Source organism: Homo sapiens, chromosome 19 (genome assembly GCF_000001405.40).
Source record: "Homo sapiens chromosome 19, GRCh38.p14 Primary Assembly".
NCBI lineage: Eukaryota > Metazoa > Chordata > Mammalia > Primates > Hominidae > Homo > Homo sapiens.
This window is the reverse complement of record NC_000019.10, coordinates 6119505-6658374: the sequence shown is the minus strand read 5'-3', so window position 1 is coordinate 6658374 and position 538870 is coordinate 6119505. Positions and strand designations below refer to the sequence as shown.

The 538870-nt window shown below is 50.1% G+C and overlaps 15 protein-coding genes, 1 long non-coding RNA gene, 3 other non-coding genes and 4 pseudogenes across 92 annotated transcripts, besides 87 other annotated features; 16 read left to right on the top strand and 7 right to left on the bottom strand.

Annotated features, from left to right (window-relative positions):
- Positions 18653-18702: an enhancer, noted in NCBI's record as "active region_13853". NCBI's record gives its function as "activates an Ori minimal core promoter by ATAC-STARR-seq in GM12878 lymphoblastoid cells {active_cell/tissue: GM12878}" and the evidence as "EXISTENCE:reporter gene assay evidence [ECO:0000049][PMID:35858748]".
- Positions 26722-27223: an enhancer, noted in NCBI's record as "H3K27ac hESC enhancer chr19:6631163-6631664 (GRCh37/hg19 assembly coordinates)". NCBI's record gives its function as "activates a minimal SCP1, AML or CMV promoter by ChIP-STARR-seq in naive H9 embryonic stem cells {active_cell/tissue: H9 hESC(naive)}" and the evidence as "EXISTENCE:reporter gene assay evidence [ECO:0000049][PMID:30033119]".
- Positions 42178-42397: an enhancer, noted in NCBI's record as "active region_13852". NCBI's record gives its function as "activates an Ori minimal core promoter by ATAC-STARR-seq in GM12878 lymphoblastoid cells {active_cell/tissue: GM12878}" and the evidence as "EXISTENCE:reporter gene assay evidence [ECO:0000049][PMID:35858748]".
- Positions 49258-49367: an enhancer, noted in NCBI's record as "active region_13851". NCBI's record gives its function as "activates an Ori minimal core promoter by ATAC-STARR-seq in GM12878 lymphoblastoid cells {active_cell/tissue: GM12878}" and the evidence as "EXISTENCE:reporter gene assay evidence [ECO:0000049][PMID:35858748]".
- Positions 56501-56720: an enhancer, noted in NCBI's record as "active region_13850". NCBI's record gives its function as "activates an Ori minimal core promoter by ATAC-STARR-seq in GM12878 lymphoblastoid cells {active_cell/tissue: GM12878}" and the evidence as "EXISTENCE:reporter gene assay evidence [ECO:0000049][PMID:35858748]".
- On the bottom strand, positions 64238-65069 carry RPL7P50 (ribosomal protein L7 pseudogene 50; annotated as a pseudogene).
- Positions 65406-65505: an enhancer, noted in NCBI's record as "active region_13849". NCBI's record gives its function as "activates an Ori minimal core promoter by ATAC-STARR-seq in GM12878 lymphoblastoid cells {active_cell/tissue: GM12878}" and the evidence as "EXISTENCE:reporter gene assay evidence [ECO:0000049][PMID:35858748]".
- Positions 65526-65985: an enhancer, noted in NCBI's record as "active region_13848". NCBI's record gives its function as "activates an Ori minimal core promoter by ATAC-STARR-seq in GM12878 lymphoblastoid cells {active_cell/tissue: GM12878}" and the evidence as "EXISTENCE:reporter gene assay evidence [ECO:0000049][PMID:35858748]".
- Positions 67056-67455: an enhancer, noted in NCBI's record as "active region_13847". NCBI's record gives its function as "activates an Ori minimal core promoter by ATAC-STARR-seq in GM12878 lymphoblastoid cells {active_cell/tissue: GM12878}" and the evidence as "EXISTENCE:reporter gene assay evidence [ECO:0000049][PMID:35858748]".
- CD70 (CD70 molecule) lies at positions 67225-76727 on the top strand. Of its 2 annotated transcripts, NM_001330332.2 has the most exons (4): positions 67225-67534; positions 68239-68272; positions 71970-72221; positions 74897-76727. In NM_001330332.2, exons 1-4 carry the CDS (start codon positions 67373-67375, stop codon positions 75073-75075), a joined length of 627 nt encoding a protein of 208 aa, NP_001317261.1. In that variant the 5' UTR covers positions 67225-67372; the 3' UTR covers positions 75076-76727. The 2 variants fall into 2 exon arrangements, with proteins under 2 accessions (NP_001317261.1, NP_001243.1); NM_001252.5 differs by lacking the exon at positions 74897-76727 and having other exon boundaries at positions 71970-72536.
- Positions 67956-68325: an enhancer, noted in NCBI's record as "active region_13846". NCBI's record gives its function as "activates an Ori minimal core promoter by ATAC-STARR-seq in GM12878 lymphoblastoid cells {active_cell/tissue: GM12878}" and the evidence as "EXISTENCE:reporter gene assay evidence [ECO:0000049][PMID:35858748]".
- Positions 69504-69583: an enhancer, noted in NCBI's record as "active region_13845". NCBI's record gives its function as "activates an Ori minimal core promoter by ATAC-STARR-seq in GM12878 lymphoblastoid cells {active_cell/tissue: GM12878}" and the evidence as "EXISTENCE:reporter gene assay evidence [ECO:0000049][PMID:35858748]".
- Positions 69874-70053: an enhancer, noted in NCBI's record as "active region_13844". NCBI's record gives its function as "activates an Ori minimal core promoter by ATAC-STARR-seq in GM12878 lymphoblastoid cells {active_cell/tissue: GM12878}" and the evidence as "EXISTENCE:reporter gene assay evidence [ECO:0000049][PMID:35858748]".
- Positions 71155-71907: an enhancer, noted in NCBI's record as "H3K27ac-H3K4me1 hESC enhancer chr19:6586479-6587231 (GRCh37/hg19 assembly coordinates)". NCBI's record gives its function as "activates a minimal SCP1, AML or CMV promoter by ChIP-STARR-seq in primed H9 embryonic stem cells {active_cell/tissue: H9 hESC(primed)}" and the evidence as "EXISTENCE:reporter gene assay evidence [ECO:0000049][PMID:30033119]".
- Positions 71908-72662: an enhancer, noted in NCBI's record as "H3K4me1 hESC enhancer chr19:6585724-6586478 (GRCh37/hg19 assembly coordinates)". NCBI's record gives its function as "activates a minimal SCP1, AML or CMV promoter by ChIP-STARR-seq in naive H9 embryonic stem cells {active_cell/tissue: H9 hESC(naive)}" and the evidence as "EXISTENCE:reporter gene assay evidence [ECO:0000049][PMID:30033119]".
- Positions 78486-78545: an enhancer, noted in NCBI's record as "active region_13843". NCBI's record gives its function as "activates an Ori minimal core promoter by ATAC-STARR-seq in GM12878 lymphoblastoid cells {active_cell/tissue: GM12878}" and the evidence as "EXISTENCE:reporter gene assay evidence [ECO:0000049][PMID:35858748]".
- Positions 78486-79189: a biological region, named in NCBI's record as "H3K27ac hESC enhancer GRCh37_chr19:6579197-6579879".
- Positions 78507-79189: an enhancer, noted in NCBI's record as "H3K27ac hESC enhancer chr19:6579197-6579879 (GRCh37/hg19 assembly coordinates)". NCBI's record gives its function as "activates a minimal SCP1, AML or CMV promoter by ChIP-STARR-seq in primed H9 embryonic stem cells {active_cell/tissue: H9 hESC(primed)}" and the evidence as "EXISTENCE:reporter gene assay evidence [ECO:0000049][PMID:30033119]".
- Positions 80439-80938: an enhancer, noted in NCBI's record as "active region_13842". NCBI's record gives its function as "activates an Ori minimal core promoter by ATAC-STARR-seq in GM12878 lymphoblastoid cells {active_cell/tissue: GM12878}" and the evidence as "EXISTENCE:reporter gene assay evidence [ECO:0000049][PMID:35858748]".
- Positions 80439-81243: a biological region, named in NCBI's record as "H3K27ac hESC enhancer GRCh37_chr19:6577143-6577827".
- Positions 80559-81243: an enhancer, noted in NCBI's record as "H3K27ac hESC enhancer chr19:6577143-6577827 (GRCh37/hg19 assembly coordinates)". NCBI's record gives its function as "activates a minimal SCP1, AML or CMV promoter by ChIP-STARR-seq in naive and primed H9 embryonic stem cells {active_cell/tissue: H9 hESC(naive and primed)}" and the evidence as "EXISTENCE:reporter gene assay evidence [ECO:0000049][PMID:30033119]".
- Positions 89300-89500: a silencer, noted in NCBI's record as "peak3304 fragment used in MPRA reporter construct". NCBI's record gives its function as "represses an SCP1 promoter by STARR-seq MPRAs in K562 erythroleukemia cells {active_cell/tissue: K562}" and the evidence as "EXISTENCE:reporter gene assay evidence [ECO:0000049][PMID:32103011]".
- Positions 94392-95812, top strand: CLIC4P2 (chloride intracellular channel 4 pseudogene 2; annotated as a pseudogene).
- Positions 101722-101771: an enhancer, noted in NCBI's record as "active region_13841". NCBI's record gives its function as "activates an Ori minimal core promoter by ATAC-STARR-seq in GM12878 lymphoblastoid cells {active_cell/tissue: GM12878}" and the evidence as "EXISTENCE:reporter gene assay evidence [ECO:0000049][PMID:35858748]".
- On the top strand, positions 103888-104622 carry TGFBR1P1 (TGFBR1 pseudogene 1; annotated as a pseudogene).
- Positions 106409-106478: an enhancer, noted in NCBI's record as "active region_13840". NCBI's record gives its function as "activates an Ori minimal core promoter by ATAC-STARR-seq in GM12878 lymphoblastoid cells {active_cell/tissue: GM12878}" and the evidence as "EXISTENCE:reporter gene assay evidence [ECO:0000049][PMID:35858748]".
- Positions 114395-114524: an enhancer, noted in NCBI's record as "active region_13839". NCBI's record gives its function as "activates an Ori minimal core promoter by ATAC-STARR-seq in GM12878 lymphoblastoid cells {active_cell/tissue: GM12878}" and the evidence as "EXISTENCE:reporter gene assay evidence [ECO:0000049][PMID:35858748]".
- Positions 118461-118550: an enhancer, noted in NCBI's record as "active region_13838". NCBI's record gives its function as "activates an Ori minimal core promoter by ATAC-STARR-seq in GM12878 lymphoblastoid cells {active_cell/tissue: GM12878}" and the evidence as "EXISTENCE:reporter gene assay evidence [ECO:0000049][PMID:35858748]".
- Positions 118591-118650: an enhancer, noted in NCBI's record as "active region_13837". NCBI's record gives its function as "activates an Ori minimal core promoter by ATAC-STARR-seq in GM12878 lymphoblastoid cells {active_cell/tissue: GM12878}" and the evidence as "EXISTENCE:reporter gene assay evidence [ECO:0000049][PMID:35858748]".
- Positions 121001-121210: an enhancer, noted in NCBI's record as "active region_13836". NCBI's record gives its function as "activates an Ori minimal core promoter by ATAC-STARR-seq in GM12878 lymphoblastoid cells {active_cell/tissue: GM12878}" and the evidence as "EXISTENCE:reporter gene assay evidence [ECO:0000049][PMID:35858748]".
- Positions 121521-121620: an enhancer, noted in NCBI's record as "active region_13835". NCBI's record gives its function as "activates an Ori minimal core promoter by ATAC-STARR-seq in GM12878 lymphoblastoid cells {active_cell/tissue: GM12878}" and the evidence as "EXISTENCE:reporter gene assay evidence [ECO:0000049][PMID:35858748]".
- Positions 122371-122460: an enhancer, noted in NCBI's record as "active region_13834". NCBI's record gives its function as "activates an Ori minimal core promoter by ATAC-STARR-seq in GM12878 lymphoblastoid cells {active_cell/tissue: GM12878}" and the evidence as "EXISTENCE:reporter gene assay evidence [ECO:0000049][PMID:35858748]".
- Positions 122451-127349, bottom strand: TNFSF9 (TNF superfamily member 9). Its single transcript, NM_003811.4, has 3 exons — positions 127072-127349; positions 125559-125589; positions 122451-123775 (listed from the first exon to the last, which is right to left on the bottom strand). The coding sequence occupies exons 1-3, from the start codon at positions 127336-127338 to the stop codon at positions 123309-123311; spliced, it is 765 nt and encodes a 254-aa protein (NP_003802.1). The 5' UTR covers positions 127339-127349; the 3' UTR covers positions 122451-123308.
- Positions 123321-123510: an enhancer, noted in NCBI's record as "active region_13833". NCBI's record gives its function as "activates an Ori minimal core promoter by ATAC-STARR-seq in GM12878 lymphoblastoid cells {active_cell/tissue: GM12878}" and the evidence as "EXISTENCE:reporter gene assay evidence [ECO:0000049][PMID:35858748]".
- Positions 124969-125469: an enhancer, noted in NCBI's record as "H3K4me1 hESC enhancer chr19:6532917-6533417 (GRCh37/hg19 assembly coordinates)". NCBI's record gives its function as "activates a minimal SCP1, AML or CMV promoter by ChIP-STARR-seq in primed H9 embryonic stem cells {active_cell/tissue: H9 hESC(primed)}" and the evidence as "EXISTENCE:reporter gene assay evidence [ECO:0000049][PMID:30033119]".
- Positions 125470-125970: an enhancer, noted in NCBI's record as "H3K4me1 hESC enhancer chr19:6532416-6532916 (GRCh37/hg19 assembly coordinates)". NCBI's record gives its function as "activates a minimal SCP1, AML or CMV promoter by ChIP-STARR-seq in primed H9 embryonic stem cells {active_cell/tissue: H9 hESC(primed)}" and the evidence as "EXISTENCE:reporter gene assay evidence [ECO:0000049][PMID:30033119]".
- Positions 126572-126671: an enhancer, noted in NCBI's record as "active region_13832". NCBI's record gives its function as "activates an Ori minimal core promoter by ATAC-STARR-seq in GM12878 lymphoblastoid cells {active_cell/tissue: GM12878}" and the evidence as "EXISTENCE:reporter gene assay evidence [ECO:0000049][PMID:35858748]".
- Positions 127082-127151: a silencer, noted in NCBI's record as "silent region_9959". NCBI's record gives its function as "represses an Ori minimal core promoter by ATAC-STARR-seq in GM12878 lymphoblastoid cells {active_cell/tissue: GM12878}" and the evidence as "EXISTENCE:reporter gene assay evidence [ECO:0000049][PMID:35858748]".
- Positions 127292-127521: a silencer, noted in NCBI's record as "silent region_9958". NCBI's record gives its function as "represses an Ori minimal core promoter by ATAC-STARR-seq in GM12878 lymphoblastoid cells {active_cell/tissue: GM12878}" and the evidence as "EXISTENCE:reporter gene assay evidence [ECO:0000049][PMID:35858748]".
- Positions 129442-129701: an enhancer, noted in NCBI's record as "active region_13831". NCBI's record gives its function as "activates an Ori minimal core promoter by ATAC-STARR-seq in GM12878 lymphoblastoid cells {active_cell/tissue: GM12878}" and the evidence as "EXISTENCE:reporter gene assay evidence [ECO:0000049][PMID:35858748]".
- Positions 130132-130361: an enhancer, noted in NCBI's record as "active region_13830". NCBI's record gives its function as "activates an Ori minimal core promoter by ATAC-STARR-seq in GM12878 lymphoblastoid cells {active_cell/tissue: GM12878}" and the evidence as "EXISTENCE:reporter gene assay evidence [ECO:0000049][PMID:35858748]".
- Positions 136035-136284: an enhancer, noted in NCBI's record as "active region_13829". NCBI's record gives its function as "activates an Ori minimal core promoter by ATAC-STARR-seq in GM12878 lymphoblastoid cells {active_cell/tissue: GM12878}" and the evidence as "EXISTENCE:reporter gene assay evidence [ECO:0000049][PMID:35858748]".
- Positions 140132-140261: an enhancer, noted in NCBI's record as "active region_13828". NCBI's record gives its function as "activates an Ori minimal core promoter by ATAC-STARR-seq in GM12878 lymphoblastoid cells {active_cell/tissue: GM12878}" and the evidence as "EXISTENCE:reporter gene assay evidence [ECO:0000049][PMID:35858748]".
- Positions 140312-140361: an enhancer, noted in NCBI's record as "active region_13827". NCBI's record gives its function as "activates an Ori minimal core promoter by ATAC-STARR-seq in GM12878 lymphoblastoid cells {active_cell/tissue: GM12878}" and the evidence as "EXISTENCE:reporter gene assay evidence [ECO:0000049][PMID:35858748]".
- Positions 141672-141841: a silencer, noted in NCBI's record as "silent region_9957". NCBI's record gives its function as "represses an Ori minimal core promoter by ATAC-STARR-seq in GM12878 lymphoblastoid cells {active_cell/tissue: GM12878}" and the evidence as "EXISTENCE:reporter gene assay evidence [ECO:0000049][PMID:35858748]".
- Positions 141672-142243: a biological region, named in NCBI's record as "H3K27ac-H3K4me1 hESC enhancer GRCh37_chr19:6516143-6516683".
- Positions 141703-142243: an enhancer, noted in NCBI's record as "H3K27ac-H3K4me1 hESC enhancer chr19:6516143-6516683 (GRCh37/hg19 assembly coordinates)". NCBI's record gives its function as "activates a minimal SCP1, AML or CMV promoter by ChIP-STARR-seq in primed H9 embryonic stem cells {active_cell/tissue: H9 hESC(primed)}" and the evidence as "EXISTENCE:reporter gene assay evidence [ECO:0000049][PMID:30033119]".
- Positions 150670-151581: an enhancer, noted in NCBI's record as "H3K27ac hESC enhancer chr19:6506805-6507716 (GRCh37/hg19 assembly coordinates)". NCBI's record gives its function as "activates a minimal SCP1, AML or CMV promoter by ChIP-STARR-seq in primed H9 embryonic stem cells {active_cell/tissue: H9 hESC(primed)}" and the evidence as "EXISTENCE:reporter gene assay evidence [ECO:0000049][PMID:30033119]".
- Positions 153188-153665: a transcriptional cis regulatory region, noted in NCBI's record as "candidate enhancer chr19.1358 targeted for multiplex CRISPR interference". NCBI's record gives its function as "positively regulates TUBB4A gene expression with high confidence in K562 cells {active_cell/tissue: K562}" and the evidence as "EXISTENCE:mutant phenotype evidence [ECO:0000015][PMID:30612741]".
- Positions 153188-153682: a biological region, named in NCBI's record as "CRISPRi-validated cis-regulatory element chr19.1358". NCBI's record gives its function as "regulatory_interactions: TUBB4A".
- Positions 153543-153682: an enhancer, noted in NCBI's record as "active region_13826". NCBI's record gives its function as "activates an Ori minimal core promoter by ATAC-STARR-seq in GM12878 lymphoblastoid cells {active_cell/tissue: GM12878}" and the evidence as "EXISTENCE:reporter gene assay evidence [ECO:0000049][PMID:35858748]".
- TUBB4A (tubulin beta 4A class IVa) lies at positions 155527-164056 on the top strand. 6 transcript variants are annotated; one of them, NM_001289129.2, is made up of 5 exons: positions 155527-155696; positions 156113-156219; positions 156752-156860; positions 156978-157088; positions 162154-164056. In NM_001289129.2, exons 2-5 carry the CDS (start codon positions 156163-156165, stop codon positions 163209-163211), a joined length of 1335 nt encoding a protein of 444 aa, NP_001276058.1. In that variant the 5' UTR covers positions 155527-155696; positions 156113-156162; the 3' UTR covers positions 163212-164056. The 6 variants fall into 6 exon arrangements, with proteins under 6 accessions (NP_001276058.1, NP_001276056.1, NP_001276052.1 ...); NM_001289127.2 differs by having other exon boundaries at positions 156061-156219; NM_001289123.2 differs by having other exon boundaries at positions 156043-156219.
- Positions 155810-156079: a silencer, noted in NCBI's record as "silent region_9956". NCBI's record gives its function as "represses an Ori minimal core promoter by ATAC-STARR-seq in GM12878 lymphoblastoid cells {active_cell/tissue: GM12878}" and the evidence as "EXISTENCE:reporter gene assay evidence [ECO:0000049][PMID:35858748]".
- Positions 156090-156269: a silencer, noted in NCBI's record as "silent region_9955". NCBI's record gives its function as "represses an Ori minimal core promoter by ATAC-STARR-seq in GM12878 lymphoblastoid cells {active_cell/tissue: GM12878}" and the evidence as "EXISTENCE:reporter gene assay evidence [ECO:0000049][PMID:35858748]".
- Positions 156440-156549: a silencer, noted in NCBI's record as "silent region_9954". NCBI's record gives its function as "represses an Ori minimal core promoter by ATAC-STARR-seq in GM12878 lymphoblastoid cells {active_cell/tissue: GM12878}" and the evidence as "EXISTENCE:reporter gene assay evidence [ECO:0000049][PMID:35858748]".
- Positions 168423-168692: an enhancer, noted in NCBI's record as "active region_13825". NCBI's record gives its function as "activates an Ori minimal core promoter by ATAC-STARR-seq in GM12878 lymphoblastoid cells {active_cell/tissue: GM12878}" and the evidence as "EXISTENCE:reporter gene assay evidence [ECO:0000049][PMID:35858748]".
- Positions 176103-176397: an enhancer, noted in NCBI's record as "tiled region #5032; HepG2 Activating DNase unmatched - State 4:PromP". NCBI's record gives its function as "activates a minimal TATA promoter and a strong SV40 promoter by Sharpr-MPRA in HepG2 cells {active_cell/tissue: HepG2}" and the evidence as "EXISTENCE:reporter gene assay evidence [ECO:0000049][PMID:27701403]".
- DENND1C (DENN domain containing 1C) lies at positions 176588-191168 on the top strand. Of its 9 annotated transcripts, none has more exons than XM_006722906.4 (23): positions 176588-176696; positions 178385-178388; positions 178473-178516; positions 178657-178706; positions 179319-179438; positions 179523-179592; positions 180917-180997; positions 181092-181157; positions 181248-181301; positions 181408-181518; positions 182438-182538; positions 182624-182669; positions 182790-182891; positions 182976-183101; positions 185382-185486; positions 186879-186969; positions 187070-187110; positions 188009-188080; positions 188735-188779; positions 189422-189529; positions 189730-189797; positions 189934-190141; positions 190257-191168. In XM_006722906.4, the coding sequence occupies exons 4-23, from the start codon at positions 178663-178665 to the stop codon at positions 190869-190871; spliced, it is 2274 nt and encodes a 757-aa protein (XP_006722969.1). In that variant the 5' UTR covers positions 176588-176696; positions 178385-178388; positions 178473-178516; positions 178657-178662; the 3' UTR covers positions 190872-191168. The 9 variants fall into 9 exon arrangements, with proteins under 9 accessions (XP_006722969.1, NP_079174.2, XP_011526620.1 ...); NM_024898.4 differs by having other exon boundaries at positions 178324-178388; XM_011528318.3 differs by lacking the exon at positions 178385-178388.
- Positions 177994-178493: an enhancer, noted in NCBI's record as "H3K4me1 hESC enhancer chr19:6479893-6480392 (GRCh37/hg19 assembly coordinates)". NCBI's record gives its function as "activates a minimal SCP1, AML or CMV promoter by ChIP-STARR-seq in naive H9 embryonic stem cells {active_cell/tissue: H9 hESC(naive)}" and the evidence as "EXISTENCE:reporter gene assay evidence [ECO:0000049][PMID:30033119]".
- Positions 182041-182780: an enhancer, noted in NCBI's record as "H3K4me1 hESC enhancer chr19:6475606-6476345 (GRCh37/hg19 assembly coordinates)". NCBI's record gives its function as "activates a minimal SCP1, AML or CMV promoter by ChIP-STARR-seq in naive H9 embryonic stem cells {active_cell/tissue: H9 hESC(naive)}" and the evidence as "EXISTENCE:reporter gene assay evidence [ECO:0000049][PMID:30033119]".
- CRB3 (crumbs cell polarity complex component 3) lies at positions 191154-194598 on the bottom strand. Of its 3 annotated transcripts, NM_174881.4 has the most exons (5): positions 194025-194104; positions 193592-193767; positions 192757-192830; positions 191766-191909; positions 191154-191424 (listed from the first exon to the last, which is right to left on the bottom strand). In NM_174881.4, exons 2-5 carry the CDS (start codon positions 193671-193673, stop codon positions 191353-191355), a joined length of 372 nt encoding a protein of 123 aa, NP_777377.1. In that variant the 5' UTR covers positions 193674-193767; positions 194025-194104; the 3' UTR covers positions 191154-191352. The 3 variants fall into 3 exon arrangements, with proteins under 3 accessions (NP_777377.1, NP_777378.1, NP_631900.1); NM_174882.3 differs by lacking the exon at positions 194025-194104 and adding an exon at positions 194162-194598 and having other exon boundaries at positions 191154-191909; NM_139161.5 differs by having other exon boundaries at positions 191154-191909.
- Positions 193696-194237: an enhancer, noted in NCBI's record as "H3K27ac-H3K4me1 hESC enhancer chr19:6464149-6464690 (GRCh37/hg19 assembly coordinates)". NCBI's record gives its function as "activates a minimal SCP1, AML or CMV promoter by ChIP-STARR-seq in primed H9 embryonic stem cells {active_cell/tissue: H9 hESC(primed)}" and the evidence as "EXISTENCE:reporter gene assay evidence [ECO:0000049][PMID:30033119]".
- Positions 194146-194215: a silencer, noted in NCBI's record as "silent region_9953". NCBI's record gives its function as "represses an Ori minimal core promoter by ATAC-STARR-seq in GM12878 lymphoblastoid cells {active_cell/tissue: GM12878}" and the evidence as "EXISTENCE:reporter gene assay evidence [ECO:0000049][PMID:35858748]".
- Positions 197892-198071: a silencer, noted in NCBI's record as "silent region_9952". NCBI's record gives its function as "represses an Ori minimal core promoter by ATAC-STARR-seq in GM12878 lymphoblastoid cells {active_cell/tissue: GM12878}" and the evidence as "EXISTENCE:reporter gene assay evidence [ECO:0000049][PMID:35858748]".
- Positions 198582-198721: a silencer, noted in NCBI's record as "silent region_9951". NCBI's record gives its function as "represses an Ori minimal core promoter by ATAC-STARR-seq in GM12878 lymphoblastoid cells {active_cell/tissue: GM12878}" and the evidence as "EXISTENCE:reporter gene assay evidence [ECO:0000049][PMID:35858748]".
- Positions 198583-222294, top strand: SLC25A23 (solute carrier family 25 member 23). Of its 31 annotated transcripts, XM_011528274.3 has the most exons (14): positions 198583-198902; positions 200051-200177; positions 200785-200872; positions 201844-201955; positions 202283-202423; positions 203658-203816; positions 203900-204052; positions 204287-204394; positions 205896-206063; positions 214074-214224; positions 216216-216396; positions 219554-219651; positions 219841-219928; positions 221911-222294. In XM_011528274.3, the coding sequence occupies exons 1-14, from the start codon at positions 198747-198749 to the stop codon at positions 222053-222055; spliced, it is 1875 nt and encodes a 624-aa protein (XP_011526576.1). In that variant the 5' UTR covers positions 198583-198746; the 3' UTR covers positions 222056-222294. The 31 variants fall into 31 exon arrangements, with proteins under 31 accessions (XP_011526576.1, XP_011526577.1, XP_011526578.1 ...); XM_011528275.3 differs by lacking the exon at positions 202283-202423; XM_011528276.3 differs by lacking the exon at positions 205896-206063.
- Positions 198772-198831: a silencer, noted in NCBI's record as "silent region_9950". NCBI's record gives its function as "represses an Ori minimal core promoter by ATAC-STARR-seq in GM12878 lymphoblastoid cells {active_cell/tissue: GM12878}" and the evidence as "EXISTENCE:reporter gene assay evidence [ECO:0000049][PMID:35858748]".
- SLC25A41 (solute carrier family 25 member 41) lies at positions 222108-232338 on the top strand. Of its 4 annotated transcripts, none has more exons than NR_135612.2 (8): positions 224612-224888; positions 226171-226326; positions 228214-228366; positions 228544-228651; positions 230874-231041; positions 231125-231272; positions 231814-232073; positions 232220-232338. NR_135612.2 is itself a non-coding variant. In NM_001321298.2 (8 exons), exons 4-8 carry the CDS (start codon positions 228265-228267, stop codon positions 231984-231986), a joined length of 699 nt encoding a protein of 232 aa, NP_001308227.1. In that variant the 5' UTR covers positions 224612-224888; positions 226171-226326; positions 227757-227854; positions 228214-228264; the 3' UTR covers positions 231987-232338. The 4 variants fall into 4 exon arrangements, 3 of the variants coding, with proteins under 3 accessions (XP_011526228.1, NP_001308227.1, NP_775908.2); NM_001321298.2 differs by adding an exon at positions 227757-227854 and having other exon boundaries at positions 231814-232338; XM_011527926.1 differs by lacking the exon at positions 224612-224888 and adding an exon at positions 222108-222194 and having other exon boundaries at positions 231814-232338.
- Positions 233137-233256: an enhancer, noted in NCBI's record as "active region_13824". NCBI's record gives its function as "activates an Ori minimal core promoter by ATAC-STARR-seq in GM12878 lymphoblastoid cells {active_cell/tissue: GM12878}" and the evidence as "EXISTENCE:reporter gene assay evidence [ECO:0000049][PMID:35858748]".
- KHSRP (KH-type splicing regulatory protein) lies at positions 233564-245273 on the top strand. 3 transcript variants are annotated; one of them, NM_001366300.1, is made up of 20 exons: positions 233564-233922; positions 235939-236035; positions 236687-236725; positions 237058-237097; positions 237904-237953; positions 238231-238302; positions 239115-239172; positions 239499-239673; positions 239794-239892; positions 240296-240394; positions 240534-240636; positions 241288-241388; positions 241493-241637; positions 241725-241885; positions 241968-242077; positions 242479-242567; positions 242641-242766; positions 242918-242995; positions 243074-243234; positions 244255-245273. In NM_001366300.1, exons 1-20 carry the CDS (start codon positions 233674-233676, stop codon positions 244261-244263), a joined length of 2061 nt encoding a protein of 686 aa, NP_001353229.1. In that variant the 5' UTR covers positions 233564-233673; the 3' UTR covers positions 244264-245273. The 3 variants fall into 3 exon arrangements, with proteins under 3 accessions (NP_001353229.1, NP_003676.2, NP_001353228.1); NM_003685.3 differs by having other exon boundaries at positions 242641-242841; NM_001366299.1 differs by having other exon boundaries at positions 242641-242841; positions 243074-245273.
- On the top strand, positions 241864-241965 carry MIR3940 (microRNA 3940). The gene has a single exon (NR_037505.1). It is a non-coding gene; the product is annotated as a microRNA 3940 (primary transcript).
- Positions 245029-245853: an enhancer, noted in NCBI's record as "H3K27ac-H3K4me1 hESC enhancer chr19:6412533-6413357 (GRCh37/hg19 assembly coordinates)". NCBI's record gives its function as "activates a minimal SCP1, AML or CMV promoter by ChIP-STARR-seq in naive H9 embryonic stem cells {active_cell/tissue: H9 hESC(naive)}" and the evidence as "EXISTENCE:reporter gene assay evidence [ECO:0000049][PMID:30033119]".
- Positions 245854-246678: an enhancer, noted in NCBI's record as "H3K27ac-H3K4me1 hESC enhancer chr19:6411708-6412532 (GRCh37/hg19 assembly coordinates)". NCBI's record gives its function as "activates a minimal SCP1, AML or CMV promoter by ChIP-STARR-seq in primed H9 embryonic stem cells {active_cell/tissue: H9 hESC(primed)}" and the evidence as "EXISTENCE:reporter gene assay evidence [ECO:0000049][PMID:30033119]".
- LOC390877 (adenylate kinase isoenzyme 1-like) lies at positions 245971-264606 on the bottom strand (annotated as a pseudogene). Its single transcript, NR_172890.1, has 4 exons — positions 264521-264606; positions 261828-262016; positions 246463-246654; positions 245971-246105 (listed from the first exon to the last, which is right to left on the bottom strand). The product of NR_172890.1 is annotated as an adenylate kinase isoenzyme 1-like (transcript).
- Positions 264607-265210: 604 nt separating this feature from the next.
- On the top strand, positions 265211-278803 carry GTF2F1 (general transcription factor IIF subunit 1). 2 transcript variants are annotated; one of them, NM_002096.3, is made up of 13 exons: positions 265211-265391; positions 265472-265518; positions 266401-266473; positions 268738-268931; positions 270816-270986; positions 274880-275064; positions 276525-276678; positions 276760-276821; positions 276897-277016; positions 277180-277253; positions 277333-277471; positions 277685-277802; positions 277890-278803. In NM_002096.3, the coding sequence occupies exons 1-13, from the start codon at positions 265380-265382 to the stop codon at positions 278092-278094; spliced, it is 1554 nt and encodes a 517-aa protein (NP_002087.2). In that variant the 5' UTR covers positions 265211-265379; the 3' UTR covers positions 278095-278803. The 2 variants fall into 2 exon arrangements, with proteins under 2 accessions (NP_002087.2, XP_047294666.1); XM_047438710.1 differs by lacking the exons at positions 265211-265391; positions 265472-265518 and adding an exon at positions 265963-266172.
- Positions 265392-265454, top strand: MIR6790 (microRNA 6790). The gene has a single exon (NR_106848.1). It is a non-coding gene; the product is annotated as a microRNA 6790 (primary transcript).
- MIR6885 (microRNA 6885) lies at positions 268672-268737 on the top strand. Its single transcript, NR_106945.1, has one exon. It is a non-coding gene; the product is annotated as a microRNA 6885 (primary transcript).
- Positions 270843-271343: an enhancer, noted in NCBI's record as "H3K4me1 hESC enhancer chr19:6387043-6387543 (GRCh37/hg19 assembly coordinates)". NCBI's record gives its function as "activates a minimal SCP1, AML or CMV promoter by ChIP-STARR-seq in naive H9 embryonic stem cells {active_cell/tissue: H9 hESC(naive)}" and the evidence as "EXISTENCE:reporter gene assay evidence [ECO:0000049][PMID:30033119]".
- A 3638-nt stretch (positions 278804-282441) lies between the features above and the next one.
- PSPN (persephin) lies at positions 282442-283227 on the top strand. The gene is made up of 2 exons (NM_004158.5): positions 282442-282673; positions 282759-283227. Exons 1-2 carry the CDS (start codon positions 282526-282528, stop codon positions 283079-283081), a joined length of 471 nt encoding a protein of 156 aa, NP_004149.1. The 5' UTR covers positions 282442-282525; the 3' UTR covers positions 283082-283227.
- Positions 283125-285581, bottom strand: ALKBH7 (alkB homolog 7). Of its 2 annotated transcripts, none has more exons than NM_032306.4 (4): positions 285351-285581; positions 283999-284172; positions 283786-283910; positions 283125-283564 (listed from the first exon to the last, which is right to left on the bottom strand). In NM_032306.4, the coding sequence occupies exons 1-4, from the start codon at positions 285552-285554 to the stop codon at positions 283402-283404; spliced, it is 666 nt and encodes a 221-aa protein (NP_115682.1). In that variant the 5' UTR covers positions 285555-285581; the 3' UTR covers positions 283125-283401. The 2 variants fall into 2 exon arrangements, with proteins under 2 accessions (NP_115682.1, XP_005259715.1); XM_005259658.5 differs by lacking the exon at positions 285351-285581 and adding an exon at positions 284358-284570.
- Positions 284858-285257: a silencer, noted in NCBI's record as "silent region_9949". NCBI's record gives its function as "represses an Ori minimal core promoter by ATAC-STARR-seq in GM12878 lymphoblastoid cells {active_cell/tissue: GM12878}" and the evidence as "EXISTENCE:reporter gene assay evidence [ECO:0000049][PMID:35858748]".
- Positions 284858-285849: a biological region, named in NCBI's record as "H3K27ac-H3K4me1 hESC enhancer GRCh37_chr19:6372537-6373459".
- Positions 284927-285849: an enhancer, noted in NCBI's record as "H3K27ac-H3K4me1 hESC enhancer chr19:6372537-6373459 (GRCh37/hg19 assembly coordinates)". NCBI's record gives its function as "activates a minimal SCP1, AML or CMV promoter by ChIP-STARR-seq in naive H9 embryonic stem cells {active_cell/tissue: H9 hESC(naive)}" and the evidence as "EXISTENCE:reporter gene assay evidence [ECO:0000049][PMID:30033119]".
- CLPP (caseinolytic mitochondrial matrix peptidase proteolytic subunit) lies at positions 288133-296844 on the bottom strand. 2 transcript variants are annotated; one of them, NM_006012.4, is made up of 6 exons: positions 296603-296844; positions 296435-296506; positions 295833-295929; positions 293736-293923; positions 292012-292117; positions 288133-289837 (listed from the first exon to the last, which is right to left on the bottom strand). In NM_006012.4, the coding sequence occupies exons 1-6, from the start codon at positions 296798-296800 to the stop codon at positions 289665-289667; spliced, it is 834 nt and encodes a 277-aa protein (NP_006003.1). In that variant the 5' UTR covers positions 296801-296844; the 3' UTR covers positions 288133-289664. The 2 variants fall into 2 exon arrangements, with proteins under 2 accessions (NP_006003.1, XP_047295442.1); XM_047439486.1 differs by having other exon boundaries at positions 296435-296844.
- Positions 295212-296169: an enhancer, noted in NCBI's record as "H3K27ac-H3K4me1 hESC enhancer chr19:6362217-6363174 (GRCh37/hg19 assembly coordinates)". NCBI's record gives its function as "activates a minimal SCP1, AML or CMV promoter by ChIP-STARR-seq in naive H9 embryonic stem cells {active_cell/tissue: H9 hESC(naive)}" and the evidence as "EXISTENCE:reporter gene assay evidence [ECO:0000049][PMID:30033119]".
- Positions 296368-296597: a silencer, noted in NCBI's record as "silent region_9948". NCBI's record gives its function as "represses an Ori minimal core promoter by ATAC-STARR-seq in GM12878 lymphoblastoid cells {active_cell/tissue: GM12878}" and the evidence as "EXISTENCE:reporter gene assay evidence [ECO:0000049][PMID:35858748]".
- Positions 298007-352233, top strand: ACER1 (alkaline ceramidase 1). Of its 2 annotated transcripts, XM_011527673.3 has the most exons (7): positions 298007-298212; positions 304908-305019; positions 345876-345990; positions 346085-346226; positions 348541-348678; positions 351085-351222; positions 351493-352233. In XM_011527673.3, the coding sequence occupies exons 3-7, from the start codon at positions 345912-345914 to the stop codon at positions 351659-351661; spliced, it is 666 nt and encodes a 221-aa protein (XP_011525975.1). In that variant the 5' UTR covers positions 298007-298212; positions 304908-305019; positions 345876-345911; the 3' UTR covers positions 351662-352233. The 2 variants fall into 2 exon arrangements, with proteins under 2 accessions (XP_011525975.1, NP_597999.1); NM_133492.3 differs by lacking the exons at positions 298007-298212; positions 304908-305019 and adding an exon at positions 324763-324916.
- Positions 378003-378432: a silencer, noted in NCBI's record as "silent region_9947". NCBI's record gives its function as "represses an Ori minimal core promoter by ATAC-STARR-seq in GM12878 lymphoblastoid cells {active_cell/tissue: GM12878}" and the evidence as "EXISTENCE:reporter gene assay evidence [ECO:0000049][PMID:35858748]".
- On the top strand, positions 378400-447994 carry MLLT1 (MLLT1 super elongation complex subunit). Of its 6 annotated transcripts, none has more exons than NM_005934.4 (12): positions 378400-378602; positions 387616-387796; positions 396065-396147; positions 427662-427805; positions 431273-431398; positions 435691-436254; positions 440334-440421; positions 441862-441970; positions 444337-444436; positions 444578-444649; positions 444967-445038; positions 445205-447994. In NM_005934.4, the coding sequence occupies exons 1-12, from the start codon at positions 378591-378593 to the stop codon at positions 445331-445333; spliced, it is 1680 nt and encodes a 559-aa protein (NP_005925.2). In that variant the 5' UTR covers positions 378400-378590; the 3' UTR covers positions 445334-447994. The 6 variants fall into 6 exon arrangements, with proteins under 6 accessions (NP_005925.2, XP_047294802.1, XP_011526323.1 ...); XM_011528021.1 differs by lacking the exon at positions 378400-378602 and adding an exon at positions 386014-386163; XM_011528022.2 differs by lacking the exon at positions 378400-378602 and adding an exon at positions 386354-386446.
- Positions 379233-379312: an enhancer, noted in NCBI's record as "active region_13823". NCBI's record gives its function as "activates an Ori minimal core promoter by ATAC-STARR-seq in GM12878 lymphoblastoid cells {active_cell/tissue: GM12878}" and the evidence as "EXISTENCE:reporter gene assay evidence [ECO:0000049][PMID:35858748]".
- Positions 381281-381781: an enhancer, noted in NCBI's record as "H3K4me1 hESC enhancer chr19:6276605-6277105 (GRCh37/hg19 assembly coordinates)". NCBI's record gives its function as "activates a minimal SCP1, AML or CMV promoter by ChIP-STARR-seq in primed H9 embryonic stem cells {active_cell/tissue: H9 hESC(primed)}" and the evidence as "EXISTENCE:reporter gene assay evidence [ECO:0000049][PMID:30033119]".
- Positions 384680-385279: an enhancer, noted in NCBI's record as "H3K27ac-H3K4me1 hESC enhancer chr19:6273107-6273706 (GRCh37/hg19 assembly coordinates)". NCBI's record gives its function as "activates a minimal SCP1, AML or CMV promoter by ChIP-STARR-seq in naive H9 embryonic stem cells {active_cell/tissue: H9 hESC(naive)}" and the evidence as "EXISTENCE:reporter gene assay evidence [ECO:0000049][PMID:30033119]".
- Positions 394342-394841: an enhancer, noted in NCBI's record as "H3K4me1 hESC enhancer chr19:6263545-6264044 (GRCh37/hg19 assembly coordinates)". NCBI's record gives its function as "activates a minimal SCP1, AML or CMV promoter by ChIP-STARR-seq in naive H9 embryonic stem cells {active_cell/tissue: H9 hESC(naive)}" and the evidence as "EXISTENCE:reporter gene assay evidence [ECO:0000049][PMID:30033119]".
- Positions 394842-395343: an enhancer, noted in NCBI's record as "H3K4me1 hESC enhancer chr19:6263043-6263544 (GRCh37/hg19 assembly coordinates)". NCBI's record gives its function as "activates a minimal SCP1, AML or CMV promoter by ChIP-STARR-seq in naive H9 embryonic stem cells {active_cell/tissue: H9 hESC(naive)}" and the evidence as "EXISTENCE:reporter gene assay evidence [ECO:0000049][PMID:30033119]".
- Positions 414162-414876: an enhancer, noted in NCBI's record as "H3K4me1 hESC enhancer chr19:6243510-6244224 (GRCh37/hg19 assembly coordinates)". NCBI's record gives its function as "activates a minimal SCP1, AML or CMV promoter by ChIP-STARR-seq in naive H9 embryonic stem cells {active_cell/tissue: H9 hESC(naive)}" and the evidence as "EXISTENCE:reporter gene assay evidence [ECO:0000049][PMID:30033119]".
- Positions 418024-418525: an enhancer, noted in NCBI's record as "H3K4me1 hESC enhancer chr19:6239861-6240362 (GRCh37/hg19 assembly coordinates)". NCBI's record gives its function as "activates a minimal SCP1, AML or CMV promoter by ChIP-STARR-seq in naive H9 embryonic stem cells {active_cell/tissue: H9 hESC(naive)}" and the evidence as "EXISTENCE:reporter gene assay evidence [ECO:0000049][PMID:30033119]".
- Positions 425083-425377: a silencer, noted in NCBI's record as "tiled region #3427; HepG2 Repressive DNase matched - State 10:DNaseD, and K562 Repressive non-DNase unmatched - State 7:EnhWF". NCBI's record gives its function as "represses a minimal TATA promoter and a strong SV40 promoter by Sharpr-MPRA in HepG2 and K562 cells {active_cell/tissue: HepG2 | K562}" and the evidence as "EXISTENCE:reporter gene assay evidence [ECO:0000049][PMID:27701403]".
- Positions 430642-431307: an enhancer, noted in NCBI's record as "H3K4me1 hESC enhancer chr19:6227079-6227744 (GRCh37/hg19 assembly coordinates)". NCBI's record gives its function as "activates a minimal SCP1, AML or CMV promoter by ChIP-STARR-seq in naive H9 embryonic stem cells {active_cell/tissue: H9 hESC(naive)}" and the evidence as "EXISTENCE:reporter gene assay evidence [ECO:0000049][PMID:30033119]".
- Positions 440719-441633: an enhancer, noted in NCBI's record as "H3K27ac-H3K4me1 hESC enhancer chr19:6216753-6217667 (GRCh37/hg19 assembly coordinates)". NCBI's record gives its function as "activates a minimal SCP1, AML or CMV promoter by ChIP-STARR-seq in primed H9 embryonic stem cells {active_cell/tissue: H9 hESC(primed)}" and the evidence as "EXISTENCE:reporter gene assay evidence [ECO:0000049][PMID:30033119]".
- Positions 454249-454298: an enhancer, noted in NCBI's record as "active region_13822". NCBI's record gives its function as "activates an Ori minimal core promoter by ATAC-STARR-seq in GM12878 lymphoblastoid cells {active_cell/tissue: GM12878}" and the evidence as "EXISTENCE:reporter gene assay evidence [ECO:0000049][PMID:35858748]".
- Positions 454319-454368: an enhancer, noted in NCBI's record as "active region_13821". NCBI's record gives its function as "activates an Ori minimal core promoter by ATAC-STARR-seq in GM12878 lymphoblastoid cells {active_cell/tissue: GM12878}" and the evidence as "EXISTENCE:reporter gene assay evidence [ECO:0000049][PMID:35858748]".
- Positions 458448-459050: an enhancer, noted in NCBI's record as "OCT4-H3K4me1 hESC enhancer chr19:6199336-6199938 (GRCh37/hg19 assembly coordinates)". NCBI's record gives its function as "activates a minimal SCP1, AML or CMV promoter by ChIP-STARR-seq in naive H9 embryonic stem cells {active_cell/tissue: H9 hESC(naive)}" and the evidence as "EXISTENCE:reporter gene assay evidence [ECO:0000049][PMID:30033119]".
- Positions 458605-458934: a silencer, noted in NCBI's record as "silent region_9946". NCBI's record gives its function as "represses an Ori minimal core promoter by ATAC-STARR-seq in GM12878 lymphoblastoid cells {active_cell/tissue: GM12878}" and the evidence as "EXISTENCE:reporter gene assay evidence [ECO:0000049][PMID:35858748]".
- On the top strand, positions 458851-532949 carry LOC105372255 (uncharacterized). 2 transcript variants are annotated; one of them, NR_187772.1, is made up of 4 exons: positions 458851-458899; positions 481932-482099; positions 510046-510144; positions 530394-532949. It is a non-coding gene; the product is annotated as an uncharacterized LOC105372255 (long non-coding RNA). The 2 variants fall into 2 exon arrangements; NR_187773.1 differs by lacking the exons at positions 510046-510144; positions 530394-532949 and adding an exon at positions 484005-487919.
- Positions 459051-459654: an enhancer, noted in NCBI's record as "H3K4me1 hESC enhancer chr19:6198732-6199335 (GRCh37/hg19 assembly coordinates)". NCBI's record gives its function as "activates a minimal SCP1, AML or CMV promoter by ChIP-STARR-seq in naive and primed H9 embryonic stem cells {active_cell/tissue: H9 hESC(naive and primed)}" and the evidence as "EXISTENCE:reporter gene assay evidence [ECO:0000049][PMID:30033119]".
- Positions 465284-522742, bottom strand: ACSBG2 (acyl-CoA synthetase bubblegum family member 2). 12 transcript variants are annotated; one of them, NM_001289180.2, is made up of 15 exons: positions 522712-522742; positions 522466-522551; positions 516765-516862; positions 510700-510929; positions 506580-506668; positions 497080-497160; positions 492360-492509; positions 480979-481146; positions 475443-475624; positions 475103-475336; positions 472722-472939; positions 470953-471092; positions 470530-470776; positions 467683-467791; positions 465284-465707 (listed from the first exon to the last, which is right to left on the bottom strand). In NM_001289180.2, exons 6-14 carry the CDS (start codon positions 497104-497106, stop codon positions 467718-467720), a joined length of 1440 nt encoding a protein of 479 aa, NP_001276109.1. In that variant the 5' UTR covers positions 497107-497160; positions 506580-506668; positions 510700-510929; positions 516765-516862; positions 522466-522551; positions 522712-522742; the 3' UTR covers positions 465284-465707; positions 467683-467717. The 12 variants fall into 12 exon arrangements, with proteins under 12 accessions (NP_001276109.1, NP_001276106.1, NP_112186.3 ...); NM_001289177.2 differs by lacking the exon at positions 522712-522742 and adding an exon at positions 501824-501944 and having other exon boundaries at positions 522457-522708; NM_030924.5 differs by lacking the exon at positions 522712-522742 and adding an exon at positions 501824-501944 and having other exon boundaries at positions 522466-522708.
- Positions 496831-496890: a silencer, noted in NCBI's record as "silent region_9945". NCBI's record gives its function as "represses an Ori minimal core promoter by ATAC-STARR-seq in GM12878 lymphoblastoid cells {active_cell/tissue: GM12878}" and the evidence as "EXISTENCE:reporter gene assay evidence [ECO:0000049][PMID:35858748]".
- Positions 521938-522840: an enhancer, noted in NCBI's record as "NANOG-H3K4me1 hESC enhancer chr19:6135546-6136448 (GRCh37/hg19 assembly coordinates)". NCBI's record gives its function as "activates a minimal SCP1, AML or CMV promoter by ChIP-STARR-seq in naive H9 embryonic stem cells {active_cell/tissue: H9 hESC(naive)}" and the evidence as "EXISTENCE:reporter gene assay evidence [ECO:0000049][PMID:30033119]".
- Positions 522841-523744: an enhancer, noted in NCBI's record as "NANOG-H3K4me1 hESC enhancer chr19:6134642-6135545 (GRCh37/hg19 assembly coordinates)". NCBI's record gives its function as "activates a minimal SCP1, AML or CMV promoter by ChIP-STARR-seq in naive H9 embryonic stem cells {active_cell/tissue: H9 hESC(naive)}" and the evidence as "EXISTENCE:reporter gene assay evidence [ECO:0000049][PMID:30033119]".
- Positions 532543-532837: a silencer, noted in NCBI's record as "tiled region #9390; HepG2 Repressive DNase unmatched - State 12:CtcfO, and K562 Repressive DNase unmatched - State 12:CtcfO". NCBI's record gives its function as "represses a minimal TATA promoter and a strong SV40 promoter by Sharpr-MPRA in HepG2 and K562 cells {active_cell/tissue: HepG2 | K562}" and the evidence as "EXISTENCE:reporter gene assay evidence [ECO:0000049][PMID:27701403]".
- Positions 532950-538870: the final 5921 nt, after the last annotated feature.

Below are 538870 nucleotides of genomic sequence, written 5' to 3'. Positions count from 1 at the left end.
AGCTGCAACGGCAACACCTCCAACCCAGCCTGATGTCCATTCTGGACAGGGTACAGCACCTCCTTAATCTCACCCGGCCTCAACTAGCCCGAGATTGTTGGTTGTGCCTGAAGGCCAAACCCCCATATGATGTTGGATTAGGAGTAGAAGCTATGCTTAAAATGGGCTTTCTTTCGCCGGGCACAGTGGCTCACGCCTGTAATCCCAGCACTTTGGGAGGCCGAGGTGGGTGGATCACAAGGTCAGGAGATCGAGACCATCCTGGCTAACACAGTGAAACCCCATCTCTACTAAAAATACAAAAAATTAGCCGGGCGTGGTGGTGGGCGCCTGTAGTCCCAGCTACTCAGGAGGCTGAGGCAGGAGAATGGCGTGAACCCGGGAGGCAGAGCTTGCAGTGAGCCGCGATTGTGCCACTGCACTCCAGCCTGGGCGACAGAGCGAGACTCTGCCTCAAACAAAACTAAACAAAACAAAATAAAATGGGCTCTCTTTCTTGTCATACACGCCCCCATGCCCTCATACTAGGAGACATGTCCGGGAATACTTCTTCTCTAATTAGCACTGGATATAACTTCTCTACTTCTCCCTTACAGGCTACCTGTAATCAGTCTCTACTTACTCCCTTAAGTGCCTCAGTCTCCTGCCAGGCACCTAACAATACCTGGTTAGCCTGCACTTTAGGTCTCACTCGCTGCATCAATGGGACTGAACCAGGACCCCTCCTGTGCGTGTTGGTTCATGTGCTCCCCCAGGTCTACACGTACAGTGGGCCAGAAGGACAGCTTCTCATCGCTCCCCCTGAATTACATTCCAGGTTTCACCGAGCTGCCCCACTCCTTGTGCCCCTTCTGGCCGGCCTTAGCATAGCTGGATCAGCAGCCATTGGCACGGCTGCCCTGGTTCAAGGAGAGACCGGACTAATGTCCCTGTCTCAACAAGTAGATGCTGGCCGGGCGCGGTGGCTCATGCCCGTAATCCCAGCACCTTGGGAGGCCAAGGCAGGTGGATCACGAGGTCAGGAGATCAAGACCATCCTGGCTAACACGGTGAAACCCCGTTTCTACTAAAAATACAAAAAACGAGCCGGGCGTGGTGGCGGGCGCCTGTAGTCCCAGCTACTTGGGAGGCTGAGGCAGGAGAATGGCGTGAACCCGGGAGGCGGGGCTTGCAGTGAGCTGAGATTGCACCACTGCACTCCAGCCTGGGTGACAGAGCGAGACTCTGTCTCAAAAAAAAAAAAAACAAGTAGATGCTAATTTAAGCAATCTCCAATCAGCCATAAATATACTGCATACCCAGGTAGAGTCTCTAGCTGAAGTAGTTCTTCAAAACCGCCGAGGCTTAGATCTGCTATTTCTCTCCCAAGGAGGGCTACACACAGCTCTAGGAGAGAGTCGTTGTTTCTATGCCAATCAGTCTGGAGTCATAAAAGATACTCTCCAAAAAGTTCGAGAAAATCTAGATAGATGCCAGCAAAAACGAGAAAATAACACCCCCTGGTACCAAAACATGCTTAATTGGAATCCATGGCTGACGACTCTCATTACTGGATTGGCAGGACCCATTCTCCTCCTCTTGTTAGTCTTCAGGCCTTGTGTATTAAATGGGTTCTTAACTTTATAAAGCAGCGCATAGCTTCTGTCAAACTTATGTATCTTAGGACCCAATATAACCCCCTTGTTATAACCGAGGAATCAATGATTCGATTCCCCAAAACACGAGTGGGGAATGTCATACCCTACCTTGTTTTTAACCTGATTGACCCTCCCTTAGCTGAGAAAGCCAGACAGACTCCATTTTGGCTCCTTCATTTGCAGTCCCTCACCCACCCCCCTTCCTCAAGGACTTAAGCTGACTCCCAGCACATCCAAGAATGCGATTACTGATAAGATACTGTGACAAGCTATATCCACAATTCCCAGGAATTCGTCCGGTTGATAGCACCCAAAGCCCCCGCGTCTATCACCTTGTGATAGATTTAAAGCCCCTGCACCTGGAACTGTTTGTTTTCCTTTTACCATTTATCTTTTTAATTTTCTTGCCTGTTTTGCTTCCATAAAATTGCTTCAGCTCTGCTCCCTCCTCCCCTTCTAAACCAAGGTATAAAAAGAAACCTAGCCCCTTCTTCGGGGCTGAGAGAATTTTGAGCGCTAGCCATCTCTCAGTCGCCGGCTAATAAAGGACTCCTTAATTAGTCTAAGAGTGTGGCGTTTCTCTATAACTTGCCCGGTTACAACGCAGCACTTTGGAATTCCAGCCGAGGCAGGTGGATCACCTGAGGTCAGGAGCTCGAGACCAGCCTGGTCAACATGGTGAAACCTCATTTCTACTAAAATACAAAATTAGCTGGGCATGGTGGCACGTGCCTGTAATCCCAGCTACTTGGGAGGCTAAGGCAAGAGAATCGCTTGAATCCAGGAGGTGGAGGTTGCGGTGAGCTGAGATCACGCCATTGCACTCTAGCCTGGGCAACAGAGCATAACTCTGTCTCAAAAAAAGATAAAAATAAAAATAATAAATAAATAAAAGGAATGATGATGATGCCAAGCAACCACAGATTGTCCACATGGGTGGCTGAGACAGTGACCTTTGCTTTCAAATGGTTCAGTGTACACCAACTTTGTGTCATGCACAAAATTATTAATACTATTTTATGAAATTATCTTCAGTCTATGTGTACAAGGTATATATGAAACATAAATGAATTTCTTTCTTTCTTTTTTTTTTTTTTTTTGAGGCTGAGTCTCCCTCTGTCTCCCAGGCTGGAGTGCAATGTTGTGATCTCAGCTCACTGCAACCTGCAACCTCTGCCTCCCGGGTTCAAGTGATTTTCCTGCCTCAGCCTCCCAGTAGCTGGGATTACAGGCGCCCACCACAACCAGCTAATTTTTTTTTTCTTTTTGTATTTTTAGTAGAGACGGGGTTTCACCATGTTGGCCAGGCTGGTCTCGAACTCTCAACCTCAGGTGATCCACCCCCCTCAGCCTCCCAGACTGCTGGGATTACAGGCTTGAGCCACCGTGCCCGGCCTATTCAAGGCCTAGGCGTCTTGTGTGAGTTATACATTTATATGCATCTTTTGGCTTCGGGCAGGAGCTGTTACTGTCTGCACATCTTAGACGCAGAACTGTGGACCGAGAGAGGCAAGGATGCCCTTTACCTCTGCCAAGGGTACGCAGTGGATTCAGGGCAGTTTCCTGCCTTCCCTGCCCTTGCTGGGCTGGTGGGAGGTAGGAGAGCCCCCAGCGCCTGGCCCCAACCCCCGCTGGAGTTTCCTTCACTCTCATCACAGTCTTTCTGTTTCTGTGGCTTTGATGAGGAAACCAAGGTGTGGAGAGCATGTATTGATAAAAGTCACCAGCAGCTACCAACTTCCGCGTGGGGATGGAACCTCTTGCTAAGTTTAGCCTCCAAAAATCATTCTGGGAGGCGTCTCTCAACCTGGAGGAGCTGGAGAGAGAGGAAGAAGGAGACGTGGGTGAGGAGGAGGATGGAAAGAGATGGGGAAGGGCAGATGAAGAAAGAGGGGGAAAGGAGGAGGAGGTGGCAGGAGGAGGAGGAGGAGGATGGAGAGGGAAAAAAGGGGAGAGCCAGAGGAGGAGTGGAGAGGGGAAGGAGATGAAGGGGAAAGAGAGGAGAGAAAGGAAAGACAGGGAGGGGAGGAAAAGATGGGAGGAGAACAAGGAAAAACCCCACAAAGACAGAAGCTGGTGCAACAAGAGACTGTACACCCGTACTTGACCTTCAATAAAGTATAGGGACAGAGACCTCCTATACCAGGCTGCTAACCTACTTTTCACTTCTGAGAAGTTTATCTACCTCATTTCCTCTTTTCGCCTCCTGCGCTCCAGCTTCTTTTCAGATTGCCTCCTTACCGCACCCACCAACCCACCACCACCATCAGCTCTTCCTCAGGACCTGAAGTCCACCGTCCTCACCCTACCCCCACCCCCTGGGCAGGAAATCCTCCCCCCTCTTCATCTCTTGCCAAGACCAAGAGGTGGTAGAAGTAAAGAAGCAATGATGAGAAAACAAATTATTATTATTATTATTTTGAGACTCAGTCTCACTCTGTCGTCCAGACTGGAGTGCAGTGGCGCGATCCTGCCTCACTGCAACCTCCGCCTCCCAGATTCAAGCAATTCCCCTGCCTCAGCCTCCTGAGTAGCTGGGATTACAGGCACACGCTACCATATCTGGTTAATTTTTTTTTTTTTTTTTTTTTTTGTAGTTTTAGTAGAGATGGGGTTTCAACATGTTGACCAGGCTGGTCTTGAACTCCTGACCTCAGGTGATCCACCTGCCTCGGTCTCCCAAAGTGTTGGGATTACAGGCCACCATGCCTGGCCAAGAAAACAAATGATTAATCTCATAGTAGGACGCTATGTTCCTCCTGGGGAATGCCACAGCATTTGAACACTTGAGACGCATCGTTGCAGAGAAGCAGGATGGTTCTTATCCTGGAGCCTGATGACCAGAATGTGAGACAGGGGCAAGAGTCAATTGATCAAGGTTTCTGAAGCCAGCTTTAGCACACATCTGGGAAAATCACCAGCCACAGTTGCCTCTGTGGCTGTTTTTCCAAAGAAGTTTCAGGAGGTTTCATATTTACACATTTTTCTTTTCTTTTCTTTTCTTTTCTTTTTTTTTTTGAGACGGAGTCTCGCTCTGTTGCCCAGGCTGGAGTGCACTGGCGGGATCTCGGCTCACTGCAAGCTCTGCCTCCCAGGTTCACGCCATTCTCCTGCCTCAGCCTTCCGAGTAGCTGGGACTACAGGCGCCCGCCACCACACCCGGCTAATTTTTTTTGTATTTTTAGTAGAGACGGGGTTTCACCGTGTTAACCAGGATGGTCTCGATCTCCTGATCTCCTGATCCACCCGCCTCGGCCTCCCAAAGTGCTGGGATTACAGGCTTGAGCCACTGCGCCCGGCCTTTTTTTTTTTTTTTTTTTTTTTGTTGAGACGGAGCTTTGCTCTTTCACCCAGGTTGGAGTGAAGTGGCATGATCTCGGCTCACTGCAACCTCCACCCCCTGGGTTCAAGCAATTCTCCTGCCTCAGCCTCCCAAGTAGCTGGGATTATAGGAGCCCGCCACCATGCCCGGCTAATTCTTGTATTTTTAGTAGAGACGAGGTTTTGCCATGTTGGCCAGGCTGGTCTCGAACTCCTGACTGACCTCAGGTGATCCACCTGCCTCGGCCTCCCAAAGTGCTGGGATTACAGGCATCAGCCACCGTGCCCGGCCTACACATTTCCTTAAAGAGGGGAATGGCACTGAGGAAGAAAGGCAGGTAGGCAGTAAGGCAAACCCTTACATTCTTATGAGACTTTAGTTAGTGCCCAGTAAATCTACATTTTACATAAGCTAAGGTGAATGTTTGAAGAGGAAGGGAGCAATGACTAATCTTGTCTTGTCTTTGTCTTTCACCTGGGAAGATAAGCTTGTAATTGACGTTGTCACTGTGAAATGGAACAGACTTTAGCTTTAGATTGCAGACCTAAAGTTAACATTTTCATGTTCTTGTTTATAGGAAGCCAGCAAAGAATTTCCTGAGGAAAGATCTGTGGGGATTAGCCCTTCATAGATGCCTGAGGCCTTTTACTTTTGGGGGTGGGGGGATATAGCTGATACATAAAACCAGTGACAGCTATTCATTGGATGAGGATGTGACAATGACTCAGCCTCCAAGCTTAGCCTTCCCTTTTGCACAAAGAGGTTGAGGGTTCTGATATTTTCTATGTTCCTTTACAAGCCAGACCCCCTGAGGTCAAATCCCCACTCTGTCACTTCCCAGATGGGTGACCTTAGTATTCATCCTTGGCATCTCTGGGCCTCAGTTTCCTCATCTTTAAAAGACGATGAAAAGTGGCCTCTACCTTACCCTGCTTATTGTGAGATTACATGGCTTGAACCCTTAGGTACTTTTACAGAGCTTGGCCCACAGTGAGCTCTTGAATCCTTCGTAGCTATTCTTTTTGTAAGCATGCTGTAATCATGTGCACATTTAAATTTCTGATTCTTTTCAGTTATTACATCAAAAGTGGCCTTACATTCACAGGCCACATCTAGTGTGTTTTTTAAATGGGAATTGGTAACCATTATATAAATATTCAAAAATTTTGCACGTGGGTGGCTCACGCCTGTAATCCCAGCACTTTGGCAGGCTGAAGTGGGTGGATCCCCTGAGGTCAGGAATTCGAGACCAGCCTAACCAATATGGTGAAACCCTATGGGTGTTTCACCCACAAGCCAGGCATATGGATATGTGCCTGTAGTCCCAGCTACTCGGGAGGCTGAGACAGGAAGATTGCTTGAATCCAGGAGGTGGAAGTTGCAGTGAGCCAAGATTGCACCACTGCACTCCAGACAGGGAGACAGAGCAAGACTCCATCTCAAAAAAAAAAAAAAGAAAAAAGAAAATTTTCACATAGACATGGACAAATCCAGATTTCTGGGTTTTCTTGGGGAGGTAGAAGCTGTGACAACAGCCCAGGTTGGATAGTGGCTGTCTCCTTTGGATAGGGCATGGGCTCAGCAGCTCACCACAGTCCCCACCACTCCCAGTTGTCTCTCACACTGAGGCTGAATGCCAGTCGCCTTTCATCATCATACTTGTGCTGTTGTTTTTAAGTAATAGTAATATTAATTATACTTCACATTTCTGGAGTACTCACTATGCACCATGATAAGTGTTACTCATTCACTTTAACTTATTTAATTCTCACAATAACCTTGCAGGGAGGTACTATTTTGACTCCTATTTTATGGATGGGGAAATCCAGGCACAGAGAAGTTGTCACTTCTCCATCAAAGGTGAGAAAATATATAACAGCCTGAGATGACCAAAGTTTTAAGAAAAAGGAGAGTTCATCGTTTTATTAGTTCCCTGCTGCTGCTGAAACACATGATCACAAACTTAGTGGCTTAAAACAACACTATTTTATTTTCTTACAGGTCTAGGGGCCAGAAGTCCAAAATGAGTCTTAAGAGGCTAAAATCAAAGTATCAGCAGAGCTGTATTTTTTTCTGGGAGTTCTAGGGAATAATTCATTTTCCTGACTTTTCTTTTCTTTTCTTTCTTTTTTTTTTTTTTTTTTTCTTTGAGACGGAGTTTCACTCTGTCACCCAGGCTGGAGTGCAATGGCATGGTCTCGGCTCACTGCAACCTCCGCCTCCCGGGTTCAAGTGATTCTCCTGCCTCAGCCTCCCGAGTAGCTGGGACTACAGGTGCCCACCACCATGCCCAGCTAATTTTTGTGTTTTTAGTAGAGACGGGGTTTCACCATGTTGATCAGGCTGGTCTCAAACTCCTGACCTCAGGTGATCCACCCACCTTGGCCTCCCAAAGTGTTGTGATTACAGGCGTGAGCCATTGCACCCAGCCTTTTCCTGCCTTTTCTCACTTCTGGAGGCCACCATCCATCCCTAGTTCATGTCCACCTTCCTCTGTCTTCAAAGCCAGAAGTATAACGCCTTCAAATATCTCTCTCTCTCCCTCCACTGCTCCCATTATCACCTCTTTCTTGGACTCTGATCCCTTCCTGCCTCCATTTTATAGGAATCTCTGACTGGGAACTGCTATAATCCCAGCATTTTGGGAGGCCAAGGAGGGGAGGCTCACTTGAGGCCAGGAGTTCAAGACCAGCATGGGCAACATAGTGATACTTCATCTCTACAAACATTAAAATTAAAAAAACAAAAATAGGCCAGGTGTGGTGGCTCACAACTGTAATTCCAGCATTTTGGGGGACTGAGATGGGAGGATCACTTGAGGCCAGGAGTTCAAGACTAGCCTGGGCAAAATACTGAGACATCATCTTTACAAAAATTAACATTAAAAAAAAATTAGACTGAGCATGGTGGCTCATGCCTGTAATTCCAGCACTTTGGGAGACTGAGTTGGGAGGATCACTTGAGGCCAGAAGTTTGAGACCAGCCTGGGTAACATGGTGAGACCCCATCTCTACAAAAAAAAAATTTTTTTTTTAATTAGCCAGTCATAGTGGCATGCACCTGTAGTCTCAGTTACCCAGGAGGCTGAGGTGGGAGGATCAGTTGAGCCCAGAAGGTGGAGGCTGCAGTGAGCTGAGATCACACCACTACACTCCAGCCTGGGCAACAGAGCAAGACACTGTCTCAAAAAAAAAAAATAGCCAGGAGTGGTAGTGCATGCCTGTACTTCCAGCTACTTGGGAAGCTGAGGCAGGAGGATCGCTTAAGTCCGGGAGTTTAAGATCAGCCTGGGCAACATAGTGAGACCATGTCTGTATAAAAAATCAAAAATTAGCCAGGTGTGGTGGTGCATGCCTATAGTTCCAGCTACTTGGGAGGCTGAGATGGGAGGATTGCTTGAGCCTAGGAGTCCAAAGCTGCAGTGAGCCATGATCGCACCACTGCACCCCAGCCTGGGCAACAGTGATACCCTGTCACTTACCAAAAAAAAAAAAAAAGGACAAAAAACAAAAATCCTTTTGACTAGGTTGGACCTACCCACATAACCCAGGATAAGGTCCTTTACTTAATCACATCTACTAAATCTCTTTTGCTGTGTAAGGAAACAAACATATCCATAGATCCTAAGGAGTAGGATGTGGACATCTTGAGGTGTGGGGTTGGGGAGAAATTGCCTTATTCTGTCTGCCATAACAGTCCTTTGTGGCAAATAAAGAATGTTTTCTATATTTTAAATAATCAAGGTGTGTGCCTATGAGTGTTAAAAACAGAATCCAGCTTACTTTACATGTTTACACCAATTACTTGGCCCCTGTAAGCATTTGAGTTTGGAATCCTTGAATATCCTTAGATAACATGGCTCATGACCAGGATTTGGGAATGCAAAGGATTCTGACATTTAACCTTTGAGTTGATAAAACAAAGACTGGAGGGCCGAGGGCTCTAGGCAAAGGGAGCAGCTTGTGCAGAGGCTCTGAAGCAGGAAGGAGCTTGAAGACATCCAGGAATCAAAGGAAACCCAGAGTCTCTGGAGTCCAGAGGTGAAGAGTGAGGAGGAGGGCGGGGTGCAGTGAGCAGTGGCCAGAGGGGTGGAGGAGACAGAAGAGGAAGGACTTTGTATAAGCCATTAGAATTTTATTTTAAGTGTAATGGAAGATTTCTAATGGAAGACCATTAGAATACTTTTTAAAAATTGTTAATGCCTAGAGATTTTTACAAAAACTTATTAGGGCCGGGCACGGTGGCTCACATCTGTAATCCCAGCACTTTGGGAGGCCAAGGAGGGCGGATCACTTGAGCCCAGGACTTCAAGACCAGCCTGGGCAACATCGCAAAACCCTGTCTCTACAAAAAATACAAAAATAAGCTGGGTGTGGTGGCATGCACATGCAGTCCCAGCTACTCGGGAGGCTGAGGCAGGAGAATCGCTTAAGCCTGGCAGGGGCGGAGGTTGCAGTGAGCCAAGGTTGTGCCACTGCCCTCCAGCCTGGGCAACAGGGGTGAAACCCTGTCTCAAAAAAATAAATAAATTATTAGGGCAATTTATGAACATGCACAAAAAAGAGGAAAATTGTCTAAGAAACTCCCATAAATTCATCACTTCATTTCAATAGTTTCAATGTCCTGCCACGCTGACTTTATCAACTACCCTCTTTCTAAATTTGATATTATTTCAGATATCATCCCATTTCACATCCCCCCTTGAATATTTTGAATGTATCTCCAAGGGATAAAAGGTATATCTCCTCCATGTACGTATAAAACCATGCCGCCATGATCACGTTCAACGAAATGACATTTCCTTAATAAAACCAATTCCCCAGAGTCTAGCTTCACCCACAGGGCGTTTTAATCTCCCTTACAGGGTATTTAAATCTCCCTCTGTCTCCCAGAATTGAACCCGACTCTGATCAAGTCTTATGTTCAGATTACCAGCTTACAGCAGGGGTCAGCAAACTGGCCCGTGGACACAATCCTGCCCCACCTCCAATTTTTGTACAGCTCACAAGTTAAGAATAGTTTCACATTTTTAAGTCAAAAGAAGAATAATATTTTATAACACAAAAAGTATATGCAATTAAAATTCCAGCATCCATAAAGATTTTTATTGGTCTACAGTGACTCCCGTCTATTTGTATACTGTCTATGACAGCTTTTGCACTTAAATGGAAGGATTAAGTTGCCGTGACAGGGACTGCATAACTCACAGAGCCAAAAGTATTTAGTATTGGGCCCTTTATAGAAAATATTTGCCAAGCTCTGGTTTACAGGGTTAGGGGATAGAAGAATACGTGCAATGACACTGCAAGGGTGAAATCACACTGGAAAAATCTACAGGACAAGCAACCTAGTGTATCCAATAGCTTAAGAAAAAACAGCAGTAGGCGTAGAGAGTGTAAAGGGAAAATATTTATTGATTTTTTTTTAGTAGGAAATGCATCCAACAAATCCAGTGTGCAAACTTTCCTCTCCTTCCAAAAGGAGAGGACAATAGTCTAAGAAATACCCATAAATCCATCACTTAAATTCAATAGTTTCAATGTCCTGCCTTGCTGACTTTATCAACTACCCTCTTTCTAAATTTGATATTGTTTCAGATATCATCCCATTTCACATGCCCCCTTGAATATTTTGAAGGTATCTCCAAGGGGTAGAAGGTGTATCTCCTTCACGTATGTATAAAACCATGTTGCCTCAAGTGATTCTCCTGCCTCAGCCTTCCAAGTAGCTGGGATTACAGGCATGCGCCACCACACCCAGCTTATTTTTGTATTTTCTGTAGAGACGGGGTTTCGCTATGTTGCCCAGGCTGGTCTTGAACTCCTGGGCTCAAGTGACCCGCTCTCCTTCACCTCCCAAAGTGCTGGGATTGCAGATGTGAGCCACCATGCCAGCCTCCCAAAGTGCTGGGATTACATTTGGATCCAGATTCAAGCCAGTCATGTTAGTCAGGGTTCTCCAGAGAAACAGAACCAAGGAGGGGAAGGTAGAGGCCTTTCCAGCGGCAAACAAGACTCAGAATTTAGGTGCTCCATGTCCTCAACTTCATCCTTGTCTTCCCACATATCCCAATTCCAGTTTCCAGGATACTATTCTTACAGGATACCATTGATACTAATCAATGCCCTCAGTTTATCAGTAGACATCCTTGGAAGCTGGGAGTCCAACTTGCCCTGAAATCCGGCCAATCACAGAATAAGATTCTGTGTTTGCTTTTCACCACTCTCAGCCCTGAGGCTACAGGAGACAAGGATGTCCTTTAGGGCACACATAGAAGATGTCAGGTTACTTATGCAGTGCTTGAGCTGGGAATTCAAATCCCTAAGTTCATCCTCTTCTCTCAGCACTCTATCCAGTGACATTAGGAGGAGCCAGCCAATCTCATTATATTCATTCGATTTTCAAAACTTCTCAGAAGTATCAAATACACAGTGACAAGATCTTTGCTTCTTATAGATAGTTAATTAGGAGTATACAGTGGTGATATCTGCATCTCTCTATTGCCAGATCATGCCATGGACCACCAGTGCTCTCTTACTACTGTAAAGAGTCATTAGCCTCTTTCAGTTTAATCAGATTAGAGAGCCAATTTCAGAAGAACGAGAAGCAATTCAGAAAGCTCATTCTTCCTCTAGAACCACTTTTTTTTTTTTTTTTTGAGTTGGGGTCTCACTCTGTGACCCAGGCTGGATTGCAATGGCATAATCATCGCTCACTGCAGCCTCAAACTCTTTGGCTTAAGGGATTCTCCCATCTCAGCCTTCCAAACAGCTAGAACTACAGGTACACGCTTCCACACCTGGCTAATTTTTTTTTTTTTTTTTTTTTTTTTTTTTTTTGTGAGATGGAGTCTTGCTCTGTTGCCAGGTTGGAGTGCAGTGGCATTATCTCGGCTCACTGCAACCTCCACCTCCTAGGTTCAAGTGATTCTCCCTTCTCAGCCTCCCGAGTAGCTGGGACTACAGGCACGTGCCACCATGCCCAGCTAATTTTTGTATTTTTAGTAGAGATGGGGTTTCATGATGTTGGCCAGGATGGTCTCGATCTCTTGACCTCTTCATCCGCCCACCTCGGCCTCCCAAAGTGCTGTGATTACAGACATGAGCCACCGCACCCAGCCACACCTGGCTAATTAAAAAAATTTTTTTGGAGATGAGGTCTCACTGTGTTGCCTAGGCTGGTTTGAACTCCTGGCCTCAAGCGATCCTCCTGCCTCAGCCTCCCAGAATGCTGAGATTTCCAGCATGAGCCATCACACCCAGTTTAGAACAACTCTTGGTACCAAAATCTGTATTAGTCAGGATTCTCCAGAGAAATGGAACCATTAAGTTTCATATATATATATATATATATATCTCAAACATTGGAGGTCTTTCAGCAGGAGACTGATGTGGTTAGATCACATCAGTGATCTAATGGTGGGGGCCAGAAGAGTGGATTCATAGCACCCCTGTTAGGACAGGGGTGAGACATGAAGAGAGAGGATTCTGATCAGAGAAGGAACAGCAGGCTCCAGCATCAAAGTTGGGAGGGAGGTTTTGGGGTAAGGAGACAAAAAGATAAGCTCAGCCTTCCTCCATAAAGCTTTTTCTGAATCTCACCCACATCCCATCTCCTCCATTCCTGGGCTCCATCCCTGGGGCTCCATTCTTCCAGCCCTGACCACATAGAACTAAAAGCATCTTGTCCAGCTGTGACTCCTCCACCCATCCCAGAGGATCCTCAAAAAAAGGAGCCTGGACATGAGTTATTCTGGGGTCCCCTACACCCAGTAAGGGGTCCAGGAAAAATGTTCTGCAGGATTTCTGCAACGGGAGAGAGCTCAGTGGTCTGAGGCCATGGAAGGCTGGATGAGGATCAGGAAGATCTCAGTGAACAGGGAGGAAATTCAGGGCCATCGCTAGTCTAAGGCTGCAGTGGAGGGTGACCATGGCAGGGGTCACAGAGGAAAATGAGGCAGGGCAAGGGGAAATTGTAAATGCCAGTGTAAAGAATTGTGGTGTCAGTTATAGGCAATAGAGAGTTTCCATCATTAACACCACAAGGAGCAGCATTTAACCAATGATGGATGGGATTTAGTGGATAAATACCCGGCTTCCCTGTCCCCAGGGTGGGACAACTCCAAGGCATAGTCTACACAGTCACCCCAAAGTCCCCAATGGGATAGCCCATAGCAGACACCTGTGCACTAATACACCCTGTATTAGTTCCTACCCATACCTCTTCTCACATTTCCTGGGGATGCCTTTGTGGTGTACAGACCCTGGGGTGATTTCCCAAAAATTCCTACCTCCTGGCATCCAAGCCTTTGTATAATCCCCTCTCCTTGAGTTCCAGCAGAACCTGACTTGCTTCTAACCAATAGAAGATGACAAAGATGGCCAGGTGTGTGGTGGCTTGCACCGGTAATCCTAGCACTTTGGGAGGCCAACGCGGGAGGACTGCTTGAGCCCAGGAATTGGAAACCAGCCTGAGCAACATAGTGAGATCGCATCTCTACAAAAATTTTTTTTTAAGTTAGCTAGGCATGGTGGCGCATGCCTGTAATCCCAGCTACTCAGGAAGCTGAGGCAGAAGGATCACTTGAGTTCAGGAGTTCAAGACCAGCCTGGGCAACATGGCAAGACCCTGGCTCTGCAAAAAATTTAAAAACTTAGCCAGGTGTGGTGGCACACGCCTGTAGTCCCAGCTACTCAGGAAGCTGAAGCAGGAGGATCGCTTGAGTTCAGGAGTTCAAGACTGGCCTGGGCAACATAGCAAGACCTTGGCTCTACAAAAAAATTTATTTTATTTTATTTTATTTTATTTTATTTTATTTTATTTTATTTTATTTTATTTGAGACAGACTCTCACTCTGTTGCCCAGGCTGGAGTGCAGTGGCGTGATTTCGGCTCACTGAAACTTCCACCTCCCAGGCTTAAACAATTCTCCTGCTTGGACCTCCTGAGTAGCTGGGATTACAGGCATGTGCCACCACGCCCAGCTAATTTTTATAGTTTTAGTAGAGATGGGGTTTTGCCATGTTGGCCAGGCTGGTCTCAAACTCCTAACCTCAGGTGATCCGTCTGCCTCGGCCTCCCAAAGTGCTAGGATAATAGGTGTGAGCCACTGCACCCGGCCTACAAAAAATTTTAAAAATTAGCCAGGCGTGGTAGCACATGCCTGTAGTCCCAGCTACTCAGGAGGCTGAGGTGGAAGGACTGCTTGAGTCCAGAAGTTTGAGGCTGCAGTGAGCTATGATCACACCACTGCACTCTAGTCTGGGCAACAGAACGAGATGCTGTCTCAATTTAAAAAAATAAAAATAAAAATTTAAAAGATGGCAAAGGTGATGGGCTATCACTCCCTTGATTAGGTTACATTATATAGGACTATCAGACTGGAATGAGAGGTTCCCTGATGGCCTTGAAGAAGCACATTGCCAGCTGTGAACTGCCTATGGAAAGGGTCATATGGCACAGAACGGCAAGAAGCCTCTAAAAGCCGAGGGCCTCAATCTTACCACCACAAGGAACCGAATTCTGCCAACAACCAGCTGAGCTTGGAAAAGGACTGCAAACTCCGGGAAAGAATGTAGTGCAGTCGACATATGAACTGTAGTCTTGAGACCCACAGCACAATGCTCAATTAAACTGTCCGTCTACCTGAACTTTTTTTTTTTTTTAGACGGAGTTTCACTCTTGTCGTCCAGGCTGGAGTGCAATGGCGCGATCTTGGCTGACTGCAACCTCCACCTCCCAGGTTCAAGCCATTCTCCCGCCTCAGCCTCCCAGTACCTGGGATTACAGGCACCTGCCACCACGCCCAACTAATTTTTGTATTTTTAGTAGAGGCAGGGTTTCACCATGTTGGCCAGGCTGGTCTCAAACTCCCGACCTCAGGTGACTCGCCTGCCTCAGCCTCCCAAAGTGCTGGGATTACAGACGTGAATCTGTACCTGGACTTCTGACTGAGGACACTGAGATAATGATAAAGATGTGGGCCAGGCGCAGTGGCTCATGCCTGTAATCCCAGCATTTTGGGAGGCCGAGGCGGGCGGATCACAAGGTCAGGAGATCGAGACCATCCTGACTAACATGGTGAAACCCCATCTCTACTAAAAATACAAAAAATTAGCCGGGTGCGGTGGCGGGTGCCTGTAGTCCCAGGTACTCGGGAGGCTGAGGCAGGAGAATGGCGTGAACTCGGGAGGCGAAGCTTGCAGTGAGCCAAGATTGCACCACTGCACTCCAGCCTGGGCGACAGAGCGAGACTCTGTCTCAAAAAAAAAAAAAAAAAAAAAAAAAAAGATAAAGATGTGTTGTTTTAAGCTGCCAGGTTCTTGATAATTTCATTTCTTACACAGCAATAGCTAGCTAATAAACCTCTTGCCCCCACATCTTTTTCCCAGGGTCTGCTTTTATGGGAACTCAAACTAAGGCACAAAAGCAGTTTATATAAATCTCAATCCAGGCGGGGCATGGAGGCTCACGCCTGTAATCCCAGCCTTTGGGAGGTCGAGGCAGGTGGATCACCTGAGATCAGGAGTTCGAGACCAGCCTGGCCAACGTGCCAAAATCCCATCTCTACAAAAATTAGCTGGGCGTGGTGCCACATGCCCGTGGTCCCGGCTACTAAGGGAGCTGAGGCGGGAGGATCCAGTGAGCCTGGGAAGTGGAGGTTGCAGTGAGCCGAGATCATGCCACTGCACTCCAGCCTGGGTGACAAAGCGAGACCCTGTCTCAAAAAAAAAAAAAAAAAAAAATTAAATCTCAATCCACAAGGAGTGCAAAGTTAACTTTATTTTTTCATTAACGTAACGTTATTTATATTTCAAGACCCCTTTGTACCAGAATGCTGAGAACCTGCCAACAGTCCCTCGGAAACCATCTCTCCCTACATCCTGCTTTCCCAAGACTGTCAAAGTTCCAGGGAGCTTTGGAATTGCGGAGGCATTAAGGGTGAAGAAAAGACTAATTCTCAAAATGCATGTCCATAAGGTCCCCACCATCCGTCTGCTCCTGGCCTATGAGACCTTCTTTCTTGTCCTTGTTCCTTAGAAAGGCAGCGCCTTGGCTGAGCGTGGTGGCTCACGCCTGTAATCCCATCACTTTGAGAGGCCGAGGTGGGTGGATCACAAGATCAAGAGTTCAAGACCATCCTGGCTAACACGGTGAAACCCCCGCCTCTACTAAAAATACAAAAATTAGCTGGGCGTGGTTGTGCACACCTGTAGTCCCAGCTACTGGGGAGGCTGAGGCAGGAGAATCGCTTGAACCCAAGAGGCGGAGCTTGCAGTGAGCAGAGATCGCACCACTGCACTCCAGCCTGGGTGACAGAGTGGGACTCTGTCTCAAAAAAAAAAAAGAAAGAAAGAAAGGCAGCACTTTCTCTACTACTCCTATACCTTGCTCGTGAGGCCGATTTTCAGCTGAGTTGAGGCACAGGAAACTTTTTGAGGCTTTCTGTGGCTTCAGATGCCCAAAGCCACTATTAAGTCACTTCCTTTTTTGGAGACCTGCCGCTTCTCTGGTCTCTGTTGTGGTGAGCAGAGTCCAAGCCTTCTCTATCTTTAGGTTCCTCTAAAACTCCTCTGGGGAACTTTCCATGTTTCTAGATCTCTACCTAAAAAGCAGGGTGTAGGAACTTTCCTCCATGGTACGGGCCTCACTATGTTCCCCCGAAATTTACACACTGAAGTCCTCGCCCCCACCACCTCAGAATTTGACTGTATTTGAAGATTGAATCTTCGAAAAGGTAATTAACTTAAAATGAGGCCCTTAAGATGAGCTCCAATTCAATAAGATTAGGGTCTGTATAAGAAAAGGAGATTAGGACAGGGATACAGAAAAAGGGACCATCTTATAAAGACACAGGGAGGGCAGGGCGTGGTGGCTCATGCCTGTAATCCCAGCACTTTGAGAGTCTGAGGCAGAAGGATTGCTTGAGCCCAGGGGTTCAAGGCTGCAGTGAGCTACGATCATATGACTGCACTCCAGCAGCCTGGAGTGCATTTAACCCTGGATTGAAAAATCACAGGGAGAAGCCTGGTGAAACTGATTTTGGAGTCTGGGCTCCAGAACTTTAAGATAATAGACTTGTGTTGTTGTTTTTGTTAAGAGACCAGCTGTCAGCCAGGCTGGAGTGCAGTGGTGCGATCATAGCTCACTGCAGCCTCAAACTCTTGGGCTCAAATGATCCTCCTGCCTCAGCCTCCCAAGTTGCTGGGAATACAGGCCCATGCCATGGCACCCGACTAACTTTTTAATTTTTTGTAGAGTCAGAGTCACGCTATGTTGCCCTGGCCGGTCTTGAACTCCTGGCTCAAGCGATCCTCCCACCTTGGCTTCTCAAAATGCTGGGGCTACAGGCATGCACCACCATGCCTGGCTAATTTTTTTTTTTTTTTGTAGACATGGGGTATCACTATGCTGCCCAGGATGGTCTCAAACTCCTGGCTTCTCACTACACTCCCACCTCGGCCTCCCAAAGTGCTGGGACTGCAAATGTGAGCCACTGTACCCAACCAATCTGTGTTGTTTTAAGCCATTAAGTGTGTGGTAATTTGTTACAATAGCAATAGGAGAACGGTGGGGATTGGGTAGCACACCACAGCATCCGCTATAGCCCGCCCCTTAAGCCACTCAGATTCATTTGGGGTTTGTGTGTGTGTGTGTGTTTGTTTGTTTGTTTGTTTGTTTGTTTTTGGCTGGAGTGCAGTGTCACGATCTCGGCTCACTGCAACCTCTGCCTCCTGGGTTCAAGCGATTCTCCTGTCTCAGCCACCCGAGTAGCTGGGGTTACAGGTGCCCCCCATCACGTCCAGCTAAGTTTTGTATTTTTAGTAGAGATGGGGTTTCACTATGTTGGCCAAGCTGGTCTCCAACTCCTGGCCTCAGGTGATTCGCCCAACTGAGCCTCCCAAAGTGCTGGGATTACAGGAGTGAGCCATGGCGCCCGGCCCAGATTCATTTGTTTTATAAGGAGACTCACTGCATTTGAGGACAGCTACTTAGGATTCTTGGTCTCTATGCCAGCCAGAAAATGAAGGTTGGTGGGATGAGCCACAGTTTACACTGCAGGAGTGGAGTCTAGCAGCCCCCGTGAGTGTTCACCCTCTCCCTCTCCCACTGTCCCTTCTAGAGTCCCTTCATCTTCAGGTGGCCCTTCTGTTGGTGTAGGTGGCTCACCTGGTGGGGTCACCTAGATCCTCATCCCTGAGGGATCTGAGACCTTGCTCACCATGTCTTTAGGCCCTTAAGGGCGACATTAATCTCTGCTATTCCACTGTGATGCAACCTTGCATTTGTTTTTGTTTTTGTTTGTGTTTGTGCTTTTGCTTTTGCTTTTTTTGAGACAGAGTCTCACTCTGCAGCCCAGGCTGGAGTGCAGTGGCACAGTCTTGGCTCACTGCAACCTCCGGCTTCCAGGTTCAAGTGACCCACCTGCCTCAGCCTCCCTAGTAGCTGGGTCCACAGGCACGTGCCGCCACGCCCGGCTAATTTTTGTATTTTTAGTAGAGTCGGGGTTTCACCATGTTGGCCAGGCTGGTCTCGAGCTCCTGGCCTCAGGTGATCCACCTGCCTTGGCCTCCCAAGGTGCTGGGATTACAGGCATGAGCCACCGTGCCTGGCCCAACCTTGCATTGATTTACTGTCTTGGTCAGTGAGAGGTGACAAGGAAAGTGATTTTAGAGGTCTCCATTGGTCTTATCCACAGGAAAAGTTTGCTGACACCTCATCTACTGAGTCATTTCCACATGCTCAGTGCTTAACCCAGATCATCTTAACCCCTGCGATGTTGATACTATGATTGTCCCCTAACTACAGATGAGCTAACGGAGGCACGAGGGAGTGAGGTCACCAGTGCAAGGTTCTTCAGCTAGGAAGTGGTAGATCCTTCTGGTTTCAGAGCCCTTGCCCTAACCCACTCACCTATATCTTCTGGGTGGATATATGGGCTGGTATCAGCCTATGCATAGACCCCATTTTATTATCTGCTCTCCTACTGATGGACACGTAGCCTGCTTCACAGTGTTATACGCAATGCAGTGATGAACATCCAATTGAGTGTCTTTCTATGCAGGTGGGCCCCCGTCACAGGTGCTGGGTGAGCTCAGATGAGGGTTTGGAGAAGGGTTTTGAGCCTTTGGGTGTTGACCTTTATCATCTCAGGATTTCAAATCCAGCCCTTTGCACCTGCTTCCCTTCATCTCCCATCTTTTCTTTGTTGTTGTTGTTGTTTGTTTATTTATTATTTTTTTTAAGATAAGAGTTTCTCTGTGTCGCCCAGGCTGGAGCACAGTGGTGCAATCTTGGCTCACTGCAACCTCTGTCTCCCAGGTTCAAGTGATTCTCCTGCCTCAGCCTCCCGAGTAGCTAGGATTACAGGCATGTGCCACCACACCGGGCTCATTTTGTATTTTTAGTAGAGACAGGGTTTCTCAGTGTTGGTCAGGCTGGTCTCGAACTCCCGACCTCAGGAGACCCTCCTGCCTTGGCCTCCCAAAGTACTGGGATTACAGGCTTGAGCCACTGTGCCCAGCTGTTTGCTTTTTTTTTTTTTTTTTTTTTTTTTTTAGATAGGGTTTCTGTTGCCCAGGCTGGAGTGTGGTGGTGCAACCTTGACTCATTGCAATCTCCGCCTCCCAGGTTCAAGTGATTCTCCTGCCTCAGCCTCCCGAGTAGCTGGGATTACAGGTGCCCAGCACCACGTCTAGCTAATTTTTGTATTTTTGGCAGAGATGGGGTTTTGTCATGTTGGGCAGGCTGGTCTCGAACTCCTTTCCTCAAGTGATCCGCCTGCCTCGGCCTCCCAAAGTGCTGGGATTACAGGCGAGAGCCACCGCGCCCGGCCCTCCCACGCTTTCTTCTCCATGTTCCTCTTTACGCTGCCCTCACCCCACTTCAGGACACTCTTACCAAAACTTGGCCCTGAGAACTGAATTGCCACAGTTTAGGGGCTCCTGTATCACTCTGGTCAAGTCCCTTCACCTCACTAAGCCTCAGTTTCCCCAGCTGTACAATACAGAAAAAAAATAGCTCATTCCTCACTAAGTCACTGGGAAGATTCAAAGAGATCCTGCATGGAAGGATAGTGATTTTAAAATAATTTAAGATTTTTTTTTCCATTCTTCCTTCTGATCCAGATCTCCACTCTGTCAGTTACTGGTTGGGTGACCTTAAGTGGCTGACTTAACCTTGCTGTGCCTCAGTTTCCTCACCTGTAAAAAGTGATAAAAGCATCCCCACTATGTCATAACTCATATTTCCCCCTACTATCTGGGTATCGTTAAAACAGCACAAGTGCTTAGGGTTTTTTTGTTTGTTTTTTTGTTTTTGTTGTTGTTGTTTTTTTGAGATGGAATTTTGCTCTTGTTGCCCAGGCTGGAGTGCAATGGCACAACCTCGGCTCACCGCAACCTCTGCCTCTCGGGTTCAAGTGATTCTCCTGCCTCAGCCTCCGGAGTAGCTGGGATTACAGGCATGTACCACCACACCCGGCTAATTTTTTGTATTTTTAGTAGAGATGGGGTTTCTCCATGTTGGTCAGGCTGGTCTCGAACTCCTGACCTCAGGTGATCCGTCCGCCTCGGCCTCCCAAAGTGCTGGGATTACAGGCATGAGCGACCACACCCGACCCACATGTGCTTAGTTTAGCAGTTCTTGGCACAAACTAGATGCTCAATAAATAATGGCCACTAGCTAGGCATGGTGGCACCTGCCTGTAATCCCAGCACTTTGGGAGGCAGAGGCGGGTGAATTGCTTGAGCTCAGGAGTTCAAGAGCAGCCTGGGCAACATAACGAGACCTTGTCTCTACAAAAAATAAAACTAAAAAATTAGCCAGGCATGGTGGCACCTGCCTGTGGTACCGGCTACTCGGGAGGCTGAGGTGGGAGGATCACCTGAGCCTGGGGAAGTTGAGACTGAAGTGAGCTGTGATCGCACCACTGCACTCCAGCCTGGGCAACAAAGAAAGACCTTGTCTCAAAAAATAAATAAAATTTAATTTAAAATTATTTTTAAAGCCAGGTACGGTGGCTCACACCTGTAATCCCAGCAATTTGGGAGGCCGAGGGAGGTGGATCACTTGGAGTCAGGAGTTCGAGACCAACCTGGCCAACATGGTGAAACCCTATCTCTACTAAAAATACAAAAATTAGTCGGGTGGTGGAGGGCGTCTGTAATCCCAGCTACTCCATAGACTGAGGCAGAAAATTGCTTGAATCCGGGAGGCAGAGGTTGCAGTGAACCAAGATTGCACCACTGCACTCCAGCCTGGGTGACATACTGAGACTCTGTCTCAAAAAATAAATTAATTAATTAATTTAATTTTTTTTTTTTGAGACAGAGTCTCACACTATTCCCCAGGGTTGGAGTGCAATGGCATAATCTCGGCTCACTGCAACCTCTGCCTCCCGGGTTCAAGTGATTCTCCTGCCTCAGCCTCCTGAGTAGCTGGGATTACAGATGCCCACCACCACGCCTGGCTTATTTTTTGTATTTTTTAGTAGAAACGGGGTTTCACTATGTTGGCCAGGCTGGTCTTGAACTCCTGACCCTGTGATCACCCCATCTCGGCCTCCCAAAGTGCTGAGATTACAGGCATGAGCCATTGCGCCCGGCCAATAAATTTAAATTTTAAAAAGTAAGGCCGGGCACGGTGGCTCACACCTGTAATCCCACCACTTTGGGAGGCCGAGATGGGCGGATCACGAGGTCAGGAGATCGAGACCATCCTGGCTAACACGGTGAAACCCCGTCTCCACTAAAAGTACAAAAAATTAGCTGGGCGTGGTGGCGGGCGCCTGTAGTCCCAGCTACTCGGGAGGCTGAGGCAGGAGAATGGCGTGAACCCGGGAGGCGGAGCTTGCAGTGAGCCGAGATCGCGCCACTGCCCTCCAGCCTGGGCGACAGAGCAAGGTTCCATCTCAAAAAAAAAAAAAAAAAAGTTGAAGGAAGGAAGGAGGGAAGGAAGGAAGGAATGAGAGAGAGGGAGGGAGGGAGAGAGGGAGGGAGGGAGGGACGGAAGGAAAGGAGAGGGAAGGAGGGAGGAAGGGAGGGAGAAAGGGAGGCAGCATATTTTTCCTTCCAGCAGAGGGGAAAAAACATGTTTCTCCTTCCCCTACAGCTGAAAAAAACAATTATTCTGCACCATGAAACTAGACTTGCAAATATTCTTTTATAGAAGAAGATTTGTATATTCTATACACCTGAACTTCACAGTCAGATGGTGTGTTCTGGTAAAGTAACTGTCAGTCTCTGAAATCTCTATAATTCTGCTTGATTTTCTTTATTTGTTGCCCTGGAAACACCATTGAAACTAAAATCTCTGTTTCTAAGAAAAGGCAGCAGGGCGCTGTGGCTCAAGCCTGTAATCCCAGCACTTTGGAAGGCTGAGGCAGGCAGATCACCTGAGGTCAGGAGTTCGAGACCAGCCTGACCAACATGGGGAAACACCATCTCTACTAAAAATACAAAATGAGCCGGGCATGGTGGCGGGCGCCTGTAATCCTAGCTACTCGGGAGGCTGAGGCAGGAGAATCACTTGAACCCGGGAGGCGGAGGCTGTGGTGAGCAGAGATCGCACCATTGCTCTCCAGCCTGGGCGACAGAGCGAGACTCTGTCTCAAAAAATAAAATAAAAAACTGCAAATACTTGTCAGTTTTGATTTCTAAGCCTCAGCTCTGTGGATATTTGGAGCCAGATTGTCCTCTTGGGTGGAGCCATCTGGGCACTGCAAGGTGCTGAGGAGTGTCTCAGGATCCTGCCTCCATGCCAGGATCACCCCCAGTTGTAACAACCAAAAATGTCTCCAGATGTTGCCAAATGTTTCCTGGAAGGACAGAATCACCCCAGTTGAGAACCACTGAATTCGATGATAAACACAGGCACATTTTTTGCCTATTTAAAGAGTCTGAAAGGCTCTGCTTCATTTAAATTAAGATTCCAAGCTGGATGCGGTGGCTCACGCCTGTAATCCCAGCACTTTGAGAGGCCAAGGCAGGGGAGTCACCTGAGGTCAGGAGTTCGAGACCAGCCTGGCCAAAATGGAGAATCCCTGTCTCTACTAAAAATACAAAAACTATTCAGGCATGGTGGTGCGTGCCTGTAATCCCAGCTACTCAGGAGGCTGAGGCAGGAGAATTACTTAAACCCGGGAGGTGGAGGCTGCAGTGAGCCGAGATCACACCATTGCACTCCAGCCTGGGCCACATAGCGAGACTCTCTCAAAAAAATAAAAATTAAAAATAAAAATAAATTAAGAAACTAGATACTGTCCTAATTACATTTTTATTCCTCCTCTGATCCTCCATGAGTAACTTAGAGAGAGTATATGATATCAATTCCTTTGATAGCGATGTGATTTATCACTCAGTATAAGGCCAAGCTTTGGAAATATTCCCTAAGCATTTAAAAATGCATCTATTTTTAATTATGGTAACATGTATAACATAAAATTTACCTGTAATCCCAGCACTTTGGGAGGCCAATGTGGGTGGATCGCCTGAGGTCAGAAGTTCGAGACCAGCCTGGCCAACATGGCGAAACCCCGTCTCTTCTAAAAATACAAAAATTTACCATTTTAACAATTTTAAGTGTACTCTTCACTGATATGAAGTATATTCACATTGTTGTGCAACCATTACCACCGTCCATCTCCAGAAAGTTTTTCATCTTGCAAAACTGAAACTCTGTGCTCATTAAACACTCACACTCACTCGCCATTCCCTCCTCCCCAGCCCCTGACACCCACCTTTCTCCTTTCTGTCTCTATAAATTTGCTCCATCATTTCCTCATATAAGTGGAATCATAACAGTATTTGCCCTTTTGCAGCTGGCTCATTTCATTTAGAATAATGTCTTCAAGTTTCATCCATGTTGTAGGATATATTAAAACTTCATTCTTCTTCAGGGCGGAATAATATTCCATTATATGGATATACCACATTTTGTTTATGCATTCATCCATCAGTAGACACTGGGGTTGCTTCTGTATCTTGGTTACTGTGAATACTACTCCTATGGCCACAGACGTAACAATATCTGTTCTCATCCCTGCTCTCAATTCTGTTGGGTATGTACATAGAAGTAGAATTGCTGGATCATAGTAATTCTATTCTAATGTTTGGAGGAAGTGCCATACTGTTTTCCATAGCAGCTGCACAATTTACATTCCTACCAGATCCTTAAGTGTTTCTTTTTTTTTTTTTTTTTTTTTTTTTTTGAGATGAAGTCTTGCTCTGTTGCCCAGGATGGAGTGCAATGGTGCCATCTCGGCTCACTGCAAACTCCGCCTCCTGGGTTCAAGCGATTCTCCTGCCTCAGCCTCCCGAGTAGCTGGGATTACAGGCACCTGCCACCACGCCAGGCTAATTTCATATTTTTAGTAGAGACGGGGTTTCACCATGTTGGTCAGGCTTGTCTCAAACTCCTGACCTCAAGTGATCCACCTGCCTCAGCCTCCCAAAGTGCTGGGATTACAGTCATGAGCCACCATGCCGGGCCACTAAGCATTTCTTAATGTGTTTCTTTGTTTGTTTGTTGTTGTTGTTTGTTTGTATGTTTGTTTGAGATGGAGTCTCCCTCTGTCATCCAGGCTGGAGTGCAGTGACTCGATCTCAGCTCACTGCAACCTCCACCTCCCAGGTTCAAGAGATTCTCCTGCCTCAGCCTCCCAAGTAGCTGGTATTACAGGTGCCCGCCACCACACCCTGTGGGCAGCAAGCCACACAGGTGCCGAGGCAAGAGACCGAGGGCACGAGCTGTTCCAGTATAATAAAGAAAATACATAAAATAAGAATACTTATACTAGACATAGATCATGGATATGATTATATATGAATATCATTAATTATTAGTTTGTAGCAATTACTCTTTATTCCAATATTATAATAATCCTTGCTCTACAATCATAACCTAGGAAAAACCAGGCCATACAGAGATAGGAGCTGAAGGGACATGGTGAGAAGTGACCAGTAGATAAGAGTGCGAGCCCTCTGTCACGCCCGGACAGGGCCACTAGAGGGCTCCTTGGTCTAGGGGTAACGCCAGCATCTGGGAAGACGCCCGTTGCCAAGTGGCCCGTGGTCTAGCGGTAGCGTCAGTGCCAAGGGAAAACACGGGCTACTTAGCAGACTCGAGGCCAGGAGTTTAGAGAAGACTCTGCTCCTCCACCTCTTGTGGAGGACCTGACATTAGTCAGGCTCGCCCGCAGTTATCCGGAGGCCTAACTGTCTCCCTGTGATGCTGTGCTTCAGCAGTCACACTCCTGGTCCGCTTTCATGTTCCATACTGTACACCTGGCTCTGCCTTCTAGATAGCAGTAGCAAAATTAGTGAAAGTACTAAAAGTCTCTGATATGATATGCAGAAATAATGGCGTAAGCTGTCTCCTCTCTCTCTCTCTCCGCCTCGGCTGCCAAACAGGGAAGGGCCCCCTGTCCAGTGGACACGTGACTCATGTGACCTTACCTATCATTGGAGATGGCTCACGCTTCTTACCCTGCCTCCTTGTCTTGTATCCAATAAATAACAGTGCAGCCTGGCATTCGGGGCCACTACCGGTCTCTGCGTCTTGGTGGCAGTGGTTCCCCGGGCCCAGCTGTCTTCTTTTATCTCTTTGTCTTGTGTCTTTATTTCTACGATCTCTCATCTCCTCACACACACAGGGAGAAAAACCCACCGACCCTGTGGGGCTGGTCCCTACATACCCTGGCTAATTTTTGTATTTTTAGTAGAGACCGCGTTTCACTATGTTGGCCAGGCTGGTCTCAAACTCCAGACCTCAAGTAGTCCACCTGCCTCGGCCCCTCAAAATGCTGGGATGACAGGCGTGAGCCGCCGCGCCTGGCCACAACAGGACATTTCAGTTCAGATCCACATTCCAAGTGCCATATAGTAACATATGGCTATTGACATGGAATAGCATGGTATTGAGTAGCACAGATTTGGACCATCTGCATTAATTGCAATTCTTCATACATTTTGAATTTTTTGGAGGAATTATTTGCCTCTTCCGTATTTCTGTTTCTCTCCTTCCTTGCCTTGTTTCGGATTTTTGTCTTATTCCCGTTTTTCTTCTGAGTTCAGAAATTATACATTTTATTCCTATACTTTTAGAAATTTTAATTTACATATTTAATCTATCAGAGTCTAACACTTTAAGTCTCTTGTCTGCAAAAAGCCTCCTACTCGGTCTCCCTGTATCCACTGGCTCCCCCTACAGGCCATTCTTCATACAACAGTCAAAGTGAGATGTTTCGTAAACGTTTTCTTCCATAGACAGTTGACGTTTGAACAATGTGGGGTCTTAGGTGCACCAACCCCTGAGCAGTCAAACGGCCACATATAACTTTTGACTCCCCCAAAGCCTAACTCAGCAGACTGTTAACCAGAAGACTTGCTGATAACATAAGCTGTGGATTATCACATACTTTGTATGTTACATGTATTATACACTGTATTCTTACAATAAAGTAAGCTAGAGGAAAGAAACTCTTATTAAGAAAATCATGGCTGGATGCGATGGCTCACGCCTGTAATTCCAATACTTTGGGAGGCCGAGGCAGGCAGATCACTTGAGGCCAGGAGTTCAAGACCAGCCTGGGCAACATGGCAAAACCTCATCTCTATGAAAAATTACAAAAAAAAATAGCCTGGCATGGTGGCATGGGCTTGTAGTCCTAGCTGCTCAGGAGGCTGAGGAGGGAGGATGGCTTGAGCCTGGGAGTTCGAGGCTGCAGTGAGCTATGATGGTGCCACTCCACTCTAGCCTGGGCAACAGAGCAAGACCCTGTCTCCACAGAAAAAAAAAATATCTCCACCTGGGCAACAGAGCAAGATCCTGTCTCCACAAAAAAAGAAAGAAAGAAAAGAAAGAAAGAAAGAAAGAAAGAGAAAGAAAGAAAGAAAGAAAGAAAGAAAGAAAGAAAGAAAGAAAGAAAGAGAAAGAAAGAAATTATCTCCACCAGCCAAATGTGAGAATTTCTGTTGTTTCTCATTCTGCCAAATCTTATTATTTCCCATATTTTATCCAGTTTTATTTAGGCATCACTGGCAAATAAAAGCTGTGTATATTTAAGGTGAGAATGTGATGCTTTGCCGGGCATAGTGGCTCACGCCTGTAATCCCAGCACTTTGGGAGGCCGAGGCGGGTGGATCACGAGGTCAGGAGATCGAGACCATCCTGGCTAACATGGTGAAACCCTGTCTTTACTAAAAATACGAAAAATTAGCCGGGTGTGGTGGCGGGCGCATGTAGTCCTAGCTGCTTGGGAGGCTGAGGCAGGAGAATGGCGTGAACCCAGGAGGCAGAGGTTGCAGCGAGCCGAGATCGTGCCACTGCACTCCAGCCTGGGCAACAGAGCGAGACTCCGTCTCAAAAAAAGGAAAGAAAAAGAAAGAAAGAAAGAAAGAAAGAAAGAAAGAAAGAAAGAAAGAAAGAAAGAAAGAAAGAAAGAAAGAAAGAAAGAAGGAAGGAAATGTGATGCTTTGATACACCTATATGCTAAAATTATCACCACAGTCATATCTCGCTGTGGTTTTAATTTGCATTTCCCTGATGATTAATGACGTTGGGCATGTTTTCACACACCTGTTAGCCATTCGTGTGTCTTCTTTTGAGGAATGCCTATTAAGATCATTCGCCCATTTTTAAATTGAGCTATTTGTTATGTTGCTGTTGAGTTATATGAGCTCTTTATATATTTTAGAGATCTCAACCCCTTATCAGATATATGGCTTACAAATATTTTCTCTCCATCCATACGTTGCCTTTTAATTTCCTTGATTGCTTCCTTTGCTTGGCAGAAGCTCTTTAGTCTGTTGCAATTCCACTTATTTTTGCTTTTGTTCTCTGTGCTTTTGGTGTCAAATCCAAAAAATCATCACCAAGGCTGGGTGTGGGGGCTCACACCTGTAATCCCAGCACTTTGGGAGACCAAGGCAGGCGGATCATGTGGGATGGAGTTCCATGTACCCAGGCTTTTAGGCTGCTGTTCTTTTTTGTTATGTTTTGTTTTGTTTTGTTTTGTTTGTTTGTTTGTTTGTTTGTTTGTTTTTGAGACGGAGTCTTGCTCTGTCGCCCAGGCTGGAGTGCAGTGGTGCGATCTCGGCTCACCTCAAGCTCCACCTCCCAGGTTCATGCCATTCTCCTGCCTTAGCCTCCTGAGTAGCTGGGATTACAGGCGTTCGCCAACACACCTGGCTAATTATTTTGTATTTTTTTAGTAGAGATGGGGTTTCACCATGTTAGCCAGGATAGTCTCAATCTCCTGACTTCGTGTTCGGCCCGCCTCGGCCTCCCAGAGTGCTGGGATTACAGGCGTGAGCCACTGCGCCCAGCCTGGGCTGCTGTTCTAAGCAGGGTTCAGCCTGGTTAATACGTGATGTTCTTCTGTTTGACCCCAATGTTTAAAGGTTTGACTTCTAAAAATCAAACTGCCGGGCCGGGCGCAGTGGCTCACGCCTGCAATCCCAGCACTTTGGGAGGCTGAGGTGGGCGGATCACGAGGTCAGGAGATCGAGACCATCCTGGCTAACATGGTGAAACCCCATCTCTACTAAAAATACAAAAAATTGGCCTGGCGTGGTGGTGGGCGCCTGTAGTCCCAGCTACTCGGGAGGCTGAGGCAGGAGAATGGTGTGAACCCAGGAGGCGGAGCTCTCAGTGAGCCGAGATCGCGCCACTGAACTCCAGCCTGGGCGACAGTGCGAGACTCCCGTCTTAAAAAAAAAAAAAATCAAACTGCCGTGGAAACTACTTTACCCGAAATTTTGGCTCACAGCTGATATGTTTTGGCTCTGTGTCCCCACCATAATCTCATCTCGAATTGTAATCCCCCCATGTCAAGGGAGGGACCTAGAGGGAGGTGATTGGATCATGGGGGCAGTTGCCCCCATGCTGTTCTCATGACAGGATCTGATGGTTTTAAAAGTGGCAGTTCCCCCTGTCTCTCTGTCTCTCTCTCTGTCTCTGTTTCTTCTCCTGCTGCCATGTAAGACATGCCTGGCTTCCCATTCGCCTTCCACCATGATTGTAAGTTTCCTGAGGCCTCCCAGCCATGTGGAACTGTGAGTCAATTAAACCCCCTTTCTTTGTAAATTACACAGTCTCAGGCAATATCTTTATAGCCGTGTGAGGACAGACGAATACAACAGTCTTCATGGGATTACCTATCAGAGCAGACAAAATGCAGCCATGTGAACACGTTCATAGATAGGTGAGTTTGTATTACTATCTCATGACTAGAATTCCTTTTTTTTTTTTTTTTTTGAGATGGAGTCTTGCTCTGTCGCCCAGCCTGGAGTGCAGTGGCATAATCTTGGCTCACTGCGATCTCCACCTCCCAGGTTCAAGCAATTCTCCTGCCTCAGCCTCCCAAGTGGCTGGGACTACAGGCGCCTGACACCACACCTGGCTAATTTTTGTATTTTTAGTAGAGATGGAGTTTCACCGTGTTGGCCAGGCTGGTCTCAAACTCTTGACCTCAGGTGATCTGCCTGCCTCAGCCTCCCAACTAGAATTCCAAAGTAAAAGCTATTGGATCTTTGTTTCTGTGTGTGAGTACATATTTAGATGTGTGTATATGTATGTATATTTATTGTTATATGTTATGCCTACCAATTTGGCTTATAAATAAAAGAGTGCTCATTAATTAAGTCCAAAGTATTTTTCAAGTTTATATGACTTAAGTAAGTCTTTAATGAGCAAGCTTTTTTTTTTTTTTTTTTTGAAATAGAGTCTCATTCTGTCGCCCAGGCTGGAGTGCAGTGGCATGATCTCCACTCACTGCCACCTCCACCTCCTGGGTTCAAGCGATTCTCAAGTCTCAGCCTCCTGAGTGGCTGGGACTGCAGTTGTGTGCAATTATGCCTGGCTAATTTATGTATTTTTTTTTAGTAGAGATGGAGTTTCTCCATGTTGGTCAGGCTGATCTTGAGCTCTTGACCTCAAGTGATCCACCTGCCTCAGCCTCCCAAAGTGCTGGGATTACAGGCATGAGCCACTGTACCTGGCCAACAAGGTGGTTTTTAAATTATTGGTAAAATAGGAATAGAAATGTCTTCAGAATTGTCAGCATACATTTTTCTCTGGGTTTCATATTTGTCTCTTCTAGATATTTTGAGGTATCAGGGTTTGGCATAGAAGGTTATCAAACCATAAACCCAGCCAAAACAAAATGATCTTTTTGTGTTTTTTTTTATATAAGTAAGACTATTTAATGTTATTGGTTTAATGAAAACACCTGAGTCTACTGAGTTATTGGTGAAAATGCCCATGCAGTTAACTTTAAGGTTCTTATTTAGGTGAACATCTGATATTCACAAGTTATAAAAGGGTTAACAAGAAAATAATGTGTAAATAATCTATATAAACTGCTAAAAATAAAGTGTAAATGGGTTAAGTGCTGCAGGTGAACTTATTGTGTAACTTAAAATCTTAAAATTATGTTTAAGAATAATATTTAAAATTATGCTTATTAGATGTCTGGGTCATTTCTAATTAAGGAAGGGTTATGATATGGGGAAATATGTTTCTAAAAATTATGGAAGAGTTCTCATTATAAAATGCTAATATCTGATAGGTAGCTCAGGATTTCTTTCTTCCTAGGTTTTCACTAAAATTTGAGGTTACTAAGGATAAGAATTCTAGTTAATATATAATTCTGCATATAAAATATGCCAAAGAAGAGATGTTCTTATTGAGAAAAAAATTATTATCAAATTCAGAAGTTATCTAAAGGTTAATTCAAATTATGGACTTGAAAAGAAAGGAACCAATAAGTAAAGGAGTGAGATGTGAAGAAAATTATGGATATGAAGATGTATTTTTGGTAAGGAAGGTTATAAAGAAAGAATAATTTTGTCGGGTGCGGTGGCTCACGCCTGTAATCCCAGCACTTTGGGAGGCCAAGATGGGCGGATCACGAGGTCAGGAGATCAAGACCATCCTGGCTAACACAGCGAAACCCTATCTCTACTAAAAACACACAAAAAAATTAGCCGGGCATGGTGGTGGGCGATTGTAGTCCCAGCTACTTGGGAGGCTGAGGTAGGAGAATGGCATGAACCCAGGAGGTGGAACTTGAAGTGAGCCAAGATCACACCACTGCACTCCAGCCTGGGCGACAGAGAGAGACTCCGTCTCAAGAAAAAAAAAAAAAAGGAATAATTTTATATGAGAAAGGATCTTGTATGGTGAATTTTTGTCTTAAAGTAAAATGACTGGGAAGGAAGGAAGAAAGGAAGGAAGGAAGGAAAGAAGGAAAGAAGACAATGGGAGGGGATGCAAGGGAGGGGGAGACAGAGAGAGAAAGAAAAAAGAAAGAGGAAAGGAAGAAAGAAAAGAGAGAAAGAAAGAGAAAAAAGAAAAGAAAGAGAAAGAAAGAAAGGAAGGAGGGAGGCAGGGGAAAGAAGGAAGGAAGGAAGAAAGGAAGGGGGAAGGAAGGAAGGAAGGGAGGGAATAAGAAAATAAATTTAGAACAAACTGAAGGTTCAAGCATGTCATAGATGGTCTGTGTATGTCATATGTAGTTTTTTTCCTCTCTCTCTGTATGTCTGCCTTTATGCATACACAGAGAAAACAAAGTTTAAAATATTTAGATGTAGAATATCCTTTAAAACCTGATAGAAAATTGGAGAAGTTTGGCTAATTAATGTTGTTCATAGTTAAAGCTCTTAGTCTTGATGAAGGAAAATTAAGAAATATTGTAAAGAAATACATTGGCAATTTGGCAATCCGTTTTTCATATAGTTAAGTATGAATCCAGATTTTCTGTGAAGCCAAATTTTCTGTAAAGACTTGCTTTGCTTCTCACTGTATTTGTTCTTCTGCATAGATAGCACTAGCACTAAAGTACTTACTGATCATGAGCCTAAAGTGAATTTCTTAATTGCACAAAACATACAGTGGTATTGGTGGACTTAAAGACATTAAATTGTGTGTCAGAAACAAAATATTCATCACGTGGGTTTGTTTTGGGGTATTTTTTGTTTGTTTTGTTTGTTTGTTTGTTTGTTTGAGACAGAGTTTCTGTCACCCAGGCTGGAGTGCACTGTCACCACCTTGGCTCACTGCAACCTCCACCTCCTGGATTCAAGCAATTCTTATGCCTCAGTCTCCCGAGTAACTGGAATTACAGGCACATGCCACCATACCCAGCTAATTTTTGTATTTTTAGTACAGATGGGGTTGCACCATGTTGTCCAGGCTGGTCTCGAACTCCTGACTTCAAGTGATCTGCCTGCCTCAGCCTCCCAAAGTGCTGGGAATACAGGCATGAGCCACCATGCGTGGCCTGCATTTACTATTTTTTTTTTTAATGATGGGGAAAAAGGTAGTTGTCTTACTTTGATAAGTTTGACTTAGCACCTACCACATTTTTTATGCTTTTGGTCACAGTTCTGTCACTAGAATGCTAGCAATTGGACATATGCAATGAGTAACCTGATTACTTTAATACAGTGGTTTGAAGTGCTGCAAGCAGTAACTCCTAGACACCAAATCACAGCGTTTCAATGTGTGGCATGTTAGAATGACAGGCCTTTTGGTAGTATAAATACCCTATTAACTAATCCTTGTGCTGTTAAGTTTCACAACTTTGACTCCTGGGTCTGAAAAAGGCACTGACCCCTGCTAAGTCTTGAACATCAAAACCAGTGGAAGTCTTGTCTTCAGATCCAGGGAAAAATGACAATCAAAATGAACTGTTTTCATGAGACACAGGGCTAGAAATTAAAACTATTCAGCCAGGTGCGGTGGCTCACACCCGTAATCCCAGCACTTTGGGAGGCTGAGGTGGGTGGATCACGAGGGCAAGAGATCGAGACCATCCTGGCCAACATGGTTAAATCTCGTCTCTACTAAAAATACAAAAATTAGCCAGGAGTGGTGGCGGGTGCCTGTAGTCCCAGCTATTCAGGAGGCTGAGGTAGGAGAATCGCTTGAACTGGGGAGGCAGAGGTTGCAATGAGCCAATATTGTGCCACTGCATTCTAGCCTGGCAACAGAGCGAGACTCTGTCTCAAAAAAAAAAAAAGAAAAAAAACCAAAACTATTCAATCCCTCTAGGCCCAGGAACTATCACGGATGAGGTGGGTGTGTGAGATTATAAGGGCCAATTTTGAGGGATAAAATTAGTTCAGAGTTTTTCTTATAAATTAAACGTTAATATCAAAAGCACACTGATGCAAGGTGAGGGTCTGAGCCCATGTGTCAGGAGTAAGGGTTTTTGTGGAGCATTGATCTGTTCTTTTTAATAGAAAATCATGAAAGCTTATAAAAAGTTTATCAAAATCTTACCCTATGGTCAAACCAATGAAAATTAGATAGATTTATTGATAAAGTTTTATTAAAATTATCTTTAACATTAATAAATACACCATATAAAGGTAAAATTTGGGTTTTCTCTTTTGAACAAAATTTGTATAATATTAATAAGAGAGAAAATAGTTTTGTTTAAGTAAACTGGAGGGAAAAAATGGATTGGAGAGGGACAGATTTGTTTGGTCTCATGCTGTCTTATTGTTTGAGAAACTGTATCTCCTATTAAAAGGTAAATATTTTTGTTTTATCATTTTGGCTAAATAAATGACTTGTGTTTTCCTTTTTTTCTTTTTTTTTTTTTTTGGGACAGAATTTCATTCTTGTCGCCCAGGCTGGAGTGCAGTGGCCCAATCTCAGCTCACTGCAACCTCTGCCTCCAGGTTCAAGCAGTTCTCCTGCCTCAGCCTCTCAAGTAGCTGGGATTAACAGGCACGTGCCACCACACCTGGCTAATTTTTGTATTTTTAGTAGAGACGCGGTTTTACAATGTTGGCCAGGCTGGTCTTGAACACCTGACCTCAGATGATCTGCCTGCCTTGGCCTCCCAAAGTGCTGGGATTACAGGTGTGAGCCACTGCACCCGGCCATAAATGACTATTTTATTGTGACCTGTGATCATGTTTTGTGATATCAAGTGTTTTAAAATTTTTGTAATTGGCAAAATTTCTAGGAGCACAATTTAAAGGTCTAAATTCAGTCTTTTTGACCTCAAACTAACTTTTTTGGATATTAGGTTCCCTCAAGTCCAAGAGAGATATCTTAGGTTAATTTGTTATTTTAGAATCATGCAGGAAACATTGTCAGATCCAAGGTGGTGTTTAGCTTCCTTCGGGTTATATTTTATTTTTGAGATGGAGTCTCACTCTGTCGCCCAGACTGGAGTACAGTGGCTCAATCTTGGCTCACTGCAACCTCTGCCTCCCAGGTTCAAGCAATTCTTCTGCCTCACCCTCCCAAGTAGCTGAGATTACAGGCACGTGCCACCATGCCCGGCTAATTTTTGTATTTTTAGTAGAGACAGGGTTTCACCATACTGGCCAGGCTGGTCTCAAACTCCTGACCTCGTGATCCGCCTGCCTCGGCCTCCCAGAGTGCTGGGATTACAGGCGTGAGCCACCACGCCTGGCCCTTAGGGTTATATTTATATAGATGAGTTGTTAATATATGTTCTAGGATTGTATGAGATTCCTAAAATTCTGATATGTCAATGTGTTTCTTGGCATAATTTGAGTAAGAACCTATTTTCTTTTATAATGGAACAGTGTGAGGTTCCAGCAAGGCCAATTTAGAAGGATCTATGTGGACAATGATTTTTGCTGCACTTTTTGGGGGTAATCAGGCCAAGTATATGGGACCAAAGCTTTTTTATTTTTTATTTTTTAGACAGAGTCTCACTCTGTCACCCAGACTGGCTCACTGCAACCTCCATCTCCTGGGTCTCCAACTCCTGGCCTCAAGTGATCCACCTGCCTTGGCCTCCCAAACTGCTGGGATTACAGGCAGAAGCCACCATGCCCAGCCATGGACTGAAGCTTATTTTGCAGGTAGGTTCATCCTGCTTTGACTTGTCTTTGGTGGGGGCAGTGGTGGCTGGACAGAGAATGATTGTGTTTCAGAAGGTGGCCACATGGTCACCTCCTCAGCATGAAGCAGCCAGAAAGATCAATGGTCAGATTCCCCATGATTAAAAAAATTGATAAATAGAGGGGACTGAAACTGACCCAATAGTCCCATAGACTGTTTTGTTTTTGATAAATAGAAATGGACACTTCCAGTCTTAAACCTTGAAACTTATGTTTGTTTTATCTGAATTTCTTCTTCTTCAAGAAGGAACCTCCCCACCCCAACCCAGGCATCTCAAAAAATATCAAAGAACTGAAACTCACCAGATCATCACATCCAGACCCCTCATTCATCACGATTACTTCCTTATGCCTCCCAAGTTCCCATTTTCCCACACATCATTACATTTCTTCCCAGCTACATAAACCCCTAATTTTAGTCAGTCAAGGGGATGGATTCAAGACTGATCTCCCACCTCCTCAGCTGCAGCACCCAATTAAAGCCTTCTTCCCTGGCAATACTCATCACCTCAGCCATTGGCTTTCTGTGTGGCAAGCAGCAGACCTAGACCATATCCCTGGTGTTTCAGTAACAAGATGAGGGTCTAATTTCATTCTTCTGCATGTGGATATCTATTTTTCCCAGCATCATTTATCAAAGAGCTCTCCTTTTCCCATTGTGTGTTCTCAGCACTTTTGTCTGAAATTCATTGACTGTACATGTGTGAGTTTACTTCTGGACTTTTTATTCTGTTCCATTGGTCTGTGTGTCTGCTGTCATTCCAGTAACATACTGTCTTGATTACTATAGATTTGTAATATAGTTTGAAATCCAGAACTGATGCCTTCAGCTTTGTTTTTCTTGCTGAATTGTGTTTATTATTCAAAGTCTTTTGTGGTTAAATTTTAGAATTTTGTTTCTATTTCTATGAAAAATACCCCTGAAATTTTGATAGGGATTTGCATAGAATCTGTGGATCACTTTGTGTAGCATGGACATTTTAACAATATTAATTCCTTCAATCCATGAACATGGGATATCTTTTCATTCATTTGTGTCTTCTACAATTTCTTTGATCAATTTTTTTTTTGTAAACGGATCTTTTACTTCCTTGGATAAATTAATTCCTGAGCATTTTTTATTCTATTTTAAATGGGATTGCTTTATTGATTATTTTTTCAGATAGATTGTTGTCAGTGTGTAGAAACACACTGAATTGTCTACATTGATGTTGAATCTTGCAATTGAATTTGTTTATTAATTCTAAGAGATTTGTTTGTGGCATCTGTAAGATTCTCTAGGCTGGGTGCAATGGCTCACATCTGTAATCCCAGCACTTTGGGAGACCGAAACAGGCGGATCATTGAGGTCAGGAGTTCAAGACCACCCTGACCAATGTGGAGAAACCCGGTCTCTACTAAACATACAAAATTAGTCGGCGTGGTGGCGCATGCCTGTAATCTCAGCTACTCGGGAGACTGAGGCAGGAGAATCACTTGAACCAAGGAGGTGGAGGTTGCAGTGAGCCAAGATAATGCCATTGCACTCCAGCCTGGGCAACAAGAGCGAAACTCCATCTAAAAAAAAAAAAATTCTATACATAAGATTATGACATCTACAAACAGAGGTAATTTTACCTCTTCCTTTCCAATTTAAATTTCTTTTCTTTCTTTCCCTTACCCAAATGCTCTGCCTAAAACTTTCAGTACTATTTTGAATAGAAGTGGTGAGAGTGGACTCACTTGTCCACCACTGAGTATGATGTTGGCTGTGGGCTTATCATATATGGCCTTTATTATGTTAAGATACCTTCCTTCTATACCTACTTTGTTGCTAGCTTTTATCGTGAAAGGATGTTGAATTGTGTCAAATGATTTTCTGCATCTAGTGAGATGATAATATAATTTTTATCCTTCATTCTGTTAATATGGTGTATTATATTTATTAATCTCTGTATTTGGAACCATCCCTGCATCCTAGGGATAAATCCCACTTGATCATGGTGAATGAGCCTCTTAATGTGCTGTTGAATTAGGTTTGCTAGTACTTTGTTGAGAATTTTGCATTTGTGTTTCTAAGGGATATTAGCCTGTAATTTTCTTTTCTTCTAGTGCTTTTTCTGGCTTTGGTATCAGAGTAATACTATCCTTGTAAAATTAGTTTGATAATATTCCCACCTCTTCAATTTTTTGAATAGTTTGAGAAGATTAGTGTTAATTTTTCTTTTAAAGGTTAGTGAAATTCACCAGTGAAGCCACCTGGCCACAGACTTGTCTTTGTTGGAGCACTTTTGATTACTGATTCCATCTCCTAATTTATTATTGGTCTGTTCAGATCTTTTTTAATTTCTTCATGATTCAGACTTGGTAGGTTTGTGTTTCTAGGAATTTATCATTTCTTCTAGGCTACCCAATCTGTTGGTGTATAACTGTGCATAATAGTCTCTTATAATCCTTTGTATTTCAGTAGTATCAGTTGTAATGTGTCCTCTCATTTCTGATTTTGAGTCTCCTCTCTTTTTTCTTAGTCTAGCTAAAGTTTTGTCAATTTTGTTTATCTTTTTATAAAACCAGCTCTTAGTTTCATTGATCTTTTCTATTGCGTTTGTAGTCTCGATTTTATTTATTTATTGCTCCGTTATTTTCTTCCTCTACTAACTTTTGCTTAATTTGTCTATTTCCTTGAAGTATAAACTTAGGTTGTTTATTTGAGATCTTTCTTTTCTCTCTCTTTCTCTCTCTCTCTTTTTTTTTTTTTTTTTTGTGAGATGGAGTCTCACTCTGTCGCCCAGGCTGGAGTGCAGTGGCATGATCTCAGCTCACTGCAACCTCCGCCTCCTGGGTTCAAGCAATTCTTCTGCCTCAGCCTCCCAAGTAGCTGGGACTACAGGTGCATGCCATTACCCCCGGATAATTTTTGTATTTTATTAGAGACAGGGTTTCACCATATTGGCCAGGCCGGTCTCAAACTCCTGACCTCATGATCCACCCACCTAGGCCTCCCAAAGTGCTGGGATTACAGGCGTGAGCCACCCGTGCCTGGCCTCTCTTTTCTTAATGTAGGCATTTATTGCTATAAACTTCACTCTTAAAACTGCTGTTGCTACCTCCCATAAATTTTGATACAGTCTTTCTCCATTTTTGTATTGTCAAGCTACTCTTTTATTTCTCTTTTTATTTCTTCTTTGACTCATTTATTGTTCAGGAATGTGTTGTTTAATTTTCATATATTAGTGCATTTTCTAATTTTCTTCCTATTTTGATTTCTAGTTTCGTATCATTGTGGTGAGAAAACATACTTGATATGATTTCAGTCTTCTTAAACTTGTTAAGACCTATTTTGTGACCTAACACTTGATCTGTCCTAGAGAATGTTCCATGTGTATTTGGAGGAAAAATGTGTATTCTGCTGCTGTTTGATGAAATGTTCTATATATGTCTGCAAGGTCCTTTGGTCTGCAGTGTTATTCAAGTCTACTGTTTCCTTATTCATTTTCTGTCTGGATGTTCTATCTATCATAGAGAGTGGGGTATCAAATTCCTCTATTAGTATGTATTGCTATCTATCTCTCTCTTCCCATCTGTTAATATTTGCTTATATAATAGAAACTCCAATGTTGGATGCAAATATATTTATAATTGGCAGATCATCTTTACGAATTGACCTCTTTATTACTATATAATGACCTCCTTTGTCTCTTGTGACAGTTTTTTACTAAAAGCTAATCTTGTCTGATATAAATACAGTTACCCCTTCTCTCTTTTGGCTACCATTTGCATGGTATATCTTTTTCCATCCTTTTACTTTCAGCCCATATATGTCCTTAAAAGTAAAATTAGTCTCTTGTAAGCAGCATATAGATGGCTCTTGTTTTTTTAATCCATTCAGCCACTTTACATATTTTGGTTGGAGAATTTAATCCACATACATTTGAAATAATTATTGATAGGTAATTACTATTTCTGTTTTCCATATCTTTTTCTGACTGTTTTTGTAGTTCCTTCATTTCTTTCTTCCTCTCTTAATGTCTTTTGTGATTTGATGATTTGGGGTAGTGATAAGCTTTGATTCTTTCTGTCTCTCTTTTGTGTATCTACTGCAGGTTTTTTCTCTGTGGTTACCATGAGGTTTACATAAGCATCTTATAGTTATAACAGTTCATCTTAAGTTGCTAGCAACTTAATTTTGATCACATAAAAAACTCTACACTTGTACTTCCCTCTTATATGTTATTAATGTTACATTTTATATATTTTAATATTTTGTATCCATTAACATTACTGTATAGTTTTAAAATATTTTTGCTTTTTATTCTACGGTTTAAAATGATCTGTACACACCATTACAGTATTAAAGCATTCTGAATTTGACTCTATATTTACCTTTACAGTGAGTTTTATACTTTTACTTTTTTTTTTTTTTTTTTAATGAGATGGAGTTTCACTCTTGTTACCCAGGCTGGAGTGCAATGGCACGATCTCGGCTCACCACAACCTCTGCCTCCCAGGTTCAAGCAATTCTCCTGCCTCAGCCTCCCGGGTAGCTGGGATTACAGACATGTGCCACCACACCTGGCTAATTTTGTATTTTTAGTAGAGACGGAGTTTCTCCATGTTGGTCAGGCTGGTCTCGAACTCCCGACCTCAGGTGATCCGCCCTCGGCCTCCCAAAGTGCTGGGATTACAGGCGTGAGCCACCACACTTGGCCTGTTTTCATATTTTTATTTGGCATTCTTTTGTTTCAAACTGAAGAATTTCCTTTAGCATTTCTTGTCATGCAGGTCAAGTGGTGAGGAACTCCCTCAGTTTTTGTTTATCAGGGAAAGTTTTTATTTACTTATTTTTATTTCTAAAGGATAGCTTTGCTGTTATAGTACTCTTGATTGACAGTTGTTTTTGTTCTCTTTTGGCACTTGGAATACATCATCCCACTTTCTCCTGGCCTGGAATGTTTCTGCTGAGGAATCTCTAATACTTGAATAGAGGTTCTGTTGTATATGATGAGTTGCTTTTCTCTTGCTGCTTTCAAATTCTTTTTATCTCTGATTTTTGAGAATTTTATTACAATGTGTCTCAGTGACGTTCTCTATACCTTAACCCTATTTGGGGTTTTTGGGGCTTCATGGATCTTCATATTCATTTTTCCTTTTCCAGATTTGGAAATTTTGGGGGGTTTGTTTTTGTTTTTGTTTGAGATAGAGTTTCATTCTGTTGCTCAGGCTGGAGTGCAGTGGAACAATCTTGGCTCACTGCAACCTCCACGTCCCAAGTTCAAGTGATTCTTATGCCTCAGTCTCCCAAGTACCTGGGACTATTGGTGTGCACCACCCCTCCAGCTCATTTCTGTATTTTTAGTAGAGACAGGGTTTCACCATGTTGGCCAGGCTGGTCTCACACTCCTGACCTCAAGTGACCCACCTGCCTCAGCCCTGCAAAGTGCTAGAATTACAGGCATGAGCCACGACGGCTGGCCTCAAAATTTTTCTATCATTGTTTTTGTAAATATGTTTTCTCTCCTTTTCACCTTTCCTGCTCCTTTTGGAGCACTTACATAATGCATATATTGGTTCACTTAATGGTATCTCATAAGCCTATTGAGCTTTTTCAGTATTATTTATTCTTTTTTATGTTTGCTCCTTTGAATGGATAATTTCAAATGTCCTGCCTTTGAGCTCACTGATTCTTTCTTCTTCTTGATCACATCTGCTGTTGAAGCTCTTCATGGAGACTTTCAGTTCAGTCCTTGTTTTCTTCAGCTCCAGAATTTCTTTTTAGTCCTTTTTTAAATATAGGTTCTATCTCTTTGTTGAATTTGTCATTTCATTATGTTTTGTTTCCCATTCAGTTGTCTCTCTGTGTTCTCTTATAATTCACTGAGCTTCTTTAAGATGATTATTTTGAATTTTTCATCTGGAGTTCGTTGATGTCCACTTCTTTTGTGTCAGTTTCTCATACTTTATTTTGTTCTTTTGGTGATGTCATGTTTCTCTGATTATTCATGATCCTTATGGCCTTGCATTAGTGTCTGTGCATTTGAAGTAGTCAGTTCTTTACATACTGGCTTTAGCAGGAAAAGCACTTTGCCAGTCAGCCTATCTAGAGATTCTAGGCAGCCTGTTTGGTGGGGAGTTGCTGGTGGACTTCTCGCTGGAGTCCTTGAGAGGGATTGCCTGGTGCCTATTTCAGCAAGAGAGGAGGCTTGGCACCTGGTTCCACAGGGGCTGACCTGGTGCCTGGATCCCCTGGGATGGAACTGGAGTTTGAGTCCACATGAATGATTGCGTGTGTGTGTGTGTGTGTGTGTGTGTGTGTGTGATAACAGATCAATTTTAATTCTAGCACCTGAAGCTATACAAGGGTATGCTCTATAAACTTCATGGGACTGTTGCACATGCTGGATAAAATGACATCTGTGCAATACCACTTAGCATCTCAAAATCAGGAACATACTATTGAATTGCTTAAACACAATCCACAGAATTAAAAACAAAAGCAGATGCCATCCACAGTTACACTAATTGTCCATTAAAAGTTTACACTTAATGCTTGATATAACAATCAATATCTAGCAGGGAATATTGAAAGGGATTTCAGAGTCTCATCCTGTTGTACTCTATTGGGAAGGTTTCTTGAGTACATATGTGACTGGCCAAAGATGGATACAACCAAGACCAGACCAGCAAGTAAAAGTTCTACAACAGTTTCTGTAGTTTCCACTTGCTTTTCTCTGGACAGCCTGTATCCGTGTTCGCTAAAGTGGAACTCGGGCTCAGGTCTGCAGTGCAGCCAGGAACTCACTTTACTCTCCATCCCCCATGAAGTGGGTTTCTCTCTCTGTGCTGCCTTGGGTTCAGGAAGGGGATGATGCAGATCAAGTGAAACTCTTTCCTACCATCTTCAGTACATCTTTTCTTTTCTTTTTCTTGTTTTTCTTTCTTTTTGCCTTTTTTTTTTTTTTTTTTTTTTTGAGATGGAGTCTCGCTCTGTCGCCCAGGTTGGAGTGCAATGGCGCGATCTCGGCTCACCGCAACCTCTGCCTCCCGGTTCAAGACATTCTTCTGCCCCAGCCTCCTGAGTACCTGGGATTACAGGTGCGTCCACCACGTCTGGCTAATTTTTTTTTTGTATTTTTAGTAGAGATGGGGTTTCTCCATGTTCATCAGGCTGGTTGGAACTCCTGACCTCAGGTGATCCACCCACCTCGGCCTCCAAAAGTGCTGGAATTACAGGCGTGAGCCACCATGCTCGGCCTATCTTTTCTTACCGTTATTTTCCATTCAAGTTCTGTGGTCTCTCAGCTGATTCTTTGACTCTTGTGAAAGTATTTTTCTGCACAGAAGATTATTGAAATGAATGTTTCTGTGAAAGGATAAAGGTTCGAAACATATCCTGCCACATTGTTGACTCACTCTCAGAGTCATGCCCAGTCTTGCCAATTTCCACTGTTGAATAAGGGGGATTCCACGTGGTTTTACTTTTTTTTGGAGTAATGTAGCTAAATATGCTCTCTAGTATTGTCCACTTGTATATTATTTTATGTGAAGTGTTGCTTCACATCTTTTATATCTTTTAAAAGTAGGTTGTCTTTTTCTTTTTGCCTTACAGAATTTTTTTTTTTTTGTGACAGAGTCTCGCTCTGTTGCCCAGGCTGGAGTACAGTGGCACGATCTCAGCTCACTGTAACCTCTGCCTCCCAGGTTGAAGTGATTCTCCTGCCTCAGCCTCCTGAGTAGCTGGGATTACAGGTGCACACCACCACGCCCAGCTAATTTTTTTTTTTTTTTTTTTTTTTTTTTTTGAGAAGGAGTCTTGCTCTGTCGCCCAGGCTGGAGTGCAGTGGCATGATCTCGGCTCACTGCAAGCTCCGTCTCCCAGGTTCATGCCATTCTCCTGCCTCAGCCTCCCAAGTAGCTGGGACTACAGGCGCCCGCCACCATGCCCGGCTAATTTTTTGTATTTTTAGTAGAGACGGGGTTTCACCGTGTTAGCCAGGATGGTCTCGATCTCCTGACCTCGTGATCCGCCCGCCTCAGCCTCCCAAAGTGCTGGGATTACAGGCATGAGCCACTGCACCCGGCCAAGCAATTATTTTTATAATCCCACTGGATTGTAGTCCCTGATGGCACTAATACCACACTGTTTAACTTGCTGTAGCCTTTTAATAAGACTCAATATATAGTAGAGTCTCTCCATTCTGTTCTTTTTACAGATCATCTTGTCTTTCTTAGTTCTTTGCATTTCCCTGTGTTTTTATTAGAATCAGTCTCTCTCTCTCTCTCTCCTCTCTCTCTCTCACGCGCACACACATACACACACACACACGTATACTTCCTGCTGAGGTATTGACTGGGATTGCATTGAATCTATAGATCAATAGATATTGGTGTAGAATTGGTGTCTTCATGGTATTAAATGTTCCAACCTCTTGGCCATGGTATATCCTTCTATTTATTTAAGCTTTCTTTAATTTTCTCAGTAACATTTTATGGTTTTTGGTGTAGAATTTATATAGTGCTTCCATTAGATGTAGTCCCAGGTATTTGATATATTTTTGTTGAGTTTGTAAATGACATAGTTTTACATGTCTTTTCTAGTTGACAGTGGTATATAAAAATATGATTTATTTTTGTACTTTGGCTTTGCCTCCGGTGTTGTTGCTAAATCAATATATTAAAACTATGTGTAGGCCGGGCGCAGTGGCTTATGCCTGTAATCCCAGCACTTTGGGAGGCTGAGGTGGGCGGATCCCCTGAGGTCAGGAGTTTGAGACCAGCCTGGGCAACATGGTGAAACCTCATCTCTACTAAGAATACAAAAATTAGCCGGGTGTGGTAGTGCATGCCTGTAATCCCAGCTACTCAGGAGGCTGAGGCAACAGAATTGCTTGAACCCGGGAAGAGAAGGTCGTGGTGAGCCAAGATATACCACTGTACTCCAGCCTGGGCAACAGAGCAAAACTCTGTCTCAAAAAAAAAAAAAAAAAAAAAAAACTATGTGTAGGTTGGGCGTGGTGGCCCACACCTGTAATCCAAGTACTTTGGAAGGCTGAGATGGGTGGATCACCTGAGACCAGAAGTTTGAGACCACCCTGGCCTACACGATAAAACCACATCTCTACTAAAACTACAGAAAAAATTAGCTGGGTGTGGTGGTGAGCACCTGTTGTCCCAGCTACTTGGGAGGTTGAGGGAGGAGAATTGCTTGAACCTGGGAGGCAGAGGTTGCAGTGAGCCGAGATTGCACCACTGCACTCCAGCCTGGGCGACACAGTGAGTCCATCTCAAAAGTAAAAATAAAACTATGTGTAGATTATTTAGAATTTTCTTTTTTTTTTTTTTTTGAGACAGAGTCTCACTCTGTCACCCAGGCTGGAGTGCAGTGGTGTGATCTCGGCTCACTGTAAGCTCCACCTCCTGGGTTCACGCCATTCTCCTGCCTCAGCCTCCCAAGTAGCTGAGACTACAGGCGGCTAGTTCTTTGTATTTTTAGTAGAGACAGGGTTTCACCGTGTTAGCCAGGATAGTCTCGATCTCCTGGCCTCATGATCCACCCACCTCGGCCTCCTAAAGTGCTGGGGTTACAGGCGTGAGCCACAATGACTGGCCTAGAATTTTCTACATACATAATGAAGTAATCTCTAAATAATGACTCATTTCTTCCTATTCAATCTTTTTGTCTCATTGCATTGACTAAAACCTCAAGTTCAATATTAGCTAACTCATTTCCTAATTTTAAAAAACGTGCAGCTCACTGCCAGAGTTCATTTAACTTTACATAAACACACTTGTTGAGGCTGAAGCAAATCTGGTTGAGTTTCAATGTGCAAATAAAATATAAAAACTGTTCTTGGAGTTATTTCTGAACAGAATTTGTCTCTAATCCTAATGTAGCAGAAATGTATATGATGTTACATTGGGATTAGAGACAAGAGTATTCTCGGGGCAAATGGGAAATGGGTTAAAAGTAGTAATAACAATCCTGGCCGGGTGTGGCGGCTCACGCCTGTAATCCCAGCATTTTGAGAGGCCAAGGTGAGCAGATCACCTGAGGCCAGGAGTTCGAGACCAGCCTGGTCCAACGTGGCGAAATATCATCTCTACTAAAAATACAAAAATTAGCCAGGCATGGTGGTGGGCACCTGCAATCCCAGCTACCCGGAAGGATGAGGCAGGAGAATTGCTTGAACCCGGGAGTTGGAGGTTGCAGTGGGCCAAGATTATGCCACTGCACTCCAGCCTGGGTGACAAACTGAGACTTCATCTCAAAAAAAAAAAAAAAAAGAGAACATAAATTATTCTACTATAAAGACACACGCACCATATGTTTATTGCAGCACTATTTACAATAGCAAAGTCATGGCACCAACCCAAATGTCCATCGATGATAGACTGGATAAAGAAAATGTGGTACCTATACACCATGGAATACTACGCAGTCATAAAAAGGAAAGAGATCGTGTCCTTTGCAGGGACATGGATGAAGCTGGAAACCATCACCCTCAGCAAACTAACACAGGAACAGAAAACCAAACACCGCATGTTCTCACTCATAAGTGGGAGCTGAACAATGAGAACACATGGACACAGGGAGGGGAACGTCACACATCGGGCCTGTTGGGGGGTGAGAAGTGAGAGGAGGCAACTTAGAGGACGGGTCAGCAGGTGCAGCAAACCGCCATGGCACACATATACTTATGTAACAAACCTGCATGTTCTGCACATGTATCCCGGAACTTAAAGTTAAAAAAAAAAAATTGACCGGGCGCGGTGGCTCACACCTGTAATCCCAGCACTTTGGGAGGCCAAGGCGGGCGGATCACGAGGTCAGGAGATCGAGACCATCCTGGCTAACACGGTGAAACCCCGTCTCTACTAAAAATACAAAAAATTAGCCGGGCGTGGTGGCAGACACCTGTAGTCCCAGCTACTCGGGAAGCTGAGGCAGGAGAATGGCATGAACCTGGGAGACGGAGCTTGCAGTGAGCCGAGATCACGCCACTGCACTCCAGCCTGGGCAAGAGAGCAAGACTCCGTCTCAAAAAAGAAAAAAAATTAGCCAGGTGTGGTGGTACACACCCATAATCCCAGCTACTCAGGAGGCTGAGGCAGGAGAATGGCATGAACCCGGGAGGCAGAGGTTACAGTGAGCTGAGAGCACACCACTGCAGTCCAGCTTGGGCGAAAAGAGCCAGACTCCATCTCAAAAAAAAAAAAAAATCACCAACATATTTTCTATCTCTGGTTTCTCAAAAACTAAGGATTACTTACCTTATTAAATCTTCACATACCCCTACTGAATCCCTGGGTAGATGCGTTCTCTCTGTTTACTAACCAAAATATTAAATATAATCATTGCAACTCTCTCTTATGTCTTCCAGTGGTCAGAAGTGTATCATAGCATTTCATATTTATCTTATCTTTGTAACCTGCATTTTTACCAGTTCAATATAATTTTCACATATTGATTGCTAAAGAGTGAAATGAAGGAATTAGGTTAAAATGTTTTTATTGGAAACTATCATGTCAAGTACCTTTTTTTTTTTTTTTTTTTTTGAGACAGAGCCTCACTCTGTCACCCAGGCTGGAGTGCAGTAGTGCGATCTCGGCTCACTGCAACCTCTGCCTCCCGGTCTCAAGCGATTCTCCCACCTCAGCCTCTCAAGTAGCTGGGACTACGGGAGTGTGCCACCTCACCCAAGGAATTTTTGTATTTTTCTTTTTTGTAGAGACAGGATTTCACCATGTTGCCCAATGTGGTGAAGTACTTTTAATGTGGAAATTTCCAATAGCCATATGAGTTTGGGCATATCTCAGAAAGTCAGCAAACAGTGAGATCAAGCAAAAAGACGGAGTAGAAAGCTCTGGGAGCCCCTCCCTCCAGTGAAATAAACAGTGAACTGAGGGGCAGGAGACACAGAATCAATGATTTCAGAACTAGTCATCCTGTTGCAGCACTTATAATAATGAGAGGAGTGCTTGATGAAAAGAGAGACTGAGACTTTAGAAAGAGAACAGCCTTCACAAACCAGCCCCCACTCCCCATTCCTCCGTCCGAGTGGGGCAATTTGGAGACAGTCCATTTTCCTCAAACAGGTGACCAGTGCCAGAGCAGGCAGTTGAGACCTTGGCCTCCAAAATTTGGGGAATTTGCACTCTACTAGGTCTGGCAATTCCTGAGAAGCCAATAAGATGCTTGTTTTGGCTCTCTTGAGTCCCTTCGTATCCCTCAGACTTAGAGGTTCGATGCCTTGTAAAATCTTTGTCATGTTACTAACTGACCACAAAATGGAAAAGACACTTCAGTGATCACACCCAAAGGATACACAGTTGCCAAAAAACAGTCGGGAAAAGTCAGAAATGAATAGTTTCAGCCTTCAGTAAGCAGAAATCAGCAATCCATGAAGACTTGGAGCATCGGAGTTCCAGACTTATGAATCATAATACTCAGGATGTCCAGTTGTAATTACAAAGCATAAAGACATAGGAAAGTATAACTCATTTACAATAAACCATGATTTAACATATACTGTTACTAGGGAAGCCCACACATTGAAACTATTAGTCAAAGACATTAAATCAACTGTCTCCAATGTGTTCAGTGAGATGAAGGAAAATATGGACAAAGAACTAAAGCAGATCATGAGAATGATATATGAAAGAAGTGAGAATGTCAATAGAAAGAAATAAATTATTAAAAATTCACAAACAGGAATTCTGGAGCTGAAAGTTACAATAATGGAGGTGATAATTCATTAGACGAATTCAAGAACAGATTTGAGTAGGTAGAAAAAAGATCAACAAACTTGAAGATAAGGCAACCATAAAGTTAGCAAATCCAAGAAGCAGGGGAAAAAAGTGAAGACAAATACACAGAGCCGGCCGGGTGCGGTGGGATGTTAACAATGGGATTGTTTGTGGAGCAGGGGGCTCTAGGGGTGTGTGGGAACTTTTTGTATTTTCTGCTCAATTTTGCTGCGAAACTAAAACTGCTCTAAAAAGACTTTTTTTTTTTTTTTTTTTTTTTGAGACGGAGCTTCACTCTTGTTGCCTAGGCTGGAGTGCAATGGAGCGATCTTGGCTTACCGCAACCTCCACCTCCCAGGTTCAAGCAATTCTCCTGCCTCAGCCTCCCAAGTTGCTGGGATTACAGGCATGAGCCACCACACCCATAAAAGCCTATTTTTTAAAAAGTTTTGACTAGTACCTTTTCCCCATTACACCTCTGTCCCACTCATCCTTTAAAATGTATTTTGACTGTGATATCAGCTGGGGCATGACTTCAGAGGAAAAGGTATTGTATAAAAGGAACTCTGGAGTCAAAATAAAGTTTGAGTTTTGAATTTTGGCTTTGCTTTATTTATTTATTTTTATTTATTTATTTATTTTTCTTTTTGAGACAGAGTCTCACTCTGTCACCTAGGCTGGAGTGCAGTGGCACGATCTCAGCTCACTGCAACCTCCGCCTCCTGGTTTCAAGTGATTCTCATGTCTTGGCCTCCCAAGTAGCTGGGATTACAGGCACCCGCCCCCATGCCTGGCTAATTTTTGTATTTTTAGTAGAGATAGGGTTTCACCATGTTGGCCAGGCTTGTCTCGAACTCCTGACCTCAAGTGATCAGCCTGCCTCAGCCTCCCAAAGTTTTGGGATTACAGGCGTGAGCTACCACGCCTGGCCAGCTTTTACCTTTAATAAGGTACTTAACCTTTTTAAAACCTAAGTTTTCTTATCATTGTTCACTGTGTCCTTTCATATACGTACGTTATGGAAATATCTATGGATTGTTTTTAAAATTCTAGTTGTTGCTGAAAATTCACAAAAGGCATCTCAAGATAATACTACTTATCTCCCAGGGCTGTTGGAATATTAACTGAGACCATTTTGTTGCTGTTGTTTTTGTTTGTTTTTTGAGACCATATTTATTTTTAAAATAAAAACAGAATGCAAGAAAGTTGGCCTGACACAAATGGGAACTCATCAAATGCAATCTCCAAGAGGGTAGGAACTTTGATTTCTGCACTATTGTATTAATACCTTGGAAACAGCAGGAACTCAGAAATATATGTTCAGTAATTTTAAAAAAAAAAAAAAGCTTGGCTAGGCTACTGAATGATCACAGACCACATGGAAAGAAAAAGAGGCTTGATGCCATTACAGGTGGGACTATGGAGTTCTCTCTTGGAGGGGTGACTGTATTTTGCAAGCAGGAAGGAGCATGAGCTGAGTTTCTGTGATCAAATGGGTGGGTTTTGATAGCGATTCGTGTTCTCCACCTAGTATTTTCAGCTTTCTTTCTGACTCTTGCAAGCATGCCACTTCCCTGCACCCACTAAAGTTAAGCAGGGTCACTGACACGCTTTGGTTAGTGAAAAGGGACTGGCAATGATGTGTATCCATCTGTGGTTTTCTACTTTACACTCCTAGCACAAGGGTCATGTCAAGATGAAAACCGTCTAGGCATGAGCCACAGCGCCTGGCTGGAACATCAGTTTTACTGCAAGATTTGGAAGAAACAAATTGAATTGATTACCAAGAGAATGTGCAAGAACTATTAAGTCTTAGGACACATGGCCAAGACCAAAAGTCTCTGGTGATGGGCTGGGGTGGGGCCCCGTCCCACAGCCCTCGGACCAAGTAAGAAGAAAAAGTAGGAGGGGGAGGTGGCTTATGCCTCTAATCCCTGCACTGTGGGATTAGCTGGGTGTGGTGCCTCATGCCTGTAATGTCAGCTACTCAGGAGGCTGAGGCAGGAGAATTGCATGAACCCAGGAGGTGGAGGTTGCAGAGAGCCAAGATTGTGCCACTGCACTCCAGCCTGGGCGACAGAGTGAGACTCCTACTAATAAATAAATAAAAGAAAAACTAAGTTAAAATTTGTAAGGGCATAAAACATAATTTTAATAGGAAGCTATGAGAATTATCTACACTTGCAGATAATTGAATGAGCTGAGTTATCTGATGATTGATTGAATGATCGAATTATAGGTAACTGTGATTTTTCTTTTTTTTTTTTGAGATGGAGTTTTGCTCTTGTCACCCAAACTAGAGTACAGTGGCAAGATCTCGGCTCACTGCAACCTCTGTCTCCCAGATTCAAGCGATTCTCCTGCCCGCCACCACGTCTGGCTAATTTTGGAATTTTTAGTAGAGATATGGTTTCACCATGTTGGCCAGGCTAGTCTCGAACCCCTGACCTCAGGTGATCCTCCCGCCTCGGCCTCCCGAAGTGCTGGGATTACTGGCATGAGCCACTGCGCCTGGCCTTTGCTACTTAATTTTATAAGACATCTACTTTTTCAAATATTTGCTGTTTTTGCTCTCATGATATGAAAATTTTTTTATTGTGAGGGAGCATTTCTATGAAAACAATAGTAGAAATTTGTGCCAATTTTGGTTATTAAAATAATAAAATTGTTGGGTTAGTTTGTTATTCTTAACCAAATGCTCCTACAGATAGCATATTGCACAGATGGTTTGATTGTTTTTTTTTCATCTTAGGTGAATTTTCCTTAATTTTATTCATCAAACTGTATTTACTTGAGATAAATAGACATTGTAGTTACTGTGTGCTCTACAGATCTCTACTTTTTTAAAAATAAAAATTCTCGGCCAGGCGCGGTGGCTCACGCGTGTAATCCCAGCAGTTTGGGAGGCTGAGGTGGGTGGATCAGAAGGTCAGGAGTTCAAGACCAACCTGGCAAAGATGGCAAAACCCCATCTCTACTAAAAACACAAAAAATTAGACAGGCGAGGTGGCGCAAGCCTGTAATCCCAGCTACTCGGGAGGCTGAGGCAGGAGAATCGCTTGAACCTGGGAGGCAGAGGTTGCGGTGAGCCAAGATTGCACCACTGCACTCCAGCCTGGGCAACAGGGCAAGACTCGGTCTCAAAAAAAAAAAAAAATTCTCAGTCAAAACTCTGACCTATTTTATAAAAATTTGGATTGTAAATACTACTTCGACGTAACTTATATGTACATTAATGATTAGTAAGTGGAGTAATTCTATTCTTTAAAGGGGGGAAGTCTATATGAGTGTATTAATTTGTCAAAATGGTACAGTTCAGATTGTACCTTTCAATATGTATACATTTTATCTAAAAAGAAAACCCAAAAAACTAATAAATTGGGGGGTAGGAAATGGGTCAAAGTATAGATGAAGCAAACATGGCATGACTAGTAGCTGTTCAACCTGGGTGACAAGTCTATTATACTATCTTTGTATTCTGTATATATTTTTGTTTTTTGAGATGAAGTCTGGCTCTCGTCACCCAGGCTGGAGTGCAGTGGCATGATCTCAGCTCATTGCAACCTCCGCCTCCCAGGTCCAAGCAATTCTCAAGCCTCAGCCTCCTGAGTAGCTGGGACTGCAATTGCACATGACCACGCCTGGCTAATTTTTGAATTTTTAGTAGAGAGGGAGTTTCACCATGTTGGCCAGGCTGGTCTCGAACTCCTGACCTCAGGTGATCTGCCCGCCTCGGACTCCCAAAGTTCTGGGATTACAGGCGTGAGCCACTGTACCTGGCCTGTATTTTGTGTAGGTTTTTAATGTTTGGTGACAAAACACTTGTTGAAAATGAAAAAAAAAAAATTAGTCGGGCATGGTGCCGTGCACCTGTGGTCCCAGCTATTTGGGGGACTAAATAGGAGGATTACTTGAACCCAGGAAGCAGAAGTTGCATTAAGCCGAGATTGTGCTACGGCTCTGCACCCTGAACAACAGAGTGAGGCCCTGTCTCAACAAAAAAAAAAAAAAAAAAGGAAGAAGCCTATTTCAGCCTACCATGGGCAGAACCCCTTGCTGATCTGAATGTTGTGTGAGTAGAAAATAAACTTTTTTTTTAAGTGAAATAAGTTTAGTAAGAAAGTAAAGGAATAGGCCAGGAGTGTTAGCCTCACAGCTGTAATCCCAGCACTTTGGGAGGCCAAGGGGGGCAGATCACCTGAGGTCAGGAGATCGAGACCAGCCTGGCCAAAATGGTGAAACCCCATGTCTACTAAAAATACAAACAATTAGCCGGGTGTGGTGGCAGGCACCTGTAATCTCTGCTACTCTGGTGGCTGAGGCAGGAGAATCACTTGAGCCCAGGAGGCAAAGGTTGCAGTGAGCTGAGATCGCGCCATTGAACTCCAGCCTGGGCAACAAGAGCAAAACTCCGTCTCAAACAAACAAACAAACAAACAAACACAAAACAGAAAGTAAAGGAGTAAAGAATGGCCACTCCATAGGCAGAGCAGCCCTAAATACACCTTTATTGTGTAAAGTCTGGCCAGGGGTGGTGGCTCACGCCTGGAATCCCAACAATTTGGAAGGCCAAGGTGGGAGTATCACTTGAGGCCAAGAGTTCAGGACCAGCCTGAGCAACATAGCAAGAGCCCATCTCTCCAAAAACTTTTAAAATTAGCTGAATGTGAGGCCGGGCGCGGTGGCTCACGCCTATAATCCCAGCACTTTGAGAGGCCAAGGCAGGCGGATCACGAGGTCAGGAGATCGAGACCATCCTGGCTAACACAGTGAAACCCCGTCTCTACTAAAAACACAAAAAAATTAGCCGGGCGAGGTGGCGGGCACCTGTGGTTCCAGCTACTCGGAAGGCTGAGGCAGGAGAACGGCGTGAACCCGGGAGGCGGAGCTGGCAGTGAGCCGACATTGCACCACTGCACTCTAGCCTGGGCAACATAGCAAGACTCCAACTCAAAAAAAAAAAATAGCTGAGTGTGGTGGTGCATGCCTGTAGTCCCACCTTCTCAGGAAGCTGAGACAGGAGGATCACTCAAGCCCAGGAACTGGAGGCTGCAGGGAGCTATGATTGCACCACTGCTCTCCAGCCTGGGCGACAGAGTAAGACCCTGTCTCCAAAAGCAGTAATAATAATAAATAAATAATAATAAGAGGCCGGGCGCAGTAGCTCACACCTGTAATCCCAGCACTGTGGGAGGCCAAGGCGGGCACATTATTTGAGGTCAGGAGTTTGAGACCAGCCTGGCCAACATGGTGAAACCCTGTCTCTACTAAAAATACAAAAAAATTAGCTGGGCATAATGGCAGGCTCCTGTAGTCCCAGCTACTTGGGAGGCTGAGGCATGAGAATCACTTGACCCTGGGAGGCGGAGGTTGCAGTGAGCCCAGGCCACTGCACTCCAGCCTGGGCAACAGAGTGAGTCTCTTTCTCAGATTAATAATAGCAACAGTCGTAGTGATACAGGAGGTAGAAAGAAATTATTTAGGCAGATAGTGAAGGCAGCAGAGTCCTCGGCAGAGCTTCCCTTCTAACAAAAAGCAGCCCCCAAATCATTTCTTTTCTAACAAGCAGCAGCCTGAAAAATTGAGCTGCAAACATAGATAGGCACAGCTGGAAGCTTACACGGGAGAATGCCGGCAGGTGCGCCAATAGAAGAGAGCTACCCAGGGGCCAGGCAGGCCCTACATGGACGCTTCCTCTTCCCTTTTATGTTACCACGCGTGCAGTAACAGAAATGGGCAACATGGCGCAGCTCGGGCAGAGAACCTGCCTGCATAATAAAAGATTAGGGTCAGAGGCTACCAGAAATTTGCACCCTATGCAAATGCGACACATGGTCTAACCAGTTTTTCACACCCTATATAAATCAAACACCGTTTGCTCACTAGCTTCTCTATAAAACCCCCTACATTTCCCCGCTGATACGGCAACCCATTTTTCCGGGACCCCTCTCTGCAGCAGAGAGCTCTCCTCTTTCTTTCGCCTATGAAACTTCCATTCTCGACCTCACTCTTTCTATGTCTATGTCCTTGTTTTCCTTGGCTGTGAGACTGTGAACCTCGGGTGTTACTCCAGACAAGGAGGCCGTTTCAGTAGTAGCAATGATAGTAATAGTTCTCACCAGTTCCTTACTACGTACTGGCTCTTTGCTAAACAGTTTACAAATATTAATTCCTTCCAACCTCATAGCAAGCCTGTGAGATACTTTTATTACTTCCAGGGAACTGAGGCACAGAGAGGTTAAATCACTTGCTGCAGGTCACACAGCTGGTAAGTGTTGGAGCCAGAATGCAAATTTGGGCTGCAAGACCAGAATGAAGGTGGAAAAAAATGAAGCAGATTGTAGAAGTGTAGGGTTGGATCTGATCTTTAAAACATCTTTGCAATTTGTTCATCATGAATTTTTTTGACCTTCACTTTTTAGATTTTTTTTAAAATGTTGCCTGAGAATATCATTTATTTTGACAATGACAGTTTGAGATGCCCCCTTGAAATTTGCACTTGAGGCACAAAATTCTGTTACTGATAGTAATAGAACCCTGGAGTTTCAGCTGGGTACATGGCTAATCAGAATGAAGACTACATTTCCCAGTCTCCCTTGCCTGAGTCATGTGACAAAGTCCTGGCCAATGGGTTGTAAGCGGAATTTATTAGCGCAAGCACTTCCTTGAAAAGGAAGGATAGTTGCTTCCCTTCACTTTTTGACCTTCCTGTTTCCTGGAACTCAGCCATGGTGGTGTGTCACTTTGTACTTTGCAGACAAGGGCATCACCTTTGATGTGTCGGAGGCACTTCAGTGAAAGAATTTTGGCTCCTAAAGATTTTGCAGAACAGAGATGACATGCCAGCCCAGACTTTCATGTAGGTGAAAATTGTTTCTTGTTGCTTCCTTTTGCACAGAATTCTCCTAGTCCTGCTGGCTCATGGGATAAAGAAAGGAACAGGAATGAGCCGGGCATGGTGGTTCACGCCTGTAATCCCAGCACTTTGGGAAGCTGAGGCGGGTGGATCACCTGAGATCAAGAGTTCGAGACCAGCCTGGCCAACATGGTGAAACCCCGTCTCTACGAAAAATACAAAAATTAGCTGGTCATGGTGGTGGGCGCCTGTAATCCCAGCTACTGGGGGGCTGAAGCAGGAGAATCCCTTGAACCTGGGAGGCGGAGGCTGCAATGAGCCGAGATTGCATCATTGCACTCCAGCCTGGGCAACAAGAGCAAAACTCCGTCTCAAAAAAAAAAAAAAGAAAAGAAAAAGAAAGAAAGGAACAGGAATGGAAGAGTGAGAAGTGCTGAGACAAAAGTGTCTTGATACCCTCCCTCCCAGCAGAAATCCCAGCAGTGAGAGGCATGCTATATAGTTAAGCGGGAAGCTGTAAGTTGAAGGATCCCTGTCCTTTTCCTGTTAGAACTCTGCCAAGGGTAACACTGAACCCGCTACGCTGTCTGGGTTATATACCCTGGGGTTCTTTGACGTGTGCAGAGAAAGAATTCAGGACACAGGCACAAGTGAGTGGGTTAAGAGTGGAAAGTTTAATAGAAGAAAGGAGAGAGGGCCGGGTGGGATGGCTCACGCCTGTAATCCCAGCACTTTGGGACCCAGGCTGAGGCAGGCAGATCACCTGAGGTCAGGAGTTCAAGACCAGCCTGGCCAATATGGCGAAACCCCATCTCTCCTAAAAATACAAAAAAGTAGCTGGGCATGGTGGTGCACGCCTGTAATCCCAACTACTCGGGAGGCTGAGGCAGGAGGATTGCTTGAACCCAAGAGGGGGAAGTTGCAGTGAGCTGAGATCAGGCCACTGCACTCCAGCCTGAGTGACAGAGCAAGACTCCATATCAAAGAAAAAAAAAGAAAAGAGAGCAGAGAGGAGCTGAGAGAGAGAGAGAGAGAGATCCGAAAAAAGGGGAGCCAGCAGACCACAGCAGATTTTATAGGCAGGCTAGAGAAGGCGGTGTCTGTTTTACACAGGGCTCACAGATTGATTTGATTAGATATGACGTCTACATAGTGTGCAGGGAAGGCTGGTTGCCCCACCCTAATTCTGTGTGTGTGTGTTTTGAGATGGAGTCTCACTTTGTCACCCAGGCTGGAATGCAGTGGTGTGACCTTGGCTCACTGCAACCTCCACCTCCCGGGTTCGAGCGATTCTCCTGCCTCAGCCTCCCGAGTAGCTGGGATTACAGGTGCTCACTAAAACGCCCAGCTATTATTTGGATTTCATCATTGGCCAGGCTGGTCTCGAACTCCTGACCTCAGGTGATCCACCCGCCTCGGCCTCCAAAGTGCAGGGATTACAGGCGTGAGCCACAGCACCCCGCTGCCCCAGCCTACCCTTCTTAAGCAAATAGGCTTTCTAGTTGATCTGTGCCATCTTGTCTGCTCCTTTACAGCACACGTGGCTGGCAGAGAAGGGAAGATAGAGCCGCCATCTTCAATATATCTAGTCCTTAGTTCCCGCTGGCATTCATCCAGGCAAGCTCCCAGCTTGCAGGCTGCTGTTTGTTAGAAAATGATTTGGGGCTGCTTTTCATTAAAAAGAAAAGCCTTACCGAGGACTCCCATGCCCTTGCTCTCTGCCTAAGTAATTCCTTCTCTCTCTCTTTTTTTTTTTTTTTTTTTTTTTTGAGACGGAGTTTCGCTCTTGTTGCCCAGACTGGATTGCAATGGTGCAATCTTGGCTCACCACAACCTCCACCTCCCAGGTTCATGCGATTCTCTTGCCTCAGCCTCCCGAATAGCTGGGATTACAGGCATGTGCCACCACGCCCAGCTAATTTTGTATTTTTAGAGAGATAGTGTAGCAGGACGAGCTGCAGACAAAACTCCTCAGACACCGAGTTAAAGAAGGAAGGGGTTTATTTGGCCGGGGGCATCGGCAAGACTCCTGTCTCAAGAGCTGAGCTCCTCGAGGATGCAATTGCTGTCCTTTTTAAGGGCTCACACCTCTAAGGGTGTGAGCGTGAGACGGTCATGATTGATTGAGCAAGCAGGGCCTACGTGACTGGGGGCTGCAGGGTGTGGCGCCGGGCTGTCTGCTTGTGGATTTCATTTCTGCCTTTTCGTTTTTACTTTTTCTTTCTTTGGAGGCAGATATTGGGCATAAGACAATATGAGGGGTGGTCTCCTCCCTTATCCCCCCCTTTTGAGACTCTCGCTCAATACTGGAGTTCTCACTTTCATTTTTACTACCCGTGTCTTCTTGCAAGACAGATCAATAATGATTCATATAGTACACTTGTGCTGAAGCATTTCGGTGAACTAAGTTAGCGATGACGCTTTTTATCATTTGAAGAAGTACAGGTAGCAAACAAGCAAGCAGTAAGTAGGTTCTTATTACTATTATAACTCTTACTGTAAGAGTTTTAAATCTTCCTAGCGCTGGGAACTATTTTCTAAACATGGCCTCAGGATCAAATTTATGCCACACTTGCACGGGCACATGTGCCAGTTTTGTCATAGCTCTAACTGTGTCTTCAACTACTTGCCCTTGATTATCTATGTGTAGGCAGCAATTAGTAAGGTTAAATTTCCTACAGACTTCTCCTTCAGCTGCTAGCAAGTAGTCGAGAGCTAATCTATTTTGAGAGATAGCATTTCTCATCTGAGTTTCTTGCTGGGCCAGAATGGTCAAGGCTGTGCCGGTTTTATTGGTGATTATTTTTAAGACAGCTTGTAACCATATGATTTGGTTGATCACGTAAATGGGAGTCCAGTATCTTCACGAGCCATCTTGTGCCTAAGTAGCAGGACTATAATATTGTATGATTCTCTCGGGGGCCATTTATCATTTTTTCAATTTCTTATAGCTATGCTTCTCTTTTCGAGGGAAGCATAGACAGGGAAGCCCAGGAGTTCACCTGTTTTTATGGGCAGTAGGAAGAAAGATAGTTTAATAGTGCTAATAACACAACTGCCTGCCTACTGGTTAGGCAATTTGGCATAAGCTCTATGCCTACATACGTAGCATAATCTAGTCGGGGCTGTCTAGTCCCGGTGGGACTCCGGCTATGTCTACACGGTTTGCAACTTTGGGAATTTTTTACTAAGTGGATTTCTCTCTGTGTGATTTGAACTCTACCAAGTGACTGTTTTTGTGGTACCATTATACAGTTTCTGTCTCAGACAACTAAATCGTCCTACGGGGTGAGTGAATTCTTTTCTTTCTCTAGCTATGCGATATTGTCCAATAATTGAGGCTTTTAGGACCTAGAAATTATCAGGGTGATTCTTTTGAGCTGGGAATTCATCAGGAACTGGGTCTGTAGGTACTAATTCTCGTGCTTCCTATGGCCATTGATCTCCTGTGACAGTTCTTCCACATATATAACATGAAGTGACATTGAGAGACTGGGTCACATGCTCGGCTAATTGCAAAAACAAATTTCTTGTTTTTCATGGAATTTCTGGTACTGGCACTTTTAGTTTATCATAGAAGGTTTGAAATACTGGCTCGGGAGAGCATTTATACACTTTTTCTCAAACCACGATATTTACTTGAAGATCCAGTCTAGCTCTTATCAATTTTTTAGGGTTACACGTTCCTCTTTTTTCCAGCGAGGATCAAGGGGATTGGTTAGTACTAGCTCTAAGGGGTTACATTGTCCTTTAGTACAGGAAGAGCCATTTTTTCCTTTCTGAAGGTGGACTGGATCCTTTTCATTTTTTTTTTTTTTTTATCTAATTGGCCTAAATGACACAAGACCATCACTTTGGGAGGCCGAGGTGGGCGGATCACCTGAGGTCGGGAGTTTGAGAGCAGCCTGACCAACAAGGAGAAACCCTGTTAAGGGAGGGGACAGCCCCTCATATTACTTTTTGAGAGAAAAGAAAGTGGAAGATAAACCAAGTATATAATTTCTAAGAAATTGACCTTTTGTTTTAAATGTGGGGACTGTGGCAGTGGACTTTATAGTCCTTAGTGCCTTTTTACTGAGAAATTTCCTTCAGCACCTATTTTTATTAGTTTTTAGACCAAAGAAATCTAAACACTATTTTATGTTTAATAATGCTTTTTGTATGATTTTTATACCAGATAAGCTAAATTTTATTTTTATATTAGTGTGTTATTAATGTTAAACCTAATTTTAATAAAACCTTGTAGACATATTTATCTAATTTTTAATGTTTGACTATAAGGTATGATTTTATAGACTCTTTTCAACCTTTTATAATTTTTGCTAAAGAGCAGGTTGGTGGTTTAAGAAAAACCTGTTATGCTTTTACTTTAATGTCCAGAAAAACTGGGTGATAGTTCTTTAACTTTAGCTAATATGTTTACACACAGAATTTTCTTTACAATTAACGTTTTAAAACTTGCTTAAATCTTCAAAACAATAATTTTTTTAACTTAACTTTTTAATGTAGGTAAAAATGTACACTCTTATGCCTCCTTATAATCCTTTTACTAAAGGTATATTTTACTTTTCTTATACACCTTGCACATAAACTGTTTTTTTTTTCAATAGTTTTACATTCAGGAGGCCTAGTTACTTTTAAATTATACAACATTTTTTGCATAAATTCTTTTTTTAACACTATTTTTATAACTTATTTTTCTTTCACAACTTTTACAGGCAATTTTTCGACATGCCTTAACTTTCGGACTTACTACAAACATTTCTTTCTTTAAACAACCAGTTAATTTATTTCAAGACAAGAATTTACCATATAATACTCTTTTTATATAAATTCTGCCCCACCTTTTTTTTTCCTTTTTTTTTTCTCGAAGATGATAACCATTCTTTTCCAAAGCGAACCTTTTTTTATGTCTGTGGACTAGACTGTCTAAGGCCAGAAGCATAGAAGTTACTGTCATACATGTTAAACTGTTAACTTTTAGCAAACTTTACTTTTGTTGAAAACCTTGTAAGTCGGGATTTTAATTATCCTTTGCTATTGATAAGACCTTGTTTTCTCTAAATTAGAATTGGTATAGATGGCTTTTTTTTTTTTTTTTTAATTACCCGGGAGGAACCATCATTCATGCTGTCCTGAAGGGAGTTCCTCCTACGTCTGGTCAGACGTTCGTATTTGGTAATTAAGATTTAGATCCCCTGTTAGGAAACCTGCTGAGTGAATGGAATTTTCAGTGGTTAATGTTAAATCATCTTCTTTCTTTCTCTCTTTGACTTTGTCACTCTCTCTTTGACTTTCCTTTTGCCTCTGTCTCTTTCTCTCTCTCTCTGCCTCTCTCTTTCTCTCTCTTTTTTTTTCTTTCTCTCTCTCTCCTTGACTCCCTCTTTGTCTGTCTCTTCCTCTCTGTCTCTTTCCTTTCTCTCTCTCTGCTGGTCTTTCCTTGCCTCTGCCAGCCACTTATGCTACTGTTCTCTCAACCACTGTGTGTTGGGGGCGGGAGGTCTAAAACCAGCTGTAACCAAGTGTCTATGTATGGGAGCTGGTCTGGGTGCCCTGGCTTACAGATTACCTTGTGCCATACCTTCGAAACAGAGGACCTCTCCAGGCTTCCTTCTAATGGCCAACTTACCTCTAATGCTGGCCAGTCTATCTTACACAAAGTTTTAAGTTTTCCTGGTGTCATAGTACTCCATAGTCTCCTTTAAATGTTTTTTTGAAAATTTTCAACCTAGTTCCTAGTAGGGTGGGCTTATTGGTGCCTGACCTATGCTTCTTCGAGACAAAACACCACGCTCACACCACACGCACACCACAAAACAAAGAACGGGTAAAAAGGGTACACACACACACACTTTTGCAGTTTGCACCAAACCAAAATCAAAACCAAAATCGGAGTATCCAGATATCCAAGCCACGTCAAAACCAAAACCAAAGTATCAAGCAATCCAAGTCAAGTCAAAAACAATAACCAAAGTGCCAGTACAGGCACGCCGTGGGTGATCAGGCCACGCTTCCACTCAAATGGAGTGGGCAAGTTCCTGAGACCAATCCTGTCAAGCAATTCAAACCAAGTCAAAACCAAAACCAAAGTGCCGGTACAGGCATGCCGTGGGTGATCAGGCCACGCTTCCACTCAAACGGAGTGGGCAAGTTTCAAAGACTAGTCTTACCAAGTTTTAGATGTCCAGACTCCAAGTGCCCGTTCCTTCCCGGCGTTCAGCCACCGCGTTGATCCTCCACGGGGGCCTGCCACACACTGCTCTGGCGAGGCGTCCCACCGGCGCAAATGCCTACCCGGAAGCACTCTCAGGATCCGCGCCACTCGGGCTGGTCGGAGTCCCCTGCAGGGATGTTCCACAGGGCGGGCTTAAGTGCCTAAGGAGCTGCCTCGACCCTCTGCCAATCACCTCGCTTCCCGGTCAGGGAACCAAGAAATGTAGCAGGACGAGCCGCAGACAAAACTCCTCAGACACCGAGTTAAAGAAGGAAGGGGTTTATTCGGCCAGGAGCATCAGCAAGACTCCTGTCTCAAGAGCCGAGCTCCTCAAGTGAGCAATTCCTGTCCTTTTTAAGGGCTCACACCTCTAAGGGGGTGAGCGTGAGAGGGTCGTGATCGATTGAGCGAGCAGCGGGTACGTGACTGGGGACTGCATGCACCGGTAATTAGATCGGAACAAAACAGGATAGGGATTTCACAGTGCTTTTCTCTACAATGTCTGTAATCTATAGATAACGTAACCGATTAGGTCAGGGGTCGATCTTTAACTACCAGGCCCAGGGTGAGGTGCTGGGCTTTCTGCTTGTGGATTTCCTTTCTGCCTTTTTGTTTTTACTTTTTCTTTCTTTGGAGGCAGAAACTGGGCATAAGACAATATGAGGGGTGGTCTCCTCCCTTAACAGGGTTTCTCCTTGTTGGTCAGGCTGCTCTCAGACTCTCGACCTCAGGTGATCTGCCCACCTCGGCATCCCAAAGTGCCGGGATTACAGGCGTGAACCACTGCACCCAGCCAGTAATTCCTTTTTAATTCCTATATCAACACCAAGGGGCATATCCCTGTGGCAACTTGAGATCAGCCACAGCAAAGGGAAACAGAAGGAGTGACCAAGTTGGACAAAGAGGAAGCCTGAGTTGGCACTTTCAAGCTGCCCGCGGCTTCCAGGGTTATGGAAGAGAGGCAGAAGTTTCCAGATTTCCCTTGGGGGAAAGCAGAAGGCAGCCAAAAATCAGCCTGGTGGGCCTCGGGCTTCCTCAGGAGGAAAGTGATCTTACTTTCTGTGCTCCAACTGTCCTCTGGGTCTCTCCCCTCAACTCTTTCCCTTCACAGGGCTCATGATTCCCCTGACTTAGAGCAAGAGAGAGAGAGAGAGAGAGTGCCAACATCAGTGGACGTCTTGTCCTGGAGCCTCAGCTCTAGAGTCTGCAGATGGGGAAACTCTGGTTTTAGAAAACCTTCTTCTCAAAAATAATGCACACGACCGTGGGGCGTGGTGGCTCATGCCTGTAATCCCAGAACTTTGGGAGGCCAAAGTTGGCGAATCACTTGAGGTCAGGAGTTCGAAACCAGCCTGGCCAACATAGCAAAACCCCATCTCTACTAAAAATACAAATATTAGCCGGATGTGGTGGTGCACATCTGTAATCCCAGCTACTTGAGAGGCTGAGGCAGGAGGAGAATCACTTAAACCCGGGAGGCAGAGGTTGCAGAGAGAGCCGAGATCACGCCACTGCCCTCCAGCCTGGGTGACAGAGAAAGGCGTCCCAAAAATAAATAAATAAATAAATAAAAATTAAAAAATAAAAAATGGTGCAAATGACCTCCAGCAGAACTGCACAGACTGGAAAGTGGTCAGAGGCCAGGTCAAGTCACTAAGTGACTCAGGTGGGAAGGTCCAGGTTCTTCAGGTACACGATATGGATCCACATTCAAATCTAGGCACTTCCTCTCCCAAGCTCCTTGCTAGGTGGATTAAGCTGGTGGCCTTCCTCTCTGAGCCTGCTCACAGGGAAAATAGAAATAACAGCATGATTCACTTCATAGGGTTCTTGGGAAGGTCAGAAAAGGTGAAACCTGACAAGTGCTTAGCACAGGACTAAACCCTCAATTGCGCATGGGTCTTCTGGTTGGTTGTGTTCCGGTATCATTCAAACCACACCACGTTGAGTTTGTGTGCGTACGTCCGCGTCTGTGACGCGTGCAAGTGTGCTTACGAAAGAATATCCTTGAAGTAAAATTTCTGGACCAAAGGGAAGGTGCATTTTGGTGCATTGATAGATTTCAACAAGCTGTCCTTCCAGAAAGTTGGATCCATTTCAGCTCCTAGCCTCCAGGTTTGAGGCTCCTTCTCACCCACGCACTTGCTGAGCAGTGAATCATCAAACACTCTGATCTTTTACCAAATCACAGGTGACAAGATAAAGTGTGGCTGGGCACAGTGGCTCACACCTGTAATCCCAGCACTTTGGGAGGCCCAGGTGGGCAGATCACTGGAGGTCAGGAGTTCAAGACCAGCCTGGCCAACATGGTGAAACCCCATCTCTACTAAAAATACAAAAATTAGCCAGGCGTGGTGGTGGGCACCTGTAATCCCAGCTACTCAGGAGGATGAGGCAGGAGAATTGCTTGAACCTGGGAGGCGGAGATTGCAGTGAGCCGAGATGGCGCCACTGCACTCCAAGCTGGGCGACAGAGGGAGACACGATCTTAAAAAAAAAAAGAGAGAGAGAGAGAGAAAGAAAAATTGTGTTTCACGGAGCTTTCAATTTCCAATTTTCTTGTGGTGAACGAGATTCAGTTTCATAAGCAGTTGTATTTTTTTTATTTATTTATTTTTTTAAGACAGACTCTCTCTCTGTCTCTCAGGCTGGAGTGCAGTGGCCAGATCTCAGCTCACGACAACCTCCGCCTCCCGGGTTCAGGCGATTCTCCTGACTCAGCCTCCCGAGATAGCTGGGACTACAGGTGTCCGCCACCACGCCCAGCTAATTTTTGTATTTTTAGTAGAGACGGGGTTTCACCATATTGGCCAGGCTGGGCTTGAACTCCTGACCTTGTGATCCGCCCGCCTCGGCCTCCCAAAGTGCTGAGATTACAGGTGTGAGCCACTGCGCCCGGCCAAGCAGTTGTATTTATTTTTATGAGTTGGCTGCTCCTGTCTCATTTTGGGATTTTCCTAAGACACCTCGGCCTCCCAAAGTGCTGAGATTACATGTATGAGCCACCCCACCCCATCTCTCTTTCCCCCATCTTTTAGAAGGTATTAGTTATTTCTTAATGATATGAATCTAAACTATTTATATCTTAAGCTGATAAAAAGATCAGCTAAGTAAATATTAAATAAATTAAGGTAGGAGATTGTCTTGAAGGTGCTGTCTACCCGCTTCCCCCAGACCTGGAGTCCTAGGGCTTCCGTGAAGGAAATCCCTTTAGTACTTGGGGATCTCAGGGAGGATATTTTGATTTCTGGATACCTCAAAATTCTGGACCTCTTTGACCACCCTCTTCACCCACCCAGCAAATGCTATAGGCTCAGGCTCTGAAATCTCCCATTTTTATCTCCTTTCAATTTTTTGCTTTTTGTTGGTAATTTTGCTGTTTCAAACAGCCCCCAAATAGTGCTGAAGCCCTGTCTAATGTCCCCCAAGAGCAAGGAGGCCGTGATGAGCCTCACAGAGGAGGAAATCCACGTGTTAGAGAAGCTATCCCCAGGCACGAGTTCTAGCGCTGTTGGCTGTGAGTTTGCTGCTGATGACACTGACTTCTTGATGATTCATAGCCAGAGGCCCTTGGGACCCTAACTGTATGTATATACAGACATATTTTTCTTTCCATTTGAGAGCAGGTAATGTTTATTGAACAGCTTAGAAAAATAATTATAGTACACACCATAGTTCATTCTTCTAACAAGCCTGTTGATCTGGTCCTCCCTGTTGCCAGCATCTCCACCTTCCACGAAATGGGTGGTCTGTTTCTTCATTCTGCCTCATGGAGAAGATACTTTGAAGGACCACAGGAAGTTATGTGCTTCTTTGAAGCGTTTTCCAACAGTATGGACCTCATGAATCACATCCTCCATACAGATGATGCCATATTTTCCAAGAGATCGTGCAAAGCGTTATCTGTCAAAGCAATTCGTTTCTTATTGATTTTGCCATAACCACGCTTGTAGATTAGTTTATTTACTGACTTCAGATTTAGGTACCCGCATGCAATGTATGGCTCTACAATCCTCAGCATGTTAATTGGCCTTCACAAAGGTTCCATTGAAGATTTGACAAAGGCAAAGAAGCTGCAACACATTTCGGACCTTTGGGCTCACACCATCGATACCTCTGATCCTGATGACAAACGCCAGTCTGGATTCTGCAGGTTCATAGAAGTTGCCAGCTTTTCTTGACATCTTTTCCATTCGAATTTCAGTTCTGTACCTCTGCCTATATTCCTTGTGATAGTGCTTCAATTTTTCATAGATAAGCTTCCTCCTTGCCTTTCGAAGCATCTTTTGGGCAAACTTCTTTCTCAGGCGCTTGGTCTTCAGCTCTGTGAAATTCCTTCGCTTTTTCTTAGGGGTTTCTGGCACAGCGGGAACTTCCTTCTTCTTCTCTTCTACACCCTCCATGGTTCCAGCCGGAAAAAGAGGCTGGATCCTCTTTTTAAAAAATATATATATTTTTAAGACAGAGTCTCGCTCTGTCACCCAGGCTGGAGTGCAATGGTGTGATCTCGGCTCACTGCAACCTCTGCCTCCCGGGTTTGAGCGATTCTCCTGCCTCAGCTTCCTGAGTAGCTGGGATTAAAGGTGCCCACCACCACACCCAGCTATTTTTTGAATTTTTAGTAGAGATGGGGTTCCACCATGTTGGCCAGGCTGGTCTCCAACTCTTTTTTTTTTTTTTTTGAGACGGAGTCTCACTCTGTCACCCAGGCTGGAGTTCAGTGGCGTGATCTCGGCTCACTGCAAGCTCCACCTCCCGGGTTCACGCCATTCTCCTGCCTCAGCCTCCTGAGTAGCTGGGACTACAGGCGCCCGCCACCATGCCCGGCTAATTTTTTGTATTTTTAGTAGAGACGGGGGTTTCACCGTGTTAGCCAGGAGGGTCTCAAACTCCTGATATCAAGTGATCCGCCTGCCTCAGCCTCCCAAAGTGCTGGGATTACAGGCGTGAGCCACTGCGCCTGGCTCCTTCTTGGTGTTTCTTGACTTTCATCTGCCTCATTCAGTTTCTGTTTCTGTTTTCACACGGCTCCTTCTCTATGAGCCTCTTTTCTCTCCACCTGAGGGCCCACTCTAATCCAGTATGACCTCATTTAAGCCTAATTATATCTGCAAAAAAAACCCCGTAATTTCAAAATGAGGTCATATTCTGCAGTTCCAGGAGGCCATGAATTCTGGGAGGACACCGTTAACCCACTACAGCCATCGAGAACAGCAGCAGGAGGCTGGATGCGGTGGCTCACACCTGTCATCCCGGCACTTTGGGGGACCTACGCAGCAGGATCGCTTGAGCCCAGATGTTTGAGACCAGCCTGGTAACATAGTAACACCCTATCCTCTACCCCCCCCAAAAAAAAAATTAGCCGGGCATGGTAGCGTGTGCTGGTAGACCCAACTATGCAAAAGGCTGAGATGGGAGGGTCACTGAAGCCCAGGAGTTTGAGGCTGCTGTGAGCTGTGTGGCGCCACTGCATCCAGCCTGGGCAACAGAGCAACACTCTGTCTCTAAAAATATTAATTTAGGCCGGGCGCGGCGGCTCACGCCTGTAATCCCAGCACTTTGGGAGGCCAAGGCGGGCAGATCACGAGGTCAGGAGATGGAGACCATCCTCGCTAACATGGTGAAAACCCATCTCTACTAAAAATACAAAAAGTTAGCCGGGCGTGGTGGCGGGCGCCTGTAGTCCCAGCTACTTGAGAGGCTGAGGCAGGAGAATGGCGTGAACCCGGGAGGCGGAGCTTGCAGTGAGCCGAGATGGCGCCACTGCACTCCAGCCTGGGCGACAGAGCGAGACTCTGTCTCAAAAAAAAAAAAAATAAATAATAAAATAAAATAAAAATAAAAAATAAAAATATTAACTTAATTTAACTTTAAACAAAAAAGCAGGTGGTCTCCAAGAATGCAGGAGATAACTGACCGGGTGCAGTGTCTCATGCCTTTAATCCCAGCACTTTGGAAGGCCAAGGCGGGTGGATCACCCAAGGTCAGGAGTTCAAGTCCAGCCTGGCCAACATGGTGAAACCCCATCTCTACTAAAAATACAAAAAATTAGCCAGGCATGGTGGCGCGCGCATGTTACTCCCAGCTACTCGCGAGGCTCAGACAGGAGAATCGCTTGAACCCAGGAGATCGAGGTTGCGGCGAGCTGAGATGGCGCCACTGCACTCCAGCCTGGGTGACAGAGGGAGACCTCCGTCTCAAAAACAAAACAAATCAAAAAAATGCAGGAGAGGGGTACACGAATATTTGGGGAGCACCCCCAATTCTTGGATGTCTGCTGTATCCCCAGTGCACAGCACAATCTAATCCCTAATAAATGTGCAGTGGAGGTTTGTTGAATAAATGAATGGGCCCCAGAAGAATGAGGTGGAGAGGGGAATAGGAAGATTGAATGTCTCCTGCCTGAAGGTCGGGCGGGGAGGGGTTGGGGGCAGGCAACTCTGAGGCTCACCCGGGGCCACTGCCTGCATCCTGGCAACTGCCTCCACCCACTTTAGGATCTTCAGACTGGCAGCGGTTGGAGGGAATTTCCCCTCGCCAATTGCTCAAGTCCCTCCCCTCGACCGGCCGGACATCCCCAGAGAGGGGCAGGCTGGTCCCCTGACAGGTTGAAGCAAGTAGACGCCCAGGAGCCCCGGGAGGGGGCTGCAGTTTCCTTCCTTCCTTCTCGGCAGCGCTCCGCGCCCCCATCGCCCCTCCTGCGCTAGCGGAGGTGATCGCCGCGGCGATGCCGGAGGAGGGTTCGGGCTGCTCGGTGCGGCGCAGGCCCTATGGGTGCGTCCTGCGGGCTGCTTTGGTCCCATTGGTCGCGGGCTTGGTGATCTGCCTCGTGGTGTGCATCCAGCGCTTCGCACAGGCTCAGCAGCAGCTGCCGCTCGAGTCACTTGGGGTGAGTTGAGATGGAAAAGTTGGGAAGAAAACATAGAGAGGCGCGTGACCGAAAAGACAGAATGAGATGGGTACAAAGAGGCCAGAGAGGAAGATCTGGTAGGGCAGAGACAGAGACCAGAACAGGGAGGCGAGGCGGGGACCAGGCTGCCCGGTGTAGGGGCTACGAGACAGGCAGCCCTGCCAGGAGGTACAGGGAGATCCCGGGATGGGAAAGGTAGGCACACATGGAAATGGAAGATGACTCGGCTCTGGTGTTCCCCCGGCAGGCTGACTCAGAGGCTGCTGGGGGCTTCACAAGGCTGGGCGTGGGGGCTTCCTGGGGCCTCCTAGGACGGGATGGCCCCAGCCACTCGCTCCGGGTGGGGGAGGGGTCCCTTTGGGGACCGCGCCGGGCGCCTTTGCAGCGTAGAGAGTCCGCTGCGCGCGGTGCTCTCGCGCCCAGTGACATCCAGGAAAACGATTCGGGAAACGAAGAAGTTCTTTTGAAGGTCTCGACTTCACGTTCCCCGCTGGTTCAGACCTGCTTCCTCTTTAAGAAGTCTTAAGAGTAAAAAAAAATAAAATGAAATAAAATCACCAGTGCGCGCCGTGGGATGAGAGGTGGAAAGGAGGATGGACAGAGAAAAGAGAGCTCCTGGCACAGGGGACACATAGAACCTCTCTGCTTACGTCCGTGCCCTGTTTTCTGGTCTTTTCTTCCAGTGGGACGTAGCTGAGCTGCAGCTGAATCACACAGGTAACACGGGGGACGTGGAGGGACGGGGAGAAGAAGAGGCACAGAGAGAGAAGGAAGGAGAGGTAGAAAGACAAGTGGGGAGAGACAGAGAGAAAGAGACACAGACAGAGACGGAGGGAGAGAGGGAGGGAGAGATAGGGAGGGAAACGGAGAGGGGGAGACAGAGAGAAGACAGAGAGGGAGGGAGAGGCCCAGAGAAAGGGAGGGAGAGACAGAAAAAAGAACAGAGAGAGGGACAGAGGGGACAGACGGGACAGGAGAAGAAGGGGAAAGAAAGAAACAGGGAGAGACGCAGGGAGAGTGGAAGAGGGAGGGAGGGAGACAGGCGGGGGAGACAGAACGAGAGAGAGGGAGAGAGACGGAGAAAGAGAAAAAAGACAGATAGAGGAAGAGAGAATAAAAACGAGAGAGGCGACCTGGCGTGGTTGCTGGAGCCTGTAATCCCAGCGCTTTCGGAGGGCGCGGCGGGTGGATCACTTGAGCCCAGGAGTTTGAGACCAGCCTGGCCAACATGGTGAAACCCCGTCTCTACTAAAATTACAAAAATTAGCCGGGTGTGGTGGCAGGCACCTGTAATCCCAGCTACTCAGGAGGCCGAGGCAGGAGAATCGCCTGAACCTGGGAGGCAGAAGTTGCAGTGAGCCAAGATAATGGCACTGCTCTCCAGCCTGGGTGACAGAGGGAGATTCTGTCAAATAAATAAATAAAAAGAAGAAAGGAAAAGAAAAAGAAAGAAAGGAAGGAAGGAAAAGAAAGAGAAGAAGGAAGGAAGGAGAGAGGGAGGGAGGTGAGAGAGAGAGAAAGGAAAAAGAAAGAAGAAAGAGAAAAAAAGAAATAAGAGAAAGAAAAGAAAGAAAGCCAGAGAGAGGAAAAGAGAAGGAGAATAACAGAGAGGAAGAGACAGAGACAGAGAGGGGGAAGAAGAAAAACAGGGCGGGGGAGAAAGAGATCATTCCCAAGAGAAAAAGGAAAAGGGAGAGAACGAGAGAGAGAGAGAGGAGAGAGAGAGCGAGCAGGTTTGTGTTTCTGGGCATCCACTACCTTTCTCTCCCTTTCCCTCTCAGTCCTTCACATTCGATCTCCTCCCTTGGAAGAATCAAAGGGGTTTTGTTAGTAAACGAAAACGCTCACAGGAAAGGCTACCCTTCCTCCATTCATGCTACAAGCACTAATTATACATCTGCAGTGGGCAGGCACTGTTCCGGTACTGCAGTCGCGCACAAAACAGACAGAAATCCCTGCCTGGTGAGCTTCCCTTCTACTATCACTCCTACCGAGGAGGAGATGACCAAAAAAATAAAAACGAACATGTGAAAAACAGAGCAATGCCACGTAGAGTAAAACAGGCCAAGAGCAGGTTTTAGAGAAAAAATCAGGCAAGGAGGTGGGTGGGGAATCCGGGCATGCCAGGGTTGGGGATTTTCATTTAAAGTGGAGTCGCGGCGGTCGGGTGGGGGGGTGGTATCTGAGTGGGTGGCATTGGCAAGAAGCCTTGAGGGAGAAGAAATGAACAGTTCTGCTCTAGGTGGAAGTCTCTACCTCCTCCCAGCCTCTCTCGAACGCTTCTTCCTCTTCTGTTTTTCCACGGTTCATCCCCAGAGACTAAAATTACTGCACGCTTGCGTGTTTTGTTCCTTCCATTTTGTAATGGAAGGGACCTTTGTTGCTCTCTCTTCTCCTTGGGTCTCTGACCCCTGATATATCTTCCCCCCCTCCCCGGCCTTTGCCATATTTTTCCTGTAATTTGGTCTTGAGGCCCCTTTCTGGAGAGTGGCTGTCCAGCCCCACATCGATGGGGCACCAGGGGTGGTGGCCACAGGTGTTGACAGTGTCTTTCACAGGACAGCTCTTTCTTCTGGTGGATGATATCATGCCTAAGTGTGTGACAGGGGACCAGGTGTCACTCTTACAGGAAATTTGCAAAGCCTGGTAAACACCCTTGGGGCTCCTGTTTGACCCCGTTCAGTTCCTTCCTAACAAGATAGCCAGTCTCCAGGAGAGCCTTGAGTGAGGAGGAGAGTGAGGCTCAGGTGTGTCAGTCAGATAAGTTGCGGAGACAGGAGACGCTGAGATGAAACACGTGAAATATAGCCGAGGACCTTGGCTCCCGGCTGTGATCCCAGCGCTTTGGGAGGCTGAGGTGGGAGGATCGCTTGAGCCCAGGAGTTCTAGACTATGTTTCTTGGGAAACATAGCAAGACCACCATCTCTAGAACAAAATTTTGAAAATTAGCTGGTCATGGTGGCGCATGCCACCTCCCAGTGACTCGGGAGGCTGAGGTGGGAGATAGCTTGAGCCCCAGAGGCTGAGGCTGCAGTGAGCTATGATTGCACCACTGCACTCCAGCCTGGGTGACAGGACCAGACCCTGTCTCTAAAGAAAATAAAGATCCTAGAGAGAAGAGGGCCAACGGGAAGGTAGGGGAGCTCTCTGAGACACACACTCAACCAGCGGGTGGAAAGCAAGAAAAAAAAAGGGTCCTGGGAGCCAAAGCTTTTATTGGCGTTCAGGGTGTGACCCGAGCAGGCGTCCCTTGGGGAATTCTCTCGTGCACTCTCTTGCGCGCTGTCTCGTGCGCACGCTGTCTCTCTCGTGCTGTCTGTCTCACTCTCTCAGGCACTCTCTCGCTCACTCCCGTGCACTCTCGAGCTCTGTAGCTCTCATCCTCTCTCACACACACACTCTCCCATGCACTCTCTCGAGCTCACTCTCACACTCTGTCTCGTGCACTCTCTCTCAAGCTCTCTCGTCCTCTCTCACACACACACTCTCTCTCTTGCTCTCTCTCTCATGCTGTCTCTCGTACTCTCTCCTGCTCTCTCGTGCTCTCTCTCACTCTCTCGTGCACTCTCCCTCAAGCTCTCTCGTCCTCTCTCTCACACTCTCTCGCTGTCTCATGCTCTCTCTCCCTCATGATCTCTCTCTCTCTCATGCTGTCTCTTGCACTCTCTCCTGCTCTCTCGTGCTCTCTCGCACTCTCTCGTGCACTCTCCCTCAAGCTCTCTCGTCCTCTCACACACTCTCTCGCTCTCTCATGCTCTCTCTCTCATGCTCTCTGTCGCACTCTCTCGTGCACTCTCGTCCTCTCTCACACATACACTCTCTCTCTTGCTCTCTCTCTGCATTCTCTCTCTATATATCTCTCCCTCCCCCTCTATCTTTACCCTTGTCTGTTTCTGTTTTTTTTTTTTTTTTTTTTGTCTCTCTCTCTCCTGGTGTCTCTCTCTCCCTGTCTCTACCCCTTTCCCCTTACCCCTCTCTCCTTCCCTTTAGATCTCTAACCTTCTATCCCCCTCCCTTTTTTTTGAGACAGGGTTTCTGTGACCAAGGCTGGAGTGCAGTGGTGTGATCATAGCTCACTGCAGTCTCAGCCTCCCAGGCTCAAGCGATCCTCCAGCCTCAGCCTCCCAAGAGTAGCCAGGACCAGAGGCGTGCACCACCACACCTGGCTGACTTTTTATTTTTTGTAGAGATGGGGTCTCGCCCTGTTGTCCAGGCTGGTCTTGAACTGCTGACCTCAGGTGATCCACCCGCCTTGGCCTCCTAAACTGTTAGGATTTCAGGCATGAGCCACCACGTCCAACCTATTCCTTGATCTCTAACTCTCGATCTCTATATCTGACTTTCTCTATGACCCCCTGTGCCTCAGTTTCCCTAAACCTCCATCCTCTCATCCCTCTAACCCTGTGCCCCCAGGACCTCAGCAGGACCCCAGGCTATACTGGCAGGGGGGCCCAGCACTGGGCCGCTCCTTCCTGCATGGACCAGAGCTGGACAAGGGGCAGCTACGTATCCATCGTGATGGCATCTACATGGTACACATCCAGGTGACGCTGGCCATCTGCTCCTCCACGACGGCCTCCAGGCACCACCCCACCACCCTGGCCGTGGGAATCTGCTCTCCCGCCTCCCGTAGCATCAGCCTGCTGCGTCTCAGCTTCCACCAAGGTTGTACCATTGCCTCCCAGCGCCTGACGCCCCTGGCCCGAGGGGACACACTCTGCACCAACCTCACTGGGACACTTTTGCCTTCCCGAAACACTGATGAGACCTTCTTTGGAGTGCAGTGGGTGCGCCCCTGACCACTGCTGCTGATTAGGGTTTTTTAAATTTTATTTTATTTTATTTAAGTTCAAGAGAAAAAGTGTACACACAGGGGCCACCCGGGGTTGGGGTGGGAGTGTGGTGGGGGGTAGTGGTGGCAGGACAAGAGAAGGCATTGAGCTTTTTCTTTCATTTTCCTATTAAAAAATACAAAAATCAGCTGGGCTTCGTGGCGTGCATCTGTAATCCCAGCTACTCGGCCGACTGAGGCAGGAGAATCGCTTGAACCGAGGAGGTGGAGGTTGCAGTGAGCCGAGATTGCGCCACTGCACTCCAACCTGGGCAACAGAGCAAGACTCTGTCTCAGGAAAAAAAAAATGTTCTTGGTTAGGGATGTTTGAAGAATAGAGGAAGTGGGCTGGGCACAGTGGCTCATGCCTGTAATCCCAGCACTTTGGGAGGCTGAGGAAGGCAGATCGCTTGAGCCTAGGAGTTCAAGACCAGCCTGGGCAACATAGTGAGACCCCCATCTCTACAAAAAATACAAAAATTAACCAGATGTAGTGGTGTGCTAGTCCAAGCTACTCCAAAGGCTGAAGTGGGAGATTGGGTAGAGCCCAGGAGGTCAAAGGCTGCAGTGAGCCGTGATCATGCCACTGCACTCCAGCCTGAGCAAGAGTGAGATTCCTTGTCAAAAAAAAAAAAAAAAAGTTCTGTTTTCTCCTTGGTGCATCTATTTGACAAGAGAGGAAACACAAAGATCACTTTGGGTGACTGTCTCTCAAAGCAGACAATGCAAAATACCTAATGAGTTGGGAGGCCAGGGTGGGTGGATCACTTGAAATCAGGAGTTCGAGACCAGCCTGGCCAACATGTAAAACTCCGTCTACTAAAAATACAAAAATTAGCCAAGCGTGGTCCAGGGCGCCTGTAATCCCAGCTACTCAGGAGGCTGAGGCAGGAGAATCTCTTGAACCTGGGAGGCGGAAGTTTCAGGGAGCCAAGATCGCGTCATTGCACTGCAGCCTGGTGAGGGGTGTCGCAAACCACCATGGCACACATTTAACTATGTAATGGAACTACACATCCTGCACATGTACCCCAGAACTTAAATAATAATAATAAAAGATCACTTGAGGTCAGGAGTTCAAGACAAGCCTGGCCAACATGGCGAAACCTCACCTCTACTGAAAATACAGGGTCTTGATCTGTCGCCCAGGCTGCAGTGCGGTGGCATGATCCTGTCTCACTGCGGCCTCAAACTCCTGGGCTCAAGCGATCCTCCCACCTCAGCCTCCCAAATAGCTAGGACCGCCAGCACAGGCCACCACACCCGGCTATTTTTTTTTTTTTTTTTTTGAGATGAGGTCTCATTACATTGCCCCAGCTGGTCTCAAACTCCAATCTCCCGAAATGCCGATCTTCCCGCCTCGGTCTCCCCAAGTGCTGGGATTACAGGCATGAGCCACTGCCTGGACCTCAAATACATTTTGGAACTCAGAATTTACCAGTATTTAAAGATGGTGTACAGGATTATACCATCTTTTTTTTTGAGATGGAGTCTCGCCCTGTTGTCCAGGCTGGAGTGCAGTGGCATAATCTCAGCTCACTGCAACCTCCACCCTCCCAGGTTCAAGCAATTCTTCTGCCTCAGCCTCCCAAGTCTGGGACTACAGAAATCCGCCACCACGTCCGGCTAATTTTTCTATTATTAGTAGAGACGGGCTTCACCATGTTGGCCAGGATGGTCTCGATCTCTTGACCTTGTGATCCACCCGCCTCGGCCTCCCAAAGTGCTGGGACTACAGTTGTGAGCCACCGCGCCTAGCGCTTATACCATCTTTTATGCATCACCTCAGTGAGGTCGGGACAGCATTTTGTAATCAAACACCACATCTTTTTTTTTTTTTTTTACAATGAGAAGTGTTAACATTCACACTAAGTGGGATAAAAATCAAGACTACAGGCCAGGCGCGGTGGCTCATGCCTGTAGTCCCAGCACTTTGGGAGGCCGAGGTGGGCGGATCGCCTGAGGTCAGGAGTTTGAGACCAGCCTGGCCGACGTGGTAAAACCCCGTCTCTACTAAAAACACAAAAATTAGCCAGGCATGGTGGCCGGCACCTGTAAACCCAGCTACTCAGGAGGGTGAGGCAGGAGGGTCACTTAAACCCCGGAGGTGGAGGTTGCAGTGAGCCAAGATCATGTCATTGCACTCCAGCCTGGGTGACAAGAGCGAAACTCCATCTCAAAAAAAAAAAAAAAAAAAATCAAGACCACAGTTACCAATCTGGCTAACATGGTGAAACCTCATCTCTACTAAACATTTAAAAATTAGCTGGGTGTGGTGATGGGCACCTCTAATCCATGCTACTAGGGAGGCTGAGACAGGAGACTCTCTTGAACTCAGGAGGTGGAGATTGCAGTGAGCTGAGATAGTGCCACTGCACTCCAGCCTGGGTGGCAGAGTGAGACTGTCTTTAAAAAAAAAAAAAAAAAAAAAAAAGACTACAATTAACAAAAAGTTAGTTCAGGTCAGAGATTGCTGCCAAACAATTCACCAAAACAACTTGATTTCCAGGGCTTTTTGGATTTTGGAACTGGGGACTCAAAGTCAAGTGCTTCTTACGGCATTTAATATGGACTGCACACTGTTTTATCCCATTAACTCAGCTCGTGTTCATGCAAGCCCTACAAAGCTGGAGGAATCATCATTGTTCCCATTTCACAGATGAGGAAAACAGAGGCGTAAACCGTTGAGTCATCTGTCCAAAGTTACTGGTTTTGTAACAGCTGGAACCTCAGTATTTAACAGTTGAGGAAAATAGTGGCAGAAAACCTGAGTCACAAGCCCGAGGCAATTCATCTACATAGTAGTGGACTCAGGATTCCAAGCCAGATAATCCCGCATCTTGCATCCATGATCTCACTTCTAGAAGGGGAAGTGAGAGGAGTGGTGGGGTGTCCCAGCTGAGGGAGGGAAAATGAGACCCATGCGCCACCCGCCCTCACAAATCTAGCCCTGCAGCCCCTCTCCAACCTTACCTGGACTCAGAACCATGCATCTGGAAAAGCCACAGACACTCGACGCCAGCCTGTGAAAGCAGCCGGGAGGGAGGCTGTATCCTGCAAAGCCACAGGGAAGGGGCTGCCCAAGACCATGGGAACCCACCACTTACATCAGCGTGACCTGGATGTGAGACACAGAGTCAAAGGAGATTATCTGGCAGCTTTAAGATTGGACTGCCTGACTATTCACAATAGCAAAGACTTGGAACCAACCCAAATGTCCATCAATGATAGACTGGATTAAGAAAATGTGGCACATATACACCATGGAATACTATGCAGCCATAAAAACGGATGAGTTCATGTCCTTCATAGGGACATGGATGAAGCTGGAAACCATCATTCTGAGCAAACTATTGCAAGGACAGAAAACCAAACACCGCATGTTCTCACTCATAGGTGGAAATTGAACAATGAGAATACTTGGACACAGGGAGGAGAACATCACACACCGGGGCCTGTCGTGGAGTGTGGAGTCGGGGGAGGGGGGGAGGGATAGCATTAGGAGAAATACCTAATGTAAATGACAAATTAATGGGTGCAGTAAACCAACACGGCACATATATACATATGTAACAAATCTGCACGTTGTGCACATGTACCCTAGAACTTAAAGTATAATTAAAAAAAAAAAAAAAAAAAGATTTGACTGCCTGGCCAGGCACAGTGGCTCATGCCTATAATCCTAACACTTTGGGAGGCCGAGGCGAGCAGATTGCCTGAGCTGAAGAGTTCGAGACCAGCCTGGGCAATATGGTGAAACCCCGTTTCTACTAAAATACAAAAAAAAAAAAATTAGCCAGGCGTGGCAGCGTGCGCCTGTAGTCCCCGCGACTTGGAGGCTGATGCAGGAGAATCGCTTTAACCCGGGAGGCAGAGGTTGCAGTGAGCCGAGATCGAGCCACTGTACTCCAGACTGGGTGACAGAGCGACACTCTGTCTCAAAAAAAAAAAAAAGATTTAACTGCCCCACTGGATTTTGGAATTGCAGGGGACCTTCAGCCCCTTCGTTTGTCCAGTTTCTCCCATTTGGAATGGGTATATCCAACGCCTGTACCCCATTGTATATAGGAAGTAACTAACTTGCTTTTGATTTTACAGGCTCACAGAAGGGACGTGCCTTGTCTCAGATGAGATTTTGGACTGTGGACTTTTGAGTTAATGCTGAAATGAGTTAAGACTTTGGGGGATAGTTAGGAAGGCATGACTAGTTTGAGGACATTATACTCAATGAAATAAGCCAGTCAAAAAGGAAAAATATGTATTGTATAAACTAACTTACATTAATCTACCACATAGGATTAAAACTGTTCACAGGAATATAAAATAGAATTTTTTAGATATACAGTCTTTGAGGGTTTCCTTGTGTTTCTACCAGTCCAGAACTTTTCTTCAGGTGCTTAACCGTCATTTGAATCAGTTCTATTTTCTTTTTTCTTTGTTTGTTTTGATTTTTTGTTTCTTTGTTTGTTTTTTGAGATGGAGTTTCGCTCTTGTCACCCAGGCTGGAATGCAGTGGCACGGTCTCAGCTCACTGCAACCTCCACCTCCCGAGTTCAAGTGATTCTCCTGCCTCAGCCTCTCGAGTAGCTGGGATTACAGGCATCCACCACCACGCCTGCCTGTAATCCCACCTACTCGGGAGGCTGAGGCAGGAGAATCGCTTGAACCTGGGAGGCAGAGGTTGCAGTGAGCCAAGATCGTGCCACTGCACTCCAGCTTGGGCAACAGAGTGAGACTCCATTTCCAAAAAAAAAAAAAAGAGAGAAAGAAAAAGAAATTCAATGTCCATTAACAGGAAGGCTGAGGCAGGAGGCTAGAATCCAGGAGTCTGCAGTGAGCTATGTTCATGTGGCACTCCACCTAGGGTGACAAAGGAATATAAAGAAAAAAAAGAAAGAAAGAGACAAAGAGAGAGAGAGAAGGAGGGAAGGAGGGAAGAAGGAAGGAAGGATTATTTGATGTTACATGATTTTCACCTCAATTTTTGAAAAAAGAGTGTATACACAGGGTTTTATAGAAAAGAAAATACAAGGCCAGGCGCAGTGGCTCACACCTGTAATCCCAGCACTTTGGGAGGCCAAAGCAGGTGAATCAGCTGAGGTCAGGAGTTTGAGACCAGCCTGGCCAACGTGGTGAAGCCCCATGTCTATAAAAATAGAAAAAAATTAGCCAGGCGTGGTGGTGGGCACCTGTGGTCCCAGCTGCTCAGGAGTCTGAGGCAGGAGAATTGCTTGAACCTGGGAGGCAGAGGTTGCAGTGACCCAAGATCATCACACCACTGCACTCCAGCCTAGGCAACAAAGCGAGACTCCATCTCCAAAAAAAAAAAAAAGAGAGAGAGAGAGAAAAGAAAGAAAAAAGAAAATTCAAAGTCCGTTAACAGTTAATCACCATCTTGTCCACCTCCTCAAAAGGAAATTCAATGTCCATTAACAGGACCACGAGCGGTGACTCATGCTTGTTCCCAGCACTTTGGGAGGCCAAGACGGGTGATTCACCTGTCCCAGCTGAGAGAGGGGAAGGATCACCCGCCTCGGCTTGGTCAGAAGGGTAATAAGGGCAAGACCAGCCTGGCTTATATGGCAAAACCCTATCTCTACTAAAATACAAAAAAAAAAAAAATAGCCAGGCATGATGGCAGGCGCCTGTAGTCCCTGCTACCTGGGAGGCTGAGGCAGGAGAATCGCTTGAACCCAGGAAGCAGAGGTCGCAGTGAGCCAAGATCACAACAAGTCTGGCTATTTTTTTTTTTTTTTTTTTTTTTGTATTTTTAGTAAAGACTGGGTTTCACCATGTTGGCCAGGCTGGTCTTGAACTCCTGACCTCAGGTGACCCACCCACCTTGGCCTCCCAAAGAGCTAGGATTACAGGCATGAGCTGCTGTGCCCAGCCTCATCTTTTGAAATTTAGCATTAAACTCGGACATCCAGATTAACAGGATAGAGACCAGAGATGTCCACTGTCATAAATTTAGCCTGCACAAAGGAGGAACTGGTGTTTTGATGAATCTACGTAATTCACCAATTAACCGACCACACTTTGTGTGTGGTCTTTTTTAAGGGTGATGGTAAATGCTTCATGAGTCTGTTGTGCTGAGATAGGAAAACTGTATCTCTTTAAAATTCTCATAATACTGATTTAAATATCATGCTGGTGTGTGTATGTACAATGCACATGCAAATTTCCAGCAAACCTTACCAGCCCTAAGACCCAAGTGAGGCTATTTGAACGCAGAGCCCACATTTTCCAATTTGGGGTAAACCCACTCCTTAATAGCTCGCAAGCCTCCAGAGAGCCCACATATTTGTGCCCCAATATCTGCTCATTTCCTCCTACCCCTATTCCCTGGTAACCACAGTTCTACTCTCTGTCTAAGAGTTTGGCTTTGTTTTTTTTTTTAAAGATTCCCCATATTGACAGAACAGGAGTATCACCATCTTGGACAAGTGCTGCCATTTTAAGTTTCATCTTGATCAGAGCTGGGCGGGGTGGCTCACACCTATAATCCCAGCACTTTGGGAGGCCAAGGTGGGCGGATCATGAGGTCAGGAGATTGAGACCAGCCTGGCTAACATGGTGAAACCCCGTCTCTACTAAAAATACAAAAAAATTAGCCAGGCGTGGTGGCGGGTGCCTGTAGTCCCAGCTACTCAGGAGGCTGAGGCAGGAGAATGGCATGAACCCGGGAGGCAGAGGTTGCAGTGAGCTGAGATCACACCACTGCATCCAGCCTGGGCAACAAAGAGAGAGTCCATCCCAAAAAAAAAAAAAAAAAAAAGTTTCATCTTGATCAAAAAACTGCCTAAATCCAAATGGCATCAGCCTAATGGCTAAGGTCACTATGACCATAAACCACAAATAACATCCTCAACCACAGACATTCCAGCCCCAAGATAACCTCCTTTCTGGCTGGGAAGATGTCAGCCCCAAGATAACCTCCCCTGTGACCAGAGACATTCCAACCCCCCGCCATAAACCTCTCCTCCACACAGAAACATTCCAAGCTTGTGATAAGCCCCCTCACCCTAAAACCAATATATACTTTTAATCTGTAAGAGAGAGCACTCTTGACCAAAATTGGCCAGAAGCCCCTCTCAGGTTTATTCTCCAAAATAAACCCGTCTTTGACTGTTGAGCCCCTTTTCGTGTTTCTTTTCTCTTTCTTTAACTCTTACACGTATAAGTAAGATCACGCAGTATTTGCCTTTCTGTGTCTGGCTTATTTCACTTAGCCTAATGTCCTCCAGGTTCATCCATATTGTCCCAAATGTCAGGATTTTCTTCTCTTGTAAGATGAAATAGTATTCCAATGTGTCTGTAGACCATACTTTCTTTATCTATTCTTTCATTAATGGACACTTATGTTGTTTTCATGTCTTGGCTATTATAAATAATTCTGCAATGGCACTATTCACAATAGCAAAGACTTGGAACCAACCCAAATGCCCATCAGTGACAGACTGGACAAAGAAAATGTGGCACATATACACCATGGAATACTATGCAGCCATAAAAGAGAATGAGTTCATGTCCTTTGTAGGGACATGGATGAAGCTGGAAGCCAAGCCATCATTCTCAGCAAACTAACACAGGAACAGAAAACCAAACACCGCGTGTTCTCACTCATAAGTGGGGGTTGAACAATGAGAATACATGGACACAGGGAAAGGAACATCACACACCGGGGCCTGTCAGGGGTTGGGGGGCAAGGGGAGGGAGAGCATTAGGACAAATACCTAATGCATGTGGGGCTTAAAACCTAGATGATGGGTTGATAGGTGCAGCAAACCACCATGGCACATGTATACTTATGGAACAAGTCTGCACATTCTACACATGTATCCCAGAACTTAAAGTAAAATTTAAAAAAAAATAGTAATGCTGCAATGTTCATGCAGATATTACTATGTTCTGACTTCTCAACGTCAGAAGTGCAGCCTTTGAGGAACTGAAACCTGTGTAGCTGAAAGCTATTAAAGAGCAGATTCTCCTGCTCCAAATACTGCATTCTGGAAGAGGGAAGTAAGCTCTTCCAGTCTTAGTGAAACTGTTCTCTGACGTCTTTCTCATATATACCCTGGTTTCCCCATGGGGGCCATGCAAGACCCAGGGCATTCTGGAAGAGGGTGCTGGGGTCTTCTGGTCTTAGTGAAGCTGTTCTCTGGTGTCTGTCTTATATACCCTGGTTCTCTGATGGGACCACACAAGACCCAGAGAAGGCAAACACTTCCACTGGCAGACCTGTGGCAGATTCTTCTCTCCTCCAGCCCCAAGATGATATTGTATTTGCAAGATTGTTTCCTCCCTGAGAATTGGCTTAACACTTTGCCGTTATTCAAATAGGCTGAGACGGGGTGTGTCTCATCCGCTCAGGGGGCAAGCCCAGACAAGCCCAGACAAGACCAAGCTTTCTTTACATTCAGAGACTATCTGGACTCTCAGATGCATATGCAACTCAAAAACCACCTACCACCAGTACCCATAAACACACACACACACACATACACTGAGCACAGCCTCCTCAAGTGCACACACCCAGCCTTTATCTTTGTGTGCACACTTTTGTGCATGCTTAGTCTTTTATGTGCACCGACCATTACTCTGTCAAATAAAAAACAAATCTGAATTTAGCAAGGGAAGACTTTATTCAAAAAGACTATTGCAAGGAGGGTAGAATAGGACTATCCTGTCACACACACCCATGTGAAGAGAGTCCACCAACAGGCTTTGTGTGAGCAACGAGGCTGCTTATTTCCCTTGGGTGCAAGTGGACTGAGTCCAAAAAGAGTGTCAGCAAAGGGAGATGGGGTGGGGCAGTTTTATAGGATTTGGGTAGGTAGTGGAAAATTACAGTTAAAGGTGGTTATCTCTTGGGGGCAGGGGCGGGGTCACAAGGTGCGGTGGGGAGATCATGAGACTCATTGTCCAGGAGAAGGAATGTCACAAGGTTGATTGATTGATTAGTTGGGGTGGGGCAGGAACAAATCACAATAGTGAAATGTCCTCTTTTGTGGTTCTTGAGTTGCTCCAGGCCATCTGAATGTATACGTGCAGGTCACAGGGGTTATGATGGCTTAGCTTCAGCTCAGAGGCCTGACATTACTGTCTTCTTATATTAATAGGAAAAACAAAACAAAATAGTGGTGAAGTGTTGGGGTGGCAAAAAGTTTTTGGGGGGGTGGTATGGAGAGATAATGGGCAATGTTTCTCAGGGCTGCTTCGAGTGGGATTAGGGGTGGCGTGGGAACCTAGAGTGGGAGAGATTAAACTGAAGAAAGATTTTGGGGTAAGGGATGATATTGTGGGGTTGTTGGAAGGAGCATTTGTCATATAGAATGATTGCTGATGGCCTGGGTGTGGTTTTGTAGGAATTGAGAAACTAAACGGAAGATACAAGGTCTGAATAAGGGAAGGAGAAAAACAGGTATTTAAGGACTAAGGGAGGACCCAGGATATCCAACTAGAGAGTGCCCAAAGTGGTTCAGCATAATTATTTGCTTGACTGGCGAGTTTCTGGGCTCTGTCCTTGAGTGTTTTTATGTTGTCATATACCAGGCCAGATAGATTTAGGTAAAAACAACAGTCTTCATTTAAAAATATGCAGAGTCTTCCTTTTTCAGCAGTGAGCAAGTTCAGGCCTATTCCTGTCTTCTTATATTAATAGTAAGAAAAACAAAACAGCAGTGAAATGTTGGTGTCATGAGGGGAACAGGAAGCTGTTCGGTCCCATATGCAAATTGATTTTTGGGAGTAAGGAAAACTAGTGTACATGTGCCTGTCCAATTAACAGCTAAACACATGTAGGTGGAGAAGCCACGAAGGAAAAAGAGACCTTGTGTAAGGCAAAACTGGAAATGTAAAGTGAAAAGATGAGAGGATGTACTAAAAGAGGTATCTTCATATGGCTAGGAATCTGGAGTAGGCAAGAGAAGATTAGCAGCCCGGTGAATTTCCTGTCTAGCCTGCTGGAGGACTGGAAGATAGCCGCCTAGAGGGCTGGTGTCTAGGATGAGGTTGGGGCCCAGCAAGAAAGTGCGTCCATATAAAAGTTCAAATGGACTGTACCCTGTGGCCTCTCGAGGACAGGCCCTAATTCTGAGGAGGGCAAGTGGTAGAAGTACTTAAGTTGGAGGCTGAGCTTGGTGAGGTGTGTTTTTAAAAGACCATTCGTCTGTTCTACCTTTCCTGAAGATTGAGGACGGTAAGGGGTATGAAGTTTCCACTGAATACCAAGAGCCTGAGAAACTGCTTGGGTGATTTGACTAATAAAGGCGGGACCATTGTCAGATTGAATAGAAGCAGGGAGGCCAAATCGGGGAATTATATCTGTTAGAAGGGAAGAGATGATGGCAGTACCCTTTTCGGAGCTAGTGGGAAAAGCCTCAACTCATCCGGTGAAGGTATCGACCCAAACCAGGAGATATTTAAATTTACGGACATGGGGCATATGAGAAAAGTCAATTTGCCAATCTTGTGTCGGAGTAAATCCACGAGCCTGATGCATAGGAAAAGGAGGAGGCCTGAGAAAGCCTTGGGGGCTGGTGGCATGGCAGACAGAGCATTGAGAGGTGATGGTCTTAAGGATGGATTTCCACAGAGGGAAGGAGATGAGGGGCTGTAGGAGGCGAGCCAGAGACTTGTATCCCACATGGAGGTGGTCATGAAGGAAAGAAAGAATGAACTGAGCTTGTGAGGCAGGAAGAATGAATTTTCCATGATTTAAGAACCACTTGCCCTGAGTTGGAAAAGACTGGTAGAGCAGGTTTCCAGAAGAAGAGTAGGTGGGAGTGATAGAGGAGAAAGAAAAATACTGGCCCTCTGGAGCGGGGGCTGGAATATTGGCAGATGTGGAGGCATTGGCTATTTCTTTTGCTGTCCTGTCGACATAGGCATTTCCTTTTGCAATAAGATCAGTAGGTTTCTGGTGTCCTTTACAATGAATGACTCCAGCCATGGCCGGCGGGAGAGCAGCCTTAAGGAGGGCCTTTATTAGGGAGGCATTGATCATGGAAGAGCCTTGTGTGGTAAAGAAGCCTCTTTCAGCCCAGAGGGCAGCATGGTTATGGAGGATGTGGAAAGCATATTGGAGTCCGTGTAAATGTTAATGTGCATTCTGTTAGCAAGAGAGAGCGCACGAGTTAAAGCAATTAGTTTGGCTTGTTGGGAAGTGGTGGAGGGAGGAAGTGCAGCAGCTTCGATAATAAAGATGTGGGACACGACATCATATCCAGCTTTAGCTGGTGAAAATTGATTGGGTTTAGAAGCACTGCCATCGATAAACCAAGCGTGGCCTGGGTTTGGAACTGGAAGAATAGAAATCTGAGGAAAGCGGGAAGATGCTATGTGTGTTAGGGAAACAGTCATGTGGTTCAGGACTTGTGTAAACGAACCCAGGTTTGGCTGCTCATCATTTGAAAGCCAGACTCAAGAGACAAGGATTGGAGGAAGGAAAAGCAGGTTTAATCAGAGAGCCAGCAGACTGGGAAGATGGGAGACTATAGTCTTAAACATCATCTTAAATTTTAAAATCTTACCATAGGGATTTTACAGGAAAGCTTGGTATTGATATAGGAGTTAAGAAGAAATTACTTAGGCAGATAGGGAGATATGGGGGTCCTCGGTAAGGTCTTCCTCTTAATGAAAAGCAGCCCCCAAATCATTTTCTTCTCTAGCAAAGAGCAGCCTGTAAAATCGAGTGGCAGACATAGACAAAAAAGCTAGAAGTTTGCACAGGTGAATGCTGGCAGTTGTGCCAATAGGAAGAAACTACTCGGGAATAGGCATGCTCAAAATGGCAGCTCCGTCTTCTCTTCTCTTTGCCAGCCACATGTACAGTAAGAGGCAGACAAGATGGCACTGACCAAGCAGAAAGCCATTTGCATGATAAGATTAGGGTGGGGCAACCAGCCTTCCCCACGCACCATGTAAACATCACACCTGGTCGAACCAATCTGTGGGCCTTACATAAGTCAGACACCTCCTTCTCAAGCCTGCCTGTAAAATCTGATGAGGTCCACCACTTTTTCCTTTTCAGACACCTCTCTCTCGAAAGAGGGAGAGAGCTGCTCCTCTTCTCTCCTTTCTTCTGCCTATTAAACTTTCTGCTTCTTAACCCATTCCATGTGTGTGTGTCCATATTGTTAATCTTCTTGGTGCAAGAGGACGACTCCCAGGTATTTACCCCAGACAACAATGCCACTTCAGTATGGGAGATGTGGAGTAGAATGGTGCACGGTATGGGGTCTGTGTGTCTTGTTCCAATGGCTAACTTGGGTTGTCGTCTGTTCAGGGGTCTGGTTGGTATTATCTTGACTTTGTCCAAATGATGGTGGACTAACCATTAGTATTAGTGGCTCTCCCTAAGTGAAAGGATTCTGTAATCAGGGCTCCTGATTTGCCTGGTTTGTTTTAAGATTAGCCTCTGGAATTTCTCAAGGAAGTGCCTAATTAGATAAGCATGCATTGCCAGAAGGGAGTATCTAGAGAGGGAAGGAATGAAGAGGTGAGAGGAGAGGAGGGTGATTAAAAGTATATATGTGTGTAGATAGATAGATAGATAGATAGATAGATAGATAGATAGATAGATACTTATAAATAAATGAATATACACATATATATATATTTTTTTTTAGAGGGAGTCTCACTCTTCTCGCCCGGGTTGGAGTGCAGTGGTGCAATCTCAGCTCACTGCAACCTCCTTCTCCCGGGTTTAAGCAATTCTTGTGCCTCAGCCTCCCAAGTAGCTGGGATTATGACTCCCACCACCACACCCGGCTAATTTTTTTGTATTTTCAGTAGAGGCAGGGTTTCACCATGTTGGCCAGGCTGATCTTGAACTCCTGACCTCAGGTGATCTGCCCACCTCAGCCTTCCAAAGTGCTGGGAATGCACGCATGAGCCACCGCACCCGGCAATTAAAATATCTTTTTAGGCTGGTCCAAGTGCAGTGGTGTTTACAACTAATTGTTCACAACCAGTTACATATTTCTTTGTTCCTTCTCCACTCCCACTGCTTCACTTGACTATCCTAATAAAAAAATTAATAAATAAAATATATTTTTAAACTGAAGTCCCCAGTTACGAAATCCCCACCATCAAACTCCATTCCATTTCTATGGAAAACAGGTGATGCATCCATTCTGGCTACTTCCTGCTGAAAAGGGGCAGAATTAGGCAGCCATGGGGTAGAACCTATCCACCTGGAGTTGAAAGGATTCACAAGTCCCTGGGCTTACACAAGAGAATCTTCTGGGAAGGGCAGAGCAAGGTGGCCAAATAAAGAGTGCCACCAATCATCCCTCCAACAGGAGCACCAAGTTTGACAACTAGCTACACAAAGGGAGTGCCTTCCTAGGACCCAAAAATCAGGTGAGCACTCACAGTGCCTGGTTTTGACTTCATATCGCTGAAAGAGGCACTGAAGAGGGAAGGAAAGACAGTCTTGAATTGCCAATGCCACCCCTCCCCCACCCCCCCCAGCAGCAACCATGTGGACAGAGAGTCTGTGAGTTGGGAGGGGGAAAGCGCAGCAATTGTGAGGCTTTGCATTGAATTCACTGCTCACTTGTCACAGCAGAAAGCGGAACTGGGCTGTCCCCAGCTGACCCATCCATAGGGGAAGCAGTTGGACTGGCCCTAACCAGAGCGGAATCACCCATTTCAGTGGTCAGGGCTTGAGTTCCAGCAAGCCTTGCCACTGCAGGGTGGAGTGCTCTGGGTCCCTAAGTGAATTTGAGGGAAAGTGATTCAGTCAGAAAGAAAAGGTTGTCAATGAGCAGTAAGAAATCATCCGAAGGTACAACACTCACTGGTAATAGTAAGTACACAGAAAAAACACAGAGTATTATAAGACTGTAGCTGTGGTGCATAAAGGACTCTTATCTTAACTAGAAAGACTAAAAGATAAAACAATCAAAAATAATACCTACAACAGCTTTTCAAGACACAGACTGTGCAATAAGATATAAACAGAAACAACAAAAAGTTAAAAAGCAGGAAGGCAAAGTTAGAGTTTTGTTTTGTTTTTTGAGATGGAGTCTCGTACTGTCACCCATGCTGGAGTGCAGTGGTGCCATCTCAGCTCACTGCAACCTCCACCTCCCAGGTTCAAGCAATTCTCCTGCCTCAGCCTCCCGAGTAGCTGGGATTACAGGCACCCGCCACCACACCCAGCTAATTTTTTGTATTTTAGTAGCAACGGGGTTTCACTATGTTGGCCAGGCTGGTCTCGAACGTCTGACCTCATGATCCACCTGCCTCAGCCCCCCAAAGTGCTGGGATTACAGGCGTGAGCCACTGCACCCTGCCTGCAAAGTTAGAATTTTTACTAGTATTCTTTTTGCTTGCTTGTTTGTTTATTTATGCAAGCAGTGTTAAGGTGTTATCAGCTTAAAATAATGGTTATAAGATAGTATTTGCAAGCCTCATGGCAACCTCAAATCAAAAAACATACAATGGATACAAAACAAATAAAAAGCAATAAATTAAATTAAACCACCAGAGAAAATCACCTTCACTAAAAACAAGATAGGAAAGAAGGAAAGGAAGACCAGAAAGCAAACTAAAATGCCAGAAGTAAGTCTTTACTTATGAATAATAACATTAAATGTAAATGGACTAAAGTCTCCAATCAAAAGATATAGGGTCACTGAATGAATTAAAAAAAGAAACAAGACCCAATGATCTGTTGCCCACAAGAAACACACTTCACTTATAAAGATACACACAGACTGAAAATGAAGGGATGGAAAAAGATATTCCATGCCAATGGAGACCAAAGAAGAGCAGGAGTAGCTATACTTAGACAAAATAAGTTTCAAGACAAAAACTATAAGAAGAGACAAAGAAGGTCATTATACAATGATAAAGGGATCAATTCAGCAAGAGAATATGGCCATTGTTAATATATATGCACCCAACACTGGAGCACCCAAATATAACAAGCAAATACTATTAGAGCTAAAGTGAGAGATAGACCCCAATACAATAATAGCTGGAAACTTCAACAACCTGCTTTCAGCACCGGACAGATCTTCCAGCCAGAAAATCAACAAAGAAACATCAGAATTAATGTGCGCTATAGACAAAATGAACCTAATAGATATTTACAGAACATTTCTTTCAACAGCTACAGAATAAACGTTAAATAAAGCTGCAGAATAAACATTGAAAACAGCTGCAGAATAAACACCTTTTCCTCAGCACTTGGATCATTCTTAAGGATGGACCATATGTTAGGTCACAAAACAAGTCTTAAAATATTCAAAAAAAATTAAAATAATATCAAGCATCTTCTCTGACCACAATGAAATAAAACTAGAAATCAATAACAAGAGAAATATTGGAAAGTATACAAACACAATGGAAATTAAACAATACACTCCTGAACAACCAGTGGGTCAATGAAGAATTAAAAAATAAATTCAGAAATTCCTCAAAACAAATGATAATGAAAACATGACATACCAAAACCTATGGGGTACAGTGAAAGCAGTACTAAGAGGGAAGCTTTAGCTATAAGCACCTACATCAAAAAAGAAGAAAAACTTAAAATAAACACACTAACAATGCATCTTAGAGAACTAGAAAAGCAAGAGCCAACCAAACCCAGACTCAGTAGAATGAAAGAAATAATAAAGATCAGAGCAGCCGGGTGTGGTGGCTCACGCCTGTAATCCCAGCACTTTGGGAGGCTGAGGCGGGCAGATCACGAGGTCAGGAGATCAAGACCATCCTGGCTAACATGGTGAAACCCCGTCTCTACTAAAAGTACAAAAAATTAGCCGGGCATGGTGGCAGGCGCCTGTAGTCCCAGCTACTCAGGAAGCTGAGGCAGGAGAATGGCGTGAACCCGGGAGGCGGAGCTTGCAGTGAGCCGAGATGGCGCCACTGCACTCTAGCCTGGGTGACAGAGAGAGACTCCATCTCAAAAAAAAAAAAAAAGAAGCCTCTGGGAAAGCCAGTCTTGCATTCCCATACATAGCATGCAACAGCAATACAGTCCAGGGTAGAAAAATAAAGCTATCCCTATAATCATGGCTAAAATCACAAGCAAATTTTTCCATCTGGAGGGACCTTATCCAAACCATGAGGAGAGTCATTGATTTAAAGATATTGTGGGGCCAGGCATGGTGGCTCACCTGTAATCCCAGCATTTTGGGAGGTTAAGGTGGGTGGATCATTTGACGTCAGGAGTTTCAGACCAGCCTGACCAACATGGTGAAACCCCACCTCTACTAAAAATACAAAAAAAAAATTAGCTGGGCATAGTGGGGCTATAAGTGATAGTGAATAAGTCTCACGAGATCTGATGGTTTTAAAAACAGGAGTTTTCCTGTGCCTGTAGTCCCAGCTACTCAGGAGGCTGAGGCAGGAGAATCAGTTGAACCTAGGAGGTAGAGGTTGCAGTGAGCTGAGATCACATCACTGCACTCCAGCCTGGGCAACAAGAGTGAAACTCCTCAAAAAGAAAAGAAAAGAAAAGAAAGCTGGGTGCGGTGGCTCACGCCTATAATCCCAGCACTTTGGGAGGCAGAAGCGGGTGGATCATGAGGTCAGGAGATCGAGACCATCCTGGCTAACACAGTGAAACCCCGTCTCTACTAAAAATACAGAAAATTAGCCTGGCATGGTCGTGGGCGCCTGTAGTCCCAGCTACTCAAGAGACTGAGGCAGGAGAACGGCGTGAACCCGGGAGGCAGAGCTTGCAGTGAGCCAAGATCGCACCACTGCACTTCAGACTGGGTGACAGAGCGAGATACCATCTCAAAAAAAAAAAAAAAAAAGAATAGAATAGAATAGAATAGAATAGAATAAAAATATTACTATTAAGCCCTATAGATCAAAAGTTCTTTTCAGGACAAAAAGGCACACAAGCTTGCAATTTCTGTAAACCAGCCAGATCTAGCCCGTGGTCAGTGGTTTCTTCATCAGGAAAAAGTTACTGAAATAAGTCTCTTGCCTAATTAAAGCCATAGTTATGGCTGGTGGTCAGTTAGCATCCAGTGGAGCTGCAAAGTGCTTTAACGTTGCTTATCTAGAGGCAAATGCTTGTTTGGCTGCTTGGGAAAAAGAAAAACTTTGTGGCATTTAGAACATAGTTTACTTCTTTTTTTTAGATGGAGTCTCACTCTGTCATCCAGGCTGGAGTGCAGTGGTGTGATCTCGGCTCACTGCAACCACCGTCTCCCAGGTTCAAGCGATTCTCCTGCCTCAGCCTCCCGAGTAGGTGAGACTATAGGCGCATGCCACCAACCTGGTTAATTTTTTGTATTTTCAGTAGAGATGGGGTTTCCCCATGTTAGCCAGGATGGTTTTGATCTCCTGACCTCATGATCTGCCCACCCCAGCCTCCCAAAGTGCTGGGATGAACATAGTTTACTTTTTAAGTGAAGGAGTGTGTGATTTAACCTTTGCTGGCATGGTCTTAGGTTCTGTTTATAATTTGGTATCTTTTTTTTTTTTTTGAAACACGATCTTGCTCTGTCACGCAGGATGGACTGGAGTGGCACAGTCATAGCTCACTGTAGCCTCGAACTCCCAGGCTCAAGCTATCTTCCCACCTCAGTCTCCCAAATACCTGGTGTAGGAGATTGGTCAGGGTGGTGGGAGAAATTATAGAGTTATAGGAAATAGACACAAACTTTCTTGGAAGGCCGGGTAGTTTGCATCACTTCAGTAAAAGATTTGGCTGGAGGCAGCTGAATTCTCTTAAAAGCTTAGGGCGTAGATACATAGGAATGTAGAGGAATTTATCTAAATAGCTTGTTTACTCATGTGGTCCTAAGACTGACCTTTGGTCATCTGCGGGTGCATGACTGCTCTCTACTCAGGAGGTCAGCAATGTTAATTACCCTCCAGTGGTGTTTACTTGAGACATTTGTCATTTAATCTGTACTAAATAAATGCAAACTTCGCCAGTTTATCGAGGCCAATGCTGTGGACTCAGGCAGCAGAGCCCCTTAGCCACACTGACAGGCAAAATGTCTGTGTCAGTGTACGTCTTTCATCCATCACTGGGTCAGGGTCCACAGATCGGACCTGGCAACCTGATACTACAGGTGCACGCCACCATACCTGGCTTAATTCGCTATCTTATTGTTACAGAAAGCCTGTTCTGTCTTGTGATTTTTATTTGACCATTAATGGTGGTCAGTTTTTGTGTCTAAACCACAAAAAGAAGGTATGCCTGGCCTCCCATCCCATTATGTCTGGGAACTAAGTTTTTAAGGTTTTTTACAGGGGCTTCCCTTGGCCAAGGAGGGATCCATTCTGTCAGTAGCAGTGGGAAGAGGGAGCTTGGGATTTAATTATCAGTTTACATTCCCCCTTTTTTTGGTCATTATATGCCAGATGCAACATCGATGGCCAAACTTCTATTTTGTCCCATATTATTGCTGGGGTGGTGTGTCTGCCTACCCAGGCCCAACATGTCCCTCGGTGGGACCCCATGCCCAAGGGATTTGGAGTCAAAATGTTTATAGCCAACTAAATATTCCAGGCCAGATGGGAATGGCGGTGGGCAGGTTCTCATTAACCCTGGGAACCCTTTAGGTAACATGAGAGCCAAAAATCAAATGCCAAAAGGCGAGGTTATAAAATTGGCATCTATTTAAGTTCTATGCATTGAGCTACTGTAATCTTGGTTGTAGTTACACGCTTGTAGTAATTAGCTATACAAAACATAAGCATTTTCCTAAAACCATTTAAGCTAAGGAATTTAGAGACTTTCAATGTGCTGCAAGGCTTTTTGTAGTCTTTTTAGTAATTCCTCCTAAGGTGGCTGATAAAATTGTTTATATAATTGGCATCATTTTATTACTGGGAGCACTATATCCAGAAGGCTTTGTCACCAGGTGATATTGTTTGGCTGTGTCACCACCCAAATCTCATCTTGAATTCCCACACATTGTGAGAGGTACCTGGTGGGAGGCAATTGAATCATGGGGGCAGGTCTTTCCCATGCTGTTCTCATGATAGTGAATAAGTCTCATGAGATCTGATGGTTTTAAAAACAGGGTTTCCCTGTACAAGCTCTCTTTTTGCCTGCTGCCATCCATGTAAGACGTGACTTGCTCCTTCTTGCCTTCCTTCATGATTGTGAGGCTGCCCCAGACACGTGGAACTGTAAATCCTTTTTCCTGTATAAATTACCCAGAATTGGGTCTGTCTTTACCAGCAGCATGAAAACAGACTAATACACCAGGTATCTGGATATCTTTCCGTAATTTTTGTTTAATTCTATGGAGAGCAAAACTTTTTATGGTTGGGATGGATGGAGAGAGGCAACATAGTAGGCCAAGACACAGTCTTATTTTGGCAGATGTTTGGGCATCTGTGTGCCCATGCTTGAGTAGGAGGGTCTGAAATAATTCTATCCCTCAAATTTGGCCCTTACAATCTCACATGCCCACCTCTTATGTGACAGTCCCTGAGCCTAGAGGGAAGGGGCTTATACAGGTTTAGCAGCAGATCATTAGCAATGAAAGCACATAAGTCCCAGTGAGATTCTAAATAGTTTTTAAATTTCAGAGATATCAGGCCAGGCATGGTGGCTCATGCCTGTAATCCCAGCACATTAGGAGTCCAAGGTGGGAGGATCACTTGAGGTCAGGAGTTCAAGACCTTCCTGGCCAACATGGTGAAACCCCATCTTTACTAAAAACACAAAAAATTAGCTGAGTGTAGTGTCAGGCACCTGTAATCCCAGTTACTTGGGAGGCTAAGGCAGGAGAATCACTGAACCTAGGAGGCAGAAGTTGCAGTGAGCCAAGATTGCACTACTGCACTCCAGCCCAGGTGACAGAGTGAGACTCCATCTCAACAAAAAAAAATTACCGCACAGCAAAAGAAACTACCATCAGAGTGAACAGGCAACCTACAGAATGGGAGAAAATTTTTGCAATCCACCCATCTGACAAAGGGCTAATATCCAGAATCTACAAAGAACTTAAACAAATTTACAAGAAAAAATCAAACAACCTCATCAAAAAGTGGGTGAAGGATATGAACAGACACTTCTCAAAAGAAGACATTTATGCAGCCAACAGACACAAGAAAAAATGCTCATCGTCGCTGGCCATCAGAGAAATGCAAATCAAAACCACAATGGGATACCATCTCACACCAGTTAGGATGGCGATCATTAAAAAGTCAGGAAACAACAGGTGCTGGAGAGGATGTGGAGAAATAGGAACACTTTTACACTGTTGGTGGGACTGTAAACTAGTTCAACCATTGTGGAAGACAGTGTGGCGATTCCTCAAGGATCTAGAACTAGAAATACCATTTGACTCAGCCATCCCATTACTGGGTATATACCCAAAGGATTATAAATCATGCTGCTACAAAGACACATGCACATGTATGTTTATTGCGGCACTATTCACAATAGCAAAGACTTGGAACCAACCCAAATGCCCATCAATGATAGACTGGATAAGAAAACGTGGCACATATACACCATGGAATACTATGCAGCCATAAAAAAGAATGAGTTCATGTCCTTTGTAGGGACATGGATGAAGCTGGAAACCATCATTCTGAGCAAACTATCACAAGGACAGAAAACCAAACACCACATGTTCTCACTCATAGGTGGGAACTGAATAATGAAAACACTCAGACACAGGAAGGGGATCATCACACACCAGGGTCTGTCGTGGGATAGGGGGAGGGGGTAGGGATAGCATTAGGAGATATACCTAATGTAAATGACGAGTTAATGGGTGCAGCACACCAACATGGCACATGTATACATATGTAACAAAACTGCACATTGTGCACATGTACCCTAGAACTTAAAGTATAATAATAAAAGAAAAAGAAAAAAAAAGTTAGCCTGGTATGGTGGTGTGCGCCTGTAATCCCAGTTTCTGGGGAGGCTGAGGCATAAGAATTGCTTGAACCTGGGAGGCAGGGGTTGCAGTGAGCCAAGAGCATGCCAATGCACTCCAGCCTGGGTGACAGAGAGACTCTGTCTCAAAAAAAAAAAAAAAAAAAAAATGAGAGTTGGCTAGGTAAAGGATAGAAAGTATCAAAGAGAGAAAGGAAGGGAGTTCCTGACTGCAGGAACATCACTGGGCAATAGCTGGGAAGTGGGAAGGAGAAGCCAAAGGAGGCTAATGTAGATGAGGAAGAGGGTGGTGCAATATCCTTCTGAAGAACTAGGCAGAGACTTGTTCACTCAAGACCTTACAGGACTCCTGAGGCACCATCTTCATGGTTGGCAGAGAAGTTGAGTCTGTAGACCCTAACAAAATCTGACTGGACCAGGGATCAGTGGCTAGGTCAAAGATTGTCCAATAGGATCACTCCAGTTTGGATGGTAACTAATCCAGCCAATCAGCTCTCCCCTGGCATGCGTTCCACTGTCCATGGTTCTGAAGTATCTTTGCAAAATAAGACTGTTGATCCCAATCAACAGGTTGGCCACATAACTCTGTATTAGTTAGCTACTGCCGTGTAACAAATCATCACAAACTTAGTGGCTTGAAACAACACTCATTCATTATTTTCATGGTGTCTTCATCAGGAATCTGGGCAAGATTTATATGGGTTCTATTCTCAGGGTTATACAATCAAGGAGTTGACCAAGCTGTGTTTTCATCTGGAGTCTGGGGAAGAATTGTGTTCAAACTCATTAGTGTTGTTGGCAGAATTCAGTTCCTTGCAGTGTAGAACTGAGGCCCCTGTTTTTTTAGCTCATTGTTAGCCAGGGATCACTCTGCTCCTAGAAGATGTTCTTGGGTTTTTTTCATGTGGTCCTTACCACCTTTAAAGCCAGCAACGACAGGTCAAATCCTTCTCAAGGTCTGAATCTCTCTGGCTTCTGACTTTCTTGATATTTGACTTCTACATTCAGATTTATAGAGTTTGTGTGATTAACTCAGGCTCACCTAGACAATTTCCCTTTGATAAATTTAAGGCCAATTGAAGAAGTGGCTCAATCTGCAGTGTGGTGCAGTGCTGAGGAGCTGAGGCCATGGCCACCTCAATGCCAGACTGTCCAGTGAGCAGCATGGCCAAAGCCATCAGCCAGAGCAGCCTTGGAGCAGAAGCAGCAGCTGCCAACGTTTGCAAAGCCCAGCTGACCTGGCCTTGGCATTGTCGATGCCACTGAACAAGTTGAAGGAGGAAGACAAAGAGCCCCTCCTTGAGCTCTGGGTCAAGGCTGTCAGTGATGGTGAAAGCACAGGAATCTGCCTTTTTTCCCAGAGATTCCTCATGATTCTTTAGCTCAAAGGAGTTGTCTTCAGTGTCACAACTGTTGATCTGAAAAAGGAAACCTGCAGATCTGCAAAACAAGGCTCCTGGGAACCACCCACCACTTATAACTTTCAACAGTGAAGTCAAATAAGATTGAGGAAGCTCCTGAAGAAGTCTTATGTCCTCCCAAGTACTTAAAGCTTTCACCAAAACACCCAGAATCAAATACTGCTGGAATGGACATCTTTGCCAAATTCTCTGCATAGATCAAGAATTCAAGGCCAGAGGTTAATGAAGCATGAGTGAAGCATCTCTTAAAAACCCTGCAGAAAATGGTGATTATTAAAAAGTCAAGAAACAACAGATGCTGGTGAGGTTGCAGAGAAAAAGAAACGCTTTTACACTGTTGGTGGTAGTGTAAATTAGTTCAACCATTGTGGAAGACAGTGTGGTGATTCCTCAAAGATCTAGAAGCAGGAAAAACATTTGACCTAGCAATCCCATTAGTGGGCATATACCCAAAGGAATATTCATCATTCTGTTATAAAGATACATGCACGCATATGATCACTACAGCACTACTCACAATAGCAAAGACATGGAATCAACCCAAATGTCCACCAATGATAGACTGGATGAAGAAAATGTGGTACATATACACCATGGAATACTATGCAACCATAAAAAGGAACAAGATCATGTCTTTTGCAGGGACATGGATGGAGCTGGAGCAGTTATTCTCAGCAAACTAACACAGGAACAGAAAATCAAATGTCGCATGTTCTCATTTATAACTATGAGCTGAACAATGGACACAGGGAGGAGAACAACACACAGTGGGGCCTGTCAGTGGGGCAAGGAGAGGAAGAGCATCAGGAAGAATAGCTAATGAATGCTGGGCTTAATACCTAGGTGATGGGTTGATCTCCGCAGCAAATCACCATGGCACACATTTACCTATGTAGCAAACCTGCACATCCTGCACATGTACCCTGGTAGCTAAAATAAAAGTTAAAAAAAAAACTGCAAAAACTTATGAATATCTGAATTCTCCTCTCCCTGATGAAATTGATGAAAATAGCATGCAGGACACTAAGTTTTCTACACATAAATTTCTGAATGGCAATAAAATGGCATTAGCTGATTGCCATCTGCTGCCCAAACTGCATATTGTCAAAAAAAAAGTCACAACTTTGATATTCCAAAAGGAATGACTGGCCAGGCACGGTGTTCATGCTTGTAATCCCAGTACTTTGGGAGGCCAAGGTGGGTGGATCACTTGATGTCAGGAGTTCTAGACCAGCCTGGCCAACATGGTGAAACCCATTTCTACTAAAAATACAAAAATTAGCCAGGCTTGGTGATGGGTGCCTGTAATCCCAGCTACTTGGGAGGGTGAGGCAGGAGAATACCTTGAACCCGGGAGGCGGAGGTTGCAGTGAGCCGAGATCATACCACTGCACTCCAGCCTGGGTAATAAAGCGAGACTCCATCTCAAAAATAAATAAATAAATATAGAAAATAAAAAAATATAGAAAAAAAAGGAATGACTGGCATCTGGAGATACCTAACGAATACAAGTAGTAGGGATATGTTCAACAATACCTGTCCCAATGATAAAGAGATTGAAATAGCAGCAGAAACAGTTAATGTAGTAATGTAACCAAAAGACTCACCAAGTAAACTTGCATTTATGACAGAGATGTCTTCGTGTCTTCTCCTTAAAATATGCTTCTCCTAACAGACCACTCCTCTTCCTTTAGAGTAGAAATTGTATTTAGCACGAACATGAGTTATTCAAGGATTAGGATCAAGGACAGACAAGGTATAGAAGTTATCTTAAAAATAAACACTCCTGGCTAGGTGTGATGGCTCATGCCTGTAATTCCTTGGGAGGCCAAGACAGGTGGATCACCTGAGGTCAGGAGTTCAAGAGCAGCCTGGGCAACATGGTAAAACCCCATTTCTAGTAAAAATACAAAAATTAGCAGGGTGTGGTGGCACACGTCTACATCCCAGCTACTTGGGAGGCTGAGGCAGGAGGATCGCTTGAACCCAGGAGGCAGAAGTTGCAGTGAGCCAAGATCATGCCACTGCACTCCAACCCGGGCGATAAACCAAGACTCCATCTCAAAAAAACAAAAACAAAAAAAAAAAAGAAAAAGAAGAAAAAGAAAAGAAAAGAAAAAAGAAACAAACAAAAAAACACTACTGGAGGGTGCAATGGCTCATGCCTATAATCCCAGGACTTTGGGAGGCCAAGACAGGCAGATCAACTGAGGTCAGGAGTTCGAGACCACCCTGGCCAAACATGGCAAAACCCTGTCTCCACTAAAAACACAAAAACTAGCCAGGCGTGGTGGCACATGCCTGTAGTCCCAGCTACTTGGGAGGCTGAGGCATGAGAATCTCTTGAATCTGGGAGGCAGAGGTTGCAGTGAGGCAAGATCATGCCACTGCACTCCGGCCTGGGAGACAGAGTGAGACCCTGTCTCTAAATAAATAAACAAATGCATTAATTAAATAAATTTTAAAAAAAAACACTCCTGGCTGGAAACAGCGGCTCACACCTGTAATCCCAGCACTTTGGGAAGCTGAGATGGGAGGAGTGTTTGAGCCCAGGTGTTCAAGACCAGCCTGGGCAACATAGTGAGACCTCATTTCTACAAAAATTTTTAACAATTAGGTGGGTGTGATGGCATATATATGCACACGCATACACACTCCTAAGCAGTATTATTTTAAAGTCCTTTTGCTCTACCTACCTCCCTTACCCATGTCCCTCTCTCCTCTAATTTGGAGACACTCTATCACTAACTTTTCACTTGGGAAGTAGTTTGCCATCTCTGAGGAGTCCTCACTATTGTGCCCGTTTCTTGTGCATGGATGGCAGAACTTTTGAGGTGCAATTTTTGTTTTTGTTTTGTTTTTCCTTTTTTTTTTTTTTTTTTAGACAGAGTCTCACTGTGTCACCCAGGCTGGAGTGCAGTGGCACGATCTTGGCTCACTGCAACCTCTGCCTCCCAGGTTCAAGCGATTCTCCTGCCTCAGCTTCCCAAGTAGCTGGGATTACAGGCACCTGCCACCTTCCCCAGCTAATTTTTGTATTTTTAGTAGAGACGGGGTTTCACCACGTTGGCCAGGCTGGCCTCGAACTCCTGACCTCAGGTGATCAGCCCACGTTGGCCTCCCAAAGTGCTGGGATTACAGGCATGAGCCACCGTGCCTGGCCTAGGTGCAATGTTTAACTGTTAAAATAGTAGCCATGGCTGGGTGCAGTGGCTCACGCCTATAATCCCAGCACTTTGGGACGCTGAGGCAGGCATATCACTTGAGCCTCTGACTTTGAGACCAGCCTGGAAAACATGGCGAAACCCCATATCTACAAAAAAAATACAAAAATGAGCCACACGTGGCACCCGCCTGTAGTCCCAGCTACTCAGGAGGCTGAAGTGGGAGGACTGCTTGAGCCAAAGAGGTTCAGGCTGCAGTGAACCATGATCCTGCCATTGCACTGCAGCCTGGACGACCCTGTCAAAAAAGAGAAAAAACAAAAACAGTAGCCACTTCATCAGGCAGCCCCAAACTGGTGCATAATGGGTGGTAAGAAGAATATTTACATATATTTAGGAATTTTGTAACATTTAGTAAGACTATAAGAAATAATTGCTACTGTATCCAAAATATTGTTTCAATTTCCTCTATGCTGTATAAGTACTAAAGAATATTACCACCAGAGATGAGAGCCTCCTACAAAAAGTCACTATGGATTTTGCTTTGTAGATAGCTTTTTTTTTTTTTTTTTTTTTTTTTGAGACAGAGTCTCACTCTGTCACCCAGGCTGGAGTGCAGTGGCGCGATCTCGGCTCACTGCAAACTCCACCTCCCGTGTTCACACCATTCTCCTGCCTCAGCCTCCGGAGTAGCTGTGACTACAGGCGCCCGCCACCACGCCCGGCTATTTTTTTGTATTTTTAGTAGAGACGGGGTTTCACTGTGTTATCCAGGATGGTCTGGATCTCCTGACCTCGTGATCCGCCCGCCTCGGCCTCCCAAAGTGCTGGGATTACAGGCTTGAGCCACCGCGCCCAGCCTGTAGATAGCTTTTTACTTTTGCCTAAAAGCATTTATCCTTCATACCAATTGTAACATCCGACACTATGTGGAAACTAAAAGTTTAGTAGAGGGAGGGAGGATTTTCTCAAGACCTTCCTCAAGCATGTTATTCTTATAAGAGAAACTGATGGGCACTTGATACTCTGTCTCAATATGTTTGTTGTATGTATTTTGCCCCCTGCCACTGACTTGGAACATTATTGCTTTCTTTATTTTAAAAAGCTCATTTTTGAAGCAATTATCAAACTTGCTATTTGTACATCTTTTGAGCAACACTACACAAACTGATATCTAGTTGATTTAGCTATAGCAGTACAGTGATTAGTAATATAAAAATTAACACTTATGAAAATTAACCTAAGGAAGCGTAGGTTTGTCAAAATATCAAGGAAATTTTTGTTTCTAAAGCATATTTAACATACATGATCTAAAGAAGGCATTACCATCCTATATTAAAAACAAGATAAATGCCAGGTATGGTGGCTCACACCTGGAATCCCTGCACTTTGAGGGGCCGAGGCGGGTGGATCACTTGAGGCCAGGAGTTTGAGATCAGCCTGGGCAACCTGGTGAAACCCATCTCTACTAAAAATGCAAAAATTCGGCCAGGTGCAGTGGCTCATGCCTGTAATCCCAGCACTTTGGGAGGCCGAGATGGGTGGATCACTTGAGGCCAGGAGTTCAAGACCAGCCTGGCCAACATGGTCAAACCCCATCTCTACAAAAAAATACAAAAATTAGCTGGATGTGGTGGCGTGCGCCTGTGATCCCAGCTACTTGGGAGGCTGAGGCAGGAGGATCACTTGAACCTGGGAGGCAGAGGTTGCAGTGAGCTGAGATCACACTGCTACACTCCAGCCTGGGCAACAGAGAGAGATTATGTCTCAAAAATAAATAAATAAATTAGTTCAGAAATTACAGTGAAAATACTGCCACTGAATCTGGAAACCTAAATATTATGGAGATAACTGGGTACCAGGGTATCCATTAAAATAAATAAATAATTTTTAAAAATTTTAAGAGCTCTAACAGTTTGGCATGTTGCTTCAATCATGGACCAGAAAGTGACCTACACCAAATGAAGTTGGAATATCAGAACTACCTTGGTACACAAAGAAGGGAAGAGATATAGCAGTTAGGATACAAGGCTGGGCACAGTGGCTCACACCTGTAATCCCTGCACTTTGGGAGGCCGAAAGATCTCAGCTCACTGCAACCTCCGCCTCCTGGGTTCAAAAGATTCTCCTGCCTCAGCCTCCTGAGTAGCTGGGATTACAGGCATGCGCCACTGCACCTGGCTAATTTTTGTATTTTTAGTAGAGATGGGGTTTCACCATGTTGCCCAGGCTGGTCTCAAACTCCTGACCTCAGGGGATCCACCTGCCTCGACCTCCCAAAGTGCTGGGATTACAGCCACAGCGCCTGGCTTAGGGACTAACATTTAAATCAGCAGACTTTGGGTAAAGTCCCTGGGAGATCCTCCATAATGTGGGTGGGCCTCAACCAATCAGTTGATGGCTTTAAGAGAAAAAGACTGAAATCCTCCACAGGGAGAAGGAGTCCTGCCTCTAGTCTCTGACTTCAGATTCAACAACTCTCCCCGGGGTGTCCAGCCTGCCCTGCAGATTTCAGACTTGCCAGTCCCATCAATCATGTGAGACAATTCCTTTTTTTTTCTTTTTTTTTTCTTTTTTTCTTTTCTTTTTTTTTTTTTTTTTTTTTTTTTTTGTATTTTTAGTAGAGACGGGGTTTCACTGTGTTAGCCAGGATGGTCTCGATCTCCTGACCTCATGATCCGCCCGCCTCGGCCTCCTAAAGTTCTGGGATTACAGGCGTGAGCCACCGGGCGCGGCCATGAGAGGAAATTTCTTAAAATCTCTCTCTCTCTTCCCTTCTCTAACCCCCTATATGTGCATATCCACAGGGGTTACACAGTCTGTTGCAGCTACTGAACTCTGCTATTGCAGCATGAAGGCAATTATAGACATTACATAAACAAATGATCATGGCTGCATTCCAATCAAACTTCACTTACAAAAACAGGCAAGGAGGCCGGGCACAGTGGCCCACGCCTGTAATCCCAGCACCTTGGGAAACCAAGGCAGGTGGATCGCTTGAGCTCAGGAGTTCGAGACCAGCCTGGGCAACATGGCAAGATCCCATCTCTACAAAAATAAAAATAAAAAACTAGCCGGGCGTGGTGACACATGCCTGTAGTCCCAGCTACTTGGGGAGCTCAGGCAGGAGGATTGCTTGAGTCTGGGAGGTCGAGGCTGCAGTGACCCATGATGGTGCCACTGCACTCCAGCCTGGGTGACACAGTGAGAGCATGTCTCAGAAAAAAAAAACAGGCCATGGACTAGATTTCACCTGCTAGATTTGACTCTAAAATATAAACTGCTTGAGAGCAGAAACTAGTCTTTCTTTCTTTTTATTCCGTATCATTGACCTAGAAAAATGTGGGCATAGCTGGTGCAGTGGCTCACACCTGTAATCCCAACATTTTGGGAGGCTAACGTGGGAGGATTGCTTGACCCCAGGAGTTTGAGACCAGGCTGGCCAACATGGAGAGGCCCCTGTCTCTACCAAAAAGTTAAAAAAACAAAAAAATTAGTTGGGCATGGTGGTGTGTGCTTTTAGTCACGCTACTTGGGAGGCTGAAGTGGGAGGATTGCTTCAGCCTAGGAAGGAGGTCGAGGCTGCAGTGAGCCATGATCACGCCACTGCACTCCAGCCTGGGTGACACAGTGAGACTCTATGTTAAAAAAAAATAATAAAAATGTTTAAAAAAAGAAAAGAGGACTGCTGATTAGTTGATATTTTATACCCCCAAGGGCTAATGATACCATTTGATCTGCTTAAAACATGGGCCAAAGGACGGAGCAAAGCTCACCCGACTAGTCCTGTGTTTCTTTCTAAGAAATCGCCTTCACAAATGCCCCAAGACTCCCTCCTGTTTCTCAAATCCTCTCACACTGCATGGGGAATTTCCCAGAACTTCCCTGGCCTCTGAGCCTGTGGTTTCCTCTGGCTTTGTTTCTTAACCTCGATCTTGTCAGATTCATCATAAATGAAACTTCTAAATCATACCCACAAGGGAGACGAGAGGGGAAATCGGGAGACAGAGGAAGAGATAGGGAGAGATTGAGAGACGGAGAGCTAGAGATAGAGAAGTAGAGAAAGAAAGATAGAGAAATAGGGGATACAGAGATATAGAGAGATCAAGAGATAGATTGAAATAAAGAGACAGAGGTAGAGACGTGAAGAAAAAGACAGAGATAGATAGAGATGGAGATATAGAGATAGAGATACAGATGGACAGATAGACATAGAGAGAGAGATACAGATAGATAGAGATGGAGATACAGAAATAGAGAGATACAGACAGAGATTGAGATAGAGAGATTGAGATACAAAGAGAGATACAGAGAGATAGAAAGAGATAGAGATGGAGGGATAGAGATAGAAAGATAGGTAGAGATAGAAAGATAGAGATGAGATAGAGACAGAAATAGATAGGTAGAGAAACAGATAGAGATAGAGAGATAGAGATGGAGAGAGACAGAGACAGAGATGAAGAGATCGAGAGATTGAAATAGAGAAATACATAGAGATAAAGAGATAGAGAGAAAAAAGGAAGAAAAAATAACAAAAATAGAGAAAATAAAAAACAAAATTTAAACAAATTTCAAAGAGATAGAGATAGAAAGATAGAGAGATATAGAGAGACAGAGATAGGGACAGAAAGGGAAAGAGACAGAGAAAGAGAGAGAGAGAGATGAGGAGAGCAAATGATAACGCAAGCAGGCCCGAATATTAACTGGGGAATCTGGGTGAAAGACACAATGGGTATTCCTTGTACACTTTTCATTCATGTAACCTTCCTTTTTGTTTTGTTTTGAGACAGAGTCTGTCTCTGTTGCCAGGCTGAGGTGCAGTCTCTATCCTGGGCTCACGCAGCCCTCCCACCTCAGCCTTCCAAAGTGCTGACATGACAGGCATGCGCCACCATGCCCGGCCTACTTTGCTTTACATTTGAAGTTATTTCCCTAAAACAGTCTTCTAAAAGAAGCTCATTCTATAGGCTATCTTAAATTCTTCCCTTGTCACTAATTTCTCAAGCCACTCATGCCGCTAGATTCACTCCCATGATTAAAAATAGCCCTTGTAAAATCACCCTGTGACTCCCATGGTTCAAACTCCAGTAAATGTTTTCAGTTATCTTTTAATTTTTTTTTAATGTGTGGGAATGTGTGGGTTCCACATGAGACCAAATTTTAGAGAAGAACAAAAACTGAGCCACAGAGTCTGCCCGGATTTACCAGGCTGGGTTTACTTTTGTTTTGTTTTGTTTGAGACAGAGTCTCAGTCTGTCACCCAGGCTGGAGTGGAGTGATGCAATCTCGGCTCACTGCAACCTCCACCTCCCAGGTTCAAGTGATTCTCCTGCCTCAGCCTCCCAAGTAGCTAGGATTACAGGCACCTGCCACCAAGCCTGGCTAATTTTTTGTATTTTTAGTAGAAATGAGGTTTCACCATATTGGACAGGCTGGTCTCGAGCTCCTGACCTCAAGTGATCTGCCCGCCTCAGCCTCCCAAAGTGCTGGGATTACAGGCATGAGCCACCTTGCCCAGGCTGGGTTTACTTTTAACTCATAGCTAAGGTAGAAATGGCTGAGCAAAAGCAACTGAAGAGAGAATGAGCTTCTCCATGATTCTTTTTTACAAAAGTTTATTCTTGAGGGGGAGAATGAAGAGAAGCTGATTAATGGGTACAAATACACAGTTTGATAAAAGAAGTAAGACCTAGAGTTTGTTAGCTCAATTGGGTGTCTATAGTTTACAAGAATCTATTGTCTCGTTGGGTGTGGTGGCTCACACCTGTAATCCCAGCACTTTGGGAGGCCCAGGTGGGCAGATTACTTGAGGCCAGGAGTTCGAGACCAACCTGGCCAACATGGTGAAACCCCATCTCTACTAAAAATACAAAAGTTAGCCAGGCATGATGGCGGACACCTGTAGACCCAGCTACTCGGGAGACTGAGGCAGGAGAATCACTTGAACCTGGGAGGCAGAGGTTGCAGTGAACTGAGATCGTGTCACTGCACTCCAGCCTGGGCAACACAGTGAGACTGCCTCAAAAAAAAATTGTTTAAGATAAAAAACATAAATAAATAAACCGGGTCTGTGACCACAATATGTTGCTGCAATCAGGACCATTGCAATAAAATAAAACACTCAACTACTATGAAGCCGTCGCCTGGCCCAGGTCTCATAGAACTGGCAGCTGTCATTGCCTCCTCTGCATCTCACTCATGTTAATGATCTGTTTCTGCCACAACCGCACTGTCACTCACCATCAAGTGTCAAATAAAGAGGACCCTTCATTAGATTATCCTTTTATTAGGCCAGGCACGGTGGCTCACGCCTGTAATCCCAGCACTTTGGGAGGCCAAGGCGGGCGGATCATGAGGTCAGGAGATCGAGACCATCCTGGCTAACACAGTGAAACCCCGTCTCTACTAAAAATACAAAAAAATTAGCCGGGCGTGGTGGCGGGCGCCTGTAGTCCCAGCTATTCGGGAGGCTGAGGCAGGAGAATGGTGTGAACCCTGGGGGGGCGGAGCCTGCAGTGAGCCGAGATCGCGCCACCGCACTCCAGCCTGGACGACAGAGCAAGACTCCGTCTCAAAAAAAAAAAAAAAAAGATTATCCTTTTATTTCAGAGGGAACTACATTAAAAGATTTAATTTATGATATGACAATATCAGGCTCTGGATCAGGTCTACCATTGCTTGTTCAGAGAACAATTGTGAAAACTATTGTTGTTACAGGAACACTGGCAAAGGTGAATGTGAAGAATTTTGGCGAGGAAAGCGGCGGGGAGAAGTTGTCATTAAGATATTCCCTTCTTGCCTGGGCACGGTGGCTCACGCCTGTAATCCTGACACTTTGGGAGGCTGAGGTGGGTGGATCACTTGAGGTCAGGAGTTCGAGACCAGCGTGGCCAACAGGGTGAAACCCCATCTCTACTAAAAATACAAAAATTAGCTGGGCGTGGTGATGCAAGCCTGTAATCCCAGCTGCTTGGGAGGCTGAGACAGGAGAATTGCTTGAACCCGGGAGATGGAGGTTACAGTGAGCTGGGATGACACCACTGCACTCCAGCCTGGGCAACAGAGGGAGACTCCGTCTCAACAACAACAACAACAAAAAAAGGTATTGTCTTCTAAGAAAAGGAACGCTTTTACACTGTTGGTGGGAATGTAAATTAGCTCCACTATTGTGGAAAACAGTGTGAGGATTCCTCAAAGACCTAAACACAGAACTACCATTCAGTCCAGCAATCCCACTGCTAGGTGTAAACCCAAAGGAATATAAATCATTCTATTATAAAGACACGTGCATGCATATATTCATTGCAGCATATTCTCAATAGCAAAGACGTGGAACCAACCTAAATGGCCATCAATGGTAGAATGGATAAAGAAAATATGGTACATATACACCACGGAATACTATGCACCATAAAAAAGAACGAGATCATGTCATTTGCAGGAACATGGATGGAGCTAGAGGCCATTATCCCTAGAAAACTAACGCAGGATCAGAAAAACAAATACTGCATGTTCTCACTTATAAGTGGGAGCTAAATGATAAGAACACATGGACACATAGAGGAGAACAACACACACTGGGGCCTATCAGACGGTGGAGGGTTGGGGGAGGAAGAGGATCAGGAAAAATAGCTAATGGATACTAGGCTTAGCACCTGGGTGAAATAACCTGTAAAACAAACCCGCATGACACAGGTTTACCCATATAACAAACCTGCACATGTACCCCTGAACTTAAAGTTAGTTTTTGTTTTTTTTGTTTTGTTTTGTTTTGTTTTTTGAGACGGGGTCTTGCTCTGTCACCCAGGCTGGAGTGCAGTGGCGTGATCTTGGCTCACTGCAACCTCCGCATCCCAGGTTCCAGCGATTCTCCTGCCTCAGCCTCCTGGGTAGCTGGAATTACAGGCACACACCACCACGCCCAGCTAATTTTTGTATTCTTAGTAGAGACAAGGGTTTCACCATGTTGGCCAGGCTGGTCTTGAACTCCTGACCTCAGGTGATCCACCCACCTCCGCCTCCCAAAGTGCTGGGATTACAGGCATGAGCCACCGCGCCCGGCCCCAGGTTAAATTTTTTAAAATTTATATTTATGGAATCATGGAGAACTTCTCATCTAGAGAAGAACGTTTGTGACTCTATGAGGCAGAGATTTATCAAATTGGCAGGTTACGTCATGAAAACCTCCTGGGAGAGCCAGGGCCAGCCACACCCGGCCACAGACTAATTTTTCCACCAGGGAAAGTTTGTCCAGCTTATTGTGAAAATTCGTGTGGTATTGATGGCTGTGGTGGGCTGTCTGGCTGCTGCCATCACATGGCTGCTGCAGGGAGGGCCCAGGGAGGAGGCTGACAGCTCCCCGGCCACGCAGCCCACAGCCCTCTGGAGCCCACGCCCTGCTGGAGCAGCGCGGTCGGGCAGAGAGGGGCCCGGATGTGGAGCTGGGGCCGTGCTTTGGGGGCGGGGGCAGGAAGAGGGAGCAGCGCCCTCTTTGGGGACTAGCCAGCCGCGCAGCCACTGCACCCACCCCGCAGAGGGTTCAGGGTTCCTAGGCATCAGGAGGAGGCTCTGTGCAGGGCTTGCCAGCCGTGTTCTTGGGGTCCACCCCGCATCAGAGCGACCACCAAGCCTGCCACTCCCCGTGGCCAGGCTGGGGCCAGGATCAGCTCCCCACAGGCTGCCCCTGAGTGCCGGGGCAACAGGGGCAGTTCGTGGTGATATTGCCCCTGCCCTGGGCGCCAGCCCAGGCCCGGCAAGGATCAGGAATCCCCGCCCCAGCTTGCAAGGGGGAGCACCTGAAGCTGCATCCTGGGCCTCTGCAGCCGCCCAAGTTGTGGCCGCAGATTCAAGCCTCCCTGTGCTCTTGGGGGGCCAGGGAGGCCCCCCTGCCCTTGCAGGCTCCAAAGCACCTGCTCCCACTGCCTGGTTTCTCCCTGCTCTCAGCGCCTGCTCTGATCTTGGAGCAAAGTCAGGGTCCAACCTGGGGCCATGAACGGCAGCAGGAGGCAGACTGATTCCTGGCAGAAGGGAGCAAGTCCTCGCTAAGACCCCACCTTCAGGCCAGGGAGGGCCTGAAGGCTGAGGGCCACCAGACCTGTGGACCAGAGTGGGGACTTGTGATGCCTTTTCCAGGCCCATGCATGGCTGTTAATGGACCAGTCGGCACACACTGCATCCCCTCTGAGGTCCATAAAAGCCCCAGGCTCAGCCAGAGCAGGGCAGAGAAAAAGAGAGACGTCCAGATGACCAGCTGCAGAGAGAAGCCACTCTCTGTGCTAATAGCTGGAGATGACCTGACGACCAGCTGCAGAAAGGAGCTACACTCTCTGCTGAAAGCTGCAGTGAGGATGGGATGACCTGCTGGGCAGAGAGAAGCCACCCTCTCCAAGGCCTCCTCTCTGCTGAGACCTGCAGCCATCAGGAGGACCAGAGAGGAACTACCCTCTCTGGGGTCTCCTCTCTGCTGAGAGCTGAGCACTCAATGGAATGAACTGTCTACAGAGAGGAGCTGCCCACTTTGGTCTTCTCTGAGCTGTTCTAACACTCAATAAAACTCCTCTTCATCCTGTTCACCCTCCACTTCCCTGTGTAACTCATTCTTCCTGGACACAAGACAAGAACTCTGGCAAAGGTGCCAGGGGACACAGATATTTCCGACCAGAAATGTGACACCCTAAAGATTCTGTAACAGTATTACGTAAGCCTTTTTTTTTTTTTTTCTTTTTGAGAGGGAGTCTTGCTCTGTCGCCTGGGCTGGAGTGCAGTGGCACAATCTTGGCTCACTGCAACCTCCACCTCCCAGATTCAAGTGATTCTCCTGCCTCAGCCTCCCGAATAGCTGGGATTACAGGCACACGCGGCCATGCCCAGCTTTTCGTATTTTAGTAGAGATGGGGTTTCACTGTGTTGCCCAGGCTGGTCTCGAACTCCTCAGCTCAGGCAATCCACCCACCTTGGCCTCCCAAAGTGCTGGGATTACAGGTGTGAGCCACTGCACCTGGCCTATGTAAGCCATTTTTATCTGTTCAGAGACAGTGGTTTTTTTTAAGAAATGAATTACATTTAAAATTAGAATATGGTTAATGTTCAATAATAGGCCTTTTTCTAGAAAGGCAAAGAAAGTTAATAATTTGGATAGATAACAGGTGTGCCAGAGCCACATTTGTTATGCAGAGGTAAATGTTCAGTCTGTCCTCTGTCTTGGTGACTGAGGTTACAGTTAGAGTGGTTTTGAGGCCTCACTACACTTTGAGGAAGGCAGCTTTTAATTTAGTGTTTCCATGTGTTTGTATACCATTGGAACTAATTCACACGTGATTTCTGCCCTGAACTCAGTGCACCCTTGATATTTGAGAGAGAGCTAACTAAAGAACATTCTGAGTATTTCTATTTACAGAGGTTTTTGGTCAAATTAAATGCTTTGGGATTTTTTTTTTTTTTTTTTTTTTTTTTTTTTTTTTGAGACAGGGTCTCACTCTGTTGACCAGGCTGGAGTGCAGTGGCACGATCTTGGCTCACTGCAACCTCTGCCTCCTGGATTCAAGCAATTCTCCTGCCTCAGCCTCTGAGTAGCTGGGATTACAGGTGTGCACCACCAACGCCTGGCTAATTTTTATATTTTTTGTAGAGACAGGGTTTCGCCATGGTGCCCAGGCTGGTCTCAAACTCCTGACCTCAGGTAATCCACCCACCTCAGCCTCCCAAAGTGTTGGGATAACAGGCATGAGCCACTGCACCCAGCCTTGCACAATTATTTTGGTTTTATCAGTGTAATCTCTGCCCTTCAAGATATGTACAGAAAATGTCCATATAAATTTTCACTTAAATGGCATGATATTGAGAAGCTGTAAAGAGGAAAAACATATATAAAGCTTCGTTTCCCCACTAGTTTGTTTTTTGGGTTTTTTTGTTTGGTGTTTGGTTTGTTTGTTTGTTTGTTTGTTTTGAGACAGGGTCTCGCTCTGTCACCCAGGCTGGAGTGCAGTGGCTCAATTTCGGCTCACTCCAGCCTCTGCCTCTCAGGTTCAAGCAATTCTTGTGCCTTAGCTTCCCAAGTAGCTGGGACTACAGGTGCACACCATCATGCCCAGCTAAGTTTTGTACTTTTAGAGAAGAAGTTTCACCATATCGGCCAGGCTGGTCTCCAACTCCTGACCTCAGGTGATCGCCCACCTCGGCCTCCAGAAGTGCTGGGATTACAGGTGTGAGCCACCACACTGGGCCCCCCATTAGTTTTCTTCAATTGCATACTGTATTTGTAACAATAGCCCAAATGAATGTAAGTAGGAAATGGAAGAGTAGTGCCTATATGAAATGCTAATACTGCAGTAGAAGAATGCTAGCAGTGCAAATAAATTTTTTCTCAAGGGCCAGTGGCATATTTTTAAAAAGTGTATATATTGGAAAAATAAAAGTTAAAAATAAAATAAAATATATATAATATAAAATATAAATAACATGTTTATTTATAAATGTATATAATATTAAATATTCTTTTTTACACATTTATTCTTTCTTTTTGGAGACAGAATCTGGCTCTGTCACCCAGGCTGGAGTGTGGTGGTGCCATCTTGGCTCGCTGCAATCTCCGCCTCCTGGGTTCAAGCGATTCTCATGCCTCAACCTCCTGAGTAGCTGGGACTACAAGCACGTGCCACCATGCCCAGCTCACTTTTCATATTTTTGATAGAGACAAGATTTCACCATGTTGGCCAGGCTAGTCTCAAACTTCTGGCCTCAAGTGATCCACCACCTTGGCCTCCCAAAGTGCTGGATTACAGGCATGAGCCACCATGCCCCGCCTTTATTATTTAAAATTATTTACTTCGCTTGTATTTCTATTCATCATATTCAACCTCAAATATTAAATAGAAATATAAGACAAAAATAAATTTAGGCTGGGTGCAGTGTCTCGCAACTGTAATTCCAACACTTTGGGAGGCCAAGGTAGGCAGATCGCCTGAGCTCAGGAGTTCTAAACCAGCCTGGGCAACATAGCAAGACCCTGTCTCTACAAAAACATATATATATAAATATATATAAATATAAATATATATTTATATATAATATATAAATATAAATATATAATATATATAAATATAAATATATGTTATATATGTATATTTTATATATATATACACACACACAAAAATTAGCTAGGCATGGTGGTGCACCCCTGTAGTACCAGCCACCTAGAAGGCTGAGGTGGGAGGATTCCTTGAGACTAGCAGGTCAAGGCTGCAGGGAGCTGTGATCACACCTCTGCACTCCAGCATGGGCAACACAGCAAGTAATTAATTAATTTTAAAAATTAGCCAGCCCCAGTGGCTCGCTCTTGTAGCCCTAGCTACACAGGAGGCTGAGGCAGGAGGATCACTTGAGCCCAGGAGTTTGAGGCTGCAGTGAGCTATGACCACATCACTGCACTCCAGCCTGGGCAACAAAATGAGACTCTGTCTCAAAAAATAAATAAATAAATAAAATGAAATCATGTCTTTTGCAGGAACATGGGTGAAGCTGGAGACCATTACCTTTAAGTGAAACAACTCATAAACAGAAAGTGAAATACTGCATGCTCTCACTTATAAATGTGTTGGGAACAGGCCCCCCCAAAGTCTGGCCATAAACTGGCCCCAAAACTAGCCAGAATCTCTGCAGCACTGTGACATATTCATGATGGCCATGACGCCCATGCTGGAAGGTTGTGGTTTTACTGGAGTGAGGGCAAGGAACACCTGGCCCACCAGGTGTTCTTTAAGGGCAGAAAACCGTTTAAAGGCGTTCTTAAACCACAAACAATAGCATGAGCCATCTGTGCCTTAAGGACATGCTCCTGCTGCAGATAACTAGCCAGACCCACCCCTTTATTTCGGCCCATCCCTTCGTTTCCCATAAGGGATACTTTTAGTTAATCTATAATCTATAGAAACGATGCTTATCACTGGCTTGCTGTTAGTAAATACGTGGGTAAACCTCTGTTCAAGGCTCTCAGCTCTGAAGGCTGTGAGACCCCTGATTTCCCACTCCACACCTCTACATTTCTGTGTGTGTGTCTTTAATTCCTCTAGCGCCGCTGGCTTAGGGTCTCCCCAACCAAGCTGGTCTTGGCATAAATGGGAGCTAAATACTGTGTAGATGTGGACATCGTTTTTGCCTCAAAGCCTTATCTTCTTCATTCATCTCCCTGGCCTGTTTCAGGGGATTCTTGCCAACTTCATGGCCGGACATGGTGCCTACCTCCCTTCCTGCCTCAGCTTCTCATCCTGACAGACTCTCAGAAGTTGAATTAGACACCACTGACCACCACTTACTTCTTCAAACACATTTCTCGAAACTTATTTTTTTTCTTTCCTGTCTGGTCACCCCTCCAAATCTCCAAATATGCTGAACACCTGACTTCCAGACACTGCATACATATATACACACACACACACACACATACAGTGAAACCCAATCTCATATATATATACATATATAGGCTTTCTGTTATATATCAGAGTTTCTTGGCACATGGTGAAACCCATCTCTAATACATATACATATGCCTTCTGTTATGTATCAGAGTTTCTTGGCACTTGAGCTTAGACCTTCCTCTCTTCTACACCTTTATTTGTCTGCGTAAGAGATTCATCCTGCCCCCAAAACTTGCATTATATAAAATATACCAACAACTCTCAAATGTGCATTCCAGGCAAAGAGCTTGCATAGCTACAGAAAGGATTCAACACTCCCCCTTGGCCATCCCGGTCAAAGTCCCTCAGCGACATCTGGAAATCCCGCACAATTCAAAGTGATCTATGATCCTCCAGGTTCCCCAAGTCCATAAATGCCTCCACCGTCTACCCTGTTTGCGGCATTATTATATATACAGGCTTTCGTCCACTGTTCCTGGCTTAGAACTACTAAAATCCTTGGCATCTTCAAAGTGCTGTCTTTTGTATATCTTTTGTCTGATGGGTTCAAGGTGAGGCTGGTCACCAGAAAGACCAAGGCAGGATTAGAGGGTTGAGACTTTCAGCCCCAGCCCCCAACCTTCAGGAGGAGGAGAGAGGGGCTGAAGGTCAAGTTGATCACCAATGGCCAATGGTTTAATCAATCATGCCTATGTAATGAAGTCTCCATGGAAATGCCAAAAGACTGGGTTCAGGGAGCTTCCAGTTAACTGAATACAGGAGGATCCCAGAGGACGGTGCATCCAGGGAGGGCATGAAAGATCCACCCCACGTCCCCCATACCTCACCCCATGCATGTCTTCGTCTGTATCCCTAGTAACATCACTTATAATAAATCAGTGAACATAAATATTTCCCTGAGTTCTGTGAGCCACCCCAGTAAATTGATCCAACTCAAACAAGGGGTCGTGGGAACCCCAACTTGAAGCCAATCAGTCAAAAGCTCCAGGCTGGGCACAGTGGCTCAAGCCTGTCATCCCAGCACTTTGGGAGGCCAGGGCCGGCAGATCACGAGGTCAGAAGTTCAAGACCAGCCTGACCAATGTGATGAAACCCCATCTCTACTAAAAAATACAAAAATTAGCCGGGCATGGTGGCGCACACCTGTAATCCCAGCACTTTGGGAAGCTGAGGCGGGCAGATCATGAGGTCAAGAGATCGAGACCAGCCTGGCCGACATGGTGAAACCCCATCTCTACTGAAAATACAAAAATTAGCTGGGCATGGTGGTGCGCACCTGTAGTCCCAGCTACTCGGGAGGCTGAGGCAGGAGAATTGTTTGAACCTGGGAGGCAGAGGTTGCAGTGAGCTGAGATCGTGCCACTGCTTTCCAGCCTGGTGACAGAGCAAGACTCCATCTAAAAAATAAATAAATAAATAAATAAAAAACCTTCCAAAGGCCCAGACTTGCAACTGGTATCTAGGGGCGTGGGCGTCACTCCTGGGGACTAAGCCCCCAGCCTGTGCAATCTGACACCATCTCCACGTAGATGATGTCGGAATTGAATTGGAAGACACCCCGAAACACCCAGCTGGTGTCCGCTGCTAGGTGTGTGGGGAAAAAAACCCCACACATTTGGTCACAGAAGTCTTCTGTATTGATGATTGCGGTGGTGGTGGTGGTGTTAGAGCAGAGGAAAAACAAAGTTTGAGGTGGGCTCAGTGACTCACACCTGTCATCCCAGCACTTTGGGAGGCCGGGGCAGGTGGATCACTTGAGGTCAGGAGTTCGAAACCAGCCTGGCCAACATGGTGAAACGCCATGTCTACTAAAAATACAAAAATTAGCGTGGTGGCAGGTGCCTGTAATCCCAGCTACTCGGGAGGCTGAGGCAGGAGAATTGCTTGAACCCAGGAGGCAGAGGTTGCAGTGAGCCGAGATCACGCCACTGCTACAACCTGGGCAACAGAGCGAGACTGTGCTACAACCTGGGCAACAGAGCGAGACTCCATCTCAAAATAAAATTTAAAAAAAAAAAACAAAAACAGGTCGGGTACAGTGGCTCACGCTTGTAATCCCAAAACTTTGGGAGGCCAAGACGGGCAGGTCACCTGAGGTCAGGAGTTCGAGACCAGCCTGGCCAACAGGGTGAAACCCTGTCACTGCTAAAAATACAAAAATGAGCCAGGTGAGGTGGCTCACACCTGTAATCCCAGCTACCTGGGAGGGTGAAGCAGGAGAATCGCTTGAACCCGGGAGACGGAGCTTGCAGTAAGCCAAGATCGCACCACCGCACTCCAGCCTGAGCAACATCACAAACTATGTTTCAAAAAATAATAATAATAATGTTAATAATAATAACAACAGATTTCACATATGAAATCCAATGTCAGCCACTGTGCAATTGAAACTGTTAGCTCATTTAAAACTCCCAAGAGCACTGGACACAGTGTTTCATGCCTGTAATCCCAGCAATTTGGGAGGCCATGGCAGGCAGATCACCTGAGGTCAGGAGTTCGAGACCAGCCTGGCCAACATGGTGAAACACACCTTTACTACAAACACAAAAATTAGCCGGGCGTGGTGGCAGGCGCCTGTAATCCCAGCTACTCGGGAGGCTGAGGCAAGAGAATCGCTTGAACCTGGGAGGCGGAGGTTGCAGTGAGCTGAGATCGCACCACTGCACTCCAGCCTGGGGGATAAGAGCGAGAATTCGTCTGTAAATAAATAAATAAATAAATCTCCCAAGAGCCCATGAGAATTATTTTCCAGTTTTATAACTGAAGACATGAGCCCAGAGAGGTGAAGACCCTTGCCCAGGGGTGCACAGCCTAGCCAGCACTGGCAGAACCAGGGCTCAAACTCAGCTCTGTCAGCTCCAAAATGCATCCTCTGCAGACCACACTATCCATCTCCACTCCTGGCTAGCCACATAACCCCAACACACACATATTCACAAGAGTTGCTGGTGGAAGGCGTCGGGTTTTCCACTCTGCCTTCCCCACCGAGGCGTCTCACCCCGCTGAGATACCGCAACAGGCCGAACTAGTCCCTCATCTTCATCCGGATCTCTGGCACCAGGGGTTTCCTGAGCTGACCAAGCCAGAGATTGCGGGCAGCAAGACAAAGGTGAGATGAAACCTGCGACAAGATGCAACCGTCAGGAAAGTGGGCTTGAAAACTGTCCCCTTCTGGGAAACCTCAGAATGGGGATCCCCAGAATGGAAACTCCCCCCTGAAAGGGGCACACCTACCTCAGTGGTGTAAGCACATTGCTGCTTCCTGACATCTTACCTCTTGTAAACAAACAGTCTTTTTTCCCACCCCATGCCTTTGGACAAATCCTCATTCCCTGATCCCAAACCCTAGAAGCCAGATTTGGAGATCTAGAATTTAGAGGCCAGGCGCGGTGGCTCACGCCTGTAATCCCAGCACTTTGGGAGGCCGAGGCGGGCAGATCACGAGGTCAGGAGTTCGAGACCAGCCTGGCCAACATGGTGAAACTCTCTCTCTACTAAAGATTAAAAAAAAAAAAATTAGCCGGGCGTGGTGGTGGATGCCTATAATCCCAGCTACTCAGGAGGCTGAGGCAGGAGAATCTCTTGAACCCGGGAGGCGGAGGTTGCAGTGAGCTGAGATCGCACCATTGCACTCCAGCCTGGGCAACAGAGCAAGACTCTGTCTCAAAAAAAAAAAAAAATTAGAATGTAGAAAGGTAGTATGATATGTGTAGCATGGATTACCCCCTCTGGGGGCTCCTGGAACACCCCCTCATAATCAAGCATACTTGACTCATGTAAACATCCCTGTTTCATCGCAGGTTATACAATGAATAAAGATCATCAATACAATTACATGGGCACAGTCAAGTTCAGCTGCCAAAGGAGTTATGACAAAGTCAATTTTCTGCTTGCGAGATTAGCATTTTTTCCAGCTTTAGGTATATGAATATACTATGTATGTGAATTATATATAGATATAATGTTAAATTATATATGTAAAATGTGCATATATGATTTACCATTTTTTCCATTATTAAGGGTTCAGTTCAATGATAATAAATACATTTGTATTCTTTATTTTTCCTCATCCCCTCTCCCCTCTTCCTAGCCTCTGATATATATATATATATATATATCTGATGAGAGAAAGAGAGAGTCTGGTTCTGTCACCTAGAATGGAGTGCAGTAGTGCAATCATGGCTCACTGCAGCCTCAAACTCCTGGCCTCATGCGATCCTCCCGCCTCAGCCTCCCAAGTAGCTGGGACTACAGGTGCACACCGTTGCACCCAGCTAATTTTTTGCAGAGACAGGGTCTCCCTACGTAGCACAGGCCAGTCCTGAACTCCTGCGCTCAAGTGATCCTCCTGCCTTGGCCTCCCAACGTGCTGGGATTGCAGGCATGAGCCATCACACCCAATCATATTTATATATAAACATATATTTAGTCCCTGGGCTACAGATGTGAGTGAAGGCTCAAATCTAGCCCATAATCTGCTCCCAAGTCAGTGCACCTTGGCTTCTGTCTGGTAGAAGAAGGGGGTTCTTGGCAGGGCATGGTGGCTCACACCTGTAATCCCAGCACTATGGGAGGCCAAGGCGAGTGGATCACTTGAGGTTAGGAGTTCCAAACCAGCATGGCCAACATGGTGAAACCACATCTCTACCAAAAACTATAAAAATTAGCCTGGCATGTGGTGTGCACCTGTAGTCCCAGCTACTATTGAGGCTGAGGTAAGAGAATCACTTGAACTCAGGAGGCAGAGGTTGCAGTGAGCCGAGATCACCCCACTGCACTCCAGCCTGAGTGACAGAGAGAGACCCTATCTCAAAATTAAAAAAAAAAAGAGGAAGAAGAAGGGGGTTCCTTATTAATCCAATAAAAACACCTTTTTTTTTTTTTTTTGAGACAGAGTCACGTTCTGTCTCCCAGGCTGGAGTGCAGTAGTGTAATCTCGACCCACTGCAACCTCCACCTCCAAGGTTCAAGCGACTCTCCTACCTCAGCCTCCTGGGTAGCTGGGATTACAGGCACTCGCCACCACGCCTGGCTCATTTTTGTATTTTTAGTAGAGATGGGGTCTCACCATGTTAGCCAAGCTGGTCTTGAACTCCTGACCTCAAATGATCCACCCGCCTCGGCCTCCCAAAGTGCTGGGATTACAGGCGTGAGCCACCACGCCCAGCCCATCTTTCTTTCTTTCTTTCTTTTTTCAGATGGAGTTTTGCTCTTGGTGCCCAGGCTGGTGTGCAATGATGTGATCTCCGCTCACTGCAACCTCCGCCTCCTGAGTTCAAGTGATTCTCCTGCCTCAGCCTCCCGAGTGGGTGGGATTACAGGCATGCAGCACCACGCCCGGCTAATTTTCTCTTTTTAGTAGAGATGAGGTTTCTCCATGTCGGTCAGGCTGGTCTCAAACTCCCGATCTCGGGTGATCCATCCGCCTCAGCCTCCCAAAGTGCTGGGATTACAGGCATGAGCCACTGCGCTCGGCCTCATCTTTCTTAACTGAATGTTGGTATCCTTTGACCAACACCTTTCGTTTTCCCCACCCACAGCCCCTGGCAAGCACCGCTCTATTCTCTGCTTCTATGTGTTTGACTATTTTAGATTCCGCATATAAGTGAGATCGTGTAGTATTTGTCTTTCTGTTTGGCAACGTTAGAGTCGTGGCTATGATATTATAAAGCTGTGGCTGTTTACAATATCCTATCCTTGCATAATTGCTTTTATAACATTATGACTTTGTAACTCCCTTCTTGGCAAGAGTGTTCTTTTTTTTAAGACAGGGTGTCTCTCTGTCGCCCAGGCTAGAGTACAATGGTGTGATCACAGCTCACTGCAGCCTCGACCTCCTGGGCTCAAGAGATCCTCCCGCCTCGGCCTCCCAAGTAGCTGGAGCCACAGATATGTACCACCATGCCCAGCTTGGCGATATCTCTATAACATCACAGCTGTGTCATGGTAACCACTCTTCTGTGAGCTGTTGCTTCTTTCTAATACCCACATCTGTTATTGTATGATGTCATCTGTAAATCTGTGTGTCACTGCTTGAGCAATGCACCTTTGTGTTGCCTTGTCTGTCATATCTCTCAACACATCCTGCTCAATGTATACTATTTTCACTATCTCTTATTTCACTATCTCTCATAGTATTTTTACTCTCTCTATTATTGGCCTTGCTTGCCAGCTTTTTGAATCAGCCTTTTTTTTTTTTTTTTTTTTTGACATGGAGTCTCGCTGTGTCACCCAGGCTGGGGTGCAATGGCAAAGTCTCAGCTCACTGCAACCTCCACCTCCTAGGTTCAAGCAATTCTCCTGCCTCGGCCTCCCGAGTAGCTGGGATTACAGGTGCCTGTCACCATGCCCAGCTAATTTTTCTATGTTTAGTAGAGGTGGGGTTTCACCATATTGGCCAGGCTGGTCTCGAACTCCTGACCTCGTGATCCACCCACCTCAGCCTCCCAAAGTGCTGGGATTACAGGTGTGAGCCACTGTGCCTGGCCGCAACCCCTCTATTGTACCATTGTGTTTCTGTAACATTCTTTCTGTCCATTTGAGTGTCCTTAATAATTGCTACCGTTTAATGAATGCTAACCAGGAGCCAGACACTGTGCATTGAAAGTGTATTAAAGTATCAATTCCTGGCTGGGTGCAGTGGCTCACGCCTGTAATCCCTACACTTTGAGAGACCCAGGCGGGTGGATCACTTGAAGTCAGGAGTTCAAGACCAGCCTGGCCAACATGGCTAAACCCTGTCTCTACCAAAAATAGAAAAATCAGCCAGACATGGTGGCATGCGCCTGTAGACCCAGCTACTTACTCGGGAGGGTAAGGTGGGAGAATCGCTTGAGCCCGGGAGCGGAGGTTGCAGTGAGCTGAGATCGTGCCATTGCAGTCTGCTTGGGTGACAGAGTGAGACTCCATCTCAAAAAAAAAAAAAAAAAAAAATTATCAACTCCTTTAATTCTCTTTTTAAATTGATATGGCTGTTATAACAAAGTAGCTCATATTGGGGGCTTCAACAGCAGAAATTTATTGTCTAACAGTTCTAGAGGCTGGAAGTCCAAAACCAAGGCATTGGCAGATGTGGTTCCGTCTGAGGGCTGTAAGGGAAGGCTCTGTTCCAGGCCTCTCTCCTTGGCTTGTAGATGACATTTTCCTTTTTTTTTTTTTTTTTTTTTGAGACGGAGTAGCTGGGATGCTGGGATGACAAGTGAACGCCTCCACACCCGGCTAACTTGTGTATTTTTAGTAGAGACGAGGTTTCGCTTTGTTGGCCAGGCTGATCTCAAACTCCTGACCTCCAGTGATCCACCAAAGTGCTGGGATTACAGGCATGAACCACCGAGCCTGACCATGGATTCCATTTTCTTCTCCACGTGGTGCTCTCCCTGTGTGTGTCTGTGTCCAAATTCCACCCCCTACCCTCACTTCTTTTGGAGACAGGATCTTGCTGTGTCACACAGAGCGGATTGCAGTGGTAATCACAGCTCACTGCAGCCTTGACCTCAAGGTTCTAGTGATCTCCCATCTCAGCCTCCCTAGCAGCTGGGACTACAGGTATGCACCACCACACCCAGCAAATTTTTGTATTTTTTGTAGAGACGGGGTCTTGCTATGTTGCCCATGACTGGTCTCAAGCCTCTAGGCTCAAGCAATCCACCTGGCTTGGCCTCCCAAAGTGCTGGAATTACAGGCAGGAGCCCCCCTATCACATCCAGCCAAAGCCCCCCTTTTATAAGAACATCAGTCATATTGGATCAGGGCTTACCCTAATGACCTCATTTTAACGTGATCACCCCTGTAAGACCCTATCTCTAAATAGATGCAAAGTCAGGCTGAAAAGGCTGGAACTCAGGTACTTTCCCCATTTGGAACTAAACTTTCTCATCAGAGAACGGGCCTCAGAAGCAAGGTTATGGTTGGGTCATTGTAGATTCAGGGTATGGAAAAGAAACCTCAAACAAGAAAAACAGTTCCAATAAGAAATACCGGGGGGGTGGGCGGACATGGTGGCTCACGCCTGTAATCCCAGCACTTTGGGAGGCTGAAGTGGGTGGATCACTGGAGCCCAGAAGTTGGAGACCAGCCTAGCCAACATGGTGAAACCCTGTCTCTACTAAAAATGCAAAAATTAGCTGGGCGTGGTGGCGCATGTCTGTAACCCCAGCCACTCAAGAGGCTGAGGCAGGAGAATTGCTTGTGAACCAGGGAGGTGGAGGTCGCAGTGAGCTGAGATCGCACCACTGCACTCCAACCTGGGTGACAGAGCTAGACTCCATCTCAAAACAAACAAACAAACAAACAGAAATATAATTTTCCTTTTTTCCCTTAACAATTATACAATACAATCAACAGACTGTAATAGAAAACTGTCCCTGCTTCCAAATCAACAGTGGACCATTGTATGCATTGTCAGGTCTTTACATAAGAAGAGTGAAAGCTTTATTTGTAATTCTTTGTGGGGCAGGCGTGGTGGCTCACGCCTATTATCCCAGCACTTTGGGAGGCCGAGGCAGGCAGATCACGAGGTCAGGAGATCGAGACCATCCTGGCTAACACAGTGAAACTCCGTCTCTACTAAAAATACAAAAAAAATTAGCCGGGCGTGGTGGCAGGCGCCTGTAGTCCCAGCTACTCCAGAGGCTGAGGCAGGAGAATGGCATGAACCCGGGAGGCGGAGCTTGCAGTGAGCCGAGATCACACCACTGCACTCCAGCCTGGGTGACAGAGCGAGACTCCGTCTCAAAAAAAAAAAAAAAAAAACCACAAAAATTAGCTGGGCGTGGTGGCACATGCCTGTAGTCCCAGCTACTCTGTAGGCTGAGGCAGGAGAATTACTTGAACCAGGGAGGCAGAGGTTCCAGTGATCTGAGATTGTGCCACCACACTCCAGCCTGGGCAACAGAGTGAGACTTCAACTAAGAAAAAAAAAAAAAGAAAGAAAGAAACACAGAAGCAGTCCAAGCCTCTGATAAACTCCCTGAATAAATGCTTAAAAACTCCTAGTCTGTAAGAGAGTGTGCCTCTGACCTAACTCGGCTAGAAGCCCCTCTCAGGTTTATTTTCTCTAAAATAAACCTGTCCTTGACTGTTAAGCCACCTTTCATGTTTCTTTCCTCTTTCTTTAATTCTTACAGATGGTGGAGGATTGCTCAAGCCCAGGAATTTGAGACCAGCCTAGGCAACATAGCAAGACCTCATCTCTACAAAAAAATAAATAAAATTGCCAGGTGCAGTGGCTCACGCCTGTAATCCCAACACTTTGGGAGGCCAAGACAGGAGGATCCCTTGAGGTCAGGAGTTCAAGACCAGCGTGGGCAACATGAGGAGACCCCGTCTTTACAAAATTAAATTAAATTAAATTAAAAACAAGCCTCTAGAAGTTGGAAAAACAAGGAAAGCAATTATCCTCTAGAGCCTCCAGAAGGAAAGCAATCCTTCAGTCAACTTGATTTTAGCTTAGGGGAGCTCAGAACCCCAAGGGGGCCAGGCACGGTGGCTCACGTCTGTAATCCCATCACTTTGGGAGGCCAAGGCAGGCAGATCACTTGAGGTCAGGAGTTCGAGGCCAGCCTGGCCAACATGGCAAAACCCCAGCTCCACTAAAAATACAAAAAAAATAGCCAAGAGTGGTGGCCTGTACCTGTAATCCCAGCTACTCAGGGGGCTGAGGCAGGACAATCACTTAAACCCAAGAGGCAGAGGTTGCAGTGAGCCAAGACTGCGCCACTACACACCAGCCTGGGCAACTGATGAGAGTCTTTCTCAAAAAAAAAAAGAAAAAAGTAGGTGTGGACACAGAGCCAAACTATATTAATGACCTTCTTTGGAAATAGGGTCTTTGCAGATGTAATTATTTAAATTAAGATGAGGTCATATTGGAAGAGGATGGGCCCTGAATCCAGCATGACTGGTGTCCTTATAAAAAGGGGAGAGTTCGGGCCTGGTGCCTTACACCTGTAATCCTGGCACTTTGGGAGTCTGAGGCAGGAGCGTTGCTCGGAGTTCAAGACCAGCCTAGGCAACATAGCAAGACCCTGTCTCTACAAAAAAAACAATACATAAAAAGGAAGAAGAGGCCGGGCATAGAGGCTCATGCTTGTAATCCCAGCACTTCGGTAGGCCAAGGCAGGTGGATCGCTTGAGGTCAGGAGAAGTTCAAGACCAGCCTGGCCAACATGGTGAAACCCAGTCTCTATTAAAATAGAAAAATTAGCTGGGTGTGGTGGCATGTGCCTGTAATCCCAGCTATTCGGGAGACTGAGGCAGGAGAATTGATTGAACCCGGGAGGTGGAGGTTGCAGTGAGCCGAGATGGCGCCACTGCACTCCAGCCTGGGTGACAGAGTGAGACTCCTTCCATCTCAAAGAAAAAAACAGGAAGAAGAGACAAAGAAATGAAGTCACACAGAAAGAACACAGCCATGTGACCAACAGAGGCAGAGACTGGAGGATTGCTGGCAACCACCAGAACTTAGGAGGAGGCAACGAAGGCCTTCTCCCTGGAGCCTTTAGAATGAGCATGGCCCTGTCAAGACCTTGACTTTGGACTCTGGCCTGCAGAACCGAGCGAGAACAAAGCTCGTTTGCTTTAAGCCACCCACTTTACGGTACTTTCTTATGGCAGCCCTAGAAATCTATTAGGTTGAGGCAAAAGTTATTGCAGTTTTGCCATTAAAATGGCAACCCATGTCACCAGCAAGAGGCAAGAAGGAAATCAAAGTAGCTCTGGTGTCTCTCTGGAACTCTGTGGTCACACCTGAGTCTTTGCACAACTTCCTCTTCTCCACTCTCTAGCCTCTGTGGTCCAGCCCACCCACATTTCTGGGGAGACCTGATTGGCCCAGCTCAAGTCACGTGTCCAACCTGACCCAATCAGCTGGGACGAGAGAATTGAATCACCTGTTGCCAGGGGTCTTATTCAAAACAGGCAAACAACCCGCTACCAGACAGGCGGTGACCAATCAGATTTGACTAATCAGATTTGACACTGGCTCCTGGACCAGAATTGGGGGGAACCATCCTCCTCTCCCCACAAATCACATGTTAAGCCCTGGGTTGCAGAATCACAGGGCTATCTTAGCCAGCCAGAGGATGTGTCTAGTTATAGGGGTGGCCGTGAAAGATCTGTATGGTGGGGAAACTATGGGGCTGAAGAAACTGGCCAGCTCTGTAGAGCAGAGACGGACAGCGTGTGCTGGTAATTTAACAACCAACTCTCCAGAGGGAGGAAAAATGAGTGTTTATTATAAATTGTACTGGCATGTAAACAACCTTGGCAACATAGCAATACCGTCTCCGCAAAAAAATTAAAAAGTTAGCCAAGTGTGGTGGCACACAACTGTGGTCCCAGCTACTCGAGAGGCTGAGATGGGAGGATCACCTGAGCCTCGGGAGGTCGAGGCTGGAGGCTGCATTGACTCATGATTGCACCGCTGCATTCTAGCCTGGTTGACAGAACAAGACCATCTCAAAAAAAAGAAAGAAAGAAAAAAGCTAGCCCCCAAGTATCACACAGGAGGTGGAGGCTGGGGATGAGTCTTTAAATTCCTCACGTATTACCATAACTCAGATTTTCTTTCAGTCTATTTCTAGATGTTTCTATAGCCCCCTAGCCTGGGCACAATGCTGGCACATTACAGATGCTCAATACACACAAATAAGCAAATAAGTACAATGAATTAATAGAAAGGATGAATCCCAGTTGCTTGGGAGGCTGAGGCAGGAGGATCGTCTAAGTCCAGGAGTTCAAGACCAGCCTCGGCAATGTCGAAGACCCCCCCCCCCCCAAAACAACTCCTCTAAAAAAGTCCATTCACAAACTCAGGATCCTCTTTAAATAGAAATATATATATATATATAATATATATAATATATTATCTGAGCTCAGGCTCAGAATAAATATCAAGGTCCAACTTGGGGAAGGAGTGGGTGAGGAGGGTCCTCAAGGGGAGGTCAGCAGCAGGGACCCCTGCCAAGCCCCTTGAGGTAGAGAAAGCAGCAGGGACCCAGCACCAGGGGTCTCCATGAAGGATGGAGTAGGATTCGGACTCTGTCCAGGTGGGCTGCACCCAGGCTGGACGTTATTCCGACCTCGGTGAAGGGAGTCCGGCTGGGATTTCGGGGGTCACCCGGAAGAGTCCCAAGACTGTGGCGCCCTGGGTAAGCTGCCAGGCATGGCGTGCCCTGGCCTCAGTGTGAAGATGGACGCCCAGGCGCTGGCCGGCACTCAGGTGCAGCAAGCGGCCCTGGAAACCGAAGGCCGAGTTCCGAGCCTCGGAGGAGGCGGGTGGCAGGTCCACGGTCAAAGCCAGGGCGGCGGCCCCAGCAGCAGAGCGCAGTGGCTGCAGGTGCAGCGCAAGTGAAACGGAGCCTGAGCCCTCGCCGGCCACCACGCGCCGCAGCTCTAGTTGAAAGAAGACATAGTAGACTCCAGCCTTGGCCACCACCAGCTCCTTCGTGTCCTCTTTGTAGCTCAGGCCCCCCGTCAGGGACACGCCTGCCAGGCCTGGGTCACTGTACCAGCTCAGGGGCCCATCGATCAGCAGAACTGTGGGAGGAAAGCATGCACTTAGCTTAGCTGAGCATGTCCCAGCACAGCTGAGCGTGGCTGAGCACCGAACATGTCAGCGCAGCCCTGGGAGAAAAGAACGGGTCAGGGGCCGGGGGGCGGGGAATGGCGGGGCAGGGAGCGGGACAGGGGAGCAGAGCGGGGAGCCTGGGTGGGGGGGGCGTTGGGGGGGTGCTGATTGAAGAGAACTGAGGTTGTTGGGGGCGGGACTCTGAGCAGGGGTAGAGCTAGGGGAGGGAAAGACGGGGATAGAACAGAGGAAGGGAATCCAGGGAGAAGGACAAGAGTCGGGACAGGGCAAAACTCCAAGAGGTTGGGTGGGGAAGGAGTGATGCGGGTGCGGGGAAAGACATGCAGGAAGAGGAAGAGGGGGTGAAAAGCAAAAGGCCAGGCGAGTCTGGCTGGAAGAGGCCTCGGGGAGGGGTAAGGGGACTCCTGGAGAGGGCGGTGAGGGGGTTGGAGGGAGCAGCAGATCTCGGACAGGATGGAGATGGGGGGAGGAGAAGGGAGAGAAGGAAGGAAAGGGGAGAGGAGAGGTGGACAGGGAGCTAGGAGGGAGAGGGAAGACTGTTAGGAAAGGAGGAAGTTCTAGAGGAAGGATCCATCAGGGAATCAAGGGAACTTTAAGAGGGGTGGACAGGGGACCTGGTAAGAGAGGACTTCGAAGAAAGGCAAAGGGAGCAGGAAGGGGTGGGGGAGGGGTTAGGGAGAAGGAAGCACCAAGGAGAGAAGATGGCAGGGAGGGGAGTCTTAGGCAGGGGGAGGGAAGGGGGAAGGGGTCTCTGGAGGGGGAGAAGGGAGAAGGTGTCTCTGGAGGGGGAGGGGGAAGGGGGAAGGGGCCTCTGGAGGGGAAGGGGACTCTGGAGGGGGCAGGGAAGGGGGAAGGGGTCTCTGGAGGGAGAGGGAAGGGGGAAGGGGTCTCTGGAGAGGGAGGGGAAGGAGGAAGGGGTCTTTGGAGGGGGAGGGGGAAGGGGTCTCTGGAAGGGGAGGGAAGGGGAAAGGGGTCTCTGGAGGGGGAAGGAAGGGGGAAGGGGTCTTTGGAGGGGGAAGGGGTCTCTGGAGGGGAGAGGGAAGGGGGAAGGGGTTTCTGGAGGGGGAGGGGAAAGGGGGAAGTGATCTCTAGATGGAGAGGGGAAGGGGGAAGGGGGTCTCTGGGAGGGGAAGGGGGAAGAGGTCTCGAGCGGGGAAGAAGTCTCTGGACGGGGAGGGAAGGTGCTGGGAGGAGTGTCTTGGAAACTGGGAGAGCATGGGGCTGGGGAGGGTTTGGGGAAGGGGCAGGGAGGAGGGTCTAGGGGGAGGGAAGGGGACAGGAGGAGGGCCTGGGGATGGGGAAGAGAATGGGAGTAAGGAGGAGGCTCTGGGCGAGGGGAAGAGGTAGGGAAGAGAGGCTGGGAGAGTGGGGAAGGGGCAGGAAAGAGGGAAGAAAAGCAGCGGGGAAGAGGGTTTCGAAAAGAAGGAGGCCAGAGACACAAAACCAGGCTGGGGGTTGGGGGTGTCAAGCCCCAGCTCTGAGAGGGCAGGGGTCCCAGGTGGGCCCAGATGGGGGTCTGATGGGGAGGCCATGGCATCCAGAGAGTCAGAGCAAGTCAGAAAGAGGGATCGGTGGCGTTCAAAGAGGGGAAGTAGCAGCTTTCAGAGACAGCAGCGGTCAAGGGTCAAAGCCAGTGTGCGGCAGAGCCTCACTCTCCAGGTTCCCCCTTCTTCGTATCCCGGGGTGGGGATGGTGGGGGGCCAGGGACCGGAAGTGGCGGAGGATACTTACCATTTTGGGCCACCAGCTGCGCAAACATGCCCTGTTAAAAGTAGAAAGGAGGAAAGTGGATGGGGGTTCCCCTAGAAAATGGAGGTTCTGTCCCCACTCACTTCAGCTGTCAGGGTCCCCAGAGTCTGTGCCGACCTGAAGCCTACGCTTCCCTTCCCTCCCAACTAAAGAACAGAGACCGCACACACACACACACAAACACACAAACACACGAACACAAACACAAACGAACACACACACGAACACCCACATTAACACACAGACACACGAACAAACACGAACACACACACGAACGCAAACACAAACACACACAAACACCCACACGAACACACACAGACACACACGAACACAAATATCCAAACACACCCACATGAACACAAACACCCACACGAACGAACAAACACAAACACCCACACGAACACACACCCACACGAACACAAACACACCCACGAACACACACACATACGCACCCCCACACGAACACACACACACGAACACAAACACCCACACAAACACGAACACACACACACACACACACACACACACACACGAAGCTGGTGGCTCAACCTGCCCCAAGGACAGATCTCCAAGAATTCAGGAGGGAAAAGCGATCCCTCTTCTTTCCAGCCCCCTTGGGGGTATTCCCCTGGGGGTCTTGAAAGGGAGAGGGGTACCTCAGATGTTGGGGATAAGGCTCTTTGGGAGTTAGCAAAGGAACTGGGGGTCTCCTTGGCGGTCCCAGATAAAGAGGAAGTGCCCCCCTCGGATCGGGGATGGAAAAAAGGTTCCCCCCAGAGATGCAGAGCTTGTGGGGGTGCGGGGTAAAAAGAGGTGCCCTCAATGTCCTAAGTCCTACATAGAGAAAGGAAGCCGTCGAGGGTTGGAGAACCGCGGAGGGTCCCCCGTCCAGGGTGCAGATGGGGTGCCTTGGGAATGCGGAATGAAGAGGGGTGCCCCCACCCACTGCCACATGGAGGGAAGCCAGCCTTTCTCCGACCCGGGGTGCAGAAGACGTATCCCTGAGGGGTTGAGGACTGTGGGGGTCTCCTCCTCCTGGCCTGGGGTGCTGATGGGGTCTCGGGATGCGGAATGAAAGGGGTGCCCTCCCGTGCAAGACGGAGAAGGAGAGCCCTTGGAGGTCCAAAAAGAACTTGTGGGGGTCTCCTCTCCCCCTCCCGGGATACAGATAGGGTCTCGTAGCGGGCGCAGGATGAAAGGGGTGCCCCCCGGACTAGAAGAAGGAGACCCTTGGGGGGTCCAAAAAGAACTGTTGGGCGGTCTCCTCCCCGCCCCCGGCCTGGGGTACAGATGAGGTGTCGTAGGGGTGCGGGATGAAAGGTGTGCCCCCCCGGCCTCGGTGCTAGATGGAGAATGGGAGCCCCGGTGGGTCTCCTCTCCCCGGCCGGGAGTGTAGAACAGGTGTCCCTGGGGGTGCGGGAGGGAGAAGGGAGTCCCAGAGGGGCGGTAGGGGTCTCCCGCGAGACCAGCTACCGAGGGTCGGGGCACGTCTCACCTGCCGCAGGTCCAAGAGGCCGGCGGGATCGTCGGGCGAAAGCTCGGGACCCTCGCGGAGTCTCGGGCTGGCCGCGGAGCCGGGCGAGGCGCGAGCCCCGGACACGGCCCAGGGGCAGGCGAGGAAGACGGCGCAGGCGGCAGCGAGCAGCAGCAGCAGCAGCAGCCCCGCGACCAGGGCCCAAGGCAGTACGCGGCAGGCGCGAGCGCGGGGCGCGGGAGGCCACGGGGCTTCGGGGTCCAGTGAAGCGTCAGAGGCGTATTCCATGACGAGAGACTGCGGGAAGACACAGCGCGCCGCTTTTTATAGCTGCTTGGCTACAAAAGGAGGCCACGCCCCTCCGCCCGCGGCCACGCCCCTCCGCCCGCGGCCACGCCCCTTCCCAGCCCAGAGCCTTTCCCCTCGTCCCCGTGACTCTGCGGAATTTTCTCCACTCGGATCTCTCTCCGCTTTTCGCTCTCCTTTCCGTTTCCGGCCTTCCAAGCTCGGCTCCAGGTTCCTTTCTCCCTGCTGTCTCTCCATCGCCCTGGTTCTCCCTCTCTGCCGCTCTTTCCCGGTATCTCTGTGGGTCTCTTGCTGACTCAGTCTCCTTTGCTCTCTGTGTCTCCCCGTTAACGTCTTTCTCTGTCTCTGTTGATTGCCTCTGCAGTGGGTGGAAAGAGATCTTTCTCTCTCTCTGCCAATTTATGTCTATGCGTGCCTCTGTGCCTGTATTATCTCTGTCTCTGTCTCTCTCTATCTCTGTCTCTAATTCTCTCTCCCTGTCTCTGGCTCTGTTATCTCTGTCTCTGTATCTCTCTGTCTAACTCTGTCTCTGGCTGTTATCTCTGTCTCTCATTGTATCTCTCTCTGACTCTCTCTCCCTGTCTCTGGCTCTGTTATCACTGGCTCTGTCTCTCTATCTGTCTTCTCTCTCTCTGCCTCTGACTCTCTCTCCCCATGTCTGGCTCTGTTATCTCTGTCTATATATCTCTCTCTGTCTCTGACTCTCTCTCCCTATCTCTGGCTCCGTTATCTCTGTCTCTGTATCTGTCTCTGGCTCTGTTATCTCTGTCTCTCTATCTCTGTCTCTGACTGTCTCTGGCTCTGTTATCTTTCTCCCTCTCTCTGCTTCTGTTATCTCTGTCGCTGTCTCTGGCTGTGACTCTCTCTCTCTGTCTCTGTGTCTGGCTCTCTCTGTCTCTGTCTCTGACTCTGTCTCTGGCTCTGTTATCTCTGTCTCTATGTCTCTGTCTCTGTGTCTCTCTCCCTGTCTCTGGCTCTTTTATCTATGTCTGTCTGTCTCTTTCTCTCTGTCTCTGACTCTCCCTATCTCTGGCTCTGTTATCTCTGTGTCTGTCTCTCTGTCTCTGACACTCTCTCCCTGTCTCTGGCTCTGCTATCTCTGTCTCTGTATCTCTCTTTGTCTCTGCCTCTCCCTGTCTCTGGCTCTTTTATCTATGTCTGTCTTGTGTCTCTTTCTCTCTGTCTCTGACTCTCCCTATCTCTGGCTCTGTTATCTCTGTGTCTGTCTCTGTCTCTGACACTCTCTCCCTGTCTCTGGCTCTGTTATCTCTGTCTCTGTCTCTCTGTCTCTGGCTCTGTTATCTCTGTCTCTGTATCTCTCTTTGTCTCTGCCTCTCCCTGTCTCTGGCTCTTTTATCTGTGTCAGTCTGTGTGTTTCTTTCTCTCTGTCTCTGACTCTCCCTATCTCTGGCTCCGTTATCTCTGTCTCTCTCCATCTCTGACTCCCTCTCTTTATGCATCTCTGTGTCTCTCCCTGTCTCTGTATGTCTCTGGCTCTCACTCTTTCTGTCTCTCTCCCTGTTTCTCTCTGTCTCTGATTCCCTCTGTCTCTCTCTGACTCTCTGTCTCTCCCTGTCTCTCTCCTTTTCCTTCTTTAGTCTCTCTTTGTCTCCTTCCCCTCCTCTCAGCACCCCCTAGCCCCCCATCACTAGGACTCCCCCGGGTTCCCCCACATCCAGCACTTCCTAAGAAGGGTCAGGCTTCAGCCAAGCCTCAACCACCCTCACTCCTGGAGCATCTGCCCCCTGATCCCCAACCCCCCAGTGGAACCCTGAGTGTCATGCTCAGCCCTCCTGGCCACCTTCCCCGGGACCCCTGGGCCTTCCCTGGCCTGCCCCCACCCACCCACTGGATGGTTCCCGGCAGGAGCCCCTCGGGACCCTACAAGCAGAAGCTCGGAGAGTCCAGGTGGAGAAATTCCCCTTGCAAGAAAGGGACAGTGTTGAGCGAGTTGGAGGAAACACATTTCCCATCTGCTCTGGCCTGCTGGAGGCGGCCAATCCGGGGCTGGGAGGATGGGCCAAGAAGCGGTGAAAACTTGGCCCCAAAAGAGGAAGCACTCCCAGATGGAGAGGGACGTGACCCGGGGAAAGCCCTTGGCTGGTGTTGAAGTCCTGGTCTGCCCAGACCAGTGTGGGTCCACAATGGCCAACTCCCTTCCCATCTCCCAGCCCCATGGGAGATGGGAGGGTAGACCACGCCTTTCATCCCTCTGCTAGCAGAAGTCAACAGCCCATAAAATAAAGGGACTTTTGTTTTGCTTTCAGATACAAGGTCTTGCTCTGTCGCCCAAGCTGGAGTGCAGTGGCACGATCATAGCCCACTGCAGCCTCCAATCCTGGGTTCAAGCCATCCTCCTGTCTTAGACTCCTGAATAGCTGGAACTACAGGCACATACCACCATGCCTACCAATTTTTTTTTTTAATTTTTTACTTTTTATAGAGACAGGGTCTTGCTATGTTGCTCAGCTGGTCTCAAACTCCTGGACTCAAGCAATGCTCCTGTCTTGGCCTCTCAGCACTGTGATGCCAGTCATGCGTTACCGTGCCCAGTCATAAGGTAGACTTCTCATTCAACAGAACAAGTATCTTCCAGGTCAGCACTGTGTCTGATCCTGTATTGGGCCTCCCTGGGGGATTGCAGAGAAAACAGTAATGTTACTGGCTAGTGTTGAAGGAGCATTACCAAATGCTAAACACTTCCTATATACGGTTTGGGTACTCCACGTGTGAGGCCCGACCCAGCAACAGGGCCACTATCAATTAGCTATGCAAATTCTAGCACCCCGCCTAAACCTCCGGAAACTCTCAGAGGGGGTGTCCTCCAGAAGATTCCGACGGCCCCGCAAGTTTGAGAATGCCACTTGTGCCCACGTTTTTCCTTCGCATCTGCTATTCCTCGGCCTGGAACATTCTTTCCCCAGAACCGCAACTGCCAGACACTTTCTCACCACTCATGTCTCCCTTTACACCATCCCTTCCGGGTCAAGATGACAAACTGAACCAGCCTCTGTTTTCACTGTCTCCTGAAACTTCACTGTAGTCACACTTGAGCAATTGTTCGTAAACCAAAAAAAAAAAATTACAAGCCAGCAGAACGGAAAGGTGAGTTTCCTTAGATTTCCACCACCCCTAAGACCTACTCGTTGGTGAATCCCCTCAACTATGAATAATGTGGTGGATGGCGGCTAAAATACAGAAGTTTGCCATAGATAAATTTGCAGAAGAAGGCCGGGCGCAGTGGCTCACGCCTGTAATCCCAGCACTCTGGGAGGCTGAGGCAGGTGGATCACCTGAGGTCAGGAGTTCAAGACCAGCCTGACTAACATGGTGAACCCCATCTCTACTAAAAATACTAAAATTAGCCAGGCGTGATGGCAGATGCCTATAATCCCAGTTACTCGGGAGGTTGAGGCAAGAGAATCCTTGAACCCGGGAGGCGGAGGTTGCAGTGAGCCGAGATCGTGCCACTGCACTCCAGCCTGGGTGACAAAGTGAGACTCTATCTCAAAAAAAAAAAAAAATTGCAGAAGGGACACCAACTCCTCTCCACTTTCCATAAGAGAGAATCAGAGAAGCAATTTTTTGTTTTAAGATAGGTTCTCAGCCCAGCATGGTGGCTCACGTCTGTAATCCCAGCACTTTGGGAGGCTGAGGCGGGTGGATCACTTAAGTTCAGGAGTTCAAAACCAGCCTGGGCAACATGGTGAAGCCCTGTCTCTACTAAAAAAAAAAAAACTACAAAAATTAGCTGGGCATGGTGGCACTAGCTTGTAGTTCCAGCTACTTGGGAGGCTGAGGCGGGAGGATCACTTGAATCTGGGAGGTGGAGGTCACAGTGAGCCAAGATTGTACCACTGCACTCCAGCCTGGGTGACAGAGCAAGACTCCGTCTCAAAAAAAAAAAAAATAGACAGCATCTCACTCTGTTGCCCAGGCTGGAGTGCAGTGGTGTCATCGTGGTTCATTGCAACCTCAAACTCCTGGGCTTAAGTGACTCTCCCACCTCAGACTCCCCAAAGTGCTGGGACTACAGGTATGAGCCACCTCACCTGGCCCTTTCTAAGTAATTTTTATTTTTTTGAGGCAGGATTTCACACTGTCACCGAGGCTGGAGTGCAGTGGGTAATGACAGCTTACAGCAACCTCAACCGCCAGGCTCAAGCAATCCTCTCACCTCAGCTTCCCCAGTAGCTAGGACTATAGGTGCGCACCACAATGCTCAGCTAATTTAGTATTATTTGAAGAGATGGGGTTTCACCATATTGCCCAGTCCACCTCCTTGGCTCAAGTGATCCGCTCATCTCGACCTCACAAAGTGCTGGGATTATAGGCGTGAGCTACCTCGGTGGGCTGCTGAGTCGCCAGGTCCTTTTTCATTCTTATTTTTTATTTTATTTTATTGCATTTTTTCCTAAGTGAATGCACACAGGATATTTTATTTTATATGTTAATTGAGACGGAGTCTCTCCATGTTGCCCTGGCTGGTCTCTAACTCCTGGGCTGAATGGGTCCTCCTGCCCTGGCCTCCGAAAGTACTGGGATTACAGGTGTGAGCCACGGCGTGCAGCCTTTTTTTTTTTTTTTTTTTTTTCCCTTAAGAGAAAGGAATGGCCGGGGCGGTGGCTCAAACCTGTAATCCCAGCACTTTGGGAGGCCAAGGCAGGTGGATCACAAGGTCAAGAGATCGAGACCATCCTGGCCAACATGGTGAAACCCGTCTCTACTAAAAATACAAAAAATTACATGGGCGTGGTGGTGCGCACTGTAGTCCCAGCCACTCGGGAGGCTGAAGCAGGAGAATCGCTGGAACCCAGGAGGCGGAGATTGCAGTAAGCCGAGATCACCCCACTGCACTCCAGCCTGGCGACAGAGCAAGACTCCGTTTCCAAAAAAAAAAAAAAAAAAAAAAAGCAGAAAGGAAAACGGGCTGGGCGCGGTGGCTCACACCTGTCATCCCAGCACTTTGGGAGGCGGAGGTGAGTGAATCACCTGAGGTTAGGAGTTCAAGACCAGCCTGGCCAACATGGTGAAACCCCGCCTCTACTAAAAATACAAAAAAAAGTTAGCCAGCATGGTGGCACATACCTGTAATCCCAGCTACTCAGGAGGCTGAGGCAGGAGAATTGCTTGAACCCGGGAGGCAGAGGTTGCAGTGAGCCAAGATCGCACCTTTGCACTCCAACCTGGGCGACAAGAGTGAAACTCCATCTCAAAAAAAAAGCAAAAAAAAAAAAAAAAAAAAAGAGAGAGAAAGGAAAATGGCAGGGTTTCTGGAAAGAGAAAAAAAAATGGCAGGTAGTGGGAAACAGGAGTGTTCATTGAACCTGGAATGTGAATGTTGAAATTAAGACACACACATGCCCTCAGCGCTTGCCTCTACTCCCTCCACATCCAGGATCCAGAAGATGCATAGGTAGAAGGTCGCTCTCCAAGGAAGCTGACCAACCAGGAATAAAGATTTTTTTTTTTCTTGAGACAGTTTTGCTCCGTCATCCAGGCCAGAGTGCAGTGGCACCATCTCGGCTCACTGCAACCTCTGCCTCCTTTTAGTAGAGACAAGGTTTCTCCATGTTGGCCAGGCTGGTCTTGAACTCCTAACCTCAAGTGATCCACCCGCCTCAGCCTCCCAGAATGCTGGGATTACACACATGAGCCACTGCACCAGGCCAGGAATAAAGATTTAAAGATACTGATGTCGCTGAGCATGGTGCCTCATGCCTGTATTCCCAGCTACTCAAGAAGCTGAGGTGGGAGGACTGCTTGAGCCCAGGAGGTCAAGGCTGCAGTGAGGTATGATTGTACCACTGCACTCCAGCCTGGGCAACAGAGCGAGATCCTATCTTTAAAAAATAAATAAAATAAATAAAAAAAGGAAAAGAGAAAGAAATATAGCATAAAGGTTAAGAGCACTCTAGGCCGGGCGTGATGGCTCACGCGTGTAATCCCTACACATTGGGAGGCCGAGGCAGGAGGATCACTTAAGGCCAGGAGTTCGAGAGCAGCCTGGCCAACATGGTGAAACCCCGTCTCTACTAAAAATACAAAAATTAGATGGGTGTGGTGGTGCATGCCTGTAATCCCAGCTACTCGGGAGGCTGAGGCAGGAGAATCGCTTGAACCTGGGAGGCGGAGGTTGCAGTGAGCCGAGATCACACCACTGCTCGCCAGCCTGGGCAACAGAGCAAGGCTCTGTCTCAAAAAAAAAAAAAACTTAATTAATTTTAAAAAGATTTAAAGATCCTGATGCCACTGGGCATGGTGGCTCATGCCTGTAGTCCCAGCTACTTAGGAGGCTGAGTTGGAAGATCACTTGAAACCAGAAGGTTGCGGCTGCAGTGAGCTAGGATCGCACCACTGCACTCCAGGCTGGGTGACAGAGTGAGACCCTATCTCAAAAAAAAAAAAAAAAAAAATGAAAAGAGAAATAATTATAGCATAAAGGTTAAGAACACTCTAGAGCCAGGATCAGCAAACTCCAGCCAAAAGCTAAATATGGCCCACTGCCAGTTTTTGTACAGCCTTGTAGATGAAGATCCTTTCACTTAATTGTTTTTGTTTTTGAATGTCTGGAAAAATGTCAAAAGAAAAATAACATTTCCTGACATGTGCAAATGATATGACTTTCCCATTTACTGTCCATAAATAAAGTGTGCCTGGCACACAGCCACACTCATTCATTCCATATTGTCTTTTCTGGTTTTGTTTTTGTTTTTGTTTTTGTTTTGAGATGGAGTCTCGCCCTGTCGCCCAGGCTGGAGTGCCATGGCATGATCTCGGCTCACTGAAAACTCTGCCTCCCAGGTTCAAGCAATTCTCTGCCTTAGCCTCCTGAGTAGCTGGCATTACAGGCACCCGCATCCATGCCTAATTTTTATGTTTTTAGTAGAGACAGGGTTTACACCGTCTTGGCCAGGCCGGTTTTGATCTCCTGACCTCCTGATCCACCTCTTTGGCCTCCCAAAGTGCTGGGATTACAGGCCTGAGCCACCGCACCTGGCCTTCATTCATTCGAACTCCCAGGCTCAAGTGATCCTCCCTTCATTCCGTATTGTCTATGGTGGCTTTCCTGACACTATGGTGGAGTTGAAGAGTTGTGAAAAGGGACTGACTAGCTCACAAAGCCCAAAATATTTACTGTCTGGTCCTTTTCAGAAAAATGTTTGCTGCCTGTGGAGTCTTCAATTCCAGCTCTTCAGAGTTCTGGCTGTGTGGGATGGGCACAGTGGCTCATGCCTGTAATCCGAACACTTTGGGAATCCAAGGTAGGAGGATCGCTTGAACCCAGGAGTTCAAGACCAGCCTGGGCAGTATAGCAAGATCCCATCTCTACAAGAAAAAAAAAACAAGGCCGGGCCAACATACTGAAACCCCATCTCTACTAAAAACACAAAAATCAGCCAGGCATGGTGGCACACACCTGTAGTCCCAGCTACTTGGCGGACTAAGGCAGGAGAATCTCCTGAACCCGGGAGGCAGAGGTTGTGGTGAGCCAAGATCACGCCACTGCACTCCAGCCTGGGCAACAGAGCAAGACTCCATCTCAAAAAAAAAAAAAGAAAAGTAATTAGCCAGGTGTCATGGCACACACCTGTGGTCCCAGCTACTCAGAGAGGCTGAGGTGGGAGGATCGCTTGACCTGGGGAGGCAGAGGTTCCAGTGAGCTGTGGTCATACCACTGCACTCCAGCCTGGGCAAAAAAGAGCAAGACCTTGTCTTTAAAATAAAAACAAAAATAAAAAAAGAAAGACAGGCTGGGCATGGTGGCTCATGCCTGTAATCCCAGCACTTTGGGAGGCTGAGGCAGGTGGATCACCTGAGATCGGGAGTTCGAGACCAGCCTGATTAACATGGTGAAATCCCGTCTCTACTAAAAATACAAAAAATTAGTTGGGCATGGTGGCACATGCCTGTAATCCCAGTTACTTGGGGGGCTGAGGCAGGAGAATCGCTTGAATGCGGGAGGCAGAGGTTGCAGTGAGTGGGGATTGTGCCACTGCACTCCAGCCTGGACAACAGAGCAAGACTCTGTCTCAAAAAAAAAAAAGAAAAAAAAAAGAGAGAGAAAGAGTGGGAGTTTTTGCTGTGTGATCTTGGGCAAGCTGCTTCACTTCTCTGATTCAGCTCATTGTTCAGATGTGTTAAATGGGAATCATAGTGGATCTCAAAGAATAGTGGAAAGCTTGCTCTGAGCACCGTGCCGAGCACATAGTAAATGTTCAATAAAGGCAACCTGTCATTGTGATGGTCACTGACGTTTCTCTACAGCTCTGTGGTACAACATCATCCCTAAAACGTGGGCACAGAAATTAAAACTCCAGAAAGTGAGGTCTCTTGGCCAAGGTCTCACTGTGACTGGTCTGAACTCCTATCTGTGCTGGGGGGCTTGGCGGAGCTCTGAACATGCCCCCCAGGGAAGGGAAACAAGACCTCAACGCCTGGGGAAGACTCAGGCCGCAGTCAGGGAGCGCCGTGACGCACTGTGGTCGGGACATCTGAGCCAGGCGGCCCCGCCCACCGTGGAGCACTCAACGTCACCCTCTTAGCACCTCACGTTTGCTGGAGTCACACCTCTGTGCTCAGCTGTCTCCTCGAAGTAAGCGTGGGCCCTGGTTTTCCTCACCCACTGGGGAAGGGCCTCACTCTCCACCCTCACCATCACAGGCCTTGAGGGAGGGATTGCACAGGAAGTAGTTGGAAGGGACAGCACCCCAGGCTGTGCCAGGGGGGCCCTCCTTCTTCTGCCTCTGAGGTTGAGTGAACAGACTCCTCCCCCAGGAAGTCCACCTTGATTGTTTCCCAGCAACAATCTTCTCCTCTCAGGGTCCTTGTAGTGTGTCTCCCATCATGTAGCCAGTGACCTCTTCGAGGGTTAACTTTTACCTGGCCTGGGTCCTCTATCTACCCCAGGGCAGAGTGAAGCCTAACAGAGCATTAGTGGTGTGAGCGGAGCAATTTGCATGAGTCAGACAGCTACGGAGTGAGCTAGGGGCCAGATGGAACTGAAGAAAAGAGGAAAGGAAAGTGTGGAGTGAAGTGCATCTTATTGTTTTTTGAGACACGGTCTCGCTCTATTGGCCAGGCTGGAGTACAGTGGCATAATCATGACTCACTGCAGCCTTGAACTCCCAGGCTCAAGTGATCCTCCCACCTCAGTCTCCTGAGTAGCTGGGACTACAGGCACGTGCCACCACACTCAGCTATTTTATTATTCTTATTATTATTTCTTGTAGAGATGGGGTCTCACTATGTTGCCCAGGCTGGTCTGGAACTCCTGGGCTCAACCAATCCTCCTGCCCCAGCCTCCCATGTATTAATAGCTGGGACTACAGGTGCACACTACCATACCCTGCTATTTTTTTTTTTTTTTTTTTTTTTTTGAGATGGAGTCTCGCACTGTCGCCCGGGCTGGAGTGCAGTGGCGTGATCTCAACTCGCTGCAACCTCCGCCTCCCAGCTTCAAACGATTCTCCTGCCTCAGCCTCCCAAGCAGCTGGGATTACAGGCACCCACCACCACGCCCAGCTAATTTTTTGTATTTTTAGTAGAGACAGGGATCCACTATGTTAGCCAGGCTGGTCTCCTGACCTCGTGATCTTCCCGCCTCGGCCTCCCAAAGTGCTGGGATTACAGGCATGAGCCACAGCACCAGGCCTTTTTTTTTTTTTTTTTTTTTTTTTTTTTAAAGACGGGGTCTCGCTATATTCCCCAGGCTGGTCTCCAACTCCTGAACTCAAGTGATCCTCCTGCCTTGGCCTCCCAAAAATGCTGGGATTACAGGCATGAACACCCAGCCTGAGATTGATCTAGAGCCATAAAGGAGTGTTTACACATGTTGAGGAGAAAAGAGACACAGAGAGGGGAATTACATCATCCAAATGAGTCGAGTAGCTGGAAAAGCTACATCCAGGTCTCTGGAAAACACAGACTGGCACCCGAGTGTGTGCACCTGGGGTTTTGTGTAAGAGTTGCAAGGTACAGGCCAGGCATGGTGGCTCACGCCTGTAATCCCAGCACTTTGGGAGGCCTAGGCAGGCAGATCACCTGAGGTCAGGAGTTCGAGACTGGCCTGGCCAACATGGTGAAACCCCCGTCTCTACTAAAAATACAAAAAAATTAGCTGGGCGCAGTGGCGGGCGCCTGTCATCCCAGCTACTTGGGAGGCTGAGGCAGGTGAATCACTTGAACCCACGAGGCAGAGGTTGCAGTGAGCCGAGATTGTGCCACTGCACTCCAGCCTGGGCATCAGAGCAAAACTCCGTCTCAAAAAAAAAAAAAAAAAAAAAAGAGTTGCAAGGTACATTCTCGCTTAGACTGGTCTGGAACTCCTGAAGTTGAGGAAACGACCACAGCATTTCCTCAAGAGATCCTCCCGTCTCAGCCTCCCAGGGTGCTGGGATTAGAGGCAGGAACCACCACTCCCAGCTTGCAAGGTATGATTGTGCACAGCAAGTGAGCTTTGTGAAGTTGAGGCACACATCCTGCTACTCTGGGACTGAGTGTCTCTGATGTGATACTGTGTACTCAGGAGGATGCATGCGGGCATCGATGTGTTTCCAGTTGAGCAGCACCAGAGCATAGGATTTGACTCACTTGGCTTCAAATCCCAGCTCTGCCTCTGCTGGCTACATGACCTTGAAATCTCTCCATCTCTCTGTGCCTCAGTTTCCCCGTATATGAAATGAGACTAACACCAGTGACCACCTTGTGGGACTGTTGTCCAGAATCAGGGAGCCAGAATAGTGCCTGGCATACAGCAGGTGCTCAATAGGACCAGCCATCATTGCTGCCAGTGGGCTGAGAGTGTGGTGCCTCCACGTGACTGTGTACATGGGTTGATCTTGTTTGGGCAAAAAGGAAGGCATGGCCGGGGGCTCACACCTGTAATCCCAGCACTTTGGGAGGCTGAGGGGGGCGAATCACTTGAGCTCAGGAGTTCAAAACTAGCCTGGGCAATATAGTGAGACCCCGTCTCTACTAAAAATACAAAAATTAGCCAGGCGTGGTGGTCCACACCTGTAATGCCAGTTACTCGGGAGTCTGAGGCAGGAGAATCCCTTAAACCCGGAAGGTGGAAGTTGCAGTGAGCTGAGGTCACGCCATTGCACTCCAGCCTGGGTGACAGGGCAAGACTTGTCTAAAAAAAAAAAAGGCCAGGTGCAGTGGGTCATGCCAGCCTGGCTAACATGGTGAAACCTTGTCTCTACTAAAAATACAACAAAAATTAGCTGGGCATGGTGGTGGGCGCCTGTAATCCCAGCTACACGGAAGGCTGAGGCACGAGAATCGCTTGAACCCGGGAGGCAGAGGTTGCAGTGAGCTGAGATCATGCCACTGCACTCCAGCCTGGGTGACAGAGAGAGACTCAGTCTCAAAACAAAACAAAATAAACAAAAAAACAAAAATAAATAAATAAAAACAAGGGGCAGGCAGGAATATGTGGTGCAAAATTGTTGAAGATGAAAATAACTGCATTGGTCATCAGAAGGAAAACTGCCAGGTTATTACTCACAGAATCGGTTTAAAAATTAAAAACATGTCTGAGTCATCTCTTGACAGAGATCTCCAAGGGCTAAGAGAACAAGGCACTCAGACTTTGCCTCCTCTACTCTTTCAAAGATTAAGGTTTTTAGTGTGAAATGGGCCTTACCCATCAGGTTGAGTCTCTGTCCTGTTTGAACTTTAGGTTGAAAATTTGGCGTGATTATTCTATGTAATTGCTTTTTTGGGCAGATGGTTTACAAAACCTTTAAAGGGGGCTAGGCGGCCGGGTGCGGTGCTTCACACCTGTAATCCCAGCACTTTGGGAGGCGGGGGCGGGCAGATACGAAGTCAAGAGATCGAGACCATCCTGGCCAACATAATGAAACCCCGTCTCCACTAAAAATACAAAAATTAGCTGGGCGTGGTGTCGGGCCCCTGTAGTCCCAGCTACTCGGGAGGCTGCGGCAGGAGAATCGCTTAAACCGGGGAGGTGGAGGTTGCAGTGAGCCGAGATCACACCACTGCCCTCCAGCCTGACAACAGAGTGAGACTCCATCTCAAAAAAAAAAAAAAAAAAAAAGAGGCTGGGCATGGTGGCTCACGCCTGTAATCCCTGCACTTTGGGAGGTCCAGGCAGGTGGATCACGAGGTCAGGAGTTCGAAACCAGCCTGGCCAACATGGGGAAACCCCATCTCGACTAAAAATACAAAAATTAGTCAGGTGTGGTGGCGCATGCCTGTAATCCCAGCTACTCAGGAGGCTGAGGCAGGAGAATCACTTGAACCCAGGAGGCAGAGGCTGCAGTGAGCCGAGATCATCATGCCACTGCACTCCAGCCTAGGCAACAGAGTGAGATTCTGTCTCGGGGGAACAAAAAAAAACCTTTAAAAGAATAACCAAGTGAGGAAAAAAAGAAACGAAAGCAAGGTGCAGGCTGCTATGTGCAGAATGCACGCTTTGGGTTTCAGAGCAGAAATAGGTTTGTATAAAACATTTCAGAAAGATGTGCAAAAATTGAGGGTATTGGGGTGAGAAGATGTGGATGTTTCATGGTGTATGATTTTGCATGCTTGCATTTTCCATGGGTTCGTTTTGTTTGCTTTGTTTTATTCTTTTTGTTTTAACATTAAGCACAGAATCGTGGCCAGCTTTCACACACGCAGAAAGAAACCAGTGGCCAGAGCCACTTGGAGGAAGGAAACTTTTTGTACCTAGTGACATCAAAGGCAGGAAATGGTGTTTCCCTGTTGAGGGCAGTGGAAGGAGGAGTCAGGGTTGGGGAAGACCCAGGCAGACTTGGGGCAGACCCAGCGACCCCTTCCAAGAGCATGAAGAGGCAGCTCACGGTGCTGGGAAGTCAACCCGCTTTGGAAAGGGAATCCCAGCAGGGTAACTACCTGGAAAGGACTTTCCAACTCCCCTGGGGGAGGGACACAAGTAGACACACACAGACACCAGAACACAAAGGGCACACCCATTCTGGACATATACAATCACACAAAACAAGACAGACATACAGACACACCATGCAGACATACACACAATCACACACACACACACACACCTGGACACACAATCATAGATACACAACAACCATCAAAGCTAGCCACAGACCGGGTGCAGTGTCTCACGCCTGTAATCCCAGCACCTTGGGATGCCAAGGCAGTCAGATCACTTGAGGTCAGGAGTCCGAGACCAACCTGGCCAACATGGTGAAACCCTGTCTCTACCAAAAATACAAAAAAAAAAAAAAAAAAAAAATAGCCGGGCGTGGTGGTGAGTGCCTGTAGTCCCAGCTACTAAGGAGGCTGAGATGGGAGACTCGCTTGAACCCGGGAGGCAGAGGTTGCAGTGAGCCAAGATGGCGCCGCTGTACTCCAGCCTGGATGACAGAGTAAGATTCTGCCTCAAAAAAAAAAAAAAAGCTAGCAACAGACACACACAAGGACACAAGAGACATATATTCAGGGCATATAACCAAACACACCGAGACTAGAACACACCAACACAGACACACCATCACACACATACCAAAACAGACATGGAGGTACACAACACACACGTACACGGTTACACACTGAGACAGACACCCAAAGACACAATCGTAGATACACATACATGGCAGGCACCATGGCTAGTCATAGACATAACGCAAGAACACACGTTATGGGCATGCACAATCACACACACAGAGGTCCAGGTCCAATCCTACGACCATCCAAGGTCTGCCCCGCTCCCAGAGGAGTCCCCAGGGACTACCCCTCAGAACACCCAAGTTCCACCCTGTACCCACAGAGGACCACCCAAGATCCACTCCCGCCAGGGAACCCAGGACTCACCCCTCAGACCACCTAGGATCCATCCCCCAAGAGGAAACTCAGGCCCTTCCCTCTGGGGACCTCCCCCTCCCTCCCCTGAGGAACAATCACTCTGGGCCCCTTTTCTCCGCAGCGATACCCAGCTTGGGCAGCGGGCGCCCCCTGGTGGACCTGGAGCCCCAGTCCAGGACTGCACGGAGCTGGGGCCCAGGAGCCAAGGCGCGCGGGGAGTTCCGGTGCTCTAGGACTTGGGAGCATTCACGGCAGAACCGGGGAAGGAAAGAGCGTGGAGACGCGGGAAGGGGAGATGGGAGGCCGGAACTGGATCGGGCAGGGCATTAAGCGCGGGAACAGAACGTCGGAAGCAGGAATGGGTTGGAGGCGGTTGGACCGAAGACCTCCTACTCCCGCACCCCAGCCAGCCCCGCGTCTCCACCCGGCAGGTGCGGCTCCTGGACCGCGGAAGACCCCGGAGGCGGATTCCCAACGAGGCACAGCGAGGGCAGGGTCGGGGAGGTTAGAGTGCTGAGGGTGGGAGGTCTTCGGTCCCACGGCCGAAGCTCGCCTAGTCATGGCTCTCAGCCTGGAAGTAACGCCAAGAAATCGCCCGAGACTGGGAATGCCCAGCGCTCAGCCTGGATGATCACCAGCACCAACGTGGCTTTGGCTCGCGGGTTCAAGAGAAAGATGGGCCCGCCCCTTCCACGACTGATCCTGTCAGTCTACCGAAGCCCCATTCCGCTGTCATCCGCCTCCCACCTCCCTAGCTTCTCCCCAGGCCCCGCCCTCGTACCCATCCGTTTGCCTCTCAGGCTCTGCCCACTCCTCAGTCCTTCCCACTTTCCTGTCATTCTCTCGAGGACCGTCCGCTTCCCCAGCAGACTCCCAGGCCCAGCCCACTCCTCAGTTCCCCTACCCCACGGTCATTCTCCCTAGACTCCGCCCACTTCATAGTTATTTGTCTCCCAGCCCTTGCTAACTCCTTAGTCCCTCCCACTTCCCTGTCATTCTCCCCAGGCCCCGCCCACTTCCCCTGCTGTCCGCTCCAGGCCCTTCCCACGCCACAGTTCCTCCCAATATTATCTCCAGGCCCCGCCCACTTCCCCTGTTATCAGCCTCCCAGACCCTGCCCACTCCTCAGTCCCTCACACCTCCCTGTCATTCTCCCAGGCCCCGCCCATTTCCCAATCATTAGTGACCTGGGAATAGGGCCTGGAGACTCTTCGTGCCCCACTCTGTTTTCTGCTTTTTTTTTTTTTTTTTTTTTTGGAGACGGAGTTTTGCTCTTGTCGTCCAGGCTGCAGTGCAATGGTGCGATCTCGGCTCACTGCAACCTCCGACTCCCGGGTTCAAGTGATCCTCCTGCCTCAGGCTCCCGAGTAGCTGGGATTACAGACATGCACCACCACGCCCGTCTAATTTTTTTTTTTTATTGTATTATTAGTAAGGACAGGGTTTCACCATGTTGGTCAGGCTGGTCTCGAACTCCTGACCTCAGGTGATTCACTCACCTTGGCCTCCCAAAGTTGTGGGATTACAGGTGTGAGCCACCGCGCCTGGCACTTTTCTGCTTTTCTTAGTCCATACCACCCTCTCCTCAGGCTCGGCACCTCTCCCCCTTTGAGGGTTTGTCCTGTCTCAACCCCTAGCCCCTTTTCTGGGTTCTGCCCTTCCGGAGTCCTGCACCCTCTTCCCACTCCAGGTTTTCAAGCCATGCTCATCCCTCACCAATTTCGCTGGGACTTGCAGCCGCCCTTTGATTCCTTTAGGCCTTGCCCCATTCGTTCTGCCCTCCAAACATGCAGGCTCTGCCCTCACCCATAATCCGCATGTACATCCACCAAGACCCCACCCCAGACCTGCCACGCCCCTGGTGTGGGGTGGGGGCTGTGTCTTAAATCACTAACAGGAGCTACGGAGGCCTTGGTTTCTCCACCCCACCCTTCCTCCATGAGGCCTGGTCTGAGTGGGTGAACCCATCCCAAAGCCCTCTGCTCCCCTGACGTGGAAAAGGTCACCACGTGGGGTGATGGCCCCACCCCAGCAGGAATCCTTTCTCAGCACCAGTGGCCTGGGGACTGGCACAGGATGCCCCCCAGCCACTCCACTGTCACCAGAACTCCGGCACCACCAAGATGTTGGATGCGGCTGGACACAGTGGCTCACGCCTGTAATCCAAGCACTTTTGGAGGCCGAGGCGGGTGGATCACCTGAGGTCAGGAGTTCCAGACCAGCCTGGCTAACGTGGTGAAAACTGTCTCTACTAGAACTACAAAAAAGTTAGCTGGCCGTGGTGGCACATGCCTGTAATCCCAGCTACTCAGGAGGCTGAGGCAGAAGAATCGCTTGAACCCGGGAGGCAGAGGTTGCAGTGAGCCAAGATCACGCCATTGTACACCAGCCTGGGCAGCAAAAGTGAAAATCCATCTCAAAAAAAAAAAGAAAAAAGGCCGGGCGCAGTGGCTCACACCTGTAATCCCAGCATTCTGGGAGGCTGAGGCAGGCAGATCGCCTGAGGTCAGGAGTTCGAGACCAGCCTGGCCAACATGGTAAAACCTCGTCTGTACTAAAAATGTGAAAAAATTAGTCAGGCATGGTGGCCAGCACCTGTAATCCCAACTACTCTGGAGGCAGGAGAATTGCTTGAACGCAGGAGGTGGAGGTTGCAGTGAGCCGAGATGGTGCCACTGCATTCCAGCCTGGGCAACAGAGCGAGACTCTGTCTCAAAAAAAAAATGTTGGATGCTTCTGACTTTTTCTATCTGATGCTGGGTGAGCCCCTCCATACCAGCCTTGAGCACCCCCAGCCTGAAATTCAAGGGACTATGTTGGGGTCAGTCTGCTTGTCTGTCTTTATCTGAGGGTCGCTGGACTTGGGGGATGGCAGTCTGCCCTGGCTTGTGGACTGCGGTCGTGTGTATGTCCATCCGTGTGTGTCCTTGTGTGGGGGCGTCTGGGTCAATGTGTGTTTGAGTGAATGAGAGAAAAAACTCCCTACGGTGTGGCTTTTGTGTCCAAAGCACCCAGCGTGTATGCCCGTGTGTTGTCAGCTCCCTGGGTCTGTGCGCTGGCTTTTTTTTTTTTTTTTTTTTTTGAGTTGTGTCTCCAGGTCTGTCTGTAGGGCTGTGCAGATACATTGCATATCTCTGTGTATGTTTGATTGCATGTATGTAGTATGTGTGTACCCAAGTCTGTATTGTGTTTTTTGTTTTTTGGGGTTTTTTATGGAGACAGAGTCTTGCTCTGTCACCCAGGCTGGAGTGCAATGGCACAATCTTGGCTCACTGCAACCTCCGCTTCCTGGGTTTAAGTGATTCTCCTGCCTCCGCCTCCCGAGTAGCTGGGATCACAGGCGCACACCACCACCCCCGGCTAATTTTTGTATTTTTAGTAGAGACAGGGTTTCACCATGTTGGCCAGGCTGGTCTCGAACTCCTGACCTCAGGTGATCCACTCACCTTGGCCTCCCAAAGTGCTGGGATTACAGTCGTGAGCCACCACGCCCGACGTGTGTTGTGTTTATAACCATGTATAATAGTCTGGCTATGTCTTAGGAGACTCCATTTTGTTCTGTACTAAGAAAAATTTTTCTGCCTTGGGATGCTGTTAATCTATAACCTTACCCCCAACCCCGTGCTCTCTGAAACATGTGCTGTGTCCACTCAGGGTTAAATGGATTAAGGGCGGTGCAAGATGTGCTTTGTTAAACAGATGCTTGAAGGCAGCATGCTCCTTAAGAGTCGTCACCACTCCCTAATCTCAAATACCCAGGGACACAAACACTGCGGAAGGCCGCAGGGTCCTCTGCCTAGGAAAACCAGAGACCTTTGTTCACATGTTTATCTGCTGACCTTCCCTCCACTATTGTCCTATGACCCTGCCAAATCCCCCTCTCCGAGAAACACCCAAAAATGATCAATAAATACTAAAAAAATAAAAAAATGAAAATAGTCTGGCTATGTCTGTCCTGGGGTCTGATTCTAGGGCTATGTATCTGTGTGTATCTCATTGTGTGTGTGTGTGTGTGTGTGTGTGTGTGTGTGTGTGTGTGTGTGTGTCTTTTTTTTTTTTTTTTTTTGAGACGGAATCTCTCTCTATCACCCAGGCTGGAGTGCAGTGGTGCCATCTGGGCTCACTGCCAGCTCCGCCTCCCGGGTTCATGCCATTCTCCTGCCTCGGCCTCCCCAGCAGCTGGGACTACAGGCGCATGCCGCCATGCCCGGCTAATTTTTTTTTTTTTTTTGTATTTTTATTTTTAGTAGAGAGGGGGTTTCACCGTGTTAGCTAGGATGGTCTCGATCTCCTGACCTTCTGAACCGCCCACCTCGGCCTCCCAAAGTGCTGGGATTACAGGCGTGAGCCACTGCACCCATCTGCTCTCTCTCTCTCTCTTTTTTTTATTTAAAAAAAAAAAAAGGAGTCTCACTCAGGCTGGAGTGCAGTAGCACAATCTCGGCTCGCTGCAACCTCCACCTCCTGGGTTCAAGTGATTCTCATGCCTCAGCCTCCAGAGTAGCGGGACCACAGACATAAGCCACACACGCTACCTAGGAGGCTGAGGTGGGAGGATCACTTGAGCCAGGGAGTTGGAGTCTGCAGTAACTTATCATCCTGCCACTGCACTCCAGCCTGGGCAACAGAGCAAGAACTTAACTCAAGATAGATGGATAAATACATTAATTAATTAATTAATTAAAATAAAACTCCAGTCTCCCGTTCATCCAGCTCTGCATGAATTAAACTCTTTGTTGCAATTCTCCTGTCTTGATACATCCATTCTATCTGGGCAGGGGACAAAGTGAACCCACTGGGCAGTTACAGAGCCCTGCAGATCAGCCTGGGAGAGATGATTCATGTCCATGTGAACCCCAAATATCAGAGGCGGGTCTCAGTGAATTTAGTTTTTTATTTTTTACTTTTCTTTTTTTTTTGAGACGGAGTCTCACTCTATTCCCCAGGCTAGAGTGCAGTGGTGCGATCTCAGCTCACTGCAACCTCCGCCTCTTGAATTCAAGCAATTCTCCTGCCTCAGCCTCCTGAGTAGATGGGATTACAGGCATGTGCCACCACACCTGGCTAATTTTTGTATTTTTAGTAGAGATGAGGTTTCGCCATGTTGGCCAGGCTGGTCTCTAACCCCTGACCTCAGGTGATTCACCCGCCTCAGCCTCCCAAAGTGCTGGGATTACAGGCGTGAGCCACTGTGCCCGGCCATCAGTTAATTTAGAAAGTTTATTTTGCCAAGGTTGAGAACACGTATATGTGACACAGTCTCAGGAGATCCTGATGACATGTGCCCAAGGGTGGTCAGAGCACAGCTTGGTTTTATACATTTTAGGGAGACATGAGATCAACATATGCAAGATGAACATTGGTTCGGTCTGGAAAGGAGGGACAACTGGAAACAGGGAAGGGTCTTCCAGGTCATAGGTAGATAAGAGACAAATGCTTGAATTCTTTTGAGTTTCTGATTAGCCTCTCCAAAGAGGCCAATCAGATATGCAGGTATCTCAGTGAGCAGGTGGGGACTTTGTTCTTGTTGTTTTTTGTTTTTTGTGGGGTTTTTTTTTTTTTTTTTGAGACGGAGTCTTACTCTGTAGCCCAGGCTGGAGTGCAGTGGCGTGATCTCTGCTCACTGCAAGCTCCGCCTTCTGGGTTCACGCCATTCTCTTGCCTCAGCCTCCCAAGTAGCTGGGACTACAGGCGCCTGCCACCACGCCTGGCTAATTTTTTTGTATTTTTAGTAGAGACGGGGTTTCACCATGTTGGCCAAGATGATCTCAATCTCCTGACCTCATGATCCGCCCACCTCGGCCTCCCAAAGTGCTAGGATTATAGGCATGAGCCACCGCGCCCGGCCCTTGTTTTTTGTTTTTTGAGAGGGACTTTCCCTCTTGTCACCCAGGCTGGAGTGTAATGGCATGATCTTGGCTCACTGCAACCTCCACCACCCGGGTTCAAGTGATTCTCCTGCCTCAGCCTCCCAAGTAGCTGAGATTACAGGCATGCACCACCAGGCCCGGCTAACCACCAGCCTCAGCCTCCCAAAGTGCTGGGATTATAGGCATGAGCCACCACGCTGCCTGGCCAGAGGGGTGACTTTGAATAGAATGGGAGGCAGGTTTGCCCTAAGCAGTTGCCAGCTTGACTTTTTCCTTTAGTTTAGTGATTTAGGAGCCCCAAGATTGATTTTTCTTTCACAATCAGAACCTGCAGCCGAGCTTGCTGGCCTTCAACGGTAAAATCTACAGGGTCATGGTTTACGAGCAGCGGGGCACCTTCATCTCTGGTGACATGGTCAGCTCCTCCCTGACCAGAATCTCCAAGATGACCATGGATAGCCTGCAGCCCCACTTTCTGACCATGTGCCTGCCACATCCGGCCTCCTTAAACTGTGAGAGCAACTGCACACCAGCTACACCTGCACCGGGTGCCCAGACGAGGTCCTCACTGCTAGGCAATGGGGTGGGTAGGGAAGAGGAGTTCAGAAAGTGTCCCCTCCCCATTCCAGCCCCAGCCCTAGCTGATGTCAACACTCCTCCCTCCCCATCTCCCAGGAAATCCTTCTATTATTATTTCTTTTCTTTTTCTTTTTCTTTTGAGATGGAGTCTTGCTCTGTCTCCCAAGCTGGAGTGCAGTGGTGCAATCTTGGCTCACTACAACTTCCCCTGCCCAGGTCCAAGTGATTCTCAAGCCTCAGCCTCCCAAGTACCTGGGACTACAGGTGCCTGCCACCATGCCCAGCTAATTTTTTGCATTTTTAGTAGAGACGGGGTTTCACTGTGTTGGCCAAGCTGGTCTCGAACTCCTGACCTCAGGTGATCCGCCCACTTCGCCCTCCCAAAGTGCTGGGATTACAGGTGTGAGCCACGGCACCTGGCCCTATTTTTTTATGGTTTTTTTTTTGTTGTTGTTGTTTGTTTGTTTGTTTGTTTTAATAGAGATGGTATCTGGCTTTGTTGCCCAGGCTGGTCTTGAATTCCTGGCCTCAAGTGATCCTCCTGCCTCAGTCTCCCAAAGTGCTGGGATTACAGACATAAGCCAACACACCTGGCTCAGGAAATCCTTCTAGTTTATTTACTTAATTATTTTAAATTAGGGACAGAGTCTCACTTTGTTGCCCAGGCTGGTCTTGAACTCCTGGCCTCAAGCGATCTTCCCTGCTTGGCCTCTTAAAGTGATTACCCGTGTGAGCCACTAGGAAATCCTTCTATTCTGAACATGCCTTCTTCGGGATGTACTGCATGGGGTATCTGGTGGCAGTAGGCCCAGCAAGGCCAGAGAATGCTCCATTGTCCCCCTCCCCACCCCTTCCAGCACCCCCCACCCCATAATTGGTCCCAACAGTGCCAGGCACGGCTTCCACAGAGCTTGTGTGTGTCCCTGGAGTTGGGAGGGCTTCTCTTAAGACTCATTCAGCATCCCTGTCTCAGAACAGTAACCGTTCCAACCCTCTGTCTCCCGCTGCCTCTAGCTGGAGAGGGCCCATGCTGGCTGTGTCAATGCCCAGGGCTGGGCTCCACCCTGGCAGAGGAAAAGGAAATCAGACTCTACCGTCTGGGTGGGGAGGTGGAAGGAGGGGCCGGGGAGAAGGGGTGGCAAGGACCTTGGGAAAAGGGCCAGTGACCCACAGGCCAAGTACACAAAGACAGCATACATTCCGATGCTGGAAGCTGACAGCACACATCAGAGCCAGCCGGGAACACCGGGCACCGTGGTGGGCAGACACATGACACGGAGAGGCCCAGGCCACGGAGCACGTGACAGTCACACGGCTGCCTCAACACCAGCAACATTTTCCTCCTGAAAGACAACTCACTGGATTGCCAGCCTTTTGGGTTTTTTTGTTTTTTTTTTCTTTTGACACAGAGTCTCGCTCTGACACCCAGACTGGAGTGCAGTGGCGCAATCTCAGCTCACTGCAACCTCCGCCTCACGGGTTAAAGCAATTCTCCTGCCTCAGCCTCCCTAGTAGCTAGGATTACAGGCACCTGCCATCATGCCCGGCTAATTCTTGTATTTTCAGTACAGACGGGGTTTCACCATGTTGGGCAGGCTGGTCTCAAACTCCTGGGCTCAAGCAATCCACGTACCTTGGCCTCCCGAAGTGCTTGGATTACAGGCATGAGCCACTGTACCCCGCCTCTTTTTTTTTTTTAAGATCAAATAACTGGATGGGCATGGTGGCTCACGTCTGTAATCCCAGTAATTTGGGAGGCCAAGGTGGGCAGATCACCTGAGGTGAGGAGTTTGAGACTAGCCTGGTGTGATGGCCAACATGGTGAAACCCCGTCTCTACTAAAAGTACAAAAATGAGCCGGGTGTGGTAGTGTGCATCTGTAATCCCAGGTACTCAGGAGGCTGAGGCAGGAGAATCACTTGAACCCAGAGGCAGAGGTTGTAGTGAGCCAAGATCATGCCACTGCACTCCAGCCTGGGTGACAGAGCAAGACTCTGCCTCAAAACAAAAAACAAAACAAAAAAAGTCAAATAACAAAGTAACTCCAACATCCTGTAGCGATAAAGAGCAGGGTCTTTGGACCTGGAATGCGGGGCTCTTTTGACTCTATTCCCAGCCTCAACAGTATGGGACAGTCAGGTGAGATACTCAACTTCCTTAGGCCTCCATTTTCTCATCTGTAGAATAGGCATAGAACAGCAACTACCTCCTAGGTTGTGGTTTCATCAGCTAAAAATATAAACAAGCTGGCCAGGTGCCATGGCTCACGCTTGTAATCCCAGCACATTGGCAGACCAGCCTGGCCAACATGGCGAAGCCCCATCTCTACTAAGAATACAAAAATTAGCCGGGCGTGGTGGTGGGCGCCTGTAGTTCCAGCTACTCAGGAGGCTGAGGCAGGAGAACCACTTGAACCCGGGAGGTGGAGGTTGTGATGAGCCGAGATCAGGCCACTGCACTCCAGCCTGGGTGACACAGTGAGACTCTGTCTCAAAAAGTAAATAAATAAGTAAAATATAAACAAGGCCAGGTGCAGTGGCTCATGCCTGTAATCCCAGCACTGGGAGGCCAAGGTGGAGGTTGCAATAAGCTGAGATAGGGCCACTGCACTGCAGCCTGGGAGACAGAGTGAGACTCCACCTAAAAAAATAATTATATATATATACACACACATATATATATACACACATATATATATACACACACACATATATATACACACACACACACACACAAGCTGACACAGCAAGCACTTGAAAACAAGATCTGGCCATAGATCTGGTCTACACAGCACTATTATTATTAATAATAGGCAGAGTGGGCCCTCTCTGTCCCCTCGGGGAGGATGAGGAGCTGGGGTGTATGTCAACAATTTCTCGAGGCTCACAGAGAGGGTGGAAACGTTGCCCCAGCCCCAGATGACAGGCAGATCACACCAACAAGGAGGCAGGCCTTTTCCTGGTTTTATGGACCTCAGAAAGAGAGATCAATTTTTTTTTTTCTTTTTGGAGAGAGGGTCTCTCTGTCACCCAGGCTGGAGTGCAGTGGTACAATCTCAGCTCACTGTAACCTCTGCCTTCTGGGTTCAAGTGATTCTCATGCCTCAGCCTCCTGAGTAGCTGGGACTGCAAGTGTGCGCACCATCATGCCCAGCTACTTTTTGTATTTTTAGTAAAGACAGGGGTTTCGCCATGTTGGCCAGGGCAGCCTTAAACACCTGGTCTTCAGTGATCTACCTGCCTCAACCTCCCAAAGTGCTGGGATTACAGGCATGAGCCACCACGCCCAGCCCACATAACTGCTTTTAAAGCTGGAAGAATCTTCAAACTTTCAGATATTCGTGAGCAAGATAAGAAGCACAGGGGCCGCGGCCGGGTGCGGTGGCTCACGCCTGAAATCCCAGCACTCTGGGAGGCTGAGGCTAGTGGATCACCTGAGGTTGGGAGTTCGAGACCACCCTGACCAACATGGAGAAACCCCGTCTCTACTAAAAATACAAAATTAGCCAGGTGTGTTGGCACATGCCTGTAATCCCAGCTACTCAGGAGGCTGAGGCAAGAGAATCCCTTGAACCTGGGAGGCAGAGGTTGCGGTGAGCCGGAGATCGCACCATTACACTCCAGCCTGGGCAACAAGAGCGAAACTCCGTCTCAAAAAAATAAAAAAGAAAAAAGAAGCATAGGGGCCAGGCGTGGTGGCTCACGCCTGTAATCCCAACACTTTGGGAGGCCGAGGCGAGTGGATCACCTGAGGTCAGGAGCTTGCGATCAGCCTGGCCAACATGGTGAAACCCTGTCCCTACCAATAATACAAAAATTTGCTGAGGGTGGTGGTGCACACCTGTAATCTCAGCTACTCAGGAGGCTGAGGCAGGAGAATCACTTGAACCCCGGAGTTAGAGGTTGCAGTGAGTTGAGATCGTGCCACTGCACTCCAGCCTGGACGACAAGAGCAAAACTCCGTCTCCAAAAAAAAAAGAAGTATAGGTGGGGAGGGGTTTTGGAGGGTTTTTGTTTTTTTTTTTTTTTTGAGATGGTGTCTCACTCTGTCGCCCAGGCTGGAGTGCAGTGGCGCAATCTCGGCTCACTGCAAGCTCCGCCTCCTGGGTTCACGCCATTCTCCTGCCTCAGCCTCCTGAGTAGCTGGGACTACAGGCGCCCACCACCACACCCAGCTAATTTTTTTTTTTTTGTATTTTTAGTAGAGATGGGGTTTCACCGTGTTAGCCAGGATGGTCTCGATCTCCTGACCTCGTGATCTGCCCAACTCGGCCTCCCAAAGTGCTGGGATTACAGGCGTGAGCCACCGCGGCCGGCCGTTTTTTAAAGCCACTGTTAGGTGTGGGTCAGAGAAACCTTAGGATGCCTTCAAGATTGTGCTGGAGCTGTAAAGAGTGCTAAGCCAAATTACTTTCCTATTGGAGCTATACTATGCGAGTAAATAAAAAATCATTTGCTGGCCAGGCGCAGTGGCTCACACCTATAATCCCAGCACCTTGGAAGGCCAAGGCAGTGTCTCACGTGTCCGTGTGAAGAGGCCACCAAACAGGCTTTGTGTGAGCAACAAGGCTGTTTATTTCACCTGGGTGCAGGCGGGCTGAGTGGGAAAAAGGAGTCAGCAAAGGGTGGTGGGATTATCATTGGTTCTTATAGGTTTTGGGAGAGGCGGTGGAGTTAGGAGCAATGTGTTGGGGGCAGGGGTGGATCTCACAAAGTACATTCTTGAGAGTGGGGAGAATTACAAAGAACCTTCTTAAGGGTGGGGGAGATTACAAAGTACATTGATCAGTTAGGGTGGGGCCGCAACAAATCACAATGGTGGAATGTCATCAGTTAAGGCTATTTTCACTTTTTTTGTGGATCTTCAGTTGCTTCAGGCCATCTGGATGTATACGAGCAGGTCATAGGGGTTACAATGGCTTAGCTTGGGCTCAGAGGCCTGACAGGAAGGAGGACCACTTGAGCCCAGGAGTTTGAGACCAGCCTGGGCAACATAGCGAGACCCTGTCTCTACAAAAAATGCAAAAATTAGCCAGGCCTGGTGGTGCCCACCTGTAGTCCCAGCTACTCAGGAGGCTGACGTGGGAGGATCACCAGAGCCTGGGAGGTCAAGGCTGCAGTGAGATATGATCACACCACTGTACTCCAGCCTGTGCAACAGGGTGAAACTGTCTCAAAAAAAAAAAAAAAAATGGCGGCCGGGTGCAGTGGCTCACGCCTGTAATCTCAGCACTTTGGGAGGCCAAGGTGAGGGGAATCACCTGAGGTCGGGAGTTCAAGACCAGCCTGACCAACATGGAGAAACCCTGTCTCTACTAAAAATACAAAATTAGCCGGGCGTGGCAGTGCATGCCTGTAATCCCAGCTACTCGGGAGGCCGAGGCAGGAGAATCGCTTGAACCCAAGAGGCGGAGGTTGAGATGAGCAGAGATTGCACCACTGCACTCCAGCCTGGGCAAGAAGAGCGAAACTCCATCTCAAAAAAAAAAATAGCTTGCTAAAAAGATAAAAACATACATACACACATACTAACTGAGTTGAGGGAGAGAGAGTATATAAGTCACAGAAGCTAAGGGATCGCCCCACCAAACCCATATAAGGTCTAGCCCCTCTGGAATTTATTCTGGCATCTAGTGTGAGCGAAGGGGCTAACACAAATTTTTTCCCAAAATAATTAACACAGGATTTCTCAGCCTCAACCCTGTTGACATTGGGCCTGCATCATTCTCTGGGGTGGGGCCGTCCTGTGCACTGAAGGGCTTTCAGCAGCATCTCTGGCCTCCACCCACTAGATGCCAGTAGTGCACACATAGTCTCACACACACATCCCCGCCCCCATCTGGGTACGACAACCAAAAATGTCTTCAGATATTGCCAAGTGTTCCCTGGGAAGGCAATATCACCGCTCCCCCGCCCCCCCGACACACACACACACACACACACACACACACACACACTCTCACACACACGCTGTTGAGAGCCACTGGTCAAATTTAGTGGTCATTGGGCAGGGCACGATGGCTCACATGTGTAAACCCAGCACTTTGGGAGGCTGAGGTGGGAGGATTGCTTGAGCTCAGGCGTTGGAGACCAGCCTGGGCAACATAGCAAGACCCCCATCTCCACAAAAAAATACAAAAATTACCCAGGCATATTGGTGCATGCCTGTAGTCCCAGCTACTCGGGAGGCTGAGGTGGGAGAATCACTTGAGCCCAGGAGTTCGAGGCTGCAGTGAGCCATGGCCATGCCACTGCACCCCAGCCTGGATGACAGGGCAAGAAATTAAAAAAAAAGAATTTGCTGGGCGCGGTGGCTCGCGCCTGTAATCCCAGCACTTTGGGAGGCCAAGGTGGGCAGGTCACGAGGTCAGGAGTTCGAGACCAGCCTGGCTAACATGGTGAAAGCCCGTCTCTACTAAAAATACAAAAATTAGCTGGTCATGGTGGTACGTACCTGTAATCTCAGCTACTGGGGCGGCTGAGCCAGGAGAATGGCTTGAACCCAGGAGGCAGAGGTTGCAGTGAGCCGAGATGGCACCACTGCACTCCAGCCTGGGTGACAGAGCAAGACTCTGTCAAAAAAAAAAAAAAAAAAAAAAAATTAGTGGCCATGGCAAATGTGAGGTCCCAACCACATGGCCAAGATGGCTTACCCCACCTCCCACCAGCAATACACCAAAGTCCTTGAGTGGGAAAGTCAAGGATGGGAGGCGAGGAGGAGACTTCCTGGGAGGGCGGGACTGGAGGCTGTCCAAGGAAGCAGCCCCAGGAGGCTTGACCTTCACATGAGGGGCAGCACAGGAAGTCCAGTCCAGCCTCTGATAATACTTAGACTCGAGAAAGATACAATTTATTGTTGACTCTGCAGGAGGGGAGACTATCGCCACCTTGTTAACTGGGTCATCGCATAATCAGACCCTGGAGGGTGGGCCTTCCTCACCACCCCAACTTGCAAATGTGAAATTCAGACACAGAGAGGAGCACCAGGGCAAGGTCATACACCTAATGCTACAGGAAATGCAGAGGCAAGGGAGATGGTGGGTAATAAATTATAATACTGAGCTGGGCGCAGTGGCTCATGCCTGGAATCCCAGCACTTTGGGAGGCTGAGGCAGGAGGATCTCTTGAGCTCAGGAGTTGGAGAGCAGCCTGGACAACATAGCGAGACCCCATCTCTACAAAAAATCTTGAAAATTAGCCAGGCGTGATGGCATGCACCTGCAGTCCCAGCTACTTGGGAGGCTGAGGTGAGAGGATTGCTTGAGCCCAGGACATTGAGGCTGCAGTGAGCTATGAGCATGCCACTGCACTACAGCCTGAGGGACAGAGCAAGACCCTGTCCGAAAATATATATATATAGGCCGGGCGCGTTGGCTCACGCCTGTAATCCCAGCACTTTGGGAGGCAGAGGTGGGCAGATGGCCTGAGGTCAGGAGTCTGAGACCAGCCTGAACAACATGGAGAAACTTTGTCTCTACTAAAAATACAAAAAAATTAGCCGGGCGTGGTGGCACATGCCTGTAATCCCAGCTACTCGGGAGGCTGAGGCAGGAGAATCGCTTGGACCTGGGAGGCTGAGGTTGTAGTGAGCCGAGATTGGGCCATTGCACTCCAGCCTGGGCGCCAAGAGCGAAACTCTGTCTCAAAAAAAAAAAAAAAAGGGTATAGATATAGATAAAGATAAATTACAATACTGGAGAGGAGGGGTGTTATTTTGGGAAAGCGAGGCAGCCCTGGGGACTCACTGTCCCCCTCCCAATATGAACCCAGCTGTCTTACTCCTCCACTCTCCTCCTTAGGCCAGGCTGGGGGTGACCCCACCTGGGACGAGCTCAATGCCCAGTAGAGGTGTACCAGGGGAGCCCACCAGCATCTGCACCCAATCATGGGAGGAAAATCGTGGTTTTACTATGCAGCTTCAGGACAAGCCCTCCAGGAACCTACCGCCCCCCACCCGCAAACCAGATCGCCGCTCCGGAGCCCCCAGCCCACTGGGAGGGCTCGCGGTTACTGCAAGGATTCTGGCGAATGAGGTCTAAATAGAATGAGAAGGGGGGCTGCGGACCGAGAAACTGAGGCAAGGCCTGGGGCGGGAGGGTGGAGGCTAAGGGGGAGGGGCAGGACTTCTCAGATGCCTGTTTACCAGGCGCTCCCCTCCCTTCCTCCGCCCAATTTCTGCGGGTGGCCAAGCCTGGCTGGGGGCTGGGACGGGGGAGACTGCACTGGTGGCTCCCTAAGGGGCCTCACCCCCAAGGCAGGGGTCGGAGCACGTGGCGTCCCGGACTTCTCTGGGAGGCCCCCTGGGGAGGGAGGTCCCTGCACCACCTCCCCCCACCCCAGCCCCCTCCATCATCCCGGGGCGGGACCAAGGGGCGGAGCGGGAGGGTGACCGGCCGTGACGCGTGCCCCGCCCGCTCATATAGCGGCTCCCGGGGGCGCAGGGACCGTGCTCCGCCGTCTCCGCCGCATCTTCCACCCTCGCCGCCGCCGCAGCTCCCCGCGCTCGTGCCACCGCCGCCGCGTCCACCCTCAGCGCCACCGCCATGCGGGAGATCGTGCACCTGCAGGCCGGCCAGTGCGGCAACCAGATCGGGGCCAAGGTGCTCGGGGAACGGGGCCCGGGGAGGCAGTGGCGGCCCCGGGGAGCACCGCGGGGTCGGTCCCCGGAGCACCCCGCAACCTGGGAGTCTTTGGAAAGGAATGAGGTCCCCAGGAGGCCAGCGCGCCCCAGGGGCCTTGGGGGAAGGGTCGCGGGGTGGGGGTGGCAGGGCCAGACTGGGAACAAAGAGGCTGCGGAGAGTGGGAGCCAGCCTTCTGTCCGCCTGTCACAGCTGGGCCCACAGCTGGGCCACTGTCCCCTCCTCACGCACAAAGAGCCCCGGTGCCTCCCCCGGGCTGCAGCCTGGGTGCGCTGGCACCAGCCGGCCCCGCTGGGTGCTGACTCGGCTGCACCCCGCCCCCACCGCTCCTTCTTGCTGCCTCATCCTCGCCCCGACACCATGCCTCTAGGTCCCCCGTTCACCTTGCTGGGGGAGAGGTGGCAGCTAGGGAGCTAGTTGGGGGCTGGGGGCAGTCCTCGGCTTGGCCACCGGCTTCCCCTCTCTCAACTCTTCCGACCACCTCTCTCTCTAGTTTTGGGAGGTTATCAGTGACGAACATGGCATCGACCCCACAGGCACATACCATGGGGACAGTGACCTGCAACTGGAGAGGATCAACGTGTACTACAACGAGGCCACAGGTAGGGCGAAGGAGGCACCTTCCAGGTGGGAAGGGGCAGCTGGGAGGGAACAGGATGCTACCGGGCGCCTGTGGTTCCTGGCACGCATCGAACTGCCCTCCATCTGTTTCCCTGCAGGAGGAAATTATGTCCCCAGAGCGGTGCTGGTGGACCTGGAACCCGGCACCATGGACTCTGTCCGTTCTGGCCCCTTCGGTCAGATCTTTCGGCCGGACAACTTCGTGTTTGGTGAGTCCCCCAGCAGGGAGCCAGAGGCTGGAAAACCTCCTTATTCCTGCTAACACCACAGAGTCAACAGCCACCACCGGGGCCCACAGACCAGAGATGGGGTGGACAGGGCACCAGGCACCAGCCCTGCATCCAGGGCTGTGATGAGGGGATGCTCAGGCCACTGTGAGAGCCCTGAGGAGGGCGGATACAGAGAAGGATTCAGGGAAGTCTTCCTGGAGGAGGTGGCATTTTAATTCAACGGTCTGAACCGGAACCAGACTGCCTGGGTGCACATCCCAATTCTGCCACTTCATGCATTCAACAAACAGTGAGCACTCACTGCATACCAGGCCCTGTTCTAGAAGCTGGAGATCCAGGTAAGAATCAAACAGCCGGAGCTCCCTCTCTGCCCCAGTGCAGCTCCCATTCTGGTAGAAGGTGATAGGCCACAAAGGAGATAAATAAGTAAAGCTCTGCCAGGGGTTGATTCAGATGGATAACTTAGGATGGGCTCCTCAGCCTTTCTGGGCCTCAAAAATCCTCTTTTTTTTTTTTTTTTCAGACAGGGTCTGTCTGTCCTGCTGTCACCCAGGCTAGAGTGCAGTGGCATGATCACGGCTCACTGTCACCTCCACCTCTGGGCACACGTGATCCTCTTGCCTCAGTCTCCCAAGTAGCTGGACCTACAGGCATGCACCACCACACCCAGCTAATTTTTTAGTTTTCTTTGTAGAGAGGTGGGTCTCTCTATGTTGCCCATGCTGGTCTCAAACTCCGGGACTCAAACGATCCACCCAACTCAGCTCCCAAAGTGCTGGATTACAAGCATGAGCCACCTTGCCCGGCCTCCTCGTCTTTAAAACAGGGATTTCACTGGGCATGGTGGTTCATGCCTATAAACCCAGGACTTTGGGAGGCTGAGTCAGGAAGAGAGCTTGAGGTCAGGAGTTCGAGACCAGCCTGGGCACCATGGTGAGACCCTGTCTCTACAAAAAGAAAAAAATTTTAATTAGCTGAGTGAGGTGGTGTGCACCTGTAGTCACAGCTACTCGTGAGGCTAAGGTAGGAGAATCACTTGAGCCTGGGAGGTTGAGGCTGCCATGAGCTATGATGGTGCCACTGCACTCCAGCCTGAGCGATGGTGTGAGACCCCATCTCTAAAAAAGATCAAATAAAACAGGGATTCTAAAATGCTATTAGAATTGTGAGGCTCAGGGTGGGCACGGTGGCTCACACCTGTAATCCCAGCACTTTGGGAGGCCGAGGCGGGTGGATCACCTGAGGTCGGGAGTTTGAGACCAGCCTGACTAACATGGAGAAACCCCATCTCTACTAAAAATAAAAAATTAGCCAGGCATGGTGGCACATGCCTGTAATCCCAGCTACTCGGGAGGCTGAGGCAAGAGAATTGCTTGAACGGCAGAGGTTGTGGTGAGCCAAGATCATGACACTGCACCCCAGCGTGGGCAACAAGAGTGAAACTTCGTCTCCAAAAAAAAAAAAAAATTGTGAAGCTTAAAGTCATGAATATGTGTAGAGTTTAGAACAATGCCTGACACAGAGAAAGAGGTAAATAAGCATTTGTCGTTGTTTTCATTACTATCTGCAGTCTAGAATGTGAGTAGGATTTGGACTGGCCAAAGGGCATGGAAGGGAGGAAAGATGTTTAAGACGGAGGCAACAGCATATGTGAAGATAGTGGGGTGTCCACACCCTGGGACAATCCTTCCGGGAAAGCTTTCCTGGCTCCAGCTGGCTGCATGTCCCCACCCTGGCTCCACCCGCCTCCAATACTCCCAGCATGTAAGACGTGCTAAATGCAGGACCTGTCCTGCCTCTCTGAATCTTTTCCGCAACTCGCCTCTTACTTCCATTTTACAGGTGAGAAAACAGAGGCACAGAGACGTTAGGTCACTTGCAGAAAGTCACACTGCAAGCCACTGGGGCTGTCAGGAGCCAGAGGAGAGGGTCTGACTACTAGGTCCACGCTTTTTTTTTTTTTTGAGACGGAGTCTCCGTTGCCCAGGCTGGAGTGCAGTGACGCAACCTCCACCTCCCAGATTCAAGCGATTCTCCTGCCTCACGAGTAGCTGGGACTACAGGCATGCATCACCACACCTAGCTAATTTTTTGTATTTTTAATAGTGACGGGGTTTCGCCATGTTGGCCAGGCTGGTCTCCTATTCCTGACCTCTCAGGTGATCTGCCTGCCTCTGCTTCCCAAAGTGCTGGGATTACAGGCATGAGCAACCGCGCCTGGTCTGAGCCCACACTTTTAATGCTCCTCCCACCCCCTGGCCACCCAGAGGCCATAGAATCTCTTGGCCCAACTGTAAGCCCTCTGGTCCTCCTGAAATCACTCACACCATTTGGCCAATCTCATTTCATCTTGATTTCACCCAGCCATTTCCCAAGGACCTATGATGGGCCACGGCCACAAAACTGCATCATTATGTTTTGAAATCTTCCAACAGATCAGAAAGGGGAAGTCACTTGTCCAAGGTCACACAGTTTGTCTTGTCAGTCCCGAGAATCTGCAGTCTAAACCACCAGGCTCGGGAGGAGGAGGGAGGGGGTGACCAGAGGTGGCTTCTCTGAGGATGTGGCATTGAGCTGAGACCTGAAGGAAGTGAGGAAAAAGTCAGGTGAATACCTGGGGGGAAAGCATTCTAAGCAGCCAAGCCACTAGTGCAAAGGCCCCAGGGCAGGACCACACCTGGAAAGCTGGAGTAACAGCTGCGGCTGAAGCAGAGTGAGGGAGGGGATGGGGCAGGTCCGGCAGGGCCTTGTGGCCTGCAGGGAGGATTTGGGCTTTGACCCCAAGGTAGGTGGGAGCCATGGAGGGCTGTAGGCAGAGGAGGGACGGGACCTGACTTACTTGCTCTCAGGTGTCCTCTCGTGGGTACTGTGGAGAGGACAGACTGGGTGATAAGGGTAGGAGCCAGGGGACCAGGACAGAGGGAATTGAACTTATCCAGGAGGGTGATGCTGGAGCTGAACTAAGGTGGAGACAGATGAGGGGTGAAAGAAAACGTTAGCTGTTCACAGTAATACCGGCCAATATTCTTTTTTTTATTCCATTTTTTTTTTTTTTGAGACAAAGTCTCACTCTGTCGCCCAGGCTGGAGTGCAGTGGCGCGATCTCGGCTCACTGCAAGCTCCACCTCCTGGGTTCACGCCATTCTCCTGCCTCAGCCTCCCGAGTAGCTGAGACTACAGGCACCCACCACCACATCCAGCTAATTTTTTCTATTTTTAGTAGAGACGGGGTTTCACCGTGTTAGCCGGGATAGTCTTGATCTCCTGACCTCGCTATCCGCCCGCCTCGGCCTCCCAAAGTGCTGGGTTTACAAGCGTGAGCCACCACGCCTGGCCAATATTCTTCTTTTTTTTTTTTTTTTTTTTTGAGACGGAGTCTTGCTGTCGCCCAGGCTGGAGTGCAGTGGCACGATCTCGGCTCACTGCAGGCTCAGCCTCCCGAGTAGCTGGGACTACAGGCGCCCGCCACCTCGCCCGGCTAATTTTTTGTATTTTCAGTAGAGACAGGGTTTCACTGTGTTAGCCAGGATGGTCTCGATCTCCTAACCTCGCAATCTGCCCGCCTCGGCCTCCCTAAGTGCTGGATTACAGGCATGAGCCACTGCGCCTGGCCAATATTCTAATACTGATTCTTTTCCTCCGGGAGCTTGCATTCCACAGTGAGCTTGCAGACAATAAACATGATTAACAAGAAAACACAGGCCAAGCATGGTGGCTCACGCCTGTAATCCCAGCACTTTAGGAGGCCATGGCAGGTGGATTGCTCCAGCTCAGGAGTTCAAGAACAGCCTGGGCAACATGTCGAAACCCCACCTCTACAAAAAAAAGATACAAAAATTAGCCAGATCTGGTAGCATAAGCCTGTAGTCCCAGCTACTCAAAAGGCTGGGGCAGGAGGATCACTTGAACCTGGGAAGTCAAGGCTGCAGTGAGCCATGATTGCACCTCTGTACTCCAGCCTGGGCAACATACCAAGACCCTGCCTGAAAATGATATTATTATTAATAATGATGTTAAATATTAATCTTTTTATTGTTATTATTTATTTGTTTTAGAGACAGGGTCTTGCTCTGTCTCCCAGGCTGCAATGGTGTGATCATAGCTCACTGCAGCCTCCAACTCCTGGGCTCAAGCAATCTCCCACCTGAGCCCCCCTAGTAACTGGTACTACAGGTGTGCCACCACCATGACTGGCTAATTTATATATATATATATATATATATATATATATATATATATATTTTTTTTTTTTTTTTTTTTTTTTTTTTTTTGTAGAGACATGGCCTCACTAGGTTGCCCAGGCTAGTCTTGAACTGCTGGGCTCAAGCAATCCTCCCACCTCTGCCTCCCAAAGTGTTAGGATTACAGGCATGAGCCACTGTGCCCAGTCTTGGTTTTTTTTTAGGCAGGGGGCGGGGGAGTGTTTTGTGTGTATGTGTGTTTTTGAGATGGAGTCTCACTCCGTCACCCAGGCTGGAATGCAGTGGCTCAATCTTGGCTACCTGCAGCCTCCTCCTCCCAGGTTCAAGCAATTCTCTTGCCTCAGCCTCCCGAGTAGCCAGGGACTACGATCGCTCACCAGCACACCTGGCTATAATTGTTATTATTTATTATTATTATTATTATTATTATTTTGAGACGGAGTCTCGCTCTGTTGCCCAGGCTGCAGTGCAGTGGCACAATGTCGGCTCACTGCAAGTTCCGCCTCCTGGGTTCACGCCATTCTCCTGCCTCAGCCTCCCGAGTAGCTAGGACTACAGGCGCCCGCCACCACTCCCGGCTAATTTTTTTTGTAATTTTAGTAGAGACGGGGTTTCACCGTGTTAGCCAGGATGGTCTCGATCTCCTGACCTCGTGATCCGCCCACCTCGGCCTCCCAAAGTGCTGGGATTACAGGTGTGAGCCACCGCACCCGGCTATTTGTTATTATTTTTGATAGTTACTAGTATTCAACTACTAGAGGCCCTCCAGGTGGTGGAGAGACAGAGTCAAGGGTTGGGGCTCCCCATAACTGCATGTGTGTCCCCTCCCCTTCCCTCTCTAGGCCAATCCGGAGCCGGCAACAACTGGGCAAAGGGGCACTACACGGAGGGCGCAGAGCTGGTGGACGCTGTCCTGGACGTAGTCCGGAAGGAGGCCGAGAGCTGCGACTGCCTTCAGGGCTTCCAGCTGACCCACTCGCTGGGGGGTGGCACGGGGTCCGGAATGGGCACGCTGCTCATCAGTAAGATCCGCGAGGAGTTCCCAGACCGCATCATGAACACCTTCAGCGTGGTGCCCTCGCCCAAAGTGTCAGACACGGTGGTGGAGCCCTACAACGCCACGCTGTCTGTGCACCAGCTGGTGGAGAATACGGATGAGACCTACTGCATCGACAACGAGGCACTCTACGACATCTGTTTCCGCACCCTCAAGCTGACCACCCCCACCTACGGGGACCTCAACCACCTGGTGTCGGCCACCATGAGCGGGGTCACCACCTGCCTGCGCTTCCCGGGCCAGCTGAACGCCGACCTGCGCAAGCTGGCCGTCAACATGGTTCCCTTTCCTCGCCTGCACTTCTTCATGCCCGGCTTCGCACCCCTGACCAGCCGGGGCAGCCAGCAGTACCGGGCCCTGACGGTGCCCGAGCTCACCCAGCAGATGTTCGATGCCAAGAACATGATGGCGGCGTGCGACCCGCGCCACGGCCGCTACCTGACCGTGGCCGCCGTGTTCCGGGGCCGCATGTCCATGAAGGAGGTGGACGAGCAGATGCTGAGCGTGCAGAGCAAGAACAGCAGCTACTTCGTGGAGTGGATCCCCAACAACGTGAAGACGGCCGTGTGCGACATCCCGCCCCGCGGCCTGAAGATGGCCGCGACCTTCATCGGCAACAGCACGGCCATCCAGGAGCTGTTCAAGCGCATCTCCGAGCAGTTCACGGCCATGTTCCGGCGCAAGGCCTTCTTGCACTGGTACACGGGCGAGGGCATGGACGAGATGGAGTTCACCGAGGCCGAGAGCAACATGAATGACCTGGTATCTGAGTACCAGCAGTACCAGGACGCCACGGCCGAGGAGGGCGAGTTCGAGGAGGAGGCGGAGGAGGAGGTGGCCTAGGCTGCTCCCATCGCTTCCCACCTGTCCCCTCGAGGCTTCTGACCTTTGATCCGCTAGGCCCCCCATCTCTGAACCCTAGAGCCCCGCTTTCCCTCCAAGGCTGACTCCCCGCTGACCCTAACAATACCTTTGGAGCTCGCTTTACCTCTGGCTACTTCATCTCCGACCCTGGCTCCCCTTTGAGCCCTAATTTATCTTTAACCCCCTTGAGCTCTTCCAACCTTGACATTCCCAGGAGGAGCCCCGCTTCACCCCTTCTGACTCTGGAAACCGCACCTTTAACTTTGCAGACCTTCCTTCACCCCTGACTTCTGCTTCACCTTTGACCTCTGCCCCCCATGAATCCCATTTTACCTCTAGACCTATAAGTTCTGGTTTATGTTTGACCCCTCCCTCTGAGCTGCACTTCACCGCTGACCTTGCCTCACCTTTAACCCCCCACCTGAGCCCCAGCTCCTACCTCTGACCCCAACTTCTCTTTGATCTCTGAATCCCCTCTGACTCCAACTTCTCTTTCACCCTCTATGAGTCCCATTTTACTTCTACACCTGCAAGTCCTGGTTTATATTGGACCCCTCCCTCCGAGCTGCAGTTCACCTTTGACCTTGCCTCACCTTTCACCCCCCACCCCCCACAGCGTCAGCTCCTACCTCTGACCCCAGCTTCTCTCTGATTCCCACAGGCCCCATGCATCCTCCCTGCCTCACTCCCCTCAGCCCCTGCCGACCTTAGCTTATCTGGGAGAGAAACAAGGCCTGGTGCCTGTGAGGAAGAGAGGTCACCCCTACCCTCCCTCCCCGCTTCCCTGCCTCACCCTCAATAAATAAATTAATTGTTGTCATGGATGTTTCTGCCGAATCCCTCTTTCCTCTCTTACAGCAAGTGCGGGCTTTTCTCTACAGGATGGAGGAGGGTACCGATGACATCTCATCTCTGGATGGGGGGCGTGCTGGGGAGGGATCAGACGGGCCAGGCTAGGCCACCCACTAACCCTGAGGTTTTGACTAAGCCATTTGCCTTCTCTCAGCCTCGGTCTTCCCACCTGTAAAATGGGATCGTATGTTTTCCCCCAGGATCCCCCCACAACTGTTATAGGAATGGGGTCCCAATCCAGACCCCAAGAGAGGGTTCTTGGATCTCAAGAAAGAATTCAGGGCAAGTCCATAAAGTAAAAGCACGTTTATTAAGAAAGTAAAGGGGTAGGGCACGGTGGCTCACACCTGTAATCCCAACATTGGGAGGCTGAGGCAGGTGGATCACCTGAGGCCAGGAGAGACCAGCCTGGTCAACATGGCGAAATCCCATCTCTACTAAAAATAAAAAAATTCGCAGGGCGTGGTGGTGGGCGCCTGTAGTCCCAGGTACTCCGGAGGCTGAGGCAGGAGAATCGCTTGAACCTGGGAGGCAGAGGTTGCAGTGAGCCAAGATAACGCCACTGCACACCAGCCTGGCAACAGAGTGACACTCCGTCTCAAAAAATAATAATAATTAAATAAATAAATAAAGGAGCCAGGTGCAGTGGCTCATGCCTGTAATCCCAACACTTTGGGAGTCTGAGGTGGGTGGATCACCTGAGGCCAGGAGAGACCAGCCTGACCAACATGGTGAAACCCCAACTCTACTAAAAATGCAAAAATTACCTGGGCGTGGTGGCAGGCGCCTATAGTTCCGGCTACTTGGGAGGCTGAGGCAGGAGAATCACTTGAACCTGGGAGGCAGAGGTTGCAGTCAGCTGAGATGGCGCCACTGCACTCCAGCCTGGGTGACAGAGCGAGACTCCGTATCAAAAAAAAAAAAAAAAAAAAAAAAAACAAAGAATGGCTACTCCACAGATGAGAGCCACTGGTTGCCCATTTTTATGGTTTTTTCTTGATGATATGCTAGACAAGGGGTGGATTATTCATGCCTCCCCTTTTTAGAACATGTAGGGTGACTTCCTGACATTGCCGTGGCATCTGTAAACTGTCATGGCGCTGGTGGGAGTGTAGCAGTGAGGACAACCAGAGGTCACTCATCATCATCTTGGTTTTGGTGGGTTTTGACCAGCTTCCTTACTGCAACCTGTTTTTTGTTTGTTTGTTTGTTTGTTTTGTTTTGTTTTGCTTTGTTGTTGTTGTCGTTTTTGAGACAGAGTCTCACTCTGTCGCCCAGGCTGGAGTGCAGTGGCATGATCTCGGCTCACTGCAGGCTCCACCTCCCGGGTTCACGCCATTCTCCTGCCTCAGCCTCCCGAGTAGCTAAGACTACAGGCGCCCACCACCACATCCAGCTAATTTTTTCTATTTTTAGTAGAGACGGGGTTTCACCGTGTTAGCCAGGATAGTCTTGATCTCCTGACCTCGCGATCCACCCGCCTCGGCCTCCCAAAGTGCCGGGATTATAGGCATGAGCCACCGCACCCGGCCTACTGCAACCTATTTTATCAGCAAGGTCTTTATGACCTGTATCTTATGCCGATCTCATCCTGTGAGTTAGAATGCCTTAACCATCTGGGAATGCAGCCCAGTAGGTCTCAGGTCTCAGCCTCATTTTACCCAGCTCCTATTCAAGATGGAGTTGTTCTGGTTCACACGTCTCTGACACACCCACCTCAGAATTGTTCGTGAGGATCTGAGGAGATCTCAGGAGCACAGAGTGGGTGCTTGGTGGCAGAGGTACTGCTGTTCTCTGTGCAGCACCTTGCAAATATGGAAGGCAGGAAGGGGAATCTCTAGGGAAGGGTGCCAGGAAGATGGCAGCCTGAGCTGGCACCCAAGTGGCAATCTTGCCAGAGTAACAACACAGCTCACCCACATGAAACTTTTCTGTGTGCATGACTCATGCCTCATTTCATGCAAGCCTCACACCAACCCTGGAAGGCCTAAGCTTCTATCCCCTTCCAAGCCAAGGTTTAGAGAGAGAAGAGCATTATCAGTTAGCTTTTGCTGTGTAACAATCCCCCAAAACTTAGTGGCTTAAGACAAAAACAGGTATTTATTTTGCTCCCAAATCTGTAATCTGAGCAAGGATTGGCGAGGCAGTTCATTTAGGCTCCCTATGACATCAGCCAGAGCATCTTAGCCAGAGGTAGAGGGATCTACTTCCAAGGTGGCTCACAACAGACTGGCCAGGTGGTGCCAATTATCAGCTGGGGGCTCAGCAGGAGTAAGGAGAACAAAGACCTTAGTGTCTCTCCATAGTCCCCTTGGGCTTCCTCACAACATGGCTGCCAGGTTCCCCCAGAGCAAACACCCCAAGAGAGCAGGACAGAAGTAAATGCAAAAAAAAACGGATTGCATTTTTATGACCTAACTTCAGAAGTCATACAGTGTCACTTATTCAGGACTCACCAACAAGGCAGTCACTAAGCCTTGTTCAGATTCAAGGGGATGAAGTACAGACTCCAGCTCTTTTCTTTTTGAGACAGGATCTCACTCTGTCACCCAGGGTAGAGTGCAGTGGTGTGATCATGGTTCATTGAAACCTCAAACTCCTGGGCTCAAGCAATCCTCCCACCTCAGCCTCCAGAGTCACTAGGACTACAGGCACATGCCACCACAGCTGGTTAATTTTTTTGTATTGTTAGTAGACATTAGAGATAGGGTCTCACTTTGTCACCCAGGCTAGTCTCCTGCCTCAGCCTCCCAAAGTGCTGGGATTACAGGCATGAGCCACCACACTTGGTCCATCCTCCAGCTCTTTTATTTTGTTTTGTTTTGTTTTGTTAGAGTTTCACCCTTGTCGCCCAGGCTGGAGTACAATGGCATGATCTTGGTTCACTGCAATCTCCGCCTCCTGGGCTCAAGCAATTATCTTGCCTCAGCCTCCTGAGTAGCTGGGATTACAGGCACCCACCACCACACCCAGCTAATTTTTGTATTTTTAGTAGAGATGGGGTTTCACCATGTTGACCAGGCTGGTCTCAAACTCCTGGCCTCAGGTGATCCACCCGCCTTGGCCTCCCAAAATGCTGGGATTACAGGCATGTTCCACCATGCCCAACCCACACTCCAGCTCTTGATGGTAGAGTGGCAAGATTCTAGAAGAGCACGTAGGGTGAGTAATAGAGCCATGGCCATCTTTAGAAATTACAAATTTTTGGCCAGGTGCGGTGGCTCACTCCTGTAATCCCAAAATTTTGGGAGGCCAAGGCGGGCAGATTACTTGAGTCCAGGAGTTTGAATCCAGCTTGGGCAACATGGCAAAACCCTGTCTCTACAAAAAATACATAATAATAATAATAATAATAATAACTCGCTGTGGTGGTGCACAACTGTAACCCCAGCTACTCAGCAGGCCAAGGAGGTCAAGGCTGCAGTGAGCTGAGCTGTAATTGCACCACTGCACGACAGCCTGAGTGACAGAGTGAGACACTGTGGGAGAAAAGAAAGGGAAGGGAACGGAAGGGGAGGGGAGGGGAAGTAAGGGGAGGGGAGGGGAATGTACTGGGCACGGTGGCTCACACCTGTAATCCCAGCACTTTGAGAGGCTGAGGCGGGTGGATCACGAGGTCAGGAGTTCAATACCAGCCTGGCCAACATGGTGAAACCCCGTCTCTACTAAAGGCACAAAAAATTAGCTGGGTATGGTGGCACGCAACTGTAATCCCAGCTACTCAGGAGGCTGAGGCAGGAGAATCACTTGAACCTGGGAGGCAGAGGTTGAAGTGAGCTGAGATCGTGCCATTGCACTTCAGCCTGGGCAACAGAGTGAGACTCTGTCTCAAAAAAAAGAAGGAAAGAAAGAAAAGAAAGAGAGAGAGAAAAGAAAGGAGGGAAGGAAAGAAGGAAGGAAGGAAGAAAAGAAGAAGGCAAGAAGACAGGAAGACAGGAAGGAGGGAAGTAAGGAAGGGAGGGAGGGAGAGAAGAGGGAGGAAGGAAGGAAAGAAGGAAGGAAGGAAAAAATGAAGGAATAAATTACAATTTGCCACACAAAGTCACTTGCCCATGGTCACATGGCTACTAAACAGTGAGCTGGAATTCAAACCCTGCTAGTTGAACCCTAGAATCCTGACACAGGCAGCCAGAGTTCCGTGTGGGGACCATTCTAGGTATATTAAGCAGACAGGAACTTAATACAAGAATCGATGGTGCTTGCAAAATCACTGGAAGACGCTGAGAGAGTGGGCTGTGTAGGCTTCTCAAATTTTACCGTGCAAAAGAATCAGCAGAACAACTTGCTAACGCACAGTTTCTTCAGTCTCACCCCCTCACAGTTGCAGATTCAGTAAGTAGGTCCGGGGTGGGGCTCAAGACTCTGCATTTTTAACAAGTTCTCAGGAGATGCTAAAGATGTGTGAATAAGACCACAGATTGAGCAGCCCCGGAATAGGTAGGACCCTCGTGACACCACAGAGCTGGGTCACCAAGGAGCAGCTCCTTTGTATAGGGAGAAAGGTGGAGAACAAAGAGGCAGTTACCAGAACTATGACCTGGAAATGGGTCCAACAAAGAACACGAATTCATGAAAATAAAATGTATAGCTCCACAACCCTGCTTCTCAGCAAGATATACACACAAGCCCACACTGCCTCACTTCCACTTTCTAAATCTCTCATGAGCATTTCTCATTGGTAGAACCAATTCTGCATCCAGAAACGGAGCAGCAAAGGCATCTGGGAAATGTAGGGGTTGGAGGGGTTTTTTGCAGCGTCTGCATTAGGAAGACGAGCCAGGGGCAAGGGTAGGTGAGAGGGGGACACGCGGAGAGCCAAGCAGTAACGTCCACCACTCTATGCTAGACACCAGGCACCCAGGCTGGAGCCTCAGTCTTCTTGCTACGTCCCCCTGCAGCCAGGAGTAAGGAGAGGCATGAGGGAAGCAGCGTGGACATCAGCCCACGGCAACTTCAGCAGGCCCAGCACAGCACAGCACAGCACTGGGTGGTAGACCAGCAATACAAAGGATTTAGGTAGCAGCATAATGGATAGATCTGGGTTGGGTTCCCCACTCAGCATCCTCCTTCCTTGCACAAGGCACTTAACTACTCAGAAGTGTACGGACTTTTTATTTGCTTTTTTGTTTTTTGTTTTTAGTTTATTAATTATTTATTTATTTATTTATTTTTGAGATGCAGTCTCGCTCTGTTGCCCAGGCTGGAGTGCAGTGGCGCAATCTCGACTCACTGCAAGCTCCGCCTCCCGGGTTCACGCCATTCTCCTGCCTCAGCCTCCCGAGTAGCTGGGACTACAGGCGCCCGCCATGACGCCAGGCTAATTTTTTGTATATTTAGTAGAGATGGGGTTTCACCATGTTAGCCAGGATGGTCTTGATCTCCTGACCTTGTGATCCACCCGCCTCGGCCTCCCAAAGTGCTGGGATTACAGGCGTGAGCCACCGCGCCCGGCCTATTTATTTATTTTTGAGACAGAGTTTCGCTCTTGTTGCCCAGGCTGCAGTGCAGTGGTGCGATCTTGGCTCACTGCAATCTCCACCTCCCAGGTTCAAATGATTCTCCTGCCTCAGCCTCCCAAGTAGCTGGGACTACAGGCACCCACCGCCACACCCGGCTAATTTTTTTTTGTATTTTTAGTAGAGACGGGGTTTCACCATGTTGGCCAGGGGCTGGTCTCGAACTCCTGACCTCAGGTGATCGGCCCGCCTTAGCCTCCCAAAATGCTGAGATTAGGTGTGAGCCACCACACCCAGCCTGGTTTTGTTTGTTTCTTTCTTTCTTTTTTTCTTTTTTTTAAAGTATTTCCCCAAACTTTGATGAGGCAGTTGCTTTGGGGGGTTCAACATTTTTTTTAGTCTCCTTCTGTCACCCAAGCTGGAGCGCAGTGGCACAATCATGGCTTACTGCAGCCTCGACTTCCTGGGCTCAAGTGATCCTCCTACCTCAGCCTCCCAAGTAGCTGGGACTACAGGCATGTGTCACCATGCCAGCTAGCTTTTCTGTAGAGATGGCGTTTCACCATGATACCCAGGCTGGTCAGAGGCTGAGGTGGGAGGATCCCTGAGCTCAAGCAATCCACCCACCTCGGCCTCCCAAAGTGCTGGGATTACAAGAGCAAGCAACCGCGTCCGGCCAGGTGTAGGTTTTTTTGTGTTTGTTTTTGAGACAGAGTCTCACTCTATTGCCTGGAGAGCAGTGGCGTGATCACGATTCACTGCAGCCTCGACCTTCTGGGCTCAAGTAATCCTCCCACCTCAGCCTCCTGATTCGGAACTACAGGCGTGTACCACCACACCCAGCTAATTTTTAATTTTTTTTTTTTTTGAGGTGGAGTCTGACTCTGTCGCCCAGGCTGGAGTGCCATGGCATGATCTCAGCTCACTGCAACCTCCACCTCCCAGGTTCAAGCGATTCTCCTGCCTCAACCTTCCGAGTAGCTGGGATTATAGGCATGCGCCACCACACGTGGCTAATTTCCATATTTTTAGTAGAGATGGGGTTTCACCATGTTGGCCAGGCTGGTCTTGAACTGCTGACCTCAGGTGATCCACCCATCTCAGCCTCCCAAAGTGCTGGGATTACAGGCGTGAGCCACCACAGCTGGCCTGCACCCAGCTATTTTTTTAGATTTTTTTATAGAGACAGGATCTTGATATATTGCCCAGGCTGGTCTTGAACTTCTGGCCTCAGGCGATCCTCAGGCTTCAGCCTCCCAAAGTGCTGGGATTACAGGCGTCAGCCACCATGCCTGGCAAAGTTAAGGATTTTAAGATAACAGGATTATGGCAAATTATTTGGGTGGGTCCAATACAATCACAAGGATCTTTATAAGAGGGAGACAGAGGATCAGAGTCAGAGAAGAAGTGAGGACAAAAGCAGGAGTCCCAGCAAGTGAGAGAGATTTGAAGATAAATGCTACTGGCTCGGCCAGGCACTGTGGCTCACACCTGTAATCCCAGGACTTTGGGAGGCTGAAGCACAAAGATCTCTTGAGGCCAGGAGTTTGAGGCCACCCTAGGCAACATAGCAAGACCCTGTCTCTATGAAAATTGTTCCAATAAGTTAGCTGGGTGTGGTGGCACATTGCTGTAGTCCTAGCTCCTTGGGAGGCTGGGATGGGAGGATAACATGAGCCCAGGAGTTCGAGACTATAGTGAGCTATGATGGCACCACTGCACTCCAGCCAGGGCAACAGATGGAGACCCTGTCTCTCAAAAAAATTAAAAATAAAAATAAAAAGGCTAGGCGCAGTGGCTCACACCTGTAATCCCAGCACTTCAGGAGGCTGAGGCAGATGGATCACCTGAGGTCAGGAGTTCCAGACCAGCCTGGCCACATGCTGAAACCCCGTCTCTACTAAAAATACAAAAATAAGCCAGGCGTGGTGACGGGTGCCTGTAATCCCAGCTACTTGGGAGGCTGAGGCAGGAGAATCGCTTGAACCTGGGAAGCGGAGGTTGCAGTGAGCCAAGATCGTGCCATTGCACTCAGCCTGGGCAACAAGAGTGAAACTCCGTCTCAAAAACAACAAAAAAATTAACGATGTGTGGTGGCTGTGCCTATAACCCTAGTTGCTCAAGAGGCTGAGGTGGGAGGATCACTTGAGCCAAGGAGTTACAGGTGGCATTGAGCTATAATGGTACCACTGCACTCCAGCCTAGGAGACACAGAGAGGGAGACCCCATCTCTTAAAATAATTAAAAAAATAAAAACAGGCGGCCGGGCGCGGTGGCTCACGCCTGTAATCCCAGCACTTTGGGAGGCCGAGGCAGGTGAATCACTAAGTCAGGAGATCCAGACCACCTTGGCTAACACGGTGAAACCCCGTCTCTACCAAAAATACAAAAAAATCAGCCAGGCGTGGTGGCGGGCACCTGTAGTCCCAGCTACTCGGGAGGCTGAGGCAGGAGAATGCCATAAATCTGGGAAGTGGAGCTTGCAGTGAGCCAAGATCACGCCACTGCACTCCAGCCTGGGCGACAGTGAGACTTCATCTCAAAAAATAAATAAATAAATAAAATAAAAATAAAAACAGGCTGGGCACTGTGGCTCGTGCTTGTAATCCCATTCACTTTGGAAGACCGAGGCCTGGGGATTGCTGGAGGCCAGAAGTTCAAGACCAGACCAGGCAATAAAGCGAAACCCCATCTCTACAAAAATATTTTTTAAAATTAGCTGAGCTGACCAGGCACGGTGGCTCATACCTGTAATCCCAGCACTTTGGGAGGCCAAGGCGGGCAGATCACTTGAGGTCAGGAGTTCAAGACCAGCCTGGCCAACATGGGGAAACCAGATCTCTACTAAAACACACACACAAAAATTAGCCGGGCGTGGTGGCGGTCACCTGTAATCCCAGCTATTCGGGAAGCTGAGGCAGGAGAATTGCTTGAACCCAGGAGGCAGAGGTTGCAATGATTGCGCCACTGTACTCCAGCCAGCCTGGGTGACAGAGCAAGGCTCCGTCTCACAAAAAAAAAAAAAAAAAAAAAAAAAGGGCCGGGCGTGGTGGCTCATGGCTGTAATCCCAGTACTTTTGGAGGCCGAGGCGGGTGGATCAGTGGATCACGAGGTCAGGAGTCCAAGACCAGCTTGGCCAAGATGGTGAAACCCCACCTCTACTAAAAATACAAAAATTAGCTGGGTGCGGTGGCAGACGCCTATAATCCCAGCTACTTGGGAGGCTGAGGCAGGAGAATCGCTTGAACCCAGGAGGCAGAGGTTGCAATGAGTGAAGATCGTGCCACTGCACTCCAGCCTGGGTGACAGAGTGAGACCCTGTCTCAAAAATAAAATTAAATTAAATTTAAAAAAAAAAACAGTTGTGTGTACAGTAGCACACAACTGTAGTCCCAGCTACTCAGGGGGCTGAGGTGGGAGGATCACTTGAGCCCAGGAGGTCAAGGCTACAGTGAGCTATGATGGCGCCACTGCACGTCGGCCTGGGTGACAGAGTGTGACCCCATCTCTCTTTTTTTTTGGGTAGGGGGATGGAGTTTCGCTCTTATCACCCAGGCTGGAGTACAATAGCACGATCTTGGCTCACTACAACTCCCAGGTTCAAGCGATTCTCCTGCCTCAGCCTCCCAAGTAGCTAGCTACATAGCCACGCATGGTGGTACAGATCTGTAGTCCCAGCTACTTGGGAAGCTGAGTCAGGAGAATCACTTGAACCTGGGAGGCAGAGGTTGCAGATATTTTGTCATAGCAGCCTTAATTTTTTTTTTTTTTAACATAGAGTCTTGCTCTGTCACTCGCTGGAATGCAGTGGTGCAATCAAAGTTCACTGTAGGCTTGAACTCCTGGGCTCAAGTGATCCTCCCGCCTTAGCCTCCCAAGTAGCCGGGACTACAGGCGCTATCACCACACCTAGCTCAAACCTCTTTTTATTTATTTATTTATTTATTTTTATTTTTTTATTTTTTACTTTCCCGAGACAGAGTCTCTCTCTGCTGCCCATGCTGCAGTGCAGTGGTGCAATCTTCACTCACTGCAACCTCTGCCTCCTGGGTTCAAACAATCCTCCCACTCAGCCTCCCAAGTAGCTGGGACTACAGGTGCACACCACCATGCCCAGCTAATTTCTGTATTTTTTGTAGAGACGGGGTTTCACCATGCTGCCCAGGCTGGTCTCAAACTTCTGCCTCAAGCAATCCACCCCCCTCAGCCTCCCAGAGTGCTAGGATTACAGGTGTGAACCACTGCACCCTGCCAGAGCCACCGCACTGGGCCTCAAGCCTCTTTTATAAAGGCATTAATCCCACTGTTGAGGGTGGATACCTCTTGACCTCATCACCTCCCAGAGGCCTCACCTATTTTTTTTTTTTTTTTTTGAGACGGAGTTTCACTCTTGTTGCCCAGGCTGGAGTGCAATGGCGCAATCTCGGCTCCTCTTACTACTGCCTTGGGGCTTTAGGTTTCAACATACGAATTTTGGAGGGACACATATTCGGACAATAGCACATGTCCATCAGACTGTGTGAGGATGTGGCTGACGGGATTCTGACTCTGTATGTGTCCAGTGACTGTGGGTACGAGGTGTCTTCTTCTTCTTCTTCTTTTTTTTTTTTTTGATGGAGTTTTGCTCTTGATGCCCAGGCTGGAGTGCAATGGCACGATCTTGGCTCACCACAGCCTCCGCCTCCCATGTTCAAGCAATTCTCCTGCCTCAGCCCCCTGAGTAGCTAGGATTACAAGTATGTGTCACCACCACACCCGGCTAATTTTGTATCTTTAGTAGAGACGGGGTTTCTCCAAGTTGCCCATGCTGGTCTCAAACTCCCGACCTCAGGTGACCCGCCCACCTCGGCCTCCCAAAGTGCTGGGATTACAGGTGTGAGCCACCGCACCCGGCCACGAGGTGTTTTCACACCACACAGTGGTCTGAGTCTGTTGGCAGGATTTCATGTGTAGGTGTGACCCTGACTATATCATGTTCTGTTTTTGTGCCTGCAGATATGTTCACATATCCTGTCTCAACATGACTACGTCTGTCCACCTGTGTGCCTGTGTCTTTTTTGTTGTTTTTGTTTGTTCCTGTGTTTGTTTGGAGATAGGGTCTTACACCGTTGCCCAGGCTGGAGTGCAATGGCACGATCACAGCTCACTACAACCCCCACCACCTGGGCTCAAGGGATCCTCCCGCCTCAGCCTACAGAATAGCTGGGACTACTGCACCTGGCTAAAGTTTTAATTTTTGTAAAGATGGGGTCTTGTTATATTGCTCAGGCTGATCTTTAACTCCTGGCCTCAAACAATCCTACCTCAGCCTCCCAAGGTGCTGGGATTACTGAGCCACTGCCTCCAGCCCCTGTGTCTTTCATAGTCTGCAGCACGGCTTGAGTGTGTCGGGCTGTCATGAGTATCTGGCTGTCATGTGAGTCCAGCTGTGTCTCTCTCTGCATGTGGCCGGGTCTTGGCTATAACTATATCTGGTTATTACTTGAGCTATGTCTGTGCTGTGTTTCCATCTATCTGGGTCTATTTCTCTGTTATTCTGTTTGTATCAATGGCTGTGGTCTCTGTGTAACTGTTTATTGTGTCTCTGTCTGTCTCTGCATTTGTTTGTTTGTTTGTTTGCTTTGTTTTTGTTTTTGTTTTTGAGATGGAGTCTCACTCTTTCACCCAGGCTGGAGTGCAGTGGCACGATCTCGGCTCACTGCAACCTCTGCCTCCCGGATTCAAGTGATTCTCCTGCTTCAGCCTCCCAAGCAGCTGGGATTACAGGCACATGCCACCATGCCCAGCTAATTTTTTGTTTGTTTGTTTGTTTTTGATTTTTTGAGACAGAGTCCTGCTCTGTCGCCCAGGCTAGAGTACAGCGGCGCGATATCGGCTCACTGCAAACTCCGCCTCCCAGGTTCAAATAATTCTGCCTCAGCCTCCTGAGTAACTGGGATTACAGATGCCCACCACCGTGCCTGGCTAATCTTTGTATTTTTAGTAGAGACTGGGTTTCACCATCTTGGCCAGGCTGGTCTCGAACTCCTGACCTCGTGATCCACCTGCCTCAGCCTCCCAAAGTGCTGGGATTACAGATGTGAGCCACCGCACCTGGCCTGTATTTTTTTTTAATTAGAGACAGGGTTTCACCATGTTGGCCAGGCTGGTTGCAAACTCCTGACCTCAAGTGATCCGCTTACCTTGTCTTTCTGCGCACAATGGGTGTGTAACTGTGACTAAGTTGTTTTTTTTTTTTTTTGAGACAGGATCTCACTTTGTTGCTCAGGCTGGAGTACAGTAGTGCAATCTTGGTTCACTATGGCCTCAAACTCCCCAGGCTCAGGCGATCCTCCTGACTCAGCCTCCTGGGTAAGCTGGGACTATAGGTGCGTGCCACCACCGCCAGCTATAATTTTTGTAGCTTTTATAGACACAGGGTTTCGCCATGTTTCCCAGGCTGGTCTCGAACTCCTGGGCTCAAGCGGTCCTCCCACCTTGGCCTCTCAAAGTGCTGGGATTATAGGCGTGAGCCACTGTGCCCGGCCTGGGACTATGATCCAGCTGTAGGACTCCCTATCTCTCCATGTCTGTCGTCTCTGGCTCTTCTGCACTCGGTTTGTCTGTGCTGATGACTTCCTGAGCGTGTAACTGTCTGTGTCTGTGTCTGTCTGTCCGTCCCTGTGCCTGTACTTCGTGCTCTTTGTCCCCATCCCTGGCCCCCCCACCGTCCACTTTACAGGTGGCTCCCTCTGGTGGTCCACCAGTGACCGTCCAGGCCAAATGGACCAAGGGAAAGAGACGGGGAGGCATTTCATTAATAGACAGACTGTGAATCTTGGCTGCTGCGGAGCGGGGAAGGAGAGATGAGGGCCCAGGCACGATGGGGGGAACCAGACACAGTCCAGCCTGGCGGGGACGGAGCTGGGGGTCTGCCTTCCCAGGCTGACCACTTATTGCCCACCCATCCCCAACATAATTAGCAGGCAGGATGCCTGGGTTTCTCACGGGGGTGGGGGCAGGGCCTCTGTCCGGGGACGTCACCCGTTAAACTTCCTCTCTCAGCCACACAGGAAGCTGAGCCGGCTTGGGGCCCAGCATACACAGGCCCCCAGGACCCCTGGGGAGAGGGCCCCGCTGGGCTGGCCCTGCAGGGACCATGGAATCCAGAGCTGAGTAAGAGCCACCCCATCCCTCATTCTCTGGTACAAGATTCCCGGGCCAGGCCTGAGCCGGGGCAGAGGGGAGCTGGGGCTGGAGCAGGCCCGGGAGGTGCAGTGACCTGCCAGGGCAGGTGGCTGGAATCAGATACTCCATGGGCCTCCGCTATGACCTTCACTCTGGGACAGGCCACTCTCGGTCCCCTCCTCTCTCTCTCTCTCTCTCTCTCTATCCAGCTCCTGTGATTATGTCTATAGCTCTGTGAATGCATGTACCCCTCTGAGCTTTGTCCTTGGTATGTCTGAGTGATGGCTTCAGGGGGTCCACAGGGCGGATGATCAGGGCAGAGGGGAGGCTGGGTGTTGGTATGAGTGGGTGATCGTGTGTGACTTGTGTCGGCGTGAGGGTGAAGTGCTGGGGTACCCATGGTGGGGACTGTGTGTGCAACTGGGCGGGACAGTGTGTGTGCAGCTGATCTCCCTCTAGATCTCCCTGTCTCTCTCCTTGAGCCCAAGGCTGCCTCTTCTGCTTGATATGGGGGCAGAGGAGGAAAGCAGAGATTGCAGGGCTTACAGTAAGTACCTAGGTATCCTGCCCTCCTTTCTCTGATGAGACATGTGGGACCAGCCACGAGGGTTCTATGGGGTCTCACACACAGAGACACACAGCCAGCCCACAAGGATCCCACGCGGTTACCCAGTGACACTCACAGCTGTACAGGAAAATATAGATGTCATTCACTTGCTCGGGCACACACACTCACATCTATACAAGAAAATATAGATGGCATGGCTAGATGCAGTGACTCAAGCCTGTAATCCCAGCAATTTGGGAGGCTGAGGCGGGCAGATCACCTGAGGTCAGGAGTTTGAGAACAGCCTGGCCAGTATGTGAAACCCTGTCTCTACTAAAAATATGAAAATTAGCTGGGCGTGGTGGCGGGCACCTGTAATCCCAGCTACAGGGAGGCTGAGGCAGGAGAATCGCTTGAACCTGTGGGGTGGAGGTTGCAGTGAGCCAAGATCGTGCCACTGTACTCCAGCCTGGGTGACAAAGCAAAACTCCATCTCAAAAAAATAGATAGATAGATAGATAGATAGATAGATAGATAGATAGATAGATAGATAGATAGGTGGGTGGGTGGATGGATAGGTGGGTGGGTGGGTGGATGGATGGATGGATGGATAGACAGAGACAGACAGACAGACAGATAGATGGATATATATATAGAGAGAGAGAGATGTAATTCACTTAGCTTGGGACTGCACGGGCTGTCCTTCATATCTGTGCAGTCTCATGCCACAGATATAGGAGACAGTCTCATCTTTTCAGGCAGACAGCAGACAGGATCACACACACACTGCCTGCTCACAAAAGCCATGCACTCAGCCACACACAATCATACACAGCCACACACACACAGTCACACTTTCTCACTCCATCCTGTACTTGTGTGTTCAATTAACACTGCTGCACACACAGCCTCACACAACCACACACTCACAGCCACAAACCCCCAGAGTCATGCACATGCCGACGCACCTTGTGGCACATGCACACACAACCACACTTGTGTGCAAAGTGGCAGACACAACCACACATGCATAGAAGCAAGTCTCTGGACCCCTTCTGCATCCCACAGAGGGGGCTCCCCTGCTGTGTTTGATTGGTTCTTCGAAGCGGCCTGCCCTGCCTCCCTGCAGGAGGGTGAGTTGGGAGCCTGGGAGTGAGGGAGTGGGAGGGGAGGGTGGGCCTGGGTCGCTGAACTTAGAGGCGTGCTCTCTTCTACAGATCCCCCCATCCTGCGGCAGTTCCCTCCAGACTTCAGGGACCAGGTATTCAGGCTGGCTCCTTGCTCCCCCAGGGCGAGGGCCAGTCTCCCAGGGGGAGGGGACTTGGTTTCTTGGACCTGGAGCCCAGGGAGGTGGTGCCCGACCTCAGTGGCCAAGCAGTCTGCGCTTTTCTTCACCTCCAGGAAGCTATGCAGATGGTGCCTAAATTCTGCTTCCCTTTTGATGTGGAAAGGTACGGAAGGGCGGGGAGATCCAAGGACTCAGGGACTCAGATCTCTCAGGGGCCCCAAGGACTCAACACCTAGAGACTCAGACATCTGGAAACCCATACACTCGAGGACCCTGAGACTCAGAGACTCAGACACTCAGGGGCCCTGAGAACTAGGGACCTATATACATTAGCATCCAGGGACTCAGACACTCAGGGACCCAGAGATCTAGGGACTCAGGAACCCAGGGACCCAGGGACCCAGGGACTCAGAGACTCAAGGACTCAGGGACACAAGGATTCAGGGACTTCGGAACCCAGAGACTCAGAAACTCAGGGACCAGGGACTCAGGGACTCAGGGACTCAGGGACTGAGGAACCCAGGGACTTAGGGATTCAAGGACCCAGAGATCCAGAAACCCAGAGATCCAGGGACCCAGGGACTCAGGGACCCAGAGATCCAGGGACCCAGAGATTCAGGGACCCAGGGATTCTGAGACCCAGGGATCCAGACATTCAGGGATCCTGACAACTAGAGACCCATACACTCAGGGTCCTAGGAGCTTTGTTGGGGAGCGGGGACATCCTCAGACAGCTGGGATGTCCAGGTCTCTCTAACAGCCCTTCCCACTCCAGGGAGCCCCCCAGCCCCGCCGTGCAGCATTTCACCTTCGCCCTCACAGACCTTGCCGGCAACCGCAGATTTGGTTTCTGCCGCCTGCGGGCGGGTACCCAGAGCTGTCTCTGCATCCTCAGGTGCGGGATATGGGGGTTGGAGGGGGGGATGGGAAAGGCCGAGGCCTAGGGACACTTCGTGGAACCTGTCTCCTCTCTCCACAGCCACCTGCCTTGGTTCGAGGTGTTTTACAAGCTATTGAACACAGTGGGAGACCTCCTAGCCCAGGACCAAGTGAGACCAGCCCCTCTCTCACTCCTGTGGGAGTCCCAGCCCCCACCCCCCTCAACCTCCCAACCCCTCCCTCTCAGATCTCCCAGGCTTGGCAGGGCACACTGTGTCACACCTGTAGTCCCTGCATTTTGGGAGGCCGAGGTGGGAGGATCCCTTGAGCCCTGGAGTTCGAGACCAGCTGGGCAACATAGTGAGACCCCCGTCTCTACAAAATATAAAAAATAATTGGCCAAGTGCTGTGGCTCACGCCTGTAATCCCAGCACTTTGGGAGGACAAGGCGAGCGGATCACCTGAGGTCAGGAGTTCGAGACCGGCCTGACCGACATGGTGAAGCCCCGTCTCTACTAAAAATACAAAAAAAAAAAAAAAAAATTAGCCGGCCGTCGTGGCACACGCCTGTAATCCCAGCTGCTCAGAGGCTGCGGCAGGAGAATCGCTTGAACCCGGGAGGCGGAAGTGGCAGTGAGCCGAGATCGCGCCATTGCACTCCAGCTTGGGCAACAGGAGCGAAACTCCGTCTCAAAAAATAAAAATAAAAAATTAGCCAGGCGTGGTGGTGCACACCTGTGGTCCCAGCTACTCAGGAGAGCAAGGTGGGAGGATCAACTGAGCCCAGGAGTTCGAAGCTATAGTGAGCTATGATCGCAGCACTGCACTCCAGCCTGGGGGACAGAGCAAGACCCTGTCTCAAGAAAAAAAATTTCTTTTAGATGGAGTCTTCCTCTGTCGCCCAGGCTGGAGTGCGGTGGTGCGATTCCGCCTCACTGCAACCTCCGCATTCCGGGTTCAGGCGATTCTTCCGCCTCAGTCTCCCAAGTAGCTGGGACTATAGGCGCGGCCCACCAGCCCGGCTAATTTTTTTTTTTTTTTTTGTACTTTTAACAGAGACGTGTTTTCACTATGTTGGCCAGGCTGGACACGGACTCCTGGCCTCAGGTGATCCGCATGCCTCAGCCTCCCAAAGGGTTGGGATTACAGGCGCGAGCCACCGCGCCCGGCCTACAAGGAAAAATTTAAATTAAAAAATTTAAAAAGCCGGGCGCGGTGGCTCACGCCTGTAATTGTAGCCCTTTGGGAGGCCGAAGCAGCAGGATCCCTTGAGCCCAGGAGTTCAAGACCAGCCTGGGCAACATAGGGAGACTTTGTCTCTATTATTATTATTATTATTATTATTAATTTCTTTTAAAGAAAGAAAAAAAAAAACTCCCAGGACTGACCTGAGCCCTTGGCTCCTCCCAGACCACTCAACCTTAGTCATAGCCCTCGGAATCCCCAATCCCCACATCTGGCTCAGCCACCCCCGCCCCTCCACGTCCCACCCAGGTCACCGAGGCAGAGGAACTTCTTCAAAATCTGTTTCAGCAGTCCCTGTCTGGGCCCCAGGCCTCAGTGGGGCTTGAGCTGGTGAGTAGCTCCCATTCCCTGGGCGCTGGACCTTAGGTGGATGGGAAGGCTGCGTCCCAGCCATCATGACCACAGAGTCGTGCCTCTTCCCCAGGGCAGCGGAGTGACGGTCTCCAGCGGGCAGGGTATCCCCCCCCCTACCCGGGGGAATAGCAAGCCGGTGAGCGGGGCTCGGGGACCCTGGAAGGTCGGGGGTCCAGGTGAGGCCAGCCTCCTGACTGATTGATCCCCCTGCCAATACCCCCACCAGCTTTCCTGCTTCGTGGCCCCGGACTCCGGCCGCCTGCCATCCATCCCTGAGAACGTGAGTGGGGAGGGGTCTCTGGGGGTGAGAACAGGTCCCGAAACCCGGACCGGGGATGCAAGATCCAGGGGCCCGTCCACGCCCAGAGCGACTCTCTGATCCTCAGAGGAACCTAACGGAGCTGGTGGTGGCCGTGACTGACGAGAACATCGTGGGGCTGTTCGCGGCGCTCCTGGCCGAGAGAAGAGTCCTGCTCACCGCCAGCAAACTCAGCACCGTGAGGCGGGGTCCGCCGGGCCGGGGTGGGAGCAGGGCCTGGCTCCGCCCCGGGGGGCGGGACAAGGGGGCTGATTCCTGGCTCTAACCCTACTGCGCGAGACCCGAGGGCGAAGTCCTGGCCCCGCCCCTTCGAAGGTCTTGGAGAGTTGAACTCTGGCCCCGCCCTCGTGGGAGGGGGCTGCGCTGCAGCTCCTCCTTTTTGGGAGTACTGTGCTCAGGCTCCACCCACTATGGGCCGCAACACGTCTGGCTCCACCCCTCCGGACCCTCAGGGACACTGAGAACTAGGGACTTATACACGTGGGAATCCAGGGACCCAGGGACCCAGGGACTCAGGGACTCAGAGATCTGAGGACCCAGGGACCCGAATACCCAGGGACCTAGGAACACAGGGACTCAGATAACAAGGGGCGCAAAAAACTAGAGACCCATACTCCCAGGGACCCTGAAACCCAGGGTCAAAGGCAGACGTGGAGACTGGCTCCACCCCTAGGGGCGGGGCCAAATGATTGCCTTCCGGCTCCACCTCTTTGGGTGGGGTTACGTCTTGGATCCACCCCTAGGGGCGGGACAAGGGCGGTCTACGTCATAGCTCCACCTCTTTCGGGGTGGAGTCAGTGGAGGCTCAGTCCTTGCTCTACCTGCATGGGGAAGACTCAGGGGTGTTGCCTATTAACTGCGCCCCTTACAGAGAGGGATCAGGACGGTATGAGTCCTGGCTTCACCCGCTTAAAGCACTGTAAGTGGCCAAATTCCTGGTCTCCACATGATTTCTAAAGGGGTTCGAGTTGTCACTCATTATCCAGCAGTGGATGGGGAGGGGGAACAGGAGACTGGGGACGTGGGAAATGCAGCTGGAAGAGACCTCGCGCTAGAGGGTCCAGGCCCTGACTCCACGCCCCGCCATCGCTCCCCAGCTGACCTCGTGCGTCCACGCGTCCTGCGCGCTCCTGTACCCCATGCGCTGGGAGCACGTGCTGATCCCCACGCTGCCCCCACACCTGCTGGACTACTGCTGGTGAGCGAGGGCAGCTGGGAGGGGCAGGGCCTGTGGGCAGGCCCTGGGGGCGGTGCCTGCATGACCCCGTCCCCTCGGTCCGCAGCGCGCCCATGCCCTACCTCATTGGAGTGCACGCCAGTCTCGCCGAGGTGAGCGTGGATCTACCCAGACGACGGGGACGTGAGGGTTCCCCCTTCCTCTACATCCCCAGATGCCCTCCTCTGCCAAGGACTCCCGGGCTCTGAGCGGCCGACCCCGCTTTTCCGCAGAGAGTACGAGAAAAAGCCCTGGAGGACGTCGTGGTGCTGAACGTGGACGCCAATACCTTGGAGACGACCTTTAACGACGTGCAGGCGCTGCCTCCAGACGTGGTCAGTGTCGCCCCTCCCACCTTCCTGCCCCGGGAGGCGAGGGGCCCACACCTGCCCACTCAGGGCCACTCCCTTGTGCTTCAGGTGTCCCTGCTGAGGCTCCGGCTCAGGAAGGTCGCCCTGGCCCCCGGGGAAGGGGTGTCCCGTCTCTTCCTCAAAGCCCAGGCCCTGCTCTTCGGGGGGTACCGCGACGCACTCGTCTGCAGCCCGGTGAGCAGCGGGGACGCTGCGGGAGAGGTCTCGTGGGTTCCTGAATGAATCGCAATGTAACGATAGGTACAGTAGATGGCCGGACGCAGTGGCTCACGCCTGTAATCCCAACACTTTGGGATGCCGAGATGGGAGAATTGCTTGAGCCCAGAAGTTCAAGACCAGCCTGGGCAACACAGTGAGACCCCTCCCGTTTGTTGTTGTTGTTGTTTGTTTGTTTGTTTGTTTGTTTGTTTTTGAGACAGAGTTTCACTCTGTTCCCCAGGCTGGAGTGCCTCCCGGGTTCAAGCGATTCTCCTGCCTCAGACTCCCAAGTAGCTGGGACTGCAGGTGCGCACCACCATGCCCAGCTAATTTTTGTAGTTTTAGTAAAAACGGGGTTTCTCCATGTTGGCCAGGCTGGTCTCGAACTCCTGACCTCAGGTGATCTGCCCGCATCAGGCTCCTAAAGTTCTGGGATTACAAGTGTGAGCCACCATGCCCGGCCACCGTCTCTATATATTTTTTTAATTAAAAAATAATAATGATAGGTAGCATTAATGGAGTGCTTACTTTGTGCCTCTGTTTGCCCCTCTGTAAAATGGGACCCCAATAGTGCCACCCAAAAGGATATTAGAATCAGTGAATCAGCATTTTCCCAGCACTTTGAATCGTACCTGACATACAGCAAGCACTCAATAAATGCTAGCTCCTACCACTGCTATTATCTCATTTAATGCTCATAACATTTTGAGATGGATACTGTGATAGTCCCATTTTCCATATGAGGAAACCAAGGCTTTGGAGAAGTCCCACAGTGGGTGAATGTTGAAGCCGGGGCCTTGATCTCTGAAGCCCCCTCCCCTGTTTTTCACAACCAATCTGTAAAATCATTGGGGGGTTCTAGTATCACTTGAGCATCTGACGTTTTTGTCATCTCTGCATCCTGAATCTGCACACAGACCACCCACTTCCTCTGTCTCCACCCTGGCCTGGACCCTCTCATTGTTTGCCTAAAATTAATGCACTGATCTCTCCCAAAAACTGGGACTCCCCCGCAAGCAGTCTTCTTCTTCTTCTTTTTTTTTTTTTTTTCTCTTGAGACAGAGTCTTGCTCTCTTGCCCAGGCTGGAGTGCAGTGGCACAATCTCGGCTCACTGCAACCTCCACCTCCTGGGTTCAAGCAATTCTCCTGCCTCAGCCTCCTGAATAGCTGGGATTACAGGCATGCACCACCACAATGGCTAATTTTTTGTATTTTTAGTACAGATGGGGTTTCACCATGTTAGCCAGGCTGGTCTCAAACTCCAGACCTCAGGTGATCCATCCATCTCCTCTTCCCAGAGTGCTGAAATTACAGGTGTGATCCACCGCGCCCGGCCTCCTGCAAGCAGCCCTCTGCTTTATCTCCCAGAGTCTGTCCTCCCTGCAGTGGCCAGAGGTCACCTGTGAACACCCGAGTCAGATCATTTCCCTCCCCCCACCCCCCCGCCCACACCCCTCCCGGGCTTCCACCTTACTCGAGATAAATGCTTAAATCAGCCGGGTCGGTGACTCACACTTTTGAGAGGCCAAGGTGTGTGGATTGCTTGAGCCCAGGAGTTTGGACCAGCCTGGGAAACACAGTGAGACCCTGTCTCTACAAAAACTACAAAAATTAGCTGGGCGCAGTGGCGTGCACCTGTGGTCCCAGCTACTTGAGAGGCTGAGGTGGGAGGATCGCTTGAGCTCAGGAGGCAGAGGTTGCAGTGAACCAAGATCACACCACTGCACTCCAGCACGGGTGACAGAGTGAGACCCTGACTCAAAAAAAGAAATGAAAAAAAAAAAAAAAAAAACCAGGGCTGGGCGCGGTGGCTCACACCTGTAATCCCAGCACTTTGGGAGGCCGAGGTGGGTGGATCACGAGGTCAAGAGATGGAGACCAACCTGGCCAACATGGTGAAACCCAGTCTCTACTAAAAATACAAAAATTAGCTGGACATGGTGGCACGTGCCTGTAGTCCCAGCTACTCAAGAGGCTGAGGCAGGAGAATCGCTTGAACCCTGGAGGCAGAGGTTGCAGTGAGCTGAGATCACGCCACTGCATTCCAGCCTGGCGACAGAGCGAGACTCCGTCTCAAAAAACAAAACAAACAAACAAACAAAAAACAGCTTAAGTCCTCCCTGCCATCCATGAGGCCCCACACAGGATCAGACACACAGCAAGTGCCTAATCAATGTTTGCTACATAAATATATAGTAGAATGAGGGAGGGCCAGGAGCACCCCAGGGAGCTCAGAACTCCAACGCTTCTTCCAGGGCCAGCCAGTGACCTTCAGTGAGGAAGTCTTCTTGGCCCAGAAGCCTGGGGCACCTCTGCAGGCCTTCCACCGGCGGGCTGTGCACCTGCAGCTGTTCAAACAGGTATGCCAGAGCCCTGAGGGTCCAGCTGGGACTGGAGGTGGACTGCTGAGTCCCCGAGGGCTTGTCTGAACTGGCAGGGTTGAGGGCAGACTCCTGGGTCCCTGAGGGTATAGCTGGAGACAGTCCAGCAGGATCCCCTACTCCAGGGTTCCCAAGTGGGGAAGGACTGAACTCCTGGATTCCTAAAGATGGGAGCCCCCGGCTGGGCACAGTGGCTCATGCCTGTAATCCCAGCACTTTGGGAGGCCGAGGCAGGCGGATCACGAGTTCAGGAGTTCAAGACCAGCCCTACCAATATGGTGAAACCCCATCTCTACTAAAAATACGAAAATTAGCTGGGCGTGGTGGCGTGCGCCTATAATCCCAGCTACTCAGGAGGCTGAGGCAGGAGAATCGTTTGAACCCGGGAGGCAGACGTTGCAGTGAGCTGAGATCACACCACTGCACTCCAGCCTGGATAATAGAGCGAGACTCCGTCTCAAACAAAACAAAACAAAACAAAAACATGGGAGCCCCCAACTCCTGGGTTCCTGGGGGACAAGACCTACTCCTAGGTCCCTGAGGGAAATCAGGGTGGGACCAAATTCGCAGGTCCCTAAGCAGGTGTCTTTCTGGGACTGGGGTGGCGGTCCAAGCTGGACTCCAGAGGGGATGGGTCCTGACTGTGAAATCCCAGGATTTCCTGAGTCCTAGGGATATGGGTGGGGGGGCGGGGTGGCACATAGGGCTGGACTTCTAGGCCCCTGGGAGAAGGTAGCTTGGACCACAAGATCCCTAAAGATGGGGTCCACCTACTCTTGATTCAATGAGAGCGGGTGGGTAGTTCTAGAGGGGGCAGAAATCAATTTCTGGGTCCCTGAAAGGGGCAGGGCTTGGTCCCTGGGGACAGGTCCTGACTCGGGGAGGGAGGAGAAGGTAGGATCTCTGGTTTCTAAAGTGGGCTCCGGGCCGGGGACAGTGGCTTACGCCTGTAATCCCAGCATTTTGGGAGCCCAAGGCAGACGGATCACCTGAGGTCAGGAGTTCGAAACCAGCCTGGCCAACATGGGGAAACCCTGTCTCTACAAACAATATAAAAGTTAGCTGGGCATGGTGGTGCATGCCTGTAATCCCAGCTACTTGGGAGGCTGAGGCAGGAGAATCACTTAAACCCGGGAAGCGGAGGTTGCAGCGAGCCGAGATCACGCCACTGCACTCCAGCCTGGGTGCCAGAGCAACTCCATCTCAAAAAATAAAAATAAAAAATAAAGTGGGCTCCAGTTTCCCAGGTGCTTGGGGGTGGGCAGGTTGGAGGCCAGAGATGGCTTCTACATCTTGACAGCAGGCAGGCTTCGAAGTGCTGGCATTCAGATGTGTCTCCTGCTGTTTCTGATTTACTGTCCCCCACCCCAGTTCATCGAAGCCCGGCTGGAGAAGCTCAACAAGGGGGAGGGCTTCTCAGATCAATTCGAGCAGGAGATCACTGGCTGCGGGGCCTCCTCAGGTGAGCCCTGAGTCCAGCCCCTGGGTCCCCCACTACCCGCCACCAGCACCCCCAGCCTCAGCCAGCCTTCGGTGACCACCACACTCTCTCCTTACCCCAGGGGCCCTTCGATCCTATCAGCTCTGGGCCGACAATCTAAAGGTAAGACCACCAGAACAATAGGCCGTGGGCGTTGGCTTAGGCCTGTAATCCCAACACATTAGGAGGTGGAGATAGAAGGATTGCTGCGACCAGAAGTTTGAGACCGGTTAGGGCAACGTGACGAAACCCCATCTCTACTGAAAAAAAAAAAATTCGCTAGGTGTAGCTGTAGTCCCAGCTACTCGGGAGGCTAAGGTGGAAGGATGGCTTGAGCCCCAGGAGGTGGAGGTTGTAGTGAGCCGAGATCATGCCACTGCACTCCAGCCTGGGTGACAGAGCAAGACCCTGTCTCAAAAACCACTTTGTTGCCTGGGCACGGTGGCTCATGCCTGTAATCCCAGCACTTTGGGAGGCTGAGGCAGGCGAATTGCCTGAGGTCAGGAGTTTGAGGCTGAGGCGGGCGGATCACAAGGTCAGGAGATCGAGACCATCCTGGCCAACATGGTGAAACTCTCTCTCTACTAAAAATACAAAAATTAGCCGGGTGTGGTGGCAGGCGCCTGTAGTCCCAGCTACTCGGGAAGCTGAGGCAGGAGAATCGCTTGAACCAGGGAGGTGGAGGTTGCAGTGAGCCGAGATGGCACCACTACATTCCAGCCTGGGTAACAGAGCAAGACTGCATCTCAGCAAAAAAAAAAAAAAAACAAAAAAAAACTGTTCTTTGAGACTCCATCTCAAAAAAAACAAAAACAAAAACAAAACACTTAAGTGTGTCTCATTGGATTAATTTAACTCCGCAAGTCACCAGGTAGGGTCATGACTACGATCATGTTCATTTATAGAGGTGAAAAAATGGAGACTCAGAGAGGGAAAGGGGCTTGATTGGCATCACACAACCTGGGATGGGGAGGTGGGATCTGGCCCTAGCCTCTCCCCCTTGGTATCTTCTCTCCCGCAGAAAGGTGGTGGCGCCCTCCTGCACTCAGTCAAGGCCAAGACCCAACCAGCCGTCAAGAACATGTACCGCTCGGTGAGGCTGAGCTGGACAGGCCACTCTTGCTGGGGTGACGAGGGGGAGGGGACAGAGGACACTTTGACCTCCCAAGGATGGAGTATTTTGACCCTGGCAGACACTTTAAACACAAATGATTTAATCAGAACTGAACCAGCAGTTAAACCATTAACAACTCTTCCCCCTTTTATTTTTTATTTATTATACTCATTTTTTGTTGGAATCCTACCCGCCCCCCTCCGCCCCGCCCACGGCCCCTTTAAAATTGACAGCCAAGATTTGCTGGCAAACATTCTTTTTGTCCTTGGATGCTACAATTCCAGGTTCTGCCTTTTATCTCCCAAGCTCAGAAGTTTCCTGGGGCCAATTTTTGCAGCTCAAAATTGTCCGTGCGATTTTGTTCTTCACCGCTTTGAAACAGGAACACCTTGCCCTGTTGCTTTGCCACTCCCCATTTTCTTTGGGGATGACTGCCTCCAGGAATACTCATTTTATATTAGTCAAAGGGGTGAAAGTTTGCATTGACTTCTTAGGTGGTGTATGGGGGGTGGTGAACGTATTTGAGACATGCAGATGGCAAAAAAAAAAGCTATCTTAGGGGACAGAAGGCTGAGCTCTCAAATGCCCAGGATCCCACCACCCTTGGGTAATTCTCTGTCCACTCCTTTATAGGCCAAGAGTGGCTTGAAGGGGGTGCAGAGCCTTCTAATGTATAAGGTAAGATCAACTGGCCGGGTGCAGTGGCTCACCCCTGTAATCCCAGCACTTTGGGAGGCCGAGGCAGGAGGATTGCTTGAGCCCAGGAGTTTGAGACCAGCTTGGGCAATATAGTGGGGCCTTGTCTCTACAAAAAAATAGTTAAAAATTATCTGAATATGGATTGCTTGAGTCTAGAAGGCGGAGGTTGCAGTAAGCTGAGATAGCGCCACTGTACACCAGCCTGGGTGACAGAGAGACCCTGTCTCAAAAAAAAGAAGACTGTGGCTGGGCACGGTGGCTCACGCCTGTAACCCCAGCACTTTGGGAGGCCGAGGAGGGTGGATCACTTGAGGTCAGGAGTTCTAGACCAGCCCGACCAACATGGTGAAACCCCATCTCTACTAAAAATACAGAATTAGCTGGGTATGGTGGCGCACGCCTGTAATCCCAGCTACTTGGGAAGCTGAGGCATGAGAATCGCTTGAACCTGGGAGTCAGAGGTTGCAGTGAGCCGAGATGGCACCACTGCACTCCAGCCTGGGCAACATGAGTGAAGCTTCATTTCAAACAAAAAAAAAAAAAGACTAACTAAAGACCAATGGTAGGGGGTGGTGGGGAGACTCTGTGGCAGAGGTTCCCAGTTCACTCTTCTCTTCCTAGGATGGGGACTCTGTCCTGCAGAGGGGGGGCTCTCTGAGGGCCCCAGCCCTCCCCAGCCGCTCAGACCGCCTGCAGCAACGCCTCCCAATCACTCAGCACTTTGGAAAGGTGAGAGCGCCCCTCCCCCCATGCACACACCTGGAATTATCACTGAATCCTCTACCCATCCCAGTCCCCATCCAGACATCTCACCTCCTTCTTCAACTCCCCAAATATGTGGCACCCACTTCACACTCACCCTTCTCCAGCAAGCCTCAGCCCCCCGATTCTGCAGTCTCCTGAGGTCCTATCGCCCCCACCCTTTGCAGAACCGGCCCCTTCGCCCCAGCAGGAGACGCCAGCTGGAAGAGGGAACTTCCGAGCCCCCAGGGGCGGGGTAAGGCAAAAAGGGAACAGCAGTGTTGAAAGTGGGAGGCCAGGACTGATGGGGAGGAGGGTTCCCAAACTCCAGAGCAGCCTGACCAGGGCTGGGGGTCTTGGGCAAATATCTGAGGCTGCCCATCCTCACCCAGGACACCCCCACTGAGCCCTGAGGATGAGGGGTGCCCGTGGGCAGAAGAAGCTCTGGACAGCAGCTTCTTGGGGTCTGGAGAAGAACTGGATTTGTTGAGCGAGATTCTGGACAGTCTTAGCATGGGAGCCAAGAGCGCAGGCAGCCTGAGACCGAGCCAGAGTTTAGACTGCTGTCACAGAGGAGACCTGGACAGCTGCTTCAGCCTGGTGAGAGCCTCGCCCACTCCCCCAACCCTACCCCAAGTCTTCCCCTAATGGTCCATCCAACTTGCCAGCCCCTCTGCCATCTAAAAGCCACAACTTCCCTATCCATCTCACCTAGCCCAACATACCAAGATGGCAACCAGACGATAAGAAACTACCAGAGCCGGAGCCCCAGCCCCTTTCCCTGCCATCCCTGCAAAATGCCTCGTCTTTGGATGCCACCAGCTCTTCAAAGGACTCCAGGTCCCAGCTGATACCCTCAGAGTCCGACCAAGAAGTCACGTCTCCATCCCAGTCCTCAACAGCTTCTGCAGACCCAAGCATCTGGGGGGACCCCAAACCCTCTCCTCTCACAGAGCCCCTAATTCTTCATCTCACCCCTTCCCACAAGGCAGCTGAAGATTCTACAGCCCAGGAAAACCCCACTCCCTGGCTCTCCACTGCACCCACTGAGCCCAGCCCTCCAGAAAGCCCCCAAATTCTGGCCCCCACAAAGCCCAACTTTGATATAGCCTGGACGTCCCAGCCCCTTGATCCTTCCTCAGACCCCAGTTCTCTGGAGGACCCCAGAGCCCGGCCTCCCAAAGCCCTGCTGGCAGAGCGCGCTCACCTCCAGCCACGGGAGGAACCAGGAGCCCTGAATTCCCCTGCTACACCCACCAGCAACTGTCAAAAGTCCCAGCCCAGCAGCCGGCCCAGAGTCGCTGATCTTAAGAAGTGCTTTGAGGGTTAAGAATCAGGGGTCCAAGAGAGACCCCAGTCCCTCAATAAAGCCACAAGAGCCCAAAAAAGCTGGTTTTTTTCCTGGTGAATTTCTCTGGTGCCCTCACTCTGCTCGGAAATCCATCCCACCCACCTCTGTCCCTCCAAGGGCAGCCTCTCTAACTGGCTCCTAGCAGGGAATTCCAGGAAGCCTCCTGGTCTTCTAGAATCCTGGCAACCTTACAATTCCTCTCGGCATTTGTCACTTCCATCTCAGCTAATGCACCCACCAGCTCAAACACACCAATAAAGCTTTTGTTACATCTCACTACTAATTTTATATAAATATATAAAAGTGAATAGCCCCATCCTCTCTTGACCTCAGGGGCAGAGTCTTTGAAGTACCTTCTTCCCTGCTATTAAGCACTGGGTGGATCTGACTGCCCAGAGAGGGCACTGCCTTTCCCCAAGGTCACACAGCAATGAAGGGAGACAGATGCAGGAGAGGGGACCTAGATGGGCAGGCAGCCCTGCACCGTCTCCTTGGAGTCCTGAGGGGCCCGGGCCTCGGCTGCATGGGAGAACTGAAAGAAAGGAGAGGGGGTTGTGGGGCCTGCTGGACACACAGAGAAAAGTTGGTTCCGCAAGCAGGGGGGTGGGTCCCGAGCCCCAGCACCCTGAGCTGCAGGCACAGCCAAGCAGAGGCAACATGCTGCACAGAGCCCACCACATGGGTGCCCCCAGCCTCTCCCCACAAGTCCTCCTGAGCCATCAGAGGCTGGTGTCTCGGTGGCAGCTGCGGTGTACAAGCCAGCAACCCGCAGTCCTGGGCAGTGTTGGTGGCTGCAGCAGGCCCCAGCGTTCAGATGAGCCGCTCTTCCGGCGGCAACTTGAGGTTGGGGGTCGGTGGCACGCGGGCACCCACCTGCTCCTCGCTACTGGGCCGGTAGGTGCCCTCCGTCTGCCGCTTCTCCCGAAGCTTCCGCACCAACAGTGCCAGCCCCACAGCCAGGAGCAAGGCAGCCAAGAGGGAGAAGACCACGATGATAGCAGTGATGGCTTCTGGACGCTGCAGAGAGGGGACAGGTGTGAATCACCTGAGCCTGGGTAGCCTGTCCACCTCCACCTGAATGGCATCCCCCTCATCACCCCCTACCCCACAACACACACACACACATACACACATCTGCCACTTTTGGTGATCTGATCCCCACAGTGGGGCTTCCTGGATCCCTACCTACCTTGTCTGGGGTGCGAAGGCTCCCCACCACCTGCCATGTCCGGGACACCCCTCGCAAGCACCTGCCATGTCTGGGACTCCGGCTTTTTTTTTTGAGACCGAGTCTTGCTCTGTTGCCCAGGCTGGAGTGCAGTGTCACAATCTCGGCTCACTGCAACCTCCGCCTTCTGGGCTCAAGCAATTCCCCCTGCCTCAGCCTCCCAAGTAGCTGGGATTACAGGTGTGTGCCACCCCGCCTGGCTAATTTTTTGTATTTTTAGTAGAGACAGGGTTTCACCATGTTGGCCGTGCTGGTTTCAAACTCCTGACCTCATGATTTTCCTGCCTCGGCCTCCCAAGGTGTTAGGATTACAGGCGTGAGCCACCGCGCCCGGCCGGGACTCCTGCTTTCATCACATCTACCAAGTCTGAGCTCCTTGCTCCCCCACCCACCTGAGAGGCATATGGAATTCCTGAGCCCACACATCTGACAGCTACAGTATTCCTGCCCACTCCCTCCAGGGTGTCCTAGTCTTCTTGGTCTAAGACTTCAGGTCTCTCCTACTTAGAGCTCTCCAAAGCCACCCTGACCTGCCACCTCTGGGGGGAGGGGGTGTCTAGTCCTCTCTACATGCTATATGTGTGACCCCTAGATAACATCCTTGCTGCCATCTTCCCACATATACCTCCAACTCACCAGGTTGCCATCGGAGCTGGAGCTGGTGGATGAAGGCAAAACAGTGCTATTCTCATTTGCAGAAGTGGTCTGTACTGTGGAGGGTGAAGGCAGAGAATAACTCAGTCTCCATCTTTCTCTCCCATCCCCGCCCATCTGCACCTGCTTTGGGCATTCCCCTTCACCTCCCCCTAGCAGGTCCCAATTCAAACTCTGCCTTTCATTCGCACAGAGATGGTTGGGTGTCTTGCAGGTAAGACCTCTCCCTTGGGTGTTTGCTCCCCAGGACACCCCCCCGACCCAGTCCCGCAGAGCCCAGTAGGGTGTCCAGAAGTCCACCCCTCCCCTACTCACCTCTCGGCCCTGGGCCCTTAAGGATCTGGGCGGGCCTAGCTTTTCCCTGGAGTGTCTGACTCACACCTCCCCACAGGCTCCCAAAACAAATCTAAGACTGAATGGCTGGGGTCTACACCTTCAGCCAACCAGGTCGACCCGGCTCGGCAGGCCTCCTCCCAGCTCCCAGTTCACCCAAAAACACCTGCACTATACCAAGACTCAGGTACGCAGCCCTTACCTCCCCCCAAGTCCTACTTAGGAGCCCCCACTCCAACACACAATTCCACCTCGCTGGGGAACTCAGGTCTCCTAGACCAACTCCCAGTGTCCAAGGAAGAAACTAGAAATCTTAATCCCCCCGAGCCCTAACCCTGTAGACCCCTCCCCAAGGTATTTCTTCCCCGCTCCCCAATTCTTGACCCTCTCTGCGCCCCAGATACCCAGCGCTTCTAAGCCACGTCCCCAGCAGAGATCCAGGAATCCAGACCCCTCCCCCCCAGCGCTCTCAGCTGGTACCTACTTTGCCCCCAGGCTCGGCCCCAGCGGGCCAGCAGGAACGGCAGGCCCAGCGCCAGAAGCAGCCCCAGCCCGGGGTTCGCCATGGGCTGGGTGGCGGGTTGGCAGCGCCGAGGAAGGGGCTTCTCGCGCTCGCCCCTCCTACCGCATCTCCGGCCAGGGGCACCTGCGACGGGGCACCTGGGGACAGGAGAAGGAGAGGCCCAGGCGTTGGGATCGGGGTGGGGACCCCGGCGCAGGCCCACAGGAGAGACAACTGGCGCCAGGGCACCCATGAGTCCCGCCCCGCCCCAGCCGCCAGAGGTCAGCGATTAAAGATTAACTCCCAGGAGCGCGTTCCTGGGCTGGGGAAAGGAAGGGGACGGGACGGGACGGGACGGGACGGGCAGGGTGGACGGGCGAGGGGGCAGGCCTAGCGGTGCGTCCTGCCTTCCTACCTGGCCCGGGCGTCTTTGACCTAGCTCAGGTTCCTGGTCCGTGTCCCTCCCTCGAACCCTCGGTCCGTCGGTCGTTCTGTGGGTCCGACCCCACCGGCTCCGCCCTGTCACGTGACCCGGAAAGTTTAGTCACTCACCTGGGAGAGCGCACTTCCGGCTTGTGCACCTGAGCCTCGCTGAGAGGGCGGAGTCAAGAAGGGGGCGGGGCCGCGCTGTGGGCGCACCTGTAACGGGACCCCAGTCCCTTAATGGGGATGCGGGGAGGGAGACCGCGGAAGCGCGCAGGTGTGAGGGGGACCTTACACCTGCATTGCGAGCATATCTGTGGGAGCGCACAGGTGTGGAGACGCACGGGGTATGTATGTACCCGTGCACTAGGCACTCCTGCCTAGGGCAGACTTGGATGGGGAGCGCTTAATGAGAAAAAATACCTGCCCAGGCGCAATGGCTCACGCCTGTAATCCCAACACTTTGAGAGGCCGAGGCAAGAGGATTGCTTGAGGCCAGGAGTCCGAGACCAGCCTGGGCAACACAGCGAGGCCTCATTCTCTACAAAAAATAAATAAATAAATAAACAAATAAATAAAAAGAAGAAAATAAGCCGGGGGCGGTGGCGTGATCCTGTAATCCCAGCGCTTTGAAAGGCCGAAGTAAGAGAATCACTTGAGGCCAGGAGTTCGAGATCAGCCTGGCCCACAGACGGAGGCCCCATATTTACAAAAAATAAGAAAATTAGCCAGATGTGATGGCACGCACCTGTAGCCCCAGCTACTTGGGAGGCTGAGGTGGGAGGATCGATTGGGCCCAGGAGTGGAGGTAACAGTGAGTGAGCTATGATTGTACCACTGTACTCCAGCCTGGGTGACAAAGTGAGACCCTGTCTCTAAAAAAATTTTAAAAACAAAAAAACAGCTGTATGGTAAACACCTGTGTGGAACCAAACCTGTACAGAAGACAACTGCACAGGTGTTCACATATAAGAACATACAGAAAACAGATGGCCGGGTGCGGCGGCTCACGCCTGTAATCCCAGTACTTTGGGAGGCCTAGGCAGGAGGATCACCTGACGTCAGGAGTTCGAAACCAGACCAGCCTGCCCAACATGGTGAAACCTTGTCTCTACTAAAAATACAAAAATTAGCCGGGTGTGGTGGCAGGTGCCTGTAATCTCAGCTACTCGGGGGGCGCTGAGGCAGGAGAATTGCTTGAACTCAGGAGACAGAGATTGCAGTGAGCCGAGATTGCACCATTGCACTCCACCCTGGGTGACAAGAGTGAAACTCCATCTCATAAAAAAAAAAAAAAATCTGCATTGAATCACAGCTATACGAAATATAGCCAAGGCTGGGCATGGTGGCCCACGCCTGTAATCCTAGCACTTTGGGAGGCCGAGGCAGGTGGATCACGAGGTCACGAGTTCGAGACCAGCCTAGCCAAGATGGTGAAATCCCCGTCTCTACTAAAAAATAATCAAAAATTAGCTAGCGTAGTGGTGGGCGCCTGTAATCCTAGCTACTTGGGAGGCTGAGGCAGGAGAATCGCTTGAACCCTGGAGGCGGAGGTTGCAGTGAGCCGAGATCACGCCACTGCACTCTAGCCTGGGTGACAGAGCAAGACTGTCAAAAAAAGAAAAGAAATATAACCAAATGGATACATACCACCAGGGTGGACAGTATCTCTATAGAACACGCCTGCATTATCATCACAAACAGCTAACTAAGGCACTCTGATGTGGAATAGACCTGTTTTAGGAACATATCTGCATGGCTCACCTATGAAATGTACGGCACTTGCATTGGGGGAATTCCTGGGTGTCAGTGTCTTGTAAATACCTGTATGAGACACACCTGCATTTACGTAAACCTGTATGGGACTCGGTTGTATGGAAACATACCCAGATGGGTGTATACTTAACTGAAACACACCTACGGGGCGGGAGACTGTAGAATGCATTCATGGGTGGAGGGAAACCTGCTCAGAAACATACCTGTGAGGTAAGAGAAAGCACCTTGTAGGAGGAACACCTGTATGGAATTGAGCTCAAGTGAGGGGAAGAACTTGGAACATCTGCACGGGGCACACTCACATTGACACACATCTGTGGGTAAAACCATCAGGGCAGGGGCTCACATACACTGAGGCCCACCTGTCAAGAATGTATCTGTGAGAAAACACCTATTTAGGGGCACTTACATGGAAAAAAACCTCTGTATCACTCCATGCTGTATGGCACCTGCAAGGAACAACTGTAAATGAAAACCTCTGCTGGGGAGCCTCTTAGAAGAGACTCATTTGTCTGGGGCACACCTGTTCCAGCACACCTGTCTAGGCAGAGGCTGGGCGTGAACTAAATATGCCCTCACGACTGTATCTTTGTTTTCTTTCCTTTTTAAAAAAAATAATAATAATTATTATTATTATTTGTAGAGTTGGGTGTCTTGCTATATTGCCCAGGCCGGTCTCAAACTCCTGACCCCAAGCGATCCTCCCATCTCGGCCTCTCAAATTGCTAGAATTAGAGGCCTAAGCCACCGAGACCGGCCAATGCTGTATCTTTGGATAAAGGATGATGATAATAACAAGACCCCCTCCTGAGGACCCTTGGGTGACAAGTGATGATTAAAGAATAATTAGGCCAGGCCGGGCGCGGTGACTCACGCCTGTAATCCCAGCACTTTGGGAGGCTGAAGCGGGAGGATAATCTGAGGTCAGGTGTTCGAGACCAGCCTGGTCCACAGGTGAAACCCCCCCCCCCCGTCTCTAATAAAAATACAAAACTCACGGCTGCGGTCGGGCATGGTGGCTCATGCCTGTAATCCCAGCACTTTGGGAGGCCGAGGCGGGCGGATCACGAGGTCAGGAGTTTGAGACCAGCCTAACCAACATGGTGAAACCCCGTCTCTACTAAAAATACAAAAATTAGCCGGGCGTGGTGGTGTGCGCCTGTAATCTCAGCTACTTGGGAGGCTGAGGCGGGAGCATTGCTTGAACCCGGGAGGCGGAGGTTGTGGTGAGCTGAGATCGTGCCATTGCACTCCAGCCTGGGCAATAAGAGCGAAACTCCATCTCAAAAAAAAAAAAAAAAAAAAAAAAAAAAAAAAAAAAAAAAAAAAAAAACTCACTGCTGCGTGCGATGGCTCACGCCTATAATCCCAGCACTTTGGGAGGCTGAGGCGGGCGGATCACGAGGTCAGGAGTTCGAGACCAGCCTGGCCAACATGGTGAAACCCCGTCTCCACTAAAAATACAAAAATTAGCTGGGTTTGGTGGCGGGCGCCTGTAATCCCAGCTACTCGGGAGGCTGAGGCAAAAGAATCGTTTGAATCCGGGAGGCGGAGGTTGCAGTGAGCCGAGATCGCGCCATTGCACTCCAGCCTGAGCAACAACAGCGAAACTCCGTTTCAAAAAAAAAAAAAAAAAAAAGATAATTAATTCTTTCTAGGGTATAGAGTGATGGTTAAGGATCCCAGATCTCTTTAAACCCTGTTTTGCCCCTTAGTGGTCATCAGGACTGGGGAGAATGACTTAACCTCCGCTTCCTTATCTGCAAAGTGCGAACGCCAGTACCACCTACCTTATAGGGTTTTGGCAAAGACGACTCGAGAGGTGAGTAAAAGCCCTGGCATGTGCAAAGCACTGAATCAAAGTGAGATTTGTTATCGAGTATTCGCTGTCAAGTGGTCTGGGCTCCCTTCCCCCTAATGGTGGATCGAGAAACTGCGCCCGAAACTAGCAGTAGGGACATTCCGCAGGTGCAGCGAGTGCGACAGGCTGGGGCCCTGCCTCCAGCGCTCGACCACTGGGATCCTCAACCCCGCGCCCGGGTCACTGAGCCACCCCCTCCCCACGCCGCTCAGCGTCTGATTGCGGCCGCGGCCCCTTTAAGATCTCCTGGCAGGCGGTGGGACTGCGGGCTGGAGGCAGTCGGGGGTCTGCGGGGAGGCCCCGCCTAGGTGGGAGAAGAGGCGGGGCGGGCGGGCTCAGCCCAGGAGGCGCTGACCAATAGGAAACCGACTTTGCAGCCGCGCCGCGCGTTGATTTTCTGTTTCCCAGTCAGAGTGGGAACCGAGAAAGGAAGCGCGCGGGCGGGAAGAAGGGACAGTGGGAGAGCATCGCTCCTGGATCTTCTGTTTCTGCGGCCGAGCGGGGAAGGTGTAAGGCGCGGGCGGGCAGAGAGCGAGCGAGATGGTGCACGGTTCTTGCGTGCGTCTGGGAAAAGCGAGAACTTGAGTTCCTGAAGATTAGTGGGTGTGGCGGGGAGGTCAAGTGGAAGGGGATTATGAAACCCAATCCCCGACAGCGCTCTACCTTGCCCCCTTGGGCAAAGGGGGAAAGGGTAAACTGAGGCACGCAGAGGCGGAACTCTGAAACCAGACCTGAGACCACTGAGCTCCCTAGCCCGTCTTCCCAGAAGGAACTCTGGTGTTCCTCGGCTGTGCAATACCAGACCATCCCAGACATTCCCTCCCCACGCCCCCAGCTCCGCCCTCGGTCCCCTCCCCCCAATGCAGGTCGGGGGAGGAGACGCAAGTTCTGGCGCGGGCGGCGACGGCTAGCCGTCACCACCTCCCGCAAGTGCCAGAGCCGAGCGGACTGCGCGGAGGCTGCGGAGCCGGCGGCCGCGGGAGCTGACCCTGCGGGGTCCCGGGGGGGGAGGGGGAGCCGCGAAGCCCCCACTGAGGCCGCCGCTGCCGGGCCTCCCCTCCCCCCCGGGCGGGCGCCATGCGGGGGAGCCCGGGCGACGCGGAGCGGCGGCAGCGCTGGGGTCGCCTGTTCGAGGAGCTGGACAGTAACAAGGATGGCCGCGTGGACGTGCACGAGTTGCGCCAGGGGCTGGCCAGGCTGGGCGGGGGCAACCCAGACCCCGGCGCCCAACAGGTACCCCCACCCCCAGGGACCTCCTCCCCTCCCGGCCCCGCCCGCTCCCGGTTACCCAAGCCCCTGAACTGGGCGGCCGGAGCCACCAGGGACTACCTGTGGCTGGACTCCAGAACCTGTGTCTCTGTCTCGTTCCCCCTACCCACTCGTGTTTGGCCTAACGGGATCGCTCAAGACAGGGACGCCGAGGCCCCAAGCCTGCAGTTCCGCGGCCAACACCCGATCCCCCTGCTGCGGGGCAGGGGGCGTCTGCCTGGGAAGAGATGGGGGCGCTTTCCTGCCCACTGCCCGGGACACACCCTCCTCCAGACTGCACAGCCCATGACGTGCCCTGCTCTCACCTCCAGGAGACACACCCTCCATCCTCTGGGCACCTACTGCCCTGGCCTGCAGCTGCCCCGATCCCTGTGTTTACATTCCCTGGCCTGCCCTTTCATGGGCCGTTCACGGGCCTGGCTCACTGTCCCGGGCTGCCCCAGCCAGGGACCCAATCCTGTCTGCGGTCACCCGCAGCTGGGAATGCACCTATAACAAGACTTTCCTCCCGCTGCCCCCACCTCCACTTTGCAGGTCCTTCCCACACCTGTAGCCCCAGATCGCTCTAAGAGAACCACAGCAACCCTGAGAGCAGTCCAACCTCCCACTTCCCAAATGGGAAAAACCAAGGCCTCAGCCACTCCGCTTGGTTCTCTCCTGCCCCACATCGCCCAGGGCTTCCTCCAAAGGGAACCCCTGGGTCCCCCATGTGGACAGGGTTTTTTAAGAGGCAGCTGGGTTCAACAGGAATGAGATACCTAAAAAAATAACAAAAACTAAAAACAAGAGACAGCTGGAAGGACAGGCTTTACAGATGAGAACTGAGGTTACCATTTCCTGGTTCTGTGACCTTGAACTGGTGACTTGACCTTGCAGAGCCTCAGTTTGCTCACCAGGAAAACTAGACCACTCACACCCACCGCACAGACCTGTGGTGGCTGTAGGGATCTGGCTGAGAAGTTAGCTGACTGAGGGAGAAGTGGGGTGACGTCTTCTATCCCCTTCCTCAAGGCGCTGGGGGCTCTGGGTTCCTAAGGCATAAGGTGACATGCGTCCCCTCCAGATCAGGAGCAGGTTCCTGGAGCCACCTCTATCCCCTTTCCCTCTGTCAGGGTATCTCCTCTGAGGGTGATGCTGACCCAGATGGCGGGCTCGACCTGGAGGAATTTTCCCGCTATCTGCAGGAGCGGGAACAGCGTCTGCTGCTCATGTTTCACAGTCTTGACCGGAACCAGGATGGTAAGGTCGGGCGACCTGCCTGCAGGCCCCAAGGGATAGGGCTGTGGGGGCCCTAGAGACATCAGTGGGGTTAGAACTGGCAGCGCTAGGAGGAGAGGGGGAGGGCCGCTTCTCCCCGATGACTCATAGGCTATTTCAGGAGCACTCCTCACCCCCTAGCTAGGTGGTTCGAGGCCCAGCCAGCCCATCCCACCTCCTTTCCCTACTGGGGCAGAACCCCGATAATTACCCTTAGATTTTTCTATGGGGCAAAGATACCCTATGCTGTTCCTGGGTCCCCTGTGGGACAGAGATCCCCTCATAGCAGCATCTGGGTTGTGGATATTGCCTCTCAATCCCCCATGGCATAGAGACCCCTACAATTACCCCTGGATTCCTTCATTCATTTACAGAACAGAGAAGCCCCCCCAGTATTTCCCAGTTCCACCTCTCTGACCCCAGTGAGTCAGGGGTCCCCCCACAGCCCTACTGCAAACCTCCTCCTAGGTTTCTGGAGCCCCTGATCTTGCTAGACCACCTCCATTCCAAGCTGTTCTGATCCTTGGTCCTGGGGTTCCCCAGGTGTCCTCACACGCACATCCTTCCCCACCTCCGGCCCCCTCCCCAGGTCACATTGATGTCTCTGAGATCCAACAGAGTTTCCGAGCTCTGGGCATTTCCATCTCGCTGGAGCAGGCTGAGAAAATTTTGCACAGGTGAGTCGCTGGGGGTCTGGAATCCAAAGTAACTCAGGACACAGTGACCCCTTGGCCATCTCTGTCTTCTGGGCTCCAGACCCAGTCCCAAGGAGGATACAGCTGAGAGGTTGGGGCTTTGAAGTCAGACAGATCTGGCCAGGCGCAGTGGCTCACATCTGTAACCCCAGCACTTTGGGAGGCTGAGGCAGGTGGATCACCTGAGGTCAGGAGTTGGGGACCAGCCTGGCCAACATGGTAAAACCCCATCTCTACTAAAAATACAAACATTGGCCAGGCGTGGTGGTGCATGCCTGTAATTCCAGCTACTTGGGGAGGCTGAGGCACGGGAATCCCTTAAACCCAAGAGGTGGAGGTTGCAGTGAGCCAAGATCAGGCCAGGACACTCTAACCAGGGTGACGGAGTGAGACTCCTTCTGGAAAAAAAAAAAAAAAAAGAAAGAAAAATTCAAATTGAAGCCAGACAGATCTGGGACCAGTTGCCTCTCTTAGCCCGTTTCCCCCTCTACAAAATGAGGGTAATACAGCTGGCTATGGTGGCTCACGCCTGCAATCCTGCCACTTTGGAAGGCCGAGGCAGGTGGATCACGAGGTCAAGAGATGGAGACCATCCTGGCCAATATGGTGAAACCCTGTCTCTACTAAAAATACAAAAATTTGCTGGGCATGGTGGTGTGCACCTGTAGTCCCAGCTACATGGGAGGCTGAGGCAGGAGAATCTCTTGAACCCAGGAGGCAGAGGTTGCAGTGAGCTGAGATCGCACCATTGCTCTCTAGCCTGGGCAACAGAGCAAGACTCCGTCTCAAAAAAAAAGAAAAAAGAAAATGATGGTAATATTTGCTACATCTCTAATAGGGTTGATATGAGGACTTGAACCTCCCAAACTGCAAAACCTAGCAGAACTTCACCCCAGCCTAGCCCACCCCCAGGCACTGAACCTGTCCTCCTCCACCCCCTTTCTTCCCCCCAGCATGGACCGAGACGGCACAATGACCATTGACTGGCAAGAATGGCGCGACCACTTCCTGTTGCATTCGCTGGAAAATGTGGAGGACGTGCTGTATTTCTGGAAGCATTCCACGGTGAGGTGGGGGTGGCTTTCCCCAGCTGAAGGCTGTGCCCTCTTCCCCAGGGGGGCCTTGCTCCGATCTCCCCAGGGCTTGGATGGGCTGGACCAGGACTTTCCAGAAGGAGAAGGCACTGGCAGCAGCTGACGGATGAGGGTCTGTTCCTCTCTTCCTCCACTTAGGGTTCAAGGGTCCCATTTGGGACATCTCTGCTGTCTGATTGAAGCGCAGCCCTTGAGACTTACATCGGGGCCTCTGGGGACAGCGTGTGGGGGTTGCGGGTACAGGGAAGAAAGAGCTCACCAGATGGGGTACAAGGCCTCCCACCTTCCACCCACACAGCTCTCTTCTGCTGGGTTCTCTGCCTGGATAAAAGATTCTACGGCTGAACAGAATCGTTCAAAAACCACGGTCTTGGCCAGGCGCAGTGGCTCACACCTAAAATCCCAGCACTTTGGGAGGCCGAAGTGGGCGGATCACGAGGTCAGGCGATCGCGACCATCCTGGCTAACATGGTGAAACCCCGTCTCTACAAAAATATTAAAAAAATGAGCCAGGTGTAGTGGCAGGCACCTGTAGTCCCAGCTACTAGGAAGGCTAAGGCAGGAGAATGGCGTGAACCCAGGAGGCGGGAGCTTGCAGTGAGCCGAGATCGTGCCACTGCACTCTAGCCTGGGTGACAGAGCCACACTCCGTCTCAAAAAAAAAAAAAAAAAAAAAAAAAAAACACGGTCTTCAGAGGATCCAATGGGAGCCACTAGAGAGGGTAGTGGGGGTTTGCTCTAGATCCCTAGTTCCTGGGTGAAATGTCTATGAGCAATGTGTCTGGTAGGATCTGATGGCATCTGGAGGGGGATCCGTCTGTGGGATCTGGTGAGAACCTCTTTGGAGATCCAGAGACTCCCACCCCAGACGATTCATGGGGACCTTGGTTAGAAATTCTAGACTGGAAATGATTCCTGCACGGGGACTCCATGTGGAGGAGATCCCTGTGAGATTTCGTGGGTCCCTGAGAAGGATCTGCTGGGGTCTTTATAGGGGAGGTGCCTGGTAAGATCTTGTATGGCCCTGAAGGGATCTTTTGGAATCATTATATGGAAAACCCTTGAGTGGGATCCTTCAGTAGAATCTCATTTGCCCTGAGGGATCTTTTTTTGCTGTTACAGACAAGGTCTTACTCTGTTTCCCAGGCTGAAATGCAGTGGTGTGATCATAGCTCAATGTAGCCTCAAACTCCTGGGCTCAAGCAATCCTCCCATCTTGGCCTCCTGAGTAGCTGGGACTACAGGCACATGCCCGGCCAATTTTTGTAGAGAGGGGATCTTGCTATGTTGCCCAGGCTGGTCTTGAACTCCTGGCCCCAAGGGATTCTCCCACTTGGGCCTCCCAAAGTGCTGGGACTACAGATGTGAGGCATCACATCTAGCCTGGAGGGATCTTTATGTGGCAGATACTTGAATAGGATCCTTTAGTGGGATTTGGCAGATCCTTTGGTGGGATTTAGTAGGATATTGGGATCTTCTAAGGAGGCTGCTAGGTTAGATGCTTTGGTGACACCTGGTAGGACCCAACAGGACTCTTCTGGGGTCTCCAAGCAAGAGTCATTGGCAGACTCTAGGGTATCCTAGGATTCATAGAGGAGACTCCCCTATTTAGGACTGAGTCACATCTCCCTGTCCCCACCATGGCATGACACCCCCAACACCTGTATCTTTAGGTCCTGGACATTGGCGAGTGCCTGACAGTGCCGGACGAGTTCTCAAAGCAAGAGAAGCTGACGGGCATGTGGTGGAAACAGCTGGTGGCCGGCGCAGTGGCAGGTGCCGTGTCACGGACAGGCACGGCCCCTCTGGACCGCCTCAAGGTCTTCATGCAGGTGAGGGGCTCTGGAGAGACCTGCCCCCTCCCCCAGGCCTGACACCTGGGAGGGGACCTCCAAGCTGTTGTCTCCCCATTCAGGTCCATGCCTCAAAGACCAACCGGCTGAACATCCTTGGGGGGCTTCGAAGCATGGTCCTTGAGGGAGGCATCCGCTCCCTGTGGCGCGGCAATGGTATTAATGTACTCAAGATTGCCCCCGAGTCAGCTATCAAGTTCATGGCCTATGAACAGGTGAGGGCAGGTACAGGGAGGAATGTGCTTGCCATAGGGAAGACTGGGCTGTACATAAAGATTTACGGGATTGGCTTGGGGGTGGGTGGTGAACACAGGTCCCCAGGATCAGGCATCTGCTCCTCTGCATGAATGCCTGCAGCAAGCCAGTTCTTTGGAAGCCAGGAGAACAGTGGAGTGCAAGGAAGGTTCAACCCCCATGGTCCTACCCATCCCTGTGTCTCCCCGCCTCAGATCAAGAGGGCCATCCTGGGGCAGCAGGAGACACTGCATGTGCAGGAGCGCTTCGTGGCTGGCTCCCTGGCTGGTGCCACAGCCCAAACCATCATTTACCCTATGGAGGTGAGAAGGAGGGACCCCAGCGGAGGCCCCATGGCAGGGTGGGGGGCCTGCTGTACCCATCTCACTCTGCATTTCACAATATCCATTGGGATTTTACCTTTGTCCCTCTCTGATTTGGAGTATAGCTCATCAGAGTAATGCAATTTCATGTGTAGCCTGTCTGGGTATTACAACTGAGATATAATTTCTGGGGAAGGTAGTGTCGGTTATCCTTGTTTGGATGGTAGTCATAGGAGCCAGCTGTTTATAAATATGCATCTTCTAAGGATAGGGTGCACGTTCCCAGGGACGTCGTGTCTAGGTGTCACCAACTGTTTATGAATATGCCTCTTCTAAGGATAGACTGTGCTAGCTACATGTTTTCAGATAAATTATTTCAGGTTTCAGGTTATGAAGTGTATTGTTTGGATTCTGAAAGTGACAGAAAACTTAAATCATGTCAGCTGGGTGCGATGTCTAGCGCCTGTAATCCCAGCACTTTGGGAGGCCGAGGCAGGTGGATCACCTGAGGTCAGGAGTTCAAGACCAGCCTGACCAACATGGTGAAATACCGTCTCTACTAAAAATACAAAAATTAGCTGGGGATGGTGGTGGGCACCTGTAATCCCAGACACTTAGGAAGCTGAGGCAGGAGAATGGCTTGAACCTGGGAGGCGGTGGTTGCAGTGAGCCAAGATCATGTCACTGCACTCAGTCTGGGCAACTGAGCAAGACTCCAGCTCAAAAAAAAAAAAAAAAAAACTTCAATCACATCAACAAAGTCTACAGATGAGCATTTCAGGCTGGGATGGTAGCTTCAGAGTGTTAGCGATGCAGGTTCTTTCTGTCTATCTTGTTGTTACACAACCTCATGGACCAATGTGGCTGCTTGTGCTCCGTTCATCACATTCCACACTCCAGCCAAGAAGGAAGAAGCAATAAAAAAGGAAACACCTCCCCACCTCTAAGGATGCTTTCTGAACCTTATGTGTACCTCTTTCTCTTCCTTCTATTTCTTTGGCTAGGACATAGTGACATAGCCACATACCCAGGGCATCTGGGAAATGTCATTTTTCTTTCTAGTGGCTGTGTGCTTGCTGAAAGTTACAGTTTCTGATATGAAAGCAGAAGGGAACAAGATACTGGAGGTCTGGGCATGATGGCTCATGCCTGTAACCCCAGTCCTTTGGGAGATGGAGAGGGGAGGATCACTTGAGCCCAGGAGTTCGAGACCAGCACGGGCAAAGTAGCGAGTCCCCATCTCTACAGAAATGACCAAAAAATAAAAGAAAGATATCAGGAGACAGTTACTGGTGGTGCCACATGTGTGCACTTTGGTAGGTGTAACTATTTCTAGGTATAGGGATTTGGGGATAGCAGAAGATTCTAGAGTAGGTGGTTTTTAAAATTCGGTTGTTCTCAGGGCATCTGTTTTCAGGAGTAGCTATTTCTAGGTGTCTTCATTCCTGGATGTAGCGATTTGGTGGGACAGCTTTTCCAGGGATAACCAGGTTCTCCCCAGGTGCTGAAGACGCGGCTGACCTTGCGCCGGACGGGCCAGTATAAGGGGCTGCTGGACTGCGCCAGGCGTATCCTGGAGAGGGAGGGGCCCCGTGCCTTCTACCGCGGCTACCTCCCCAACGTGCTGGGCATCATCCCCTATGCGGGCATCGACCTGGCCGTCTACGAGGTCTGTGGGCAGCGCGTTCCTCTTTCCCTGCTCCCCTCTGGGATTTACCCACAGGACACCCCTTCCCCTTCCCCTGGGGCTGGCTCAGTTGACCTGCTATAGTTAGAGAAAGGCAGTTATGAGGTGAGGAGCACCTTGGCCCTGGGAATCCTGGGGAACCCTTCCAGGTATTGGACTCTCCCACTTCTCCACTTACTTTTGATTAGCAGCTCAGCCTTCCGGGGTCACCTGAAAGTCAGGGACCACTCTAGCTGACAAACATAAGATCAGGCAAAGATTACAAAAATTAGCCAGGCATGGTGATGTGTGCTTGTAATACCAGCTACTCCAAAAGGCCGAGGCATGAGAATTGCTTGAGCCTGGGAGGCGGAGGTTGCAGTGAGCCAACATCCCGCTACTGCACTCCAGCCTGGTGACAGAGCTACTGCACTGCAGCCTGGGCAACAGAGCGAGACTCCTTCTCAAAAAAAAAAAAAAAAAAGGCAGGCAAAGATGAGTCTCAAAGACACCCAACTTCCCCGAAGCAAGTATCAGACCCAGCCACGGTCTCTAAGCCAATGTCATCTTCAGGGCCTGCCCATTTGAGCATCTGCTGTTACCATAAGAACCACACCTAATCACCAGCATCTTGAGACCTTTATCAACACAGGCAGGTGCAGACAGTTCTTGGCTGTTTCTCTTCCAGGGACCTCATCTGTTGCTTTTACCTTCTAGTGGGATCACCAGGTCTCCCCCAATTAGCATGGTCCTGGATGTCCCCAAGCGTTCCCCCCAAAATCTTTGTATGCAAGACAGGGCCTGCTTCATGGGCATGTGACCTGTGAAGTCGCAGAGAGCCCCATGCTCGGAAGGGCCCTGTGCTTGGTGTAACGCTCTGCTACTGCTGTCTCGAAATTATTTTTATTTATTTATTTATTTTTTTGAGACGGAGTCTCGCTCTTGTCGCCCAGGCTGGAGTGCAATGGCGCGATCTCGGCTCACTGCAACCTACATCTCCTGGGTTCAAGCAATTCTCCTGCCTCAGTCTCCCGAGTAGCTGGGATTACAGGCATGCATCACCATGCCCGGCTAATTTTTATATTTTTAGTAGAGACAGGGTTTCACCATGTTGGCCAGGCTGGTCTCAAACTCCTGACCTTAAGTGATCCACCCGCCTTGGCCTCCCAAAGTGCTGGATTACAGGTGTGAACTACCATGCCAGGCCTGAAATTCTTAATTTTTTTTTTTTTTTCCCGAGACAGAGTCTCACTCTGTCGCCCAGGCTGGAATGCAGTGGCGCGATCTCGGCCCACTGCAGCCTCCACCTCCCAGGTTCAAGGAATTCTCCTGCCTCAGCCTCCCGAGTAGCTGAGATTACAGGTGCCTGCCACCACGCCTGGCTAATTTTTGTATGTTTAGTAGACAGGGTTTCACCATGTTGCCCAGGCTGGTCTCAAACTCCTGACCTTAGGGGATCCCCCCACCTCAGCCTCCCAAAGTGCTAGGATGACAGGTGTGAGCCACCACACCTGGCCAATAATTTTTGAACAAGGGACCCCCACCCTTTTACATTGTGCACTGGATCCTGCAAATTATGTAGCTGATTCTGATCTAATAGGCTCTGTTCCTGCCATCTTTACCTGCCCTCCCCAGCACCTGGCATGTAGACAACCAAATGAGACAAGACCGTTGCTCACTCATTCATTTGTTCCTCCATTTTGTTGTTCACTCATTCGCTTAGTGACTATTTACTGACCATCTACTCTGTGCTAGACACTGTGCGGATTGTGGCAGTTGTGGTGTTGAATGAGACCAGCATGGTCCCTGCCATCCTGGAATGCCCATTCCCATAAACAAGGCAGGCAATCAACCAGCAAATAAGATAGTTTCAGCTCCTAGAAAAGCTCTCAGAAGATCACAAGACAGGATTTGTCATCTTCAGTAACAGTGGGCGGGAGGGGGGTTGAGGAACGCCTCCAAGAAGGTGACATTGAAGCCATGGGTTGGGCGTATTATCACAAGGGAGCATGCACAAATCTAGTACCCAGGTCTGGAAGCAGGAACAAATACGGCCTTTTGGAGGAGTGGAAGTCTTAGGTGTCTGGGGGGGACTGATCAGGGCAGGGTACAGGGTCTTCTAAGTAAAATAGGAAGCCATTAAGAGGTATGAGTAGAGGCCGGTCACGGTGGCTCACACCTATAATCCCAGCACGTTGGGAAGCCGAGGCCGGTGGATCACCTGAGGTCAGGAGTTCAAGACCAGCCTGGCCAACATGGTGAAACCCCAGCTCTGCTAAAAATACAAAAATTAGCCGAGCGTGGTGGTGGGCACCTATAATCCCAGCTACTCAGGAGTCTGAGGTAGGAGAATCGCTTGAACCCAGGGCGGGGCATGGGGGTTGCAGTGAGCCGAGTTCTTGCACTGCACAGGTGACAGAGTGAAACTCCATCTCAAAAAAAAAAAAAAAAAAAAAAGAGTTGTGAGTAGAAATAAGATGCGGCCAGGAGCAGTGGCTTGTGCCTGTAATCCCAGCACTTTGGGAGGCCGAGGTGGGAGGATTGCTTGAGCCCAGGAGTTCGAGACCAGTCTCTATAAAACAATTTAAAAATTAGCCAGGTGGCCAGGCACGGTGGCTCACGCTTGTAATCCCAGCACTTTGGGAGGCCGAGGCGGGTGGATCACAAGGTCAAGAGATCGAGACCATCCTGGCCAACATGGTGAAACCCCATCTCTACTAAAAATACAAAAAATTAGCCAGGCATGGTGGCGGGCACCTGTAATCCCAGCTGCTTGGGAGGCTGAGGCAGGAGAATGGCATGAACCTGGGAAGCGGAGCTTGCAGTGAGCTGAGATCGTGCCACTGCACTCCAGCCTGGGTGACAGAGCAAGACTCTGTCTCAAAAAAAAAAAAAATAGCCAGGTGTGGTGGTGCACACCTGTAGTGCCAGCTACTCAGGAGGCTGAGATGGGAGAATTGCTTGAGCCCAGTACGCAGAGGTTTCAGTGAGCTGTGATCATGCCAATGCACTCCAGCTTCAGCAACAGAGCAAGATCCTGTCTCAAAAAAAAAAAAAAAGAAAGAAAGAAAGACAGAAAGAAGACACAGTCTTATTATTTAATGCATTCTTTACCCAAAAAGGGACTTTAAAAGTCTAAGAGGTTTTAGAAACCTTGGAGTTTCAAAATCTGTGTTTGTCCCTTAAAGGCTCCGAGAAGTCTCTCAGTAAAGTGATTTAACTTTTTTTGTTTTTAACCCAGTGCTGGCCACATTAATCTAGTCTTTAGAACTTTTTTTTTTCTTTTTTTTTGAGACAGAGTCTCACTCTGTCACCCAGGCTGGAGTGCAGTGGTGTGATCTCAGCTCACTCCAACCTCTGCCTCCCAGATTCAAGCAATTCTCCTGCCTCAGCCTGCCGAGTAGCTGGGATTACAGGTGTGCGCCACCACGCCAGGCTAATTTTTGTATTTTTAGTAGAGACGGGGTTTCACTATGTTGGCCAGGCTGGTCTTGAACTCCTGACGTCAAGTGATCCGACCACCTCGGCCTCCCAAAATGCTGGAATTGCCAGGTGCAGTGGCTCACACCTGTAATCCCAGCACTTTGGGAGGCTGAGGGGGGTGGATCACAAGATCAAGAGATCAAGACCATCCTGGCCAACATGGTGAAACCCCATTTCTACTAAAAATACAAAAAATAGCTGGGCGTGGTGGTGGGCACCTGTAATCCCAGCTACTCGGGAGGCTGAGACAGGAGAATCGCTTGAACCCAGGAGGCGGAGTTTGCTGTGAGCCAAGATCGCGCCACTGCCCTCCACCCTGGGTGAGAGAGCGAGATTTCATCTCAAAAAAAAAAAAAAATGCTGGGATTACAGGCATGAGCCACCACACCCGGCCGTCTTTAGAACTTCTTTTCAACAGATTGATCTTAATAATAACCCATTAAACATCTATTTGGCAAGTGCTGTTCTAGACCCAAAAGAAGGCTTCTAAAATTTCAAAGGCAATAATGTTAAGTACTTGCCTATTTTACCCAGTCTGTGCCTGGGCTAGGCATTACTAATCCATCACAGCACTGAGTCCTGCTCAACACAATTCCAGTTTCAGGCAGCAATTTCTGGTGGATTAGAATTGGCATAGGAAATGAAACCTATAAGCCTCTCCCAGCCGCAAAGCAAAGAAGGTCTTGTTCTTACAGTCACCTTGGCAGAAGGCTTCAGAAGGGATTAGCCACCCTAAAGTCTTCAGGTGCACAGTTCTAGATTCACATACAGCTGTGAATGTTGGTTCTCACCTTTATTTTGTAGCTTTGGGCAAGTAACTTCCCGAGCCTCAGTTTCTTTTCTATAAAATAGAGATAATAGGGCCGGGCATGGTGGCTCACTCCTGTAATCCCAGCACTTTGGGAGGGAGAGGCAGGCAGATCACTTGAGGTCAGGAGTTGGAGACCAGCCTGGCCAACATGGTTAAACCCTGTCTTTACTAAAAATACAAAAATCAGCCGGGTGTGATTGTGTGTGCCTGCAATCCCAGCTACCTGGGAGGCTAAGACAGGAGAATTTCTTGAACCCGGGAGGTGGAGGTTGCAGTGAGCTGAGATTGTGCCGCTGCACTCCAGCCTGGGCGACAGAACGAGACTCCGTCTCAAAAAAAAAGCAAAAAATTAGCCAAGCCTGGTGGCACATGCCTGTAATCCCGGTGGCATAAGCCTGTAATCCCAGCTACACAGGAGGCTGATGCAGGAGAATCACTTGAACCTGGGAGGTGGGGTTGCAGTGAGCCGAGATGGTGCCATTGCACTCCAACCCAGGCGACAGGGTGAGACTGTGTCTCAAAAAATAATAATAAAATAAAAATAAAGATAATTAGCCGGGTGTGGTGGTGCACAGCTGTAATCCTGGCTACTCCAGAGGTTGAAGTAGGGAGGATCACCTGAGCCCAGGAGGCGGAGGTTGCAGTGAGCCGAGATTTCACCACTGCACTCCAGCCTGGGTGTGAGAGCGAGACCCTGTCTCAATAATAATAATAATAGTTTTGGTCTTAGTTTGAGATCCTTCCAAAACAGACCCTGAAACTGGGACGTGAGGACAAGTGATTTATTGGGGAGGTAATGAGACAGGGAGTCAATGCACACAGTATGAGTATGTTAGTTTCCTAGGACTGCTGTAACAAAGTATCACAAACTGGTTGGCTTAAAACAACAGAAAGTTATTGTCTCACAGTTCCAGAGGCCAGAAGTGCAAAATCAAGGTGTCAGCAGAGCCATACTCCCTCTCAAACTTGTTAGGGGAGAATCCTTCCTTCCTTCCTTCTTTCAGTTTCTGCTTGTTCCCAGCAACCCTGGACATTCTTTGGCTTGTAGATACATTCACTCAAATCTCTGCCTCCGCTGTCACCTGGCTGTCTTTCTCCGTGTGTGTCTCTGTCTTTCTCCTCTACGGACACCAGTCATACTGGACTAAGGGTCTACCCTGTTACCCTACTCATCTTAACTAATTAGATCTGCAAAGACCCTATTTCCAAAGAATGTCACCTTCTAAGATACTGGGGGTTAGGACATCAACATGTTCCCCCCCAAAGGAGGGACATGATTCAACCCGTAACAGTATGTTATCAAGCAAGTTACTATTCCTAGCAAATGGAGTTCCAGCCCTCTAGAGATCTGTGGGAGGCAGCATAAGACATGCTGCACCAGAGAGATGAGGGAGCTGGGGTATTGATCCACCAGGTCAGTCTTTTGAAGGTTGCATCTGGAGATGCTAATTTCCCAGGGCTTTCTGCCCATTCCTAAGTGGTCAGAGCCGGCTGGCCTGCGTTCAGAGAAAGTCCACAAGCAAAGTCTTTGGGTAAATGTTGGCAGTAAGAAGTCAGCAGGTCTGAATTGGAGTGGGAAGGGATGAAGGTGGTGTACTCACAGCATCTACCACAGGCAGTGTCGTTGGAGAGTGTTTTTTTGTTCATTTGTTTGTTTTTGAGACAGTCTTGCTCTTATTGCCCAGGCTGGAGTGCAGTGGTGTGATCTTGCCTCGCTGCAACCTCCGCCTCCCCGGTTCAGGCGATTCTCCTGCCTCAGCTTCCTGAGTAGCTGGGATTACAGGTGCCTGCCACCACACCGGCTAATTTTGGTATTTTTAGTAGAGATGGAGTTTCGCCATATTGGCCAGGCTGGTCTCGAACTCCTGACCTCAAGTGATCCACCCATCTCAGCCTCCCAAAGCACTGGGATTACCAGTGTGAGGACGCCAGGCCCGACCTTTTTTCTTTTTGATACTGAGTCTCACTCTTGTCGCCCAGGCTGGAGTGCATCACGGCTCACTACAGCCTTGAATTCCTGGGTTCAAGCAATCCTCCCACTTCAGCCTCTTGAGTAGCTGGGACCACAGGCATGCACCATCACATCCAGTTTTTTTTTGTTTGTTTGTTTGTTTGTGTGTTTGTTTGTTTTTGTAGAGACAGAGTCTTGCTATGTTTCCGAGGCTGGTCTCAGGCTCCTGGGCTCAAACGATCCTCTTGCCTCGGCCTCCCAAAGTGCTGGGATTACAGGCGTGAGTCACCATGCCTGGCCTTTTGTTGCTGTTGCTGTTTTTAATTTATTCTTTACCCTTCTTGCAAGCAAACAAGTTATAAACTTAGTGTCTTAGAACAACACGAATGTATATCCTTACAGTTCTGGAGGTCAGAAATCCAAAATGGGGTTCTTACTGGGCTTTATAAAATCGAGATGTTGGCAGGGCTGCGTTCCTTCTGGATGCTCCAGGAGGAAATCTGTTTCGTTGCCTTGAAAAAGCTTCTAGAGGCCGCCTGCACTCCTTGGCTTGTGGTCCCTTCTTCCATCTTCAAAGCCAGTAGCATAGCATCTTCCAATCTCTCTCTCGCTTCTGCTTCTGTCTTTACACCTACTTTTCTAACTCTTAGAAGGGCCCTTGTGCCGGGCATGGTGACTCATGCTTGTAATCCCAGCACTTTGGGAGACCGAGGCAGGTGGATCACCTGAAGTCAGGAGTTTGAGACCACTCTGGCCAACATGGTGAAACCCCATCTCTACTAATAATACAAAAATTAGCTGGGCGTGATGGCACACGCTTGTAATCCTAGCTACTTCGAGGCTGAGGCAGGAGAATCGCTTGAAGCCAGGAGGCGGAGGTTGCAGTCAGCCGAGATTGCACCATTGCACTCCTGCCTGGGCAACGAGAACGAAACTCCGTCTCTGAAAAAAAAAAGAAGGGGCCTTGTGCCAGGCATGGTGGCTCATGCCTGTAATCCCAGCACTTTGGGAGGCCGAGGGGGAAGGATCGCTTGAGCCCAGGAGTTCGAGACCAGCCTGAGCAACATAGTGACACTCCATCTCTGTAAAAAGAAAAATAATTAGGCCAGGTACTGTGGCTCATTCCTGTAATCCCAGCACTTTGAGAGGCTGAGGCAGGCGGATCACAAGGTCAGGAGATTGAGACCATCCTGGCCAGCACGGTGAAACCCTGTCTCTACTAAAAATACAAAAAATTAGCCAGGTGTGGTGGCACGCACCTGTATTCCCAGCTACCCGGGAGGCTGAGGCAAGAGAATCGCTTGAACCAGGGAGGTGGAGATTGCAGTGAGCCAAGATCACACCACTGCACTCCAGCCTGGGCAACAGAGCAAGACTTCATCTCAAAATAATAATAATAATAATTTTTAAAAAAAGAAGGACCCTTGTGATGGCATTGGGCCACTCAGATAATCCAAAATAATCTCATCTCAAGATCCTTAACTGAATCCCATCTGCAAAGTCCTTTGTGTCATCTTGGGTAACATATGCAGAGGTTCCAGAGATTAGGGCATAGTCAGTACAGGGGACCCTTATTCCACCTACCAGAGAGGGTCCAGATGAGGACTGGGTGAGGGGACGCAGGGAAAGGGCTGGCCCGGCCCCTAGGAGGTACCAAGTGCTCAGCTAGTAGCACCTGTCATGGGATACAGAACCGGCCAGCAGGCCTTTGAAGCCAGGGTCCTAGGGTCACCCACCCCAACCCTCCCTACTCCCTTCTCCACTCCAGACTCTGAAGAACTGGTGGCTTCAGCAGTACAGCCACGACTCGGCAGACCCAGGCATCCTCGTGCTCCTGGCCTGCGGTACCATATCCAGCACCTGCGGCCAGATAGCCAGTTACCCGCTGGCCCTGGTCCGGACCCGCATGCAGGCACAAGGTGAGGCCTGGGCGGGAGGATGGGGCAGGGGGAGTCTCATCGCTTGGGCCCCAGCTTCTCCCAAGTAGAGCCCTGGGCTGGGACCCTCCTGGATTTCGATGGGCTTCTCTGGGCCTCCGTTTCCCCATTTGTGACATTGAAATGGGAGTCCTTTACTTTCATGGAGCTGAGGATTAACTAGGATAACAGGTGCAGTGGGTACAGGAAGAGATCCCTTGCAGACTTAGCTGGGATGTCGTTGCTGGCAAATGTCTAGCATTTCCAGGCTGGTAACTTGAACTCTTAATTTGTAAGCCTGGGTTATCGTGAGCGGGAGGCTAGGAACAGGGGTAGGGAGCAGTCAGGGCCAGAGTGGTTATTGTTTTTGTCTGTATTTTTCTTTTATGAATTATTTCCCCCCGTCCCCTCCACCACTACCCTCCCATTCTCCCTGAATCTGTTTTGAGAATTTTCTTGAGAATTTTAGTGTTTGTGTTTTGTGATTTTCACTGGAGATGTGTCAGTGTACAAGACGGACACGGTCCCCACCCTCATAGAGCTCACAGGCCGGAGAGGAAGGAAGATGCTAAATAAATCATTCTGGAATTAAGTATTGATTTAGGGTTGTATAAAGGGGAGAAGGAGGCCGGGCACAGTGGCTCACATCTGTAATCCCAGCACTTTAGGAGGCCAAAGAGGAAGGATCATTTGAGTCCAGGAGTTTGAGACCAGCCCGGGCAACATAGCAAGACCCCATCTTTTTTTAAAAAATGAAGAAATAAATTAGCCAGGCGTGGTGGCAGGTGCCTGTAGTCCAAACTACTTGGGAGGCTGAGGCCGGAGGATCACTTGAGGCTGCAGTGAGCTATGATTATGCCACCACACTCCAGCCTGGGTGACAGAGTGAGACCCTGTCTCAAAAAAGTGGGTGGGAGCCAGGGGTAGTGGCTCACGCCTGCCATCCCAGCACCTTGGGAGGCCTAGGTGGGTGGATCACCTGAGGTCAGGAGTTCGAGACTAGCCTGACCAACATGGCTAAATCCTGTCTCTACTGAAAATACAAAAATTAGCCGGGTGTGATAGCAGGCGCCTGTAATCTTAGCTACTCGAGAGGCTGAGGCAGGAGAATCACTTGAACCCAGCAGGCATAGGTTGCAGTAAGCCAAGTTCGTGCCATCGCACTCCAGCCTGGGCAACAGGAGTGAAAACTCTGTCTCAAAAAAAAAAAAAAAAAAAAGGGCTGGGCATGGTGGCACACGCCTGTAATCCCAGCACTTTGGGAGGCCGAGGTGGGCGGATCACCTGAGGTTAAGAGTTCAAGGGCCGGGTGTGGTGGTTCACGCCTGTAATCCCAGCACTTTGGGAGGCCGAGGCGGATGGATCACCTGAGGTTGGGAGTTGGAGACCAGCCTGACCAACATGGAGAAACCCCGTCTCTACTATAAATACAAAAAAATTAGCCGGGCAAGGTGGCGCATGCCTGTAATCCCGGCTACTTGGCAGGCTGAGGCAGGAGAATTGCTTGAACCCGGGAGGCGGAGGTTGCAGTGAGCCGAGATTGCACCATTGCACTCCAGCCTGGGCAACAAGAGCGAAACTCCGTCTAAAAAACAAAAAGTGGGTGGAGGGCAGGGAGGAGCCTGACTTAGACTGGAGCACCAAGGAGGAGTCCCCTGGGGAGCTGGCTCTGGGATAGGGGTTGGGAATATGAGTAGGAGTCAGCTGGGAAAGGAGGGAGGGAACCTGGCTCCAGGAGGAGGACATTTCTGTCCTTTCTCACCTTGCACACCCATACCTGCTCCATTTCTAATTGTCCCCAAACTTGGGGCGAAAAGGTGAGCAGCCAGTTCCAAGGTCAATACAAGTCTCGACTCTGAGTGGTAGGTCCCACTGTTAGTCTAACCTCCTTCCCTCCTGCTGCAATGACACCACCTGGCCCAACCCTGGGGGTAGGAGGGGGAAGTGAAAGGGGAACGTTGGCCTTACCTGGTGCCCCCCCCGCCCCCTCCCAGCCTCCATCGAGGGTGGCCCCCAGCTGTCCATGCTGGGTCTGCTACGTCACATCCTGTCCCAGGAGGGCATGCGGGGCCTCTACCGGGGGATCGCCCCCAACTTCATGAAGGTTATTCCAGCTGTGAGCATCTCCTATGTGGTCTACGAGAACATGAAGCAGGCCTTGGGGGTCACGTCCAGGTGAGGGACCCGGAGCCCGTCCCCCCAATCCCTCACCCCCCACACCTCAGCCACTGGAGACTGATGATCCAACCACAGGATCCCTACTCTTTGGCCACGAGATCCCAGTACCCAGATCCTGGATCCTAGACTCCTATGCCCCAACCATTGGGTCATGGGATCCCAGCATCCAGATCCTGGATCCTAGACTCCTATGCCCCAACCACTGGGTCATGCGATCCCCACCCTTCAGCCACTAGATCCCAGATCCCCCTGTAACCATAACTGTGGATCCCTTACTTCAGCAACTCAAGTCTGCTACCCTAACCACAAGATTCAAGATTATCCACACCCCAGCCCTTAATCCCCATCCCCCAAATCACTGGATCCTGCAGCCCCACATCCTAAGGTGGATCCCACGCTTCCCTGTGCCCCCTACTGGATCCTGGACCTCTACGTCTTAACCACTGGATCCCACACAAATCAGTGAATGGATCCCAACACCCCAACCACAGGAGCACGGATTCCCTGTACCTCAACACCCAGACCCTGCCTCCCTCAGGCACCAGATCCAGTGTCCTAGTGAAACGCTGGATCCTAGATCCCCAACCCCAGATCCCCATGCCTCGAGCCCTGGATCTCCAAGCTCAGCTGCTGGATTCTGGATGTCAACAAACCTCACCACTGGATCCTGACAACCACAATGCCTGGATCCTGGGGCCCCCATCACTGGATCCCAGATCCCCTCACTCCACCCACTGGATTCCTGCATTGGTTTTTGGTTTTTTGTTTTTTTTTAACCTCGACACTGGGTCTCAGATCCTTCTGCTGACTGCCAGATCCCTGCATTTCAAGCACTACGCCTTCCACCCCCAGGCACTGGATCCCAGATTCCCAAGCCTTCACCCACCAGATTCTGGCTCCTAAAACAAGTGCGGGGGCCCCAGTGGCACAGCAAGTGGATCCTGGCAACTGCAGCTGCTGGATTCCAGATTCTGGGTCCCCAATCCCTCTGCCCAGTCCCTCAATGTTGAAACCTCATCTCTTGAAGGCAGATCCTGATATTCCAAGGCACTGAATCCCAAGCCCTGAATCCCCGGTTTCTGATCTGAATCTTCCAGGCGCCGGGTCCCAAATGTTCAGGCCCCAAGTCTAGATCCTGGCAGCCCAGTCACAGAGTATCCCACACACACTGGTGCCCAGAGCCGGCTTCTCATGACATGAAATTGCATGGTCGAGGGAGTCTGTGGGGAAGGAAGCCCAGGTCCTGGCTGCAACCTGCACGGATGCTGGATTCCCCCTCACCCCACCTCTGCATGGCCACCCCCTCCCAGCCCTGTGGGGAAACTGTTCCCTGGAACCACTCCACTCCCTGCATCCCCACACTTCACAGCATCTTCCATCCCCCTCCCACCTTCTAGGCGAATAGTCCCCAGAGCTGTGTTCCTCCAAGGGGTCCGAGGAATCACTCACTCCTGGAGGCTGGCAAGGAGACAGTCTGAGGCCAGGGACACATGAAGGGATGTCCCCACCCCAGCACTATCAGGGCCTCCCCAGGCTTCCAGAGTTGAAAGCCAGGAGAAAATCGGCAAAGACCACCCTTCCCTAAACCCAAGCACCCAATGATGCAAAAAACAAAAACAAAAAAAAACCACCAAATCCCCAAATTCATTCCAGATCTATTTTTCTACCAGAGAGAGGAGCAAAGTCCTCCTCCCCTGCGCCCTTACATTCTGCACTTCATAGTTGGATTCTGAGCTTAGGATCATCTGGAGACCCCATGGAGGGACTTGGAAAGGGGAACTGGGATTTGGGGAGGGGCTGGAGGACTTCCGCACGCTTCCACCTCCTTCGACCTCCACTGCGCCCCACCTCCCTGCCTGTGTGTGTTATTTCAAAGGAAAAGAACAAAAGGAATAAATTTTCTAAGCTCTTTTATTGTGGTTTTTACTGAAAAGGGGGTGGGTGGCTATGGGACCACCTTAGTCTACCCCTAGGGAAGGGACAAGGGGCTGCTTCCCAACACCCACAGTTCCAAGAGCCAGGAAATGATTCCCTCTTTGAGCCTCAGTTTACACATCTATAAAATGGGAGCAGGGGAGGGAGTCCCTGTTTATAACCCCTTCTAAATTTTCTGGGCTTTATTATTTTTATTTATTTATTTATTTTTGAGATGGAGTCTCACTCTGTTGCCCAGGCTGGAGGGCAGTGGCACGGTCTCAGCTCACTGCAACCTCTGCCTCCCGGGTTCAAGCGATTCTCCTACCTCAGCCTCCTGAGTAGCTGGGATTACAGGCACCCACCACCACGCCCGGCTAATTTTTTGTATTTTTAGGAGAGACAGGGTTTTACCATGTTGGCCAGGCTGGTCTCGAACTCCTGACCTCAAGTGATCCACCTGCCTCAGCCTCCCAAAATGCTGGGATTACAGGCGTGAGCCACCACGCCCGGCCTCTGTATTTTTTTTCAAATTACAAATTTCAATTTTTTTTCAAATTATCCTTTTCCTAGGGCTGCCAGACCAAATTATCACAAACAGAATGGCTTAAAACAATTTGTGTGTCTGTGTGTGTGTGTGTGTGTGTGTGTGTGTGTGTGTGAGAGAGAGAGAGAGATAGGATCTCACTCTGCAGCCCAGGTTAGAGGGTAGTGGTACAATCGTACCTGACTGCAGCCTCGAATTCCTGTGCTCAAGCGATCCTCCCACCACAGCCTCCTGAGTATCTGGGACCACAGGGACCGCAGGCACACGCACCGTTATGTCCAGCTAATTTATTTTTGAGACAGGGTCTCGCTCTGTCACCCAGGCTGGAGTGCAGTGGTGCGATCTCGGCTCACTGCAGCTTACACCTCCTGGGCTCAAGTGATCCTCCCACCTCAGCCTCCCAAGTAGCTAGGACTATAGGCAACCACCACCATGCCCAACTTTTTGTTTGTTTCTGTGCTTGCTTGTTTGTTTGTGATGCAGTCTCGCTCTGTCGCCCAGGCTGTAGTGCAGTGACACGATCTCGGCTCACTGCCACCTCTGCCTCCCAGGTTCAAGCAATTCTCCCACCTCAGCCTCCCGAGCAGCTAGAACCACAGGCATATGCCACCATGCCTGGCTAATTTCTTGTTTGGTTGGTTGGTTTTTTGTTTTTGTTTTTTTTGATATAGGAGTCTTGCTCTTGTTTCCCAGGCTGGAGTACAGTGGCTCGATTTCAGATCACTGCAACCTCTGCCTTCCAGGTTCAAGCGATTCTCCTGCCTCAGCCTCCAGAGTAGCTGGTATTACAGGTGCGCACCACCACACCCGGCTAATTTTTGTATTTTTAGTAGAGACCAGGTATTCCCGTGTTGGCCAGGCTGGTCTCGAACTCCTGACCTCAGGTGATTTGCCTACCTCAGCCTCCCAAAGTGCTGGGATTACAGGTGTGAGCCACCGTGCCTGGCCTAATTATTATTACTTCTTTTTTGTGGAAATAGGATTTCATCATGTTGCCCAGGCTCATCTCGAACTCGTGGGGTCAAGGAATTCGCCAGCCTTCAGCCTCCCAACGTGCTGGGATTACAGGTGTGAGCCACATGGTCCTTGGTGTTCCTTGGTTTATGATAGACTCATCACTCCACTGCCTGCCTATCTTCATACTGTATGCTCCCTTATGTGTGTCTGTGTCTCTCTGCCCAAATTTCCATCCTTTTTTTCAGATGCAGTTTCGCTCTGTTTCCCAGGCTGGAGTGCAATGACGTGATCTCAGCTCACTGCAACCTCCGCTTCCCGGGTTCAAGTGATCCTCCTGCCTCAGCCTCCAGAATAGCTGGGATTACAGGTGCACACCACCACAACTGGCTAATTTTTGCATTTTTAGTAGAGACGGGGTTTCACTATGCTGGTCTTGAACTCCTGACCTCAAGTGATCCACCCGCCTCGGCCTCCCAAAGTGCAAATTCCAAGTTTGTTTTTTTTTTTTTTTTTGGAGTGCAGTGGCACGATCTCGGCTCACTGCAAGCTCCGCCTCCCGGGTTCATGCCATTCTCTTGCCTCAGCCTCCCAAGTAGCTGGGACTACAGGCACCCGCCACCACAGCCAGCTAATTTTTTTTTTTTTTTGTATTTTTAGTAGAGATGGGGTTTCACCATGTTAGCCAGGATGCCTCCCAAAGTGCTGGGATTATAGGCATGAGCCACCGCGCCCGGCCTTTTTTTTTTTCTGAGATGGAGTCTTGCTCTGTCGCCTAGGCTGGAGTGCACTGGCGCGATCTTGGCTCACTGCAAGCTCCGCCTCCTGGGTTCATGCCATTCTCCTGCCTCAGCCTCCCAAGTAGCTGGGACTACAGGCACCCGCCACCATGCCCAGCTAATTTTTTGTATTTTTAGTAGAGACGGGGTTTCACCATGTTAGCCAGGATGGTCTTGAACTCCTGACCTCGTGATCCGCCTGCCTCAGCCTCCCAAAGTGTTGGGATTACAGGCGTGAGCCACTGCGCCTGGCCGATTCCATGTCTTGTAAGGACAGCAGTCATCGGATTAGGGCAACCCCCCCCAATCCAGTGTAACCTCATTTTAATTTGATTATATCTACAAAGACCGTATTTCCAAATAAGGTCACATTTGCAGGTTACTGGGGTTAGGGCTTGAACACATCTTTTTGGGGGACAAAGTTCAACCCACAATGAGTAATTCAAATTTATTGTGGAAAAAATAGAAAATTCAGGGTGGGTGGGGTAGCTCATATCTGTAAACCCAGCACTTTGGGAGGTCGGGGTGGGAGGATCGCTTGAGGCCAGGAGTTTGAGACCAGCCTGGGCAACACAGTGAGACCCCATTTCTACAAAAAATTTTTCAATTAGCTGGGCATGATGGCATATACCTGTAGTTCCAGCTGCTCAGGAGGCTGAGATGGGAGGATGACTTGAGCTCAGGAGTTCAAGGTCACTTGAGCCCAGGAGTTTGAGACCAGCCTGGCCAACATGGTGAAACCCCGTCTCTACTAAAAATACAAAAATTAGCCGGGCATGGTGTCACATGCCTGTGATCCCAGCTACTCGGAAGGCTGAGGCAGGACAATCACTTGAACCCAGGAGGTGGAGGTTGCAGTGAGCCAAGATTGGTCCATTGCACTCCAGCCTGGGTAACAGAGCAAGACTCCATCTCAAAAAATAAAAAAATAAAAGATTGGGTGCAGTGGCTCACGTCTATAATCCTAGCATTTTGGGAGGCCGAGGCGGGTGAATCACCTGAGGTCAGGAGTTCGAGACCAGCCTGGCCAACATGGCAACCCCGTCTCTACTAGAAGTACAAAAATTAGCCGGACGTGGTGGCGGGCACCTATAATCCCAGCTACTCAGGAGGCTGAGGCAGGAGAATTGCTTGAACCTGGGTGGCAGAGGTTGCAGTGAGTCGAGATTGTGCCACTGCACTCCAGCCTGGGCAACAAGAGCAAAACTATGTCTCAAAGAAAAAAAAAAAAAGACACTGTCGCTGCCATCCTGGTTATTGGTTACATGCTCTCTCTCTCTCTCTCCCCCTTTCTCATAACATTTGCTCTGGAGGAAGCCGGTGGTCATGCCATGAGCAGCCTTATGGAGAGGACCATGTGGTAAGGAACTCAGCCAATAGCCATGTAACTGAGCTTGGAAGAGGATCTTGCTGTCCTGGCCAACATCTCACTGCAATTCTATCAGTTGAATTCCCTGGATAGTCCAAGCTTTGTGGATCCCTCCACCGAAACAACTGGATCCCAGTACCTGAATCCTGAATCTTAGACTCTTATACTTCAAACACTGATCACGGGAACAGCCGGCTCAGCGGCTCCTGAGTTCCTAATGCTCAGAATATGGGTGAGATGATAAATGTTTGTTGTGTTAAGCTGCCAACCTTTGGCGGGGGGGTAATTCGTCACATGGCAACAGCTGGCTAATACATATATACCTACATGTATATGATTTTGTCAGGTTTTTTGTTTGTTTGTTTGTTTGGTTTCGGTTTTGGTTTTTGAAACAGGGTTTCACTCTGTCCCCTCCCCAGGCTGGAATGCAGGGGTGCAATCATGGCTCACTGCAGCTTCAAACTCCCAGGCTCAGGTGATGCTCCCATCTCAGCCTCCGGAGTAGCTGGGACCACAGGCACACACCACCATGCCTGACTACTTTTTTTGTTTTTTAGAGACTGGGTCTTACTCTGTCACCCAGGCTGGAGTGCAGTGGCACAATCATAGCTCACTGCAGCCTCTAATTCCTGTGCTCAAGGGAGCCTCCCCCTTCAGCCTCCCAAGTAGCTGGGACTACAGGTGCACATGACCACACCTGGCTAATTTTAAAAAATTTTTGTAGAAAAATTTCTTGCTTTGCTGCCCAGGCTGGTCTTGAACTCCTGGACTCAAGTGATCCTCCCGCCTCAGCCTCCTGAGTAGCTGGGATTACAGGTATGCACCACCACACCCAGCTAATTTTCGTTATTTTTAGTAGACACGGGGTTTTATCATGTTGGCCAGGCTGGTCTCAAACTCCTGACCTCAGGTGATCCACCTGCCTTGGCCTCCCAAAGTGCTAGAATTACAGGTGTGAGCCACCACGCCCAGCCAAAAATAATTTTTAAAACTTAGCCGGGCGTGGTGTCCGCACCTGTGTTCCTAGCCACTCGGGTGGCTGAAGTGGGAGAACCACCTGAACAGAGAGGTCAAGGGGATTGACCTTAAGTGTGCCACTATACTCCAGCCTGGGTGACAGAGTGAGACCATTTCCCATCAGCTGTTTAGCAACCTTAATTCTTTTTTTTTTTTTCTTTTTTTTTTTTTTGAGACAGGGTCTCGCTCTGTCACCCAGGCTGGAGTTCAGTGGCAAGATCTCAGCTCACTGCAGCCTCCACCTCCCAAGCTCAAGCAACCCTCCCACCTCAGCCTCCTGTGTAGCTGGGACCACAGGCATGGACCACCATGCCCAGCTAATTTTTGTATTTTTTATAGAGACAGGGGTCTGGCCATGTTGCCCAGGGTGGTCTTGAACTCCTGGGCTCAAGTGATCCACCTGCCTTGACCTCCCAAAGTGCTGCTATTATAGGAATGAGCCACGGCGCCCAGCCTAGCAAAGTTTTGTTGTTGTTGTTGTTTGTTTGAGATGGAGTCTCGCTCTGTTGCCCAGGCTGCAGTGCAATGGCTCAATCTCGGCCCACTGCAACCTCTGTCTCCTGGGTTCAAGCAATTCTCCTGTCTCAGCCTCCAGAGTAGCTGAGATTACAGGGGCACACCACCAAACCTGGCTAATTTTTGTATTTTTAGGAGAGACTGGGTTTCACTATGTTAGTCAGGCTGGTCTCGAACTCCTGACCTCAGATGATCTGCCAACCTCGGCCTCCCAAAGTGCTGGGATTACAGGCGTCAGCCACCACATCAGGCCTAGCAACCTTATTTGTATCTGCAAACTTAATTCCCCTTTGCCATGTAACAAATGTAAGTCAGCCCAGGCTGCTATAAGGAAACACTAAAGAGCGGGGTCTTAAACTGCAGACATTTATTTCTGGAGGCTGGGAAATCCAAGGTTAAGGTGGCTGGCTAGCTCAGTTCCTGCTGAGGGATTTCTTCCTGCCATGCCTTCTTGCTGCGTCCTCCCATGGCAGACAGAGAGAGAGAAAGAGCTCTGGTTTGTCTTTTCCTTATAGGGAACTAATTCCATCTTGCAGGGGCCATCCTCATGAGTTCATCTAACCCTGAGGACCTCCCAAAGGCCCTGTCTCCAAATTCCAACCCACTGGGAAATAGGGCTTCAACATAAGAATTTTGCGGCCGGAAGCAGTGGCTCACGCCTGTAATCCCAGCACTTTGGGAGGCTGAGGTGGGCAGATCATGAGGTCAGGAGATCGAGACCATCCTGGCTAACACGGTGAAACCCCGTCTCTACTAAAAAATAAAAAAATTAGCTGGGCGTGGTGGCGGATGCCTGTAGTCCCAGCTACTCGGGAGGCTGAGGCAGGAGAATGGTGTGAACCCCAGAGGCGGAGCTTGCAGTGAGCCAAGATAGCGCCACTGCACTCCAGCCTGGGAGACTGAGCGAGACTCCGTCTCAAAAAAAACGATAATAATAATAATTTTGACAGGACACAATTCAATTTATAACGATAACATATTTATTGGTTTGGGGGATCAGGAGGTGGATACTTGGGGGAAGGGGGCCATCACGCTGCCCACCACACCTAGGAAGGTCACAGGGGCGTTTGTGACTTCATCCTCCTCTTGGTCCCCCACACAATCCTCCCACTAGACACTCCCGCATGGTAGCTGGAGCAGCAAACAACTGCTTAGGGATTTGAAGCCAGGTGTCCTAACTTCCTCCATGGGCGCTCAGCCTGGGGAACCTCAGAACACTTGCTCTAGGATCCAGACACTGTTTAGGAGGGTCAAGACCTTACTCATCAAAGCCCCGCCTCCCCCCCAACCTCCGCCTCCACCCCCATCCTGGAACCCTGGCTGTACACACGTGTATGGGTACGCGTTTGGCCACATGCATGACAACAACCTTGAACATCTCCCGTCACAGCAGGTGAGTTTAGGAAACACCAGTGTCCCGGCACCTCTGGTCAGGACTACAGGGAGAGGCCAGGCTACCCACGCCCTCTACAGGCCCACTCCCCTGCTAGCGGACCTAGAATTCCACCTTGAAGCAGGGTGGGGCAGGGAGGCAGGGCGCGATGGCTCCACACATGTAATCCCAGCACTTTGGGAGGTTGAGGTGGATGGGTCACTTGAGGACAGGAGTTCAAGACCAACCTGGCCAACATGCCGAAACCCTATCTCTACTAAAATTACAAAACTTAGCCAGGCATGGTGGTTGGCGCCTGTAGTACCAGCTACTCAGGAGGCTGAGGCAGGAGAATCGCTTGAACTCAGGAGGTAGAGGTTGCAGTGAGCCCAGATCTCATCACTGCACTCAAGCCAGAGCAACACAGCGAGATTCTGTCTCAAAAAATAAGAATAAATTAAGAGTCTAGATATAGTCCTAATTACATTTGTATTCCTCCTTGGATCCTCCATGAGTAACTTAGAGAGTCTATATTACATTGGCTGGGTGTGGTGGCTCACACCTGTAATCCCAGCACTTTGGGAGGCTGAGGCAGGTGGATCACCTGAGGTCAGGAGTTCAAGACCAGCCTGGCCAACATGGTGAAACCCTGCCTCTATTAAAATAATACAAAAATTTGCTCGGCACGTTGGCACTGTAATCCCAGCTACTGGGGAGGCTGAGGCAAGAGAATCACTTGAACCCAGGAGGCGGAGGTTGCAGTGAGCCGAGATCACACCATTGTCCCTACTTGGGAAGCTGAGACACGAGAATCGCTTGAACCAGGGGGACAGCGGTTGCAGTGAGCCAAGATCGCACCACTGTACTCCAGCTTGGGCGATAGAGTGAGACTCTGTCTAAAAAAAAACAAAAACAAAACAAAAAAAAACCAGGGGGGAGGGTTGAATCACTTGAGGTCAGGAGTTAGAGACCAGCCTGGCCAACATAGTGAAACCCATCTCTACTAAAAAAAAAAAAAAAAAAAAAAAAAAAAATTAGGTGTTGTGGTGCATGCCTATAATCCCAGCTACTCAGGAGGCTGCGGCAGGAACTGCTTGAACCTGGGAGGTGGAGGTTGCAACGAGCTGAGATTGTGCCACTGCACTCTAACCTGGGCAGCAGAGCAAGACTCCGTCTCGAAAAAAAAAAATGCAGACTTGGGGGAACAGGGTGGGTCTTTCACCAGGTGGGTGCCCTAGATGTGTGTCTGGGGAAGGTGCCCCAACCTGGCTGAGGATGAGGGAGGGCCGGGTCTGCCCTGCAGGTACTGGACACAGGAGAGCAGCTGATGGTCCCCGTGGAAGTCCTGGAAGTGGATAACAAGGAGGCCTTGTGGAAGTTTCTACTCTCAGGAGCTATGGCCGGGGCGGTGTCTCGCACGGGCACGGCACCTCTGGACAGAGCCAAGGTGTACATGCAGGTTTGTGTGGGTTGGGGGGAGGACGGGACCCAGCGCTGGAGCCACTGGGGAGAACGTGGGGTGAGGACAGATGGAGTTGACGTGGATGGAGTTCAGGATAGGAGTGCTGGCTGGAGTTGGGCTCTCCTGGACTAGCTGAGATTGAGGTTGTGGATGGTGATAGAGCTGGTGTGGACATGGCTTGGAGTCGAGTTTGAGGAGTTGAGAGAACTTGCCAGGGACAGGGACCAACGCTGGGCCAAGGTGGGGGTTGGAGGTCAGGGAATTGGGGATGGGGTCTTTGGACGAGTTTAAAGACAAGGTAGGGGCCAGGTGCAGTGGCTCATGCCTCTAATGCCAGCACTTTGGGAGGCCCAGGGGAGGTAGATCATCTGGGGTCAGGAGTTTGAGACCAGCCTGGCCAACATGGCGAAACCCTGTCTCTACTAAAAATACAAAAAAATTAGTCGGGCATGGTGGTGCGTGCCTGTAGTCCCAGCTACATAGGAGGCTGAGGCAGGAGAATTGCTTGAACCCAGGAGATGGAGGTTGCAGTGAGCCGAGATTGCATCACTGCACTCCAGCCTGGGCAACAGAGTGAGACTCTGTCTCAAAAAAGAAAGAAAAAAAAAAAAGGCAACATAGAACTGGAGCTACCTCAAGCAGGATATCTCACACCCATAGTCTCAGCTGCTCAGGAGGCTGAGGCAGGAGGATTGCTTGAGCCCAGGAGTTGGAGGCTGCAGTGAGCCATGATCATGCCACAAACTCCAGCCTGGGTGACAGAGCGAGATCCCTGGCTGAAAAAATAAACGGGTGCAGTGGCTCACTTTGGGAGGCCAAGGAGGGAGGATTACTTGAGCTTAGGAGTTTGAGACCAGCTGGGCAATATAGTCAGACCACATCTCTACAAAATAATAATTAATTAATTAATTAATTAAAAATTTAAAAAGGAGTCGGGCATGGTGACTCACACCTGTAATCCCAGCACTTTGGGAGGCCAAAGTGGGAAGATCGCTTGAGCCCAAGAGTTTGAGACCAGCCTGGGCAACATAGTAAGACCCCATCTATACAAAAAATTTTACAAAATTAGCCTGCCATGGTAGCACGCACCTGTAGTCCCAGCTACTTGGAAGGCTGAGGTGGGAGGATCACTTGAGCCCAGGAGTTTGGGGCTGCAGTGAGCTGTGATTGCACCACTGCATTCCGGCCTGGGCAACAGAACAAGATCCTGTCTCGAAAACATAAACAAACAAAAAAACAAGAAAGAAAAGGAAAAGAAGGCCAGGCGCGGTGGCTGATGCCTGTAATCCCAGCAATTTGGGGGGCCAAGGTGGGCAGATCACCTGAGGTCAGGAGTTCCAGACCAGCCTGGCCAACATGGCAAACCCCCAGCTCTACTAAAAATACAAAAATAAGCCAGGCGTGGTGACACTAGCCTGTAATCCCAGCTACTCGGGAGGCTGAGGCAGGAGAATCGCCTGAACCTGGGAGGCGGAGGTTGCAGTGAGCCGAGATCCCCCGACCGCACTCCAGCCTGGGCGACAGAGTGAGACTCCGTCAAAAAAAAAAAAAAAGAAGGAAGGGAGGAACGGAGGAAGGGAGGGAGGGAGGGAACAAAAAGGGAGAAAGAAAGGAAAGGATGGAAGGAAGAAAGAGAGAGAGAAAAAGACTGAGGAGATGAAGAGGAGGGGTGAGGTGGGAATGTAGGTTGATGTTGGCTTTGGGTCAGGGTTGCATGCGATTCTAGAACTGGCCGGGGAAGGAGCTGAAGAAGGAATGGGGATGGGATGGGGATGGGTTGGGGTTGGGTGGCTTGGGAGGTCCCGGTGGGGCTGCGCTTGGGGCAGGGATGGGGACGGAGACAGAGGCGAGCAGGGGCTCCTCCAGGGTCCTCCCTCCACCCAGGTCTACTCCTCCAAGACGAACTTCACCAACCTGCTGGGGGGGCTACAGAGCATGGTCCAGGAGGGCGGCTTCCGCTCCCTGTGGCGGGGCAACGGCATCAACGTGCTCAAGATTGCTCCTGAGTATGCCATCAAGTTCTCCGTATTCGAGCAGGTGGGGAATGAGGGGCCTGCTTCCCCCAGCTCAAGCCCAAACCCCTCCCATGCCCCCAAAACTCCAGGCCCTTGTTCAAGCACACACTCACCCTCCAGACCCCAGGCCTCTTCCCTGCGCGGGTTTTGTGTCGGAGGGTGGCTGACTTCTCTCTCACCCTCCTCTCTCCTCTCCCAGTGCAAGAATTACTTCTGTGGAATACAAGGGTCCCCGCCCTTCCAGGAGCGTCTCCTTGCTGGCTCCCTGGCTGTGGCCATCTCCCAGACCCTCATCAACCCCATGGAGGTAAGAGAGCATGTGCCCCGCAGGTGAGGAAACGCCGTGGAAACTAGTTACCCACGTTGCTGGGGCTACTTCCTCTTCCTCCTTTCTCCCCTCCTCCTTTCTCCTCCTTTTTTCTCACACTTCTCCCTCCTCCCCGTTCACCTCTTCCTCCTCTGTCTCCCCTCCTCCTTTCTCCCTCCTCCTCTTTCCTCCTCCTTTCTCCTTCCTCCTCTCCTCCTCCTCCTTTCTCCCTCCTCCTCCCCTCCTCTTTCCTCTCCTCCTCCCCTCCTTTCTTCCTCCTCCTTCCCTCCTCCTTTCTCCCTTCTCCTCCCCTCTTCCTTTCTCCCTTCTCCTCCCCTCTTCCTTTCCTTTCTCCCTCCTCCTTTCTCCCTCCTCTCCCTCTTCCCCCTTTACCTCTTTCTCCTCCTCTCCAATCTCCTCCTCCTTTCTATAAATTTATATATGAATATATTATATATAACACATATACATATATATAACATTTTCATAAATTTATATATGTATATATTATATACAACATATATATTATATATATAACATATATATATTATATATATATTATATATATAATATATATATTATATATATATATAACATATATATAATATATATATTATATATATATGTAACATATATATAATATATATATTATATATATATATAACATATATATAATATATATATTATATATATATATATAAATTTTCAGGCCAGACACCTTGGCTCATGCCTGTAATCCCAACACTTTGGGAGACTGAGCTGGGAGGACTGCTTGCTTGAGCCCAGGAGTTTGAGACCAGCCTGGGCAATATAGCAAGACCCCATCTTTACTGAAAACAAAAATCAGCCAGGTGTGGTGGCGCATGCCTGTAGTCCCAGCTACTCAGGAGGCTGAGGTGGGAGGAGCACTTGAGCCCAGAAGGTCGAAGCTGCAGTGAGCTATGATGGGACACAACTGCACTCCAGCCTGGGTGATAGAGGGAGACCCTGTCTCAAAAAAAATATATATATATATATGTTTTATATATAATATACACATATATTATATACCTTACTTATTATGTAAATATATAGTACATATAACATGTATATATTATATATAACTAAATAATTTAATGTATCTAATTATATAATTACATTTATTATATACTATGTAATATAAAAATATGTCTATGCATGTTATATATAATATATGCATAATGTATAATAATACATATATAATATGTATATATACTATATATATGTATACATATATATTTTCATTTCTCATCTGTGGACCGGAAACCCTCCTTTTTTTCTTTCTTTTTCTTTTTTTTTTTTTTGAGAGTCTCACTCTGTCACCCAGGCTGGAGTGCAGTGGCACGATCTTGACTCACTGCTCACTGCGACCTCCACCTTCTGGGTTCAAGCGATTCTCCTGCTGGGATTACAGCTGCCTGCCACCACACCCAGCTAATTTTTGTATTTTTAGTAGAGACAGGGTTTCGCCATGTTGCCCAGGATGGTCTCAAACTCCTGACCTCAAGTGTTCCACCCACCTTGGCCTCCCAAAGTGCTGGGATTACAGGCATGAGCTACCGCACCCGACCTAGGGTTCACTCTTAATCTAACAGTTCTATGGGTTTTGAGGAATGTATAATGACTTGTATCCACCATTGTAGTATCTTACGGAGTAGTTTCACTGCCCTAGGAAGGCCCTGTTTTCTACCTATTCACTCTCTTTCTTTCCCCCCAGTGCTTGATCTTTTTGCCATAAAGTTTTGCCAGCTGTCTTCAATTTTTGAGGCTTGAGGGCATGTTTTCTCGCCTCCCTTCCCTGTTATTCTTAATCAGTTTTCCAGGCTGTTCTCCCATGTTGATGTTTCCATATACATCTTATTTTTATTTTATTGATTTTTTTGTAAAGATGGGGTCTCGCTATGTTGCCCAGGCTGGTCTCGAACTCCCGGCCTCAAGCGATCCTCCCGCCTCAGCCTCCCAAAGGGCTGGGAAGACAGACGTGAGCCTTCTTCCCTCACTCTCTTGGCCTTTGCCAGCATTTGTGCTTCAGAACTCAAAATTCAGAGAGCATTCCATGGAATCTGACAGATCCGGGTCTGAAACCCAGCTCTTTGCCTTCCTGAGCCTCATTTTCCTTGTTTGTAGGGTGGGGACAATGGCTACCCCGAGGGTCATTGACAGGATTCAATCAAATGAGCTGCCTTGTTCCCCGCCATCCTCAGGTGCTGAAGACGCGGTTGACCTTGCGTCGGACGGGCCAGTACAAGGGGCTGCTGGACTGCGCCAGGCAGATCTTGCAGCGAGAGGGCACCCGCGCCCTTTACCGCGGCTACCTGCCCAATATGCTCGGCATCATCCCCTATGCCTGCACCGACCTGGCTGTCTATGAGGTATGGGTCCTGCAGAGGGGGTGGCAGGGCTGGCCGGAGCCCAGGCTCCTAGTGAGCTTTCTCCTGGCCCCCTTCTCTTGCAGATGCTCCAGTGCTTCTGGGTGAAGTCAGGCAGGGATATGGGGGACCCCAGTGGCCTGGTCAGTCTGTCGTCTGTGACGCTATCCACGACCTGTGGCCAGATGGCCAGCTACCCACTGACTCTGGTGCGCACCAGGATGCAGGCCCAAGGTCAGCCTGTCCCCAGCGGCCACCACGCATGCCCCTTCCCCGCCCCACCCTGGCTGTCTCAATTTTCTCATACCCCAAAACTGAGTCCGGCACCCTCCGTGTCTGATCCCAGCCCACTTTTGATAACTTTTGAGACTGCGTCTCAAAAATATATATATAAAAATTAGCCAGGCATGGTAGTATGGACCTGTGGTCCCAGCTACTTGGGAGGCTGAGGCTGGAGGATCCCTTGAGTTCTGGAGGTCGAGGCTGCAGTGAGCTATGATCGTGCCTCCACACTCCAGCCTGCGCAACAGAGAGAGACCCTATCCCCACTCCCACCCCTCAAGAAAATTTCCTAAAATTAATCCTGATAACTACTACTCAGAAACTCCCCCACTCCTCCTCAAACTGACCAATTTCCTCTAAGACTCTTCAAACTGTTTTCCTACTGACCCCTGGGGCCCCTACCCGTGGCTTCAGCACCTGTCCGCAACATTCCAGACTCCTAGGAGGCCCGGTCATCTCTGGCCTAGTCCTGATCTTGCCTGTGTCCCTGCAGATACCGTGGAGGGCTCAAATCCCACCATGCGCGGAGTCCTCCAGCGGATCCTGGCCCAGCAGGGCTGGCTAGGGCTGTACCGAGGCATGACCCCCACGCTACTGAAGGTCTTACCAGCAGGTGGCATCAGCTATGTGGTGTACGAAGCCATGAAGAAAACCCTGGGCATATAGGCTGTGAGCTGGACGACACAGCCTAGGCAGAAATGGGACAGGAGGACCTGATGACCCCTGGCCCCAAAGAGCCCTCGAGGCCTCAAGGTTCAGGCCCTGGGGCAGTTTTTGGTGGCAAAAGCAGGCTGGGGGTGGGGGTGGGGCTCTGGGTCAGAAGATTCCTGAAGCTGGGGTTGGTGGTGGGTGGAGGGGGGCAGTGCTGGGTCAGAAAACTCCTGGGACTCCCTCCCCAGGGTGCAGCCTGAGACAAGAAACGTGGACTCCAGTCTGGCCCCTTGTGGGTCGTCCTGGCTCCAGGGCGAAATGGTGAACATGTCACACAACAAGGAATAAAGAGATGGTTTTTGCTGAACGTGTCTGGATACTTGGGCCTAGGAGTGGAACTGGGTGCATGAGATCCCTGGACCCAGTAGGGGAGCTGGGGACCTTGGGCCTCTGGGTCCTGAATGGGAATTTGTGTCCAGGAGAGGAAGTGAGGACCTAGGATAGGAGCTTGAGGCTTGGATCCCAGGGCCTTAGGCGAAGGGAGTGAGGGGTGTGAAGTGAGGGGTGTGATCGAGGCTGTGATCCCTCGATCCCGGTTGTTGGAACGGTTCTGGACTCGTGAGTGGGGCTGGTTCCTTGAGTCCTGCAAGAGAACTGGACGCTCTAGATGGGGGGTCGAGAGAGAAGAAGGCCCGGGGGATCCCGAGTTTCCTGCTTTCCGGCCTCCCCACCTCCGGAAGCGCTCGATCTCTAAGGCTTCAAGCGGGCCACGTGCCGGGCCTACCCAACCAGGCTGCCGGTGAGCTAACCCAGACATCAGGCCTGAGTTCGGGCAGCCGATTGCCACCGCCCACGTCGGCTGCCATTCACTACAGTTCCCGCTAATCCCCTCGCTGTCTGGTGGCCGACTCCGCCCCAATGCAGCGGCGCTTCCACTGGCTCCCACCAAAAGTGGGCGCTTTGATTTCCTTCATTCCCATTTGTCCAGACCAGTGTCAGTCACCGAACACCCACCCATGTCGCTCAGCCATTGGCTTAGAAGTCAGGGATAGAAAAGGATTCTGGTTAACAAGGGAAGCAATTAAAGTCCAAAGCCAACCTCATCACCCAGAACTCGTCAGGAATTGGATTAATTGGCTGCCCATCTTTACAAGCACCACCTCTCACGTGCATTCATTGGCTTGTGTCCACGACTATCAAACCTAACGCCCACCCAGCCGGTCCATAGGAGTCTTCCACTAGGCCCGGCCTTACAGTCCACGTGACTCTTCAGAACCGTCAATCTAATTCTGAAGCCGCCCCGCGAATCTGGCACTCGCGTTTCATTGGGCCTCCTGCCTTCTCAGATCTCCTTCATTTGCCCGCCCAGCACGGGCAGCTCGCAGCTATTGCCTCTGAGAGCTGTCAGTCACTCTGAGCCTCCCGCCCACTGCCCCTCATTGCACTCCGATTGGCCACCTCCTACAGAGCTCGCGATTGGTGTCCGGGGTGCGGCGGCTGCCTCCCATTGGCCCGCCGGAGTCGTCCGTCACGTCGGCGGCGGGAGGGGCGACTCTCTCCCCCCTCGTCGTCCTCCCAGCGGCTGGGTTCCCAGAGTGCTCCGCGGCCGTGTGGAGCGAGGCCTTGTTCCCGCGTTGAGCCGCCGCCGCCGCCGCCGCCTCCTCAGCTTCAGCCTCCGCGCCAGGCCCGGCCCCGCCGCGCCATGTCGGACTACAGCACGGGAGGACCCCCGCCCGGGCCGCCGCCGCCCGCCGGCGGGGGCGGGGGAGCCGGAGGCGCCGGGGGAGGCCCTCCGCCGGGCCCGCCAGGCGCGGGGGACCGGGGCGGCGGCGGTCCCGGCGGCGGCGGCCCGGGCGGGGGGTCGGCCGGGGGCCCCTCTCAGCCACCCGGCGGAGGCGGCCCGGGAATCCGCAAGGACGCTTTCGCCGACGCCGTGCAGCGGGCCCGCCAGGTGAGGAGGCCGAGGGCCTGAGGGGCGCGCTCGCGCGCGCGCGCAGGCGGGGGAGGGGGCGGGGGTCACGTGCGCGCGCGCGCGCAGGGTCGCGGAGGGGGGCCGGGGCCGTCGCGGGGTCACGTGGGCGGTAGGCGGGGGCCTGGCCCTCCCGCTGCGCCTCGAGTGGGATCCCAACGGGTGACCCCCCTGCAGGGAGTAGGGGCGCACTGGGGGTCACCAGGAGCGGCGCCTGGGTGTGCAGGCGCCCCGGAGCTCGGAGACGCACTTTTGGGACCCCCCCCTTAGCCCCCCGGCCTTAGGACATGCCTGGAGGCAGGGGTCCACCTTCCCGGGCGGAGGGCCTTTACTCTCCCCTCCATATCAGGGCAAAGGGCAGTGTTTGCCCCCAACCCAGTCCCATTTCTGTCCCCTCTCTAGGAGAAAGGGACATTGTGGGGGTGGGAGGGACAGTCCTTCCTCTTCAGTCGGGAAAGTGGATGGGGACCTGTCTAGGGCTGAGCACTTGGGCGAAATGGGGAAGACGAGCATGGGGACTGGCTCTTGGATGCTTTGGTGGCTTGAAAGCGTGGTCTGTCTCTTTGGGGGAAAGAAGGGAGGGTCTCCCACCCCCGTGTATTGAGGCGTAATGACAAGGAAGTGTCACATGCTGCTAGGACTGACCTCTCCAGCTCCATTTGCAGCCTCCCCATGGCCTGGAGGGGTGGGGGTCGGTAGAATGGGAGGACTTTGCCGCCGACCGGCTCCTGGGCTGTCCCAATGCCTCCGGGGCTAGAGACTGGCTCCTCCCAAGGTGGGAGGTCCCGTTAAGTGAACGCCTGTGTTCTGGCCCTCTGTCGTCTCTCTCACCCTTGGAGTTGGGTGGGTTCTAGCGTGCATTTGGTCTTATTGCCCATGGAACCGTCTGATTCTGGGACAGCTTGAAGGGAGGAAGCTGGTGCTGTCAGTTGGTGGGGACAGGCCCCCTGTGGGCATCCCATGAGTTTTGGCTCTAGGGCAGCGTAGAAAAATGGAGACTGGTGGAAAGGGAGATTCTTAACATGGTTTGGGTTTCTAAACCCCAGACTCTGATCCTAAGTTTGCTGGGTTGAGGTTTCTTTAAAGTTGCTCTTCACGTGTCTGAGATGTAACTTGTGTCCCATAGAGTCTTGGTTTTTTGTTTGTTTGTTTGTTTTTTGGAAACAGTCTCAATATCACCCAGGCAGGGGTGCAGTGGCACGATCTCAGCACACCACAGCCTCCACCTCTCCAGTTGAAGTGCTCCTCCTGCCTCAGCCTCCCGAGTAGCTGGGATTATAAGTGTGCACCACCACACCCAGCTAATTTTTGTATTTTTAGTAGAGATGGAGTTTGACCATGTCAGCCAGTCTGTCTCGAACTCCTGAGTTCAAGTGATCTGCCCGCCTCGGCCTCCCAAAATGCTGGGATTACAGGCATAAGTCACAGTGCCCAGCCATCCAGAGAGTCTTCTGTTTTGGTCAAATGAGGATTTCATATCCCTTGAAGTGATCGCTTTGCTCAAATTTATTCAATAAATTGATAAAAGGATTTTGAGAGTGGGGGAGATAGGGGAAAATTGAACTCTTCAGCATCCCAGGAAAACGGGGCTAAAAAAAAACACACTTTCTGGTTTTCTGAGCTGGGGCCACTGGCAGGAGGAAGTGTCTGAAAGCTCTTGGAGATGACCTGGGAACCCTCCCTGACACCTGAGCCTCTGTTCCTTGTCACCCCTAGAACGAAGTCAGTGTGGATTATGGGCTGGCCACAATTAAGACACAAATCCCAGGAGAAGGGAAGAGGGGAATTTTGATATTCCCAGTTAACTGGTGAGAACCTTGAGGCCTAGGTTCAAAACTCCTAGGATGTCTTAACCAACTGACTCTTCCCTAAGTTGGAGGGCCAGACACCAAGACCTGATGGGCTTTCGTGTCCAGGAGATGTTCTGAGAAGTTGACCTGGGTGCCATGGAGGGTTGTTTTTGGTGGTAATTCTTCTGTGCTTACTACTTTATTCTAGATTGCAGCCAAAATTGGAGGCGATGCTGCCACGACAGTGAATAACAGCACTCCTGATTTTGGTTTTGGGGGCCAAAAGAGACAGTTGGAAGATGGAGGTAACTCCCTGCTGCTGCCTTTAGCTTAGGAGGAAGGGCTGGGGGCCTAAAGAGGTGCTTTTGTTTGAGTGTGGTTCAGAGGGGGTGGGTGTCACTGTTGTTTGGTCTTTTAAAACCTCAGCAATCCCGGCCTTGTTAATTCTTCTTGTTCCGTCTGCCATCCTGAGGTATCAGGTGGCAGAGAGGAGGGCAGATTGATTGTGACTGGGTCGAAGTTGTAAGTTCCCAAGATGATTCCTCCCTTTCTGGGAGGCTGAGGCAACCTGGAGCAGTTACTGAGGCTTGATGTGAAGTTGGCCCAGCTCTGGGGTGCGTAGTGTGACCCCAAGTAGCGGATGATCAACCCTGACCAACTCCACTGTTATCCACGACACCCTCCCTGCTAGAGGCAGGTCCTGTCCTAAACCGGGAGGACTCAGGTGCCTGGTGGTGGTTGCGTGTTCTGAAGGCTTTTTTACTCTGAGCGTTGGTGGCGGAATTGGCGGGGTCTGGCCTCCCTCAGGGGCCAGTCTCTCCTGGGCTCCTGTCTCAGCTCCTGTTAAGGGTGGGGGCCGAGGGGCACTGTTTACCTTGGACATGTGGCACCAGCATCAGGTTCGAGGCGGCCGTGGGTGGGTGGGTGCTGCATCTGCCATCCTCTCTCTTTCCCAGATCAACCGGAGAGCAAGAAGCTGGCTTCCCAGGGAGACTGTAAGTCCAGGGGGTCTGGTGGCAGATATGTGGCTTCAGAGGGTTGAGGTTTTCAGGAGTCAGGAGCTGGAAGCACTGAGGAGGTGGCAGCTCTTTACAGAGGCCCCTGGTGCTTCATTCTGGGGCCCATACGTTTGAGGGATCCCAGGAACCCTGAAATTGAGGGAGATGAGCTCTGTGCTTTTATGGGGAGGAATCCACAGCATCCATGAGGCACTGGAGCAGGCTGGGGACCGTGGTGCCGGGCTCAGCTCCCACTGACCCGGGGCAGGCAGTGCCAAGTGCCCGAGGAGGAGCTAAGCCAGTCTTTGCTTTGGGTTTTCTCTCTACAGCAATCAGTTCTCAACTTGGACCCATCCATCCTCCCCCAAGGTAAGCCATGGTGGGGCCCACACTGCTTTCTTGTCTGTTGGCCAGCAGACTGGCCTTTCTGCTGACTTGGGAGGGCTCTGACTGGGGGCACATCTCTCAGGTTTTATCCCCCAGTGCCAGTTGACCAGAGTGCTCAGACGGGAATGAGGCAGAGGAGCTGTGTCCGTTCCTCGTACCCCTTGTCTGAAGGGCTGTGGGAGGGGAGCGTCGTGGCAGTCACTGTAGTGATAGGGTGGTCTCCGCACCCTATGGCTTCCTCCGCTGGGGTGGGGACTCTGAGCAGCACAAATGTCGTCTTCCTGGAAGAGGCTAGGAGGGCCTTGCTTCCCTCCCTCACACATCTGCAAGTGCCCATCCCACTCAGTGCTGTGGAGCTCAGGGCTCTTTGCCACCTCTTTGCCCCACCAGATGGACTGAGGTGAACCTGACACAGGGCAGTTGTCAGGGGTCATTTTTTGTTTGTTTGTTTTTAATGGGCCAGTAGTTTCATAAAATACTAGGAAAATAAGATGAAAAGGACATACAGCCAGCTTTTTAGAACTGAGAGACATAGAGTGACTGTCAGCTTGCTACTCAGTGCTCCCTCTCGCCCTGAATCAATGGGACGGCACCAGGCCAAGGCCCACAATGCCCAGAGCAAGCCTCTCGGGGCACAGATGGGGAAACTGAGGCCTTGGCAGTTTTGTGGCCTGTGTGGTCAGACTCTGCTTAGACCTATGGTGGCCTTGGCTTCAAGTAGACCTTCCAGAGCTGCTGTCCTCCTCCCTTCCCACTTGAGGACTGACCTTTGGCGTGTCTCTTTACAGGACTTCAATGACAGAAGAGTACAGGGTCCCAGACGGCATGGTGGGCCTGAGTGAGTGTGGGTCACCTTGGGTGGGGAGGCCCACTCTTCCCCAGGAGGAAGTGTCCTGTGAGCTCCTGCCAGCCCAGAAGCCCTGGTCTGAGAGGGCTCCTATGTGCTGTTCTCATTTGTCCCTCCTTCGTCCCCTCTGGGCAGAGGACAGGAGCTCTCTAGAGGACTGCTGCCCTCCTGAACGTCAGAGGGGCTGGGGCCCCGGCCACACAGTCTCCTGAGGCCTGGGCTCCCTTCCCTCATCACGCTTTGCTTTTCTCCTTCTTTCTCCATCCAGTCATTGGCAGAGGAGGTGAACAAATTAACAAAATCCAACAGGATTCAGGCTGCAAAGTACAGATTTCTCCAGGTATAAGAGCGTCAGGTTCCTGCCAGAGTGGGGGCCAGGGTTGGGCCCTTTGCACTTTCCTTTAATTACTTAATTTCCACGGGGACTGTGGACAGGAAGCGAGCTGGCGCTTGTTGGTGCTTACTACGGACCAGGCTCAGTGCAGTATCTCACTCCACTAGTACTGCCCACGGGGCACAGCTGTGACTTTTTTTATTTTCAGTGGGTGGGTATGGACTGAGGTGGCAGGGCTAGCATTTCGCACAGGGGCCTGGTTCCAGACACCGAGCTTCGACGCACTGCACTGACCTGCCGCGTGGGTGAAAGCACCCCGGCAAGACTGCGTGAGACAGGGTGGTGCCTTGGACAGAGGGGTCACTCTGAGGTCAGGCCCAGGAGCAAATCCCGGTTCTGGCTGCACATCTGCTCTCAGGCAATGTAGTTACCTTTCGAATCTCAGAGTCCTGAGCTACAGAAAGCCTGCTGGGTAGGGGGTTCTGAGGCTTCCTTGGGCGTGTAGCACGTGTTGTCTATAGAAGCGGCTCTGGTCATCATTGGTAGTGGGGGTGGCCGGCTCCTGGACCTTCTGGAATCTGCAACTCCCTCCACCTCATCCTTTTCCCTTAAAGTCCTACCTCCCTTCTGGGATCTCTTCCCAACCTTGGCCTTGCATCGAGCAGCCTCCCAGGTGTTTAGGGGAAGTAAACTGATCTGTCAGGCACTGAATGGGACAGAAGTGGCCCTTGGTTGTTCTGAAAGTTTCCTCGTGTCCAAGGCAGGCCTTTCTCTGCCTGTGGGCCAGGGAGGGCACTGACTCTATCTCCTCTTTTCAGACAGCGGTGGCCTACCCGAGCGCAGTGTGTCCTTGACAGGAGCCCCAGAATCTGTCCAGTAAGTCCCCACAGGGCCTCTCATTGTGATGTGGGGGGCAGGCAGAAGCCTGCTCTGTCCGTTTGAATTGAAAGTTGGGAGCAACTTGCACGCCATGTCCTCCATTCTTGCCCCCATCTCCAGACAGCCATGTTAACATGAGGCTGATTCCCCGGCAGCCCAAGACCTGGGGAACCTGGAGCCTGAACAGCCCCTGTGACTGGCCCCTCTTCCCTGTCATCCTTGCACACTCTGGGGTCGCCTTCCCTTTGAGCTGGGTGGGCCACCAGACCAGTACCTTTCTCCAGCGGTGGCACCCGCTCATCCCCCGCTCCTCCCCTTCCCAGGAAAGCCAAGATGATGCTGGATGACATTGTGTCTCGGGGTCGTGGGGGCCCCCCAGGACAGTTCCACGACAACGCCAACGGGGGCCAGAACGGCACCGTGCAGGAGATCATGATCCCCGCGGGCAAGGCCGGCCTGGTCATTGGCAAGGGCGGGGAGACCATTAAGCAGCTGCAGGTGAGGGCAGCACCTGGGCAGCTTCCTCTGCATCCGTGTGCCACACCCCACCGCCACCACCACAGCAGCCCAGGAAGTCCTGGGAGAGCCCAGCACTAACGGTTAACCTTGCTTGTAAAGGAACGCGCTGGAGTGAAGATGATCTTAATTCAGGACGGATCTCAGAATACGAATGTGGACAAACCTCTCCGCATCATTGGGGATCCTTACAAAGTGCAGGTGAGCACGCCCTGGGGTGGTGGAGGGGGTTCTGGAGAGGCACGGGCAGGTGGGCAGGGCCAGCGGTCTCGGGGTCTGCATTCCGCCAGAGAGATATGTGAACAGTCGGTCATAACACCAAGAGGCTTGCAAGAGCGCTGGCTCGTAGGATGGCCCTGAACTGACTCCCAGCTTTGTGTGTGTGAGGCACCGGCCTCACCTCTGACCTTCTGCTTTTTTATCTGGAAACGGGGCTGCTGGTAGTGCCTCCCCATTAAAGTGGCAGGTAGAGAGCTCAGTAGGGTGCTGTGCTGGGCTCACCCAGGGTTCGTGGGTCCTTAGTTGAGGCCCGCACCCCCGAGGAGGTGGGGGGGTGTGGGGCAGCAGGGCTCACCCATGGGGGCTGCTTCCTGTGTGTTTGCAGCAAGCCTGTGAGATGGTGATGGACATCCTCCGGGAACGTGACCAAGGCGGCTTTGGGGACCGGAATGAGTACGGATCTCGGATTGGCGGAGGCATCGATGTGAGTGTGGGCCCTGCCTTCACCCCCCTCTCCCCCGCCAGTGGAGGGAGGGGCCGGGGTGAGTGGCTCCTTGTGGCCAGTGGGCAGCAGAGGGCAGCAGAGCTGCGGGCCGAGCTGACGCTGCTGCCTCCCTCCCCAGGTGCCAGTGCCCAGGCATTCTGTTGGCGTGGTCATTGGCCGGAGTGGAGAGATGATCAAGAAGATCCAGAATGATGCTGGCGTGCGGATACAGTTCAAGCAAGGTCAGGGCCTGGCCCACCCTGCCCCTGGCCAGTGCACCCCCACCCTCTTTGGGAGGCAGGCTCTGAGGGAGCTGGGCACCGTGGTCAGCCAGGTGGCCTCCATAGCACCTCACGGCTCTTAGTCCAGCCGTCAGAACATGGCCAGTCCCTTCTCTTCTCTGGGACAGACACATGAGGGCTTTCCACATCCAGGGGGAACGTGTGTTCCTATCCCTATCAGATCTCCTCTTCCTCCCCCTACGATGGAGCCTATCCTGACAGGACAGCCCTGGGTGCCCCGCAGGCTGGATCAGGGCACTCCACCTCAGCTCTGGGCTCTTGCCAGTCCTCAGGCAGTCTCTGAGCTGCCTGCCGTGGGGAGAAGGGCCCCTCTGGCTTTTCAGAGATTTATTGTTCTGTAAAATCTCTCAGTGCTGGGGGTGCTGTGTGCTGGAAGAAGCTTGAGCCACCTCCTGGCTTGGCCGTGGGTTTCCTTCTCTGGGAATGTGGGCCGCCTCCCCCTCAATCCCTGAGCGAGTGGAGGCTGGGAGCGGCGCAGCGCGTCTGAGATCTCAGGCCGGCGTGGTGTCTGCGCTGGAGGCGGCGTTGCAGGGCTCTGGGGTGGGCTCTTCTTTTAAACTTGTGTCTCTGCTCTCTCGGTGCTGGCCTCAGATGACGGGACAGGGCCCGAGAAGATTGCTCATATAATGGGGCCCCCAGACAGGTGCGAGCACGCAGCCCGGATCATCAACGACCTCCTCCAGAGCCTCAGGGTAGGTGGCCCCGGGTGCTGAAGGGGCTGGCAGGGCCTCCAGGGGAGTGCAAGACCAGACCGGCTTCCAGGGTTCATCATCCTCCTCCTCCTCTTGTCTTGCAGAGTGGTCCCCCAGGTCCTCCAGGGGGTCCAGGCATGCCCCCGGGGGGCCGAGGCCGAGGAAGAGGCCAAGGCAATTGGGGTCCCCCTGGCGGGGAGATGACCTTCTCCATCCCCACTCACAAGTGTGGGCTGGTCATCGGCCGAGGTGAGTGTGGCCCCCTGCACCCTATCCCTTGCCCCCTCTTCCCTGGGCCATCACTGCAGGCCACCTTCACCTTCTGCGTTTCTGCAGGTGGCGAGAATGTGAAAGCCATAAACCAGCAGACGGGAGCCTTCGTAGAGATCTCCCGGCAGCTGCCACCCAACGGGGACCCCAACTTCAAGTTGTTCATCATCCGGGGTTCACCCCAGCAGATTGACCACGCCAAGCAGCTTATCGAGGAAAAGATCGAGGTGGGTTGGGGCGGGCTCTGGGGATTTGGTCTCACAGCCCGGATCCCAGCCCACTTACCTTGGTTACTCTCCTTCCTTCTAGGGTCCTCTCTGCCCAGTTGGACCAGGCCCAGGTGGCCCAGGCCCTGCTGGCCCAATGGGGCCCTTCAATCCTGGGCCCTTCAACCAGGGGCCACCCGGGGCTCCCCCACAGTGAGTATCCTCTGCCTCCTGGGTTTTGAGGCCGGGGGCTTACTGAGCTGGCAAGAAGAATAGCAGACCCCATTTCCCTTTCCCTAGAAGTGCAGGCGGGGGGCCTCATCCAGCCCATTTTTGTGGATACCATCAACAGGCCCTCTCCTGTCTACTGGTAGAGCATGTGCCTTTCAGCATCCCTCTGTGCACGTGCAAGTTTCGCGGCTTCTTTCATGTCCTCAAGCTGACGCTGCGCGTCCTTCGAGTTGCTTCTTGTCTAGGCCTTTCCCAGGCGCCCCGTTGAGCCTGGTGGTCTGGGTCTCTGGCGCCTCCCCACTGAAAAACATCCCCACCCCAGGTGGTCCGGCTGCGGCCACCCCCGCACCACTGCTCAAGCATCCCTTTCTTCTCTCCTGCAGTGCCGGGGGGCCCCCTCCTCACCAGTACCCACCCCAGGGCTGGGGCAATACCTACCCCCAGTGGCAGCCGCCTGCTCCTCATGACCCAAGTAAGTGATGGGCCACCTGGCGGAGGGCAGGCCCTGTTCTGTCCCCCCGTCTCACCCGAGGTATCTCCTGCAGGCAAAGCAGCTGCAGCGGCCGCGGACCCCAACGCCGCGTGGGCCGCCTACTACTCACACTACTACCAGCAGCCCCCGGGCCCCGTCCCCGGCCCCGCACCGGCCCCTGCGGCCCCACCGGCTCAGGGTGAGCCCCCTCAGCCCCCACCCACCGGCCAGTCGGACTACACTAAGGCCTGGGAAGAGTATTACAAAAAGATCGGTGAGTCTGCAGGGTGGCGGGGGGGCTCCAGCCCTGCCGGGGGAGTGGTTTCTGACCTGTCTCGGCGCCCGCACAGGCCAGCAGCCCCAGCAGCCCGGAGCACCCCCACAGCAGGACTACACGAAGGCTTGGGAGGAGTACTACAAGAAGCAAGGTGAGTGGCCACCATGCGGGGACAGGGGCAGGGGCAGCCCTCACCCACAGCCTCTCACCTGCCTTTGTCCACCCACAGCGCAAGTGGCCACCGGAGGGGGTCCAGGAGCTCCCCCAGGCTCCCAGCCAGACTACAGTGCCGCCTGGGCGGAATATTACAGACAGCAGGCCGCTTACTACGGACAGACCCCAGGTCCTGGCGGCCCCCAGCCGCCGCCCACGCAGCAGGGACAGCAGCAGGCAAGTGGGAATTGCCACCCTCCTCCTCCTCCTTTCTCCTTCCAACCCCCGGCCACCGTCCATCCTGCCTTAGTGGGTAGCGCCGGAAACCCCTTCCCCTGCGGGGTGTGCCCTTGATGCCTGCAGCGGGGGCCGTGTGGCCGGAGGTCTCCGGGAGTCCCCACGCACCGCCAGGGAAGCATTCGCTGGGTCCAGAGGTTAAACGAAGAGGCCTCCCTGCGCCGGCTGCTTGTTCCTGTGTGCCGCTGTCGTGATGCTGGGGAGCGCTGAGACTCGCAGGCGGGACTTCTGAACTGCTGGGGAGTCGGGGGGCAGGCAGACAGCGCGGACGGTGGGCACCGGCCCGGCCGCCACCACCTCGCTCACAATCTGGCCACTTGGGAAGAAAACGTCTATTTTTTCCCCTTCTCTGCATCACTTTTTTGGTTTTTGTTCTTTTTATTCTTTTATTTTTTAAACCCATGATCTTTTTTCCTGTGTCCAAGTGACTGTGTTGCAGGCGGCCTGGCTCTGGCAGGGACTGGTGGGGACGCGGGGAGCGGCCCAGGCCCCTGCCCCGCCGGGCTCAGCCTCCCATGCGCTCGCGCTTGCCTGTGTCCCGGGCTTGTCTGTGAAGTGGGCGTGAAGATCGTTGCCACCTTCCAACCTACCTCACAGGGGTGTTGTGGGGACACCATGATCTCTGGATTGTTCATGTCGTCGTGCTGCGCCGGGAGCCACCGCCCTCCGGAGACAGGGCAGCTCCCCTACGACCCTAGCGCCTCCGCCCTCCGCGGCCCCTCTCCTCTCTTCCTGCTCTGTCCCTCCTTCTCCATCAGGGAGCAGCGTGACTTCAGCGAGTCCCGCGAGCACCTGGCTAGACAGTTAACAAGCACGTCCTTCCAGCCTGAGCCAGCGCAGGTTTGGGAGGGGGCTTCCTGGCCCCCCCCACGGTGTTCCAGCCCCTCCTCTCTTCCGCCCCCTAGTCTCCCACCCTTCCCTCCCCGTAGTGACCAATTCCTATCTCTTCCCTCTCCGCAGGCTCAATGAATCGAATGAATGTGAACTTCTTCATCTGTGAAAAATCTTTTTTTTTTCCATTTTGTTCTGTTTGGGGGCTTCTGTTTTGTTTGGCGAGAGAGCGATGGCTGCCGTGGGGAGTACTGGGGAGCCCTCGCGGCAAGCAGGGTGGGGGGGACTTGGGGGCATGCCGGGCCCTCACTCTCTCGCCTGTTCTGTGTCTCACATGCTTTTTCTTTCAAAATTGGGATCCTTCCATGTTGAGCCAGCCAGAGAAGATAGCGAGATCTAAATCTCTGCCAAAAAAAAAAAAAAACTTAAAAATTAAAAACACAAAGAGCAAAGCAGAACTTATAAAATTATATATATATATATTAAAAAGTCTCTATTCTTCACCCCCCAGCCTTCCTGAACCTGCCTCTCTGAGGATAAAGCAATTCATTTTCTCCCACCCTCGGCCCTCTTGTTTTTAAAATAAACTTTTAAAAAGGAAAAAAAAAAGTCACTCTTGCTATTTCTTTTTTTTAGTTAGAGGTGGAACATTCCTTGGACCAGGTGTTGTATTGCAGGACCCCTTCCCCCAGCAGCCAAGCCCCCTCTTCTCTCCCTCCCGCCCTGGCTCAGCTCCCGCGGCCCCGCCCGTCCCCCCTCCCAGGACTGGTCTGTTGTCTTTTCATCTGTTCAAGAGGAGATTGAAACTGAAAACAAAATGAGAACAACAAAAAAAATTGTATGGCAGTTTTTACTTTTTATCGCTCGTTTTTAACTTCACAAATAAATGATAACAAAACCTCCCCGTCTGCGGGTGCTGTCTGTCTCCCCCCCTTTCCTTCCCTCCCTGTAGTTTTGAAGCGGATGTTTGTTCTTTATAGATGTTGTTTAAAAAGCCTGATAATGGTGATTGAAATTTACAAACTTTGTGTTTTTTTTTTTTTAAGAAAAATATAAAATAGTTTTCTTCAGGCTCAATGTGCTTTCCTAACCGTGCCCCCCCCCCTTTTTTTTTTTTGTTAAATAAAGTGCTTTTTGTTTAAAAAAGACTGCGTGCTGGCCGCAGTTGTGTTTGTGAGAGGAAACAAGTTGAGCAAGTCTCAGCCAATTAGAGTGGGGTGTGGCCCCCCAAGACTTTCCCCTTCCCATGTGGGAAGGGGAGGCTGGCTGAGCCCAGCACTGCTGTCTTCCCCTACCCAGTTTCCCTCCAGCACCTTGGGGAGCAAGGCGCTCAGGAGGGCCTCAGGGACCGGCGTTCCCATGGATGGGCTGTTGCTACAGGAGGTCCTCTGGCCTGTTAACGTTCAGAGCCCTGAGGTGGGAGCCAGGCCCGCGTCAGTGCTCGCTGGGTGATGGGACCGGATGTGAGGTGGGAGAGGGCACCGAGGGGCCACCCAAGCTGTTTGGACCTGGGCAGGTGTCTTGCAGCCCCGCATGCAGCTGCAGGGTCTCTGAGGTTGTGGCTGAATGCCAGCGTTTAAAACTCGCTTCATCTTAGATGTCCTGGGCTCATGGGCCTGGTGATAGCCCCGGCAGGAGCCAGTAACAGCTGTGGCCTCTAGGGGGGGCTGTTGACAGTCCCCTGACCCATGCAGGTGTGCCAGGCACCTGGCCCAGTGGGGCATGTTCCTTGGTGGCCCCTGGCCAACCTCCCTGGTGGGGAAACAGACCCCGGGAAAGGGAACCTGTTGCTCTGGAATCACAGGGGGCATCGGTCCCCCTTTCTGGAGGTCTCACCTCCTAGGTACGCACCCTTCCCACGTACTGCACGGGTTCCGGTGAGGGGCAAGGCCCACCCCCAGCCCCTCTGTCTCACTGCAGACTCTCAATGACAGAGCAGCACTTGGCAAAGATGTTCTCTGGTGCTGCTTCTGCCGGGATCTAGAGAAAGGGGAGCCGCAGGGGTCAGGTCTGGGCCCCACGGCAGGGACACCACCCTCTCCCGCTCAGACCCTGGGAAAATCCCAGAGGCATGCACGTGAAGGGAGAGGGGACAGGGTCAGGAAAGCTTGTGTTGCTGACTGCTGTGTGAGGGCGTGCAGGGAGGCCCCACCAGTGTCCCATTGCCTTCCCACGTGAGCCAAGGCTGGGTTCTCAAGGCATTTCCTGGGGGAATGGGAATCCCCCAGGTTACCTGGTAGGAAAGCGAGGACCAGGCCCGGGTGACCCTGGACTGTTAAAGCCAGACTTGTTCCCTAGGGGTTGGGGTGCAGTGAGCCAGAAGCGGGGAGCACCTACGTTTCAGAGCAGGTTATTGCGCTGGTAGGTCAAGACCGGCTCACACAAGGTATAGTGCGTGTCCAAGCGCTGGTGGATGGCCAGCTCCGAGTCGTCTGCCCGGTGCTCCACCTGGCCCCAGTGTAGCACTCGTCGGAGCATCGTCTCCATGGAGCAGTCAAACACGATGACGACGCTGGGGGCCTGGCCCACCTAGGAACCCGAACAAGGGGGCTGGGTGTGGAGGGACCAGGCACAGTGGCTCCAGAACCCCGGCTTCCCCAGAAACCAGGTATCTAGGATTACGTGGGCAGGTAAGAAATAATCAGGCCACCCTGGTCTGTTTTATTTATTTATTTATTTATTTATTTATTTATTTATTTGGGCACGTAAGGAATAATCAGGCCACCCTGGTCTGTTTTATTTATTTATTTATTTATTTATTTATTTATTTATTTATTTATTGAGATGGAGTCCCACTCTGTCGCACAGGCTGGAGTGCAATAGCACGATCTCAGCTCACGGCAACCACCTCCTCCCAGGTTCAAGCAATTCTCCTGGCTCAGCCTCCCAAGTAGCTGGCATTACAGGTGCACACCACCACACCCAGCTGATTTTTGTACTTTTAGTAGAGACGGGATTTTGCCATGTTGGTCAGGCTAGTCTCGAACTCCTAACCTCAGGTGATCCTCCCGTCTTGGCCTCCCACAGTGCTGGGATTATAGGCGTGAGCCACCATGCCCAACCTTGTTTTATTTTTCTAGCTCAAGTTTTACGTATTTACTTTTTGGAGAGGACAGGACATTCACTGCCAAACACACACACACACACAGTGAAGCATCTCGCCATCTCCAACCACCCAGGGTCACTCTCCCTGGAGGCAGCCTAGTTACCTGCTCCTGTGTCTCCTTCGAAAGCTATGAGGCATGCACACTGCAAGCAAATATGGTTCTAATACTTTTTTCCTCCTCTTTTTTTTTTTTTTTTCCTTGAAACAGAGTCTTGCTCTGTCAACCAGGCTGGAGTGCGGTGGCGCGATCTCGGCTCGCCGCAACCTCCGTCTCCCAGGTTCAAGCAATTCTCCTGCCTCAGCTTCCCAAGTAGCTGGGATTACAGGCAGCCACCACCACGCCCAGCTAATTTTTGTATTTTTAGTAGGAACGGGGTTTCGCCATGTTGGCCAGGGTAGTCTCGAACTCCTGAGCTCAGGTGATCTGCCCACCTCAGCCTCCCAAAGTGCTGGGATTACAGGCATGAGCCACCGCGCCCAGCCTAAAAAGTAAAATATTCTTAAGTGACTCAAAAGGATACTTGCACAGAAGGATCAGATATATATTCTTGGATAGAAAGACTCAACATTATAAAGGAGCTGAGTCTTCCCAAACTAGTTTATAATTGTCATGTGATCCAAATGTGATGCAATGGCCAAGCATGATGGCTCACGCCTGTAATCCCAGCACTTTGGGAGGCTGAGGTGGGTGGATCACTTGAGGTGAGGAGTTCCAGCCCAACCTGGCCAACACAGTGAAACCCCATCTCTACTAAAAATACGAAAATTATCCGGGCGTGGTGGTGCACGCCTATAGTCCCAGCAACTCGGGAGGCTGAAGCAGGAGAATCGCTTGAACCCGGGAGGCAGAGGTTGCAGTGAGCAGAGATCACACCACTGCACTCCAGCCTGGGCAACACAGCAAGACTCTGCCTCAAAAAAAAAGAAAAGAAAAGAAGAAAGGAAAAAGCCAACAACCTGTCAGAAAAAAAAAAAAAATATATATATATATATATATAGAGAGAGAGAGAGAGAGAAAGAGTTTACTGAAGAAGACAACAAAACACCTTTCAAACTTTTTGTATTTTTAGAGACAGGGTCTCACTCTGTTGCCTGGGCTGGAGTGTAGTGGCAAGATCATAGCTCACTGCAGCCCTGAACTCCTGGGCTCAAGCGATCTCCCACCTCAGCCTCCTGAATAGCTAGGACTACAGGTATGTGTCCCTGTGCCCAGCTTGGCCCTTAAACTTTGCAAAAGATATTAAAACTCAATTGTAGCCAGAGAAATGCTCATTACAACCACACTGAAATACCACTTCTCACCTACACAGGTTGACAAAAATCCAAAACCTTGGCAGCATGTTCTGTAGGTCTCACTGTAAATGTAAAATGAAGAGGAATCTGGTGATGGCTAGCAAAATTATGCATTTCTCTTTAATCCAGCAATTCCACTCCTAATCTATTTCAAGGATACTAGCAAAAAGGTGAAATGACATGCAAAGGTTATTATTTAATGTGGCATTGTCTGTAGTGGCAAAGGATTGAAAGTAATTTATTGCCCATAGGAGATTAGCTGAATATACAATGGCGTGGCCACACAATGGAATACTACACAGCTGTAAAAAAAGAAACAAGGAATATCTCTTGACACTGATGTGAGATATTCTGGATGGATATATGGCAAAGTTAAAAAAAACAAAAAAACAGGCTGGCATGGTGGCTCAGGCCTGTCATCCCAGCACTTAGGGAGGCCGAGGCGGGCAGATCGTTTGAGGTCACGAGTTTGAGACCAGCCTGGCCAACATGGTGAAACCCCGTCTCTATTAAAAATATAAAAATTATCCTGGCATGGTGGTGCACGCCTGCAGACCCAGCTACTCAGGAGACTGAAGCAGGAGAATCGCTTGACCCAGGAAGCAGAGATTTCAGTGAGCCAAGATGACACCACTGCACTCCAGTCTGGACAACAGAGAAAAGAAGTTGATGTAATGAAATACTGCAAACGCACACAGAAGAGGATAGCGTGAGGAATCCCCAGACAGCCAGGTCTAACCATTGTTGTATCTGTGCCCAAACCTCTTGTGAATGCTGGTTATGGGTTTTTGGGTTTTTTTCAGACAAGGTCTACTTTTGTCACCCAGGCTAGATAGAGTGCAGTGGCGTGACCATAGCTCACTGGGGCCTTGAACTACCCAACTCAAGTGATCCTCCCGCCTCAGCCTTCTGAGTGGGGGGGAAAAAAAAGGATACAAGGTCATTTGAAATAATTATTTTCTGACTGGGCACGGTGGCTCACGCCTGTAATCCCAGCACTTTGGGAGGCCAAGATGGGCAGATCACTTGAGGTCAGGAGTTCGAGACCAGCCTAACCAACATGGTGAAACCCCATCTCTACTAAAAATACAAAATTAGCTGGGTGTGGTGGTGCGTGCCTTTAATCCCAGCTACTTGGGAGGCTGAGGCAGGAGAATCGCTTGAACCCAGGAAGCGGAGGTTGCAGTGAGCCCAGATTGTGCCATTGCACTCCAGCCTGAGTGACAGAGCAAGACTCCATATAAAAAGATATATATATATATTTTCTGTGTAATTAAGGAATGCAATAGATACATAGTTGGGTCATTTGTTTCAGTTAGGTTTCATTATGTAGGGTTGCCTGGCCAACCCTGTATTTTTATTATGGTGCATCTATAGTGGGATAGAGTTGGTCCTCCATATGCGTGAGTTCTGCATCTGTGAATTCAACTAACCTCAGACTGAAAATATTTGGATGCCGGGCGCAGTAGCTCACGCTTGTAATCTCAGCACTTTGGGAGGACAAGGTGGGCAGATCACTTGAGGCCAGGAGTTCGAGACCAGCCTGGCCAACATGGTGAAACCCCATCTCTACTAAAAATACAAAAAATTAGCCGGGTGTGGTAGTAATCTCAGCTACTCGGGATGCTGAGGCAGGAGAATCGCTTGAACCCAGGAGGCGGAGGTTGCAGTGAGCCGAGATCGCGCCATTGCGCTCCAGCCTGGGCAACAAAAGGGAAATTCTGTCTCAAAAAAGAAAAAAGAAAAGAAAATATTTGGAAAACAAGTTGCCTCTGTATTGAACATGTATAGACTTTTTTTTTTTTTTTTTAAGACAGGGTCTGGTTTTTTTCCCCATACCTCACAATGTCCAAAATAAAATTCTTTTTTTTATTTGTTTGAGACAGGGTCTTGCTGAAGTACAGTGGCGCAATCATAGCTCACTGTAGCCTCAAACTCCTGGGCTCAAGCGATCTCACCTCACTCTCCTGAGTAGCTGGGACCACAGGCGTGGGCCACCTTGCCCAGCCCAGAATTTTTTCCTTGTCATTATTCCCTAAGCAATACACTATAACAACTATTTACATAACATTTACATTGTTTTAGGTATTACAAGTAATCTAGAGATGACTTACAGTATATGAGAGGGTGATCATAGGTTCTATGCAAATACTATGCTATTTTATTATTTAACTCTTTGAATATGTAATTTATTTAGAGATGGGGTCTCACTATGTTGCCCAGGCCGGCCTCAAACTCCTGAGCTCCCACTTCGGCCTCCCAAAGTGCTGGGATTACAGGTGTGATTACCGTACCTGGCCACTACTGTGTTATTGTATATCAGAAATGTGAGCAGCCAGGTGTGGTGCCTCACGCCTGTAATCCCAGCACTTTGGGAGGCCGAGGTGGGTGGATCGCCTGAGGTCAGGAGTTCAAGACCAGCCTGGCCAACATGGAGAAACCCTGTCTCTACTAAAAATACAAAATTAGCCGGGCATGGTGCCACATGCTTATAATCCCAGCTACTCAGGAGGCTGAGGCAGGAGAATTGCTTGAACCCGGGATGCGGAGGTTGTAGTGAGAAGAGATCACGCCACTACACTCCAGCCTGGCGACAGAGCGAGACCCTGTCTCAAAAACAAACAAACAAAAAAACTTCAGCATCCATGGATTTTGGTATCTGAGACAGATCCTGGAACCAATCCCCCATGGATACAGAGGACCTACATATTAAAGGAAAACGAGGCCAAGCACGGTGGCTCACGCCTGTAATCCCAGCACTTTGGGAGGCCAAGGCGGGTGGATCACCTGAGGTCAGGAGTTTGAGACCAGCCTGGCCAACATGACGAAATCCCATTTCTATTAAAAATACAAAAATTATCCAGAGATCGCTTGAACCTGGGAGGCAGAGGTTGCAGTGAGCCGAGATCATGCCACTGCACTCCAGCCTGGACAAAGGACAAGACTCTGTCTCAAAAAAGAAAACTAAAATAAATAAATAATAATAATAAAGGAAAATGAGAGCTATAAAGAAATCTTAAACTTCCTTTTCTAATTTTATTCTTTTATTTATTGTTTTGACCCAATAATTGTACATGTGTATAGGGTACATAGTGATGTTTCAACACATATAGTTTTATTCTTAGTAGTTAATGTTGGCATATTGTTTTCAAACTATTTGGTATCTAATGGTATGATGCAAATGAGTATGTTAGTGGTATTAAGAACCAAAATTTTTAGGGAAAGAGAAAAGGGAAGGAACAACACTGTAAGTGTCACGTGAACGTGAAATATCAGAATGAACTTGTGATTTCTTTTTCTCTTTCAAGAGTATGTGTTTCTTAGCTCTGTTCACTGGGAAGATCCAGAAACGATGACAACCCAATAGCAACGAGTATTCTTTGAACCCTAATTTTGCACCACGAAAAGGGCTTCTGGAAAAGACCCATTCCAGGACTGAGCAAGAAATGTAAAAAGTGGGAGTTTAGGCCGGGCGTGGTGGCTCACACCTGTAATCCAAGCACTTTAAGAGGCCAAGGTGGGTGGATCACCTGAGGTCAGGAGTTCGAGACCAGCCTGGCCAACATGGTGAAACCCCATCTGTACTAAAAATATAAAATTTAGCCAGGCATGATGGTGGGCGCCTGTAATCTCAGCTACTCAGGAGGCTGAGGCAGGAGAATTGCTTGAACCTGGGAGGCAGAAGTTGCGGTGAGCTGAGATGGTGCCATTGCACTCCAGCCTGGGTGACAAAAAAAAATAAAAAATAAAAATAAAGCGGGAGTTTAAAGTCTTGTACCAGAAAACAAGAAGCATTCGACCACGGCCAGGCACGGTGGCTCACGCCTGTAATCCCAGCACTTTGGGAGGCCAAGGCGGGTGGATCACCTGAGGTCAGTTTGAGACCATCCTGGCCAACATGGCGAAACCCCCTCTCTACTAAAATACAAAAGTTAGCCAGGCATGGTGGCACATGCCTGTAGTCCCAGCTACTCGGGAGACTGAGGCAGGAGAATCGCTTGAACTCGGTAGGCGGAGGTTGCAGTGAGCTGAGATCGCACCACTGCACTCCAACCTGGGTGACAGGGTGCGACTCCATTTAAAAAAAAAAAAGAAAAGGCCGGGCGCGGTGGCTCACGCCTGTAATCCCAGCACTTTGGGAGGCCGAGGCGGGCAGATCACGAGGTCAGGAGATCGAGACAATCCTGGCTAACACGGTGAAACCCCGTCTGTACTAAAAATACAAAAAAATTAGCCAGGTGTGGTGGCGGGTGTCTGTAGTCCCAGCTGCTGGGGAGGCTGAGGCAGCAGAATGGCGTGAACCCAGGAGGCGGAGCTTGCAGTGAGCCAAGATCACACCACTGCACTCCAGCCTGGGTGACAGAGCGAGACTCTGTCTCAAAAAAAAAAAAAAAAGACATCCTCATTGTGGGGGAGCTGGGCGGAGGGCATATGAGACCTCTCTACTATCTCAGCATTTCCTTGTGAGTCTATAATTAATAAAAAGGTTTTAAAAAATACATACTTTATGGCTGGGCACGGTGGCTCACACTTGTAATCCCAGCACTTTGGGAGGCCGAGACGGGCGGATCACCTGAGGTCAGGAGTTCGAGAACAGCCTGCCCAACATGGTGAAGCCCCATCTCTACAAAAAATACAAAAATTAGCCAGGCATGGTCGCAGGTGCATTAATCCCAGCTACTTGGGAGGCAGAGGCAGAAGAATTGTTTGAACCCGGGAGGTGGAGGTTGCAGTGAGCCGAGATCAAGCCATTGCACTCAGACCTGGGGGCAAGAGCGAGACTTCTCTCAGAAAAAAAAAAAAAAAAAACCACTTATTTTATTTATTTATTTATTTTGAAACAGGGTTTCACTCCTGTCGCTCTGGCTGGAGTGCTGTGGTGCATTCTCAGCTCACTGAACGCTCCTGGTTCTCAAGCAGTTCTCCCACCTCAGCCTCCCTAGTAGCTGGGACCACAGGTGCTTGCCACTGCACCTAGCTAATTTTTTTGTATTTTTTTTTTTTTTTTTGTACAGATGGGGTTTTGTCGTGTTGCCCAGGCTGGTCTGGAACTTCTGGGCTCAAGCAATCCACCCGCGTCTGCCTCCCAAAATGCTGGGATTACAGGCATGAGCCACCTCACCCAGCCCTAAAAATTAAGAGGAGGCAACCCTTCCTCCTTGGGCCTTGGTTTCCCCATCTGTAAAATAGGGGCGAGAGTCTCCCTGGAATGCTGAGGCTGTGTCCAACCTTGGCTTCCCATGGATTTCAGTGGGTTCACCCAGGACGGCCCCCCATGGTGTCTGGAGTATACAGGACAGTGGGAATCATAAGGGGAATCACCACACCCTTCCTGCACATTGTGTTCTTGTGCATAGAGATCTCCATCCTGGGGATCCATCATCAAGCCAGACCTGCTTCACCAAAATGCACCAAACAAAGACGCATGAGCCAGCTGGGGTCCCAGATGGGGCTAGGCATGGTCTGTGTTTCAGGCTCCAGGGATGCTGTGCTACTAGGAACCTCTGGACAGACTCTAAGGCAGGGACACTGCAGACTCAAATGCCTCTAGGAGTGACCGTGACAAAGTCAGTTGCACAGTAAAGGAATTAAAATTGGGGCCTTGGAGGCTGGGCGTGGTGGCTCACGCCTGTAATCCCAGAACTTTGGGAGGCTGAGGTGGGAGCTTGAGGCCAGGAGTTCAGGACCAGCCTGGGCAACACAGCAAGACCCTATTTATTTATTTATTTATTTATTTATTTATTTATTTTTTGAGACAGAGTCTTGCTCTGTCACCCAGGCTGGAGTGCAGTGATGCGATCTCTGCTCACTGCAACCTCCGCCTCCCAGGTTCAAGAGATTCTCCTGCTTCAGCCTCCTGAGTAGCTGGGATTACAGGCTTGCGCCACCAAGCCCAGCTAATTTTTATTTTGATTTTTTTGAGAGGGAGTCTCGCTCTGTCGCCCAGGCTGGAGTGCAGTGGTGTGATCTCAGCTCACTACAACCTCTGCCTCCCGGGTTCAAGTGATTCTCCTGCCTTAGCCTCAGGAGTAGCTGGGATTACAGGCGCTCACCATCACGCCCGGCTAATTTTTGTATTTTAGTAGAGACGAGGTTTCACCATGTTGGCCATCACACCAGGCTGGTCTCAAACTCCTGACCTCAGGTGATCCACCCACCTGGGCCTCCCAAAGTGCTGGGATTACAGGCGTGAGCCACCACGTCTGGCCCCCATCTCTATACTAAAATAAAAAGTTAAAAAATATGGGCCCAAGGAGTGGGGTTGCCTGGGCTTCTGCCCTGCCTTCCCCACCTACATTGTGTGACCCTATTGCAGCTCCCCGATCGCTCTGCAAAACATCGGGATGCTAATGCCTGGAACGTTCCGGAAGATGAGTTCATCCATGCAGAGTGTTGAGAACAGTGCTGGGCTCAATAAAAGCTCAGGAAGCGTTCACGCAGCTGTTGCCATGGGGACGTGCAGGCCCTGCGTTGCCAAGTCAGTCGGTTTTCAAGAGAAGCTGGGAGTTTTGATGTGGAAGCTCCCTGTTGTCGAATGTTGGCCGTGAACCCAAAAAGGAAAATGCAAAATGCTGTAAAGTCCAAACCGAACACTTTGGTGGACCCAAAGGGGCCCATGCCACGGTCTGTAGCCTCTGTTCTGAGACCTAGAAGCCACTGGTGGAGCTGGGGACCTGCTTTCTTCCGGGCACTGGCCTGAGGCTGGGGCAGGCATAGAAATGAATGAGCCCGACCTTTGCCCTCGGAGAACTCCCAGTCCTGAGGCGGGGGCCTGAGATTTGTCCTTTAACCCCATCACAACGAATTATGAGCCCAACAGAATTCCTTGAATGTAGGTGTGAACAAAGGGCAGGGCCCCCACCTGCATGTGGGAACAGCTGCCCTGGCGCCCATGACCTTTGATTCCATCAAAGTGCTTCTTCAAAAGGTTTTTTTTTTTTTTTTGAGACGGAGTTTCGCTCTTGTTGCCCAGGCTGGAGTGCAAGGGTGCAGTCTTGGCTCACTACAACCTCCGCCTCCCGGGTTCAAGCCATTCTCCTGCCTCAGTCTCCCAAGTAGCTGGGATTTCAGGCATGCGCCACCATGCCTGGCTAATTTTGTATTTTTAGTAGAGTTAGGATTTCTCCATGTTGGTCAGGCTGGTCTGGAATCGAAAGGTATTTTAAGTGGAATCCAACAAGCCTCAGAGAAGCCTCAAGGTCTGTAGCCTGACAGACAGTTTCTCTTCTCTTTTCCTTCCTGTTTTTTTATGTTTTGTTTGTTTGTTTAGAGACAGTGTCTTGCTCTGTCACCCAGGCTGGAGTGCAGTGGTGTAATTATATCTCACTGTAGCATTGACTTCCTGGGCTCAAGTGATTCTCCCACCTCAGCCTCCTAAATAGCTGGGACTACAGGCATGCACCACCACGCCTGGCTCATTTTTAAATTTTTTTTGTAGACACAGAGGTCTTGTTATGTTGCCCAGGCTGGTCTCGAACTCCTGGGCTCAAGCGATCTGCCCTCCTTGGCCTCCCAAAGTCCTGGGATTACAGGCGTGAGCCACTGCACCCGGCCTCTCTTTTCCTGCTCAACTGTTTCCAAACAGAATCAAAAAGATCCCTCCTTGTTCAGTCCACAGTATCGTCACTGTTCACGTGTTCAGACAGCTGCTTGCACAAAAGCCACGCGGAAGTGTGAAAATCACCTGAAGAAATTCCCTCCAACCTTCCCAGCACCAGCTCCTCATCCTCCACTCAGGGCCCCAGTGTATCCACGTCAGGGAGGCCACCATCCAGCCCACCCAGCCCACCCAGCCCAAAAGAGCACACTCTCGTTCCTCCCAAATGTCATTCTGTTTTCTGTTCTTCGCCGCACTTAACTGCTATTATAAATGTCTTTGTAGGTTTTATTTGTTTGTTTGTTTTGAGACAGAGTCTCCATCTGTCACCAAGCTGGAGTGCAGTGACACAATCTCAGCTCACTGCAACCTCCACCTCCCGGGTTCAAGTGATCCTCGTAGCTCAGCCTCCCCAGTAGCTGGGATTACAGGCGCGCACCACCGTGACTGGCTAATTTTTTTTGTATTTTTAGTAGAGAGGGGGTTTCACCATGTTCGCCAGGCTGGTCTCAAACTCCCGACCTCAGGTGATCCACCCACCTCGGACTCCCAAAATGCTGGGATTACAGGCATGAGCCGCTGCGCCCAGCCCAGAAATGTCTTTGTTTTGCATGACTTCGTGCCTCTCTTTCTCACTCTGATGTCGGCATCTTGTAAACTCTGTATCCCCAGCCCCGAGGGCAGGGCTTTCTCTAAGAACACTTCGGGGACAGGTGGTTGCATAAACAGATGAATGAACAACACGAATCTCTCTCTATGGCCTAGGGAGGATGCTAAACCCACACGCTATTCAGTGGGCAAATGGTTCACCCACCACATGCCAGGAACTGGGCAGGAAGATACTGAAATGACTTCCTCCCTGCCCTCAGAGAGCTCCCTAGCTCCTCATCTGGGTTCTAGAAACTTCCAACACCCTGACTTTCCCTTGATAATAGAACACTCTGTTTCCCAGGCAGGTGCAGGGTCTCATGCCCATACTCCCGGCACATTGGGAGGTTGAAGTGGGGGGATTGCTTGAGGCCAGGAGTTAGAAACCAGCCTGAGCAACATAGAGGAAACCTATGTCTACAAACAAACAAACAAACAAAAAAGGTACTTGGCTGGGCACGGTGGCTCATGCCTATAATCCAAGCACTTTGGGAGGCCGAGGTGGGTGGATCACCTGAGGTCAGGAGTTCGAGACCAGCCTGGCCAACATGGAGAAAACCCTGTCTCTACTAAAAATACAAAAAAAAAAAAAAAAAAAAAAAAAAATTAGCCGGGTGTGGTGGCAGGCACCTGTAATCCCAACTACTCAGGGGGCTAAGGCAGGAGAATCGCTTGAACCCGGGAGGCAGAGGTTGCCGTGAGCCGAGATCACGCCATTGCACTCCAGCCTGGGCAACAGAGAGAGACTCTGTCTTAAAGAAAAAAAAAAAAATTAGGTACTTGGGGGGCTGAAGTGGGAGGAGTTTAATGCTGCAGTGAGCTATGATCGCACCACAGCACTCCAGACTGGGCAACAGAGTGAGACCCTGTCCTCAACACCCAAAAAAAACAGGCCGGCATGGTGGCTCACGCCTGTAATCTCAGTACTTTAGGAGGCCGAGGCAGGCAAATCACTTGAGGTCAGGAGTTCAAGACCAGTGTGGCCAACATGATGAAACCCCATCTCTACCAAAAATACAAAAATTAGCCCTGCGTGGTGGCGGGTGCTTACTGTAGTCCCAGCTACTCAGGAGGCTGAGGCACGAGGATCGCTTGAACCCAGGAGGCAGAGGTTGTGGTGAACCAAGATTGCACCATTGCACTCCAGCCTGGGCGACAGAAGGAGACTCTGCCTAAAAAATAAATAAATAAATAAATAAATAAATAAATAAATAACAAAAAAACTCCATTTCCCTCTCAGCATCTCCTCTCTCCTTGTATCTCAGCCTTTCTTATCTCTAGTCTGTGCAGCCTTATCCAAGGTGGGCGGGGAGGGATGGCCTCACACCTCCACACATGCACACAGACACGCACACACCCACACCCACACTTCAGGGCCACTCACGATGCGCTCAAACTCCATGGCCTGCTTCACCTCCTGGGGAAAGCCATCGATGAGGAAGCCCCGGCTCTCCGGGCGGGACAACATGTTGTCACTGACCATATCTGGGATGATGCCCTGGGAAGGGAGTGGGTGAATTCAGCACCCGGGAGCCCTTCTTTCCCCGCCGAATCACCCTGGGGAGATCAGTTTCTAAGGTGGCTCTCCCTGTCAAGTTCTATTCCTCCATCTGGACTTTAGGTGAAGACAGGGTGACTATACCCTGCTTGGCGCCCTGGATTCTGAGTCTGCTACAATGCTCTAAAGAAATTGCTTCTTCACTGGGTGCGGTGGCTCACGCCTCTAATCCCAACACTTTGGGAGGCCAAAGTAGATGGACCACCTGAGGTCAGGAGTTCAAGACCAGCCTGGCCAACATGGTGAAACCCTGTCTCTACTAAAAATCCAAAAACTACGCTGGGAGCAGTGGCTCATGCCTGTAATCCTAGCACTCTGAGAGGCTGAGGCGGGCAGATCACCTGAGGTCAGGAGTTCAAGACCAGCCTGGCCAACATGGTGAAACCCTGTCTCCACGAAAAATACAAAAATTAGCCAGGCATGGTGGTGCACACCTGTAATCCCAGCTACCCGAGAGACTAAGGCACAAAAATCACTTGAACCCGGGAGGCAGAGGCTGCAGTGAGCAAAGACGGTGCCATGGCACTCCGGCCTGGGTAACAGAGTGAGACTCCTCAAACAAAGCAAAACAAAACAAAACAAAAACCTGCTTCTGAAAAGGAGGCATGCCAGTGCTGGGCTTGTACCTTAATCATCACCATGTTATGAGGCAGGTACTGGGGTCCCCTTCATTTTTCGGGTGAGGAAGTGGCTTCACGGGGTGACAAAGGAAATAAATACTAGCTAATTCTGTTGAGTGATTTTTTTGGTTTGTTTTTGTTTTTTAAAGAGATGGAGTCTCACTCTGTTGCCCAGGCTGGAGTGCAGTGGCACAATCTCAGCTCACTGCAACCTCCGCGTCCGGGGTTGAAGCGATCCTCTTTCCTCAGCTTCCCAAGTAGCTGGGATTGCAGGTGTGCACCATCATGCCCAGCTAATTTTTGTATTTTTTAGTAGAGACGGGGTTTCACTATATGTTGGCCAGGCTGGTCTCGAACTCCTGGCCTCAGGTGATCCGGCCTCCCAAAGTGCTGGGAGTACAGGCATGAGCCACCACACCTAGCCATTTTTTATTTTCTTGAGACAGACTCTCGCTCTGTTGCCCAGGCTGGAGTGCAATGGTGTGAGCTCAGCCCACTGCAACCTCCACCTCCCGGGTCCAAGCGATTCTCCTGCCTCAGCCTCCCGAGTAGCTGGGGATTACAGGTGCATGCCACCATGCCCAGCTAATTTTGATTTTTTGTTTGTTTGTTTGTACTTTTAGTAGAAATGGGGTTTCACCATGTTGGCCAGGCTGGTCTTGAACTCCTGACCTCAAGTGATTCACCCGCCTTGGCCTCCTAAAGTGTTGGGATTACAGGCGTGAGCCACTGCACTCAGCCTTTTTTTTTTTTTTTTTTTTAACTGAGTCTGGGTCTATTGCCCAGGCTGGAGTGCAGTAGCATGATCTCGGCTCACCGCAACCTCCATCTCCCGGGTTCAAGCGATTCTACTGCCTCAGGCTCCCGAGTAGCTGGGATTATAGGCGCCTACCACCATGCCCGGATAATTTCTGTATTTTCAGTAGAGAAGAGGCTTCACCACGTTGGCCAGGCTGGTCTCGAACTCCTGACCTCGTGATCCACCCGTCTTGGCCTCCAAAGTGCTGGGATTATAGGTATGAGCCACCGCGCCTGGGTGAGACAGGGTCTTGCTCTGTCTTCCCGGCTGGAGAGCAGTGGTGCAGTCACGGCTCACTGCAGCCTCGACTTCCTGGGCTCAAGGAATCCTCTCACTTCAGCCTCCAGGTAGCTGGAATATAGATTCATGCCACCATGCCCAGCTAAATTTTTTCTTTTAAAATTTTTCTTGGTTCATTTTTATTATATGCCTTTTTCCTGCAGTACCAGCTAACTTTTTAAAATGTATTGTTTTGGGCCGGGCACGGTCCCAGCACTTTGGGAGGCCAAGGTGGGCGGATCACGAGGTCAGGAGATCGAGACCATCCTGGCTAAAATGGTGAAACCCCATCTCTACTAAAAATACAAAAAAATTAGCCGGGCATGGTGGCGGGCGCCTGTAGTCCCAGCTACTCAGGAGGCTGCGGCAGGAGAATGGCGTGAACCCGGGAGGTGGAGCTTGCAGTGAGTCGAGATTGGGCCACTGCACTCCAGCCTGGGCGACACAGTGACTCCGTCTCAAAAAACAAACAAACAAACAAACAAAAATTTATTGTTTTGACCAGGCACGGTGGCTCACACCTGTCATCCTTGCACTTTGGGAGGCCAAGGTGGGTGGATCACTTGACATCAGGAGTTCAAGAGCAGTTTGGGCAATATGGGGAAACCCCATCTCTACTAAAAATACAAAAATTAGCTGGGCATGGTGGCGCACGCATGTAGTCCCAGCTACTCAAGAGGCTGAGGCATGAGAATCACTTAAACTCGGGAGGCAGAAGTTACAGTGAGCCGAAATCATGCCATTGCTGTCCAGCCTGGGGTAAGAGAGTGAGACTCGTGTCAATAAATAAATTAGTTAATGGATAATTTAGTCCAGGCACAGTGGCTCATGCCTGTAATCCCAGCACTTTAGGAGGCCGAGGCGAGTGAATCACCTGACGTCAGGAGTTCAAGACCAGCCTGGGCAACATGGTGAAACCCTGTTTCTACTAAAAATACAGAAATTAGCAGGGCATGGTGGTGTGTGCCTGTAATCCCAGCTACTTGGGAGGCTGAGGCAGGAGAATCGCTTGAACCAGGGAGGTGGAGGTTGCAGTGAGCCGAGATCACGCCATTGCACTGCAGCCTGGACGACAAGAGTGAAACTCCATCTCAAATAAATAAATTTATTTTTTTTAAGAGACAGGGCTTGCTATGTTGCCCAGGCTGGTCTCAAACTCCTGGGCTCAAGCAATGCTCAGACCTTGGCCTCCCAAAGTGTTGGGAATACAGGCGTGAGCCACTGTGCCTGTCCTTGAGTGATTTTTTTTAGCTCAAATTGATCTTTATTTGCAATTCATGAATGGGGCACCCTCCATTTCACCAAACAGTGAGCGCTTCCCTAGTGAGTGATTTTTTTTTTTTTTTAGACGGGGTTTTCCTCTTGTTGCCCAGGCTGGAGTAGTGTAATGGCATGATCTCAGCTCACCACAACCTCCGCCTCCCGGGTTCAAGTGATTCTCCTGCCTCAGCCTCCTGAGTAGCTGGGATTACAGGTATGCGCCACCATGCCCGGCTAATTTTGTATTTTTAGTAGAGATGGGATTTCTCCATGTTGGTCAGGCTGCTCTTGAACTCCCGAACTCAGGTGACCCACCTGCCTTGGCCTCCCAAAGTGCTGGAATTACAGGCGTGAGCCACTGGGCCAGACCCCTACGGCCTTTTGATGGGATCTCCCCTTTTCACAGATAAGGAAATGAAGGTTCAGTGCAGCAAGGCAATGGCCACATGGGAAGTTGCAACCTTCTGGGTCCCGTGAGCCCTCCTGGTGGGTGGTTGTCCCAAGGTACCCCTTCCGCCCTAACCCCTCCCATGAGCTCCTACCGCGGGCACCAGGAGCCCCTGCAGCGTGATGTCACGGATCTGCCGGCCCCGCTGCGTGCTCCTTTGAGCCTCCTGTCTCAGTAGCTGGTCCAGCCCCACATGGCAGAAGCCGTACTTGGTCGCCATATTCTTGCACTGTGTCCCTTTGCCACAGCCCGGGCCCCCCATCCAGGGGGGACTTGAGAATGTCTGTGGTGCCCAGGAAGAGTGAGGGAGATGGGTTAGTGCCTGTAGGGGCACAGGTGTCCCTGAGTGACATTGGACAAAGTCTCTTGGCATACTCTTGCTGTAGGGTGGCATCTTAGGGGTATGGTTCTTTTTTTTTTTTTTTTTTTTTTTGAGGCAGAGTCTTGCTCTGTCGCCCAGGCTGGAGTGCAATGGCGCTATCTCGGCTCACTGCAAGCTCCGCCTCCCGGGTTCATGCCATTCTCCTGCCTCAGCCTCCTGAGTAGCTGGGACTACAGGCACCCGCCACCGCGCCCGGCTAATTTTCTTTGTGTTTTTAGCAGAGACGGGGTTTCACCATGTTAGCCAGGATGGTCTCGATCTCCTGACCTCATGATCTGCCCGCCTCGGCCTCCCAAAGTGCTGGGATTACAGGCGTGAGCCACCGCGCCCGGCCTCTTAGGGGTATGGTTCTGTTCTCAAGGGCATAGCCAGGCACGTTGTGTGTTTGTGCCGCTTTGGATGAAGATGTGAACTTGAGGCCAGGTGTGGTGGCTCACGCCTATAATCCCTGCACTTTGGGAGGCCGAGGCGGGTGGATCCCTTGATGTCAGGAGTTTGAGACCAGCCTGGCCAACAGGGTGAAACCCCATCACTACTAAAAATACAAAAAAAATTAGCTGGGTGTGGTGGTGCACACCTATTCGTGAGGCTGAAGCAGGAGAATCGCTTGAACCCAGGAGCCAAAGGTTGCAGTGAGCCGAGATTGTGCCACTGCACTCCAGACTGGGCAACAAAGCAAGACTCCATTTAAAAAAAAAAATGATGTGGCCAGGTGCGGTGGGCTCATGCCTAGCACTGTAATCCTAGCACTTTGGGAGGCCGAGGTGGGCAGATCACTTCAGGTCAGGAGATCGAGACCATCTTGGGTAACACGGTGAAAACCTGTCTCTATTAAAAATACAAAAAATTAGCTGGGCGTGGTGATGGGCACCTGTAGGCCTAGCTACTTGGGAGGCTGAGGAAGGAGAATGGCGTGAACCCGGGAGGCAGAGCTTGCAGTGAGCCGAGATCGTGCCACTGCACTCTAGCCTGGGCGACAGAGCGAGACTCCGTCTCAAAAAAATAAAATAAAAAAAAACAAAGACGTGAACTTGAGCAGGCCAGGCCCTTCACACACGGCATCTCCTTAAAGCATCCTGAGGACTCTATCATCCCATTTTACAGTGGAGGGAACCGAGGTTCAGTGAGAGGCAGGGACTTGCCCACGCTCCCAGTCTCATCCCATACTCCCCTTCTCTCTGTTCCAGCCCCATATCCTACTCCCCTTCCCTCTGTCCCAGCCCCAACCCATACTCCCCTTCTCTTTGTCCCAGCCCCAGGGGGCTTCAGTTCTTTGAATTTGAAACTCACTTCTCCCTTGCTGTTTCCTCTGCTTGGAAAATCCCTGCCTGCCCCAGTTCCTTCTGGCCACAACTTCCATCTGGCCTTCTCTAGCCTCCATCTAGAGCTTCCCCCCATCACTCCTTGTCTGAGACACCTATTTCCTCCACAGCAATGGCCACAGTCTGTCATGATCTTCTCTGTTTACTCGTTCTTTTTTTTTCCTTCTTTTCCTTCTTTTTTTTTTTTTTTTTTTTTTGAGACGGAGTTTCGCTCTTGTTGCCCAGACTGGAGGGCAATGGCGCGATCTCGGCTCACCACAACCTCTGCCTCCCAGGTTCAAGCGATTCTCCTGTCTCAGCCTCCCGAGTAGCTGGGATTACAGGCATGTGCTACCACGCCCGGCTAATCTTGTATTTTTAGTAGAGACGGGGTTTCTCCACGTTGGTCAGGCTGGTCTCGAACTCTCAACCTCAGGTGATCCGCCCGCCTCGGCCTCCCAAAGTGCTGGGATTACAGGCATGAGCCACCGTGCCCAGCCGTTTACTCGTTCTTGTCTCCCCCAAGCCAGACACTCCATGAGGGCAAGGACTATTTCTGCCTCCCTCATTCCTATATTCCTAGGGGTTGGCGGTTCCTGACATTTAGTGGTGGATGAGAAATAAATGAAAACAGACACATCGACGGTGTCTGTAGTTCATGGCCCAACTTTTGTGTCTTGCCCGCCTTCCCTTTGCTTAGCCAACTCCTATGCATCCCTCAGTGCCCAACTGAAACCTCCCCTCTTCTCTGAGCCCTCAGAGCCCCGCTGTGCTTCTCCTGCTCCTTCCTGGGTTGTAGATTCCCATGCTGTGACTCTGTCTCTTCCACGACACTGTAACCCTCGAGAGGACACTGTAATCCTCCGTGGGGAGCTGGTTTGACAGATTCACCTTGCGGGGCCCCGAACCCAGGAGGTGCTGGAGTATTTGCGAAGTGGAGCAATGAATGGTTGCGCCGTGAGCATGCGCAGTTGTGTTACTGCCATGATTCGGGGGATGTGTGCATGCCTGGAACGGGGTAGGGGATCCTGCATCTCCCTCCTGTTCTCGGCAGCTTCCTTCCCTTCCCCCCAGGAAGCCAGCCAGCCGCCCCCGCGACGTTACCCTTCTCCTGGGGCCTCAGAGCCCTGCCCATCTCGGGCAGCTTGGACTTGCAAAGACCCATCCGGCCAGCAGCTCTTGGGGTGGTCGCGCCCCGACCCCGCCCAGGCTCTGACCCCTCCTGGCTCGGCTCAACGTCACAAGGGTCCCCGCCCCGGTCATTTTGCGGGAATGACGGGGTCCACCCCTTCGGGGTAGGGGGAGGAAATGAACCCCAAACAGACCCATGGGGAGCCAAGCGGCGGTTCGACCCGACCCGAGTAGGCCTCGGTTGCTATGGTGACGCGGCCTTCTGGGCCCCCCAGGTCCAGAGCGGCAAGGCGCATGCGCAAAGTGCCTGGGAGCCCGCAAGGGGGATTCGTCTCCCTCTTCCCACCCAGGATGCCCCACGGTCCTTGGGTGCTGACGTCACGAGAGAGGGCGGTCCCCCATTTGATGAAGTTAACCGCGTTATATACAAGAGCGCCAGCGACAGAGGCCCGTTAGTTTATCTCAGACTCGGCCTAGGTTTGCTGAGTCTAAAAAGGGACCGCGGTGGACCTTTTGAGGTGACCATAGCCGCCGAGGAGCATAAGTGACTGCGCACTGAGGTGGCCACAGTCGCTAAGAAGGTTGCCATCGCGACGCGGCTGCTCGAGGGTTTCGCTTCCGGGTTAGGCGGCCGCAGAAGCGTAGACCGAGTAGCTTGAGCGCCTCTTCCGGTTACCTTTTCCCAGCGCCAGAGGCGCCTAGGGTTGGGGTCCTCGCTCAGGCACAGAGACCCGACACCGAGCGGCGGCTTCCCCGGGATCGAGGGACGCGCACGCCAGAGGAGACGAAAGGAACCCGGGTCGGACCAGATCGGAACCACTGACCATTGCCCATGGCGGCCCTAGTGAGTGTGGATTTGGCGGGGTTCGGGGGTTCCGACGGCGACCTCGGCGACCCCTCACTCACCGCTTCCTCTTTCCGCAGGGCCCTAGCAGCCAGAATGTCACTGAATACGTCGTTCGAGTTCCTAAGTAAGTCCCCAGCCCCATCTCCCACTCCTCTCCACCCCCCAAAAATGAAAACCTTCACGATCTTCTTAGCCAGCCATTTCTGGCCCTGTCTGTGGTTCTCCCTCCAGACCGGGAGAGACTTGGAGGGCAGGGCTGGGATTAAGCTGAGGCTTCTCTGGGGACAACACTGCTTTTTTGAACGAATGAATGAATGAGTGCATTAATACACGGTGATCCAGCCCCCTGGCCTAACCTTCGAGGAGTATATGGTCCCATGATGCCCAGGCCAGCTGTAAGGACATATTCCTCGTCCTGTTTCAAAGTGGTCAGGCTGTCTTTCCTTTCCAGGCCTTTGTACATCCTGTTCCTCTGCCATGAGTGCCTCCCCTCAACCCCTAAACTGTGACTCTGCTGGGTGAATTCTTGATGATTCTGCAAAACTCAACTCCAGTATCTTCCTCCTCCAGGAAATACTCCCTGCCTGTCCTCCCTCCTCCCCAAGGCTGAGTTCACAATAATCTCCACATCTTGGGTTCCCCCAAATCTTCGTCCCTCCATCTGCTCTTCTTCTGCCTGGGGTCAGGAGAGGATGGGTCTAGCTTCTCTGGCAGACTGGGAATCCTTGGAGTCTTCCGTATCCAGTGTTGCCAGGCAAAACAGGCTGAATGAAGCTGGGTGGGTTTGTTGAGTGAATTGAATTGAATTAATGATTCAATTGAATGGAATGATTGAATTGAATTAATGGTTCAATTGAATTGAGTGATTGAATTAAAGTAATGATTTGATTGAATTAACGATCCAGTTGGGTGGTTGATTGAATTAATGGTTCAATAGCATTGACTGATTAAATTAATGATTGAATTGCTGTATTGGATTGACACTACCTCTTCTCATCCACTCCAGGAATACAACCAAAAAATATAACATCATGGCTTTTAATGCAGCCGACAAAGTCAACTTTGCTACGTGGAATCAGGTAAGTCTCTGAGTCCTGGGGGTCAGGGGCTGGGGTGGTGAGAGAACTTGACCCTGACCTTGGTGGTTGTGATAGTTGCTTAACTGTCATAGTCACTAAGTCTTAATTTTCTCACTTTTCTCCAAGTGAAGAAAAGATAGATGACAAAGGGTTGGGTGCAGTAGTTCACACCTGTAATCCCAGCACTTTGGGAGGCTGAGGCAGGAAGCTTGCTTAAGGCCAGGAGTTTGAGACCAGCCTGGGCAATACAATAGCAAGACCCCAACTCTACAAAAAAATTAAAAAGTTAGTTGGGGCTGATAGCGTGGGTCTGTAGTCCTACATAGGAGGCTGAGGTAGGAGGATCGCTTGAGCCCAGGGGTTCAAGGCTGCAGTGAGCTATGATTGTACGACTGCACTCCAGCCTGGATAACAGAGCAAGACCCTGCCTCAAAAAAAAAAAAAAAAAAAAAAAAAAAAAAACGGAAATGGCAAAGGCCCAGGCCTAGCTCCTGGGTGTCCCTGTAAGTTAGGTTTGGTAGGCCCACCAGAGGCCTCTCCTTAAAGGAGAACATTTAGAAGCTGTGCCCACTGTTGGACATTTTTGGCCATGGTTTATCTGGGCAAGGGAGGGGACTGGGCTGGGGGCTTTCCCAGAGCCCCTGCCATCAGAGGCTCTAGAAAGGACTTTGGGAGCCATTAAAGCATCTTCAATTGGGAAGTTGTAGTGTGTGTGATCTGGCTGCTATGGGGAGACAAACTGTGGGTTTGAGGGCAAATAAACGGAGACCAAGGTAGAAGCAACTGGACTGGTCTAGGTGAGTCCTGGCAGGGCACTGGAGGCAGTGGAGGTTATGAGATGTGGCTGATTCTAGAGTGTTTTGGAAATGGTATATATGGACCTTAAATCAAGAGCTTAAGGGTAATTCGGATCACATTAGCCATGTAGGTCACGATAAATTGTTAATTTGTAGAGATTTTGGTGCCTTAATGTCAGCAAGTGTTGCACAATGAGTTTCTTTTTATTTATTTTATTTTATTTTTTTGTGATGGAGTCTCTTGTCATCCAGGCTGGAGTGCAGTGGCGCGACCTGGGCTCACTGCAACCTCCACCTCCCAGGTTCAAGCCATTCTCCTGCCTCAGCCTCCCAAGTAGCTGGGATTACAGGCGCCCACCACCACGCCTAGCTAATTTTTGTATTTTTAGTAGAGACGAAGTTTCGCCATGTTGGTCAGGCTGGTCTTGAACTCCTGACCTCAAGTGATCCACCCGCCTCAGCCTTCCACCATGCCCAGCCTTTTTATTTTTAGGAAATAGATATAGGATCTCACTATGTTGCCCAGGCTGGTCTTTTTTTTTTTTTTTTTTTTTTTTGGGGACTGAGTCTTGCTTTGTCGCCCAGACTGGAGTGCAGCGCCAGGATCTCGGCTCACTGCAAGCTCCGCCTCCCGGGTTCACGCCATTCTCCTGCCTCAGCCTCCCAAGTAGCTGGGATTATAGGCGCCTGCCATCATGCCCGGCTTATTTTTTGTATTTTTAGTAGAGACGGGGTTTCACCGTGTTAGCCAGGATGGTCTCAATCTCCTGACCTCGTGATCCACCTGCCTTGGCCTCCCGAAGTGCTGGGATTACAGGCGTGAGCCACCGCGCCTGGCCTTTTTTTTCTTAAGACAGAGTGTCACTCTATCACCCAGGCTGGAGTGCAGTGGCATGATCTCGGCTCACTGCAACCTCCGCCTCCCAGGTTCAAGCCATTCTGATGCCAGGCTGGTCTTAAACTCCTGAGCTCAAGTGATCCTTCTGCCTTGGCCTCCCAAAGTTCTGGGATTACAGGTGTGAGCCACAGCACAATGAGTTTCGATATGCATGCATTCTGGAGAGATGTGTGGAAATTCTAGGTACTTAGACATTTTTTGAAAAGAATCCTGGAACCAGATGCCTGCTGTAGATAATAGGGAAGTCTAATTAATTACTTCTACATTCCTCAGATAAGGAATTTTGCCTCCGATGGCCTGCTTGATGGTCACCAGGTGGTCTTTTTCTCTTTAATTTTAATTTGGAAATAATTTCAAGCTTTTAAGTTGCAAAAATAGAGCGCAAGGCTCGCCCAAATTCCCTTTACCCAGATTTGTCAAAGGCTACCGTTCTCCTCCCTTGTTGCCAAGTGGTAAGTTGGTTTTGAGAATCTAGAGCTTGGCCTAGGGCAAGGAAGGGCGTTCCTGGAGGGGGGCACTGCGCAAGCAAAGCCAGGGACCCTGAGAGGCTTTGCTTCCTGCTCCCCTAGGCTCGGCTGGAGCGGGACTTGAGCAACAAGAAAATCTACCAAGAGGAGGAGATGCCCGAATCGGGCGCGGGCAGTGAGTTCAACCGCAAGCTTCGGGAGGAGGCTCGGAGGAAGAAGTACGGCATCGTCCTCAAGGAGTTCCGGCCCGAGGACCAGCCCTGGCTGCTCCGGGTCAACGGCAAATCAGGCAGGAAGTAAGTGGTGGGGCGGTGGCGGTGCCGGCTTAGTGACCAGTCCACATCCCCAGGCCTCAACTTACATACTTTGTGGGGTACCCTCTCTGAACCTCAGATTCCCACTGCTGCAGTGGAAGTGCTGGCACTTCCATCCCTGTAGGATTTTATTATTTATTTATTTATTTATTTATTTATGTTATCTTATTTTACTTACTTGTATTTTTTTGAGACAGAGTCTTGCTCTGTCGCCCAGGCTGGAGTGCAGTAGCACGATCTTGGCTCACTGCAACCCACACCTCCCAGGTTCAAGTTATTCTCCTGCCTGAGCCTCCTGAGTAGCTGGGATTACAGGTGCCTGCCACCACCACGCCCAGCTAATTTTTGTATTTTTAGTAGAGACAGGGTTTCACCATATTGGTCAGGCTGGTCTCGAACTTGGCGATCCTCCCGCCTCGGCCTCCCGTAGTGCTGGGATTACAGGCGTGAGCCACCGTGCCCAGCCTACTTATTTATTTTGAGACAGGGTCTCACTCCGTTGCCCAGGCTGGAGTGCAGTGGTGCGATCGTAGCTCACTGCAGGCTCCAACTCCTGGGCTCGAGATCTTCCCACCTCAGCATCCTGAGTAGCTGGGACTATAGGCACGCCCCACCATGCCTGGCTAATTTTTGTATTTTTGGTAGAGATGGGGTCTTGCTGCGTTGCTCAAGCTGGTCTTGAACTCCTGGGGTCAAGTGATCCTCCTACCTTGGTCTCCCAAAGTGCTGGGATTATAGGTATGAGCCACTGCCCAGGCCCTGGGGTTGTGTTTTTGAAGACAGTTCACTGAGTTGGTGCTTGTGCCTGGCTCTGAGGCAGCTCTGAGTGCCACAATGCAGGAAGCTTAGGTGGCCAGCCCTGGGAGCTCATGACACTTGAGATGACCTCTCAGAGGGGGCAGACTGAGGGCAGAACAGGAGGGGTCCAGGTTAGGTTGATGAAGGGTGCTCCAGGCACAGCAGTTGGGTGATAGTGACAGACACAGGCAGCTCACACAGGGCAGTGGGTGCCAGGATGTGCTGGGTCCAGCGGAGCCTTGGAAAGCTGTAGGCAGGGAAGAGGCACTCACCCAGACTGTCCGGAACTTTGGGGTAGAAAAGAATGAGGTAGAGGCCTCAAGGAGGCTGGGCAGTTGTTTAGGCTTGAGGAAATGGTGGCCCGGGCCAGGTGTCCACTTCAGATTTGGCCATGCCATGGCTGGGCGCGGTGGCTCACGCCTGTAATCCTAGCCCTTTGGGAGGCAGAGGCGGGCGGATTACGTGGGGTCAGGGGTTCGAAACTAGCCTGGCCAACATGGTGAAACCCTGTCTCTACTAAAACTACAAAAATTAGCTGGGTGTGGTGGCAGACACCTGTAATCCCAGCTACTCGGGAGGCTGAGGCATGAGAATTGCTTGAACCCGGGAGGTGGAGGTTGCAGTGAGCTGAGATGGTGCCACTGCACTCCAGCCTGGGTGCCAGAGCGAGACTCCATCTCAAAAAAAAAAATTTGGCCATGCCTTCCCGCCCCATCTTCTCACTTGGCTCCTCAGTTTCCCGGGTGTGGCCCACAGATAGCAGAGCTGGAGGCAAATGTAGACAGTTTGACTGCAGGGTTGGGCTCTCCTGAGATAATCTCACACAGTCTTTCCAGAAATGATCCCGATGTGCACACGCCCAGCACTTTGCAGGGTAGGTGCGCCGGCCCTGTTCCCCAGATGTGGAAATTGACGAGGCCCAGGTGGTTGAAGGGCCTGCCCAGGCCTCATGGGCATTTCTTGGTCTTCCTCCTATGGCAAGTGCCATAAAGGAGGCAGGCCCCGGGGGGACACGGGGGGGCTGGGGCTGGTCCCTATGGGCCAGGCCATGACCGTGGCTCCCTGCAGGTTCAAGGGCATCAAGAAGGGAGGCGTAACAGAGAACACGTCCTACTACATCTTCACCCAGTGCCCCGACGGGGCCTTCGAGGCCTTCCCCGTGCACAACTGGTACAATTTCACACCGCTGGCCCGGCATCGCACGCTCACTGCCGAGGAGGCCGAGGAGGAGTGGGAGAGGTGAGTGGGCTGGGTGGTGGCTGGGGACAGAAGTGAGGGAAATGGGGTGCCTTGCCATGGATATATCACCAGGCCCTGTGCTGGGAGCTGGGGACTCAGGGGTAACCAGGGCAGACCCCACTCGGCCGTCTCAGAGCTGTCAGTTCAGGAGGAAACAGATAGGAGGCCTTAGGGCCACAATGGGGCACCCCAGAGGGTGCTGCCAGAGCCAGAGTCTGTGACCCGGAGCTCAAATTGGCAGAGCAGGGTGGGGTCTAACTGCCCCCTTGGCTTTCCGCAGGCTGCAGGTCACACAGCCTGATCCACTGCAGGGCAGCAGCTCCAGGCAGGGCACCCGAGGAGGGTTTCTCTAGCAGTGACATCGGCCTCAGAGGTGGGGCGGGTGCAGTTAAGGGCTGTGGAGGGACACAGTGCATGAGGCCAGTGCAGAGTGACTGTGGGCAGGGGGACGAGGCTGGGGGCCCAGAGCACTTGGTCTTGGATGTATGGCTTTGGATGAGACCGTAGGGCCACCACCACCCTAGGGTGCTTGCAGATGGTGGGGAGGGCACTCTGGACGCATCTACAAATGGCATTTGCACAGGTCACAGATGAGCAGATGCTCAAAGAGTCGATGGCTCCCAAAGGTTAAAAAAACACCTTTTTCGGCTGGGTGTGGTGGCTCACGCCTGTAATCCCAGCACATTGGGAGGCCAAGGCAGGCGGATCACGAGGTCAGGAGATCGAGACCATCCTGGCTAACACGGTGAAACCCCGTCTCTACTAAAAATACAAAAAATTAGCCGGGCATGGTGGCGGGCGCCTGTAGTCCCAGTACTCGGGAGGCTGAGGCAGGAGAATGGCGTGAACTGGGAGGCGGAGCTTGCAGTGATCCTAGATGTTGCCAGTGCACTCCAGCCTGGGCGACAGAGCGAGACTCCGTCTCAAAACAAAACAAATAAAACACCTTTTTCCCTCTTTGGTGTTTTTTTGTTTGTTTGTTTGTTTGTGTGTTTTTTTTTGAACTGAGTTTCGCTCTTGTTGCCCAGGCTGGACTGCAGTGGCGCAATCTCAGCTCACTGCAACCTCCGACTCCTAGGTTCAAGCAATTCTCCTGCCTCAGCCTCCCAAGTAGAGAAATGGGATTACAGGCATGCACCACCACGCCTGGCTAACTTTGTATTTTTTGTAGAGACAGGGTTTCACCATGTTGGCCAGGTGGTCTCAAACTCCTAACCTCAGGTGATCTGCCCCCCTCAGCCTCCCTAAGTGTGGGGATTACATCCGTGAGCCACCACGCCCGGCCTGTTTTAGTTTTGTTGTTTTGTTTTTTTGAGACCGAATCTCGCTCTGTCACCCAGGCTGGAGTGCAGTGGCGCGATCTCAGCTCACTGCAAGCTCCGCCTCCCGGGTTCATGCCATTCTCTGGCCTCAGCCTCCTGGGTAGCTGGGACTACAGGCGCCTGCCACCATGCCCGGCTAATTTTTTTCTATTTTTTTGGTACAGATGGGGTTTCACCGTGGTCTCGATCTCCTGACCTCGTGATCTGCCTGCCTCGGCCTCCCAAAGTGCTGGGATTACAGGCGTGAGCCACCATGCCCAGCCCCTGCTTTAGTTTTTAATCATTTTCTTTGGTTTTAAAATTTCTGAAGAGTCATAGGTTGGCTCAGCTCCAAAAGCAACCCCGGTAAATGGCACGAAGTCAGAGCGTCCTCCCCACCAGGTCATGAGCCTCCGAGCCTGTGGGGCAGTTTCTGTACCCCTGCTCCCCTGGAACAACAGCCCCCAGGTCTGCCTGCCTGCTCCACTTTGGTTGAGTTCCTGGGGCTCCACTGTAAAATCAGTCGATCAATCATTGCTGGGGGGGCAGGTTCGCTTTTGCTGTATTTTCCTTAGAATCTGCTTTGTAAGTTTTAGGGAGAAGAATTTGGCATTTTATAGAATTGTGTAAAACCTGGATGTTAACCAAAGGAGAAATGCCATCTCTTTTTTTTTTTTTTTTTTTTTTTTTTTGAGACAGTCTCACTGTCACCCAGGCTGGAGTGCAGTGGTACCATCTCAGCTCACTGGCTCATTGCAACCTCGACCTCCTGGGTTTAAGCGATTCTGCCTCAGCCTTGCGAGTAGCTGGGACTACACACGTGCACCTCCCCACCTGGCTAATTTTTGTACTTTTAGTAGAGAAGGGGTTTCAGCATATTGCCCAGGCTGGTCTCCAACTCCTGGCCTCAAGTGATCTGCCCGCTTTGGCATCCCAATATGCTGGGATTACAGGTGTGAGCCATGGTGCCCGGCCAGAATGCCATCTCTTGATCAGATGTTAAATCTACTTAGCTAAGAACTGTTCAGGCTGGGCACGTGGAGAGCGGATCGCAAGGTCAAGAGTTCGAGACCAGCCTGGCCAAGAGACCAGCCTGGCCAATTTGGTGAAATGCCATCTCTACTAAAAATACAGAAATTAGCCAGGCATGGTGGCGGGCACCTGTAATCCCAGCTACTCGGGAGGCTGAGGCAGGAGAATTGCTTGAACCCGGGAGGTGGAGGTTGTGGTGAGCCGAGATCACACCATTGCACTCCAGTCTCGGTGACAGATCAAGACTCCAACTCAAAAGAAAAGAAAAGAAAAGAAAAGAACAAATGGTGATGGTGTCTCGCCATGTTGCTCAGGCTGGTCTCAAACTCCTGGGTTCAAGCGAGCCTCCAGCCTCGGCCTCCCCTCCCAAAGTGCTGGGATGACAGGCTTGAGCCACTGCACCAAACTGTCACTGTTTTTTGGTGCATGGCTCAGTGTGGTAAAGCCACTCACAGTGTTAAGCAGCAGTTTCATTATCTTTCACACCAGCCTGGGCCTTGCCCATGTTAGATGCATTCCTATTAAATGCAGTCCTTTTTTTTTTTTTGGAGACAGATTCTTACTCTGTCACCGAGGCTGGAGTGCTGTGGGGCAATCTTAGCTTACTGCAACCTCTGCCTCCTGGGTTCAATTGATTCTCCTCCCTCAGCCTCCTGAGTAGTCAGGACTACAGGCACATGCCACCACGCCCGGCTAATTTTTTAATTTTTTGTAGGGATGAGGTTTCACCATGTTGTTCAGGCTGTTCTCAAACTCCTGACCTCAGGTGATCCACTTGCCTCGGCCTCCCAAAGTGCTGGGATTACAGGCGTGAGCCACCGCGCCCAACCTGGCCTGCAGTCCTGTTTTTTAAAGCTTCCCTGAGCAATGAGACAACGTTACATTGTTCCAATGGAAACAGTATGTTTTGTCATTAAAGAAAAATACATCTATAAATTAAGATAACAAAAGATCTGGCTGGGCACGGTGGCTCACACCTGTAATCCCAGCACTTTGGGAGGCCAAGGTGGATCATGAGGTCAGGAGTTCGAGACCAGCCTGTCCAACATGGTGAAACCCTGTCTCTACTAAAAATACAAAAAAAAAAAAAAATTAGCTGGGCGTGGTGGCAGGCGCCTGGAACCCCGGCTATCTGGGAGGCTGAGTCAGGAGAATTGCTTGAAGCCAGGAGGCGGAGGTTGCAGTGAGCCGAGATCACATCACTGCACTCCAGTCTGGGCGACAGAGCGATACTCTGTCTCAGAAAATAAAAAAATAATAATAAAAAATAGCAAGAAACCAGTGTGACTGGATTGGGGCCAGACTCTGAGTCCGAGGGAGGTGCTGAGACTCCAGCAGCACATGGGGACCTGCTCTTTGAGGGACTCGGGGCAGAACGGGAAGGCAGGAAGGGCTGGCTCTATCCGTGTGGTTTCAGGGAGTCCTGTGCCACAGCCCAAGTCCCCGGGGGCCACATCACCTTGAAGGCTATGTGGGTGGTGCCCTGGGGCTCGCCCCCTGCAAGCACAGATGCAGGGTGGTGCCAGGCCCGGCATGAGCCCCCCTGTGCCTGGCCCGCAGGAGGAACAAGGTGCTGAACCACTTCAGCATCATGCAGCAGCGGCGGCTCAAGGATCAGGACCAGGACGAGGATGAGGAGGAGAAGGAGAAACGTGGCCGCAGGAAGGCGAGCGAGCTGCGCATCCACGACCTGGAGGACGACCTGGAGATGTCGTCCGATGCCAGTGATGCCAGTGGTGAGGAGGGTGAGTACGGGCGCCTGGGCATTAGGTCACAGAGGTGCCTGCTCAGGCAGTGCCAGTGAAGGCAAAGTCTACCATCGCTCACAGTGGCCCTAGAATGAGAGGCAAGTGGGGCCGGGCACAGTGGCTCACGCCTGTCATCCCAGCACTTTGAGAGGCTGAGGCAGGCAGATCACCTGAGATCAGGAGTTTGAGACCAGCCTGGCCAACACAGTGAGACCGTGTCTCTACTGAAAACACAAAAATTAGCTGGGCATGGTGGTGCATGCCTCTAGTGCCAGCTACTCGGGAGACTGAGGCAGGAGAATTGCTTGAACCCGTGAGATAGAGGTTGTGTTGAGCCGAGATCACGCCACTGGACTCCAGCCTGGGCAACAGAGAGAGACTCCGTCTCAGAGAAAAAAGAATGAGAGTCAGGCGAGGCCGCCTGGAGGAGCAGTGATGTCAGTCAGGAGGCAAGGCCAGAGCCCGGGAGAGCTGAGCCATGGCCCTTCTTTTTTTTTTTTTTTTTTTTGAGACAGGATCTCTCTCTCTCTCACATGGGCTGGAGTGTAGTGGTACAATCACAGCTTACTGCAGCCTTGACCTCCGAGGGTCAAACGATCCTCCCACCTCAGCCTCCTGAGTAGCTGGGACTACAGGCGTGCACCACCACACCCGGCTAATTTTTTTTTTTTTTTTTGGAGACAGAGTCTTGCTCTGTTGCCCAGGCTGGAGTGCAATGGCGCAATCTCGGCTCACTGCAACCTCTGCCTCCCAGGTTCAAGTGATTCTCCTGCCTCAGCCTCCCAAGTAGCTGGGACTACAGGCATGCACCACCATGCTGGCTAATTTTTGTATTTTTAGTAGAGATGGGGTTTCACCATGTTGGCCAGACTGGTCTCAAACTCCCGACCTCAGGTAATCTGCCTGTCTCGGCCTCCTAAAGTGCTGGGATTACAGGCGTGAGCCACCACGCCCGGCCTAATTTTTGTGTTTTTTGTAGAGACTGGGGTCTCACTCACTGTGTTGCCCAGGATGGTCTGAAACTCCTGGGCTCAAGCCATCCTCCCGCCTCAGCCTGCCAAAGTGCTGGGATGACAGGCATGAGCCACTGCACCTGGCCTGGCTGTGGCCTTTACGGGGGTTCCTATGAGAAACTGCAACTCTAGGTTGACCAGTTTCAATAACTCCTGTGCGCTCCGGGCTGTAGGGGCTGTGTCCCTGGTTATCAGGTGCCTCGCCCGGGTGGTCTGGGAGAGGGGGAGTGGTCTGTGAGCGCTAGAGAAGGTGGGTGGGGGTGTGGGGTCTGCCGGGAGTTTGTTTAGGAGAGCTGAGCTCCTGGGCTGGCCCTGGAGGTGTAGTCTCCCCAGTCAGTGAGGCCCCCCAGGATGTCAAAACTGCACAAAATGTGAAAAACACAATAAATACCCACTGCCTTCCTCCTCACTTTCCCTCCTTTCCTTCCTTTCCTCCCTTCCCAGGGGGCAGAGTCCCCAAGGCCAAGAAGAAGGCGCCGCTGGCCAAGGGCGGCAGGAAAAAGAAGAAGAAGAAGGGTTCAGACGACGAGGCCTTCGAGGACAGCGATGATGGGGACTTCGAGGGCCAAGAGGTGGACTACATGTCAGACGGCTCCAGGTGAGGCCGACGGGAGGCGCCTGCGAGACCCCATGCAGCCTCGCGAGCGCGCGCTCATCCTTTGCCATCCCCGTCTTACAGTAGCTCCCAAGAAGAGCCTGAGAGCAAGGCCAAGGCGCCGCAGCAGGAGGAGGGGCCCAAGGGTAGGCGATGGCTGGGCGGGCCGGGGAGATGGGGGCGGTGCTTCCCTGCTCTTGCTCATACCCTGCCCCTCCCAGGTGTCGATGAGCAGAGCGACAGTAGTGAGGAGAGTGAGGAGGAGAAGCCGCCTGAGGAGGACAAGGAGGAGGAGGAGGAGAAGAAGGCACCCACCCCGCAGGAGAAGAAGCGCAGGAAAGGTGCGGCGCATGTGGCCCCCATATTGGAGGCTTGGGTCGGGCCCTGGCGCCCTGCCACCTCCTCCCCTCTCCCCTGCAGGCCTCCCTCATCTGCAGTGGAGGCACCAGTGGGCACCGGGTCCCGGGGTTGCTCTGGCCCTGACCCCTTTCCTGTGCCCCGCAGACAGCAGCGAGGAGTCGGACAGCTCAGAGGAGAGCGACATTGACAGCGAGGCCTCCTCAGCCCTCTTCATGGCGGTAAGGCCCAGCCCGGTGGCGGGGGAGGCCTGGGCGTCTGTTTGCAGACTCACCCACCTCCCAACCCTGACCTCTGCAGAAGAAGAAGACGCCACCCAAGAGAGAGCGGAAGCCGTCGGGAGGGAGCTCAAGGGGCAACAGCCGCCCAGGCACGCCCAGCGCAGAGGGTGGCAGCACCTCCTCCACCCTGCGGGCGGCTGCCAGCAAACTCGAGCAAGGTGAGTGCCCGTGGCCTCCCCGCTCCCCACAGCCACAGCCACAGCCTCCTGACCTCTGTTGGGGCTCAGGACAGAGAGGGGATGGAGATGCGGGTGGAGGCCTGTCTCTCCCTGATCCCCTTGAACCCTAATCCTGGCACTGCCCAGCCTGGGGTCCTGCCCAGGGGTTCTGCCTCCTGCCTGCAAGACTCAGCCCTGACCCCACTCCCACAGGGAAGCGGGTGAGCGAGATGCCTGCAGCCAAGCGGTTGCGGCTGGACACGGGACCCCAGAGCCTGTCTGGGAAGTCGACACCCCAGCCACCATCAGGCAAGACAACACCCAACAGCGGGTAAGTTGACGAGGACAGCAGGGGGCAGGGCAAGGGCTACTGGGGACAATCTCACTGATGCCACCTTCCCCGTCCTCCCATCCTCAGCGACGTGCAGGTGACTGAGGATGCCGTGCGCCGCTACCTGACACGGAAGCCCATGACCACTAAGGACCTGCTGAAAAAGTTCCAGACCAAGAAGACAGGGCTGAGCAGCGAGCAGACAGTGAACGTGTTGGCCCAGATCCTCAAGCGACTCAACCCCGAGCGCAAGATGATCAACGACAAAATGCACTTCTCCCTCAAGGAGTGAGGCTTGGTCCAATACATGGCTCTGCCCCCCAGAACTTAAGGCTCTCACTGCCCCTTCGCCATCCTAGAGTGAGGCTCTGTCCAATACATGGCTCTGCCCTCCAGAACTTCAGGCTCTCAGTGACCCTTCGACATCCTGCTTGCTCCCTGACTCCCAGGGCCCCGTAGTTAGCAATTCTGGAAAAGTTAAGCCATCTCCTCCTCTGGCCCTTCCTTCTGGAATCTTCAGATGCCTGTTAGGCCTTCTTATTGTCCTCCTCCTCCTGGCTCGGCCTCCCTCACACTGACCAAGGGCCTGTGCTGCCCACTGGGTAACTTCTACAGTTCTCCCTTCCACTTCCCTAAGTCTCTCTTCAGCTGTGACTTATCCACCACATAGCCCAGTAAGTCTTCAGTTTTGGCTGGGCATGATGGTGAGCGCCTGCAGTCCCAGCTACTTGGGAGGCTAAGCCCAGTTCAAGGCTGCAGTGAACTATGATGGTGCCACTGCATTCCAGCCTGGGTGACAGAATGAAATCCTGGCACAAAAAAAAAAAAAAAGTAGCCAGGCATGGTGGCGGGAGCCTGTTGTCCCAGCTGTTCCGTAGGCTGAGGCACGAGATTCACTTGAACCTGGGAGGTGGAGGTTGCTGTGAGCTGACACCACGCCACTGCACTCCAGCCTGGGTGACAGTGAGACTCTGTCTCAATAAATAAAAAATAATAATAAATTGCTCAGATTTCTTTGTTTCCTTTTTAGATCTGCTACTCTGTTTGGATAATGTCTTATTCCTTATGTTTTGGTCCCATCTTTCATGGTTTTATTTTTATTTATATTTTAGGTTTTGAGACAGGGTCTTGCTCTGTTCACCAGGCTGGATTGCAGTGTCCACCGTCTTGGCTCCCTGCAACCTCCACCTCTTGGGCTGAAGCGATCCTCCCACCTTAACCTTTCAAGTAGTGCACACCACCACGCCCAGCTAATTTTTTAATTTTTTGTAGAGGTGAGGTCTCACTGTATTGCCCAGGTCAGTCTTGAACTCATGGGCTCAAGCAATCCTCCCACCTCAGCCTCCTGAGTAGCTGGGACCACAGGCGTGTACCATTAAATGCCTGGCTAATGTGTTTTGTTTTTGTTTTTGTTTGAGACAGAGTTTCACTCTTGTTGCCCAGGCTAGAGTGCAGTGGTACAATCTCGGCTTACTGCGACCTCTGGTTCCTGGGCTCAAGCAGTTCTCCTGCCTCAGCCTCCCGAGTAGCTGGGATTACGGGCGCCCGCCACCGCGCCTGGCTAATTTTTGTATTTTTAGTAGAGACGGTGTTTCAGCATGTTGGCCAGGCTGGTCTCGAACTCCTGGCCATAGGTGATCTGCCTGCCTCGTCCTCCCAAAGTACTGGGATTACAGGCGTGAGCCACTGCACCCACCCACGCCTGGCTGATGTTTTTATTTTACTCATCCTGACTGAGGTCTGACAATCCTAGAAGCTGAAGTTCCCGGGCATCCTTTTGTTTCTTCTGACTCCCCTTAGTGATAGATTTTCTTGTGATTTGGGATTGGATGCTCATGGCCAGCTGGGGGCTCTGTGGGAATCCGGGGTGGCCTACTTTGCAGGCAGTCCTTCCAGATGGTTCAGCCTTGGCTTTCGCTAGCTACCCAGGAGCGCCAGCCCCAGCCCATTTTGTGTGTGGTTCTCAGCTTGCAGGTGGCCACCAAAGCCAACCCCCCCCACTGCCCCGATTGTGGGTCCCTATGTTTGAGGTTCCCGGTGATGTTTCGGGGGGCTTCTCCCTTCTTACAAGCTCGGTCATGCATATATTTGATCTGGCGTTGCCAGGCATTCTGTAAGGGAGGGCTTTTCCAGTTCCTGGAAATGGAACTGGAAAATGTGGCTGGAAACATTAATATGGCTGGAAATGGAATTTGCCTGCAGCCACTACTTTTGAACCCATCTTCCGGGCAATCCCTTCTGTCTTGCCGGTGGTTGGAAACTTGCAGGTGGAAGTCTTCCCCACCCAGTTCTGCAGCCCTTGGCTGCCGAGCAGGAATGCCTGAGATGTCTGGCTAATTCCTCGGAATGTCCCAGTTCAGGCCAACCTCCCTCCCCCTTCTCCCACCAGGCCTTCTTGGGCAGCAGGGAGGCAGCTCTGGAGGGAGCCGCTGCCTCAGCAGTTTCGCCCCAGCCACCCCCACTGCCTGGGCCTTCATGTAAGGAGGCTGGGTGGTGAGGCCCTGTGGTGAGGAGCAGGGGTTTTGCATTCACGGAGGACCTGGGTTCAAATACCAGGACCGTTGCTTAATTCTGGGTGACTTCAGGCTTTTTTTTTTTTTTTTTTGAGATGGGGTCTCGCTCTGTCGCCCAGGCTGGAGTGCAGTGACATGATCTCCGCTCACTGCAGCCTCCGCCTCCTGGGTTCAAGCAATTCTACCTCAGTCTCCTGAGTAGCTGGGATGACAGGCACGCCCCACCACGGTCCAGCTAATTTGTTTTTTGGGTTTCTGAGACGGAGTTTCATGCTGCTGCCCAGGCTGGAGTGCAGTGGTGCAATCTTGGCTCACTGCAGCCTCTGCCTCCTGGGTTCCAAGCGATTCTCCTGCCTCAGCCTCCCGAGTAGCTGGGACTACACCCAGCTAATTTTTTAATAGAGACGGAGTTTCACCATGTTGACCAGGCTGGTCTTGAACTGACCTCAGGTGATCTGCCCACCTCGGCCTCCCAAAGTGCTGGGATTACAGGCGTGAGCCACTGTGCCTCGCCTAATTTTTGTATTTTCGTTAGAGACAGGGATTCACCATGTTGGCCTGGCTGGTCTCAAACTCCCGACCTCAAGTGATCCTCCCACCTCACCCTCCCAAAGTGCTGGGATTATAGGCATGAGCCACTGGGCCCCGCCAGGCTTTTTTGAGACAGTATCGCTCTGTCGCCCAGGTTTGAGTGCAATGGCACAATCTCAGCTCACTGCAACCTCCACCTCTCAGGTTCAAGCAATTCTCCTGCCTCAGCCTCCCGAGTAGCTGGGATTACAGGCGCCCACCACCATGCCCAGCTAATTTTTGTATTTTTAATAGAGATGGATTTCACCATGTTGGTCAAGCTGGTCTCAAACTCCTGACCTCAGGTAATCCACCCGCCTCAGCCTCCCGAGGCATGAGCCACCACGCCAAGCCCAGGCTTTTCTTTCCATCGGAAAATTATCATCTCAATAAGCACTTCAGTAAGAAAAACCACAACATAATCATCGAAGCAATCCCTCACGGATGGAGTTGAGGCCACTTCCAGACTTTCCTAATATGAAGAAGGCATCAGATGTCCCTGTGCTGGCTGTTTCACTTGCCTGTGTGGGAGGAACCCCGCAAACAGGGCTCCTGGGGCAGAGGGTGTAATTTACAATTCCCCAGTAGCAGCTGCTCATCCAAAGAGCTGCTAGCAATTTACACCCCCACCAACAGCACAGGGTGCACCTGGGTCACACGGGTTGTGTGTGAGGGTTTTCTGATTTTCCCCAATCTTGTGGGTGCTTAGAGTCAAGCACCCCTTCGGACAATCACAAGCTGTTTGCTTGTTTTTGCATTCGAAGCTACGGGCACTGCCTTACACTCTAAGTGCCCATCTCTTTCCTCACCAAGCCGAGTAGGAGGGGTTCTGAGGAGCTCCCCTGTACCGGTGAGGGGACTGGGCTCACACGGGGCTGGGTATGGAAGCCTCGAGAGCCCTTATCTGTCTGCATCGTGCTAGACGTTACCATGACCTGGACAGCCTCCATCGCCCCGGGGGCTCTGACATGCTCAGATCCCAGGATGGGGCTGCAGTTATAGGGGTCTCAGGTTGGCCTTCCCGAGACAGGCGTCCCTGTCCCCTTGTGTCCCCACCCTTGGCTGTCCCCAGGCCTCTCCCTTTTCCTGTTTTGATGCTGGCTCAGCCAGGCCCGGAGACAGGGGCATGATGTCCTAATCCTCCAGGCGGGAGCCACCATGGAGGGTTCCCGTGGACTCAGTCCCCTGCCAAGCCACCTTTCCCAGCACTCACATATGCTCCACCTGGCACATGATACACGTGGGGGCTCCTGAGCCCCAGCACCCTGACTTAGTGGGGAGGGACCCCACCGGGGTCCCATGAAGCCCCCTGACTTCCACTCCAGGCAGCAGGTCGGGGGAACACCAGTTGCCTGCCCTGGCCGCCAGCACAGCACTCGTAAATCAGGGGGTGTCTGGGGCGTCGGAAATGGCTGTGTGGAATGTCGGGGTGGGGTAGGCTGGGGGTGAGCCCTTAACTCTTAGAAGGGTGGGGTGTGGGGCAGAAGGAGCAGATGCCTGGATTCGAGGGTGCAGGAGATGGGCTGGTGCAGACGTGGGGCCTCCTGGCTGCAGGGGCCGGCAGTGAAGAGGTTAGCTCCCAGCCCAGGCAGGGCATAAATTTGGGGCACAGCTCCCACTCTCAGGACCTGCCCGTCACAATGGCCGTAGGGAAGTTCCTGCTGGGCTCCCTGCTGCTCCTGTCCCTGCAGCTGGGACAGGGCTGGGGCCCCGATGCCCGTGGGGTTCCCGTGGCCGATGGAGAGTTCTCGTCTGAACAGGTGGCAAAGGCTGGAGGGACCTGGCTGGGTAAGGACTTCCAGGGACCCTCTGTGACTTCCCAACTTTCCCCAGCCCTGACCCTGCTCACTGTCAGCGCCCTTCCCTCCCACAGGCACCCACCGCCCCCTTGCCCGCCTGCGCCGAGCCCTGTCTGGTCCATGCCAGCTGTGGAGCCTGACCCTGTCCGTGGCAGAGCTAGGCCTGGGCTACGCCTCAGAGGAGAAGGTCATCTTCCGCTACTGCGCCGGCAGCTGCCCCCGTGGTGCCCGCACCCAGCATGGCCTGGCGCTGGCCCGGCTGCAGGGCCAGGGCCGAGCCCACGGCGGGCCCTGCTGCCGGCCCACTCGCTACACCGACGTGGCCTTCCTCGATGACCGCCACCGCTGGCAGCGGCTGCCCCAGCTCTCGGCGGCTGCCTGCGGCTGTGGTGGCTGAGGGTGCCCGGCCTGGCACCCAGAAGCTGCAGTGCTGGGGGAGCTCGGCTGACTTATTTATTGGAGACCTGGATGCAGAGACAACGAGGAGGGGAGTGGGCTGGGGCGACCAGCAGTGAGTGCAATAAAGGACACCACTCTCCCGGCCTTGTGACTTTGACCATGTGTCCAGCCAGCCACACCTGGAGCTCCCTATGGGCCAGTGCCATCCTGGGTTCCCCTGCAAATCCCGGCCCCAGCAAGCAGCCACTGCAATGTCCCAGTTAGGCTGTCCATTCCCCAACTTTATTCACAAATCTGGTGTCTGTAGAAAGCTGGGGGTCAGCAGGCTGGGGGCGGCTGTCCAGACTCCCCTGGCCCCATGCCCTCAGGGAGGGAGCGGCAGATCACGGAGATGCGCCGGCCCCGGGGAATCCGGCGTTCCCCAAAGAAGGACTCTTCATCCCGAAGGATCTCATGGGAGAAGTCATAACGGGCTGAGCCCCTGCAGGAAGAAACAGGCTGTGACTGGGTGCAAGGAGGGCAGCCCCTGCTCCAGGCAGACCTGGATTCCAGCCTCCTGGATTCCAGCCCCCTGCTGCCTCCCACACAGACCCTGGGGTAAAGGCGTCTTCGGGGAGGGCTGGATTGAGGGAAAGTACCCAGGGCACAGGGTGGGCGGATGGCACATTCTTGGAGGGGTGGGTGCTGCCTGGATGGAGGTACCTAAGGATGTAGAGGGAGCCCGGCTCCAGCAAGAGTTCCAGCCACTCCCCCGGCTCCTGGGTGTGCACCAGCCGCATAACGCTGGGAGACAGGAGAGACAGGCCGGCGATGGTGGCCCCGCAGAACTGCAAAAGAGGCGTGGGGATGGGTCAGGATCTAACCGGGCCTGCCTACCCCCTGGCTGGGAGTGCCAAGGCACCGTCCTCTGCCCACCTTGATGCTGTCCACGTGGGGCTTGATGTAGCCGCGGGCTTCCAGGTCCAGCACGTGCACGGAGGAGAGCAGGGTCTGGCCGGGGCCAAAGGCGGCCGCCTGCACGCGCTGCAGGATGGCCCGGCTGGCTTCTGACCAGCGCGACTTCTCTGTCTCTCGGAAGCCGTGGATGGCCTGCACAGAGAGCTCGGTTAAGCCTGGGAGCTCCCAGAGGGAACAAGGAAACTGAGGCAAGGAGGGGCAGAAAACGGCAAGGGGCTGGTTTCCCTATGTGACTCTTGACCCTGCCCTCAACTCAAACTCCCCTAGCCCCTCAACTATGGCCCTACCTAGGTGTGACCTCAGTCCTTAGTACTCACCCTGAGGCTACAATTCCAGGTCCCCAATGCTGGCCCGGCCCCAGCATTCAATTGGCTGAATCTCCCTACAACTTGACCCCACCCAAGTGTCCTGTCTCTGTCTCTCAACATCATCTGGCTCCACATCCGTTTCCGCCCCTAACCTTGGTCCCAGGTCGCAAAAGTGCTCTCCCTGACCCCAAGGTCCTCATCCCCCAGGTCCCGCCCCTCCCACAGCCAGAGTTTCAGCCCAGCCCCCACCATAGCCCAGCTCCCAAATCCCTGCAATAGCTACCGACCCCAAAAAGGCCCTGCCCCATCCCAGCATGTGTCTCCCCTATCTCCGCCCCCAGCGTGGTTCTGCCCTCTCTAAACCTCGACTTCCCCGTCCCCCCCACAGCATGGCCCCAACCCATCCCGGCGCTTGACTCCACGGACCCCGCCCCAAGCTTGGCCCCGCCCCATCCATGCGCTCGACGACCTGACCACGCCCCAATCCCAGCCGCCACGTTCTTCTGCACTGTAACTGCTAGCAGCGTAATCGCACCCCAACCCTACACCCGACTCCCTGGCCCCACCCCCACGCTCGACTGCGCTGTAACCGCCCCCAAGCGTGGCCACGCCCCATCCCAGCACTGGTCCCCACTGTCCCCGCCCCCAGCGTGGCCACGCCCCGTCCCTACGCTCGCCTCCTGTCCCGCCCCCAGAGTGCCCCCGCCCCATCCCTGCGCTGTCTCCTTTGTCCCCGCCCCAGCGTGGCCCCGCCCCATCCCTGCGCCCGACCCCCCTGGCCCCACAACCCCAGCACCGTAGCCCCGCCCCCACGCTAAACGGTACTGTAACCGCCCCCAGTGTGGCCCTGCCCGGTCCCGGCGCTCGTCTCCTCTGTCCCCGCTCCAAATCCCCGCTCTAGGTACCGCCCCCAGCGTGTCCCCGCCCCATCTGATGCTCCACGTCCCCAGGCCGCGCCCCCGACGAGCCCCCGTCCCTCGCCCCCGGCGCTGCCGGTCTCACCGCGTCCCAGTGATCGTATTCGTAGCGGCGGCGGCGCAGCTCGGGCTCCAGTTCTCGGCTCAGCGTCTCCTCCTCTGCCGTGCTCAGGAAGCCAGGCCGCACCACGGCCGCGTCCTGCAGGCGGCTCAGCACGGAAGGGCCCGAGCCTCGCACCCAGCTGGGCCCTGGCAGCGTCCGCAGCGCCAGCAGCCCAGTCCCGGCCATAATCCCGGAGCGGGGTCATGAGAGAGGGCAGGGTTGGGGAACGCCCCCGCCAAAAGCCATTGGCGGTACCTGCGGCAGCGATTGACTTCCCTCAGAGTCCCGCCTCTCGCTCATAGCTATTGGTTGCTGCTAGACTCGCCTTCACAGGCTATTGGCCTTTTTCCAGAACCCGCCTCCTCTCTTGAGCTTATTGGGCGCCACCTCCCGCCTGACTTACACCAGTGGCTGAGTCGCAAGTCCGTCTGCAGCTTAGCACCGCCTCTTTAATCATTAGAAAACGTACACCCTAGGGGTTGCCTGGCCAAGACTTCATAAGGGGATATGGGCAGTATCTGGTCTGAAGTCCGGAAGTCAGGGGGACTGGGGCCAAGGCCACGGTTATGGAGTCGACTAGGGCTAGAGGTTAAGGGCAGAGTACAGTCAGGCCGAGATAAGGGTCCGGGGTCAGGGGACTGACGTCAAGGCCACGATTATGTGTGTGGTGGGGCCAGCTATCCAGAGTTAGGGCTTATGGTCAAAGGTCAGAGCGAGGTATCATTCATTTCCCCGTCTCCGTATCACTATTACTTTAGGTTTGAAAATGGCATTATGGTTGTCTTTTTGATTCCTCGGCCGGGCGTGGTGGCTCACGCCTGTAATCCCAGCACTTCGGGAGGCCGAGGCGGGTGGATCACCTGAGGTCAGGAGTTCGAGACCAGCCTGGCCAGCATGGTGAAAACCCGTCTCTACTGAAAATACAAAAAATGAGCCGAGCTTGGTGGCGCGCGTGCCTGTAATCCCAGCGACTCAGGAGGCTGAGGCAGGAGAATTGCTTGAACCCAGGAGGCGGAGGTTGCAGTGAACAGAGATCCCGCCACTGCACTCCAGCCTGGGCGACACAGCAAAACATTGTCTCAAAAAAAAAAAAAAGAGTCATCGTTTTTTACAAACGCAAACTGAAAAAAAAATATTTACAGAAAAAAGATCTCTGGGATTTGCTTCCACATAAATCCAGGCTGTGGGGGCAGGGAGGGGGCGGGTAGGGAAGAATCATCTTTGACCGTGAATTAATTGTTGAATTGGTGTGATAAGTACGTGGGGTCTCATTACCCTGTTTTCTCTACTTTTGTTTATATTTATTTTTATTTGTTTATTTTTGAGACAGAGTCTCACTCTGTCGCCCAACCTGGAGCGCAGTGGCACGATCTCAGGCCCTGAAGATTTGCAACCGCTGCCTCTGGGGTTTAAGTGATTCTCATGCCTCAGCCTCCCGAGTAGCTGGGATTACAGGCAACGAACCATCATGCCCAGCTTTTTTGTTTTGTTTGTTTTTGAGACCGAATTTCGCTCTTGTCACTCAGGCTGGAGTGCAATGGTGCGGTCTTGGCTCACTGCAACCTCTGCCTTCCGGGTTCAAGCGATTCTCCTGCCTCAGCCTCCCGAGTAGCTGGGATTACGGGAAGCTGCCACCACGCCCAACTAATTTTTGTTTTTTATTTTTTTGGTTTTTGGGTTTTTTTTTTTTTGACACACAGTCTCGCTCTGTCACCCAGGCTGAAGTGCAGTGGCGGGATCTTGGCTCACTGCAAGCTCTGCCTCCCGGGTTCACACCATTCTCCTGCCTCAGCCTCCCGAGTAGCTGGGACTACAGGCGCCTGCCACCACGCCCGGCTAATTTTTTGTATTTTTAGTAGAGACAGGGTTTCACCACATTGGCCAGGCTGATCTCAAACTCCTGATCTCAGGTGACCCGTCTGCCTCGGCCTCCCAAAGTGCTGGGATTATAGGCCTGAGCCACCATGCCCGGCCTTTATTTTATTATTTTCTCCCTCTATTGCCCAGGCTGGAGTGCAAGGGCACGATCATAGCTCACTGCAGCCTGGAACTCTTGGGCTCAGGTGATCCTCTCCCCTCAGCCTCTCAAAGCTCTGGGTACTTTTGTATGTATTTTAAATGTGCATAATGCAAACTGCAACACTGTAACTGCTGAGCGTAGCGCCCCCCCGACCCCGGCCCGAATGCTTGCATTTTGAAAAATATTGACCCCATTTCTCCCTCCAGCTACATCTGCCCCCCCACCCTCTGCTCCCCTTGATAGTGTAATTCCTCGAAAGACTTGTCTATGTCTGATATGTTTCCTCCTATCCTTTCTGGATCCACTCCAGCCTGGCTTTTGGCTCCCACAGCACCAGAAAAGGCCTGATTTAAGGCCACCAGTGACATCCACAATGCCGAATCCAATAGCCAGGTCTCAGTCTGACTGTTAATGAGCCTACATGCTGATGCCGCCTACATTTTGTTTTTTTTGAGACAGAGTCTCGCTTTGTCGCCCAGGCTGGAGTGCAGTGGCGCGATCTCCGCTCACTGCAAGCTCCGCTCACTGCAAGCTCCGCTTCCCAGGTTCACGCCATTCTGCCGCCTCAGCCTCCCGAGTAGCTGGGACTACAGGCGCCTGCCACCACGCCCAGCTAATTTTTTGTATTTTTAGTAGACACGGGGTTTCACTGTTAGCCAGGATGGTCTTGATCTCCTGACCTCGTGATCCGCCCGCCTCGGTCTCCCAGAGTGCTGGGATTACAGGCGTGAGCCACCGCGCCCGGCCGATGACACCTACGTTTTTATTTCAACCTCTTGACCCTGATGTCGAGGGACATATCAAAACATCAGGTATAATATATCCAAAATCAACTCCTGATCCCTCCCCAAGCCTGTTCCTTTGCCTACACTTCCCATCTCAGGCGACAGGTCTCCATCTTCCTGCTTTGGGCCATCAGCTCGGAGTTTCTGGAAACTGCTCTCTGTCACATCCCACCTAGCTAGAATCTGACTTTTTCTCATCACTCGGCCAGGGCTGCCATCAGCTTTCGTCTAGATTACTCCAACTATCCTAACTGCTCTCCAGTTTCTGCTCATGGTGCACTCCTCAGGAGTCATAGTCATCCTTATTTTCCTTCCTCTTCTCAAAACCCTCCATGGTTCACATCCCTCCTTTTAGATGTCAGGCCTTTTATGATCTATTCTCAATCACCTCCACTTTTTTTTTTTTGGAGACAGAATCTCGCTTTGTTGCCCAGGCTGGAGTGCAGTGGCGTGATCTTGGCTCACTGCAACCTCTGCCTCCCGGGTTCAAGTGCACCATCACGCCTGGCTAATTTTCACCTCTACTTTTTGATCTCCTCTCTTCCACCTTCCCTCAGCCACGGGCCTCCTCATAGGTCCTCACATGCCAGGTACAGTCCTGTCACAGGGCCTTTGCACTGGCTGTGCCCTCTGCCTGGACACAGGCTCCACCCCTCACCTCCTTTGAGGCTTTGCTCAACCACCACCTTCTCAGTGAGGGCTTCCCTGATTACCCCATAAAAAACTGTAACACGCTTACCCTCACACTTGCATGCCACCTTTCCTGTTTTTGTTTTTTTTTTTTTTTGAGACAGAGCCTTGCTCTGTTGCCCAGGCTAAAGGGCAGTGGCGTGATCCTGCTCACTGCAACCTCCACCTCCTAAGTTCAAGCAATTCTTCTGCCTCAGCCTCCGGAGTAGCTGGGATTACAGGTGCACCACGCTCGGCTAATTTTTGTATTTTTAGTAGAAATGGGGTTTCACCATGTTAGCCAGGATGTTCTCGATCTCCTGACCTCATGATCCGCCTGCCTCGGGCTCCCAAAGTGCTGGGATTACAGGCGTGAGCCAGCGCGCCTGGCCTGTTTTGTTTTTTTTAGTAACTGTCTACTGCCACAAGAATGGAGCTCTTTTGAGGAGGGTTTCTTGTGTCTTCTTCACAAAAGAACACTGCCTGGAATATAGGATATGATCAGGAGAATCTGTTGAAGGAAGACATGGCTTGCCTCTTGGGGTCAGGACAAAAGCAGAAGGGGCCTGTGAAACACAGATGTGTACACGCTGTCATGGTGCAGAAGGGAGGGTGTCCCAGACGCAGAGCAAAGACCACAAAGATTTAATTTAAAATCACAGTGTCTCAGCTGGAATGCCCCGTCCATAGCGGGCACCCCTGCAAATTAAAAGTTCCTCAAGAGGCCCCTCCAAGCCCAGCAACAAGGGGTGAGCAGGGCCCAGCTGGGGGTCTGGCAGGCCTCTGGCCCCTCCACATGATTCTGGAGAGGAGGCCCAGCTCTCAGGTGCTAGCTGGGACAGGTTCTGCTGCCGGCGCTGCTTCTACAGGCTCCTTCTGCACCAGCGTGGGCTCATCCTCACCGTCCTGGGGAGGGTGGACCAGAACCTTGTCTAAGATGCCAAACTCCTGGGCCTCCATGGGGCTCATGTAGCGGTCCCTCTCCATGGCGGACTCTGGTGGGGAAGCAGGAGGTGAGACACATTAGGGTAAGAGCAGAGACCCAGGGCCAGGTCTGGGTCCTGTTTTGGCCTGAATGTTTGTGCCCACCACCCCAAGTTCATATGTTGAAGCCCCATCCCCTAGTGGGATGGGATTTGGAGATGGGGTCCTTGGGAAGTCATTAGGAGAGATGGGGTCAGGGGCCCCTTGATGGGATTAGTGGCCTTATAAGAGGAGACACCAGTGCACTTGCTCTCTCTCCACCATGTGAAGACACAGCGAGAAGGCGGCCGTCTGCAAGCCAGGAAGAGAGCACTCACCAAGAACCGAATCAGCTGGCACCCTGACCTTGGACTTCCCAGCCCCCAGAACTGTGAGACATAAATCTCTGTTGAGGTCTGTGGTGTTTTGTTAAGCAGCTCAAGCTGACTGAGACATGTCCTCATTCTGCAGTGCCTCAGTTTCCCCTAGGTATCAGTAAAATACCAATTTCAATTTTGTTTTTTAAAAAATTGTTATTGGGCCAGGCACGGTGGCTCACACTTGTAATCCCAGCACTTTGGGAGGCAGAGGTGGGTGGACCACTTGAGGCCAGGAGTTTGGCCTCATGTTTCACCATTGGCCTTCAAAGTTTCACCATGGCCAACATGGTGAAACCCTGTCTCTACTAAAAATACAAAAATGAGCCAGGTGTGGTGGCACACGCCTGTAATCCCAGCTACTAGGGAGGCTGAGGTATGAGAATCACTTAAATCTGGGAGGTGGAGACTGCACCACTGCACTCCAGCCTGGGCAACAAAGCAAGACTCCATCTCAAAAAAAAAAAAAAATTGTTATTGATGTATAATATACACCCAGGAAAGGGCATGATTCGTAAATGTCTGGTGGGATGGATTTTCAGACTGAACATACCCTACAGGACCAGCACCCAGACCAAGAGATGGAATAATGCCAGCACCCCTGAAACCCCACTTGGGCCCACGACAGTCACTAATCCTTGCCACCCCCTCCCCATACCCCAAAGCAACCACTCCTCTAACAGCATAAATTAGCTCTCCTTGTTTTTATAGTTTAAATAAATGGAATCACAGAGTGTTTATTCTTCTTTCATGCAACATATTTGCAAAATTCATCTGTGATGCTGTGGAACATTCACTTTTTTTTTTTTTTTTTTTTTGAGACAGGGTCTCACTTTGTCACCCAGGCTGGAGTGCAGTGGTGCAATCTCGACTCACTACAACCTCCGCCTCTCAGGTTCAAGCGATTCTCATGCCTCAGCCTCCTCAGTAGCTGGGATTACAGGCGTGTGCCAACACACCTGGCTAGTTTTTGTATTTTTGGTAGAGACGGGGTTTCACCATGTTGGTCAGGCTGGTCTTGAACTCCTGACCTCGTGATCCGCCCACCTCGGCCTCCCAAAGTGCTGGTACTACAGGCGTGAGCCATGGTGCCCAGCTAAAATTTTTTTTTCTTTTCTATGAAATGGGGTTTCACTATATTGCCCAGGCTGGTCTTGAACTCCTGAACTCAAGTGATCCTCCCACTTCAGCCTCCCAAAGTGCTGGGATTACAGGTGTGAGCCACCACACCTGGCCTCACTTTTTGATTTTAATAAAATTATGGCTGGGCGTGGTGGCTCACACTTGTAATCCCAGAACTTTGGGAGGCTGAGGCAGCTGGATCACTTGAGCTCACGAGTTTGAGACCAGCCTGGGCAACATGGTGAAACCACGTCTCTACAAAAAATTAGCCAGGCATGGTGGTGCATCCCTGTAGTCCCAGCTACTGAGGAGGCTGAGGCAGGAGAATTGCTTGAGCCCAGGAGGCAGAGGTTGCAATGAGCCGAGATCATGCCACTGCATTCCAGCCTGAGCGACAGAGCCAGACCTTGTCTCAAAAAAACAAACAAACAAAAAAATTAGCTCACTGTAACCTCAAACTCTCATATTCCACAGATTCTCCTGCCTCAGCCTCCCGAGTAACTGGATTACAAGTACACCATTTTTAGTATTTTTAGTAGAGATGGGATTTCACCATGTTGGCCAGGCTGACCTCTGGGATGGTCCCCCCATCCCAGAGAACGATCCAGCCCTGAAAGTCCGCAGGGGCCAGGTGGAGAAGCCCTGGCTTAGAGCAACGCCTGGTCCGTCTGTGCACGGACCAGGATGAAATAAAGGAGGGTGCTTACCGATCACCTGCAGGCTCTGTTTGGTGTGCTTGGCGTAGATGTTATAGAGCTGCTTCTTGAGCTTCATGATCTCCTCTGCCTGGATGGCAATGTCTGTGGCTTGGCCCTGAGGGACGTCCAAGGGAGTGAGGGGGTAAAGGTTGGTATCGGCGTCAGCCCCTCACAGGGAGGCTGGAGGTGGCACTCAGGAGCTTCCCTGGGCTTTGGGCTTCCGGTTTGAGGCTGGTGGGCTGGGGTTGTGTAAATCCCCCGATATCCTGCTTCAGTCTTGCCACTACCAGGAAGGCTTTCTGACTGGATTAAGTATATGTTATTTTCTGCATCTGAAGCCTTGCAGACTGGGAGGAACAGTGTCTCTCTGTCTCAGCATTAGCTAAGCCTTTTTTTTGTTTGTTTTTTGTTTTTTTTTTTTAGAGATGGGGTCTTGCTATGTTGCCCAGACTGGTCTCAAACTCCCGGCCTCAAGTGATCCTCCTGTCTCGGCCTCCCAAAGTGCTGGGATTACAGGCATGAGCCACCATGCCTGGCCGCCTTTTTTTTTTTTTGAGACAGGGTCTTCCTCTGTTGCTGGGGCTGGAATGCAGTGGTACAAGACAGCTCATTGCAGCCTTCACCTCACAGGCTCAAGCAATCCTCCCACCTCAGCCTCCTGAGTAGCTGGGACCAGAGGCAAGCATAACCATGCCCGAGTCATTTTAAATATTTGGTAGAGATGGGGTCTCACCATTGCCCAGGCTGGTCTTAAACTCTTGGCCTCAAGTGATCCTCCTGCCTTGGCCTCCCAAAGTGCTGGGATTACAGATGTGAGCCACTGTGCCCAGCTGAAGCTAATTCTCAAGAGACAGCAAACAACTCCTCAGTGCATTTTCTTTTTTTCCCTTTGTTGTTTTGAGACAGAGTCTTGCTCTGTCATCCAGGCTTGAGTGCAGTGGCGCAATCTCAGCTCACTTCCACCTCCTGGGTTCAAGTGATTCTCCTATCTCAGCCTCCCAAAACAGCTGGGATTATGGGCACGCACCACCATGCCCAGCTAATTTTTGTATTTTTAGTAGAGACGGGGTTTCATCATGTTGGCCAGGCTGGTTTAGAATTCCTGACCTCAAATGATCCACCTGCTCCAGCTTCCCAAAGTGTCAAGATTTACAGGCGTGAGCCACCATGCCTGGCCTTTTTTTTTTTTTTCTTTAATAGAGACAAGGTCTCATTATGTTCCCCTGGCTGGCCTCGAACTCCTGAGCTCACGTGATCCTCCCGCCTCTGTCTCCCGAAGTGCTAGGATTACAGGCGTGAGCCACCACACCCAGCCTGGCCTGCACATTTTAAGACATCCACTCCCGGCTGGCCCAGCGCGGTGGCTCACGCCTGTAATTCCAGCACTTTGGGAGGCCAATGTGGGCGGATCACGAGGTCAGGAGATCGAGACCATCCTGGCTAACATGGTGAAACCCCGTCTCCACTAAAAATACAAAAAGCCGAGCGTGGTGGCGGGCGCCTGTAGTCCCAGCTACTCAGGAGGCTCAGGCAGAAGAATGGCGTGAACCCAGGAGGCGGAGCTTGCAGTGAGCCGAGATCGCACCACTGCACTCCAGCCTGGGCGACAAAGTGAGACTCCATCTCAAAAAAAAAAAAAAACATCCCCTCCCACGCTTGACTTCCGCCCAGTCAGTCCTTCTGTCTAGACCCTGTCCTGATTCCCAACAGCAGCTCGCGTGTCTGGCACTCACCCGGGCGCCTCCTGAGGGCTGGTGGATCATGATACGGGAGTTGGGGAGCGAGTGGCGCATGCCTGGGGTGCCGGCGGCGAGAAGCAGGGAGCCCATGCTGGCGGCCTGGCCCACGCACCAGGTGCAGATCGGGTTGAGGATGTACTGCATCGTGTCGTAGATGGCCAGGCCCGCGGTCACCACACCACCTGTGGGCGGGGGAGCAAGTGAGGGGCTGGACCAGCTCCCCCCGACCCTTTCCCTATTCCATCTCCTAAACCTGGGGAGGGTGGAACAGATGCAGCCCCCCTCCTTTTTTAAAAATTAATATGACTGGGCGCTGTGGCTCATGCCTGCAATCCCAGCACTTTGGGAGGCTGAGGCAGGCGGATCACAAGGTCAGGAAATCAAGACCATCCTGGCTAACACAGTGAAACCCCGTCTCTACTAAATATACAAAAAATTAGCCGGGCGTGGTGGCGGGTGCCTGTAGTCCCAGCTATTCCGGAGGCTGAGGCAGCAGAATGGCGTGAACCCGGGAGGCGGAGGTTGCAGTGAGCCGAGATAGCGCCACCGCACTCCAGCCTGGGCGACAGAACGAGACTCCATCTCAAAAAAAAAAAAAAAAAATTAAGACTGGGTTTCACTGCTTTCACTATGTTGCCCAGGCTGATCTCGAACTCCTGGGCTCAAGCAATCCTCCCAAAGTGTTGGGATTACACGTGTGAGCCACCATGCCCAGCCAGAAGCAGCTATTTTTTTTTTTTTGAGACTGAGTCTCACTGTCACGTAGGCTGGAGTGCAGTAGCGCGATCTCAGCTCACTGCAACCTCCACCTCCCGGGTTTATGCAATTCTCCTGCCTCAGCCTCCCGAGTAGCTGGATTACAAGTACACCACCATGCCCGGCTAATTTTTGTATTTTTAGTAGAGATGGGATTTCACCACGTTGGCCAGGCTGCTCTCAAACTCCTGACCTCAAGTGATCAGCCCACTTCAGCCTCCCAAAGTGCTGGAATGACAAGCGTAAGCCACTGCGTCCGGTCTAGAAGCAGCTCTTTAAAGCAGGGTTCACAAACACAAATGCTTCCAGGGGTTGGGAGGTGACAAAAACAAGTGACACGGCCCAGGTGCAGGCAAAAGGCAGAGCGCTTGCTTTACAGTCAGCTGACTCTTGCCAGATGTGCCAGTGGACCATGGGATCAGATCTACTAAATTTCCAAGAGAAACTAGAAATCAGGCCAGGCGTGGTGGCTCATGCCTGTAATCCCAGCACTTTGGGAGGCTGAGGCGGGTGGATCACTTGAGGTCAGGAGTTCAAGACCAGCCTAACATGGTGAAACATCATCTCTACGAAATACAAAAAATTAGACAGGCATGGTGGCACATGCCTGTAATCCCCAGCTACTTGAGAGGCTGAAGCTGGAGAATCGCTTGAACCCAAGGAGGCAGAGGTTGCAGTGAGCTGAGATTGCAACACTGCACTCCAGCCTGGGTGACAGAACGAGACTCCATCTCAATAAAAAAAAAAAAAAATGCCTCCATCATAAGTGCTCAATCAAAATTGACTACTTTTTTTGGGGAGGGGGAAAAAATCTACCAATTATGATTATTTTTGAGATGGGCTCACTACAGCCTCGACCTCCTGGGCTCAAGTGATCCTTCTCCCTCAGCCTTCCGAGTTGCTGGGACTACAGGCACACGCCACATTGCCCGGCTAATCTTTGTACTTTTTTTGTAGAGATGGGGTCTCACTACGTTACCCAGGCTGGTCTTGAACTCCTGAGCTCGAGCAATCCGCCCGCCTCAGCCTCCCAAAGTGTTGGGATTACCGGTGTGAGCCACTGTGCCCGGCCTAAAATCTACCAATTTTTAAATGTCAGCCGGGTCAGGTTGGCAGAACAGTATGTGCAGGATCAAAGAGGCCACATCCTGACTTGTGAACCGAGGCTCAAAAGCCAGCAACAGGCACCTTTTGGTGGTTTAAAGCCACTTCTGGAACTCTGACGCTCTGCACCCTTTCCCAGAGAGAGAACATCCCTGACCCGGGATTCTGGTCCCCTGAGTCACCCGTGTGCCCTGACGAGTGCCCCTGGCACCCAGGAAAGACCCTGCTCACCAGGGCTGTTGATGTACATGTGGATGGGCTTCTTGTTGCTCTCGGATTGCAGGAAGAGGAGCTGTGCGATAACAAGGCTGGCAACGCTGTCATCGATCTGCAGGTGGAGAGGGCAGGGGTGTCCCCAGATTCGGGGTGGGGAGAGAGTTTTAAGGGAGGCTGGGGATGGGTCAGGGAACCAGGAAGGGGGACCAGAGCCCAAAGTAAAAGGGATGGGGAAGAATTTAGGCCCCAGAAGGGGATGGGGAGAGAGTAGTGGAGAGGACCCAGGGGGTTTGGAGCACAGGAAGGGGGGAGTCAGGGGGCTAGGGACACAGGAAAGGAAGGGGTGAGAATGGCTGGGGAGAGTCTTGAGCGTAGGAATGAGGGGAGCGGTGCCAGGTGTCAGGAAGGAAGTCGGAGATTAAGAGCCGAGGAGCAGAGAAGGGGTGAGGAGCGGGTTGGGGGACCGGGAGCCAGGAGGGGAGTCAGAAGGGGAGGGAAGGGGGTTAGAAGGGGAGCGGAGCCTGAGGGAAAGTCTGGGGCCAGGGAAGGAGGGGCGCAGGGAGTGTCGGCAGGCGCTTGGGAGAGTCCTGGGGAGGGTCCCGGCGCGGGGCGCTCACCGGGCCCATGACGCACACGATGCGCTCCCGCAGCAGCCGCGAGTAGATGTCATAGGCGCGCTCGCCGCGACCCTGGGGGTAGAAAGATGGAGGTGAGGGGCCGGGGCAGCCAGCCGATCCCCACCCAGCCCGGAGCCCCCGAACCGTGTCCCCGCCCGGCCGCCGTACCGTCTGCTCCACCACGATGGGAATGAGCGGGAGAGCCCGGGTCGCCGTCGCGTGCAGGCACCGCTGCAGGGCCAGGCCGTTCTGGAGTGTCCGCTGCGGCGGCCGCTGCGCTGGAAAGTGAGCGGCGAGGCGAGGCCCCAGCGCGGGGTACCTGCATGACGCCACCCGGGCCCCCCCTACCAATATTCCGGGCCACATCCCTCCGCACGCCCCGGTCGGCTTCCGTCCGATGGCGGAACTACAGCTTCCGGCGTGCTTTGCGCCTGGGAGCTCGCTCGCTAGGCCGCTCACTTCCAGGAGTCTGGGCGGGCGCCATTAAGGGTGAGGCGGGGATAGGGACGGAGCCTGAAAGGGAGGAGCCAATGAAGTAAATTGAGTGGGCAGGGCTGGAGAAGTTTTAGAGTCTCCAGTTCGAGTCCCCTTACCGACCAATTCGTCTTCTTTTTTTTTTTTTTTTGAGACGGAGTCTTGCTCTGTCACCCAGGCTGGAGTGCGGTGGCACGATGTTGGGTCACTGCAACCTCTGCCTTCTGGGTTCAAGCCATTCTCCTGGCTCAGCTGCCCCAGTAGCTGGGATTACAGATGCACACCACTGCACCCGGTTAATTTTGTTATTTTTAGTAGAGATGGGTTTCACCTTGGCCAGGCTGGTCTTGAACTCCTGACCTCGTGATCTTCCCACCTCGGCCTCCCAAAGTACTGGGATTACAGGCGTGAGCCACCGCGCCCGGCCTCGTCTTCGTTTTCTACTGTTTCTGCTTTATTTATTTTTATTTTTTTGAGACAGAATCTCACTCTGTGGCCCAGGCTGGAGTGCAGTGGCGCCATCCTAGCTCAATGTGGCCTCAAATTTCTGGGCCCAAGCAACCCTCCCTCCCACCTTGCTCTCCAGAGTAGCTGGGACTACAGTTGTGTGCTACCACATCTGGCAAATATATATATATATGTATTAGAGATGGGGTCTTACTATGTCGCCCAGGCTGGTCTCAAACTCCTGGCCTCAAGTGATCCTCCCACCTTTGCCTCCCAAAGTGCTGGGACTACAGGCATGAGCCACCACACCCCACTTATTCCTTATTTTAAAAATAGCTGCAGGGCCGGGCACAGTGGCTCACGCCTGTAATCTTAGCACTTTGGGAGGCTGAGGTGGGCGGATCACGAGGTCAGGAGATCGAAACCATCCTGGCTAACACGGTGAAACCGCGTCTCTACTAAAAATACAAAAAATTAGCCGGGCGAGGTGACGGGCACCTGTAGTCCCAGCTACTCAGGAGACTGAGGCAGGAAAATGGTGTGAACCTGGGAGGTGGAGCTTGCAGTGAGCTGAGATGGCGCCTCTGCACTCCAGCCTGGGCGACAGAGCCAGACACCGTCTCAAAAAAAAAAAAAAAAGCTGCAGTGTTCCCACAGCTCATCTTGGAAGAGGGGTCCCAGAGAGGACTTAGCCTGGGTCTTGGCCTTGAAGAGCTTCCAGCCTGGTGTGGCCGACTTCTACTGAGACCTCCTCATTCATTTTTTGGCCACCTGTGGAGTAGATTGTGGGAGCCCAGAGAAGGGTGTTGTGGATTCTTCCTGGAGATCAGACCGGAAAGCATTCCTAGGAGAAGCAGGTATTGGAATTGGGCTTTGCAGGATAAGTAGGAGTTTGTTAGCTGGGGAAAGGCATTTCCAGCAGAGGAAAAAGAATGGGCAAAATGGTGGAAGTAGGAAGATTGCTGGTAATGTTGGGACTTCTCTTTTTTGCCACACCTTCTCAAGCCAGATTCTTTTTCATCATTCAGTTCAATGTCACTATCTAAGAGGTGCCCACTGCTTCATCCCCAAAGTCTAGAATAGTGCCTGACACACAGTAGGTGCTCATTAAATACACATTGAACCAAGAGATGAAGAGGTGATAAAGGAGGTAGGTAGAGGGCTTTGGAGGCATCTGCAGAGTGGGGATAATGATAACCTACCTCCTAGGTTTGTGCAGAAAGTCCTCAGAAAGGGTCCAAAAATGTGTAAAAAGTGCTCAGTTTGAATGATTTATTGCTGTGTTAGATCAGGGACCATGGAAGTCTGAGAAGTCTTCAGGTCCTCCCACATGGGAGTCTACTTGAAGTGTTTTTTTCTTTTTTTTCCCGGGGCAGTCCTTCGAATCACAGCAGATTCAGGCGAGGTGTTGTGGTGGCTCATGCCTGCAATCCCAGCACTTTGGGAGCCCAAGACATGTGGATCACCTAAGGACAGGGGTTTGAGACCAGCCTGACCAACACAGTGAAACTCCGTCTCTATTAAAAATACAAAATTATCTCGGCATGGTGGTGAATGCCTGTAATCCCAGCTACTTGGGAGGCTGAGTCAGGAGAATCACTTGAACCCAGGAGGCAGAGGTTGCAGAGAGCCGAGATCACACCACTGTACTCCAGCCTGGGCAACAAGAGCAAAACTCTATCTCAAAAAAAAAAAAAAAATCACAGCAGATTCAGAGAGACTCCTGAAGTGGATTTTGATGTATAAGAAGTTTACCAAGCAGTAAGCGGTAGACTCTTTTTTTGTTTTGAGTCAGTGTCTCGCTCTGTCACCCAGGCTGGAGCACAGTGGTGTGATCAGAGCTCACTGCAGCCTTGAACCTCTGGGCTCAAGCTATCCTCTCACCTCAGCCTCCCAAGTAGCTAGGACTAGAGGTGCATGTCACCACATCTGGCTAATTTTAAAATTTTTTGTAGAGACAGGGTCTCCCTATGTTGCCCAGGCTGGTCTTGAACTCCTGGACTTAAGTGATCCTCCTGCCTCAGCCTTCCAAACTGCTGAGACATGAACCATCATGCCCAGCTGGACTCTTTTTTTTTTTTTTTTTGAGACAGAGTTTTGCTCTTGTTGCCCAGGCTGGAGTGCAATGGCACAATCTCGGCTCACCACAACCTCCGCCTCCCAGGTTCAAGCAATTCTTCTGCCTTAGCCTCCCGAGTAGCTGGGATTACAGGCGCCCACCACCACGCCCAGCTAATTTTGTATTTTAAGTAGAGACGGGGTTTCTCCATGTTGGTCAGGCTAGTCTCGAACTCGCGACCTCAGGTGATCCACCCGCCTCAGCCTCCCAAAGTGCTGGGATTACAGGCGTGAGCCACTGCGCCCGGCCACTGGACTCTTTTTTTTTTTTTTTTGAGATGGAGTCTCGCTCTGTCGCCCAGGCTGGAGTGCAGTGGTGCGGTCTCGGCTCACTGCAAGCTCCGCCTCCCAGGTTCACGCCATTCTCCTGCCTCGGCCTCCCAAGTAGCTGGGACACTGGACTCTTAAACTTGATGCTGGGTACCCTAGATAAGAATAATTTTGTGCCCTCTGTAACCTCGAGGGGACTGCAGTCCGATGGGGAGATAGAAGGGGACACAGACACTCCCAGTTTTGTAGAATCAGGAGTAAGACAGAGGGAGGGAGTTGAAGGTGACAGAGTTAGGAGAATACCTTGCAGGTCCGCAAAGCAGAAAGCCCACATGGCAGCCAGCGCTGGCAGGCAGGGCCTCACGGTGGAAAGCCGGCATTTGGGCTCAGAGGGTGTTGGCCAGAGGTCTGGAATCTTACTTTTATTTCCAGCTGGGATTGAGGAGGTAGGAGGGCAGCTGCTGTCCCAGTTTCTGCTGTGAGTCAGGTGGGTGGCCCTGCCCGGCCGGTTGCCCCAGGGCTGCAGCTCCTGCCCCCGCCCTGGGGAGAAGGGCCAGGACAACAGCTGCCACCATCCCTGCAGCCACTCCTCCACTCCTCCACTCCTTCACTCCTCCGGACGCTGCCCTGCACCCCCTGCCTGCCCTGCCTCTGACGTGGGATGGCGGGGTCCTCTTAGATGTGTTCCCTGTCTCCCTTTGTTTAATCAGCTTCACTTCTCCCCATTGCAACTGCTTTTCACCTTCTTCATTGTTAATAGCTCCCTAACAGGTGCTCCAGTATCACCCACGTCACTGTGACCTACTGTCTCTTCTTCACTATTCTTCACTCTAAGAGATCCCCAAAAAAGCTAATTTTTTTTTTTTTTTGAGACGGGGTCTCACTCTGTCATCCAGGCTGGAGTGCAGTGAAGCGATCTCGGCTCACTGAAGCCTCTGCCTCTCCGGTTCAAGCGATTCTCGGGCCTCGACCTCCTGAGTAGCTGGCACCCACCATCACGCCCAGATAAGTTTTGTATTTTTAGTAGAGATGGGGTTTCACCATGTTGGCCAGGCTGGTCTCGAACTCCTGACCTCAAATGATCCATGTGCGTCAGCCTCCCAAAGTCCTCAGATTACAGGTGTGAACCACCGCGCTTGGCTGAGAAACCTAAATTGAACTGCGGTTCCCCGTCCCCCCTGCTGACCCCCCTTATCTCCTTCCCTACCCTGGTCTGCTTTTCACACCCCAAACACATCAAGCTCAATCCAGCCACAAAGCCTCTGCTTTACTCTGCTTGGAGTCAAGCCAGGCAGAGTGGCTCACGGCCGTAATCCCAGTACTTTGGGAGGCGGAGGCGGGCGGCTCACCTGAGGTCAGGAGTTCAAGACCAGCCTGACCAACGTGGTGAAACCCCGTCTCAACTAAAAATACAAAAATTAGCCAGGCATGGTGGCCTGCGCCTGTAGTCCCAGCTACTTGGGAGAGACTGAGGCAGGAGAATCGCTTGAACCCGGGAGGCAGAAGTTGCAGTGAGCCAAGATTACACCATTGCACTCCAGCCTGGGCGACAGAGCGAGACTCCATCTCAAAAAAAAAAAAAAAAAAAAGTCTCAGCTCAGATGTCATCCCTGAGAGAAGCCTTCCCTGAACACCTTTGCTAATATCCCAGGCACTCTAGAACATTTGCCTTGTTTAATTTTCATCTTGGTGTGACTTTCATCATAAACAATTGCATTAATTCATTTGTTTCTTTTTCTATTGTCTGCAGAACATTCTGCTATCTTGTTTGGCTCTGGTGCATAGCTCACTGCAGCCTCATACTTCTGGACTCAGGTGAATCCTCCCAACCTCAGTCTACCAAGTAGCTGGGACCACAGGCACACGCCAACAGGACCTGCTAATGTTTTTAAAGTTTTTTTTTTTTTTTACATGCAGTATGATTTATTTTATATAATGTTCAAAAGCTTGCAAAAACAGCATATTGTTTACAGATGCATATTTTGGAGGTAAAATTATGAAGAAAAGCGAGATCATTATAAACAAAATTTAGGAGGGGGCTGGGATGGAGAAGGGCATGCAAAAGGGCTTTAACGGTGTTGGTTGTAATCTGTATCTTAAACTGGGTATGGGTAGTAGGGTGTCCAGTCTATTTATTTATTTATTTATTTTATTTATTTTTTTATTGATCATTCTTGGGTGTTTCTCGCAGAGGGGGATTTGGCAGGGTCATAGGACAATAGTGGAGGGAGGGTCAGCAGATAAACAAGTGAACAAGGGTCTCTGGTTTTCCTAGGCAGAGGACCCTGCGGCCTTCCGCAGTGTTTGTGTCCCTGGGTACTTGAGATTAGGGAGTGGTGATGACTCTTAACCAGCATGCTGCCTTCAAGCATCTGTTTAACAAAGCACATCTTGCACCGCCCTTAATCCATTTAACCCTGAGTGGACACAGCACATGTTTCAGAGAGCACAGGGTTGGGGGTAAGGTCACCGATCAACAGGATCCCAAGGCAGAAGAATTTTTCTTAGTACAGAACAAAATGAAAAGTCTCCCGTGTCTACCTCTTTCTACACAGACATGGCAACCATCCGATTTCTCAATCCTTTCCCCGCCTTTCCCCCCTTTCTATTCCACCAAACCGCCATTGTCATCATGGCCCGTTCTCAATGAGCTATTGGGTACACCTCCCAGACGGGGTGGTGGCTGGGCAGAGGGGCTCCTCACTTCCCAGTAGGGGTGGCCGGGCAGAGGCGCCCCTCACCTCCCGGACCGAGGCGGCTGGCCGGGCGGGGGGCTGACCCCCCCACCTCCCTCCCGGATGGAGCGGCTGGCCGGGCGGGGGGCTGAACCCCCCACCTCCCTCCCGGACGGGGCGGCTGGCCGGGTGGGGGGCTGACCCCCCCACCTCCCTCCTGGACGGGGCGGCTGGCCGGGCAGAGGGGCTCCTCACTTCCCAGTAGGGGTGGCCGGGCAGAGGCGCCCCTCACCTCCCGGACGGGGCGGCTGGCCGGGCGGGGGGCTGACCCCCCCCACCTCCCTCCCGGACGGGGCGGCTGGCCTGGCGGGGCTGACCCCCACCTCCCTCCCGGGTGGGGTGGCTGTCGGGCAGAGACGCTCCTCATTTCCCAGACGGGGTGGCTGCTGGGCAGAGGGGCTCCTCACTTCTCATATGGGGCGGTTGCCAGGCGGAGGGTCTCCTCACTTCTCAGACGGGGCGGCTGGGCAGAGACGCTCCTCACCTCCCAGATGGGGTCGCGGCCGGGAAGAGGCGCTCCTCACTTCCTAGATGGGGTGGTGGCCAGGCAGAGACGCTCCTCACTTTCCAGACTGGGTAGCCAGGCAGAGGGGCTCCTCACGTCCCAGACGATGGGCGGCCAGGCAGAGACGCTCCTCACTTCCCAGACAGGGTGGCGGCCGGGCAGAGGCTGCAATCTCGGCACTTTGGGAGGCCAAGGCAGGCGGCTGGGAGGTGGAGGTTGTAGCAAGCCGAGATCACGCCACTGCACTCCAGCCTGGGCACCATTGAGCACTGAGTGAACCAGACTCCGTCTGCAATCCCGGCACCTCTGGAGGCCGAGGCTGGCGGATCACTCGCACTTAGGAGCTGGAGACCAGCCCGGCCAACACAGCGAAACCCCGTCTCCACCAAAAAAATACGAAAACCAGTCAGGCGTGGTGGCGCGCGCCTGCAATCACAGGCACTCGGCAGGCTGAGGCAGGAGAATCAGGCAGGGAGGCTGCAGTGAGCCGAGATGGCAGCAGTACAGTCCAGCTTCGGCTCGGCATCAGTGGGAGACCGTGGAAAGAGAGGGAGAGGGAGACCGTGGGGAAAGGGAGAGGGGGGAGAGGGAGAGGGAGAGGGAGTGACACTTCTCCTGTTTTTAAAGTTTTTGTTGTAGAGACAAGGTATCGATATGTTGCTGAGGCTGGTCTCAAATTCCTGAGCTTGAGCAATCCTCCTGCCTTGGCCTCCCAAAGTGCTGGGATTACAGGCGTGAGCCACTGCACTCAGCCCATTAAACCTTTTTGATTAGGGCTCACAAGGAGAAACATATCTTACATAGTGTCTGAGTACACAAAAATACAAAAGTCTTATAAAATGAAACTTATTATTTGAGCAATGTCCTTTGATATTTTCTATTCTATTTGATCCTGTTCTATTGCATTTCACTTAAAGTAGGGTTTTTCAACTTTGGCACGATTGAAAATCTGAGTTGGAGAATTCTTTGAAAGTACAAAAGGCCACCCAGGCCACTGTAGGGTGCTGAGCAGCATCTCTGGCCTCCACCCACTCGATAACAGGAGCACCCCCACCCCTACCCCCATCAATTAAAAAAAATGCCCCCCTAACAGTAAAAAGTATCTCAGACATTGCCAAGTATCCTCCAGGGGGCAGAGTCGCTCCCAGCTGAGAATCACTATTTATTTATTTATTTACTTATTTATTTTATTTTATTTTATTTTATTTTTGAGATGGTCTCTTGCTCTGTTGTCCAGGCTGGGGTGCAGTGGTGTGATCTTGGCTCACTGCAGCCTCCACCTCCTGGGTTCAAGTGATTCTCCTGCCTCAAACTCCTGAGTAGCTGGGACTACAGGCATGAACCACCATGCCTGGCTAATTTTTGTATTTTTAGTAGAGATGGGGTTCCACCGTGTTGGCCAGGCTGGTCTCAAACTCCTGACCTCAGGTGATTTGCCCACCTCGGCCTCCCAAAGTGCTGAGATTACAGGTGTGAGCCATCACAGCTGGCCTGAGAACCACTGTTTTATTTTATTTTATTTATTTTATTTTATTTTATTATTTTATTGTATTTATTTTATTTTATGAGATGGGGTTTCGCTCTTGTTGCCTAGGCCGGAGTGCAATGGTGTGATCTGAGCTCACTGCCACCTCTCCCTTGCAGGTTCAAGCAATTCTCCTGCCTCAGCCTCCCAAGTAGCTGGGATTACATGCACGTGCCACCACGCCAGGCTAATTTTGTATTTTTAGTAGAGATGGGGTTTCAGCATGTTGGTCAAGCTGGTCTTGAACTCCTGACCTCAGGTGATCCACCTGCCTCTGCCTCCCAAAGTGCTGGGATTACAGGTGTGAGCCACCATGCCCAGCCAAGAACCACGACTTAAAGTGGATAGTGATCTGAAATAGAAGAAAAACAACTTTATTTATTTATTTTTATTTTGTAGAGGCAGAGTCTCACTATGCTGTCCAGGCTGGTTTCAAATTCCTGGAGTCAAGCAACCCTCTTACCTTGGCCTCCCAAAGCGCTGAGATGTCAACAGAGGGAAAGAGTTGAAGGTGAGTTTGTCTCCTTTTTTTTTTGAAGTAGAGTCTTGCCTTGTCACTCAGACTAGAGTACAGTGGTGTGAACATGGCTCACTGCAGCCTTGACCTCCTGGGTTCAAGCAATCCTCCCACCTTAGCTTGCCAAGCAGCTGAGACTATAGGCGCAAGCCACCACGCCCAGCTAATTTTTGTTTCTGTTTTTATAGAGACAGAATTTCTCTTATGTTGTCCAAGCTGGTGTTGAACTCATGGCCTCAAATGATCCTCACACCTGCCTCGGCCTCTTGGTGCTGGGATTACAGATGTGAGCCACCACACCAGGACTCCATAAATATTTAATGTGTTGTTTTCATTCCTCCAAACCTTGCTCAGTAAGTTCTGAATGAATGAGTATTTTGGCTCTTGGCTCCAAATCAACCTGCCCTACTGGTTTTTGGTTATCACTCCATGATCAGAGAGAAGCTGTCATCACTGTTACCTTCTCTGGAATGAATGCAAATGGGCCTATTGAAATGATAGAAATTGAAAATTAGGAAAAGAAAAGGAAACTCTCAGTGCTGAAGAGGCTGTGGATGAAATGCTGGATGCACCAATGAATGGCTCATGGACATTGCTACAGCTTCTCTGGGAACAAAGTTGACACCAAATTTCAAATTCACAGAACCCACTTCCAGTTATTTGTTTTTAGGAAATGATCAAAGGTGTGCACCTGTGCACTAAGATTTGACCCCAAAGTAGCTTATGGCAGAGTTGTTCATACACCTGTGTTTCAGTTAGTTAGTGCTGTGTAACAAACCGCCCCTAAACTTAGGAGTTTGAAACAACCACAGCTTATCATTTCTCATAATTTGAGAATCTGCACTGGGCTCAGCTAGGATTTTCTGGGGCTGGAATATCCACAAGTGGAACATTCTCCACTCACATATCTGGAGCCCCAGTGAGTCATCTCTCTCTCCACATGGCTGTTTGGGCTCCCTCATGGTATGGTGGTCTTTATTCCCCATATGGCAACTGACTTCAGAGAGAGTTAGCAAAAGCTACTTGTCTTCTTAAATGCTTGGCTTGGAAGTCACATGGTAGCTCTTCTGCCACATTCCATTGGTCAGAGCAAGTCACATAGCCCAACCCAAATTCAAGGGGAAGAGGAGATGAAATAGACTCGGCGGAGGAGTGGCAGGGGCATAACAGGATGGAAAGTGATGGCGGCTGTCTCTGGAGATAGTCTCTCATGGCCACGTTAGCAAAGAATTGCAAATAAATGCCTTGTAAGAGGGGACTACTTAAATGGCTTGAATTTTTTTTTTTTTTTTTTGAGATGGAGTCTTGCCCTGTCGCCCAGGCTGGAGTGCAGTGGTGTGATCTCGGCTCACTGCAAGCTCCGCCACCCAGGTTCACGCCATTCTCCTGCCTCAGCCTCCCGAGTAGCTGGGACGACAGGCGCCCACCACCAAGCCCGGCTAATTTTTGGTATGTTTAGTACAGATGGGGTTTCACCGTGTTAGCCAGGATGGTCTTGATCTCCTGGCGTTGTGATCCACCCGCCTCGGCCTCCCAAAGTGCTGGGATTACAGGCATGAGCCACCACACCCGGCCTAAGGGTTTAAATTTTAAAATTATTTTATTATTTAATTTTTGGAGACAGCATCTCACTCTGTCACCCAGGCTGGAGTGCAGTAGCGCAATCACAGCTCACTGCAGTCTTGACCTCCCAGGCTCAAGCGATCTTCCTGCGTCAGCCTCCTGAGTAGCTGGGACCACATGTGCATACAATACACCTGGCTAATTTCTTTTTTTTTTTTGGTAAGGGCCGGGTCTTGCTATGTTGTCCAGGCAGAACTCAAACTCCTGATCTCAAACGATCCTCCTGCCTCAGCCTCTCAAAGTGCTGGGATTACAGGCATGAGCCACCACGCCTGGCCAAATTTTAAGCCAAATTATCAAGTATCCATATTATGGATTGTAACTCTTATTTATTTATTATTATTATTATTTTTATTTTTTGAGACGGAGTTTCACTCTTTTTGCCCAGGCTGGAATGCAATGGCGCAATCTCGGCTCACTGCAACCCCCACCTCCCAGGTTCAAGTGATTCTCCTGCCTCAGACTCCTGCGTAGCTGGGACAACAGGTGCCCGCCACCAGGCCCGGCTAATTTTTTGTATTTTTAGTAGAGACGGGGCTTCATCATGTTGGCCAGGATGGTCTCGATCTCTTGACCTCGTGATCCGCCCGCCTCAGCCTCCCAAAGTGCTGAGATTACAGGCGTGAGCCACCACACCCGGCCTATAACTCATATTTATTGAGTGCCTTCACTGGTTTAATTATATAGTTAGGTATGACTGTGAGGGAGAGAAATACCAATGACTGACAAGATAGACATGACTTTCTCTCCCAGTCACAGTCTGGAGGTTGGCATCCAGAGTTGGTAGGGTGATTCTGACACACAAATTCTCTATTGGCTCAGATCTGCTCACATGGCCACACCTGGCTGCCGAGGAGCCAGGAAATTTGTTTATTTATTCCATTGATATTTACTGAGCATTTACTATGTACACAGCATTGGGGTACAGCTCCTGTTGTTTTTGTTCCTATAAAAGAAAGCAAACAAATGCAAAGAAAACAGAGAACAACCCCCGCTTTCATGGAGTGTTCCTTCTGCAGCACCCACATCCTCTTTTTTCTTCTCCTTCCTTCCTTCCTTCCATCCTTCCCTCCCTGCCTCCCTCCCTCTCTCCCTCCCTCCTTCCCTCCCTCCCTCCCTCCTTCCTTCCTTTCTTTTCTCTTCTTTCTTTTTTCTTGAGACGGAGTCTTGCTCTGTCACCCAGGCTGGAGTGCAGCGGCACGATCTCGGCTCACTGCAACCTCCGCCTCCCAGGTTCAAGTGATTCTCCTGCCTCAGCCTCCCGAGTACCTGGGATTACAGGCATGCGCCACCATGCCCAGCTAATTTTTTTTAATTTTATTATTATTATACTTTAAGTTTTAGGGTACATGTGCACAACGTGCAGGTTTGTTACATATGTATACATGTGCCATGTTGGTGCCAGCTAATTTTTTATATTTTTAGTTGAGACGGGGTTTCACCATGTTGGCCAGGATGGTCTCGATCTCTTGACCTTGTGATCCACCTGCCTCAGCCTCCCAAAGTGCTGGGATTACAGGCATGAGCCACCACGCCCGGACCCTTCCCTCCCCTCCCCTCTCCTTCCCTTCCCTTCTTTCCTTTTTCTTTTGACACAGGGCAGGGTCTCACTTTGTCACCCAGGCTGGAGTGCGGTAGTGCAGTCATGGCTCACTGCAGCCTCAAACTCCTGGACTCAAGCGATCCTCCTGCCTTAGCCTCCAGAATAGCTGGGACCACAGGCATGCACCACCGCACTGGGCTACTTTTTGTATTTTTGGTAGAGACGAGGTCTTGCTATGTTGCCTGAGCTGGTCTTGAACTCCTGGGGTCAAGTGATTGTTCCATCTCGGCTTCCCAAAGTATTGGGATTACAGGCGCCAACCACCATGCCCAGCCCCCAGATCCCCTTTTAAGAAGGGACTTACTGCCCAGCCAAGGGATGTATGGTGAGCAGAAACCTCCAGCTTCCATGTTTAGGATCACCTTCAGGTGCAGAGAGCCACCTCCCTCAGAGTCTCATCTGTCCCAGGGCAGCCCACAGCCAGTGACTGGGTGAGGCAGAGGAATAAAGGCCTGGGTATTCTGACTTCATGTGGGATGCTCTGATGGGGCTCACTGGCTCCAGAGTCCCTCGCCGATTAGCCAAGGCTTTGTCCATGCTCAATACCACTTTAACTTCTCCCTTTGCCCAGTTCTGTCTGCCCTTCCTCCCTCCCTTCCTTTCCTTCCTTCCTTCTTTCCTTCCTTCCTTCCTTCCCTCCCTCCTTCCTTCCTTCTTTCCTTCCTTCCTTCCTTCTTTCCTCCCTTCCTTCTTTCCTTCCTTCCTTCTTTCCTTCCTTCTCTCCCTCCCTCCCTCCTTCCTTCCCTCCCTCCTTCTGTCCCTCCCTCTTTTCCTTTCTTCTTTCTCTCTCTCTCTTTCTTTCTTTTATTTTGTAGAGATGGGGGCTCCCTATGTTGCCCAGGCTGATCTCAAACTCTAGGCTCAAGCCATCCACCTGCCTCTGCTTCTCAAAGCGCTGGGATTACAGACATGAGCCACCAAGCCTAGCTCTCCTCCTCCTCCTCCTCCTTCTTCTTCTTCTTCCTTCTTCCTTCTTTCTTTCTTCTTCTTCTTCCTCTTCCTCCTCCTCCTCCTCTTCTTCCTCTTCTTCTTTCTTCCTCCTCCTCCTTCTTCTTCTCCTTCTTCTTCTTGATGGAGTCTCGCTCTGTTGCCCAGGCTGGAGTGCAGTGGTGCTATCTCAGCTCACTGCAACCCGCGCCTCCTGGGTTCAAGCAATTTTTCTGCCTCAGCCTCTGGAGTAGCTGGGACTACAGGCACCCGCCACCATACCCAGCTAATTTTTGTATTTTTAGTAGAGACAGGTTTTCACCATATTGGCCAGGCTAGTCTCAAACTCCTGATCTCATGATCCACCCGCCTCGGCCTCCCAAAGTGCTGGGATTACAGGCTTGAGCCACCATGCCCAGCCTGCCGTGCTTCTTTCTTTGACAACTGTGAATTCCCAATAAAAATCTCACACCCCAAATTATTTCTCAGGATCTGTTCTGGAGAATCCAAATGGTGACTCAGAGCTTTTGTCATCTTTTTTTTTAATGCCTGTGGAGCATTCCATGTCGATATCAAAACCCATAATTTAGTTAACTAGTCTCCTGTAAATGGATGTTTTCTTTGTGACGAAAGATTTTTTCCCTCTCATCAGATTGGTCCTTTAAGAGACCCTTCTGTCTTAGAGAGCCCCAGGGCTCAGTCTTTAATCTTCTTTTTTTTTTTTTTTTTTTCCAGATGGAGTCTCACTCTACCACCCAGGCTGGAGTGCAGTCGTGAGATCTTGGCTCACTGCAACCTCCACTTCCCGGGTTCAAGCAATTCTCCTGTCTCAGCCTCCAGAGTAGCTGAGATTACAGGCGCGTGCCACCACACCCAGCTAATTTTTGTATTTTTAGTAGAGACAGGGTTTCACCATGTTGGCCAGGCTGGTCTCAAACTCCTGACCTTAGGTGATCCACCCGCCTCGGCCTCCCAAAGTGCTGGGATTACAGATGTGAGCCATTGCACCCAGCCTGTTCTTCTTTATCCACGACCCCTCAGAAATGTCATCCAGCTGCATGGCTTTAAATACGTGTGTAGGTACCTGGATGCCTCCCAGCTTTGTCTTACCCACCTAGATGTCTCACTCCTCAAAATTAACACTTCTAGTCAGGCACTGTGGCTCAAGCCTGCAATCCCAGCACGTTGGGAGGCCAGGCTGGTCTCAAACTCCCAACCTCAGGTGATCCGCCCCCCACCTTGGCCTCCCAACGTGCTGGGATTACAGGCATGAGCCACTGTGCCTAGCCATTTTCCCTTTTTATAAGGACACTAGTCATGGAGGACAAGGACCTGCCCTAATAACTTATTTGTTGTTGTTGTTGTTTAGATTTGCTCTTCTTTTCCGGGCTGGAGTGCAATGGCATGATCTGGACTCACTGCAGCCTCCACCTCCTGGGTTCAAGCGATTCTCCTGCCTCAGCCTCCCGAGTAGCCGGAATTACAGGCACCTGCCACCACGCCCGGCTAATTTTTGTATTTTTAGTAGAGACAGGCTTTTGCCATGTTGGTCAGGCTGGTCTTGAACTCCTGACGCCAGGTAATCCACCCACTTCGGCCTCCCAAAGTGCTGGGATAACAGGCGTGAACCACCACGCCCGGCCATCATTTTAACTCCATTACCTTTCTAAAGACCCTGTTTCCACACAGTGGCTCGTACCTATAATCCCAGCACTTTGGGAGGCCATGGTGGGCAGATCACCTAAGCCCAAGAGTTCAAGGCCAGCTTGGGTAACATGGCGAAACCTCATCTCTACAAAAAATTCAGAAACATTAGCTGAGTGTGGTGGTGCACACCTGTCGTCACCACTAACGAGGCTGAGGTGGGAGGATGGCTTGAACCCAGGAGGTTGAGGCTGCAGTGAGCTATGATTGCACCACTGTACTCCAGTCTGGATGACAAAGTGAGATTCTGTCTCAAAAAAAAAAAAAAGAAAAAGAAAAGAAAAGAAAAAGAGACTATTTCCAAGCAAGGTCACATTCTGAGGGACGAGGGGGTCTGTAACTTATCTTTTATTATTATTTTATATATATATATATATATATATTTTTTTTTTTTGTAGAGACAGGGACTCGTGGTGTTGGCCAGGGTGGTCTCAAACTCCTGACCTCAAGCGATACTCCCTCCTTGGCCTCCCAAAGTGCGGAGATTATAGATGTGAGTCACCATGCCCTGTCTGCAACACATCTTTTTAGAGAATACAATTCAAGCCATAACAGTAAGATCCCTCTTTATCTTTCCTTTTTTCCCTCCTCGGTCTCAGCCTTCAAGAAGGAAGGAAAGAAGGGGGTGGGCAGAGAACCTCCTCCCCGCTGGACCAGAGTAATCTCCGCTGTGATGTTGAAGAAAATACATCTGAGTTCTGAGCTAGATGGACAGATTTTAAACCTTTGAACCTTAGAATGGACTGATGGAAAACAGCGGCTGGGGGTGGTGGCTGACCACCAGATGTAGATGGCTGGTGGACAGCCATCTAGAAGCCAAGGAGAGAGGCCCCAGGATTATCCTAGCATTTTGGGAGGCCAAGGTGTGATGATTGCTCCAGCCAGGAGATTGAGGCTGCAGTGAGCTATGATTGCAGCACTGCACTCCAGCCTGGGTGACAGAGCAAGACCCTGTCTCAAAAAAAAAAAAAAAGAAAAGAAAAAAAAGAAGAAGAAGAAGGAGAAGAAGAAGGAGGAGGAAGAGGAGGGGGAGGAGGAGGAGGAGGAGAAAAGAATGAGTGAAATAAAAGGTTAATAACCAATAACCTTAGAATACCCATTTGAGGTTATTGGATTTAGGTAGAGGAGGCAGTAGAAATGACATAATGCCACTTAATGAAAACTTTTCTCGAACTTTTTTTTGGAGGAAGGAATGAGACAGGCTCAGTTGAAGAGATACTTCCAGATTAGAGTCTCCAGATTTAGCACATAAAAATACAGGAGGCTCATTTAAATTTGAATTTCAGATACATGAAGAATAATTTTTAGGATAATCCGATCATATGCAATATTTGGAACATATTTATGCCAAAAACTTATCCATCGTTAATCTGAAATTCTGATTTAACTGGGTGTCCTGTATTTTATCTGGCAACCCTTCTTCTAGTAAGTCATGGAATTAACCCACCTTGGAAGATGATGTGATGGTCAGGCACAGTGGCTCACGCCTGGAATCCCAGCAGCTTGGGAGGCTGAGGTGGGAGGATCACTTGAGCCTGGGTGTTTGAAAGCAGCCTGGGCAATATAGGGAGACCCCATTTCCAATAATAATAATTATTATTATTATTATAATAAAATTAGCTGGATGATGCCAGGCATGGTGGCTCATGCCTGTCATCCCAGCACTTTGGGAGGCCAAGGCAGGTGGATCATCTGAGGTCAGGAGTTGGAGACCAGTCTGGGCAACATGGTAAAACCCTGTCTTTACAAAAAATACAAAAATTAGCTGGGCATGGTCGTGCGCGCCTGTAATCCCAGCGACTCAGGAGGCTGAGGCAAGAGAATCGCTTGAACCCAGGAGGCCGAGATTTCAGTGAGCTGAGATCGTACCACTGCACTCCAGCCTGGGTGACAGAGTGAGACTCCATTTGAAAAAAAAAAAAAAAAAGAATCTAATACCTGATGATCTGTCACTGTCTCCCATCACCCCCAGCTGGGACAGTCTAGTTTCAGGAAAACAAGGGGAGGGCTTTCCCTGATTCTACATTATGTGAGCTGTATAATTAGTTCATTATATATTACAGTGTAATACTAATAGAAATAGTGAACAATAAATGTAATGTGCTTGAATCATCCTGAAACCATTCCACACCTCCGTGATAAAATTGTCTTGCACAAAACTGGTCCTGGGTGACAAAAAGCTTGCAGATTGCTGCATTATAGCATAAAAGTAGCCATAGACAACTTACAAACAAATGGGTGTGACCGTGTGCCAATAAAAATTTATCCACATAACTTCATTTACAAACAACACACGGAGGCCGGGCACGGTGGCTCACGCCTGTAATCCCAGCACTTTGGGTGGCAGAGGCCAGTGGATCACCTGAGGTCAGGAGTTTGAGACCAGCCTTGACCAGCCAGGAGATCAAGACCATCCTGGCCAACGTGGTGAAACCCCGTCTCTACTAAAAATACAAAAAATTAGCCAGGTGTGGTGGCGGGCACCTGTAGTCCCAGATACTTGGAAGGCTGAGGCAGGAGAATGGTGTGAACCCGGGAGGCGGAGGTTGCAGTGAGCCGAGATCGTGCCACTGCACTCCAGCCTGGATGACAGAACGAGACTCCATCTCAAAAAAATAAACAAATAAATAAATAAAATAAAATAAAATAAAATAAAATAAATTGATTGTTGTGAAATATATCTTCACAAGAGGATATATAACATACATATATGGTTTAAAGAAAAAAACAACAAAATAATCCAACAATTGTGCCCCCTTGTATTTACCTAGATGCATTGAAAACTTATACCCACACAGGCCAGGTGCGGTGGCTCACGCTTGTAATCCCAGCACTTTAGGAGGCTGAGGCAGGCGGATCACTTGAGGTCAGGAGTTCAGGACCAGCCTGGCCAACATGGTGAAACCTTGTCTCTACTAAAAATACAATAAATTAGCCAGGTATGGTTGTGGGTGCCTGTAGTCCGAGCTACTAGGGAGGCTGAGGCAGGAGAATCCACTATTTACTTAACGAGTCTTTATTTAATAAATAAATAAATTTATTTATTTATTGAGATGGAGTTTTGCTCTTGTTGCCCAAGATGGAGTGCAATGGCACAATCTTGGCTCACTGCAACCTCTGCCTCCTGGGTTCAAGCGCTTCTCATGCCTCAGCCTCCTGAGTAGCTGGAATTAAAGGTGCCCCACCATGCCTGGCTAATATATATATATTTATATATATATTTTTAGACGGAGTCTCGCTCTGTCGCCCAGGCTGGAGTGCAGTGGCGCAATCTCGGCTCACTGCAAGCTCCACCTCCTGGGTTCGGGCCATTCTCCTGCCTCAGCCTCCCGTCGCCTGGCTAATATTTTGTATTTTTAGTAGAGACAGGGTTTTACTATGTTGACTAGGCTGGTCTCGAACTCCTGACATCAGGTGATCCACCTGTCTTGAGCTCCTGGGATTACAGGCATGAGCTGCCATGCCCGGCCTACTTATCAAGTCTTTAACTCAGGGATGTTTGTGAATAGTTCCATGGTTTTGCTATTGCAGGCAGGGCTGCTCTGAATAATCTTGTACCAGAATCCTGGGTCCATTTGTGGGAGTTTCTCAGGGGGACATAAATCCAGGAGATGAGTTGCTGGTTGTAGGACATGTTCATTTGCACCTTTACTGAATGTGATGGAGGCAGCCTGTTGTGGTTTAAAGATTCAGGCTCCCTTCCCACAGGGTAAAGTGGATACCAGGAAGTGGCTGCTGTGCTACAGATTACATTTCCCAGCAACCCTTTCATCTAGTGGAGGTCATGTGACTAGTTCTGACCAATAGAGGTACACCAAAGCCATGTTGGGATTGAGAGCCACAAGTTGGGAGGAAGCCCACATTTTGTTAGTGGAGGCCACATGTTGAGGTGGGGGCCACATGATGGGTATGGAGGCCACATGTTGGGAGCAAAGGGCACATTTTGGGATTTAGAGCCACAAGTTGGGAGGAAGCCCACATTTTGTGAGTGGAGGCCCCACGTTGAGATGGATGCCACTTGATGGGTATGGAGGCCACATGTTGAAAGTGGAGGCCACATATTGGGAGTGGAGGCCACATGTTGAGATGGAGGTCACGTGTTGGGATGGAGGCCACATGCTGGGATGGAGGCATCATGAGAAGGAAGGAAGGGGCCTGGATTGCTAAATTCCCACTTGCCTGAGCCTTCTGGGACAGCTTCACCCTCCATACTCTTTGCTTATGTGAGATGTAAACTTTTAGGACACTGATATTTGTGGAATTGTCTTGTTCTAACAGTTGAACTACTGTACCCAGTAATGCTTCAGGTAATGTCAAATTATTTTCCAAAGTGGTTGGCCTCTTCATATTTCCACCACTCCCCCACTTCCCATCCTCACCAGTACTCGGAATCGGCAAGTTAAAGAAAAAACTTTTGGCTGGGTGCGGTGACTCACGCCTGTAATCCCAGCACTTTGGGAGGCCAAGGTGGGCGGATCACCTGAGGTCGGGAGTTCGAGACCAGCCTGACCAACATGGAGAAACCCTGTCTCTACTAAAGATACAAAATTAGCCGGGCACAGTGGCGGGTGCCTGTAATCCCAGCTATTCGGGAGGATGAGGCAGGAGAATCACTTGATCTCGGGAGGTGGAGGTTGCAGTGAGCCGAGATCATGCCATTGGACTCCAGCCTGGGCAACAAGAGCAAAACTCCGTCTCAAAACAAACAAACCCACAACTTTTTATCTTGAAATAGTTTGTTTTTATTTTATTGTATTTATTTATTTATTTTTTTGAGATTGAGTCTTGCTCTGTTGCTCAGACTGGAGTGCAGTGGCACGATCTTGGCTCACTGCAAGCTCCACCTCCTGGGTTCACGCCATTCTCCTGCCTCAGCCTCCTGAGTAACTGGGACTACAGGCGCCCGCCACCACGCCTGGCTAATTTTTTGTATTTTTAGTAGAGACGGGGTTTCACCATGTTAGCCAGGATGGTCTCAATCTCCTGACCTCGTGATCCGCCCGCCTCAGCCTCCCAAAGTGCTGGGATTACAGGTGTGAGCCACCACTCCCGGTCTGAAATAGTTTGTTTTTAAAATGGATTATTATTATTTTTTTTTAGAGACACAGTCTGCCTATGTTGCCCAGGCTGGTCTCGAACTCAAACAGAAATTGCAGTGAGCCAAGATCAAGCCACTGCACTCCAGCCTGGGCAACAGAGTGAAACTCCATCTTAAAAAAAAAAAAAAAAAAAAAGAACTAGGATACTCTCTTACACAACCAGAATTCATTTATCTACTTCAGAAAATAAATATGGACACAATACTATTATCTACTTTATATTCCATGTGCAAATTTCACCAATTACCCAATAATGTCCTTTGTGACTTTGGGCATTGTTAGACTAAAATTTTCCCCATCTGTACGGTAACCATTATTGACTTAAACACTGTCTTTAAACAAGTTCATTTTCCAAAAACACTTTCCAAATATTAATGCATATCTTTACTTCAAAAGGAAATTTTATATTGCTCCACTACATGGAAAGCTACTAAATAAATAGAAAGCAAGTATTAAAACCAACACTGCTGGGTGCAGTGGCTCACGCCTGTAATCCTAGCACTTTGGGAGGCCAAGGCAGGCAGATTATGAGGTCAGGAGTTCAAGACCAGCCTGGCCAACCTGGTGAAACCCGCGTCTCTACTAAAAATAAAAAAAATTAGCCGGGCATGGTGGCGGGTGCCTGTAATCCCAGCTATTTGGGAGGCTGGGGTAGGAGAATCGCTTGAACCCAGTAGTCAGAGGTTGTGGTGAGTGGAGGCTGCTGCACCATTGTACTCCAGCCTAGGTGACAGAGCAAGACTCCATCTCAAAACAAAAAGAAAAACAAAACAAAACAAAACAAAAGAAAACAAAAAAAAGCCCAATGCTAAGATGGGTATAGTTCCTTTTTTCTTTTTCTTTTTCTTTTTTTTTCTTTTTTTTTTTTTTGAGACAAGGTCTTGCTCTGTGGCCCAGGTTGGAGTGCAGTGGTGCACACATAGCTCACTGCAACTTCGACCTTTAGGCTCAAGCAATCTTCCCATCTCAGCTTCCTGAGAAGTTAAGACCACACGTGTGTACCCCCACTGGCTAACTTTTTAATGTTTTGTAGAAACAGGGTCCCCTATGTTGCCTAGACTGGTTTTTTGTTGTTGTTTTTTTTGAGATGGAGTCTCGCTCTGTTGCCCAGGCTGGTTTGCAGTGGCGAAATCTTGGCTCACTGCAACCTCCACCTCCTGGGTTCAAGCGATTCTCCTGCCACAAGAATTGCTTGAACCCTGGAGGTGGAGGTTACAGTGAGCCGAGATCGCGCCAGTGCACTCCAGCCTGGGCAACAGAGCAAGACTCCGTCTCAAAAGAAAAGAACAAAGTCAGAGAGAGACTGGAAGAGGCTGCACTGTGGCTGTGAAGGTGGAGAACAGGACATGGGTTGCCTCTAGACACTGGACGGGGCAGGAAACGAGGTCTCTCCTGGAGCCTCCACCAGGAACACAGCTGTGATGACACCTTTAGCCTATAAGACTCATTTCAGAGTCCTGACCTGTAGAAAGGTAAGATGATAAGTGTGTGCTGTTCTAAGCCATTACATTGGTGGCATTTGTTACAATAACCGCTGAGAGCTCACACGCCTCTGTTTGTCACCCTCTCTCTAGCCCCTTCTCTCCCCCTAGCGGGGGAAGAGCTCTCCCCCGGCTCCCACCCACCTTCCTGGCTGCTCTGTCCTCCCTAGTCAGCACCATGATCACTCAAGTTCTCCGGTCTGGGCTGGGCGTGGGTGCCAGTCACTACCTTACTGCCTGCTATTAAACCCTCGCCAAGATTCAGGATCTCAGCAGCTGGGTCCTGTTCCAGCTATGAGCAGAAAGGGGCCTCAGAGACCATCTGCTCCACCCACACACAGAGCAGAGACTGTTTCAAAATTACTCCATGGGGAAGGAGTCAGGGTCGCTACTGGGGAGCTGGGGTGGCAGTGGTGGTGTCTGTTTGCCCTCCTGGTCCACCTGGGAAGCGGATTTGGGGGCTAGGGCTGTAGCTAAATGGTGTATGTTTGTGGAGGGGTGCTATACAGAGTCAGGTCAAGCTTTAGTTCTGTTTTTCTTCCTTCCTTCCTTCCTTCCTTCCTTCCTTCCTTCCTTCCTTCCTTCCTTCCTTCCTTCCTTCCTTCCTTCCTTCCTTCCTTCTTTCTTTTTTTGGAGACAGAGTCTTGCTCTATGCCCAGGCTGGAGTGTAGTGGCGCGATCTTGGCTGACTACAACCTCCACCTCCCAGGCTCAAGTGATTCTCGTACCTCAGCCTCCCGAGTAGCTGGGATTACAGGCACGCACCACCACGCCTGGCTAATTTTATTTTTTTTATTTTTAGTAGAGACGGTGTCTCACCATGTTGGCCAGGCTGGTCTTGAACCCTGACCTCAAGTGATCCACCTGCCTCAGTCTCCCAAAATGCTGGGATTACATGTGTGAGCCACCACGCCCAGCCCCAAACCCCTCTTTTAAAAACCTAAATCAGGCCAGGCGTGGTGGCTCACGCCTGTAATCCCAGCACTTTAGGAGGCTGAGGCGGGCGGATCATGAGGTCAGGAGATCAAGACCATCCTGGCTAACACGGTGAAACCCCGTCTCTACTAAAAATACAAAAAAAACTTAGCCGGGTGTGGTGGCGGGCGCCTGTAGTCCCATCGGGAGGCTGAGGCAGGAGAATGGCGTGAACCCGGGAGGCGGAGCTTGCAGTGAGCCGAGATCGCACCACTGCACTCCAGCCTGGGCAACAGAGAGAGACTCCATCTCAAAAAACAAAAAACAAAAACAAAAACCCTAAATCATTACTTTGTAAAATTGTGGTAAAAGATACATAACACGAAACTGATCATTTTAATCATCAAATGCATAGTTCAGCGGCATTAAGCACATTCGCATGTCTATGCAGCCATCACCACCATCCCCTCCAGAACTTTCTCATCTTTCCAAACTGAAACTCTGTCCCCAAGAAACACTCACTCCCTATCCCCCTCCCCAGCCCCTCATACCCCCCGTTCTACTTCCTGTCTCTGTGACTCTGAGGACTTTGGGGACCTCCTAGGAGTGGGATCACACAGGATTTGTCCTTTTATGTCTGGCTTATTTCACCCAGCTTGATGTCCTCAAAGTCCATCCACGTTGTTGCCTGTATCAGAATTTCCTTCCTTTTTCAGGGCTGAATAATATTCCACGGTATGGATGAACCACACACATTGTGTTTATCCATTCATGTATTAATTAAAAATCTAAATCAATCCCTTTATAAAAAGAGATTTTTAGGCTGGGTGCGGTGGCTCATGCCTGTAATCTCAGCACTTTGGGAGGCTGAGGCAGGCGGATCACCTGAGGTCAGGAGTTCCAAACCAGCCTGGCTAACATGCTGAAACCCCATCTCTACTAAAAATGTAAAAATTAGCCCGACGTGGTGGTGGGCGCCTGTAATCCCAGCTATCGGGAGGCTGAAGCAGGAGAATCATTTGAACCCAGGAGGCGGAGGTTGCAGTGAGCCGAGATTGCACCATTGCACTCTAGCCTGGATGACAGGAAGAGACTCGGTCTTAAAAAAAAAAAAAGATTTTAAGGCCAGGTGCGGTGGCTCACACATGTAATTCTAGCACTTTGGGAGGCTGAGGTGGAAGGATCGCTTGAGCTCGGGAATTAGAGAGCAGTCTGGGAGACATAGTGAGAACCTGTCTCTACAAAAAATAGAAAAAATTTGCCTGGCCTGTAGTCCCAGCTACTTGGGAGGCTAAGGTGTGAGGATCACTTGAGCCCAGGAGGTTGAGGCTGCAGTGGCCTGTGATTGCACCACTGCACTCAAGCCTGGCAGCAGAGTGAGACCCTCTATCAAACACATTAAAAAAAATGGAATAATTATAAACTTGCAGGAACCTGCAATAATAATATAGAAGAATCCCAGGTAATCTTCATCCAGTTTCTCCCAGTGGTACCTCTTTTATAACTATACATTTTCACAACCAGAAAGGTGATATAAATATGACCTATAGACCATATTCAGATTTCAACAGCTTTTCCCATGCATTCATGTGTTAGACAATTTTCTTTTCATTTTCTCAGAAAAATGGGAGCAAATCTATGCAATAATATCACATGTATAGATCTGTGCAAACACAACCACAATTGTAACACTTACATTTATTTTGGCCAGGGCACAGTAGCTCATACCTGTACTCCCAGCAACTTGGGAGGCGAAGGTGAGAAGATTGCTTGAGCCCAGGAAATTGACATTGCTGTGAGCTAGGATTTTACCACTGCCCTCCAGCCTAGGAAACGGAGCAAGACTCCATCTCTTAAAAAATACATATTTATTTTATTATTTTATTTTTATTTTATTTAATTAACTATTTTTTTTTGAGACAGGGTTTCCCTCTTTTTGCCCAGGTTAGAGTGCAGCGGTGGAATTAGAGGTGTAAGCCACTGCACTGGGCCAAAATATTATTTTAAAAAGAAAATTCTGGGGCTGGGCGCGGTGGCTCACGCCTGTAGTCCCAGCACTTTGGGAGGCCGAGGTGGGTGGATCACGAGGTCGGGAGATCGAGACCATCCTGGCTAACATGGTGAAACCCTGTCCCTACTAAAAATACAAAAAAATTAGCCAGGCGTTGGTGGTGGGTGCCTGCAGTCCCAGCTACTCGGGAGGCTGAGGCAGGAGAATGGCATGAACCCAGGAGGCGGAGCTTGCAGTGAGCCAAGATCGAGCCACTGCACTCCAGCCTGGGCGACAGAGCAAGACTCCATCTCAAAAAAAAAAAAAAAAAAAAAAAAAAAAAAAAGAAAGAAAGAAAGAAAAGAAAAGAAAAAGAAAAAGAAAACTTTGGCCAGGCAGGGTGGTCCACGCCTGTAATCCCAGCTACTCAGAAGGCTCAGGCAAGAGAATCGTTTGAACCTGGGAGGTGGAGGTTGCAGTGAGCCGAGATCATGCCATTGCACTCCAGCCTGGGGGACAGAGCAAACGCCATCTCAAAAAAAAAAAGAAAAAAAAAGGAAACTTTGTAACCCTACCGTGAATGGAAAGTAGATTTGGCTTACCATGAATACAAGCTTATCAAAAAATAAATACAATGTAAACAAATCATGTTACTAAATTCTAACAGAATATTGTTGCCTAATGAAGGGCTTTTCTTTTCTTTTTTGTCAAAGTCATTAAGTGTTAAGAGACATAGAACATATTAGCACTGACTGAGCCTCTCTTCTCCAAATATTGGAAATTGAAAAAGTTGATTACTTTCAGACACCACAGTGATTTTTTTTTTTTTTTTGAGAGGGAGTCTCACCCTGTCGCCCAGGCTGGAGTGCAGTGGTGCAATCTCGGCTCACTGCAACCTCCGTTTTCTGGGTTCAAGCTATTCTCCTGCCTCAGTCTCCTGAGTAGCTGAGATTACAGGCGCGTGCCACCACACCAGGCTAATTTTTGTATTTTTAGTAGAGACGGGGTTTCACCATTTTGGCCAGGCTAGTCTTGAACTCCTGACCTCAAGTGCTCCACCTGCCTCAGCCTCCCAGAGTGCTGGGATTACAGGGGTGAGCCACCATGCCCGGCCAGTTCAGTGATTTGGAATGCAGGGCAACATAGCACCACAATTTATCTTTCTTTTTCTTTTTTTTTTTTTTTTTTGAGTCGGGGTCTCGATCTGTCGCCCGGGCTGAAGTGCAGTGGCGTGATCTCGGCTCACTACTACCTCCACCTCCCAGGTTCAAGCGATTTTCCTGCCTCAGCCTCCCAAGTAGCTGGGACTACAGGCGCCCGCCACCATGCCTGGCTAGGTTTTTATATTTTTAGTAGAGACGGGGTTTCACCATGTTAACCAGGATGGTCTTGATCTCCTGACCTCGTGATCCGCCTGCCTTGGCTTCCTAAAGTGCTGGGATTACAGGCATGAGCCACCGTGCCCAGCCCACAATTTATCTTTTTATGGAAACATCGTGTCAGCTCACTAACTCTTCACAACAGGCTTGAGAGGGCAGTACCATTATCATTTTCACCACCTTACAGGTGAGGAAACTGAGGCATCATAGAGGTGGTGTTCCTTGCCTGTCTCTATCACTTCCTAACTGTGTGACCTATGGTAAGTTCCTTAACTTCTCTGGGCTTTAGTTTCCTTGCTAGTGATTACTAGCAGGAGATAGGATCGCATGAGCTCAGGAGATCAAGCAAGGCTGCATTGAACTATGATTGCGCCACTGCACTCCAGCTTGGGCAACAGAGCAAGACCCTGTCTCAAAAGAGAAAAAGAGGCCAGGCACAGTGGCTCAAGCCTGTAATCCCAGCACTTTGGGAAGCCGAGACAGGTGGATCACCAGAAGTCACGAGTTCGAGACTAGCCTGGCCAACATGGTGAAACCCCGTCTCTACTAAAAATACAAAAATTAGCCGGGCATGCTGGCGGGTGCCTGTAAATCCAGCTACTTGGGAGGCTGAGGCAGGGGAATCGCTGGAACCTGGGAGGCAGAGGTTGCAGTGAGCTGAGATCATGCCATTGCACTCCAGCCTGGGTGACAAGAGTGAAACTCTATTTCAAAAAAAAAAAGAAAAGAAAAAGAAAAAAAAGAAAAAGAAAAGGGATAACAATAGTTCCTGGCGCTTAGGATTTTTTCTTTTTTTTTTAGACAGAGTCTTTCTCTGTCACCCAGGCTGGAGTGCAGTGGTGCAATTTTGGCTCGCTGCAAGCTCCGTCTCCTGGGTTCATGCCATTCTCCTGCCTCAGCCTCCTGAGTAGCTGGGACTATGGGCACCCACCATCACGCCCAGCTACCTTTTTTGTATTTTTAGTAGAAATGGGGTTTCACTGTGTTAGCCAGGATGGTCTCAATCTCCTGACCTTGTGATCCTCCCGCCTTGGTCTCCCAAAGCACTAGGATTACAGGCGTGAGCCACAGCACCCGGGGTAGGATTGTTAAGAACATTAAATGAAGGCCGGGCACAGTGGCTCACGCCTGTAATCCCAGCACTTTGGGAAGTCGAGACGGGCAGATCACAAGGTCAGGAGTTTGAGGCCAGCCTGGTCAATATGGTGAAACCCCGTCTCTACTAAAAATACAAAAATTAGCTGGGCATGGTGGCAGGTGCCTGTAGTCCCAGTTACTCAGGAGGCTGAGGCAGGAGAATTGCTTGAACTAGGGAGGTGGAGGTTGCAGTGAGCCAAGATCATGCCACTGCACTCCAGCCTGGGAGACAGAGTGAGGCTCCATCTCAAAAAAAAAAAAAAAAAAGAACGTTAAATGAGATAATACTGAAAATCAAGCACTTAAAAAAAGAAAAATTATATAATATATAATATTAATTATTATATTAAATTATATTAATCACATTAAAATAATATACTAAAATATTTAAAATATTATATAACAATAGTATTTTTAATATAATAATTTTATATTTTAATATAATATTGCTATTATATAATAAATAATTATATTATTATTGTTATGCACACTTGCTAACCGCTTGCTAAGGCCAGGCTCTTTTATTATAATAATAATAATTATTATTATTCCCACAAAGTTGACTTAAAGTTCAAGGTCAGCTTCAGTAAGAAAACCCTGTAATCCCAGCACTTTGGGACAGAGCAAGACTCCATCTCAAAAAAAAAAAGAAAACCCATTACCATCCATCAAGTGCCTACTCTAGCATAGGCAGTGGGCTAAGCCTTTGTACATGCTTTATCTCTGTCTTCCTTTGTTACAGTTGGCTCTGTCACCATCGTCTCCATATGACAGGTGAGCAAACAGAGGATCAGAGAGGTAAATTCACTTGCCCAAGGTCACACAGCTTAAAGTAGAGGAACTCAGGCCAGGTGAGGTGGCTCATGCGTATAATCCCGGCACCTTGGGAGGCCAAGGTGGGCAGATCACCTGAGGTCAGGAGTTCGAGACCAGCTTGACCAACATGGTGAAATCCTATCTCTACTAAAATACAAAAAAAATTAGCTGGGCATGGTGGCAGGTGCCAGTCATCCCAGCTACTTGGGAGGCTGAGGTAGGAGAATCGCTTGAACCCAGGAGGTGGAGGTTGCAGTGAGCTGACATTGCGCCACTACACTCCAGCCTGGGTGACAGAGCCAGACTGCATCTCAATTTTAAAAAAAAAGGCCGGGCACGGTGGCTCACGCACACCTATAATCCCAGCACTTTGGGAGGCCAAGGCAGGTGGATCACGAGGTCAGGAGATCGAGACCATCCTGGCTAACACAGTGAAACTCCATCTCTATTAAAAATACAAAAAATTAGCCGGTCGTGGCGGTGGGCGCCTGTAGTCCCAGCTACTCGGGAGGCTGAGGCGGGAGAATGGCGTGAACACGGGAGGCAGAGCTTGCAGTGAGCTGAGATCATGCCACTGCACTCCAGCCTGGGCAACAGAGCGACTCTGTCTCCAAAAAAAAAAACAATTAGCTAGGCATGGTGGCAGCATGTGCCTGTGGTCCTGGCTACTTCAGAGGCTGAGGCAGGAGTATTGCTTGAGCCTGGGAGTTTGAGGCTGCGGTGAGCTATGATGATGCCACTGTACCCCAGCCTGAGCAACAGAGCAAGGCCCTGACTCTAATAAATAAATACATACATACATAAAAGATAAAAACAGTTCCCTCCACTGCCCCCACCCCGATTCCTATTCCTGGGTAATCTGGATGGGAGGCCTCTTCCCTGCCTACTTCTGCCCCCTGCCCTGCCTGGACAGTGCCAGTCCCACGGCTTATGCTCAGGGCTGCTGTCACTGCACAGCCAGGCTGCCCTGGTGCAACTGGGGAGCGGCCCAGCAGGTTTTTCCTCCCAGTCTGCCTGCCGCGGGGCACCGGGCTGTCCTCTCCCCGCCTCATCAGGGCCCAGCCTTCCCAAGCTCGCCTTCTCTCTGCCGGGCGCAGCCGGCTGGTGGTGGCCACTGAGACAAGATGCCTAGCATCTTCGCCTATCAGAGCTCCGAGGTGGACTGGTGTGAGAGCAACTTCCAGTACTCGGAGCTGGTGGCCGAGTTCTACAACACGGTGAGTGCGTGGGTGTGTGAAGGAGTCTCGCCAGATGCCGGTTCGAATCCCGGTTCCTCCCCATACAGCCTTACTGGGGAATCTTGCTGGAGTGGTTCACCTGTCTCAGCCCTAGTTTTCTCATCTGTTAGCCAAAGAGTGCCAGCTTTCATTCATTTACTTGTCTTTACTTGATGCCAAGCTCTGTGGTAGGTTTTGGAGACACATTGGTGGCCAGGAAAAGAACCGGTCTCTGCCTTCCCTAAGCTAACTCTGATGTGACTGCAGGCATTTGCAACCGGGAGCGATGGTGCCTTCTTGGAGGGCACAGAGGCAGCTGTGGTAGGGGGAGGCAGAGGGTGCCCCTGAGCTAGAGGGGGTGGGCCAATCAGGAAAGGCTTCCTGGAAGAGGTGATTGTGTCTGTCTTGTTTGCAGCTGTACCCACTGACCAACTTGTCCCAGTGTGCCTGGGACTATCCTGGTTTCAGTATTTAAAAAGTTTCACCTCTTGGCTGGGCGCGGTGGCTCACGTCTGTAATCCTAGCACTTTGGAAGGCCAAGGTGGGTGGATTGCCTGAGCTCAGGAGTTGGAGATCGCCCTGGGCAACGTGGTGAAAGCCCATCTCTACTAAAATAAAAAATTAGCTGGGTACGGTGTCAGGCATCTGTAGTCCAAGCTACTCAGGAGGCTACGGCATGAGAATCGCTTGAACCCAGGAGGCGGAGGTTGCAGTGAGCTGAGATTGTGCCACTGCACTCCAGCCTGGGTGAAAAAGCGAGACTGTCTCAAAAAAAGAAGAAAAAAAGTCCCACCTCCTGAGAAACTCCTCAGTTCTGGACATTCTGAGGTGGTCTTCTCTTTCCCTGTTAAAACACCACATGGGAAGTGCTAAAAAATCATGGATGTACCTAGCACCATGGCTCATGCCTGTAACCCCAGCAATTTGGAACGCAGAGGCAGGAAGATCGCTTGAGCCCAGGAGTTCCAGACCAGCCTGGGCAACATAGCAAGACCCTGTCTCTACAAAAAGTTTTTAAAAATTAGCTGGGTGTGGTGGTGTGTGCTTGTAGTTCCAGCTACTTGGGAGGCTGAGGGGGGAGGATTTCTTGAACCCAAGAAGTGGAGGATGCAGTGAGCTGAGGTCATACCACTGCACTCCAGCCTGGGTGACAGAGGGAGACCCTGTCTCAAAAAAAAAAAAAAAAAAAAAAGGCCGGGCGCGGAGGCTCACGCCTGTAATCACAGCACTTTGCGAGGCCAAGGTGAGTGGATCACCTGAGGTCAGGAGTTCGAGACCAGCCTGGCCAACATGGTGAAACCCCATCTCTACTAAAAATACAAAAATTAGCCAGGTTTGGTGGCAGGCACCTGTAATCCCAGCTGCTTGGGAGGCTGAGGCAAGAGAATGGCTTGAACCCAGGAGGCGGAGGTTTCAATGAGCCGAGATCGCACCATTGCACTCCAGCCTGAGGGACAAGAGCGAGACTTCGTCTCAAAAAAAAAAAAAAAAATAGGAATGCACAAATGATCACGGCATTTAGCCAAAGCTTAAAGCCAAAGATCAGTGCAGCTATGCCATGCCCATACTGGGTGCTGGGAACACAGAGGTGTTTGCCTGGAGCCCTGGGAATGATGGGATCCAGGCATAGTGCTTAGTTCTTTTGTTTGTTTGTTTGTTTGTTTTGAAACGGAGTCTCGCTTTGTCACCTAGGCTGGAATGTAATGGCGCGATCTCGGCTCACTGCAACCTCTGCCTCCCGCGTTCAAGCCATTCTGCTGCCTCAGCTTCCCGAGTAGTTGGGATAACAGGTTCCCACCACCACGCCTGGCTAATTTTTGTATTTTTAGTAGAGACAGGGTTTCACCATGTTGGCCAGGCTGGTCTTGAACTCCCGACCTCAGGTGATCCGCCCACCTCAGCCTCCCAAAGTGCTGGGATTACAGGCGTGAGCCACGGCGCCCGGCCTCGTAGTGCTTAGTTCTATGCCCTGCACATAGGCCTTGCTCAGTGAGCAGAAGAGTGCTTGCTGGCTGGGTGCTATGGCTCACGCCTGTAATCCCAGCACTTTGGGAGGCCGAGGGGGGTGGATCATGAGGTCAAGAGGTCAAGACCATCCTGGCCAACGTGGTGAAATGCCGTCTGTGCTAAAAATACAAAAAATTAGCCAGGCATGGTGCCGGGCGCCTGTAGTCCCAGCTACTCAGGAGGCTAAGGCAGGAGAATCACTTGAACCCGGGAGGCAGAGGTTGCAGTGAGCCAAGATTGTGTCACTGCACTCCAGCCTGGTGACAGAGCGAGACCTCATCTCAAAAAAAAAAAAAAAGTGCTTGCTGTGTACCAGGCATGACCCTAAACATTTTACGTGAAACACCTCCTTTAATCTGCACAGTGACATGGGGAGTTAGATGCAATCTATATGATACAGACTTCATCCCATTTTCCAGGTGATAAAACAGGTGTTCAAGGAGTTTGAAGGCTGTGCCCAGGGTCACCCTGGTTATTAGAGCCAGGATTTAAACTTGGTGAGTCCAGGAGACTTTTCTGGGAGGAGAGTCCGAGGCTCAGGTTGCTCTGACCCTGTTGCCTTTCACCCCGGGGCTTCCCATACCTGGGAAGTGGGATTATGAGACTCCAGGATCCTCACGGTCTCACTGATTCTTGCTCTTCCTTAGCCAGAGATATGGTTCCCGGTCCTCAGTAGTCCCACCTCTAACATGGGAGGGAGCTGAATGATTGGTCCTACGAGGCTGAGATGATGGGTAAGGGCTCTAGAGCTCTTCTCTCTGGAATCCCCAGCAGCCACTGTGGTCCAGTGTTCTGTTTTCATCCTGCACCCAGATGAGAGCCCTTGCAGAAGGCACTGAGAGGCTGGGTATGGTGGCTCTCACCTTTAATCCTAGTACTTTGGAAGGTCGAGACAGGAGGATCACTTGAGGCCAGAAGTTCAAGACCAGCCTAAGCAACATAGCAAGACCCAGTCCCTACACAAAATTTAAAAACTAGCTGTGGGCTGGGCACCACTGGCTTATGCCTGTAATCCCAGCACTTTGGGAGGCCGAGGCAGGTAGATCATTTGAGGTCAGGAATTTGAGACCAGCCTGGACAACATGGTGAAACCCCATCTCTACTAAAAATACAAAAATTAGCTGGGCATGGTGGCGCATGCCTATAATCCCTGCTACTGGGGAGGCTGAGGCACGACAATCACTTGAATCTGGGAGGTGGAGGTTGCAGTGAGCCGAGATCACGCCATTGCACTCCAGCCTGGGTGACAGAGCAAGACTCCATCTCAAAAGATTAAAAATTAGCCGGGCGTGGTGGCTCACGCCTGTAATCCCAGCACTTTGGGAGGCCGAGGCGGGCAGATCACGAGGTCAAGAAATCGAGACCATCCTGGCTAACACGGTGAAACCCCGTCTCTGCTAAAAATACAAAAAAATTAGCTGGGCGTGGTGGCGGGCGCCTGTGGTCCCAGCTACTCGGGAGGCTGAGGCAGGAGAATTATGTGAACCCGGTAGGTGGAACTTGCAGTGAGCTGAGATCACGCCACTGCACTCCAACCTGGGTGACAGAGCAAGACTCCATCTCAAAAAAAAAAAAATTAAAAATTAAAAAATTAAAAATAAAATAAAAATAAAAACTAGCTGGTAGGCTAAGGCAGGAGGATTGCTTGAGTTCAGGAGTTTGAAGCTGCAGTAACCTGTTACTGCACCACCGTATTCCGGCCTGGGCAACAGAGTAATATCCTGTCTCTAAAAAATAAAAAGCACCTAGAAAGGGCTGATTCAAGTGTGTCCTGAGCCTGAGTATAGCTGTGTGTTCTTATCTCAGGCAAAATTGTCCTCCACTGGATTCTGCTGTAGCCTGTCCCCAGATAAAATAAATTGAGCCACCTGTAGCTACCGGGTAAGGCTGCAGTTGTCAAACTCCTCTGATCAGAACACCTATTATGAAAGAAATTTTACATCATCATCATCCTGTACCTGCCTTTCCAGATGTGTATCATACAGAAACAAAAGTTGCACAAAACGAGACTTACCCTTCCCTGGTACAAACACACCTGGATCTATTCTATTCTATTCTATTCTATTCTATTCTATTCTATTCTATTCTATTCTATATCAAAAAGCCTCTCTCCAAACAGGTCAGGGGATGAGGAATAGAATCAGAGTTATGTGAGAAAGGGCTTCCCCAAGACCTTCTCCTCCAAAACGCTTCTGAGTATCCCAAACCCATAGCTAATAAATCATACAGTTCAAAAGGGTGGAGTGGGTGGCAAATTTTTTCTTTTCGTGTTTATTTTATTTTATTTTTATTTTACCTGTTTTAGAGACACAGTCTCACTCTATTGCCCAGCCTGGGATGGAGTGGTGCCATCATAGCTCACTGCAGCCTTGACCTCCTGGACTTAAGTGATCCTCCTGCCCCAGCCTTCAAAGTAGCTGGAACCACAAGAGCATGCCACCAAACACAGCTAATTTTTAAATTTTTATACAGATGGGTGCTGGGCACAGTGGCTCACACATGTAATCCCAGCACTTTGGAAGGCCGAGGTGGGCCAATCACTTGCGCTCAGGAGTTCAAGACCAGCCTGGAAAACACGATGAAACCCCATCTCTATCAAAATTACAAAAAAAAAAAAATTAGCCAGGCATGGTGGCATGCATCCGTAGTTCCAGCTACTTGGAAGACTGAGGCAGGAGAATTGCTTGAACCTGGGAGGTGGAGGTTGCAGTGAGTGGAGATGGTGCCACTGCACTCCAGCCTGTGCGAAAGAGTGAGACTCTGTCTAAAAAAACATTGTTTTGTATAGAGATGGGGTCTTGCTATGCTGCCAGGCTGGGCTCAAGTAATCCTTGTGCCTTCACTTCCCAAAGTGATAGGATTACAGACATAAGCCACTGCACCCAGGGCCAACCTTTTCTGTACAGGGCTAGCTAGTAAATATTTTTGACTTTTTTTTTTTTTTTTTTTTTTTTTGAGATGGAGTCTCAGTCTGTTGCCCAGGCTGGAGTGCACTGGTACAATCTCGATCTTGGCTCACTGCAACCTCCACCTCCCTGGTTCAAGCAATTTTCCTGTCTCAGCCTCCCAAGTAGCTGGGACTACAGGCACCTGCCACCACTCCCGGCTAATTTTTGTATTTTTAGTAGAGATGGGGTTTCACCTTGTTGCTCAGGCTGGTCTTGAACTCCTGACCTCAGGTGATCCACCCTCCTTGGCCTCCCAAAGTACTGGGATTACAGCCATGAGCCACCACGCCTGGCCAATATTTTTGGCTTTCTGGGCCATCCAGACTCTGTCTCAACTACGCAACTATGCCACTGTAGCTGAAAACCAGCCATAGATAATAGATAAATAAATGGGTGTGGCTGTATGCCAATAATTTTTTTTTTTTTTTGAGATGGAGTCTCACTCTGTCGCCCAGGCTGGAGTGCAGTGGTGCAATCTTGGCTCACCACAACCTCTGCCTCCCAGGTTCAAGCAATTCTCCTGTCTCAACCTCCCGAGTAGCTGGGATTATAGATGAGCACCACCATGCCCAGCTATTTTTTGTTATTTTTAGTAGAGATGGGGTTTCACCATGTTGGCCAGGCTGGTCTCGAACCCCTGACCTCGTGATCCACCCACCTCGGCCTCCCAAAGTGCTGGGATTACAGGCACAAGCCACCGTGCCTGGCCAATTTTTTTTTTATTGACACTGAAATGTGCATTTCATATAATTTTCACATGTCACAAAATAATCTTTTAATTTTTCAATCATTTGAAAATGTAAACATGATTCTTAGCTTGTGGGACACATGATACAAGGCAGTGGGCTGAACTTTGCCCACAGGCCAAAGAGTGTTTATTTATTTTATTTTATTTTATTTTATTTTTATTTTATTATTATTTATTTATTTATTTATTTTGAGACGGAGTCTCGCTCTGCCGCCCAGGCTGGAGTGCAGTGGCCTGATCTCGGCTCACTGCAAGCTCCGCCTCCCGGGTTCACACCATTCTCCTGCCTCAGCCTCCCGAGTAGCTGGGACTACAGACGCCCGTCACCACCCCTGGCTAATTTTTTGTATTTTTAGTAGAGACGGGGTTTCACCGTGTTAGCCAGGATGGTCTCGATCTCCTGACTTTGTGATCCGCCTGCCTCAGCCTCCCAAAGTGCTGGGATTATAGGTGTGCACCACCATCCCCAGCTAATTTTTGTATTTTTTGCAGAGACAGGGTTTCACCAGGTCATCCAGGTTGCTCTCAAACTCCTGACCTCAGGCGATCTGCCTGCCTCAATCTCTAAAAGTGCTGGCATTATAGGCATGAGCCACTGCACCCAGCCTGCTTTCTTGCTGCTCTGTTTGGGAGCATGCAGAGCCCAGCAGCTCATGGTCAGGGTTACAGAAACAGGAAACACCCAAGAACTCACCCCAGGTGTTTGGAGACTTCATAGAAAAGGACATGTAGGAGTTGGGTTTTGAAAGATGAATAGGAGTTTGCCAAGTGGGGAAGGATAGCAGGAGAGCAGGGAAAGATGTGCTCAGTTCTGGAAGTCAAAGAAGAGCTGGTCAGATTGAGAAAGGAGAAAGTATGTTCCTGTAGCTACAATGTGGGGAGAGATGAAGACGTAACGGTTCGCATGCTTGGTTAGAATGTTGGAAACGTATCCTGTGTTCACTGATGGACTCATTCATTTATTCAATCAAAATGCTATAAACCCACCGCTGCTGGATGATCCTGGGATTCCAGGGAGGAGGCTCGGTGTCCCCAGGTTGTAAGAGACCCAGAATTAGAAACAGATTTCTTCAGCCCCATGGTTAGCTTGAGGCGGAGAGAGGAAGGGGGTGCCAGAAACGGGGTGTCAGAGGAATGGGGCATAAGGTCTCTGCTTGCTGAATGGGGAAAGAACATCAACAATGCTCTGGGGGGCAAGTGTGGTGGCTTACACCTGTAACCCCAGCACTTTAGGAGGCCGAGGCAGGAGGATCACTTGAGCTCAGGAGTTTCAGACCAGCCTGGGCAATATAGCAAGACCCCATCACTACAAAAGATTAAAAAAAAAATAGGCCGGGCGCAGTGGCTCACGCCTGTAATCCCAACACCTTGGGAGGCCGAGGCCGGCGGATCACAAGGTCAGGAGATCGAGACCATCCTGGCTAACACGGTGAAACCCCGTCTCTACTAAAAATATAAAAATTAGCCGGGCATTGTGGTGGGCGCCTGTGGTCCCAGCTACTCGGGAGGCTGAGGCAGGAGAGTGGCGGGTGAACCCAGGAGGCGGAGCTTGCAGTGAGCCGAGATGGTGCCACTGCACTCCAGCCTGGGCTACAGAGCGAGACTCCGTCTTTAAAAAAAAAAAAAAAAAAAAAATAGCTGAGCATGGTGGTGCACACTTGTGGTCCCAGCTACTCCGGAGGCTGAGGCAGAAGAATCGCTTGAGCCCAGGAGTTCAAGGCTGCAGTGAGCTATGATCACACCACTTCACTCCAGCCTGAGGGACAAAACCAGACCCTGCCTCAAAATAAAACAAAAACAAAAACAACAATGAAAAACAAACAATACCATGGAAACCAAATCTAAAAAGAATGAGTAGATGTCCTCTAAGGCTTTGAATTTTGTTTGTTTGTTTTAGTGACAGGGTCTTGCTCTGTTGCCCTGCCTGGAGTACAGCGGTGTGATCATAGCTCACTGCAGCCTTGAACTCCTGGGCTCCAGCAGTCCTCCCGTCTCAGCCCCCAGAGTAGCTGGGATTACAGGCATGAGCCACCACGCCCAGCTCAAGGGTTTGGAGGCAAAGGGAATAGCATATGTAAAGGTCTTTGTTGTTGTTCTTGTTTTGAGGCGGAGTCTGGCTTTGTCACCCAGGCTGTAGTGCAGTGGCACGATCTTGGCTCACTGCAACCTCTGCCTCCCAGGTTCAAGTGATTCTCCTGCCTCAGCCTCCCAAGTAGCTGGGATTATAGCACCTGCCACCATGGCTGGCTAATTTTTTGTATTTTTAATAGAGACAGGGTTTCACTTTGTTGGTCAGCCTGGTCTTGAACTCCTGACCTCAAGTGATCCACCCACCTCAGCCTCCCAAAGTGCTGGGATAACAGGCGTGAGCCACTGCACCCGGCCAAGGTCTTGAGGTGGAACAGCACAGCCTGGCAGGAAATAGTGAGCAGCTTGAAGCGGAGCCCAGGGGGAGTCTCCCCAGTCGATGGGGGAGAGACTGAAGGGTGAGAGAAAGGACTGGAAAGGTTTTCAGGGGCCAAATTGGGAATGTCAGGCTGAGGACTGTGTGCTCTGTCCTGAGAGCCCTGGGGAGCCATGGGGTGGCTTTTGAACAGAGGAGAGTCATGATGTGGGGTCAGCTGGGGCAACCGGTGGCATTTGGCAGATGGGCAGAGAGAGCCAGGAAGGGTCATCCAACAGGAACAGAAGTCAGCAGTGTGGGAGGGGCGGCTCGAGTAGGGAAGGGGAAGAGGTCCAGGTGTGGGCTCCGTCAGTTTGCTCCTGCTTGCATTGGCCTGGTGGCCTCCAGGTGCAGCCTTCTTCTGGGTTGATGACAACTTAGGAGAGTTTCCTTCCTTCCTCCTTCCTTCCTTCCTTCCTTCCTTCCTTCCTTCCTTCCTTCCTTCCTTCCTTTCTCTCTCTCTCTTTCCTTCCTTCCTTCCTTCCTTTCCTTCTCTCCTTCTTTCTCTTTCTTTCTTCTCTCTTCTCTCTCTTTCTCTTTCTTTCTTTATTTTATTTTGTTTTGAGATGGAGTTTCGCTCTTGTTGCCCAGACTAAAGTGCAACAGTGCAATCTCTGCCTCCCGGGTTCAAGAAATTCTCCTGCCTCAGCCTCCCAAGTAGCTGGAATTACAGGCACGTGCCACCACGCCCGGTTAATTTTGTATTTTTTTTTTTTTAGTAGAGATGGGGTTTCTCCATGTTGGTCAGGTTGGTCTTGAACTCCCGACCTCAGGTGATCTGCCCGCCTCGGCCTCCCAAAGTGCTGGGATTACAGGCATGAGCCACCTCGCCTGGCAGAGAGTTTCAAATGGTGCAGGTGGAAGTTTCAAGGTCCCCCAGGTCCTGGAGGCAGTGAGTTATGATCACTTCACTGCACTCCAGCCTGGGCAACAGAGTGAGACCCTGTGTCTAAAAAAAAATTAAAAAGAGGCCAAGTGCGGTGGCTCATGCCTGTAATCCCAGCACTGTGGGAGGCCAAGGCAGGGAGATCACTTGAGGTCAGCAGTTCCAGACCAGCCTGGCCAACATGGTGAAACCCCATCTCTACAAAAAATACAAAAATAGCCAGGCGTGGTGGCTCACACCTATAATCCCAGCTACTTAGGAGGGTGAGGCAGGAGAATCGCTTGAAGCTGGGAGGTGGAGATTGCAGTGAGCTGAGATCACACCACTGCACTCCAGCCTGGGTGACACAGCGAGACTTGGTCTCAAAAAATAAAAATAAAAAGAGAGAAATGAGGAGATCAGAGTCGGAAGGGGGTGGAGGGGAGATAGTCTGCAGTGCTGCCATCTCCAACACTCTCCTCACCTCCTCTCCTGAGTCTCCTTGAGGCTGGCTTCTGCAGTGGGATTCCAGTCCCAGCTCTCCCCTGAATGCTGTGTGACCCAGGAGGAGACCTGCCCCTCTCTGAGCTACACACAATGGCAGGTCTCATAAGCTCTAAATTACAAGTATGGATGTGAGATCCACTCATGCCTCCCTCTTCTGCTGTCCTTCTTATCAATATCCACAGCAAAAACAATTAATTACTGGACGCCTCTGGTGTGCCAGGCCCTACCAAAAGCAAGATGGGAGGGCAGGAAAATACTTCTCTGTATTAGTTCATTTTCACTCTGCTAATAAAGACTTACCTTTATGTCTGGGCAGTTTGCAAAAGAAGAAAAAGAGACTAGGCAATTTACAAAAGAAAGAAGTTTAATGGACTTACAGTTCCACGTGGCTGGGGAGGCCTCACAATCATGGTGGAAGGCAAGGAGGAGCAAGTCACATCTTACGTGGATGGCAGCAGGCAAAGAGAAAGAGCTTGTGCAGGGAAACTCCCATTTTTTTTTCTTTTTTTCTTTTTTTTTTTTGAGACGGAGTCTCGCTGTCACCCAGGCTGGAGTGCAGTGGCGTGATCTCTGCTCACTGCAGGCTCTGCCCCCTAGGGTTCACACCATTCTCCTGCCTCAGCCTCCCAAGTAGCTGGGACTACAGGCACCCGCCACCTCGCCCAGCTAATTTTTTGTATTTTTAGTAGAGATGGGGTTTCACTGTGTTAGCCATGATGGTCTCTATCTCCTGACTTCGTGATCTGCCTGCCTTGGCCTCCCAAAGTGCTGGGATTACAGGTGTGAACCACTGCGCCCTGCCTGTTTTGTTTTTTGTTTGTTTGTTTTGAGACAGAGTTTCACTCTTGTTGCCCAGGCTGGAGTGCAATGGCGTGATCTCCGTTCACCGAAACCTCTGCCTCCCTGGTTCAAGCTATTCTCCTCCCTCAGCCTCCTGAGTAGCTGGGCTTACAGGTGTGCACCACCACACCTGGCTAATTTTTTGTATTTTCAGTAGAGATGGGGTTTCTCCATGTTGGTCAGGCTGTTCTTGAACTCCCGACCTCAGGTGATCCACCCACCTTGTTCTCCCAAAGTGCTGGGATTACAGGCATTAGCCACCACGCCCGGCTGAAACTCCTGTTTTTAAAACCATGAGATCTCATGAGACTCATTCGCTATTAGGAGAACAGAGCAGGACAGACCCACCCCGATAATTCAATCACACGGGAATTGTGGGAGTTACAATTTAAGATGACATTTGGGTGGGGACACAGCCAAATCATATCATTCTCCAAAGAAGAATCTTTTGCTTTCTTGTTGCTCTGTTTGCAAGGAGCTGAGTCTGGGGTTGAGGTTGCAGAGCCCAGACACTCATGGTTGTGGCTACAGGAGAAGAAAACACCCGAGGAGTCAGCCCAGGTGTTGGGAGGCTTCATGGAAAAGGGCACCCAGGGTTGGGTTTTGAAAGATGAATAGGAGTTTGCCAAGTGGGGTAGGAGTTTGGGGAAAGACAGCAGAAGAGAAGAAGAAGATGTGCTCGAGTCCTGGAAGTCAAATAGGAGCTGCTACATATTTCTGCTACATATTTTGTCTTTCATTTACATCTTTAGATCAAAAGCATCCTTTTAAATAGCTGCATAATATTTCACTAGAATGTATTCAGCCCCACGCACCTGGGTGACAGTGTTACAGTTTCTATTTTATTTATTCATTTTTTATTGCAATTACAAATGACTTAGGGATGAATTTGTATATAAATCTTGTTGACCCAGGGAAGGCAGATGCCGTAAGTTGGATAATTACATGCATGAAACCAGTGATCTAGCCCATGATACTCCCAGGCAAGATAGGTTCCTCTGGACCTCCTTTCTCCTTTGAAGAAAACAGGTGTTGGTGACCCTTCCCTGCAAGCATCCTGGGGCTGATGGAGGGGTTTGAGTTGTTGGGACAACAATTTCTTCTTTATTCAACAAGAATTGCAGGAGCACCAGGCTCTGCTCCAGGCTCTGAGGACACAGCAGTGATCCAAGCACCAAAACTCCCTGCCGGCCGGGTGCAGTGGCTCATACCTGTCATCCCAGTACTTTGGGAGGCCGTGGTGGGCAGATGACCTGAGGTCAGGAGTTCGAGACCAGCCTGGCCAACATGGTGAAACCCCGTCTCTACTAAAAATAATTTTAAAAATTAACCAGATGTGGTGGCACGTGTCTGTAGTCCCAGCTACTTGGGAGGCTGAGGCAGAAGAATCGCTTGAACCCAGAAGGCGGAGGTTGCAGTGAGCTGAGATTGCGCACTGAACCCCAGCCTGGGCAACAGAGTGAGACTCTGTCTCAAACAAAACAAAACAAAACAAACAAAGAAAAAAATACAAGAAACTCCTTGCCCTGGTGGGGCTGATGTTCTGGGGATGGAGAAGAAGAAAATAAGCCAAAGTCAAGGCTACAAGATGCCAGGCGGTGGGATGTGCCAAGGAAGAAAAACTCATGCATTCACTCTCTTTTTTTAAAGAATGTATTTCGGCCAGATGGGGTGGCTCACACCTGTAATCCCAGCACTTTGGGAGGCTGAGACAGGTGGATCAGTTGAGGCCAGGAGTTCAAGACTAGTCTTGCCAAGATGGCAAAGCCCCATCTCTACTAAAAATACAAATAAATAAATAGACAAGCATGGTGATGGGCTCCTGTAATCCCAGCTACTCAGGTGGCTGAGGCAGGAGAATCGCTTGAACCCAAGAGGCGGAGGTTGCAGTGAGCCAAGATCATGCCACTGCACTCCAGCCTGGGCGACAGAGTGAGACTTGGTCTCAAAAAAAAAAAAAGAAAGAAAATTTTCTGGAATTAGCTAGTGTGATGGTTGCATGCCTTATGAATATACTGAAACCCACTGAATTGCATAGTTTAAAAGAGTGAATTTTATAGTATGTGATTTATGTCTTGATTTTAAAAATAGGGATGTTAAAAAAAAAAAAACAACCCACAGCTCTTGGCACATCCTAAGCACTGAATACATTGTAGCTATTCTTATTACGAGTGAATACAGCACCCAGAGATGTCAAAGTGACATTCATTAATTTTATTAGGTATTTATTCATTTCATTGAATAATTAGCACCAACTGTAATCCTCATAAAATCCTATGAAGTAGGTACAATTATGCTCCCCATTTTACAGATGGGGAAATCAAGGCTCAGAGAGGGTATATTTCTTTCCTAGGGCCACACAGTATGCAAATTACAATTGCACAAAAGTTGCAGCTTCTTAAAGAGCCTGGTCCTAGAATCTCTCCCTTAACCATGGTGCTGTGAGACCACTTAATTACTGGTGATTAGGAATTAATTGTGTGCATTTTGGATGGCACAGCGGCTCACACCTGTAATCCCAGCACTTTGGGAGGCTGAGGCAGGCGGATAACCTGAGGTCAGGAGTTTCAGACCAGCATGGCCAATATAGCGAAACCCCGTCTCTACTAAAAATACAAAAATTAGCCAGGTGTGGTGGCACACACCTGTAGTCCCAGCTACTCAGGAGGCTGAGGCAGGAGAATTGCTTGAACCTGGGAGGCAGAGGTTGCAGTGAGCCGAGATCGCGCCGCTACACTCCAGCCTGGGTGACAGAGTGAGATATACGCATTTTAATTCATGCAATTAAGTCTTGTGCTGTGGCCGGTGCACACTTCGTCCCTCCAACATTAGCAGGCACACTTGGAATGAATGCAGGTGGCTGTCCTCAACTGGAGACAGAGGCCAGGTGTTGCTGGTGGGAGGGAGTTTGAGCTTTGGCAATGAGGACGAAGAATGAGGAGATGTTGGAGATGTATTCAACAAACTTTTCTTTCTTTCCTTTTTTTTTTTTTTTTTTGAGACAGAATCTCTCTCTGTCACAGGGGTTGGAGTGCAATGGTGCGATCTCAGCTCACTGCAGCCTCCACGTTCAAGCGATTCTCCTGTTTCAGCCTCCTGAGTAGCTGGCACTACAGGCATCCACCACCACACCGGCTAATTTTGTATTTTTAGTAAAGACAGGGTTTCTCCATGTCGGCCAGGCTGGTCTTGAACTCCTGACCTCAAGTGATCTGCCCACCTCAGCCTTCCAAAGTGCTGGGATTACAGACATGAGCCACTGCGCCTGGCCCCTTCTGTATTATTTATGTGTATTCTTTTCTACTAAAATGTATTAGGCGCCTACTGTGTGCCAGAGAGTGTTCTAGATACAGGGTGGGGAGGGGGCAAAACACACAGAGCTCCCTGGTCCCGTGGCACTTAACTCTGTAATCCTCACAGCAGCCTCTGGAAGTAGGAGCAGGAAAACCAGGCACAGGAGGTCCCCTGCTGTCCTGACTGTATACACCCCGAGAAGGCAGGGACTTTGTTTTCAGACACTGGTATGGTCCTTGAGCACATAGTAGGTACTCAAGGGATGCTTGGACAAATGAATGAATGAATGAATGAACGAATGAATGAAGGAAGGGAGGGAGGTGATGTCACCTGCTGGAGCTGGGACCAAGAAGGTCCAGCTCACTTGTGTCCAGAGTTCAGGACTGGGCTGGCTTTGGATGGGATCCCAGACAGGTGTCTCCCCCGCCTGGCAGAGCCTGGGTGGGATGAGAAGCAGGGAACGTGGGGGCTGAGCCCCGGAAGGCAGGGAGGGAGACCCTGGCATCCAGGCAGTTTCCGATGTTATCGGAAACTCCATTAGTCGGGGTCCCCCATTAGTCAGTATCTCCACCCACAGTCTCTGTCCTCCTTCTGAGCGCTTAGGGACACTGTTGATAACTCCTGGCTGGACTCTGCTGGCCCCTAAGCTTGGAATAACGATACCCATAACAGGCCTGTTATTATTATTATCTCCTTCAACAATAACAACAGCAGCAGCCCCAGCTATTTTTTGAGCTCATACCACATCCTGGGCAATGCACTTCTGCAATGCCTCATCTTGTGCATGGCCCGCATCAGCCTGCAAGGTACCATTGATGATGTGTCCTGCTTTTACTGATACAAGCGAAGAGAAACCAAGAGGCATTAGTCACAGGGCCAGGCAGCAGGGGAGCACCCTCTTAATCACCACCACCCGTCTAGTCTTTCCATCTTTGTTTTCTTTTTTTTTTCTTTTTCTTTTTGAGTTGGAGAGAGATGAGTTAGGAATAATTTTATTTTTATTTATTTATTTATTTTTTTTGAAACGGAGTCTTGCTCTGTTGCGCAGGCTGGAGTGCAGTGGCACGATCTCAGCTCACTGCAACCTCCGCCTCCCGGGTTCACGCCATTCTTCTGCCTCAGCCTCCCAAGTAGCTGGGACTACAGGCGCCTGCCACCACACCCAGCTATTTTTTTTTTTTTTTTGTATTTTTAGTAGAGACGGTGTTTCACTGTGTTAGCCAGGATGGTCTCGATCTCGTGACCTCATGATCCGCCTGCCTGAGCTTTCCAAAGTGCTGGAATTACAGGCATGAGCCACTGTGCCTGGCCTATTTTTTATTTTTTATTTATTTTGGGGGGACAGAGTCTCACTATGTCACCCAGGCTGGAATGCAATCGTGTGATCTCAGCTCACTGCAACCTCTGCCTCCCAGGTTCAAGCGATTCTCCTACCTCAGCCTCCTGAGTAGCTGGGATTACAGGCATGCGCCACCGCACCTGGCTAATTTTGTATTTTTAGTAGAGATGGGGTTTCTCCATGTTGGCCAGGCTGGTCTCGAACTCCCGACTTCAGGTGATCGGCCCACCTCGGCCTCCCAAAGTGCTGGGATTACAGGCGTGAGCTGTAATCCATGCCCGGCTAATTTTTTGTACTTTTTTTTTGTTTTTTTTAGGACGGGGTTTCACCGTGTTAGCCAGGATGGTCTCGATCTCCTGACCTCATGATCTGCCCGCCTCACCCTCACAAAGTGCTGGGATTACAGGTGTGAGCCACCGCGCCCAGCCTGAACATGTTTTAAATGGAGATTTTTAGAGGCTGAGGTGAGTGGATCTGCTTTGTTCAGGAGTTCGAGACCAGCCTGGGCAATATGATGAAACCCTGCCTCTACTAAAAATACAAAAATTAGACATACATGGTGGTGAGTGCCTGTAATCCCTGCTACTCGGGAGGCTGAGGCAGGAGAATTGCTTGAACCCGGGCGGTGGAGGTTGCAGTGAGCCAAGATTGCCCCACTGGATTCCAGCCTGGGTGATAGAGCAAGACTCTGTCTCAAAAAGAAAAAAAACACAAAAACAAAACTAACAAACAAAAAACAAAACAACAACAAAAAAAGTTGGAGAGAGATGAGTTATGGAAGGAATTTATACGCCAAGTTTAAGAGTTTAGACTTTATTTATTGAAGGCCCAGACACGTTTTAATGGATGCTTTTGAATCTGGGAGACTGGTTGGGTCAGTATCTTCAGGCACGCGTTGATATTCAAGGGCTGGTGTTTGGTTGGAGGCAGAGGGAACATTGTGTTTGTTTGGGAGTATGTGTGCATCAGCACAAATGGAGGCAACTGAACTAGGGCCACGGGCTGAGAAGAGGCGCATGGAGGCGTTGGCATGGCCCCTGTCCCATCTGTCCTTGGACCACTGAAGAGAAGCGCTTGCAGTCCAGAACTGTAGTCGTAATCTGTTTACTGACATTGTCCATTTCATATCAATCACTTGTTTTTCTTTCCACACCTGTCTTAGTTCAGTTTGTGTTGCTATAAAGGAATAACTGGGGCTGGGTGCAGTGGCTCACGCCTGTAATCCCAGCACTTTGGGAGGCCAAGGTGGGTAGATCACTTGAGGTCAGGAGTTTGAAAACAGCCTGGCCAACATGGTGAAACCCCGTCTCTACTAAAAATACAAAAGTTAGCCGGGTATGGTGGCACGCGCCTGTAGTCCCAGCTACTTGGGAGGCTGAGGCAGGAGAATCGCTTGAACCCAGGATGCGGAGGTTGCAGTGAACCGAGATTGCACCACTGCACTCCAGCCTGGGTGACAGAGTGAGACTCCATCTCAGAAAAAAAAAAAAAAAAAAAAAGATGGGGAGGGAAAGAGACTTGTTTCTGAGCTCATGTGACAGTTTCATGTTTTTCTTTTGTTTGTATAAATTGAAGAAGTACAAGTGCAGTTTTGTTACATGTATGTATTGTGTGGTGGTGAAGTCTGACCTCTTTTTTTTTTTTTTTTGAGAGGGAGTCTCGCTCTGTCGCCCAGACTGGTGTGCAGTGGTGCGATCTCGGCTCATTGCAACCTCTGCCTCCTGGATTCAAGCGATTGTCCTGTCTCAGCCTCTGGAGTAGCTGGGATTATAGGCATGCACCACCATGCTCGGCTAATTTTTTGTATCTTTAGTAGAGGCAAGGTTTCACCATGTTGGCCAGGCTGGTCTCGAACTCTTGGTCTCATGATCCACTCACCTCCACCTCCCAAAGTGCTGGGATTACAGGTGCAAGCCACCGCGCCCGGCCCGATATTTGATTTTCTGTTTCTGAGTTGTTTCACTTAAGATCATGTCCTCCGGTTCCATCCATGTTGCCGCAAAGGCATTTCATTCTTTGTGTGTGTGTGTGAGACAGGGTTTCACTCTGTCACCCAGGTTGGAGTGAAGTGGCACAATCACAGCTCCTGCAGCCTCCAACTCCTGTGCTCAAGCAATCTTTCCTCCTCAGCCTCTCAAGTAGTTAAGACTACAGGCACATGCCAGTATGTTTGGCTAATTTTCTAAATTTATTTTTTATGGAGGTGGGGTCTCACTATGTTGCCCAGGCTGGTTGCGAACTCTTGTCCTCAGGCAATTCTCCTGCCTCAGCCTCCCAAATTGCTGGAATCACAGGCATGAACCATCACACCTGGCCTATTTCATTCTTTTTTCTTTTTTTGAGACGGAGTCTCGTTCTCTCACCCAGGCTGGAGTGCAGTGCAACAATCTCAGCTCACTGCAACCTCTGTCTCCCAGATTCAAGTGATTCTCCTGCCTCAGCCTCCCGAGTAGCTGGACTCACAGGCACACACCACCATGCCTGGCTAATTCTTGTATTTTTTGTAGAGATGGGGTTTCACCATGTTGGCCAGGCTGGTCTCGAATTCCTGACTTCGTGATTTGCCTGTCTCAACCTCCCCAAGTGCTGAGATTACAGGTGTGAGTCACCACACCTGGGCTCATTCTTTTTTTAATGGCTAAATAGTATTCCAGGCCAGGTGTGGTGGCTCATGCCTGTAATCCCAGCAGTTTGGGAGGCCAAGGCGGGTGGATTGCTTGAGTCCTGGAGTTAGAGACCAGCCTGGGCCACATGGCCAAATCCCATCTGTACAAAAAATACAAAAATTAGGCTGGCCGTGGTGGCTCAAGCCTGTAATCCCAGCACTTTGGGAAGCCGAGGAGGGTGGATCACAGGATCAGGAGATCGAGACCATCCTGACTAACACGGTGAAACTCCGCCTCTACTAAAAATACAAAAAATTAGCCAGGTGTGGCGGCGTGCACCTGTAGTCCCAGCTGCTGGGGAGGCTGAGTCAGGAGAATGGCATGAACCCGGGAGGCGGAGCTTGCAGTGAGCCGAGATCGCGCCACTGTACTCCAGCCTGGGCGACGGAGTGAGACTCTGTCTCAAAAAACAAAACAAAACAAAACAAAAATTAGCTGGACATGGTGGTGCATGCTTGTAGTCCCAGCTACTTGGAGGGCTGAGGTGGGAGGATTACTTGAACCTGGGATGTCGAAGCTGCAGTGACCCATGATCGTGTCACTGCATTCCAGCCTCGGCAACAGAGAGAGACCCTGTCTCAATAAATAAATAAATAAATAAATAAATATAAATAAATAAGGCCGGGTGCAGTGGCTCACACCTGTAATCCCAGCACTTTGGGAGGCCGAGGCGGGCGGATCATGGGGTCAGGAGATTGAGACCACGGTGAAACCCCGTCTCTACTAAAACTACAAAAAAATAATTAGCTGGGCGTGGTGGCAGGCACCTGCAGTCCCAGCTACTCAGGAGGCTGAGGCAGGAGAATGGTGTGAACCCAGGAGGCGGAGCTTGCAGTGAGCTGAGATCGCGCCACTGCACTCCAGCCTGGGCGACAGAGCAATACTCCATCTCAAAAATAAATAAATAAATAAATAAATAAATAAATAAAATTCCATTGTGTATATATACCACATCTTCTTTATCCAATCATTGGGTTGATTTCATATCTTCACCTGTGTGAACAGTGCTGCAATAAACATATGAACGCAGGTATATTTTAGTATAATGATTTCGTTTCCTTTGGGTAGATACTCAGTAGCGGGATTGCTGGATCAAATGGTAGTCCTAATTTTAGTTCTTTGAAAATTCTGCATACTGTTTTCCGTAGAGGTTGTACCCATTTACATTTCCACCCATATTATATAAGTATTTGTCATATGAGAGACTTGTCGCGGCTCAGACATATCAGGGAGACACTTTGTGGGGAGTCAAAGTCTGATGTCAGCACGTCGGGGTCTTGAGTCATTTAATTTTGGGTGCAAATGTTCTTGTGACCTTTTTTTTTTTTTTTTGAGGTGAAGTCTTAGTCTGTTGCCCAGGCTGGAGTGCGATGGCGTGATCTCGGCTCACTACCACCTCTGCCTCCTGAGTTTAAGCAATTCTCCCACCTCAGCCTCCCAAGTAGCTGGGATTACAGGCACCCACCACTACACCCAGCTATTTTTTTGTATTTTAGTAGAGATGGGATTTCACCATGTTGCCCTGGCTGGTTTCAAACTCCTGACCTCAAGTGATCTGCCTGCCTCAGCCTCCCAAAGTGCTAGGATTACAGGTGTGATCCACTGCACCTGGCCAATTTTTGTATTGTTTTACATTATTGTGAAATATATATTCACATATTATATATATATATATATTCACAATATATATTTACATACTGTTTTGTAGAGTTTCACTATGTTTTTTGGGCTGGCCTTGAACGCCTGACCTCAGGTGATCTACCTGCCTCAGCCTCCCAAAGTGCTGGGATTACAGGCGTGAGCCACCATGCCCGGCCATCACCTGAAGTTTCATTCACTCATGTGTCTGATGACTGTATAGGGAAGAATTGAACCACTGGCCCTCCTCTGGCATCTCTCTCCATCTCAGTGTGGTCTCTACACATGGTTTCTCCAGCGTGGTGGCTTCAAGGGTAGCCAGTCTTCTTGTGTGGTGGCCTAGGATCTGGACGTCTTGTCCTATGAGATAGAGAAAGGTGGAAGCCACAGTTCCTTTTATGACCTAACCTCAGAAGTCACACAGTATCATTTCTGCTTCATGCTGTTTGTCAAAAAGGTACTGCATCGTCTTTCCTTGTCTGCAAGGGCAAGGTCAACTCATGACATCCATGGCCACATTTCAGCCCACAGGAAGAGGAAAGGGGGCAAGCTTTCCTTACGTGGTTTTTGAAAGGACTGACCTGGAAGTAGTAGATGTCATTTACATTCTTATCTCATTGGCCAGAGCAGGTCAAAAGGCCACAAGGCCACAGTGAACTGCAGCGAAGGCTGGGAAATGTAGTCTTTCACTGGGTAAGCTGTGTGCCCAGTTCAAACTTGGGAGATACTATTTTTACAGGAAAAGGGGCTGGGTGCAGTGGTTCATACCTGTAATTTCAACACTTTAGGCTATGGTGGGAGGATCACTTGAGGCTGGGAGCTTGCAACCAGCCTGGGTGACATAGTGAGACCCCTTCTCTACAAAAAATAAAAGAAAATTAGCCAGGTGGGGTGGCGGGCACCTGTAGTCCCAGCTACTCGGGAGGCTGAGGCAGGAGGATCCTCTGAGCTCAGCTGATTGAGGCTGCAATGAGCCATGATCCCACCACTGCACTCCAGCCTGGCAGCAGACAGCAAGATCCTGACTGTAAAATAAATAAATAGAAAAAGTAAAAGAGAAGGAGAATATATATGGAAGTTTAGTGGATAGTCTTTGCCACACTCACTGAATGAATGAATGAACCAATAACGGATCGAGAAATTGATCTATGGATGACCAGCTGATGGTCAAGATCAGCTGAAAAGTGGCTAGGTGCGGTGGCTCACACCTGTAATCCCACCACTTTGGGGAGGCCAAGATGGGCGGATCACCTGAGGTCAGGAGTTCAAGAGCAGCCTGGCCAACATGGTGAAACCCTGTCTCTACCAAAAATATAAAAAATTAGCTGGGCGTGGTGGCACGTGCCTTTAATCCCAGCTACTCGGGAGTCTGAGACAGGAGAATCGCTCGAACCTGGGAGGTGGAGGTTGCAGTGAGCTGAGATGGCACCACTGCGCTCCAGCCTGAGTGACAGAGCAAGACTCCAAGACTCCATCTAAAAAAAAAAAAAAAAAAAGGGTCGGCTGAAAGGTTGACAGGTGAGTGATTGACAAATCCTGGGTTGATGCATTGCCTGAAATGCAGCAGGTAACCGACTGGCTGGTGACTGAGTGTCTGGACAGAGGGCAGCCTCCTCCGTCTCCCCTATCTGACGAGCTCCTCCCTATGGCTCTCTCTGCTCCAGTTCTCCAATATCCCCTTCTTCATCTTCGGGCCACTGATGATGCTCCTGATGCACCCGTATGCCCAGAAGCGCTCCCGCTACATTTACGTTGTCTGGGTCCTCTTCATGATCATAGGTAGGGAGGTGTGGTTCAGGTCTGTGACAGTCGGGAGGCAGTGGGGGTTTAGGAGGTGGCGGACCCCACTGACCGCCTGCCCTTGCCGCTGCAGGCCTGTTCTCCATGTATTTCCACATGACGCTCAGCTTCCTGGGCCAGCTGCTGGACGAGATCGCCATCCTGTGGCTCCTGGGCAGTGGCTATAGCATATGGATGCCCCGCTGCTATTTCCCCTCCTTCCTTGGGGGGAACAGGTGGGTCAGGGGCTGGCCATCTGGACAGGGTGGGGTCTGAGTCTTCAGTTGACTCTACATGAGCTCACCTGAGTCCCCTGGGTCCCCACCCTTGACCCTCTTTGGGGCCCTTGGAATTCCTCCCCTGACCACTTCGGGTTTTCTCCTGACCCTGCCTGACTCACTTGGGCTTCTGGAGACCCCTCCCCTGAGCTTACCTGGTTTCTTGGAATCCCTCCCTTGATCCTACTTTGATAACCTGGGACTTCCTCCAGAATCTGTTGCAGCCAACAGGAGTTCCAGGACCTCATGTCTACACTTACCTGGGCCTGAGGGACTCCTCCCCGAGCCTCTCACCTGGCGTTCCTGGCATCTTTCATCTGATCTGCTTAGACCCCCTGGGTCCCTCTCTTGATCTAATTGATCCCCACTCCCACCCTTGACCCCTGTGAAATAATCTCCTTCTCCTTCTACTTTTCCACCTCCTCCTCCTTCTCCTCCTCCTTCTCCTCCTCCTTCTCCTTCTTCTTCTTCTTCTCCTCCTCCTCCTTCTCCTTCTCCTTCTTCTTCTCCGCCTCCTCCTTCTTCTTTTTCTTCCTCCTCCTCCTCCTCCTTCTTCTTCCTTTTTGAGACAGAGTCTCGCTCTGTCACCCACACTGGAGTGCAGTGGTGCGATCTCGGCTCACTGCAGCCTCTGCCTTCAGGGTTCAAGTGATCCTCCTGCCTCAGCCTCCCGAGTAGCTGGGATTACAGGCACCTGCCACCACACCCGGCTAATTTTTGTATTTTTAGTAGAGACGGTTTCACCATGTTGGCCAGGCTGGTCTCGATCTCCTGATCTCAAGTGATCCACCTGCCTTGGCCTCCCAAAGTGCTGGGATTACAGGCAAGTGAAATTCTCTTCTAACCCGGCTTAACCCACCTGAGCCCTCCAGGACCCCCCCAGCCCACCCTATTGACCTCTGGGACCCCTGTCATCTTTCCTTTATCCCTACTGGGTCCTGGAGAGCCACTGTCTGACATCTCTTAAATTCACCCGGACCCAGGGATCCCTCTTCTCAGCCCAGCTGGGATCCCCTGAACTCCTTGCCTGACCTCACCTGGGCCCTGGAAACCATCACGCTCTCCCAGGCTCCCTGGGACCCTCTTCTCATCCTACTGAGTCCTCCCTGGGATCCCCCTTTAGACGCTGCCTGGGCTCACCTGGGCTCCCTGAGACTTTCTGCTGAGTCCACTTGGGAGCCTCAGGACCTTCTTCTTCTCCTTCTCCTTCTTCTTTTTTTTTTTTTTTTTAGATGAAGTCTCGCTGTGTCCCCCAGGCTGGAGTGCAGTGGCGCAATCTTAGCTTGCTGCAACCTCCAATTCCCAGGCTCAAGCGATCCCTGCCTCAGCCTCTTTAGTAGCTGAGATTACAGGCACATGCCACCACATCCAGCTAGTTTTTTGTATTTTTGGTAGAGACAGGGTTTTGCCATGTTGCCCAGGCTGGTCTCGAACTCCTGAGCTCAAGCAATCCTCCCACCTCAGCCTCCCAAATTGCTGGGATTACAGTCACGAGCCACCGTGCCGGGCTAGGACCCTTTTTCTTGTTGTCGTTTTTGAGACAGAATCTCCCTCTGTCACCCAGGCTGGAGTGCCGTGGCGTGATCTTGGCCCACTGAAACCTCTGCCTCCTGGTTCAAGCAATTCTCGTGCCTCAGCCTCCTGAGTAGCTGGGATTACAGGCATCTGCTACCACACCTGGCTAAATTTTGTATTTTTAGCAGAAATGGGATTTCACCAGGGCCAGGCGCAGTGACTCATGCCGGTAATCCTAGCACTTTGGGAGGCCGAGGCGGGCGGATCACGAGGTCAGGAGATTGAGACCATCCTGGCTAACATGGTGAAACCCCGTCTCTAGTAAAAATATAAAAAATGAGCCGGGCGTGGTGGCGGGCGCCTGTAGTCCCAGCTACTTGGGAGGCTGAGGCAGGAGAATGGCGTGAACCTGGGAGGTGGAGCTTGCAGCGAGCCCAGATCGCACTGCTGCACTCCAGCCTGGGCGACAGAGCGAGACTCCGTCTCAAAAAAAAAAGAAATGGGGTTTCACCATGTTGACCAGGCTGGTCTCAAACTCCTGACCTCAGGTGATCCGCCCACCTCAGCCTCCCAAGGTGCTGGGATTACAGACATGAGCCACCGTGCCCTGCCTGGCTAGGACCCTTTTCTGAGCCTATCTGGGCTCCCCAGAATCCTGTCCTTTTCTCACCCACCTGGGCCACGGGATCTCCAAGTGACCATGCCTACAATCCCAGGACCTCCCTTCCCGCCTACAGCTGAGCCCCTTCCTCCCCAGGTCCCAGTTCATCCGCCTGGTCTTCATCACCACTGTGGTCAGCACCCTTCTGTCCTTCCTGCGGCCCACGGTCAACGCCTACGCCCTCAACAGCATTGCCCTGCACATTCTCTACATCGTGTGCCAGGAGTACAGGAAGTGAGTGAAGGCTGCAGGTGCCTGGGCAGGAGGCTCCCATCCCCCTCCTAGCACCCCTGACTCCAGGCTCGCGGAGGGGACGTCCCTTCTCCAAGATCACCCACTAACAAGTAGCAGGGCCAGGATTTGAACCTGACTGACTGCAGAGTTTGTCCTTATTATTATTTTTTTTCTTGAGACGGATCCTCGCTCTGTTGCCCAGGCTGGAGTGCAGGGGCGTGATCTTGGCTCACTGCAACCTCCACCTCCCAGGCTCAAGCAATCCTCCCACTCCAGCCTCCCAAGTAGCTGGGACTAGAGGCGTATGCCATCATGCCAGGATAATTTTTGTATTTTTCTTTGTAGAAACAGGGTTTCGTCATGTTGCCCAATCTGGTCTTGAACTCCTGGGCTCAAGCGATCCACCCACCTCAGCCTCCCAAAGTGCTGGGATTACAGGTGTGAGCCACTGCATCCACCCTACATTATCTTTATTTTATTTATTTATTTATTTATTTTTGAGACAGAGTCTCTCTCTGTCTTCCAGGCTGGAGTGCAGTGGTGTAATCTCAGCTCACTGCAAACTCTGCCTCCCGGGTTCAAGGATTCTCCTGCCTCAGCCTCCCGAGCAGCTGGGAGTACAGGTGTATGCCACCATGCTCGGCTAATTTTTGTATTTTTAGTAGAGACGGAGTTTCGTCATGTTGGCCAGGCTGGTCTCAAACTCCTGACCTCAGGTGATCTGCCCACCTCGGCCTCCCAAAGTGTTGAGATTACAGGCGTGAGCCACTGTGCCCAGCAGAGTTTGTCCTTTTTATGATGAAACCCAGAAACAGACATGCAAGCAGAGAAAATAGCCCCACAAACCTCCCCACGCCCACTAACCAGCCACAACAACCACCCACATTTTGTCAATCTGTTACATATTTCTCCCAGATTTCATACAATTTCACCCCTAATTTTTTTTTATAATTTAACTCCCCTGATTACAAAAAATATATTATTCTTGCTGGGCATGATGGCTCATGCCTGTAATCCCAGCACTTTGAGAGCTTGAGGCACACATACCTCTACCCCAAAACATACAAGCACCAAAGGGCTTGTTGGTTAAGAATAAATACTATGCAGTCAGAAAAACTTGGTTTAGATCCCAGCTCTGCCACTTACCAGCTGTGTAACCATGGGGTGGGGTGGGGCATAGTGCAATCCCTGTGCCTCAATTTACTCCTCTACAAAGTCCTTGTGAGGACTGAGTTAATATCTTTTTTTTTTTTTTTTTTTTGAGACGGAGTCTCACTCTTGTCGCCCAGGCTGGAGTGCAATGGTGCGATCCCGGCTCACTGCAATCTCCACCTCCTGGGTTCAAGCGACTCTTGTGCCTTAGCCTCCTGAGTAGCTGAAATTACAGACACACGCCACCACGCCCGGCTAATTTTTGTATTTTTAGTAGAGACAGAGTTTCGCCATGTTGGCCAGGCTGGTCTCGAACTCCTAACCTCAGATGATCTGCCCGCCTCGGCCTCCCAAAGTGCTGGGATTACAGGCTTGAGCCGCCGCGCCCAGCTGACTGAGTTAATATTCGAAGGTGTTTAATTTATTATTGTTACTTGTTTTTATTTATTTATTTATTTATTTAAGATGGAGTCTCACTCTGTCACCCAGGCTGGCGTGCAGTGGCGCAATCCCGGCTCATTGCAACCTCCGCCTCTTGGGTTCAAGTGGCTCAGCCTCCCAAGTAGCTGGGATTACAGGCGGCCACCACCATGGCCGGCTAATTTTTTTTTTGTATTTTTAGTAGAGTCAGAGTTTCACCATGTTGGCCAAGCTGGTCTCAAACTTCTGGCCTGAAGTGATTCACCTGCCTCAGCCTCCCAGACTTCTGGGATTACAGGTGTGAGCCATCACGCCCGGCCTATTATTGTTTTTTAAGACAGGGTCTTACTCTGTCACCCAGGCCGGAGTGCAGCGGCGCAATCACGGCTCACTGCAGCCTTGCACTCCTGGGCTCAAATGATCCTCTTGCCTCAGCCTCCCGAGTAACCGGAACTGCAGGCATGCACCATCATGCCTGGCTAATTTTAACTTTTTTTTTTTTTTTTAGAGATGGGGTCTTGCTATTTTGCCCAGGCTGGTCTTAAACTCCAGGGCTCAAGCGATCCTCCCAACCTCAGCCTCCCAAAGTGCTGGGATTACAGGCATGAGCTACTATGCCTGGCTTGAAGGACATTTGGAACTGCACCTGTTGTGCTGGAAATGCTGTGTTAGTTCTAAGCACGAGATTGGGCCCCCTCTGCTTGCACCCTCAATTCCTGCTCTTTCCCTTCTCCCAACCTCTGAGCCTCATCACTGTGGAAGGAGGAATTTCCCATCAGCCCCATCAGGTGCTGCTCTCCGAGCCAGCCCCTGGTCCCCCTCTCCCCTCTCTAGGACCAGCAATAAGGAGCTTCGGCACCTGATTGAGGTCTCCGTGGTTTTATGGGCTGTTGCTCTGACCAGCTGGATCAGTGACCGTCTGCTTTGCAGCTTCTGGCAGAGGATTCATTTCTTCTATCTGCACAGCATCTGGTAAGCACATGCTCTGAGGCTGTGGGGGGCCCAGAGTCAGAGAATCTTAGATGCCAAAGCTCGGAGTAGGCACCTGGGGGCTGGGGTTGGAGAAGCAGAGAGAGGAGAGCCAGACACTGGGACCTGGCGGTAGGGGAAGGCTGCAGTCACGGGGCCAGACCCAGAAGGCTCCCCTGGATGGATGGTCAAGAGCCATGAGAAGTAAAAAGAGGGCCGGCGTGAGGCTGTGGGTATCTTGTGCCCTCGCCACCTTCGCCCTGCACTCCACAGGCATGTGCTCATCAGCATCACCTTCCCTTATGGCATGGTCACCATGGCCTTGGTGGATGCCAACTATGAGATGCCAGGTGAAACCCTCAAAGTCCGCTACTGGCCTCGGGACAGTTGGCCCGTGGGGCTGCCCTACGTGGAAATCCGGGGTGATGACAAGGACTGCTGAGACCTGCCAGCCTCTTGACTATCCAACCACCCAACAACTTGCCTGTGTCTTGAGAAGATAGCCCCGGTCAGGACTTGCACCTGCGGGACACTCGTGGTTCCTTCCTCTGTTTCCCCTTCCGTGTCCTCCTTGTCCTGCGCTGCCCTGCCTTGAGGCAGATGATGGACTTTGTGACATCTCTGAGCAGCAGCCTGGTGACTGTGGGGGGCTGTCTCGTGCATCTCCCCTCCATGACCCCCCCCATCCTCTTTCATTTCCTCCTCTGTGTCCACAGCCTCCCAGTGACCATTGTCACATGAGCTGGTGGGACTGTGTCACCAGGTACTGGGGTGACTGAAGGATGTGGCATCTAAATATTAGCTTCTAGGCTGGGAACGGTGGCTCACGCCTATAATCCCAGCACTTTGGGAGGCCGAGGTGGGTGGATCACCTGAGGTCAGAAGTTCAAGACTAGCCTGGCCAACATGGCAAAACCCCGCCTCTACTAAAAATACAAAAATTAGCCGGGCGTGGTGGTGCATGCCTGTAATCTCAGCTACTTGGGAGGCTGAGGCAGGAGAATCGCTTGAACCCAGGAGGCAGAGGTTGCAGTGAGCTGAGATCATGCCATTGCACTCCAGCCTGGGCAACAAGAGAGAGACTCCATCTCAAAAAATAATAAATAAATAAATAAATATTAGCTTCTAAATATTGGTGGTCACTACCAGACTCCCTCATCTGTCTCTGGCCATGGCAATGTCCCTGGCTCTTGGGGGACACCCCAGAGAATGAACATGACTTCCAGGCACCTCATTCTACATCCACATGTGCATGTGGAGATGTTACATGCAGACCCACTCATCTCCTCCCACGGACTTGTGAGGTCCTCAGGTTCACAGCTGAGAACAGCAGAGTCCCAGACTGGGCAGTCTGGGTGCTTTGGGGGCATGTGGACATGAGAGAGGAGCGAGGGTAGCCAGGATAGTCTCTAAAGCAGTGGTGGAGTGGTGGGGAAGGTCTGTTTTCATGGTGGTTAAGAGCACGGGGCCTGGAGTCAGGCAGACCTAAGTTAGAATTCCTGCTCCACCATTTTCTAGTTGTACAATCTTGGGGAAGTGATTTTTCCTGCCTCAGAAGCTCAAGGACATTGTCTGTAAAACAGAAATAATATTCCTTGTCTTGTGGGGGTTTTTGTGTGGTTAAAACAAATGAATGTGTGTGAAGTCCTTAGCATAGAGTTTGACAAACATCCAGCCACCCACTCATCCTTTAATTCATCTGCCCCATAATTTATTCATCCATTCATTCATTCATCTACCATTAATTTATTCATTCATCCACCCACCCTTTAATTCATCTACCCATTAATTTATTCCTCTATCCATTCATCATCCACCCATCCTTTGATTCATCCATCCATTAATTTATCCATCTAACCATCCACCTACCCATCCTTTAATTTATCTACCCATTAGTTTATCCATCTACCTATCTTTTAATTCATCCACACATTAATTTCTCCATCCTTCCATCCACCCGTTAATTCACCCATCCAATACTTTATCCATTCATCCAGCCACCACTAATTTATCCATCCATCCATCCATTCATCTATTGAACTCTCCATTGAACTATCATCTATTCATCCTTTAATTTGCCCATCCAGTAATTTATCCAACGATTCCGCCTTTCTTCTATTATCTATCCTTTAATCCACCTATTCATTCATTAATGTATCTATCCATCCATTGAATCATCCATCAAACTATCCATTCATCCATCCATCCATTATCAATTATTCATCATCATCCATCATTTATTATCCTTTCATTCATCCACCTATTAAGCCATTTATCCATTAATTTACCCAATTATTTATCCATCACCTTACCCTACATCCATCCATCCATCCATCCATTCGCCCACATTTAGCCATTCGTTTGTCCATTCATTTATCCATCCAAATCATTCAACCATCCTTTCATTCATCTACTTTTCAACTACTCATTCATTCACCCATTCAACACACATACATATATTGGGCTCCTGCTATATATCAGATGCTAGCCTCTGGGGATCCAAGACAACAAAGACATACAACGTCCTTGCCCTAATGAAGGATATAGATATTAAACAAATAAAAACACACACACACAAAGCACTTCCAGCCATTGATAGGCGCTAAAAAAGATAAAATACAATAATATTCTGGAAGATGATGGTTCTGGGAGCAGCACTATCACATGGGTGGTCCAGGGAGTGCACTTTGCAGTTGAGCCCTTAATGACAAGAGGGAACCAACGATACCAAAAGCCAGGGCAAGTCCATTCTGGACAGAGGGAATGGCTGTGTGAAACCCCTGGGATGGGAATGAGCTTTCAAGCTGGAGCAACAGCAAAGACTTTTGGCCAGGCTCAGTGTCTCATGCCTGTAATCCCAACATTTTGGGAGGCTGAGGTGGGAGGATTGCTTGAGCCCAGGAGTTCAAGACCAGCATGAGCAACACAGCAAAACCTCCTCTCTATGAAAAATTTAAAAAAAATTAGCTGGGTGTGGTGGCATGAGCCTGTAGTCCCAGCTACTTGGGAGGCTGAGGTGGAGGATGGCTTGAGTCCAGAAAGTGGAGGTTGTGCCACTGCATTCCAGCCTAGACACATAGTAAGAGGTTCTTATCTGGGGTCCCTGGATGGGTTTCAGCGTCCACAGACCACTTGACATTGTGTGCAAAAGATGGGTGTTTGGGCATACAATCTAGGTGCCTGGAGTGCATCACTTTAGATAAATGAGAATACTCTCATTTTATAGATGTGGCTCAGAGAGGGCAAGTGACTTGCCTAAGGCCACACATCGTGGACTTGAACCCAGTCCGTCCTTTTCCAAAGCTCTTTGCACTACAGTGAGACAGTAGTGGGACTGAACTTGGATTCCTGGTCATCTGCTTCCGAGTCCTTCTTCCTTTCTTGTTCTAGAAGCCAGAGGTTTTTCACTTGTGGCTCCAGGATGGATCATGGTGGTAGGAAGAGGTGGGGTTGAGGATGTCTGTAAACTTGTAAAATCATCTGCAAAATGTTGTGTGTCTTGGTGTATTTGGGGGAGAGGAGCTGTGATTCCGTGACAGCCCCTGAAGAGGTGTTTGACCACCCAAAGAGTTGAGAACCTCAGTTAAAAATCTTCTTGGGGAGGGTGGCTGAGCACAGTGGCTCACGCCTGTAATCCCAGCACCTTGGGAGGCTGAGGTGGGCAGATCTCGAGGTCAGCAGATGGAGACCATCCTGGCTAACGTGGTGAAACCCCATCTCTACTAAAAATATAAAAAATGAGGCAGGCATGGTGGCCGGCGCCTGTAGTTCCAGCTACTCAGGAGGCTGAGGCAGGGGAATGGCGTGAACCTGGGAGGCAGAGCTTGCAGTGAGCCGAGATCACCCCACTGCACTCCAGCCTGGGCGATACAGCGAGACTGCGTCTCAAAAAAAAAAAAAAATTAGCCAGGCTTGGTGGCACGTGCCTGTAGTCCCAGCTACTCGGGAGGCTGAGGCAGGAAAACTGCTTGAACCCGGGAGACAGAGGTTGCAGTGAGCCAAGATTGCGCCACTGCACTCCAGCCTGGGCAACAGAGCAAGACTCTGTCTCAAAAAAAAAAAAAAAAAGAATCAACAAACAAAATCTTCTGAGGGAGGAGGATAGAGAAGCGCCTGCCTCCTCCCCTGACCCCGTGGCTCTTCCTCTTCTTTGCCAGCTTATGTGGCCCGAGTGCAAAATCATTTAAAAAAAAATCCCGCTCTATCCCCAGTATCTGTCCTCTGGCTCCTGCTGGCCCCTCCTCACAGCCTCCTCTTGGGGCATGAACGTAGCCGATGAGCAAGAGGCCTGGGTAACCTCTGCCTCCCGGTTCAAGCGAGTCTTGTGCCTCAGCCTCCTGAGTAGCTGGGATTACAGGCACGTGCCACCACGCCTGGCTAATTTTTGTATTTTCAGTAGAGACGGGGTTTCACCATATTGGCCAGGGTGGTCTCGAACTCCTGACCTCATGATCTGCCCACCTCGGCCTCCCAATCCAGTCTGTAACTCTTTTTTTTTTTTTTTTTTTGAGACGCAATCTCACTTTGTAGCCCAGGCTGGAGTGCAGTGGCGTGATCTCGGTTCACTGCAAGCTCCACCTCCCGGGTTCACGCTATTCTCCTGCCTCAGCCTCCTATGTAGCTGGGACTACAGGCGCCCGCCACCACGCCCGACTAATTTTTTGTATTTTTAGTAGAGACAGGTTTCACCGTGTTAGCCAGATGGTCTCGATCTACTGACCTAGTGATCCACCTGCCTCGGCCTCCCAAAGTGCTGGGATTACAGGCGTGAGCCACCGTGCCCAGCCTCCAGTCTATAATTCTAACAAGCTACATGACCCTTGCACATCCTAGTCTCCATCAGGGAAGGTCTCTTGGTGACAAAGGACAAAATATTCAACCCCAACTGCCTGAAATCACAAATGGACAATCAGCATATATACTTTTTTTTTTTTTTGAGACAGGATCTCTGTTGCCTAGACTGGAGTGCAGTGGTGCGATCTTGGCTCACTGCAACCTCCACCTCCTGGGTTCAAGCAATTCTCATGCCTCAGCCCCCGAAGCAGCTGGGATGACAGGCACCCACCACCATACCCGGGTAATTTTTGTATTTTTAATAGAGACAGGGTTTTACCATGTTGGCCAGGCTGGTTTTGAACTCCTGACCTCAGGTGATCCGCTTAATCAGGAAGGTCTGTTGGTGAAAAAGGACAAAATATTCAACCCCAACTGACTGAAATCACAAACGGACAATCAGCAATATGTACTTTTGTTTGTTTATTTGAGACAGAGTCTTGCTCTGTCACCCAGGCTGGAGTGCAGTGGCACAATCTCGGCTCACTGCAACCTCTACCTTCTGGGTTCAAACAATTCTTCTGCCTCAGCCTCCTAAGTAGCTGGGACTGCAGGTGCATGCAAGCATGCCAGCTAATTTTTGTATTTTTAGTAGAGGTGGGGTTTAACCATGTTGCCCAGGCTGATCTGGAACTCCTGAGCTCAGGTGATCTGCCCACCTCAGCCTCCCAAAGTGCTGGGATTATAGGCGTGAGCCACTGTGCCTGGCCAGCATATCTACTTTTGAAGTTCAGCCCCAGGCTGCAGACCTGGCTGGGTCCAGGCTTCAAATGATGTCACCAGGGCCAGGCTCTCTTCGTCCCTCTGGCTGGCTTCATGGGTGGGAGCGGCCACCAGGAGGGCTAGGCTGCCTTCTTTCCAAGTTTAAAAGTGAACTCAAAAGCTCCAAGCACAGGCTGGGCTTGGTGGCTCATGCCTGTAATCCCAGTGTTTTGGGAGACCGAGGTGAGAGGATTTTTTGAGACCAGCCTGGGCAACATAGCGAGAACCTGTCTCTACAAACAAATTAAGAATTAGCCAAGCATGGTGGTGTACACCTGTGGTCTTAGCTACTTGGGAGGCTGAGGCAGGAGGATCGCTTCATGAGCCAGGGAGGTTGAGGCTGCAGTGAGCCATGATCACACCACTGCACTCCAGCCTGAGTGACAGAGTGAGACCCTGTCTGAAAAAAAAAAAAAAAAAAGAAAAAGAAAAAAGGGCTGGAGCAGTGGCTCACGCTTGTAATCCTAGCACTTTGAAAGGCCAAGGTGAGTAGATTGCCTGAGATAAGGAGTTCGAGACCAGCCTGGGCAACATAGTGAAACCCCATCTCTACTAAAATACAAAAAATTAGCTGGGCATGGTGTCACACACTTGTGATTCCAGCTACTCGGGAGACTAGGGCAGAAGAATCGCTTGAACCCAATTGGCGGAGGTTGCAGTAAGCTGAGATTGTACCACTGCCCTCCAAACTGGACGACAGAGTGAAACTGTCTCAAAAAAAAAAATGCTGGGTGCAGTGGGCTTATGCCTATAATCCCAGCACTTTGGGAGGACAAAGCGGGCAGACCACCTGAGGTCAAGAGTTCGAGACCAGTCTGGCCAACATGGTGAAACCCTGTCTCCACTAAAAATACAAAAAATTAGCCGGGTGTGGTGGCACACACTTGTAATCCCAGCTATTCAGGAGGCTGAGGCAGGAGAATCACTTGAACCCAGGAGGCAGAGGTTGCAGTGAGCTGAGATCACGCCACTGCATTCCAGCCTGGGTGACAAGAGCAAAACTCTGTCAAAATAATAATAATAATAATAATAATAATAATAATAATAATAATAGCAGCTCCAGGCACACATGAAGATGCTCAATATCATTGTTGTTAGGGAAATGAAAATCACTGGTCAGGCACAGTGGCTCACAACTGTATTCACCACACTTTGGGAGGTCAAGGTTGGCGGATCACCTGAGGTTAGGAGTGCAAAACCAGCCTGGCCAACATGGTGAAACCCCATCTCTACTAAGAATACAAAGTTTAGCCGGGCATGGTGGTGGGCACCTGTAATCCCAGCTACTCGGGAGGCTGAGGCAGGAGAATCGCTTGAACCCAGGAGGCGGAGGTTGCAGTGAGCCGAGATCACACCACTGCACTCCAGACTGGGCGACAGAGCCAGACTCCATCTCAAAAAAATATATACTTATGTATGTGTATTGCAACAGGTGGCTGTGTGTGTACTTTTGTGGCAGGCAGCAAACTGGGAGCTTACAGGAAACAGGTTGGAGGCCAAAAGGAATTCCAAAAAGTACCCAAAAGAGGGCTGGACCGTCTACTAGGCAAAATAAAAAGGGAACACTCAACGTTGTTCCCGGGGTGCAAATAAAGTGAACCACTAGAGGGCGGTAGAGACTTAACGTATTAACAGTAACAGTTCCGTTATGGACCAAAAGCAAGACCAGAACATCCAAAATGTTACTTTCTTTGGAGTTCAAGACCAGCCTGGGCAACATAGGGAGACCCTATCTCTACAAAAAAAAATTTTAAAAATTAGCTGGATGTGGTGGCACATGCCTGTGGTCCCAGCTACTGGGGAGGCTGAGGTGGGAGGATTGCTTGAGCCCGGGAGGTTGAGGCTGCAGTGAGCTATGATTGCGCCATTGCACTCTAGCCTGGGTGACTAGATTTAAAAATCTAGGCTGGGCGTGGTGGCTCACGCCTGTAATCCCAGCACTTTGGGAGGCCGAGGCGGGAGGATCACGAGGTCAGGAGATCAAGACCATTCTGGCTAACATGGTGAAACCCCATCTCTACTAAAAATACAAAAAATTAGCTGGGCGTAGTGGCGGGCGCCTGTAGTTCCAGCTACTCGGGAAGCTGAGGCAAGACAATGGCGTGAACCTGGGAGGTGGAGCTTGCAGTGAGCCGAGATCGCGCCACTGCACTCCAGCCTGGGTGACAGAGCGAGACTCCGTCTCAAAAAAAAAAAAAAATCTAAAAAGTTGAAGGGCTACAAGTACAGTTTGTCACATGCATATATTGCATAATGGTGGTCTTGGCTTTTCGTGTATCCATCACCTGAATAATATACTTTGTATCTGTTATACAATTTTTCATCACTTTCTCTCCTTCCATCCACCCCCCCCGCCCACCCAATGTCTATCATTCTACACTCTACACCCATGTGTACACATTATTTAGATACCACTTATAAGTGAGAATGTATAGCATTTGACTTTCTTTCATCCATCTCCAGAACTTTCTCATCTTCCCAGCATGAAACTGTCCCCATGAAACACTCACTCCCCAGCACCCTCCCCTGCTCCTGGCATCCACCAGCCTATTTTCTGTTTCTATGAATCTGTTGACTTGAGGGACCTCTGTTGACTCCTAGGAGAGGAGTGGAATCACACAGGATTTGTCCTTTTGTGTCTGGCTTATTTCACTTAGCATAATGTCTTCAGGGTTCATAGATACAAGGTCTTGCTCTATTACCCAGCCTGGAGTGCAGTGGTGCCATTGCAGAATTCTTGGGATGGTGTCACTTTTCTGGCTGTAAACCTCTGTGGCTGGTGGCATCTTTGCCTGAGTTTTGCTCAGGCCCACTGGGCTCATTCTGCCCACTTGACCTGGCAGGCTACACTCGGCTCTTGCTACCAGCCTGGATCCCACACCTGCCAAGGGTGTGCCAGGTGTGGAGTGGCAAGGGGTGTGTGTTCAAGCAAGCATGGGGTCTAGCCCCTGTGCACAGTCAGACACACCGGCTGCTGCAGCAGGGTGAGCAGCTCCAGGTGCCGGCATGGGCACTGGCTCTCTGCAAGGCTGCGGCTTGGCCAGGTGCACCACAAGTAGCGTCCATGGCTGCCACCAGGGACCATGGTGGAGCCCAGAAGCTTGGAGACTCCAAGCTTCATGCTGGGCCTCAAAGAGGGAGTCACTGCCCTGGCTCAGGGAGCTCCCAGGTCTAGGCTTTCTGAAGGGCTGGAGCTCTTCTCTCCTTCTCATTACCATCAACACGGCAAGCAAGGGGCGTGTTTCAGCCCTGTTTGTGTTATAGCTCTTCCAGTCCTGCCATTCGGCAGGTCCCAAGCTCTTGTCCTGCGCCCAAGAAGAATGAGGTACACGGACAAGTGGAGGGTGAGCAAGGTGAAGAGGAGCTTTATTGAGCAACAGAATAGCTCAGAAAAAAAAAAAAAAAGGCCCTGGAGTGGGTAGATCCTCTCTGTAGCTAGTCGTCATGTCAAGTGCTCAGCTCTCAGCAGAGAGGAGGCCCTGGAGTGGGTTGCTTCTCTTTGCAGCTGGTCATCCCTATATCTGTCTAGCTATGGCTGAGCCCAGGGCTTTGATGGGCCTCAGAGGGGAGGAAGTCCATGCTGATTGGTCCATGGGCAGCCTGGAAAAGGCACCACAAGTTCCCACTCTGGTCTGTGGGACTGGCAGCCTGGCCCCCAGGCTTCAGGGCCTCCCTGGCTTGAAGGTGGGACCTCACCGGGGATCCACCCCCTTCCACCCAGGAACCTGTCTGCCTCCTGCTGCTGTTCGTGGTGATGAGGCTATAGATGCCAAGGGGCACCTGCAGGTCAGCACCAAGCTGCCCTCAACCCCTCCCTCAGCTTCCTTCCTATGCTCATCAGCACCCAAGGTCCAGAGGGGGCTGAGGCAGCAGGGGACTGGAGTGTCACCACTGCCCCAAGCATGTGCACACCCAGCTGGGCTGTGACAGTGCCTGGGCTTGGCCCCAACTTTGCTCTGAGACTGGAATGGGTGCCAACAGCAGGGAGAAGCCAGGCAGTGGGAGCAGGCATTTCCAAGCCTGCGAGGGCAGGGAAACCTTCCTGGGACCCCAAGAGTGCAGGGATGCCTGGGTACACAGCCTCTGTTTGGGTGGCTGCAGCTGCATTGGGGGTGTGTGCGACTCCTGTTTACTCTGTGGAGTGGGAGGCCCGGCTCTGCAGCTGTGGTTTGGGCAGCTGCAGCTGCACCTGGAGAGATCTCATCCCAACTCAGGAGGGGCGGGACTCCTGCTTGGCCCTGCCACAGCCATCAAACTCCCCTCTGAAGAGGTACGTCTAACTGCTGTTAGGGTAGGGATGATGACTATTCTTTTTTTTTTTTTTTCGGAGTTTCACTCTTGTTGCCCAGGCTGAAGTGCAGTGGTGCAATCTTGGCTCACTGCAATCTCTGCCTCCCGGGTTCAAGCAACTCTCCCACCTCAGCTACCCAAGTAGCTGGGACTACAGGCGCGTGACACCACACCCGGTTAATTTTTGTATTTTTAGTAGAGACGGGGAATCACCATGTTGGCCAAGCTGGTCTTGAATTCCTGACCTCGTGATCCACCTGCCTCGGCCTCCCAAAGTGCTGGGATTACAGGCGTGAGCCACCGAGCCTGGCTGGATGATGGTCATTCTTAACTGCTTCATGCTGACAGGGGGCATTGTTTTCAGAAAAATGGCAGTCAGATTTTCCCTCGGGGGCCTATCTAAGGGCTCCCAGTAAAAGGGAGTCATCGTCTGAGGCTCCATTTGCATCACCATTTGGAGTTTGACAGTCTGTCCCTTTAGTTTCTTCTGAGCTGCAGTCAGAGATCACTGATTGGTTCACTCCTACAAATGTCAAAAGCTACAATAGCTGGAAAGAAAAGCTTCCTTGATTCTGAAAAACAAAACAAGGGATCAGCAATGTTCCAAGCAAAAAATCAAGAATGATTACTTTGGTCTTCCATTAGTTCAATTCACCCAGTCAACTCCTGTTCACAATCTCCAAAGTTATCAGAAACCTGCACTTGAGGTCTATAATCCACCCTTTGAAGAAGATCAAAACAAGACAACAGCCGGGCGTGGTGGCTCACGCCTGTAATCCCAGCACTTTGGGAGGCTAAGGTGGGCGGATCATGAGGTCAGGAGATTGAGACCATCCTGGCTAACACGGTGAAACCCCGTCTCTACTAAAAATACAAAAAATTAGCCAGGCATGGTGGCGGACGCCTGTAGTCCCACCTACTCGGGAGAGGGAGGCAGGAGAATGGCGTGAACCCGGGAGGCGGAGCTTGCAGTGAGCCAAGATCACGCCACTGCACTCCAGCCTGGGCAACAGAGCGAGACTCCATCTCAAAAACAAACAAACATAAAAAACAAGACAACAATTGCCTATGAATGTCAAAATGTCCTAGGGTAGTCACAGTCAAAATCATGATTGACAAAGAAATTTGGTAACCACTGTGGTCTACAATAACCTAACATAATAACCCTAATTATGATTCATAACACTTTCTCAGACGTCAGAACTTTAGAAATCCCATACAATTTTGGAATACACATTAACATTATTCACTGAAATGCAACCCACCGGAGACCAAACACCACCTTATTTTGGCAATCCTATGTAGCTAAACATGTCAAATCATCCTGTCTACTTCTTCCCTGGACACTCCAGGGATCCTCTGTAGCATCCAAAAGCTAGGGGTTAGAAAAGACAATTTTGAAGTTGAAATGTGATTTCGGGAAGCCTATCAAACATACTAAAGGCTTATAACATTTATTATGAAACCGCAGATCAGTGCCCTAAGAATAGCAGATCGTGCTTCCATTCCAATGTTCAACTTACAGGAAAACCAAATAATACCCTTTTGAATTTAGTCAATATGGACTGAGCATGGTAGCTCATGCTTGTAATCCCAGCACTTTGGGGAGTTGAGGTGGGCAGATCACTTGAGGTCAGGAGTTCGAGACCAGCCTGGACAACATGGCAAAACCTCATCTCTACTAAAAATACAAAAGTTAGCCAGGAGTGGTGGCATGCACCTGTAATCTCAGCTACTAGGGAGGCTGAGGCAGAAGAATCGCTTGAACCTGGGAGGTGGAGGTTGCAGTGAGCCAAGATTGTGCCACTGCACTCCAGCCTGGGTGACATAGTGATCTCAAAAAAAAAAAAAAAAAAAAAAAGAATTTAGTCAATATATTCACACACACAATTCCTTTTATAAGATTAATTTTTACAAACCTTCTATAACTTGTTTAAACCCTTAGCTTTATCTTATCTAATTTAAAACAATCCTTTAAATTTCTAAATTTGGCAAAAATTTACATTCCCATGCCTTCTTATATTCTTTAACTAAAGACACAGTTTACTTTCCTTATATACTTTGCATGTAAGTCTATTTTCAGGAGTCTCAATTACATGTTATAATGGTAACTCTTAGCAATTCTTATTTTTGGTAAAAAGAAAACCTAGTTAAAAAAAAAAAAGAAAACCTAGTAAGTTATTTTAATTATGTCCTAGGTGCAGATAAGATCTGAATATTTCCAGCATATCTAGGGGTGTGATTAGCTCCCTATGTCCCTAGTCCTTACCAAACCATAAAGCAGGCAAGTCAAACAGTTTTCAAAAGCCAAAGAAGCAGTTTATGACTTTAAAGCATTTAGCAAACCTAATATCTGAGCTGCATAATTTGGACCACATGTCTACATTTTGAAGTCATTTTTATTTTACCAATAATCTTTAAGACTATTTTTATTTCTCTAAGATTAAGTCATGAGAACTAAAAGGCATTGCAGTTTCTATTTTTCTTCAAGAATATTTGACCTAAGTGCTTATTTTTCCTTAAGCTAATCAGTTAGAGTTCTTTTATATAAACATCACACATACAACACATATATAACTATATGACAGACAGGAGATCCACTAGTAGTTGTAAGATTTTTCTTTTTTCCTTTTTCTTTTTTTTTTTTTTTAGACAGAGTCTCACTCTGTTGTCCAAGCTGGAATGTAGAGTCTCACTCTGTTGTCCAAGTGGCATGATCTTGGCTCGCTGCAACCTTTACCTCCTGAGTTCAAGCGATTTTCCTGCCTCTGCCTCCCAAGTAGCTGGGATTACAGGCGCCCGCCAACTCACCTGGCTAGTTTTTGTATTTTTAGTAGAGATGGGGTTTTGCTATGCTGCCAGGCTGGTCTCGAACTCCTGGCCTCAGGTGAATCTCCCACCTTGGCCTCCCAAAGTGCTTGGATTACAGGTGTGAGCCACCGTGCCCAGCCTCTTGTGCCAATTTCTTAATTGGATTACTGGCCGGGGGGTGGAGCCCTTCGAGAACCAGGGCTAGGAAAACATGTAGTTTCTAAGGCTTAATAAGTAGGCATAGCTGGAAGACAAAAATAGATTTTGAGAGGGATCCATCTGCCCGTAATTCCTGAAGTTCCTGAGGAAAACAGAGGTTTTTCCCAAAACGGATCAGTGGCGCCTCCTCTGTTTTTCCCAAGGAGTCCCAGGCCACCAGAAGTCATCCTGGAACCCCTCATGTGTGCATTAAGAGTGGCAAGACAAAAATGGAGAAAAATTGTTCAGTTGACCGAAAAGAAAACACCTTTTTCCAGAAAAACAAAATCTACAACGATAAACGACATAAAGGCCTTTTAAATATACCTATAGTTTGGATATCCTCCATCTTTAATTAAGCTGACTTTTAACCATCACATTTCCTTTTTTTTTTTTTTTTTTTTGAGACAGAGTCTTGCTCTGTTGCCCAGGCTGGAGTGCAGTGGCTTGATATCAGCTCACTGCAAGCTCCGCCTCATGGGTTCATGCCATTCTTTTGCCTCAGCCTCCTGAGTAGCTGGGACTACAGGTGTCCACCACCACACCTGGATAATTTTTTTTGTATTTTTAGTGGAGACGGTGTTTCACCATGTCAGCCAGAATGGTCTCGATCTTCTTACCTTGTGATCTGCCCGCCTCGGCCTCCCAAAGTGCTGGGATTACAGGTGCAAGCCATCACACCTGGCCAACCATAGCACTTCCTTTTTAAGAAGTCCTGGCCAGGCGCAGTGGCTCATGCCTATAATCCCAGCATTTTGGGAGACTGAGGCAGGTGGATCACCTGCAGTTAGGAATTCGAGACCAGTCTGGCCAAATGGTGAAACCCTGTCTCCACTAAAAATTACAAAAATTAGCCGGGCATGGTGGCACATGCCTGTAATCCCAGCTACTTGGAAGGCTGAGGCAGGAGAATTGCTGGAGCCTGGGAGACGGAGGTTGCAGTGAGCTGAGATTGCACCACTGTACTCCAGCCTGGCCAATAGAACAAGACTCTGTCTCAAAAAAAAAAAGGAAATCTTTTAAAATATGTTACTACCTGACCTTAGCCATGCCAAATGGCCAATACTTCTGACTTTTGAACTCATGGAGGGGCAGAGAATACAGTTTTTGTCATTCCTACAACCAGCTTGCACAGAGAGAGAGAAGCCAGAAGTCCAACTGCTAAAAACTCTTACCCTTTTGTCAGCATGTCAGGCTTCTGGGTTCCATTCCCCTGAGCCATGGAGCCCTATTGACCCTGGAGTCCTGTGAAGGGGAACAGCCAAAGAGAAGTTGTCCCTCCTCAAGAAATTGCCAAGCAGTTTAACGCTTGGGGAAATTAAACTCTTCCTAGTTTGCGGGATGGATCCCAGGGGAGTATCCTGTGGTACAGAGGTGTGATTACCCATCTGTGAAGAGAGAACAGAGGAGGAATAAAGGAAAAATGTTTTTTTCTCCAGAGTCTGAGGGTCAAAGGAGTTCCAGTGTCTTTTTTCTTTTCTTCTTCTTTTTTTTTTTTTTTTTGGCAGAGTCATGCTCTGTCACCCAGGCTGGAGTACTGTGGCACAATCTCAGATCACTGCAACCTCTGCCTCCTGGGTTCAGGTGATTCTCCTGCCTCAGCCTCCCAAGTAGCTGGGATTACAGGCACATGTGCCACCATGCCCAGCTAATTTTTTGTATTTTCGGTAGAGATGGGGTTTTGCCATGTTGGTCAGGCTGGTCTCAAAGTCTTGGCCTCAAGTCATCCACCCACCTTGGCCTCCCAAAGTGCTGGGATTACATGCATGAGCCACCACACCCGGCTGCGTTCCAGTAATTTAGAATGCACTTGAGAGGAGTGCAGGCTGAAAATGATTGGTTGCTTACCCATCTGGAAAGAGGGGAAAGACATCCCTTTGTTCCTCTCTTTCCAGTGAATACCTGGGGTACGTGATGGAGATTTTTTTAAAAAGGCATCTCTTTTTCCTCTTCCAACCTTATATCCTTGAGTCCCAGTGACCTTTGCAGGTGCCACTCATAGCTGCGAGTGCAACCTTCACCCATGCAGCGGGAAGGCCTAGTGGGTAGGAATATTCGCACTTACCTACATACCACCCTATCCTTCTGCTGTTGGTAACCTTTGGGTTCCCTAGACCTTATCTATGCTTCCATCCATGAAGCAGGAGGGCTAACTGGCAGGAATTAGTCATGCTCACCTGGGCTGTGCCTCTCAACTCCTGCTGTCATCTGCCTCAGGTCTAATGTCCCATTTCAGGACTTTAAAGTGAAGCTTGGGACAAAAAAGGTGACTCAGATGGGTCTATGGACCCATTAAATTAGTCCCATGTGGCCCTCGCCAAATTGCAGATAGCAACTGGAGGGGGCTGCTCCTCTACTGCCTCTCTATCATAAGCAGGTGAAGCCGTGAGGCCAGGTCCTCCTCAAACAAGGGAGAGAAAGGGAGTCCCAGAAATTGGGGACCTGACCTAATAAGGTGCCTCCCTGATACAGTTTGGCTCTGTGTCTCCACCCAAATCTCATCTTAAATTATACTCTCATAATTCCCACATGTTGTGGGAGAGACTCAGTGGGAGGTCATTGAATCATGGGGATGGTTTCCCCCATACTGTTCTCATGGTAGTGAATAAGTCTCATGAGATCTGATGGTTTCATAAAGGGTTTCTGCTTTCACTTCTTCCTCATTCTCTCTTGCTTCTGCCATGTAAGAAGTGCCTTTCTCCTTCTGCCATGATTGTGAGGTTGCAGTGAGTTGAGATTGTGCCACAGTACTCCAGCCTGGGTGACAGAGCGTGTCTCTGTCTTAAAAAATAAATAAATAAATAAATCACTGGAACGCCTTTGACCCTCAGACTCTGGAGAATCTCCTCATGATGTGGAACTGTGAGTCCGTTAAACCTATTTTCCTTCCCAGGCTTGGGTATGTCTTTATCAGCAACATGAAAACGAACTAATACACTCCCTAACGGAAACAAAAGTAACCCCACAGAGAAAAGCTCCCTGTAGTCACAAGACTATGTTGACTCCTGGCGTGGTGGGGAAGAAGACCTGAGATGCTGCTTACAGTCGTGCTAAGAGAGGAAGGGGGCCTGGGTTGGGGAGGAGAACTGAAAGGCCTGCTCCAGAGTCCAGGAGGTGGCTACCTTCCTCCCTTCAACCCAGGGCTCCTGGATGGTAATAGTGGTCTGAACCATCAGAGCTTGGGAAAGGAGCCCTAGAATCCATCTGTCCTTCTGGACCATCTGGAAGTCTGGTCCTGGACCCGGCAACCTGTGTCTCCAGGGACAGGCTGCCCCTACAATGGTTCCCACTGCAAACCAGACAGGGTTGAGGTGGCCTCCCCGCACTGCCCAGACAGTCTCTCCTGAAGTGGCCTGGCCTGCCACATTTGCAGCAGACAACGGGTGCATCTCAGGGACTATGGAGTCCGTGAAGCTTCAGGGCAGGTATTAGAGCTTTTGCCTTTTTTTCCGTATCTCCTCTCTCTTTTCTGGACTTCCTCCAAGTTCCCACAGCAAAGTCTAAGGTGACCACTCCCAGGAGGCCCTCCAAAGTACCATCTGGCCCTGCAGCCTGTTTCTGAAGCTCCCTCCTGACATCAGGGCCTGACTGTGTCATAAACTCATCCTCTAGGATCAGATGTCCCTCTCCTCAATCAGGACTTAGGTGTGTTTTACCAAGGCCTCTCTTAGCCTTTCCAGGAAGGCAGTGGGACTCACGCTTAATCCCTGTCTACCATGGATAGCTTAGTGTAATTGAGAGGCTTTGTCCTAGTCCTTCGTATGCCCTCTGGTATGCACACCTGAAAGTGTTTCCTCTTCCATTCTTTTTTTTTTTTTTGAGATGGTGTCTTGCTCTGTCGCCGAGGCTGGAGTGCAGTGGCATGATCTCGGCTCACTGCAACCTCCACCTCCCAAGTTCAAGTTATTCTCCTGCCTCAGCCTCCTGAGTAGCTGGGATTACAGGCATGTGCCACCACATCTGGCTAATTCATTTTTGTATTTTTAGTAGAGATGGGGTTTCACCATGTTGGTCAGGCTGGTCTAGAACTCCCGACCTCGTGATCTGCCCACCTCGGCCTTCCAAAGTGCTGGGATTACAGGTGTGAGCCACCGTGCCTGGCCTCCTTTTCCATTTTCTTTTTTTTTTTTTTTTTTGAGACAGAGTCTTGCTCTGTCATCAGGCTGGAGTGCAGTGGCATGATCTCAGCTCACTGCAATCTCTGCCTCCCAGGCTCAAGTGATTCCCTGCCTCAGCCTCCCAAGTAGCTGGGACTACAGGTGTGCACCACCATGCCTGGCTATTTTTTTTGTATTTTAGTAGAGATGGGGTTTCACCATGTTGGGCAAGATGGTCTTGATCTCCTGACTTCATGATCCGCCCATCTCAGCCTCCCAAAGTTCTGGGATTACAGGTGTGAGCCACCACGCCTGGCCCCATTCTTTTGTCTCATCATTGAGGTCCCATTTAGGGTTCTTCAGTGGTACTGCTATTCTTCCAATCAGATAAGTCTCATCCCCTTCCCTGGCCCTATATAAGATATAAAGCTCATCCCCAAAATTCTGTGCCACTTTCAGGGTGGCCTGCTTTTCAGTGGTGGTCAGGGTTTGATTCAAAAGTAACATGAAGCCGGGTGCAGCTCATGGCTGTAATTCCAGCACTTTGGGATACCAAGGTGGGCAGATCACTTGAGGTCAAGAGTTTGAGACCAGCCTGGCCAATATGGTAAAACCCCATGTCTACTAAAAATATAAAAATTAGCCAGTGTGGTGGTGCATGCCTGTAGTCCCAGCTACTTGGGAGGCTGCGGCAGGAGAATCACTTGAACCTGGGAGGTGGAGGTTGCAGTGAGCCAAGAGAGTGCCACTGCACTCCAGCCTGGATGACAGAGTGAGACCCCATCTCAAACAAAAACAAAAACAAGAGTAACATGACATCTTTCCAGGAGAGCTCAAATACTTGGGTTAAGTTCTGGAAACTCTCTATATACCTGTGAGGGCCATCTGAAAACTTGCCAAGATCTCCCCTTAAATTTGCCTTAAGTTCTATAGAGAAAAGGAAAACTGAACTTCAATGGGACCATATTCACCAGGCATCTGTTTTTGGGCAGTTGAGACTGGGACCTGCCTTAAACAAGGATTACTATGCCGGGGCAAGCTTGAGAGAGAACCTGGATAGGGAGGAGTTGAGGGGATTGATTCCCCTGCTGGAGGTACCTCTGGGGTATGCTTCCCTATTTCTCTGGGATTACCCCTTGCAGCTTCTCCTGAGAAGGCCATTAGGACAGCTGAATCAATCCTACAATGTTGGCAAAGGTCCAGATTACCCTGCAAGGCAAAGAAGGCCTGCATGTATGGGACCTTGGACCATTTATTTGCCCTTGTGTTTACAGAAAAGCTTCCTTCCTGAGGCCATGCTTCTGTTCTGTGCCTCAAGGTGCCTTGCACCAAGATGGCAACCAAGGAAATGACAATAACATTTTTCCCACAAAATTATGTACAGATACCAAGGCACACTTTGCTCATCTGTGCTACTCTTAACCTTCCATTTTATACTTTTGATGACTAAGCCAAATGCTCATTCTATCCAGTAATTTCTCTGTTTTGCAGCAACATTCTTAACATTTAACATTGTAGGCTGGATGCGGTGGCTCATACCTGTAATCCCAGCCCTTTGGGAGGGCGAGGCAGGTGGATGACCTGAGGTCAGGTGTTCAAGACAAGCCTGCCCAACATGGTGAAACCCCATCTCTATTAAAATACAAAAATTAGCCAGGCATGGTGGTGCATGCCTGAAATCCCAACTACTTTGGAGGCAGATGTTGCAGTGAGATAAGATCACACCACTGCACTCCAGCCTGGGCGACAGAGCAAGGCTCTGTCTCAAACACACACACACACACACACACACACACACGCGTGCGCACAGAAATTTAATGTTGTATATAAAGAAGAGATAGGAGCTGGGTGCAGTGGCTCATGCCTGTAATCTCAACACTTTGGGAGGTCAAGGTGGGTGGATCACCTAAGGTCAGGAGTCAAGATCATGCCATGCCACTGCACTCCAGCCTGGGCGACAGAGCAAGACTCCATCTCAAAAAAAAAAAAAAAAAAGAAGAGATAAGAACCTTGACAACCATGAAAGAAAGAAAGATAGGAGACTGGAGGTCCTAGTGCCAACAACACCCTAATGGGCGCTTAGGGACTTGAGTTTCAGGAGTTAGTCCAGGGGCCTTTGGATAACACTGAGGCATAGCCTCAGCCAGATACCCTCAGTTGCCCCAGGACCTCCTTCTGGTCCCATGTAACAGGTAGACCTCATGGAAGGAAACGGGATTGAAACAAACCCAACATTCTCAACACTTGAGGATGATGAGGGATTGACAGTGTCCTCCCCAGCAAGGCTATCATCCATGTTTTAAGTCCAGCATCTCTGCTAGTTAATTTTAACTGGCTAATAGAGGCCTGGTGTTTTTCTTTCATTTTAGCTATTGTTGAGTTTAGGGACTCCTAAAAAGGGACAGAAAGAGCAGATCTGCTTTTACTCACCCTTTCACTCACCCTTCTGCAGATCCTGGACGAGCCCTCAAAAATGTTGCAGGATCCTTGGGGTGTTGATTTCTGGTTGGAAACCTCTGTGGCTGGTGGCACCTTTGCCTGAGTTTTGCTCGGGCCCACTGGGCTCATTCCACCCACACGGCCTGGCAGGCTGTGCTCAGCTCACACTACTAGCCTGGATCTCACACTTGCCAAGGGCAAGCCAGGCATGGAGGGGCGAGGGGTGTGTGAGCAAGCAAGCAAGCATGAGGTCCGGCCACTGCATGCAGCCAGGCACACCAGCTGCTGCAGCAGAGCAGACAGCTCCAGGTGCTGGCAGGGGCCCTGGCTCTCTGAGAGGCTGCGGCCAGACCAGGTGCACCATAAGCAGCTTCCACAGCTGCCACCAGGGAATGCAGTGGCACTCAGAAGCTTGGAGACTATAGGAAACACTGGGGTCCAAAGAGGGAGTCACAGCCCTGGCTCAGGGAGCTCCTAGGTCCCTGAAGGGCCACAGCTCTTCTCTCCTTCTCTTCACCCACAACATGGCAAGGCGCATGTTTCAGCCCTGTGGGTTTTATAGCTCTTTCAGCCCTGCTGTTTAGCAGTTCCTGAATTCTTGTCCTGTGCCCAAGAAGAATGAGGTATGTGGACAAGTGGAGGGTGAGCAAGGTGAACAGGAGCTTTATTGAGCGACAGAGTAGCTCAGAGGAGGCCTTGGATTGGGTAGCTCCTCTCTGCAGGCAGTCCATCCTGTCATTTTCTGTGGCTCTCAGTGAAGAGGAGGCCCTGGAGTGGGTAGCTTCTCTCTGCGGGCAGGTTGTCCCATTGCTTGCCCAGCTTTCAGCAGAGGGGAGGCCCTGGAGTGGGTAGCTCCTCTCTGCAAGCAGGTTGTGCCATCATTCCCTGCAGCTCTCAGCAGAAGGAGGCCCTGGGGTGAGTTGCTTCTCTCTGCAGGCAGGTCATCCCATGTTCATCCCAGCTCTTAGCAAAGAAGAGGCCTTAGAGTGAGTTGCTCCTCTCTGCAGCTGGTAGTCCCGACGTCTCTGCAGCTCTCAGCAGAGAGGAGGCCCTGGAGTTGGTAGCTGCTCTCTGAAGCTGGTCATCCCGATATCTGCCCAGCTTTGGCTGAGCCCAGGGCTTTTATGGGCCTCAGAGGGGAAAAAATGCATGCTGATTGGTCCATGAGCAGGCCTGGAAAAGGCATCACATGTTTCCACTCCAGTCCATGGGGCTGGTAGCCCAGCCCCTAGCCTTCAGGCCCTCCCTGGCCTGAAGGTGGGGCCTCACCAGGGACCCATCCCCTTCCATCCAGGAACCTGTCTACCTCCTGCTGCTGTTGATGGTGCCCAGGCTATAGGTGCCAAGGGGCGCATGCAGGTCAGCACTGAGCTGCCCTCAGCCCCCCCTTTGGCTTCCCTCCTATGCTCGTTGGTGCCCGAAGTCCAGATGGGGCTGAGGTAGCAGGGGGCTGGTGTGTCTGTGCTGCCCCAAGTTTGTGCACACCCTGCCTGGCTGCAACAGCTCTGGGGCTCAGCCCCAACTTTGCTTTGAGATGGAGTGGGCACCAACAGCAGGGAGAAGCCAAGCAGTGGAAGCAGACATTTCTGAGCCTGCAAGGGCAGGGGGAACCTTCCCGGGCCCCTAGGAGTGCAGGGACTCCTAATCTGCAGCTGCAGTTTGGACAGCTGCAGCTGCACCTGGGAGGGTGGGGCTCCTGCCTGCCTCTGGGCCTGAGAGCCCAGTAATGCCCAGGTCTGTAGCCATGGCTTTAGTGGCTGCAGCACCACCCAGGGAGCTCCCACCCCAATGCAGAAGGGGCGGGGCTCCCACTTGTCACCAGCTTCTGCCAGATCTATGGAACATGCAGTCCTGGCCATTCCTCTGTGCTGCAGCTAGTAAGATGGTGGTGGCCAGTCCAGATGGCCAGCCACTGCCATCAGTGCAATCATAGCCCACTGCAGCCTCAAACTCCTGCGCTCAAGCAATCCTCCTGTCTCAGCCTTCTAAGTAGCTGGGACTACAGGTGCACACCACTACACCCTATTTTCTTCCTTTCTAAGGTTGAATAAGCTTCTATTGCATGGATAAACCATGTTTAGTTTATCCGCTCATGTGTCAGTAGACATTCAGTTCCTTCCTCATTATTCTTTTTTTTTCTTTTTTTTTTGAGACAGAGTCTCACTCTGTCGCCCAGGCTGAAGTGCAGTGGTGCAATCTTGGCTCACTGCAAGCTCTGCCTCCCGGGTTCATGCCATTCCCCGGCCTCAGCCTCCTGAGTAGCTGGGACTACAGGCGCCCGCCACCACACCCGGCTAATTGTTTTTTTTTTGTTTGTTTGTTTGTTTGTTTTGTATTTTTAGTAGAGACGGGGTTTCACTGTGTTAGCCCGGATGGTCTCAATCTCCTAACCTCGTGATCCGCCCTCTTCAGCCTCCCAAAGGGCTGGGATTACAGGCGTGAGCCACCACACCCGGCCCTTCCCCATTATTCTTTTCGATGTTCAAAGTATTCCACCTCAGCCAGTGGGAGCCCAGGGGATGCAGTTTTGAAAATTCCCAACAATTTAGAACCTAAGTGAACAGTAATTTCCCAACTGAATAAGGGGGAGGGGATTGAGTTCCAGAAGCTCATATTTGTAGCAAGTGTAGACTAAAGGTTCTTTCCTGCAAGCTTTCTTCAAAGACAGATGCTGGCCAGGCATGGTAACTCATGCCTGTAATCTCAGCACTTTGGGAGGCTGAGGCAGGTGGATCACTTGAGCCCAGGAATTCAAGACCAGACTCAGAAACATAACAAGACTCTGTCTCCACAAAAAAAAGAAAATACAAAAATTAGCTGAGCATGGTGGTATGAGCCTTTATTCTTGGCTACTTGGGAGACTGAGGCAGGAGGAACACTTGAGCCTGGGAGGTGGAGGTTGCAGTGAATTGAGACTGCCACTGGACTCCAGCCTGGACAACAGAGCAAAACTCTGTCTCAAAAAAAAAAAAAAGAAAAAAAAAAAAAAGATAGATGGCTACCCCTGACTCCCATTTTGTCCCTTTACCTGGGACAGTGATTCTGAAAGTTAGGTGAGCCTTGGAACCATCTGTAGGGTTGGTTAAGCCACTGCTGTCCAAACACTTAGAATTTCTGGTTCCATAAACAAGGGTGGGGGAAGACCAGAATGTGCATTTATAGCAACATACCCAAGTGATGCTCACACTGCTGCTTTGGGGACTACTTAGAGCAACTGATCTACTTACATCCAGTGATAGGATTAAAAAAAATTTTATTTTTTGGCCAGGCACGGTGGCTCACGCCTGTAATCCCAGCACTTTGGGAAGCCGAGGCAGGAGGATCACAAGGTCAGGAGTTTGAGACCAGCCTGGCCAAATGTTGACACCCTGTCTCTACCAAAAATACAAAAAAACTAGCCGGGCGTCGTGGCGAATGCCTGTAATCCCAGCTACTCAGGAGGCTGAGGCAGGAGAATGGCTTGAACCCAGGAGGCGGAGCTTGCAGTGAGCAGAGATTGTGCCACTGCACTCTAGCCTGGGCGACAGAGCGAGAGTCCGTTACGGCCCGGTGTAGTGGCTTATACCTATCATCCCAGAACTTTGGGAGGCTGAGGCAGCAGGATTGCTTGAACCCAGGAGTTTGAGACCAGCCTGGGCAAGACGGTTTTTTTGTTTTTTTTTTTTTTGAGACACAGTCTCACTCTGTTGCCCAGGCTGGAGTGCAGCGGCACAATCTGGCTCCGAGCTCACTGCAACTTCTGCCTCCCGGGTTTAAGCAATTCTTATGTCTCAGCCTCCCGAGTAGCTGGGATTACAGGCACATGCCACCACACCCAGCTAATTTTTATATTTTTAGTAGGGATGGGTTTTCACCATGTTGGCCAGGCTGGTCTCAAACTCCTGACCTCATGTGACCCGCCTGTCTTGGACTCCCAAAGTGCTGGGATTACAAGTGTGAGCCACTGCACCTGGCCATCTACAAAAAATTTTAAAAGTTAGCTGGGCGTGGTGTTTATGTGGGAAATAGGCATATCTAAATAGGTGCATGCCTGTGTTCCCAGCTACATGAGAGGCTGAGTGGGAGAACCGCTTCAGCCCAGGAGGTTAAGGCTGCAGTGAGCTGTGTTTGTACCACTGCACTCCAGCCTGGGTGACAGAGCAAGACCCTGTCTCAAAAAAAAAAAAAAAAATTATCAACATTAAATCACTGCTTATTTTCTCAGCATGATCTCCATTTTTTTTTCTTTCCAGCACCACCTGCCCTTGATTAAAAAGCATGGTGGTATTACCATGACAGCAACCTGACCTTCTTTAGAGTTTTTATCTGGACTTACTTTCATTCCAAAGTTACTCATTTTCTGGTGCTATTTGTTCTTCAGTGCAAACACTGGCCCCACTAGCTAATAAATGTTTGACTGACACTTAAGTGAGAAAACAATCTGTTTCTTTCTTTTCCCTTTTCTTTTTTTTTTTTTTTTGAGACAGAGTTTTGCTCTTGTCGCCCAGGCTGGAGTGCAGTGGCGCAATCTCGGCTCACTGCAACCTCCATCTCCTGGGTTCAAGCGATCCTCCTGCCTCAGCCTCCTGAGTAGCTGGGATTATGGGCACCCACCATCATGCCAGGCTAATTTTTGTATTATTAGTAAAGACGGGGTTTCACTACGTTGGCCAGGCTGGTCTCGAACTCCTGACCTCAGGTGATCCTCCCGCCTCAATTTTTTCTTCGTTTTTAAACAATTTTATCACTTTTTGCCCATGACACAGCTCACAGGAGATCCCAACAACGTGTGCCCCAACAATCTGATTTTTTAAAGAGGGGTTATTTATTTTTAATCCAACTTTTAAGTTCAGGGATACATGTGCAGGATATGCAGGTTTGTTACATAGGTAAACGTGTGCCATGGCAGTTTGCTGCACAGATCATCCCATCACCTAGGTATTAAGCCCGGCCTTTGTTAGCTGTTCTTCCTGATGCTGTCCCTCCCCCCACCACACCCCCTGACAGGCCCCAGTGTGTTTTGTTCCCCACTATGTTACCATGTGTTCTCATCATTAAGCTCCCACTTATACATGAGAACATGTGGTGTTGGATTTTCTGTTCCTGCGTTAGTTTGCTGAGGATGACGGCTTCTAACTCCATCCATGTCCCTGCAAAGGACATGATCTGATTCCTTTTTATGGCTGCATAGTATTCCATGGTGTATATATACCATATTTTCTTTATCCAGTCTATAACTGATGGGCATTTAGGTTGATTTCACGTCTTTGCTATTGTCAATAATGCTGCCGTGAACATACGCGTGCATGTGTCTTTATAATAAAATTATTTATATTCCTCTGGGTATATACCCAGTAATGGGATTGCTGGGTTGAACATTATTCATGCCTCTAGGTCTTTAAGGAATCGTCACACTGTCTTCCACAGTGGTCGAACTAATTTATACTCCCATCAACAGTGTAAAAGTGCTCCTTTTTCTCTGCAACCTTGACAACATCTGTTGTTTTTTGACTTTTTAATAATCGCCATTCCGACTGGTGTCAGATGGTATCTCATTGTGGTTTTGATTTGCATTTCTCTAATGATCAGTGATGTTGAGCGTTTTTCATATGCTTATTGGCCGCATGTATGTCTTCTTTTGAGAAGTGTCTGTTCATGTCCTTTGCCCACTTTTTAATGGGGTGGTTTGTTTCTTTCTTGTAAATGACAACCCGATTTTTAATGACAAGAAGGAATTAAAATAACTGCACAAGGATCCCCAAATCACAGGCAGAAGTCCTAATGTCCAAGAGACAAGTGGCTTATAAAGTCCTGAAAAAATGGGGTTATGCCTATTTCCCACATAAACACAGTTTACAGGTCATTGTAAAATTTTGTGATCCTCAATAAATCAAAACAGTTTTTTGAGAGATGGGTATTATTTAAAATTTTGTGGATAACATGAGATTCTCTCTTTAAAAATTATATCTTTGTTCAGGGCGCAGTGGCTCATGCCTATAGTCCTAGCACTTTGGGAGGCCATGGCAGGAGGATTGCCTGAGGCCAGGAGTTGGAGACCAGCTTGGGCAACATAGTGAGATCGCTCTTTCTATAAATAAATAAATAACCAAACTAGCCGGGCGTGGTGACATGAGCCTGCAGTCAGTCCTAGTTGCTTGAGAGGCTGAGGTGGGAGAATTGTTTGAACCCAGGAGGTCTAGGTTACAGTGCGCCACGATTGTGCCACTGCACTCCAGCAGAGACCTCATCTCAAAAAAAAAATCTTTATTGACAAATAATAACTGTATATATGTATGGGGTACACCTTGATGCTTTGGTACATGTATACATTATGGAATAAACAAATCAGGCTAATTGACATATCCATCACCACATATACTTATCAATTATTTATGGTGAGAACATTCAAAATCCACTTTTAGCATTTTTTTTCTTTTTTTTCTCTTTTTTGAGACAGAGTCTTGCTCTGTCACTCAGGCTGGAGTGCAGTGGCATGATCTCATCTCACTGCAACCTCTGCCTCCCTGGTTCAGGCGATTCTCCTGCCTCAGCCTCCTGAGTAGCTAGAATTACAGGCACACACCACCACGCCCGGCTAATTTTTGTATTTTTTTAGTAGAGATGGGATTTCACCATGTTGGCCAGGCTGGTCTTGAACTTCTGACCTCAGGTGATCCGCCCCCCTCAGCCTCCCAAAGTGTTGGGATTACAGGCGTGAGCCACCGCATCTGGCCGCTTTTAGCAATTTTAAAATATAAAATTACATTATTATGTAGTCACCTTGCTGTGTGATGGATCGCCAGAACTTATTCTTCGTGTCTAACTGAAAACATGTGACTCTCTTGGGTCATTTGAATGTAGCACGATTTCAAATTTGTATCATTCAAATTAGCATGAAGAATCACACAGTACTGTTCTTCAACCTATTTCACAGATGCACAAACTGAGACTCAGGGAAAGGTGAAGAAGGGGCTGACCAGGTTTGCCAAGGATTATGCAAGATTAGAAAATTAATCTCCACTTTGGGAGGTTGAGGCAGGCGGATCACTTGAGGTCAGGAGTTCGAGACCAGCCTGGCCAACATGGCAAAACCCCGTCTCTACTAAAAATACAAAAATTAGCTGGGCATAATGGCGAGCTCCTGTAATCCCAGCTACTCGGGAGGCTGAGGCAGTAGAATCTCTTGAACCTGGGAGGTGGAGGTTGCAGTGAGCTGAGATCGTGCTAGTACACTCTAGCCTAGGCCACAGAGCGAGACGTGTCTCATAAAAAAAAAAAAGAAAAGAAAATTAATCTCCAGTTCCAGAGCCCAGGGCTCGTTCCATTACATAGCAGCATCATGAGGTCAGGAAACAAAAGTGTCCCTACCGGGGGGGCTGGGGGATCCCTCCACAGGGCTCGAACCCGTAACCTCAGTTCCAGCCCCCGGGACGCTCCCGCCCTGGAGGCTCCAGCCACGAGGCAGCGCCCCCTGCGGGCCGCAGCGCGCAGGCGCCGCGCGCCCGTCCCGCCCCCGCCCCCCTCCACGTGCGGCGCACACCTCGCGCTCCCCTCCGCCAGGCTCGCCTCGCGCCTCCCTCCCTCCCTCCTCCCGCCCCTCCGGTCCCGGCCTCCCATTGGCTGCGGGCTTCGTCCCTCCGGCCGCAGCCCGGCAGGCCCCCGCCAGGCAGGAAGTCCCGCGCCACAAGCGGCCGTCCGCGCCGTCGATTGGCCCAGGTGGCTGTCAGTCGATGCGGCGGGCCCTAGTCGGCGGCGGGGGCCCGTGATCGGTGCGCGACCCGGGCTGGCGGTGGTTTCCGGTTCCGCGGGGCTGGCGGGCGAGCGGGCGGCCGGGATCGGCGGCGGCGGCGGCGGCGGCGGCGCTTGACAGACAATGAGGGCGGCGGGGCGGCGTTGAGCGGCGGCGGCGGCGGCGGCGGCGGCGAGCGACGCGGGGCCCGGGGGCGGGGCGGGGCGCCAGCCATGGACAATCAGGTGAGGAGCGGCCGCGCCGCCCCTGCGCAGCCCGCCCGGCCCCCTCCCGCCCGCCGGCCCGCCCGGCCCTCCCCGGTCCCGGCCTCCCCGCTCCGCGCCCGCCCGCCCGCTTTGTGCGCGCCCGCCGCTCCTCGGGCCTTTATGTGGGGCGGGGGCGCCCCTCCCCCATCCGCGACCCCGGCCAGGGCGCCTCGGACACCCTTCGGGACCCGGGCCGGGCCCGGAGCCCCTTGGGACGCCCCTGGTGACCCCCCAGCCTGGCTCGGAGACCCCCGGGAGACCCCTCGGAACGCCAGTCCGACCTGCATCCACCTGGGACGCCCCTGGGGACCCCAGCCCGGCTTAGGGACCTCAAGACAGCTCTCGGGACTTCAGCCTGGCCCAGAGCTCCTTCCAGGCACTTCCTGGGATCTGGGCCCTGTTCAGACCCCTCCCGGGGCCCCTCGGATCTGCCCAGTAGACCTTTCCGTCTCTAGGTCCAGGGCCAGTCACTGTCTCCTTTCCTGTCTGGACCCTTGTCCCCGAGTCGCCTCAAACTCCCAGAGTCCCCAACCTGCTGTCTGTCTTCCCTTCAACCTCAGCTCAGATATGAGGCGTCCCCGGCCCCCTGGGACCCTGCTCTGCGGCGTCTCTCTTCCTTGAACCCCGGCCCAGCCTAAGCTTTATCTCCACCCATCCCCTACCTGGACCTGAGCCTTCTCTCCCGTCTGATCCTGCCCCGGCTGCAGCCAGGGCATCCCTTTCTCTCCCAACCCCAGCCCTGGCCTGAGCTCCTCTGACTCCCTAGGACCCTGGCCTTCGGTCTTCTGCTGCAGGGACTCAGGCCTGTTTGGAGTGTCCCCTCTCTTTGTACTTGCTTTTTCAGACTTCTTTCTTTGACCCACCCTGCCGCCTCAGCCCCCTTCTAGTTTCAGGCCCTGGTCACTCTCCCTCGGACCCGGCGGGGCTGTCTCTTTCACCTTCAGACCCTCTGCTCTGAGACCAGGACCAGGAGCAGTTTCTTCTCTGACCTGGATTCCCCAGACCTTTGAGTCACTGATGGCCTGCTGTTCCCCTCAGCTTGGGCCCTCTCCGCCCCTGGGATCCTGATTTAGGCTTCCCCACACTTGACCCCAGTCCAGATCTCCCTCCCAGGCTGGTTGGTCACGTCACAGTCCTGCAGTCTCCTGTACAACCTTTGCCTTCAGGATCTCCCACTTCATCTAACGCCCATCAGCCTGATGAGTCCTGATGTCTCTTTCAGCCACTACCCTCTCCCTCCTTCCACCTCATTTTCTGTTTTTTTCCCCCAGGATCTTAGAGCCTCAGTTGAAACCCAGGGTGGGTGGGTGGGTTCCCCAACCTCCCTAAACGCTCTGGACGGCCCCTCCCCATTGGTCTGTGTTGGTTCTCATAAACACGAGGCCTTCCTGCACCCTGGCACCCCCTTTACCCAACTCTGCGCTGCCTCTTCTCCAATACCCAAGCCCCTACCCCTCTTCCTCAAGCCCAGAAGCATTGCTGGCCCCCAACATGGGATCATTTCTTCCTCCTCCTCTGCTGCCCTGGCTTTCAGGGGCACCAGGCCAGGAAAGGTGTTGTGGGGCTGTGGGGGTGGCAGCCAAAATCTCCGCCGTTAGAGAGGGCAGGTTGGGGCGTCCCTGGCTGCTGGCGCCACTGAAGTGGCACTGTCTGTGTGGTTTCATGGGTGGGGGGCAAGAATCCTCCCTCCTGCCCATCTCGGCGCCTGTGGCACAGGGTCATGGAGACAGGTGTCTCATGCTTCTGGCACCCAGTTCCCATGGCTTCCCATCTGGTTTGGGTGTTGCTGCCTTCTTCTTAAGAGGTAAGGAAGAGTTTGCAGCAGTTGATTGGTGGATTTCCACGGCGTGGTGTGAGTTGATTTCCGTTGAAGGGACAGAGCTTGTTGCTTCCAATCTGTATTGAGTTAAAAACCCAAATGAAATATACCTTTAGTGTCCACTTTCAATGAAGCCCACCTCCAGGCAAGTCCCGCTGGGCACACAGAGGCATAGGGTATGGCCCCTTTCCTCCTTCCTTAGTCCCTGGGGGAGATGTCCTAGGCCGAAGCGTGTCTGTTCCCCTTGTGATGTGTGGAACCCTGGAGGTCTGGGTGGCTGTCACTTATGTAAGTGGGATGGTGGAAATGGGTGGCATTCCTGGTCTGCGACAGAGGGAGATAAAGGTCTCACTCAGGTGGACAGGTGTGGGAGAGAGCTGGCTTTGCACTGCCCGGTACCACAGTCACCAGCATCTGTGGCTGATTTACATTTAAACTAACTCGAATGACAACTTCAGTTCCTCCATCGCACCAGCCACATTTTAAGCACTCAGTAACCACCATTACTGAGCTACTGAGCTACTGACCACCCTGTCGGGCAATGCAGATGCATTTCCATCATCGCAGAAAGTTCCGTCGATGGTGATGGTCTCCCTCCTTGCAGAAGTGTTTGCAAGGGAAGCTGCTCCTGGAGGGAAGTGTGTTTGGACCCAAAGTCTGATTCTAGCTTCCCCAGCAAAGCTTTCATGCAAATTTGAGAGAGGCCCAAGGGTTCTGTCCCTTCCTCACAGAGCCGGAGGCCCCTGGGGAAACAGGAGAGAATGGTATCTTTTACTCAAGTAGGTGAGTTGGTGGTCAGTGTCCCTGCGGGACTCTTGGCACAGGGAAAATGCTTTGAATCGAGCAGAACCCGGGCTTCCGCTCCCACTAGCCCCCCAGATGCCACAAAATGTTAGTGCCTCATTATAGTGGGAAACAGCACAGCTTTCCGCCCAGTCGCTGGCTTTGGGAGGCTTTGATTCTCTTTTTGCCTTCCTCTTTTACTCTCTAGGACTTTCAGACCCCCCTAAGAAGCAGGATTTCCCACTGTGCTCTGGGCTCCCAGCTTCTCAGCATTGACATCTTTTCCTTATGGCCAGGAAAATGCCTTTCTGGTTCTCTTTGCCCCAACCGTAACCCGCATGTTTGATTCCCCCTCCGCCCCAAGTCTGTGCTGGTGTTGTCTGTGGTATTTGTATTTTTTTTGGCAGGGGGATGAGCGAGTTCCCTGCTCACTTAAGGGTTATGTCTGGAAGGAGTGTGGTTTGTTTCCTGGGCTGGGGCCGGGGGGAGGGGACTGGGACGTGACAAGGATAAGGCTGAGCAGATGCCGAAAAGAGATTGGGAAAGGGCCTGAGAGCAGGTCACGGGGACTGGGGCTGCCTAGGGAGCTGGGAGGTGGTGTCAGCATCTGGGCGGTCACGTTCTTCAAAAGGACCAGGGAGCACCCCCACGCTCGAATTGCTGCTTGCTGGTCCTGCAGATGCTCTCCTAGGTTTGGGTTTGAGAGCAGCTGCCTCACAACGATGTTCTTCAGCGGGGAAAGTTTGTTTCTGATGCCAGGGGCCCATTTCACAGATGTGGAAATGCAGGCTCAGAAGTCCTACCAGCAGGCAAGGGTGGGTAGACTCTTCCTCCTGCAACTCGGCTGCTCCCCAAACCTGCCCGAAAAGCTCCGAATTACCCAGGTTGCTGGCTGAGGTGTGACAGATTCCTCACCTGCTCCCAGCTCTGAAGCTACTCCCTGGAAAGCTGACCTGCCAGTTTTTTTGTCCTAAAGTGATTATATTGTGAAGCAGTTGAGGGCAGGGACCAGAGTCCCATTTCCCTTTATGCCCGTTGTGGTTCGTAATGGGAGGTTTTGCACTCAGCTTTGCCAGCTGCTGGTTAAATACAAGTAACTAGGAATCAGTCCCTTTGCAGCCAGGCCCACCTGGTCTGGTGACAGATGCCTGTATTGGGGTTGTGCACATTCAAAAAGTCCACCAAGGCTCCTCCCCCTCCCCCCTGGAGAACGTGGGAGATAGCCGGTACACTGTCTACACGTCTGTGGGCCCCTGGTTCGTAAATACTCTGTCCCAGGCCTCCCCTGACAATGTGGTCAGAGAGTCAGTCTTACCAGGAATCTGCAGACCCTATAAAGGGGAACTTGCATTTCCAGGTGGTCTACACACCACTCTTAGAGAGTTTCCAGAGAGAAATTCATTGAGTGCCTTCTCATCGCTTTGTCATTGTGCCTTGGGTCAGAGGGACGAGGACAGATGGAGCCAGAAGAGGGGTGGAGGTGCTGGCCCCTAGCCCCAGTGTGCCAGCAGTCAGGGGACCAGGACCCGGTGTACCTGTTAGTGAGAGGCCCCTGCCTTCTGGGTGGGCAGCTCTCCGCTTCAGAGGACTGTCACAGAGGGGCACCTGTCTTTCCCCATCTCTTACATTCTAATTCAGTGGTTACCACTGAGGGCCCCGACTGGGCTTGGCGGGAGAAGATTCCGCAGGGGGTTTTATTGGGTCTCATGTTGCCGTCGCTCCATGGGATCGCCCAAGCCTCGTCACCTCTTCCTGTTTGTGCATGTGTGGCTCACACACGTGCACGTGTTCAGCCCAGGAGGACCTCAAAATCAATTTAGGCTGAAGGGGGAAACGACTCCTCAGTGTTCTCCTCTCCTGGGATGGGAGGGGATCGTTGCCTCCGAGGGAATTAGATGCAGTAGCCGAACTCCAGGTGTAATTCCACCACTGGGCGAAGTCCAAGTTCCCAGAGGAAGGGCATCTATTGAGAATTCCCACCAGAAGACCAGGGGAAATCTTCAGATGAACTGGTTGTTGAAGACCTGCCTTCAGGGCTTGCAGGAAGTGGGGTACATTGGCTGAAGGAATTGTGTGAAGCTGTTGGAACAAGGCTGGCTCGCGGCTCTTTGCCAGGCGGCGGCCGCTGTAGCCCACACCTGGGGAGAACCGCACGCTGCGTTGAGAAAGCCCCGGGGAAGCTGCCCTCGAGAGGCTGCCTGGTTTGCCTGATTTGGGATTTTGGCCCTTTGGTTCCAAGTGCCCTCTGCCAGCTGGCCTGGAGAGAGGGCAGTGTCCCAGCTGAGGCCCTCTGCCCAAGCCTAACTGTCCCCAGATGGCCCTTGGAGCGCTCGTGCCCATCCCTCCGTCCGCTGTCTTTCAGATGGTTTCCCAGAAGTGAGACGGACAGCTCTTTCCGGGACAGTCCTGGAAGGTTCCCCTTTATCCTGGGCTTTTGTTGGGGAGTGGGTGTCAGGGTGGTCCCAGAGGTGCAGGGAAGTGGAAATCCCTGAGACCACAGCCCCCCGGCTCATTTCCAGCCGTCTATTCCAGAGGTTCCAAAAAAGTGGCCTCCCAGCAGCAGGCATTCCTGGTGCCTTGAAGGAACTTGCTGGGATAAAGTTGGGGGAGAGCCACTGACCAATCAGATTATTCACTCTAAGACATTCTGGAGAGCCTGTCACTTAACCTCTGCAGCCAGGCACCCTTCCTAGAGAGACAGCTAATTGATTAGCTTCAATTCTTTGGTCCTAATGGCCAAGGAAAGAGTCCAGGTGGTGTGGGGGAAGGGGGGTGGTTACCCTTGGCTATGGAATTGGCTTAGCTGTGCTAATAAATTATCATGACCTGACAAGTCAAACGCGTTGGCCGGGGCTCCACTTCTTGCCTCCCGTTGACGTGGCTTGAGCGTCTTACTGAATCTGTGATTCCTTTTTTACTACAACAGCAGAGACTCTGTTATTCCACCCTTCCGGGGAGTGCCCCCCTCAGCGCTCCACAGTCCCCTGGGTGCAGCAGGCCGGGCACCCGAACTTCGCATCTGTTGGCCAAGTCTGGGGTGTGTCCTTAACAGTGGGTGTTGAGGCTCAAGTTGGCGCCAGCCCCCAGGGCATCAGTGTCGCCTGGGCAGCACTTTGGGCCCGGCCTGCCGGCTGCAAAGATTACCCATCGCTGCCTCGGAACCTTCCTGTTTACTTTGGCCACTGCGGTGGAGTTCTGGTGCTTCCATCCTCCCCCTCTCCAGTGGAACCGCGGTCTTTCACTCTTTCACAATAACTGCTCTGCCGCCTGCGTGCCCTGGGTAGGAACTCCCTGTCATCAGAAATGCCGGGAAGTCGGCCGAGGTCTGAGTGGCCGGGTCAGTGAATAAGCGATTCCGAGGAGACACTGTCATTGTGTGGGAGTCAGCTCCACAGAAGCAGGGGTCGTTCTCCCGCATCCTGGTGCTGTTCCCATGATGTATATGTACATTTAGTTTTCACCTGTAATGCTCCCAGCGGGACAGGGGTTGCCTTCCTGTTTTCTAGCGAAAAAGGCAGAGGCGCAGGCGTGTAAGCATAGAGGGTGGTCATGGCCGCTCGGGGCTAATGTCAGTGTTGTTTTGGGTTTGTTGGAATGCGGTGGTGTTCAGGCAGACACTCGTGCTTGGCCTGAGTATTGCCATGCCGGTGCTCAGCCCTCACCTCGTGTGTTTGGTGGGGGTACTTTTACCTGAGATCCTCATGAATCCGCAGCGCCGGGGGTTTATGAGTGCGCCTGATCTTCCGTCCATCCCCACTTTCTTCCCACACTGGGGTCGTGAATGTCCCTGCTGCCCGGATCTTGGGGTTACCTGAATGTCCTCCACCCTCGGGTCCTGTCAGTTCTGTGGCTTTGGGCTGTGTTCACCCCTTTTTCCAGCCACTCCTTCTGGTTGCCTCCTCATGGGCTGGGGTTGCTGTTAGTTTGCCATTCGCCCTTTTCTGCCTGCACCCCAGGCCTTACACAGAGGGCCGGGGGCTTTTGACTCCGAGACCGTTTCCCATATCTGTCAGCCACTTATGACGACGGGTTATTTCTTTTGTCTCCGGCCTGATCCCAGGCACCCCCTGCAGTGTGCCTGGTCCCTAGGGAGTCCCTGCCCTCTTTTCCCAGGGAACTCCAGAGGGACAGTCGTCCTGAGCCAAGGGAATCCCCTCTGCCCCCTTTCCTTTTAAAAATTAATTTTTAGTTGACAAATAAAAATTGTACATCTGTATCATGTACATGTTTCAGTTTACTTTTTAAGTTGCCAAATAGAAATTGCACGCCTCCGCCTCATTTCTTATACCTGGCTTGCTGTGCGCACAGACCCTCAGCCTCTCTGGCCAGTTCTTCCACATGCTGGAACTGGCCTGTCCTTATCTGCCACCATGGCCCTGCCGTCTCCAAAAGCAGCATTTAGAACTCCCTGACCTGAGAGGCTCTCTGGTTTAATTAATCCAGCATCGTCCAGGCCTCCTGTCCCGTGGTTTCAAGATAGAGGCTAAGAGGACGAACAAGATGTAGTCCCTGCTCTCAGAGAGTTCACAGGGGCCCTGGGGGCTGCGTCAGCAACCCAGGAGCGGGGGATGGGATGAAGGGGCTCCCGTGGAGCTGTCCACAGGCTTCTGTGGGGACTCAAGGTTGGTCTCCAGCGTGGCTACCAGAAAGGGCCCTGGACAGGGCAGCGTGTGAGCCAGGACTTGAGATGAGTAGGGTTTTGAAACGAGCTTAGGGCACCCAGGCTGCGGCACTAGAAGAGATGAAGAGAGATAGGGTGGCTGTTCCTGGTGTGTCTGGGGCTGGCTGTAGGATTGAGCTGGAATGTGCGCGTTTCCTGCATTTCCTCAGTTCTGGGACTCTGAGATACCAGGACAGCGCCACCAACTCAGGAGCAGCTTCTGTGTCTGTGTGTGCACGTGTGCGCCTGTGTGCAGGCTGGACTCTGACTTCAAAAGGGTTAGGACATGAAAAGAGACGAGCGTCTCAGACTTGAGGAAATACACGCGTGGAAGACGTGCGCGGGGCTCGGGCTTCCTTCTGAGGGAGTGACAAGCCGTGGAAAGCTTTAACATGGCGGGCGGGGGTGGGGGCGATAGGATCTGCCTGCCCCAGCGGCTCCATCGCGTGACAACTGAGAGCTCAGAGGGGGACGGAGAGGGAGGGAAGCCGGCCAGGCGCCGGGGCACTCAGCCAGGTGGCGGGGTCTGAACGGGGCCTCGAAATGCCAAAGAAGAGACAGGTACTGGAGGGATTGCAGCCACTGGGACACACCTGGCCAGTTGCCGAGCGATGGCGTGGAAAGGCGCAGATGGGAGCTGTCTGGTCTGGGGCCCGGGAGGGCGGCTCTGTCAGGGGAGGGTGTGGGACTCAGGCCATGGTCTGGCTGGCTCCCGGCTATCTCAGCACTTAGAAGCAAGTGTGCGCTTGGCTGCTGCTTTATTTTGTAACATTCTTGTATTTGATAGCGGGTGTCAGGGCCGTATCTGTGAAAAGTCTGGGGAGGTTTTTACAAAGCAGGGTGGATATTTACTGTAGGTTCCCTGTTGGTGGTTTTGGCCAACCTAGGTATGAAGAGTGCTTTGAAGGCATGCAACTTTGTGTTCAGTGGCATGGAACTGGCCTGAGCTGCCTTGTATTTCAGAGCAAAGTGTCAGACACGACATGTGCTCAGCGGAGGGAGCTGGGCTGCCCAGGCCACGGGTCCACCTGGGACCGGTCACCAGGGGGCCGCAGGCTGGCCTCTGCCTTCTTCTTGGGAACCTCCCATTCTGCTTTTGAAACTGAAAGCCAGTGTTGTAGCTGATGACTTAGGGAAAGGAGAGGGGCCTCCGGGAGGCGCTGTGATGCGTGCTTGGGAATGAAAATGCTGGAGTCAACAAGCTTAGGTGGCAGAGACACCGACAGCCATCAGCAAGATGACTTTTGATAGTGAAAGTGCTCGGAAGAGCATCCTCTATGATAGAGTGATGGGAGCGGTGGTGGATGCTTTTGGATCGGTGGTCAGGGGAGGCTTCCCTGCAGAGGGACAGTCAAGCTGAGAGCCCAGTGACAAGAGGCGCCAGTGTGGGAAGTCTCAGGAGCAGAGGATCCTAGGCCAGTGTGGTGGCCCCGAGGCAGGAGTGAGCTGGGCTGAGCTGGGGACCGGTGAGGAGGCTGTGCGGGTGGAATTGAGGATGAGGCGGTGGATGAGAGGAGACACGGGGTCTGTGTGGGAGTACGGAGGGGAGAAGGCACGGGACGTCTGCGGCAAGGTGCTGGCGCGATAGGAAGCCGTCTGTGTGCTGCTCACTGGGTTGAGAGCGTATTGCACTGCTGGGGGTCTTTATCGAAAGTTCTCTGTGGGTAAGGGGACAGTCCCCTGCTTGGAGGCGTGTGCTGACTTCATCTCCCCACCTCTCTCTCCTCCAGTGCACCGTCCAGGTGAGGTTAGAGCTGGGGCATCGCGCCCAACTGCGCAAGAAGCCCACCACGGAGGGGTTCACTCACGACTGGATGGTGTTTGTCCGCGGCCCCGAGCAATGTGACATCCAGCACTTCGTGGAGAAGGTGGTCTTCTGGCTGCACGACAGCTTCCCCAAGCCCAGACGCGGTGAGTGGCCTCAAGCCCTGAGTGCCCACAGCACGGACCCATCTGTCTTCACTCCTCCCAAGGCCAGGCTCCACCCCTCCCTCAGGAGCAGCAGGACCCCTCCAACCATGAGGTTCCAGCTTGCGTCCCTCGGCGTGGGGGCACTGGAGCCGTGTCACCTCCAGCTGTTGAGTTAGTCGTAGGAAGAACCGAAGGAGGTGGTGGCGGTCTGTTGTGTCGTGATTTAGACCCGGGCTCTGGGAAGCAGCCAGGGAGCACAGCCAGGTTGGCATGGGTGGGACAGGTGAAGTCAGCCGGCTGGTGAGTGATCAGGAAGTTGCCGACCGGGCCTATGTTTGTTTGTGTGCCATGTGAAGAATTCCCAATATTTGGGGCAGAAAGAATGCCGGAGCTCATGTCACCACTGTCTTTTCCGTGTCTTCCCTCTCCCTTCAAGCCTCAGGCCGTCATTGATTCAGCACGAGTGCCTCAGTCGTGTATTCTGTCAGCGTCTCCACCTGTGGCGTGGGGGCCCTGGCCTTCCTGGAGGGTGCAGTGTGACGGGGCACAGGCAGGAAGTCACCCAGTTTATGATCAGGGATGCCCTCCTGGGGAAGTGAGCCCTAGGGAAAGGCTGTGGTGGGGAATCGGAGAGTGAGGTGGTGGTCTGGTGAGCGCCATCAGGGCTGGGGCCGCGTCTACTTTTCTTACCGCTGAGTCGCCAGTGTGAAGCCCGGAGCCCGGCACATCACAGGGGTTCGATAAATGCTTCTTGGGTGATGTCTTGATAAAGGAATGAGGGACTTTCTGTAGGAAGCACTTCAGGGTGGGAAGAGCCCTGGCTGGGCTGGTGACCCCTCTACCCTGCAATACGGGGGTCCCGGGAGCTCCAGGGGCCACGGGAGGTGAGCCGTGCACAAGCGTGGGTGTGCTTAGGTTGAAGCAAGAGCTTCCCGGGACCCGGGACCCAGGACCCTGGCCCTGAGCCTGTAAGTGGTTTGCAGCCTAGTGGGGAAGTGATGGGCGTTGACAGCAGTAGAGGCTTGTCATTCTGAAGGGATGCCCACCTGCGATTCCCTCAGCCTGCGGCTTCTCTTTCCCTCTGCATTTCTCCTTTCCTGAGTCTTCACCTTTTCCCCTTTTCCTTCCTCCCTCTCTAAGCCTCTTAGAGGATGGCCGCGGAGGCTCCTGACAGCGGCAGATGTTTATAAACCGCTTCCTAATCGTGGGGACACATGCCATCTATCGAGCACTTCCTGGCCAGCGCTTCGTGCGCAGGATCGCGTTTTCTTCTCGCCACAGCCCTCTTCTGCAGACGGGGAGACGGGTCCAGGGGGCAGGCCGCTACCTGTGCTTAGAGCAGGGTGGGCAGGCTGGCCTGTGGGCTGGGTCTGGCCACTGCCAGTGCAGCCTGTTTTTATTGGTGCACGGCCATGCCCGCCCGCATAGGTGTTGCCTGTGGCTGCTTTTGTGCCACGTTGGCAGAGCAGGAGCCTGGCTGCCCCTCCTGCACCAGGCCCTCTTTCCTTTCTCTGGTGGCATCCACTCCACTTCTTCACCAACCCCCTCACCCCTCCCCTTTTCTCTGTCCCTGGAGCACAGGGATGGGCCCCGGACGCTGATTTCCATCCACTTTGAGGCTGTTGATTTCACCTTTGTTCCCCACCACGTTGACATGGCACCTTCTCCAAGTACCTGGAAGGTGGGGTAGTGAGTGGGGCTCACTCTTAAGGGTTAGTTTTTAGTTTTTTGTTTTGTTTTGTTTTTTGTTTGTCGTGTTGCCCAGGCTTGTCTTGAGCTCCTGGCAGGCATGTGCCACCATGCCAGGCTTCAGTGTCAGTTTGCAGGCGGCCTTTAAATTAGTAGCTGAGCCCTGTTTGTTGCTGTCTGTCTGTGGGGCCTGGAGGCAGATAGCGGCCCCATCAAATGTATCAGAAAGTAAATTTCCAGCTCACACTCTGTGGCATTGAATAAAACTTTAGAGAGGGAGTGAACCTCTTAGAGCACTCCAGCCTCTGGATTGATACTTGAGGTACTTAAAAAGTATCTTTTACTTCCGCCCCAGCTTACATTATCACAAATCAAATAGGGTAGAAACATGTAAGGTACAAAGTTGCTGTTCCTGGCCTCCTTAGTCCTCCCTCCCCGGGGCTGTCTTCCTAGCCCTCTCTGGACTCCTCTTAATACCAGCTCATTTGCTTCTTATTTCTTGATTTTTTAAATGTAGACAATACTTACTGATTTACCAGCTTGAAGGGTTAGAATTTATCCCAAAGTACCCCTTTTATCCACTGTCTTCTCTAAGTTTTTAATAGTCCAGTGACTCGCTTTTGCGTTGGTTGTCTTTGTGACTTTGAATGATGATGTGAGCCTGTTTACCTTTGGGATCCTTCACAGAAGAGTCCCACGTCACCCTTTTTAGGGAGTCCTCTGGCTGCCTGGGCTCAATCGCGGTTTCGTTGCCCAATACACCCACACAGCCATATGCTTCTTAGCCTTTTTGTTTTCTGCTTTGGTTTTCTCCTTAGCACCATCTTAACATCTCGTACATATGACTTCTTCATCTTGTCCATCCCTCTCCCCACCCCAAGTCAGAGGTTTCTGTCAGTTTTGTTTGCTGCTACATGTTCGGTGCCTGCAGGGATACAGTAGGTGCTTACTAAGTGTTTGATGACTGGATGGACCCTTGCACCTGGTCAGCTTTTGTTAGTGTTTTCTGACTCTCCACTGAGGAGGGCAAGGCCACCAGTACCCTGTCTCTTTTTGACCCTGCTGCACCCCTCTTTTTGAGGCTACAATGGACGTTGTTAAGCTTATTGACGAAGACCAAGACCTTCGCTCCCCGATTATAGATTGACTGTAAGAGTTGGGAACTAGCAGTAGGCGGCGTTGACATGTTTGACGCTGTCACCATCAGGCTGGTTGGGACGGCAGGACTTCATTCAGCTTCTGTTTCCCATGTCCTGAACTCTGGGCCACTCCAGAGAGAAGGCTCAAAGTCAGGTCTGTGTGAAACGGGTTCTTTTTGGTCATTTTTGGTTAAAATTTGGCCCTATTTTAGCTTGCTTCACATTTGGTCTGTGGCTTTTGGAATACCCCCTTACTTCTCCTTTTTGCATTGTGTCTTTAGCATACCTTCATTTTCCCCCCATTCTCTCAGTCATTTCATTTATTCTGTGGAATTTTTTTTTTTTTTTAATTTTTTGGCCGGGTGCGGTGGTTCATGCCAGCACTTTGGGAGGCCGAGACGGGTGGATCACCTGAGGTCAAGAATTCAAGACCAGCCTGGCCAATATGCTGAAACTCGGTCTCTACTAAAAATACAAAAAAATTAGCCGGCTGTGGTGGCGCATGCCTTTAGTCCCAGCTACTCGGGAAGCTGAGGCAGGAGAATCGCTTGAACCCAGGATGCAGAGGTTGCAGTGAGCCGAGATCATGCCAGTGCACTCCGGCCTGGGCGACAGAGCGAAACTATGTCTCAAAAAAAAAAATTCTTTTAGAGATGGGGGTGTCGCTGTGTTGCCCAGACTGAACTCCAACTCCTTGGGCTCAAGCAGTCCTCCCGCCTCTGCTTCAGGAGTAGCTGAGTTTACAGGTGTCAGCCGCCTTACCTGGCTTTCTGGCTTGTTTGTAAAGTCCTCTGAGTGTTTCATGCTGGTTCTCTGTGCCTTCCTTCTCTAATCACAACGGACTCTTATCCAGCCACCCCTTTAGCCACTACCCTGGGCCTTTTCTCTCCTGTTCTCCTGAGGTTTGTTTATCGGCCTGTGTTTTGGTTTATTTTCTTGTTTTGGTAGAGCAGTGTCTCAAGTAATATTCCAAGAGATTACTTCAGACATTTCTGGCTGGGCGCAGTGGCTCATGCCTGTAATCCCAGAACTTTGGGAGGCTGAGGCAGGCGGATCACCTGAGATCAGGAGTTCAAGACCAGTCTGGCCAACATGGTGAAACCCCATCTCTACTAAAATTACAAAAAGTTAGCCAGGGGCAGTGAGGATGCCTGTAATCCCAGCTACTCGGGAGGCCGAGGCAGGAAAATCGCTTGAACCTGGGAGGCAGAGGTTGCAGTGAGCTGAGGTCGTACCACTGCACTCCAGCCTGGGTGACAGAGAGAAACTCTGTCTCAAAAAAACAAACAAACAAAAAAAATTTATAAGACGTGGGCAGTAAACCCTTTGAGTCCTAGCATGTTTGAAAATGCCATTATTCTCTTCTCACAGTAGAATGGTTGGTTGGGTGTAGTTTTGTGGTTTGGGAATTACAGGTCAAGAATCCCTAAGCTGAAAATCCGAAATCCAAAACTTTTTTTTTTTTTTTTTTTTTGGAGACAGAATCTCATTCTGCCACCCAGACTGGAGTGCAGTGTTGTGATCACAGCTTACTGCAGCCTTGACCTTTGGGCTGAAGCAGTCCTCCTGCCTCAGCCTCCCAAGTAGCTGAGACTACTGGCCCGCCACCATACCCAGCTAACTTTTTTATTTTTTGCAGAGACGGGATTTCACCATGTTGCCCAAGTTGGTCTTGAACTCTTGGGCTTAAAATCTTCCCGCCTTGGCCTCCCAAAATGCTGGGATTACCGGCGTGAGCCACCATGCCCGGCTTAAGATCCAAAACTTTTTTTGAAACAGAGTCTCACTCTGTCGCCCAGGCTGGAGTGCAGTGGCGCGTTCTCGGCTCACTGCAACCTCCGCCTCCCGGGTTCAAGCGATTCTCCTGCCTCAGCCTCCTGAGTAGCTAGGACTACAAGCCCCCACCACCACCCTTGGCTAATTTTTGTATTTTTAGTAGAGACAGGGTTTCACCATGTTGGTCAGGATGGCCTCAATCTGTTAACCTCGTGATCCGCCTGCTGCAGCCTCCCAAAGTGCTGAGATTACAGGCATGAGCCATTGCACCTGGCCAAGATCCAAAACTTTTGTTGTTGTTGTTGAAACAGAGTTTCACTCTTGTTGCCCAGGCTGGAGTGCAATGGCGCGATCTTGGCTCACTGCAACCTCCGCCTCCCAGGTTCAAGCTATTCCCCTGCCTCAGCCTCCCGAGTAGCTGGGATTACAGGCGTGCACCACCTCACCTTGCTAATTTTGTATTTTTATTAGAGATGGGGTTTCTCCATGTTGGTCAGGCTGGTCTTGAACTCCTGACTTCAGGTGATTCGCCTTCCTCAGCCTCCCAAAGTACTGGGATTACAGGCGGGAGCCACTGCACCCAGCCGATCCAAAACTTTTTGAGTGCTGACATGATGCTCAGAAAATGCTCACTGGAGCATTTTAGATTTTGGATTTTTGGGATGCTGAACCAGAGGAATGCGAATATTCCAAAGTCTGAAAAATCCCAAATTCACAACACTCCTGCTCCCAAACATTTTGGGAGTATATATCACTTAGTGCTATGAAGGCGTTGTGTTAGTATCTTCTGGAAAGTCTGATGCCATTCGGTCCTCATCCCATTATATGTGACCTGTTTTTTTCTGTGGAAACATTTAGGATGTTTTTATGTTTTTAGGACGCTTGCTTTATGACATCATGTTTTTTTTTGTTTTTTTGTTTTTTTGTTTTTTTTTTGCTGTTCACTATGTTTTGTGACATTTGAGTGTCTTTCATTTTAGCTCTGAAAGTTTCCTTCTATTTATTTGACAGTTTCCTTCCATCTGTTTATTTCCTCTCTTTTTTTCTTTCTGGGATCCTCATTTTTTTTTTTTTTTTTTTTTAACAGAGTTTCGCTCAGTCACCTAGGCTGGAGGGCAGTGGCACTATCTTGGCTCACTGCAACCTCCACCGCCTGGGTGCAAGTGATTCTCGTGCCTCAGCCTCCCAAGTAGCTGGGATTACAGGTGCGCACCACCACGCCTGGCTAATTTTTTGTATTTTTAGTAGAGAATGTCATCCAGGTTGGCCTTGAACTCCTGGTGTCAAGTGATCCTCCCACCTCGGCCTCCCAGAGTGCCTAGGATTACAGGTGTGAGCTGTGGTGCCTGGCTGTAATTTCCCCTTTTAGAAGTATCTTATTTTTATTTGTTGGATATATATCTCCTTGAATCTGAGGACATTGACTCTTGGTTTTTATTTTTTTTCTTTCTTTTTGTCAAACTCTCTGTGGTCTCCAAATTATTTGTTTGCTCGGGCTCTTTCCTCCTGGTGGGAGCTCCTGAGCGTTATGTGATGGGAGGGTGGGTTCTGCCTATCCACAGGCCTGAAGGCTCACGGGCCTCCTGATTTCCTAATGAGTAAGGCCTTCCTCGGGGTCTGGTTTCCACGCTGCAAGTTTCAGCTTCCCCCTGATAGTTGGCTCCTTGAGACACAGAACCATCTCAATTTCTCCAGAGGGAAACCTGAAACTTCCTGGGGTGGGGAGGGGTGGAGGGGGAATGGGCGGGAAGGAGGATGGGCAGGAGGGAGGGATCCCAGGGCTCCTGTGCCCAACACAGCCTTTCAGTTTGCCCTTTTGTTTTTTTTTAATAACCGCTTTATGGAGATGTAATTTACACATCATAAAATTCACTCTTGTAATGTGTACAGTTAGCGTTTTCAGTATATTCACATAGTTGTGCGGCCATGACCACTGATTCCATCACTGCTGTCTAATTCCAGAACATTGCTGTCACCCCAGGGAGAAGCTCAGGCCCCGCAGTGGCAGTCGCTCCCCTGCTCCCACCCTCCTCCCCCACCGTGCTCCCTTTCCCTCCCCCAGCTTTCATCCTCACTCCTGCCCTCCGCTCAGCCAGTCCAGGACCTTCAGCCTTCTGGCACCAGTGGCTGTCCCTGCCCTGCGGCGCCCCCATGGCAGACTCTGAGCCGTCGCCTCCTTGTCCTGCCCCTTGCCCATCGTGTCCTCGTCCGACTTCTGCCTTTCAGAAACTGGCAGGTGGCTTGAATCTCCTCCCTCCTGCCTTCACTCTCACGGCCTTATTCCTGTCCTCTTGCTTCCTGTGGGCTCTCAGGCAGGAGAGTGGGCCGGTGCGTCTCCCTGTTCTCCCCTGGTTGAATTGAAGCACTCGGCCAACTGCCATCCCTCTTGGCGCTGTCTGGGGGGATAGAAGTTCTTCAGGCTTGGAGTACCCGTCACAGGACAGGATTCCTTCTTGAAGGCGTGGGGACCATGAGATAAGATGTGACAGTCGATTTGGGAAGCACGTGACCTGGAGGTCAGAGGCAGAGGGACATGGGGTCTGTTTCTCGAAGGAGGTGGCCCTGCTGTGGGCCTTTGTGGCTGGGTGGGATTCAGACTATGGGCGAGTGGGGAGAAGACGAGGCATGGGTGGAGTCTGAGAGCAAATCCCAGGCCACTGCCCATGCCCGTGCCTCCTCTGCTGGGGACAGGCCACCCTTCCTCTGTTCTGCCTCCGCTTTCCTCCCCAGGTTCAGATTAAGTATTCAGGTGCCTGGCCTCATGCTGCACTTTGTTTATTTATTAATTTTTTAAATGGAGTCTCGCTCTGTTACCCAGGCTGGAGTGCAGTGGCACAATCTCCGCTTACTGCAACCTCTGCCTCTGGGGTTCAAGCGATTCTCCTGCTTCAGCTTCCTGAGTAGCTGGGATTACAGGTGTGTGCCACCACGCCCAGCTAATTTTTGTGTTTTTATTAGAGACGGAGTTTCATCATGTTGGCCAGGCTGGTCTCGAACTCCTGACTTGAAGTGATCCGCCTGCCTTGGCCTCCCAAAGTGCTGGGATTACAGGTGTGAGCCACCGTGTCCGGCCTTTTTTTTTTCTTTTTTAATCTCTGGGGTCAATGGGGTTTTGTTTGCGTCACTTGGGAATGCTCTTATTAGGTGCTAAACTAGAACCCAGGAGGAGGGTCCCAGCCACCTGGGGCTCCCCTGTCTCCCAGTGCATGTGTCCGTGGTGCAGCAGGTGCTCAGCCCCCGTGCTGGAGGTGGTGACAGTAGAGTGTGTGGCCCTCCCTGCTGGGTTTCACACCTCACCCAGGTCACGCTTACCGACATCCACCTGAGTCGGGCAAACTTGTGCAGCCTTCTCTGGCCTCAGCCTCCTCATCCTCTGCAGGAGCAAGTATCCCGATGACAGGCTAACGTTCCTTCTCACTCTCTGCTGACCATGCCGGTGGCCAAGTCTCCTTTCTCCTCTTCTTCCCTGCTGTTTTATTCCTAAGATAACTTTGCCGTGGAAGTCAATCCTGTCGGGGGCTTAACCTCCTGAAAAGCCACCCCCGAGAGGCCAGCCAAGCCCCTGTGAGGAGGTGGTGGGGTTGAGGGGTGCGGTACTGCCGCTGGCAGCTGGGCCTGAAACAGGCAGGAGGCTGATGGGTGTGTTTCTTCCTTTTCTTTTTAGTGTGCAAGGAGCCCCCCTACAAAGTAGAGGAGTCGGGGTACGCTGGCTTCATCATGCCCATCGAGGTGCACTTCAAAAACAAGGTAGGATCCCTGAGGGGAGCAAGCAGGATGCCTCTCTGTGGGGACCCCTGCTCCGGGTGCCACGGCAGTTCACAAAACAGGCCAGAGAACTGGCCGCTGCCCATGCACAGACATTCCAGTGAGTGCTGCGGGGGGTGCTGGTCACCATCTCCATTCCTGGGGACGTCGGGGGCCAGGACACGGCTGGTTTCATGACAGCAGGTGGGCGTGTCCCTTGGTCTGCTTCTCTAGGGGAGCTGCTGGGCCACCTCCTGTCCAGTTGCCTAGAAAATGTGCCAGCAGTGACATCCCCTGTCAGGGCCAGCTTCCTCGACGGTCCTAGAGGGTTAATAACCGGGCCGTGTGTAGTGACTGAGATCAGGAAATAGCATAAATATCTGATTACAGTCCGATTACGATGCGTCTTCTGGGCAGAATCTTTGATGACCTTCAGAATTAACGAAGCAAGCTACATATATAATACTTGAAGGAAAAAGGAGTTATCTCTATCCAGAATGTTGGCGCGGGTCATCTGGGTGGTGGGAGTCCAGGGGGTTTTCTTTTCTTTTCTTTCATCTGTAGTTTTTCACTTTTTTTTTTTTTTTTTGGCCTAATGATTAAAACAACTCAGAGCCTGCCCCTGCTCCTCCTCCCAGGTGTCACCACAGGGCCAGCGGTGACATTTCCTGGCTTGTGGCTTGTCCATGGCCGGCTGCTTTCCCACAAGTGCAGCTGGCCCGGCATGGAGGCAACGCTGGGGAAGGAGGTGTCCCTGGGAGGCCTGTGGATGCCGCCCCGCTTGGTTACTGAGTCCCCGGTTTGTACCTGGCGGTGCCGGGCTGCGTGGCTGCCATTCCACTTTTCCACAAACCCTCTGGCACGAAGGGCCTTGAGGAGAGGCATTTGGCGTGCGGCCGTCCTAGGAGCCGGGTGACGTTTCAGCCGGTGCAGCTTGGCCGATTTCAGATGCAAGGCCTCGCGCGGGGTCCAGTTCACAGAAACCTAGGTCATTCTGAGGCTTTGTTGGAATTGAGGCCCCGCTGGGAGAAGAGCCGAACCTGCCTGCAAGTGGGCCTCCTGAGGGGTGAGTGGTCCCTGCCTTTGGGCCTATGGGGCCACCCCTCTGCCAGGTGTGTGCCCGGGCTCCCAGTCTCCCCAGCTGTATCCGGTGAGCGTATGGAAGGGGAATGAGAACAGCAGCCCCCTCTTGGGGCGGTTGAGGGGATTGCTCGAGCCCATCTGCAAAGGTGCTCCACAGCCCAGGCACTGGTATTCTAGCGGGTGGGCTGTGGGACCACCATCTGTATGGGCAGTTTAAACTCGCCTCTGGGGTGACTTAGATTAAGGTCCTCTGAGGTTCAGAAGCAGTTTGGGCCAGCAAGGCATTTTTTGTTTTGTTTTTAGAGACAAGGTCTTGCTCTTTTGCCCAGGCTGGAGCGCAGTGGTGCAATCATAGCTCACTGTATCCTCAACCTACCAGGCTCAAGCGATCCTCCCACCTCAGCCTCCCAAGTAGCTGGGACTACAGGCACTTGCCACTGTGCCCAAGCTCAGTGAGGTTTTCTGTGTTCCCAGACACCTGTCTGGTCCCTGACACGGCCTTCAGCCACCTGGGGACTGGTGGCATCCATTCTACTTCCTAGTGCCCTCAGGCAAGGGGCTCCGGCTGCTGCCTGGCTCCGCCGTGGGCTGCCCGTGGATTCGGAGGCAGGTGGGGCAGGGCCTGGCCAGTGCTGTTTGCTGCTTGTCATCCTTGCTTAGTAGGGGCAACTTCAGGCGAGATGCAGGCCAGCCGCTCCCAAGTGTGGCAGAAACCCATACTGTGTGGTGCCACTGTACCCAGTGCAGCAGGGGCCCTAAGTGGCTGCCACTCAGGTGCCCCTACCTGCTGTGTCCTGCAGCACTCAACTGAGTCTGAAATGCAGACTCCAGGGCTGTTTCTGTCCTGACTTCCTGAAGCTCCACCCTTGCATCCTGGCCCTGTAGATAAAGGGAGCCGGGGGCCCTTTGACCATAGGATTGTCACTACTGGGCCCAGCATCCTCCCCTGTGTGGGGGTGTCGAGAGGGCAGAGAGCCCTCTCTGAATCCCTGCCTGCTCTTTTGGGATCCTGGGGGCTTCATTTAGGGTGTGGGGGCATGTAGTTGCATGGGGGGCATGGGACCCCATGTTCCTCTAGAGCTCCTGTTGCCTGGTTCCTCTGGAAGGCCCCAAGCGTGGTGCCAGCTCCCTCGGTGCCCTTCAGCAGGAGCATGTGCACTTCCAGCAACCCATGGTAACATAGTTGGGTTAAGATGTTTTCTTTAAGTCTAGTTTGTCGAGGTATAATTTACATATAGTAAAATTCTCCCATTTTAGATGTAGCAGGTTTTTCAAATCTCAGCATGTGCTTTCATTGAGCCCTTTTGGAGGATGGCCAGTTTTTCTGTTTTTTTTTTTTTTTTTTTTTAAGTCATGTTTCTTGGTGTTTATTTGTCTGAATAATTCCTGCAGAAGCCGCGTAGCTGGGCCCGGAGTTCTGCCATGAGCCTGTGCTGAGAATCGCAGCGCTCCCTCTCTCTCAGGACAGAGGCCAGCCGCTTCAGTGTACCATGTGCCCGATTGCCTGGGAACCCTCTCTTCCTGGGGTGGTTGTAGAGGGTCCTACACCGGGAGTACCAGTGGCCCCACGGCAAGGTCCAGGGATGCAGGTCCTCCTCACAGCGGCAGTGGTGTGTGTGCTGTCCACAGGTGGAGGAGATCCTGGATCCCGAGTCACTTGGTCAAGCCTCAGAAGTTGGCAGAGCTAGGATTGGAACCAGCTCTTTGTAAACACACACCAGTTGTCCAAATACCTGAGACAGGCATGACCTAGAATGACAGTGCTTGATGAGTTTTGGTGCCAGGGATAGGAGTGTGTCATGGCTGCAGGATTTGGAACACGATTAGGGACAGGGTCATAGTGCATGGGTTTGCTGGTGGTTTTTCTACCTGGTGTAGCCAGGGCTCGCGTTTGGTGGTTAGCCATGGCTTACTCCTCGGTGGGAGGTCAGGTAAGTGGAATAAGGAGTAAACAGAGGTTGGTGACGGGGTGGGTTTGGGGAGGCGCTGGTGTGTCCAGACTGGGTAGGGAGAGAGCTGCGGAGACCGCAGTTTGGAGGTGGACACGCCAGCGTTCAATCTCAGAGCCTGGCTGTGTCACCGTGAGTGGGACACTCCTCTGGGCCTCAGTTTGTCTATCCATAAGATGGGGTTTCTGGCTGCGTCTGCTTCTCAGGCATCAGGAAGATTAAGAGGGAGACAGCAGGTGTAGCACTTGGCCCGGCGCGTGGCACATAGTAGGCATTTCATCCTTTCATTGTTGAGATGGTATCGGCTCCTTCCAGTCAGTCTGGGCAAGGAAGTTCAGTGGAGAAAGGGAGCCTCAGACCTCAGAGGGCCCAAAGGAGGTTGAGGGTCCTGCGATGAAAAAGATGTTGTTTGGCTTCGCCGGCGAGTGTGGCTCTAAGACCGGAGCAGAAAAGGTGCTTTCTCCGACAGCTCTATTCTTGTATAAGCATGAGGGTTTTTCAGCGAGTGCACTTGACCTTGAATATGGCATCGCCTGTATAATGAAGGAATTGTGCTTTATGCAGTGTTAGGCATTAGAACGTAACTGAGGCCGCATTTTGTTTGACCTGTTGGTAGGATGTCCTTTTACAGAAAAATCACTCCTTTCTCTCAAGGAAAAAGAATTTGGAAGGCCTCATCTGATTGCAAAGTAATACATGTGTGTTGTGAAGAAGTTTTTCCGAAGCAAGACGACAGCGTTGCCTTGCTTGACATCTGCTGGGAACATGCGTGTTGGGCAGCTCAACCTTTCTGCTGTTCTGGGCATGTCTGCAAATGACTGTGAAAGCTGACAGTATCAGTTTGGGGTTGCAAATGAACTTCAGTGAGGAGGTAAATTCAAAAGTATGGAATCTACACAGAATGACGGACAGCTATACCATTTTCTGTTTATCCATTCATCTGTGGATAGACGTTTGGGCTGTTTCTACCCATTTGCTATGGGGAATAGTGCTGCTGTGAACGTGTGTGAGTGTGTGTTTGTACTTGTTTGAGTGCCCGTTTTCAGTTCCTCTGGGTGTATACACCTAGGAATGGAATTGCAGGCTCATACAATAATTTTCTGTTTAGCTTTCTGAGGAACTGCTAAGCCGTTTTCCAGTGGCTGTATCCTGTCATAGGTCCACCAGCAATGTGTGAGGGTTCCTGTTTCTCCAGATCCTCAGCAATGCTTGTTTTCTGTTTCTTAAAAATTATAGCCATCCTCTAGGGTATAGAGCGGTAACTGTTGAGGTTTTTATTTGCATTTCCTTGATGACCCGTGATGTTTCACGTCTTTTCACATGCTTGCTGGCTGCACGTATCTCTTTCTCGAGAAATGTCTAGATATATCCATTGCCCATTTTTGTTTGTTTTTTTCCGAGATGGAGTCTCACTCTTTTGGCCAGGCTGGAGTGCAGTGGCGCCATCTCGGCTCACTACAACCTCTGCCTCCTGGGTTCAAGTGATTTTCCTCCCTCAGCCTCCCGAGTAGCTGGAATTATAGACTCCCGCTGCCACGCCCAGCTAATTTTTGTATTTTTAGTACTGATGGGGTTGCGCCATGTTTGCGAGGCTGGTCTCAAACTCCCAATCTCAAGTGATCCATCTGTCTTGGCCTCCCAAAGTGCTGGGATTACAGGCGTGAGCCACCATGCCCAGCCCGTTGTCCATTTTTGAATTAGGTTGTTTGTTTTTGTTGTTGTGTTATAGAAGTTTTTTAAATATTTTGGGTATGTGATTTCAAATATCTTTTCCCCTTTTTTAGGTGTTTTTTTTTTTTTTTACATTCTTCATAATGTCTGCTTTTTGAGCAGGGTCTCACTCTGTTGCCCAGGCTGGAGTGCAGTAGTGTGATCTTGGTTCACTGTAACCCTGACTTCCTAGGCTCAAGCAGTCCTCCCACCCCAGCCTCCCAACTAGCTGGGATCACAGGCGTGAGCTGCCGCACCCAGCCCTGATAATGTCCCTTGTTGCATGAATGTTTTAAATGTTTATGAAATTCTATTTATCTGTTTTCTCTTGTCGCTCACACCTTTGGTGTCAAATCTGTGACTCCATTGCCAAATGAGGTCATGAAGATTTGCCCCATGTTTATTTACACCAGTTTCATAGTTGTAGTCCTTATACGTAGAGAGTTGATCCATTTTCGAGTGAACTTTCATATATGAAGTGAAGTGGGGGTCTAACAGTATTCTTTTGCATGTGGTTTTCCAGGTGTCCCAGCACCGTTCACTGAAGAGACTGTTCTTTCGCCATCGAGTGGTGTTAGAGCGTTGTTGAAAATCAGCTGGCCATAGATTTGGGGTTTAAAACTGGACTCTGAATTCTATTTCATTGGTCTACGTGTCTGTGCTTATGCTGGCCATACTGTTTTGATGACTGTAGTTGTATAGGAAGGTTATTTTTATTTTATTTTATTTTATTTTGAGACGGAGTCTGGCTCTGTCGCCCAGGCTAGAGTGCAGTGGCGCCATCTCGGCTCACTGCAAGCTCCGCCTCCCGGGTTCACACCATTCTCCTGCCTCAGCCTCCCGAGTAGCTGGGACTACAGGTGCCCGCCACCACGCCTGGCTAATTTTTTGTATTTGTAGTAGAGACCAGGTTTCACCGTGTTAGCCAGGATGGTCTCGATCTCCTGACCTCATGATCCACCCACCTCGGCCTCCCAAAGTGCTGAGATTACAGGCGTGAGCCACCGTGCCCCGCCTTTTTTTTCTTTTTTTGTCAGAGTCTTGCTCTATCACCCAGGCTGGAGTGCAGTGGTGCAATCATGGCTCACTGTAGCTTTGACCTCTTGGGCTCAGGCAGTCCTCCCACCTCAGCCTCCCAGGTAGCTGGAACCACGGGCCTGCACCACCACATCCAGCTAATTTTATTATTTTTGTAGAGATGGGGTCCCATTGTGTTGCCCAGGCTGGTCTTTTTATTTATTTATTTATTTATTTATTTATTTATTTATCTTTTTGAGACAGAGTTTCGCTCTTGTCCAGGCTGGAGTGCAGTGGCACGATCCTGGCTCATCGCAACCTCTGCCTCCCAGGTTCAAGCGATTCTCCTGCCTCAGCCTCCTGAATAGCTGGGATTACAGGTGCCTGCCACCGTGTCTGGCTAATTTTTTGCATTTTTAGTAGAGATGGGGTTTCACCACATTGGCCAGGCTGGTCTCGAACTGACCTCAGGTGATCTACCTGCCTCGGCCTCCCAAAGTGCTGGGATTACAGGTGTGAGCCACCGTGCTTGGCCCAGGCTGGTCTTGAACTCCTGGCCTTAAGCGATCCTTTCGCCTTGGGCCCCGAAAATGCTGGAATTACAGGTGTGAGTCAGCGCGCCCAGCCTTGTAGGAAGTTTTGAAATTGGCAAGTGTGAGTCCTCTAACTCTGTGTTTTGTTTTTCCCTCTTCCATATGAGTTTGGTTATTCTGTGCCCCTTGTGATTCCATATGAACTTGAGGTTTGACTTTTCCATTTTTGCAAAAAATTATATTGGAATTTTGATAGGGATTCTATTGTATCTAGTCATTTTTGAAACATCTTAACAATATTAAGTTTTCAGTCCATGAACAAGGAATGTCTTTCCACTTAATTAAGTCTTTAGGTTCTTTCAGCAATATTTTATAGTTTTCAGTATACATAAGTCTTTTACCTGTGTGCTTAAATTTATTCCTAGGTTTTTTTGCCTTGTTTTGTTTTGAGACAGAGTCTGTCCATCACCTAGGCTGGAGTGCAGTGGCACGATCTTGGCTCACTGCAACCTCTGCCTCCTGGATTCAAGCGATTCTCCTGCCTCAGCCTCCCGAGTAGCTGGAATTACGGACGTGTGCCACCACGCCCAGCTAATTTTTGTATTTTTAGTAGAGATGAGGTTTTGCCATGTTGGCCAGGCTGGTCTCAAACTCCTGATATCAAGTGATCCGCCCACCTCGGCCTCCCAAAGTGCTGGGATTACAGGCATGAGCCACTGTGCCTGGCCTTATTCCTAGGTATTTTATTCTTTGGAATGCTATTGTAAATGGAATTCTTTCCTAATTCCCTTTTTGGATTCTTCATTGCAGGTGTATAGAAGCACAGCTGATTTTGTTTTTGTTTTTCCTGTAGACCTCCTCTCTGGACAGCACAAACAATTTTTGTGTATTGATCTTGTACCCTGCAGCTTTAATGAATTTATTATTAGCTTTAGTAGGGTGTTGTTTTTTTTTTTTCTTTTGTTGATTTTTTTTTTTGTGTGTGGCTTCTTTGGGATTTTCTGTATATGGAATCATGTCATCTGCAAATAGAGGTTCCAGTTTGGATGTCTTTCGTCAAAGTCTTTTCCTTGCTTTACTGCCCTGGCTAGAACATGCAGCACAGTGTTGAATAGCAGTGGAGAGGGTGGGCATCCCGCGTGGTTCCTGATCTCAGGGGAAGAGTTTCCAGCCTTTTTCCATTGAGTGTGATGTCAGCTGTGAACTTTCTGTAAATGCCCTTTATCAGGTTAAGGAAATTCCCTTATAGAAGAAGGAAAAACCTGTTCTCCACTCACAACATTTCTGACACCAACTGTGTGGGTTTCCCAGACATTACAGTTCTCCAGTTCTCCACAGACACCACTTGGGGGTCCTGCAGTTGAATTCAGTGATGTCATCCACGACCTGGAGTTAGCGCAAGCTCCCAGGTTAAGAGCCCAGTTTCACAGGACAGCCCCCACTTCAGATGCCAGTCGCGAGTCCCAGACTGCCACCTGTACTCAACCGGCCATAAATCGGGTGTTGCCCCTCCTTATGTTCAACAGTTCTCTATAACGGCTCACAGAACTCAGGAAAACATTTTACTTCCATTACTGGTTTGTTGTAAAGAGTGCGATTCAGTAATGGCCAAACCTTGCTGCATGGGGCAGGCTATGTGGGAAGGGTGCTGACGTTCCATGCCCTCAGACGGGCCAGCCTGGAAGCTCTCGGAACCCCTTTGTGTAAGGTGTTTATGGAGACTCCATTGTGTGGGCATGATTGATTAAACCATTGGCCATTGGTGATTAAACTAAATTTCCAGCCCCTTTGCCCTCCCTAAGAGGTCAGGGGGTGGGGCTGAAAATTCCAGCCACCTATCACATGATTGGTTCCCCTGGCAACCAGCCCCCATCCTGAAGCTATCTAGGGGCATTCAGTCAGCAGACACCTCATGAACGAACGAAAAGATGCTCGTATCACTTCCAAGATTTCAAGGATCTTAGAGGCCTTTGTGTCAGGAACCCAGGACTAAGACCCAATATTAAAACAAAACAGGCTTCTATCACCACCATCTCTCAGAAAGTGTTTTAGCAGCTCGGTGCCAGGACTAGGAGCAGAGACCAAATATATATATTTCTTACCGTGTCACACCTTCTTTTTCTAGTTTGCTGAATGACGTTTTTCTAAATCATGAATAGGTGTTGAGTTTTGTCACATGCTCTTATCTGTCTCTAATGAGAAAATCATGTAGATTTTTTCTTCCTTTTATTAATGTGCTGTATTACGCTGATGGATTTTTATGTAGGAACCCCCTGCCGCCTTGCATTCCTGGGATAAATCCCTCTTGGTTATGGTATATAATCTTTTTAGTGTGCTGTTGGATTGGGTTTGCTAGTATTTTGTTAAGGATTTTTGTGTCTGTATTCATAAGGAACATTGCTGTGTGGTTTTCTTGTGGTATCTTTGTCTGGCTTTAGTATCAGGGTAATGCCGCCCTCATAAAGTGAGTTAGGAGGTATTCCCTCCTCTTCTAAGTTTTGGTAGAGTTTGAGCAGGAGTGGTGTTTGTTCTTTGAATGTTCCATGGAGTTCAGTGAACTCTCTGGTCTTGGACTTTTCTTTGTGGGAAGTATTTGATTTCTGATTCCGTCTCTTGATATCAATGTGTTGAGATTCTCCACTTCTTTTTTTTTTTTTTTTTTTTTTTTTTTTTTGAGATGGGGTCTCGCTCTGTCGCCCAGGCTGGAGTGCAGTGGCGCAATCTTGGCTCACTGCAAGCTCTGCCTCCCGGGTTCATGCCATTCTCTTGCTTCAGCCTCCCGAGTAGCTGGGACTACGGGTGTGCCCACCATACCTGGCTAATTTTTTTTTGTATTTTTAGTAGAGACAGGGTTTCACCATGTTAGCCAGGATGGTCTCGATCTCCTGACTTCATGATCCGCCCACTTCGGTCTCCCAAAGTGCTGGGATTACAGTCGTGAGCCACCATGCCCAGCCCTACTTCTTGATTCAATTTTAGTAATTTGCTTCTAAGGTTATGTCTTATTTACATTATCTAGCTGGCATATAGTTGTCTATAGTATTCTCATAATTCTTTTAATTTCTATAAGATTGGTAGTTCCCACTTTTATTTCTGATGTGGGTTATTTATGTTCTTTTTTTTAAATACTAGCCAAAGGTTTGTCAATTTAGTTGATCTCTTCAAAGAAAAAACTTGATTTTATTGATTCACTCTATGCCTTTTATTGCGTATTTTATTTCTGTTCTTTTCCTTCTGTTAGCTTTGAGTTTAGTTCTTTTTCTAATTCCTTAGGGTGTAGAAGGAGTCATTGATTTGATGTCACTCTTATTTTTGAATGTAGGTGTTTACAGCTGTACATTTCGCTCTGAGCACTGTGTACACTGTATTCCATATGTTTCGATATATTGTGTTTTGTTTTCATTATCTCAAAAGTATCTTCTAATTCTCCCAGTGATTTCTTCTTTGACCCATTGGTTGTTGTATTTGTTGGGGTTTTTTCTCCAGACAAAATCAATAGGAGAGACAGATAGATAGATACCCAGATACGAGAGGGAACTTATTGGGGGAATAGGCTCACGTGATTGTGGAGGCCGAGAAGTCCCGTGACAGGCCACCTGCAAGCTGGAGATCTGGGTTGCCGGCAGCACAGCTCCCCTCAAGCTCAGACGCCTCCGCAGCAGAGAAACCCTGCTGTAATTGTCAGTCTGAGGTCGAAAGCCTGGTACTGAGGGTGTGAGGCCAGAGTCCTAAGGCCACAGAGGGAGAGAGGCAGATGGAGAGATTGCCCTCCCTGACTTTTTGTCCCTTTAGAGACAGATGGCCATTTCTCTGTTTTTTGTCCCATCTGCAACCCAACCAGTTGGATGGTGCTGGTCCACACTGAGGGCGAGTCTTCCCTCCTCGGCCCGACTTACATGCCAGTGTCCTCTGGAAACACCCTCATAGACACACCCAGAAATAATGCCTTACCGGGTCTCTAGGTTCTTTTTTTCTTTTTTCTTTGTGGTGGAGTCTCGCTCTGTCACCTAGACTGGAGTGCAGTGGTACAATCTCAGCTCACTGCAGCCTTGACCTCCTTGGGCTCAGGTGATCCTCCCACTTCAGCTTTCCGAGTGGCTGGGACCACAGGTGCATGTCACCATGCCCAGCTATTCATTCGTTCATTCTTTCTTTCTTTTTTTTTTTTTGGTGGGAGGTAGAGATGGGGTTTTGTCATGTTGCTCAGGCTGGTCTCGAACTCCTGGGCTCAAGCGATCCTCCCGCCTTGGCCTCCCAAAGTGCTGGGATTATAGGCATGAGCCACTGTGCCAGGTCCTCTAGGTATTTCTTAATTCAGTCAAGTTGACATCTAAAATTAACCAAAGCCTGTCATCTGAGTTTGGTTCTTCTTTATTCTTTTTTCTAACTCACTGTTCCTTTCTTTTTTGTAGCACATATGTGGATGTGTGTTTACTTGTCTGTGTGTCTCTACCACCCGAAAGTAAGCTCAGGACCAGGGCTCTGCTTTTGTTCTCGTCTGGCGTCTAGCATGGAGGTAGCACTTGCTAAATATTTATTAAATGAATACTAAATGGATGAACCAGATTCATTCCAGAGGGGGCTAGCCGTTGTATGTCCAAATATCAGAAAACCTCCTGGCACAACCAGTGAATAAGTGCCGCCGCACCCCCATCCCCCCAACCTTTTTAAGAATGGAGGTGAAATTCACGAGATGAAATTAACGATTTTAAAGCAAACAGTAAGTAAAGTGGCATTTAGTACATTCACAGGGTTGTACTACTGCCGTCTCCTTCTAGTTCCAGAGCAGTTTCATCACCCCGGAAGGAAACCTTGTGCCAGTAAGCAGCTGTTTCCCGTTCCCCCCATCGCCACTGTTCCTGGCAGCTACTCATCTATATTGTGTCTTGGTGGATGGGCCTATTCTGGCAGTTTCATATAAATGGAGTCATATAGTACGTGACGTTTGTGTCTCGCTTCTTTCCTTCTTTCTGCCGTATTTGTGAGTTCATCCGTGTTGTTGCATGTATAAGAACTGCATTCCTTTTCACGGCCAAGTAACATTCTGCTGTATGGCTGTCCCACACTTTATCCATTCATCCATTGACGGCCATGCAGGCTGTTCCCACCTCTTGGCTATTGTGAATAAGTACGGCTTTGAACATGGCTGTGCGTGTATGTGTTTGAGTACCAGGTTTCAATTCCTTTGGGTATACAGTTGGCCCTCCATATCCATGGGCTCCGTATCCATGAATTCAACCAACCACAAACAGAAAGCATTTGGAAAAAAAATCCACAGAGTTCTAAAAGGCAAAACGTGAATCTGCCAGGGGCCGTTGAATCCACGTGAATGCAGTGATGTGTAGGCATTGTATTCGGCATGATGAGTGATCTAGAGATGATTTCAAGTATATGGGAGGGTGTGCATAGGTTATCTGCAAATGCTGCTATTTTATATAAAGAGATTTGAGCCTCTGCAGACTTTGGTATCCAGAGGGTGTCCTGGAACCAATCCCTCACAGTTCTGAGGGATGACTGTATACCTTAGAGTGGAATTGCTGGGTCATATGGTAATTCTATGTTTAATTTCTTTGAGGGAGTGCCAAACTGTTTTCACAGCAGCCAAACCATTTTATATTGCCACTAGCAACACACAAGCATTCCAATTTCTCTACATCCTCAGCAACATTTGTTATCTCCTGTTTTTTGTCTGTTTTTACTGATAGCCATCCCTGTGGGTGTGAAATGGTATTTGTAGGTGGTTTTGATTCACCTTTCCCTGATGATTAATGAAGTTGAGCATCTTTTCATGTGCTTATTGGCCATTTGTATATCCTGTTTTGAAGATACGTCTATTCAAGCTCTTTGCCCGTATTTGATTTGGGTTGTTTTTCTTTTTGAGTTGTAAGAGTTTTTTGTCTTTGTTTTTGTTTTTTTTTGAAACAGGGTCTCACTCTGTCACCCAGGCTGGAGAACAGTGGTGTAATAACAGCTCATTGCAGACTCCACCTCTCCCCTCAAGCAATCCTCCCACCTCAGCCTTCTGAGTGACTGGGACCACAGGTGTGCACCACCATACCTGGCTAATTTTTGTATTTTTGTAGAGATGAGGTCTTGCCATGTTGCCCAGGCTGGTCTTGAACTTCTGAGCTCAAGCGATCCGCCCACCTAGACTTCCCAAAGTGCTGGGATTACAGGCGCGAGCCACTTTGCTTGACCGGGTCCTTTATATCTTCTGGATAAGTGCCTATTTTTAAGCATTGACAGTAAAGCGCTTGCTGGGCAGACTGGATGTGTGATGGGAACTTCCCTGAGCTGGGGGCTCCAGCTCTTCAAGGGGGGATCCGGGTGGCCTCCCTCCCATCACATGCGGCCTCGAGGCTTCTGCATGCTGCGGCTGAACTGTTCTTTTGGAAAGTGGCCTTGACTGTGGGCTGGGAGGACATGCTGGGGCTGCCCCGGGACAAGGCAGTGGCCCGGATGAATAAATCGGTTCCTCAGTGCACTTGGCCCAGTCAGATGAGGGAGTCTTGTTTAAATGCTCTCTTTGTATCTGTTTGTTGTCCTGGAAGTGGTCAGAGATATTTAAAGCCCTTCCTGTTCTAGTGAGTGAGTAACATCTCAGACCCCGGGCTGTCCAGTAGAAATCTTAATTATTATTATTATTATTTTTTAGCCGCGTTAAAAAAGTTCAAAAGAAACAGGTGAAATTAATTTTAGTAATTGGGTTAACTCAGTGTATCTAAAACATTATTTCAACATGTAATCAATATTTTTTAAGTATTGAGAGATTTTACATTCTTTTTTCATACCAAGTCTTTGAAATTCAGTCTGTTTATTATACTTGCTGCACGTCTCAATTTGGATATGGAAACGTCATCAGAAAGGCTTGATCTGTATTTAGAGTCCATAAAATTCACAGTTGAACAAAGAAGTAGATTCACACACCCAAGCTGCTCCAGACGCATAAAAATCTTCGTTACTGAACCGAGTATGGTTCCTGACTGGGAATCTCTCATAGTTACGATTTTTTTAATTTGGAAATAATTTTAGACACAGAAGAGCTGCAAAGATAGTACAGAGAATTCCCATAGGACCTCCCCCACAACCCAACCTCCCTTAATGTTAACATCTCACATAACCATGGTCCAGTGATCAAAACCAAGACAGTAGCATCAGTACAATCGCCGTGAACTAAACTAGGGACTTGCCTTGGGTTTCCCAGTTTTCAATTCATGTTCTTTTTCTGTTGTGGAACCCACCCCAGGATGCTGCACTGTTGCCTGTGTCTCTTTCCTCAGTCTTTCATGACCTTGATATCTTTGAAATGTGCTAGTGGGGTATTATGTAGACTCTCCCTCTACTTGCCGTTTTCTCATGGCTAGTCCGTGGCTATAGAGTTCCATAAGAAGACCACAGAGGTAAATGCACTTCCTCTTCCATCATATTAGGAAGTGCCAGATATTAACATGATCCATGGTTAACAGCCGAGGTTGACCTTGATCTCCTGGTTAAGTGGCATCTGCCAGGTTTCTCCACTGGTTGTTGCTTAGAAGAAGCAGGTCACTAAGTCCAGCCCACACTCAAGGGAGAGGAATTAACCCCTCCATCCTGGTGGGCGTAGGTTAAAAACACTACAGTTACTAATACCCATTTTGGGAGAGATACTTTGAAGCTGTGCAGATAACCTGTTTTGTTTTGTCTGTTTTTAAAAATACAGATGGAGTATCCCTAATCCAGAAATCCAAAATAAAAAATGCTCCAAAATCTCAGGCTGGGCACAGTGGCTCATTCTTGTAATCCCAGCACTTTGGGAGGCGAAGGCGAGTGAATCACCTGAGGTCAGGAGTTCAAGACCAGCCTGGCCAACATGGCACCCCGTCTCTGCTAAAAATACAAAAATTAGCAGGGCGTGGTGGCGCACGCCTGTAGTTCCAGCTACCTGGGAGGCTGAGGCACAAGAATTGCTTAAGCCCAGGAGGAAGAGGTTGCAGTGAGCTGAGATCACACCACTGCACTCCAGCCTGGGTCACAGAGTGAGACTCTGTCTCACAAAAAACAAACAAACAAACAAACAAACAAAACACCAAAATGCTCCAAAATCTGAAACTCTGAGCACCAACAGGACACTCAAAGGAACTGCTCACTGGAGCATTTTAAATTGCAGATTTTCAGATTAGGGATGCTGAACCAGTAAGAATAATGCAGACATTTGAAAATCCAAAAAAAGATCTGAAATCCAAAACATTTCTGATCCCAAGCATTTTGGATGAGGGCTACTTAACCCATAGTACCACCCACTAATTTTAGCCTCCCCCAGTGGTGGCCTACTGGTAGTTTTAATTTCCTCCTTCCTTTCTACATTTATTAACTGGAATTTTTCAGTAAGGAAGAGCCGTCCCTTCTCTTCCATTTATGTATTCAGTTATTTGTATCAACACGGATGGATTCATAGGTATTTGGTTTTTCTTTGGGGTCATAATCCAGTCTGTTGTTACCTGTTTGTTATTGAAATTGTTCTCGCATTCGGGCCTGTCATTTCATGTTCCCATGGTTTTGGGGGTGCTTTCACATTCTGGCACCACAGGCTCACCGTGTATTTCCCTGCCCCAGCCCTAGAATCTTCCGCTGCTCCCAGGAGCCTTAGTTCCTGTTGCTGGAAAATGGTATTTAAAAGCCAAGATCTGGGAGCTAAGTGTGCTCACTGCTGCTTAGTTGTCACTGCGTTTAGGTTCTCTCATATGACAGAGCTAGGAAACCACCCCCACCCTTTACATCTGTGTTTAGTTCTGTATCTATCTGTGTAATATGAAAACAAACGTACGTTCCTCTGAGGCTGCCAACTCCATCCAGCACCAGCGGGCTCATTCACGCCTTCCCCAGTTGCTGCCTTGTAGCTGTCTCTGAAGGGGGAAACCTGGCTCCCGATATCTGTACTGTGTTTGTTTACCCGTTTAATTCCAGGATACCCGGAAAGTAGTTTCAGCATCAACAGCCAGCCCTCCTGTGTTGGCAGCTAGGGCTCAGCATTGGCGTGCAGCTCTTTCTGTCAAGTAGGAACGCTGCAAGGGTACAAGGTTATTTGTGGCAGCCCTTTCCCTGGGGTGGTCATGTCATGCATTTGTAATACAGTTAGCTTCGTCAGTCTCAGTTGCATTTCATCTTGGGTCTGCCCCCTCTGCCCATCCGGTTATTAGTTACTGATTTCTTAATTTGTATTCCGTGACGTTTACTCTGGGTTCAACATGCAGAGAGTCGTGTATCTACCGGGACTCTGCCTCCCCCACTCCGATTCCCACTTGCTGTCCCTTTGAAGTCAGTCCCCCTCCCCACCCCCAGCCCTTACAACCGCTCATCTGTTTGCCATTCTTGTAGTTTACCTTTTCCAGATTGTCATAAGACTCAGACAATATGTAGCCCTTTTGTATCTGGTTTCTTTCACTTAGCAAAGCGCACTTAGATTTGTCCATGTTGCCATATGAATGAATCTTCGTGTTTTGTTGTGTTTTTTCGAGGAGTGTTCCGCTGCATGGGTGCCTTACGGTTTGTTTATTCGTTCACCTGTTGAAGGACGTCTGTGTTGTTTCCAGCTCTTGTGATTATGAATAAGGCTGCCCTAAACATTTGCATACGGGTTTTTTGTGTGACCACGTTTTCAGTTCATTTGGGTAAATGAGTGGAGATTGCTAGGTCACATGATATGGGTCTATTTAACTTTTTAAGAAACTGCCCAGTGGTTTTCTTCTAAAGGGGCTGTGCCATTTTGCAGCCTCATCAGCAGGAAGAGTTCCCGTTGCTCCAAATCTTCGCCAGCCCTTGAATATGGTCAGGTTGTTTTCCTTTTTTTTTTTTTCTCTTTGTTTTCTTTTTATTTTCTTTTTGAGGTGGAGTTTTGCTCTTATTGCCCAGGCTGGAGTGCAAAGGTGCGATATCAGCCCACTACAACCTCCACCTCCTGAGTTCAAGCGATTCTCCTGCCTCAGCCTCTCAAGTAGCTGGGATTACAGGCATGAGCCACTGTGACCGGCCAACTTTTTGGGTTTTTTGTTTGTCTGTTTTGAGACAGGGCCTTACTGTGTCGCTTAGGCTGGATGGGGTGCAGTGGTGCAGTCACAGCTCACACAGCTCTGTCTCCTGGACTTAAGCAGTCCTCCTGCCTTAGCCTCCCAAGTAGCTGGGACTACAGGTGCATGCCACCACACCCAGTGAGTTTTTCTTTTTAAAAAAAAATTTTATTTGTTTATTTTTTGAGACGGAGTCTCGCTCTGTCGCCGAGGCTGGAGTGCAGTGGCACAATCTTGGCTCACTGCAAACTCTGCCTCCCGTGTTCATGCCATTCTCCTGCCTCAGCCTCCCAAGTAGCTGGGACTACAGGTGCCTGCCAGCATGCCCGGCTAATTTTTTTGTATTTTTAGTAGAGACGGGGTTTCACCATGTTAGCCAGGATGGTCTCGATCTCCTGACCTCGTGATCCGCCCACCTCGGCCTCCCAAAGTGCTGAGTTTACAGGCGTGAGCCACTGTGCCCGGCCCTCACATCCGGTGAGTTATTAAAAAAACTTTTTTAAGGGCTGGGCACGGCGGCTTATACCTGTAATCCCAGCACTTTGGGAGGCCGAGGTGGAAGGATTGTTTGAGCTCAGGAGGTTGAGACCAGCCTGGGCAACATGGTGAAACCCCATCTCTTTAAAAAAAAAAAAAAAGAAAGAAAGAAAGGAAAGATGGAAGAAAGAAAGAAAGAAAGAAAGAAAGGAAAAAAAGAAAAGATTTAAAAAAATTTTTTTTTGTTAGAGAGTCTCACTATGTTGCTAAGGCTGAGCTCAAACCCCCAGCCTCAAGTGATCCTCCTGCCTCAGCCTCCCAGAGTGTTGAGATTATAGGCGTGAGCCAACACACCTGGCCCCGTTCTTTATTTAACTTTTTGAGTAACTGCCAGACTGTTTTTCAGCAGCTGTGCCATTTTACATTCCCCCCCAGCCGGGTATGAGGGTTCTGATTTTTCTACATCCTCACCAGCAACTCATTTTCTGCCTTTTTGATTATAGCCGTCTGTCCTAGTGGGTGTGAAGTGGTACCTGGTTAGGTTTTGATTTGCATCTCCCTGACGGCCGACGGTAATGAGCATCGTTTTCATGTGCTTATTTGCAACCCATATATTCTCTTTGGTAAAGTATCTGTTCAGAATTTTGCCCTTCCCTCTCATTAAAAAAAATTGGGTTAGCTGTTTTCTTGTTGTTGAGTTTTAAGAGTTCTGTATATACTCTGGATACAAGTCCTGTACTTGGTATATGAGTTGCAAATATTTTCTCCAAGTCTGTGGCTTATCTTCTCATTCTCTTAATAGTATATTTTTGTCTAGCAAACGTTTTTTATTTTGATGGACGTCTTACTGTTGTTTTTCTGGCGAGTGCTTCTGGTTTTGTGTCTGAAACCCTTTGCCACACTTGAGGCCCATGCCTCTGTTTTCGCTGTCCGCTGGCGGCATGCACCAAGCCCACTGTTGAGAGAGGCGGGGGAGACTGTCAAAGGGTAGTGGGTATCTAGTAAGGGAGGCCCTTGTCATTTATTCTTCGCAAATGAGGGTTTTTTTTTTTTTAATGTTCGTTTACAGTGAGGAGGAGGAATTGCTTTTCTTCCATTCTTTGCTGGAGTTTCATGGATTTCTTCATGTGTCAGATATTTACCAAGTCTAGGCCCAGTGAAGACCAAGTGAACACGTTCCCCTCTCTTGTGGAGTTCACAGACTGACAGGGCAAGAGACGGCAGACACACGGGAGAGGAAGTGACCCATCAGAATGAGTTCCAGGAAGCCCAGGGGCTGGGTGCTATGAGTGTGTCACGGGGACCCAGTTAGAAAGGGTCGGTTGGGTTCTCTTAAGAAGCGAGATTGACTTCTTTTTTTTTTTTTTTTTTTTTTGAGGTGGAGTCTTGCTCTGTCACCCAGGCTGGAGTGCAGTGGCGTGATCTCGGCTCACTGCAAGCCCTGCCTCCTGGGTTCACACCTTTCTCCTACCTCAGCCTCCCGAGTGGCTGGGACTACAGGCGCCCGCCACCATGCCTGGCTAATTTTTTTGTATTTTTAGTAGAGAGGGGGTTTCACCGTGTTAGCCAGGATGGTCTCGGTTTCCTGACCTCGTGATCCACCTGCCTCGGTCTCCCAAAGTGCTGGGATTACAGGCGTGAGCCACCGTGCCCGGCCGATTGACTTCTTCTTATGTGAGGCTGAGAGGATGGGGTGGTCCCTTCTAGGGGGAGGGGCAGCTGTTTGAAAGGCAGAGTCCAGGTGATGAAGCGGGGCTGGGGCGAGTGTGAGGGAGGTGAGCTGGGTGGGCAGAGCTGCTCATCCGCTGGGGGTGACATGGTGGCATTTGCTGTTAGATCCTGCATAAGGGGTCGAGTCCTCTGGGTTCACCTGCCTCTTTGGGCGTAAGCTCTGTGGCCGTGGCTTCAGAAGCCCCAGCCAGGTGCCTGTCCCACGCCTGTCCCATGATGTTCTGGAGTAGGTCAGTGACATTATAATGCAGACCTGGCTCCATCTCTCCCAGAAGGAATTCAGTGGCTGCCAAACAGGAAGTGCTTGTCTGTGCCCTGGAGTCAGTTAGGAGGCAGGGTGAGGGCCTCGGGAGGGGCTGCAGAGCTGACCTGGGAGGCTTTGATGCCCTGGTCCTGGGCAGGGCAGGGGCCGGGGGCTGCCGGCCTCCCCGAGCCTTCCCGGGGTGGGGGCCCCCACTGACATGCATGGCCCTGCTCGGGCTGGGACTGGCTCTCGGGGTCTCTTTCAGCTTTACCGCTTGGTGACCCCGCCACGTTCCCGCTTTACGTTCCCAGCAGACTTTAGCATGGTTGATTTTTGTCTTGCTTTGTTTTGAGGCATTAGCCAAGATCAGCAGCTGGACTCAGGAGCTCTTCTCTGAGGCATCATTTGATGTGACTTAATTTCCTTGGCAATCCTTTTAGCTCTCACCTTTGTCGCTTTCATGCCAGTGCTGGCTGCCAAGTAGTCCTGCGTTTCTGGCTTGGTGTGCTTGGCAAAACCGAGAGGGGCAGAGAGAGCTGCTGTCAGATGGGGAGAGGGGTCATCTGAGATGACAGTGGCCTGCTTTCCTCTCCTGTGGCCGGTGTCGGCTCGCAGCCCCCCAGGTGCCCTGTAGATGCAGTCACATGAGGGGATGCTGGCCGGGGCACTTGTTTCTATTGAACCCGGTACCAACAGCACCAGGAAAGGGGAGTGTGGCTGTTTGGGGCGGTAAAACTTGCCCTGCCCCTGACGCCAGATTCCTCTTCCTTCAGTCTAAGTCTCCCGTGACTTCAATTGAAGGAACCCGTCCTGAGAGCAGGAGAGAAAGCACATGAGGGGTACACACTGATTGTGAGAGACAGTCCAGTGTTAGAAATGGCCAAGTGTGAAAAAGAAGTTTATTTTGGTTATTTGCCACTAATATTAGACCTCCTCCCCAACCCCTGCAACAAGCTGTCATTGGACAGGGAGCCACAGCCATCACCAGTCCACCGTGGCCTCCCACACGCAGATGTCCGAGGGCACAGGAAGGGCATTACGTGGAGAGTTTTAAAAGTAAGTTAAACCGCACTGGCCTCATAGCCTTAAGACCCTCAGAGGCATCTTCCTGACACATCCTGGGTGGCTTGTGTTGGGGGGCCCTAGGCAGTCGCACATGACAGGGGAGGTTCCAAGGACACCAAGCCGGGGTGCCCTCCATAGCCGCCACCCTCTGTAGAGTGGAGATGGCTCTTAGCTGCAAATGCTGCCCTATATGGGTTCCACTTGGGCTGCCCCTGCGTGCGCTCAGTTTGAGACTGGGGAGAGCAGGTCTTGAGGCAGGGAGGCTGGGAGGCAGGGAGCCCCCTCTGAGCCCCCATTGTCTTCTCCCCTTGCCCCTGACCTGCTGGCGCAGAAGCGGAGCAACGCTTCTGCAAGCAACTCCCTCCCTGGCTCCCAGGCTCCCAGGGCCTTGCAGAGTTCAGGAGGCGGGCAGCCCCTCTGGTGAGCCCATAGAGCGCTCCGCCAGGGACAATCGGCCGGTTGATGTGGCCGAGGGGGAGGCCTTGGCTGGTGGATTGCCGAGGGAGCCAGAACAGAAGCCACATTGTGTGCGGGGACCCAGGGCAGGGCCGAGCTGCCGCGTTGTGACAAGCCGCATGGATGCGTGCCAGCTGTGGCGCAGTCTGTCTTTCCCCAGAGCATCCTTCTGTTCCCTGAAGTGGGTCCCCAGATGCATCTGTGTTTCCTAGAGGGCGGGTCTGGAGCCGGGCAGAGAAGCACAAGGAAAGAACGAAGGTGCCCATCGCTGCAGGGAGAGAGGAGGTGCTGCGCAACCCTGCGCCCGCCACGGCCACCCCAGGACCTCCAAGGCTGGGACGGTGGGACGGCCCAGAGGCCCAGAATGCCTTCTCCTGGGTCCCTAGAGAAGGGGCTGGAAGAATTGGCTGGGCATTGAAAGCGCCCATTATGTTCCCCAATTTCCTATCTCGGCATGTACCTGATAAAATTCTTTCCTGGCTTCTCTGAGGCCATCTTTCCGACTGTTTGTGCCTCCTGTACAGGACGAAGGCATCTGCCCTGTGGCTCCCAGAGCAGGGAAGGTGCTGTCCAGCGGGGGTGCTAGGGGCCTGGCGCCCTGGAGCCCTGAATGGACCCTGCCTCCAGCTGGACTCTGCCTGGCAGTGGCTTGGGGGACACGGGCTCTCGGGATGGGGCGGGGGTCTAGGAGCTGTGGGTTCCGGCGGCCTCAGTTCAGGGTAGAGAGAGGCTGTCCTCATACTGGGCATGAGGGAGGCAGGAGGCCCCGGGACTGACCACTCGCAGGTCTCAGCTCAGCTGCTCTCAGCCTGGCAGCATTGGGCCGGTGACTTTCATGGGCTCATCTTGGGGATACCTCCTCCTGTCTTCATTTGTTATGGTCCAGATTTCAAACTGCCATTTTACAGGTGTTTACGTTGCTGGCTGCTTTCTGCCTTTTCTGGTGTCAGACTGAGGAGAAATCATTAAGTTTGGCTTCCAGTTAATAGAAGCCAAACTTTAAGTCTAAAAACGTCTGTTTCCATGGAGAGCATTTTAAAATGTGGTGTCTGCATTTCTGCCTCCTCCTTTTGGTTTCTAATTGCTCATCGATGCAGGAATTGATTCTGGTTATCGGAAATGCGAAGCACAGAAGGACGCAGGGTAGGAACTGGAGCTCCTCCCTTTTCCTTCCCTCTGCCCCTGAATTCTCCTGCTGTCTCGGGAGGTTCGTAGCTGAGTGTGGGGTCCAGTCTCTCCCTGTGCGTCTGACATCACCCCCACAGCGCTTTTGAATCTGAGAGCTGTAGGGTTCCGTGGTGCTCTCAGTCTCGTGGTTTGCTTTCTTCTCCCAACGGTGTATCCCGGGGGTCTCTGGGCCAGCGTGTGATGAGGAGTAGCACTTGAGTGCCTGTATATGGGGTGGGTTCTGCCTTTCCCACTTCACAGGTGAGGACGCTGAGCACAGATGGGCAACGTCACCTGCGCCGGGTGCCAGCTCCGCTTGGAGCCCGCCCTCTGCGTCACCTGCTGTGTCTGTCGAGCTCCTTCCAGTGGCGGCAGCGTGCTCCACAGTGGAGTTTGAAGTTCAGGGGTACAAGAAGAAAACTCCCCCGCCTCCCCTGACCAGGGCCAGCCTCTTCCAGGCAGGCCTGTAGGTGGCTGGCTTTCGCTGTTTCACATGGGGCTGCAGGCCCTGAGCACATGTGTGGGAGGGGGCGGGGCCTCTGGGGTCTCCCTGGCCTCCCAGGCTGAGCGGTCAGGCAGGCGTGAAGGGGCCTGGGCTAATGCTGCCCACACTGTCCTCCCAGCCAGAGGCACCGGTGGCCTTTCTGCCTCTTTCCTGTTTGATTCCTGCCTCTCTCTGAGGCTCAGAGAGGTGCAGCAGCCCGTCCAGGGTCACACAGTGAGCCAGTGCTGAGCCGCTTCAGCATCCAGGAGTCCTCTGACTCCTGGTCAGAGGTTTTCAGCCCACATGGTGCTGTTTTACCTAAGCCTTAAAAAAAAAAAAGTTTTTCTTTTGATGACAAAGCCAAGGTGATATATGCAGATTACAAGGAATTGAAATCCTCTCCATGATAAGCAATGTTTGTCCTGCCAAAACAGTTCTCTGTGTGCGTGAGTCTGAGTGTGCATGTGAGTGTGTATGTGTACAGGTGTGTGGATGTGAGTGGGTGTGTATATGTACATAGGTGTGTGTGTAAGTCTGAGTGTATGAGTGTGGGGGTGTGTGTGTACACGGGTGTGTTTGTGTGTGTGTTTGTACACAGGTAGGTGAGGGATGAGTATGGACGTGTATGAGTGTGTGTACATGGGTGTGTGGGTGGGTGTGTGCATGTGCATGTGTGAGTACACAGGTGTGCATGTGGGTAAGTGTGGGTGTGTGTACGCATGCGTGTGTGCATGTGTGGGCGTGAGTGTGACTCACACCTCTGAACTCCCTGCCCGTGGCCCTCCGGCGTCAGCACAGGCCGCTGTGCCTGGTTCTGGCCAGGGTCCATGTCGTGTTCCCTGGCATTTGTGTCAGCTGTCATTTATCTGACTAGGGGGGACATTTGGCATCTCCGGGTCTCCCTCTGCAGGGGTGCCTCGGTGACCCCTCGTACGTTGGTTTATACTCTGTGGGTATTTCGGTCGGATCGCATCCTGGACGTGGGATTTCAGGGATGAGGTTGTTTGCCTCTTGGGCGTCTTTTTTCCACATTTCTGTCTTCCCTTGCTTTCTTGCCGGACTGTGTGTCAGCCCCATTCCAGTATGCCGTGGACCGGTGAACGCGAGAGCCTAGTGCCTTACAGCTGTGTCCAGAGGAGGGGCAGGGCTCTGTGGACGCGAGAGGCTTTTCATGTGTGGACTAGTGGGTTTGGCACTTACTGGTTCTGTGAGGCTTCGGTAAATGGCCAGATGCCACGAAACCTGAGCTTCCTCTCCTAGCAGCTGGTGAGAGAGTGATGCCCTCCTGGAGTGTTGGTGTGGACTGACTAAGGCGTGGCGGGGTAAGGCCTGTGGCCCCACACCCAGCCCCACAGGGCTCGCTGCCTAGTTCCAAGGTAGCCGCCTGAAGCAGAGCAAGGCGTTTGCTGCTGGCCGGAGAAGGCCCTGGCGGAGGAGGCGTTTGGCTGCTGGCCGGAGAAGGCCCTGGTGGAGAAGGCGTTTGCTGCTGGCCGGAGAAGGCCCTGGCGGAGAAGGTGTTTGCTGCTGGCTGGAGAAGGCCCTGGCGGAGGGCTCCATCTGGGCTCCATGGCGGGGACTTGCCTGGTTCCCCACTGTCTTCCCAGCTCCAGGACAGGGGCAGGGTGGAAGGGACACAGGTGGTGTTGAATTCAAATTGAGAGCTGTGAGGCAGGCTGGGGGCCAAGCCAAGCTTATCTATTTAATTCTCCTTTCTAATATAGATGACGTAAAAAGCATACACAGAAGCAGAGAGAATGGCAGAGCAGCCGCCCCCCACCTCCGGCTCCCACAGCCGCCAGCCTGCATGGGGTGCTTTCTCCTCTCTCCCCGCAAGGGTTGTTTTGAATCAGGTCCTAGACATCACGTCTACTAATCTGCTAATATTTCCTGCTGTGCCTGTAAGATAAGATTCTTAAAACAAAAACCCTAACCACAATATCATTCTGGCTAGAAATTGGTAAATTAGTAATTCTTTAACATTATCACATGCCCAATACCATCAGTTTCCCCTATCATCTCTCACACACACAGTCAGCTCTCTAGAGCCTGCAGCTAGTTCCCTGCAAAAACTGAGGGAAGCTCTGTGTGTGTGGACATACGTCTTTTAAAATTAACGTGTTCATGTCAGGATTCAAGTAAGGTTGGAGCTTCTCTCTGTCTTTCCCTCTTTAAGTCAGGGTCTCACTCTTGCCTAGGTTGCATGCAGTGGCCTGATCATAGCTCATTGCAACCTCGAACTCCTGGGCTTAAGGGATCCTTCTGCCTCAGCCTCCTGAGTAGCTGGTGCTACAGGTGCACTACTACACTCAGCTAATTAAAAAAAATTTTTTTTGTAGAGATGAGATCTCACTGTGTGCATGAGGCTGGACTCAAACTTCCGACCTCAAAGCGATCCTCCCACTTCAGCCTCCCAAAGTGCCGGGATTGCAGGCATGAGCCATTGTGCCAGGCCCAAGCATTTCTCTTGATTGCTTCGTCTCTTAAGCATCTTTTTTTTTTTTTTTTTTTGAGACAAGAGTCTCACTTAGTCGCCCAGGCTGGAGTGGCTCAATCTCCATCATTGCAAGCTCCGCCTCCTGGGTTCATGCCATTCTCCTGCCTCAGCCTCCCGAGTAGCTGGGACTACAGGCGTCCGCCACCACGCCCAGCTAATTTTTTTTTTTTTTTTTTGTATTTTTAGTAGAGATGGGGTTTCACTGTGTTAGCCAGGATGGTCTCGATCTCCTGACCTTGTGATCCACCTGCCTCGGCCTCCCAAAGTGATGGGATTACAGGCGTGAGCCACCGCGCCTGGCCAAAATGTTTTTTTAAGCCCAGCATGTGTCTGTGAACCCTGGGGCCTCAGAGGGGAATGCTGAGCAGCCGCTGGACAAGCTTGGCGGGGCAGAGATGGCCAGGAGACAGCCAGGGTCGGCAGGAGCGGGAAGACCTTGCAGGAGGGCTGGTTGCTCTCCCCTCACATCCAGGATTGGGAGGGAAGGCTGGGTGTCCTCCAGGTGGGGTGTGGGGCAGAGGGAGTGTGGCCTCTCAGAGGTGGTGGCAGCAGCAGGCGCTCCACGCATGGCCCGCCGGCCACAGGGCCTTTGCCTTGCTGTGCCTCGTGCCAAGGCCAGCCTGGCCACTCGGCGCCTGTGATCCTCATCCCAAGGAGCACCAGCAGGCGTGGCGGGCTCGCTGCCTGGACTCCCCACCCCGGGCACGGGATGGTGCATGCTGCAGCCTTTGGCACAGGCACCTGTTTGGCCAGTTCGTCTGCATCTTAGTTTCCCGAGGCCAGAGAGACGCTGGCTCGTGGCCAGCAGCCTGGGAGTGGGGAGCTGCTCGCGACCTGGCCCGGCCCAAGAACACGTGACTCTAGGAGGCTACTGACATTAGTGGGTCACAGCACAGTCCGGCTGGAGTCGCTAAGGGTGTCCCACCTGGGCTGGTTGGCCAGCCACCTTTGACTTTGCCATTGCTCACGGAGCCTGCTGCCAGGCCTCAGGGGCATGAAGGAGCTGCTATCCCAACATCTCCCAGGAGGCTGGTTTCCAGGGGTAGCCAGGAAGGGGTCCGCAGCCCCCTGGGATGCTCCTAAGCTTTGTAGGCCCAGGTCTCGTGTAGAGGGCATGCCGTTTAGTCATTCCCAGTGCCCGTGACTCACTGGCCGCTTCCAGCAGCCAATCTCAATCCCAGGGTGCTGGCCGCAGGGTGCTTCGGGGCGTGACCTCTACCTGGCCGGCAGGGGGTGCCTTCCTTGCTTTTCGGTGCTGCCCCTCTCTGCAGTTGTGAACATGCCGGGTCTCCTCGTCGTGGCTGCCTTCCCTGTTTGGTTTGTGTGGGCAACAGGAACCTCTCCAAGACCTGGGGCTTCCCAAGAACCTCTGCCGGGGTGCGCTGGCTCTGCTGCTGCCCAGATCCCCTGTCTGATTCAGCATCTTCATCTGTGACGGGGGGACACCAGGAACCCCTGGGTTTGGGGCTGTGAAGCATTCGTATCCGCTGAGTGCTTAGAAAGTGCCTGGTCACCATCAGCGCTCTGCAGACACTGTGACACGGTACAGTTGGTGTCACACTGGTGTCACTGCTGCGTGGCTGTTTCGCCTTTGTGCTCTGACTATCCGTAAGATTAGAGACCTCTTCTCTCTTGTGATCCCTGCTGGGATCTTATGGTAGGCGCCTGTGGCATTTTTGGTGGATACATGAGTATTTAGGGATGTTCAGCAGACAGGGTGCTAGTCCAGCACCAGGCCCATCAGGAACAAAACAGGACAGTCCCATTGTGTGTGGTGTTCATGGGTCAGTGGGATGCTGGGACAGAAGACAGACATGCTTTGGACTGTAAGGAGAGCTGGCAGAGAGTGAGCTGTGCTCTGTGCCTGGGGACAGCAGCAGGCCGGGATAAGGGCGGGTGGGGGTCAGGAAGGGGTGAGCTGGGTGGAGGAGGCGTGGAAGAAGGCAGCATGTCCCTCTGGCTGCACCGAGGATGTGGAGCCTCCTCCAGGCTCATCGAGGCCATTGGTGGGCTAGGGTGAGCCCTGAGCCCATGGAGATACCGTGCCTGAAAGGGGGCTGTGGTGGAAGCGGGTGACGGTTAGGAGGCAGGTGGTCCAGGAGAGAGGGGCTGGCTGAGGAGCTTGGGAGAAGCGGCTGGACTCGCTGTGCAGCCAGGGTGCACAGCTGTGGCCAGGAGTGTGGAGAGGAGAGGACCCAGTTCCGAGCCCCAGGGTGCCCTGTGCCAGGCAGTGGGCAGAGCTAGGGAGCGTCCCTGGGGCATCCCAGTGCTTTGGTACCGTCTGGCTGCGCCTCCCCAGGTGCCCTTCTTAGCCCAGGCTGCTTTGTGGGGGCACTCACGGCTTCTGTGGGTGATAGGCAGGGTGCTGAGCACTGTGGCTGTGGCATTGCAGCGAATCCCCCCATGCTGCCCGTGAGGAACCTGAGGCCTAGGAGGCAGGACCGTGGCCAGGCTCCTGCTGGTGTCCCTCAGGCCCCAGGCTTTCTGCACGAGGATGCCCCCCAGCCACGTTCATCCTCTGCACAGCCGTGCTGCCAGCGTCCACTCAGAAGTTACCAGGGAAAGTTGGAAGCATTTACAGAGGCAGATGCAACAAACCCCCTCGTAGCCGTCACCCACCCAAAGGTGGTCCCTGCACAGCCAAGCCCGTTCCAGCCTGCGCTGCCCTCCTGGTCATTCTGGAGCAAATCCCAGACATCCTCATTTCATGTGTAAATATTTCAAAAGGGGCCTCTAACAAGACAGTGCTACCAGGACCATACCCATGAATTAGTCATCTCTTATGTTACCATGTTACTTGGTTATATTAATTGATGATTAATAATCCCTTAGTCTCTCAATATGCCAGTGTTTAAAGTCTTGTTTTTTTTTTTTGTTTGTTTGTTTGAATCAGGACATTGATGAGATCCACACGCTGTGATTCTTTGGTTTGTCTCTTAAATTCCTTTCTAGATTCTCCCGCCCCCTTTTCATTCAAGCACTCTTTTTTTGCTTTGCTATGTATTTGGTGAAGAGTCAGGACCATGTGTCCCACAGAGCTTGGTACCATCTGGTTTTTGCTGCTTGTGGACATGCAGTGGCACTCAGGATCGCCCTCTGACTCGTGTGTCCGTGTCTTGGGGGCCTGAATCTGGAGGCTTGGTCTCTCTGTGTGGCTGCCCACGTCTCTGCTGTCGGCCAAGTGGATGGTGAGGTGCTAGGATGCTCTCGTGGTCCTTCTTGGGTCAGCTAGGACAGTCTGTGCAGGTTAGCTGCTTGCCTTCTCCGGGTTCACCTAGTGGTGTCACTTCTGTAGGAAAGGCAGGACAAGAGCTCTCCTCCCCCACCTCGTTCCCCTTTATCTGCCAGGTTCCAGCCAGCCCTGTGCCCAGAAGTGCCTTTGCGCCATAGGCCGGAGGGTGTGGCTTCCTGAGACATGGATGTGACCGTTGTTCCTGAGCTGAAAACCCTCCTCCACCTCCGGACAGGGCTCCCCCTCCGCAGGGGCGGCCAAGGCCCTTCTCCCCAGGGTCGGCGTCACCACCTGTCTCCACCACAGCTGTGCTGGAGCCCGGGGGTCCCGCGAGGACACCGCAGTCCATGCCACTGTTTCCTGTGTGAGGCCACGCGTGCTCCTGGCGGTCCAGCCTGGGCACCCGTCCACCTCTTACCCTTCTTGAGCCAACCAGCTCCTGGCCATCCTTCAGCCCCACCACAGCCTCCAGGGAGCCTTCCCAGCCCCTCCCACCCCTGCTGCTGGACCATCCCCCCTCCAGTCTGCCCTAGCATCTCACTCAGTTGGCTCACTTGGAACTAGGCCAGCTGCGTACCTCGGGGGAAGACAGGAGAGGAGTCCTCACAGCCCCAGGTTCCCAGTTTGGCAGGGACCCACTGGGACAAGTGTCTCCTTAAAGGCAGGGGCCACAGAGGAGGGGCACGTGGCCACATTTGAGTCCTCAAGGAAAGCTGCGTAGGGGAAGTGTGGACTTGGCGGGGGGCGTGTCGGTTAGGGATACATTCAGTTGCTCGGACCAGCTGTGTAGCAGGGGCTTCCTGTAGGGGCTGGTCTTCTTACAGGACAAGAAGGCAAGAGGCGCCAGGGCCTGGCATCCCTCCACATAGTCCTGTGGTGGAAGCCGCCCCCACAGGCACCACCTCTCGCGTTTTGGCAGGACAAAGAGAGGTGGTGAGAAACTTTGTCCCTGCAGTTTTGTTTATGACTTGGGAAGGAAAGCCCTCCCTAGGCCGCCCTCCCTTCCATGTCCTTACCCAAGCCTGTCACATGTCCCCTCGGACAAGGGGAGGGAGCCCTAGCCTGGCCCAGACAGGTCACACCTCCCCGCCTGGGGCTGGGGCAGAGACCCACTTTTCTGAGATCAGGGCTTTCCCCACACAAGGTCACTGTCGGCCACACCCGCTGGCCTTGGATCGGGAACCTGTTCATGTTCACTTGTCTGCTCTGACCGGACTCGTGGTTCTGGAGGCTCCTTCCCATGCAGGTGCACTTGGGACTCCTGGGCGGCCGCAGGAGCTGCCGCTGCCAACTGTGTTACTAGCTGGGCCCCGACTCCCAGGAGGCGCCTGTCCCCGGAGCTTGCGGAGCCTGGTGCCACCCGTGTGAGCCGTCCGGCACTGCAGGCAGGCTGGGGAGAGACGGCACTCTGCAGCACCTCGAGCCCCTTGGTCTGTCCCCTCTCACCAGGACTGAGGGTGTGGCCGTACACCTGCGAGCTTAGGCTGCTGGGGAAAGGGCTGAGAATAAAGAGGGTGCAGAGGACGCCGGGCCCAGAGCTCTGCCTTGCGTCCCCACTGCTGACTGAGCCGGTGTGATGTCTCGAGCTTCTCAGCAGTGTTCCCCAACTCAGAAGCCTTCACGGGACGCCCATCCTCTTAGTTATTTTTATCCCGGTGGACTGCATTTTAACAAAGTGCGTTGTGATTCACCTACCATAAAATTCAGCCTTTTAAAGTGTACAGATGTGGTGGTTTTAGTACATTCACAGTGTTGTGCAATCATCACAAGTTTTAAATTCCAGCATATTTTCATCACCCCCAAAAGAAACCCTGTGTCTGTTAGAGCCACTCCTGCACTTCCCACCCGCCAAGGTACCAACTCATCCATGTCTCTGCATTTGCCTCAGCCTCCCAAAGTGCTGGGATTGCAGGCATAAACCACGATGCCTGGGCCAAAATTTTGAAATGTTTCCGAAGTTCACGTGATCTAATTTTCCTTAGTTGCCTGTGCTTTTGGTGTTGTATTATAAGAAACAATTGCCTAATGCAGTGTCGTGATTGATACCTGTATTTTCTTCTGAGAGCTATGTGGCGTTAGTGCTTACGTCCAGGTCTCTGATCCATTTTGAGTTGTTTTCTGTGTGTGGGTGGAGTAGGGCCACCACCATTCTCCCCCGGGTGGGTATCCAGTTGTCCCAGCACCATTGGTTGAAGAGACTCCTCAGTCCCCATTGAGTGGTGTCGTCACCCTTGTCAAGCACCAGCTGCCCATAATGTTAGGACATGAGCCTGCATGTTTGTTTGCTTGTTTGTTTGTTTGTTTGTTTTTCAGACAGAGTCTTTCTCTGTCGCCCAGGCTGGAGTGCAGTGGTGCAATCTTAGCTCACTGCAACCTCCGCCTACCGGATTCAAGTGATTCTCCTGCCTCAGTCTCCCGAGTAGCTGGGATTACAGGCTCCTACCACCATGCTCGGCTAATTTTTGTATTTTTAGTGGAGACAGGGTTTCGCCACGTAGCCCAGGCTGGTCTCAAACTCCTGACCTCAAGTGATCTGTCTGCCTCAACCTCCCAGAGTTCTGGGTTACAGGCGTGAGCCACCGCGCCCGGCCCATGCACGTTGTTTCCATGAAAACCTCCCTTCTTCCGTGTGACATTCGTGCTTGTCATAGTGCGGTTTTCCCACACTCCCCTGGGACCTGTGGCTTACATCATTTGGGATGGGGCAGGGTTCTTAAGGAAAAGCAGATGAAATTGTCTTGCTTCAGCTGGGCGCGGTGGCTCACACCTGTAATCCCAGCACTTTGGGAGGCTGAGGCGGGTGGGTCACGAGGTCAGGAGATGGAGACCATCCTGGTTAACATGGTGAAACCCCGTCTTTACTGAAAATACAAAAAATTAGCCAGACGTGGTGGCGGGCGCCTGTAGTCCCAGCTGCTTGGGAGGCTCCAGGCATGAACCAGGGAGGTGGAGCTTGCAGTGAGCCGAGATCGCGCCACTGCACTCCAGCCTGGGCAACAGAGCAAGACTCCATCTCAAAAAAAAAAATGTCTTGCTTCGAAATTTCAAGGTTCACAGAAACACAGCCCCTGCACATGTGGCTAGGCCTCCACAGGAGCCCGTGCAGACAGCTCCTTCCTGCAAGCCTGCCTGCCCTGAGCCCTCCTGGCCTTTCTGTATTCATCACAGCCCCTCACTCACAGCCCTTTTCCAGGCCACCCTGTCAACTCCTCACACCTTCGTGCGGAAAATCCATCAGCGCCTGCCCCATGCCAGGCGAGCGTCCCTGTCTTCTGGGGTGGCGAGGGTGCGGGGCGGCACCCAAAGTGGACAGAGCCTCCTGGAAACTGGGTCGTGACCTTGTACTTTTGCCCCCTCTGGGTGCTGTGCTGTCGTTTGAGTCTGTGTCCTGTGTCCTGCGTCTGTCGGGCTTGGCCCTGGCTGCAAAGGAAGTGGGGAATAGAGGTGGTGAGATTGTGGGCCTCAGAGGCCTGGGGCAGGTCTCAGTGCTGCCACGTGTTAGTTGGTGTCTGTGCGTCGGTTTCCCTGTCTGTCAGTGGCGCTGTGAGGGTTGAAGGGGGTACATGTTTCCCATAACAGTCCGAGAGCATGGCTATGAATGAGCTTTCTTTCTGCCATGGGGCCTGCAAGACCCAGTTAGCTGCACATAGTAAGCTGGTCGATTTTGAATAAGGGCAGGGCAGGAGGTGCCCTGAGAGAGAAGTGGGCGCAAATCGGAGGGAGGGGAACAGAGGCCCAGTGAGGGAGAGGGGAGGACCAGGGCCAATGGGGAGCTGTGTCCCTGCACCACGGCCACCCTCTGATGCAGACTTTCTTGTTTTCTCTGTTTCAGGAGGAGCCGAGGAAGGTCTGCTTCACCTACGACCTGTTCCTGAACCTGGAAGGCAACCCGCCCGTGAACCACCTGCGCTGCGAGAAGCTCACCTTCAACAACCCCACCACGGAGTTCCGGTACAAGCTCCTGCGGGCCGGCGGGGTGAGTGTGCCCCGCCCCTGCCCGCCAAGGGGCCGCTCCACCGAGGCTACTTTGCTGCGGCCGTCTGTGCCCAGCCAGAGGTGTCGGTGCTGGGGGCCGAGACCCAAGGCGCAGGTCACACGGCAGCACCCAGCAGAGCTGGAGGGGACCTGGGAGCTCCACAACCTGTGCCGGGGCGTGGTGGCTGCAGGTGACTCGTTGCTGGTCACCCTGTGCTTCTGGGTGGCCATGGGTAATTAGCACCTTCCTGCAGGAAGTGCTGGGAAGGGATGGGCGCGAGGCTGGTCTGACCGCGTGGCTGGGCCTGGAGCTGGCTTGTAACTAGCTGGGCAGGGCCTCCGCACAGGGCCCCTGCCGTGCGCATCGCCATCACCTCTGACTTCGGGAGGCCAGACGACAGTGCCAGCTCTGGGACCAGGGCTCTCCAGGAGTCGTGTGGCCGGGACCCCCATGCGGTGGCTGGAGTCGAGCCCTCCGGACCCTGTGGGGGCTCAGAGTTCCCCACGAGGGCTCTTGGCAACAGGGTGGGCGCAGGGCTGGTGGTGGTTATGGAGGAGGGGGGCGTGGAGGGAGGGACGTGCAGGCTGAGGCCTGGTCACAGAACAGCAATGCCACCTTCAGGGCCCAGGGCCACAGAGCCTTTGCCTGGGTGCCAGCCTGAGCCTGTGATGGAGCGGGCTGGGGTGGCGTGTTGTGTGTCGTGTGCGGTGTGTGGTGTGTCATGTGTATGTACGTGTGTTGTGTGTGGCATGTGTCTCGTGTATGGTGTGAGTGGCATGTGTGGTATGGGGTGTGTGTCGTGTGTATGTGTGGGGTGTGGCATGTACAGTGTGTGGCATGTGTGGCATGTAGGGGTGTGGTGTGTGGTGTCACGGGTGTGGGGCGTGTGTGTGTGTTGTGTGGTATGTACATACGCTGTCTGCTGTGTCATGTATGGTGTGTGCATGGCGTGTGTGTCGTGTCACTTGCGGGAAGTGTGTGGTGTGTCACGCACGTATGGTGTGACGTGTGTTATGGGGAGTATGTGAATGTGTCAGGTGTGTATGTGGCATGTATGACGTGTGGGGTATGCGGGTGGGGTGGGTCGCCTCCTGAGTGGATTTGGGGCACCGTGGCTGTGGGTGTCAGGCTGGGGAGTCCTCCTTCCTCCTCATGGGGCATGGTCAGGTCCTTGGTGGCCGTCGTTCTCCTAAGAAGAAGGAGGCGTCTGTCCATGTAGAAGCTTGAGTGAGTCCTGCTGTGATCCTTGTGAAGCCCTGCTTGTGGTTCTGATCCGGGGAGGGCAGTGCCGGCGTGGGCCTATGTGGATGGCGTGGCTGAGTGCTGGGTGGCCTGAGGATGTGAGGGCTGGGTCCCAGCGCCCTCCTGGCTCCGCTTTTCCACCTTCTTTCATGGCCAGGTGTTTTCACCACGTTTGCAGTAGGTGTTTTTGGGCGTCCCCGGAGGTTCCGTGGTGGCGTGGCTGTGGGAAGTGGCGTTCCCTGGGCCGCTCTGGGCTGCAGCCAGGACCTGGCTCCCTGTGGGAGGCGGCTTCCTTTGCTCCACAGCGATGAAGGCTCTGAGGGCATCGTCTCAACACATAAAAGCCAGGGGCGGGGAGGAGGCGCGGGGCAAGGCTGGGAGGAAGGGCCAGTCAGGAGGGAGCGCTGGCTCCACAGAGAGACGCGCAGGCTGAAGCAGGCGCCGTGGGGGGTCTCTGCCCCAGGCGCTGGGCGCTCTGCCCTCTGAGGGTGGGCTGTCTGGGGAGCTGGCTGTCTGGGCAGGAACTTTCCAGGCCTCCAGGGCTTGCCCTGGAGTGGGGCTCTCAGCCTTAGGAGCAGCCGGAGGCCTCGGTGGCAGGGGCTCCTCTCGGGGCTTCCCGGGACCAGGCAGTGGCCGTCTAGCAGCAGGTGACCCCAGCCCCCCGCCGTGGGTGCTGGGAGACCCGGGAGGAGGGGCTGGTTTCTGTGTCAGCGAGCGCTGCTTTCTCTGCTCCTCTCACTGGGGGTTGCTTGGAGATCGGTAATGGGAGAGAGGGTAGGACTTTCCGCCGTTCCAGCCTTGTGCCCCTTAGGACCGTGTCTTGTCTCTGCCCCCATGGCTGAGGGTCTGTGTTTCCGCCGGGGAGCCTGGTCCTCCTGGCAGCACTTGTTGGAGGTGGGAGTCATCTGCGTGTTCAGTTCCCAGTTCCTTTTTCTCAACGGTCTGTGCTAGAGCGAGACACTGCGTGATCCTGAAACAGTCAGTCTAGGGCATTGTTTTGAGGGGAAAGAAGGTAAATTACCATGAGAGTCGAAGGAATGGGCCTGAGAGCGAATGGGGCTCAGCCTCCTGGCAAGCCCGTCTGTGCATGGCAGCCTTCTGTGGCTCCTCCGTGAGCTTGCGTGATGTGCGTGCTCCAGAGTGTGGAGGGCCTCCCGTGGCGTGTTTTCAGGGACGGCTGGGGCACACATGCTGTCAGTGCTGAGCTATCATGGTCAGACAGGCTCTGAGAAGCAGCTCAGAGCAGGGACCCTAGGGGCCCATGGCCTCTTTTCAGCCAATGTCCCCATGGCCGCATGACATCAGTGTCCTTAGATGAAAGGCTTGGCTGGCCGGGAACTGCAGGTGCTCAAGGCTGTTAGCAGTGCTTCTTCTACCGACTTCAATACTTTTTTTTTGAAGTGTATTTTCTTCTTTTGTTCTCTCTTGCGGCCATCTGGGAGGCTTTTCTCTGTGGTGGTGGCATTCCTTAACTCGCAGTGTTGATATCTCAAGACCTTGCTCCGAGCTTCCCCCTGCACAGCAGGTGTTTCCTGGGAGCCCTCCTGGAAGGACCCCAGAACTTTCGTCATCCGTAGCCTCTGATGGAGCGCAGGAGCAGGTGCCCCATGCTGCAGGCTCGCTGGCTCACTCGGGCCTGCTTTGCAGAGAGACCCCCCCAGTAGGCACAGGTCGTCTGCCTTGGTCTCGGCCTCAGCCTGGGTGCTCTTGCCCTGTTCGGGTCCGCTGCAGTCACCGCACACCAAGGACGGCTCATTCTCCGGGCACGTGGGACCCACTGGAGTTGCACCCATGTGCACCCCGGGAAGTTGCTGCCTGCCTTTCGCAGGCATCTGGCTGGCCTCTCACACTTCTGAGCTGTTCCCCCTAAACCTAAGCGCGTAGGTCAGGCTTCGGCCGCAGCTGCCTTCTCATGATTCTCAGTGTGCTCCGCAAGTCTTCTTGGGCCAGCCCTCCGGTCCACTGTTCCCGGAAGGCCGCGTGGCCCCACCTGGTCCCAGCCATCCTGGGACCCTGGGCTTTTCTTCGCTCCCCACCCATGCCTGCTTCTTCTGCGTGCTCAGCACCCAGTCCCCAGCAGGGAAGCACCTGGGATTCTTTCGGGAAAGCGCTCAGGCTCTCCCTTCTCCCCTCCTGCAGAGGGAAGCCCCACCACCTTCAGCCCGGCCCGTGTGGGCCCCCTGCCCCCTGCCCATCGATAATGACTGTCTCTTCTCTGTCACTAGGTGATGGTAATGCCCGAAGGAGCAGACACGGTGTCCAGGCCCAGTCCCGACTACCCCATGTTACCCACAATTCCACTCTCTGCCTTCTCTGACCCCAAGAAGACCAAACCATCCCACGGCTCCAAGGTTAGTGAGGCGGAAGGCCCAGTCGCGTGGGAGCGCCGGGGCCCAGCTGTGGTGGGTCTGGCCCCGGCGCCCTCCCTCCACTGGGCTGGGCCTTCCGCACCTGCTCGCTCCCTTGGCGTCTTCCTCTTTGAGCTCTCTGCACACCCCTCGCTGCGCACTGCCGCTTCCCTAGGATTTCAGGAATAAGCCCGTGATCATGGGCTCTTTGCCCTGTTCATCTTGAGGCCAGAGACCCTGCCTAGTCCTCTCCCGTTCTGCCAAGTGATGGCAGGGCCCCAGGACTGCTCGGCCTGAAGCCCTGAGACCTTCGCCGAAGGCTGTTGGGGCGGCCGCTGGGTAGAGTGTCTCTGTCTAGGCTGCAGCTACCCACCTCTTCAACCCTCCTGAGGGCAGCTGGGGCTACTTCTGCCCTTGGCTATGCCAGGCTTTGCATCTCGGGCTATGGCTCACTGCAGAGTTTCGTGGGGGAAGGGCAGGGGAAGCCAGGTGGGTGCCAGCTGAATTTCAGTGTGGAAGAAACTTTTTACGGTCTCATCTCGGCCCAGTCGGTCAGGTGGGTGGCACTCGGCCTTTCTGAGGCTTCTCTCTCTAAACCATCCCTGAGCAGCAATTCAGAAGACAAGCTAGAAAGCCCTTTGATGGCATCACAGTGTCCCTTTAACCCCTGAGCACGCCCCAGTCCTCTGTAGCTGCCCACTCAGCACAGCCGTTCCTGGAGGCTGAGCGGCACGGGCCCTCGGGGCAGCTGCCCGGTGCCTGCCACCCACACATCTCTCCACCGGTCCTCTCCTTTCTCCTCACCTCACTTGTCTGCCAGGCCCTGCGTGTGGGCCCAGCCATCCCAGGCAGGACAGGCAGGGCTCTCCAGCTGCCTCACAGACTCACCGTCAGCCATGCGGGAGAAGAACCGCAGCACCCAGGCAGGTCTTTCTGGCTCTTTCCCCAAGGCCAGCAGGTCTTAGAAATCGTCAGACTTGCCAGATTCTCTGAGTAGGAAACGGAACCCTGGGGTCTCCCCACTCGGCCTCCTGGCCTATCTCTCCCTGAGCCTTGTGGAGGCTCAATGAAGGAAAAGCTCTTGCTGGGGATCTTGGCAGTGTCCCTCTCAGCTACCACAACAAGATTTCTTCTGTACGGGTCACTTCAAGCCACCTAAAACCCTGCGTAGAAAGGACTTCTTGGTTGGAGAGGTGCCCTCCCTGGGGCTGGCGGGGCTGCGTCTGCTGGGGCTGCTGGTGGTATCTTTTGCCGGAGTGTCTCTGAGACCCCTGGAGGCCCCAGCTGGTGAGTTTATCCACCAGGCTTAGGAGGCCTGTGGGCTCCACCCTCTCCGTCCCTGGAGGCTTCTCCAGCTACCGGGTGGAGAGATGTAGGCGGCATCTGTGGGGAGCATCGGGCAGCATGGGGTCCTGCCGAGGCACTTGTCTGCTGAGGGCATTCTGAGAAAGCCCCTCTGCCCCGAGCCCTAGCCTGGCGAATGAGCTGTCGGCCCCACCATGGAGCCCTGGGTGGCACAGGCCCATGAACCGGCCTCTTCCCCAGCTGAGCGACCTCCTTTGGTCACTGGCTCTCTGCCTGGAGAGTGAGTGGCCGGGCCATGTGCTCCAAGCAGAGGGGCCTCAGCAGGGCTCCCTGAGCCCAGAGAGATGGGATAGGTGGGCCTTTTGGGGCCTTGCCCATCAGAATCCCCAGGCCGGGGGACTGCTGGTGAGTGCAGCTGCGGCAGCTTTAGGGGACTCAGTCCTGGGGTTTTGTCCCCACTTCACAGCCACCACCCAAGAGTGGCGTGGCAGGCAGGAACCACAGCCTCATAGAGGGGGCAGGACCCTCTCACAGCCTTGCCTGGCAGCAGCTGCAGGGAGCCAGGTGTCACCCATGTAATGTCAGGTACTTGGCCTGGTTGCTCTTTCCCGTGGAGGTTCGCAGACAACCTTGCAAACGTGATTTTGATGGCTTCTCACCCTGGAGAGTGCTCATGTTATGCTTAAAATTTAGTGCCTAATTCGGATCACGAGGTCAGGAGATGGAGACCATCCTGGCTAACACGGTGAAACCCCGTCTCTACTAAAAATACAAAAAGTTAGCCGGGCGTGGTGGCGGGCGCCTGTAATCCCAGCTACTCGGGAGGCTGAGGCAGGAGAATGGCATGAACCCGGGAGGCGGAGCTTGCAGTGAGCCGAGATCGCACCACTGCACTCCAGCCTGGGCGACATAACAAGACTCCGTCTCAAAACAAAAGCAAACAAACAAACAAACAAAAAAATCGTAGTGCCTAATTTCAGAACCTGTGGTGTCGGGTGCCTGTGCTCCTGTGTGGGAAGACTCCTTCTAGCCAGGCAGGCCCTGGTGGCAATGGCGGCTCAGCTGACTCCAGGCCAGGGGCACACAGTGAGACCTGTGTTAGGGGCCTCTGACGTGCCTTTGGAGTTTGCTCTCATTCTGCCCTTGGTGGCTGTGACCCCGGCTGAGCTCCTGCAGCCCAGCTGGGCGTGTGTCCCCTGCTGGAAGAGGCCAGGGTGGCAGGTGGCATTGCAGTCTCTCACACCTCCCTCCTTGGGTAGTAGCTTGCTGTGGAGCACAGCCCCATTCCACACCCCAGCTCCCAAGGGGACACCCCCTGATAGCCCTGCATGGCCCAGGCCAGCTGGGGGGATTCTGGGGGCACTCCCGCTGTCCCAGGTGGAAGAGCCAGGCTGGGCACAGGGCTTGCCCTTTCTCCAAGGAGGTGGCAGAGGCCTCACAGCCACTGGTACTGTTCCTGAGCCTTTGACACTGAATGTGGGCTGTGGCTTTGCAAGAAGATGGCCAGCCCAGGAGACTGGCCATGGGGCAGCAGCTGTGTCTGCCCTGTGGTTTTTTGCTGGGAGGAGTCTGTCCCTGGACACTCAGGTGGTTTTCAGAGGCCTCTACCCAGCCTGCCCCTCCCGCATGTCTTTGGGGGATCTGTGAAGCGTGGCCCCCCTCCTCCCTGGTACTCTCACTGCTCCCGGAGCCCCTCCCCAGGGCCTTCGGGATCTGGCTGCTGCTGGCTTCTGTGCCGGGAGGCCAGGTACACAATTGTCTGGACAGGCTCTGGGGCCGCCGTGCACCTGCTGGCCGCTGCTCCTTTCCTAGCAAGGGTGGAGCCCCTGGTGGCTAACAGCAGAGAAGCCTGCTCAGTGCTCCTGGGTGCGTGGGGTGATACAGGGTCTCTGTAGGGAAGGTGAAGGCGTGGCTCCCACCGTGGGGAGTGCTGGCAGTGTGCCTATCGGATGGGGTGTAGGGCAGAAACATACAGCATACAAGCAGCAGCGCCCAGGCTGGCCGCGGGCTGAGCCAACTCAGCCATGGTGCTGGCAGCCCCCACACTGTGTGCTCGCTGCCAGCCTGGCCTGTGCCATTGCCCAGTGAGGTGGTGGCCTTGCCCTTCCTCGAGGAAGCAGGCACAGATGGCTTCGGTTTTCTGCCTGGGTCCTGTGGTGTGCAGGTCACAGAGCTGGGCTCACTCCTGGGCCTGTGTCCTGCTGCTCTCTGCCATCATCTTACCTCTGTCCTCAATGGGATCAGCCCCCGAGTCCAGCTCCACCCTAAACCCCCGGGGTTTCCGAGGCAGAGACCTAGGAATGTCCTCGGTGTTTTAGGAAAGCGACCCAGGCGGTTTCCCTTCTGAGAAGCCCGGGAGCTGTTTGCTCCGTGCGGTACCTGGGACCCAGGGACCCAGTGGGCGCTCAGCAGTTGGCTTCCCGAAGCCAGGCCTGAGCTGGCTGGACCCTGGGGGTGTGGAGTCCTGGGGAGAGGGGCCGACGGGGCTCAGAAAGGAAGCCCGTGAGTGACCGAGCAGGAAGCACTGAGCTTCCCGCACGTAGCATGAGTGCTGGGCGAAGGAGGCTGAGATGAGGGGCAGGGCTGCGTCCAGTGCCCGCCAGCACCCCGCAGTGCCAGCGCAGCCTCTGACTTGCCCAGGCCCAGCTGTGAGGTGTTAGGGCGGGCGGGTGCGGGCGAAGTGGCCATGCTCTGCCTGACTCACCCTGTGCTCTTCTTGAATCCCTCAGGGAATGTCAGTTCAATTCTGAGGGGAATCTTAGCCTGCAGCTGCCGGGGACCAGCTGACACTTCCTAGTAGTTTAAAGGGACAGCTCCATGTAAAACTCTCACCTACTGCCTTACCTTTTTGCTTTATGGAAGAGTTTCTCTAGCTGAGGCTGAATCAGGTGGATTATGCTTTGTAGGGGTCAGGGGTGGCGGAGCAGGGCGCCCCGCAATGCCACGTGACCTTGTCTCTCCCCTTGCCCTCCCTGCTCTTGGCCTTGCAGGACGCCAACAAGGAGAGCAGCAAGACCTCCAAGCCACACAAGGTGACCAAGGAGCACCGGGAGCGGCCCCGCAAAGACTCCGAGAGCAAGAGCTCCTCCAAGGAGCTGGAGCGTGAGCAGGCCAAAAGCTCCAAGGACACCTCGCGGAAGCTGGGCGAGGGCCGGCTGCCCAAGGAGGAGAAGGCGCCACCGCCCAAGGCTGCCTTCAAGGAACCCAAGATGGCCCTGAAAGAGACCAAGCTGGAAAGCACGTCCCCCAAGGGTGGGCCCCCACCCCCACCCCCACCCCCACCCCGGGCTTCCAGCAAGCGGCCGGCCACCGCCGACTCGCCAAAGCCCAGCGCCAAGAAGCAGAAGAAGAGCAGCTCGAAGGGGTCCCGGAGTGCTCCAGGCACCTCGCCCCGCACCTCCTCCTCCTCCTCCTTCTCGGACAAGAAGCCGGCCAAGGACAAGAGCAGCACCAGAGGGGAGAAGGTGAAGGCCGAGAGTGAGCCCCGGGAGGCCAAAAAGGCCCTGGAGGTGGAGGAGTCCAACTCAGAGGACGAGGCCTCCTTCAAGTCCGAGGTGAGTGAGTGCTGGGGGCAGGGCAGCCAGGTGCAGGCAGTGTGGTGGGACCCGCCTCCCTTCTGGAACAGCGGAAGGAGGTGGGATCTGAGCCAGGACCTCAGGTCTCACCAGCTGCTCCTCCCACTGGCTTCTTGTAACCTGGGGCCTCCACGCCTCACTAGGCTTCGGTTTCCCTGTCTGTCAGGTGATAAAGTCTGCCTCGTGAGGAGTCCCTCCTCGCCTCCTCGGTGGCATTTGTGGGTGGCTCTGGTAAAGCATGATGGTGTGGTCCTGAGGTTCTGAGCTCCCCTCCTCCAGCAGCCCCCTGCATGGGCCCGGGTCTTGGCCGCTCTGGTGCCAGTGGGCAAGCGTGTCTCATGGTTGCTCTGACCATGGCGTGGTCAGCCCGGCCTGGAGCTCTGCCAATAGGGCATCTGGGAGACTCACCCTTGTCTGGAGGTTAATGATGAGGGCTTCAGACAGCCCCTAGCCATGAGGAGCAACAGGTCCGTGCCCGGCTCCCTATTTAGGTGGCTGGTGGGGTCAAGAGCATCCCTCCTGCCCACACCCATCGCACACAGCTGTGACTTGGGGATACTCACATCTGGCCCCACCAGTGTCTGAGCTTGGAACGAGGACCCCTGTCAGGGACCGGCCTTGTCACCATGAGAGGCTGCTGGCTTGTCCCACAGCACAGCGTCCGGACATTCTCAGAGGACTGCATCAGACATGACTTGAGCCGCAAGAGCTGGTAGCCACCTCATGGTCTTGTGGCCAGACCCTGTTTGGGGCCTGGGACGGCGGTGGTGTCTTCCAGCGCTATTATCTGGCACTTGGCATTTAGACAACAGACACTGGGCCCGGTAAAAATGAATGAATGGATGGATGAGGGTTGGGCCATTTACCTCTGTTGCCAGCCCCAGCCCTCAGGGGCCTTTTGTGGGTCCGGCTTGCCCTCAAGGAAGCTTTGCCTCTGGGTTGCTGAGGCTTTGAAAAGCCGCTGGGGCTTTGAATGCAGGTCCCAGCCACAAAGCCCGAGGGGGTTATGTGGGCAGCGCTCATTGCCCCCAGGGCCCTCATGGAGGTGGTGGGGCTGGCTGGGGGTGACGGTCCAGCCTCTGGGTAACAGTGCATCCTGGCTCATAGACACATGGGCTGGCAAGGCTGAGTGCCCGGTGCTCCCATGGCTTGGCAGTGGCTGAAGACGGCACCATCTGCTATGACCCTGAGGCGGTGGGGGGGCCGGTGCCACCTTCCAGAAGTCCCGGCCCATCTCAGTAGCCCTCCCAGCTGTGGGAGGGCCTGGCGGTGCCTGCTGGGCACCGAGCCTGACCCCTTCTCTGCCTGTGCAGCAACCACAGCCCTGGGCAGGCGCTTGTCCCCTCCCTTCTACCCCAGGGTTGGGGATAGGTACTGAGTGACATGCAGTCCCAGGCCAGGCATCTCCAGGCGAGGTCTTCTGGTACCTGGGGCTGGGTGTGCAGCACGCTGGGCAGCGGCAAGGCAGCTCCACGGCCCGCTCCACTCCGCTCTGCTCACCCGGCCTGGCCCCCGGCAGTGAGTGAGTTGGCTCCTGGCTCCCGCCACCAGTGTTGTGAAACAGCTGGAATATTTTGTGGGGAGCTTCCTGCCACCTCGGACGCCGCTGCTTAGAGTGGCTGGGTGGCCTTGAGGCTGGAGTTGCTGGAGGAGGCTTTGGGACTTCCTCCTGGCCGAAGAAGAGCGCCCCGCGTGCTGAGAGGCTTTTGAGCAATGCGGCTTAGCGCCCCGAGGTCTGTGCGGGAGTGAGACCCAGGCCCCAACAGCACAGAGTCCCTGACGCCTCTTCCCCCGGGGGCTTCACCGAAGCCCAGGCTGCTATGGTGAAGAAGCACATCGGCCTTCCAGACCACTGGCCCCTTGGCTTCCCCTTGGCCGTCTTGGGCTGCTCCTCCCCAGAGGCTGTGTGTGGCTGTGCTACCAGAACCGGCCATCGGAAGAATCTGCACCAGCTGGGGTCTGGCCCACGCCCACCCTCGTAGGGCCACTCTTTGGGCCGAGTCCCCGAGCCGAGCTCCCACGTCCTCCAGCTGCTGCCTTGGGGTCTCCCTGGCCCTTGGGGATCTGGAGTCAGTCGTGGACCCAGTCTGCTCCGCCCTCCCTCTGAGCCCCGGGCGTGCTCCGGTGGCCCTTCTGATCACACCACCTTAGGGCTCTTCTGGCTGAGACCATTTCCGGATTCTTTTCCTCCCTGCCCCTTGGATTTGGGCGGAAGGAAAGGGGATGCGTGTGCCTGACTGGCTTTCCTCTGTCTGGCACGGCGCCAGGACAGGCTTGGGGGCCTCTCGGGGCTCAGCATCCTCTCTGCTTCCATCCCTGCTGACCTTGTGCAGCCTCCTTTGGCCGCCTGAACTGCCCCCTCTCCACCTTTAGTGAGAAAGTGCATGGGATATGGGGCCAGGACCTTGGATACTTCTCCAGTCCACCTCCCTCCAGGTTGGTGCCCACCCCTCTGCCCCAGGGATTCCATCCGGAGGTCAAGGGAGGACTAGCCTTGGCCTCGGTGTGCAGGCAGCTGGCGGTGCTGGGAAAACTGAGGCTGACATAGGACGGCCTTGTTCTGAGTAGCAAGGCCTGCTGGTTAGAAGGCTGGGGTTAAATAGGCCATCTCTCGGTCACCTCTTACTCACCCCTGGCCCCCAAGAACAGAAGTCCAGGCTGTGCATCACCCAGCTCCAGGCAGGCCCAGCCAGGGGTCCTGGACGCTCTGGGGTATGTGTCCGGGACTCAGGTAGCCTGAGTGGGCAGTGACTGATGGGCACCACGGCAGGCTTTCCCAGTGATGATTCATCAGGGAGCGCCATGTGTTGGTGGGAAGGGGCGCTGGCAGGGGCTGGTTTGAGGGGCAGGAGGGGGCTGGGTTGGGCTGCAGTAAACCCTTGGGAAGTCCCTCTTCCCTCTCAGGCACGGGTGAGTCTGGACCTGCTGCTTGGGGAGGCCTTGGGCTTTCGTGGGGACCCTTCTGCAGGGTGGAGGCTGTCTCCTCCACATGCTAGGGGAGGGGCCGGGGGCTCCCAGGCACTCAAGGTCCTGAGTCCCACCAGCTCAGTACTCCGTTCACGGCTTCCCTTGCATGGCTGGCGGCTGCAGCGGCCCCTGCCAGAATCCAGCAGACCAGCTGCCTCCTCCTGATGGAGGGAGGACCCTGGAGGGGACTGGTCTGAGGGGCTCAAGCCACCTAGTTCCACCAGACGGGCCCCCAAGGTGAGGGGGCTGCCCTGGGCCCGCCATGTCCTCTGGCACACCCCTTGGGATGAGCTCATTGGCAGAAATGTGGGCCCAGAACAATGGGCCCCTCCCCGTGCAGGTGTCTGCAGTGCCTGCCTCCCGTCCACCCAGGAGCTACGCCTCTGCCCCATACACGCCTGCCCTGCACTGTCACCCTCTGTCCTGGCATCCCACCCCTTGTGTCCTTGTTGTGGCTTTTACTGCCCCCTGGTGGCTGAGCCTGGAAGGACAGCTGCAGGAGGAGGAGGCGGGTGGGGCCGGGCTTGCCCATGGCTTCTGTCCCCTGTGCACGCACGCTCTTCAGTGTCTTGGGCAGCTGGCGGTAGGAGCAGCGAATGGGTGGGGATACAGAGCTCTCTGCCACCCCTGAGCCCCGGACAGCACTGGGTCAGAACAAGAAGTGTCCACACCCAGCTTTCCTGTTCCAGACATTTTTGCGACACCAGTCAATGCCTGCCCTCTTGGACGAAGGCAAGGCCCACCCACCTGTGGGACTTCAAGCCCCTGCCCCAGCCTCCCTCCCAGTACCCTGTGCACCTGCCTGGGTAGACAGGAGAGCCCACGTGGTCCACACGGTCTCCTGGCGCTACCGGAAACCCAGACATCCACGGGTGTCCTAGGGCTGGCACGGGAGGCTATAGGCTGCGCATGGCCTGGCCGCTGGCTCCTTAGTGGGTTCTCAGCGGCACACGTGGGTACCCTTGGGACCCTAGGGGTGTCTGGGGGAGACCCACTCAGCGTAGCTGCTGCCAGGGGGCCCCCTTTGTCTCTGCTGAAAGGTGACAGCTCTCCCTTTCTCCCCTCCCTGCCCATCCCACCATTGGGTGAAGTCTGCCCAGTCAAGCCCGTCCAACTCCAGCTCCAGCTCAGACTCCAGCTCAGACTCAGACTTCGAGCCATCCCAGAACCACAGCCAAGGTGTGTATGGAGAGCAGCTGGGGGGCACGGATGGGGCCGGGGAGGGCCTGGAGCTCAGGCCACATGGGCATTCCTCAGCGTCCACTGCCTGCACAGGCTGGGCCCTGCAGATCTGTACATGGAGGGTTTTGGTGGCCTGGGGGAGTCTATATTTAAAAGCAAAGCAGGAACAAGTCACCAGACCTCCAGTCAGGCCCGGGGGCACTGTTCCTTGTGGTGGCTGTTGGCATGCACCCCGTGCCTGGAGCCAGGCTGGTGAGGGGCTTCTGGTGAGGGCCCTGCCCATGGCCAGAACTCTCCCTGTGCTGCTGGGGACCATGGACGGACGGCGTCACCTCCTCCGCCCATCCCACCCGCTCCCCAGGGCCAGCGAGGCACTGGCTGCCTGTGGACGGCCGGGGTCTCCTGCTGCCGGAGTGTTTGGAGTGCCCTCTCCCTCTCCAGGCAGGCCACCCTGAGTAGGGGCGGCTTTTTGGGGAAAGGACATAGGCCCATTGGCTGCACCAGCCTGCCCCAGAGTGGGGAGGGCCCTGGGGACCAGGCAGCCTGCAGGACACAGTGGGAGAGCTGCCCTGAGCCCCCGGCCCCAGTCCAGACCCCAGCACCCACTCCCAGGCAAAAAGCGTTTCCACTCCTGGATTGGAACAAGAGCCTCCTTCCCCCTTGGCCTGGAATCCTTTGCAGGGGGGCTGGGGGAGAGGAGTGTGCGGGGTTGTGGAGGGAGTCTGGCCTGGAATTCAGCCGTGCAGTTGCCGAGGGGGCTGGGGGATGGGGCCCTTGAAGCCTACACTCGCTCCAAGTGTTCTTATCTGCCGGGAAGGGAGGGGGACCTACTGAAGCGGGATCATGTGACTAAGGTAATTGAGGGCTTTGTGTCCCTCTGTTGCCTTGGTAACAGGAATATAAACCAAGATGCCGTCTGTAGGGGACTGGAACCGTGTGCCTCTGGAGAAAGGGGAGGACGGTGGACTGGGAGCAGCAGAGGGGATTACCGAGGGGGTGGGCAGGCCGGCGTAGGGTGCAGGAAGAGAGATCTGTGACCCCAGGCCCAGCTTCCCAGCCAGGCTGTGGCTCCCTCGCCCTCCCTGGGCTCTCGGCAGAGCTTCTGATCTCTGTGCCCCGAGCAGAGGAGGGGTTCTCCTCCGGCTGCAGCAATGGAGGGGCCCTGCGCGCCCACTGCCGGCCAGTCCCCTGAGGCCTGCGAGCAGGGCCAGGAAGGTAGGGAGGGGTGGGGGAGCCAGGGCGTTCTAGGGGAAGCGGGTGGCTGCCGGTGTGGGGGCAGTTCTTAGAGATGGGCACAGGGACCCCCAGGTGGACGGGCGTGTGCATTTGGGGGTCACCAGTGTCAAGAAGCTCTGCGTGGCCTCATGGGCGAGGGGCCCTGGAGGCTCAGTGGAGCCCTGCCCTTGTCTCCCCTCCCTCCCTGCCCCGCCTCCCCAGGACCCCTGCGCTCCATGGTGGAGGACCTGCAGTCCGAGGAGTCCGACGAGGACGACTCTTCGTCAGGCGAGGAGGCTGCCGGCAAGACCAACCCGGGGAGGGACTCCAGGTGACGGCCCGGTGGGAGCCAGGGGGCGGAGGCGGCCACCCGGGGCGACTCCGGCTGGGTCTGCAGTGATTGTGGGGCTGCAGGTGGGGTTGGGACTGGAGGGTCCCCTGGGAGGGCCAAAGCAGGGATCCATCCCCAGGTGGCCCCAGTCCAGCCTGGGCCTTGGGGTGGGCCTGGGGCTGTGTGTCCTCTCCTGGTCCCTGAGGCTGAGGGCCTCAAGGGCTGCCCCCATCTGGGGCCTTGGGTGGCATCCCTCCTCGTGGTCACTGGCAGGTGTGGGCTATCTGGCAGGGAGGGGTGCAGGAGGGAGCCCAGGCTGGAGGTGGGGGGAGGGGAGCAGGCCTGTTTCTCTGCTCTTGGGCCAGGAGACTCCCAGTCCTTTCCCACCTGCCTTACATGGGGCGAGGATCCATGGAGAGCCCGTCCTGGGGCAGCGGACACCCAGTGTGGGAGCAGCTTTGGCTGCCTGTGGCCTTTTCCCCAGGAGGCACAGGGGTGCCGAGGCACATCCTTGGGATATGCAGGACCCTTGGCGTGACCCCACCTGGGAGAGCTCCATGCGCTCGGCCTCCAACCCAGCGACAGTGGAGAACGTGCTGGCCTTGGCCCCGGGCACACAGGCTTCAGCGGGCGGGGGTCCAGGCTTTTCCAAAGCTGTAGCAGAGCCGGCAGTCAGCCCCTCCTCCCGTGAGGCTGAGGCCTCCAGGCCTCAGTGGCTCCTACTGGAGACAGGGCTGGTTATCACCCTGCACCCAGCAAGGTGCATGGGAGCCTCACAGACGCCTGCAGGTGTGTTGTTCACTAAAGCCACCTTCACGCAAGCTGGGCAGCAGGTTCTGCTTGGTTCCCCGTGTGCAGCGCGCCAGGCCAGCAGGCACATGGCGGGATTCCCACCCACCGCAGACAGAGCAGGAGCAGTGGCTCACTGCGGGGGAGCCGCTGGTGGGAGGTCCGGGCCCACGACTCCGACAGGGACTTAGACTCTAGACACGAGGAGGGCTGTGGCGTCCCTGGGACAGGACCTGGAAGCAGGCTCCCGCCTCGTTCGGTGACATTCAGGGTGGATTCTGCTTGCGCCAAGAGCCGTGAGCGCAGAGAGGCTGACGGAAGGTTCGGTTCTAGAGGGGCTGGCAGGCACGGCACAGGGACCGAGCCACACGCGAAGCGCCTTTTGATTCCTCCCGGAACGTTTGTGTGGGCCCTGGGTGAGGGCTTGCCGGCCTTGTCCCTGCGTTGCCGGGGCAGGGAGCGCCCAGGCCACACCGTCGGAGCTTCTGCACACCCTGGTCTGCTGCCTGGGAAGCCCAGTCTGCAGCGGTGCCCAGCCGTCATCCCAGTCACCTGTGGGATGCGGGGCAGAGGCCGGCAGGAGCACAGGCAGGGGCGTCGCCTGGGCAACGTGAGCCAGACCTGGAGCTGCCAGAGCCGGGAGGCAGCTGCAGAGAGTGGCCCCAGCCTGAGGCCACTGAGGGGCAAGTTTAAGAGATGAACGGAGCCTGCGCCGGGGCAGGAGCAGGCCAGGAACAGGGACAATGGCTGTGCTGCCCACCGGGAAGTCCGGTGTGCTCGAGCCGCTTCTGGCACCTCCTTGTTCACTAGGAGGCCTGGGGTTTGCTGTGTTTTAAACGTGTTGTGAAGTGATGGTTGTCAGGGGCCCCTCTCACTGGATCAAGCCCAAAATATCCCTGGCAGAGCGGGACCCCAGGCACGCAGAGTGAGAGAAAAATGGGCCCAGGCTCTGTGTGTGGTCATAGCAGCCTCCTTTCACAGATGGGGAAACTGAGGCAGAGGTCAAAGACCTGCCCCCCAGGGTAGGGGAGGTTGAGAGCTTGGACCTCTCCCCACCACCAGATACCCCTGTTTAGGACCACACCCTCTAGGGTCAGGGGGGCCGATGTGACTGATGGAGGCCTGCTGTCCAGAGCAAACCAGGGTCAGGCGGCCAGGGGAGCATCGGAGGGACGGGCGGCCATGGAAGCCCTAGGGCAGTGCTGGGAGAAGAGGGCAGGTTTTCAGCAGGCAGCTCCTCCTCCCCTTGTTAAAGCCACAGAACCAAGTCAGAGGACCACAGCCCAGCAAGGCCCATTGGCTGGGGGGCTTTGTGTCCCGGGTATCCCGGAGCACTCTTGGCCTGCTCGGGCGGCCCCCAAAGGGCCTCTGGGTGGCCTGGTTTCCTTGGGGTTCTTTCCTCTTGGTGGCCACACACAGTATTTTTAAGTTGAGGTTCCTGCGCAGAGGTGAATGGAGCTGTTGGGGGTGTGTGGGCTCAGGCACCGACTCCGTGCGGGGCAGAGGCTTGAGCCTGGGGGTGGGGTGGGGGCCGTGGTGGCGGCAGGGGCCTGATGCGCCCCCGTGTGTCGGTTCAGGTTGAGCTTCAGCGACAGCGAGAGTGACAACAGCGCCGACTCCTCCCTGCCCAGCCGTGAGCCCCCACCCCCCCAGAAGCCACCCCCGCCCAACAGCAAGGTGAGCCTGGGGCCTGCAGGCAGGGGGTGCACCAGAGGCCGGGCTTAGCCCTGGGCCGGGCTGTCCTAGGAGGGTTTGTGGGGCCTTCGGGGCTGGGGAGGGTGTGGGCCACAGCTCAGCAGAGACCTGGGTTCCCTGCAGGTGTCAGGCCGGAGGAGCCCCGAGTCCTGCAGCAAGCCTGAGAAGATCCTCAAGAAGGGCACCTACGACAAGGTGGGGGGGCACCTACGACAAGGCGGGGAGGCTACGGAGGGGTGGGTGGTGGGAGTTGCAGCCAGTGGAGGACCCCAGAGCCCCCCAACACCCCACAGTTGGACTCTTCCTGGGCAGGAGCAGGGACAGTCCTTCCTCCCCTCCCGGTGTGGCCTTGGAGCTGAGGGGCTGCCCCTGCAGCCTTGGGCCTTCCTTGGTTTGGATGTGGCTACCTCTGTCCTGTGCTGGGATGGACTGGGTCATGGGTGGGGCTGGGCATGGGAGCAGGAAGGGTCCAGGGCCCCCACACGCTGCTGAGACCTGCCCCCCCTCCCCAGGCCTACACGGATGAGCTGGTGGAGCTACACCGGAGGCTGATGGCGCTGCGGGAGCGCAACGTGCTGCAGCAGGTATCGCCCCCCTGAGGGTCCTGCCCGGCAGAGGTCGGGGTGCCTGTGAGGAGTGTGGGCTGCGGGGGCCCCTGGTGCTGCCCCAGGAGCCCCTACCTCTGTTAGGGAACAGGGCAACCCCACCCTTGGCCCCCTGCCCCTGAAGCCACCTGCCACCACCTTACAGATTGTGAATCTGATCGAGGAGACTGGCCACTTCAATGTCACCAACACCACCTTCGACTTCGACCTCTTCTCCCTGGACGAGACCACCGTGCGCAAACTGCAGAGCTGCCTGGAGGCCGTGGCCACATGACCCTGGGCCGCGTGCCGGGCCCCCACCGCCGGGGTCCTGGGAGGCTGCAGCCAGGCCTCGCCTGCCCTCCTCTCCCGTCTCGCCTGCCCGCAGCACTGCCTTAGCGACAGCCCTGTCCTCGCCCGCACAGCCCGCTGCACTTTCCTCGGCGGCTCCCTGCCCACTCTCCCCGCTCCATCGCCAGGAGCCCTGGGGCCGGGCTGGGCCACACGGGAGCCGCCCCCCGGGCTCTCTGGGCTCCCCTCAGAGAGCGGCTGGTGTTGAAGGCAGCTCTGGGCAGAGACAGGGCCGGGGGCCCCTCGCCCAGCCTTGGGACCAGCCCCCACTGCTCGGCGGGCTGTGCGGCGTCGCTGCCCCAGCCTTTCTGAGCAGCGGATCGACGGCTGGGGGGCATCTCCAGCCTCCCGAATGGTTCAGAACACACCCTCCGCCCACCCTGGACCTCAGAAGGCCCTGCCTGTGTGTCTGCGTCGTCCTCCGTGTAGACCTAGCGCCGGCTCCTCCCCGGCTCGCGCTGCGCTGGGGTCTGTGCTGTATAGTTCTCTCTATTATATATGTGTGTGCACTGTCTGGTCAAGAGCAGTGTCCATGTGCGTTTCTGTGGCAGCAGTGCACGTGGGGTGGGTGGGGGGTGCGTACGGTGGGGCTTGTAGGTTAAGATGTCTCTGCGGTGGTGTGGGGCTGGAGGCCGAGCCAGGCACGGCAGCTGGCCCTCTCCAGGCGCATGGAGGAATTCTCCCTTTGCCGTTCCAAGGATGCCGCCGCCTCCTACCGGGGCTCCCGGGGGGGTCAGCCAACACTACAAAGGGCAGCGAGTCCTCAGGGCGCCCGGGAGCCACCAGTCTGCTCTCGGGCTCTACTCAGACTAGCGCCAACAGTCTCCGCGGACAGACTCGCATCAGCCGCCCTGGGGCTCGGCCTCCTCCCATAGGCTCCTCTTCCTCTCTTTCATTCAAGTCTTCAAACTTTGAAAAAAATATGAGCTTTTGCCAAATAAGACGGGATAGTTTATGGAGTTTTCTGAGGCGCATTGAACTCTGGTCAGCCCCTCGAGCGTGGGCTCGGCCATCAGCAGGCCCGGTGGGTTGGCCGGGCTGGCCCTCCCAGGCTGCCTTTCTCTCTGGTCGCGGCCTGGCCCGCCCCGGCCTCCACCGCCGCAATTCATGCTGGTGCCGCGCCCGCAGCCCCACTCCTGGTATGCCTGAGATTCTCCAGGGGCCAAGCCGGTCCTCCTTCCCGGCCCACTCTTCCAGGGCCAGGACGCTCCCGCGGAGCCAGCCCATCGTGGCTGGGGGTCCCAGGGGCTGGAGGCCTGCCTGGTTAGCCTCTGTTTCCCAGACATTGACTCGAGGCGCCTCCAGTCCTCTCAACCCCCTGACTTTCAAGTCCTTTCAAGTCCTTGTGCCCTGACCAAGTTATGAGGAAAAGAGGGCTGAGGGCCTGGAGGTGGGCTCGCACCCCCTCGAACCCACCTAGATGTCTCCTCCTCCCCAGCCTATGAGTTCAGACTTGGGGGGCTCCATCTGTCCCTCCCTGAGGTCCCTCATCTTGTCCCTGCTCTGATTCTGTCAGCAGATCCTGAACACTCCTTGGTGGGGACCCATGCCTCCAAGGCTGCCCCCAATGCCAGCTGTCCTGGGGAAACTCCCCAGAACTCTCGGGGAAAGGCCCGAGAACCTTCGGAGGAAGCCTCCGGGACTCCTCGCCACCTGCTCTGTTTCTCTCCCGGCCCCACTGCCTTCAGGTATCAGGAAGAGGGCAGGCCCCTGTGCCCCCTCTCCCCTTCCCAGGGCGGCCAACAATACTCCACCATGGGGCGCTTCCTTTCTTCTCTGGAAACTAAGACATTGGACTGAAGGAACTGGCCTGAGGGGGGCTGACCGGGGGCCCGTGCTGCTGGGAGCTCTACGCACAAGAGGCCGCCGGGGTCACGGACAGGAACCTCAGCCCAGGGTGCTGGCCTTTCTCCTTCGCAGGAGTCCCCCAAAATCCACACAGCGACTCGAGCAGCCTTCCACTCAGCCAGAGGAGGGTCGGGCTCCCCCGCCTGCTCTCGGTGGTGGCGTCTGGCCCTTCCTGCCGTTTCCAAGGCCTCCGGAAGCACCAACCCAGTTCTCAGTTACCTCCTCTGGCCGGAAGGCCTCACGTTGTCCTCCAGAGCTGCTCTGGGCCCAGGGCTGGCTCCGTGACCACCTGATGGACGTGCTGGGCAGCATGGGCTCCCAAGGCAGCATCCCCAGCTGCTCTCCCACCCCACCCCAGCTGCCCGGCGGCTGGGCCCACGAGGGCTCTGGGGACACTTCCATAGGAAAGGGGCCTGGCACTTTGTGATTGCCACGTGTTTCCTGTTAAGCCGCCTGCCCCCAGTGCAAATCTCTGTGTTTTGCTCTCTCCTGAACAAAAATGTAAACCGACGCCGGAAAGCAAATGGTATCGAATACCTTTCTTGCCCATAAGGGTTTTTACAAAGAACGTGTCTCACTAGGAACTAGGACACTCATCGGCCCGAGACCAACTCCTGGATAAAAGGAATAAGGAGAATCGTGTTTGTAACGAGTTACAGGATTGTTTCTTTCCTGGATTTTAAACTTTTGTTAAATTGTGAAATTATGGAGGAGTTTTATAGAAAAAAAAAGTGAAATAAAGTCAGATGGGAAAGCAGACGCATGCATCTGCCTGGTTCCTCCTGTCCAGTCAGTGGGCAGGCTTGCGAGGTAGCCTGGGGCCCCCTGCCCCGACTACGTGTCCCAGTGCCCCCAGATCAGTGACCAAAACAGAGAAGGAGGGTTGGGACCAAGCCTGGTGGGGGTGGGGAGTGTGAGCAAGGCTGGAGACGATGCTACCAGCAATTCAAGAGGGCAGAGAATTCGGCTCACATCCTGCTTCTGATGCTGTGCTCTCTACTTGGAAGCAGACAGCAAGGTTTGGGTTGAGAAGAAAACTTGGTTTCATAAGGTGGATGCATGGATGATGGATGAACAGATGGGTGGGTGAGTGGATGGGTGGTTTGATGGATGAGTGGATGATTGGTTGGGTGGACCATGGATGAATAGATGGGTGGGTGGGTGGAAGAAAGGATGGAAGGATGGATGGATCGATGGGTGGATGGAAGGAAGGAAGGAAAGGAGGAAAGGAGGGAGGGAAGGACGGAAGGAGGGAAGGAAGGGCAGATGGGTGGATGGATGGAAAGGATGGATGGTAGGAAGGATGGATAGATGGGTGAGTGGATGGAAGAATGAATGGATGGGTGGATCAATGGATGGGTTAATGGGTGGATGGAAGGAAGGAAGGATGGATGCGTGGATGGATGGATGGATGGATGGATGGATGGATGGATGGATGGATGGTTGGATGGACGGAAATAAAAATGTAGGCAAAGACATTTTTTCCCAGGAGCCAGCGTGCCATCTCCCAGTTTCCCTCTGGTGGGTTTTTCTCTGGCCTCAGTGTGGCAGAGCTCAGTGAACCTCCAGGAGACAAAGCTGTCACTGGCCCCATTTGAGCAGATCTGTCCCCTCTGTGCTCCAGCTCCAGCTCCACCCAGAGGAGCAGGAGTTCCATTCCTGAGCAGCCCACATTACAGGATCACCGTGGCAGCCACTGATTGAGATCACTTTTGTCAGCAGGCAGCAGCTGGGGACTCAGCTGGGCTCAGCTTAGCGCTGGGGACTCTGGAGCATGTCTTCTCCCTTCTACTCTGGAACCAAAAGATCCATTCCCAGCATCAGAGTGTGGCTTTCCCTGCCCCGTGCCTTACCAGAGAAAGGTTCTTTTAGGCCTTCGGGGTATGGTTTTGGGTCTGAGCTCCTAAAGTAAGAATATGGAGTGAAAGAAGGTCTACAGTGGTTCCTTCAGGGTTCCCAGACCCTCCAAGGTGCAGTGGAAGGACTATGGATGTGTAAAAACGTGGTAGGGCTTTCTGGCCAGGCATGGTGGCTCACACCTATAATCCCAGCACTTTAGGAGGCCGAGGCGGGTGGATCATTTGAGGCCAGGAGTTCAAGACCAGCCTGGGCAACATGGCGAAACCCTGTCTCTAGTAAAAACACAAAAATTAGCCTAAAGTACAGTGCACACCTGTAGACCCAGCTACTTGGGAGGCTGAGTCACAAGAATCTCTTGAACCCAGGAGGCAGAGGTTGCAGTGAGCCGAGATTGCACCACTGCACTGCACTCCAGCCTGGGCGACAGGAGAGACCCTGTACTAAAAAAAAAGAAAAAAAATCTGGGCGAGGTGGCTCACGCCTCTAATCCCAGCACTTTGGGAGGCCAAGGCGGGTGGATCACCTGAAGTCAGGAGTTTGAGACCAGCCTAACCAACATGGTGAAGGCTGTCTCTACTAAAAATAGGAAAAATTAGCTGGGCGTGCTGGCAGGCACCTATAATCCCAGCTACTCGGGAGGCTGAGGCAGGAGAATTGCTTGAACCCAGGAGGCAGAGGTTGCGGTGAGCCAAGATCACACCATTGCACTCCAGCCTGGGCAACAAGAGCGAAACTCCAACTCAAAAAAAAAAAAAATGTAGTCAGGCTTTCCCTAAGAGTTGTCTCATGGACTCTTCACAAGCACTCCGTGAGGTGGGCACTGCTTCATCCCTGTCTACAGATAAAGAAACTGCCTCAGCAAGCCGAGTTGCCCAGGATTTTTTCTAATTTTTAATTTTAACTTTTTTGAGATGGAGTCTCGCTCTGTCACCCAGGCTGGAGTGTAGTGGTGCGAGCTCAGCTGACCACAACCTCCGCCTCCCGGGTTCAATCCATTCTCCTGCCTCAGCCTCCTGAGTAGCTGGGATTACACGAGCTCACCACCACACCCTGGTAATTTTTGTATTTTGGGTAGAGACGGGGTTTCGCCATCTTGGCCAGGCTGGTCTTGAACTCCTGACCTCATGATCCACCCACCTCGGCCTCCCAAAGTGTTGGGATTACAGGCGTAAGCCACTGCGCTTGGCTCTTTTTCTTTCTTTTTTTTTTTTTGAGATGGACTATCACTCTCACCCAGGCTGGTCTGGAACTCCTATCCTCAAGTGATCCATTATCAAGTGATCAAGTTTTCCTTGAAATGGTTTTTGGGCTGTTATTGTTTATTATTTAGGATGTTTTTATTTTAAGTTCTCCCATGATTTCTCCTAGGAATTCAATTCTTCTTCCCCCTTTTCCTGCCTCCCTTCCCTCTTTCTTTCTCACATTTCAATTTGTTCCATCTGGAATTTATTCAGCCATGAGGTAGGGCCCCAGCTCTATTTCCCCAATAGCTATGCAAGGCGATCCACCCCATTTATTGAATAACCTGTCTTCACTTATTTGAGATGCCGTCTTTGGTTGCATTTTTCAATTCCTGCATACGTTTGTGTCTCTCTCTGGCTTCCCTCATATGCACAGTACTCACCTTTACATTTCTGCCACTGTGTGACCTAATTAATATCTGGTAGTGTGCCCGGACGCAGTGGCTCACGCCTGTACTCCCAGCACTTTGGGAGGCCGAGGCGGGCAGATCACCTGAGGTCGGGAGTTCGAGACCAGCCTGACCAATATGGAGAAACCCTGTCTCTACTAAAAATACAAAATTAGCCGGGTGTGGTGGCGCATACCTGTAATCCCAGCTACTCGGGAGGCTGAGGTAGGAGAATCGCTTGAACCCGGGAGGTGGAGGTTGCGTTGAGCCGAGATCAAGCCATTGCACTCCAGCCTGGGCAACAAGAGTGAAACTCCGTCTGAAAAAAAAAAAAAGTCTGGTAGTGGTAGTTTCCCTTTATAATTCTGCTTCAGAATTTTCCCAGATATTCTTGCATGCTTTTTTCTTCATATAAATGAATCCGCTTATGTTTCAGAATATTTTTATCTGTTGTTCTGACGTTTTAATTTTAATTTGTTTTTGTTTTAGACGGAGTCTCGCTCTGTCACCCAGGCTGGAGTGTAATGGCACAATCTTGGCTCACTACAACCTCTGCCTTCTGGATTCAAGTGATTCTGCCACTTCAGCCTCCCAAATATCTGGGATTACAGGCACCCGCCATCATGCCCGACTAATTTTTGTATTTTTTTAGAGAGGGGCTTTCACCATGTTGGCCAGGCTGGTTCTGAACTCCTGACCTCAGGTGATCTGCCCGCTTTGGCCTCCCAAAGTGCTGGGATTACAGGCGTGAGCCACCGCACCCTGCCCATTTGTTTTGTTTTTTGAGGCGGGGTCTCATTCTGTCACCCAGGCTGGCATGGGGTGGCGCTATCACGGCTCACTGCAGCCTCACCCTCCCAGGCTCAAGCAATCCTCCCACGATGGCTTCCAGAGTAGCTGGGGCCACAAGCACATGCCATCAGGCTCAGCTAATTTTGTTTGTTTGTTTTTTAATTTTTGTAAAGATGAGGTCTCGATATGTTGCCCAGGCTGGTGTTGAACTTCTGGGCTCAAGCGATCCTCCCACCTTGGCCTCCCAAAGTGCTGGGATTACAGGAGTGAGCCACTGCACCTGGCCTTAATTTTTTTTAAACGTCTCCTTGTTGATACTTGTGAGTTCCTGGAGAATTCTCAGTGATTTTTTCTTTTTTCTTTCTTTCTCTTTTTTTTCACATGGAGTTTCGCTCTTGTTGCCCAGGCTGGAGTGCAGTCGTGCGGTCTCGGCTCACTGCATCCTCCGCCTCCCAGGTTCAGGTGACTCTCTTGCCTCAGCCTCCCAAGTAGCTGGGATTACAGGTGTCTGCCACCATGCCTGGCTATTTTTGTATTTTCAGTAGAGACAGGGTTTCACCATGTTGGCCAGGCTGGTCTCAAACTCCTGACCTCAGGTGATCCACCGGCCTCGGCCTCAGATCTGTAACCAACTCTCATTATGTGTATGTTACACTTTCTGTATTGTCCCGCGGTTCTTTTCCATTTGTTCATTTCATTTCATTGTGTTTTTGTCTTTTCTTTTTTCTTCTTAATTAATTTTTTTTTTTTAAATAGAGGCAAGGTCTTGCTAAGTTTCTCAGGCTGGCCTTGAGTGCCTGGGCTCAGGCAGTCCTCCCCACTCAGCCTCCTAAAGTGCTGGGACTATAGGCATGAGCCACCGTGCCTGGCCTCTTTTTTTCTTTAAGATTTTCAGCATGGGATGTTTCTATTGACCTAGCTTCAGGCTCACTCAAGATTTCCTTGGCTGTATTCAGTCCACTGCCGAGCCCATTGGAAGCATGCTTTTTTTATGTCAGTGTTTTTGATGACCAACATTTCCTTTTGATTTCTTAGAGTTTCCATCTCTGCTTACAAGAACCCACCTGTTGTAAGTTCTGTCTGCTTTTTCCATTAGAGCTCTTAGCATATTATTATTTAAAATTGATATCAGCCAGGCGTGGTGGCTCATGCCTGTAATCCTAGCACTTTGGGAGGCTGAAGCGGGCGGATCACTTGAGGCCAGGAGTTCGAGACCAGCCTGGACAACATGATGATACCCTGTCTCTACTAAAAATGCAAAAAAAATTAGCCGGATCTGGTGGCGCATGCCTGTAATCCCAGCTACTCCCTGCTGGGTGAGTGCAAGGTTCCTGGGAATCCCCAGTACCTGACACTCACAACATACCCTGTTGGGAGGTGGAATTCAGGGACAGTTCAGGCTTGGATCTTGCTCTCAAGGGGTTCCCCAATGTTCTGGATGGGTGGAGAGAGGGCTCAGTGCTGGAGAGCCTCAAGAAGTGGGGAGGGCTTTCTGGAAGAGGGGACATGAATGCGGGGATTCACAGGATGTATATGAGTTCACTAGATAGAGACTGTCTGGAAAGGTGAGCTGAGCATGCTCAGGACTGGGCCATTGAAAAATCCCACTAAGCGTAGACTTAAGTGGGAGCTCTTGTCAGCTCCCTGTCCTGAGGACTCTTCCTTGGGATCCCATAGAAGGTGGGCTGGTGGCTTCCTGCCCGCAAAACACTCCGGGGAGAGGCCGCGTGCCCTTTACCCTGCCATGATGGCACCAATGCTGGCGATGACCCACTCTTCTGAGTTGAGACCCATGATTCCCACGCTGTGGAAGCGCTCCAGGCCCAGCTAGGGGAGGGAGGTCCTCGTGAGGCACTAGGAGGCTCAGCCATCCCCGCCCCACCTGCCCGGGAGCCTCAGGCTGAGAACCTTTGGCTCCCTTTTCTCTGTCGCCTGTTTCTTCTTTTTCTTTCTTCTTCTTCTTTTTTTTTTTTTTTTTTTTTTTCTGAAACAAGGTCTTGCTCTGTTGCCCAGGCTGGAATGCAATAGCGCAATCATGGCTCACTGCAGTCTCAACCTCCCCCAGCCCCAGCAATCCTCCCGCCTCAGTCCCCCAAGTAGCTGGGACTACAGGTGTACACCACCACCCCTGGCTAATTTTTTAATTTTTAATTTTTTTGTAGAGATGGGATCTCACTATGTCACCCAGGCTGGTCTTGTACTCCTGGGTTCAAGCGATCCACTCGCCTTGGCCTCCCAAAGCACTGGGATTACAGACACCTCTCTTGTCCTGTTTCTTCTGTTGTTTTCTCTGATAAAATAACCCATCCCCCTCATGACAAGCAACCACACTTTCATCTAGAACTGGGGCTCTCAGCCAGGGGGTGACTCTGTTCCTCAGGGGACATTTGGAAATACTTGGAGACATTTGGGGTTGTCATAGCTCGGGGAATGAAACGCCACTGGCATTGATGGAAACTAGATACTCACAGGACATTCTCCACCACAAAGAATGATTCGGCCCCTAAGGACAACGGCCCTGAGATTGAGAAATCCCGGAAAAAAAAAAAAAAATACAAACAAAATACCTTCCTGACATTTTTAAGCATGCATACTTTACAGAGCCAGGGCAATACTACATGTACGTTATCAAGACCTGCCTTTGTTCACAAAACCATTCATCTTGACTGTTTTCCCCAGTCTTTAAATATTTCTCTGCAATATCAAATCTAACATAATATCATCTAGTATAGAGATGACATGATTTAATCATCCCCCGTATTGGCTGATACTTATGTAGGCTCTGGCTGCTGGGTTTTTTTGTTGTTGTTTTCACTTTTTTTTTTTTTTTTTAATGAGACAGGGTTTTGGCTGGACACAGTGGCTCACGCCTGTAATCCCAGCACTTTGGGAAGCCAAGGCGGGCGCATCATGAGGTCAGGAGATCAAGACCATCCTGGCTAACACGGTGAAACCCCATCTCTATGAAAAATACAAAAAATTAGCCGGGCGTGGTGGCAGGTGTCTGTAGTCCCAGCTACTCGGGAGGCTGAAGCAGGAGAATGGCGTGAACCCGGGAGGCGGAGCTTGCAGTGAGCCGAGACCGCGCACCACTGCACTCCAGCCTGGGTGACAGAGCGTGACTCCATCTCAAAAAAAAAAAAGAGAGACAAGGTCTTGCTCTGTCACCCAAGGCTGGAGTGCAATGGTGCGTTCATGGCTCATGGCAGCCTCGACCTCCTTGGCTTAAGCAATCCTCCTGCCTCAGGCTTCTGAGTAGTTGGGACTACACATGCACCACCACGCCCGGCTAATTTTCATATTTTTTAGAGATGGCGGTCTCACTATGTTGTCCAGGCTGGTATAAGCCACCATGCCCAGCCTGGTTTCACTTTTATTAGATAAAATGTTGGGGCGAACGCCCTGGTAGCTCAAGCTTTGCCTATGCACTGTGATTATCTGTGCCGACATATGGATCGACTTGACAATTTAAGATGGTGTAACTCTCTTGGTTCCATTCACTCAGGTGAGTCCATCGGATCCAGGTGGAGCCCCTCCCCACCACTCCAGACTCTTGGATACAACTGCCCACCCCTCATTTCCTCGTCTAACACGCATCTCAAACCCAAACAGCCCAGCTAGGGGAGGGATGTTACCCACAGCCCTCATCCCTAAATCTCCTCCCTCCACTCCAACCTACCATAATCTCAGACAACAGCAGCTCCATCCTTCAAGTGGCACTGACCAGAAAACTTTGGTCATTCTCAGCGGGTTTTGCTGAGACACCAACAAATTCTGTGGGCTCTGCTTTCAGAATCCGAACGCTTCTCACCCTCTCTCCTGCTACATCTTGGTCCAAACTATCATCATCTCAATCTCAGCTGGTCTCTTTCCCCTCAGTCTGTCCTCCCCACAGTAGCCAGAGAGCGCCGTGAGCACCTGAGTCAGGGCATATCCCTCCTCTGCCTCCATGGCTCCCACTCCCCCTCCCCTCGGGTAAAAGCCAAGTCCCCCACAAGGCCCACCAGGCACTTCTCAACCTTCCCCACCCCCTCCCTCCCTCACTCTGCTCCAGCCACAGGGGCCTCCTCCTCACTGCTCCTTCAACACAGCAGGCACTGTCCTGCCTCAGGGCCTTTGCACAAACTCCCCTTGACCTGGAACACCATCCCATAGATCTTTTCTCTTCATTGAAGTCTTTGTTGAAATATCACTTTCTCTCAGTGAGGCTCTCCTTAGCCACCTTTTTCTTTCTTTCTTTCTTTTTTTTTTGAGACAGAGTCTCACTCTGTTGCCCAGGCTGGAGTGCAGTGGCGTGATCTCGGCTCACTGCAACCTCTGGCTCCCGGGTTCAAGTGATTCTTCTGCCTCAGCCTCCCAAGTAGCTGGGATTACAGGCATGCACTACCATACCCAGCTAATTTTTGTATTTTTAGTAGAGACGGGGTTTCACCATATTGGTGAGGCTGGTCTCGAACTCCTGACCTCAAGTGATCTGCCCTCCTCTGCCTCCCAAAGTGCTGGGATTACAGGTGTGAGGCACTGCACCTGGCTAGCCGCCATACTTTTAAATTCTGCCCCCACCTCAACAGTTTACTCCTTTACGTGCTTTGGATTCCTCTGAATCACTGAACACTGTCTTACCTATTGCATAATTTACTTGTTTATTACATTGACAGAACAAGTCACAGGAGGTCTCTTATCCCCTTTCCTGATCTGAAAAATGGGTGTTCATTAATTCAACAAACATCAGAGGGTTGGCGCTGGTACAACAACAAGGCAATCTGGCCTCTCGCCCTCAAGGAAATGACCAAATAAACAAATGACCTTGGTAACTTGTAGCCATGATGATGAAAACTGGGAAGAATATTTTTTTGTGACAGAGTCTTGCTCTGTCGCCCAGGCTGGAGTGCAGTGGCATGATCTCGGCTCACTACAACCTCCACCTCCCAGTAGCTGGGATTACAGGTGTGCCACCATGCCTGGCTAATTTTTTTTGTATGTTTAATAGAGACAGGGTTTCACCATGTTGCCCAGGTTGGTCTCAAACTCCTGACCTCAAGTGATCCACCCATCTCAACCTCCCAAAGTGCTGGGATTACAGGCGTGAGCCACCGTGCCTGGCCCTGGGCAGACAACTTTTAAAGGGGCTGTCACAGAGAGGGGGAAGAGGGCAGGTTCGGGGAACCAGGGTAGCAAGGAAAGACCTCGCTGAGGAAATGCCACTGGAGAAGAGACACAGTAAAAACCATAATAATGGCCAGGCACAGTGGCTCATGCCTGTAATCTCAGCACTTTGGGAGGCCGAGGTGGGTGAATCACGAGGTCAGGAGTTTGAGACCAGCCTGGCCAACATGGTGAAACCCCCGTCTTTACTAAAAATACAAAAAATTAGCTGGATGTGGTGGCAGGCACCTGTAACCCCAGCTACTCAGGAGACTGAGGCAGGAGAATTGCTTGAACCCGGGAGGCGGAGGTTGCAGTGAGCCAAGATCGCACCACTGCACTCCAGCCCTGGCGACAGTGAGAGACTGTCTCAAAAACAAAAACAAAAACAAAAAAGAGGCCAGGCGCGGTGGCTTATGCCTGTAATCCCAGCACTTTGGGAGGCCGAGGCCGGTGGATCACGAGGTCAGGAGATGGAGACCATCTTGGCTAACACGGTGAAACCCCGTCTCTACTAAAAATACAAAAAATTAGCCAGGTGTGGTGGCGGGCGCCTGTAGTCCCAGCTACTGGGGAGGCTGAGGCAGGAGAATGGCGTGAACCCGGGAGGCGGAGCTTGCAGTGAGCCAAGATTGGGCCACTGCACTCCAGCCTGAGTGACAGAGCAAGACTCCGTCTCAAACAAACAAAACCATAAAAATAATAAATAGTGAATGCTGGTGCAATGCTTTGTGTGTGCCAGAGCTATTCGATGTGTGTAAACTCACTGAATCCATGCAGCAAAGCTGTGAGCTAGCTGCTGTTATATTTTATATATTTACATAAAAATGCTGATATAAAAGAAAATATTTTATATTAAATTTAACATAAAAGGGCCGGGCACGGTGGCTCACACCTGTAATCCCAGCACTTTGGGAGGCCAAGGAGGGCGGATCACAAGGTCAGGAGATCGAGACCATCCTGGCTGACACGGTGAACCCTGTCTCTACCAAAAATACAAAAAATTAGCCGGGCGTGGTGGTGGGCGCCTGTAGTCCCAGCTACTCAGGAGGCTGAGGCAGGAGAATGGCGTGAACCCGGGAGGCAGAGCTTGCAGTGAGCTGAGATCGCGCCACTGCACTCCAGCCTGGGCAACAGAGCAAGACTCCGTCTCAAAAATAAATAAATAAATAAATAAAAGTGTAGCACGCATAAAATTTATCCATAAACAGACGTTTTATATACTGTACATTTATAAAAACTATACTTTAAATGTATATATAATAATACATATTTTTATATGTTTACTTTTTTATTTTTTTAACTTTATTTTTACCGGAGGATCCAGTTTACTATGGGTATTGGAATGACTTTTCTTTTTTTTTTTTTTTTTGAGACAGTCTTGCTCTGCTGTTGCCCAGGCTGGAGTGCAGTGGCACCATCTGGGCTCACTGCCTCTGCCTCCCGGGTTGGAGTGATTCTCCTGCCTCCAGCCTCCCAAGTAGCTGGGATTACAGGCATGCACCACCATGCCTGGCTAATTTTTGTATTTTTCGTAAAGACAGGGTTTCACCATGTTGGCCAGGCTGGTCTCGAACTCCTGACCTCAAGTGATCTGCCTGCCTCGGACACCCAAAGTGCTAGGATTAAGGCGTGAGCCACCGCGCCTGGCCTTTATATATATATATATATTTATATGTAAAGTTTTCATATAGGGAAACAGAGGCACAAAGGCACAAAGTTTTCGTGCAAGAAAACGTAGCTAATGGCTGCTCTGGGATCTGAACCAGGGCCCCTAAGTCTGCAGCTTTTCATTTCTGGCTCTCAGGCAGCCTCAGGGAATCCGTTAAAACAAACATGCGAGTCAGACAAGTGGCAGTCACAGGAGAGTAACACTGCGCAGGCGCAGAAGGGATGTAGTGGCGCGCAGGCGTAGGAGGCGGGGGGAGATGGGGGAGGAAGGCCCTGCAGCGGCGCGCAGGCGCAGAAGCAAGTGGGCCGGAGCGGCGCGCAGGCTTACCGGGGGAAGAAAGGCGCGCAGGCGCAGGACGCGGGGAGGGGCGGGGGAAGAAAGGCCCTGGAGCGCTGCGCTGGCGCAGGAGGTGAAATAAGTGGCGCGCAGGCGCAAGAGGGTGGGTGCAGAAGAGGCGCGCAGGCGCAGGAGGGGCGGGAGGGGCGCGCAGGCGCGGACCGCCTGGCGGTACTTTGAAGAAAGACTTCTCGACGCCGAGACACTGCTGGTGGTACTCGATGTAGGTGAGCAGGTGGCAGCTGTTGGAGCCGGGCGCGATGTTGTTGGCGTACTTGATGGCCGTGCTCGCGACCATGTCGTGCACAGTGAGGAGTGTCTTGTTGCTAACTTAGTCCTTGCTGAGCCGCAGTCGCGCCTCCCCGTCGCGCTCCGTGGTCCGAGTAGCTCAGCCTGCGGACAGGCGGGTCAGCGGCGGCCGGAGACCCCCAGATGGACCTAGAGAGAGGCGAGCAGGTGGCGTGTCAGGGGCAAAACCAGGGAGAGATGGGAGCACAGGCAGGAGCGTGGCACTGAGAGATGGCAGACGGAGGAGGCGTGGTGTATGAAGTGGATTGCCAAGGGAGAAAGATGACCAGCGAGGCACAGAAGGGGATGCAGGGACAGGTGGACAGTGAGACGCACTGACCCAGAGAGGAGTTCAGCAGGAAACCCACCAGCAAGCAGACAGGTCAGCTGTAGGCCCACTGTCCCTGCCGGGCGCCGTCTCCTCCCCAGGGACCAGACACTTCTTTTTTTTTTTTTTTTTCTTTTTTGAGATGGAGTTTCACTCTTGTTTCTCAGGCTGGAGTGCAATGGCATGATCTCAGCTCACTGCGAACTCTGCCTCCTGGGTTTAAGCGATTCTTCTGCCTCAGCCTCCCAAGTACCTGGGATTACAGGCATGCGCCCCCACACCCAGCTAATTTTGTATTTTTAGTAGAGACGGGGTTTCAACATGTTGGTCAGGCTGGTCTCGAACTCCTGACCTCAGGTGATCCACCCACCTCGGCCTCCCAAAGTGCTGGGATTACAGGCATGAGCCACCACGCCCGGCGGGACCAGACACTTCTGACAACTGCTAACCACCTGCACCCCCAAACCCCCATACACCCAGCCGGGCACCCTATGGTGGTGCTCTCCATGCCCGCATCCCATCAGGCAACTTCTGAAGAGATAGATTGAACCCTAAAGGATCCCAACACTGGCTGAACGGCCTTGGCCAGCCCTGAAGCGCTAGATCCCCACTCTCAAACTGGCTTCTCTGGGAACACCACTACCCTCACCCAGGAGCCAAGGAGCCCCAAACTCTGTTTTTCTTTCCTGGGTGTTGAGTGCCTTTCTGTCGTGGACTCTGAATCTGTCCGAGGACATGGTCTTCAAAGTATCTTTGTTTTCCTTGTCACTGTCTGGGGGCATCTAGTTTGCTGGGCTTGGGCAGACAGATCTTCAAACGAAATTACAGTGGGCAGCAGGGGTGGGAGGGTCCAGCAGGGAGGCACAGGATTCCCACCGAGTTATGGGGGTGGCCAGGGAAGGCTTCTCTGAACAATGGGTAGACACTGACCAGGCAAAGGAGGGAGGGAGAAGCATCTTAAAAGAGGTAACAGGCAGCCAGACGTGGGGTCATGCCTGTAATCCCAGCACTTTGGGAGGCCGAGGTGGGCGGATCACGAGGTCAGGAGTTTGAGACCAGCTTGTCCAATATGGTGAAACCGTCTCTACTAAAAAATGCAAAAATTAGCCGGGCGTGGTGGCGCGCACTTGGAGTCCCAGCTACTCTGGAGGCTGAAGCAGGAGAATTGCTTGAACCCAGGAGGCGGAGGTTGCAGTGAGCCGAGATCGCGGCACTGTACTCCAGCCTGGGTGACATAGTGAGACTCCATCTCAAAAAAAAAAAAAAAAAAAGAGAGATAACAGGCTGGGTGCGGTGGCTCATGCCTGTAATCTCAGCACTTTGGGAGGCCAAGGTGGGCGGATCACTTGAGGCCTGGCCAACGTGGTGAAACCCCATCTCTACTAAAAATACAAAAATTAGCCAGGCATCGTGTCGGGCACCTGTAATCCCAGCTACTCGGGAGGCTGAGGCAGGAGAATCATTTCAGCCTGGGAGGTGGAGGTTGCAGTGAACAGAGATCGCACCTCTGTACTCCAGCCTGGGGAACAGAGGGAGACTCTGTCTCCAAAAAAAAAAAAAAAAAAAAAAAAAAAAAAAGGGGGGGGTTGGGGGCTGGAGTGAAGAGAAGGAGGAGCATAGAAGGAAATGAACCTACCACACACATTCCCCACCTGGTGTGCAGCCTAGTTCATCCCCAGGAGGAGCTGAGGTATGTGGGCTCCCAGTCCCTCCCTCCCATCCACAACATATTTTCATGCCCCTGTCATTGGGAAGGCAGTGCCCACTCTGGGCTCTACCTTCTTTTTTTTTTTTTTTTTTTTTTTTTTTTTGAGACAGAGTCTCGCTCTGTCGCCTAGGCTGGAGTACAGTGGCGTGATCTCGGCTCACTGCAAGCTCCGCCTCCCGGGTTCACTCCATTCTCCTGCCTCAGCCTCCCGAGTAGCTGGGACTACAGGCGCCCGCCACCATGCCCGGCTAATTTTTTGTATTTTTAGTAGAGATGGGGTTTCACTGTGTTAGCCAGGATGGTGTCAACCTCCTGACCTCGTGATCCACCCGCCTCAGCCTCCCAAAGTGCTGGGATTACAGGCATGAGCCACCATGCCCGGCCTCTGGACTCTACCTTTTTTTTTTTTGAGACAGAGTCTAGCTCTGTCGCCCAGGCTGGAGTGCAGTGGCGCAATCTTGGCTCACTGCAAGCTCCGCCTCCCGGGTTCACACCATTCTCCTGCCTCAGCCTCCCAAGTAGCTGGGACTACAAGCGCCCGCCACCATGCCCGGCTAATTTTTTGTATTTTTAGTAGAGACAGGGTTTCACCGTGTTAGCCAGGATGGTCTCAACCTCCTGACCTCGTGATCCACCCACCTCAGCCTCCTAAAGTGCTGGGATTAAAGGCATGAGCCACCATGCCCGGCCTCTGGACTCTACCTTTTTATCAGCTTGATCACTCCCCCCGTTCTAGCCACAGGGGGACAGTGGTCCCTAGACCAGACATCCAGAATGTTCCTGTCCATGGCCAGCCTGGTGCCATCACTGTGTATCCCGTGGCCCAGAGCCATGATGGGGACATGGCCCATTGCCTCTTTGTAGAGGCCAGTTTTAGCGGGCAGGGAGGGTCTACCCAAGAAGGCCCTTCACTGCCCTGACAAGCCAGTGGTCTGCAAGGTGACAGTCCCCAGGGAGGAGCCAGGGGCAAGTCTGGCAGCAGGAGGGATTCCAGAGTCACTGTTCTACATTGTTGAGGTTGAGTGAGAGAGTTCCCAAGGGAGCTGGAAGAAGAGTGGTGAGATGGAGGAGGTAAATAAGGTGTGGGCATCATCGAGGTCAAGGAAGCAGAGCCCTGGGCTCCCAGAAGGTTGAGTTAGAGAAGGACTTTGAGTCACTGTGCCTGGGGGTTTATGAATTCATTTGCCCACCAAGCATAATTGAAAGCAGGGGCGTGAAGAGATATTTATACACCCATGGTTTCTTTTCTGGGCGTTGAGTGCGTTTTTGCCATGGACCCTGAACCATGCCATGGACCCATATACATAGAAGCATGATTCACAAGAGCCAAAAGGTGGAAGCAACCCAAGTGTCTATTGATGGATGAATGGATAAATTTATCCACGTATATATGTGTACATACACACACACACATGTGTACATACATGATGAAATATTCAGCCTGAAAAAAGAAATTTTAACACATGCTAAACATGGATGAGGCCAGGTGTGGTGGCTCACACCTGTGATCCCAACACTTTGAGGGGCTGAGATGGGAGGATCAGTTGAGGCCAGGAGTTCAAGACCAGCCTGGGCAACATAGGGAGACCCTGTCTCTATTTTTAAAAAATTGTTAAAAAAATTGAAAAAACTTTAAAAAAGGATGACCCTTGAAGACATTATCCTCAGTTAAATAAGCCAGTCAGAAAATGGCAAATATTCTTACATTATCACTTTTTTTTTTTTTTTTTGAGATGGAGTCTTGCTCTGTTCCCGAGGCTGGAGTGCAGTGGCATGATCTCAGCTCACTGCAACCTCCACCTCCCAGGTTCAAGTGATTGTTCTGCCTCAGCCTCCTGAGCAGCTGGGACTACAGGCATGCACCACCACGCCCAGCTAATTTTTGTATTTTTTGTAGAGACGGGGTTTCGCCGTATTGGCTGGGCTGGTCTCGAACTCCTGACCTCATGATCCACCCGCCTCGGCTTCTCAGAGTGCTGGGATTACAGGCATGAGCCACCATGCCCGGCCGACAATTTCACTTTTAAGGTGCTTAAAGTAGTAAAATTCAAGAGACAGAAAATAGAATGATAGCTTTCAGGGGAAGGGGAAATGGGGAATTGTTTGATGGATATAAAGTTTCAGTTTGAAGAGATGAAACTTCTAGAAATGCGTCGTGTTGATGGTTGTACAACAATGTGAATGTGCTTAATGCCACCGAACTGTGTACTAAAAAAGGGTTAAAATGACACATTTTATGTTACATATATTTTACCACAGTTAAATTTTAAAAGCCTTCCTGACATTAGTAGATTCTTGTCGTTTCTCAAAAAACATTGAGAGAACATTAAGAGAACAGTGAGACCAGGGTGAGAATCATTATAGAAAATACATACATTCCTCTCCTGTATTCGAGCTTCCCTCACTTGACATGATCAACCATTTGTATTTCCTTGATGAGGAATCAATATTGAAAAGGAAGTAAAAAAATATTTGCAAAAGATATGCACATCTCTGTAAAAAGCTTACACATTTTGAGAAATAGGTTAGCAGTGAGGTGTCTAGATATAATATTAACATACAAAAATCAACAGCACTTCCATATACCAACATTAACTACCTAGAAAACCTACAAGTGGGGAGATCACATGGACAGTAGAAACAAAAACTATAAAATAGAATTATATTGACCAAAAATTGTACAGTGTAGTCATGGATAAAATTAGAAGGGTTTGGCTGAGTTCAGTGGCTCATACCTGTAACCCCAGTGCTTTGGGAGGCCAAGACAGGAGAGGATCCCTTGAGCCCAGGAATTTGAAGTTACAGTGAGCTGAGATCACACCAGTGCACTCCAGCCTGGGTGACAGAGTGAGGCCCTGTCTCTATTTTTAAAAAACTCAAAAAGGTTTACTAACAGAAACATGAAAATGCAGAAAATGTGGCATGAGATATACCTCAGAAAGGGCACTGTTTACAGTGTGAGAGCTGAAACAGGAAGCCAGAGTGTTGCCTTGTTCAACCTCAGCTGGGAATGTACAGTTGGCCACTCAAATTTTTCACTCCTGTGTATGTCCTGGAATGACCTCTAAAGTGCCATAACTATTGATTTGGGGTTTACAAGCAAATTCTAGCGATGAGGCAAATTTGCAAATATGGAATTGGCAGATAGTGAGGACCAACTGTACTAACTCATTAAAAAGTAAAAGCCCGCCAAATAGTTGAGGAGGGCCATTGATGTGGTTTGGATATTTGTCCCTGCCCAAATCTCATGTTGCACTGTAATCCCCTGTGCTGGAGGTGGGGCCTGGTGGAGGTGTTTGGGTCATGGCAGGGGGGCGGATCCCTCATGGCTTGGGGCTGTCTTCACGATAGTGTGTTCTCAAAAGATCTGGTCATTTAAAAATGTGTGGCACTCCCTCTGGCTTGCAACTGCTTTCGCCATGCGACATGCCTGCTCCCCTTTTGCCCTCCGCTATGATTGTGAGCTCCCTGAGGCTTCACCAGAAGCTGAACAGGCACCAGCACCATACTTTCTATAAAGCCTGTAGAACCATGAGCTAATTAATTAAACCTCTTTTCTTTATAAATGACCCCATCTCAGGTATTTCTTTATAACAGTGCAATAATGGCCTAGTACAGCAATCAAATATGACATTAGCCTTATCGGCATTGCATTAATTTTTTTTTTTTGCAAGGAGAATGTCATTTTAAATTTCTGGTGTATTTAAAAAATGGAACTCAAAAGGGTCTCTGGCCTGCCTCTGAGTATCTAGAAGCTTAAGAGACACTGGGAGTTTTGTTGCTCCTGATATGCTGTTTCTGTCCAGGCTGGGAGATGTTCCCTCTCCCACTCTCCCTACTAATATTTCGGAGACACACTATGAATATGCTTTATCAGCTCTGGTCTGCTTATAATATGACTGTTGGATGGGAGAGGAATAAACTATCTTCTTTAAGTTTACTTAACTTACTACAACAGAAAACTCCTCCCTAATGACGGAATTAGTCAAGAGTCATACCTTGACTCTTGAGTTAACCAAGAGTGACTGTGTTGATGATAACCATTAACTCAAACCGAGGACTTTCTGGAGTTAGATACTGCATTCCCTGTACATCATCTCCATGAACTTCCATGGCCACCCTCCGAGATGGGGATCTACTTTCCAGGTTTAAAATCTCCGAGCCTCAGACAGTTGAAATCACAGCTGGTCACAATTTGAACCCAGAACTGATTTCAGAGTCCAAGCCCTCCCCATCACACTAAATAAAGGACAAAGTATTTCTATCAAGCCAAAAATCAAGACATGGGACCCTGAAGTGCTTTATTATCAGGACTTATTGGAAGGGTTTCCCAGTTGCTTCCAGGCAGGTGAGTTGATTTGGGGGTCCAGTTCTTCAAATCTGTGAGGCTTTTTCTTTCTAATGTCTGAGTCCCCTGAGGAGAAAAAAATCAAATGGGAGCCCACAAGTTCAGGTCTTTCTTGTAAATCAGGCAGTTTTTAGTAGACTTCCCAATAGGCTTCCCTGGAGTCATGACTTGAAGGTCCTTAGAAAGATATACAGTGATTTTATTGCTTTGAAACGTATGGCAGGTTCTTCTAGGGAGCACCTCTCCAACAGACGAACAATCAAGAAACTGACCAATGAGGAATGTGGCTTCTTAAAAACAGCAGGGAGAGCTTCTACCTAGAGCAGCATTTCACTTATTGCAATGAGGTCTTCCTGCTGAAGGCTGCAAAGAGGAGAAACACAAGTTATCACATGGGGATTCTCGTAATATGTGCATTCAGTCTCCAAGATCCCACAGTCACCATATGATGAAAATATTCCCGAGTGAATCGATCCATTTATAAATTGGCTGTCACCCAAAATCTCCCCACAATGAACTTTAGAGTGGCACTATCCACAAGAAACATTACTGGAGCCACCTATGCAATTTAACAATGTATAGCAGCTACATTTTTAAAAAAGGAACTTGGCCAGGCACAGTGGCTCACACTTGTAATCACAGCACTTTGTGAAGCTGAAGCAGGAGGATCGCTTGAGGCCAGGAGTTTGAGACCAACCTGGGCAACATAGAAATACCTCATCTCTACAAAAACATTTAAAACATTAGGTATGAATGCACCACTGCACTCTAGCCTGAGCAACAGAGCAAGACCCTGTCTCTAAAAAGTAAATAAAAATTTAAAACTGGTAAAATTACTTTTAATAATAAATATTTTACGTAACCCGGTATTCCAAAATATCATCTCAACATGTAATCAAAATTTTAAAATACTGATGAGATATTGTATATTCTATTTTTTTTTTTTTTTTTTTTTTTTTGGTGCTGTGCTTTTGAAGCCCAGTGTGTTTTATGTATTACAGCACATCTTGGTTTGGACAGACCACATAGTGGCCAGTGGCTGCCATATTGGACAGCACTGGTGTAAGAGGGTCCATCTCTCACTCCCACATCAATGTCCAATGGTTTCTCATTCAACTGGAAAGTGAAATTGGAAATCTTGTGAAAGATGAAGAATTATGAATGTGGTACGTTGAACTGCTGGGCCCACCCACAAGACATCAACAAATGAAGGTGTGGAAGGGTTAAACCAGTTAACGTTGAACAAAGGACAATGGATATGATGAGTTACAAGCTGAGTTGTATCCCTCCACAATTCACATGTTGAAGTCCTAACCTTTAGTACTTCAGGGTGTAACTTATTTGGAAACTAGATCATTATAGAAGTTAAAACGAGGTCATAAGGGTGGGCCCTAATCTTACTAACCTGTCCCTATAAAAGGGAAATTTGAACACAGTGACACCCAGAGGGAAGATGATGTGAAGACAGAGAGAGAAGACAGCCATCAGCAAGCCAAGGAGAGAAGTCTGGAATGGATCCTCCCCTCACAGCCCTCAGAAGGAACCAAGCCAGCCAGCCTCTCAATCTCACACTTTTAGCCTCCAGATCTGTGAGACAATAAGTTTATGTTGTTTAAGCCCTCCAGTCTGTGGTACTTTGTAATGTAGCCCCAGCAAACTAAAACATGGGTTGGCTGGTGGCATTAGAACAAGTTGCCCATGAAAAGGTTACAGGCAGCCTATAGGACAATTGAAGATGCATTCTACTTTCTGCCTGCACTGTGCATCTAGTGAAGAAAAAAAAAAAAAACACCTCAATAACTATCAGTGATTCATGGTGTCATGGAGGCTCCCTCTGCACATGTCTTGGGGAAAAGAGAGGATAAACGGTGGATAGTGGAAGTTCAAGCCTCCATCCCTTATTATCTGTGTAATGGGCCAACACACCTCATTCCTTGAGTTCCTGGCAAGTAGAACTTTCTCCACTAAAGTTTCTGACAAAGGCCTTCTCCAAATAAGACCCAATGAGACATTTGGGATTCATTGCCTCCTACTTTCTAGAAACAAATAGAAAAGGCAGGAAGCACAGCTAACAACATTGGTGGCCAGCTGAAGGAGTTTACACACCCTACCATGACCCTGGTAGAGTAGAGACAGCATGAGTTGAAGCCTGCTACTCAGAATCCACTGCAACTAAGAGTGTGTGTGTGTGTGTGTGTGTGTGTGTGTGTGTGTGTGTATGTATGTGTGTATGTGTGTGTTTTCTGCAGTTCCAGTCACAGATCTGCCTGCCACACAGTGGAGCCCTCTCTTGGACTCTGAATGCATAGCCCAGCAAAGCCAAGCAACTGAATCTCACCATCAGAACAGCTGAGAGCAGCTCCATCAAAGCAGTCAGTGGTACATGTGATCAATTTGTTTTTTGTATTTCTGGGCTACAAAATGTCTCTTAAGTTTCATCATTGGACCTATCGAGAAAGGAGAAATCAATTGAGTTGTGGAGATAAAAGAAAATTACACACACCCATGCATGACCAGGCAACAGAGTCCCATGCCTGGGGCTAGGCTGGGTGGCTGGCTGTGCCATTGACTTTCAGGGTGTGTAACTTTTGCCATCTGTATGGGGATGATAAAACTTCCATGTGATCCTTCAGCTGTGGTGAGGATTCTGTGAGCTGGAAGGTGAAGAGCATGGTGCATTCTGTGCCTGATGTGGACTGTGCACCCAATGGAGGAGGGATATCATCATCTCAAACCATACCCCTATCCCCATTTTACAGGTGAGGAAACTGGGGCATAGAGAGGACCAGTTCCTCTGAGGTCAGCCAGCAAGTGCACGGCAGAATCAAGTCTCAAACTGGGAGTTGTCTGCTCCCTGAGCCCAGGACTTTCATTGAAAGCCTCTGAGTCACCAGGGGCATTGAAGCCCCTCTGGGTGTCTCAAGCAACCCCACAAGGACTGTGTTTTCAACTTATAGATGAGAAGACCACCAGCCTGGACAACATGGCAAAACACCATCTCTACAAAACAAAAAGAGGATAGCGGCCAGGCACGGTGGCTCACGCCTGTAATCCCAGCACTTTGGGAGGCCAAGGCGGGTTGATCACGAGGTCAAGAGATCAAGACCATCCTGGCCAAAATGGTGAAACCCTGTCTCTACTAAAAATACAAAAAATTAGCTGGACGTGGTGGCACGCACCTGTAGTCCCAGCTACTCGGGAGGCTGAGGCAGGAAAATCGCTTGAACCTGGGAAGTGGAGGTTGCAGTGAGCCGAGATTGCGCCACTGCACTCCAGCCTGGCGACAGAGTAAAACTCCGTCTCAAAAAAAAAAAAGAAAGAAAGAAAGAAAGAAAATAGCCACGCATGGTGGCGCGCACTCATCCCAGCTACTCAGGAGGCTGAGGTGGGAGGATCGCTTGAGCCTGGGAGTTCAAGGCTGCAGCAGCAAGCTGTGATTGTGCCATCGTACTCCAACCTGGGTAACAGAGCAAGACTCTGTCTCAAAACAAACAAAAAAAAAACAAGACTCAGTGGGACAAGTCACTTCCCTGTGTAGAGGGGACAGGATTTGAACCCAGGTTGTTCATTGCCACATACTTGCTCTGATTCTTCCATCCACACCGTCAGATTACAGCCGAGCGCTGACAGCAAACTCGCAAATGAAAGTACATTAGTAGAATCCAGTATCCCCACTCTGGAGTGAGCCCTTCCCTCATGGGGGAAGAGAGGCAAAAATAAAACATACAGAGACTAATTTCATGTTCTGATGCTTTAAAGAAGACAGGGTGGTATAATGGGGGTGGCAGCAAGCTACTGGGTGAAATATTAAGGACGATGGCAAGCCACTTTAGCCAGCATGGTCAGGGAGGGCTGAAACCATCCCTGAAAACTTTATAATATTAATCAGAGAAGAAGGGAGGGGGACAAACTAAAATCAGCCACACTTACAGCACACTCAACATTCATCATTAGGTCAGTTTGCTCTCTAACCCCTTCCTCATAGCTAGCTGTTTGCCTATTGCCCCAGAATCACACACACACAAAAAACCCAATCACAAGATATAGTTCCCCTTAACTGCTCTACAGATAACATATTAAGCATTGTGAAAGGTCAAGTTTTCCATCTGAGATATCCTTTCAAGTCCTGCATACCAGTGAAACTACTGATGCCCACTGATCTGAAGGACCCCACGGGAGCTGACTTACCAAAGAATGCAGCTTCCACATCCGATGATTTCATCCCCTTTACCTCAACCAATCAATGACTCTAATTTTCCAGCCCTTCACCCCCAAAGATCCCCTTAAAACCCCAGCCCAGAATTCCTCAAAGAGAGATTTGAGGGTTCCTTCCATCTCGGTTGGCTTCCCTGCAAGGGAATTTAATTTCCTTTTTTATTTTTGTTTGTTTGTTTTTTGTTTTTGAGACAGGGTCTCACTGCATTGCCTAGGCTGGAGTGCACTGGCATGATTGTGGCTCACTGCAGCCTTGACCTCCCTGGGCTCAAGCGATCCTCTCAGTCTCCTGAGTAGCTGGGCACCGCTACCATACCCAGCTAATTTTTGTATTTTGTGTAGAGTTAGGATTTCACCATGTTGCCCAGGTTGGTCTCAAACTCCTGGGCTCAAGCAGTCTGCCCAACTCAGCCTCCCAAAGTGTTGGGATTACAGGCGTGAGCCACTGTGCCTGGCCATAATTAAACTCTGTCTTTGCTGCATCCCCTGCTGTCTCAGTGTATTGGTATATTACTGTGCAGTGGGCATACAAACCTGGGGGTCCTGTAACAAGGCTGCTCTGAGGGGGAAGAGGCCTGTAGGGTGAGACCTGGACAATGAGAAGAAGCCATCCAGGCAAGGAATTGAGGGGGAAGGGTATTCCCAGGGAGGCAGACTGGCAGGTGCAAAGGCCCTATAGTTGGACAAAGCCCAGAGAGCTGCAGGAACATCAAGAAAGCCCATAGAGTTGGTGCAGAGTGAATGAAAGGTCAGCAGGCGAGAGATTGTATAGAGCTATAGTAAGGAGGTTGGATTTTATTTCCAAGATGAGGAGCTGGGGACCAGTTAGCTGAAGGTGGCAGCCTCCCTCTCCTGGTCCCTGGCTGGTTTCATAGACCCTCTGACCTTCAGAAAAGGACCTGTCTCTTCAGAGCCCACACAGTCCCAGATGCTAACAAGGGACCAGCCTCCAAATGTCATGGCCACTCACCTAGCTCTCCACCATAGATGGAAAAGTCCTTCTCCAAGATGACCCACTTTTCAATCCTCTGTGCATTGTTCATGGCTTCCTGGTTCACAGCATTGATGCCTTGCTGGATGGCCTTGTAGACCAGGGGGTCTTGCTGCTTCACAATCTCAGTCACGGTGGATGCCTGGCTGCCCAGACCCCGACAGAAGTTGATGGCCTCGAAGTTCAGCTTGTCCAGAGGTTCTCCGCTCATCTGATTCATCTCACACTGCCCCCAGACACCTCTGTCACCACCCATGCTCCTTGACCAGCACCCCTCCCCAGGCCCACAGACCAAGAAGTGGGTCTTGAACCCACAGATGCATCCTCTTGACCCTGGGGTGGGGCCAGGGAACCCAAGACCGGCTGCAGAGACTTCCCCCAATGACAGCAAACCCATGTTACCTTCAGCGTCAGCAACATGCTCAGAAACTTCAGTTTATCTCCTACTAACATGGCGTTACTGATGATGGGGATCTTCTTCTTAACCAAGGTCTCAACAGGAATGGGGGGCACATTTTCACCACCAGCAGTGATAAGGATTTCTGGAACAGAGCTTGGCTTGGTACATGTCCAGCCATGACAACGTGGAACCCCCAGTTTGAGACCAGCCTGGCCAACATGGTGAAACCCCGTCTCTACTAAATATACAAAAATTAGCCAGGTTTGGTGGTGTGCACCTGTAATCCCAGCTACTCGGGAGGTTGAGGCAGGAGAATCACTTGAACCTGGGAGGCGGAGGTTGCAGTGAGCTGAGATCATGCCACCGCACTCCAACCTGGGCAACAAGAGTGAAACACCATCTCAAAAAAAAAAAAAAAAAAACCTAGTGGCCAGGCACAGTGGCTCACACCTGTAATCCTGCCACTTTGGGAGGCTGAGGTGGGCAGATCACTTGAGCCCACAAGTGCTAGACCAACCTGGGCAACACAGTGAAATTGGGTCTCTGCAAAAAAATAGCCGGGTGTGGTGGCACACGCCTGTAGTCCTAGTTACTCAGGAGGCTGAGGTGGGAGAATCACCTGAGCCTGGGAAGTTGAGGCCACAGTGAGTCATAATTGGACCACTGCATTCCAGCCTGGCCAACAGAGCGAGACCTTCTCTGAAAAATAAAATAGTACCAGCACAGAGGAAAACTCAAGAAAAGAATTTTAAAATTCCTTATGACCTCATTTTGGCACCCAGATCCAGCCATGCCTGAAGCCAGCTGACCTTTTGGCCAACTGACCTTTTCAGTTACGTTGAGTCAACAGTTTTGCTTTTTATTTTTTTCCTCAAACCTATTTAAACCCATCTTAAATGGGTTTGAGTAAAAAAGCACTAAGTGTTCTCCATCAGATTTTGGCAAACTATGGCCCATAGTGGCCAAATCCAGGCCACTATTCAATTTTGTATAACCAAAAGCTAAAAATGAATTTTACATTTTTAAGTTGTTGGAAGTCAAAAGAAGAATTTTTTTTGACACATAAAAATTATGATATTCATATTGGCAGCTGGCCACACCCATTCTTTATGTGTTGTCAACAGCTGTTTTTGTGCTACAAATCACAGAGTTGAGAAGCTACAACAGAGACACATGTTTTGTGAACCCAAAAATATTTACTAAAGGGCCCTCTTCAGGAAAAGTTGGCTTATCCTTGTTCTATACTTTCTTCAATCCTTACAACTCTGTCGATTATTATCCTCTTAAAATGCAGGAGAAGATGGCACTTTTTTACTCAAGCCCATTTGAACCAGCTTGAATGAGTTTGAGTTAAAAAAAAAAAAAAGTAAAACTGTTGGCTCAATATAACTGAAAAGTTCAAAAGGTCTTTGGCTTTCAGATATGGCTGGATCCAGGTGCCAAAATGATGTCACAAGGAATTTCTTTATCCTTCTCTTACTGAGTTTTCCTCTGGGCTGGTGCTATTCTGAAAGGGGCTTCAGGAGGTTCCAAGGCTTGTCTTTTGCAGGTCCATCCTCCTGAGGGTGGACCACGGGATACCAAGTGACCAAGGGGTAACTGTTTGCTGGACAGGAGGATAGAGCTGGGTTGTACAGACTGAGGAGTTTCTGCACAGCTCCTCTTGGAAGGTGAGGAACTGGGGGTGGCCTTCGTGCTGGTACCCTGGGCCCTTAAATGTTCAGGGTGGGCCTGCTTGCAGGAGATTCCCAAAGAGCTCAGCCCCTGGTACCTTTGATGTGGCCGGTGACATAGAGGAAACCCAGACCGTCCAGCTGGCCCAGATCCCCAGAGTGTAGCCAGCCTTCATCATCGATGGCCTCTGTAGTTTCAGTCTCACTTTCCAGATAGCCCATGAAGATGTGCCTACCCCAGAGGCAGATCTCCCCAATGCCATCCTTGTTCTGCTGGAACAGCATATTCTTACACCCAGTCAAGATCTTGCCACAGCTGCCAGGGGACAGAAGCAGAGAAACAGGCTCATAGGGACAAAGTCAGCCACCCAGCTCTGCCTGGATCTTCAGCCTAGGTGCCTAATACTCTGCTCAGCTAGAGCAGGCTGGATATGCACCCCAGCGCACAGAAGGAGGTGTTTGCTGCAGTGTTTAATCCAGCGTGTCAGATTCCCAAAGGCTTTGTGAACTGGGAAACCTAGCAGTGGCCAGGTGTGGTGGCTCACACCTGTAATCTTAACACTTTGGAAAGCCGAGGAGGGAATATTGCTCGAGCCCAGGAGTTCCAAGACCAACCTGGGCAACATACGGAGACCCCGTCTCTACAAAAATAATAAAAAATAAAAGTTGGGCATGGTGGTACATACCTGTGGTCCCAGCTACTTGGGAGGCTGAGGTGGGAGAATCACCTGAGCCCAGGAGGTCAAGGCTGCAGTGAGTAGTGATCACGCCACTGTACTCCAGCCTGGGCGACAGAGCAAGACTCTGTCTCAAAAAACAAAAACAAAAACAAAAACAAAAAATGAAAGAAAATCCAGCAGCATTGCAGGCTGTTTTTCGTTTTTTTTTTTTTTTTTTTTTTTTTTTTTTTTTTTTTTTTCATCTCCACATATGCCGGCAAAGAAAAAAATGCCTTTGGCTTAAAGATAGGAACAAAACCCTCATTTTAAAGAAAACAGGTAGACCTCTCTGCAGTGATTAGGACAGCTAATTTTAAGTACGGCAACCAACTACAATCTCTTTAGAGGTAAAAGTTACTTTCATAAAACAGAGTAGCACTATTTGAAATCTGGGTTCTTTGTCTTTTTTTTTTTTTTTCCTAGAGATAGCACTGGCCAGTGCAGTTCTAGGATGCAGGAAAGGAAATATTTTCTCCGTGTGTTGCTGAGATCTCTTTGATTAACAGTTAGCAAGGCCAATGGTCCCAGGGTTAAATGTAGGTATTCCCCTGGTTAGCAAAAGAAAAAATGAAGACAGACCTGAGAAATTTAAAACTTACAAAGAGCTGCCTTATGATTTCCCCCACTGAAGCCTTTTTAGGTATATAGAAAAATCCAGAAGCCATAAGAGATCGATAAGTTCAACCATCTAAATTTGTGACCACAAATTTCTGCACAGTAAAAAACATCTTAACTAAAATCAAAATACCAATGACAAGCCAGGGGATAAAATATTTGTAACTCATATGAAAGACAAAGGGCTGATTTTCCTAATATGTAAAGAGTGCCAACAAACCAATAATAAAGGGACCAATAATCTAATTTTTAAAACAGGCAGATAATATGGACAGACAGCTCATAGGAAAGGAAGTACAAATGACTTTTAAATGTATGGCAATGCTGGGCATGGTGGTTCATGCCTGTAATCCCAGCGCTTTGGGAGGCTGAGGATTGCTTGAGTCCAGGAATTCAAGGCCAGCCTAGGCAACATGGCAAGACCCCATCTCTACAAAAAAACTTTTACAGAATTGCCAAGCATGGAGGCTCATGCGTGTAGTCCTAGCTAGTTGGGAGGCTGAGGCAGGAGGAATGCTTGAATCCAGAAGTTCAAGGTTACAGTGATCTATGATTGTACCATTGCACTCCAGCCTGGGCAACAAAGTGAGACCCTATCTCTAATTAAAATTTAATAAATAAACACATGTATGAAAAGATTTTTTCAAACCTCACCCATGCTAAAAGGAGGGAGTCAGGGAGAGACACAACCAGAAGATTCTATGACTGACAGCTCTCAGATGGGGAGTTGAACCTCAATTTGGTATTCTTAAAGTTTTCTTATCATTGGGTTCAACCTTGCAGCCTAGGGCAAGCTGAGCTTGGGAGAAAGCCAGGAATCGGCCATGGAGGTGTTTTGAGATGGAGGATCATGGGGATGAAAGGTGCTGAGGTCACAGGCGGTGACCTTGAAGGCAGAACTCACAAGTGACAAACGGGGAGACCATGGAATGTTCAGAGAGCCATCCCCCTTATCTGTGGGCTCTCTTACCATCCAGGGTTTCCCACGGTCATGCGGAGTTAGGACTTGGAGGCTGGAGAACAGGATCATTCTGGAGACACCACGTCAGGATTCCTCTTAACCCAGAGGCCCATCTATCCACCCACCTTCCCCCTCTTGACCCCATGTTATGGGAGGAGCAGGGGTCTGCCCCGGGGGCTGGTACCTTAGAAGCCTGTAGTTATTCTGGTTGGATATCGTGTGGGGTCCCGAGCTCTCACTCAACCCATACAACTCGCCTATAGGTATGTCCAAGCTTAGAAAGAACTCGGCAGTCTCTTGGTTGAGGGGCGCAGTCCCACTGATAAAAGAGTGACAGTGATCCAAGCCAAGGGATGTCTTGACTTTGCTGAACACGAGAGTCTTAGCCATGCGGTAGCTCACGGGAGTATTATATTTCCTGTGAATAAGAATGCCGTCAAGTGGAGAAGGGCTGATGGGACCCACTGGAGAAGGCTGAGCCTCCTCACCAACTACCCTCCCAGCCCTCTGGATGCTCCACCTACCCCAACATCTTTTTTGAGTTGACCTTGAAGCCAATGTTTCTTGCCCACACGAATGCCTTCTTCTTCAAGCCCATGGACTTGGCACTATTTTTCTTCACCATCTCATGTATCTTCTCCCAAATTTGAGGCACTCCAATGAAGACAGTAGGTTTTACCTCCTTTAGAGTACTTACCAAGGTGCCCTGTATGGAACGAAGCTAGGTTAGCCACAGCAGGGCCTTCCGTGCACCAGGGATGTCCATCTCTCCTGATCCACCCAACTTTGCCCAAGAGAACATTCCTTCACTGATCAGATTACGCAGGACTCCCAACCAAAAGGAGACAACCCATTAGCTGGGTTGGCCAGTCAGATTTTTGCACTCTGTCTAGGGATTTGATGAGAGGCATAAACTGGTAAAATATTTTTGGAAGGTAACATGACAGTTCTATTAACATTTTAAGTGCAACCTGTCAACTTCACTTCTGTGGGTGAAGGAATTCAGCTGAAGGAAAGACTCAGGCACACAAAGAAACACGTTCAAGACGTTCTTTGCAACACTGTTTTGTAACAGAATGGAAACAGCTTACAGGTTCAATGACAAAGGGTTGGCTAAAGAAACTGTGGTCCAAGCATGCAGTGGAATATTACACAACTGTTAAAAAAGGATGCAAGATTCTCCCCCAAAGAGACCTATAGGTTCAATGCAACCCCTATCGAAATCTAGGCAAGTTTTTTTTTTTTTAAATACAAATTGACAAGCTGACTTTAAAATTTATATAGAAATGCAGAGGACCTAGAATAGCCCAAGCAATTTTGGAAAAGAAAGACAAAATTGGAGGACTTACTACCTGATTTTAAAATTTATTCTAAAGTAGGGTGAACAACCGTCCTGGTTTACCCAGAACTGCAGGAATATCTGAAATGTGAAACTTTCTGTTTTAAAACTGGGGAAGTCCCAGGCAAACCAGGAAACGTTAGCCATCCTGCTATCAAGCTAGTGTAATAAGTCAGTGAGGCTTTGGCGTAAAGACAGAGATGCAGATCAGTGGAACAAAATAGAAGATCCAGAAATAAAACCTTAAATTTATGCTCAGTTGATTTTCAACAAAATGCCAAGGAAATTTCGTTGGGGGGGGGGGCGGGTGGGGACTATTCAAATGCAAAACAAAATAAAACAAACAAACGCTTCCACAAAATTTAGGGTTAGAGCCTTATTTCTCACCAAACATGAAAATTACCTCAAAATGCATTATAGCCCTAAATGTAAGAGCTCAAACTAAAAACCTTTTGGAAGAAAACGTAGAAGAAAATCCCTGTGACTTTAGAGTAGGCAAAGATTTCCTAGATATGATACCAAAAGCATAAAAGAAAATAGATAAATCAAACTTCATCCAACTTAAACACTTTTTCCTCTTCAAAAGATTATTGAGGAAACAACAAGCCATAGAACTGGGAGAAAGTATTTGCAAACCACAAATTTGGTAAAGGATTTGTAACCAGAATATATAAAGAACCCTTAACACTCAACAATGAGATTAGATATGCAACCAATTTTTTTCATTTTTAATTTTTTTCCTTTCTCCTTTCTTTCTTTTTCTTTCTTCCTTCCTTCCTTCCTCTTTTTTCCTCCCTCCTTCCTTTCTTTCCTTCTTTCTCCCCTCCCCTCCCCTCCCTTCCCCTCCCTTCTCTTCCCTTGCCTTCCTTTCCTTTCCTTTTTTTTTTTTTTTTTTTGACACAGTCTCCCTCTGTTGCCCCGGTTGGAGTCCAGTGGTACCATCTCGGCTCACTGCAGCCTTTGCCTCCCAGGTTTGAGCTATTCTCCTGTCTCAGCCTCCTGAGTAGCTGGGCTTACAGGTGCACACCACCACGCCTGGCTAATTTTTCTTTTTCTTTTTTTTTTTTTTTTTTAGTAGAGACGGAGGAGACGGAGTTTCACCATGTTGGCCAGGCTGGTCTTAAACTCTTGACCTTAAGCAATCTGCCTGCCTTGGCCTCCCAAAGTACTGGGATTACAGGCGTGAGCCGCCGTGCCTGGCTTTTACTTTTCTTTTTACTAGTCATGCTAGCACAGAAAGAGCAACCACATTTTTATATGGGCAAACTATTTGAACAGATTTCTTTTTCCAAAGAAGATATGTAAATGGTCAATAAACACATGAAGAGATGCTCACTATCATTAATCACCAAGGAAATGCAAATTAGAATGGCAATAATAATAATAAAACAGATAGTAACATGCGTTAGTGAAGATGTAGAGAAACTGTAACCTTCGCACATTTCTGGTGCACGTACTTCAGAAAACAATCTGGAAATTTCTGAAAATATTAAGACACTTTTGTCACTATTCAGATTGACAAGTTGTAAACATTTTGACAATATTAGGAGTTGGTAAGGATGTGGGAAAATGGGAACTTCTCAGGTCCTGTAGGTAAATGTGTATGTATTATGTATTCAGCCAAGAAAGGAAATATGTATTGAAGACCTAACACATCTCAGGCACTGAGCATGGGGCATATGAGAGGGATTGAGAGGGGCCAAGGAAATATTTAGCAGAGAGCTAAGTGACAAAGAAGAGTCAGCCCTGCAAAGAACAAGAGAAAGAACCTTCTAGAAGCACGTGCAAAGGCCCTAAGATTTAGCCTGCTTGATGGAGAGTGTGGGAGGCAAAATAATGGCCCCCTAAAGATGTCCACGTTCTAACTCCTGGGACCTGTGAATATGTAATCTTTCATGGCAAAAGGGACTTTGTAGATGGGATTAAGTTAAGAATCTTGAGATGGGAGATCATCCTGGATGATCTGGGTGGCCCAATGTCATCACAGGGTCCTTATAAGAGGGAAGCAGGAGAGGGGAAGAGGCTGCACTGCTGGCTGTGAAGATGGAGGAAGGGGCCCTGAGATAAGGAACATAGGTGGCCTCTAGAAGCTGGAAAAGGTCCCCAAGAGCCTCTAGAAGGAATGCAGCCCTGATGACATATTGATTTTAGCCCAGTGAGACCATTTTCAAACTTCTGACCACCAGAACTATAAGATAATAAATGGACCAGGCGCGCTTGCTTATGCCTGTAATCCCAGCATTTTGGGAGGCTGAGGCAAGCAGATCACTTGAGTTCAAGAGTTCAGGACCAGCCTTGCCAACATGGTGAAATCCCGTCTCTACTAAAAATACAAAAATTAGCTGGGCGTGGTGGTGCACGCCTGTAATCCCGGCTTGGGAGACTGAGACATGAGAATCGTTTAACCCGGAGGTGGAGGTTGCAGTGAGTTGAGATCATGCCACTGCCACTGCACTCCAGCCTGGGTGACAGAACGAGACTCCATTTCTAAATAAATAAATAAATATTGTTTTAAGTCACTAAGTTTCTGTTCATTTGTTGTGGCATTAACAGGAAACTAATTCAGAGAATGTAACTTGGGGAAAATGTCAGAGTTCTTTTCTGGCTCCGTTTGCAAAGTCTAGACATGTAGAAAATCACTGTAAAACAAATTAGTCAGGCATGGTGGCACATGCCTGTAGTTCTGGCTACAGGGGAGGCTGAGGTGGGAGGATCCTTTGAGCCCAGGAATTTAAGGCTGCAGTAAGCTATGATCATGCCACTGCATTCCAGGCTGGGTAACAGAGCACGACCTTGTCTCTAAAAAAAAAAAAAAAAAAAAAAATTTAGAAAAGAAATCAAAGTGTTCTTTCACATAACTACTTTGCAAAACCTACCAATGAATGATATCCAGCTAAATCAAGGAATAATCCAAAAAAGAAGGCAAAGACCCCAGAAAATAGGGGATCCAACCCAGGAGTGGGAAAAAGGGATATCCCTGTATGGCAGCTTGTAGAAGATGCTGTTGATGTCCTATCAGATCTCTAGTGGCCCACAGTTCCCTCTTTTCCAGAAAACCGCCCTTACTTAGAAATAACTGGGAAGTTATGCTCCCTATCCCACATGGATGCCTGAGCCCACAGCCAATGACTATCTGAGTTGGGGTTACAAAAGCACAGCCTCCTTGCCTCAAAGTGGAACAACTCTGGTGTCGTTCATGCCTCAGAGCTTCCTATGGGATCAGTCTGAAGTTACAATCCAGCTGAATGTGTGTCCTTTCTTGTTTTTTCCCCCAGCCTATCCTTCTCTCCTCACTTCCTTTTGGTTTTCACCTGAGAGCTCCCCATTGATAAATCACAAAGATCTCCAACTCAGATTTTGCTTCTAGGGTACCCAACCTAAGACAACCTAAAACAACAGTCCAGCTAAGTGCAAAAGGATGGAGGAAAAAAATAATGCAATGGAGCTGGGTGCAGTGGCTCATGCCTGTAATCCCAGCACTTTGGGAGGCCAAGGCTCACCTGAGGTCAGGAGTTTGAGACCAGTCTGGCCAAAATTGTGAAACCCCATCTCTACTAAAAATACAAAAATCAGCCAGGCATGGTGGCACAGGCCTGCAGTTCCAGCTACTTGGGAGGCTAAGGCACGAGAATTGCTTGAACCCGGAAGACAGAGGTTGCAGTGGGCCGAGATCATGGCACTGTAACTCCAGCCTGGGCAACAGAGCAAGACTCTATCTCAAATAATAATAATAATAATAATAATGCAATGAATATTTGAACATTTGGAGACTATTGATAAGCATGTGACAGATCAGATGGAGCAACTGGACATGTATGCAAAAACTTCACCAAACTGGAAAAGAAAGGCAACTTAATTCTGGGAAAAACAAAAAGTTGTACCAAGCAGGAAGTGGAATCATATGATAAACTACTTGGCTCAGTTAACTAAGAATAATTTATGTTGAGAGAATGGGGAAGGAGAAATGAGAAGACGGGAGAGGAAGGGAGCTAAATCCTCACCACAATAGAAAGGCAAAAGATAATACTTAAAGGGTATAAGTCAAGAAAAGGTGGTATAAAAATTCTACAAATATATGCATAATCCCAGTAAGTGGAATAAAATGAAGACCACAAACAACATCTTATCAATTCAGATCAGACTTTGCTGCCAAAAACTCCTGTTTTTTGGAGCTTTTTAGATTTGGGAATACTGACTTATAAACACACACACACACACACACACACACACACACACACACACTCTTTACTTTCAGTACCAAGTACATCTTTGTCTTGGGTTGTTCAGTGTTCAATCTACATAACCATACATGGATGCCCTGACTTGGATAAAGATAAAAACTAGGAGAATGTAGCCAGCTGGTTAAAAAAAAAAAAAAGTTGTTTTATTTGGTCAGGTGTTTTTTGTTTTTTAGAAAAATTTACTATTATTATTGGTTTTTGTAGAGATAGGGTTTCGCCATCTTGCTCAGGCTGGTCTCAACTCCTGAGCTCAAGCAATCTGCCCGTCTTGGCCTCCCAGAGTGCCGGGATTACAGATTGAGCCACTGTGCCTGGTCTTGTTTTTAATGCTTCTAAATAGAGCATTAAGATGAGGGCAGAGATAAAACCGTTAGACATGGGGCTTCACCCAAAAAATCTGTCGAATGATTAACAACCATCTACTCACCTGGGCTGCCCAAGAGGATGAAGTCGGAGCCCCAGGTCCTTACTCAATCTTACCTTGAGAGCATCTGCTTGAGCAAAGTATGTGAGCGCCCCAATCTTTATGGGTACCCAGATGTCCATCATCTGTGCTGCAATATGGCTGAGTGGGAGGTAGCTAACCACCGTCTCATGCTTGTCTGTCAGTTTAAAGTCCTTTGTCACTGCTCCTGCAATCCACGTGATCTGTAACATAAGGGACAATCCAAGGTGCCTCACCCTCATAGAAGGGCCATTTTATTTTTAAATTTTTATTTATTTTTCAGACAGGGCTCACCCAGACTGGAGTGCAGTGGTGTGATCACAGCTCACTGCAGCCTCAAACTCCTGGGTTCAAGGAATCTTCCCATCTCAGCCTCCTGAGTAACTGGTACTATAGGCACACACCACCACACCCAGCTAATTTTTTTTTAACTTTTTTTGTAGAGAGGGGGTCTCACTATGTTTTCCAGCTTGGCCTCAAACTCCTGGCCTCCAGCGACCTCCCGCCTCAGCCTCCCAAAGTGCTAGGTTTACAGATGTGAGCGACCATGCCCAGCCTGGAGGGCGATTTTAAATGTATTTAGCTAAATAAATAAACTAATTAAGTAAACACTTATAAAGCACCTACTATGACCAAGACACTGTCTTCATACTTTACAAACACCAAGTCATTTAATCATCATAACACCTGGGGGTTGGTAACTATAATTCTCCCAAAATTTTTGGAGCTTCACCCAAAAAATCTGTCGAATGATTAACAACCATCTACTCATCTGGGCTGCCCAAGAGGATGAAGTGGGGGCCCTAGGTCCTTATTCGATCTTACCTTGAGAGCATGTGCTTAAGCCTAAAGTATGTGAGTGCCCCGATCTTTATGGGTACCCAGATGTCCATTGTCTGTGCTGCAGTCTGGCTGAGTGCGTGTGTGTGTGTGTGTTGTTTTTTCATAAGTCAGTATAAGGCACCTTGGATTGTCCCTTATGTTACAGATCACGTGGATGGCAGGAGCAGTGGCAAAGGACTTTCAACTGACAGACAAGCATGAGATGGTGGTCAGCTACCTCCCACTCAGCCATATTGCAGCACAGATGATGGACATCTGGGTACCCATAAAGATTGGGGCGCTCACATACTTTGCTCAAGCAGATGCTCTCAAGGTAAGATCGAGTAAGGACCTGGGGCCCCCACTTCAGCCTCTTGGGTAGCCCAGGTGAGTAGATGGTTGTTAATCATTCGACAGATTTTTTTGGGTAAAGCCCTAGGTCTAACGGTTTTTTTAATCAGGGAGAATTATGTGAAAACAGAAGCACAGAGTCCTTAACTAACTTGCCTGAAGTTAGGAGGAGTTGCAAAATTTAGCAGGCAGCTTTAGGAGTAGGGAGGTTGCAGACTTCCTTGGGTCCAACGACAGAACTCAGAAAACTGGATTCAGCAAGTGTCCCAGAGTCAAACCCTGACTCCACTGTTTGCTAGACATTTGGGCTATTTCCTTAAAATCCCTCGTGGCTTTTATTGCCTCTTCTTTAAAGTGGGGACAGAGGCTTCTCAGGTCCAATATAGAACTATGGAACCAACATGGTCAAACAAACAAAAAGGCTACCCATAATCCCATCATATAAACACCCCAGTAATTAGCATTATTAGCATTTTTCTTTCTCCAATGCATATGTAGATGTAAAGTTTTAGTGTACCTATAATTTTGTCACTTATATTTCTCACTAGTGTCATAAATCTCTGGTGAATAGTTACTTCATTAATCCAGCCACCCAGACCTCCTCGCTGTTGCTCCAATGCATCAGGCATGGTCCAGCCTCAGGGCCTTTGGACTGGCTATTCCCCCTGCTTGGAATGCTCTTTCTTCAGCCTTTTCCCTCACCGTCCCCCACCCCCATGGCTGGCTACTTCTTGAACATTAAGTCTCAGCTGAAATGTCACTTCCTTAGAAGGGCCATCTCACACCATCTAAGGTGAAAGTGCCATTGACTGCCTAAGTCTGTACGTACCATGTCACACAAACTGAATGTTTTCATTTGTTCATTTCTTATCTGTTCCCAAGGTCCAGATTGAGTCTGTCTTGTTTGCTGCTGTTTCCCCTGCTCCTGGAATATTCCCCAGTACATACTAGGTGCTCAATGAATTTTTCTTGAATGAATGAGGAAATAGAAGGAATGGTTAACTGCAGTAAAGGACATAAAGCAGTCAGCCCAAAATATCCCTCAAGGCTAGTTCCACTTCTTTCCCTGGGCTCAGGATGAAGGCTCCCATAAACCTTGTCATGCACAGTCCAGGGTTCAAGGAACCTAGCACACTTGTTGAGAGAAGGGGCTTGTTGTGTATAGTCTATGATGTACAATGGTTTAGACACTCCTGGTTCAGATCTCAGTTCAGAGCTTCCCTTGCTCTGTGATCTTGACCAAGTAATTTCCTCTGTCTGAGCCTCAGTTTTCTCATCTGTAAAAGGGTTAGTGACAAAATTTTCCTCGTGGGGTTTTAGTGGGGAGTTAAAATGTGTTTATCTTAGCACTGAACATAGTGTTCCCTACACGGGAGAAACACTGAGCTGTAGACATCTGGCAAGAATCTAAGGCTACCTTTAACTTCTTGCTGTAAAGATGATGATGAGACAGGGCCTCACTCTGTCACCCAGGCTGGAGTGCAGTGGCAGCATCATAGCTCACTGCAGCCTCGAACTCCTGGGCTCAAGGGATCGTCTCACTTCAGCCTCCCGAGTAGCTGGGACTACAGGCATGTGCCACCATGCCCAGCTAATTTTTAAAACATTTTTGTAGAGATGAGGTCTTGCTGTGTTTCCCAGCCTTCTCTCAAACAATCCTGGCTTCAAGCAATCCTCCTGTCTCGGCCTCCCAAAGTGCTGGGATTACATACATAAGCCACTGCACCCAGCCAAATACAATATTAATAGCTATCCTTGACATGGCTTCCTGTATGCCAGGCATTGTTCTAAGCATTTTATGTATATGTGGTAGATTAAACAGAGCTGCAGATTCTCTGCTACTCCTCCCATTCTGAGGTGGAATTTGTTTCTCTTTCCTTTGAGACAGAATTGGTCCAGTGATTTGTTTTGACTGACAGAAAGGAGCAGAAGGGATGCTGTGGAAATTCTGGGACTGACAAATCTTTGGGACCACTTGCTGTTGGGAGAGTCAGCCACCAGGTTAAGAAGTTCAAGAGTGATGGCCAAGCGTGGTGGCTCATGTTTGTAGTCCCAGCACTTTGGGAGGCCAAGGCGGGTGGATCACCTGAGGTCAGGAGTTCGAGACCAGCCTGGCCAACGTGGTGAAACCCCATCTCTACTAATAATACAAAAATTAGATGGGTGTGTTGGCACACGTCTGTAATCCCTGCTACTCAGGAGGCTGAGGTGGGGGAATCGCTTGAAATTGGGAGGCAGAGGTTGCAGTGAGTCGAGATTGTGCCACTGCTCTCCAACCTGAGCGACAGAGCAGACTCTGTCTCAAAAAAAAAAAAAAAAAATAGTTCAAGAGTGATGTCCTCATGTTGGTCCTGTAAGCTACCCACAGACAGCATGACCCTGCCCAGAGCCCTGTGGCTTGGGCTCAGCGTGGCTGACAAGTGTCATCTTCCCTATTGTGGAAAGCCTTGTGGTTTGGAACCAGAAGGATATGAATGAGAATCTGCCACTTGCTAACAGTGTATTGATACGTGATGGCTGACAACGGACATCAGATGTCAGTTTTCAGGAAGAAGATCAAAATTACTGGTAAATGGATAAGTTTTGAACTGAAAATGGAGGAAGGAGAGGCAGGACCTCTTGGAGTGCCCACAGGAAGAAGCTGCGGCGTAGGAAAGGAAAGCTGCAAGGGCCTGTCAAAGATCAGCTCCTGAGGAACTCAGAGCCCCATGGAAAGGATAGGTGGGAGTGCTTCTTTGCTTCCCACTCGCCTTTGACAATATCCTGGTCACTAAACTCTCAGGGAGCTCCTCTGCCCTTGCAACCCAGGCCAACACCATCGGTGCTGATTAGAGAACTTCCCAGGGACAGAGAACCAGGTGGTCAGTTCACACAGGCATGCCCACACTCCCCTCAGACCTGAACTGAGACAGCAGGCACCACACTGGTTGTGCACCTGTGGTGCCACTGCCCTGCCTGGGGATTCTCTGCCCTTGACCCACTGCACCACCAGATTCCCCACAAACATACCCCACAACGCGCTGTGACTTTGGCAAGCACAAGGGACCAGTGAGCCTCTGGGGGGCCGCAGGATCCCTGAAGATCTAACCCTTGGCATGGGTAACCCCTAAAGGAGGAGGAGAATGCAGCCCACCAAAGCCCCCCTTGGGACAAAGGAAATGTGGGTGTGGCACAAACCACTGGAGTGGGCAGCACCCATGCCTGGGAAAAGACATGGAGAAGGGGTCATTTCCCACCTGCCCTCCCACCCCACACTGCTGCCAGGAACTAAAGGATGAAGCCTTTATAAACAGAAGATTGTGAGCCCCATGACAGGGGTGTGATAGAGAAGCGGACTGCATTCCTGCTGGCTGAGGACAAGGAGCTGGTGCATTCCCTGCCCCTACCCCTGAGACCTCAGTGCACCCCATCATGATCTCTTCCTGCTACCTCCATCAGGGTATGCATGCCTACTTGGCACCAGCCTACCTGCTGGTTCTAACTTTTAAGTGCGATCTACTGGACTGCATCCTGCACTGCACCACCAAACAAAAATCTTGCTACTGGAAGGGTTTATTGACAGTGCATGAGATAAGCCTCCTGAGACCTCCACACCCTCAGTCCTGCAGGAGATAGTGTTGGCTGTTATGTCCATTACATCATTACAACAAGCAGCATCTGAGAAAGCCACTGCATAGAAGCTGTCCACAACCATGGAACCCATACAGACCTTAGCCACTGCACAGAAGCTGTCCACAACCATGGAACCCGTACAGACCTTAGCCACTGCACAGAAGCTGTCCACAACCGTGGAACCCATACAGACCTTTGGCCCCCAAAAGCACTCAGAAGCAAGGCCATACAATCACACACAACATACACCACAGCCATACCCTCAAGGGAAACTAGAATTAAAAAATACAAAAGCCCCATCCAAACAATAGAAGATTCAAAAACAAGAAGTGACAGCTCCCTCAGATAAGAAGGAATCAGTGCAAGAAATCTGGCAGTAGAAAAAGCCAGAGTGTTTCAACACCTCCAAAGAATCTCACCAGTTCTCTAGCAATGGGTCCTCATCAGACTGAAATGTTTGAAATGACATATAAAGAATTCAAAATATGAATTGGAAGGAAACTTAATGAGATCCAAGAGAAAGTTGGAAACCAATATAAGGAAACTAGAAGAACACTTCAATATATGAAATACAACATAGATATATTAAGAAAAAACCAAATTGAACTTCTGGAATTGAAAATTTCACTATAGAAATTTAAAAATATAGTTAGACTAGACCAAGCAGAAGAAAGAATTTCAGAGCTTGAAGAATGGTCTTTCAAACAACTCAGACAAAAGTAAAGAAAAAAGAAATAAAAAACCCAAAGTATTTGAGAAATGTGGGATTATGTAAAGCAACCAAACCTGTGACTTAAATGCATTCCTGAGAGAAAAGAAGAAAAATTAAGCAACTTGGAAAACATATTTGAGGGAGTAATACAGGAAAATTTACCTAATCTTGCCAGAGAGGTCAACATCTAGATATGAGAAATCCAGAGAACTCCTGTGAGATGCTACACAATATGGCCACCCCCGAGGCATATAGTCATCAGACCAAGGTCAATGTAGAAAAAAAATAAATCTTAAAGGCATCTAGAGAAAAGGGCCAAATTACATATAAAGGAAATTCCATCAGACGTACAGTGGATTTCTTAGCAGAAACCTCACAAGCCAGAAGAGATTGAGGGCCCATTTTTAGCCTTCTTAAAGAAAAATAAATGCCAGCCAATAATTTTATATCCCACTAAACTAAGTTTCATAAATGGGAAATAAAATATTTCTCAGATAAGCAAATGTAAAGGAATTTGTCATCACTAGATCAGCCCGAAAAGAAATGCCCAAAGGAGTTCTAAACATGAGAACAAAAGAACAATACTTGCTACCATAAAAGTACATGTAAGCACAAAGCCCACAGACCCTATAAAGCAACTAAACAATCAAGAATACAAAGCAAAAACACATGACAGGAACAAAACCTCACATATCAATATTAACCTTGAACATAAACATCCTAAATACAGCACTTAAAAGACATAGAGTGACAAATTTGATAAAAAATAATAATAAATAAGACCCAACCTGCTGCTGCCTTCAAGAGACCCATCTCACATGTAATGACACTCAGAGGCTCAAAGTAAAGGGATGGAGAAAGATCTATCATGCAAACAGAAAACAAATAAGATGAGAGGGTGCTACTGTTTTATCCAATAAAACAGATTGTAAACTAATGACAGTTAAGAAAAAAAAAAAGACAAAGAAAGGCATTATATAATGATAAAGGGTTAAATTCAACCAGAAGATCTAACCACCCTCCCAACATCAGAGCCCCCAGATTTATAAGACAAGTACTACTAGACTTAAGAGATAGCCATACAATAATTGTGAGGGACTTCAACACCCCACTGACAGACAGAACATTGAGGCAGAAAATAAAGAAATACTAGACTAAATTGGACAGTTGACCAAATGGACCTAATAGACATCTTCAGAATACTCTACCCAGTGGCCTCTGAATATACATTTTTCTCATCTGCACATGGAACGTTCTCTAAGATTAACCACATGCTAGGCCACAATGAAAGTCTTAATAAATTTAAAAAAATCAAAATCATACCAAGCATCTTCTCAGACCACAGTGGAATACAATTAGAAATCAATACCAAGAGGAACCCTCAAAACCACACAAATACATGGAAACTAAGCAACTTGCTCCTTAATGACTTTTGGGTAAACAAATTAAAGAAGCAATAAAAACAATCTTTGAAACAAATGAAAATAAAGATACTTTTTAAGTGGGCTTTATTCCTGGGATGCAAGGATGGTTCAACATACACAAATCAATAAATGTGATTCATCACATACACAGAATTAAAATCAAAAGCCATATGATCATCTCAATGGCTGCAGAAAAAGCATTTGACAAAATCCAACATTCTTTATGATAAGAACCCTCAACAAACTAGGCATCAAGGAATATACCCCAAAATAATAAGAGCTGTCTATGACAAACCTGCAGCAAACATCATACTGAAGGGGAAAAGTTGGAAGCATTCCCTCTAAGAACTGAAACAAGACAAGGATATCCACTTTCACCACTGCTATTCAACATAGTACTAGAAGTCCTAGCCAGAGCAATCAGGCACAAGCAAGAAATAAAAGATGTATGAATAGGAAAATAGGAACAGAGGAAGTCAAATTATCTCTGTTCACCAATGATATGATTCTACATCTAGAAAACCCTAAAGATTCCTCCAAAACACTCCTAGATAAATGACTTCAATAAAGTTTCAGGATACAAAATCAATGTACAAAAATCAGTAGCATTTCTATATACCAATATTCTTAAAGTTGAAAACCAAATCAAGAATTCAATCCCATTTACAGTAGCTACACAAAAAATAAAATACCCACAGACACATTTAACCAAGGAGATGAAAGACTTCTACGAGAATAACTTTTCAAAACATTGATGAAAGAAATCACAGATGACACAAATGGAAAAGCATTCCATGCTCATTGACAGGAAGAATCAACATTGTTAACATGACCATACTGCCCAAAGCAATCTACAGATTCATCACAATTCCTATCAAATTACCAATATGATTTTTCACATAATTATATAAAACAATTCTAAAATTTATATGGAACCAGAAAGCCCAAATAGAGCAATCCTAAGCAAAAAGAACACAGCTAGAGGCATCACATTATCTGACTTCAAATTATACTACAAGGCTATAGTAACTAAAACAGCATGGTACTGGTACAAAAATAGGCACAGAGATCAATGGAACAGAATAGAGAACTCAAAAATTAAGCCACACACAACCAACTGATTTTTGACAAAGTCAACAAAAATAAACAATGGGGAAGGACATCCTATTCACTAAGTGGTGCTGGGAAAACTGGCTAGCCATGTGCAGAAGAATGAAGAAACTAGAAGAAAACCTAGGAAAAATTCTTCTGGACATTGGGCTAGGCAGAGAATTTATGACTAAGACCACAAAAACAAATACAACAAAACCAAACATGGACAATTGGGACTTAAGAGCTTCTGCACAGCAAAAGAAACAATTAACAGAGTAAAGACAACCTACAGAATAGGAGAAAATATTTGCAACTGTGCATCAATTAAAGGACTAATATTGGCCAGGCGCCATGGCTCACGCCTGTAATTCCAACACTTTGGGAGGCTGAGGTGGGTGGATCACTTGAAGTCAGGAGTTCGAGACCAGCCTGCCCAACATAGCGAAGCCCCACCTCTTCTAAAAATACAAAAATTAGCCAGGTGTGGTGGTGGGTGCCTGTAATCCCAGCTGCTTGGGAGGCTGAGGCAGGAGAATTGTTTAAACCTGGGAGGTGGACATTGCAGTGTGCCGCGATAGTGTCACTGTACTCCAGCCTGGATGACAGAGCAAGACTCTGTTTCAAAAAAAATAAAAATAAAAAAGGACTAATATTCAGAATCTATAAGGAACTTAATAAGAAAAAAACCAGCCCCTTTAAAAAGTGGGCAGTCTTGCTCCAGGATCTATGCTCATAATGCCTGTGCTAGGAGAATGTCTTACCACACATGCAGCCACTAGGAGCATAAATACTAGCCAGCATAGAGGGGAATATCCTGTTTAATCAGATTTCCCTCATTCATTCATTTCCCAAAAGTGGATTGAGTCCTCCTGCTCATCAGGCACTGCAGTTACAGTAGTGAATAAGACAGAAAACCCCTGACCTCAAGGAGCTGATGTTCCTGATAAACAAATGAGCATATAATATGACAGTGTCAAAATTTTCTAAGGAAGAAAAAAAGTAGCCAAATGGGAATTAGGTAGTAATGGGGTGGTTTATTGTTTGCTATTTCAAACATGGAAGTTAGGGAGGGCTTCACTGAGGAAGTGACACTGAGCAGAGACCCACCCGAAGGAGGGGAGGGAACAAGCTGTGTGGAAAAATACTTCCCACGGAGCTCATGCAAAGACCAAGAGGCAGGACGTGTCTGGTGTGTTGGAGGAACAGCAAGGAGGACCATGTGGCTAGAACAGAGTGAGCAAGGGGGAGAGAGGGAGGAGAGGAGAGGAGAAGGGAGATGGGGCTAGGCTTGCAGTGCCTTGTGGGCCTCAGGAGACTTGGGCTTTTACCTGGAGGGAAGTGGGAGCCATGGAGGGCTGCAGACAGAGGAGGATTGGGACTTGACTCAGGTGCTCACAGGCACTCTCTGGTGGCTGTAGAGAGGATAGACTGGGGGTGGGGGTGAGGGTGGGAGTTGGGTGGGAGGCGGGTAACCGGATGGGGTGGAAGCAACCACACAGGTCCAGGGGAGCGATGATGGAGACTGGGCCAAAAATAATTTTTCTCTATCATGCATCATACAATTGAGTCCAAGGGCTTCTGTAATGTCTGAACTTTTAATTTGTACTCCCGTGATTTATTGCCAAACTTGAAGCCTGCTTTCCTTGTTGTTATAGCAAAATATATTTATGCATCAAATTTTACAGGAAGCCAAGTTTTAATTTACATATAGACCTTAGTCCTGGGCCCGTGATATTGCTCAGACAGACAGTGTGGGAGAGTAAAAACCATAGTTGTAGAAAAATCAGAAAACTTCTAAGAGGCCTTGAGCTAAGATGCAGGAGGAGGAAAGGAGTTCTGCTGAAGGAGACAGTGTTGGCAAAAGATTTGGATTCATGTTAAAATGAGAAATTCAGAGAAGATTTCCAGGGTGTGGATCTAGGATCGGGACCTCCAGACCCAGGGGGATGATCCTAGCTCCACACCTTGCTATACAGCACTAGCTGAGACAGTGTATTAAGGGAGTGGAGGCTGACTTTTGCAATCTTCCATTGCTGACCTTCCATGGGCCAGGCCCTCTGCCAGAATTGGGCCCTCTACTCTCCCCATTTTACAGTTGGGCAAACTGACACACAGTTTGGTGATGTCATATGACCAATGTCACACCAGCTTACATGGTTACTTACAAGTAGCAAAGCCAGGATTCCAACACTGAGGTGGTCAGACACCAGTGTGTGCTGGTAACTATTACCCTAGGCTGAGGGGGGGCAGGGAAGCATTTATAAGAATGCTTTTATAGAAATTCTTCATTTAAAAACCAGCAGGCCAGGTGTGATTGCATGCACCTGTAGACCCAGCTACTTGGGAGGCTGAGGCAGAAGGATCACTTGAGCCTGTTGAGTCTGAAGCTTAAGTGCATGATGATTGTGCCTGTGAGTAGTCACTGCACTCCAGCCTGGGCAACATGGTAAGAACCCATCTCTAAAAACAGTGTAAAAACAGACCAGGTGCTGTGGCTCACGCCTGTAATCCCAACACTTTGGGAGGCCGAGGCAGGCAGATCACTTGAGGTCAGGAGTTTGAGACCAGCCTGGTCAACGTGGTGAAACTCCATCTCTACCCAAAATACAAAAAATTAGTTGGATGTGGTGGCACTGGCTTGTAGTCCCAGATACTCAGGAGGCTGAGGCACGAGAATTGCTTGAACCCAGGAGGCAGTGGTTGCAGTGAGTGGAGTGCCACTGTACTCCAGCCTGGGGCACAGAGCCAGACTCGGTCTCAAAAAGCAAAACAAAACAAAACACACACACAACTGAAAAATAAAGTAGGCTGGGCGTGGTGGCTCATGCCTGTAATCCCAGCACTTTGGGAGGCCAAGGCGGTGGATCACCTGAGGTCAGGAGTTCAAGACCAGCCTGGCCAACTTGGTGAAACCCTGTCTCTAATAAACATACAAAAATTAGCCAGGCATGGTGGCGGGTGCCTGTAATCCCAGCTACCTGGGAGGCTGAGGCAGGAAAATCACTTGAACGGAGGCAGAGGTTGCAGTGAGCCAAGATTGCGCCACTGCACTCCAGCCTGGGCGACAGAGGGAGACCCCATCTCAAAACACACACACACACACACACACACACACACACACACACACACACACACACAACCTTCCTGACTCACACAGAGGAATCATTGTCTGCTGGGTGCATACCCTGCCAGACATTTTTCTGCTTTTGACATGGCCAGCATTCCTTGATCTCAATCACTGCACTCTGCTGCCCCCTAGTGAAGCAACTACGCTACTCTCTAACCCCCAATGGTGAAGGAGCCACACTGCGTACTAGACCCTGGAATGCCACCCTGCCCCTGGAAGCCAACAAGAGAAACAGCCCAAAGGCCACCACTCCAGAGCAAAGGGACTTTGGCGTACGTTGTCATGACTGAGCATCACTCCCTTGGGTATGCCTGTGGTCCCTGAAGTGTAGATGAGCACTGCGCATTGATTCGCCTTCTGGCTCTCGATGACCTGCTCCAGTTGGGTGTCAGGGATACTTCTGCCAAGTTCCATGAAATCATCCCACTGTGGACAGAAAAGACAAGCGGAGGATGAGAAGGCAGTCGGGAGTCCTCTCACCCAGCCAGACCTCGTCCTATCAGCTTTTCCTAAAGAATGATCCTCAGCAGGTGGAAGGGCTTAGGATGTGCCAGTCCTGGCACCTCTTACAAAAGTCCCAAGATCTCTGCTTCCAGTTCTGCCACTTCCTCGCAGCGTCACCAAGCCACTTAAGCTCCCTGTGCCTCAGTTTCCTCATTTGTAAAATGGGAATGATGTCAGGACGCAACTCCTTGGGTTGTTCTAAGCAGTAAGAGAGTTAATATATGCAAAGTGCTCAGAATAGTAGTTGGCAGGTGGTAAGTGTTCTACGGAGTTAGGTATTATTTGTTCGCTGCCTTCCCAAATTCCACTCCCCACTCTACTTCTTAGTCACCAATTGGATGGGGCTGACTTCACCCACAGATCTGGAAGTCAACCCTAATTGGCTCAAACTGTTCTATCAGCCTGGGTTATGGTGATTGGATCAAGTCTGGACATGTGACCTCAAGTGGTCCAATCATAATGAAGATGAAGACTTTACCTGGGAATTCTGAGACACAGACTGTGTATGTGAATGAGTCAAGATGTAGCTCTAGGAGCTGCTGAACCATCTCAGGACTATGTGAGAAAGCAAGGCTGGAGCGGAGCCAAGAAATAGAGAAAGGAAAATAGAGCCTGGGCACATTCTTTGAGCCCCTGGTTCCAGCCATGCCTGAAATCCACGCCCTGAACTGTAGTTGCATGGTCCAACAGATTATCTTTTTGTTTGTTTGTTGCTTAAGCCATTTGGGGTCAGACTTTTGTCACTTACGACCAAAGGCATCCTTATTGATAATTGATGCATTGCCTCACTCTGGCAGGTGAAGAAGCTGAGGCTCAGGGGTGGTAGATTACTTGCCCAAGGCAGATTACTTAAGGCAAGTGAAGAGAGGAGCTAGCATTCAAACCCAAGGTCTGACTCCAGAGCCTGTGCTCTTAACTATGACAGAATTCGGTGCCGCAAAGTGAACTCTTGGGTTGTATCGACTGAGCATCACATGGGATCTGCAGAAATTCTACCATTGAACCCCCAACAAAGCACTGGATGAGGGTGATGCGCTGACTTAAAGATGGAGGCCCCTCGGCCAGGCACGGTGGCTCACACCTGTAATCCCAGCACTGGGAGGCTGAGGTGGGCGGATCACGAGGTCAGGAGTTCAAGACCAACATGGCCAGCATGGTGAAACCCCATCTCTACTAAAAATACAAAAATTAGCCGGGTGTGGTGGCAGGCGCCTGTAATCCCAGCTCCTCAGGATGCTGAGGCAGGAGAATCGCTTGAAATGGGGAGGTGGAGATTGCAGTGAGCCAAGATCACGCCACTGCACTCCAGCCTGGGCAACAGAGTGAAACTCCATCTCAAAAAAAAAAAAAAAAGGCCCCTCAAAGTCCTCTACAGATGGCCAGTGTTGCCTGAAACCTGCCCAGGGTGATGCTGGCTTCATCTGAGCAGGCAAAGCCCTTTGCCCAGATAATCTGTAACAAGGTAGGGCAAGGGTGAGAGGAAGAGCACACACAAGCCCTCTGGGGGAACCTGTCCTTTCTCAGAGATGCCCCTAGGTCTCCCTACAAAGGGTGTTCCTTCAAAGGCCGGTAGAAGACCCCCGGCTTCCACAGCCACAAATGACTGGATTGGGATGGGCACCAGACCCATGCTGGTCCAATCCAATCCCCTGTCTTGGAGATCTGGGTTGGTCCTCAGTCTGTTGGGCACACAGATGCCAAGCATCACAACTGGCACAGTTCATTGTCTTACTCGGCCATTTTCCTTCCCAAATGTCACAGTCCACTTTCTCAGTCTCATTCGTTTTTGCTCATTTCTGGGTCCTAAACTAAATCTTTTTCTTTCTTTCTTTCTTTTTTCTTTTGAGACAAGAGTCTTGCTCTGTCACCCAGGCTGGAGTGCAATGGCGTGATCTCAGCTCACTGCAACCTCCACCTCCCAGGTTCAAGTGATCCTCTTTAGCCTCCCGAGTAGCTTGGACAGGCATGCACCACCACGCCTGGCTGTTTTTTTTTTTTTTTTTTGTATTTTATTTTATTTATTTGTTTATTTGGAGACAGAGTCTTGCTCTGTCGCCCAGGCTGGAGTGCAGTGGCGTGATCTCCGCTCACTGCTCTTGGCTCACTGCAACCTCTGCCTCTTGGGATCAAGTGATTCTCCTCTCTCAGCCTCCTGAGTAGCTGAGACTACAGGTGCGTGCCACCACGCCCGGCTAATTTTTGTATTTTTAGTAGAGGTGGGGTTTCACCATATTGGTCAGGATGGTCTCGAACTCCTGACCTCAGGTTATCCACCCACCTCGGCTTCCCAAAGTGCTGGGATTACAGGCATGAGCCACCACACCCAGCCTTTTTTTTTTTAGATGGAGTCTCGCTCTTTCGCCAGGCTTGAGTGCAGTGGCACTATCTCGGCTCACTGCAACCTCCGCTTCCCGGGTTCAAGTGATTCCCCTGCCTCAGCCTCCTGAGCAGCTGGGACTACAGGCGCATGCCACCATGCCCAGCTAATTTTTTGTATTTTTTAGTAGAGACGGGGTTTCACCATGTTGGCCAGGATGGTCTGTACCTCCTGACCTCATGATCTGCCCGCCTCAGCCTCCCAAAGTGCTGGGATTACAGGTGTGAGCCACTGTGCTTGGGCGATTATTATTATTATTATTATTATTATTATTATTATTATTATTATTTGTATTTTTAGTAGAGACAGGGTTTCTCCATGTTGGCCAGGCTAGTCTCGAACTCTTGACCTCAGGTTATTTGTCCACCTCAGCCTCCCAATTACAGGCATGAGCTACTGTGCCCAGCCTAAACAGAATCTTAAAATGGTAGGTTCTACTCTCCCTTGCAGAGGAGTAGATGCCCTTCTATGTGACTCTCCCCTATAAATTAGCGTCTTCAACCAGGGGTGATACTACTCCACCACCGCCCACCCTCCCCCCACCAGGGTATATTAGGCAGTGTCTGGAGACACTTTTGGTTGTTTCAAGTGGGAGGCAGGGGATATATTCCTGGCATCCAGTGAGTGGAGGCCAGCAATGCAGCTCAACATCCTACAGGGCGTCGGACAGCTCCTTAGAGAATTACCTGCCCCAAATGTCAACAGCAAGGAGGTTGAGAAACCCTGCTGTAAGTGTTATTGCTAACAAAGTAGTCTTTTAAGTTATCCGAGACTTAAGACTGTTGCTGTAGTGGTCACTTTGAACCTCTAAAAAGTTTGTAATTTTTTTTTTTTTTTTTTTTTTGAGACGGAGTCTTGCTCTGTTGCCCAGGCTGGAGTGCAGTGGCGCGATCTCAGCTCACTGCAAGCTCCGCCTCCTGGGTTCACGCCATTCTCCTGTCTCAGCCTCCCGAGTAGCTGGGACTACAGGCGCCCACCACCACGCCTGGATAATTTTTTTGTATTTTCAATAGAGACGGGGTTTCACCGTGTTAGCCAGGATGGTCTCGATCTTCTGACCTCGTGATCCGCCTGCCTCGGCCTCCCAAAGTGCTGGGATTACAGGTGTGAGCCACTGGCGCCCGGCCTTTTTTTTTTTTTTTTTTTGAGACAGAGTCTCACTCTGTTGCCAGGCTGGAGTGCAGTGGTGTGATCTCGGCTCACTGGAACCTCCGCCTCCCGGGTTCAAGCGATTCTCCTGCCTCAACCTCCTGAGTAGCTGGGACTACAGGCACGTACCACCATGCCCAGCTAATTTTTGTATTTTTAGTAGAGACGGTGTTTCACCATGTTGACCAGGATGGTCTCGATCTCCTGAGAAGTCTGCAATTCTAATTGGTTGTCTTAGTCATTGTTATAACAAATTTTGGCTTGGGTATAAATAAAATATTTAAACTTAATGTTGTTAGTTTTAACATAATTTTCAACTTTTTAGTATATTGTTTAATTATCTTAATGTTCTTGGGAAAAAATTAATAACAAAATGACTGATTTTTTTTAGCCACCAGTTTTGGTGGTGATTTGTTGCCCAGCAGTAATTAGCCAGAACAGACACTGTTCATTAATCAGTCCCTTCATGCCAGAAGGGAAAAATGCGTCCCAAAGGTCCCGCCTACGTCCTTTTGCTAGGCCCCCACGCATTGCTCACCTCCCATTTCCCTTTGCAAAGGCCACATCCACTTCCCTTTGCAAAGCCCCACCCACTACATTTATGAAGCCCCACCCACATCCCTTTGCAAACCCCCACCTACCACATTTGTGAGGCCCCATTCCATCTCTGCTTACCTCCCACTTTCTTTGAAAGGCCACACCCACTTCCCTTGTAAGGTCACACCCCCTCCCTCTGCTCACATTTCACGTCCTTTGAAAGGTCACACCCACTTTCCTCACAAGGCCCCACCCACTTCCTTTCCTCACCTTTCACTTCCTTTGAGAGTCCCCACCTACTTCCTTTGAGAGTTCCCACCCTTGCCAGGTCCGACCTCCTCCCTCTGCTCACCTTCCACTTAGGCCACGCCCACTTTTCTTGCAAGGCCCCGCCCTCCCCTTTCCCCAGTGCCCACCTCCCACACTTACAGAGTACAAGTTGTTGTTCTTCTTCATTGGCAGTCTGTACTGGATGATCGCTTTTAGGGGCTCTAGGCTGCTCTGTGGAATCTGAAAGAAAGTTCCCTGTGGGCTTCATGGCAACCCAGCCCTGGGAAAGACTAAAGCTGGGTTAGATGTCCTAAGTAAGCTCTCTCCAGCAACTCTAGCCTCTTTTTTTTTTTTTGAGACACAGTCTTGCTCTGTCGCCCAGGCTGGAGTGCATTGGCCCAATCTCGGCTCACTGCAACCTCCGCCTCCCGGGTTGAAGCCATTCTCCCACCTCAGCCTCCTGAGTATCTGGGATTGCAGGCATGTGCCACCATGCCCAGCTAATTTTTGTATTTTTAGTAGAGCCGGGGTTTCACCGTATTGGCCAGGCTGGTCTCGAACTCCTGACCCCAGGTGATCCCCCCGCCTCGGCCTCCCAAAGTGCTGGGATTACAGGCGTGAGCCACTGTGCCCAGCCTCCAGCCTCTTTTCTTCCCCTGCCCACACTATAAAATGCTGCTATTGGTCTTGACTGACTCCAAATGACTTGGTTTCAGGACTCCTGGATTCTTTGTAGTCCATATCAGTAGCTTCCAACAGTGTCGGTAGAGGATGACAATAGTCTGCCCGAGACAACACATCTCTGACCAAATTATGCTACACAGAATTGTGGATCTTGGTTGATGAGCTAAAAGAAGTCCCTCATGGCTCTTCCTTTTCCAGGACTTTGCACCTTGCAGCCCAGATTTAGCTAACCTTTTACTCGGAGTCAGGCAATAAAAATCCTTCATGAAGTTGGCTGGAACCTGGACAAGTGCAGAGCCCTCTACCCATACCTAGCACGGTAAGGTTCAGGTGACCTGCGGGATTCTTTTTTCTTTTCTTTCTTTCTTTTTTTTTTTTTTTGAGACGGAGTCTCACTCAGTCACCTAGGCTAGAGTGCAGTGGCGCTATCTCAGCTCACTCCAAGCTCCGCCTCCTGGGTTCATGCCATTCTCCTGCCTCAGCCTCCCGAGTAGCTGGGACTACAGGCGCCCGCCACCATGCTTGGCTAATTTTTTGTAGTTTTAGTAGAGATGGGGTTTCACTGTGTTAGCCAGGATGGTCTCGATCTCCTGACCTCGTGATCCGCCCACCTCAGCCTCCCAAAGTGCTGGGATTACAGGCATGAGCCACCACGCCCGGCCCCTGCGAGATTTTTATACTCTGTTCATGCCAAAGAAAGCGGGATGGGGTCTCTCTATGACACTTCTAGCCAATCCAATGAAAAAGTTACTTGCAACATCCATTTTGCTAATCATAACCACGCCTCTGGCATGCATTGGAGAGAAAAGATGGCAGAAGCCCGTATAGCAGCTGGACAGGAGTTTTCCAGAGAGAAGAAGAAACAGACATTCAAGGAGCCTGGGGCAGGCAACAGCTTGGGATGTCTGAGGGATACAAAAAGTCCAGGATGGCCAGAGTGGGGACCCAAGAGAGTATGATAGGGGAGGGGGCATGAAAGAATGGTGAGGCCCAGATCAGCGGAGCCTTGGAGGCAAAGATGAGGAGTTTGGAGTTTATTTAACTCCAACAGAAAACCGCTAGAGAATTAGAGGATTATAAGCAGAGGAGGATCTGTGATTACTCCCCCAAATAAAGATCTCCAAGTGGAGCTGGGCATCCAATTTGGGAGAAGCATGTCAGGAACCTGGTTTTGAATCTTCTAGACCTAGCAACTGGAACAATAAATCCTCCACAGACTTCACCTTCAATGAAACTAGGAGTCAGAAATAATTCAGATATTGCTTTATTCACTTAATGCTGGACCTGCTAGAACCAGGACAGAAATCCACAGCAGCCAGGTGGGTGTAGAGGGGAAGGTTGTGTATGTGGCATTTTCCAGTTATGGAAAACTCAAATTAAGCCAGCATTCCCAGCTGGAAGAAGGACCCCACCCACCCACCAGCACCCACCCCATAGTGTGTTCTGCTAGGAAGAGGACAAACAGGTATGACATGAGTTTTGGGAACCACCGATGCATCACTTAAGAAAGTAATTTTGTGAGCAGTGGTTCATGCCTGTAATCCCAGCACTTTGGGAGGCCAAGGCCATTGGATCACTTGAGGCCAGGAGTTCAAGAGCAGTCTGGCTAACATGGCGAAATCCAGTCTTGACAAAAAATGCAAAAATTAGCCCGGTGTGGTGGTGTGCACCTGTAGTCCCAGCTACTTGGGAGACTGAAGCATGAGAATCACTTGAACCTGGGAGGTGGAGGTTGCAGTGAGCCAAGATGGCGCCACTGCTCTCCAGACTGGACGACAAAGTGAGACAGTCTCAAAAAAAGAAAAAAACAAACAAAAAAAGAAAAGAAAAGAAAAAGAAAAAAGAAAAGAATTTTTAAAAGCTCTAGGCCAGAGGTGGAGGTCTGTCCTTCCTGAACCAAGTCAGGAATTAGGAGTCAAAGGAAGCCAGGCAGGAGAAAGTGTTGTATTTCACTGAGTCTAGCTAGGATTTCATTGAATCTGGAAACTGTACCCAAATTTCGGAGAGAATAAAATGTGAGAAAACATATGGCCAGTAGTGATCAGAGAATGCCATCAATGAAAAGACACATCTCGACTCCAGAGATGTGAAAAAGTGAAGAAATGAGTGACTCAGAGTCATGAAATCATGTATTCAAGAAACAGTCACAGTGGTCCTTGAGCTGAAATGAACCTAGCCATCTAGGCTCACCCCTCCCAGGGACTCCCCTCCTCTCCAGGACCCTCCTGCCAAAAGCTGATACAGCAAACTGCAGCTCATTCAAACATGTAGGAAATTTAAAGTTTCGACAATAGCCATACAAAGACACTACAATGAAAAAAAAAAAAAAACGTAAGACAGCAGCTAAATTTCACTGTACACAAATAAAACTCACTGGATAATTTCAACACAATGCAAAAGAAAATTGTAACCAAGGCCAGGTGCAGTATCTCATGCCTGTAATCCCAGCACTTTGGGAGACCGAGGCGGGCAGATCACGAGGTCAGGAGATCGAGACCATCCTGGCTAACATGGTGAAACCCTGTCTCTACTAAAAAAATACAAAAAATTAGCTGGACATGGTGGCAGGCACCTGTAGTCCCAGCTACTCGGGAGGCTGAGGCAGGAGAATGACGTGAACCTGGGAGGCAGAGGTTGCAGTGAGCTGAGATTGTGCCACTGCACTCCAACCTGGGCGACAGAGCGAGACTCTGTCTCAAAAAAAAAAAAAGAAAAAAAAAGAAAATTGTAACCAAACATTCCAACATAAAACTAAAAATGTAATGAAGCAAACACAGCTAGAAAGGAAGAACACAAAGCAAACATACAAGCACTCAGGGAAGAGACAGCAGGACACTAGAAAAAAATGAAACAGGAAGGGATAGAACTTAGGCAAGAAATAGAAGAGAACAACAAAAGCATCTAGAAATGAAGACAATGACAAGAAATGAAGAAAATTATATAGTAGCATGGGCTTGAAATCATCACACTTCTAAAAGAAAAAATAATTAGCAGTGGGATGTATATAAAATAATACATAAATATATTAATACTTTTACTTAAGTGGGGGCTTAAGGTTGGGCATGGGGGCTCATGCCTATAATCCCAGCACTTTGGGAGGCTGAGGCAGGAAGATCAATTGAGGCCAGAAGTTCAACAGCAGCCTGGGCAACATAGCAAGACTCTGTCTCTACAAAAAAAAAATGGTTTTTGTTTGTTTGTTTGTTTTGAGACAGGGTCTCTCTCTGTCACCCAGGCTGGAGTGCAGTGGCTCAGTCTTGGCTCACTGCAACCTCCACCTCCCAGGTTCAAGCGATCCTGCCACCTCAGCCTCAGCCTCCCCAGTAGCTGGGACTACAGGTGCATGCCACCACACCCGGCTAAATTTTGTATTTTTTGGTAGAGATGGAGTTTCACCATGTTGGCCACACTGGTCTCAAACTCCTGACCTCAGGTGTTCTGCCTGCCTTGGCCTCCCAAAGTGCCCGGATTACAAGCATGAACCACCACACCTGGCCCAAAAAATGTTTTAAAAGTTAGCCCGGGCTCGGGGCGGTGGCTCACGCCTGTAATCCCAGCACTTTGGGAGGCCAAGGCGGGCGGATCACGAGGTCAGGAGATCAAGACCATCCTGGCTAACACGGTGAAACCCCGTTTCTACTAAAACATACAAAAAAATTAGCCAGGCGTGATGGTGGGCACTTGTAGTCCCAGCTACTTGGGAGGCTGAGGCAGGAGAATGGCATGAACCCAGGAGGCAGAGCTTGCAGTGAGCCGAGTTCAGCCCACTGCACTCCAGCTTGGGCGACAGAGCGAGACTCTGTCTCGGAAAAAAAAAAAGTTAGCCTGACATGGTGGTACACGCTCGTAGTCCCAGCTACTTGGAGGACTGAGGCAGAAGGATCAGTTGAGACCAGGAGTTCAAGGCTACAGTGAGCTACAATCACGACATTGCACTCCAGCCTGGGGACAGAGTGAGACCCTGTCTCGAAAAAAAAAAAAAAATGGAGGCTGAGTATTAAACTAAGTTAATATGAATTGGAAATCAAACTCCTCTATTTCAGTCTGCTTCTCCAAAAATAGCTTCACCACATATACTAATGAGGTCATGGAGGACTCGCTGAACAGATGCATGGCCCTATCTTATCATTAGAATTTACCTGGGAAAAAAAGAACACCTGCCCAGAGCCCTGAGGTACCCCTGGGTGACTTTGGCAGGCAGTGCTGGGTAGGGGTTTACCGAAAGGATTTTCTGTAACTGTTGATCATTCTCAACCAGCAAGATGTTCACTTTGGCATGAGTGATGACATATTGACAAACCTCGGCAGAGTTGGTGGCATAAATACCAACACAAAGACCCCTGGGAAAAGAAAACAAATTCGTGTGTGCATCCACACACACCTTAAAGGCAGAATGGTCTGGAAGGTCAAAAGAGAGGAAAGGTTTGCAGGCAAGTTCTTAAGTTTGCAGCCACAGCACCAGCTTCCCTTCCTCCCCAACTTAACAATGATGAAGACAACAAAAATGACAATGATGATAAGTGACAGCTCCTATGATGTCACTATGACAACAGGTCATGGAACACTTAGAACACCGCATTTTATAGATGAGAAAAACAGGGGCCCAGCAGTGAAGTCACTCAAGATTACACAGCAAGTAGGTGTTAGACCTAGGATCTGAACTCCTGACTCAGCCTCTGTTCCCATCATTCACAGCCTTTTGTGCTTGCAGGGTGCATCCTCTTTTGCTTTTAATTTGCATTTCCCAATGGATAATGACATTGAGCACCTTTACATGTGCCTTTTGGCTACTTTCCTTTGTGGCATTTCTGTTGAAATCTTTTGCCCCTTTCAATTTTTTTTTTTTTTGCCTTTTTATTACTGAGTTACAGAATTTCTTTATCTATCTTAGATACCAGTCCTTTGTTAGAAATTCGAGTTTTAAGAATATTTTCTCCAAGTATGCAGTTTGCCTGTTCACCATTTTTTTTTTTTTTTTTTTGAGACAGGGTCTAGCTCGGTCACCCAGGCTGGCCTGCAGTGGTGCAATCTCAGCTCACTGCAACCTCAACCTCCTGGATTCAAGCAATTCTCATGCCTCAGCCTCCTGAGTAGCTGGGATTACAGGTATGCACCACCACACCTGGCTAATTTTTGTATTTTTTGTAGAGAAGGTGTTTCACCATGTTGCCCAGGCTGGTCTCAAACTCCTGGACTCCAGTGACCCACCCACCCCTGCCTCCCAAAGTGCTGGGATTCCAGGCGTGAGCCACCATGTTCGACAACTGTTCATCTTGTTGGTGTCTTTTAATAAGCAGAAGTTTTTAATGCTAATAAAGTCCTATTTGGCAACTTTTTCTCTTATGCTTTTTGCTCTCTGTGTCCTGTCTAAGAAATCTTTGACTACCCCCAGGTTGTGAAACCATTCCGTGCTTTTCTTTTTCTAGAAGCTTTAGAATTTAACTTGCATGATTTAGTCTGTAATCCATCTCAATTTAATTTTTGCATATGATGTGAGGTAGGGATCAGGGCTGATTTATTTTTCCATACAAATATCCAGTTGGTCCAGCACCACTGAACTACTCTGCTGCCTTTGTTGGAAGCCAGTGACCATGTATGCATGGAGCTATTTCTGGGCTCTCTGCTCTGTTGATCTAGTTGTTGTGCTTTTAATATGGCAGGGAATGAGGCACATTATAATTATTTGAGATGGTTACTCTCATCACCATTCTTAAGCACATACTATTTGCTAAGCACTGTGCTAAGGGTTTATGAAGCATCCTCTTATTGAATCTTTATAACAGCCCTGTGAGGCATGGAGATGTGTGCTTTCCTGCTCATTCATACAGAATACAAAATAGCAGACAACCCAAGATTTGAATTTGGGTCTGATGTGGCACCAGAGCCCAATCACTGCATGACACTGTCTTACCATTCAGTCCTAAAATGGGGACAGATCTCTTCATTAAAATTTATTCTGGGCTGGGCACAGTGGCTCACACCTGTAATCCCAGCACTTTGGGAGGCTGAGGCAGGTGGATTACCTGAGGTCAGGAGTTTGAGACCAGCCTGGCCAACATGGAGAAACCCCATCTTTACCAAAAATACAAAATTTAGCCAGCCATGGTGGCGCACGCCTGTAGTCCCAGCTACTTGGGAGGCTGAGGCAGGAGAATCACTTGAACCCGGGAGGCAGATGTTGCAGTGAGCCAAGATCACACCACTGCACTGCAGCCTGGGCAACAGAGTGAGACTCCACCTCTCTCTATATAGATAATATAATATATTATATATTATTATATGTATTATATATTATTTATTATATGTATTATATATTTTATATATATAATAATAATTTTCTCTCTCTCTCTCTCTCTCTCTCTCTCTCTTTTTGAGACGGAGTTTTGCTCTTGTTGCCCAAGCTGGATTGCAATGGCATGATCTCGGCTCACTGCAACCTCTGCGTCCCGGGTTCAAGTGATTCTCCTGCCTCAGCCCTCCAAGTAGCTGGGATTACAGGCATGTGCCACTACGCCTGGCTAATTTTTTGGGGTTTTTTTTAGTAGAGATAGAGTTTCTACATGCTGGTCAGGCTGGTCTCAAACTCCCGACCTCAGGTGTTCCACTCCCAAAGTGTTGGAATTACAGGCATGAGCCACTGCACCCGGCCTCAAAATATATATATATTTCAACTCACTGTAAGACAGGGGTAGTATATGCTCATAAAAATTTGGAAAATAGAATATAACATATTAGGGTGGTGTTAGTCTCGATGATGAGATATAACTAATGTTAATATTTATTTCTAGTCACCACCCTCAATTTTTTTCTCTCTCTTTTCTCTTTTCTTTTCCTTCCTTCCTTCTTTTCTTTTCTTTTTTCTTTTCCTTCTTTTCTTTTTTCTTTTCCTTTTCTTTTCTTTTCTTTTCTTTACTTTTATTTTCCAGACAGGGTCTCACTCTGTTGCCCAGGCTGGAGTGCAGTGGTATGATCATAATTCACTGCAGTCTCAACTTCTTGGGCTGAAGCCATCCTCCCACCTCTGCCTCCCAAGTAGTTGGGACTACAGGCACACACCACCATGCCTGGCTAATTTTAAAAACACTTTTATTTTATTTTTTAGAGACAGAATCTTGCGATGTTGTCCAGGCTGGTCTTGAACTCTTGGGCTAAGGCAGTCTTCCCATCTCAGCCTCCCAAAGTGCTGAGATTACAGGCATGAGTCACTGTGCCCAGCCGCTCAATTTTGTCATGGCCGTGGCTGCTGCTGCTGCTGTCGTTGCTGTTGTTATTATTAATCTTGAGTCGAACAAACGAGTTCAGATCTCAGGGTCTTTATCCAACCACAGCATGATTCTGGGGAAGACACTTAACCTCTATTGGTCCCAGATTATCGTCACCATCATTATTACTTGGGATCATGATGGCACCTACCTCAAAGGGCTACCATGAGCAGTCAATGATATCATATAGGTAAGAGTGACCAGCAATAATTGGTATATTAATGGTTGGTATTTTAAATTTTTTTGTTTTGTTTTGTTTTTTTGAGATGGAGTCTCGCTCTGTCGCCCAGGCTGGAGTGCAGTGGCGCGATCTCGGCTCACTGCAGGCTCGGCCTCCTGGGTTCACGCCATTCTCCTGCCTCAGCCTCCCGCGTAGCTGGGACTAACAGGCACCTGCCACCACGCCTGGCTGATTTTTTTGGTATTTTTAGTAGAGATGGGGTTTCAGCATGTTAGCCAGGATGGTCTGGATCTCCTGACCTTGTGATCCGCCTGCCTTGGCCTCCCACAGTGCTGGGATTACAGGCGTGAGCCACCACACCCGGCCTGATATTTAAATTTTAAGCATAGTTGTAACCATACAGTGTATAAAGATTTTGATACCTGCTTTGTCACCTCTGACATCAAAAATGCTTAAAATGTGCTCTTCAGAGCCATCATTTCAAAATATTACCGAGAATCCCATCCAGAAGGCATCTCATGGTTTAATCCACAGCTGTGGGACACTTAGGTTGTCCCCGACTTTTTGCCATCACTAATAACACTTCCAAGAAGTATCTTTGTGCATAAGCCAAAATATATTCATGTTTTGGTTTTGTTTCTTTAAGTAAAACTCCCAAAGGTAGAATTACAAGCTCAAGAAGAAATCAGTATTTTATTTTTACTTTTGTTTTTTTCACGATTACAGCCTGGGCAACATAGCAAGAAACCATCTCTACAAAAAAAAAAAAAAAAAAATTGGGAGGCCGAGGCGGGTGGATCATGAGGTCAGGAGATCGAGACCATCCTGGCTAACAAGGTGAAACCCCGTCTCTACTAAAAATACAAAAAATTAGCCGGGCGCGGTGGCGGGCGCCTGTAGTCCCAGCTACTCGGGAGCCTGAGGCAGGAGAATGGCGTGAACCCGGGAAGCGGAGCTTGCAGTGAGCCGAGATTGCGCCACTGCAGTCCGCAGTCCGGCCTGGGCGACAGAGCGAGACTCCGTCTCAAAAAAAAAAAAAAAAAAAAAATTAGCTGGGTGTGGTGGTGTGTGCTCATAGTCCCAGTTACCCTGGAGGCCGAGTTGGGAGGATCGCATGAGCCCAAGACTTCAAGGCTGCCCACTGGCTGTGTGAGCCTCAGTTTCCTCATCTGTAGATAGGGGATGATAGGACCCACTTCACATTGCTGTCGTGAGGTTTTACAGGATCATACACGTGGAGCACAATGCTTCTGCACATAATCAGAAACCTCTAAATGCTATCTACAATTATTATTTTGTCTGCAAAAAGTTCTTCAGCTGAAGAAAATCGAGAGGTCTGAGACTGCTAGTCTAATGGGTGTTATTGCGTATGACCTGTGATCAGAATGATTTGTTCGTGCATCTATCCTGCCTGCTAACTAGGGCGTTCATCCAAAATTCCTGTTTGCATCTCACACTGGACAAGCCCAGGGGTCCCAGGCCCAGGGTAGCGGCTCCTTAACCCTCACCATGAACCAAGCCAATGACCTTACCCGGCTAGGATGGCACCAACAGCAGTGATAAACCACTCTGCAGAGTTAAACCCCAGGATACCAACTCCGTGGAAACGCTCCAAACCCAGCTGGGAAGGAAAAAGCAAACAGAAAAACAAAACATAAACACAGAGATGTTATATCATTAGGATATGTGACGACAGAATCAAAGGTAGTCACATGGAGGCCAGGCGCAGTGGCTCACACCTGTAATCCTAGCACTTTGGGAGGTTGAGGTGGGAGAATTGCTTGAGGCCAGAAGTTCGAGACCAGCCTGGGCAACACAGTGAGACCCCTGTCTTTACAAAAAAAGTGGAAAAGTTCGCCGGGCATGGTGGTACACACTTGTCGTCCCGGCTACTTGGGTAGCTGAGGCAGGAGGATCACTTGAGCCCTAGAGTTCGAGGCTGCAGTGAGCTATGATTGCACCACTGCACTCCATCCTGGGCAACAGATTGAGACCCTGTTTCAAAACAAAACAAAAGTAGCCACACGGGGTGGGAGACAGCATTGAGCCTAAAATCTGAGGTGTAATATTTTTAATTTTTATGACTACGGGAGGTTTGTTTACCTCCCTCTACATAACACACCATTTATTATTTTTATTTTTATGTTTTGTTTCATTTATTGTGGTAAAATATCTATAACATGGATTTTACCATTTTCTTTTTTTTTTTTTTTTGAGACAGAGTCTCACTCTGTTGCCAAGGCTGGAGTCCAGCAGTGCGATCTCGGCTCACTGCAACCTCCGTCTCCTGGGTTCAAGCGATTCTCCTGCCTCAGCCTCCGAAGTAGCTGGAATTACAGACACGCGCCACCACGCCTGGCTAATTTTTGTTTTTTTAGTAGAGTCAGCGTTTCACCATGTTGGCCAGGCTGGTCTCGAACCCCTGACCTCAAGCAATCCTCCCGCCTCAGCCTCCCAAAGTGCTCACGCCTGTAATCCACCACACGCAGCCCGTTTTGACCATTTTTAAGAGTGTAGTTTAGTGGCATTAAACACATCCACATGGTTGTACAACCGTCACCACTGTTCATCTCTAGAACTTTCTCCTCTTTCTAAACTGAAACTCTCTGTATAAAACACTCACTCTCTATCCCCTTCCCCAGCCCCTGGCACCTCCCATTCTACTTTCTGTCTCTATGAGTCTAACGACTCTAGGGACCTCCTAGGAAAGAAACCATACGGGATTTGCCCTTTTGTGTCTGGCTTATTTCACCGAGTATGATGTCCTCAAGATTCATCCATGTTGTAGCATGTGTCAGAATTTCCTTCCTTTTTGTGGCTGAATCATATTCCCTTGTATGGGCGGACCACATCGTGTTTATCCATTCTTCCATTGATGGACACACGGGCTGCTTCCACCCTCTGTCTCTTGTGAATAACGCCGCTATGACCCTGAGTCTACAAATAACTCTTCATGTCTCTGGCTTTCCTTTTTTTTTTTTTTTTTTGTTAAATATCCAGGAGTGAGACTGCTGAATCATATGGCAATTCTCTGTTTACATTTTTTCTTTTTTTAGAAATCGCCAGACTTTTCCACAGTGGCGGCACCATTTTACATTTCCACCAGCACTGCACAAGGGTTCCAGCTTCTCCATATCCTCCCCAACACGTGTTGTGTTTTGCTATTTTTTAAAGAATAGCTATCTTGAAAGGTGTGAATTTATTTTATTTTATTTTATTTTATTATTATTATTTTTTGTCTCGCTCTGTCACCCAGGCTGGAGTGCAGTGGGTGATCATAGCTCACTGCAGCTTCAACTTCCCAGGCTCCAGCAATCCTCCCGCCTCACCCTCCCGAGTAGCTGGGACTATGGGCCTGCTCCACTGAGTCTAATTTAAAAAAAATTACAGGCGTGGTGGCTCACGCCTGTAATCCCAGCACTTTGGGAGGCCGAGGTAGGTGGATCTCTTGAGGCCAGGTGTGGTGGCTCACGCCTGTAATCCCAGCACTTTGGGAGGCCGAGGTGGGTGGATCTCTTGAGGCCAGGTGTGGTGGCTCACACCTGTAATCCCAGCACTTTGGGAGGCCAAGGCACGTGGATCTCTTCAGGTCAGAAGTTCGAGACCAGCCTGGCCCACAAGATGAAACCCCGTCTCTACTAAATATACAAAAAATTAGCCGGGCGTGGCAGCACCTGCCTGTAGTCCCAGCTACTTGGGAAGCTGAGGCAGGAGAATTGCTTGAACCTGGAGGCTGAGGCTGCAGTGAGCCAAGATCGTGCCACTGCACTCCAGCCTGGGCAACAGAGTGAGACTCTGTCTAAAAAAAAAAAAAAAAAAAAAAGTTGCACATGTAAAGGTACAGACTTGTTCTGAATGTGGGTGAGAATGAACCAGGAAACTCAGAAACAAAAGTGAGCATCCTTAGGGGAAAACTCCCTCTTTGTTCTGGGTACTGCCAACCAACGTTGTTGGCTCTTTTAGTCATACGGGATCACGGCTGGCAATGATCTGCTGTTCTTGGGGGAAAAGGAACCATTTGGAAGGCATTTGCCTGCTGGTCCTTCAGAATGAGATGCCAAGTATTTCAGTAACCAAAAGGCTGGCTTTATTGTGGACAGAGTGTGTTTTTATTAATGCCTAGTTACACCGACTAATTTCTACTTGGGTCTCCAAGTAGTTTTGTTTGTTTTTATTTTTGGTTTTGTTTCTACTTCGGTCTCCAAGTTTTGTTTGTTTGTTTGTTTTTTGAGATGGAGTTTCACCCAGGCTGGAGTGCAGTGGCACAATCTCGGCTCACTGCAACCTCTGCCTCCCGGGTTCAAGCGATTCTCCTGCCTCAGCTTCCTGAGTAGCTGGGATTACAGGTGTGCACCACCACACCTGGCTAATTTTTGTATTTTTAGTGTAGATGGGGTTTCACCATGTGGGCCAGGCTGGTCTCAAACTCTTGACCTCTTGACCTTGATCCGCCCACCTTGGCCTCCCAAAGTGCTGGGATTACAGGCATGAGCCACCGTGCTCAGTCAGGTGTCCAAGATTTACGGGAGGAGGGGGACCTTTAACTCCACGGAACTAAGAACATGGCTAAAGGAGACCATCTTTCAGGAGAGATGAACTAGCCACAGCAACATAGTATGAAGGTGGGGCCCCCAAGAAGAAACCCAGCCCAAGCACATGGTTCTCTTTTTTTTTTTTTTTCTTTATGACACCATCTCACTCTGTTGCCCAGCTAGAGTGCAATGGTGCAATCACAGGTCATTGCAGCCTCGACCTCCGAGGCTCAAGTGATCCTCCCACCTCAGCCTCCTGATAGCTGGGACTACAGGCATGTGCCACTGCATCTGGCTACTTTTTAAATTTTTCATTGAGACTGGGGTCTCACTATGTTACCCAGGCTGGTCTTGAACTCCTGGGCTCAGTGATCCTCCTGCCTCGATGTCCCAAAGCACTAGGATTACAGACATGAGCCACTGACCCCAGCCTTGTTCCCTCTTTCTTTTGCTTCATTCATTCTAGGGGTGACTGGCAACCATGCCGTGAAGACACTCAAGCAATTCTGTGGAGAAGGCCATGGAATGAGGAGCTGAGACTTCCTGCCAACAACCAGTCATCTAGGTAAGTAAGCTTGGAAGTGAAGCCTCCAGCCCCAGTTGAGCCTTCAGATGAGATAGCCCCAGCTGATAGCTTGGCTGCAACCTCATGAGAGACCTGGAGCCAGAAGAACCCAATTTCAAAGTAGCTCCTAAATTCTCAATCCACAGAAACTGTGAGATGATAAATGTTTGTCATTTCAAGTCACTATATTTTGGGATAATTTGTTATGCAGCAGCAACTAACAAAAACATAGAGATAGTATGTTAGGGACAAATGCAAGATGCAGAACCATGGGTGTAGTAGGCTATTATGTGTGTAAAAAATTTGCATATATAAAAATTTCATTTTATATTTATGCATAATTTATTTCCCAAAAGGACACACAAAAAACTGACAATGGTGACCGCTTCCACAGAGAGGAACTGAGTGGCTGAGGCTCATGAATCAGAGGGAAATTTTCGCCAATTAACCTTTGTATCTTTTGGTGCCTTGTGAATTTTGTACCACATGTATGTATGTCTGTTACCTATTCAGAATGAATGGTTGAACAAAGGAGAATGAATGAATGAATCTTACCTTGATCAAGGATTTTGCAGCCTTCCGACAAGCCTCATAGTACTGGTTGAAATTCAGAATTTCCCACTTTTTGCCATTCTTGGATGCGAGGGCTGGATAAGTTCCAAATCGGTTGACTGACTCTCGAAAAAATTCAGGGATGGTCATCGGGGTCTCATGGCCTGGTCCGTGTTTGGATAGCCTCAGAAGGACTTCTCCATCTCGACAGGTGGTCCACAGCCTGGGAGTAACTGCAAATAGTCACCAGAGTTGGGTGGCAAATGTTTTTATTTATTTAATAACTTTGGACGGGGGGCGGTTGGTGTCTTTTTGGACCTAAGGTGCTGAGAGTTGAATTAATCCCCTTCTAGGGTGAAGTTATGTGGTCAACACTGGCAAGACAAGCTTCCTTTCTCTTTATTTATTTTTTCATTCCCCGCCCCGCCAAATTTTAATAGTCAAAAGGATTGTATACCAAATACTTTCTTATCCAACACCTAGATTCTACAACTGCTAGCGTTTTACCATATTTTATCACACATCTATCCTGCTGTCTTTGTTATGTCCATTTTTTTTTTCTTTCTTTCTTTTTTTCTGGAGACACGGTCTTGCTCTGTCAGCAGGCTGGAGTGCACTGGCACAATCACAGCTCACTGCAACCTTGACCTCCTAGGCTCAAGCCATCCTCCCACCTCAGCCTCCCAAATAACTGGAACTACAGGCAAACACCACCATGCCTAGCTAATTTATTTTTTAATGTTTTGTAGAGATGGGGTTCTACTGTGTTTCCGAGGCTGATCTCAAACTCCTGGGCTCAAACAATCCTCCTCCCTTAGTTTCTCAAAGTGCTGGGATTACAGGCATGAGCCACCGCACCTGGCCCCATCTTATTTTTTTTATTATTATTTTGTTTTGTTTTGTTTTTGTTTTTGAGACGGAGCTTTGCTTTTCTTGCCCAGGTTGGAGTACAATGGCACGATCTTGGCTCACTGCAACCTCCGCCTCCCGGGTTCAAGCGTTTTTCCTGCCTCAGCCTCCCGAGTAGCTGGGATTACAGGCATGCACCACCACGCCTCGCTAATTTTATATTTTTAGTAGAGATGGAGTTTCTCCATGTTGGTCAGGCTGGTCTCGAACTCCCGACTTCAGGTGATCCGCCCGCCTTGGCCTCCCAAAGTGCTGGGATTACAGGCATGAGCCACCGCGCCTGGCCTATTATTATTTTTTGAGACGGAGTCTCACTCTTTTGCCCAGGCTGGAGTGCAGTGGCGTGATCTTGGCTCACCCCGACCTACACCTCCCAGGTTCAAGCGATTCTTCTGCCTCAACCTGCCGAGTAGCTGGGATTACAGGCACCCGCCACCACATCTGGCTAATTTTTGTATTTTTAGTAGAGATGGGGTTTCACCATGTAGCCCAGGCTGGTCTCGAACTCCTGACGTCAAGTGATCCACCTGCCTCGGCCTCCCAAAGTGCCGGGATTACAGGCATGAGCCACCGCGCCTGGCTCCATCTGATTTTTTGATGCATTTCCAAGTGAGCCAAAGCTATTCATCCATTTACCCTTAAACACCCTTGCATGTAAATCATTAACAAGAGTCACATATTTAATATTATTTACGGAGATTTTTTTAAAGGTAAAATGTACATGCAGTGGACTATGTATGCTTTGGCCAATGAAACATAAGAAGTGAGTTATGTGTGTCGTTCATGGGGAGAAGATTTAAGACCCGGTGCATAATTCCCCATCGTCCATTGTCCTGTCACAAAAATGGTGGAGCAAATGTGAAGAAGTAGCCCCTCTCCCCCAATGCCAGACACACAACATGAGTAAGAAACACACTTGTGTTGTGTTAAGCCATTGAGGTTGTTGAGGGGGTTGTTGAGGGGGTTGCCTGTCACAGCGACATCACCCAGATCAGCCAAATGGAACTAGCAAAGGGACCAATTCAAAACCAGTTTTGGGGTCCTGTATCTATCACTTCTTTTGGGGATGAGTAAGGGTTGACACTGAGAAAGAAGAGAACAGGGTTTCCTCTGGAGACAGTTGTTGGTTTGTTGTGTGTTTCTCACTACCACCCAGTAACGGGCAAGTGAGAGAAAGTCCAAGAGACCCTCTTGGAGAATTGGGTGTGTAACCTTGCGTTTGTTCAACTGAACCTGGTCTACTGGGGAGGTGGTAGATGGCAATGGTAGAGTAGGCAGCTGTGTTGGAAGGAAATTGCACATCCACCTATGATGGGATGCTACTTTTTTTTTTTTTTTTTGAGATGGAGTCTTGCTCTATCTCCAGGCTGGAGTGCAGTGGCACAATCTCAGTTCACTGCAGCCTCCGCCTCCTGGGATCATGCGAGCTCACCGCAACCTCCACCTCCTGGGATCATGTGATTCCCCTGCCTCAGCCTCTCAAGTAGCGGGGATTACAGGTGGGCACCACCACACCCAGCTAATTTTTGTATTTTTAGTAGAGATGAGTTTCACCATGTTGGCTAAGATGGTCTCGATCTCCTCACCTTGTGATCCGCCTGCCTCGGCTTCCCAAAGTGCTGGGATTACAGGCATGAGCCACCGCGCCCGGCCGGGATGCTACTTTTTCCCCTTGACTAGACATGGGCCTCATAGATGGGCTTCTAAAGGCTCTTGGCTTGGTGCCAGTAGTAGGACCCAAGGACTGGAGATGTATGTTCAGATAGTCATCAACAGACAGCAGGCTGGTTCATGCCTGTAATCCCAACACTTTTGGGAGGCCGACGCCGGCAGATCACTTGAGGTCAGGAGTTCGAGACCAGCCTGGCCAACATAGTGAAACCTCGTCTCTATTAAAAATACAAAATTTAGTCAGGCGTGGTTGGAGGGCACCTGTAATTCCAGCTACTCAGGAGGCTGAGGCAGGAGAATCACTTGAACCCGGGAGGCAGAGGTTGCAGTGAGCCAAGATTGTGCCACTGCACTCCAGCCTGGGTGACAGAGTGAGACTCTGTCTCAAAGAAAAAAAAAGAAAAAGAAAAAAACAACAAAAAAAACAGACACTGGTATGACTGATATATTAATTAGCTAGGACTGCAATAACAAAGTGCCCCAGACCGGGTGTCTGAAACAACAGAAATGTATTGTCTCACAATTCTGGAGGCCACAAGTCTGAGATCAAGGTGCAGGCAGCACTGGTTCCTTCTGAGGCTGTGGGAGAGAATCTGACCAATGACTTTCTCCTAGCTGCGGTTGCCGGCAATCCTTGACATTCCTTGGCTTGTAGGTGCATCACTGCAAACTCTGCTTCGATCCTCACATGACATTCTCCGTGTGTGCAGGTTCGTCTCTATTTCCTCCTTTTATAAAGACACTGGTCACATTGGATTGGGACCTAACCTCATGACGTCATTTTAACTAATTACTTCAGTAGGCTGGGTGCAGTGGCTTGTGCCTGTAATTCCAGCACTTTGGGAGGCCGAGGCAGGTGGATCACTTCAAATCAGAAGTTCGAGACCATCCTCGCTAACATGGCGAAACCCTGTATCTACTAAAAATACAAAAATTAGCCAGGCGTGGTGGCACGCGCCTGTTGTCCCAGCTACTCTGGAGGCTGAGGCAGGAGAATCGCTTGAACCCGGGAGGTGGAGATTGCAGTGAGCCAAGATCGCACCACTGCACTCCAGCCTGGGCAACAGAGCGAGACTCCATCTCAAAAACCAAACAAACAAACTAACTAACAAAAAAACAACAACAAAACCAAACAACAACAAAAAAACCAAATTACTTCAATGATCCTATTCCCAAACAAGGTTACATTCTGAGCACCTGGGGGTTAGGACTTCCACAAAGGAATTGGAGATGCACAATTAATCTCATAACAACTTACAACAAGGGAAGCCTAGTTCATACAGGCCCCCTTCAACCCCACTTTCCCGAGCTAATCAGCTCTGGGAGTCAGCACCAGCTCACAAAGAAACCACCTGGGGAGATGGGGGTGATGAGGAGAAGAGCATCTAGGAACTCAAAGAGCACCTTATCATGCCTTCCTGACCCCAGCCTGAAGCAGGGGGGAGTGGAGATGCTTTAAATTGGACAAAAACATGGAGGTGTCACCTGGACACTTGTGGGATATTTTAATGACTGTAGTGGGTTACATGGTGAACCTCCAAAATTCATGTCCACCCAGAATTTCAGACTGTGACCGTATTTGGAAACAGGGTTTTTGTAGGTGGATTTAGTGAAGGATCTTGAGATGACATCATGGCATCATCTTGGATTTAGGGTGATCCCTAAATCCAATGACTGGTGTTTGTTTTTGTTTTTGTTTTTGTTTTTGTTTTTTTGAGACAGAGTCTCACTCTGTTGCCCAGGCTGGAATGCAGTGGTGTGATCTTGGCTCACTGCAACCTCACTACCCACACCTTCATCTCAGTAATCTGGCCTCCAGAATTGTGAGACAATACATTTCTGCTGTTTCAGACACCCACTTTGGGGCGCTTTGTTAAAAAAAAAAAATTAGCCAGGCACGGTGGTGCATGACTGTAATGCCAGCTGTTTGGGTGGCCGAGGCATGAGAATCGCTTGAGCCTGGGAGGCAGAGGTTGCAATAAGTTGAGACTCACTATAATCCAGGCATGTGCCACCACACCTGGCTAATTTTTGTAGTTTTAAGAGAGACAGGGTTTTGTCATGTTGGCCAGGCTGGTCTTGAATTCCTGGCCTCAAGCAATCTGCCCGCCTCAGCTTCCCAAAGTGCTGAAACTACAGATGTGAACTGTGCCCGGCCAGTTTTCTAGGGATTTAGATGAATATTCCACCCTTTGGACCCATAAAGGTAGCATCCCCAAACTCCTTTGTGTGTGATGCTATCTTTCAAGCACGCCTGCACTCCCTCTCCTTGAATGTGTACTTTGCAATGCAAGTACTTTTATTTGCCATAAACCTCAGTACTTTCACTATTTTTTTTTTTTTTTTGAGACAGAGTCTCGCTCTGTCACCCAGGCTGGAGTGCAGTGGCATGATCTCGGCTCACTGCAAGCTCTACCTCCCGGGTTCACGCCATTCTCCTGCCTCAGCCTCCTGAATAGCTGGGACTATAGGCACCCGCCACCACACCTGGCTAATTTTTTGTATTTTTTAGTAGAGACGGGGTTTCACCATCTTAGTCAGGATGGTCTCGATCTCCTGACCTCGTGATCCGCCTGTCTCGGCCTCCCACAGTGCTGGGATTACGGGTGTGAGCCACCGCACCCGGCCCACTTTCACTATTTTCTGACTTGTTTCTTGAATTCACTCTCGATGGTGTCAAGAGCCTGGATAATGGCTGGGTTCGAGGTCCCACCGGCGTTTGGGGACCTCCCCCAACCCACTGGTATCAGAGCTGTCTATGATGTCACCATGTCCCTTGACTTTAGCTCTGACAGTAAAATGATTATAGCCTAATGTTAATAAATCACTATGATCATATCCGCACCCTATCTACATGGATGATTCCTGGGTACTTTATCCACTCGGGCTCACCAACCTGACAGGGAGGTGCTGTTATCAATGCCCCCATCATTCAGATATGCAAATGAGGCCTCCAAAGAGCAAGTGACTTGCCCAGTGTCACATCACCAGTAGAGCAGAGCTCTGAATTATGTGAACAACTTGCCCTGCTACCTCAACAACCTATCAAGAATAGAAAATAGGCCCTAGGCTGGGCACGGTGGCCCACACCTGTAATTCCAGCACTTTGGGAGGCCAAGGTGGGAGGATTGCTAGAGCCCAGGAGTTCAAGACCAGCCTGGGGAACATAGCGAAACCCTGTCTCTACAAAAAAAATACAGAGCTGGGCATGGTGGTGTGCACCTGTAGTCCCAGCTACTTGGAGGGCTGAGGCAGGAGGATCACTTGAGCCTGGAAGGTCAAGGCTGCAGTGAGCTATGACTGCACCACTGCACTCCAGCCTGGGTGACAGAGCAAGACCCTGTCTCAAAACAAAAGGGTGGGGGGTCGGGGTCAGCAGGGTCAGGCAAGGAATGGCTACATCTTTCTAGATCCAGACTCCTCTGCAAAGAGCCTTTGTGGAATCAATGTGCCACTCTCTCTCCCACGTACTCTTTAGTGCAATATACCTTCTGTTTTATTCATGTCTACTTCAAGATCTTTAGCTCCTTCTTGAGTCTTTGGGGTTCCAGTCATTCCAGGTGTGCAGAAACCATGCTCCACAGCACTGCAAAGCAAAAAAGCAGGGAGTTTAACAGGATTGGCAAAGGGGCTGTAGGGATGAGGCCAACTCTTCCATCCACTGGTCATGTCTGCCTAGAATCCTAGGATCCATTGGTCATGCCTGTCCTGGGCCTGGGAGGAGAGGAGAGTGGCCGGCATGCCAGATAATAGAGCATTTGTAAAACCCAGAGGGTATTCAATCTGTGAGTTTACAGAAGAGTCTCTTAAATTGTTAGAATATAAAGTCTGGGTCTATACACAATTCTGTGGGTGAGAAAATATTTTGAAGCCTCCCAGGGGAAAGAAACTCTCATGGGACCACACATTTATCTTCTCTTAAAGGTAATATTAACATGAAAACTCAAAGGGCCTAAAGGAGAAACAGGATAAGTCTTGCTACATAAAATTTTTAAATTTTCCACATGGCCAAGAATACCACAAACAAAAATCAAGAGATCAACAACAAATTGGGGAAAGATGTGGACAATACATCCAAAGTATAAAAGCTTGATTTCCCTCATATGTAAAGAACCCTGAGGAATTAATCAGAAAAAGACCAAAACCCAATGGGAAAGCGGGCAAAGGACATGAATAGATAATTATCTGAAACTGAAAAATGACTTTTAAAAAGAAGTAAACATGCTCAAACTCAGTCCTATGAGAAATACAACAGAAAATATGATGCAGTTTTCACCTTTCAGGTTAAGTAAGATCAAAAAAGCTGACAATATTGTCTATTATGAAAATGTGGGAAAACAGGTGCTCTCATTCATCGTGGTAAAAATCAATGCCACCTCTTTCGAAAACACTTATCAGTAATCAGACTTAAGATCACATGGGGTTTGGTTTGGTTTTGTCGCCTAGGCTGGAGTGCAGTGACACAATCTCGGCTCACTGCAGCCTCCACCTCCCAGGTTCAAGCAATTCTCGTGCCTCAGCCTCCGGAGTAGCAGGGATTACAGGCCACCGTACCCAGCTAATTTTTAAAAATATTCTTTTAGTAGAAACAAGGGTTCACCACATTAGCCAGGTTGGTTTCGAACTCCCAAGCTCAAGTGATCCGCCCGCCTCAGCCTCTCAAAGTGCTGGCATTACAGGCGTAAGCCATTGCGCCTGGCCGAGATCACATGGTCTTTAACCCATCAGTAGCGGACAGGATTCCGGGGCTACCCTGGGTTTTTGCATAGTCATTAATTGGACTCTACTGTTTGAGGGCTTTGGAGTGGTGTTTGTACCACCACTCCTTCAGGTTGTTTAATTCTCAGTGTGTTAATTCCTTTTTTTTTTTTTTTGAGACGGAGTCTTGCTCTGTCGCCCAGGCTGGAGTGCAGTGGCTCGATCTCGGCTCACTGCAAGCTCCACCTTCTGGGTTCACGCCATTCTCCTGCCTCAGCCTCCTGAGTAGCTGGGACCACAGGTGCCCACCACCACGCCCAGCTAATTTTTTTTGTATTTTTAGTAGAGACTGGGTTTCACCGTGTTTGCCAGGATGGTCTCGATCTCCTGACCTCGTGATCTGCCCGCCTCGGCCTCCCAAAGTACTGGGATGACAGGCGTGAGCCACCGCACCCAGCCTATGCCTGGCTAATTTTGTATTTTTAGTAGAGACAGAGTTTCTCCATGTTGGTCAGGCTGGTCTCAGACTCCCGACCTCAGGTGATCTGCCTGCCTCGGCCTCCCAAAGTGCTGGGATTACAGGTGTGAGCCACCACACCTGGCCTAAAATCACAAATTCTAAATATAAATTTATTCCAATCAAAAATGTCTCCAGATATTGTCAACTTTGTCCCCTGGGGGAAGTGGAGGCCAAATTGTTGGTCAACATTTATTGAAACTGATTTTTCTAGTGGCTTTCAGGGAGGAAAATTGTACGATTTTGTTCATGATAAAGAGCGTGCTTGACACAAGAATCAAGCAGTTGTTCTGGATTCTAGATTTGCAGTAATGTTTTATGAACTCTAAAAGTTTCCATCAGTGAGTGCAGGAACACAGCAGGTGAAAACTTGAGTAAACCCTCTGGTGAATGAAGCCCTGTAACATGCACGTGATTCTTACACCAGCAAAAACTGATTTTGTATTTCAGTGAAAACAGGTGGCTAAAAGGCCATGTTCTAAGTTGAACTTGAGGCCAGGTGCGGTGGCTCACGCCTGTAATCCCAGCACTTTGGAAGGCCGAGGCTGGCAGATCACCTAAGGTCAGGAGTTCAAGACCAGTCTGGCCAACATGGTGAAACCCTGTCTCTATTAAAAATACAAAAAAAATTAGCCAGGCATGGTGGCAGACACCTGTAGTTCCAACTACTTGGGAGGTCGAGTCAGGAGAATCCCTTGAACCTGGGAGGTGAAGGTTGTAGTGAGCCAAGATAGCACCATTGGACTCCAGCCTGGGTGACAGAGCAAAACTGTATCTCAAAAAAAAAAAAATAAGTTTAATTTTAAAAATAAGTAAAGTGAACTTGAATGAGCCTACGGAGTTTACACACACAAAGTAGATCAATCAGCAGGACAAAGCGAGCAGCCCAAAACAGCAGATCCAGACCAAGCTACAGATATGCATGAAAAACATGCACGGAGTGTGCGGCCCAAGAAGAAATGAGGAGGAAGCCCAAGGCCCCTCTGGAGCAGCTGGATCTGGCCCAGAACCTCAAAGTCATCCTTAATTCACCTTTGACTTGCTTCCTTCCCTCCCTCCTTCCTCCCTTTGCTTCTTCCCTTTCTTCCCTCCTTTCTACTTCCTTCTTCCCTCCCCTTCCTTCCTTTTTCCCATTCTCCTACCCTTCCTCTCTCCCTCCCTTCCTTCTTTCCTCCCTTCGTTCTTCCCCTCTCTTCCTTCCTCCCTCCGTCCCTGCCTTTTCTTTCTTCCTTCTTCCCTTCCCTTCCTTTCTTTCTTCCTCCCCTTCCTTCCTTCCTTCCTCCCTCTCTCTTCCCTCTTTCCTTCCCTCCCTCCCTTCTTTCCTTCCTTCCTCCCTCCCTCCCTCCCCTTCCTTCCTTTTCCTCCTTCCTCTTTCCCTCCCTCCCTCCCCCTTCCCCCTTCCCCTCTCTCTCTCCCTCTCTCTTCCTAGCACATTGACTCATTAGCTAATTCCATCAGCTCAGCCTTCAAAATGGGATCCACTCTCTCCGCCTGCCTGGACCTAAGCTTCCTCCCAGGAGCCTGAGAGGTCCTGGTCACGTGAGAGGCCCATCACCCAGGCGCATTGTGGGTTCTGCTAGATCTCAATTCAAACAAGATGTGCACGAGGCCGCCAAGAACTCCACCACTGACTGTGTCTCAGACGACATGAAGAAATGAAGAGGGGATGTTTACTTCCTTAAAGTATGATAATTGCTTTGGGGTGAAGTTAGAGAAAGGAATCCTTGTTGCCAAAGGATTCATGCATGAAAGAACACACTGTCTGGTGCTTGCTTTAAAACTACCCACGAGGAGTGGGGTGACACAGAAATGACCAAGGCTGACTTTAAGTTGGAGCCGAGTGATAGGTAGCTGGGGGCTTATGTTATGATCAGCTCTACTTTTGTGTTTGAAACTTTCCACGATAAAAGTGTTTACAAATAAAAATGAATGCCAAGCATGGTGGCTCATGCCTGTAATCCCAGTGCTTTGGGAGGCCGAGGCGGGTGGATCACCTGAGGTCAGGAGTTCGAGACCAGCCTGGCCATGGTTCACACGGTGAAACCCTGTCTCTACTAAAAACACAAAAATTAGCCAGGCACGGCGGCAGGCACCTGTAATCCCAGCTACTCAGGAGGTTGAGGTGGGAGAATTGCTTGAACCCAAGAGGCAGAGGTTGCAGTGAGCAGAGATCTCGCCCTGCACCCCAGCCTGGGAGATAAGAGTGAAACTCCATCTCAAAAATAAATAAATAAATAAATACATAAATACATAAATAAATAAATAAAAATAAAAAAGTGAAATGCTGGCCCAACCCTGTCTCTCCTCTGCCTGCAGCCCTCCATGGCTCCCACCTCCCTCCAGGTAAAAGCGCAAGTTCTCCCCACGGTCCACAAGGCCCTGCACCTCCCTGTGCTCTCCTCCTTCCTCCCTCCCCCTCCTCACTCTGCTGCAGCCACGTGGGCCTCCTCACTGTTCTTCCAACTCACCAGGTGCAGTCCTTCCTTGGGGCCTTCGTACGGGCTGTGCCCTCTGCCTGGAACTCTCTTCCCCTCAGATAGCTGGGACTACAGAAGCATGCCACTACGCCTGGCTAATTTATTTTTATTTTTATTTTTGTAGAGCTGGGGGCCTCGCTATATTGCCCAGGCCGGTCTTGAACTCCTGGCCTCAAGCAAGCCCCCCCCCCCCCCCCAACCCCGCCACCTCGGCCTCCCAAAGTGCTGGGATTTGCAGGTGTGAGCCACCACACCAGGCCCCTCTTTTCTTTATAAATTGCCCATCTTCAGGTATTACTTTATGGCAATGCAAAATGGGCAAATAAAATTAGTATCCGGAGTATGAAAAGAACTCTGGATTTAAAAGACAAATGTAAACAACCCAGTGTTTTATGATGAAAAATGTAAACAGGCAGTTCACAAAAAAGGAGCCTGGAAAGGGCTACAAATCCTGGACAAGATGCTCAGTAGCTTTGGTCATCAGGGAACTGCACGTTAAAAATCACACGATCGGCCGGGTGCGGAGGCTCACACCTGTGATCCCAGCACTTTGGGAGGCCGTGGCAGGTGGATCACTTGAGCTCAGGAGTTCTCTACAGAGGACTTGTAAGTTACTAGTAATATTCGATTTCACGAAGTGAAAAGGGCACACAGATATTTATCGTTATTCATTAAATCGTACAGATATGCTTTGTGTTATTTTATATGCATTATATGTTTCACAATTTTAAAAGGCCATGTAGGGTTCAGATGTGGTGACTCACACCTGTAATCCCAGCACTTTGGGAGGCTGAGTCGGGTGGATCGCTTGAGGCCAGGAGTTCGAGACCAGCCTGGCTGGCATGGTGAAACCCCATCTCTACTAAAAATACAAAAATTAGCTGGGCATGGTGGCGCGTGCCTATAATCCCAGCACTTTGAGAGGTCGAGGCGGGTGGATCACCTGAGGTCAGAAGTTCAAGACCAGCCTGGCTGGTATGGCGAAACCCCATCTCTACTAAAAATATAAAAATTAGGCCGAGTATGGCGGCTCACGCCTGTAATCCCAGCACTTTGGGAGGCCAAGGCGGGTGGATCACGAGGTCAGGAGATTGAGACTATCCTGGCTAATGTGGTGAAACCCCATCTCTACTAAAAAATACAAAAAATTAGCCGGGCATGGTGGCAGGCACCTGTAGTCCCAGCTACTCAGGAGGCTGAGGCAGGAGAATGGTGTGAACCTGGGAGGCGAAGCTTGCAGTGAGCCGAGATTGCGCCTGGGCAACAGAGCAAGACTCTGTCTCAAAAAAAAAAAAAAAATTAGCTGGACATGGTGGCAGGCGCCTGTAATCTCAGCTACTTGGGAGGTTGAGGTGGGAGTATCACTTGAGCCTGGGAGGCAGAGGTTGCAGTGAGCTGAGATCGTGCCACTGCACTATAGCCTGGGCAAAAGAGTGAGACCCTGTCTCAAAAAAAAAAGAAAAGAAAACGCATGCCCTTCTCCCATACCACTGGCACCTGTCACTCTTCAAGAGGTGTGGTTCTGGCCATCTGGCAAGGCACCTGGAGCTGGGACATCTGGTCACTCAGGTGTTTTCTTCTTCCTGCAAAGACAGTCAACAGGTAGCCCCTCCTGGAAACCTGAACATGAGCTGCCCCTTCCCAGCCCCCGTCACCCTCTCCGTCCAGCCAGGATGATGGTGGTGGTGGGAGGCAGGAGGATGGGTGGTTTCCCTCCACAACAGGCCTTCTACCCCATTCAACCTTCCAGAACGTTCCATCCCAGCCACCTCTTGTGACATCACTGGCTGCCCCTGCCTCCGCACCCCACCCCCACCCCTAGGGGAAGCTGCTTCCAGGACAGGGAGATTGCTCTTTTCATGCATCATTCATTTATTCATGCATGCATGCACTTCTGCGTTGCATTCGTGACGTTTTTATGAAGCCATGACCCTAATGGCAGGGATTGTGCTGGATGCTGGAGACATAAAGATGAACAAAGCCAGATGAGGCCTGTTCAAGAAAATAAGAGGAGGCCTAGAATCACACAAACAAATGCAAACTTACCATTGTGAAGAGAGCCCCAAGGCATGTTGAGGGCTTGATCAAAGGATCCCGCCCAGGCAGGGAGTCTGGGAGTGGTTTCTTTCTTTTCTTTCGTTTTTTGAGACGGGAGTCTTGCTCTGTCACCCAGGCTGGAGTGCAATGGTGCGATCTCAGTTCACTGCAACGTCTGCCTCCCAGGTTCAAGCGATTCTCCTGCCTCAGCCTCCCGAGTAGCTGGGATTACAGGCGCCCGCCACCACGCCCGGCTAATCTTTTGTATTTTTAGTACAGACGGGGTTTCGCCATGTTGGCCAGGCTGGTCTCAAACTCCTGACCTTGTGATCCGCCCGCCTTGGCCTCCCAAAGTGCTGAGATGACAGGCGTGAGCCACCGCGCCTGGCCTGGGAGTGGTTTCTTGAGCTGGGATCTGAAGTATGCCTGGATGTTATTCCTGCCCTCGTGACTTTCTCTTACGCTGCCTGTCTTCATGTGTTTACAGCGGCCTCCCCCTTCTCGTTCTCTGCTTTAGTCACTGCTAACAATGTCCACTACCAGGCACAGTGGCTTGTGCCTGGAATCCCAGCACTTTGGGAGGCCAAGTCCGTAGCATCACTTGAGGCCAGGAGTTCAAAACCAGCCTGGGCAATGTAGTAAGACCCCGTCTCTACAGAAAAATTTAAAAAATTAGCCGGGCGTGGTGGTGCGCAAGTGTAACCACAGCTAGTAGGGAGGCTGAGGTGGGGGGATTGTTTGAGCCCAGGAGTTCCAGGCTGCAGTGAGCTGTGATGGTACCATGGCACTCCAGCCAGGCCTACAGAGCAAGACCTTGTCTCAAAACAAAAAAGACAAAACAGTGCCAGGTGCAGCACATACTAGATGCTCAGTAAATAAAGATGTAGCAACAGAATCTTGTGCTGTGCCAGGAGAAAAGGACAAGGAGTGTTCCTTTGTCTCCAGGGCCTTTTGTGTGTGTGTGTGAGAGAGAGAGAGAGACGGAGTTTGGCTCTTGTTGCCCAGACTGGAGTGCAATAGCGTGATCTTGGCTCACTGCAACCTCTGCCTCCCGGGTTCAAGCGATTCTCCTGCCTCAGCCTCCCAAGTAGCTGAGGTTACAGGCATGCACCACCACTCCCGACTAATTTTCTGTATTTTTAGTAGAGATGGGTTTTCACCATGTTGGCCAGGCTGGTCTCCACCTCGTGGCCTCAGGTGATCCACCCGCCTCAACCTTCCATGGTGCTGGGATTACAGGTGTAGCCACCGCACCTGGCCACCAGGGCCTTCTTAATGTTTCACAAATATCTACTCTGCAGAGCACCTGGGCAGCTGTGCCAGGACAGCCAGTGTCCACCAATGTCCATTCAGCCCTTCTTCCCCAGAGCTCTCACCTAAAGAGAGAGAATGTTTCCCAGGCCCCCTGACTGCATGGCGTGTCCATGTGACTACATCCTGCCCTGTGGGATGTGGGCATAAGTGGTGGGGGCCATGCCTGGTCATGCCTATAAAGGAAAGGAGGTGACACCCTTCCCCAACCCCCCATCCAGTAGAATCCTGGGATCAGGAGCAGCCTCCTTGGACAGGGGTGAAGCTGGAGGGGAGGGAGCAGGTCAAGAGGTCCCCAACAGGAGGGAAGGGACCTCTGTCTCTAAAGACAGTTGAGCCACTTTGCTGGTGCCAGACAGATTTATGCAAGTTGCACACACGCTCGCTCGCTCGCTCAGACACTCTCACGTGCACAGGTACTCACACACAAACAGACCTTCCCATGGGCACACAATCACAAGCACACTCACATACACTCACACTCATAACATGCTCCCACAATCACACCTGTTCACACAATTCAAATACTTTCATACAGACACAAACTGGCAGGCACGCACACACACACATGCGCACACACAGTCACATGTACTATCAGACACATGATTACATGCATGCACACTCATCCACAGTCATGCACATATGCAGTCACACACGTGCCTCATTATAGAGACATCCCATTTCGTACACATGTACACTGTCAGACACACAATGTGTGACAGTCACACAGTCACATTGCTCAGGCCCTCATACGCACAATTACATGCACACACACATATGGACACACATGGTCACACACACCCTCATACAGACACACAATTACACACCCACACTCACACATTCACATACATATGCACACACTTGCTCACACTCTCACCCTCGTACAGACACAATTATATATATGCATTCCCACACTCACACATATATGGACATGCGTGGTCACACAGCCTCGTACGGACACACAATTACACACACTCCCACACTCCTACACTCACATACATATGTGGGCGCTGCCAGCCAACCTCCAAGACACATACATATGCACACACATGCTCACACTCTCACACACCCTCATACAGACACACAATTACACACACATATGCACGCACGTGCTCACACACACCCTCATATGGACACATGACTACATATATTCATTCCCACACACGTATATGCACACACATGGTTACACAGCCTCATACAGACACACAATTATATACGCACACCCACTCACATATGCACACACATTCTCACACTCACACACCCTCATACAGACACACAATTATATACGCAAACCCACTCACATATGCACACACATTCTCACTCACACACCCTCATACACACACAATTATATACGCACACCCATTCACATATGCACACACATTCTCACACTCACACACCCTCATACAGACACACAGTTACATACACTCACACACGTATGCACTGATAGACACCTAATTATACACATAATCATAATCTCACACACACACTCCTGTGTGCCCTCATGCAGACAAATACACACAGGCACACACACCCTCATGCAGATACAGTCACATATACAGTCACATGTCCTCACACCTGCACACACTTGCACACCCCACATCCTCACACACCCTCAGATACCCAATTACATATATACACTCGCACACACATGCACACACTTGCTCAGACTCACACACAACCTCATACACACAGTTACATACACACATACATTATGACACACATATGCACTCATATACACTCTCATACAGACACACACAGACACATACACATACTCCCAAAGATATGCACACACACCCTCATGCTGACACACGGTTGCACATACAGTCACCATACATTCACACACACATACTCGTACAGACACAGTTACATACACACACAGTATGGCACACACTTACACATATGCACTCACATACACCTTCATATAGATGCACAATCACACGTGCACTTAATTCACACAGGCACACATACACAGTTACATACAGTATGACACACACGTATACACTCACATACACCTTCATATAGACGCACAGTCACACATGTGCACATAATTACACGCATGCACATGTACACAGTTACATAGAGTATGACACACACATATGCACTCACACCTTCATAGAGACACATAATCACATACACACACACCCTCTCACCGTGGAAAAGTAAATCTCCTTGGAGAAAATCTGTCCATAGCTATCCCAGACAAGTTTCAGCAAGGATGAGGACGCTGCTGTGCTACCCAGATCTTTTCAGTGATGAAAGATGTGTGCCCCAGCCTCTAGGAATGTTGCTGGAAGCAGACCTCTGCTGTCCACCCCTTCAGGTCAGCATCTGCCAAATGGCACGTCCTCATCCAGGGTCTTGTTCCCTTCCCCGGGCCACCAACATCTGTATGGAGGCATAAAATCTCGGGCCCCTCTCCCCAAATCTCAGGACAACTCAGGGACCATCCCAGCTACAGAGCTGGGGGCAGCTGGACTTCTCATGCTCTCTCTCTCTCTCTGTGTCTCTCTGTCTCCCCCAATCCTGTTTGTTTCCCTTCCCTTCCCTTTCCCTTCCACCAGTATCCATCCCAAGGGTGGGTCCCCTCTAAACAAACCTTTTGCAAGCTCAGTTCCTCTCATCTGCTTCCTAATAAGCTCTCTGCAACAAAAGCAGTCGTTGTATGCCACTAAAATCCCTCCACTTACCTTCTCTTACCTTTATCCCACCTGCCCCAGGTAACATAATAACGTGGACTCTCATCCCCACACCCCCTCCCCTGAGGACTCTGAGCTGACCACTCTCCCAGAGTCTTGGCTGTTAGTCTTTGAGCTCGACTCCCCACTCCCTTCCACGGGTTCTTCCTACACAGACCCGAAGCTGAGCCTGTCTGGGCAGCTGAGGACACTTCCTCCACACAGAGGGATGAAGTTCATTCCAGGCCATGGCTCACATTTTAATGGAGAAAGAACTGAAGATAGAAATGGCATTGCATAAAGGCAACAGCTGCGGAAAGAGAAGCATTCATTTGGCAACATTCATCTCCTAATCCAGCAGACCCCAGGAGACTCTCTCTTCCCCCAGAGCCAAGGGCAAAGTGAACTCAAGGGTAACTCTGTAAAAGAATCCAGGTGTTTACACTGGAAATGGGGAAGGGGGGACTCAGCTGGCAGTGTGAGTCACCTGTGCGTCCTCCACTGGTGCCTCTCTGGGCAAGGGGGCGGTTGGATCCTCACTACTTGGCTGGTTCTAGGATCCTCCACTGGGGCACCTGCTTTCACCTCATGTGCCATCTTGTCTTAAGAGTCAAGAACAGTGGGAGCTCTCAGCCAACCTCCAAGACACCCAATTAACCAACTCATCCATGAACCCAAGGTCTATCCCCCACAGAGGATGCATGGTCGCTGGTTCATACGGAAACCTTGCAGGGTTGCTCTGAAATGTACATGCATCCACTTCCATACCAGGCTCGCTGTGTGCTCACTGAGTGCAAGCTGTGTATTCCCAAACCTGTTTATGCCAGTTGTGCTTCTTATTCTAACAACTATATTTTATTTTATTTTATTTTATTATTCTATTTTCTTTTCTTTTATTTTTAATTTTATTTTTTGAGACAGAGTCTCGCTCTGTTGCCCAGGCTGGAGTGCAATGGCGCCATCACGGCTCACTGCAACCTCTGCCTCCCAGGTTCAAGTGATTCTCCTGCCTCAGCCTCCCGAGTAGCTGGGATTACAGGCGCCAACCACCACACCAGGCTAATTTTTGTATGTTTAGTAGAGACGGGGTTTCACTATGTTGGCCAGGCTAGCCTCGAACTCCTGACCTCAGGTGATCCACCCACCTCGGCCTCCCAAAGTGGTGGGATTACAGGCATGAGCCACCGCGCCAGACCCTAACAACATAATTTGATCAAATATTATACGCCTCAATGTAATACAGCAGCAAAAAAAAAAAAAGTCATTGTTTCTAAGTCTCAAAAGTCCAGCTGATAAAAGAGTGATGAATTACGCATGGACGAGGTGACTTACTAACTCAGGGAAAAAATTGGAAATTGACCCTGTCCAATATAGTAGCTACAAGCCTATGTGAGTATTTAAATTAAAATTTTTATGACTATACACTTAAAAATGGTTAAGGTAGTAAGTTTAGTGTTATACGTATTTTGCCATATTAAAAATAAAAATAGAGCTGGGTGTGGTGGCTCACACCTGTCATCCCAGCACTTTGGGAGGCAGAGGTGGGAGTTCAAGTAAGGAGTTCGAGACCAGCCTGGCCAACATGGTGAAACCCCATCTTTACCAAAAATACAAAAAAATTAGTTGGGCATGGTGGCAAGTACCTGTAATCCCAACTACTCGGGAGGCTGAGGCAGGAAAATTGCTTGAACCTGGGAGGCAGAGGCTGCAGTGAGCCGAGATCGAGCCACTGCATTCCAGCCTGGGCAACAGAGCAAGACTCTGTCTCAAAAAAAAAAAAAAAAACTTAATAAAATATATTCACATATCCAATGGATTACTCATGGGAGGAATTTCAACACCCCTCTTTTGTTTACTGCTTTATTTATTTAGACAAAGTCTTGCTCTGTCACCCAGGCTAGAGTGCAATGGTACGATCTCAGCTCACTGCAACCTCCACCTCTTGGGTACAAGCAATTCTCCTGTCTCAGCTTCCCAAGTAGCTGGGGTTACAGGCATGCATCACCATGCCAAGCTAATTGTTGTATTTTTAGTAGAGACGAGGTTTCATCATGTTGGCCAGGCTGGTCTCAAACTTCTGACCTCAAGCGATCCACCTGCCCCGGCCTCCCAAAGTGCTAGGATTACAGGCGTGAGCCATTGCACCCAATCCAAAGGTTTCTCTTGGGACCAGCCTCCCTCCAACATGACTCCACAGTTCTGGTATCCTTATCATTTCTGTTTCTGGCCCCCTCTCCATCAGTAAGCAGCATTCACTGCCTGGGTGGGTGGAGGAGGTCAGAATGAATTGAACAGAAGCAGGGAAGAAAGACTGACTTGAGGCCGGGCGTGGTGGCTCGCGCCTGTTATCCCAGCACTTTGGGAGGCTGAGTTGGGTGGATCATGAGGTCAGGAGTTCAAGACCAGCCTGGCGAACATGGTGAAACCCTGTCTCTACTAAAAATGCAAAAATTAGCCGGGCGTGGTGACGTGTGCCTGTAGTCCCAGCTACTTGGGAGGCTGAGGCAGGAGAATTGCTTGAACCCAGCAGGTGGAGGTTGCAGTGAGCCGAGATCACGCCACTGCACTCCAGCCTGGGCGACAGAGCGAGAATCCATCTCAGAAAAAAAAAAAAAAAAAAAAAGCTCCAACAACATGAGATACAGAGTCAAAGCCTCATATGTAACTGTTACAAACCAAACTGGATCAATTTGCCTATATGCAAGGGAACATCAACCAGCAAAGCACTATGTTTTTGCAGTGAGAAAGGTTTAATGTGAGCCAATTGGCAAGAAAATGGGAGAAAACACTCAAATCTGTCTCTTTGAACTGGGAGTTGGGGCAGGTTTTATAGTCACAGGGTAATGAGGCATTATCTGATTGGCTCTTGCGATGGTGTGATGCCAGGGCTCGAGCTGATTGGATACTGGATCATTGCCATGTGGCGTCTGTTTCTTAATTCAATTCTGCTCCTTTGTCTGAGCACTTAGGTTCCACCTGTGGTTGACTTTTTAGCTCATCTGGACATGTTCTGATTATGTAGCTTGCAACCTGGGGTCCATGGCAACTGGAAGACAACTCACAACTTTGTTACATAAAAATTGAACTGGATTGGTCCGATATTATTACATAATGAACTCTCACCGTTGGGTGAGGTCAAATTGCTATAATAGGTATTTGTCTTTTTCTCATTCTTTTTCACAGCTGTATAGTATTCTATTTCACAGCTGGGATACTATACAGCTGTAAAAAAGAATTAGATGACATATCTATAATATATCCCTCATAGATAACATAGCTACGATATAGCCCTTTCTCATTCTTTTTCACAGCTGTATAGTATTCCAGCATGCAAGAAATTACTCAAAAACTTAGCAGCTTAAAACATTGATAATCACTCATCATCTCTCGTGGTTTTTGTAGGTCAGAAATTCAGACAGGGCACATCTGGGACAGCTTGAAGTCATGATGTGCTGGAGCTGGCATGTATCAACCGCATGAGTCAGAGCCAATTGCATGCATCTCTTCTCAGCTTCACATTCAGTGGTATCACATCTGTACCTTGAAATCAGCCACAGTGGGAGTATTTACACCACAGGAATTGGCAAACACTGCAAATCAGCGCCCCATGCCACTCAAGAGCCAGTTATTAAATATTTATCAGAACATAACTGCTTTAAAGAATTATTTAAAATTCTCAACAATATAAAGGGACATTTTATTATTAAATCCTTAGGGATGGTCCCACCAAAATCCCATATACAGTAATATTAGCAGACTCCAAATGTACTTAGATTTGCTAAAATTCTCAAATGCATTTTTTTTTTAGAGACAGAATCTCACTCCATTGCCCAGGCCCAGTGGTGTGATCATAGCTCAGTGTAGCCTTGAATTCCTGGGCTCAAGCAATCCTCCCACCTCAGCCTCCTGAGTAGCTAGAACTACAGGTGTGCACCACCATGCGGGGCTTATTATTTTATTTTTTTGTAGAGGTAGAGTTGTCCAGCCTGGTCTGGAACTCCTGGCCTCAAGTGAGCCTCCTGCCTCAGCCTCCAAAGTGTTGAGATTGCAGCCATGAACCATGACAGCCAGCCTCAAATGCTTTTCCAATAACACACAGACACAAGCCCTGAAATTTATATCATTGAGTTACTGAATACATATATGTGCCTGGATTTCCCTAGCAAAAATTGGGAAGAAAACATTTACTTTCCTTTTCCAGGCAGGGTGAGTTAAATGGTATGTCTGCAGCTGCGTTGCCAGGGGTCCGTGGCTTTTCAAAAGTGGGTGTCCCTACTGGCAAAAGTGGATACGGGGGTCTGCATGTTCCGTGGCAGCTTCCAGGAAGAATGAGAAGTGGATAAGAGTGGATGGTGCAGGTCTAGAAGCAAGAAAGGTCTGAACTAAATTGGTTGTCACTTGCTGTATAAGTGAGCCAAAGACAGTGTCTTTCTATCAGCCCTATCTCATTTATTTCTTTACAGCAGGCAGGCAGGGACCTCTCAGCTCAAAGCCCACCAGCACCAAGCTCAAATTCTCACACAATCCATTGCTATAAATATTGCACAAATAAGCATATGTTTAGTCATTTAGAGCCCACCTGCTTTGCATACCCCATAAAATTGCACCCAACAACACCTATTAATCACAGAGAAGAAAAATCTTACAGCCATAAGAAACCCCAAATTATTGTTGCCTTTCAGAGTTCTATGATGCAGACTCTCCCCACCTTGCTACTCAATGACATCACCTAGACACTTAAGCCCTGCCTCTAACTCTCCTCTGTCCCAGGAGTTCCTCTGGAAGGAGTCCTGCTGGAAGGGACATTCCCCGCATGCAAACCTATCTAAGTGCCGTGCAGTAAAGCTTGTTATGCAATACTGCCATCTTATGGTCCTGTTTTGTTTTGTTTTTTTTGAGCTGCCCCATCAGGAATCAATGATGTCATAAGTCATGGCTCCTGAAATTGCAATTTTCTTGTGTGTGTGTGTGTGTGTGTGTAAGCAAAATTAGGCCAGGCATGGTGGCTCACACCTGTAATTCCAGCATTTTGGAAGGCCAACACGGGGGGATCGCTTGAGGTCAAGAGTTTGAGGCCAGCCTGAGCAACATAGTGAGACCTCATCTCTCCTAAAAATTTGAAAATTAACGCGATGTGGTGACACGTACCTGTAGTCCCAGCTACTTGGGAGGCTGAAGCGGGAAGATTGTTTGATCCCAGGAGTTTGAGGTTGCAGTGAGCTGTGATTGCACCACTGCACTCTAGCCTGGGCAACAGAGAGAGACCCTATCTCAGTTTAAAAAATAAAATACAATAAGTTTTAACGAATTAATTTTTGTTATGTCTTGTGGTCTTTAAATGACACACATTTGACAGAATGCAGTGGACATTGACAGTACCAAGTAACACTGCTATGGCCGAGAACAGGAGTGGCCAGGTGGCATCTGAAAAGCTCTAGTTCCTTGGTGTGTCATCTACAGCCATGAGCAGCCTCATCCAAGGCTCCTGTCGGGGTGGCCAGTATGGAGTGAGGTCTGGAGGTGTGTCTTTGATCCCTACGTCTGACACTCGCTGTCCACCACGAACATCCTGTGTCACTGTGGATCCAGGTACTGGAAGATACTGAAGGAGTCCATGTTCCAGGTGCCAAGGTAAGGCCATGAAGCCAAGGTGCAGTTCTTGGAGAAGACCAGAAGGGGGCTCCTGGTAGCTGCAGCTCCAGATAAAGCCTCCAAGTCCCCATCTTCACGTGTATCAGATTCTTCTGTCAATTTGCAGCTGGTATGCTCTTTTAGCAGGGATCAAGCCAGCAACTGGATGACTCCTCCAACAATGCATGCAAATTAGAGCATCATTATCATTTGAAGTGCCTGATGGGAAAACACTCAACTGGATTCAAAAAGCCATTTACATCATTACAACAATTTTTGAAACTTATATTTGTTAATGAATAAAGAAGTTGGGGTCCTTAGACATAATTTCACCTGTTATAATTTTTTAAAGGCTTGTAGAAAATGGTTTGAAGTTTCTTACCACTTGCTTGTGCACGTGACGTTTCTTGCCAATTGTGTCTATTAAAAATTTGAGGGGCCGGGCACAGTGGCTCATGCCTGTAATCCCAACACTTTGGGAGGCCGAGGTAGGCAGATCACCCAAGGTCAGGAGTTCAAGACCAACATGGCGAACATGGTGAAACCCTGTCTCTACTAAAAATACAAAAATTAGACGGGAGTGGTGATGGATGCCTGTAATCCCAGCTACTCGGTAGGCTGAAGCAGGAGAATCACTTGAAACTGGGAGGCAGAGGTTGCAGTGAGCCAAGATCTCACCACTGCACTCCAGCCTGGAAGACAGAGCAAGACTCTGTCTCAAAAAAAATTTTTTTTAAAAAATATTAGAAGCAAACCAAATGTCTGTCAACAAAAGAATAAACCTATAAATAGTGATATATTTTTATAATGAAATACCACTCAGATTTTTTTTAAAAGAATGAACAACTGATGCATTCAACAATATGAATGAACTTCACAGATATAATATGCTAAAGAAGCCAGAAAAGGCCAGGCGCGGTGGCTGACGCCTGTAATCCCAGCACTTTGGGAGGTTGAGGCAGGTGGATCACTTGAGGTCAGGAGTTCAAGACAAGCCTTGCCAACATGGTGAAACTCCATCTCTACTAAAAATACAAAAAATTAGCTGGGCATGGTGGTGTGCACCTGTAGTCCCAGCTACTTGGGAGGCTGAGGCAGGAGAATCGCTTGAACCAGGAGATGGTGATTGCAGTGAGCCAAGATCGCGCCCCTGCACTCCAGCCTGGGTGACTTGTCTAAAAAATTAAAATAAAAGAGTAAGCAAAATACACGTGGTGGTAGAAGTCAGAAAAATGGGGTAGAGGTATTAACTGGAAAAGGACAAGAGAGAACCTTCTGGGGAGAAGGAAATGTTCCATACCTTGATCCAGGTGCTGGTGGTAAGGATTCACACACACACACACACACACACACACACACACACACACACACACACACACGTAAAAAGTCACACATATGTAAACAATTAAGAATTATGCACTTTGACATCTGTAAGTTACATCTCAATTTGTTTTTGTTTTGTTTTGTTTTGAGACAGGGTGTCACTCTGTTGTTTAGAATGGAGTGCAGTGGCACAATTGTCGTTCACTACAGCCTCAACCTCCCTCAGCTCAGGTGATCCTCCCACCTCAGCCTCCCAAAGTCTGGGATTACGGGCATGAGCCACAGTGCCCAGCCTCCTGTGTCTATTAAAACAGTCATAATAATAAAAGCGGTACAGTTCACACAGTGATGTCCTTAAAATAATGCAGATGAAGCCAATGTCGTTTATAAAGATGGGAACTAGTCGCAAAGCCCCCACTGTCCCTTTCGTTAGATTGCCTTGCCAAGTTGTAAGGTAAATCTTTGTATCAATCCTGAAAAGTTGGTAACATTCAGGCACAGAACCTAGACCAGTCAACGCACTATGTTACCGTTACAGCTTAGTCGTAATTAAGCTAAACATTGAACATTCTCTTTTTTGAGTTCTTATTATTTTGAGACAGGGTCTTGCTCTGTTGCCTATCATACAATGGCCCAATCTCCGCTCACTACAATCTCAACCTCCCCAGGCTCAAGCAATTCTTTCACCTCAGCCTCCCAGATAGCTGAGACTATAGGTCCGCATCGCCATGCCCAGTTGATTTGATTGATTGATTGATTGATTGATTGATTGATTGAGATGGAATCTTGCTGTGTCACCCAGGCTGGAGAGCAGTGGTGCAATCTCAGTGCACTGCAACCTCTGCCTCCTGGATTCAAGCGATTCTCCTGCCGCAGCCTCCCGAGTAGCTGGGATTACAGGCGCCTGCCAGCACGCCTGGCTAATTTTTGTATTTTTAGTAGAGACAGGGTTTCACCATGTTGGCCAGGCTGGTCTCAAACTCCTGGCCTCAAGTGATCCACCCGCCTCAGCCTCCCAAAGTACTGGGATTACAAGTGTGAGCCACTGTGCCCAGCCTGATTTTATTTATGTTTTTGTAGAGATGAAGTCTCGCTTTGTTGGCCAGACTGGTCTCAAACTCCTGGCCTCAAACGATCGTCCTGCCTTGGTCTCCCAGAGTGCGGGTATTACAGGCAGGAGCCACTGTGCCCGCCCAGAATTGAACATTTTTATCTCTATTTTCATAAAGAAGGCAGCTAGTATGCTTGACAGCTTCTGTTACTGAAATTTTTTGTTTCTCTGTTTTTTATAAACCTCTTTCCTTCTCATTCCTCACCGTTTTTTTTTTTTTTTTTTTTTTTTTTCCTGAGACAGGATCTTGCTCTGTCGCCCAGGCTTGAGTGCACTGGCACGATCTCAGCTCACTGCAGCCTCCACCTCCCGAGTTCAAGAGATTTTTGTGCCTCAGCCTCCCGAGTAGATGGGATTAACAGGCGCCGCCACCACACGGGCTAATTTTTTTTTTTTTTTTTGAGATGGAGTCTCACTCTGCTGCCCAGGCTGGAGTGCAGTGGCGCCATCTCAGCTCACTGCAAGCTCTGCCTCCCGGGTTCACGCCATTCTCCTGCCTCAGCCTCCAGAGTAACTGGGACTACAGGCGCCCACCGCCACACCCGGCTAATTTTTTGTATTTTTAGTACAGACAGGGTTTCACCATGTTTGCCAGGATGGTCTTGGTCTCCTGACCTCGTGATCCACCCGCCTCAGCTTCCCAAAGTGCTGGGATTACAGGCGTGAGTCACCATGCCCGGCCTAATTTTTTGTTTTTAGTAGAGATGGGGTTTTTGCCATGTTGGCTAGGCTGGTCTCGAACTCCTGACCTCAAGTGATTCACCCACCTGGGCCTCCCAAAGTGCTGGGATTACAAGCGTGAGCCACCATGCCCGGTTACCCCTTTTATTTTCTCTCCAAATTCTTTTTTCCTCCTTCTATTTCTCTTTTTCCTCTTTCCTTTCCTTCTTCCTTGCCTTTGAAGTTAATATGGAACACGGGCATGCACAGCCATTCTATCCTTCTGCTTCCCGGTTGCCTAGAAGTGGCTAATACCTTTGGCTGAAAAAAAAAATTATTTTTTCTTTTAAATGTGCTTGGTGTGTATTCAGCTTGCCCCTTCGATGGCTGTTCGGGGTCACAGGTATTTGCTATGGAAATGATTCCGTGTTCCAGAGAAATGTGGCAGCGGATGGCCAGAAAGCCGCGAGACAAATAAAAGATCTCTGCGGTACTCAGGTGCTTTTTACACAAAATCCGCTATTCAGAAGCCCCATCATTATGGAAATTGTCCTTTTATGCTACTCTTGAAAGGATCAGATGCTCAGACTCAGGTTTGTACCAAGTAAGAGGCTGTTAAAACTACGCATCAGTGCGTGAATGGCCTGTAAAGTTCTAATAGAGCTGGTTAATTAACAGTCATCAGTTAAATAAAAACAATCAATTAGGGAGAAGCTCGTCTGGGAGAAAAAAAAATAGTTTTAACAATCACCAAGGGTAAATTCTCTCAAGCAGACCTGGAAATGTCCCAGGAAGGAGGCAGTTTTTGTACCGTTCTCATACCCAAACTCGTTTTCACTGGCCCTGTGGTTTTACTAATTCTTTCCTTGTAAGCGTGCTGTCTAAATGTTTTTGTTTGAGGCAGGGAAGGGTGGCTCATGATTGTAATCTCAGAACTTTGGGAGGCTGAGGCCAGAGGATAACTTGAGCGCAGGAGTTTGAGACCAGCCTGGGCAGGATGGCAATACCTCGTCTCTTAAAATTTTTTTTTTTTTAAATTAGCTGGGTTTGGTGGTGGCAGGTGCCTGTAGTCCCAGCTACTCTGGAGGCTGAGGTGGGAGGATCCCTTGAACCCAGGAGTTTGAGGCTGCAGTGAGCTGTGACCATACCACTGTACTCCAGCCTGGGTGACAGAGCCAGACCTCATCTTTAAAATAAATGAATAAATAAATAAATAATTTTGTTTGATTTTATTTTGTATTTTAGCAGAAAAATATCTTTTTATTTTATCATGCCGTTCGAGTTCTATGGCAAAAAAAAGATTGAAAAATAATATCTGTGCTTGGTAAACACACATAAAAACAATGCAGACAGACTCAACAACATGAAAGGTTCTTCGATGAAAGTTAAGCCTCCCTTCTACTGTTATGTATATCCGTAGTGTATTTTTTTATCTTTCCAGAAATAATATCTGCATATACAAGCATGCTGCAAAAGGGCGCAGAGGAGGCATGGTACAGGGTGGAGGTGAAGAACTCAGATTTTAGAGACGTGCTGCTTGGGCTCGAATCCCAACTTTGCAATTTGCTAGCCAGCTCTGTAAGTGTGGACAAGTGACTGACCCCTTCTGTACCCCAGTGTGGTGGGGCAGCCCCTACATGGGCCCCCAGGGCCCCCATTGTCTCCTGTTCACACCCTTATCTAATCCTTCCCTTGAATGTGGGATGGAGTCTTGCTCTGTCGCCCAGGCTGGAATGCAGTGGCGTGACAATCTCAGCTCACCGCAATCTCCGCCTCCCAGGTTCAAGCCATTCTCCTGCCTCAGCCTCCCAAGTAGCTGGGATTACAGGCGTGCGCCACCACACCTAGCTAATTTTTGTATTTTTAGTAGAGACTGGTCAGGCTAGTCTAGAAGTCCTGACCTCAAGTGATCCGCCCACCTCGGCCTCCCAAAGTGTTGGGATTACAGGCGTGAGCCACTGCATCCAGTCTCACTGACTTACTTCTTTTTTTTTTTTTTGAGATGGAGTCTCACTCTGTCACCCAGCCTGGAGTGCAGTGGCATGATCTTGGCTCACTGCAACCTCCGCCTCCTGGGTTCAAGCAATTCTGTGGCTCAGACTCCCGAGTAGCTGGTATTACAGGTACCCACCACCACGCTTGGCTAATTTTTGTATTTTTAGTAGAGACGGGGTTTCACCATCTTTGCCAGGCTGATCTTGAACTCCTGACCTCATGATCCACCCGCCTTGGCCTCCCAAAGTGCTGGGATTACAGGCGTGAGCCACCGTGCCTGGCCTACTCACTGACTTACTTCTGACAAATAAGTCAGAAGTGATAGGATGTCACTCCTGATATTGGGCTATAAAAAGACTGTGGTTTCTGTCTTGAGTGCCTAGGGGAAGCCAGCTGCCAGGTCCTAGCTGCCATGTCACAAGGACACTCAAGCATGTTGTTGAAAAGCTTACATGGTAAGGAAATGAAATCTCTAGCCAATAGCTCTTGAGCTGGCACTCAAGCCTGCTGGCAACCATGTGAGTGAGCTTAGAAGTGAATCCTCTCCCATAGGGAGTTGCTGTTCAACAGGTATGAAGTTTCAGCTATATGAGAGGAATAAGTTCTAAGATATGCAGCACAATATTATGCCTAGAGTTAATAATACCGTGCTGTGCACATCAAAATGTAAGAGGCTACATCTCATGTTAAGTGTTCTTACAAGAAAGAAAAAGAGAAAGAAAGAAGAAAAAGGGGAGAGAGAAAGAAGAAAGAAAGAAAAAGAAGAAAGAGAAAAAAGAAAGAAGAAAGAAGAAAGAAGAGAAAGAAAGAGAGAGAGAAAGGGGTGGAAGGAAGGAGGGAGAAGGGGACAGAGAAAGGTAAGGAAGGAAGAAAGAGTGAATAGGCCAGGTGTGGTGATTCATACTCATAATCCCAATACTTTCAAAGGCTGAGGTGGGAGGATTACTTGAGCCCAGAAATTTGAGACCAGCCTGGGCAACATAAGGAGACCCCATCTCTACAAAACATGAAAAAAATTGCAGGGCACGGTGGCATGCCCTTGTGGTCCCAGCTACTCAGGAGGCTTAGGTGGGAGGATCACTTGAGCCTGGGAGGTCAAGGCTGCAGTGAGCCATGGTCACACCGCTGCACAGCAGCCTGGGAGACAGAGCAAGACCCT

Excerpts from the sequence above, each read along its gene's own strand:
- CD70 (NM_001330332.2), top strand. The coding sequence starts at position 67,373 with ATGCCGGAGGAGGGTTCGGGCTGCTCGGTGCGGCGCAGGCCCTATGGG. Across the intron at positions 67,535-68,238 it reads TGCCGCTCGAGTCACTTGGG|TGGGACGTAGCTGAGCTGCA; the intron begins GTGAGTTGAGAT and ends CTTTTCTTCCAG. Across the intron at positions 68,273-71,969 it reads GCTGCAGCTGAATCACACAG|GACCTCAGCAGGACCCCAGG; the intron begins GTAACACGGGGG and ends CTGTGCCCCCAG.
- TNFSF9 (NM_003811.4), bottom strand. The coding sequence starts at position 127,338 with ATGGAATACGCCTCTGACGCTTCACTGGACCCCGAAGCCCCGTGGCCT. Across the intron at positions 125,590-127,071 it reads GCCTCTTGGACCTGCGGCAG|GGCATGTTTGCGCAGCTGGT; the intron begins GTGAGACGTGCC and ends TACTTTTAACAG. Across the intron at positions 123,776-125,558 it reads GCAGCTGGTGGCCCAAAATG|TTCTGCTGATCGATGGGCCC; the intron begins GTAAGTATCCTC and ends TTCCTCCCACAG.
- TUBB4A (NM_001289123.2), top strand. The coding sequence starts at position 155,664 with ATGAGAAGGGGGGCTGCGGACCGAGAAACTGAG. Across the intron at positions 155,697-156,042 it reads CTGCGGACCGAGAAACTGAG|CGGCTCCCGGGGGCGCAGGG; the intron begins GCAAGGCCTGGG and ends CCGCTCATATAG. Across the intron at positions 157,089-162,153 it reads GCCGGACAACTTCGTGTTTG|GCCAATCCGGAGCCGGCAAC; the intron begins GTGAGTCCCCCA and ends TTCCCTCTCTAG.
- DENND1C (XM_024451727.2), top strand. The coding sequence starts at position 177,896 with ATGGATATATATATAGAGAGAGAGAGATGTAATTCACTTAGCTTGGGA. Across the intron at positions 181,519-182,437 it reads CCGCCAGCAAACTCAGCACC|CTGACCTCGTGCGTCCACGC; the intron begins GTGAGGCGGGGT and ends ATCGCTCCCCAG. Across the intron at positions 185,487-186,878 it reads ACCTGCAGCTGTTCAAACAG|TTCATCGAAGCCCGGCTGGA; the intron begins GTATGCCAGAGC and ends CCCCCACCCCAG.
- CRB3 (NM_174881.4), bottom strand. The coding sequence starts at position 193,673 with ATGGCGAACCCCGGGCTGGGGCTGCTTCTGGCGCTGGGCCTGCCGTTC. Across the intron at positions 192,831-193,591 it reads GGGCCGAGCCTGGGGGCAAA|TACAGACCACTTCTGCAAAT; the intron begins GTAGGTACCAGC and ends CACCCTCCACAG. Across the intron at positions 191,425-191,765 it reads GGCCCAGTAGCGAGGAGCAG|TTCTCCCATGCAGCCGAGGC; the intron begins GTGGGTGCCCGC and ends CCTTTCTTTCAG.
- SLC25A23 (XM_011528274.3), top strand. The coding sequence starts at position 198,747 with ATGCGGGGGAGCCCGGGCGACGCGGAGCGGCGGCAGCGCTGGGGTCGC. Across the intron at positions 198,903-200,050 it reads CAGACCCCGGCGCCCAACAG|GGTATCTCCTCTGAGGGTGA; the intron begins GTACCCCCACCC and ends TCCCTCTGTCAG. Across the intron at positions 204,395-205,895 it reads CCATCATTTACCCTATGGAG|GTGCTGAAGACGCGGCTGAC; the intron begins GTGAGAAGGAGG and ends GGTTCTCCCCAG.
- SLC25A41 (NM_173637.4), top strand. The coding sequence starts at position 224,682 with ATGGGCGCTCAGCCTGGGGAACCTCAGAACACTTGCTCTAGGATCCAG. Across the intron at positions 228,652-230,873 it reads CCCTCATCAACCCCATGGAG|GTGCTGAAGACGCGGTTGAC; the intron begins GTAAGAGAGCAT and ends CGCCATCCTCAG. Across the intron at positions 231,273-231,813 it reads CACCAGGATGCAGGCCCAAG|ATACCGTGGAGGGCTCAAAT; the intron begins GTCAGCCTGTCC and ends GTGTCCCTGCAG.
- KHSRP (NM_001366299.1), top strand. The coding sequence starts at position 233,674 with ATGTCGGACTACAGCACGGGAGGACCCCCGCCCGGGCCGCCGCCGCCC. Across the intron at positions 236,726-237,057 it reads GCTGGCTTCCCAGGGAGACT|CAATCAGTTCTCAACTTGGA; the intron begins GTAAGTCCAGGG and ends TTCTCTCTACAG. Across the intron at positions 242,996-243,073 it reads GGAGTACTACAAGAAGCAAG|CGCAAGTGGCCACCGGAGGG; the intron begins GTGAGTGGCCAC and ends GTCCACCCACAG.
- GTF2F1 (XM_047438710.1), top strand. The coding sequence starts at position 266,087 with ATGGGTCTAGCTTCTCTGGCAGACTGGGAATCCTTGGAGTCTTCCGTA. Across the intron at positions 276,679-276,759 it reads TACATGTCAGACGGCTCCAG|TAGCTCCCAAGAAGAGCCTG; the intron begins GTGAGGCCGACG and ends CCCGTCTTACAG. Across the intron at positions 277,472-277,684 it reads TGCCAGCAAACTCGAGCAAG|GGAAGCGGGTGAGCGAGATG; the intron begins GTGAGTGCCCGT and ends CCACTCCCACAG.
- PSPN (NM_004158.5), top strand. The coding sequence starts at position 282,526 with ATGGCCGTAGGGAAGTTCCTGCTGGGCTCCCTGCTGCTCCTGTCCCTG. Across the intron at positions 282,674-282,758 it reads GGCTGGAGGGACCTGGCTGG|GCACCCACCGCCCCCTTGCC; the intron begins GTAAGGACTTCC and ends TCCCTCCCACAG.
- ALKBH7 (NM_032306.4), bottom strand. The coding sequence starts at position 285,554 with ATGGCCGGGACTGGGCTGCTGGCGCTGCGGACGCTGCCAGGGCCCAGC. Across the intron at positions 283,911-283,998 it reads CCCACGTGGACAGCATCAAG|TTCTGCGGGGCCACCATCGC; the intron begins GTGGGCAGAGGA and ends CCTCTTTTGCAG. Across the intron at positions 283,565-283,785 it reads GGCTCCCTCTACATCCTTAG|GGGCTCAGCCCGTTATGACT; the intron begins GTACCTCCATCC and ends TTCTTCCTGCAG.
- CLPP (XM_047439486.1), bottom strand. The coding sequence starts at position 296,800 with ATGTGGCCCGGAATATTGGTAGGGGGGGCCCGGGTGGCGTCATGCAGG. Across the intron at positions 293,924-295,832 it reads CATGTACATCAACAGCCCTG|GTGGTGTGGTGACCGCGGGC; the intron begins GTGAGCAGGGTC and ends CCCCGCCCACAG. Across the intron at positions 289,838-292,011 it reads ACAGAGCCTGCAGGTGATCG|AGTCCGCCATGGAGAGGGAC; the intron begins GTAAGCACCCTC and ends CTTCCCCACCAG.
- ACER1 (NM_133492.3), top strand. The coding sequence starts at position 324,824 with ATGCCTAGCATCTTCGCCTATCAGAGCTCCGAGGTGGACTGGTGTGAG. Across the intron at positions 324,917-345,875 it reads TGGCCGAGTTCTACAACACG|TTCTCCAATATCCCCTTCTT; the intron begins GTGAGTGCGTGG and ends TCTCTGCTCCAG. Across the intron at positions 346,227-348,540 it reads TCCTTCCTTGGGGGGAACAG|GTCCCAGTTCATCCGCCTGG; the intron begins GTGGGTCAGGGG and ends CTTCCTCCCCAG.
- MLLT1 (XM_011528021.1), top strand. The coding sequence starts at position 386,029 with ATGTGCGCGTTTCCTGCATTTCCTCAGTTCTGGGACTCTGAGATACCA. Across the intron at positions 387,797-396,064 it reads CTTCCCCAAGCCCAGACGCG|TGTGCAAGGAGCCCCCCTAC; the intron begins GTGAGTGGCCTC and ends TTTTCTTTTTAG. Across the intron at positions 444,437-444,577 it reads CACCCCCGCCCAACAGCAAG|GTGTCAGGCCGGAGGAGCCC; the intron begins GTGAGCCTGGGG and ends GGTTCCCTGCAG.
- ACSBG2 (NM_001289177.2), bottom strand. The coding sequence starts at position 516,831 with ATGACTGGAACCCCAAAGACTCAAGAAGGAGCTAAAGATCTTGAAGTA. Across the intron at positions 497,161-501,823 it reads AGTTACAGAAAATCCTTTCG|ATTCCACAGAGCAGCCTAGA; the intron begins GTAAACCCCTAC and ends ACTTTCTTTCAG. Across the intron at positions 470,777-470,952 it reads GCATGTTGCTGACGCTGAAG|TGTGAGATGAATCAGATGAG; the intron begins GTAACATGGGTT and ends GTCTGGGGGCAG.